This window comes from Homo sapiens, chromosome 12 (assembly GCF_000001405.40).
Source record: "Homo sapiens chromosome 12, GRCh38.p14 Primary Assembly".
In the NCBI taxonomy this organism is placed as follows: Eukaryota; Metazoa; Chordata; class Mammalia; order Primates; family Hominidae; genus Homo; species Homo sapiens.
This window is the reverse complement of record NC_000012.12, coordinates 53,250,039-53,733,052: the sequence shown is the minus strand read 5'-3', so window position 1 is coordinate 53,733,052 and position 483,014 is coordinate 53,250,039. Positions and strand designations below refer to the sequence as shown.

General features: G+C 46.9%; 17 protein-coding genes, 5 long non-coding RNA genes and 2 pseudogenes across 110 annotated transcripts, besides 71 other annotated features; 10 read left to right on the top strand and 14 right to left on the bottom strand.

Moving 5' to 3' along the window:
- Positions 1-1,825: 1,825 nt before the first annotated feature.
- Positions 1,826-6,474, bottom strand: LOC105369774 (uncharacterized). Of its 7 annotated transcripts, none has more exons than XR_944968.3 (4): positions 5,303-5,386; positions 4,111-4,143; positions 2,971-3,117; positions 1,826-2,012 (listed from the first exon to the last, which is right to left on the bottom strand). It is a non-coding gene; the product is annotated as an uncharacterized LOC105369774 (long non-coding RNA). The 7 variants fall into 7 exon arrangements; XR_944971.3 differs by having other exon boundaries at positions 5,241-5,311; XR_944970.3 differs by lacking the exon at positions 5,303-5,386 and adding an exon at positions 5,000-5,289.
- Positions 5,449-5,508: an enhancer, noted in NCBI's record as "active region_6428". NCBI's record gives its function as "activates an Ori minimal core promoter by ATAC-STARR-seq in GM12878 lymphoblastoid cells {active_cell/tissue: GM12878}" and the evidence as "EXISTENCE:reporter gene assay evidence [ECO:0000049][PMID:35858748]".
- On the top strand, positions 5,601-24,536 carry CALCOCO1 (calcium binding and coiled-coil domain 1). Of its 7 annotated transcripts, none has more exons than XM_011538602.2 (17): positions 5,601-5,649; positions 7,294-7,363; positions 7,787-7,966; positions 8,306-8,408; positions 9,270-9,460; positions 10,870-11,028; positions 11,438-11,586; positions 13,224-13,314; positions 16,638-16,793; positions 17,006-17,260; positions 17,728-17,853; positions 18,360-18,455; positions 18,812-18,920; positions 19,153-19,352; positions 19,847-19,953; positions 20,207-20,278; positions 20,932-24,536. In XM_011538602.2, the coding sequence occupies exons 3-17, from the start codon at positions 7,811-7,813 to the stop codon at positions 21,107-21,109; spliced, it is 2,148 nt and encodes a 715-aa protein (XP_011536904.1). In that variant the 5' UTR covers positions 5,601-5,649; positions 7,294-7,363; positions 7,787-7,810; the 3' UTR covers positions 21,110-24,536. The 7 variants fall into 7 exon arrangements, 6 of the variants coding, with proteins under 6 accessions (XP_011536904.1, XP_011536906.1, XP_011536905.1 ...); XM_011538604.3 differs by having other exon boundaries at positions 5,601-6,809; XM_011538603.3 differs by having other exon boundaries at positions 5,601-6,853.
- Positions 6,826-8,025: an enhancer, noted in NCBI's record as "CDK7 strongly-dependent group 2 enhancer chr12:54118812-54120011 (GRCh37/hg19 assembly coordinates)". NCBI's record gives its function as "activates an origin of replication core promoter dependent on BRD2, BRD4, P300/CBP, MED14 and CDK7 cofactors, with strong dependence on CDK7, by STARR-seq in HCT116 cells {active_cell/tissue: HCT116}" and the evidence as "EXISTENCE:reporter gene assay evidence [ECO:0000049][PMID:35650434]".
- Positions 30,974-31,268: an enhancer, noted in NCBI's record as "tiled region #7415; K562 Activating DNase unmatched - State 12:CtcfO". NCBI's record gives its function as "activates a minimal TATA promoter and a strong SV40 promoter by Sharpr-MPRA in K562 cells {active_cell/tissue: K562}" and the evidence as "EXISTENCE:reporter gene assay evidence [ECO:0000049][PMID:27701403]".
- ATP5MC2 (ATP synthase membrane subunit c locus 2) lies at positions 51,630-67,883 on the top strand. Of its 13 annotated transcripts, none has more exons than NM_001369754.1 (6): positions 56,723-56,877; positions 59,241-59,357; positions 60,408-60,477; positions 63,105-63,182; positions 63,712-63,905; positions 67,625-67,883. In NM_001369754.1, exons 3-6 carry the CDS (start codon positions 60,439-60,441, stop codon positions 67,737-67,739), a joined length of 426 nt encoding a protein of 141 aa, NP_001356683.1. In that variant the 5' UTR covers positions 56,723-56,877; positions 59,241-59,357; positions 60,408-60,438; the 3' UTR covers positions 67,740-67,883. The 13 variants fall into 13 exon arrangements, 10 of the variants coding, with proteins under 10 accessions (XP_047284945.1, NP_001356683.1, NP_001356684.1 ...); NM_001369757.1 differs by lacking the exons at positions 56,723-56,877; positions 59,241-59,357 and adding exons at positions 56,970-57,000; positions 66,301-66,418; NM_001369753.1 differs by lacking the exon at positions 56,723-56,877 and adding an exon at positions 56,970-57,000 and having other exon boundaries at positions 59,260-59,357.
- Positions 56,479-56,708: an enhancer, noted in NCBI's record as "active region_6427". NCBI's record gives its function as "activates an Ori minimal core promoter by ATAC-STARR-seq in GM12878 lymphoblastoid cells {active_cell/tissue: GM12878}" and the evidence as "EXISTENCE:reporter gene assay evidence [ECO:0000049][PMID:35858748]".
- Positions 56,819-57,268: an enhancer, noted in NCBI's record as "active region_6426". NCBI's record gives its function as "activates an Ori minimal core promoter by ATAC-STARR-seq in GM12878 lymphoblastoid cells {active_cell/tissue: GM12878}" and the evidence as "EXISTENCE:reporter gene assay evidence [ECO:0000049][PMID:35858748]".
- Positions 83,714-84,008: a silencer, noted in NCBI's record as "tiled region #2395; K562 Repressive non-DNase unmatched - State 23:Low". NCBI's record gives its function as "represses a minimal TATA promoter and a strong SV40 promoter by Sharpr-MPRA in K562 cells {active_cell/tissue: K562}" and the evidence as "EXISTENCE:reporter gene assay evidence [ECO:0000049][PMID:27701403]".
- Positions 88,594-88,888: an enhancer, noted in NCBI's record as "tiled region #12722; K562 Activating DNase matched - State 7:EnhWF". NCBI's record gives its function as "activates a minimal TATA promoter and a strong SV40 promoter by Sharpr-MPRA in K562 cells {active_cell/tissue: K562}" and the evidence as "EXISTENCE:reporter gene assay evidence [ECO:0000049][PMID:27701403]".
- LOC124902938 (uncharacterized) lies at positions 90,115-91,498 on the top strand. The gene is made up of 2 exons (XR_007063318.1): positions 90,115-90,300; positions 91,349-91,498. It is a non-coding gene; the product is annotated as an uncharacterized LOC124902938 (long non-coding RNA).
- RPL31P51 (ribosomal protein L31 pseudogene 51) lies at positions 99,875-100,240 on the top strand (annotated as a pseudogene).
- On the top strand, positions 106,671-225,197 carry ATF7 (activating transcription factor 7). Of its 11 annotated transcripts, NR_073163.2 has the most exons (13): positions 106,671-106,774; positions 132,032-132,100; positions 180,416-180,512; positions 189,605-189,756; positions 195,501-195,638; positions 198,394-198,551; positions 199,794-199,893; positions 200,430-200,543; positions 201,157-201,309; positions 208,292-208,489; positions 209,669-209,777; positions 215,699-216,038; positions 225,026-225,197. NR_073163.2 is itself a non-coding variant. In NM_001130060.2 (12 exons), exons 2-12 carry the CDS (start codon positions 132,053-132,055, stop codon positions 215,914-215,916), a joined length of 1,389 nt encoding a protein of 462 aa, NP_001123532.1. In that variant the 5' UTR covers positions 106,671-106,774; positions 132,032-132,052; the 3' UTR covers positions 215,917-220,999. The 11 variants fall into 11 exon arrangements, 10 of the variants coding, with proteins under 10 accessions (NP_001123532.1, NP_006847.1, NP_001353484.1 ...); NM_001130060.2 differs by lacking the exon at positions 225,026-225,197 and having other exon boundaries at positions 189,605-189,723; positions 195,501-195,575; positions 215,699-220,999; NM_006856.3 differs by lacking the exon at positions 225,026-225,197 and having other exon boundaries at positions 189,605-189,723; positions 215,699-220,999.
- ATF7-NPFF (ATF7-NPFF readthrough) lies at positions 106,671-226,365 on the top strand. 3 transcript variants are annotated; one of them, NR_159377.1, is made up of 15 exons: positions 106,671-106,774; positions 132,032-132,100; positions 180,416-180,512; positions 189,605-189,723; positions 195,501-195,638; positions 198,394-198,551; positions 199,794-199,893; positions 200,430-200,543; positions 201,157-201,309; positions 208,292-208,489; positions 209,669-209,777; positions 215,699-216,038; positions 225,026-225,219; positions 225,911-226,032; positions 226,160-226,365. NR_159377.1 is itself a non-coding variant. In NM_001366560.1 (13 exons), the coding sequence occupies exons 2-13, from the start codon at positions 132,053-132,055 to the stop codon at positions 226,193-226,195; spliced, it is 1,383 nt and encodes a 460-aa protein (NP_001353489.1). In that variant the 5' UTR covers positions 106,671-106,774; positions 132,032-132,052; the 3' UTR covers positions 226,196-226,365. The 3 variants fall into 3 exon arrangements, 2 of the variants coding, with proteins under 2 accessions (NP_001353489.1, NP_001353488.1); NM_001366560.1 differs by lacking the exons at positions 215,699-216,038; positions 225,026-225,219 and having other exon boundaries at positions 226,169-226,365; NM_001366559.1 differs by lacking the exons at positions 215,699-216,038; positions 225,026-225,219.
- Positions 106,745-106,814: an enhancer, noted in NCBI's record as "active region_6425". NCBI's record gives its function as "activates an Ori minimal core promoter by ATAC-STARR-seq in GM12878 lymphoblastoid cells {active_cell/tissue: GM12878}" and the evidence as "EXISTENCE:reporter gene assay evidence [ECO:0000049][PMID:35858748]".
- Positions 128,961-129,161: a silencer, noted in NCBI's record as "peak1736 fragment used in MPRA reporter construct". NCBI's record gives its function as "represses an SCP1 promoter by STARR-seq MPRAs in K562 erythroleukemia cells {active_cell/tissue: K562}" and the evidence as "EXISTENCE:reporter gene assay evidence [ECO:0000049][PMID:32103011]".
- On the bottom strand, positions 146,976-197,687 carry LOC124902937 (uncharacterized). 2 transcript variants are annotated; one of them, XR_007063316.1, is made up of 3 exons: positions 197,461-197,687; positions 194,713-194,847; positions 146,976-147,294 (listed from the first exon to the last, which is right to left on the bottom strand). It is a non-coding gene; the product is annotated as an uncharacterized LOC124902937 (long non-coding RNA). The 2 variants fall into 2 exon arrangements; XR_007063317.1 differs by lacking the exon at positions 146,976-147,294 and adding an exon at positions 187,805-187,839.
- Positions 154,730-154,919: an enhancer, noted in NCBI's record as "active region_6424". NCBI's record gives its function as "activates an Ori minimal core promoter by ATAC-STARR-seq in GM12878 lymphoblastoid cells {active_cell/tissue: GM12878}" and the evidence as "EXISTENCE:reporter gene assay evidence [ECO:0000049][PMID:35858748]".
- Positions 155,420-155,499: a silencer, noted in NCBI's record as "silent region_4516". NCBI's record gives its function as "represses an Ori minimal core promoter by ATAC-STARR-seq in GM12878 lymphoblastoid cells {active_cell/tissue: GM12878}" and the evidence as "EXISTENCE:reporter gene assay evidence [ECO:0000049][PMID:35858748]".
- LOC100419830 (zinc finger protein 337 pseudogene) lies at positions 156,947-158,467 on the bottom strand (annotated as a pseudogene).
- Positions 163,428-163,997: an enhancer, noted in NCBI's record as "OCT4-NANOG hESC enhancer chr12:53962840-53963409 (GRCh37/hg19 assembly coordinates)". NCBI's record gives its function as "activates a minimal SCP1, AML or CMV promoter by ChIP-STARR-seq in naive H9 embryonic stem cells {active_cell/tissue: H9 hESC(naive)}" and the evidence as "EXISTENCE:reporter gene assay evidence [ECO:0000049][PMID:30033119]".
- Positions 215,445-219,069, bottom strand: ATF7-AS1 (ATF7 antisense RNA 1). The gene is made up of 3 exons (NR_046221.1): positions 219,002-219,069; positions 218,572-218,700; positions 215,445-217,544 (listed from the first exon to the last, which is right to left on the bottom strand). It is a non-coding gene; the product is annotated as an ATF7 antisense RNA 1 (long non-coding RNA).
- Positions 215,465-215,964: an enhancer, noted in NCBI's record as "H3K27ac hESC enhancer chr12:53910873-53911372 (GRCh37/hg19 assembly coordinates)". NCBI's record gives its function as "activates a minimal SCP1, AML or CMV promoter by ChIP-STARR-seq in primed H9 embryonic stem cells {active_cell/tissue: H9 hESC(primed)}" and the evidence as "EXISTENCE:reporter gene assay evidence [ECO:0000049][PMID:30033119]".
- Positions 216,931-217,172: a silencer, noted in NCBI's record as "fragment chr12:53909665-53909906 (GRCh37/hg19 assembly coordinates)". NCBI's record gives its function as "represses an EF-1alpha promoter that drives an FKBP-Casp9 reporter gene in an ReSE screen in K562 erythroleukemia cells {active_cell/tissue: K562}" and the evidence as "EXISTENCE:reporter gene assay evidence [ECO:0000049][PMID:32094911]".
- Positions 223,784-224,016: a silencer, noted in NCBI's record as "fragment chr12:53902821-53903053 (GRCh37/hg19 assembly coordinates)". NCBI's record gives its function as "represses an EF-1alpha promoter that drives an FKBP-Casp9 reporter gene in an ReSE screen in HepG2 liver carcinoma cells {active_cell/tissue: HepG2}" and the evidence as "EXISTENCE:reporter gene assay evidence [ECO:0000049][PMID:32094911]".
- Positions 224,154-224,448: an enhancer, noted in NCBI's record as "tiled region #3466; HepG2 Activating DNase matched - State 12:CtcfO, and K562 Activating DNase unmatched - State 8:EnhW". NCBI's record gives its function as "activates a minimal TATA promoter and a strong SV40 promoter by Sharpr-MPRA in HepG2 and K562 cells {active_cell/tissue: HepG2 | K562}" and the evidence as "EXISTENCE:reporter gene assay evidence [ECO:0000049][PMID:27701403]".
- NPFF (neuropeptide FF-amide peptide precursor) lies at positions 225,569-226,365 on the top strand. 2 transcript variants are annotated; one of them, NM_003717.4, is made up of 3 exons: positions 225,569-225,680; positions 225,911-226,032; positions 226,160-226,365. In NM_003717.4, the coding sequence occupies exons 1-3, from the start codon at positions 225,579-225,581 to the stop codon at positions 226,275-226,277; spliced, it is 342 nt and encodes a 113-aa protein (NP_003708.1). In that variant the 5' UTR covers positions 225,569-225,578; the 3' UTR covers positions 226,278-226,365. The 2 variants fall into 2 exon arrangements, with proteins under 2 accessions (NP_003708.1, NP_001307225.1); NM_001320296.2 differs by having other exon boundaries at positions 225,569-226,032.
- Positions 226,366-226,621: 256 nt separating this feature from the next.
- TARBP2 (TARBP2 subunit of RISC loading complex) lies at positions 226,622-232,130 on the bottom strand. Of its 7 annotated transcripts, none has more exons than NM_004178.5 (9): positions 232,052-232,130; positions 230,869-231,033; positions 229,924-230,026; positions 229,245-229,340; positions 228,584-228,656; positions 228,238-228,355; positions 227,791-227,918; positions 227,203-227,404; positions 226,622-227,062 (listed from the first exon to the last, which is right to left on the bottom strand). In NM_004178.5, exons 2-9 carry the CDS (start codon positions 231,026-231,028, stop codon positions 226,905-226,907), a joined length of 1,038 nt encoding a protein of 345 aa, NP_004169.3. In that variant the 5' UTR covers positions 231,029-231,033; positions 232,052-232,130; the 3' UTR covers positions 226,622-226,904. The 7 variants fall into 7 exon arrangements, with proteins under 7 accessions (NP_004169.3, NP_599150.1, NP_599151.2 ...); NM_134323.2 differs by lacking the exon at positions 232,052-232,130 and adding an exon at positions 231,592-231,770 and having other exon boundaries at positions 230,869-231,038; NM_134324.3 differs by lacking the exon at positions 232,052-232,130 and adding an exon at positions 231,345-231,467 and having other exon boundaries at positions 230,869-231,038.
- MAP3K12 (mitogen-activated protein kinase kinase kinase 12) lies at positions 231,514-253,384 on the top strand. 9 transcript variants are annotated; one of them, NM_006301.4, is made up of 15 exons: positions 233,595-233,626; positions 245,625-245,798; positions 245,898-246,106; positions 246,431-246,614; positions 246,806-246,997; positions 247,578-247,736; positions 247,839-247,997; positions 248,688-248,796; positions 249,033-249,142; positions 249,330-249,446; positions 249,567-249,704; positions 249,864-250,488; positions 250,684-250,754; positions 250,842-251,112; positions 251,773-253,384. In NM_006301.4, the coding sequence occupies exons 2-15, from the start codon at positions 245,662-245,664 to the stop codon at positions 251,869-251,871; spliced, it is 2,580 nt and encodes an 859-aa protein (NP_006292.3). In that variant the 5' UTR covers positions 233,595-233,626; positions 245,625-245,661; the 3' UTR covers positions 251,872-253,384. The 9 variants fall into 9 exon arrangements, with proteins under 9 accessions (XP_011537027.1, NP_006292.3, NP_001180440.1 ...); XM_017019956.3 differs by lacking the exon at positions 233,595-233,626 and adding an exon at positions 238,117-239,354; XM_011538725.4 differs by lacking the exon at positions 233,595-233,626 and adding an exon at positions 231,514-233,025 and having other exon boundaries at positions 245,625-246,106.
- Positions 231,836-232,135: an enhancer, noted in NCBI's record as "active region_6423". NCBI's record gives its function as "activates an Ori minimal core promoter by ATAC-STARR-seq in GM12878 lymphoblastoid cells {active_cell/tissue: GM12878}" and the evidence as "EXISTENCE:reporter gene assay evidence [ECO:0000049][PMID:35858748]".
- Positions 233,229-233,478: a silencer, noted in NCBI's record as "silent region_4515". NCBI's record gives its function as "represses an Ori minimal core promoter by ATAC-STARR-seq in GM12878 lymphoblastoid cells {active_cell/tissue: GM12878}" and the evidence as "EXISTENCE:reporter gene assay evidence [ECO:0000049][PMID:35858748]".
- Positions 236,454-236,748: a silencer, noted in NCBI's record as "tiled region #1043; K562 Repressive DNase unmatched - State 8:EnhW". NCBI's record gives its function as "represses a minimal TATA promoter and a strong SV40 promoter by Sharpr-MPRA in K562 cells {active_cell/tissue: K562}" and the evidence as "EXISTENCE:reporter gene assay evidence [ECO:0000049][PMID:27701403]".
- Positions 239,926-240,175: a silencer, noted in NCBI's record as "silent region_4514". NCBI's record gives its function as "represses an Ori minimal core promoter by ATAC-STARR-seq in GM12878 lymphoblastoid cells {active_cell/tissue: GM12878}" and the evidence as "EXISTENCE:reporter gene assay evidence [ECO:0000049][PMID:35858748]".
- Positions 250,185-250,698: an enhancer, noted in NCBI's record as "H3K27ac-H3K4me1 hESC enhancer chr12:53876139-53876652 (GRCh37/hg19 assembly coordinates)". NCBI's record gives its function as "activates a minimal SCP1, AML or CMV promoter by ChIP-STARR-seq in naive H9 embryonic stem cells {active_cell/tissue: H9 hESC(naive)}" and the evidence as "EXISTENCE:reporter gene assay evidence [ECO:0000049][PMID:30033119]".
- On the bottom strand, positions 251,891-280,951 carry PCBP2 (poly(rC) binding protein 2). Of its 7 annotated transcripts, none has more exons than NM_005016.6 (15): positions 280,677-280,951; positions 278,184-278,327; positions 277,683-277,706; positions 277,560-277,592; positions 277,052-277,168; positions 273,650-273,781; positions 271,910-272,038; positions 270,486-270,572; positions 268,201-268,293; positions 267,080-267,121; positions 265,760-265,832; positions 265,210-265,248; positions 264,221-264,276; positions 261,246-261,415; positions 251,891-253,647 (listed from the first exon to the last, which is right to left on the bottom strand). In NM_005016.6, the coding sequence occupies exons 2-15, from the start codon at positions 278,250-278,252 to the stop codon at positions 253,611-253,613; spliced, it is 1,101 nt and encodes a 366-aa protein (NP_005007.2). In that variant the 5' UTR covers positions 278,253-278,327; positions 280,677-280,951; the 3' UTR covers positions 251,891-253,610. The 7 variants fall into 7 exon arrangements, with proteins under 7 accessions (NP_005007.2, NP_001122383.1, NP_114366.1 ...); NM_001128911.2 differs by having other exon boundaries at positions 264,221-264,273; NM_031989.5 differs by having other exon boundaries at positions 270,486-270,560.
- On the bottom strand, positions 267,996-268,585 carry PCBP2-OT1 (PCBP2 overlapping transcript 1). Its single transcript, NR_109828.1, has one exon. It is a non-coding gene; the product is annotated as a PCBP2 overlapping transcript 1 (long non-coding RNA).
- Positions 280,220-280,469: a silencer, noted in NCBI's record as "silent region_4513". NCBI's record gives its function as "represses an Ori minimal core promoter by ATAC-STARR-seq in GM12878 lymphoblastoid cells {active_cell/tissue: GM12878}" and the evidence as "EXISTENCE:reporter gene assay evidence [ECO:0000049][PMID:35858748]".
- Positions 280,490-280,619: a silencer, noted in NCBI's record as "silent region_4512". NCBI's record gives its function as "represses an Ori minimal core promoter by ATAC-STARR-seq in GM12878 lymphoblastoid cells {active_cell/tissue: GM12878}" and the evidence as "EXISTENCE:reporter gene assay evidence [ECO:0000049][PMID:35858748]".
- Positions 280,840-280,939: a silencer, noted in NCBI's record as "silent region_4511". NCBI's record gives its function as "represses an Ori minimal core promoter by ATAC-STARR-seq in GM12878 lymphoblastoid cells {active_cell/tissue: GM12878}" and the evidence as "EXISTENCE:reporter gene assay evidence [ECO:0000049][PMID:35858748]".
- Positions 281,120-281,219: an enhancer, noted in NCBI's record as "active region_6422". NCBI's record gives its function as "activates an Ori minimal core promoter by ATAC-STARR-seq in GM12878 lymphoblastoid cells {active_cell/tissue: GM12878}" and the evidence as "EXISTENCE:reporter gene assay evidence [ECO:0000049][PMID:35858748]".
- On the bottom strand, positions 286,415-291,319 carry PRR13 (proline rich 13). 2 transcript variants are annotated; one of them, NM_018457.4, is made up of 4 exons: positions 291,261-291,319; positions 290,320-290,358; positions 289,280-289,662; positions 286,415-287,038 (listed from the first exon to the last, which is right to left on the bottom strand). In NM_018457.4, the coding sequence occupies exons 2-4, from the start codon at positions 290,336-290,338 to the stop codon at positions 286,994-286,996; spliced, it is 447 nt and encodes a 148-aa protein (NP_060927.1). In that variant the 5' UTR covers positions 290,339-290,358; positions 291,261-291,319; the 3' UTR covers positions 286,415-286,993. The 2 variants fall into 2 exon arrangements, with proteins under 2 accessions (NP_060927.1, NP_001005354.1); NM_001005354.3 differs by having other exon boundaries at positions 289,280-289,512.
- Positions 291,322-291,471: a silencer, noted in NCBI's record as "silent region_4510". NCBI's record gives its function as "represses an Ori minimal core promoter by ATAC-STARR-seq in GM12878 lymphoblastoid cells {active_cell/tissue: GM12878}" and the evidence as "EXISTENCE:reporter gene assay evidence [ECO:0000049][PMID:35858748]".
- Positions 291,582-292,347: an enhancer, noted in NCBI's record as "H3K27ac-H3K4me1 hESC enhancer chr12:53834490-53835255 (GRCh37/hg19 assembly coordinates)". NCBI's record gives its function as "activates a minimal SCP1, AML or CMV promoter by ChIP-STARR-seq in naive H9 embryonic stem cells {active_cell/tissue: H9 hESC(naive)}" and the evidence as "EXISTENCE:reporter gene assay evidence [ECO:0000049][PMID:30033119]".
- Positions 291,762-291,851: an enhancer, noted in NCBI's record as "active region_6421". NCBI's record gives its function as "activates an Ori minimal core promoter by ATAC-STARR-seq in GM12878 lymphoblastoid cells {active_cell/tissue: GM12878}" and the evidence as "EXISTENCE:reporter gene assay evidence [ECO:0000049][PMID:35858748]".
- On the bottom strand, positions 301,381-309,198 carry AMHR2 (anti-Mullerian hormone receptor type 2). 17 transcript variants are annotated; one of them, XM_011538173.2, is made up of 12 exons: positions 309,070-309,198; positions 308,583-308,765; positions 308,153-308,344; positions 307,811-307,888; positions 307,480-307,598; positions 307,134-307,367; positions 305,120-305,176; positions 304,043-304,157; positions 303,428-303,600; positions 303,075-303,222; positions 302,771-302,907; positions 301,381-301,876 (listed from the first exon to the last, which is right to left on the bottom strand). In XM_011538173.2, the coding sequence occupies exons 1-12, from the start codon at positions 309,116-309,118 to the stop codon at positions 301,580-301,582; spliced, it is 1,782 nt and encodes a 593-aa protein (XP_011536475.1). In that variant the 5' UTR covers positions 309,119-309,198; the 3' UTR covers positions 301,381-301,579. The 17 variants fall into 17 exon arrangements, with proteins under 17 accessions (XP_011536475.1, XP_011536476.1, XP_011536480.1 ...); XM_011538174.2 differs by having other exon boundaries at positions 307,134-307,364; XM_011538178.2 differs by having other exon boundaries at positions 307,134-307,234; positions 307,566-307,598.
- Positions 311,111-311,629: a transcriptional cis regulatory region, noted in NCBI's record as "candidate enhancer chr12.1897 targeted for multiplex CRISPR interference". NCBI's record gives its function as "positively regulates AMHR2 gene expression in K562 cells {active_cell/tissue: K562}" and the evidence as "EXISTENCE:mutant phenotype evidence [ECO:0000015][PMID:30612741]".
- Positions 311,111-311,880: a biological region, named in NCBI's record as "CRISPRi-validated cis-regulatory element chr12.1897". NCBI's record gives its function as "regulatory_interactions: AMHR2".
- Positions 311,314-311,880: an enhancer, noted in NCBI's record as "H3K27ac-H3K4me1 hESC enhancer chr12:53814957-53815523 (GRCh37/hg19 assembly coordinates)". NCBI's record gives its function as "activates a minimal SCP1, AML or CMV promoter by ChIP-STARR-seq in primed H9 embryonic stem cells {active_cell/tissue: H9 hESC(primed)}" and the evidence as "EXISTENCE:reporter gene assay evidence [ECO:0000049][PMID:30033119]".
- On the bottom strand, positions 316,607-352,877 carry SP1 (Sp1 transcription factor). 3 transcript variants are annotated; one of them, NM_138473.3, is made up of 6 exons: positions 352,755-352,877; positions 351,240-351,394; positions 349,431-350,943; positions 326,300-326,468; positions 323,492-323,691; positions 316,607-322,126 (listed from the first exon to the last, which is right to left on the bottom strand). In NM_138473.3, the coding sequence occupies exons 1-6, from the start codon at positions 352,759-352,761 to the stop codon at positions 321,813-321,815; spliced, it is 2,358 nt and encodes a 785-aa protein (NP_612482.2). In that variant the 5' UTR covers positions 352,762-352,877; the 3' UTR covers positions 316,607-321,812. The 3 variants fall into 3 exon arrangements, with proteins under 3 accessions (NP_612482.2, NP_001238754.1, NP_003100.1); NM_001251825.2 differs by having other exon boundaries at positions 349,431-350,799; NM_003109.1 differs by lacking the exon at positions 352,755-352,877 and adding an exon at positions 352,369-352,409.
- Positions 350,683-350,932: an enhancer, noted in NCBI's record as "active region_6420". NCBI's record gives its function as "activates an Ori minimal core promoter by ATAC-STARR-seq in GM12878 lymphoblastoid cells {active_cell/tissue: GM12878}" and the evidence as "EXISTENCE:reporter gene assay evidence [ECO:0000049][PMID:35858748]".
- Positions 351,345-352,103: an enhancer, noted in NCBI's record as "H3K27ac hESC enhancer chr12:53774734-53775492 (GRCh37/hg19 assembly coordinates)". NCBI's record gives its function as "activates a minimal SCP1, AML or CMV promoter by ChIP-STARR-seq in primed H9 embryonic stem cells {active_cell/tissue: H9 hESC(primed)}" and the evidence as "EXISTENCE:reporter gene assay evidence [ECO:0000049][PMID:30033119]".
- Positions 352,211-352,840: a silencer, noted in NCBI's record as "silent region_4509". NCBI's record gives its function as "represses an Ori minimal core promoter by ATAC-STARR-seq in GM12878 lymphoblastoid cells {active_cell/tissue: GM12878}" and the evidence as "EXISTENCE:reporter gene assay evidence [ECO:0000049][PMID:35858748]".
- Positions 352,954-353,248: an enhancer, noted in NCBI's record as "tiled region #10893; HepG2 Activating DNase matched - State 8:EnhW, and K562 Activating DNase unmatched - State 1:Tss". NCBI's record gives its function as "activates a minimal TATA promoter and a strong SV40 promoter by Sharpr-MPRA in HepG2 and K562 cells {active_cell/tissue: HepG2 | K562}" and the evidence as "EXISTENCE:reporter gene assay evidence [ECO:0000049][PMID:27701403]".
- Positions 352,954-353,784: a biological region, named in NCBI's record as "Sharpr-MPRA regulatory region 10893".
- Positions 353,081-353,380: an enhancer, noted in NCBI's record as "active region_6419". NCBI's record gives its function as "activates an Ori minimal core promoter by ATAC-STARR-seq in GM12878 lymphoblastoid cells {active_cell/tissue: GM12878}" and the evidence as "EXISTENCE:reporter gene assay evidence [ECO:0000049][PMID:35858748]".
- Positions 353,284-353,784: an enhancer, noted in NCBI's record as "H3K27ac hESC enhancer chr12:53773053-53773553 (GRCh37/hg19 assembly coordinates)". NCBI's record gives its function as "activates a minimal SCP1, AML or CMV promoter by ChIP-STARR-seq in naive H9 embryonic stem cells {active_cell/tissue: H9 hESC(naive)}" and the evidence as "EXISTENCE:reporter gene assay evidence [ECO:0000049][PMID:30033119]".
- Positions 361,433-361,782: a silencer, noted in NCBI's record as "silent region_4508". NCBI's record gives its function as "represses an Ori minimal core promoter by ATAC-STARR-seq in GM12878 lymphoblastoid cells {active_cell/tissue: GM12878}" and the evidence as "EXISTENCE:reporter gene assay evidence [ECO:0000049][PMID:35858748]".
- Positions 361,863-362,132: an enhancer, noted in NCBI's record as "active region_6418". NCBI's record gives its function as "activates an Ori minimal core promoter by ATAC-STARR-seq in GM12878 lymphoblastoid cells {active_cell/tissue: GM12878}" and the evidence as "EXISTENCE:reporter gene assay evidence [ECO:0000049][PMID:35858748]".
- Positions 362,253-362,302: an enhancer, noted in NCBI's record as "active region_6417". NCBI's record gives its function as "activates an Ori minimal core promoter by ATAC-STARR-seq in GM12878 lymphoblastoid cells {active_cell/tissue: GM12878}" and the evidence as "EXISTENCE:reporter gene assay evidence [ECO:0000049][PMID:35858748]".
- Positions 380,237-380,296: a silencer, noted in NCBI's record as "silent region_4507". NCBI's record gives its function as "represses an Ori minimal core promoter by ATAC-STARR-seq in GM12878 lymphoblastoid cells {active_cell/tissue: GM12878}" and the evidence as "EXISTENCE:reporter gene assay evidence [ECO:0000049][PMID:35858748]".
- Positions 387,572-387,631: a silencer, noted in NCBI's record as "silent region_4506". NCBI's record gives its function as "represses an Ori minimal core promoter by ATAC-STARR-seq in GM12878 lymphoblastoid cells {active_cell/tissue: GM12878}" and the evidence as "EXISTENCE:reporter gene assay evidence [ECO:0000049][PMID:35858748]".
- Positions 388,022-388,191: a silencer, noted in NCBI's record as "silent region_4505". NCBI's record gives its function as "represses an Ori minimal core promoter by ATAC-STARR-seq in GM12878 lymphoblastoid cells {active_cell/tissue: GM12878}" and the evidence as "EXISTENCE:reporter gene assay evidence [ECO:0000049][PMID:35858748]".
- Positions 388,260-406,478, top strand: SP7 (Sp7 transcription factor). 3 transcript variants are annotated; one of them, NM_001300837.2, is made up of 3 exons: positions 388,260-388,365; positions 396,670-396,907; positions 403,633-406,478. In NM_001300837.2, the coding sequence occupies exon 3, from the start codon at positions 403,666-403,668 to the stop codon at positions 404,905-404,907; it is 1,242 nt and encodes a 413-aa protein (NP_001287766.1). In that variant the 5' UTR covers positions 388,260-388,365; positions 396,670-396,907; positions 403,633-403,665; the 3' UTR covers positions 404,908-406,478. The 3 variants fall into 3 exon arrangements, with proteins under 3 accessions (NP_001287766.1, NP_001166938.1, NP_690599.1); NM_001173467.3 differs by lacking the exon at positions 388,260-388,365 and adding an exon at positions 397,360-397,427 and having other exon boundaries at positions 396,699-396,907; NM_152860.2 differs by lacking the exons at positions 388,260-388,365; positions 396,670-396,907 and adding an exon at positions 397,277-397,427.
- Positions 403,822-404,543: an enhancer, noted in NCBI's record as "H3K4me1 hESC enhancer chr12:53722294-53723015 (GRCh37/hg19 assembly coordinates)". NCBI's record gives its function as "activates a minimal SCP1, AML or CMV promoter by ChIP-STARR-seq in naive H9 embryonic stem cells {active_cell/tissue: H9 hESC(naive)}" and the evidence as "EXISTENCE:reporter gene assay evidence [ECO:0000049][PMID:30033119]".
- Positions 404,544-405,266: an enhancer, noted in NCBI's record as "H3K4me1 hESC enhancer chr12:53721571-53722293 (GRCh37/hg19 assembly coordinates)". NCBI's record gives its function as "activates a minimal SCP1, AML or CMV promoter by ChIP-STARR-seq in naive H9 embryonic stem cells {active_cell/tissue: H9 hESC(naive)}" and the evidence as "EXISTENCE:reporter gene assay evidence [ECO:0000049][PMID:30033119]".
- Positions 407,718-408,217: a silencer, noted in NCBI's record as "silent region_4504". NCBI's record gives its function as "represses an Ori minimal core promoter by ATAC-STARR-seq in GM12878 lymphoblastoid cells {active_cell/tissue: GM12878}" and the evidence as "EXISTENCE:reporter gene assay evidence [ECO:0000049][PMID:35858748]".
- Positions 408,531-409,264: an enhancer, noted in NCBI's record as "H3K4me1 hESC enhancer chr12:53717573-53718306 (GRCh37/hg19 assembly coordinates)". NCBI's record gives its function as "activates a minimal SCP1, AML or CMV promoter by ChIP-STARR-seq in naive H9 embryonic stem cells {active_cell/tissue: H9 hESC(naive)}" and the evidence as "EXISTENCE:reporter gene assay evidence [ECO:0000049][PMID:30033119]".
- Positions 411,277-411,326: an enhancer, noted in NCBI's record as "active region_6416". NCBI's record gives its function as "activates an Ori minimal core promoter by ATAC-STARR-seq in GM12878 lymphoblastoid cells {active_cell/tissue: GM12878}" and the evidence as "EXISTENCE:reporter gene assay evidence [ECO:0000049][PMID:35858748]".
- Positions 411,407-411,596: an enhancer, noted in NCBI's record as "active region_6415". NCBI's record gives its function as "activates an Ori minimal core promoter by ATAC-STARR-seq in GM12878 lymphoblastoid cells {active_cell/tissue: GM12878}" and the evidence as "EXISTENCE:reporter gene assay evidence [ECO:0000049][PMID:35858748]".
- Positions 411,443-425,593, top strand: AAAS (aladin WD repeat nucleoporin). 2 transcript variants are annotated; one of them, NM_015665.6, is made up of 16 exons: positions 411,443-411,710; positions 412,361-412,488; positions 417,271-417,326; positions 417,627-417,718; positions 417,913-417,959; positions 418,204-418,302; positions 418,612-418,755; positions 423,332-423,452; positions 423,772-423,896; positions 424,033-424,093; positions 424,238-424,328; positions 424,525-424,618; positions 424,704-424,771; positions 424,920-425,001; positions 425,124-425,208; positions 425,340-425,593. In NM_015665.6, the coding sequence occupies exons 1-16, from the start codon at positions 411,588-411,590 to the stop codon at positions 425,562-425,564; spliced, it is 1,641 nt and encodes a 546-aa protein (NP_056480.1). In that variant the 5' UTR covers positions 411,443-411,587; the 3' UTR covers positions 425,565-425,593. The 2 variants fall into 2 exon arrangements, with proteins under 2 accessions (NP_056480.1, NP_001166937.1); NM_001173466.2 differs by lacking the exon at positions 418,204-418,302.
- Positions 412,815-412,904: an enhancer, noted in NCBI's record as "active region_6414". NCBI's record gives its function as "activates an Ori minimal core promoter by ATAC-STARR-seq in GM12878 lymphoblastoid cells {active_cell/tissue: GM12878}" and the evidence as "EXISTENCE:reporter gene assay evidence [ECO:0000049][PMID:35858748]".
- On the bottom strand, positions 425,876-433,358 carry MYG1 (MYG1 exonuclease). Its single transcript, NM_021640.4, has 7 exons — positions 433,100-433,358; positions 432,791-432,903; positions 429,860-430,019; positions 426,993-427,145; positions 426,733-426,855; positions 426,192-426,373; positions 425,876-426,087 (listed from the first exon to the last, which is right to left on the bottom strand). The coding sequence occupies exons 1-7, from the start codon at positions 433,313-433,315 to the stop codon at positions 425,904-425,906; spliced, it is 1,131 nt and encodes a 376-aa protein (NP_067653.4). The 5' UTR covers positions 433,316-433,358; the 3' UTR covers positions 425,876-425,903.
- Positions 433,134-433,313: an enhancer, noted in NCBI's record as "active region_6413". NCBI's record gives its function as "activates an Ori minimal core promoter by ATAC-STARR-seq in GM12878 lymphoblastoid cells {active_cell/tissue: GM12878}" and the evidence as "EXISTENCE:reporter gene assay evidence [ECO:0000049][PMID:35858748]".
- Positions 433,134-434,386: a biological region, named in NCBI's record as "P300/CBP strongly-dependent group 1 enhancer GRCh37_chr12:53692451-53693650".
- Positions 433,187-434,386: an enhancer, noted in NCBI's record as "P300/CBP strongly-dependent group 1 enhancer chr12:53692451-53693650 (GRCh37/hg19 assembly coordinates)". NCBI's record gives its function as "activates an origin of replication core promoter dependent on BRD2, BRD4, P300/CBP, MED14 and CDK7 cofactors, with strong dependence on P300/CBP, by STARR-seq in HCT116 cells {active_cell/tissue: HCT116}" and the evidence as "EXISTENCE:reporter gene assay evidence [ECO:0000049][PMID:35650434]".
- Positions 433,254-433,548: an enhancer, noted in NCBI's record as "tiled region #12; HepG2 Activating DNase unmatched - State 1:Tss, and K562 Activating non-DNase unmatched - State 14:Gen5'". NCBI's record gives its function as "activates a minimal TATA promoter and a strong SV40 promoter by Sharpr-MPRA in HepG2 and K562 cells {active_cell/tissue: HepG2 | K562}" and the evidence as "EXISTENCE:reporter gene assay evidence [ECO:0000049][PMID:27701403]".
- Positions 433,384-433,443: an enhancer, noted in NCBI's record as "active region_6412". NCBI's record gives its function as "activates an Ori minimal core promoter by ATAC-STARR-seq in GM12878 lymphoblastoid cells {active_cell/tissue: GM12878}" and the evidence as "EXISTENCE:reporter gene assay evidence [ECO:0000049][PMID:35858748]".
- Positions 433,454-433,553: an enhancer, noted in NCBI's record as "active region_6411". NCBI's record gives its function as "activates an Ori minimal core promoter by ATAC-STARR-seq in GM12878 lymphoblastoid cells {active_cell/tissue: GM12878}" and the evidence as "EXISTENCE:reporter gene assay evidence [ECO:0000049][PMID:35858748]".
- Positions 433,594-433,683: an enhancer, noted in NCBI's record as "active region_6410". NCBI's record gives its function as "activates an Ori minimal core promoter by ATAC-STARR-seq in GM12878 lymphoblastoid cells {active_cell/tissue: GM12878}" and the evidence as "EXISTENCE:reporter gene assay evidence [ECO:0000049][PMID:35858748]".
- On the bottom strand, positions 433,603-437,511 carry PFDN5 (prefoldin subunit 5). Of its 2 annotated transcripts, NM_002624.4 has the most exons (6): positions 437,414-437,511; positions 437,112-437,214; positions 436,778-436,809; positions 435,129-435,203; positions 434,903-435,008; positions 433,603-433,784 (listed from the first exon to the last, which is right to left on the bottom strand). In NM_002624.4, the coding sequence occupies exons 1-6, from the start codon at positions 437,483-437,485 to the stop codon at positions 433,708-433,710; spliced, it is 465 nt and encodes a 154-aa protein (NP_002615.2). In that variant the 5' UTR covers positions 437,486-437,511; the 3' UTR covers positions 433,603-433,707. The 2 variants fall into 2 exon arrangements, with proteins under 2 accessions (NP_002615.2, NP_665904.1); NM_145897.3 differs by lacking the exons at positions 436,778-436,809; positions 437,112-437,214.
- Positions 436,604-437,803: an enhancer, noted in NCBI's record as "MED14-independent group 3 enhancer chr12:53689034-53690233 (GRCh37/hg19 assembly coordinates)". NCBI's record gives its function as "activates an origin of replication core promoter dependent on BRD2, BRD4, P300/CBP and CDK7 cofactors, and independent of MED14, by STARR-seq in HCT116 cells {active_cell/tissue: HCT116}" and the evidence as "EXISTENCE:reporter gene assay evidence [ECO:0000049][PMID:35650434]".
- Positions 436,604-437,828: a biological region, named in NCBI's record as "MED14-independent group 3 enhancer GRCh37_chr12:53689034-53690233".
- Positions 437,289-437,828: an enhancer, noted in NCBI's record as "active region_6409". NCBI's record gives its function as "activates an Ori minimal core promoter by ATAC-STARR-seq in GM12878 lymphoblastoid cells {active_cell/tissue: GM12878}" and the evidence as "EXISTENCE:reporter gene assay evidence [ECO:0000049][PMID:35858748]".
- Positions 439,415-464,754, bottom strand: ESPL1 (extra spindle pole bodies like 1, separase). 5 transcript variants are annotated; one of them, XM_006719705.4, is made up of 31 exons: positions 464,647-464,754; positions 464,206-464,298; positions 462,968-464,029; positions 462,571-462,675; positions 462,255-462,375; positions 460,196-460,332; positions 458,043-458,236; positions 456,194-456,433; positions 455,826-455,970; positions 455,445-455,583; positions 455,093-455,232; positions 453,187-453,321; positions 451,427-451,546; positions 450,618-450,789; positions 449,796-449,924; positions 449,515-449,671; positions 448,886-448,995; positions 446,141-447,129; positions 444,712-445,081; positions 444,354-444,515; positions 443,750-443,963; positions 443,459-443,649; positions 442,841-442,968; positions 442,584-442,706; positions 442,057-442,212; positions 441,193-441,363; positions 440,965-441,069; positions 440,660-440,775; positions 440,396-440,479; positions 440,083-440,247; positions 439,415-439,780 (listed from the first exon to the last, which is right to left on the bottom strand). In XM_006719705.4, exons 2-31 carry the CDS (start codon positions 464,284-464,286, stop codon positions 439,579-439,581), a joined length of 6,363 nt encoding a protein of 2,120 aa, XP_006719768.1. In that variant the 5' UTR covers positions 464,287-464,298; positions 464,647-464,754; the 3' UTR covers positions 439,415-439,578. The 5 variants fall into 5 exon arrangements, with proteins under 5 accessions (XP_006719768.1, NP_036423.4, XP_011537326.1 ...); NM_012291.5 differs by having other exon boundaries at positions 464,676-464,754; XM_011539024.3 differs by having other exon boundaries at positions 464,424-464,648.
- Positions 442,089-442,590: an enhancer, noted in NCBI's record as "H3K4me1 hESC enhancer chr12:53684247-53684748 (GRCh37/hg19 assembly coordinates)". NCBI's record gives its function as "activates a minimal SCP1, AML or CMV promoter by ChIP-STARR-seq in naive H9 embryonic stem cells {active_cell/tissue: H9 hESC(naive)}" and the evidence as "EXISTENCE:reporter gene assay evidence [ECO:0000049][PMID:30033119]".
- Positions 455,808-456,308: an enhancer, noted in NCBI's record as "H3K4me1 hESC enhancer chr12:53670529-53671029 (GRCh37/hg19 assembly coordinates)". NCBI's record gives its function as "activates a minimal SCP1, AML or CMV promoter by ChIP-STARR-seq in primed H9 embryonic stem cells {active_cell/tissue: H9 hESC(primed)}" and the evidence as "EXISTENCE:reporter gene assay evidence [ECO:0000049][PMID:30033119]".
- Positions 456,309-456,809: an enhancer, noted in NCBI's record as "H3K4me1 hESC enhancer chr12:53670028-53670528 (GRCh37/hg19 assembly coordinates)". NCBI's record gives its function as "activates a minimal SCP1, AML or CMV promoter by ChIP-STARR-seq in naive H9 embryonic stem cells {active_cell/tissue: H9 hESC(naive)}" and the evidence as "EXISTENCE:reporter gene assay evidence [ECO:0000049][PMID:30033119]".
- Positions 464,308-464,387: an enhancer, noted in NCBI's record as "active region_6408". NCBI's record gives its function as "activates an Ori minimal core promoter by ATAC-STARR-seq in GM12878 lymphoblastoid cells {active_cell/tissue: GM12878}" and the evidence as "EXISTENCE:reporter gene assay evidence [ECO:0000049][PMID:35858748]".
- Positions 464,448-464,817: an enhancer, noted in NCBI's record as "active region_6407". NCBI's record gives its function as "activates an Ori minimal core promoter by ATAC-STARR-seq in GM12878 lymphoblastoid cells {active_cell/tissue: GM12878}" and the evidence as "EXISTENCE:reporter gene assay evidence [ECO:0000049][PMID:35858748]".
- Positions 476,608-476,807: an enhancer, noted in NCBI's record as "active region_6406". NCBI's record gives its function as "activates an Ori minimal core promoter by ATAC-STARR-seq in GM12878 lymphoblastoid cells {active_cell/tissue: GM12878}" and the evidence as "EXISTENCE:reporter gene assay evidence [ECO:0000049][PMID:35858748]".
- SLC61A1 (solute carrier family 61 member 1) lies at positions 478,647-481,856 on the bottom strand. 4 transcript variants are annotated; one of them, XM_005269197.2, is made up of 3 exons: positions 481,429-481,856; positions 481,018-481,348; positions 478,647-480,235 (listed from the first exon to the last, which is right to left on the bottom strand). In XM_005269197.2, exons 2-3 carry the CDS (start codon positions 481,318-481,320, stop codon positions 478,865-478,867), a joined length of 1,674 nt encoding a protein of 557 aa, XP_005269254.1. In that variant the 5' UTR covers positions 481,321-481,348; positions 481,429-481,856; the 3' UTR covers positions 478,647-478,864. The 4 variants fall into 4 exon arrangements, with proteins under 4 accessions (XP_005269254.1, NP_001164261.1, NP_116278.3 ...); NM_001170790.2 differs by having other exon boundaries at positions 481,018-481,467; NM_032889.5 differs by lacking the exons at positions 481,018-481,348; positions 481,429-481,856 and adding an exon at positions 480,785-480,958.
- Positions 480,441-481,112: an enhancer, noted in NCBI's record as "H3K27ac-H3K4me1 hESC enhancer chr12:53645725-53646396 (GRCh37/hg19 assembly coordinates)". NCBI's record gives its function as "activates a minimal SCP1, AML or CMV promoter by ChIP-STARR-seq in naive H9 embryonic stem cells {active_cell/tissue: H9 hESC(naive)}" and the evidence as "EXISTENCE:reporter gene assay evidence [ECO:0000049][PMID:30033119]".
- Positions 480,636-480,685: a silencer, noted in NCBI's record as "silent region_4503". NCBI's record gives its function as "represses an Ori minimal core promoter by ATAC-STARR-seq in GM12878 lymphoblastoid cells {active_cell/tissue: GM12878}" and the evidence as "EXISTENCE:reporter gene assay evidence [ECO:0000049][PMID:35858748]".
- Positions 480,696-480,975: a silencer, noted in NCBI's record as "silent region_4502". NCBI's record gives its function as "represses an Ori minimal core promoter by ATAC-STARR-seq in GM12878 lymphoblastoid cells {active_cell/tissue: GM12878}" and the evidence as "EXISTENCE:reporter gene assay evidence [ECO:0000049][PMID:35858748]".
- Positions 481,246-481,295: an enhancer, noted in NCBI's record as "active region_6405". NCBI's record gives its function as "activates an Ori minimal core promoter by ATAC-STARR-seq in GM12878 lymphoblastoid cells {active_cell/tissue: GM12878}" and the evidence as "EXISTENCE:reporter gene assay evidence [ECO:0000049][PMID:35858748]".
- Positions 481,857-483,014: the final 1,158 nt, after the last annotated feature.

Here is a 483,014-nt window from a genome sequence, read left to right as displayed (position 1 = left end):
GCTGTTATATCTATTCTAATACACGAATCAAGGTAATGAGGCCAAAATGGCAAAAAAACAGACTTGTAACACTGTCGAATTTGGACTGGCAGAGGGCATAGGAGAGCACTCTCGAGTCAGGAATTCTTGATTTAAATCTCATACTAGGGGCTGGGTACAGTGGTTCATGCCTGTAATCCCAGCTTTTTGGGAGGCCAAGGCGGGCGGATCACTTGAGATCAGGAGTTCGAGACCAGCCTGGCCAACACAGTGAAACCCCGTCTCTACTAAAAATACAAAAGTTAGCCAGGCATAGTGGCAGGCACATGTAATCCCAGCTACTCGGGAGGCTGAGGCAGGAGAATTGCTTGAACCCTGGAGGCAGAGTTTGCAGTGAGCTGAAATCATGCCACTGCACTCCAGCCTGGGTGACAGAGTAAGACTCTCTCTCAAAAATAAATAAATAAACCTCATACTAGCTATGTGGCTTTGCTCAAGTTATTTAATCTTTCTGAACTTTGGTTTTTTTCATTGATAAAAATTATATAATAATAATATGATCTGAACACTTTGATAGTAGAGTGGGTTGACGGGTCTGCGGAGTGAAGGAGCTGCAGACCTGAGTATAGTTGAGAACTCTAAACCATTCTTCCACCCAGCCCTAGGTCAACCAAGGAACTAAGAGGACAAAAGAAAATGGGCCGGAGACCTTAAAGAAAAGCCCCAAGGATATCAAACTTTGCGCTAAAATTACATCAATGTTTTTCCTACTTCCCACAGAGTCCACAGTTTGGAAACATTCAGAACAGCCTACAATATCTGATAGAGCTGCTTCTGAGTGTTTGTAAAGCACCCAGCAGAGTGCCTGATACATGGCAGACACTCAGTACTATTAATAACACTGGCCATCATTATTTTCTCAGAAAGCATCTTGTTATATTGGGAAAGGTATAGGTTTCAGAATAAGATTGTTCTTAGAGGCTTTTTTTTTTTTAGACCGGTCACATTCTCGTCGCCCAGGCTGGAGTACAGTTGGTGCATTCATGGCTCACTGCAGCTTTGATTTCCCAGGCTCAGGTGATTCTCCCACCACAGCCTCCCGAGTAGCTGGGGCTACAGGTGTGCACCACCACACCTGGTTAATTTTTGTATTTTTAGTAGAAACAGGTTTTGCCATGTTGCCCAGGCTGGTCTCTAATTCCTGTGCTCAAGCAATCTGCCGGCGTTGGCCTCCCAAAATGCTGAGATTATAGACATGAGCCACCGCGCCCAGCCAGTAAGTTACTCTTAAAGTCTCAGTCTCTTCATCTGTAAAATCTGGATAGCACCTTGCACAGTTATTGTGATGATTCAATGGGTGAAAGAGCACCTCTCACATAGTAGGCACTCAACTAGTGGTAGCTCCTCAAAGCATTCCCAGAGTCCAGGGCCAGCTTCCATTAAACATTTATTATGTGGTGGGCACCGAACTACATGAGGCAATACCAGAATTAGGACTTTTGCAAAAGAGAAAAGAGACAACATTTCAGGGAAATGGATTCACTTTTCAGCAGCTCCTTCCCAAGTTCTACGGAGCCCTTCGACAATCATGGCAGTCATCTCCCTTCCCCAGACGAGTTAAACTATATTCTTAAAAAAAAAACAACAGTCCCCAAATCTCCCACTCTCACTCAGAAATATTCTTTGATCCCAATAACTGTAACTTCCACCTGTCTTCACAGTATTATTCCCCTTTTTCAAAAAATCTTCAGTGACTAACTTCCCATTCCTGATGGGAGTGAAGTCCAAACCTTTGTACATGATGTATTGATGAGGAAAACAGTAGCTACTATAAAAAATAAACCCATTTTAGCAGTGTAACAAAATTGAAATTGATTTATTGGTCAAGTGAAATCTGAAACACATGATCCTGATTAGTGGTCCGCTCTCTGCCACGTGATGATTCAGGGAACCAGCTTCCTTCCATCCTGTGGCTCCACTGTCTTTAACATGTGGCCTTCAGGGTCACTGTGCCTAAGGTCATCTTCATCAAGCTAGACAGGAAAAAAAATAGGAAGGAACTTTTTTGGAGGGTTTTATGGGCCAGACTTGAAAATGGAACACATTAATTAAAGGAGAAGCTTAAAAATGTGGTATAGCTAGGCCGGGCGCGGTGACTCTTGCCTGTAATCCCAGCACTTTGGGAGGCCGAAGCGGGCGGATCACGAGGTCAGGAGATCGAGACCATCCTGGCTAACACGGTGAAACCCCGTCTCTACCAAAAATACAAAAAAATTAGCCAGGTGTGGTGACGGGCACCTGTAGTCTCAGCTACTTGGGAGGCTGAGGCAGGAGAACGGCATGAACCTGGGAGGCGGAGCTTGCAGTGAGCTGAGATGGCGCCACTGCACTCCAGCCTGGGCGACAGAGCAAGACTCCGTCTCAAAAAAATAAAAAAATAAAAAATAAAAATAAAAAAATAAAAAAATGTGGTACAGCTGTGTGTCCAAGAAAAAGAAAGAAACAGGTTCTGATAAACACATAGGCTCTGGCTCACTTGACATTCAAAACTCTCTATACTCTGGCTTAAGTCTGTCTTTCCAATTTTATCTTCCATTATCCAATTATCCAACTGTAGCTTCTTTTTGTTGTTGTTGTTGTTGTTGTTGTTGTTTGTTTTGTTTTTTGAGACAGAGTGTCACTCTGTTGCCCAGGCTGGAGAACAGTGGTACCATTCTGGCTCACTGCAACCTCTGCCTCCTGGGTTCAAGCGATTCTCCTGCCTCAGCCTCCCAAGTAGCCGGGATTACAGGCACGCGCCACCATACCTGGCTAATTTTTGTATTTTTGGTAGAGATGGGGTTTCACCAGTTGGCCAGGCTGGTCTTGAACTCCTGACCTCAAGTGATCCGCCCACCTTGGCCTCCCAAAGTGCTGGGATTACAGGAGCAAGCTACCACGCCTGGCCTCCAACTGTAGCTTTTATTCAGCTTTGCTGCAATCACAACCTACCCCAAAATCTAAGCGACTCACAACAACCAGTGCTGGCTTCTGATTTATGTATATGCAGGTTGTGGGTAAGCAGTAGCTCAGCTCCACAGGTCTTCTCATTCCCAGGCCCAGGCAGAAGGAGCAACTCTCATGTGGATTATTCCCATTCTAGTGGCAGAGAAGAACAAGAAAGTGGAAACTCATGTGTTCAAACATGGCATGAGTCACATCTGTTCACATCCCATCAGCCAAATTATGAAACATGACAAAGCCCAAAGTCAATGACATGAGACATCTATTCCTTCTACAGGAGATACTGCAAGTCACATGGCAGTGGGCAGGAATGAGAGAGGAAATAATTTCAAACAATTAGTCCATCCACTACAACTGCCATTTTCCATCTGGAGTACATGGCAGACATTACTACCCAGCACTCTTTCCTCAGAATCCTCAACACAACATTTCAGGCAGACATTACCAATAATCTGAGTTTGCCTAAATACATAAATAAAGGTTGAAATTGATGTGCTATTATGTGACTCTAGGCTCATTATCCATTCCCACCTCCAAATCTTTGCTTTGGCCTAGAAGAAGCTTACCCTCCCCAGTCCCCATCTTGCCAAACTATCCAAATTTAATCTATCCTTCAAATACTTGAATATTTGAAAGTAATGACTATAATTAAAATAATGAATTACATTTATTATTTTAAAATAATGAATTACATATATTATTTTAAAATAATGAATATTTACTATTCATTCTTTCAATAAAAGTAACTGAATACCTAGCATAGTACCTGCCACATATTTGTTGAATGAATCTGTTTCACATTACTTTGTGCCTTGCACTGAGCACATAAATGCTCAGTGAACATTTGTCTCCTGTTAATGAACCAGCACTGTTCCTTAGAACAATGGGAGTTAGTATCACATGCCAGAGTTTCTGGACTGGGAGTATGGTGACTGCTTGTGCTTAAATCTTGATTCTGCCACTCACTAGCTGGATGACTCCAGGCAAGTCATTAATTGTGCCTCAATCTCATCATGTGTAAAATGGGGATAATAACAAGGCGTATTACATAAGCCTGTTGTATTAAATGGGAAAATTCTTAGCATAGTTTGAACAGATCATAAGCACCCAAGAAATGGAAGTTGTTACCATTTTTAGCTCCGAGACTGTTTTCTCGTAGACCTTTATTTTGGGCGGAAGACAAGAGCCAAGAACTCTTGAGACTTGGGTCCTTGAACAGACCTCACTCTTAACCCACTCCAGACCTTGAGCTACCTCCTCATCCAGAAACTGGTTCCCTAACTCATAAATCCTGACTAATGACACAGACACATCACCTTAATGTTTGTGCAGCCCAGTAACTAATTTTTAAGTGCCTGGAGATCTTCAGATGAAAGACACTGAGGGCAGACACCGCATTCAGTCATAAAAGCAAAACACTACCAAAAAACTTGGAAAAGGCAGAAGCTCCATAACTTAGTGCAGTAGAGAATTAAAGCAGGCACCTAGGAAGAGGAAATCAATCCTTAAGACTGTAATCCTTTAATGCAGAGCCAGAGAAAGAGGTAATTCTGAATGCCTCCGACTACAGGGATGGAGAATAGCGAGAGGGGGGACAGGATGCCCAAGTCTATAACGTGACTTGGGGTGTGGGAGACGTGTCAATCTTTCACCTCTCCTAAATAAAAACCGGAACGTCAACATGTATTGTTATCCTAATTAATTTAAGCCACTTAAAAGGCTTGGGCAAACAGGCCCCATAAGTGGCTTGTTTGTGAATTGTGACAGGTCCTGAATTATGCCAAGCTCCCTTTTCAATTTCATTCTTCTCATTCCACCGCTCCTACCACCACCTCAGTCAATTGTATCCTCTTCCTAGACCCAGAAGCCACTCTGGGGGAGCCCAGTCCAGATGTGGATATGGTCAGGCCCCTTAGCACTGAAATCCTCAAGTTGGAAAAAAATGGTCAGCTGTGCAGAAGACATCATTCTTACAAGGTCTGTCCCTGAGATTGAAGTAAAGAAGAAACTGCTATACCCCAGCTATCAGTTTCCCATCCCCAAAATGGTGGGTAGCTGTGGTGTAGTGGCAAGAATATATGACGTGGAATTAGCCAAGGCTAATGCAGTTCTACATTTCATAGCTTTGACACTTCACACCGCCTCCTTAACCGTACTTCACTTTCTACATCTATAAAGCGTGCATAACGCTTAACGCCTATCTCACAGGTGGGTGCGAAAAGTACAGGACGGGACGCAACAGAAACCGCTCTGCCCACCGTTAAAGCGTTATATGGAAGGCTTTAGAGCCGTAAATCCTCCCCAGCCCCCAACAACGCACGTTACAAACCAGCAGCCACCCCTAATGCAGCCGGCCCCCTCCTAAGGGATCATGGGCCTTGAAGTCCTTTGCTGGCCACACCCTCGTTTTCTGTCATAGGAGTGAGAACTACGCCTCCCAGGATGCCGCGGTGAGGCCGCCGTCACGGACGCCCTCTTCCCCGCCCTCCTTGCGCGCAGCCTTCTGGGATGTATAGTCCTAGATCCGAGCACGCAGCGGCAAAAGGGCGCAGAAGAACCACAAACCCCAGAAGCCCTCGCGCCCACTCTTCTCCCTCCCCTCCAGAAGTCGGAGTGCTGTTTTTGTTGTTGGTGAAAGGTGAGGGGAACAGCTGATCCGTCTGTTGGGTAAGAAACTTGGCCTAATTGGGGGCGATCTTATGGGAGGGGAGGGTCACCCCACTTTCCAGTTTGGGGAAGGATAACGTAAGGGAACTGTCGAAGGGGAATACAGGAGCGTTTGGGTTGTAACCCTTTCCGTACTGGAGAAGCCACCCCCGCTGTTTGGGGAGTTCTTGGTTTCAAGGGGACTCTGATTGGGGGTGGGGGGCGCCCCCTCGTCGTCCTCTCCTTCTTCTCAATGCGTCTCTATAAAGCTGATCCCTTCAAGGGAGCTGAAATCTGCTTATTCGCTCCCAGGCAAGACGTGTCCCCTACACGTCTTCCCTCTCTCCCCTACGCAAATCCAAAGGCCTTTACGACGCTGAATCCCTGGGGAGGAAGGGGGACCTTCCAAGGTGTAGAATGTCAAGGAACTCTAGAGCCCTACAGAGTAGGGGATGGGACACCCGCTCTCCGCCCCATCATGTGAACATCTGAATCAGGCTACACACCTACATCTTAGGTGCCCAAAACTTTCTTTCGGACATGAAGAACGTTTACAGCTGTTACGGATTTTCTTTGTGGGGTGTATTTTAGGGTTCTCCAGGTATATCTTTGGGGACAATTTACCCCCACCCTTAGAAAGCTGGAAGAATTGCATTTGGAGAAAACATGGATTAGTTTCAACCAGGAATTTTTCAGGGAGATGAACATTAAAAAAAACTTTTTGTTCTACCTATTTGGGGGACAGAAGTTGCTCCTTTTTGTGTTGCTGGCTCACCTTTATCCACTGAGTTTCTGTTTTCTTTTAAAGTTCCTGTCCCCTGGACTTCAGCCTGGTGTGGGTTTGTGATGTTTGGGGGCGTGCATATGACTAGTGACAATGGCTGGTTGGACATGTCAGCTGTGAGTGACACAGGAAATAGATTAGTGGGCTGGAAAGGAGTGATGAATAAGAGGGCCATCTCACAGCCCTGGACTGAGGAGTTCTTTTGATCGTTATTATTGTTATCTGTCCTCACCCCACCCTCATATTTTCCAATTAACTCTCCCCAGCTAACTTGGAACACCCCTTCCTCTCAACCCCATCCTGTAGTGTGTCTCCAGCTACCAATACAAACAGATGGAAGGATGGAGGCTGAGGGGAGCAGAGAGAAAATGAGGAGAGAAATACTAAAGTGAAACCAGTAGGTTTCTAGTCCTGCTGCAGGCACAGTCTGGAGAGAAGAATGTTAGGTTCTTTTTGAACTATCTCCCCTTTCCTCAACGTTAAATATACATTTCCACTTCTTGGGGCCCCTTACTTCCCACTTTCTAGTCTGTTCCCTGCCCTGGGGTGGGGCTTTCCTGGCTCCAGGCCCCCACATTCCATCTCCCCACCCCCACCACGTTCCTGCTAAGCGCCTCACTCCACCCTTGAAGTTGCCGCCTCCAGAATTCTTGACTTCCTGGAATAATAAGTCAAGGGACAGAACCTGTCTTTCCTTATATCCTCCCCTTCCCTTTGTCTCTTGGATGCCAGCAGAAGCTTTCTGCTTCCCTAGAATTCATGGGGGTAGGCAGCTCAGAGAGATGAAAAGAGCTGAGAGCTCAGGAGCCTAAGGATTTGGGCTCAGTTCCCCTCGACCCCCAGCCATATTCTAGCTCTGAAAACTCAACCATTCCTTTCAGAGATTAGTTGCTGCTTTCTGATGTCATAACTCATTCCTGGATACAGCTGGGTCAACAAGCTTAGGAGTAGGTAAGGACACCTCTCTCAATGAGAGGGCCCCACACCTCAGTTGGATTTTGTATTCAAGAGCCAGGATGTGTGGGAGATGGGATGGAGAAATGGAGGCTGTCGACCAAGTCGCAGTATCCCAGGCTCTGTCCCCGTCAGTGTCCTTTTGGGAGCAAAATTAGAGAAGTCTGAACCCTCAGAAGGGTCTATGAGCCAGAGCGGGTACAGTGTGAGACAGGATGGGGACGGACTTGGAAGGCCAGACCTACGTCCTAGAGACTAAGAGTGATACCTCAAAAATGTCCCGTAACCCTCAGGGACTAGAAACCAGGTATGCCTTATCTCCAGGTGTAGTGGCAGGGGCTGTGAGTGTGTGGTGCTGGAGCTGTGGGGGGAAGGAGGTGGACTGGAAAGACTTTAGGCTATCAACCCTTTCTTTCATAGGAGGACAGATATCTCAAGGCCAGGATGGAAGAATCACCACTAAGCCGGGCACCATCCCGTGGTGGAGTCAACTTTCTCAATGTAGCCCGGACCTACATCCCCAACACCAAGGTGGAATGTCACTACACCCTTCCCCCAGGCACCATGCCCAGTGCCAGTGACTGGATTGGCATCTTCAAGGTATCTCTGGAACCCCTTTTGGCTTAGGTTTATGGGCTGTGAGTTGGTTGGAATAAGGGGAATGATTGGGCTCTTGGATTCTCAACCTCAGGTTGATAGAGAAGAAGAGAGAAAGATGTCACAGATGACAGAGGCCGCCTGTATAACCAAAGCACATATTTTCTCCATCTTAGCCTTGTTCTTTACTGACACATTAGTGTCCCTCCACTTTCCCTTTCTCTTGTCATTGTTGCCACTGTAGCTCCATCCTGCCCCCCTTATTCAACCCCTCAGCCCTTTCTTCCATCCATAGAAGGTAGTTCCATGACCATACCTTTCTCCAACCTTGGGCTTTCACAGGTGGAGGCTGCCTGTGTTCGGGATTACCACACATTTGTGTGGTCTTCCGTGCCTGAAAGTACAACTGATGGTTCCCCCATTCACACCAGTGTCCAGTTCCAAGGTACAAGGGAAGATGGAAAATTGGGAGAGAGGAGCCAAGGGAGTGGAGGTTTGAAAGAAGGTAGTGGGCTCAGAAACATTAAAAGTTAGGCACAAAGGACAAGGAAAAATAAACGAAAATAAATATAATGAGAATATATCCAACAGCGCTCAGCGGATAGAGAATCACGGGATTATCGCAGAATCAGGGACATAGAAACAGAAGGAACTTCAGAGGGCATCTAGTCCCCTGTCCTACCCAAAGAAGGAAAAATGGGGGAGTAAGGAAGAGGGAAAGGTAGAATTATGTGGTGAGAAGAGGGAAAGACCTGGGTTCAAATCTCACCTCTAACACTTACAAGCTGTTTGGCCTTGGGCAAATTACATAACCTCCCTGTGTCGGTTATCTTAACAGTAAAAGGGGATGCCTGGCTTATAGGGACATTACGAGGATTTAAAATGAAAGCTGCAGGCCAGGCGTGGTGGTGCATGCCTGTAGTCCCAGCTACTCACAAGGCTGAGGCAGGAGAATCTCTTGAACCCGGGAGGCAGAGGTTGCAACAAGCCAAGATCGCGCCACTGCACTCCAGCCTGGGCGATGGAGCAAGACTCTGTCTCAAGATAAAATAAAATAAAAAGTGTTACCACAGTGTCTGGTACATGGTACGCACTCACTACATGGTAACTAGCATTATTATGATTATGATAGAGGGGCAGTGGGTTTGGGAAAGAAAGGAAGGAGAGGGACAGGCAGAAAGGAGGGAGAAGAGTATGGCCTGTGGGAGGTGGAGAAGAGAAGAAACAGTATATGGAACACCGAGCAAGGGGCTGGGGCCAAGGACAGTGGATTATTGGGGTCCTGGGTCCATTCTTCTTCCCACAGCCAGCTACCTGCCCAAACCAGGAGCTCAGCTCTACCAGTTCCGATATGTGAACCGCCAGGGCCAGGTGTGTGGGCAGAGCCCCCCTTTCCAGTTCCGAGAGCCAAGGCCCATGGATGAACTGGTGACCCTGGAGGAGGCTGATGGGGGCTCTGACATCCTGCTGGTTGTCCCCAAGGCAACTGTGTTACAGGTGAGAAAAGAGCAACAGAGTTATTCCCAGACAAGGGAGTGGGAGACAGCATTGCAAGAGGACCCTTCCCACCTTACCCTCCCCTCATCTGTGGCGCCAACTAAAGACCTCGTTGAAAGTTAGACAAAGTCCTGCCTCCAGGAGAGTCTCAGTCTAACATAGACATACACGAACATGTAAGGCAGGAAAGGAGACCACCCACAGGCCAGTGTAACTCAGGATTTCATAAGAACTTTTGCAGCCTTCCTTCTCCATGCACTGCATCCTGCCCTATGCCCTAGAGGAAGATCAAAGGGTGGAGAGAGGCTACTCCAGGGAACATTCAGAGAAAGGGGAGCACAGGACCTGCTTCTAGGACGAGTGGGGAGTGAGAGCAGATAGGCAAGGCCCCAGACCTGTACTGTCCAATACCAAAGGCTCTTAACTATATATGGCTCTTGAGCACTTCAAATGCAATTAATCCAAACTGAGATGTACTATAAGGGTAAAATATACTCCAGATTTTGAAGACTTAGTATTTTTTAAAGAGAATGTAAAAGACTTCAATAATTTTTATTTTGACTACATGTTGAAATGATACTGTTTGGGGTTTTTTTGTTTGTTTTTTGGGTTTTTCTTTTCTTTTCTTTTCTTTTTTTTTTTTTTTTTTGAGACAGCCTTGCTCTGTCACCCAGGAAGATGTTTATATCTCACGTAAGTGAAAGATGTGTGAGCTCCTACTCTCTGTTGCGGTTTCACAATCGTGATTCTCATTTGAGCCTTACAACAATTCAGACTAAGGGATCATGTTACAGATGAGGACACAGAGACTTAGAGAAGTTAAGAAGCTTGTTCAAAATCACATAGCTAGCTGGGTGTAGTGGCATGCATCTGTAGTCCCAGCTACTGGGGGAGACACTGAGGTGGAAGGATGGCTTGAGGCCAGGAGTTTGAGGTATGGTATGCTATGGTTGCACCTATGGCTAGCCACTGCACTCCAGCCTGGGCAACACAGTGAGACCCTATCTTTAAAAAAAATCACATAGCTAGTAAAAATTGCACTGAAGATTTGAACCCAAGTCTGTCCAACTCCAGAGCAGATAGGGTAAAATTAGGGGACCCATCCCTTGTGTCTGTGTTCATTGACTTGTGCCACATGAGGGATTCCTGCAATTGCTGGATGAGGAAAGGGCCAGGCCTAGAGTGGGGAGGGGTAAGAGAGATGGGCAATTCAGAGTGCCATGAGCTGGTGCATCTGACTGGGTGGTGGACGGGATTCGGTAGCACACTGAGCATCCCCTTCCTCACCTCTTTATAACCCAAAGCTATGTAACTTCCCAAACCCAAAATGCACCTGGAGAGTGGTGAGGATGGGACCTTAGAAGGGGTACTCCACCAGCACACTCCCCTTCTCCTTCTGCTGCCTGTAGAACCAGCTCGATGAGAGCCAGCAAGAACGGAATGACCTGATGCAGCTGAAGCTACAGCTGGAGGGACAGGTGACAGAGCTGAGGAGCCGAGTGCAGGAGCTCGAGAGGGCTCTGGCAACTGCCAGGCAGGAGCACACGGAGCTGATGGAACAGTACAAGGTGGGAGCTGGGCCAGGTAGGGGACAGGGCCTGGCTGCTCACCCAGCATCCAAAATCTGAACCCAGTGAAGAGGGTGAAGGAGAGATGTTAGTGGGCTTTTACAATGGTTCTGGCATCAAGGAAATAGGTTTAAGGGGTAGTGGCTGGGATTAAACTTGATGTGACAAGAGACATGTTCCAAACGTGTAATGAGACTCAGTTCTTTGAACATAGGAATGCTGGGGTAAGGTGGAGGTGGCCACGTTGATAGGTAAGGGAATGTTCCCTTACAGTTTCTTTTTCAAGGAAGGCAATGTGATAGCCAGGTGGAAGCAGTCAGACCCTGGTGTGCTCTTCCTAAGCCTTTGTTCCACCACTTGAGAGATGAGTCCCAACCTCCCTTTTCTTCTGGGGGAAACTTAATTTCAGGGGATTTCCCGGTCCCATGGGGAGATCACAGAAGAGAGGGACATCCTGAGCCGGCAACAGGGAGACCATGTGGCACGCATCCTGGAGCTAGAGGATGACATCCAGACCATCAGTGAGAAAGTGCTGACGAAGGAAGTGGAGCTGGACAGGTGAGGGGAGTCCACTGACCCCGTCACTTCCTCTCCCTTCCATGACCCCCGCACTCCAGCCCCCTCTCTCAGGCAAGCAGACCTGCTGTCTGCCTCACACGCTTTCTCTTTCCCTCTCACCCTCACTCAAGCTAGTTACTGGGGATACCCTTTTCTGCCGAGCTCTCTACCATCTTTCCAAATGCTATTCTGTATTCCTCCACTTCAGAAATAATCATAGTTACCACTTATTGTACAGCAAAAGCTGAGCAAGAGCTAGGAGTGGAGGATTTGGAAGAAGAGAATGGATGGAAGTCAGTGCAAGATAAGAGAGGATGGATTTCAGATGTGGCCACAGGAAAGATAAGATTAGACTGTGTTCTTACTATTAAGAAACATTATAACTGGTGATCCAGGAATGTTATGGAATCTCTGCCCTGGAAAAAAAAGATGCAAATCATAAACTCTTAGCACTGGGATTGTAAGATATGTATGAGGGTATGTAAGAGGTCACCCTCAGGAGGCAGCCTCTTTAACATTTGACAGCTGTCATTTTTGTATCTCTTGTATTGAGCCAAACTCTCCTCTCCTATAACTTACCAGGGGGTCCTGAGACCTCTGGAGCCACACAGAATAAATTTCTTTCTTCTTCCAGAAAATTGTTTTCTCTACCAAGTAGCATAAATATTAACCACCACCTCCCATGTCCATCCTTCAAATTTTCACCAGTTTAAACACTCTAGTTCCTTATTTCATTAAATGACAAAATTATGTTTCATTTACTACTGGTAGGTGTGATATTTTAAAAAACTGTTTAAAAGAAAGAGGCATTCTATCCAAGGCCCAAAGTAATAAGTGAGTTCGTCTGAGAGGCTTCTTCAGGATATGTTAGTCTCACCCTAGGGAGATATTAGATGTCTACATTCTAAGTCATAGGTTAGAAAAGCAGTGGTCAGATTGAGCATCTGGAAAAGATTAGGGGCTATCTAGACCAGAGGTCAACAACTATGGCCCACAAGCCAAATCTAGCCTGCCACCTGTTGTATATCCCACAGGTAAGAATAGTTTTTACATCTTTTAATGGTTAAGAACAAATTAAAAGAAGAATATTTTGTGACATGTGAAAGTTGTATGAACTTCAAATCTGTGTTCAAGTTTTATTGAAACATCATGCTCATTCGTTTACATACTGTCAATGGATGGTCCTGCACTACAATGGCAGAGTTGAGTAGTTGCCACAGAGACCACATGGACTGCAAAGCATAAAATCTTTACTATCAGGCCCTTTACAGAAAGAGTCTGCCAACTTCTGGTCTAGATCAAAAGTTTATAATCAATAATGACTGCCCTTGTCTCAAAAAGACTAGATTCTAGTCTCTTGATTGAGTGAAAACAATGGGAGCCATCAGCAAAACATTCCTTAAAATATTACACAAAAAGATAAGAAAAACTATTTCTGTCTAAATTGTTCTCTAGAACCTGGAATCTTGGTTTCCTGGGGCTTAGAACTGGATCAGCTGGCTTGGGGATTTATGCATCCCAGAGTGAAATGGAGCTCTGGGCCTAGAGCAGCAGCAGCAGAGCACAAGACAGAGGCCTGAGTCCATTCCTTCTCTGGGTGGAGCAGATTGTCTGACATGTCATCCCACCAATCACAGGCTTAGAGACACAGTGAAGGCCCTGACTCGGGAACAAGAGAAGCTCCTTGGGCAACTGAAAGAAGTACAAGCAGACAAGGAGCAAAGTGAGGTAAGGGGCTCAGAGTTGATTTGCTTTCTCCATTGTCCAGCCAGTGTTTGATTCCCTCTCGAGAGCCAGACACCAAAGGGAATAAAAATGTAAAGAAGACATTGTGTGCACTCTACTAGGGAACATAAGACATATACCTAAATCAGGATTAGTCAGAGTGGAAAAGTGGAATATAAGAGTGTCACAAGAGAAATTTTTTTTGTTTGTTTTTTGGAGACAGAGTCTTACTTTGTCTCCTGTGCTGAAGTGCAGTGGTACGATCTTAGCTCAGTGCAACCTCTGCCTCCTGGGTTCAAGCAACTCTCACGTCTCAGTTACCTGAGCAGCGGGGATTACAGCCATGTGCCACCATGCCCAGCTAACTTTTGTATTTTTAGTAGAGACAGGGTTTCACCATGTTGGGCAGGCTGGTCTCGAACTCTTGACCTCAAGTGATCCACCCACCTCAGCTTCCCAAATTGCTGGGATTACAGGTGTGAGCCACTGCGCCTGGCCTCAAGAGAAATCTAATAAAGTATTGTGGAGCTCCAGGGAGGTGTATGAGTACACATCTTGTTAGAGACATTAGAAAAGTCTTTTTAAAATGGGTGTGGAGGCCAGGCACAGTGGCTCATGCCTGTAATCCCAGCACTTTGGGAGGCAGAGGCAGGCGGATCCCCTGAGGTCAGTTCAAGACCAGCCTGGCCAACATGGTGAAACCCCATCTCTACTAAAAATACAAAAATTAGCCAGGTGTGGTGTCAGGTGCCTGTAATCCCAGCTACTCAGGAGGCTGAGGCAGGAGAATCACTTGAACCCGGGAGGCAGAAATTGCAGTGAGCCTAGATCACACTACGGCTCTCCAGCCTGGGCAACAGAGTGAGACTCTGTGCCAAAAAAAAAAAAAAAAAAAAAAAAAGGGAGGGCCATGGCTGGGCGTGGTAGCTCACACCTGTGATCATAACACTTTGGGAGGCCAAGGCGAGAGGATTGTTCAAGCCCAGGGGTTCAAAACCAGCCTGGGCAACGTAGTGAGACCCCATCTCTACAAAAAATTTTAAAAATTAGCCAGGCATGGTGGCATGCACCTGTAGTCCCAGCTACTCAGGAAGCTGAGGTGGAAGGATTGCTTGAGCCCAGGAGGTCAAGGCTGCAGTGTGCTGTGATCGCACCCCTGAACTTCAGCCTGGGTGACAGAGCAAGATTCTGTCTCAGAAAAAAAAGGGGTGGGGTGTGGGGCCTAGTACTTTCAAACCTTTTTAGCAGAACCCTTTCCTCTCCTCCCACCAATAAAGTTTTTAATCTTGTGTGGAATCTCACTGAATAAACAAAAACAATGTTTTATTACTATAAATTTATTTTTATAAATTTGAATGTATAACCTTTACTTAAAAGGTAATGAAAGCACTTAGGTAATTTTGAGGCATACCAAACTTTGAAATGAGAGGCTATCGAAGACTGTTCTGCCAGCCTCAGCAACTAATGTATTTCCGTATTTTATTTTGGTTGTACAATATCAAGAACACCTTGAGTCACACACAAGTAGGTGCAAATAACAATTTTTAAACTGTCCACCTTGCAACTCAGTTTACTCTTCAATTCAATAGAAAATACAGTAGAAACTATTCTGAGCTTTGCAAAAAAATGAATTAACCTGGAAACATATGTCAATTGGTGATCTCCAGTGTGTTAACTTGTGATTTTATGGGTTTTATTTGTTTTGTTTGTTTGTTTTGAGACGGAGTTTCATCTTGTTGCCCAGGCTGGAGTGCAGTGGCGCGATCTCGGCTCACTGCAACTTCTGCCTTCCGGGTTCAAGAGATTCTTCTGTCTCAGCCTCCTGAGTAGCTGGGATTACAGGCACCCGCCACCACGCCCAGCTAATTTTTTGTATTTTTAGTAGAGATGGGGTTTCACCATGTTGGCCAGGCTGGTCTGGAACTTCTGACCTCAGGTGATCCGCCCACCTCGGCCTCCCAAATCATGCCGAGATTGCAGGCATGAGCCACTGCACCTGGCCTTGTGTTGTTTTTCTTTTTTTAACATAATTGTTAATAATTTAGAAGACATTCAAATCAAGTATCTGCAGAACTCCTAAATCCCTTCTTCAGTACCCTGGGTTTATGTGGAAGATTGTTAAAAAACCCTTTGCTCAGCAGTGAGAATAGGTAGAATATGAGTAGACAGAGATGAGTGTGAGGCTATTCTAGGAACAGAGAAAGACGTGAGCAAAGGCTTAAAGGCCAGAACACTCAGGGCAGTTGAATGTGCGGGTGAAGTGTTTGAGATAAGGCCTAGGTTAGACTGTGGTGGATCTTGAGCTTCATTTTTATTCCACAAGCGTGAAAGGCTTTGATGATTTTTCAAGCAGGGGTGACGTGTACTGTACTTATGGCCAGGTGTAGTGGCCCACGCCTGTAATCCCAACATTTTGGGAGGTGAAGGCAGGAGGATCCCTCGAGCTCAGGAGTTCAAGACAAGCCTGGGCAACATAGTGAGACCCTGTCTCATCTCTACAAAAAAATACAAAAATTAGGCAGGCGTGGTGGCACACACCTATAATCCCAGCTACTGGGGAGGCTGAGTTGAGACAATTGCTTAAGCCCAGGAGTTGGAGGCTGCAGTGAGCTGTGACCATGCTACTTCACTCCAGTCTTGGCGACAGAGCCAGACCCTATCTCTAAAAAAGAAAATAACTGTATTTAAAGAATCAGAACTGTACCTAAAGAAGAATAATCTGATTCCCTTGTGGAGAATGAACTATTTATGAAGTTATTCAGTAGTCCAAGCAAGAAATGACCAGAGTCTGAGATAACGTGGTTGTGGTGGTAATAGAGAAGGGAAAATGGCTGTGACCAGGATGGAGAAGCAATAGGTTTTTCTGTGGGCCGCTAGGGAGAGGACAGAGCCAAGCATGGCACCAAGGGCACCAGGTTACTCCATCCTGAGTAACGTGGGAGCTAGTTGGTACCCTGGACGGAAATAAGAGTAGGAAAGACTGGGATGGGGTGAGAGGTAGACTGTTGAGTTTAAGGGGCCTGTAGGGCATGAAGACTGAGTTTTGATTTAAGAGAAAGAATAGAGTAGCAGAAATGGTACATGGAATGCCTACACAGAAGACCCAAGGCTGCGATGCTGGATACCTCAATTTGGGAGCTGGAGACTGGATATGCAGGATTGAGTTATTTGAGCTGAGAACCCAAGAAGGGCTGGCAATAGCTGAAGGCTTGAGTGTGTGTTAAATCTGAGAAGTGGAACCTTGACCTCTCTCATCACAATGGTTCACCTCCCGAGCCACCCCAACACACATACCCCTTTCCTTACCTGCTTTCCACTTCCCTCAGGCTGAGCTCCAAGTGGCACAACAGGAGAACCATCACTTAAATTTGGACCTGAAGGAGGCGAAGAGCTGGCAAGAGGAGCAGAGTGCTCAGGCTCAGCGACTGAAAGACAAGGTGGCCCAGATGAAGGACACCCTAGGCCAGGCCCAGCAGCGGGTGGTGAGTGAGGCCCCTTGGCAACAGGAAACGGGAAATTCCAAGGGCAAGTTGTAGAGAAGCCTGCGTGTCTAAAGAGAAGGGGAGAGACATGGCTAAAGACTAAACAACACAACCCCGAGTCCTAATGCAGTGGAGTGGAGGGAGCGTTTACCTCCCTGGCTGATGAATGATTCACTAGGAACTCTGATCTCCATCTCCTCCTTTCTCCTGAGGCCGAGCTGGAGCCCTTGAAGGAGCAGCTTCGAGGGGCCCAGGAGCTTGCAGCCTCAAGCCAGCAGAAAGCCACCCTTCTTGGGGAGGAGTTGGCCAGTGCAGCAGCAGCCAGGGACCGCACCATAGCCGAACTACACCGCAGCCGCCTGGAAGTGGCTGAAGTTAACGGCAGGCTGGCTGAGCTCGGTTTGCACTTGAAGGAAGAAAAATGCCAATGGAGCAAGGAGCGGGCAGGGCTGCTGCAGAGTGTGGAGGTAGAGGGATGGGGGGTACCTGGCAATCTGATGGCCACTGCCCCCACCTCTGTGGGGACTCCTACATGTGGTCAGACCCTCTGGGAGGAGAGAAGAGGGGTTGAGAACCTTAGAGGACTTGGGTGGAGAGGGGCTTTGAGGGAGGTACACTTTACTTTCTAGGCATGACCCATCCCTAACCGGGGTATCCCAATCCTGATCACCAGAGTACCTTCCTTGGAACAGAAACATTTTCTGTCCTAGACCCCAGGCCCTGCCATAATGCCCATTCCTGATCAAGCAGCACCTGCCGTCATGTCCTGTCCTTCATTCAGAGGGTATAGGAAATGAAGGCAAAAAGGGGAAAGTGCTCTAAAAATGATGCTTTAAATAAAGGAAAGGACACAGTAAGGGATGGTGCTGTTGACAGTGGCGTTCCTTTTTCTTCCCCCTCCACCCTCCCATTTTCCTTCTTGGCTATCTCTCAGGCAGAGAAGGACAAGATCCTGAAGCTGAGTGCAGAGATACTTCGATTGGAGAAGGCAGTTCAGGAGGAGAGGACCCAAAACCAAGTGTTCAAGACTGAGCTGGCCCGGGAGAAGGATTCTAGCCTGGTGAGGCATCCAGCCACCAAGGGTCCTGTCCTATGGCCTCCTGAGGCATCCATACCCCTTCTCTCTGTCTTGGGTATGGGCTCAGAAGTGCTAGGTGTCCACTACCATGTTGGGTGGCATTTCACTTGCACACGCAAGCCCTCATTGGTTTGAAATGTGCATTTTTTTCTGCTCTCAGGGCACACATCTGGGCCCAGTAGAGGTGACTTAGGAGAATTATAGAGTGGCCCCTTGGTATGACCAAGGCCTCTGCACCCCAGCCTAGAGGAAGTCATGCAGGTCCCCACTCGAGAGGCAGAGACTAAGACTTAGAAAACTGAGTATCTGTGGCCCAAGACAAAGTACTCATGGAGGAAGTGTTGGGAATTCCTGTGTGTGTGTGTCAGAGCAGGGAAGAAGCAGAGGCATGGGGAGACCTGGTTCTAGATTGTTGGTCCTGGTCCCAGAGTCCAGGTTCTTGGAGGTACATTCTAGGCTCCAGATTCCATTGGGCCCTCTTCCCTCAGGTACAGTTGTCAGAAAGTAAGCGGGAGCTGACAGAGCTGCGGTCAGCCCTGCGTGTGCTCCAGAAGGAAAAGGAGCAGTTACAGGAGGAGAAACAGGTGAGCACCCATAACCCAGGCCCCGTGGATGCCACAGGTGAGGACTTGAGGGCTAGAAACTTTGTAAATTCCTGTCATCTCTTGGCTTAGAAACTGTTCTCTCCAAGAGGGCCCGTACCCTGGCTTCTCTTATTAGCTGATTTGGCAGGACAGCGGATGATCTCTGGGAGAAGGGAGGGATGTAAGTGGTGAAGCAGGGGTGCTGGGGGGAGTGTCTGCCTGAAGTTGCCCCAATCTTTGCTGAAGGCATCTAATGCTGAGGAGCTAAGAGTTCTTCTTGGGTGCAGCTTCTGCAGGCTAGCAAGGTTGGCACCTTCCCATTCTCTAGCACCTGCCTTTTTCCTTCCCAATTCCAGGAATTGCTAGAGTACATGAGAAAGCTAGAGGCCCGCCTGGAGAAGGTGGCAGATGAGAAGTGGAATGAGGATGCCACCACAGAGGATGAGGAGGCCGCTGTGGGGCTGAGTCCGTGTAGCCCCAATCTTGTAACACCTCTTCCCCACTCTACCTCCCGCTGTTGAGGAAGGCTCCATGTAACCTTGCTGGGAGCTGCCTTTGCCTTCTATGTGTTTTGCCTTTTCTTTCCCAGACCCTGGCCCCTGTTTAGTCTAATGATACCCCTCATCCAGAGGAGACAGCTGGTCCAACTCCTCACAACACATCCTTTTTTCTTCTCTGCCTGCTTCATCTCCTACAGGCTGCCCGGCAGCTCTGACAGACTCAGAGGACGAGTCCCCAGAAGACATGAGGCTCCCACCCTATGGCCTTTGTGAGCGTGGAGACCCAGGCTCCTCTCCTGCTGGGCCTCGAGAGGCTTCTCCCCTTGTTGTCATCAGCCAGCCGGCTCCCATTTCTCCTCACCTCTCTGGGCCAGCTGAGGACAGTAGCTCTGACTCGGTGAGCAGTGGAGGAGCCTGTGCAGAAGCAGTAAGGAGGGGCAGGGCCAAACCCAAGTGTCCCAGCCTGGAGTGCAGCACGATCTTGGCTCACTGCAGCCTCTGCCTCCTGGGCTGAAGCGATCCTCCCACCTCAGTCTCCCAAGAGTAGCTGGGACCACAGGCAGGCACCCCCGGCTAATTAGAGAAGGAATCTTAGCTATCCAGGGCTCTCTTTTTCCCAGGGGAGAGGAGGCAGGCCCAGCCTCTCTTCAGTGCCACACCAGTAGATATCATCCCAAAACCCAGACCAGCCCAATAGCCTCACTGCTTCTCCCCCACAGTCATTCTCTTATTATTCACCAGCCCCTCAAAACGCCTCTCCTGCCTCACTCTTCCTAAGCCCCTCAGGTCACTGTCCTAGCCTTGGCTGCTCTTCCCATACCTGTCCCAATGTGCTGCTCCCCCATCTTGGGACACCACCCCAAAGCCCAACCCTGTCTCTTTGGCATCCAGGAGGCTGAAGATGAGAAGTCAGTCCTGATGGCAGCTGTGCAGAGTGGGGGTGAGGAGGCCAACTTACTGCTTCCTGAACTGGGCAGTGCCTTCTATGACATGGCCAGGTGAGTTCAACCAGCAAGGCCAGGAGGGAGGTGGGAGGAGGTCAGAGGGAAAGGGCATCTGTGTGGACAGTCACCAGGCCCTGCTCCCAACCCCTGCCCTTCTTGGCCTCAGCCAAGAAAAGGAGATACAGGTATGGTTAACAAGGAAAATGACTCACTGCTCCAAATCCCAGATGCCTTCAGGTAATCCCTACCCCTATCTTATCAATGCACTCAGAGGTCCTGCCTTTAACTGGCTTCTATGTTGTTCTAGCACCATCTTCTGCAGAGCCCAAATTGCCCTGCTTCCCCTCTCTCCTGCCTCTACCCCTTCCCCAACCACCAGGTAGGTACCTAGGGTCCTCCGGGGAGGAAGGGAGGTGACCATGGCCCCCAGGGATAGGAGCAGAGAGAAGACTGGGATCCAGCATCCATCTGGCTACAACTGAAATGCTTTCCCTCTTCCCTGACTTCCCTGGGTAACCCTTAGGGAAGGGAACCTATAGAGGTGGGGGTTTCAGGTATCAGATTGTCCCCTTCTGCCTTCCCTTTTATTCCCAGGTTCAAGGGGGCAGGCACAGGGAAGAGAGATTTGATCATCTAGTCCCGGTTTTGCCTGGATGTGAGATGGGCTCAGGGCAGGGAGGGGGTGATGCTGTCATCCTTCTCGGCTGGAGCAGGAAGATGAAGGACGATGTCAGACTCATTTTCAGCCTCATTAGGCAGCAGACGGAGATGGAGGGAGGAGAGCAGGAGGCTGGGGGATGGGCTCTGCACTGCAGAGACCAGCAGGGACTAAAGAAGAGAGGACATGGGGAACTGGAAAAATAAGCCTTCCAGGATTGTGGGGAGAAAGACGCTGTGGGAGAGGCCAGGATGCTGCATTAGGCACAGGATAACCTGGGAACCCAGGCACATGGGTCCTGCTCTCCGAAGTCTGCAAGTCAAGAAGGGAACAGAGCACGCCGACCCTCTCCCTTTCCCCTCTGTCTCTCTTAGTGGCTTTACAGTGGGTACCCTGTCAGAAACCAGCACTGGGGGCCCTGCCACCCCCACATGGAAGGAGTGTCCTATCTGTAAGGAGCGCTTTCCTGCTGAGAGTGACAAGGATGCCCTGGAGGACCACATGGATGGACACTTCTTTTTCAGCACCCAGGACCCCTTCACCTTTGAGTGATCTTACTCCCTCGTACATGCACAAATACACACTCATGCACACACACACTCACACACATGCATACACTTAGGTTTCATGCCCATTTTCTATCACACTGGGCTCCATGATATTCTGTTCCCTAAGAACTGCTTCTGTGTGCCCTGTTTTCATCCCAAGATTTCTCACTTCATCCTCTCCTACCTGGCTCTTTTGTCCCAGGGAGGGGTCCTGTTCGGAAGCAGTGGCTGAATTTATCCCCTGAAAGTGGTTTTGGAGGAACCGGGATGGAGGAGGCCTTCCCCTGTGGGAATAGAATCGTCCACTCCTAGCCCTGGTTGCTTCTGATACACAGCCACTGCACACACACACTCACACTCACACTCCCTTGTCTGATGCCCCAAAGCCAATTCCTGGGGCACCCTACCCTCTCTTATTTGGAGTTTCCGTTGGTTTACCTGAGTTTTCTCTGGGGTCTGCACAGAGGCAGCAGCATGGACATCATGGCCTCTCAGGTCCCTTTTGGTTCTCAGTTTCATTGGTTCCTCTTTCTGTTCCCCCATTGACTTCTGTGCCCCACCCTAGCCTTTTCCATAACCTTAGGTATTCAGTTTGGAGGGGTTTTTTGTATTTTTGAGGATTCCTGTATTCTGTATCCTCTCCTCGCATCTCCTCACATGGAAAGAAATAATGTATTTGTGCCTTCTGTGAGGAATGGGGGGAACAAGTGGTCCCAGGTATCCCCATTTCCAAGGCCCCCCTCCCTCTCCAGGTCCCCCCACAGCAATAAAAGCTTCCCCCTGATATCCATCCCTTTGTAGTTTGAACAAATATATTTATATGATATGTATGACTGTTGTCACAAAATGTGTTCTTATCATGAGGTGTGACTGGAACACAGGGCCCAGACCTCCAGCTCTTAGACCCTGGTGGAGGGAGGAGGGAAAGAGGGGACGCATCCCTGCCTCATGGCAGGGGATGCTGGGCAGTTACTGTCCTGTCGTGCCTCCTGGTGTGCTGGCCATGAGTGGGTTGTCTCAAGTGGGAGTCTGGCTTGGATAATGCGGCAGTTGGGGAGGGAGCAAACTCATGGGTCCCTGTCACTTCTGCTCAGGGTTTAGTCCCAGGGTGGGTGCATGCCATGGAAAAGTGGGACAAGTTTCCCACTGCCGAGAACTTCACCCTTCATAGCAGCCATCACTGTACCTTATGCCAAAGGACAGGCTTTATTCCTGTCAAGAGCGTACACCTTTGAGTATCTACTTAGTAAAAAATGCCCTAAGCCTCATACCTCTAAAGGCGATTTTATATTCCTCCTGTTTCTGTTTCTGTTTCTTTCTCTGTTGCCATCCCCTCATACCTGTATGCACACTCTGCCTCAACAGTCACAAAAACACATTCATCCACTCTAACCAGCTTCACAGGCTAGACAGACACATACACAGCATCGTAAAGCATTTGTTAAGGACCTGCACGCTCACCAAGGCTCTCAGCAATGGCCTGCACAAGCACATGCCTACAACCCCCTCGTCCTCCAACCCAATAGCTCCCTTCTCAGCTGCCCTCCTCTCCCTTCAGGGCCCCTGTGTGGACCACCCCCACCATTCCCTTTCTCCATTCACCTGAAATGCTCCTGTCCACCCCCTTTCCAGCCCCACCTGGATGACTTCTTACATCGTTCCTTCTTCCCTCACGTCTCCGTCTCCTAGCAACCCCATCCCGTTCCCTGAATCCCTTCCAAGGAAATTAGAGATAATGGATCTCTCCTCTCTCCATCCCAACCCCTCTTTATTGATCCTCCTTTAATGAAAGTTAATTATAACAATGATTTAATTAATAGAATCCCTCTCTTCCTTTATTGCTTCCCGTATTAAGACTATTAATAAATACGAGCTGGGCTGACAGAGGCATCCATCACCCGCCTGGGATTCCCCCCATCCCTCCTTTTACCTTCCCCCCTCTCCCTCTCCCTCTCTTGGCCTATAAACTTGCCGGGGTAGTGGGGGTTAATCAGAGAGGAATTATGAGCCAACATCCCCAGCAGGAGGTGCATTTAATGAAATCATGTGTGATTTATTTTCTGGGGGAGGTTGGGGCGAGAAGAATCTGGGACCCACACCTCCTGGCTTCCAGTGAGTGGCTGCCTTGTGCAAAAAAGGAGAATAGTAGACAAACAGGAACCCAGGCCCCTGCTCCCATGCCACAGCCCCTGCCAAGCCGCACATACACCCACAGGAGCCACATGGCTAGCTGCACAAGGCCACTGATACAGACACTGTCAGACTAAAAGCACTTAAGAGGACTGCGGTATAGGTTTTGTTCTTTCCAACCTCGAAAACTTCACATGGGTCCTTCTCACCTCCTTCCTTTCTCTCCAGCCCTGTTCTGCTTCACTGTCCCGAATCTGCTTCATACTCCCCTCCTCCATGAAGCCCCCCAACCCCCCACCAGGCTCCTCAACATGGATATCTAGAGTTTCTAGCTGCTCCTTTCTCTGCCCTTTGTGTGTCTTTCTGGCATGCAATTTGCAGTTTCAGACTGGGGGTGCCACAAAATGTGGGGCCATTTCTCTTCCTTACTCATGGTTTGCCTATCCCAGTATCCAAAGCATGGTCCCCGACACAGAGGGGGCTCAAGGAAGGGTAATTGACGGCATGGGCTGGGGGAAACCCAGGGGCAGCCAGCTTCCAATTCTAGTTCTCTTTCCTACTCACTGAGGGGTATTTGGCAACTCAGCCTTTCTACTTATTTCTCTTCTATAATGGATCATCCCTTTCCTCCCTGCTCCCCAGCATCCATGCAAAAGCCGATAGATCTGAATGGGCTTGAGACTCTAATGTGAAAGGAGATGTCAGCCAAGTAGCAGCAAATAGGAACTCGCGTCAGTATTTGGTGGTGAAAGAACGAATCCAAACACACCACTCCCCCACTTATCGAACCTCAATGGCCACCTGTTACCTACAGGAATGAGAAATGTAGATTGCTTAGTGTGCCAGTCAGGGTCTTCACCATCTGTCCCAACTTGCCCTTCCATTTCCCATCTACCCTAAGGAACCCTGTACTCCAGTATAACAGAACCATTCCACAAAAACATACACTACTTTCCTCCTAGCTCAAAGGATACCACCTACATGGAGCCTTACTTGACTGCCCTCAGTTATCCTTTGACATACCACGTAGAGCACTTTATAAAAAGATGCTACATGTGTTTACAACTTTTTATTCTCCCTAAACTGTAAGCAACTTGAAGGCAGATTCTATGCTTATACATCACTGTGTTCCTAAAATCTAGTATAGAGACTGGAACATAGGACCAGTCCTCCAGAAATAATCTTTAAGTTATTTTAATGAAATGTTTTATACATACAAAATAATATATGTAATGAATAATAAAGTGAACATCATTGAGCTCACCAACTAGCTTCAAATAAATATTACCAATACCATTAAATGAAGTGCCATGTGTTGCTTCAAAGAACAAAATATGATGTCATTTGGGATAGAGGTGTTTCTTTTCTTTTTTTTTTTTTTTTTTTGAAACAGTCTCGCTCTGTCGCCCAGCCTGGAGTGCAATGGTGCGATCTCAGCTCACTGCAACCTCCGCCTCCCAGGTTCGAGCGATTCTCCTGCCTCAGCCTCCTGAGTAGCTGGGATTACAGGCACACGCCACCATCCCTGGCTAATTTTTGTATTTTTAGTAGAGACAAGGTTTCACCATATTGGTCAGGCTGGGGGATAGAGATGTTTCTATTAAATCAGGATACTTGTAGAGTGCTCTGTATGGGTCAGGTGCCGGGGAATGGAGATAGAATAGTGAAAAACCCCACCCTCAAAGAGCTCTTAGTTGACATAAATCACCAGATACAAGGAAACAAGATAAATGCTACTTTAGAGGTATGCACAGCATGCTATGGGACCACAGAGAGGCAGATACTTAACGAAGACTGGGGAAGGCAGAGCTTCCCACAGGTGATAATGTGGGGTAGACGTGAGCCAAGCATGTGCAGGCAGAAAGAACAAAATATGCGAAGACAACTTACTCAGAAGTCTATACACTCAGGTAGGGCTGCCAAGTGAGGATCTTAACCCAGTGTGGGAAGTGAGGCTGGAAAGGTGAACTGCTGACATTTATTCATACATTCACTCAACAAGTATTAATTGAGTGTCCACTATGTGTCAGGTGCTGTTCTAGATATTGGAGAAGCTGCATGAACAAAATAGGAATTGGCTAGGTACAGTGGCTCACACCTGTAATCCCAGCAACTTGGGGGGCCAAGGCAGGAGGGTTGTTTGAGCCCACGAGTTCAAGACCAGTCCGGGCAACATAGCAAGATCCCTTCTCTAAACAAAAATTTTTTTTTTTTTTGAGATGGAGTCTCACTCTGTCGCCCAGGCTGGAGCTCAGTGGTGCAGTCTCAGCTTACTGCAACCTCCGTCTCCGGGTTCAAGCGATTCTCCTGCCTCAGCCTCCTTGAGTAGCTGGGATTACAGGCGCGAGCCACCATGCCCGGCTAATTTTTGTATTTTTAGTACAGACGGGGTTTCACCACGTTGGTCAGGCTGTGCTTGAACTCCTGACCTCATGATCCACCCGCCTCACCCTCACAAAGTGCTGGACTTTACAGGCGTGAGCCACTGTGCCCGGCCAAAAAAAATTTTTTTAAGTAAACCTGGCATGGTGACACACGTACCTGTAGTCCCAGCTACTCAGGAGGCTGAGGTGGGAGAATGGCTTGAGCCCAGGAGGTCAAGGGTGCAATGAGCTATGATAGCACCCTACAGCTTTGGGTGACAGAGAAAGACCCTGTCCCTAAAAAACCAAAAGCAAAACAGGAATTTCTGCCCTCATGGAGATTATACACTATTGCCGGATCATGAAAGTCCAGATAAACCAGTTAGGAATCTTGTAATAATCCAGGTAAAAATGGTGAGCATCAAACTTAGTGTCAAAGGGAAAAGAAGCAGAATTATTTAGGAGGCCGAATTAATGAAACTTGGTGAAAACTAGGTATGGGAAGTGAGCAGGAGTCAAGTTTATCCCAAGTTTCTGGTTTCAATGACCAGATAACTGATGATGCCATTCACTAAATAAATACAATTGGTCCTCTGTATCTGTGGGTTCTGCATCTGCAGATTCAACCAACCATGGATCAAAAATATCTGGGGAAAAAAAAAACACACAAAATAACAGTACAACAACTGGCCGAGCACAGTGGCTCACGCCTGTAATCCCAACATTTTGCAAGGCCAAGGCGGGCAGATCACCTGAGGTCAGGAATTCGAGACCAGTCTAGCCAACATGATGAAACCCCGTCTCTATTAAAAATGCAAAAATTAGTTGGGTATGGTGGTGCATGCCTGTAATCCCAGCTACTCGGGAGGCTGAGGCAGGAGAATCGCTTGAACCCGGGAGGCAGAGGTTGCAGTGAACCGAGATCGAGCCACTGCACTCCAGCCTGGCAACAGATCGAGACTCTGTCTAAAAAAAAGGAAAAAAAAAAAGAAAGGTCTCCCTGCATGTATAGAGAGAAGGTAAGAGGACCAAGGGCAGAACTCAGGAGAACAGCATGGAAGGGAGGTATGGAGAATGCAGAATTATGGAGAAGACAGAGGGATCAGTCAGAGAGGTAGGAAGAAACTCAGGAGAAATGAATCAAGGAGAGAAGCCAGTAGTGGCAGGTGCAGCAGGGAGGCCCGGGAAATAATTCCTGGAAAGCACTGGATTAGCAGCCATTGGTGGCTCAGCAAGAGGAGCTGGAGGAAAATGTTGGAGGTGGAAGTTACTGCACAGCTGGACTTCACAGAACCTGCAATAGAGACACAGTTCTTCTGATCTGTGGGAATTAGGAGTTTGTCTTCAGACTGACATAAAAATGAGGGCTTCAGGCTGGTGCATTGCCTCATGCTTGTAATCCCAGCACTTTGGGAGGCCGAGGTGGGAGGATCACTTGAGCCCAGGAGTTTGAGACCAACCTGGGCAACCAAGTGAGACATCATCTCTATTTTTAAAAACAAGGCCAGGTGCAGTGGCTCACACCTATAATCCTAGCACTTTGGGAGGCCGAGGCGGGCAGATCACTTGAGGTCAGGAGTTTGAGACCAGCCTGGCCAACATGGTGAAACCACATCTTTACTAAAAATACAACAATTAGCCGGGTGTGGTGGTGGGCGCCTGTAATCCCAATACTTGGGAGGCTGAGGCAGGAGAATCACTTGAACCTGGGAGGCAGAGGTTGCTGTGAGCCGAGATCATGCCATTGCACTCCAGCCTGGGCAACAGAGTGAGACTATGCCAAAAAAAAAAAAGAGAGAGAAAAAAGCCACAAGGGCTTCTGAACCAAAGTATAAGAAAAATGAAGGGTAGGAACCGAGATGTCTGGGACTGCCCCATCAAAGATTTTGCTGCCTCTGGCTAGCCAGATGTGAGGCACACTCGAAGAAATGTAAAGCTGAACCCTGTGCTGTCCACTAGGGCAGCTGCCAGCTGCACCAGCCACCCTTGAAATGTGGCTAGTCCAAATTGAGATTATATAAATGTAAATTATGTAACAGATATCAAGGAATTAGTATCAACAAAACCTAAAATAGCTCAGTAAGTGTATATTGATTGCAGATTGAAATAATAACATTTTGGATATACGGCTTAAATAAATGTTAGCATTTAATTTCTTTTTTCTGAGACAGAGTCTCGCTCTGTCGCCCAGGCTGGAGTGCAGTGGTGTGATTTCGGCTCACTGCAACCTCCGCCTCCTGGGTTCAAGCAATTCTCCTGCCTCAGCCTCCCGAATAGCTGGAATGATTACAGGGGCCCGCCACCACACCTGGCTGATTTTTTTGTATTTTTAGTAGAGACGGGGTTTCACCATCTTGGCCAGGCTGGTCTCAAACTCCTGACCTCGTGATGCACCCACCTTGGCCTCCCAAAGTGCTGGGATTACAGGCGTGAGCCACCGCGCCCAACCTCACCTGGATCTTTTTACCTTTTTTTTTAATGTGGCTACTAGAAAATTTAAAATTATGTGTTTGATTCATATTACATTTCTACTGCACAGCACTGGTCTAAGCCCTGCCACAGAATAGGACCTCCACAGCCTGGACATGCCCAGACTCCCAAATGTTCTTTAATCACCTCAGACTCACAATATCCTTCCTAGCTGGAAAACAAATGCCTGAAATCTCCAAGACTGCATTTTTGTTGCACCTCTGTGCCCCATACTGCCAGTCCCATAACCCAGGGCCAAAGATTTCAGTCCTCAAGGCCAGCCACAGTGGCTCACACCAGTAATCCCAACACTTTGGGAGTCTGAAGCAGGAGGATCGCTTGAAGCCAGAAGTTTGAGACCAGGCTGGACAACATAGTGAGACCCCCATCCCTATTTATTTTTTAAAAACTGGAATTTTAAAAAAAGATTTCAGTCCTCAATACCCCATCTTCAGGATTCCCCTGTCGTGGTCCTTCGCGCTTTTTCTTTCCCCAAGTCTGTTGATACTCGCATGACAGCAGAGATGTCCTATTCTAACTTACAAAAGTAGATTTTTTTTTTCCTGGCTTGGAGTCCAGAATCTCTCTCCCAACCCTGAATTTAGAAGCCATGTCTTCTCCCTGTTTCTTTCATTTCTCAACTCCCTCTTTGCCTTTCCTCCTTTCTAAAACTATGTAAATCTTTCGAATTATAAGAAACATGGTATTATGGAAATCACCCAGGCTTTATGTCCCTATATAAACTTCATCTATCTTAAGCCCTCTTTGCAAACTGTGGCTAACACCTGCCTGTTATTGAGAAGATTGAATGAGATCAGATGTGTAAAATGCCTTGTACAAAGCCTGGCACATGGTAGGTACTTGGTAATCTTGAGTTTCCCACTTTTCCTCTTACCTCTGCATATTTGGAGAAGTAGGGAAAGAACCAGGAAAGCCCGGTTCATATGTATGGGCTCACAGAACCTCAAAACCAAAAATGCTCTTAGAGATATATTTCCAGTTACTCATTCAGTAAAGAAATTCCCTGGACCACATCTCTCGTTGGTAGTCATCCAACCTCTGCTTAAACATCTCCAGGGGCCATTCATTGGTTCACTTAATAAGAACAAGGCACTGTGGGAGCCACAAAGAAGGGCTGACACAGATCTTGCTGTTAAGGAGCTTATATATTAGCAAAAAGACAATACAGAGAAATAACCGTAATATAAGGTAAAAGCGATATGTGTCAAATGAGATGCCATGACAGAGAACTAACAACCTTGCAAGTTATTTCATGCTCAAAAAAGGGTAGCTCTAATATTAAAATTCCTCCCAAATCTCAGACCTCAGTTTTCCCTTGCATTTCATGGAACATGGAACAAGATCCTTCCATACTAGGTCATGGGTCATCCTTAAGGAGGACCTGCAATAGCCTTAAAACTCCAGGAGGGAGGCAGGGCGCAATGGCTTACACCTGTAATCCCAGCACTTTGGGAGGCCAAGGCAGGTGGGTCACTTGAGGTCAGGAGTTCGAGACCAGCCTAGGCAACATGGTGAAACCCCATCTCTACCACAGATATAAAAATTAGCCAGGCATGGTGGTGCATGTCTGTAGTCCCAGCTACTTAGGAGGCTTGAGGCAGGAGGATCACTTAAAACCTGGAAGGTCGAGGCTGCAGTGAGCCCTGATCATGCCACTGCACTCTAGCCTGAAAGAGACTCTGTCTTAAAACAAACAAAAACAACTCCAGGAGGAGGGTGTGGAAATGGACATGGAACAGGTGTGGAGAGAACTGGGACTGGCTGCAAGATCCTCCAGCCTCTTCTGTACCACCAAATGATTTCTGGGAGTCCCTAAATGACAGCCTCAGCCTCTACCTACTACCAGCAACTCCTGTCCCCCTAGAAAGCCATGCACATCCCTACTCCCAGGATTTATCCTAATGGTTTTGTCTGTGCTTTTCTCTCCCTCTTCTCCCCATCCCTATCACCTTTTCATCATCTTTTATCAGTATCTCTACAATTTTCTTTGTATCTGTCTCCGCTTCAGTCTGTGCCTCTCATCATTTTGATTTTTTGTTTCTATTATTCTTGGAGTCTTTCTGCTTCTATCTCTGACTCTCTTTCTCTTACTCTCACCATCCTTGATTTCTTGATAGGTTTCCATTTTTCTGTCTCTGGCCTCGTTTTCTCCCCAGCTGCCGCAAAGCCATAAACCTAGCTGGCCCTGCAGCAGGCAGCCGCCAATCAGTGGGCTCCAGGAGTTGAGGGGAGGGGGTCAACAGAGAGATGGGGGGATGGAAAAGCTGAGGCACTGTTGCTATAGCAGGGGAGAGACGAGGTGCAGAAAAGAGATGTCCCTCCCAAAAGGCAGACACAGCTACCTCCACAGACAGTGTCTGGACTCCTTTCCTACAGATAGCAAATGACTGGCCCCCACTTACTGTTGTGAGGCAGGGTACCTGGATCCCTCCCCTGTATTACCCAAACCATGATTTCTCCTCTGAAACCCCTGGCCACAGATCACTAGAGATTTGCCTCCTCCTGCATTCTTAGGCCCTCCCAAGATGAGGGAGCTACAGGGCCTTGAGGGTCCGAAGATCCTGAGACAGATGCTTACATGGACGTTGAGACAGGAAAGAATGGTCAAGACAGGTACAGTGGCAGATGCTGAGATGAGTTGGAGGAAGCACTGAGAGGAGGGAGAGTCCTCCCCAGCCAAGGCTGATCCAGAAGCTTGGGTGTTCCAGGCTTCTTAGCTCCCTGGCCATTCCTGAAGCAGAACTGGCTGCCAGAATCCCTGATCTCTGGTCTAGGTTGGGGTTCAGCAGCTTAGGGTGTTACTTACTGGGCTACTACTACCCAGCTTGTCGTAAGAAACCTACTGGCTCTGTGGGGATAGGAGGAGATAGGAGGGAAAGGCGGGGAAGGCAAGGGATTAATGTAAGATTTTAGAAGAACACAGGAAGAGGAACATTTCCATCCTGTTGGGCCAGGAGACAAACCCAGAAAGTGGTAATTCCTGGTGTGCCGGCGACCCCTGCTGGCTGCACACACCACCGCCTGGGAGATGGGAAGGTGTAGCCAGCCTGTGTGAGTCCAAATGCGTGTTGGATGTGACACTGCACACAACAATGACGGTGCCCATGATTACGTGTGGGCACTCCTGGGTGAAGGCAGTAATGTGACTGAACACAGAAGCCCCAAAGGTCAGGTTCAGAACTTCTGGCTCCCCTCTGGGACTCTGGGTGTCTAGGAAGGATCATTGAGCCCAGCATGTCTCCTGACCAGTGTCACATCAGTAGCAGCATAGATCCACTCAGTGAGGCACTGCTGAGGTCAAAGTAAATGTAACCAGTCCAGGTGTAGGGGAAAGAGTGCAGACTTTGGAATTACACTTACCTGGGTTGAAATCTTGATCCTGTGATTACTAACTGTATGACCTAGAGCAAGTTCCTGAACTTCTTTGAGCCCAATTTCCTCATCTGTAAGAGCATAATAATACCTATCTTAGAGGGTTATTGTGAGTGTTTAGCACAGTGCCTAGCAATAATAAGCATTTAATAGATGCTAATTTTCTGCCTCCCTCTTCCTTTATCAACCTCCCACCCTCAAGGTCAGGCAGGGATTTCAAAAGGCAAATAAACTGGGGATAATGTTGACAATGATGATGGTGGTGGTTTATATTTACACCACTCATGCAAATCATTTTAAACATATTTTTAACACACGGCTTTTTTCCTTTTTATTAGCCAAGCACATCATGATCATGTTTTATTGGGATGGAAATATCCTGATGTTATGGCAGGTATCTAGAAAGATGGCCTTATGAAGTGATAACAAGGCATGACAAATCTTTCTTTCTTGTGATACATTTTCATTACTCAGGTTAATCAGGAATTACCCATTAGAACAAGGGTTTAAGATAAGTACATGACAGTCATCTGTGGAGATCAAAATCTCCTGATTTTCCCAATGGGTATCTAATTGTTATTGCTAATGTAGAGGGACAATTAATGCTTAGATTGAACTGGTATTCAAACATTAGAATAACTCAAGGAGATATGACAGGTAGTTAGAAATAGTATATTCTGAAATTTAAAAGAAAACAGATTTCAATTGCACCAAAGAATATTTTAATCCCTGCAGCTGTCCATCGATAGGGGCAGACTGCTTATTAAGAGCTCCATTTTAGCAGGAGTACTGAAGCTGAAGCTGGCTGGCTCCCCAGCAGGCTGACTGTGAAAGAGATTCAGGCTGCAGAGGGAGATTGGATAAGAGGCCTTCTGAGCTTCCTCCACAAACACACTCAAGTGCATGATGAATACTTAGCTCGGTAGAAGTGTCGCTCCAAACGGCATTACTGCCATACCCATAGTAACTGTTTGTCACCATGAGTCGGGGTAAGGGCGTAGTAATAATAACAATGGTGTTCTTTTCCTCTCTGAGATTTTGTTCTCCCAAAAGAGAGGAAAGAGTCCAGAATCATTCCCCCACTAACCATCCCCACGTTTTTCTTGATTTTGTCTGATTCATCTTTGTCTTGGCTTCATAGTATCCATCTTCAAGTATTTTAAAGAAAACCTTACTTAAGGAAAGAGCTTTTTTTATCCTTTAGTTTCCTGCCTATAGGAGGTGGGCAGGCAATGAGGATGGGAAGAGGGAACAAACATTTGCTGAGTTCCTATTAAGTGTAGACTTTGTAATTTTTGCATTTGATTAAGAGAGGTGTGTATGTGCTTTCATGCAAGTAAGTGTATGTATGTATATGTATTCCTGCAAGTGTATGTATATATTGTTTTGTATCTGTGGATGTAAATGTGGATGAATCTGAAGGAATTCTCTGCTGTTCAAGCCTCTCTGAACAAGGGTCTGGGGTCTTGGTGTCTAGCTTAGTACAGGGAAATCTGTATGCAGCTCCTCTGAGGATTTCAATATCTTCTGTGTGTACAGACTACCCGGGAGTTAGTTCTTCTGGCTCCAGGATCTTTGTGCAGGATCCCAGGTTTGTCTGTCCCCATCCTGCACACAAGTGTGTTGACATATCAAGACTCCTCCACCTCCTTGCTTTCCTGTGTGCATCACAGTGTGTGCAGATCCATTTGTCCAACCAGCCCCACGTGAAGCCATGTGTGTCCAGCAGTCCCTCCTCCCAAGGAGGACTCTGTGAAGAGTCCTTGGCACCCTCCCCTCCTGGCCACCCCCACTCCCCACTTTCCATGCCAGGAGAGATCTAATTACACAGAAATTAGTACAGAAAAGGATCGTTTCCTTTTATTGCATCAGTACCGGGGCAGCTATAAATCTGGAGCCACCGCTGCAGCCGCCTCTGGGCACTGTGCAGGCTATGGGGGGCTCTCACCTCCACACCTTCCTTTTCTCCTGGGCCTCTACCCCTGCCCAGGACCTGAGAACTCTATTAGGTACCCATCTCAGTAGGGGAAGTGGAGAAAGGGGAGGGTGGGGTCAATCAAAAGAAGACACATAGTAGATGCTTAATAAATGTTCACTAAATGATTAGGGAGAGGTAGATCCCAGCAATGATAGTAACTACCCGACTACCTAGACCCAATCACCACGAGATAAATATTTCTAGTAAAATTTCTCTCAAAATTCTTAAGCTCTTACCAGACAGACTTCCTCACTTTCTTATGAACCCAGATGAATTATATGGAGCTATTAGTCATCCTGGCTTCTACTTTAGAGACCCTGAACTCCTTCTCAGGCAGCTTCAGGTGATGAAGACAGTCCAGGTTCAGATCTTGATTCTTCTGTTTACCACCTAATTGTCCTTGGGTATCTCCCAACCTGAGCTTTGGTTTCTTCTTCTGTGAAATGGAGGACATGAAACCTACCTCTCAGGTTGTTGTGAGGCATCAATGGGAAAGCACAATTAGTCGGGTGTGGTGGCATGCACCTGTGGATGCAGCTGCTCCAGGGACTGAGGCAGGAGGATTGCTTAAGCCCAGGAGGTCAAGGCTGCAGTGAGCCCTGATCCAGCCTGGGCAACAGAGTGAGACTCTATCTCAAATAAAATAAAATAAAATAAAATAAAATAAAATAAAATAAAATAAAATAAAATAAAATAAAATAAAATAAAATGGGAAAGCAGTAGACCAACAGGAAGGGGGTCCACTAATTTTTATTATCACTCTTAATGTCTTCCTAGCTACCACTTCCACTTCACCACCTTTACTTCTGCCTCCTCTTCCCCATCACCCTTTAACCTAGCCTATATGCCAACCAACCCCCACTCAAATAGGGGGCAATAAGATATGCAGGCAGGCTGTGCCCAACCTGGAATGAATGTTTCTATATGTTAGTGTCTTATCAGAAGACAGAGATGAGGCCAGGTGCGGTGGCTCATGCCTGTAATCCCAGCACTGTGGGAGGTCAAGGTGGGTGGATCACTTGAGGTCGGGAGTTCCAGACCAGCCTGGTCAACATGGTGAAACTCCGTCTCTACTAAAAATACACACATGGTGAAACCCCATCTCTACTAAAAATACACACACACACACACACACACACACACACACACACACATTAGTCGGGCATGGCGGCATGCATCTGTAATCCCAGCTACTCCAGGGGCTGAGGCAGGAGAATCGCTTGAACCTGGGAGACGGAGGTTGCAGTGAGCCGAGATTGCGCCACTGCACTCCAGACTGGGCGACAGAGCGAGACTCCATCTCAAAAAAAAAGAAGGAGGAGGAGGAGAAGAGGAAGAAGAAGAAGGAGAAGAAGAAGAAGATGAGGAGGAGGAGGAGGAAGAAGAAGAAGGAGAAGAAGAAGAAGAAGAAGAAGAAGAAGAAGAAGAAGAAGAAGAAGAAGAAGAAGAAGAAGAAGAAGAAGGAAGAAGAACAAGAACAAGAACAAGAACAAGAAGAACAAGAAGAACAAGAAGAAGAACAAGAAGAAGACAACAGAGATGAGGACAGGGGACTCCAACCATCCTCGGGCATCTGGAGGCAGTGTTTTACACATAGCCAACTGTCTCTAAGCTCATTCCTTGGCAGTAACTATTTTGATCTCCATTATTTGCATGGAGGGTGTAAATTAGCTCCTTGGAGTACTGGAGGGTCTGGTTGTAAATGACTGTGTAGAAAGAGTCCAGGATTTAGGGAATTAGGAGGGAGCAGGAGCTGGGGAATCAGGGTGGAGACTGGAGGCTTGAACTTATCCCGGAGCAAGGTCAAAGGGCCCTTTAGGGGATCGCAGAGACAGAAACCAAATGTCCGGGCTCCCAACTTCCTGCCAACCCAGTTTTCCAAACCCAAGGATTTGGGGTCTCCTCCCTCTTGCCCTCTCCTACACTGATGTCTCCAGCCCAAGGCACTCAGCCAGGAATTCTTGAATTTACTCCTATGTGGATAACCCTGAAGAGCTCTCAGTGTAGGTCAGCAAGTGAAGAGCCAGAGAAAGGAAGGGGTGTAACCCCCCACCACCCCACTGTGCTCAGATCTCCAAGCACCATTTGGGCAGGACCCCCTGCTCCCACACTTCAAGGGCAGGAGGAGCCGCAGAAGGAAGCTGAGGCCCTACGTCTGTTTCCAGCCTCTCACCCCCGATCTGCGTCTCAGGGAGGGTGAGGATTTGGCGTGAAGGGCACAGCGGCGTGGGGGGCGCGGATCTCTGGCCCCCATCTCCCCCCATCCCCAGCCCCGACTCAGGCTGCAGTCTCTCCTCGTTGTAGCAGCGCGAGAGCAAAGGGACGGGCAGTAAAGATGAGTGATGGCGCGGAGACAAGCAGAAATACACCATCATGAAAATGCTAATGACTCCTTGCTCTCTTTCTTTATGGTTGGAGTAATACAGACTTCAATCATAAAAACAATCTCCCAACATTTTAATGGGCTCCATCATGCCCGCACTTGTCGGTATATTTGAAGAATAAATCACCCTCCCCGCTCGGAATGAATTCGCTGTCAAACTCGGCTCCCTCGGAGAAAATGGATGGGGAGAGAGGATGGAGGGTTTTTTTGGGGGGGGGGTCCTCTCCCCCTCTAACTCCCTCCTAAACTGGATTGTTTTGCGAGATGCCTGGATCTTGAAATGGAGGAGGGTCGGTAGGGAATTGAGGAAGCTGAGCCAGAAGGGAGGGTTTTGGCAAACCCGGGGCGGGACGGAGGAACTTCACACGGAGAGAAGCTGCCCCTTAGGTGGACGTGGAAGAAAGGGGCTAGAACACTGGCGGCATTGGAGGGAAGGGGCAAAATCTTGACCTTGAACCTAGAGAATGCAAAGAAGATACAGAAAGCATGCAAATCCGCATTATTTCAGGTTATTTGGTCGGACTTCTTTCAGACTAGGCCTTAGGCAGGGCGCAGAGGGAAAAGGCAATATTCAAGAGATCTCCTTTGAGGAAGAGAAGGCAGGACAACAAGCAAGCCCAGGAGTTTCGGCTCCGACCTTGCAGGTTTCAGCGCACTAAGCCACAGGTCGGTACGGCTGAGAAGGGCCTGAGAGTCCCGGGTAATTCTTATTTCCATACAGGTGGCCGTCAGCCAATGAAAACTTGGGATAAGCATACTGCGAGTAGCCAATCCCAGTTAAGGATGAGCCGAACTGACAGGTTTAATTGCATCTTGATTGGTTGTGATGTTGCTAGGCAGAAATCGGGTCCTGGAGATTGATGCGGACAAGAGGGAAGAGACAGATGAATAGAAAAATATCTGGAAACCTAGAGTCCTGGATTGACATGTTTCTTCCTGAGCTCCTTCATTCTCAAAGGATTGATGGGGTCAGAGGAATGACTCTCCCTTTTCTCCTTCTCTTGAGTGGGACAGAGCCCAATAGTTATATGTGTTCCCCCAAAAGCCTTCCAAGAAGTCTGGCTATTTCGAGGGACTTCTAGTCCGAAAGCCCCCCGGGGGCGGGGAGGGTGGGTATTTCAACCTCACCCCAGGTCTTCCAGAAGACTATCTTCAAGCCTTCTGGCTGTAGTTTAAGACCAATTTTCTCTAACATGCTCAGGAAATAGAGAAATCTTGCTCCACACCCGTCCTTCATTCATATCGCATGACTCAAGGAGCAAGAGATTTCCCTACCTCCTGGCCTCTCCACCCAAGGGTGCCCTCCAGATCCAGCGAGGGGTCAAAATCCCAGACCCAAAGGTCTGTGTAGTGGCGTTCCCAAACTCGCTCATTCTGAGCCTTCGTTTGCACCTAATTTGCAGAGAGCATGTCCTCCCCTCCTAACCCCCAACCCCGACCAAACCCACCTGTCTCCCTGCAGCCCCAGCCCCTCTCCCGCCACCCGGCATCTGCGGTTCCTCTTCCTCTGCCCAACTCGCCCCACATCCGACCCCTCTGTGCAGCCCGCCCGCCCCCGCCCCAGCGCGCCCTCGCCTGCAGCCCCCTGCTGGAGACAGGGCCCGGAGCCTCCCGCGACTCCTGAGTCGGAGCCTCCCGCGACTCCTGAGTCACAGCCTCCCGGGAGGCCGCAGGGGCCGGTGTGGGCAGAGGCGGGGCCCGCCGCGGGAGCTGCGAGCTCGCGGTTCTGAGCTAGACCGTCCGCGAACAATATGCCACCATTTAAATCTGAACACGCGCCAGCCGCCGATGTGATGTTAATTCGGAGATGATTTAGGGGGGTGGTACGAAGTGGGGGGCTGGCCGCCTCTCTGTCAAAGTGCTGTCCGGGACCTTAATATTTGTAATTGAAGCTGATGAGGACTCCGTCTCTGTTTCCGCTGATAAAAAAAAAAAAAAAGGCAGGGAGGGAAAAAGAGCAACTAAATTATGGGGTAGGCAGAAAAACATGATTAATCAAAGGTTTGAACTGTCGCCGTGTTCGAGGCCCAGTAAATCTCGTCCGGCCGGGCCCTGCGGAGGCCGAAGGATAAATCTGAGCCGCCCAGTGTTTGCCGCCCCTTTCTGTTTGCCTCTGGGTTCGTACGTCAATTAATTCAATAATTGGATTTGAAGAGATGTCAGGAGATTATAGAAGGAGAGCCGGGAGGAGTGAGTGTGGAGGAAGGGGTCTGCGAGAGCCAGCGGGGTCAGGTGATGGAGGGACACGGAGAGCCGGGCCTGCCCAGGGAGCGCTTCATCCAGCTTGCCTTGGCTTGGGGTTTGCGAGGAGGAGATGCTGGGAAAGGTGGCTGACCTGTGCCTTATTCTCAGCGACGGTTCCCAACCCACCTCTCCAGGCACCGCTCTCATGGAGAAGCTTTCCCAAATTCTCCTCTCTCAATTCTGCCGACTCCTTTCCCAGTTCCGCTCTCCTTTTGAAGCTGATGAATGTCTCTGCGTGATTTCATTCGCAAGTGTTTATATGTTGGTTTGTGAAGAAGTGCATTGTTCCCTCTGGTTCACCCCATCTGACCTGGAGTTTTCCCCACATAGACTGAGGGTTCCCAGAAAGGCAAGGACCAAGACTTCTCTTGGAATCCCCATCCGCAAAGGTCAGAACAGGACTTTTTTTCCTCACCCCCCAACTTCCCCTCCCACTCACACTTAGAATTCTAACCTACAGTCAAAGCTACCTTCTGCTTAAGGAAAATACCTTTACAAAAACATGACATACACACACACACTGACCCCAAACATTTGGTCCCCTCAGCTGCAGCCTGACATAGAAGTAGATGCTTCAGAATTTCGGCCCTTCAGCAACCTCGGGTGAATCCACCAAAAGGATGGACCCATCTCCTAAAAGGGAAGTGATCTTGATTTGCTATTTGGGAGCATGGCAAGGTTAGGGGAGAGATGAAGTCTGCCTGCCACTGTGTGTGTGTGTGTGACAGACAGAAAGGGGTTAGTGGGGAGAGAGAGAGAGATGGTGGGTTTCCCTCCCTGGTCTCTATAGAATTTTATGCAGGAATGGAGAAAGTTAAAAAAAAAAAAAAAAAGCCTACAGGAGAACCATGTAAATGATTCTGAAAAATGACAAGATGAAATTGGAAGCCAGGGAAGGTGATGAGGGCAGAGAAAAAAATGACGTCCTGCCAGGCTGCCTGGTGGTAAAGAAGCCCTACAGAAGGACACCAGCAGGCACCTCAGTGGAGGCTGCAGCCAGTCTGCCCTAGGCGGAAATTCTGAAGCATCTACTTCTATGTCAGGCTGCAGCTGAGGGCCTGGGGACCAGCGGTTTGGGATCAGTGTGCATGTGTATGTAATATATTTGTATTTTCCTTATATATATGGTGAGAACAAAATACACAGCTACCCTAGACACACAGGCAAGGGAAACTAAAGAGGGAGAGCTGAGTCAAATAACAACATGAGGAGTATAGCAAACCAATTTTTATTTAAGCACAACAATTTTATTTTTAAATTTCATTTTTTTGAAATGGAGTCTCGCTCTGTCACCCAGGCTGGAGTGCAGTCCCGCAGTCCTGCAATCTCGGCTCACTGCAATCTCCACCTCCCGAGTTCAAGTGATTCTCCTGCTTCCACCTCCCGAGTAGCTGGGATTACAGGCGCCTGCCGCCACACCTGGCTAATTTTTGTATTTTTAGTAGAGACGGGGTTTCGCCATTTTGGCCAGGCTTGTCTCGAACTCCTGACTTCAAGTGATCCACCTGTCTCGGCCTCCCCAAGTGCTGGGACTACAGGCATGAGCCACCATGCCTGGCCTAAGCACAAGTTTAAAACACTGACTGAAGCCAGCCAGACATGCTCACTTGTTCAGATAATTATCATTCTGGCCAGGCATGGTGGCTCACACCTATAATCCCAGCACTTTGGGAGACCGAGACAGGCAGATCAAAAGGTCAGGAGGCCGAGACCAGCCTGGCCAACATGGTGAAACCCTGTCCCTACTAAAAATACAAAAATTAGCTGGGCGTGGTGGCACGCACCTGTAGTCCCAGCTACTTGGGAGACTAAGGCAGGAGAATCGCTTGAACCCAGGAGGCAGAGGTTGCAGTGAGCTGAGATTGTGCCTTTGCACTCCAGCCTGGGTGACAGGGCGAGACTCCGTCTAAAAAATAAATAAATAAAATTATCATCCTTTGTCTCCATATGCGGGAGGCAAAATTCCATCTATGAAAGGACAAAGTGGAAGATTTAAGCAGCTTTGGTTTCTATGTGGAGGCTCCTCAAAGAAGTCAGCCTTTGCCTGCTCTTTCTTGTTACTTGGTCTCAGTCTGTTAATGGTATTGATCCAACTATCCAGTCAAAAACGAATTGGGGACTGGGCACAGTGGCTCACAGCTGTAATCCCAGTACTTTGGGAAGACAAGGCAGGAGGATCACTTGAGGCCAGGTGTTCAAGACCAGCCTGGACAACATAGCAAAATCCTGTCACTATAAAACAAAATAATTAGCTGGGCATGATGGCACACAACTTTAGTTCCAGCTGCTTGGAAGGCTAAGGTGGAAGGATCACTTGAGCCCAGTAGGTCAAGGCTATAATGAGTCATGATCGTGCCACTGTACTCCAGCCTAGGCAACAGAAAGAGACCTATAGAGGAGATGATACAGGGAGAGCTGGGAACAGTGCCTGTGGAGGAAGGGGTCTGTGGATAGCAGACACCTCAAAATAAAAATAATTAAAAAAATAAAGGCCAGGCACAGTGGCTCACATTTATAATCCCAGCACTTTGGGAGGCCAAATCCAGAGGATGGCTTGAAGCCATGAGTTTGAGACCAGCCTGGACAACACAGTGAGACCCCCATCTCTAGTAGTTCTAGCTACTAGAGGGCTGACGCAGAAGGATCACTTGAGCCTAGGAATTCAAGGTTGCGGTGATCTATGATTGTGCCACTACACTCCAGCCTGGGCAACAGAGTGAGACCATGTCTCTGAAAAAAACAAAATGGACCCACCCCCTTCCTTTTAGTCATAGCCTGGTTTTGGTTATATGCTCTGTGAATGAACTCTTGATAGCAAGCATTCTGTATACTGGGAAATGTTCTCATTTAAACCTAGAAATTGTGCCGATATACCTTTACAACCATGAAAGTATATATATAAACCTAGAAATGGTTTCTATTTCTATTACAGTGGCTCCTGCCTATAATTCCAGCACTTTTGGAAGCTAAGGCAGGAGGATCACTTAAGCCTAGGAGTTCGAGACAAGCCTGGACAATATAACAAGACCCTGTCTCTACTAAAATAAAAAATTAGCCATGCATGGTTGTTGTATTAGTCCATTTTCACACTGCTGTAAAGAAGTACTTGAGACTGGGTAATTTATAAACAGAAGAGGTTTATTTGACTCACAGTTCTGCACAGCTGGGGAGGCCTCAGGAAACTTACAATCATGGTGGAAGGTGAAGAGGAAGCAAGGCATGTCTTACAGGGCAGCAGGAGATAGAGAGAGTGAAGAAAGCCACACACTTTTTTTTTTTTTTGAGACAGAGTCTTGCTCTGTCGCCTAGGCTGGAGTGCAGTGGCGTGATCTCAGCTCACTGCAAGCTCTGCCTCCCAGGTTCACGCCATTCTCCTGCCTCAGCCTCCTGAGTAGCTGGGACTACAGGTGCCAGCCACCAAGCCCGGCTAATTTTTTGTATTTTTTAGTAGAGACTGGGTTTCACCATGTTAGCCAGGATGGTCTCGATCTCCTGACCTTGTGATCCACCCACCTCGGCCTCCCAAAGTGCTAGGATTACAGGCGTGAGCCACCATGCCCGGCCAGAAAGCCACACACTTTTAAACCACCAGATCTTTTGAGAACTCATTATCACAAGAACAGCATGGGAGAAACTGCCCCCATAATCCAATCAACTCCCACCAGGTCCCTCCATGGGGATTACAATTCGAGATGAAATTTGGGTGGGGGCACAGAGCCAAACCATATCAGTGGTGCATGCCTGTATTCCTAGCTATTTGGGAAGATGAGGTGGGAGGATGGCTTGAGCTCAGGAGGTGGAGGCTGCAGTGAGTTATGATGGCACCACTGCACTCCAGCCTAGGCAACAGAGCGAGATCCTGTCTCTATAATAATAATAATAATAATTAATAAACCTAGGAATTGAGGAACGGTGTCACAGGAAGAAATTAGCATCAGGGGTCCTTCTTCCGCAGCTCTCTCTACACTCCCCCATCAGCCAAGCCTTTCGTGAAGCCATCAAAGTCTTCACACTTAATCTCTCAAAAAAGGACATCTGGCCAGGCACAGTGGCTCATGCCTGTAATCCCAATACTTTGGGAGGCCGAAGTGGGCAGATCACTTGAGGTCAGAAGTTCAAGACCAGCCTGGCCAACATGGTGAAACCCCTTCTCCACTAAATATATAAAAATTAGCCAGGCATGGTGGTATATGCCTGTAGTCCCAGCTACTCAGCAGGCTGAGGCAGAAGAATCACTTGAACCTGGGAGGTGAAGGTTGCAGTGAGCCGAGATCGCACCAGTGCACTCCAGGCTGGGCGACAGAGCAAGACTCCATCTCAAAGAAAAAGGACACCCATCTTGTAAATGGTAATACTACAGGCTGCCCCTGATACCACAGGGAGATGAAAGATGAGATTCTTCTGCAGTATAATTGTTCATGTAAAAAAAAAAAAAAAAAGAAAGAAAGAAAAAAGTAAAAGAAAAGAGAAAAGAAAGACGAGATTTAAAGGATCATCACCACCAGATTTAGGCAGCTGAGGCTGGTGGAAAGAGCACTGGCCTTGAATTCAGAATAATTAACCTTAGGTCTGGGGCTGTCCCTGTGTGATCAGAAGGGGCTGAAGACTTGAGAGCTGAAATGACTTCTGCGGCTCACTCAGTGAGTGAATGGCAGGGCCACCTCAAAAACTCAATTCTCCACTCTCCCAGTTTCTTTTATAGACAGCACAGTATGGAATCAGACTTCCTGGGTTCAAATATAGCTTCTCCTACTTACTAGCTGTGACTTAGTTCCCTCTTCTGTAAAGTAGGGATGATAATAGTTTCCACTTCACGGAGTTGGGATTTAGATAGTTAATGTAAAGAAATCAGGCCGGGCTCAGTGGCTCACGCCTGTAATCCCAGCACTTTGGGAGGCCAAGGCAGGCAGATCACCTGAGGTCAGGAGTTTGAGACCAGCCTGGCCAACGTGGTGAAACCCCGTCTCTACTAAAAATACAAAAATTAGCCAGGCGTGGTAGTGCGCACCTGTAATCCCAGCTCCTCAGGAGGCTGAGGCAGGAGAATCACTTGAACCCGGGAGGCAGAGGTTGCAGTGAGCTGAGATGGCACCACTGCACTCTAGCCTGGGCAACAGAGTGAGACTCCATCAGAAAGGAAGGAAGGAAGGAAGGAAGGAAGGAAGGAAGGAAGGAAGGAAGGAAGGAAGGAAGGAATCAGCACAATGTCTAACACACAATAAGTGTTCAATTATAGCTGTTTTTATTATGATGATGAACATAGTTCTCATAATCGACCAACCTGAATGACACAATTGGCAAAAGGTATTCATCACACCTGTAAAATCCCTAAGGAAAGGAGTTAGCACTGCCTTGAAAAGACAGTAGACTCTGCTTTGGTGACTCTAAAGAACACTTCTCCTCTCAAATCATTCTTACACCATTAAGACAGCTAGATCTAGGTTCTTACAGGAGAGGTACACCTGGAACAGCCGTATCAGTAGCTTGTTATTCAGTTGTCTCATTAATTAATTTCCATTCATTGAATGCCTATTGGAAAAGCAGCATGATTTGTCAATCCATCAAACCTGTAGTGAAGTACCATTATGTGCTCAATACTTTTATAGGCAGTTATCAAACCATGAGTCCATTACATTATTAGCTACTCCAGGGATATATATAGAATTTTTTAAACTTTTAATTTAAATTATTTTTAAAATAGAGACAGGGTTTTACTATGTTGTCCAGGTTGGTCTCAAACTCCTGGGCTCAAGTGATCTTCCCACCTTGGCCTCCCAAAGTGCTAGGATTACAGGTATGAGGCACCATGCCCTGCCTCATTAAAACCTGTTCAGGCACAGTTCAGGCACATAATTTTTTTTTAATATAATAGAGACAGGATCCTGCTACGTTGTGCACGCTGGTCTCAAACTCCTGGCCTCAAGTGATCCTCTTGCCTCAGCCTCCCAAAGTGCTAGGATTACAGGCATGAGCCGCCACGCCTGGCTGCACATGAGAACTTAATACATGTATGTTGAATGAATACACAGAAACCATGGGAAATTTTAGAGAATAAGAATTACAGTTCCTGCCCTTGATAAGCTAAAATTCTAGTTGGGGAGGCAAGACTTGCACACATGTAAGAGAAACAGAACAAGACAAGACAATGAACATACTAAGACATAAGTAAGTTCTAGATGACATAGACTGTGAAGAGCTCAAGGTAAGGGTGGAGGGCAGCAGGCAAGAATGCTAACATGGAAGAAGTGGGCCTAAAATAAAGAGTAGAATTTGGGGTTGGGTGGCCAGGCATGGTGACTCACACCTGTAATCCCAGCACTTTGGGAGGCCGAGGCTGGTGGATCATCTGAGGTCAGGAGTTCGAGACCAGCTTGGCCAATATGGCGAAACCCCATCTCTACTAAAAATACAAAAATTAGCCGGACGTTGTGGTATGCGCCTGTAATCCCAGCTACTAGGGAGGCTGAGGCAGGAAAATTGCTTGAACCCAGAGGTGGAGGTTGCAGTGAGCAAAGATGGTACCACTGCACTCCAGCCTGGGCAACAGAGCAAGACTTCGTCTCAAAACAACAACAACAACAACAACAACAACAAGAATAGAATATGGAATGACTGAGGAGGGAGAAGACATCCAGCTGCAAGCTGGACAAGAGTGACAGCATGTGGTAAGAATCTATACATGTTCAGGGACAGTGACTAAACCAACTTAATGAGAGTTTCAGTGTCTGTGTTTAAAAGACAGAATACAGGCTGGACACAGTGGCTCATTCCTGTAATCCCAACACTTTGGGAGGCCACGGCAGGCTGATCGTTTGAGCCCAGGAGTTCAAAACCAGCCTGGGCAACACGGGGAAACCTTGTCTCTATAAAAAAATTTAAAAATTAGCCAGGCATGATGGTGCAGCTATTTGGGAGGCTGAGGTGGGAGGATCACTTGAGCCCAGGTGGCAAAGGTTGCAGTGAGCTGAGATCGTGTCACTACACTCCAGCCAGCATGACAGAGTGAGACCCTGTCTTAACATAAATAAATAAGGGCCGGGCACAGTGGCTCACACCTGTAATTCCAGCACTTTGGGAGGCCGAGGCAGGTGGATCACCTGAGATCAGGAGTTCAAGACGAGCCTAACCAATATGGTGAAACCCCATGTCTACTAAAAATACAAACATTAGCCAGGCATGGTGGCGTGCATCTGTACTCCCAGCTACTTGGGAGACTAAGACAGGAGAATTGCTTGAACCCGGGAGACAGAGATTGCAGTGAGCCAAGATCGCGCCACTGCACTTCAGCCTGGGTAACAGAGCGAGACTCCAACTCAAAAATAAATAAATGAATAAATTAATTAATTTAATTAAATTAAAGGCAGAATACATATGTGTTTGCAACCATGTGTTTCTCTGATTGTGTTTCTAGTCACAAGGAATGGTGTTTGGATTTTCTTTTATTTTGGATTATTCACACCTTTTCTCCCTCTGTCTTAACATGAAAATCAAGAATCAAAACAGTAACCACCTGCTACCCTCAGCAAAACAAACAGATTGTAAAAGCAATTACACCATTACCACTTCTCATTTATCTGCATACAAAATAACTTCCTCTCCCTCTTTCTCCCACGTGGTTCCAGGCTGAGCTGGGATTATTACTGCCTAGATTATTACTGTCTTCTTTATAAATTCCTTTTTCTTAGACTCACTTCTGCCAGATAGCCTTACCAAAAAAAAATCATATTTTTTTCCCCCAGCCTGCATGGTTACTTTAAGGGAAGCATGGTAGTGAGTGGGAAGAAAAACAATGTGAACTAAGTAGCGATTATTAAATACCAGGTGCTTTGCACACATTTGCTTAATTCTCACAATAACGCTGTAAGGTAGTTATTATTATCCCCATTTTACAAGTAAGAAAATGGAGACTCAAAGAGCCTGCTCAGGTTCAAAGAAGAATAAAGAAATATTACAATAGGGATTTGAACTAGCTCTATATCATTTTGGAGTCCATGCCTTTAGACTTGGCCAGAGGGATTTTATCTTTGGTGCTTGTTTTTTTAAAGACGGCCTCATCCTCCTCCAGAAGGAGGATAACTTAAGGCCAAGTGGATATGTCTACCCAGAGCTCATTTCTCCCCACTCCTAGACATGCTCCAGTTACCAGAATCCCCTGTTGAGCAGCCCCTTCCAAGGCCACAGCCCACAGCCTCTTCCTGGGGGCTGATCTCTTGAGAGCACAGACTGAGCTACTGGGGGCACATTCCTAGTCCTGTTGGCCTGTAGTGCAGATGGAGTTTAGATGTATGGCCTTACTGAGCGCACACTTTTGTGTGAGGCCCCTTCGGCAGTGGGACAGAGCCATGAATGGAAAGAGAACATGAGGCAAACAGGGACTTGAAGGAATTCCAGAATTCTAAATATAAACCTTCCAGTTGATATTGATATATTTGTCAAGATAAGAGGGTAGGACATGTTTACTTAATGGTTTATTAGCTTTGATTTATAACTTTTACATATTTAGATATTTGGTATCGGGGCCTAAATTTTTCTCTTGCTGTGAGCCCCACAAATATTAGAGGTGGGCTCACTCATCTCACTACAGCACTCTGATTCTTCTTTCTGCCCTTCCCATTCTGTTCTTCATGGCTAGAAAGCCTCCAGACTTGCCCACCAGCAATTCCCCCTCTTCATTCTCACAGCTTGCCAAATTCACCTTTTCATCAGAAACTTTTCAGCTTATTACAAAAGGGGCTGCTGATTTCTCACCCTTGCCCTTCCATGGTTGCCGTGACTTCTGCTATTCTCCACCTAAAGAGGATGTAACTAACTTACATTGCATACTTGTAGTCATTTTTTTTTTCTTTTTGAGACAAGGTCTCACTCTGTCACCCAGGCTGGAGTGCAATGGCGCAATCTTGGCTCACTGCAACCTCCGCCTCCCGGGTTCAAGAGATTCTCCTGCCTCAGCCTCCTAAGTAGCTGGGATTACAGGCATGAGCCACCACTCCCAGCTCATTTTTGTACTTTTAGTAGAGACAGGATTTCATCATGTTGGCCAGGCTGGTCTCGAACTCCTGTCCTCAAGTGATCCACCCACCTCGGCCTTCCAAAGTGCTGGGATTACAGGCGTGAGCCACCGCACCCGGCCACCTGTAGTCATTTTACTGTCTGTCCTGCCACTCTTCTGTCCTGTATGTCTAGGAGTCTTCAGGCTGCTTATAGTACCCAACAGTGGCTCCCTTGAGCTACAACCCTGTTTTAGCCTCTATGGAGAGAGATTGTGGAAGATTCTTGCTCTCTGATGAGCTTTAATCAAATACACAAGGGCCTAGTGAGTCAGGTAAGTTTGGCAAAATAAGAACAGAACCAGGGGTATCTAGAGAGAAGTTTCCATTTCATTTAGTGGGAAGAAAGTAGAGGGAATAGAACCCAAAGAAAAGGTTAAACCAATGCTGGGTAATTGGGTACAGGACCAAGTTTAGAGGAAGGTTAGCCTTAGGGGTAGGCTCCTAGGTTGTAAAGCCTGGCGGGGGTGGTTCCTAGAATGTGGAGATGGATTAGGCTTGGGAGAGAGTCACAGAATGGCACCACTCGGTAACCCAGGCCAGAAAACTGAGCGCCATCTTCACCTCTCCCTTCTCCTTTATCTCATACACCAGTCAATCACTGAGGCCTGTAAGGTCTTCCTTCGAAAGCTCTCTGAGCTCCTCCTACTCCTCACCATCCCCACTATCACCCCCAAGCTCAAGGCACCCTGTTCTCCCACCTGGATTTCGACAACAGCCTCCTTTTTGCTCTCTGTGCTGCCAGGCCTGCCCTTTCTCATCAGTCCTCCACACTAGAGCTAGAATGATCTTTTTTAAATGCACACTTGAGCCTCTCACTCTCTTGCTTAAATGACTCCTTGTTGCTTTCTGGATGAAATCCAAATGCCTTAGCTCGATGTTCAAGATCCTTCAGGATCTAGCCACCACCAACTAGTCTCATCTCTCTGTATCCTGCCACACCACAACTGTTCATTCTGGCCACATTGAATTACTTGCCCTCTGTTGAAAAGATCACTTAATCCCTCACTTCCAAGCCTTTGTACATATTGCCCCTACTCCGTGGAACATCCTTTCAGTCCCTCCCTATACAGTTTTTTTAGGCATCTCAGAAATGTCACCCCCTTCTGGAGGCCTTCCTTGACTACCCCTTCTCAGCACTGTGATGCATGTCCGTCCTATGTATTTCCATAGCACCCACTGCTTACCCTTTTTATAATACTATTGTTCTGTGTTGAAATTATTTGCCTTTTATTTAATAATCCTGTGTATCCCCTGTTAGACTATAAAGTTGTTAAGGGCAAGGACTCTATCTTATGCACTGTTTAATCATTCACAAAATTTCTGTTGAGAGCCTAGTATGTGCCAGGTACTGTTCTAAATGCTGGGGATACAGTGATGAACAACGTCCCTGCCTTAGGGAAGCTTATCTTCTAATGGGGTAAAAGCGATAAAAAATAAAAATAGTTCAGTGGGGTGGCTTAAGCCTGTAATCCCAGCACTTTGGGAGGCCGAGGTGGGCAAATCATCTGAGGTCAGGAGTTCGAGACCATCCTGGCTAACGTGGTGAAACCCCATCCCTACTAAAAATACAAAATTAGCCGGGCATGGTGGTGCATGCTGTAATCCCAGCTTCTCAGCTGAGGCTCGAGAATCACTTGACCCCAGGAGGCGGAGGTTGCAGTGAGTTGAGATCGTGCCGTTACACTCCAGCCTGGGCAACGAGAGCAAAACTCCATCTCAAAAATAAATAAATAAATAAATAAATAAATAAATAAATAAAATTTAAAAAAATACATAAGTGCTAAAAAGAAAAATAAGGAAATATAAAGGGATAAAGAAGAGAGGGTGATGGCTATTTAGAGAGAGTGGTCAGGAAAGGCGTCTCTGAGGAGACGATATCAGAGACGAGGCCTAAATGAAATGAGAGAGCCAGCCAAGGCATAATCTGGGGGAAGAAGGTTCCAGGAAGAGGGAATAGCAAGGGTCCTGAGTGAGAAAATCTTTGCTGTATCTGAAGTTCAGTAAGAGCCTATTATAGCTGGACCCTTGAATTTTGTCTACAAGTACTATAAAACTATTAGAAGGTTTTAAGTAGCAAGATCCAATCTATATTTTCCTTTTTTTTTCTTTATTTTTTATTTTTTAGAGGCAGAGTCTTGCTTTGTTACCCAGGCTGGAGTGCAGTAATGCAATCATAGCTCACCACAGCCTCAAACTCATGGGCTCGAGCTGATCTACATTTTAAAAGACCAGTTTAGCTACTCACTGTGTGGAGTGTAGACTGTGGCCAGGCCAAACCGGAATCAAGGAGATCAGCTAGGAAGTATTGTAGTGAACCAGCAAGAGATGTCAGTGGCTTGGACCAAGTTAGATTTTGGAAGTGGTAAGGAATAGGCAAATGTGGGAGATATTTGTATTCTCAATGTTTAGCATGATGTCTGCCTAGGCATTCAATAAATAATTGATGAATTAATTAAGAATTAATTAATCCAACTCAATAAAGACTGAGCTAGAACTGAAATCATCCATCCTTAGATCTTCTACTAAAATCCCAACCCCTCCACAAACTGCCATTAACAAGGATCAGTACTAGGACATATATTTGTTAATTCCTAAAAATCAATAGGAAGATAACAAATAACCCAATAGGAAAATGGGCAAAAGACATACATGACTAGGCATTTCACAGAAGACAGAACATGAATGGCCAATAAATATATGAAAAGATACTCAACCACTCAACCTCATCAACAATAGGGGAAATATAAATTCAAACCACCATGAAATTCCTTTTTTTTTTCTTTTTTGATATGGATCTCGATCTGTCACCAGGCTGGAGTGCAGTGGCACGTTCTTACAGGTGTGTGCCACCACACCCAGCTAATTTGTGTATTTTTAGTAGAGACGGGGTTTCACCATATTGGCCAGGATGGTCTTGATCTCCTGACCTCCTGTAATCCCAGCACTTTGGGAGGCCGAGGTGGGAGGATCACGAGGTCAGGAGATCAAGACCATCCTGGCTAATACGGTGAAACCCCGCCTCTACTGAAAATACAAAAAAAAAAAAAAAAAATTAGCCAGGCATGGTGGCAGGCACCTGTAGTTCCAGCTACTCGGGAGGCTAAGGCAGGAGAATGGCATGAACCCAGGAGGCAGAGATTGCAGTGAGCCGAGATTGCACCACTGCACTCTAGCCTGGGTGACAGAGCGAGACTCCAGCTCAAAAAAAAAAAAAAGAGGCCGGGCGCGGTGGCTCACGCCTGTAATCCCAGCACTTTGGGAGGCTGAGGCGGGTGGATCATGAGGTCAGGAGATCGAGACCATCCTGGCTAACAAGGTGAAACCCCGTCTCTACTAAAAATACAAAAAATTAGCCGGGCGCGGTGGCGGGCGCCTGTAGTCCCAGCTACTCGGGAGGCTGAGGCAGGAGAATGGCGTGAACCCGGGAAGCGGAGCTTGCAGTGAGCCGAGATTGCGCCACTGCAGTCCGCAGTCCGGCCTGGGCGACAGAGCGAGACTCCGTCTCAAAAAAAAAAAAAAAAAAAAAAAAAAAAAAAGAAAAGAAAACAAATTGAGATTTTCTAGAAAAGTTGAAGATATTCATATCTTACAACCCAGAAATTTCCTTTTTTAAATTTTTCTTTTTTTATTTCCTGTCTTACCTGAAACAATTCCCTTTTATACATATACCCTGAAGAAATTCTTCCCCATGTATACAGAGACGTGTTCATAAATGTTCAAAGCAGCATTGTCTGTAATAGCAAAAGGATGAAAACAAGTCCAAATGTTCATTAACAGGAGAATTAGTCAATAAATTGGTGGGTTAGTATACATCAATGAAAATGAATAAAGTACAACTACATACATCAACATAGATGAAACATAATGTTGAATAATGTTGAGCGAAACATAATGTTGAATGAAAAGGGCAAGTCAAAGATATCTACAAACAGTATTATATCACTTTTTTTTTTTTTTTTTTTTTTCCGAGACAGAGTCTCACTCTGTTGCCAGGCTGGAGTGCAGTGGCACAATCTTGGCTCACTGCAACCTCCTCCTCCCAGGTTAAAGCGATTCTCCTGCCTCAGCCTCCTGAGTAGCTGGGATTACAGGCACACACTGCCACACCCAGCTAATTTTTGTATTTTTAGTAGAGACGGGGTTTCACCATGTTGGCCAGGATGGTCTCCATCTTCTGACCTCGTGATCCCCCCACCTCGGCCTCCCAAAGTGCTGGGATTACAGACGTGAGCCATCGCACCCGGCCTATATCACCCTTAGAATGGTTTTTTAAAAAGGAGGAGGGACATAATAAATAATATATGTTAAAAAAAGAAAAACTAGGAAATGGTAAATATAAGATTCAGGGATTAGCACAGAAGAGAAGCACATGGGGCCCTTCAGTAGTATTGGTAATTTTTTTTTCTTTTTTTGAGATGGAGTCTCACTCTGTCACCCAGGCTGGAGTATAATGGCGCAGTCTGTGCTCACTGCAACCTCTGCTTCCCAGGCTCAAACAATTCTCCTGCCTCAGCCTCCTGAGTAGCTGGGATTACAGGTGCCCACCACCATGCCCAGCTAATTTTTGTATTTTTAGTAGAGATGGGGTTTCACCACGTTGGCCAGGCTGGTTTTGAACTCCTGACCTCAAATGATCCTCCTGCCTTGGCCTCCCAAAGTGCTGGGATTACAGACATGAGCCACCATGCCTGGCCTTGTTTTTTTCTTTTTCTTTTCTTAAATTAGGGCGTGCTGTTGCATACAGTGGCTCATGCCTGTAATCCCAGCACTTTGGAAGGCCAAGGCTGGTGGATCACCTAAGGTCAGGAGTTTGAGACCAGCCTGACCAACATGGTGAAACTCCGTATCTACTAAAAATACGAAATTAGCCAGGTGTGGTGGTGCACACCTGTAGTCCCAGCTACTTGGGAGGCTGAGGCAGGAGAATTGCTTGAACCCAGGAGGCGGAGGTTGCAGTGAGCCAAGATCATGCCACTGCACTCCAGCATGGGCGACAAGAGCAAAACTCCACCTCCCCCACAAAAATAATTAGGGCGTGGTTTAATGGGTGTCCATTTTATTACTATGCTTCATAGTTTATATAAAATGTCAGTTCTGGAAAAGTTGTTTTGCTTTGTTCACGCCTGTGTCCTCAACACCAAGAACAGTGCCTAGCACATAGGAGATGCTCAAAATATATGTGTTGAATAAATGGATATACATTACTTGTATTATTTTATATGAATCAAATATTTCATAATTTTTTTTTCAAACATTTTGTTTTTATTTTTTGTAGCAATGGGGTCTCGCTATGTTGCCCAAGCTGGTCTCAAACTCCTGGGCTCATGCAATCTCCCTGCCTCAGCTTCCCAAAGTGCTGGGATTGCAGGCATGAGCCACCATGCCTAGCTAATTTTCTTAAAAGGAAAAAGCCTACTTTAATTATGTTGCCCCCTTGACTATTCTAGCTTGAAGTCATACTGCTTCCACAACTCCTATTACTCATATAGCCTATTAAATCCTGCTGCATATTATAGTTATATGTGTACACGTCTTTCTTACTGATTTTAAATTTATGAAGACAATGGAGTATGCTTTCTCATTTTTTATACCCATTCACAATATGTAGCACAATACTTTGCACATAGCAGATGCTCAATAAATATTGGTTGTGGCTGGGCATGGTGGCTCACACCTGTAATCCCAACACTTTGGGAGGCTGAGGTAGGCAGATCGCTTGAGCTCAGGAGTTCAAGGCCAGCCTGGGCAACATAGTGAAACCCTATCCTTACAGGAAATACAAAAATTAGCCGGGCATGGTGGCGCATGCCTGTAGTTCCAGCTACTTGTGAGGCTGAGGCAGGTGGATCAATTGAACCCAGGAGGTCGAGGCTGCAGTGAGCCATGATCGTGTCACCGCACCCCAGCCTGGGTAACAGAACAAGACCCTGTCTCCAAAAAATAAAATAAATTAAAAAATAAACAAATTCAAAGGAAGGTGAAGTTCTTCCCCAGCAAAAATGTTTTTGGTCATCCCTCTGCCACCATCTCTCCTACTGATTCCTCCCTCAGAAGCCTGGATACCAGTGATCCTTTCCCTTCCTTCATCTACTGTTTTCTTTCTTTAGAAGTAGGGAGGTTTACCGATGTCTCACAGTCCTGATGTCTTAGGGAATTGATTTAGCAAGGAAAAGTAGAAAATATATCAGTCAGTTCCCACCAGCCCATCACAGCCCAGGAGCTTGAAATTAACAATCACTAATAAATAGAGAAGCTCAATATGTATAAAGTATTGGCAGTGCAAAGTTTCCACTTTAACTTGCAGAAAAGTGCCTGTTTAGCAGAAAGAAAGAAAATCCTGGAAAGTTAACACTGGATGAAATCTTAGAGATCACCTACTTCTCTCCCTGATTTTTCCAAATGAGGAAACTAAAGCTTCGAGAGATGAAGTAACTAGCATAGTTATTCAACTATTTAGTAGCAGGGCTAGGACTAGACTCCAGTCTCCTGCCTCGAAGACAGCTGTTCTATCCATGCCACTTGCTGGCAACATGTGCATCTAGCAAAACACATCATAAAGTATCCTCATCTTAAGCCATCAGGAATGGAAATCAAACCATTTAAACCCTTCCTCTTCTCTCTAGCAATATTTTTTCTTCGCATTTCTCTGTGCCCTGGTCTCTCTCTCTCTCTCTCTCTCTCTCTCTCTCTCTCTCTCTCGTTTTTAAAATCACTCCTGTTTCTTTCGTGGCTCTTTCTCATTGTGGCATGCCTGCATGAGTATCTTGATTTTTCTGCTCTAAGCTATGGTTTCTTGTCCAAAGAAACATATATAAACAAATCAAAACCCTTCCTTGGTGACCTTTGTAGAAAAGGACACTTGGAATTTCTATATGAGAGAAGCTGAACCTCTCTCTTAGCCTATCCAGTCAATTAAAATGAGTCTGTGGCCCCCCTGAGGGTTGTTAACCAATCCTAAGAAAGGAAAGATCAATCTCATTTCTTCGTCACCACTGGGCAGGGAGGCTGCCAACCAGTCAGAATCTGCCACTCACAGTCATTAAAAAAACTGGCCAATCAGTCCAACCTTGTTATATGGTCTGGTAGGAAAAGAAAGGGACTGATTGGAAAGGATAGTTCTGTCTCCACACCCTTTCCTTCCTGGACCCCGGTTTTCCCTTTGTGAAGTGAAAGAAGGACCCTTCCCCAAGCCTATAGTTAAGAAGATCCTCCGACCCTCAGCTAAGCTTCTCTTGGATCTTTTGCTGTCTTCAAATTCACCCCTCCCCTTACAAACCTCCTTTTTGGAGCCTCACTGCTCCCTTGCGGATTTGATTTCTTGCTTCAAGCCTCGTAGTAATAGTCCCAGGATTCTCAGCCTCCCCTCAGATCTCCACTCACCAGCAAGTAAAATAACTTGTTTTGTATGACTTATGCAGGTGAAAACGTTTTTAAAGTGTAGTTGAGTCTCTTTCAGGAGATACTATCTCAAGGACCTTGCAATAAACAGTCCATATAGGTAGCAGTGCAGAATTGAGTTGCAATGCCCTTAACTATAGAAGCAGTGATGATGATGGTGATGATGGTGGTGATGGTGGTGGTGGTGGTGGTGGTGGTGACGATGATGATTTTAATGCTAGCAATTACTGAACTCTTACTGGGTACCAAGTACCTTGCTAAAAGCTTCATATGTATTATCCCAATATTGGCTGTGTGATAAGTACTATTATTCTTCTCAATTTACATAGGAGGAAATAGATTTAGAGGGGGTTAAACAGCTAGCTCAAGATCACACAGCAATTTGGGAACCCAGATTTGTCTGAACGCAGAACCCATTATTCTATGAGGGCAAGGGAGTGTTAAACATCGCAGGCTGTAACAACTTTTGGAAAGAGCCAGCTTTAGCTTCCTCCCAGGCCCCTTCTCTGATCCTCCTCTGGGATTGTTAGCCATATCTGAGTGTCTAAATTGTCGCAACAGCTGCAACAGCCGTTTGGGGGTGGTGGCTCCTAAGAACTGTGGACTTTCTCTGCCACTGAGGATGTGAAGCTGACAGCTTAAAAGAATTCCGTTTTGGTGGGAATGGAGATGTCTGGAGACCTCAGGGGATAAACTTGTGTCTTTGCTAGCCTGTCTTTCTCCTAACAGCATCTCCACAGTGCCTGGCACCACTTGGTACTTGATAAATACCTGTTGATTGATTCCCAAAGATCCCAGTTCCATTTCCCACGTACCTGCCCGCTCGGGGCGCAATCAACAACTAAAACTGGAGATTTGGGGATTTCAGAGGAACCTGTGAGAATCCTGATGGAGCTGGAAATGCGAATTTAGGAAAGACAGGCAGTCTACCACCCTCCTCTTCTCGCCCGCTTCTCCTATTTCTCCCCACTCCTTCCCCTCCCTTTCAGGAGCTCAGGGCCATAAAAATGCAGATGGAGGATCGGTGTGAAATAACGGGCCCATATAAATCCCTCTGCCGCCCGCCTGCAAGATGGATTGGCCGCATTGAAATTCCTCCGCGAGGATAATTAAACTCGGGGCCTCATCCGGGCAAAATTACATTCCTGTAATGGCGTCGCTCGGGGTCCCGGGAAATTGCTCCGTGGGCTTTCAGCGGCGGTTTTTATCGCCGGCCGGGGTGTGCCTGTCTGCGGCTCGCCTCTCCTCCGGGACCGTAAAGCTGCTGCCGTGATTTATCCTCCCCTTCTCCCAAATCCGATTAAATGGAGGAGCTCGGGGCCGGGGCGCCGCGGGGCCCGGGAGCCGGGAGGGGGCGGCGGGAAGGACGGGGCCAAGGAGGGGAGGACAAACGGCCCCTCAGAGAGTGGCGGATTTGCCTTTATTTACAGCCGCGGCTTTCTTTTTATTTTTTATTTTTTATGGGGTTTGGTGAGCTTTTCCCGTCTTTCTCGTGCTGCGTTCAAGCACGATGCAGGGACGGCAGGGGTTTGGAACTGGATAGGCCTTGTCGCCCTGTTCCAAAGGGCAGGGCAGGTCCTGTCTGGGAGACAAGGAGGCCTAGGAAAGATGAGGGCCAGGAAGCCTCCCCCACCTCCTTCCATCAGGGGAAGGGCGAGCGAAAGGGGAGAGAAAACCCACGTTCAGGAGAGCATGGGGGCGGGAGGGGAGGGCGCTGCTTATCCCAACTCGCGTAGTTGAAACCTGAGCAGAGGCTCGGGCAAGCCTGGAGTGACCTCGCAACCTTACAGCGGGTCGCAGGTGCCCGTTATTCCTAGACTGTCCCAGGAGCCAGGAAAGAGGGATTCGGATCATATTTAACCCTATCTTCTGGCTCGCTGATGCTGCTTCTCTCATGGTTTATCACCGGAATGGAAAGGAGGAAACGGGGAGTGGGGGAAAGGGCGAAGCCACCAGAAGCAGCTGCGGCATTTTGCTGACTATTCGCCCATGGAGCCGGTTTGCCATCCAGTGATGCCAGAGTCCCGGCGCGACAGAAAGCAGGACTCCCAAGATCTTCCTCCTGCTGCATTTTAGGCACTGAACCCCAATCCCGACCGTATGTTAACACTGAATTCTGAGTAGGAGTTTTGTTTTGGCAGTGTGACGACTGCGCATGCTCGGAAAGGGGACGCAAGTCCGAGATCCCAAACGCGGTACAGACCAAACCGCAGTCCACGTTACGGATCGGCTTACTCCGCGGAGTTGGCCTCATTTCTGCAGTCGGCGCTCCCTGTAGTTTCTCCTCTCGAACGCCAGGTGGAGCAACCGGCCGGATACCGCCACAGCCCTGGCAGGCGGCGCTGTGATGCCTGAGCTGATCCTGTATGTTGCAATCACTCTATCCGTGGCTGAGCGACTCGTTGGCCCGGGTCACGCATGCGCTGAGCCTTCCTTTCGCTCTTCCCGCTGCTCCGCCCCTCTCTGTCTTCTCTGCAGTGGGAGCAGGTAAGGCCTTGGGACCTAGAGCCCTCTGTGCGCTGCGCACGCGCGCGGGACACCTCACCTTGCGCGGATGCTTTGAGGCGCTTACCTTGCGTGCTCCCACCCTGGTCCTCTCGCCCTTTCTTGCTTCCGCTATCCCTTAGCCTTAGAGTTGGCTCTTCCGCGTGCCGGTGACCTCCAACCGCGCGGGCCTGGCGCCATCTTGGATGTCTCGCAGGGGGAGGATACCTTGGAGCTGGCCAAAGTTAGATCCTGGAGTGCTGCTTTTCACCTGTTCCACCCAGTCCCTGCAAACACTCTTTTCTCGCCCTCTGGCCCTTTCAGATTGTGACAACCCCCAGGCTCTCCCCTCCTATCTCTGCTTTCTCTTCTCATCCTGACTTGTGCCTTCTTTATTCTGAAATCTCCAGACTTTAGGCCCCAGAACCTCAGGTGCTCCGAGCAATGGAGATAGTGGATCGTCTAAAGTCACCAATCCCTCTAGTCAGCACCCCTCAATTTAAAAAGTAAACCTTGAACATGGTAGAAGTGGGAAAAAAAGCCAAAACATCGCCTCCCGTTAGGTTGTGGCTTGGGATAGCTAAGGCAGAAGAGAGAGGCTGGTTGCTTTGGAATCACTAGTTATTTACCAGTACCTTTCTCGCATCCCGGCACGCTGGTGAAGTTGTAAAAGTCACAAATGGTGGGCTAGAGATGAGGGTTTCTGTTGAGGCAGCAGGCCCAGAAAGGTGGGGTAAGGCCAAGCTAGTGGGGCCAGCATGAGACCCTGCCTGCCAGCTTTCCTGTGAAGGATTAATTAACCTCCCCAGATTCTGCTGTTACAAGGAAAAGAAGGTTTAAGGAAAGGAATAGTTAAGTTACTACCCCTGTGACTCATCTACACTGAGGAAAAAGCCCGTGATGATTTTGGAGTCCTGATTCTGGATAGTGCCTTTGCCCAAGTTGTAGGCTAACAATTGCAGAGTTGCCATGGTTAGATAGCCAATGGTGGGATCACTTAATTGCCACCCCTTGTTGTGGGTTTATTATATGCCAGCACCACATTAAACTCTTTATGTATGTTAATTTGTAAATGAACATACTTAATCCCCCTAAGAGCTGCATTTTACAAAGAAGATAATAAGGTATAATTCCCTTAGAAAAGAACCACCCCTTCTTTTTCTAAAAGCCTTAAAGAACTATTGGATTTTGACCCAAGAAAACCTGAATAGTACGGCAGCAAAATTGGGTTAGAGTTACATATAGGCAAAAATCAGAGTTCTAGATAGGACAAGAGTTGAAGACATCCATTAACTTAAAAGTAATTAAGGCTGGGTGTGGTGGCTCACACCTGTAATCCCAACACTGGGAGGCCAAGGTGGGAAGATCTTTTGATGCCAGGAGTTCCACAATAGCCTGGGCAAAAAATAAATTAAGAGCAATTAAGATGTTGGATTCAGAAGTGTTTTAACCTGGGACAATCTGAGTTCAGTTCATTTAATGAAGTGGTATTTAATAGCCCTAAGCATTCACTGAGTATTTCAGCCTGTGACATATTAGAAAGCATGTAACTTAAAAGATCCAAGTTCAAGTCTATCCTCTACCACTACCACAGTTTCAAGACTGGGTTTAGGGTCACGCTCTTGCGTTAAGTATACCTAATAATCATCTGGGAAACTTGTTTGAAATACAGGGCACTTGAGCCTTATTCCCAGAGATCTTTTTTGTTTGTTTATAGACAGGGTTTCACGTTGTTGCCCATACTGGACAACTGGCGTGATCATAGCTCACTGAAGCCTCCAGCTCCTGGGTTCAAGCAGTCCTCCTGCCTCAGCTTCTGGAGTAGCTGGGACTACAGGTGCACTTCCACCTCACCTGGCTAATTTTATGTTTTGTAGAGATGAGGTCTTGATGTTTGCCCAGGCTGGTCTCAAACTCCTGGCTTCAAGTTATCTTTCCGCCCCAGCTTCTCAGTGTTGGGATTACAGGAATGAGCCACTGAACCTAGCTCCCCCAGAGATCTTGACCAGGAAGGTCCAAGTTGCGCCCAAGAATATGCATTTTTTAATACGTACACCACCCAGATAATTCTAGTTCAGATGGGCTTCTCACTTCACTTGGAGAAACCCTGCCTTTAGGTTTTTAACTCACCTTCTGTTTGAGGTAAGTTCACTTCTACCAACTTAGATACCTATAGGGTGTCAGATCTTCTTTAGATCTTGGGGAGACACAATTTAATACTTTTTTTTTTTTTTTTGAGACAGTTTCCCTCTTGTTGCCCAGGCTGGAGTACAATGGCGCAATCTTGGCTCACCGTAGCCTCTGCCTCCTGGATTCAAGCAATTCTCCTGCCTCAGCCTCCTGAGTAGCTGGGATTACAGGCATGCACCACCATGCCCGACTAATTTTGTATTTTCAGTAGAGACGGGGTTTCTCCATGTTGGTCAGCCTGGTCTCGAACTCCTGACCTCGTGATCTACCCGCCTCAGCCTCCTAAAGTGCTAGGATTACAGGCGTGAGCCACTGCGCCCAGCCACTAATACCTTTTGGATAGACTAATAACAGAGTTCCTCCTTGATCTTCCTCATCTTATTAATACAGGAAATTGAAGTATTTTCAGGAATCAGATACTTCCAGGGATCAGCAAAGAGATTGTTGGAGACCTTCCAGTGTCTTGGCCTTCAACAAATATCTCCCAAAACTACAAAGACTCTAAAGGGCAACTTTTTGTTTGTTTGTTTGTTTGTTTGTTTGTTTTGAGATGGGGTCTCGCTCTGTCACCCAGGCTGGAGTGCAGTGGCGTGGTCTCGTCTCACTGCAACCTCCGCCTCCTGGGTTCAAGCAATTCTCCTGCCTCAGCCTCCTGAGTAGCTGGGATTACAGGCGCGTGCTACCACACCTGGCTAATTTTTGTATTTTTAGTAGAGGTGGGGTTTCACCATGTTGGTCAGGCTGGTCTCGAACTCCTGACCTCGTGATCCGCCCGCCTCGGCCTCCCAAAGTGCTGGGATTACAGGTGTGAACCACGTGCCCAGCCTAAACGGCAACTTTTAAAGGTCCAGATGATGAAGTCTTGAGAAGCGTTCCTTTTGAATAAAAACTAAGGAAAACTTAGGCAAAAGACACTCTGGGAAAATTCCTGTGGCAACTGCAAATCATGAGGCTATGGAAATGGGTAACAGGTCTTACCTGAACCCAAGTGTTCACTTGTTCAGACCAGGGGAAGTCACTTCATTATAAGGAAATCTTGGGAGCTGTGTGGGGTTTCTGGAAGAAGTCATGACTTCAGGGTTTTAATTCTATTTCTGCCAATGACTTAAGGTCAGTCACTGTTTTCTGGGCCAGTTAAGCTTTCTAGGGCCCCTTTTCTGCTAATAAGGATATAGTTTAGTGAATAAGGAGCGTTTACAATACTGCTTCTGTAATTCCAGCTCTCCTGCCACAGCTCCTCACCCCCTGAAAATGTTCGCCTGCTCCAAGTTTGTCTCCACTCCCTCCTTGGTGAGTACCTGCTTTTCTGGGAGAGTTTTAAAGGAGAGACATCTTGTCTCTCTCTTTCCATCAGACCTTGTTCTTCACAGCAAGGCTGGGGGAGAGGAGGTCCAGGCGGGCAGATCACTTGAGGCCAGGAGTTCAAAACCAGCCTGGCCAACATGGCGAAACCCCATCTCTACTAAAAAAACGAAAACCAGTTGGGCATGGTGGCGGGCGCCTGTAATCCCAGCTACTCAGGAGGCTGAGGCAACAGAATAGCTTGAACCCAGGAGGTAGAGGTTGCAGTGAGCCAAGATCGCACCACTGCACTCCAGCCTGGGCGTCAGAGCAAGACTCTGTCTCAAAAAATAAATAAATAAGTAAATAAGTAAGAAAGATTCTTGGGGAGGGAAGGCCCTCTGCTATGATTGCGTAACAGGATAGAGTGAATGCTTGCTAGATACTCTCCTGCCCCATATCCCTTGGCGGCCAGTTAATTTTTTTTTTTTTTTTTTTTTTGAGACAGAGTTTCGCTCTTGTTGCCCAGGCTGCAATGGCGCGATCCACCACAACCTCCGCCTCCCGGGTTCAAGCAGTTCACCTGCCTCAGACTCCCAAGTAGCTGGGGTTACAGGCACCTGCCACCATACCCAGCTAATTTTTGTATTTTTAGTAGAGATGGGGTTACACCATGTTGGCCGGGCTGGTCTCAAACTCCTGACCTCGTGATCCGAGTAGAGACAGGGTTTCTCCATGTTGGTCAGGCTGGTCTTGAACTCCTGACCTCAGGTGATCCGCCGTCCTCGGCCTCCTAAATTGCTGATATTATAGGCATGAGCCACCGTGCCTGGCTGTGCCCAGTTAATTCTTACCCAGCCATCTTAGGAGAAGAATAGAGATGAGAATCTAGACCAAGATCAAGTTATTCCTACTCCTGAAACTATATGTCGTGTAAGCTGGCCATCCAGAGTGGTAAATATAAGTAGATTACATAACTTGGACTGAGTATGCACTGTGTGTAGGATCTTGTCCTGAGTTAGCCATAGCTAAGGAGTTCATTCTGGGACTTAAATTTGGATAGGAAGCTAAAATTTACATAAATACACATTGGAAAAGTATTTGACTCAGAAACAACAGTATGGAAGAAATTTTTGAAATAGTAGCTAGAGGAGGCGGTTGGTTCATTCACAAATAAAAAGGAGTACCATTTATTGAGCATTTACCATGTGCCTTAGCACTCACTGAGTTTACTAATTGGTATACATAATCTCATTTACTCTTCAAATCAACCCCAAGAGATGATATTTTGATTTCATAAATGAGAATACAGGCTTAGAAAGGTTTAAGTGACTTATCCTGAGAATACACTGCTGATAATAGAATTAAGATTTGAATCTCACTTTATCTGATGCCTAAAGCCCTGGCTATGAATCACCATGTGTCTGTTTTGGTGTCACTGGCTTGGGGTTAGTCAGAAAAGGCTACCAGAAGGAGGTGAGTTTTGAGCATGAATCTTTGTTCCTATTTTCCAAAAGGATGTGTTCAGGGAAAGTTACTGGCTTCTTTCTTGTGGGCTGACCATTACCCATACAGAAGGCCCCCAACTTTAGATTAAGATTTTTTTTTTTTAACTTTATGATGATGCAAAAATGATATGCATTCATTAGAAACCATACTTCGGGCTGGGCGTGGTGGCTCATGCCTGTAATCCCAGCACCTTGGGAAGCCGAGGTGGGTGGATCACCTGAGGTCAGGAATTCAAAACCAGCCTGGCCAATATGGTGAAAACCTGTCTCTACTAAAAATACAAAAATTAGCTGGGCGTGGTTGCCGGCGCCTGTAGTCCCAGCTACTTGGGAGGCTGAGGCAGGAGAATTGCTTGAACCTGGGAGGTGGAGGTTGTAGTGAGCCGAGCCGAGATCACGACACTGCATTCCAGCCTGGCGATACAGCAAGACTCCGTCTCAAAAAAAAAAAAGAAAGAAAGAAAGAAACCATACTTCGAATTAGGAATCTTTATCTTTTCCCAAGCTAGCAATGTGTGGTACAATACTCTGTTGCAATACTCAGCAGGAACCCACAGCTCCCAGTCACCTGCCCAATCACAGGGGTAAACAACCAGTACTCTACGGTGTACTGTGTTGCTAGGTGATTTCACCTAACTGTAAGCTAATGTAAGCTAGTGTAAGCTTTTTGAGCACATTGAAGGCCAGACTATGGTGTTTGGTAGGTTAGCAGTATTAAATGGTTTTTCAAAGTATGATGGATTTATTGGCACATAACCCTATGGTAAGTTGAGGAGCATCTGTATATATTTCCCTTGTTGAGTGAGGCAAATGCTTCTGAGGCTTAGATTTCTTCTTGTTCTCAAGAGCTATAAAAGGATATAGCAAGGTTGGATGCTCCCTTATGGCCCAAAGGAAGTAGACTTTCTTTCCTTAAAGCAAAGTCTGAGAAGCAAGAGAAATGGTGTGGTTCTTTAATTTAGACTTTGCTAAAAGGAAGAATGATCCAAAACTCTAACGTACATGTGAAGATGGAAAGGCCATGAGAGGAAAGAAAATCTTGTCTGATGATGTAACAACGTGGCATAGTTCTGAAACTCCTCTCCAGTCTTCCTTGACCTTCCTGCCCCTGTATGTCATTCCTGCTAGGTCAAGAGCACCTCACAGCTGCTGAGCCGTCCGCTATCTGCAGTGGTGCTGAAACGACCGGAGATACTGACAGATGAGGTACCTTACAGTGGAGTTGGGACTGTGGTTTTGGGGGTGATGGGTGGGGAGGGTTACCTGCCAGAACCAGGAGGTAGAATGCTGAGGACAGTCATCACAGGCTAAAATTCATGAATGGCCAAGGCCATGGGCTTTAGGTGGAGATGGAGGACACTTAATACACTGTATGCTATAGTGCTCCAGCTTTTGCCACTGGCAGCACATGCCCCTGTGCACTGCTGCTAACTGGTATTACTTGGCCTAGTCTACTGACTTCAGTTGGAAGCATTTAGTCCTAGGAAGATGATCTCCTTGGGGCAGCAAGAATAGACTAGGGCCTCAGTCTTACACTTCTTGACCACACCTGAATCTTAAAGGCATTTGAAGTCTACATCCTACGTTAAAAGGTTCTACTTGCCAGCATTTTAGGGCGTTAAACAATTTTCTGTTTGGGGGAGAAACAATGGGATTTGGCAGCTTAAAGGGTTTTAAATGGTACAAAAGTTACCAAAGCAAAAAACTTTACCTTCTACCTGCCTCTTTTTCACAGAGCCTCAGCAGCTTGGCAGTCTCATGTCCCCTTACCTCACTTGTCTCTAGCCGCAGCTTCCAAACCAGCGCCATTTCAAGGGACATCGACACAGCAGCCAAGTTCATTGGAGCTGGGGCTGCCACAGTTGGGGTGGCTGGTTCTGGGGCTGGGATTGGAACTGTGTTTGGGAGCCTCATCATTGGTTATGCCAGGTAAGATAAGTTGGACCCTCCACTGGTTATCTGATATGCTTTCCAAAGGTCAGAAAATATTTGGGGGTCTAGAACTATACTATCCCACACTGTAGCCACTAGCTACATGTTGTTTGTTTGTTTGTTTGTTTTGAGACAGTAACGCTCTGTTTCCCAGGCTGGAGTGCAGTGGCGCAATCTCAGCTCACTGTCACCTCTACCTCTGGGTTCAAGCGATTCTTGTGCCTCAGCCTCCCAAGTAGCTGGGATTACAGGCACACACAATGACGCCCACCTAATTTTTGTGGTTTTAGTAGAGATGGGGTTTCGCCATGTTGGCCAGGCTGGTCTCAAACTCCTGACCTCAAGTGATCCACCTGCCTCGGCCTCCCTAACTGCCAGGATTACAGGCATGAGCCCCCGCGCTTGACCTGAATTTTAGTTTTAATTAATTAAAAATACATAGTTTCAGTTTTCAGTTCTTCAGTCACGCTAACCATATTTCGAGTGCTCAGTAGCCAGATGTGGCTAGAGGCTACCATATTCAACAATGCAAATATAGAATGTTTGGCTGGGCACAGTGGCTCACTAATCCCAGCACTTTGGGAGGCCAGGGCAGGTGAATCGCTTGAGGTCAGGAGTTCGAGACCAGCCTGGCCAACATGGCGAAACCCCATCTCTACTAAAAATACAAAAATTACCTGGGTAAGGGGGGCGTGCACCTATAATCCCAGCTATTCAGGAGGCTGAGGCAGAAGAATCGCTTGAACCCGGGAGGTGGAGGTTGCAGTGAGCTGTGAGCCGAGATCATGCCACTGTACTCCAGCCTAGGTGACAGAGTGAGACTTTGGGGAAAAAAAAAAAAGAAAAAAACAAATATAGGCTGGGCGAGGTGGTTCATGCCTGTAATCCTGCACTTTGGGAGGTCAAGGCGAGTGGATCACCTGACGTCAGGAGTTTGAGACCAGCCTGGTCAATATGGTGAAACCCTGTCTCTGCTAAAAATACAAAAATTAGCCAGGCGTTGTGGTGGGCGCCTGTAGTCCCAGCTACTCGGGAGGATGAGACAGGAGAATTGCTTGAACCCGGGAGACAGAGGTTACAGTGAGCCAAGATGGTGCCACTGCATTCCAGTCTGGGCAACAGAGTGAGACCATCAAAAAAAAAAAAATTTATATATATATATATATATATATATATATATATATATATGTGTGTGTATGTATGTATGTATTAGAATGTTTATATCATTGTGTCATTGAAGAAAGTTTCATGAACAGCTTTGGTCTAGAGCATGTGTTGGCAAACTAAGGCCTAAGGGCCAAATCTGGGCCATAGCCAGGTTTTGTATGATTGAGCTAAAAATAATTTTATGGCCGGGTGTGGTGCCTTACGCCTATAATCCCAGCACTTTGGGAGGCCGAGGCGGGCGGATCACGAGGTCAGGAGTTCGAGACTAGCCTGGCCAACATGGTGAAACCCCTTCTCTACTAAAAATACAGAAATTAGCCAGGCATGGTGGCAGATGCCTGTAATCCCAGCTACTCAGGAGGCTGAGGCAGGAAAATCACTTGAACCCTGAAGGCGGAGGTTGCAGTGAGTAGAGATCACGCCACTGCACTCCAGCCTGGGCAAAAGAGTGAAACTCCATCTCAAAAAAAAAAATAGTTTCGCATTTTTAAAAGGCTTCATTTTTGTTTTAAAGCAAAAGAGACTATATGCGGCCCACAAAACCTAAAATTATTTACAATGTGGCCCTTTACAGAAAAAGTTTACCTTCCCTGTTCTAGAGACTCAGTGAACATAGTGGCTTTACTGCTATTTTTTCCCATCTCTGGGAATTTCCCTCTGTCACTCCTGGGAAAACTGGCACTGCAGCCAGCCCCTGGTTTCTGACACCTGGGACTGTTTAGTACTCCCAGCTCTGGATAACTCAGTTAAAACCAAATTAATCCTCTAGAGACCAGGAAGTTCTCTTAATGTCTTTTGAGAAATAGAGTTCTTTTTAAGAATTTGTATTAAACAAGAAGTCTGACTGCTGCTTTATTCACTATTCTGTTAAATGTTGGTGTCGATTTACCTTACCCATCAAGACTTCTGGAGGTATCAGAGTAAGGGAAATACAGATTATATATGGGCCTTCAACACTGGGAGTCCTTTATCCATACTACTTCAACTCATAAACCCCATAGACCATTTGTAACTTCTTTTTTTTTTTTTTTTTTGAGACTGAGTCTCGCTGTCTCCCAGACTGAAGTGCAGTGGCACAATCTCAGCCCACTGCAATCTCTGCCTCCCGGGTTCAAATGATTCTCCTGCCTCAGCCTCCCAAGTAGCTGGGATTACAGGTGCCCACCACCACGCCCGGCTAATTTTTTATTTTTTTATTTTATTTTATTTTATTTTTTTGAGACAGAGTCTGACTCTGTCACCCAGGCTGGAGTGCAACTGTGTAATCTCAGCTCACTGCAACCTCTGCCTCTCGGGTTCAAGCAATTCTCTTGCCTCAGCCTCCCAAGTAGCTGGGATTACAGGTACGCACCGCTACCCCCAGCTAATTTTTGTATTTTTTTTCTTTCTTTTTTTTTTTTGAGACAGAGTCTTGCTCTGTCGCCCAGGCTGGAGTACAGTGGCTGCGGTCTTGGATCACTGCATCCTCTGCCTCCCGGGTTCACGCCGTTCTCCTGCCTCAGCCTCCTGAGTAGCTGGGACTACAAGCGCCTGCCAACACGCCTGGCTAATTTTTTGTATTTTTAGTAGAGACAGGGTGTCACCGTATTAGCTAGGATGGTCTCGATTTCCTGACCTCGTGATCTGCCCACTTCGGCCTCCCAAAGTGCTGGGATTACAGACATGAGCCACTGCGCCCAGCAATTTTTGTATTTTTGGTAGAGACAGGGTTTCACCAGGTTGGCCAGGCTGGTCTCGAACTCCTGACCTCAAGCAATCTACTCATCTCGGCCTCCCAAAGTGCTGGGATTACAGGCGTGAGCCACCGCGCCTGGCCTAATTTTTGTATTTTTAGTAGAGACGGGGTTTCACCATGTTGGCCAGGCTGGTCTCCAACTTCTGGCTTCAAGTGATCCGCCTGCTTTGGCCTCCCAAAGTGCTGGGATTACAGGTGTGAGCCACCGCACCCAGCCCATTTGTAGTTTCTTAAAGCCCCAGATCTTCTGACTATTTGAAATGAGAGAACATAATCTGTCCCTCTTACTCTTGTCTTCTAGAAGAGCGGTGTTCCATAAATCCTTAGGATTCTGAGGTTATGCCCCAGAGACTGTCTTAGAGAATAAAGGGGAGACCAAGCCGTTAAAATTTCCCCACTACTTTTGTACCATTGCAGTTTGGCTTTTAGATGTTTACTATATTGGAGTTCTGCTTAAAGTTTGAAAACACTGCTCTAGATAGACCCTTCCATCCTATTTGGGCCCTGGATATTAAGTGTCTGGGCCAAGAGGTCTTAATTTGTGGTAATGAGATGGGTGAACCATTAGTGAAGGTCATGATTATACCTGGGCCATGTTACAGGATTTTAGATTGCCTGCTCCCCCTTCATTCAGTTCCTGTAGAGCCTTTGGGGAATCAGGGCAAGAATTTGGGCATGATGGTGTTACCCTAAAAGCTTCTTTATTATGTGAGATAATCTTGAAGAGGGGGATTCTCCCTGAGCCCATCTTAGATATTTATCCTTTTCTTTGTGTGAACTAGAAATTCAGTCTTTTCTCTTCTCCTTCTACCAGGAACCCTTCTCTGAAGCAACAGCTCTTCTCCTACGCCATTCTGGGCTTTGCCCTCTCGGAGGCCATGGGGCTCTTTTGTCTGATGGTAGCCTTTCTCATCCTCTTTGCCATGTGAAGGAGCCGTCTCCACCTCCCATAGTTCTCCCGCGTCTGGTTGGCCCCGTGTGTTCCTTTTCCTATACCTCCCCAGGCAGCCTGGGGAACGTGGTTGGCTCAGGGTTTGACAGAGAAAAGACAAATAAATACTGTATTAATAAGATGTTTCTTGAGTCTCCTGTGTATATTTCTTTTCCACAGTTGGCTGAGTGCCTTCGTGAGAGTACAAGGCCCGAAGGGTAGTGATGGTGCTAAACTCAACATGGATTTGGCTGAGCTCACTTTTTCTTAATTCTGTTTCAGGAAAGCTTTATTTGAAATAGCATAACATTTTAAATTATTTTCACCTGGCATGGCCTGCTACTTGCCTGGGAAGATTGGGGTCAGTAGCAACTTCAAGTTCTGGCTTAAAATGTTGGCTAATAGGCTTTCTGTTTCCACTGTCACTCTCCTGGCTCAGGCCCTTATTGTCATCCACCTCGTCTATTGCAAGAACCTCTTAACTGGCCTTCTGCCTCCAGTCTCTTCCCTCCAGCATTTACTTCTCCTTACCACTGCCAGGTGAATCCTCCTTAAGCATAAGACTGGTTTTATCAGTTAATGGTTCAAAAAGTCACCTCAACTTTCTCTGCTTTATCTGTTTAGTCCTATACACTACATAAAGTGACTGTCATTTTTCAGATGTTTTCCTGTCTTTACCATATCTTCCTGCCTTTTCCTTTCTCTGCTCATTTCTGCTTTCTTTCCCTGCATCTTTGCTCACTTTCCTCTTTTTCGAACTCTGTTATCCCTGAAGACTTAAATTTAACCTCCATGAAGCTATTTTCTGGTTCCCATCCACCCTCAGCCAAAAGAGCATTAAAGAGCCAAAAGAGATCGCACCACTGCACTCCAGCCTGGGCAACAGAGCAAGACTGTCTCAAAAATTTTTTTCCAAATCCTTCATTGGATTATTTATTTATTTATTTATTTATTTATTTATTTATTTTTGAGATAGGCTCACTCTGCTGTGGTGCAATCTCAGATCACCGCAACCTCTGCCTCCCAGGTTCAAGCGATTCTCCTGCTGTAGCCTCCTAAGTAGCTGGGATTACAGGCGAGCACCACCATGCCCAGCTAGTTACTTTTTGTATTTTTAGTAAAGACGAGGTTTTGCCATGTTGGCCAGGCCGGTCTCGAACCCAGCCTCAAGTGATGCACCCGCCTCAGCCTCCCAAAGTGCTGGGATTGCAGGCGTGAGCTACCATGCCTGGCCTGGAATCAAAATTTTTAAAAGTCTGGGCCAGGGGCGGTGACTCAACCTGTAATCCCAGCATTTTGGGAGCCTGAGGCAGGCAGATCACCTGAGGTCGGGGGTTCGAGACCAGCCTGACCAACATGGAGAAACCCCATCTCTGCTAAAAATACAAAAGTAGCCAGGTGTGGTGGCACGTGCCTGTAATCCCAGCTACTTGGGAGGCTGAAGCAGGAGAATTGCTTGAACCCGGGAGGTGGAGGTTGTGGTGAGCTGAGATTGTGCCACTGGACTCCAGCCTGGGCAACAAGAGAGAAACTCCATCTCAAAAAAAAAGTGGCCAGAAGGCATCTAGAGAGAAAACCCAAGGATGCTGAAGGCAGCAAGACCTGCTTCCCTCTTCTCAGTTTCTTACAAGAGTCAGTTGTGTTTCTTCAGCACCACAGGAGGAGCGTCAGTAGGTTTGTGCCATCCTAAAATTAGAAGCAAATGGTGCCCTTTGAAAATCACCTCAATGCTGAACAACGGTAATGAGGAACCATGCTCCAGCCTCCCTTTCAAGATGGATTTAATAGTTTGAGGCCTTCCAAGGGCATCAGGATGAGAAAGCTGACCAGGAACAATGGTAATTTGGCTTGAGTTGGTGTCCAGGAACCTGGGGCAGCTCTGTGTCTCCACACAGATGAGATGAAGGAATATTCATGTATAATTCAGGAATAGAAAAAAAAAGGGTAGTAGTATCGCAGTAGTGAGTAGAGAATGCTGTCCTGGTCCCTCAAGTTCTAAGCAGTGAAACTTTGTCTTTTTTTGTTGTTTTTGTTGTTTTGAGACAGAGTTACATTCTGTTACCCAGGCTGGAGTGGAGTGGCACAATCTTGGCTCACTGCAACCTGCACCTCCTGGGTTGAAGTGATCCTCCTGCCTCAGCCTCCCGAGTAGCTGGGATTACAGGCACGTGCCACCACGCTCAGCTAATTTTTTGTATGTTTAGAGAGAGGGTTTCACCATGTTGGCCTGGCTAGTCTTGAACTCCTGGCCTCAGGTGATCTGCCCGCCTCAGCCTCCCAAGGTGCTGGGATTACAGGCGTGAGCCACTGTGCCCAGCCAAAACTTTGTCTTTATTGGGCCGTATCTCAAAATAGCATGCATTTTCCAACATGTATTCTTAGGAGACATTCCTGGATATCGTGGCGTTCTCACCATTTGATGAGGAAAAAGTAAAACACAGGAAGATCTTTTTGTCCCCAGGCATCCTTAAAATTTATTTTTGGCTGGACGTGGTGGCTCATGCCTGTAATCTCAGCACTTTGGGAGGCTGAGGCGGGCGGATCATGAGGTCAGGAGATGGAGACATCCTGGCCAACATGGTGAAACCCCATCTCTACTGAAAATGCAAAAATTAACCAGGCATGGTGGCGCACGCCTGTAGTCCCAGCTACTCGGGAGGCTGAGGCAGGACAATCATTTGAACCCCAGAGGCAGAGGTTGCAGTGGGCCGAGATCGCACCACTGCACTCCATCCTGGGCAACAGAGCAAGACTCTGTCTCAAAAAATATATATTTTTAAGCATTTATCTCAAGGCACTGTGAATATTAGCATATTGTAATCAAAGTAGCCACTTTAGAAATGGCAGAAGACAGGGATAGAATACCAGGCATGAGGTTAGTCCTCTTCATCCCAAGTGCTTGGCTTCTCTTATTAGTGTAAATGGTTAGTTAGAGATAATTTATTCCTGCTGCTTCCCCCAACCACCAAAGAGAAATTTTCTCTCATCTTTTGAAGTGCTAAGGTGGGCAGAATTTTTTAAGTGACCCCTTAAGAATGTCCTACCCTGGCCGGACGCAGTGGGTCACGCCTGTAATCCTAGCACTTTGGGAGGCCAAGTTGGGCGGATCACTTGACATCAAGAGTTTGAGAGCAGCCTGGCTAACATGGCAAAACCCTGTCTCTACTAAAAGTACAAAAATGAGCTTGGTGTGGCGGTATGCACCTGTAATCCCAGCTACTTAGGAGGCTGAGGTGGGAGAATCGCTTGAACCCAGGAGGCAGAGGTTGCAGTGAGCCAAGACCATGCCACTGCACTCCAGCCTGGGCGACAGAGCAAAACTCTGTCTCAAAAAAAAAAAAACTTTTTTTTTTAAACGTATGCCATACTCTTAGTATATCTGTTTTGTTTATGTGAAATAGGTGTGTGGTTTTTTGGTTTTTGGTGTTTTGTTTTGTTGGTGTTTTAACAGATGAGAAAACTAAGACTCAGATTCAAGAATCATGATTTGGACCTGACAGGGTGACACATACCTATAATCTCAGCTACTTGGGAGGCTGAGGCGGAAGGTTCTCTCGAGCACAAGATTTCAAGACCAGCCTGGGCAACATCACAAGACCTTGTCTGTTTTTAAAAAAAAAATGAATGAGGCCGGGCGTGGTAGCTCATACCTGTAATCCCAGCACTTTGGGAGGCCAAGGCAGGTGGATCACGAGGTCAGGAGTTCAAGAGCAGCCTGACCAACATGGTGAAACCCCGTCTCTACTAAAAATACAAAAATTAGCTGGGCATGGTGACGCACACCTGTAATCCCAGCTACTCAGGAGGCTGAGGCAGGAGAATCACTTGAACCCAGGAGGCAGAGGTTGCAGTGAGCCAAGATTGCACCACTGCACCCCAGCCTGGGCAACAGAGCAAGACTCTGCTCAGAAAAAAATAAAAGAATGAAAGAAGGCTGGGCGCGGTGTCTCGCGCCTGTAATCCCACCACTTCACGAGGCCGAGTCAGGTGGATCACCTGAGGTCAGGAGTTCAAGACCAGTCTGGCCAACACAGTGACACCCCATCTCTACTAAAAATACAAAAATTAGCTGGGTATAGTGGCATGCACCTGTAATCCCAGCTACTCAGGAGGCTGAGACAGGAGAATCGCTTGAACCTGGGAGGCAGAGGTTGCAGTGAGCCAAGATTGTGCCACTGCACTTCATGCTGGGTAACAGAGTGGGACTCCATCTCAGAAAAAAAAAAAGAATGAAAGAGAAAAGAATCATGACTTAGTTTTCTAGGTTATCTAGGTAGGAAGTGACAGAACAGAATAAGAACCCTTGTCCAAAGCTCCTTCCATTATACTATACTGCTTCCTGGGGTCAGGATACCATTGGAGGAGAGGGAAAGACAAAATCTGGACAATTTCTGAAGTTTCTCAGTGAAGGTGATTGATCTGGTTTTTGTTTTTTGGGGTTTTTGTTGTTGTTGTTGATTTTGAGATGGAGTCTCATTCTGTTACCCAGGCTAGAGTGCAGTGGCGCAAACTCGGCTCACTGCAACCTCCGCCTGCTGGGTTCAAGCGATTCTCCTGTCTCAGCCTCCTGAGTACCTGGGATTATAGACACACGCCACCATGCCCAGCTAATTTTTGTATTTTTAGTAGAGACAGGGTTTCACCATATTGGTCAGGCTGGTCTCGAACTCCTGACCTCAGATGATCCACCTGCCTCGGCCTCCCAAAGAGGTGGGATTACAGGTGTGAGCCACCGCGCCCAGCCTTAATCTGTGTTTCTTATTATTACTATCCCTGCTCTTATCTTACAGATAGGTAGCATTTTGCCTACCACTGGGTTCATTCTACCCCACTGCTTATTTTCTGAGTTTATGGGTAGGCTGTTTGGTTGGCTCGGCTCTGTCCCCAAGATAGATATTTTTAACCATAGTGGATTACAGCCTTCCAGGAACTGTGTGGCTGCTTTTACAGAAATGAACTCTGCATATCTTGCTGGGGGGTGGTTGGGGTGAGCCTGTATGTGTGTGTGTGTGCACGCGCGTGTGTGTCAGGATGGTATCTGAGCCTAAACAGACTTGTAACCCCTCTGTATCCCCATGGCTTTTCCACTCCCATCTCCCAACATCTGGAGTAGGGACTTCAAGTTTCCAAAACATAGCTGCAAAGGGTAACAAACAGCTAGCCCATAGCTCGCTTAGCAACAGGAGAATAGTCAGTAGGGATTTAAGATAGGGAGAAAATGTAGCTCAGGGAAAATGTGTGCAGTACAAAAGACCCATAAATTTTTCAGAAAGCAGCTTGGCCCTGTGAAGTTGACCAGATTGAAAGTCCCAGAATCCTGGGTTCCAGTCACTCATGAATGGCTTTTGGTTAATTCTTCCTGTGCTTCAATTCCTTCTCTTGTGTGAAATGGGTAACACCTTATCTGCCTCCCTGAGATGTCATGGAAATAAGCAAAATTAGGTCTTAAAACTACTTGGAAACCTAAATTGTGAAAATTATCTTTATCTCTGTTGTTTCTTAGTTACCAGTTTACCAGAAGTAACTTAACACTAGGATTCTCTGCCAGTACTAAAATTAGACTCTACCACTCTGGGCTTTCCTTTTCTCCCTCTTGCTTTTGTTTTCGGGGCGTGGAGGAGACATCTGTGCTGCTGGAGTTAATAATAAACTAAAGACTAAAGAATAACTTCTCCCACTAGAAAATACTATTTTCATCCTACCCACCTGATCAGGCTTTAAAAGAAGGAGCCCAAATCTGCCATGGATTTTGATTATTTGATTCACTTTTGGAAATGTGCCTGAGAAAGCCTAGGGAATGAGAGAGTGGAATAAATGGAATTGGAATGTAGAGAAACCAAGCTCCTGATGTTTCCAGCCTCCCTTTCCTGGCCAGATAGGCTTTCTGCCACTAAAATCAAGGTTCTCTGTCACATCACAAAAGGGCCTGAAGTTACTGTTAAGTATGCCCACATCTCTGGAGGTGGGAGGTTTGGGTATTGGACACTTTTCCTGCCCAGGGACATGGGAAAAACGAATAGGCAAGGAGAGAATCAATCTTTTCCAGCTGCAACCTAGAGAGAAAAGGAACAAATTCTTCACCAGGGAAGATTGTGTAAACAGTGCCTTTGGCTGGAGCCATAGGGTTGGGGAAGCAAAGAAAGGGATCTTTGTTCTCTCCTACCCCAGCCAGAGCACAATCGTAGAGCTGGGATTGTTTGCTTTGGCAAAAGACTCCCTGCCTGAAAGAGCTAGGCGTTCCAGAGACTGGTGAGGCCTCTGTTGGTTTTCCCTTACAGAGCTGAAGAGAGGACAACTCTCAGCCTAAATCTTTTACCTAAGGAAGTGAGCTGGGGACTCAGGAGGCCTGAGGCATCTGGGTTATACTTCTCGACCCTCTTTTGCCTCCTTCTCTTCCTACATCCACCTCATTACAGTTGTTAGTTTAATTGGCCTCAGTCCTCCTGCCTTTAAGGGTGCTTTTGGTTCTTGTACCAGTTTTCTATCAAAAAAAAAAAAAAACCATTTTCACAGACAGCAAGACAATGCCAGAGCTCCTGTCTAAGGAACCCAACAGGAAAAGGGGATTCTGAGATCATCTTATCCAGCCTGTGACTTTAGGTGGTATTGCACACGACCCTGACAATTGCAGTCAATCTTTTCAAAAATCTCCAGAGATGTATTTCTTTTCTTGGATAACATTAGTGTCTCACAAATGCAAGATAATATTTATGTAGTGCCGCTTATGCCAGGTGCTTTACAAATGCCATTTTATTTAATCCTCAAAGCCACCCTATGAGGTAGATATAATGACCCCTGCTTTACAGATTAGGACACTAGGGATTAGCAAGATGAAATAATTTGGCCAAGGTCACATAGATGATATACTAGTTTGCAAGGACTGCTATAACAAAATACCACAAACGGAGTGCCTTTGACAATAGAAAGTTGCCAGGCGCAGTTGGTCACCCCTGTAATCCCAGCACTTTGGGTGGCCGAGACAGGCAGATCACCTGAGGTCAGGAGTTTGAGACCAGCCTGACCAACATGGTGAAATCTCGTCTCTACTAAAAATACAAAATTAGTCGGGTGTGGTGGCACATGCCTGTAATCCCAGCTGCTCAGGAGGCTGAAGCAGGAGAATTGCTTGAACCCGGGGGATGGAGGTTGCAGTGAGCCAAGATCGTGCCATTGCACTCCATCCTGGACAAGAAAAGCGAAACTCCGTCTCAAAAAAAAATTTAAAAAAAAATAGAAAGTTACTAAAAGTAGCTGGTATGCTTGTGTGCACCTGTAATCCCAGCTACTCGAGAGACTGAGACAGAAAGATCTCCTGAGCCCAGTAGTTTTATGCTGCAGTAAGCGATGACTGTACCACTATACCCCAGCCTGGGTAGCAGAGTCAGATCTTGCCTCTGTAACTAACTAACTAACTAAATAAATAAATAAAACAATAGAAAGTTACTATCTCACAGTTCTGGAGGCTAGAAGTTCAAGATAAAGGTGTTGGTGGGGTTGGTTTCTTCTGAGGGCTGTGAGGAAAAATATGTTCCACGTTTCTCCCATAGCTTTCTAGTGGTTTGCTAGCAATCTTTAGCATTTTTTGGCTTGTAAGTCTATGCTTTCATCTTCACATGGTATTGTCCCTGTGTGTGTATCTGTGTCCAAGTTTCCACTTTTTTTTTTTTTTTTTTTGAGACAGAGTTTTGCTCTGTCGCCTAGGCTGGAGTGCAGTGGCGTGATCTCGGCTCACTGCAACTTCTGCCTCCTAGGTTCAAGCAATTCTCATGCCTCAGCCTCCCGAGTAGCTGGGACTACAAGCACGCACCACCACCACGCCAAGCTAATTTTTGTAATTTTTAGTAGAGATGAGGTTTCACCATGTTGGCTAGGCTGGTCTCAAACACCTGACCTCAAGTGATCCGCCCCCCTCGGCCTCCCAAAGTGCTAGGATTACAGGCATGAGCCACCGCGCCAGACCTCCATTTTTTTTTTTCTTTCAAACCTCTGCTTTTTATAAAGACACCAGTCATATTGAATTAGGGGCCACCCCTACTGAGTATGACCTCATCTTAACTAATGACATCTGTAATGATCCTATTTCCAAATAAGGTCACATTCCAAAGTACAAGAGGTTAGGACTTCAACATATGTACTTGAGGGGGACACAATTCAACCCCTAACAGGTGGTTGAATCCATCTTGGATCCATCTGACTCCAAAGCCAAAGCCATTTAATGCTCTTTCCACTGCACTGTGCTGCCTCCTAAAAATCAGGAAGTTATTCAAAATGTCTTCTGGTTTCCAATATCTTCCTTCTTCAATCCAAACTCTATATTGCTGCTAGAGTTATCTAACATGTGAGTTTCATCAATCACCCTCCTTAATATCTTTTAGTGACTTCCAGCGGCTAAACAGACTTTGAATAAAATCCAGACATCTTGTGGTGGTAAACAAAGCCTTTCTTTTTTTCTTTTTTTTTTTTTTTGAGACGGAGTCTCTCTCTGTCACCCAGGCTGGAGCACAATGGCACTATCTCAGCTCACCACACCCTCCACCTCCCAGGTTCAAGCAATTTTCCTGCCTCAGCCTCCTGAGTAGCTGGGATTACAGGCATGCACCACCATGCCCAGCTAAATTTTTTTGTATTTTCAGTAGAGACAGGGTTTCACCATGTCAGCCAGGCTGGTCTTGAACTTCTGACCTCGAATGATCCACCTGCCTCAACCTCCCAAAGTGCTGGGATTACAGGCATGAGCCACCACATCCGGCCCGGGCATGGCTTTCTATAAGTACCTAGAGCATATTATCTAGCTAGAGGTATGTACTTCTTCAGAGGTTAGTCAAAAATGAAATAATACTTGGTCTTTGGTTGCTCTTGTAGACACAGCTATTCTGTTGTCTCCTAAATGTGTATAGCTAATAACCTCAAATATGGTTCCTTTTGGTGTAACTATGTAAGCTATTAGAAATACTATCATGGACGTAGATTAGCCACACCTGGTCTAATAATGAAACCTGATTTCCTTTCTGCCACAAGTAAAGGAATAGCCAGCAATATTCCTATGAATGACAATCAGCAGTCAAAATGATTGGAGACTTTTTTTCTTAATTAAAAAATAATTTTGAGGCCAAGCATGTTGGCTCACGCCTGTAATCCCACCACTTCGGGAGGCCAAGGCAGGCAAATCAGCTGAGGTCAGGAGTTCAAGACTGGCCTAGCCAACATGGTGAAAACCCATCTCTACTAAAAATACAAAAATTAGCCAGGCATGGTGGTGGGCGCCTGTAATCCCAGCTACTCGAGAGGCTGAGGCAGGAGAATCGCTTGAACCCAGGAGGCGGAGGTTGCAGTGAACCGAGATAACGTCACCAGACTCCAGCCTGGGCGACAGAATGAGACTCCGTCTCAAAATAAAAAATAAAAATAATAATTATGAGCCTGTCTGCCAGTCCTCCTCTGTTTCTTCCTTCCTTTCTCCCTGAGAAATTCAGTCTAAAAGTTATTAGGTGGGGAATACAGGAGTCCAATGAGATGAGGAGCAACAGTGGCCCATTTCAGGGTGTTAGAGCCTGAGGAGGATGAAGAAGGTTCTGATTCTATATGGGGACAGCTTCAGTGGGAGAGGCTCTGTGGGTAGAGCTCAAGTAGAGTAAGGAAAGGCATCCATGGCAGCGGGGAGGGGCAGGCATTTATAGCAATAGAGATTGTTTACATATTAGGGGGGATTGATTATGTCAATAAATATATTGAAGATAAAGGAACCCAGATTTCTTGCTGCCAGACAAGGGTCTCAACTGTAGAACAGGAAAAAATTAGAATTAACCCTGTAACATTAGGTTAGAATTGGAAATAACCAAAGTGAAATATATATGAATTATATATTATATACATTTATATATGAATTATATATTATTTACATTTATATATGAATTATATATTATATATATTTATATATGAATTATATATTATATATATTTATATATGAATTATATATTATATATATTTATATATGAATTATATATTTATATATGAATTATATATATATTTATATATGAATTATATATATATTTATATGTGAATTATATATTATATATATTTATATATAAATTATATATTACCCCCAGTTCTGTTCACTGAGAATCGTGACACCACAATAACATTGATTATATATATATATATATACACACATATACATTTCCACAAATTCTGTTCACTGAAGGAATCACAGTACACCAGTAGCATTGATCACACCTGGTATTGGTTTCCAAATACCATTCTCCTTTTAAAAGAACCATTGCTCCTTGGAGAAAGGACTGATTCTAGGGCTGGGGAGGGAAAGTACAAGATGAACCTGAAATATCTGGTTGTGCCAGAAGGTATGGAAGTGCTCAGAGAATGATGGAGACATATCAAAGGCTTTAGGAGCCAGCTTGAAGGGGCTCCCATTGGCCAAATCTGGAACAATTTGAACATCAAACTAAATCATGACAGTAAAATATTAAAATCCATTGAATAAAATAGTAATCCATGAGTCACTCCAAAAGAAATAAACAATAAATGAGAAGAAAAAACTTTTCTGTCTAAAATGACAGTAAATATAGAAGGAATGATGGAATTAGAATACCTGCATATTATTTAGTAACCATCATAGTAATAACTAACCCAGCTGGGCGTGGTGGCTCAGGCCTGTAATCCCAGCACTTTGGGAAGCCAAATCGGGCAGATCACCTGAGGTCGGGAGTTGGAGATCAGCCTGACCAACATGGGGAAACTCTGTCTCTACTAAAAATACAAAAAATTAGCTGGGCGGGGTGGCACATGCCTGTAATCCCAGCTACTTGGGAGGCTGAGGCAGGAGAATCGCTTGAACCTGGGAGGTGGAGGTTGCGGTGAGCCGAGATCGCGCCACTGCACTCCAGCCCGGGCAACAAGAGTGAAACTCTGTCTCAAAAATAAATAAATAAATTAGTAAATAAGCCACAAAACATCAACAAATCCTAAACCTAGTGGGTGATTTGATGAGGAATATGATATTTCCATAGCCTGAAGTACTTTCTCATAAAATACTCATTAATTACAAAGGGAAAAAGAATAATTTTATAGTGGAGGCATGGCAAGCATTGCCATAATCCAGAAATCAACGTCAACATTACCGGAAATGAGACAAATCAAAGTTATATGTAGCCTTAGAGTATGCAACTAGAACACCATTTTTGTTGTAATTCTTGATAAAAATGCATAACCTGAAACTAAACATGAAGAAATACTGGACACACCCAATTGTGGAACATTCTACAAACGAACTGGCCTGTAATCTTTAAAAGTGTCAAGGTCATAAAAGTCAAGGAAAGATCAAGGATCTTTCAATTCAACATGTGATTCTGGGCTGGGTCTTTTTGCTCTGAAGGATATTTTGGAGACAACTGGAAAAACTTAAATGAGGTCCAAGGATTATATGGTAGTAATGTATCAAATATTAATTTTCTGATTCTGGTGGCTGTATTGCGGCTTTCTAAGAGGATGACCTACTTGGTAAGAATCATGCATAAAAATAGAGATGACAAGGCATCATGTCATCACCTTACCAGCAAATGGTTCAGGGGAAAAGAGTTACTTGGTACTATCCTTGCATCTTTTCTTTAAGTTTGACATGAATTAAAAATAAAACAAAATATGAATGATTTGAAACACTTAAAAAGCACTGAAACTAACGTAATAGATACCTAGGCATCTGCCCCAAGATTAAAAGATATTAACGTTTTGGCCATATTTGCCTCAGATCAACTGCCTGTGCACATTTGCCCTCTCTTTCTGTTTGCTTCAAGAAATAAAATGCGGACCAGGCTCAGTGGCTCATGCCTGTAATCCCAGCAGTTTGGGAAGCCAAGGCGGGTGGATCATTTGAGCCCAAGAGTTCAAGACCAGCCTGGGCAACTTGGTGAAATGCCGTCTCTGCAAAAAACACAAAAATTAGCTGGGTGTGGTGGCATGAGCCTGTAGTCTCATCTACTCAGGAGGCTGAGGTGGAAGGATGGCTTGAGCCTCGGAGGCAGAGGTTGCAGTGAGTCAAGATAATGCCACTGTACTCTAGCCTGGACAATAGAGCAAGACTCTGTCTCAAATAAACAAATAAATAAAATGCTACAGAAATGTCTGCTCTTATCACTTATATTCAGCATTATACTTGAGATCAGTTGGTGCAATAAGGAAAGAAAATGAAATTAAAAGTACAAGGCCAGGCATGGTAGCTCATGCCTATAATCCCAACATTTTGGGAGGTTGAGGTGGGAGGATCACTTGAGCACAGGAGTTTGAGACCAGCCTACACACCACAGCAAGACCCAATCTCTACCAAAAAAAAAAAATTGTTTTAATTAGTCAGGTATGGTGGTGTGTGCCTGTAGTCCCAGCTACTTGGCAGCTGAGGTAGGAGGATTGCTTGAACCCAGGAGGTCAAGGCTGCACTAAGCTGTGATTATGCCACTGCACCCTAGCCTGGGTGACAGAATGAGACCCTGTCTCAAAAACAAACAAACGAAAAAACCCAGAAAAAGTATACATTTTAGGAAGAAATTAAAGTGTTTTTTCACAGATAACATGATCATTTATGTAGAAAATCCTATGGAGTCCACAAAAAAAAACCCACTAGAATTAATAAGTGAGTTTAGCAAGGTTGCAAGATACAAGATCAACATATAAAAATCAGTTATAAGCTAGGCATGGTGGTGCATACCTGTGGTCTCAGCTACCCAAGAGGCTGAGGCAGGAAGAGCCCAGGAGGTCCAGGCTATGATTGCACCACTGCACTCCAGCCTGCGTGGCAAAATGAGATCCTGTCTCCAAACACAACAACAAAATCAATTATATTTTTATATACTAGCAAAAACAATCAGAAATTGAAGTTTTATAAAACTATTTACAATAGCATGAAAAGTATGAAGTACATAGGGGTGAATTTGACAAGAGATATGCAAAACCTGTACACAGAAAACTAAAGAGAGAAATTAAAGGCCTTAAATACATGGAGAGACATACCACGTTAATGGTTCAGAAGACTCAATAATGTTAACAGTCGTGTCTCCCCAAATTGTTTTTGTTTTTTGTTTTGTTTTTCTTTTGAGACTCTGTTGCCCAGGCTGGAGCGCTGTGGCACAAACATGGCTTACTGCAGCCTTGACCTCCTAGGATCAAGCAATCCTCCCATCTCAATCCCCCCAAGTAGCTGGACCTACAGGCATGTGTCACCATGCCTGGCAATTTTTTCTATTTTTTTCTAGAGATGGGGTCTCACTACGTTGCCTAGAATGGATTTCTCCCCAAATTGGTGTGTAGATTTAACACAATCCCAGTCAATGAGTCAAAATCCAGACAGGCTATTTTCTTTTTTTAGAATATGACAAGGCTGAAAAAAAAAAGAAAAAGAATATGACAAGGCTGGGCACAGTGGCTCACACCTGTTATTCCAGCACTTTGGGAGGCTGAGGCTGAGGCAGGAGGATAGCTTAAGCCCTGGGGTTCAAGTCCAGCCTGGGCAACATAGCAAGACCTTATCTCTAAGAAAAAAAGAAAAGAAAAGTAAATGACAAGCTGATTATAAAATGTACATGGAAATGCAAAGAACCCAGGATAACCAGAACTTCAGCTTTGAAAAAGAACAAAATAGGCCGGGGGCAGTGGCTTATGCCTGTAATCCCAGCACTTTGGGAGGCCAAAGCGAGTGGATCACCTGAGGTCAGGAGTTCGAGACCAGCCTGGCCAATAGGGTGAAACCCCATCTCTACTAAAAATACAAAAATTAGCCAGGCATGGTGACAGGTGCCTGTAATCCCAGCTACTCAGGAGGCTGAGGCAGGAGAATCGCTTGAACCTGGGAGGCAATGGTTGCAGTGACCTGAGATTGTGCCACTGCACTCTAGCTTGGGCAACAAGAGTGAAACTCCATCTTGAAAAAAAGAAAAAAGAAAAAGAACAAAGTTGGAGGACTGACTACTCGATTTGAAGACATATAAAGTTACGTAAGTCGAGGCAGTGTGGTGTTGAAGTAAACATAGGTAAATAGACCAATGGAAAAAAGCGGAGCCAAAAAGAGATTTACATAAGGTATGGTGGCTCATGCTGATAATCCCAGCACTTTGGGAGGCTGAGACAGGAGGATTGCTTGAGGCCAGGAGTTTGAGACCAGCCTGGGCAACATAGTGAGAGCCCATTACTACAAAAATAATTTTTATTTTATTTATTTATTTATTTATTTTGAGACAGAGTTTTCACTCTGTCACTCAGGCTGGAGTGCAGTGGAGCCATCTCAGCTCACTGCAACCTCCGCCTCCCAGGTTCAAGTGATTCTCCTGCCTCAGCCTCCTGAGTATCTGGGATTACAGGGGCCTGCCACCACGCCCAGGTAATTGTTTTTATTTTTAGTACAGACAGGGTTTCTCCATGTTGGCCAGGCTGGTTTCAAACTCCTGATCTCAGGTGATCCACCTGCCTCAGCCTCTAAAAGTGCTGGATTTACAGGCATGAGCCACTGCACCCGGCCAGGAAAAATTTCTTTTTAAATAAGCTGGGTGTGGTGGTATGTACCTGTAGTCCCAGCTGTTCTGGAGGCTGAGGCAGGAGGATCATCTACTGGGGATGCTGAGGCAGGAGGATCATTAAGCCCAGAGTGCAAAGCTGCAATGAGCTATGGTGGTGCCACTACACTCCATCCTGGGTGACAGAATAAGTCTCTGCCTCAAAAAAAAAAAAACCTTACATATGTATGATCAATTGAATTTCAGCAAAGGTGCCACGGTAATTCAAATAGGGGAAAAGATAAACTTCAACAAATGGTTCTGGAGCAATATGCAAAATAAAGCCACCTTGCTGTTCATCTCTCAATATGTACAAAAATTGTCTCAAAACGTCAACATGAATTATACACATAAATGTAAGAGCTGTAAAACTGCTAGAAGAAACTATAGAAAATTTTAGTAACTTGGGTTTGGCAAAGATTTCTTAAATATTACCGAAAAAGCACAAATGCAATTTCTCTGTCTCTCTCTCTCTCTGTCTCTCTCTCTCTCTATATATATATATATTATATATTATATTATATATATTATATTATATATATAATATATATATTATAATTATATATTATATATTATATAATATATATTATAATTATATAATTATTATATATATTATATAATATATAATATATATAATTATATATTATATAATATATTATAAATATAATATATTATATATTATATAATATATTATAAATATAATATATTATATATATTATATAATATATTATATATAATATAATATATTATATAATATATATATTATATATATATATACTTCTTACCTCAAGCAATCCTCCCACCTTGGCCTCCAGAGTGCTGGGATTACAGGTGTGAGCCACCGTGTCTTATGTTACATAAGGGAATAAGAGGAAGACAAAGATATTTGCCTGATACATGTAATGGTTAATATTAGGTGTCAACTTGACTGGATTGAGGGATGTCTAGATGCCTGGTAAAGTATTGTTCCTGGATGTGTATGTGTTGGTGTTGTCAAAGGAGACTGACATTTGAGTCAGTGGACTGGGAGAGAAAGACCCACCCTCAGTATGGGTGGACACCATCCAACCAGCTGCCAGTGCAGCTAGAACAAAGCAGGCAGAAGAAGGGGGAATAAGGTTGCTTGCTGAGTCTTTTTTTTTTTTTTTTTTTTGAGAAAGAGTCTTGCCCTACTGCCCAGGCTGGAGTGCAGTGGTGCAGTCTCTGCTCACTGCAACCTCCGCCTCCTGGGTTCAACCGATTCTCCTGCCTCAGTCTCCGCAGTAGCTGAGACTACAGGTGCATGCCACCACACCCGGCTAATTTTTGTATGTTTTTAGTAGAGACAGGGTTTCACCATCTTGGCTAGGCTGGTCTCAGCCTCCTGACCTCAAATGATCCACCCACCTCAGCCTCCCAAAGTGCTGGGATTATAGGCATGAACCACCATGCCCAGCCTCTTGCTGAGTCTTCTGGCTGTCTCTCTCTTCCTATGTTGGACACTTGCTTCCTCTCCTCCTGCCCTTGGATGTCAGACTGCAGGTTATTTGGCCTTTGGACTCTGGGACTTGCACCAGCGGCCTCCCGGGGGCTCTCGGGCCTTTGGCCTCAGACTGAGGGCTGCACTGTTGGCTTCCCTAGTTTTGAGGCTTTCAGACTTGGACTGAGCCACACTACCGGCTTCTCTTTCCCCAGCTGGCAGATGGCCCATTGTGGGACTTTGCCTTGTGATCATGTGAGCCAATTCTCCCTAATAAACTTTTTTTTTGTTTTTTTTGTTTTTTTTTTGAGGCAGAGTCTAGCTCTGTTGCCCAGGCTGGAGTGCAGAGGCACGATCTCGGCTCACTGCAACCTCCACCTCCCAGATCTCAGCTCACTGCAACCTCCACCTCGCAGGTTCAAGCAACTCTCCTGCCTCAGCCTCCCAAGTAGCTGGGATTACAGGCGCCCGCCACCACGCCTGTCTACTTTTTTGTATTTTTAGTAGACACGGGGTTTCACCATGTTGTCCAGGCTGGTTTCAAACTCCTGATCTCAAGTGATCTGCCCGCTTTGGCCTCCCAAAGTGCTAGGATTACAGTTGTGAGCCACCGTGCCCAGCCAATAAACTTCTTTTATATATACATATGGCTTATTGGTTCTATCCCTCTGGAGAACCCTGACTAATATAATACATATACATATATAAAGAGAGAGAGGTGTGTGTGTGTGTGTGAGTGTGTGTATACATACACAAGCATATTTATAACAAAATAAAGAGGAATACACATAACATTATTACAGTCCTCATTTCTGTAACTGGTTACGTGGTTGTAGCTGTTATTGATAACTACCTTCTTCAAGTACCCATTCCTTTTGACTTCAGAAAGCACTTCAGCTGGTCATGTTTCTTTACCTGGTAGAGTGACCCAAACCTTCATACCTGAATGGTCTGAACCATTAGTAATCCTTCCTGGATTGGGTTGTTGTAGTTTGCCATTGACCTTAATTACAAGGCATGGTAATACTAAGAGACACTTTAAGAGATCTCCTGTATTCTAGATATACTATTCCTTAACTTCAATGTTCAGTAACAGTCCAATTTCGCCTTGGTAGTTGGGATCAATCACCCCAACCAGCACAGTGATTCCCTTCTTTGGCTGTTGATTCAGAGGCATGAGGAGTCCATGTGGCAGGTGTCCTGTGAACAGCTAGCAGTCTTAACTTCTATTTCAGTAGAATCATTGTTGTGTCTCCTAGCAAAAGCATTCTTTCCTTTGGAAGTAAGACCTCTAGGCCAGCAAACCATAAGGTTGCAGGAATTGGAAGCAAAATTTTCTAGGGTGGCCGGGTTTGGTGGCTTACGCCTATAATCCCAGCACTTTGAGAGGCTGAGATGGGTAGATCACCTGAGGTCAGGAGTTCAAGATTAGCCTGGCCAACATGGTGAAACCCCGTCTCTACTGAAAATACAAAAATTAGTCGGACATGGTGTTGTCCACCTGTAATCCCAGCTCCTCAGGAGACTGAGACGGGAGAATTACTTGAACCCAGGAGGCAGAGGTTTCAGTGAGCCGAGATCATGCCACTGCACTCCAGCCTGGGCGACAGAGCAAGACTCTGTCAAAAAAAAAAAAAATTTTTTTTTTTTGCCAGGGGGATACTAGGGGGTTACTAGGGGTAACAGTGAGTGGTGTCACTCCCATTTCTACCCCTTGACTCCTGGACCTGTGAATCTTGTCTATGGAGAAAATAACATCATATATTGGACACTGATTCAACTCATATCTCCTTCTGGAGAAACTTGCCCCAGCTCTTACTTATATATTACCACCTAGCTGGAGCTGTAACTGAGTTTCCAAAAGGTCATTCCACCATTCTATCAAACCAGCTATTGCAGGATGGTGGGGAATATGTTAAAACTAGTGAATTCCATGAGCACAGATTCATTGGTGTGCTTATTTTGCTGTGAGGTGAGTTCCTTGATCAAAAGCAATGCTGTGTGAAATACCAGGATGGTGGATAAGCCATTCTATAAGTCTACTGATGGTAGTTTTGGCAGAAGCATTGCATTCAGGGAAGGCAAATCTGTATCTATAGTGTCTGTTCCAGTAAAAACAAAAGCTACTCCTTCCATGATAGAAGCTGTCCAATGTAATCAATCTGCCTCCAGGGAGCTGGCTTATCACCCTAGGAAATTGGCCATAGTGGGGACTTAGTGTTGGTCTCTGCTGCTGGCAGATTGGGCACTCAGCAGCAGTGGTAGCCTGGTTGTCCCTGGTGAGTGGAAGTCTATGTTAAAGAGCCCATGCATAAGTTCCATTCCTGCCACCATGGCCATTTTGTTTATTAGCCCATTGGACAATGACAGGGGTGGCTGGGAAAGAGGGCTGACTGGCATCCATAAAATGGGTCACCATATCCACTTAATTTGTTTTTCTTTTTTTTTTATTATACTTTAAGTTCTAGGGTACATGTGCACAATGTGCATGTTTGATACATAGGTATACATGTGCCATGTTGGTTTGCTGCACCGATCAACTCGTCATTTACATTAGGTATTTCTCCTAATGCTATCCCTCCCCCAGCCCCCCACCCCCTGACAGGCCCCGGTGTGTGATGTTCCCCGCCCTGTGTCCAAGTGTTCTCATTGTTCAATTCCTACCTATGAGTGAGAGCATGCAGTGTTTGGTCCTCTGCCTTTGTGATAGCTTGCTGAGAATGATGGTTTCCAGCTTCATCCACGTCCCTGCAAAGGACATGAACTCATCCTTTTATATGGCTGCATAGTATTCCATGGTGTATATGTGTCACATTTCTTAATCCAGTCTATCATTGCCGGACATTTGGTTCCAAGTCCTTGCTACTGTGAATAGTGCTGCAACAAACATACATGTGCATGTGTCTTTATAGTAGCATGATTTATAATCCTCTGGGTATATACCCAGGAATGGGACTGCTGGGTCAAATGGTATTTCTAGTTCTAGATCCTTGAGGAATTGCCACGCTGTCTTCCACAATGGTTGAACTAGTTTACATTCCCACCAACAGTGTAAAAGCATTCCTGTTTCTCCACATCCTCTCCAGCATCTGTTGTTTCCTGACTTTTTAATGATCTCCATTCTAACTGGCGTGAGATGGTATCTCATTGTGGTTTCAATTTGCATTTCTCTGATGGCCAGTGATGATGAGCATTTTTTCATGTGTCTGTTGGCTGCATAAATGTCTTCTTTTGAGAAGTGTCTGTTCATATCCTTTGCCCACTTTTTGATGGGGTTGTTTGTTTTTTTCTTGTAAATTTGCTTGAGTTCTTTGTAGATTCTGGATATTAGCCCTTTGTCAGATAGGTAGATTGCAAAAATTTTCTCCCATTCTGTAGGTTGCCTGTACACTGTGATGGTAGTTTCCTTCGCCGTGCAGAAGCTCCTTAGTTTAATTAGATCCCATTTGTCTATTTTGGCTTTTGTTGCCATTGCTTTTGGTGTTTCAGTCATGAAGTCCTTGCCCATGTCTATGTACTGAATGGTATTGCCTAGGTTTTCTTCTAGGGTTTTTATGGTCTCAGGTCCAACATTCAAGTCTTCAATCCATCTTGAATCAATCCTTGTATAAGGTGTAAGGAAGCGATCCAGTTTCAGCTTTCTACATATGGCTAGCCAATCTTCCCAGCACCATTCATTAAATAGGGAATCCTTTCCCCATTTCTTGTTTTTGTCAGGTTTGTCAAAGATCAGATGATTGTAGATGTGTGGTGTTCTGAGGCCTCTGTTCTGCTCCACTGGTAGTTCTATTTTTAGTTCTTTGAGTAATCTCCATACTGTTTTCCATAAAGGTTGTACTGAAATTCCCACCAATAGTATGTAAGCATTCCCTTTTCCGCTGCATCTTTGCCAACATCTGTTGTTTTTAGACTTTTTTTTTTTTTTTTTTTTTTTTTTTTTTTAATGAGACAAGGTCTCTCTCAGGCTGGAGCGCAGTGGAGTGATCTCAGCTCCCTGCAACCTCCACCTCCCGGGTTCAAGCAATTCTTGTGCCTCAGCCACCTAATAGCTGAGATTACAGTGTTTTTAGACTTTGTAATAGCCATTCTGACTGGTGTGAGATGGTATCTCATTGTGGGTTTGATTTGCATTTCTCTGATGATTAGTGATGTTGAGCATTTTTTGTGTTTGTTGGCTGCTTGTATGACTTTTGGAAAATGTTTATTCCTTTGGTCACTTTTTAATGGGGTTTTTTTTTTCTTGTAGAGTTGTTTGAGTTCCTTGTAGATTCTGGATATTAGCCCTTTGTCAAATGCATAGTTTGCAAATATTTTTCCCATTCTATAGACTCTGTTTACTCTGTTGATTGTTCCACTTAACTCTTAAAATCCTCCTCTTCTGAGGTCATGCTTTGGTGACCATTCATATGGGACACAAATATCTTTTCATTTTTTTGCCCAAAGAAGTCTATGCATATACCTCTTTTTCGATTTCTTTGTCACCAATTTTCTAATAGTGTTCATTCCAAGTCCATGACTATCCAGCCAAACTATTGGCTACAGCCCATGAATCAATATATAATTGCATGTTTGACCATTTCTCCTTCCAAGCAAAGTGAACGACCTGGTGTAATGCTTGAAGTTCTGCCCCACTGGGAGGATTTCCCTTCACCACTGTCCTTTGGGGTGTCCCAGAAAGGGACTTTTGTGTGCAGCTGTCCACTTTTGGGTCGTGCCTGTGTAATGTACACAACCATCTGTAAATCTGGCCTGGGTCTTCTTTTCCTCTGTCAACTGATCATAGGCAACATTCCATGAGGCCATAGGTGCAGGCTGGGAGAGTGAAGGCAGAGTAACAGGAATGGGGGCTACAGGTATTTGGATCACTTCTTCATGTAACTTACCTGTGCCTTCAGGGACTATTCAAGCCCAATCATGTACACACCACTTCCATTTAATGATGCAATGCTGCTTTGCATGCCCAATGTTGTGACTTGGTGGGGCAGATAACACCGAGTTCATGATGAGCAGCTCAGGTTCCATGGTAACTAGGTGACCCAAGGTTAAGTACTGAGTCTCTATTAAGGCCCAGTAGCAGGCCAAGAGCTACTTCTCAAAAGGAGAGTACTTCTGGCTAGGTGCCAGGGCTCATGCCTATAATCCCAGCACTTTGGGAGGCCGAGGCGGGCAGGTCACCTGAGGTCAGGAGTTCAAGACCACCCTGGCCAACATGGCAAAACCATGTCTCTACTAAAAATACAAAAATTAGCCGGGTATGGTGGCAGGCGCCTGTAATCCCAGTTACTTGGGAGGCTGAGGCAGGGAGAATCGCTTGAACCCAGGAGGCGGAGGTTGCAGTGGGCCAAGATTGTGCCATTGCACTCCAACCTGGGCGATAAGAGCAAGGCTCTGTCTCAAAAAAAAAAAAAAAAAAAGTACTTCTTTGCAGAGGATTGAAGACCTTTGAGAGTGTCCATATCTGCCCCTGACACTTCAAGCACCGCTGGATCTGCTGGATCACATGGCTCAAGCAGCACAGCTGCTTGCACAGCACCCTGGACCTGTTACAGAGACTTCTGTTCTGGGCCCCACTCAAAACTGGAAACTTTTCAGGTCATTTGGTAAATGGGCTGGAGTAACATACCCAAATGGGGAATATATTGATCCTAGGAGTTCGAGTTTACAGTGAGCTATGATCACACCCCTGCACTCCAGCCTGGATAACAGAGTGAGATCCTGTCTCTAAAATAAGAAAATAATATCAATGTAATGGACCAGCATAATATCTCGTGGAAGAAAAAAGCAATCAAGATCCTTGTGAACTCTCCAGTGGACTGGAAAGTTGACATAGCTCTGAGATAGGACAGTCAAAGTGTATTGCTGGCCTTGCCAGCTAAAAGCAAACTGCTTCTGGTGGTCTTTATTAGATACCCCTGTGATTTCATCTCCAGCCAATCAATTGTTTCAGTTCCCCAGGCCTCTGACTGTCAAAGTACCCTTAAAAACCCTAGCCTCTGAATTCTTGGAGAGGTGAATTTGAGAAATTTCTTCCATCCATCCTCTTGGCTGGACCTGCAATAATTAAACTCTTTATTTGCTGCAGTTCTCAGTGCATTGGTATTTTTTGCTTGTTTTTGTTTTTGTTTTCTTTTTTTAGACAGGGTCTCACTCTGTTGCCCAGGCTGGTGTACAGTGGTGCGATCATGGCAAACTGCAGCCTAGACCTCCTGGGCTCAGGTGATCCTCCCACCTCGGCCTCCTGGGTAACTGGGACTACAGGTGAGTGCCACCATACCCAGCCAATTTTTTCTATTTTTTGTAGACATGAGGTTTTGCGATGTCGCCCAGGCTGGTCTCGAACTCCTGGGCTCAAGCGATCTACACACCTTGGCCTCTCAACTGCTAGGATTACAGGTGTCAGCCACCACACCCAGCCTAGTGCATTGGTTTTTTTCAGGGCAGTGGGCAAAACGAACCAGTCGGGCTATAACTTGACCTACAGAGGAGAGGGATCACAGAGCTCTTTGAGGATGCTGGGGCCCTCTCACAAATTTATTTCTCATAGAACGGTAAGTCGTCTGGACCCTCCCTGTGTAGGTAAGTAAGTCTTAAATGACAAATGCACTCTAACATTCCAATTCCCTAAGGCTTTGAATCCCTTCCTCTGCGTTAAACCAAGACAGGTCCAGCAATTTCAATTCATGCTAGTATGGGACATCTTTGGAATATGTTTTAGCCAACCACTCAAACTGTTAGAGCACTTTCTAACTCCTCAAGCTGCAACATTCAACGCAGTGAGCCCATATCAATAAACTGGGCCAGATCCAATTTTGTGTTGCTTACACTATTATCCCAACCCTTAGTATCTATTCCCATACATGTTCCCCAAATTTCAATTTGTATAAATTAGAAAACTCAAGTAGTCTTTTGGAGTGTAGCCCACCTCCTCCTGGGTCACACTTTATACCTCACCTTTAGACACCTGCTAGGATGCTTTTATTTATTTATTTTGAGGCAGAGTCTTACTCTGTTTCCCAGGCTGTAGTGCAGTGGCACCATCTCAGCTCACTGCAACCTCCACCTCCCAGGTTCAAGCAATTTTACTGCCTCAGCCTCCCAAGTAGCTGGGATTACAGGTGTGCACCCCCATGCCCAGCTAATTTTGGTATTTTTAGTAGAGATGGGGTTTCGCCATGTTGGCCAGGATGGTCTCCAACTCCTGGCCTCAAATAATCTACCCTCCTCGACCTCCTTAAGTGCTGGGATTACAGGTGTGAGCAATGACGCCCGGCCAATATATGATTTTAATTGTCCAGTTTTCAACAGAAAATTATGACACATGCAGAGAAAATCTGACACAGAAAAAAAGCAGTCAATAGCAATTGTCCCTGAGAAAACCCAGATGTTGCACATACTAGAGAAAGACTTTATTTTTATTTATTTATTTTTGAAACAGGGTCGTGCTCTGTTGCTCAGGCTGAAGTGTGGTGGCACAATCATAGCTCCCGGCAGCCTCAGCCTCCGGGGCCCCTGCAATCCTCCTACCTCAGCCTCCCAAGTAGACAGGACCACAGGTGTGCACTACCATGCCTGATAATTTTTTAAATTTTTTTGTAGAGCCAGCATCTCCCTATGTTGCCCAGGCTGGACTCGAACCTCTGAGCTGAAGTGATCCTCCCCACTCGGTCTCCCAAAGTGCTGGGATTACAGGCATGAGCACTGTGCCTGTTCAAACAACTAAATAAACCATGTCTAAAGAATGAAAAAGAAGTGTCTTTGTTTTCTGTTTCTTATAACGGAATACCTGAAACTGGGTTATTTATTTATTTATTTATTTTGGAGATGGAGTCTCACTCTGTTGCCCAGGCTGGAGTGCAGTGGCGTGACCTTGGCTCACTGCAACCTCCGCCTCCCAGGTTCCAGGGATTCTCCTGCCTCAGCCTCCCCAGTAGCTGGGATTACAGGCGCATGCCAACACGCTCGGCTAATTTTTTGTATTTTAGTAGAGACAGGGTTTCACCGTGTTGCCCAGGCTGGTCTCAAACTGCTGAGCTCAGGCAATCCGCCCACCTCGGCCTCCCAAAGTGCTGGGATTACAGGCGTGAGCCACTACGCCCGGCTGGTGATTTATTTTTAAAAAGAAATGTATTTCTTTTTATTCCTTTTTATTTAATTCAAACAGTCATTGAAGGAATTTGTTTCTTACAGTTACGGAGGCTGAAAAGTCCAAGGTCAGGGAGCTGCTTCTGGTGAGAGCCTTCTTGTTGGCAGGGACTACAGAATCCCGAGGTGATACAGCGCATCACATGGTGAGGGGGCTGAGCATGTTAACTCAGGTCTGTCTTCCTCTTGTTACACCATTTCCACTTCCATGATAACCTATTAATCCTTTAACCCATTTATCCATGAATGGATTAATCCATCCATGAGGTCAGAACTCTCATGACCCACTCACCTCTTTAAGGCCCCACCTCTCAATACTGCCACATTAAGGGTTAAATTTCTACATGAGGCCGGGTGCAGTGGCTCACGCCTCTAATCCTAGCATTTTGGGAGGCTAAGGCAGGTGGATCACTTGAGATCAGGAGTTCCAGACCAGCCTGGCCAACATTGTGAAATCCCACCTCTACTAAAATACAAAAATTAGCCAGGTGGGGTAGTGAATGCCTGTAATCCCAGCTACTCAGGAGGCTGAGGCAGGAGAATCCCTTGAACCCGGGAGGCGGAGGTTGCAGTGAGCAGAGTTCACACCACTGCATTTCAGCCTGGGTGACAGAGCAAGACTCCGTTTCCAAAAAAAAAATTTCCACATGAATTCTGAAGGGGATAAATATTCAAACCATAGCAGAAAGTATGAGAAATGTGTCACCAAATAGAGAATATCAATAAAGAGACAGAAATTATGGCTGCCTGTAGTGGCTCACATCTATAATCCCAACACTTTAGGAGGCCAAAGGGGGAGGATTGCTTGAGGCCAGGAATTTGAGACCAGCCTGGTCAACATACTGAGACCCCATCTCAATTAAAAGAAACAAAAAGAAAAAAGAAGAAAAGAAATTAGTTTAAAAGAACCAGGCCGGACGCGGTGGCTCACGCCTGTAATCCCAGCACTTTGGGAGGCCGAGGTGGGCGGATCACCTGAGATTAGGAGTTCGAGACCAGCCTGACCAACATGGAGAAACCCTGTCTCTACTGAAAATACAAAATTAGCTCTGCATGGTGGTGTATGCCTGTAATCCCAGCTAGTCGAGAGGCTGAGGCAGGAGAATTGCTTGAACCTGGGAGGTGGAGGTGGAGGTGGAGGTGAGCTGAGATGGCGACATTGCACTCCAGCCTGGGCAACAAGTGTGAAACTCCGTCTCAAAAAAAAAAAAAAGAACCAAATAGGCCGGGTGTGGTGGCTTATGCCTGTAATCCCAGCACTTTAGGAGGCCAAGGCAGGCAGATGGTTTGAGTCCAGGAGTTCAAGACTAGCCTGGGCAACATGGCGAAACCCTGTCTCTACGAAAAATACAAAAAATTAGCTGGGCGTGGTGGTGTGTGCCTGTAGTCCCAGCTACTTGGAGGGCTGAGGCAGGAGGATTGCATGAGCCCAGGAGGTCAGGGCTGCAGTGAGGCAAGATTGTGCCACTACACTATAGTTTGGGTAATACAGTGAGACCCTGTCTCAAAGGAAGGAAGGAAGGAAGGAAGGAAGGAAGGAAGGAAGGAAGGAAGGAAGGAGGGAGGGAGGGAGGGAGGGAGGGAGGGAGGGAGGGAGGGAGGGAGGGAAAGAAGAGGAAGGAAGGAAGGAGAGAAAGAGAGAGAGAAAGAAATATTGGTGTGGAAGAGTACAATAACAGATGAAAAATCCACTACAAGGTCTCAACAACAGATTTGAGCAGACATAATGAGAAAGAGTGAACTGGAGGCAGGTCAACTGAGACTATCCAATCTGAGAAAAAACAATCAAAAGGAATGACAAAAAATGAACAGAGCCTCCGAGACTTGTCATATGTCATCAAATAAACCAAGGTGAGGAGAGAAGAGAAAGGGACAGAAAGAATATTTGAAGAAATGGCTGAAAACTTCCCAATTTGATGAAAAGCATTAATTTACAAATCCAAGAAGTCCAACCACCTCCAAGTAGGAAAAATTCAAACAGATCCACAACTACACACATCATAACCACACCATCAAAAGACAAAGATTAAGAAAGAATGTTGAAAGTAGCAAGAGAAAAGTTACTCATGTGTACAAGGGATCCTCAATATGATTTATCAACAGAAACCTTGGAAGCCAGAGGCAGTGGAATGACATCAAAGAGCTAAAAGAAAAAGACTGTCAGTCAGGTGCTGTGGCTCACGCCTGAAATCCCAACACTTTGGGAGGCCGAGACAGGCAGATCACTTGAGGTCAGGAGTTCGAGACCAGCCTGGCCAACATGATGAAACCCTGTCTCTATTAAAAATACAAAAATTAGCCTGGTGTGGTGGTGCATCCCTGTAATCCCGGCTACTCAGGTGGCTGAGGCAGGAGAATGGCTTGAACCATGGAGGCGGAGGTTACAGTGAGGCAAGATTGTGCCACTGCACTCCAGCCTCGGTGACAGAGCAAGATTCCTTCTCAAAAATAAATAAATAAGAAAAAGAAAAAAACTGTCGACCAAGACGCTACATCCAGCAAAGGTATCCCTCAAAAACTAAGAAGGTGCAGTGGATCATGCCTGCAATCCCAACTAGTCAGGAGGCTGAGGCAGGACGATCGCTTGAGACCAGGAGTTTTGAGACCAGCTAGAACAACATAGCAAGACCCCATCTCTAAAACAAAAACGAAGAAGAAATTAAGAAATTAAGACATTCTCAGATGAACAAAAACTGAAAGAATTTGTCACTAACAAACCTGTCCTCTAAGAAATACTAAAGGGAGTCCTTCAGGCTTAAATGAAAGCATACTAGATAGTAACTCTAATCCATACGAGGAAATAAAGAGCTTTAGTAAAGATAACTATATAAGGTAAATATAAAGACAATACTGTCTTTATATTTATAATTTTATTTATATTTAAATATAATTTTATTTGTATTTAAATATAATTTATATTTAAATACAATTTTTGCTTGTAAATTTCCTTTTCTCTTGTCATATTTAAAATACAATTATATTTAAAAATTATAAATGTATATGGATGGGGCTGGGCATGGTGGCTCACACCTGTAATATCAGCCCTTTGGGAGGCAGAGGCGGGTGGATCAATTGAGGTCAGGAGTTCAAGACCAACCTGGCCAACATAGCGAAACCCTGTCTCTGCTAAAAATACAAAAATTACCCGGGTGTAGTGGCTCACACCTGTAATCTCAGCTACGCAGGAGGCTGAGGCACAAGAATCGTTTGAACCCCAGAAACAGAGGTTGTAGTGAGCCAAGATTGCCCCACTGCACTCCAGCCTGGGTGTCAGAGTGAGACTCTGTCTCAAAAAAAAAAAAAAAAAAAAAACTATGTTGATGGGCATACAAGGTAGAAACATGTAATTTGTATGACAATAACTGCATAAAGGAGGAAGGTGAAAATAACAGCTATACAGAAGCAAAGCTTTTATTTATTTATTTATTTATTTTGAGACGGAGTCTCGCTCTGTCGCCCAGGCTGGAGTGCAGTGGCGCGATCTCGGCTCACTGCAAGCTCCACCTCCTGGGTTCATGCCATTCTCCTGCCTCAGCCTCCCTAGTAGCTGAGACTACAGGCGCCCGCCACCACGCCCGGCTAATTTTTTTTTTGTATTTTTAGTAGAGACGGGGTTTCACCGTGTTAGCCAGGATGGTCTCGATCTCCTGACCTCGTGATCCCCCCGCCTCGGCCTCCCAAAGTGCTGGGATTACAGGTATGAGCCACCGCGCCCGGCCTGCAAAGCTTTTATTTACTGTTAAAATTAAGTTGATATTAATTCAGATTAGATTATTATAAATAAAGGTATTAATTTTAATCCCCAGGGCAACCATTAAGAAAATAACTCAAGACCGGGTGCTGTGGCTCACGCCTGTAATCCCAGCACTTTGGGAGGCCAAGGCGGGCGGATCATGAGGTCAGGGGTTCGAGACCAGCCTGACCAACATGGAGAAACTCTGTCTCTACTAAAAATACAAAATTAGCCGGGCATAGTGGTGCATGCCTGTAATCCCAGCTACTCGGGAGGCTGAGGCAGGAGAATTGCTTGAACCCAGGAGGAGGAGGTTGCGGTGAGCAGAGGTCACGCCGTTGCACTCCCGCCTGGGCAACAAGAGCGAAACTCCATCTCAAAAAAAAAAAAAAAAGAAAAGAACTCAAAAGATTATTAAAGGAAATGACAAAGGAATTAAAATAGAACACTATTTAATACAAAAGATAGTAGTAATGCTGGAATGGGAGGGGAAATACAAGACATATAGAAACAAATAGCAAAATGGCAGACATAAGTTCTATCTTATAGGAATTACATTAAATGTAAAAGGCAGAAATTTGCATAGTGAGCAAAAAAATATGATTCAACTATAAGCTATCTGCGAAAGACACATTATAGATTCAAGGACACTTATAGGCTGATACCTGATGTGGTCACTCATGCCTGAAATCCCAGCACTTTGGGAGGCTGAGGTAGGAGGATTGCTTGAGGCCAGAACGTTGAGATCAGCCTAGACAACATAGTAAGACCCTGCCTTGCTAATTAAATAATAACCTCACTTTTTTTAACAGCAAAAAAAAAAAAAAAAAAAAGGAAAAAAAAGACATTTATAGGCTGAAAGTAAAAGGAAGAAAAAAGATACATGATGCAAACAATAACCAAGTAATCTCAATTGGCTTGTGCTAATACAAGACAAAAAAGCACTGAAAGTCAAAAATTGTTACTAGAAACAAAGAAGGACATTTAAAAATTATTAAATGGTCTCTTCTTTTGTCTTTTCTTCTTCTTCTTTTTTTTTATACGGAATCTTGCTCTGTCCCCAGGCTGAAGTGCAGTGGCACAATCTCAGCTCACGGCAACCTCCACCTCCCGGGTTCAAGCTATTCCCCTGCCTCAGCCTCCCAAGTAGCTGGGACTACAGGCACGTGCCACCACGCCCAGCTAATTTTTTTGTATTTTAGTAGAGACAGGGTTTCACCATGTTGGCCAGGATGGTCTCAATCTCCTGACCTCGTGATCCACCTGCCTCAGCCTCCCAAAGTGCTGGGATTACAGGCGTGAGCCACCATGCCGGCTCTTTTTCTCTTTTTTTGAGACAGGGTCTCACTCTGTCACCCAGGCTGGAATGTAGTGATGTGATCATGGATCACTATAGCCTCAAACTCCTGGGCTCAAGCAATCCTCCCACCTCAGCCCCCAAAGTAGCTGGGACTATGGGCACACACTATCATGTCCAGCTAATTTTTAATTTTTTTTTGTCAAGATAGGGTCTCACTATGTTGTCCAGGCTGGTCTCAAACTCCTGGGCTCAAGTGATCCTCCCACCTTGGCCTGCCAAAGTCCTAGGATAACAAGTGTGAGCCACTGCACCCAGGCAAAAGGTCCATTTTATCAATCAAGAAGATGGAAAATAAAAGAGAAAAGAAAAGAAAAAGATGTAGCAATTATAAACATAAATGCATCTAACAATGAAGCTTCCCAAAACATGAAGCAATAATTGACAGACTTGAAAGAAGAAATAGGCAATTCAGGCTGGGTATGGTGGCTCATGCCTGTAATCCCAGCACTTTTGGGAGGCCAAAGTGGGTGGATCACTTGAGGTCAGGAGTTCGAGACCAGCCTGGCCAACATGGTGAAACCCCATCTCTACTAAAAATATAAAAATTAGCCAGGCGTGGTGGCGTGTGCCTGTAATCCCAGCTACTTGGGAGGTTAAGGCAGGAGAATTGCTTGAACCTGAGAGTCCTTGCTACTCCAGCCACTGCACTCCAGCCTGGGCAACAGAGTGAGACTCCACCTCAAAAAAAAAAAAAAAAAAAGGAATAAGCAATTCAATGATAATCACTGAGGACTTCAATACCTCCACTTTCAATAATGGATAGAACATCTAGACAAAAGATCAACAAGGAAAGGGAGGATTTGAACAATACTATTAACCAACTAGACTTAACAGATATCTATAAAACACTCCACCTAACAATAGCAGAATATATATCCTTCTAAAGTTCACATGAGGGCCAGGGGCAGTGGCTCACGCCTATAATCCCAGCACTTTGGGAAGCTGAGGTTGCTGGATCTTTTGAGGCCAGGAGTTCGAGACCAGCCTAGCCAACATGGCTAAGCCCCTTCTCTACTAAAACTATAAGAATTAGCCAGGTGTGGTGGCGCATGCCTGTAATCCCAGCTACTTGGGAGGTTAAGGCAAGAGAATTGCTTGAACCTGAGAGGCAGAGGTTGCAGTGAGCTGAGATTGTGCCACTGCACTCCAGCCTGGGCAACAGAGTGAGACTCCACCTCAGCGCCTGTAATCCCAGCTACTGGGGTGGCTGAGGCACGAGAATCACTTGAACCTGAGAGGCAGATGTTGCAGTGAGCTGAGATTGCACCACTGTACTCCAGCCTGAGCAACAGAGTGAGACTCCGTCTAAAAAAATAAATAAAAATAAAGTGTACATGAAAAAATTTTTCAGTATAAAATATATTTTAGGCCAAAAAATAACTCATAAATTTTAAAGTATTGTAATAATGCAAAGTATGTTTTGTAATCATAATGGAATAAAATTAGAAATTAATCACAGAAGAAAATGAGAAATTCACAAATATGTGGAAAATAAAAAACATATTCCTAAATAAACAATGAATCAAAGAAGAAATTACAGGGATGTTAGACAACACTTTGAAATAAATAAAAATAAAAACAAAACCTATTAAAATTTTATGCAATGCAGCTAAACCAGTGCTTAGAGGGAATTTTATAGCTGTAAATGAATAAATTTTAAAAAGAAAAAAGACCTCAAATCAATAGCCTAAACCAAAGAAAAAAAGCATCTAGGAGCTGTGGCTTATGTCTATTATCACAACATTTTGGGAGGCTAAGGCGGGAAGATCACTCGAGGCCAGGAATTTGAAACCCACCTGGTCAACATAGTAAGACCCATCTCTACAAAAAAAAAAAAAAAAAAAAAAAAAAATAGCCAGGCATGGTGACACTTGCCTGTAGTCCTAGCTACTTGGAAGGCTGAGATGGGAAGATCACTTGAGGCCAGGAATTTGAGGCCAACCTGGTCAACATAAGACCCATCTCTACCCAAAAAACAAACCAAAAAAAAAAAAAAATTAGCCAGGCATGGTGACAATTTCCTGTAGTCCCAGTTACTTAGAAGGCTGAGATGGGAGGATCACTTGAGCCCAGGAGCTTGAGGCTGCAGTGAGCTATGATCGGGGTACTGCACTCCAGCATGGGACTAGACTGGAAATAAATGAAATAAGGAATGAAAAAATAATAGATAAAATCAATGAAACCAAAAGTTGATTCTTTGAAAAGATGAACAAAATTGACAAAATTTTAGCTAGATGGACCAAGATAAAAAGAGAGAAGACTCAGCTGGGCCTGCTGGCTCATGCCTGTAATCCCAACAGTTTGGGAGGCTGAGGCAGGAGGATCATTTGAAGCCAGGACTTTTTGGGGGGATTTTTTGGCTTTTCTTTGAGACAGTGTCTCACTCTGTTGCCCAGGCTGGAGTGCAGTGACATGCCATTCACTGCAACCTCGAACTGCTGGGCTTAAGCGATCCTCCCAACTCAGCCTCCCTAGTAGCTGGGACTATAGGTGTGAACCACCACACCTGGCTAATTTTTGTATTTTTTGTAGACAGGGATTTCGCCCTGTTGCTCAGGCTGGTCTTGGACTCCTGGACTCAAGCAATCCACCTGCCTCAGCCTTCCAAAGTGCTAGGATTACAGGTGTGAGCTACCATTCCTGGTCAAAGCCAGAAGTTTGAGACCAGGCTGGGCAACAAAAGTGAGATGTGTCTACACAAAACAAAATTCAAAAAATTAGCTGAGCTGGCATGGTGGCATGTACCTGTAGTCCTAGTTACTCAGTAGGCTGAGGCAGAAGGATCGCTTGAGCCCAGGAGCTCAAGGCTGCAGTGAGCTATGCACATACTTCACTTCAGCCTGGGCAATAGAGCAAGACCCTGTCTCAAATAAATAAATAAATAAAGCTTTCCAACTTGGGCCCAGCAGAATGGCCCGCAAAGAAGGGTGGCGAGAAGAAAAAGGGCTGTTCTGTCATCAACAAGGTGGTGACCGAGAATACACCGTCAACCTTCACAGGTGCATCCACGGAGTGGGCTTCAAGAAGCGTTCCCCTTGGGCATGCAAAGAGATCTGGAAATTTGCCATGAAGGAGATGGGAACTCCAGATGTGCGCATTGATACTAGACTCAACAAAGCTGTCTGGGCCAAAGGAATAAGGAATGTCCAAGACCTTATCCGTATGCGGTTGTCCAGAAAACATAATGAGGATGAAGATTCACCAAATAAGCTCTATACTTTGGTTACCAATGTACCCGTTACCGCTTTCAAAAATCTACAGGCAATGTGGATGAGAACTAACTGCTGATAGTCAGATACATCAAATAAAGTTATAAAATTGCTTTCAAAAATAAAAATAAAATGAGAGAGAGAGAGAAGACTTAAATTGCTAAAATCAGGAATAAAACAAAGAATGTTATCATCAGGCTCACAGAAATAAAAATGATTATAAGGGAATATTATGAAAATTGCATGCCAATAATTAGATAATCTAGATGAAATATAAGAATTCCTAGAACGACACAAGCTACTGAAACTGACTCAAGAGGAAATTTTAAAAAATTAAATAAACCCATAACAAGAAAAGAGACTGAATTACTCATTAAAAATAAAAAAGTTCCACAAAGAAAATCCCAGGACCATGTTGTTTCACTGGTGAATTCAGTCAAATGTTTAAAGAACACTTAACACCCTTCCTTCCTTCCTTCCTTTCTTCCTTTCCCTCCCTCCCCGCTTCCCTTCCTCCCTTCCTCCCTCCCTCCCTCTCTCTCTCTTCCTTCCTTCCTTCTTTCTTTCTTTAGACAGGGTCTTGCCCTTCCTTCCTTCCTTCCTTCCTTCCTTCCTTCCTTCCTTCCTTCCTTCCTTCCCTCCCTCCCTCCCTCCCTCCCTCTCTCCCTCCCTCCCTCCCTCCCTCTCTCCCTCTCTCCCTCCCTCTCTCCCTCTCTCTCTCTTTCTCTCTTTCTTTCTTTCTACACGGTCTTGCTCTGTTGCCCAGACTGGAGTGCAGTAGCAAGATCATAGCTCACTGCAACTTCCAACTCTTGGGCTCAAGCAATCCTCCTGCCTCAGCCTTCTGAGGTAGCTAAGACTACAGGCATGTGCCACCATGATTCCTGGCACTACACACATAGTATTTTCTGTTGAGATAGGATCTCACTATGTTGTCCAGGTTGAACTCCTAACCTCAAGCAATTCTCCTACCTCAGCCTCTCAAAGTGCTGGGATTACAGACATGAGTCACTGCACCTGGCCATACCACCAATTCTTCACAAACTCTTCTAAAAAAATAGAAGAGGAGGTTGGGTGCAGTGGCTCATGCTTGTAATCCCAGCACTTTGGGAGGCTGAGGTGTGGGGATCACTTGAGCCCAGGAGTTAGAGACCAGCCTGGGCAACATGGCAAGACCATGTCTCTACTAAAAATACATAACATTAGCCCGGCATGTTGGCACGCACCTGTAGTCCCAGCTATTTGGGAGGCTGAGGTGGAAGAATCATCTGAGCCCAGGAAGTGAAGTCTGCTGCAGTAAGCTGAGATCGCACCACTGCACTCCAGCCTGAGTGATGGGAGTGAAACCCTATCTCCAAAAAAAAAAAAAAAAAAAAGAAGACAACATATCTCAATTCATTCTATGAGATCGGTATTACCCTGATTGGTAATCAAACCAGATAAAGACATCACAAGAAGAAAATTACAGACTAACATCTCTTATAAATATAGACACAAAAATCTTCAACAAAGTACTAGAAAACTTAAATCCAGCAACATGTAAAAAGATTATGCCCTATGACCAACTGAGATTTATCCCAGAAATGCAAGGTTGGTTTAACAAATGAAAATTAATCAATGTTATACACCATATTAACAGGAGACAAAAACCACATGATCATCTAAATAGACAAAACATTTGATAAAATCAAACACTCCTTCATGATAAAAACACTCAACAATCTAGGAATAGAAGGTAACTTCCTCACTTTGATTAAAGTACAGCTACCAAAAAAACAACAGCTAACAACACACTTAATAATGAAAGACTTGCCAGGTGTAATGGCTCATATGTGTAAACCCAGCACTTTGGGAGGCTGAGGTAGGAGGATCCCTTGAGGACAGGAGTTTCAGACCAGCCTGGTCAACATAGCAAGACCCCATCTCTAACTGAAAAAAGAAAGAGGCCAGGCATGGTGGCTTATATCTGTAATCCTAGCACCTTGAGAGGCCAAGGCAGGAGAGCAAAAAAAAAAAAAAAAAAATTAGCCAGGCATGGTGGCATGCACCTGTAGTCCTAGCTACTCAGGATGCTGAGGTGGGAGGATCATTTGAGCCCAGAAGTTGGAGGTTACAGTGAGCTATGATTGCACCACTCTAGCCTAAGTGACAAAGTGAGACCCGTCTCAAAAAAGAAAATAAAAAATATGAGTAAGTTTAACAAGAGAAACACAAGATTTGTACAATGAAAACCACAAAACACAGCTTGGCACAGTGGCTTATGCCTGTAACCCTATCACGTTGGGAGGCCAAGGTGGGAGAACTGCTTGAGACCAAGAGTTTGACACCAGCCTAGGCAACAAAGCGGGACCCTGTCTCTAACTTAAAAAACAAAATAAGTCCAGGTGAGGTGGCTCACACCTGTAATCCCAGCACTTTGGGAGGCCAAGGTGGGTGGATCTAACCCCATTAGAGATGGGGTTTCACCATGTTGCCCAGGAGTTTGAGACCAGCCTGGGCAACATGGTGAAATCCCGTCTCTAAAAAAATTTAAAAATCAAAAAAATACAAAATAAAAAACAAAGTAAACCTACAAAAAATACAGTTGAAAGACATTAAGAAGCTTTAAATAAATGTTAAGACATTCGATGTCCGTGGATTGGAATACGATATTGTTAAGATGGCAATACTCCTTGATCTACAGATTCAAGGGAATTCCTATTAAAATCCTAGATGGCTTTTTTGTGGAAATTGACAAGCTGACCCTAAAATTCATGTGGCAATGTAAGGGACCCAGTATATCCAAAGCAATCTCGAAAAAAGAGAACGAAATTGGAGGATTCATACTTCCTAATTTCAAAACTTACTACAAAGCTAAAATTATCAAGCCTTTTGATACTGGCATAAGGACAGACATATAGAAGAACGAAATAACATTGAAAGTCCAGAAGTAAACCAATATATTTAAGGTCCAATGAGTTTTGGCAAGGGTGCCAAGAGGATTGAATGAGGGAAATAATATCTTTTCCAACAAATGGTGCTGGGACAATTGTGCATGGAAAAGAACGAAATTGGACCTCTACCTCATACCATATACAAAATTATCTCATAATGAATCAAAGACCTAAATGTAGGAGCTAAAAACAACAAAATTCTTAGAAGAAAGCACACGTGTAAATCTTTATGATACTGTATTAGGCAATGGTTTATTAGATATAGATATGACACCAACAGCACAAACAAGATAAATTGGACTTTATCAAAATATAAAACTTTTGAGCTTCAGGCCGGGCGCGGTGGCTCATGCCTGTAATCCCAGCACTTTGGGAGGCCGTGGTGGGCGGATCATGAGGTCAGGAGATCGAGACCATCCTAGCTAACACGGTGAAACCCCGTCTCTACTAAAAATACAAAAAAATTAGCTGGGCGTGGTGGCGTGTGCCTGTAGTCCCAGCTACTCCGGAGGCTGAGGCAGGAGAATGGCATGAACCCGGAAGGTGGAGCTTGCAGTGAGCCGAGATTGCGTTACCGCACTCCAGCCTGGGCAACTCAAAAAAAAAAAAAAAACTTTTGAGCTTCAAAGGACACTATCAGAAAGTGAAAAGACAACTAACCTGCAGAATGAGATAAAATATCTGCAAATCATATATCTGATAAGCATCTAGTATCTAGAATATATAAAGAATTCTTATAACTCAACAATAAAGAGGCCGGGCCTCTTTACATGCCTGTAATCCCAACACTTTGAGGGGCCAAGGTGGGAGGATCACTGGAGTCCAGGAGTTTAAGACCAGCCTGACCTAGTGTCTACAGACATTTTTTTTTTTTTGAGTCACAGTCTCACTCTGTCACCCAGGCTGGAGTGCAATGGCATGATCTCAGCTCACTGCAACCTCCGCCTCCCGGGTTCAAGCAATTCTCCTGCCTCAGCCTCCCAAGTAGCTGGGATTACAGATGCCCACCACCATACCCAGCGAATTTTTGTATTTTTAGTAGAGACAGGATTGCCATGTTGGCCAAGCTGGTCTTGAACTCCTGACCTCGTGGTCCACCTGCCTCAGCCTCCCAAAGTGCTGGGATTACAGGTGTGAGCCACCGCACCCGGCCTGGAAAATTTTAAAAAATCATCTGGACATGGTAGCATGTACCTGTAGTCCTGGCTACTTGGGGTGCTGAGTTGGGAGGATTGCTTGAGTCTGGGAGGTCGAGGATGCAGTCAGCAGTGATCATGCCACTGCACTCCAACCTGGGCAACAAAGGGAGACCCTGCCAAAAAAAAAAAAAAAAAAAGGCCGGGCGCAGTGGCTCATGCCTGTAATCCCAGCTCTTTGGGAGGCCAAGCCGGGCAGATCACAAGGTCAAGAGATTGAGACCATCCTGGCCAACATGGTGAAACCCCGTCTCTACTAAAAATACAAAAATTTGCTGGGTGTGGTGGCGTGCGCCTGTAGTCCCAGCTACTCGGGAGGCTGAGGCAGGGGAATCGCTTGAACCCAGGAGGTGGAGGTTGCAGTGAGCTGAGATCGTGCCACTGCACTCCAGCCTGGTGACAGATCAAGACTCCGTCTCAAAAAACAAAAACAAACAAACAAACAAAAAACATCAATTTAGAATAGTACCTGGAACATAGTAAAATCTATAAATATTAGCTATTGCATGTATACAGCGATAGCCAATTGTTCCACCACGATTTGTAGAATCCTTTTCCCTCTGATTTTATTTTTATTTATTTATTTATTTATTTATTTATTTATTTATTTTGACACGGAGTTTCGCTGTTGTTGCCCAGGCTGGAGTGCAATGGCGGGATCTTGGCTCACTGCAACCTCCGCTTTCCAGGTTCAAGTGATTCTCTTGCCTCGGCCTCCTGAGTAGCTGGGATTTACAGGCGTGAGCCACTGCGCCCGGCCAACATACAAATTTTTCTTATATATTTAAGGTATGTTTCCATCACTGTATTCTTTTAAGTAGGAATTGTTTTAGGGGAGAATAGTTTGGAAGCCAAGACTCCTCTCAACTTTTCTCAATTCACTACATAAGAAAGAAAGATTTTACATCTGTTTCATTTTAGGTATCTAGGGAGAAATCACCCAGATTCTTCCTACCTCTCAGAGGGTGCTGTGAGGATAGATGAGATGCTAGACAGAAAGTTCAGAAAGCTGAGTAACATAAAGCTGCAAAAGGAGAGAACAGAGATTCCATAGATAATATTTTAAGTCAACTACAATTCGTTAAATTTTAAGAAAATTATTTATTTTATTTATTTATCGAGACAGGGTTTCACTCTGTTGTCCAGGCTGGAGTGCAGTGGCCTGATGTGGGCTCACTGCCACCTCAACCTCCTGGGCTCAAGCGATCTTCCCACTTAGCCCCCCGAATAGCTACTACAGGTGCAGGCCACCATGCCCGGCTAATTTTATATTTTTTCGTAGAGCTGAGTTTTCGCCATGTTGCCCAGGCTGGTCTCAAATTCCTGGGCTCAGGCGATCCTCTTGCCTCGGCCTAGCAGTGTTGGGATTACAGACGTGAGCCACTGCACCCAGCCTGTTTTTTGTTTTTCTTTTTTCTTTTCCTGGTTTGTCTTGAACAAGACATATAAATGTAAGACTATAGACTTTGCATTTGATATTTCCCCCGAAATCTTCCCAGGTCATAATTCAACTCCTGGTGTGTTACTTCCTCAAAGAGGTCTTCTCTCAAACACTAGGAGTAAAGCTTCTTCCCCACTCCTAGTCACCTTCTGTCTCACTATCCTGAAGCGCTTTTCACTATTTGAAATATTTGTGTTTATTGGCTTTTTAACTGTCTCCCCTTCCTCACTCAAATATAAATTCTACCTGGGTTGGTAACTCCTTAACCCCATGCTTAGAACAATGCTTTGCACGGGGGGTATAGCTCAGGGATAGAGCATTCGACTGCAGAACAATGCTTTGCATGTAGTATGCCCTACGTTTTGTGAAAATATTTGCTGAATAATATAGTGATTTTAAAAAATCCCCAAGCAGTTTCATGTATCTCATTTGATCATTACAACTATTTGAATAAAATGAGATTGTTAGTCCCATTGTACAGAGACTCAGAGAAGGTTTTCACCCAAGGCAATAGGGCTAGTAAAATGGTAGTGTTAGAATTGCTGTGCGGGTGGATTGCTTTGTCCGTACATGGACTTCATTTCTAGCGCTAAGGGTATTTTAAATTACTTTGCCGTTAAGGAAGCGATGACTCTGAAAGATAGTAGTAACCACCACTACAGGCACCTGTAAAGATCCTCTCTCCTTTTTCCTTTCTTTCTCCCGCTAGATTCTGCAGCCGAACACGTGTGACCTGTGTGGACAGTACTCGCTCAGTCTCCCTCCCCAGCCCTGCCCACAGTAAGCCCGGCCCCTTCTTTTCCCGGAGCCCCCGCCTCTCGGCCGCTTTCCAACTCAGCCCCCACGGATCTCGCCCTTCCCCCGCGGACCCATGACTTCTCGCGAGAGTTGAGCGCGCCTGGCCGGACGGGAGGAAAGTATCCGTTCCGCCAAGGGGGGAAAGGAGGAGCTGGAGACAGATTGTAGGACCGAGCGCGGGCAGGCGGGAGGCAACGGAGCTACCAGCCGGTAAGTCCTTTTAACATTAGCTAGTCCATGATCTGACGGGAGTCTCCCTTTCAACTCTGGCCAGTCCCAGCGTTCCAGGCTGGGGTCTCCCCTCCCAGTCTGTGTTGGACGGGGGCGCTGAGGCGGTGGCCGGGCCCTGTCTGAGGAAGAGGGTGGGGCATAGGCCAAAGCCGACCAATGGGAGAGAAGGAAGCCTCGATTGGCGGCGATGAGCGCTAATGGGAGATCGCTTTTACGTTGCCGAGCGCCGCCCTTCTCTCCCTACTCCCGCCTCCTTCCTTTGGGGGGAAGGCGGGGCCAGAGGCTTGAAGTGTGGGGAGAACTTGGTGTAAGTAGCCCCGGGGGGCACAGGGCGTGGCAAGGAGAGGGGAATTGAATCCTGAGGGAAGGGTAGTCTAGTGGAGCCTAATGGAAGGATCATGGGATGGGGTGGAATGGGAGAAAGAGGAGGGATACTAAACTAAGTTAGAAACCCAGGGCTTCCCAAAGAGTGGGATTAGGAGCTTGGAATTGGAAAAGGGTAATAGGAAGGAGGTAGGAATGAGTAGATGAGAACAAAGATCTTGATCTGGTGACACAACACCCCGTTGGGTTTGGCAGAAAAGATAGATGGGGTGGATTATTGGAAATGAGGGTCATGGCATTTTGATTGAATTAATTAAAAGAACATCAGGGACATGATATCAGAGAGAAAGTATGGATTTGGAGAAAATTAAGTGAATTAATTTAAGAGGACAGTATGGGTGAGCTGAGTCGCCATAAGGCATGGCTTCTGGAAGGATATGAGCCTTGAGAGCGATAAGAGGTGTTTGGGAAGGAGATGGCTGATATACACATGTCTTTAGCCTAGGTATCAGGTGGTTGGGATATTGATTTAGGGCTTCTGGTGGATATGGCACCCAGACTGGTGACCAGCCTCCAAGATGCTGGGATGGGGGTTGAGAAGGAGAAAAATAGAACGCTTTCATCGCTTCTCTGATTTTCCTTCTCCCTCTCTTCTATTACCCAAACTCTTCCCAGACACCAGGATGTGGTCTTGGGACTTAAGCAGTCCAAGTTGGAGCCCCATAGGGACTTAATATGTTGCTCTGAATTGCTTGTTATGTTCTCTGACTGGGGTGTTTACAACCCAGGGCACCTCCTACCCAGATTCCCGCGTTGCTACTTTCCTAACTTTAAAAGTTTGTTTTCTGCTTAACAGAGGGTGTTTTAGTATCTCTGAGGGTCATGTCATATTAAGTACAGGTGTGTAGGGGGTGTGCAGAGTTTTCTCAGCAAGCTCACATGAGTCCTGTGTTTAAAAATTTTGCAGTAGTGTAATTCTTGTAGCGATATCAGTCTTTATGGGCATTCTAAGCAGAAATATACTAAAATGAAGTTTGTTTTGTTAAATGTGGCTTCCCCAGTCATTCTCGAAGAGTTGTCGAATGGGTGGTTGCAGTTTGTTTTAGTTAACTTACATAATGTGTTTTTAAATAGTGTAAATAAAATAGACATGTTATTTCAGGAAAGTGAAAAATGTTCAGTTTTTTCCTTTGTGTCCAGACTCAGAAACTAAAGCTATGTCATAATATCTTAGGCCAAGGGCTGGGGAAATCAAACACAATTTGTACTTACACATGGAAGTTGTAAGGTAAGTGGAGGCTCTTGCGAAATGTAACATGTCTGTAAGAAAAGAAGCTAAAGAAAAGTTTGCAAGCTCTGCTAAGTAGTCTTACCAGTTCTTAATTCTGTACAGAAAAGGGACAGGGCTTTGCCCTTTGTTTGATAGTTGTGTATCATTTAATAACGAATTGGACTAATATAGCCAATTAATAACTTCTTTGCTCTTGCGTAGATTTTGCTTTTACATTCCTTCTCTTCTCCTTTTACTTTTGAGAAGGGAAATAATGTCTGAAATATCAGTAAAGCTATTACATGAAGAGAAACCAGAGTACGTAGTTGTATTAACCTTTGGTTTTCTGCAATCAGCTGAAGCCTTTCTCCCTGGCCAAGAAGTTGCCCCTATAGCACATTGAGACCAATTCATTGCTGACCCGTTAGCATTAACTACTGAGCTGGGTTCTAGTATTTCACAGTAAGTGCATTGCTATTGGACATTCAGAACATTTCCAGTTTGCCTGGCAGCAGTACAGAAAATTACCCAGTGAGAGAGCAGAGTCCCTTGTTTTGGTCTTCTGCCCTAGAATTGGTGATTGCTTTGACTAGGGCACTATTAAACCCAAGATTTTTTTTTTCTCACTAGTGCTACCATCTAGCAGAAAGCTAGAGTGATAACACTGCTCATCTTTCAACTTGTGGATCAAAGTTTACACCCTGTGGTAGTTTCAGTGTTGTAATTTTTAAACACGTTTGTTTACCACGGTTTTAAAATGTTAATAGCTCTACTTACTGTATCTTGTTCTCTTTCCTTTCCTCATTTCCAACCCAAAATGAAAATTGTTTTTTCAACCAACTCTTAAACTACTTCTTTGCCTGGAGTAAAGTCACTGGCTCTGTCTGAACACAGCTGCTCTGAAGTTCTCAGAAGTTATTGTTTTGTGCATGTCAAGACCGAGTTTTTCCTAGGCTACAGTGGGAGGGAGTTAGTGTTACAGCAGCCTCCTATCCACGTCTGATAAGGAGGAGCCTTCTCCTTGCAAGGAAGTTTTAGGTGGAACAGATAGAACTCCACGTAAATGTCTAATAAAGCTAGCTCTTTTCTTGAGACTAGTTAGCATACTGGTATATAATTGTCCCTTATCCCTTAATAAAAGTACTAAAGTTAAGGTACAGGTGTTTCTTTGAGAAAAACAAATGCAGCATTCATTTAAAAGGAAAAAGCATTCATTTCTTTTGTTGTTGGTTTCTCAGAAAATGGTCCTACGATTTTGGAGTTCATGAAAAAGTCTTCTGTCTCTTTAAAAATATGTCAAAGAAAATAATTTTTAAGCTTCTCTGACATTTACTCATTTTGACATGTTGCCTTCCCCTAAGGTTTTTTTAGGAGGGATCAAATAAATTTATGATATGTGAAAACACATCAGAGTTGGTATGATGTGTTAAAAGACGGTTGGTCTTTTGACTTTTGAATACTCTAAGGAGAAAGTCTCCACTTCACAGATACCCTGTTCCATTATTGGAGCTTTACTTTTAGAACATTTTTTACATTGTGCTGAAGCTCTTTAGCTCTGTTATCTGAAGCCACAATAAATAAATCTAGTTCCTTGTTAACATGGTAGTCTTCAAGTATTTCATGACACTTATCGCTTTCATTCTTTTAGAGACAGGGTCTCGCTATGTTGCCCAGGCTAGAGTGCAAGTGACGTGATCACAGATCATTGTAACCTCGAACTCCTAGGCTAAAGTTATCTTCTAGTCCTAGCTTCCTGAGTAACTAGGACTCTTGGCCTCAAGCAGTCCTCCCAGCCTCCAAGTAGCTGGGACCACAGGCGCATGCCAACATGCCTGGCTAATTTTTAAATTTTTTGTAGAGATTGGGTCTCCCTGCATTGCCCAGGCTCTTCTGGAATTCCTAGGCTCAAGCCATCTCCCCACCTTGGTCTCTCAAAGTGCTGGGATTACAGGAGGCATCTCTTCTGGGGTAAATACCCCAAGTTCTTTAAGCTATTTTTTTTTTTTTTTTTGAGACGCAATTTCGCACTTTTGCCCTGGCTGGAGTGCAGAGTCTCGCGCTTTTGCCCTGGCTGGAGTGCAGTGGCACAATCTCAGCTCACTGCAAGCCCCGCCTCCCAGGTTCACGCCATTCTCCTGCCTCAACCTCCCGAGTAGCTGGGACTAGCAGGCGCCCGCCACCATGCCTGACTAATTTTTTGTATTTTTAGTAGAGACGGAGTTTCACCGTGTTAGCCAGGATGGTCTCAATATCCTGACCACGTGATCTGCCCTCCTCGGCCTCTCAAAGTGCTGGGATTACAGGTGTGAGCCACCACGCCCGGCCAGCTATTTCTATTATTATTATTATTATTATTATTTTTGAGATGGAGTCTTGCTGTGTTTCCCAGACTGGAGTGCAGTGGTGCGATCTCAGCTCACTACAACCTCCAACTTCCGGTTTCAAGCGATTCTTGTCCCTTAGCCTCCTGAGTAGCTGGGAGTACAGGTGCCCGCCATCCATGCCTAGCTAATTTTTGTATTTTTAGTAGAGACGGGGTTTCACCATTTTGGCCAGGCTGGTCTTGAACTCTTGACCTCAAGTGATCCGCCTACCTCGGCCTCCCAAAGTGCTGGAATTACAGGCATGAGCCACTGAGCCCAGCCCGTACGATTTCTTAAGTGACATTTTAAATAAAAGATCAGGCTCTTCATCAAGTTAGTTACCTGAGTGGTTTATGGTTCCTCATCTAGGTCTGAACATCTCAGATATAATCTAATAAATACAAACTACGGGGGGAATCACAACTTCTATTTTATTGCACTCTATGCCTCTGTTTTTAAAGCCTAAGATCACATTAGTTTGTGTAGTTGATTTTTTTTTTTTTTTTTTTTTTGAGACAGAGTCTTGCTCTGTCACCCAGGCTGGAATACAGTGGCTCGATCTTGTTTCACTGCAACCTCCGCCTCCCGGGTTCAAGCGATTCTCCTGCCTCAGCCACCAGAGTAGTTGGGATTACAGGCCTGCACCACCACACCCAACTAATTTTTTTTTTTTGTATTTTTAGAAGAGACGGGGTTTCACCATGTTGGCTAGGCTGGTCCCGAACTCCTGACTTTAAGTGATCCACCCACCTTGAACTCCCAAAGTGCTAGGATTACAGGCGTGAGCCACCGCGCCGGCCATGTAGTTGATTTTTTGACAACTTTACATTTATCCCTGTAATTATCATTTTGTTAATTTGGTTTGTTGTTTTAGCTTGATAATGTCATTTCACCTCTTGACCATTTCTCATATGTTTGTATTATTGATAAATTTGATAAACATGATACCTGTGTTTTTGTTTTAGGTCACTGGTAAACATGTATAAGGGTAGAACAATGCTATACAACATGAGTAGACTATCATTATGTTAACATTAACCTGTTAGTCAACTTTTGGATAAAATTCAGTTGTGAATCCCACCTGCCATTTTATATAATCTAACCTTTATTTTCTATGAAATAGCAAGAGGTATCTTGTTGAAATCCAAATGCAGTATATTCTGCCTCTGACATCTCTGAACTCCTAGGCTAGTGACCCTGTCAAAAAAGAAAATGAAGTTGCATATTAGTTGCTGTTTGGGTATCTTATGCTACTGTTTATAGATCACTGCATAACTTGCCAGTGGTTCATAAGTGATCTGTTTAATAATTCATTTAGAATCTTTCTGAGAAATAATATTTCACTAGTCTACGATTTCTGTACTCGACCTCCCTTGCCCCACATTTTAAAAAATTATAATTTTCCCATTTCCAAGACTTCTAGTCCTGTTTTTTTTTCATTTTCAAATAATTATAGAAAATTAACCATATTTCTTCATAGTTGCAGGGATTTTTTGTTGTTATTTTGTTACTGTCTTTTGGTTGTGGTTTTTTTCTTTTTCTTTTTTTTTTTGAGACGAAGTCTCGCTGTGTTCCCCAGGCTAGAGTGCAGTGGCAGGCTTACTGCAACCTCTGCCGCCCAGGTTCAAGCAATTCTCAGGCCTTAGCTTCCCAAGTAGCTGGGATTACAGGCATGTGCCACCACACCTGGCTAATTTTTGTATTTTTTTTTTTTTTTTTTTTTTTGAGACGGAGTCTCGCTCTGTCGCCCAGGCTGGAGTGCAGTGGCGGGATCTCGGCTCACTGCAAGCTCCGCCTCCCGGGTTCACGCCATTCTCCTGCCTCAGCCTCCCAAGTAGCTGGGACTACAGGCGCCCGCCACTACGCCCGGCTAATTTTTTGTATTTTTAGTAGAGACGGGGTTTCACCGTTTTAGCCAGGATGGTCTCGATCTCCTGACCTCGTGATCCGCCCGCCTCGGCCTCCCAAAGTGCTGGGATTACAGGCGTGAGCCACCGCGCCCGGCCTAATTTTTGTATTTTTTTAGTAGATATGGGTTTTCATCATGTTGGCCAGGCTGGTCTTGAACTCCTGACCTCAAGTGATCCACCTACCTCGGCCTCCCAAAGTGCTAGGATTACAGGCGTGAGCCACCGTGCTCGGCCATGGTTTTTTTTTGAGACAGGGTCTTACTCTGTTGCCCAGACTGGAGTACAGTGGCACAATCATGGCTCATACTGCAGCTTCAGTCTCCCAGGCTCAAGCCATCCTCCTACCTCAGCCTCCTGAGTAGCTGAGACTAAAGGCTCATGCCACCATGCCTGGCTAATTTTGTTTATTTTTTGTAGAGGTCTCATCATGTTTCCCAGGCTGGTCTCGAACTGCTGGGCTCAAACAGTCCTCCTGCCTTAGCCTCCCAAAGTGCTGAGATTACACGCATGAGCTACTGTGCCTGGCCAGATTTTTTGACATTAGATGAAATTCTGTTTCGGAAACTTTTTTTTTTTTCTGAGGCAGGGTCTCCCTCTGTCTCCCAGGCTGGAGTGCAATGGCGCCATCTTGGCTCACTGCAGTCTCTGCCTCCTGGGCTCAAGTGATTATCCTGCCTCCGCCTCCTGAGTAGCTAGGACTACAGATGTGCGCCACCGTGCCCATCTAATTTTTGTATTTTTTGTAGAGACAGAGTTTCCCATGTTGCCTAGGCTGGTCTTGAATTCCTAAGTTCAGGTGATCTGCCTGCTTTGGCCTCCCAAAGTGCTGGAATTACAGGCTGGGCCCCCATGCCCAGCTTGTTTTGGAAACTCTTCTTTTTTTTTTCTTTTTTTTTTTTTTTTTGACACGGAGTCTCGCTCTGTCTCCCAGGATGCAGTGCAGTGGTGTAATCTCAGCTCACTGCAACTTCTGCCTCCTGGGTTCAAGGAGTTCTCCCCCTCAGCCTCCCAAGTAGCTGGGACTGCAGGCACATGCCACCACGCCTGGCTAATTTTTGTATTTTTAGTAGAGACGTGGTTTCACCATGTTGCAGGCTGGTCTCAAACTCCTGGCCTCAGTTGATGCGCCCACCTGGGCCTCCCAAAGTGCTGGGCTTACAGTGTGAGCCACCTGCCCTTGGAAACTCTTTTAGGAAAAAAACTTTATTCCCTGGACATTTCAACTTAGAAATGAAAGAATTAAACTACTCTCTGAAAACAATTTTATGTAGTTTCCCTGTAATGTTGACATCTCCAATTTAGACCTAACTTTTCATTTTCTTCTTTTTTTTTTTTTTTGGAGACAGAGTCTTGCTATGTCAGCCAGGCTGGAGTGCAGTGGTGCAGTCTTGGCTCACTGCAACCTCTGCCTCCCAGGTTCAAGCAATTCTCATGCCTCAGCCTCCCAAGTAGCTGGGACTACAGGTGCCCACCACTGCGCCCGGCTAACTTTTTGTGTTTTAGTAGAGATGGGGTTTCACCATGTTGCTCAGGGTGGTCTCGAACGCCTGAGCTCAGGCAATCCACCTACCTCAGCGTCCCAAAGTGCTGGGATTACAGGCAAGAACCATCGCGTCCGACCCTAACTTTTCATTTTCTGTTTGGAATAAAAACCTATACCAACTATAAACACACACACACACACACAATTGCCATTTATAATTGTAGTTTATTGGCAAGGATGGTCTAAGTTTGCCAGGTCTAAGTGTTGTAGGTGAAGGGTGCTACAAATGAGATACAACTTCAGAAGACATCTCTAGGGACTAAAGACTTTACATTGGCAGGCAGCAACTTTTCCTGCTTGTTAATTTTAGACCTGACAGTTGAATTTATGTTTGAGCAATTTTAGCTGATAAATGCATTTTTTAAGTACCTTCCTCTTTTGGCATTTTAATTTTTACTTTCGTTTTTAAAAAATTGCAAATCGTGAATGAATGTGCATATTAAATTAGCATGCTACTAGGCAGGGAAACAATGCATTTTCTTTTGATACCTTCTCATCCATCTGATAGCATTAGTTATGAATTCTCCTGGAAAGCAGAAGGATGGACTCGATAACCCCTCAAGGTTCTTTTCAGGCCAGAACTTTCATAAATAGAAGTTAAGATCAAGGAACTTACTCTTGAAGAATCAGGAAGAAAAATAGACTGTAAAGAAAATAAAATTGAAATGTTTCTGTCGACCCAGTGGGAATGGATAAACACAAGTAAGGAACATAAATGACGAGAAATAATAACTCCTTTGAGCTAAAAACAAAACAAAAATCAACAACAACAAATATTTTGCATTGGAGTCATTTTATATCTTAAAAATATTTTATCATGACATTTTCTCTTCGACATTTCCCTTGTGGACACTTTGTGTTGAAAGAATGTTGGGTTTTGTTCCTGTTAAATCATAGTATTTTGTTTCCTTCCTTTCTCTTGTTTGTCCTTTTGTTTAAAAACTTTTTTTTTTTTTTTGGTCTTCTGTATAATGGACTGACTGCCTGTTTACAATGAGGCAAGATTCAATTCAATTTTGAAAGTATTTGCTATATCACTTCCTCGGAAATGAAGGATGAGTGTTACAATTCAGGAAAGGTTGTATGAAAAGATAAACTTGTATAAAAAGATAAGCTTTTAAAATTTTGTAGGCAAACATTTAACGAAGGTTCCCAACCAAAGCAAAGGTGAGTTAGTATAGTAGTCTTTTTTTTATTATTATTTAAAAAAATTTTTTTTGAGACATAGTCTTGCTCTGTCACCCAGGCTGGAGTGCAGTGGCACAATCTTGGCTCACTGCAGCCTCCGGCTTCTGATTACAAGCAATTCTTCTGCCTCAGCCTCCCGAGTAGCTGGGATTACAGTTGCCTGCCACTATGCTTGGCTAATTTTTGTATTTTTAGTAGAGACGGGGTTTCAACCATGTTGGCCAGGCTGCTCTCGCACCCGTGACCTCAAATGATCCACCCACCTTGACCTCCCCAAGTGCTGGGATTACAGGTGTGAGCCACTGTGCCTGGCCTAGTATAGTAGTTTTAAGAAGGACATAATACATAAGCATTGGTTGGGCACAGTAGTTCACACCTATAATCCTAGCACTTTGGGAGGCTTGGGCCCAGGAGTTCGAGACCAGCCTGGGCAACATGACAAAACCCTGTCTCTATAAAAAATACAAAAATTAGCTGAGTGTGGTGACATGCGTTTGTAGCGCCAGCTACTTGGGAGGCTGAAGCGGGAGGATTGCTTCAGCTCAGGAAGCAGAGTTTGCAGCCAGCCCAGGTTGCAGCACTGCACTCCAGCCTGGGCAACAAAGTGATACCCTGTCTCAAAGAAAGAAATAATACATAAGTTTACAGTAAAACTCATTACAAACCCTTGACTTCAGGTTGTTAGCTTTTTCTCACCTTTTTTTTTTTTTTTTTGGAGACAGAGTCGTTCTCTGTTGCCTAGGCTGGAGTACAGTGGCATGGTCTCGGCTCACTGCAATCTCCGCCTCCCAGGTTCAAGCAGTTCTCCTGCCTCAGCCTCCTGAGTAGCTGGGATTACAGGCACACGCTGCTACACCTGGCTAATTTTTTAGGTATCTTAGTAGAGATGGGGTTTCACTGTGTTGCCCAGGCTGGTCTCGAACTCCTGAGCTCAGGCAATCCACCCGCCTCAGCCTTCCAAAGTGCTGGGATTACAGGAATGAGCCACCGCACCCGGCCACGCCTTTTCTCATCTTTTGGCAATTTTAATCCTCAGTGTTCCCATACATTTGAAACCAGAATGTGCATAAAGTTTCTTTTTTTCTTTTCAATATTGTATCTCTTCTTAATAAATATCATGAAAGTCTATGAAAGTGTAGGTTGGGTGAGTTGGCCCACACATGTAATCCCAACACTTTGGGAGGCTGAGGTGGGCAGATTGCTTGAGCTTGGAGTTCGAGACCAGCCTGAGCAACACAGGGAGACCCCATCTCTACAAAAAATTTTAAAATTAGCTGGGCTTGGTGGTGCACGCCTTTAGTCCTAGCTACTTGGGAGGCCAACGCGGGAGGATTACTTGAGCCTGGGAGGCGGGGGTTTCAGTGAGCTGACATCACGCCACTGCACTCTAGCCTGGGTAACAGAGTGAGACCCTGGCTCAAAAAAACCCAAAAGTAAACTAACGGGAGCCAAGATTTAGCTTAGAAAGTCATTTCATGAGCTTGTGGCATGGACATCTGTGGTCACATGTTTTGCCACAGCCCCACCTTCTCACAAAACCCAGCTTGCTTCCTTTGAGTGGAATTCCTTACTGTTTTCTCCTGATCTGATAGATTGCTTCTTTTTGCTGTAGTAGACGAGGAATGTTTGTGTGCTAAACCGGTCAATTTTTGGGGAGGGCTTAAAATTACCATGCAGTAAGAAAAAAACATTTTGTCAGATTGAAAAATAGGGCACAACCATTCTTTTTGAAATAGGAATATGCCTGACTCATTATTATTATCATTATTTTTAGAGATGGGTCTGGGTTTGTCACCCAGGCTGGAATGCAGTGGCGTGATCATAACTCACTGGCAGCCTTGAACTCCTGAGCTCAAGTGATCCTCCAGTCCTCCTGCCTCAGCCTCCCAAGTAGCTGGGACTACAGACGCACACCCCCTCACTTCCGATCCAGCCAATCTTTAATTATTTTGCAGAGAAAGGATTTTGCTCTCTTGCCCAGGGATCTAAAACTCCTGGGCTCAAGGGATCCTTCTGCCTCAGCTTCCCAAAATGTTGGGATTACTGGTGTGAGCCATCGCATCCAGCCCCTAACTATATTATAAAATCAGGATGATTTGTTGAATGTGACGTAATTACTGTAAATGAATCATGTTGGTACCAAGTTTCTTGCCAGTAATATTTAAGTTTTATCAAACTTGAATAACACCTTGTTGGTTTTATTTAACATCATATTTCTGGTACCAACATGACTCCTGTAGCAGCATTTTCTTTTTTATTTTTCTTTTCTTTTTTTTGAGACAGAGTCTCGCTCTGTCACCCAGGCTGGAGTGCAGTGGCACGAGCTCGGCTCACTGCAAGCTTCGCCTCCCGGGTTCATGCCATTCTTCTGCCTCAGCCTCCCGAGTAGCTGGGACTACAGGCGCCCGCCACCATGCCTGGCCAATTTTTTTGTATTTTTAGTAGAGACGGGGTTTCACCATATTAGCCAGGATGGTCTCAATCTCCTGACCTTGTGATCCGCCCGCCTCGGTCTTCCAAAGTGTTGAGATTACAGGCGTGAGCCACCGCACCCAGCTCTTTTTTTTTTTCTTTTCTTTTGAGATGGCGTCTTGCCGTGTTGCCCAGGCTAGAGTGCAGTGGCATGATTTCTGCTTACCACAACCTCTGCCTCCTGGGTTCAAGTGATTCTCCTGCCTCAGCTTCCTGAGTAGCTGAGATTATAGGCATCTGCCACCATGCCTGGCTAATTTTGTATTTTTAGTAGAGACAGGGTTTCACCATGCTGGCCAAGCTGGTCTTGAACTCCGGACCTCAGGCGATCCGCCTGCCTTGGCCTCCCAAAGTGCTGGGATTACAGGCATGAGCCACCACGCCCAGCCAACACCATTTTCTTTAACTTATTTTTTGAAGTTTTGGTCAATAGTAGTTTGGTAATACTTTACACTTACATGTTTAGGACTGGTGAGAGTGAATTGGCGAGCATTGGAATAACCCCAAATAGATCACTGTTGAAAATATGTGGACAGACTTAGGAAATAAATATTTTTTCCTGAGAACTTCTAAGTGTCTCAGTGATTGTCATTGTGGGATAGTGCAGCTATTTCCTATCCAGAACCAATCTTATACTTTAATATTAAAGCCTGTCAGGTTTTTTGTTCTTTGCAGCCTGTTTAAGATTTTAAATTGGTCCTTTAAATTAAAAGGTAATTTTAAAAGATCAGTGTTTTGGGGTTGATTACTTTTGGCTTATTGTTTTGAGGATCATACTTTATCTGAAAATGGCAGAACAAACTAAAATTTTTTGTTTAGTTTTTGTTCAGCATCCTATTGGTTTCCAGGAGTTTTTCAACTTCTAAAATGCACACTGAGGCCAAACATAGATAAATACAATGTTCTCCAGTTATTTCTAACTTTGCTTCCTGCTGTCACTTTAGCAAGTTGTTGCTTCTTTGTTTTTGCTTTATTAACCTTTCTGGGGATAGCTCAAAATAGTCCTGGAATCCTCTGAAAGCCTAGAAAGCCTTAAAAAAAAACTTCAAGTAGTTGCCTGTATGAAGCTGCTTCCAGGTAGGTTCCTAAGCTTTGGCTATGTGTTGCCTAACTTATGATTCAGCCTAATTCTCACTCTCATCTGTTTTCAGTCATTTGCTGCAAAACTATTTGGTCTATTTAAGCTGGCTCCTTTCTTTGAAGCCAGTTTCTGCATGTCTGAGCTTGAAATCCAGAAATTAATTTCAGCCTTCTGTTTGATCAATCTAGGGCCCTCTACTGCTTGTGTATTTCTTAAAGCAGTGGATCTCAAACTTTTTGGTCTCGGAATTCACCCCATAATACTTTTAAAAATTATTGAGGGCCAGGCCTAGTGGCTCACACCTGTAATTCCAGCACTTTGGGGGGTTGAGGTGGGGGTGGGGGGATTGCTTGAGTCCAGGAGTTTGAGACTAGCCTGGGTAATATAGTGAGACCTTGTCTTTACAAAAATTTTAAAAATTACCCGAGCTTGTTGGTGCACTCCTGTAGTCCCAGCTACTCAGGAGGCTTAGGTAGGAGGATCACTTGAGCCAGGGAGACAGAGGTTGCAATGAGCTGAGATTGTGCCACTGCACTCCAGCTTGGGCAACAGAGTAAGACCCTGTCTCAGAAAAAATAAAATAAAATAATAATTGAGGACTCCAAAGAGCATTTGTTTATCTGGGTTATATCTGTTGATATTTAGCATATTAGCAATTATGAGATAAGTTTTTAAAATATTTATTAATTTACTTTAAAATAACAAACCCATTACATGTTAACATAAATAACTATTTTGTTTAAAAAGAATTTGGGGGAAGAACTTCAGATCTCTTTAATGTCTGGCTAACCAGAAAAAAGCTGGATTCTCATATCTGCTTCTGCATTCAATCTGTTAAGATATGTCATTTTAAGTATTTGAAGAAAATGATGTAATGGGAAAAGAAAGGATTATTTTCAGGTAATTGTATATAGTCTTCTTTGATACTACAGCAAAATCTGAAAAGTGATAGTTTCATAAAGGTTAGCTGTGGTATAGAATTTGAAACCACATCTGTGAACTTTTTAGTACTGCTATGTTAAAATGCATTGGCTCAGGATAAATAGCTATCATTGGGAAATTTTTTAAAAATGCATTGGCCTCACTTGCCTTTTTTTTTTCTTGAGACAGAGTCTCGCTCTGTCGTCCAGGCTGGAGTGCAGTGCTGTGAGGTTGGCTCACTGCAACCTCTGCCTCCCAGGTTCAAGCGATTTTTGTGCCTCAGCCTCCCGAGTAGCAGGGACTACAGGTGCGCGCTACCATGCCCAACTAATTTTTGTATTTTTAGTAGAGACAGGGTTTCACAGTGATGGCCAAGCTGGTCTCGAACTCCTGGCTGCAGGTGATCTGCCCACCTCAGCCTCCCAAAGTGCTGGGATTACAGGCGAGAGCTACTGCGCCCAGCCAGCCACCTTGCCCAGCCTAACTTACTGTTTAAATAGATCTTTTACTCATGAATGATTTAACCTTCATGAACCCCCTGAAAGATCTGTAGGGATCCCTGGAGCCCACTTTGAGAACTGTAGTCTTAGAGCACCAACCTTGAAAAATGCAGCTGTTGGGCAAGGTGGCTCACTCCTGTAATCCCAGCACTTTGGGAGGCTGAAGCGGGTGGATCACGAGGTCAGGAGATTGAGACCATTCTGGCCAATGTGGTGAAACCCCATGTCTACTAAAAATACAAAAATTAGCCGGGCGTGATGGCACACGCCTGTAGTCCCAGCTACTCAGGAGAATCGCTTGAACCCGGGAGGTGGAAGTTGCAGTGAGACGAGATCGAGCCACTGCACTCCAGCCTGGGTGACAGAGAAAGACTCCATCTTAAAAAAGAAAAGAAAAAGAAAAATGCAGCTGCCAGGCACGGTGGCTCATGCCTGTAATTCCAGCACTTTAGGAGGTCAAGGCAGGAGGATCACTTGAGGTCAGGAGTTCGAGACCAGCCTAGCCACTATGGTGAAACCCCGTCTCTACTAAAAATACAAAAATTAGCTGTGTGTGGTGGTGCGAGCCCGTAGCCCCAGGTGCTCGGGAGGCTGAGGTGGGAGAATCGCTGGAACCCAGGAGGTGGAGGTGGCAATGAGCTGAGATGGTGCCACTGCACTCCAGCCTGGGTGACAGAGCGAGACTCCTTCTCAAAAAATAAGAACAAAAATGCAGCTGTTTTCCTATAATTTTCACATATCACAACATATTCTTTCCGATTTTTTTTCAACCGTTGAAAAAATGTAAAAACTGGCTGAAAGTGGTGGCTCATGTCTGTAATACCAGCAGTTTAGGAGGCTGAGGTGGGCAGATCACTTGAGGCCAGGAGTTTGAGACCAGCCTGGCCAACACAGTGAAAACCTGTCTCTACTAAAAATTGAAAAACAATTAGCTGGTCATGGTGGCACATGCCTGTAATCTCAGCTATTCAGGAGGCTGAGGAATGAGAATTGCTTGAACCCAGGAGGCAGAGGTTGCAGTGAGCCAAGATCCCGTTACTGCACTCTAACCTGGGCAACAGAGTGAGACTCTGTCTCAAAAAGAAAAGAAAAGAAAAATGTAAAAACTACTCTTAGCTTGTGGGCCATATAAAAATAGGTGATAGGCTGAATTTTGCCCATGAGTTGAAGTTTGCTAACTCATCATATATACTATTACTGGATTAAGAATTTTGTTTGTTTGTTTGTTTGTTTTGCGATAGAGTCTCGCTCTGTCACCAGGCTGGAGTGCAGTGGCGTGATCTCGGCCCACTGCAACCTCCAACTCCCTGGTTTGAGCGATTCTCCTGCCTCAGCCTCCGGAGCACGTGCCACCATGCCCAGCTAATTTTTGTATTTTTGGTAGAGACGGGGTTTCACCATTTTGGCCAGGAGTGTCTCGATCTCCTGACCTCGTAATCTGCCCACCTTGGCCTCCCAAAATGCCGGGATTACAGGTGTGAGCCACCACACCCAGCCTGGATAATGAATTTTAAAATAATTACAATAAAACATGCTTAATGTTAAAAATGTGAATATTAGCTGGGTACAATGGCTCACCCTTGTAATCCCAGAACTTTGGGAGGCCAAGGCAGGAGGATCGCTTGAGCCCAGGAATTTTGAGACCAGCCTGGGCTACATGGCAAGACCCCCTGTCTCTACAAAAAAAAAAAATGAGCTGGGCATGGTGGTGTGCACCTATAGTCCCAGCTACTCAAGAGGCCGAGACAGGAGGATCACTTGAACTAGGAGGTCGAGGCTGTAGTGAACTGTGATCATGCCACTGTACTCCAGCCTGGGTGACAGCGAGACCTTGTCTCAAACAAACAAGAAAACTCACCATAAAAAACAAACTATGAGCATCACTTAATTTTCCTAAATAAAATGATACCCCAGAACATGTAGCCCCTCAAATTCATGTTTCGGGACATTTATTTATATAATAAGCATATGTAACATGTTTATATATAATAAGCATATATAACAGTACCTGTTACGCTCTGAAGTGTTGGTAAAACATGATTCAGTTGTAAGTAGACAACTTTTTAGAGGTTGTAAATAGATGTGGTGTCCATTCTTGTACCTTTTTTTTTTTTTTTTTTTGAGACAGAGTCTCACTCTATTGCCCAGGCTGGAGTGCAGTGGTGTGATCTCAGCTCACTGCAACCTCCGCCTTCTGGGTTCAAGTGATTCTCCCACCTCACCCTCCCAAGTAGCTGGGATTACAGGTGCCTGCCATGACACCCGGCTAATTTTTGTATTTTTAGTAGAGATAGGGTTTCACCATGTTAGCCAGACTGGTCTTCAACGTCTGGCCTGAAGGGATCCACCTGCCTCGTCGTCCCAAAGTGCTGGGATTACAGGTGTGAGCCACTGCACCTGGCCCATTTTTGTATCTCGTTTGGAATGTATGAGAACAGGTAACTAGGATCAGACTGACCTTAACCCCTTGACCTTTTTTGTCTATATATATTTTGTAACTCTCTGCCTCAGTTTTCCAGTCTGTTAGCAAGTGCTTTACAAAACACTAATATAAAACAATAAGGCTAAAATCCGGGCACGGTGGCTCACGCCTGTAATCCCAGCACTTTGGGAGGCCGAGGCGGGCGGATCACTTGAGGTCAGGAGTTCGAAACCAGCCTGGCTAACATGGTGAAACCCCGTCTCTACTAAAAATACAAAAATTAGCCGGGCGTGGTGGTGCGTGCCTATAGTCCCAGCTACTCAAGAGGCTGAGGCATGAGAATCTGTTGAACCCAGGAGGCAAAGGTTGCAGTAAGCCAAGATCACACCACTGCACTCCAGCCTGGGCGACAGAGCAAGACCCTGTCTAAAAAAAAAAAAAAGCATAACATTTAAAACAATAAGGCTAATTAGTTTAAGATTATAGTGGTACATATATGCTTTCAGCATATCCTTTTGGGACATTTGATTTAGTATTGAGATAATATATGCTAAACTATTATTATGCTAAATAATTCAATGGAAAATTAATCCAGAATTTATGAACTTTTTTTTTTTTTTTTAAGAGTCCCAGTCTATCACCCAGGCTGGAGTGCCGTGGTGTGATCATAGCTCACTACCACCTTGAACTCTTGGGCTCAAGGGATCCTCTCATCTCGGTCTCCCGAGCTCCCGAGTAGCTGGAACTACAGGCACACACCACTGTGCATGGCTAATTTTTTTTTTTTTTTTTTAAGAAACAGGGTCTCGTGGCCAGGCGGAGTGGCTCATGCCTATAATCCCAGCACTTTGGGAGGCTGAGGCGGGCAGATCACCTGAGGTCGGGAGTTGGAGACCAGTCTGACCAACATGGAGAAACCCCGTCTCTACTAAAAATACAAAATTAGCTGCATGTGGTGGCGCATGCCTGTAATCCCAGCTACTTGGGAGGCTGAGGCAGGAGAATCGCTTGAACCTGGAAGGCAGAGGTTGTGGTGAGCTGAGAACACACCATTGGACTCCAGCCTGGGCAACAAGAGCAGAACCCTGTCTCAAAAAAAAAAAAAAGGAAAAAAGAGAAAGAAAAGAAACAGGCTCTTGCTTTGTTGGCTAGACTGGTCTTGAACTCCGGACCTCAAGCTGTCCTCTGACCTCAGCCTCCTAAAGTGTTGGGATTACAGGTGTGAGCCATGGCACCTGGCCTATGAAGAGAAATTTTAATACCTAAATAATCTACTGCCTAGTAAAACTTGAGTAGTCTACTTTGTTTTCTGGGGTTCCCATAACCTGCATTATAGTCTCACAGTTCATGTGTTAACTGGAATCTTAAGTCACTTTGCTAGATGTAATGGAAATCAGAGCAGCACTGAGTATCCTAGGGAGAATATAAAATGTTGAGACTGCTGTGGCGAAGATCTCGTATTTGTACTCTTTGCTTAATGGCAGCTAAATTATCTTAGAGTCTGAAACGTGGTAACTGAAGTTGTGTGTTTAAAAGAGAGCTGTTTGCATATAATTTTTTTATTATCATAAAGAAATAGAGCCCATAGAGCTCTGTTTGGGTACCTTTCTAAGTTTTTCAGCTAGTTTGTACTGAGCTGAAAGGTATTCGGTACCTGCTAAACTTGGTTTCAGCTCTATATTCCCTTTGTGATGCATGGTTGGGGCAATTTCTGATTGTCTGATATAAGCATAATTGTTGTTAGGAAGCATTCAAAATGGGTCCTGGAAGGTAACAAAAGGAGGAGCTATTTTGAATTGCCTGTTTTACCTTGTGTGTTTATAAACGAGTTTCCACCGTGTTTGTTTCTATATGAAACGGTTTATAACTTTAGAATTTTTTATGGTCCTTTTTGAACTTAATTTGTCACTTGGTTCTGTTTCTTTGTAGTTAGAAAATGAGTAGTTTTGTATAATTTTTAAATATACTGTTTAGTGCTTTAGAATAGGCAGATATGGACCTCTTTTTTTAAACTCAGACTTCTTTCTTTTTTTTTTTTTTTTTTTGAGACAGAGTCTTGTTCTATCACCAGGCTGGAGCGCAGTGGCACAATCTCAGCTCACTGCAACCTCTGCCTCCTGGGTTCAAGTGATTCTTCTGCCTCAGCCTCCTGGGTAGCTGGGACTACAGGCATGCACCACCACACCCAGCTAATTTTTTTGTATTTTTAGTAGAGATGGAGTTTCACCGTGTTGGCCAGGATGGTCTCGATCTCTTGACCTCGTGATCTGCCCGCCTCGGCCTCCCAGAGTGCTGGGATTACAGGAGTGAGCCACTGCGCCTGGCCAACTCAGACTTTTTTCAATCATGCATATCTGCATTCTTTTTTCTTATTAGATTACATTATAATTTTTTGATTTACTAAAAGCAATCTGTGATTATTGTAGAGACTTTGAAAAATACTAAAAGTACAAGGAAGAAAATAGAATCACCTAGGATGCCATTATCCAGAGATAACCATTATCAACATTTTGATGTTAATTCCCTTATCTTTTCTATGCTTATTATTTTGTTTGCTTTTCTGTAGATTTACAATTATGGTGCATGTACAATTTTATATTCTGTTTTTTTTTCCCATTTAACATACGGCATTTTCTCATATTTTTAGTTTTCAAAATGTTATTCTTTTATAACTTAAAGATAGTTTATTATAAGGCAGTACCTTAATTTATATTTATCCATTCTTGTTTAAATTCCTGTTCTTTTTTGGTCATAAAGATGACTGTGGTTAAACGCTCAATGCAAAAATGGTCCACATGTCTGGTTTTATCCTTAGAATAGAGAGACTGAAAGAAGAATGAAATGTTCAAAGGATATAAAACATTTTAAGACATTTAATATAAATATTGCCAAATTGACTTCCAGAAAGATCGTCTAAATATGTACTCCCAAAAGTACTATATAAAAGTGCCAGGCCATCAGAGAAATGCAAATCAAAACCACAATGAGGTACCATCTCACACCAGTTAGAATGGCAATCATTAAAAAGTTAGGAAACAACAGGTGCTGGAAAGGATGTGGAGAAATAGGAACACTTTTACACTGTTGGTGGGACTGTAAACTAGTTCAACCATTGTGGAAGTCAGTGTGGCCATTCCTCAGGGATCTAGAACTAGAAATACCATTTGACCCAGCCATCCCATTACTGGATATATACCCAAAGGATTATAAATCATGCTGCTATAAAGACACATGCACACGTATGTTTATAGCGGCACTATTCACAATAGCAAAGACTTGGAACCAACCTAAATGTCCATCAACGATAGACTGGATTAAGAAAATTTGGCACATATACACCATGGAATACTATGCAGCCATAAAAATGATGAGTTCATGTCCTTTGTAGGGACATGGATGAAACTGGAAACCATCATTCTCAGCAAACTATCGCAAAGACAAAAAACCAAACACCGCATGTTCTCACTTATAGGTGGGAATTGAACAATGAGAACACATGGACACAGGAAGGGGAACATCACACACTGGGGACTGTTGTGGGGTGGGGGGAGGGGGGAGGGATAGCATTAGGAGATATACCTAATGTAAATGACAAGTTAATGGGTGCAGCACACCAACATGGCACATGTATACATATGTAACAAACCTGCACGTTGTGCACATGTACCCTAAAACTTAAAGTATAATAATATTAAAATTTAAAAAAAAACGTGCCAGGCCAGGCACAGTGGCTCATGTCTGTAATCCCAGCACTTTGGGAGACCAAGGCGGGTGGATCACCTAAGGTCTGGAGTTGGAGACCAGCCTGACCAACATGGAGAAACCCCATCTCTACTAAAAATACAAAATTAGCCAGGCGTGGTGGCACATGCCTGTAATCTCAGCTACTTGGGAGGCTGAGGTAGGAGAATCGCTTGAATCCGGGAGGCAGAGGTTGTGGTGAGCCGAGATCATGCCATTGCACTCACTCTAACCTGGGCAACAAAAGCGAAACTCCGTCTCAAAAAAAAAAAGTGCCCTTTCTGCTGCATACTCTATTGGCATTCTCTTGTACTTGAATATATATATATATATCTTAATAGCTCAGGTGAGGTTTTGTTTTTAAGGTTTGATTAGGGGTTAACTTGACAAACTACTCCCTTCTTTCCATTTTTAGCAGTGTAACCAAAAACTACAGAGCTTCATGTTATTTGGGTGACAAAAGCATAGACTTGGTTGGCTGTGGTCATATAAAGTGCCTTAGGCATAACATAGTCATAAATATGGATTTAAAATATGTGTAGCCTTAAATACATAAATACCTGCATAGCAAATATTTTGTGGATCCAGCAGCTTTCTGCAGAAACCTGAAGTTAAGTGCAAACTTAATATAGACTTTAAATATTTATTAAATATTAAATCAGTGAATATTTATTGAATATCTACTGTGTTGTGAGAAGAAAGGCTTCCTGAAGTTTTAATCTAGATCTCTATATTCTACCCCATACCTCTTTTGATTACAGATAATGCAGCCATCCCCTTTCTAGTCAGAAAACTGAAATAACCCTCACCCAGTCACTAACACATCACAATTTCATTTTCCTTTAATAGCAGTTATCTGCTGTTAATCTAAAATTATTTAGCTTACTTGCTTATTACTTGTTTCTTCCTTTTAGAATGTAAATAAGCTCTATGAGGGCAGAAATCATATCTGTCTCATTTACTCTTGAATTACTTGGGCCTAGGGCATATGGCACTGTGCTTAGGCACTGAGTAAATTATTTGGTGAATTAATGAATTTTAAAACTCACTAAATGTGTATAATCCAAAAAGCAAATTACGGTTATTAATTTCAAACTTCTTCCTTCTTAAATCTTTTTTTTTTTTTTTTTTTTGAGACAGAATTTCACTCTTGTTGCCCAGGCTGGAGTGCAATGGCGCAATCTCAGCTCACTGCAAACTCTGCCTCCTGGGTTCAAGCAATTCTCCTGCCTCAGCCTCCCAAGTAGCTGGGATTACAGGCATGCGCCACCATGCCTGGCTAATGTTTGTATTTTTAGTAGAGACAGGGTTTCACCATGTTGGTCAGGCTGGTCTCAAACTCCTGACCTCGGGTGATCTGCCTGCCTCCGCCTCCCAAAGTGCTGGGATTACAGGCATGAACCACCGTGCCTGGCTCCTTATTAAATCTTTTACTAAGACTGTTAACTCCTCTTTTTTATAATCTGGAGTTGCTAGCAAAATAATTTGATAAATGACCATATACATAGCGTCTAAATGATATGTATACTGATCAACCTCTGACTAATTGAACTTGTAAATTAAGCCATCATTCTTAATGATGATGATTTCTTTCATGACAGATGAGTAAAATATTATTTTTGTGTAAAGGCCTATTGTCTTTTTGTTTTTATATCCACTTTGCCTAGCACTTGGTAGTTCCTTATTAGTGGTTTCTGAATGAATTAATGAATGAATGAATGATAGCTAATCTTAACATCTTCTAGATTTTTATGACTCTTTGATACTTACAGTGCATTATCCTTCTAATTTTTTTGTACCTAGCAGTATCTGCTTTTTGTCATTAGGAACCTGATAACAGGCCCCTGGATGTGTTTGTATGTGGCTTTTATTCCTTGCTTAGAGTTGGGCCATCTTATTAACATCAGTTGGTTACTAGAGAAAAGATCACATCACACCATATCTGCATTCTTTTTTCTTATTAAATTATATTGTAATGGTAATATCACACGAGGTTTAGAGAATTTACTTTGTAGTCCTCAGTGACAGACTCCATGCTTAGTCTATTAAAATATATAGATATAGACATATATCTAGATATACATAAATAATCTGTTTTCTTACACAGTGACCATTTTAGGATCTACCTCTGAGATTTTATGAAATTATCTCAGTTATTAAAAATCATTCTCTAAATCTTGGGTTTTCTTCAGTTCTCTCCCAGCATTTACGTAACTTTCTCTTTTGAGTAAGTATTAAGTTTTTTTAATCATTTAAAAAATTCTGGTGACTGAGTACCTGAGCCTTTTCTGCAGATGTTGGCCTCTAGGACAGCTTTTTTATGCATCTTTGTCTTCCCTGTTCTAAGATGTTTGCTGAAAGCATCCCACTTCTCCTTGTCAGTGCTTCTTAATGTGTGTATCCCTCTTCTGTCATTTATTGTTTAGTTCTATAAAATGCTTATGTTTCATCCTGAAGAATAGGTTGGGAAGGAGATGACACACTGAGTGCCATGCCCAGACACATGATCTGCTTGTCAAGCAGTATGGTTATAAATGAGCTGTGAGTTAAATTCTAGTGAGTGGCAGCATTGTTTTTCAAGATTTCCCTTTATGTCTCAGTCTGTTTACACTACAGAAATGTGTTGCTTTTTGTTTTTGAGATGGCATCAGTGAGACCTCACTGATAATTAAAGATTTGTTTTAAGTGTTAGATAGAAATCAGCAAAATGACATTCTTTATATGTAGCAATTGATGCAGCAGACCAGGAGTGAAGGAGAAATTTTTTTAAAAAAGGTGTTAGCTGTGTTTTTTTTTTTAATGGGGAGACAGATCATTCTTATTTTTGTTAAATACTTAAATTTTAAAAATCACTTTAGAGTGAAAAAAATTTTAAACAAGAATAATGGAAACGACAAGAGGCAAGAGATTGAGGGAAAGATTTAAGAATAATTGTGGGTGTTTAAGAAGAGAGGCTTCTTCCTCTCATTGTGATCTCCCTTTGGTGAAAATGGTAAAACAAAGGCCAGCAAATTTAGAAGGAAGCAGGAAATCCTAGTTAGTGGCTGTCAGTTGAATATTTAAGAGCAATGAAAATACTTACTTCTGTTAGATTTTAATGCTTTTTCCCCCCAAATTTTTTTGTTTTTGTTTTTTTTTCTTTCAGAAAGTCATGATTTTTCATCTCTATTTTCTAGTAAGTGTGCCACTAAATAAAATTTGGAAGCCATATAGTGTGATGTGATTGTGCAAAGGCAAGTTACATTTTGAATTTTGTGGTTTGAGGGAAGCCATTCCAGAATTTATTTCACCACTTCCTATGCCAATACTGTCCCACTTCTCAGCAAGAACTCTTTCCCTCCTCTAAATAGGTAGAAAAATGAGAAAATTTAGCATCAAATAACAGAATCAAGATAAAAGTAAGGAATCCTGCCTGATCCTTGTGTTGTGTCTACTCTAGCCCTTGTAGTTTACTTCCTGGTTGAAAATATATTAGAGGACCTCGTTGAAATAAAATTCTCATTTTGTGATTATATTAGGAAAGCAGATTCTGGGACATGTAGTGAAATTTTCTCTAGCACAGGAGTTAGGAATTTTTGCAGAGATGAATTGCTTTCCAGACATGCTCTAAGTTTTCAGCCTTAATGGTCCTGGTCATTGCATTTATTTACTTTTGTTTACTTGTATTTATTTTTTGTAGCATGTTGTAGTTCCCGAAAGTGCTAAAAAAATCATGTATTTAAAACAAACCAACCAACCAGAAAACCCCCCTCATCCTGGGGCTGTGTGAAGAAGAATGAAGCTCTCATTTCCCAGTACCCAATCATCAGCTTGAGCTGGCCTCTCCTAGGAACAGAATTTATTGAAGCAATTTATCCTGGCTAAATGTGATATAAATCCATGTACATGTATGTACGTATAGGCTCTGTTCCATTACAGTAGTGCTGTAGCATCATTTTCCTTCCTAGTTAGACCATGTTTCTATCACACTGAAAGATGACCAAGAAACCCCTTCTATTTTATGGGGCACCCCACAATTTTAAACACCGATTAGTTGTGGAATTACTGATTAGACAACGAGAAATACTGGTTTCTAACCCCACAGTGAGTCCTAAGAGAGTAGGAGAGATGTTACCTAGCTACCCTCTGAGTTTTAAGCATGGTTTTCCGATTACCAGATTCAGTCTAGCACGTTAACATTTTATTTCAACGCGAGCCTGACAGATTGTCCTGACATTTCAGTTTATTTCCAAGATAAAAATTTGAAATTTGGTTACAGTTCTGAAGTCACTTGCAGGCATATTCAAATTGTAGTTCCTCTCTCATCTTCCCTCGTTCGTATTCTTTTGTATACCTTTCTCTTTCATGGAAGGATGTTTGAAAATATCCTTTAGGAGTTTATAAGACTATTTTACCCCCCACTCCATTTTTCTCTTCCACCTTCCAAAATACAGTTTATCTTTTAGGAATTGTTTTTTACTATGATTTGCATTTCTAATCTTTATCCATCTCCACTTCTATTTTTATTCCTAGTTGGAATATGAGAAATTTCTCCCACACATTCAGATTGGAATTATTGTTCTTCAACAAAGAATTTCAATAAACACTTTGAGAGTTTAGCTTCAATAATTTATAAAACGGTATAAACCCTGTTAAAGTCTTCAGAGAAATAGAAGGGATAGATGGTGATGCCTTTTAGTGCCATTTCTTTCATCCCCTGCAGCAGCACACATCTGTTGGCTGCAACAGAGCAGCCCAAGAACACTGGCCGAAAGCAGCACAAACAGCCGGAACATGTTCACCCAGTAAACCCCCAAAGAGTCGACATTTGTTTTATTGCTGCTTTTAAAAACCTAGCCGTAAATAGAATCAGAAGGGGGAAGGGCATCGATACTTCTCCATTTGCCACAGACGATTGGTGGGGGGAGGAGGAGGCTCCCGGTTTTTATTTTTATTTTTTTATTAATGAAAGCCATTTCCCATGTAGCCCAATAGGATGGGTGCTTTGTTTTCTTTGGCAATAATATGGGATAAACAGCCCTTGCCAACAGTCTCGTAGTTTATACACCAGGGAGCCAGATTATGGCCCTGTAAAATGGAGCACCCCTCCTATAATCCCTTAATTAATTAAATGACAAATTTTGGTCTTCTCTCGTTCAGAAATATGGCTTCCGCATCGAGCGTTCAGTGAATTTATTGACATAAGGAACTGCACTAGTTGTAATTCAACAGACTGGAGAAGTGTGTTATATACTGTAGTAGAAAGAGGGAAAATCTAGCAAAGGTTTGAAATTCCTTGACTATTTAGATCTCATTCTTTCTAATTAAAAGTTTCAGTTGAGACACAGTAGATCATATGCCACCTGTCTAATGGGTCTCCCCAAAGTAGCCTGTGTTTACAACTTTGATAGATGGCATTCGTGGAACACCTGTTTCTAGGGTTGATATTTTTGAAGCACTTTTTTTTTTTTTTTGCTCCAGCATATTTAACATAACTTTTTCCCTCACCTCCCCCTCCTCAGCTCCTCTCTGCTATATGAAATATGGGAGACGACAGACCGTTTGTGTGCAATGCCCCGGGCTGTGGACAGGTACGTTTACAATATACTTTATTGTGAATGTCTCGTTGTGAATCAAAGTGGCTGTTTTATCACTAAGGCAAAGAGTTTAAAGCCAGTATTTTACGTGATCACTGGAGGTAATCAGATCAGAGGATTTGCAGTGTGTAAATCCAAGTTATGAGGAAGTGTAGGCACTCTACCGTAATGAAATCTGCCTTGCTGTCTTCCATATTGTTATTCTACTGGTGTTTGTTTCCCACCACACAGTATGGAAAAATACATGTTGCTGTCTCCTCCTTTCTAAAGCTGTCCATCTAAATACAAAGCAAGTTTAGAAATGTTTTCTCTTCATGCCGGGCGCGGTGGCTCACGCCTGTGATCCCAGCACTTTGGGAGGCCGAGATGGGCAGATCACCTGAGGTCAGGAGTTGGAGACCAGCCTGGCCAAAACCCCATCTCTACTAAAAATACAAAATTAGCTGGGTGTGGTGGCACATGCCTGTAATCCCAGCTACTCAGGAGGCTGAGGCAGGAGAATGGCTTGAGCCCAAGAGGTGGAGGTTCCAGTGAGCCGAAATTGTGCGACTGCACTCCAGCCTGGGTGACAAGAGCGAAACTCCGTCTCAAAAAAAAAAAAAGAAAGAAAGAAATGTTTTCTCTTCAACCTGCATGGATATAAAAGTCTGCTTAACATATTTGGAGAGGCAGCTGATAATGTACCCACTCATTGTGAACCTCAATTTGCCAGAATCTATTTGGATTTTTTAAATAAGGAAAAAAAAATTTCTTTTGACTGTTGATCCAGAAAATCATTGTTAGCAGCTACAGCAGATACCTATCTAGGAAAGACGAATCCAATAGAGAACTTGAGATCTCACAGCATTATATAAACATTTTCTCTGTCTAATGCCATAAATGCATTGTTCTGTATGTCAGCTGTCACGTAATTATATTCATATGTGTATATTGTATGTCATTTTTCATCATATGCTTTTTTAATAAAGTAATTTTGTTGAAATCGCCTTTTTTTTTCATTTTGCATCTTCTTAACTCTTCTTCCTAGACCTTCCTCTATTGCCATGTTCCACAAAGGATGAAGAAAGGAATACGAAGGAAGTTTTATTTGCCTTCATTAATTTGTTTTATAGAACTCAAAGGGTTGAGTTTCTGTTCACTTAGGAATATGTCATGTGACTGTCCACTGACACTTACTGGTGGTGTGTGAGATTACACACTAGTTATATTAAACATTGTAAATATCTGGACAAAAAGAAGAGTTAAATTTCAGAGATTCCTATGAATTTGAGAGGTAGATAAAATGGGGGTGGTGACAAGGAATGAACAGAAGGAAGATTCCAAATTCCAGTAAATGCTAAAATTTTGACAAAAGACCAAAAAAGGCATCATATTCTGCAGTATTTGCCATCCTAGGGTGTATTTCCTTTCATGTCAAAGTTTTCAACTTTATTATTTACTACATGTTTCCCCATGTGATTTCATATATATATATAGAATATATATATATCTCCATTTATATATGGATGTATATAAATATTTGCAGTAAAAGCCAGTTGGGAAAATAGAATACATTTGTTTCACTTTTCAGACAGCTTTATTGAAATACATTTCTAAAAATGATCTCTCCTAGCCTGGTATGGCTCATGCCTGTAATCCCAGCACTTTCAGAGTCCAAGGCAGGGTGATTGCTTGAGCTCAGGAGTTTGAGACCAGCCTGGACAATATAGTGAGACCCTGTCTTTACAAAAAAAAAAAATTTAAAAATTAGCCAGGCATGGTGGCACACGCCTGTAGTCCCAGCTACTTGGGAGGCTGATGCAGGAGGATCACTTGAGAGTCCAGGAGTTCAAGGCTACAGTGGGCCATGATCATGCCACTGCACTCTAGCCTGGGCAACAGAGCGAGACACTGTCTCAAAATAAATAAATTTAAAAATGATCTCTCCAAATTTTTACATGGAATTAGATAATACTATTTACTATGATGCTTATGACCGATACCTTGTACCTTTTTCACTTCTTGCTTTTAGTTGAAAAATAGGCATTTTTGGTGAAAAGATTTATTTTTCTAATACTTACCATTATTTTTCTTCACTTATTGTTTAAACTACTCCTGAACTCCTCATATATGTTATATGCTTAAAACAACCCAGACAAGGACTTTGCAAAGAAGTAAAAATAGAAGATAAAAATAAGGAATATATGAGAAAAGCATCTCTTAAGCTCTCTGAGGAAGAAAGATATAAATAACACCTTTTCAGGCTGTCTTATCAGAAAAGAGTAGTATCCACTGAAATTTGTGAAATGTCACAGATTTGTGAAATTTGTTTTTGTTTTGCTGTGTTTTGGACTGGAGGTAGGAAAATAGTAGGGACTTTGACTTTGGTTCCTTCTCGTAAGGTTGTGTTCCATTTACCATAAGCCATTTCCTTCCCCTACTTCTGTCTCCTGTTTCTGAATTATTTGTTGGTATTTTGGTTATTAGGATTCATTATAACCTCCGGCTTAGGTTCTAAAAGCTTTTTTCCCCTCAGTAGGAAGGTGAGTGTGGAACATTGCTACCTCTTTCTTTTGGATTCAAGATACTTATTTCATAGAAAAAGGATACAAAGGTACAACTTAAGGTTTTGAAGGTAGCATGATTCACCCATTTACCCCCTTTGCATGTCAAAACTTTATGGTCAGGTGAGATTATAGTTCTTTAGTTATATTTAGTCTCTTCCAAGTTTCTCCCACGATCTGGTAACAAATAACTCTAGATTGGGATCTCTACAAGATTTACTGTGATTGCTTTATGTGTATGAAATAGTGAAAATCTGGCAGATAAGATAAATTTGGTAAAGTGAACTACCCTTAGCCTGTCATCCAACTTCCTTAATATCCCTTGAGAATGGTTTCATTCTGGAGCCACCTTGAGCCTTTCAAACTATTTGTAATCCATTTGTCATTGATTCAAGTTCTTTCTTCCAGAAATGGTAGAATAATAAAAAGGCTATGTAAATCCCAGGATGGGTAATAAGGACCATGATAATTTTTGCAAGACGTGGTTTAGAACCTGCTACCATAGAAGTCTCAAAAAGCAGTGGCTTCTACTGGGTAGAGGAAGTAGGAATGAAAACAATTATAACTCAGGATACTATTTTTTTTTTTTTTTTTTGAGACAGAGTTCCACTCTGTCGCCCAAGCTGGAGTGCCGTGGCGCTATATCAGCTCACTGCAAGCTCCGCCTCCTGGGTTCACGCCATTCTCCTGTCTCAGCCTCCCGAGTAGCTGGGACTACAGGCACCCGCCACCACACCCAGCTAATTTTTTGTATTTTTAGTAGAGACAGGGTTTCACCGTGTTAGCCAGGATGGTCTCAGTCTCCTGACCTCGTGGTCCTCCCGTCTGAGCCTCCCAAAGTGCTGGGATTACAGGCGTGAGCCACCGTGCCTGGCTACTATTTCTTAAAAAACAAACAAAACTATAGGAACCTTGCATTATGTCAATATCTGCTCCTTGCCCAGACTTTACCCTATGCATTCCTAAACTCAGAAATTGTCCTGTGCCTTAATATTAAGGGAAGGTGAAAGGAAAATTCACCCAGAATAGACTAGTGGATTATGCTCTCCACTATATAATCAAAACCACTAGGCTTTCAATGGATACGTAAACATGTTTTGGTTGCTAGGTCTTTAATGGCTGTTATTTTTGGATTCTGTTCATGATCCACTTCCCACCAGTAAGTCTGATGTGACACAGCTGAGTTCTAAATATGCTGCATGTGCTTAAAAAAAAAACGCTGCTGAAGGTTGTGCTGTCTGCATTCTTAGCGGAAAAGACAGGTGATAGGGTTTTTTAGCCCTGTTATTCCTATTCTCCTGTTGAGATTTTTTTGTTTCTCTTGAGGCCTCATCAACCTCATGAAGAGGAACTCAGGGAAAGCAATATCCCTGCTAATACCTCTCTGTGGAATGTGGTAGCAGGAGCAGTTAATAGAGCTGCCTCCTGAGAATGGGGTTAGTGTTGTTAAGGCAACAGTGCCCCAGATACCCTCTTGGCAGAGGACTGGTTGAATTTGAGTTGTATGGGTTTTTGAAATGTTTATAAGATAGCATCTATTTAAAGACATTGTGACTATAAAACAGCTTTGTGTTGTTAAAATAATAGAAATATAGTTTGGTACTGAATCTATTAATAGGAAGTCTTATAAGTTTTTTATACTTTTGGAGGACGCTTTTACTTGAATATGGATTATAAAATTGTTCCATTGTATGTGGAAGCGGGAATAAATACTATGTCTCTGTCAGTAATCTTGAATTTTAGATGTTATTTCATATAAACGCAGTTAGATAACTTACCTTTTGGATGCTTTTTGCCCAGTTTTTTATTACTGGGATCAACAAATTCCATATTCCTATGCCTCCCTCTCAGGCACATGACACAGGTTTGCAGTATAAATTATGCAGATTTAAGTAGTCTTTCTGGTTACCATAATCAAGTGTTTGAACAGAAGCTGGTCATATCAGCTTATCAGAATGTCAATTTCCTTAAAAACAGGAACGCATTTCCTCTGAGGAGATACTACTCATGGAGAGTTAGTATCATCTTGTTCTTAGCCAGTGAGAAAGGTTTCTGTCATAACTATTTTGTATCACCTCCATCCTTTTTTTGTTTTGTTTTTGTGAGATGGAGTTTCGCTCTTATCGCCCAGGCTAGAGTGCAGTGGCGCGATCTCGGCTCACTGAAACCTCTACCTCCTGGGTTCAAGTGATTCTCCTGCCTCAGCCTCCCAAGTAGCTGGGATTACAGGCGCCCACTGCCACTCCCGGCTAATTTTTTTGTATTTTTAGTAGAGACAGGTTTCGCCATGTTGATCAGGCTGGTCTCGAACTCCTGACTGGAGGTGATCTGCCCCTCTTGGTCTTCCAAAGTGCTGGGATTTCAGGCATGAGCCACCACACCCAGCCCACCTCTGTCCTTTTAAGGAAAAAATCCTTCGATTATTTCTCTGTCCAGTGTGACCCTGAGGGGCTATTACTCTTTTTTTGCCTGGAGAGATCTACTGTCAGATCTTCTTCTCTTCTCCCAGAGGACATTTAGGTACAGGTTGAAATTCTCTTCATATCTTTCTAACTGAGATACGAAACATATAACTAACTCATAGACCTCTGGGGCCTGCTTTTCCTTTCTAAGGCCAAGAATAGTGATGGAGCCCTAGTTGTGATGGGATTGAGGGCAGCTTCTTGTACCTCCTTATCTTGTCATATAATAGGAATAATGTTTATGGTGTTGTAGTCCTGGCTTCACTTGGCATTTAACCAACCTCCAAAGCTGTTTATTGCTTCGTATCCTCTGCCTCCATGAACATTATCCCTTAAATCTCTATTGCTCTGTAATATATGAGGCAACAAATAGCTCCTATGATTGGTTAAATGCTGGCATGCTGCAAAGGTATATGTTTTATTGCCTATATAACACAAATCTATAGAGATTATTCCTGTTATCCCAGCCCTCCCATTAAATGGGCCATACTGGTACTGTGGGACTCTGGATCTTTAATTCTGTCCCTTTGGCAAGTTGCCCTATTATCTGGCATAAGCACAAAAGAAAAGCAGGAAAGAATGAGTTGGTGGTGATTACTAATTCTTTATGTTAGGGAAGCATCTTGAATTGGAGAATTACGAGGGGAAGCAATGGCTCTGGTAGGTAAATGCCATTTGTGGTAGTATATGCTATGTTTACATGTTTCGACAGGTGAAGGCAATTTCAGGCAAAAAAATAAGCCTTTTTTCCCCACCCTCTGCCAAGAGTTTTTTAAAATTCTAATTTTTATTAAATAATTCATATTTCATTCAATAATTCATCTAGTTCCCATCTGGTAAGAGTGCCTGCATGCTGTCAGGCAGCTGAAAATACACGGCATTATACACAAATTAGGCCAAATGCTAAACCTTATTTTTTGTATTATGTTGACTTTGCAGTAACTTTCAGTTCACTCTCTGGATGCTGCAGTAACCTGTGGTGGAAGTAGACCGCTCTTACGTATCATATAGACAAAACTGGGACTGGGATTTTTTTTTTTCTTTTTTTTTTTTTGAGATGGGGTCTCGCTCTGTCACCCAAGCTGGAGTGCAGTGGTGTGATCTCGGCTCACTGCAACCTCTACCTCCCAGGTTCAAGCGATTCTCCTGCCTCAGTCTCCCCAGTACTGGGACTATAAGCGCCCACCACCATACCTGGCTAATTTTTGTATTTTTTAGTAGAAATGGGGTGTCGCCATGTTGGCCAGGCTGGTCTTGAACTCCTGACCTCAGGTGATCCGCCTGCCTCAGCCTCCCAAAGTGCTGAGATTACAGGCGTAAGCCACCGCACTTGGCCTGGGACTGGAATTTTTAAAATGTAGACATGCTAAGAGCAGGAATTAAACTCAAGTTTCTTAATGTCAGATCTGATACTCTTGACACTTGCCCTTAGAAACATGTAGTTGATTATTTTTGTTTTTCATGTTATATTTAAACAAATATATGTATGTTACTAGAGCACAGTAGATTAAAAGCATCCTTGCTCCAGTCTGCCCTTCCCAAAAAAGGCTGTATGAATCTAATTGGTACTACACGCAGGAAATTAAGGTGACATTTTTCAGTTATTCCCTCTTGTTTTCCTTAGATATAACTTAATATTTGAAACGGGAGCCCAGAAACTGTTCTCAGAGCATTCCTGTTAGAAAAAAAATAAAATCCTTTCTTTGCATCTCAGCTCTTCCTAAGTTAAAAGGCCTCTTTCCTACTCCCTTCTTTTGCAAACTGCTGAGTTTACAAAGTGCCTTCTGAATCTTAGAGCCTGTCTTTCATTTATCCTTCCTTTGCCACTCTGGCAAAACTACATATAGCATATAGCTAGGTTGTTGACTTACAAGATATTGTCATTATATAGAATTCCTCATTCTTTTATCAAATAGTCTTCCAGCGAATGCAGCAGATTAAAAAGCAGCCAGCGTACTCCCTCTCTCTGGTTAGCGTATTTCTTTAATGCAGATTGACTTGCTCAGCAGTCGCATTCTGTCTGAAGCCCTTGTTAGGGCCTCTCTGTATGTGGATTCATAACACATCTGTGTGTACATCTACAGTGCTGTATAAATAATAATAAGTAATCAGCAGATGGCCTATAACTGCTCCTCTGGACCCGCTGGGTCTCTTGAAGCTGTTAGTAAAGTCTTCTGGCGTTTTACTGGGGAAAACTTGTCATAGATTTATTTCTAAAAAAATTCAAACTCACAACTGGATGTTTAGGACTAGATATTGCTGTCTGTGTTGTAAATATTTAACAGGCTTTGTACAATGACAAGTAAAAGCGCCATTACTAACCACATACAGTGGCTGTGGAGCTCTTCCCTCCTGGCCATTTAGAAAGGAAAAGAAATGCCAATAAATTGTACATTATGAATAAGGTACAAGAGATGCTCTCTGGAAGATTTTTCTGAAGAGAAAAATAATTTCAACATTCTGCTCAAAGAGTTGTGACTGGGCAAACTTAAGCTTTTTAACTATGTGCCAGTGACTTAAACACAATGCCACTTTTATTTTTTTTTTAGAGATAGGGTCTTGTTCTGTCACCCAGGCTGGAGTACAGTGGTGCAATCATAACTCACTGAAGCCTGCAACTCCTGGGCTCAGGCAGTCCTCCTGAATAGCTGGGACTACAGGTGCACACCACCATGCTTGGCTAATTTTATGTTTTTATTTTTAGAGACAGGGTCTTGCTGTGCTGCCCAGGCTGGTCTTGAACTCCTAGCCTAAAGCAGTCCTCTCACCCGAGGCTCCCAAGTACTTGGGATTACAGTCATTAGCAACTGCACCTGGCACAAAGTCTTTTAAAGTGGACTTTGTAATATTTTAAGAAAAGCCCCATGCTCTGGAGTTCAGTCATACTGAGATTTTAATCCTAATAGAGTCTTTATAACCAAATGATAAACCTTTCTGAAAGAATTACAGTGCTAGTCGACATTTGGTTAAATGTCAGGCCTTTGGTTATGTCTAAAAACTTAACACATAAAGTATAGTGTTTGCCAATATTATTTATAAAGCAAAATATCTTTATTTTTGTCCTCTTTCCATTAATTTTTGTGAAAAGGTTATGTATTTAGTTTGGGGGAAAATGTTATTCTGATTTTCTGCTTATAATTTTCTGTGCTGTTTTGCTATTACTAATCACTTTGCTTCAGTACCTATTGTACTAGTGTACTTAGTACAATAATACATGTTTTTTAAAATCACAATAGAACTCATCACCCCCAAATTTGAGGGTTTTTTTTCTTTGTTTGCTATCATAAGATAACAACACATGTTTTAAACAGAAATTGGGTATCTTAACTGTCAAGCCTAGTTTTCTTTTGTCTGTTGGGGGTTGAATCTATTTAACCACAGAGAGCTTGTCCTTTAAATCGTAGCATGTGGATGTTACTTTTGAGGTAGAATGTGTAGAATGGTTTTCTGTTTCAAAATCTCATCTTGAAGAATTGACATACAAATTGTGAAGAAGAAATAGTTTTAATAGTTTATTGTAGGGAGATGTTGCTTTTTAAAGTTTTGTCTCAAAATTATCATGTTAAGGATAGGATTTCAAGAAGGAAAGCATCATGGAGAAAAGATAGAAGCTTTGAGGTTTATCTCTTTGTAACAGTGCCTTTGTGTTTTTACTTCGAAATTTCTTTGTGCAGTGAAATATGCTACCTTTGTATTTGTGCTTTGGTAAGAATGTGGACTGTTTGCAATTGTCATGTGAAAGTACAAAGAGAATGAGAATGAATTTTGTGAAATTAGCTCATTCCCAGTCTGGCACACCATGTGCCCTGTGTGACTGCTGATTCTGCTGGCAGATTGAAGTGCCGAACCAACTTCTGCTCTAACTGCTAAAATTGCCAGCCATCATTCCAAGCTTTTAAATCTTGTTGTTCACATCAGCGATGTCAGATTTTGAGCAAACATAGCTCTGTCTTTAAATCCCAGTGGAATTTGCAATTCCCTGGATTGAAAGGAAAGAGTTGTTCCTTTTTGCCTTTGAAAAACTTGAGTGGCTGTGCGGGGAAAGTCAGCAGAATAAATCTGCAGCCTTGCTGTGTCCTTTGAGTCATTGTAGAAAGCTGAGTGCTCTGTTCGACATTCAGCAGATTGGCTGTCAGAGTTGCACCGCTGCTTATCAAAGACATGGTCTCTCAAAGAGCCATTTATGTTATTCCAGAGAGAATCATCCTGTGGCAAAAGGAACACCTCCTTTCTCCTCCCAAGGGTCAGATCTTCTTTTGATACTGGGCAATTATCCCTTGCTTTTCCTGAAAAATAGCTCAATCCACTATAAAGATTGGCACCAGCACAGGTTGCTGATTTGGTTACAATGACAAGCTCTGATTCCTTAGCCACAGGGAGAGGCATCAGGGTGATACTCGTAAGTATGCCAGAGGCTTAATGGTGGTGATTTTTCTGCTGAGAAACTCAGTGTCCCTTTTAAGTGTCTTGGCTTCTGTTCTCTTTCTGTGAGGGAAATAAATTTGTTTTAGTTGTTTGCACACTAGTCACTATAAAATGCCACTATGAGGTTGTCTTTCCTTCACTTCCTCAAGCTTCTTTCCTGTCTTTAGTTATTGTCCTTTAGTTACTGTTTGAGATCAAGCCCTACAGTCTAATTTTTTACATTTTTATGTCCTTTTTATACAGCTTATCTTGGCTCTTATTAGCCGTGGTACTGGTGGGGATTATTCGCCAGTGTTTCCTCTATTTAAAAAAATTAATAGACTTTATTTTTTAGAGCAGCAGTAAGCGTATAGAAAAATTGAGTGCAGAGTAGAGTTCCCGTATACCTCCTCACTCCACCCCTACTCACAATTTCCTTTATTGTTAACATCTTGCATCAGTGTGCTATATTTGTTACAATTGTTGAACCAAATATTAATACATTATTATTAACTAAAGGCCATAATTTTCATTAGTGTTCACTGCCTATACATTCTGTGGGGTTTCGCAAATGTATAATAATATGTATCTACTATAACAATACCATATGGAATAGTCTCACTGCCATAAAAATCTCCACCTATTCATCCCACCCTTCTGAACCCCCGGTAACCACTGATCTTTGTACTGTCTCTGTAGTTTCACTTTTTCTAGAATGTCATGTAGTAGGAATCATATAGCCCTCTGATTTTTTAAAGTTGTGAGTAGATAAGCATGTGATTGGAAATTGCTGGAAAAAAATGGGGAGAGGAAATTAGACGTGGGAGACTCCACAGCTCCAAGTTCTATCTAAAACTCCAAGCATTTATCCAGGGAGATTTAGGTGGCCCAGCCTTTCTTCTTCTCTGTTGGGAGTCTCTCTGATGTTATAGGAATTAGCTTGCCTAGTGACAGTTTTATTGGTTCTAGGTGTTAGGAGCAAGGACAAGATGAACACTGAATGGGCTGTATCTGGGGAATCAAGGTATTAGGGTTGAGCAAAAGCAAGAGGAAGTAGAGCATTTGATCTCTTTTCCTTTGATTAGGTTGAGGACAATAAAGTCTCATTCTCTCCCTTCTTCCCATGGGCAGCCTTATATATGATTGAAGAACATTAGTGCAAAGATTCCTCATCCAGAAATAAACTCTTGTACTTCTATACTAATTAAAGATTCATGTAAATTACTAAGTTCTTGGAAAACTATGGAGAACTCTGTGGGGGCTGTCATTCACACTTTAGTATGAATTGGTTTAATGACGACTGTGATATTGGCTACATAAAGAAATGGACGTTTTTATTTGGGGTTAGGGGATCACAGATGTGGACTGGCTTAGGTAGAATGGTCCCTGAGCAAAGGAGATATTGAAGTTTATGAGGATGTGCAAGATAAGCAGATTTACTTTTGCATTTTATTTTGGGCTATCTCAGCTTCTTTTACTAGAAGCTCATGCCTATAATCCCAGCACCTTGGGAGGCCAAGGCAGGAGGATTGCTTGAAGCCAGGGGTTCGAGATCAGCCTGGGCAACAAAGCGAGACCCTGACTCTACCAAAAAATAAAAATAAAAATAAAAAAAGAAACTACTTGAGAAGTGTAAGTGTTAAGAATAGCCCAGATAAACACTGGAACCAACTTAATTTAGAAAGAAAGAACCATTTCTTCCTTTCCCTACTCTGGAAAATTTAGATTGATAAAATATGGGGGAAGGAGAAATACTGATTTCTGTAGTTCTAGGACTCATGGTTCCTGTCTGCTTAGAATTCTAGCTCGTTGGTACGGAGTAGGATCTTCTTTCATAGAGATATTGTCTCTTTACCCTCTCGATTTGACTAAATATGAGAATCTCCCAGTCTTGGCTCAGTACTACTTTCCTAACTTGTCAGACTGAACTGACTCTGTGGTAAAGTGAACACTAGCCTAGGGAAAGTTCTTAGCATGGTGGTCAGGGTTAACATCAATTAGTGCATATTAACAGGTCATGTATGCATACATGTATATACAATTTAGAGGAAATGTGTTTATATAAGGTACAGGAAAATGATCTTTCCATCCAGAAAGCATACAGGGAAGGGAGAGAATAAAATACAATGAAAATTGTTTGATTTCATTGATAACACAGCAGCAACAGCAGCAATAATTATAGCTCACTGAGCTTTTATCATGTACTCTGCCAAAGTACTTTACAGGGATATTTTATTTAATCCTAGCAACCTCTGAGGGAGAATTACCAGTGAGAAAACTAAGGCTCAGAGAACTAACTTGTACAGGGTTACTCAGTATTTTGTGATGGAGTTGTAACATAAACCCAGATGGTTAGACTCCATACCAGCTCTCTTAACCACTCTGCTAAATTGCTTCCTTATTATTTTCCATACGCACATCAGTATCCACATCTAGCCTAGAAAAAAATGAGTAAGTAGTGTTTTTTTGGTAAATGGTCCAAATCAGTCAGCTAAGTCTTTTGTATAGTTTATTACTGATCTATATATCTAGCTGCCATACCAGAGAGAGCTAAATCTGTAGCTGAGCTCTGCCTGAGCAAAAAACAAAGCAAACAAAAAAAAAAGGTGTAAATTCTTATGAAAATGAAGAAATCTTTCTGCAACTGCCTCAGCCCTAGTCTACAATGTTTTTTATCTGCCTGGTAATGATGCTGAAATGTGTCTACTCTCTGAGGTAAACCACCATCATTTTGCAGCAAGGACATGATTCTAAAGAGGAAAGAAAATTAATTTTTGGCCAACCAGAAACGTAGACAGAACAAGAAACCTGGGACCTAAAATCAAGGCTTCAGCATCCTCTACTAATAGGCCCAGAGAAGCATTGTGGGTGTCATCTTTGTGCATTCTAGGCTAGGTTACTTCCTGATCCATATTTTCTTCTTTCTCGCCTTAGTTTTATGCCCATAAGCTCCCACATACAAAGGATGGGTATCTTGCTTTGACTAGTGCCATGTAGTAATTGGGGCTTTTGTTCTGGTGGCTGCCATACTTATTGGTAAGAGGAAATATGACTAAGGTGGAATTAGGGTATGATTAGAACAACACTATAATGAGATGTATAATCTGCTCAGTGATTGCTAACTTGCTTATTCTCTGACATTTTTGGCATATGGCTACATAGAGGATCTCGCCTGTTGAATAATACAATTCTCCACTCAGGTCTCACATCCTGTCCTTCTTTGACTTCATAGCACCTCTACACATCTGCTTTTTCCTTTTGTCTTAGAAACTGTGCTGTGTTAATGCAATGGAAATTTCATTTATCATCACAAGTGAAAATATATGGCTATGTAGATTCATGGAAATATTTACATGAAATAATTTAAGTGATAAAAATATGTAGAAGTGGCCGGGCGCAGTGGCTCATGCCTGAAATCCCAGCACATTGGGAGGCTGAGGCCAGCGAATCACCTGAGGTCAGGAGTTCGAGACCATCCTGGCCAACATGGTGAAACCCTGTCTCTACTAAAACTACAAAAATTAGCTGGGGGTGGTGGCAGGTGCCTATAATTCCAGCTACTAAGGAGGAGGCTTAGGCAGGAGAATTGCTTGAACCTGGGAGGCAGAGGTTGCAGTGAGCTTAGATCGTGCCATTGCACTCCAGCCTGGGTGACAGAGCAAGACTTCGTGTCAAAAAGAAAAAAAAAAAAAAATATATATATATATATATATATATGTAGAAGTATACATAGAGGATCAAAAGAGACCAGAGAATCTAATAGTTGATATTTACAGTAAAGGGATTCTTTGTATATGTTGTCTGAATGTCTTTAACTGGAAAGTTGCTTAAAACATACATTTTCCCATTTTCCTTTTTTTTTTTTTGATCGCTCTATCACTCAGGCTGGAGTGCACTGGAGTACAGTGGTGCGATCTCAGCTCACTCACTGCAACCTCTGCCTCCCACGTTCAGGCGATTGTCGTGCCTCAGCCTCCCAAACAGCTGAGACTACAGGTGTGAACCAGCTAGTTTTAGTATTTTTTTGGTAGAGATGGGGTTTCACCATATTGGCCAAGCTGGTCTTGAACACCTGACCTCAAGTGATCCAAGTGATCCGCCCATCTCAGCCTCTCAAAGTGCTGGGATTACAGGCGTGCGTCACGTTTTCCTTCTTTTTTTTTTTTTTTTTGATGCGGAATTTCGCTCTGTCACCCAGGCTGGACTATAGTGGCACAAACTCGGCTAACTGCAGCCTCCACTTCCCAGGTTCAAGTGATTCTCCTGCCTCAGCCTCCCAAGTAGCTGGGACTACAGATGTGCACCACCAAGCCCAGCTAATTTTTGTATTTTCAGTAGAGATGGGTTTTCACCATGTTGGCCAGGCTGGTCTCAAACTCTTGACTTCAAGTGATCCGCCCTCCTCAGCCTCCCAAAGTGTTGGGATTAGAGGCGTGAGCCACCGTGCCCAGCACATTTTCCTTCTTGATTCTGATGATTCATTGTATATCTGTGAACCATGTGAAATTAACTGTGCATTCAGCTGCAGGAAATACCTGACTAGAGTCTTGTCTTTTCCACCTCTTACCACGAAGTCAAGTTCTTGGCTTCAGAACTGAGACTGCCTCACTGGGTAAGGTTGTAACTGACCAAAATGATCACTCGTGATATCCAAAGATCTCATTTGTTTATTTTGCTGGGTGCCTCTGATAGACCAGTTAGTTGTGTGTGAGCGTGCACGTGTGTGCGTGTGTGTGTGTATTTGTGTGTGTGTGAGAGAGTGATGACAGGAGTTCCTATAAAAAAGTAAATGCAAAGAAAAAGTGGTTCAGGGCAGCAGCCTGTAGAACTGAGCTAAAAGCTTGGCTCCTGAGAAGTTATCAGAGAGACAGTGACAGTTTAATAGGATGGATGAAGACTACATTTTAATGCTAAGCTTTGATTACCTCCATTTTATGTCTCTGTTCTCAAGCTCACTGACAATAACAAATCTTACATTGGCATAGTTATTTGAATCAAGTGAAAAGAGGTGTTCAGATAGTTTTAAAGATCTCAGTTGTAGTACATACCTGGAGTTTGTATAATACTAGAATGGGTAAATAGTATTATAGACATCTGTCACTTCAGTGAACATCTTTTTTTTTTTTTACATGGTGGCAATCTATGCACATTAATTTTTTAAATTACATTATGTTCATAACTTCAGACATTTGTCATTTTACTTCAGTTTCAGGTATTTTTTAGGACTAACGGAGACTGTAGTCTCCTTAGGTTGTACGTATTGTGAGGGAACAATAAAAGTAGTCTAAAAATTTCAGGGGTCTAGATGTCTGTGTATGTTTTATAAAATATCATATTATATTCAACACTTTAACTTTCCCTCTTCAGTCTTTCCTGTTCTTTCCTTCTAGGCTTTACCTAGATAATTGCAATAGTGGATAGGGGAGACTTTATTTCAGCCTTCTTTCACTTTCTGTGCATTTGAAACTATAACTAGACAGGACCTTATGGAGGTTTGTACTTTCAGTTATGCATATTTGACTGCCCAGATGAGGAGATTGTATTCACATACATAGCTGCTCTTGGCAGAGTCATGGTTAAAGGTTTGAACATACTGTACCTTGTTGGCTATTCCCATAGTCCTAAGGGAGGCATTTTGCTTCTCCATAGACAGTAATCGGCTTGTCAGAGTGGAGTGGCTTTTTGTTTTTCCTTTATCTAGTAGAATGGAGTGGGCTAAGCCTTTCTGGGAAGCAATTTCTTCCTCCACCGCATGAACAGAAGGTCATGGATACTGTCTCTGAAACAAAGGGGAGGTAGTGATAGAAAAATCAGTGTCTGGGGCATAATTGGATTGAAGCTCTGTCAAGGAGACACCAGTTCCTGCTTGGAAGCTGGACTTTCTGCTATGCTTTGGTTTTCTGTCTTTTCTGAGCACTGTATGAGAATGAATATGCAAGAAGCTATTCACATTTACTTAGTGGTTTTCAGTCTTTTCTTTTTTCATTTATGCTCTTCCTTTGCTTTTTTTTAAATTAAGAAACTATTTTTTTTAGAGCAGTTTTAGATTCACAGCAAAATTGAGTGAAAAGTGCAGAGGATTCTCATATACCTCCTGTCCTCACACACACTAGCCTCCCCCACTGTCAACATACTGAACCACAATGCTAATTTGTTACATTCAATGAACCTGCATTGACATATTATCACCCAAGTCCATAGTTTATATTAGAATTCACTCTTGGTATTACAAATTCTGTAGGTTTTAACAAATATATAATGAGGCCGGGCACAGTGGTTCATGCCTGTAATCTCAACACTTTGGGAAGCCGAGGCAGGAGGATTGCTGGAGCCCAGGAGTTCAAGACCAGCCTAGGCAACATAGTGAGACCCCATCCTTACAAAAAAAAAATTAAAAATTAGCCAGGTGTGGTAATGTGCACCTGTAGTCCCAGCTATTCAGGAGGCTGAGGTGGGAGGACTGCTTGAGCCCGGGAGGTCAAGGCTGCAGTGAGCCATGATTGTGCCACTGCACACCAGCCTGGGCAACAGAGTGAACTCCTGTCAAATCAATATATAAAATGACACGTATCCACCATTGTAGTATCATACAGAATAGTTTCACTGTCCTAAATATCCTCTGTGCTCTGCCTGTTCATCCCTCACTTCCCACTGACCGCTGGCAAGCACTGATCTTGCCAAAACTACTGTCTCCGTAGTTTTGCCGTCTACAGAATGTTGTTTAGTTGGAATCATACAATATAAGGCCGTTTCATACTAGCTTCTTTCATTTAGTAATATGCATTTAAGTTTCTTCCTTATCTTTTCATGGCTTGATACCTTATTTCTTTTTAGTGCTGAGTAATATTCCATTGTCTGAATGTACCACAATTTATCCATTCACCTGCTGAAGGACATCTTCATTGCTTCCGAGATTTGGCAATTATGAGTAAAGAAAGCTGCTATATAAATATCCATGTGCAGGCTTTTGTGTGGACATAAGTTTTCTGTTCATTTGGGTAAATATCAATGAGTGTGATCACTGGATCATATGGTAATACTATGTTTATGGTAAGACTATGTTTAGTTTTGTAAGAAACTGTCAAACTGTCTTCCAAAGTGGCTATATTATTTAGCATTCCCACCAAAAATGAATGAGAGTTCTTGTTGCTCCACATCCTTATCAACATTTAATGTTGTCAGTGTTTTGGATTTTGGCCACTCTAATAGGTGTGTAATGGATTTTGTTGTTTTAATTTGCATTAAACAACAATTTAATGCCTGCCGGGTGGCTCACACCTGTAATCCCTGCATTTTGGAAGGCCAAGGCGGGTGGATCACCTGAGGTCAGGAGTTCGAGAAGAGCCTGGCCAATATGATGAAACCCCCGTCTCTCCTAAAAATACAAAAATTAGCTGGGCGTGGTGGCAAGTGCCTGTAGTCCCAGCTACTCAGGAGGCTGAAGCCAGGAGAATCGCTTGAACTTGGGAGGCGGAGGTTGCAGTGAGCCAAGATCACGCCACTGTACTCCAGCCTGGGTGACAGAGTGAGAGTCTGTCTCAAAAAATAATACTAATAACAATTATCTGTATTTGTATTTCCCTGATGGCATGATGTTGAGCATGCTTATTTGCCATCTGTATTTTTCTTTGGTGAAGTGTCTGACTAAAGTCCGTTGCCCATTTTTTAATCAGGTTGTTCATTTTCTTACTGTTCAGTTTTAAGAGTTCTTTGTGTATTTTGTATGACAGTCCTTTATCAGGTGTATCTTTTACATTCTCTCCCATTCTGTAGCTTGTCTTTACATTTTCTTGACATTGTCTTTCACAGAGCAGATATTTCTAATTTTAGCACAGTCCAGCTTATCAATTACTTAGTTCATGGATCATGACTTTGGTGTTGTATTTAAAAAGTCATCGCCATACAAAAGTCATCTAGGTCAGTGGTCCCCCACCTTTTTGACACCAGGGACTGGTTTCCTGGAAGAATTTTTTTCATGGACTGGGGGTGGGGGGGATTCAAGCAAATTACATTTATTGTGTACTTTATTTATAGTATTATTAAATTATAATATAATAGTGAAATAATTATACAACTCACCATAATGTAGAATCAGTGGGAGCCCTGAGCTTGTTTTCCTGCAACTAGATGGTCCCATCTGGGGGTGATGGGAGATAGTGACAGATCATCAGGCATTAGATTCTCATAAGGGGCATACAACCTAGATCCCTCACATACACAGTTCACAGTAGGGTTGGGACTCCTTTGAGAATCTAATGCTGCGACTGATCTGACAGAAGGCAGAGTTCTGGCTGTAATGCAAGTGATGGGGAGTGGCTGTAAATACAGATGAAGCTTCACTCACTTGCCTGCTGCTCACCCCCTGCTGTGTGGCCCCTGGTGTAGGTGTTCCCCTATATTATCTTCTAGAAATTTTATAGTTTTGTATTTTACATTTAGGTCTGTGATCCATTTTAAGTTTTGTGAAGGCTATAAAGCATGTGTCTAGATTCATTTTTTTGCATGTGGATGTCCAGTTGTTCCAGCACCATTTGTTGAAAAGATTATCTTTGCTTCATTGTATTGCCTTTGCTTCTTTGTCAAAGATCAGTGACTATATTTATGTGGGTCTATTTCTGGACCCTCTGTTTATTCACATAAATATAGTAATTGATGGCCAGGTGCGGTGGCTCACGCCTGTAATCCCAGCACTTTGGGAGGCCGAGGTGGGCGGATCACGAGGTCAGGAGATGAGACCATCCTGGCCAACATGGTGAAATCCCGTCTCTACTAATCCCGGCTAATACAAAAAATTAGCCGGGCGTGGTGGCGGGGACTTGTAGTCCCAGCTACTCCGGAGGCTGAGGCAGGAGAATGGCGTCAACCCAGGAGGCGGAGCTTGCAGTGAACCAAGGTCTCGCCACTGCACTCCAGCCTGGGCGACAGAACGAGACTCCGTCTCAAAATAAATAAATAAATAAAATATATATAGTAATTTATGTGTCTATTCTTTTTCTAGTACCACACTATGTTTGCTACTGTAGCTTTCTAGTAGGTTTTTTTTCTTTTTGGGGCGGGGGGTGTTGGTAGAAACAGGGTCACGTTATGTTCCCCAGGCTGGTCTCAAACTCCTAGTCTCAAGCAATCCTCCCACTTTGGCCTCCCATAGTGCTGGGATTACAGGCATGAGGCACTATGCCAGGCCTATAGTAGGTTTTTTTTTTTTTTTTTTAGACAGAGTCTTGCTATGTCGCCAGGCTGGAGTGTAGTGGCATGATCTCGGCTCACTGCAACCTACACCTCCCAGGTTCAAGAGATTCTCCTGCCTCAGCCTCCTGAGTAGCTGGGATTACAGGCGCGCGCCACCATGCTCAGCTAATTTTTTTATTTCTTTTTGTATTTAGTAGAGATGGGGTTTCACCATGTTGGCCACTCTTTTTTTGTTCATTCATTCATTTGACAGGGTGTCACTTTGTTGCCCAGGCTAGAGTGCAGTGATGTGATCTTAGCTCACTATAGCCTCCGACTCCTCAGTTCAAATGATTTTCCCGCCTCAGCCTCCTGAGCACCACCATACCCGGCTAATTTTTTTATTTTTTATAGAGACATGGTCTTGCAGTGTTGACCAGGCTGGTCTCAAACTCCTGGCTTCAAGCAATCCTCCTGCTTTAGCCTCCCAAAGTGCCGGGATTATAGGCATGGGGCACCACCCCTGACCTACACTAATTTTTATTATTTCTTTTCTTCTGCTTGCTTTGGATTTAATTTGCTCTTTTTCCCCCTAGTTTTCTAAGGTGGAAGCTTAGATTATTGATTTTAGATCTTTTTCTTTTCTAGTATGTTTATTCACTGCTATCAGTTTCCCACTAATCACTGTTTCTGCTGCATCCTACAAATTTTTATAAGTTGCATTTTCATGTAGTTCAAAATACTTTTTAATTTCTCTGGAGATTTCTTTTTTGCTTCATGTATTATTTAGAAGTATGTTATTTAATCTAAGTCCTTTCATATTTTCCAGCTATCTTTCTGTCACTGATTTCTACTTTAATTCCATTGCAGTTTGAGGGCAGACATTGTGTGATTTCTTTTAAACTTGTTAAGGTGTGTTATATGGCCCAGAATGTGGTCAGTCTTGGTAAATGTTCCATGTGAGCTAAGAAGAATGTATAATCTGTTGTTGGATGAATTAATCTATAGATGTTAATTATGTCCAGTTGATTGATGGTGCTGTTGAGTTCAACTGTGTCCTTACTGATTTTCTGCCTGCTGGATACGTCCATTTCTGATAGAGGGGTGTTAAAGTCTCCAACTGTTAATATAAGAGCAGGTTCATCTATCTGTCTCTTTGCAGTTCTGTCAGTTTTTCCTTCACATATTTTGATGCTCTGTTGTTAGCTACATACACATTAATTATTTTTATTTTTATTTTTTATTTATTTTTTTTTTTGAGATGGAATCTTGCTCTGTCGCCCAGGCTGGAGTGCAGTGGCACAATCTTGGCTCACTGCAAGCTCTACCTCCCAGGTTCAAATGGTTCTCCTGCCTCAGCCTCCTGAGTAGCTGGGATTACAGGTGCATGCTACCATGCCTGGCTAATTTTTGTATTTTTAGTAGAGACAGGGTTTCACCATGTTGACCAGGCTGGTCTCGAACTCCTGACCTCAAGTGATCCACCCACCTTGGCCTCCCAAAGTGCTGGGGTTACAGGTGTGAGCCACCATGCCTGGCCTGCATTAAGAATTTGTATGTCATCTTGGAGTATTGACCATTTTATCATTATGCAATGCTCGTCTTTATTCCTGATATCTTTCTTTCTAAAATTAATATAGCTATTCTCACCTTTTTTGGATTAGGGTATATCTTTATCTTTTTACTTTTTTTTTTTTTTTTTTTTTGAGATGGAGTCTCGCTCTGTCACCCAGGCTAGAGTTCAGTGGCGTGATCTCCGCTCACTGCAAGCTCCACCTCCCGGGTTCACACCATTCTCCTGCCTCAGCCTTCTGAGTAGCTGGGACTACAGGCACCCGCCACCACGCCCAGCTAATTTTTTGTATTTTTAGTAGAGATGGGGTTTCACTGTGTTAGCCAGGATGGTCTCGATCTCCTGACCTTGTGATCTACCCGCCTTGGCCTCCCAAAGTGCTGGGATTACAGGCGTGAGCCACCGCACCCGGCCTATCTTTTTACTTTTAATCTATATGTTTATTTGTATTAAAGGGGTTTTCTCATATACAACATACAGTTAGGTCTTGTTTTTTGATTGACTCTGACATTGTCTCTTTTTTTTTTTTGGCAGTAATTTTGTTTTATTAGATAAAAGGTTTGTGAGGCCGGGTGTGGTAGCTCACGCCTGTAATTCCAGCACTTTGGGAGGCCAAGGCAGGTGGATCACCTGAGGTCAGGAGTTTGAGACCAGCTTGGCCAACATGGTGAAACCTCGTCTCTACTAAAAATACAAAAATTAGCCAGGTGTGGCAGTGTGCGCTTGTAGTCTCAACTACTCAAGAGGCTGAGGCAGGAGGATCGCTTGAACCTAGGAGGTGGAGGTGGCAGTGAACTGAGATCGTGCCACTCCAGCCTGGCCGACAGAGTGAGACTCCGTCTCAAAAAAAAAGATAAAGGGTTTGTGAGAGTAGAAGGAAATATTTAAGGTTTCCTCCTACTGTCCAAGGCTAGTCAAGTGTAAACAGAAAAAACCCCGTTGGGCTGTGCTGAGGCATTGCGCACAATTTGTCATGTGCATCTCAGTGCTGACCAAAACATACATGCTGGCAGGCTTCACAAGCAAGAGAAGTGCCTCTGAGTGTTTCCTCAGGACAGGACCTTTCTATTGAAGATCCTGCAGAGGGAGAAAGTTCAGAGTTCATGCCAAACCTGCAGACTGCTTTGTCATAATTCCCCAGGATCCAGGCACAGATAGTTCCCTAAAGACACTACCATAGAGACAGTGACCATCTCTTCCTCAAACACAATTACGCACACTCCACGCTTTTTTTTTTTTTTTTTTGAGACGGAGTTTCGCACTGTCTCCCAGGGTGGAGTGCAGTGGCACGATCTCAGCTCACAGCAGCCTCTGCCTCCTGGGTTCAAGCAATTCTCCTGCTTCAGCCTCCTGAGTAGCTGGGATTACAGGTGTATACCACCATGCCCGGCTAATTTTTGTATTTTTAGTAGAGATGGCATTTCACTATTTTGATGGCATTTCACTATTTTGGCCAGGCTGGTCTTGAACTCCTGACCTTGTGAACTGCCCGCCTTGGCCTCCCAAAGTGCTGGGATTGCAGGCGTGAGCCACTGCACCCGGCCCTTTTTTTTAAGATGGAGTCTTGCTCTGTCTCCCAGGCTGGAGTGCAGCGGCACCATCTCAGCTCACTGTAACCTCTGCCTCCCAGGTTCAAGTGATTCTTGTGCCTCAGCCTCCCAAGTAGCAGGGACTACAGGTACCACCATGCCTGACTAATTTTTTTTGTATTTTTTTAGTAGAGACAGGGTTTCTCTCTGTTGGCCAGGCTGGTCTCGAATTCCTGACCTCAGGTGATCTGCCTGCCTCAGGCTCCCAAAGTGCTGTTGTGTGTGAGGCACCACATCTGGCATCCACACTGTTTTCCTACCTAGAAACCACCAGGTGCCTTCGTAAGCTCCCATGCTTGGTTGCAGATCTCAATACACAGCACGGGCAGAAGCCAACAGCAACCTCCAACGGCAAGGATCCCAGTGTGCTTGGAGCTGGAGAGGGCTGATTCGAATCCCAGATATTTTTTTTTTTTTTTTTTTTGAGACAGCATCTCACTGTGTCACGTAGGCTGGGGTGCAGTGGCAAGGTTGTAGCTCACTACAGCCTCAACATCCCTGGCTCCAGCAATCCTCCCATCTCAGCCACTGGAGTAGCTGGAACAGCAGATAAGCACCACCATGCCCAGCTAATTTATTTTTATTTTTGTTAGAAATAGGGTCTGCTGATATTGCCCAGGCTGATCTCAAACTCCCGGGCTAAAGCAGTCCTCCCGCCTCAGCCTCCCAGAGTGTTGGGATTACAGGCATGAGCCACCGTGCCTAGCTCATTTTCCTTCTCTCTAAAGAACTTCTTTTAAGATTTCTGGCAAGGCAAGTCTGTGGGCAACAATTTCTCCGTATTTTGGTTTGCTTGAGAAAGTCTTTATTTTTCCTTCACTTTTTTTTTTTTTTTTTTTTGAGAGAAGATCTCACTGTGTTGCCCAGGCTAGAGTGCAGTGGTGTGATCTCAGCTCACCTCAACCTCCTGGGCTTAAGCGATCCTCCCACCTCAGCCTCCCAAATAGCTAGGACTATAGGTACACGCCAGGACACTTGGCTAATTTTGTTTATTTTTCATTGAGATGAGATCTCACTGTGTTGCCCAGGCTAGTCTCAAACTCCTGGACACAAGCAATCCATCTGCCGTGCTGGGATTATAGACGTGAGCCACACCACATGTGGCCTTTCTTCTGAAGAATTGTGCAGGATACAGAATTCTAGGCTGATAGGGTTTTCTCTCTTTGACTGTACTCTCTGCTTGCATGGTTTCTGAGAGGTTAGATGTAATTCTTGTTTTTGCTCCTCTGTAGGTAAGGTGATTTTCCCTCTGCCTTCTTTCAAGATGTTTCTCTTTCTCTTTGATTTTCTGAAGTTTGGATATGATATATCTAGGTGTAGTTTTTTGTTTGTTTGTTTGTTTGTCATTTAGCCTGCTTATTGTTCTTATGGTGTGGTGTCTGACATTGATTTGGGGGGACATTTTTAGTTATCGCTTTAGTTATTGTTTAGCAATACCAAATATTGTGTGTGTTTCTTTCTTTCTTTCTTTCTTTCTTTTTTTTTTTTTTCAGAGACGGAGTCTCGCTCTTTCTCCCAGGCCGGACTGCAGTGGCGCTATCTCGGCTCACTGCAAGCTCCGCCTCCCGGGTTCACGCCATTCTTCTGCCTCAGCCTCCCGAGTAGCTGGGATTACAGGCGCCCGCCACTGCGCCCAGCTAATTTTTTCTATTTTTAGTAGAGACGGGGTTTCACTGTGTTAGCCAAGATGGTCTCGATCTCCTGACCTCGTGATCCACCCGCCTCGGCCTCCCAAAGTGCTGGGATTACAGGAATGAGCCACCGCGCCCGGCCGTGTGTGTTTCTTTCTTTCTCCTATTATGCACATATTATACCTTTTGTATTTGTCCCACAGTTCTTGGATATTTTGTTGTTGTTATTTTTTTTTTAGTTCTTCTTTTCTTAGCTTTCCAGTTTTGGAAGTTTCTATTGTCATATCCTCAAGTTCAGAGATTCTTTGTTTTTAGAGACAGTGTCTTACTATGTCACTATGTTGCCTAGGCTGGTCTCAAACTCGTGGGCTCAAGTCATCCTCCAATTTCAGCCTCCCAAGTAGCCGGAACTACAGACACATGCAACCATGCCCAGCTCAAGTTCAAAGATTCTTTGCTCAGCTATGTCCAGTCTACTACTGAGCCCATCATAGGCATTCTTCATTTCTTTTTTGTTTTTTGAGACAGATTCTCTCTTGGTCACCCAGGCTGGATTGCAGTGGCACGATCTCAGGTCCCTGCAACCTCCACCTCCTGGGTTTAAGCAATTCTCATGCCTCAGCCTCCTGAGTAGTTGGGACTACAGTCTTGCGCAACCATGCCCGACTAACTTTTGTATTTTTAGTAGAGACGGGGGTTTCACCATGTTGGCCAGGCTGGTCTTTAACTCCTGACCTCAAGTGATTCACCCACCTCAGCCTCCCAAAATGCCGGGGTTACAGTCATGAGCCACCGTGCCTGGTCGGGATTCTTCATTTCTGTTACAGTGTTTTTTATCTGTAGCGTTTCTTGTTTGTTTGTTTGTTTGTTTGTTTTATAAAGAACAGAAATTTATTTTCTCACAGTTGTGGAAGCTAGGAAGTTCAAGATCAAGGTGCCAGCAGATTTGGTTATCTCACAAGGGCTGCTCTCTGCTTCCAACATGGTATCTTGACATAGCATCCTCCAGAGGAGAGGAGCTCTGTGTCCTCACATGGCAGTTGGAGGACAGGGTAAAGTGATGCCAAATCTTTTGCCAAATCCTTTTATAAGGGTACCTAATGCCATTCATGAAGGCTCCATCCTCATGACTTAACCACATCCTAAACATTCTCTTAATAATGTTACATTGGTGATTAGGTTTCAACATGAATTTTGCAAGGGACAACATTGTTCAAACCATAGCACTAAGGAAGGTTGGGAGAGCTGCCAGAGGGAAGAACAGAGGGAGGGAAGGTTTGGTGGAGGGGTCCTAGACTGCTGTGCCGTCTAAGGAGGTTGGTGAGGCTCTCAGTGCCTCTTTTCTCAGAATCTCTGGGAATAACTTGGGCCAAGTTCAGGTTCTTTTAGCCCTCTGGATCCCTTCTGCCTTCGTGATATATCCATAAACAAGTTGCACAGTCTTGGCTACAGCTTTTTAAAGAAGCAGAGTTACTTCCCTGGGTGTGTCCTCTGGTGTCTGGTAAGAGATGTCTTCAAGCTGAAGTCTTGCCCATACTCCCTGCACAACAAAGCCTTCTCCCCTGAGTGTGCCTTCCAGTGTTTATCATAGGATGATTTATACCTAATCCTTTGTCCACAACTCCTGGCATCTATAAGGCTTCTCTGCCAAGTGTGTTCTCTCATGCACAGTTGACTTTTGGGTAAAGTCTTACCTACACTCCTTGCATACAAAAGACTTCTTCCCTGAGTGGGTTTTCTGATATGCAGTGAGAATTGCCTTCTATAAGAAGTCTTACCCACACTCCTTTCACAAGAAAGCCTTCTTCCCTGAGTGTGTCCTCTGGTATGTGAAGTGTGACTTATTTCTAAAGCCCCGCCCTCACTTATTGCACACATAGGACTTCCCTCCTGCATGTATATTCTGGTGCAAGAGTAATGCTGACTCATCACTCCCTGCATATGAAAAACTAATGCTTGGAGTGTGCTTTTTTGTGTATGAGTAGATTTTTTTTTTTTTTTTGGAGACTGCATCTCGCTGTTGCCCAGGCTGGAGTGCAGTGGTGCCATCTTGGCTCACTGCAACCTCCACCTCACAGGTTCAAGTGATTCTTCTGCCTTGGCCTCCTGAGTAGCTGGGATTACAGGCGTGTACCACCAAACCAGCTAATTTTTTTTTTTTTTTTTTTTAAGACAGAGTTTTGCTCTTGTTGCCCAGGCTGGAGTGCAATGGCACAATCTCGGCTCACCGCAGCCTCCGCCTCCTGGGTTCAAGCGATTCTCCTGCCTCAGCCTCCCCAGCAGCTGGGATTACAGGCGTGCACCACCACACCCTACTAATTTTGTATTTTTAGTAGAGACAGGGTTTCTCCATGTTGGTCAGGCTGGTCTCGAACTCTCAACCTCAGGTGATCCGCCTGCCTCGGCCTCCCAAAGTGCTGGGATTACAGGCATGAGCCACCACACCCAGCCTAGTTTTTGTATTTTTAGTAGAGATGGGGTTTCACCATGTTGGTCAGGCTGGTGTTGAACTCCTGACCTCAGGTTATCCACCCGCCTCGGCCTCCCAAAGTGCTGGGATTACAGGCATGAGCCACCACGCCCAGCCAAGTAGCTTTCTTTTCTTTAATTTTTTTTTTTTTTTGGCTTAAGCTCAATGGCAAGAAAGAGTAACTTTATTTTCTGACTAAAGTCTTGCTCACCCTCTGCACACTTGAATGCTCCCCATCTTGAATTTACTATTTCTTTTAATATATGTCTATTTCTTTAGGATTTCCCATTTGGGCCTGGCTAGGCTCTTTTTTCACCACTGAAGCTTACTGGTTATAAGCTTCCCCTTGAGCTTACTTATTGTCTTAGGAGACAACCCTTGAAGTCTGCCTGTCTCTTATAAACCAGGATTTAGTGCTTTTTTCTGTCTCTTGACCTTCTGCTGTATCACTCTGGCTGCTTTGATGAGAATATTGTTGCTACTGTGATCCTGGGCCACAGGGCCTTTTCTGCATATAAGCCAGGAGACCTCTGAGCAGCACGGCTATGTGGCATGTATTTGCTGAGGAAGTGTTGACTGGAAAAGACCAGTGGGCAGTAGGGACAGAGTTGGATTTCTGGCTTTGATCTTGCTCTCTCCTGGCTCTCTGGGGTCCTAGGACATTGTCCTGCTCACCATGGAGAAAGAAAGCCTGTGGAAAGCTGATGTTTACCAGTTTATTATAAAGGATATTATGAAGGATACGGATGAAAACCAGATAAGGAGATGCATTGGTGGGAAGGGGTGCAATGCTTCCATGCCCTTCCTGGGCCTGTCACACTCCTGCACCTCCATGTGTTCAGGAGCCTAAAAGTTTCTCTTTTTTATTCTTTCTTAGAATTTTCATCTCTCTTCTTATATTATCCATCTGTTCTTACATGTTGTTGTGTTAATCATAGTGTTTTGGAATTCCTGGACTGTTAATTCTGACAGTTCTGTCATATCTCACTGGTTCTGGTGCTTATTCAGTTTCTTCAGAGTGTATTTTTGCCTTTTAATATGACTTACAATTTTCTGTTGAAAGGTGGACATGATATACTGGGTAAAAGGAATTGGTAAATACGTCCCTAGTAAAGTTGTGATGAGGTATGACAGGGAGGGGAACTGGAAGTGTTCTACTGTCGTATGATTAGGTCTCAATATTTTGGTGAGCCTATGCCCTGGACTATAAACTTCACCAGTGCTTCTCAGTTTTGTTTTCTTTTCCCCACTTGGATGGGACAGGATGGCTAGACGGGGGTAGAATTGGGTATTACCCTTCTCCCAGGTTAGTTAGTCTATGATAAAACCGCAGCAGGTTAGGCTCTGGTAAAGTATTTTCTCCTGAGGGCAGGCCTTGTAAAGAAGAACAGAATGCTCTGGGGTATTTCAAAATGGTTCCAGTAGTCCCCCCTTATTCACAAGGATACATTCCAAGATTCCCAGTGGAGGCATGAAACCAGATAGTACCAAACCCTATATACAGTCAGCCCTCTGTATCCATGGGTTTCTCATCCATGGATTAAAACAATCATAGGTAAAAAATACTCAGAAAAAAAAAATTCCGCAGAATTCAAAAAGGCAAAACTTAAATTTGCTGCCTGCCAAGCACTACATTGAATCCACACGAATGAAGTGATATGTAGGCATTGTATTAGGTATTATAATAATCTAGAGATGATTTAAAGTATATAGGAGGATATGCACATTTTATATGCAAATACTACACCATTTTATATCAGGGACTTGAGTATCTGTGGATTTTGGTATCCTCATGGGTCTTGAAACCAGTCCCCCATGGATATGGAGGGATGACCATACTATGTTTCCCTATATGTACATACCTATGAAAAAGTTTAATTTATAAATTCAGCACAGTAAGAGATTAACAACTAATAATAAAATAGAACAGTTATAAAAATATACTGTAATAAAAGTTATATAAATGTGTTCTCTCTCTCAAAATATCTTATTGTACTGTACTCATCTTTTTTTTTTTTTTTTGGCCGGGTACAGTGGCTCACGCCTGTAATCTCAACACTTTGGGAGGCCGAGGCGGGCAGATCACTTGAGGCCAAGAGTTCGAGACCAGCCTGGCCAACATGGTGAAACCCCGTCTCTACTAAAAACACAAAATTAGCTGGGTGTGGTGGTGCACACCTTTAATCCCAGCTACTCAGGAGGCTGAGGCACAAGAATTGCTTGAACCCAGGAGGCGGAGGTTGCAGTGAGCTGAGATTGTGCCACTGCACTCCAGCCTGGGTGACAGAGTGAGATTCTCTCTCAAAAAAAAAAAAAAAATTAAATAGAGGCAGGGTCTCACTCTATCACCCAGGCTAGTCTCGAACTCCTGGGCTCAAGCGGTCCTCCCACGTCAGCCTCCCAAAATGCTGGAATTATAGGTGTGAGCCACCTTACTCGACCAGTACTCATCTATTTTTGAACTGCAGTTGACTATGGGTAACTGAAACCATGGAAAGTGAAACCACGGGTAAGGGGAGGCTACTGTACTTTTCCCTTTCCCCCCGCCAAAAGCACAAGAAATTTCCCCTGATATTCACCGTAAGAACCTAGTAGAGCTGGGAGAACCTGGAGGTAAATCTCACAACGGTGTGGGGGCTCCTCTGTGACTGGGTCTCCCTGGCATTTTTAACTCTCAGACTTGTCCACACTTGGCCTCTAGCTTCATCAATTATAGTTCAGGTTTTCCTCCCCTGGCACTTGATTGTCATGCAGGTTTCAGCTCATGGGTTTCTGCTCCTTTAGGTTGTGATTCTCTATATCTGCCAATTTGGGGAACAGCAGTTTGCCCTGTGAACTCACTTCTCTGATAGATCTATGAAGAGTTGTTAAGATTTTTCAGTTCAGCTTTTTATTTGTTGTTAGGATAGAGTGACAACTGTTATTCTAAGCTCTTTATATGCCAAGCCAAAAACCAGAAGTCTCAGTCCTTTTGGTTTATGAATCGAGTAAGAAATACATTTTACATTGCAACTTAAAACACTTTTTCTTTTTTTTTTTTGAGATGGAGTCTGGCTCTGTATCCCAGGCTGGAGTGCAGTGGCACTGTCTCGGCTCACTGCAACCTCCGTCTCTCAGGTTCAAGCGATTCTCCTGCCTCGGCCTGCCGAGTGTCTGTGATTACAGGTGTGCGCCACCACACCCAGCTAATTTTTGTATGTTTAGTAGAGACCGGGTTTCGCCATGTTGGCCAGGCTGGTTTTTAACTCCTGACTTCAGGTGATCTGGCTGCCTCAGCCTCCCAAAGTGCTGGGATTACAGGCGTGAGCCACCGTGCCCAACCAAAACACATTTTTTATATAATAGAAATTAGAGAGCCATGTAATAGTATTCACCCTTATCTAGTGTGATGTACTCTGTAGTTTCTTTTGTTGTGGTGGTGATATTTCAGTGCGGATTTGTCTCCCTGCTCCCTTTTTTTTTTTTTTTAAAGAGATGGAGTCTCACTGTGTTGCCCAGGCTGGACTCAAACTTGTGGGCTCAAATGATCCTCCCTTCTCAGTCTTCTGAGTAGCTGGGACTACAGGTGCACACCACTGTGCCTGGCTTTCCCTTTTAAAAAAATGCTGGTTACAGTGGTTTGTGGTTATGGGTATAATTGCTTGGAGTTTGTCACCTATTGTCTGTTATCTGCCTGCTCCTCTGCTGCTCTTAGAATGGAGATAATTATGTTTAAATTATGAAAAGATAATATGTATATTAGTTTCCTGTAGGCGTTATAACAAATTACCACAAACTAGGTGGCTTGAAAGAAAAGAAATTTATTATCTCACAGTTTGGGAGACCAAAAGCCCACCAAGATATTAAAGAGGACCGTATCCTCCTGAGAAGGCTCTCCAGGAGAATCCTTTCCTTGCCTCTTCCAGCTTCTAGTTGCTGCCGGCATTTCTTGGCTTGTGGTTACATCACTTCAATCTCTATGTCTTTCTTCACATTGCCCTCTCCTCTCTGTGTGTTTCTAATCTCCCTTTGCTGCTGTCTTAGAAGGACGCTTGTGATAGCATTGAGGGCCCATCTGGATAATCCCCTCATCTCAAAGCCCTTAATTTAATCACCATATAAGGTAACATTCACAGCTTCTAAGAATTAGAACATTGATATATCTTTGTGAGCTGTTATGGATTGAATTGAATTTTTATGGTGAAGTCTTAACCCCAGGTACCTTAAAATGTGACCTTATTTGGAAACAGGGTCATTGCAGATGGCATTAGTTAATATGAGGTCATACTGAAGTAAGGTGGGCCCCTACTCCAATATGACTGGTGTCCTATAAAAAGAGGAAATTGGACATACACACACACACACACACACACACACACACACACACACACGCACACAGGAGAACACTATGTGAAGGTTGGATTTATGCTGCCACAAGTCAAGGAATGCCAAAGACTGCCAGCAAGCCAGAAGCTAGGAGAGACATGAAACACATTCTTGCTGACATCCTTCAGAAGAAACCAACCCTGGTAACACCTCTGGCCTCCAGAACTGAGAGATAATAAAGTTCTGTTTAAGCCACCTGGTATGTTGTATTTTGGCAGGACAGGTCTATACTGGAGGCATTACCGGCCTACTATACTATGGTTGAAATCTGCATTTGCTATACTGTAGTGAGTTGTTACCTAGAGGTGAGGACTGGAAGTTCCAACCTCTTAGCCCCTGCCTGACACCCATCAGTATTTTTAATGGCCTTTGTATTTTCCTTTCTCTCCTCTCTTCCCCTAGGCTGTTGTAATGTGATATGAAGGTTAATAGGATCCCATTAGCACTTCCTGGTTTGTCTACATTATGATATAATGGAGTGGCAGGTTCTATATAATTGGAACAATTTGTTATCATTTTAGACCGTAATCAAAAATTGAACATGGGTTTTCCCAAATGTCTCTGGTGAGAGACTTAGTGCACACAAATCCTTTGTAAAAATAAGATCAAGGCATTTGATTTTATTCTTTATGTATCTGCCTGGTATCTCTAACCTTGAGGAAGCCTGAGGTCAGGTTTCCAGAAATCAGTCCATGAATAATTTTCTCAATTCAATCAGACCTTCATAAGCCTCTGTGGGTTCAGCTCAATAAAAAATATTTGAATGGCCAGGCGCGGTGGCTCACACCTGTAATCCCTGCACTTTGGGAGGCCAAGGCAGGCAGATCACAAGGTCAGGAGTTCCAGACCAGCCTGGCCAATATGGTGAAACCCCGTCTCTACCAAAAATACAAAAGTTAGCCGGGCATGGTGGCACATGCTTGTGGTCCTAGCTACTGAGGAGGCTGAGGCAGGAGAATCCTTTGAACGAGGGAGGCGGAGGTAGGTTGCAGTAAGCTGAGATTGCACCACTGCACTCCAGCCTGGGCGACAGAGCGAGACTCCATCTCAAAAAAAAAAATTAAAAAAAAATTTGAACATCTACAATGTGCCAAACACCATGCTAGGTACTAGTGACAGAGAGATGTATAAGACATGAAAGTATTCACTGCCTTATAGGGGAGTCAGACACATGAAAATGTAATTACATTCTAATATGATAAATATAATAATGTAAATATTTGCAAGTACTGAGAATTCTGGTAAACATCAGAGAAGGCTTCCTGGAGGAAATGATGCTTTAACAGGTTTTGAAAGGTAAATAGAAGTTTCCCAGAGAAAGTAGAGAAGAACATTCCACATATAAGAGAATAGCAGATGCAAGAGAATGAAACAGCATGATGTGTTTAGAAAAAATGCAAGTAGTTTAGTACTGTGATGGAGAGCAGCAGGAGATGAGACAGGAACAAGACAATTTCCCCAGCTGCTGCTGTTCTTCTGTGTTGGATCACTATGACTGTCTAGAAGTATGTGGATAAGTGTTACTGATAGGCAGTGTAGATTCCTTTTTTATTTTTTATTTTTTTTAAGAGACATGGAGCCCTCCTCTGTCGCCCAGGCCGGAGTGCAGTGGCACAATCATAGCTTACTGCAGCTTCAAACACCTGGGCTCAAGGGAACCTCCTTTCTCTCTCTCTCTTTCTCAGCCTCCCAAGTAGCTGGGACTACAGGCATGTGCCACCATGCCTGGCTACTCTTTAAATTTTTTAAGAGACAGGATTTCAATATATATTGCCCAGGCTTGTCTCAAATTCCTCAGGTGATCCTCCTGCCTCAGCCTCCCAAGTAGCTGGGATTACCAGCATGAGCCACAGTGCTTAGCTGCAATTTCATTCTTTGCCCCTACCTGCCTGCCTGCCTTCTTTGAGTGTAGACCTCTAGTCTGTGGCCAGCATTCTAAAAAATATCACTTATGGTTAGAAAGTAAACATCCAAAATTGAAGTTTTCCATTTGCCTGACTTTGTAAAACTAAAGATAGCTTATCAGAGCTTTCCTGGTTAGACACAAAGATAATCAGATGAATATGTCAACAAATTATGGTAAGAATTTTTTGCTGCATTAAATTAAGATAGCAGGGCAGAATTAGAGCACTTGACCAGTTTATGGTTTATATAGAAGACCTGCCAAACTATTTGAGCCTTTATCGTTGCCTATTTCTTTACCAGGCTGCAACCTCTTCTGTGGTTTCCGAGTCCCTGGGCCTGTAAGCTTTGATAGCTTGTTTAAAACAAAAGCTTAATACTGTATTTTGGTATTATTTTAAAGTGAGGGAAGGAGAGAGAGAGAAAGAGAGAGAGAGAGTGTGTGTGCGTAATCTCCTTGTAAACTTGAACCAAGTTTAGAGACGGTTTTAGAGACGAGTGCATGTGAGCACGCTCATTGGTTCTCTCCCCCTCCTCACCTTCCAGTTATATATTTTCTTTTGGCTTGACTGTTACAGTACTAAACTGCATAAGGCCTTAAAGATCAGGGCAGGGTTTTTGTTATTGTGGTCTCAGTACTGACTTGTATGTGCTCTACTCTGAATGCATTGTAAGCATTCAAAATTTTAAAACTCCTGTATTATCAGGAAGTATTTACAGTATAGTTTTTCCACAGTGAAATTTTCAGCAGCTCAAGCCAAACCACAATGTAGTAGGTTCATACTTTTCACTCTGTAACTTTGTCCTTCCCACCCATTTGTGAGATCCAGAAATTGTAACACTTAATGTGTAGCAAATTAGAAGATAAAAGTATTTGATACGTTTTTCAAGGATTTTGTACCTCATAACATCCTAATAAGAATTTGGGGAGAGAGATGAGATTGAAAAATAGAAATGTATAATGTCAACAAGAACTTAATAGGGCTGTGTGATAATTATTTTGATTTTAAAATAACCTTTTCTTGCTTTGTTAAGAACTACAGTTATCCCTTTGGGGACTTTAATGGTACCCCAGCTAAGTGGCTACATCTGGATAGGAGAATACTAAAAGGTCTACCATTAGGCAAGAGCTGTGGAGAAAGCAATTAGCCATGTAACTGACATAGGACCAGGCCTGGCTGAATTGCTGCTGGGATTTCTCTGCCTCCTAGGCACTGGTCCTTTAAAGTTTGTTGAGCATTTAACCCATCCAAGTAAGTAGCTGCCATCTAAGGAAAGATAATGGATCTATCCTTGTTAATTCTTAAGCGTAGTTCCCAAGAGTGCCCTGGAGTTTGATAAAAAGCCAAACACTGGGTATTGAGGAAGAGGGGCAGCGAGAAATAAGAAAACATGCTGCTCCAGTCTAAAACTCCATTCTTTAGTGAGGAGTGATCTTTAACTGCCCCAGTTTCCAAAGCAGCATTGTAAGGTGCCACTCTCTTACCATCTTGTTCTTCCTAAAAGCCCAGTGTATAGCCATTGTTTCTAAGGAAGCTTGAGGCAATAGGTGGTGATGAGATGGAATTTATTTGGTATATTATGTGAAAAAGAAAACAGAATTCAGCATTAGGATACAACTGATAAATATTCATGAAGATGTAGAATAAAATAATTTCTTGTATATTCCATTTCTAAGTTCCTTAGATAGAAAATGAAGTAGAATCTATACATATTGAAAATCGTATATTGGTTAGGAATGGTTTCAGATGCAAATACCTAACAGTAGCTTAAAACTGTGTGAACACAGGCTGGGCGCAATGGCTCACGCCTGTAATCCCAGCACTTAGGGAGGCAGAGGCGGGCGGATCACAAGGTCAGGAGTTCGAGACTAGCCTGACCAAGATGGTGAAACCCCATCTGTACTAAAAATACAAAAATTAGCTGGGCATGGTGGCGTGTGTCTGTAATCCCAGCTACTCAGGAGGCTGAGGCAGGAGAATTGCTTGAACCCGGGAGGCAGAGGTTGCAGTGAGCCAAGATCATGCCATTGCACTGCAGCCTGGGCAAGAGAGCAAGACTGCATCTCAAAACAAAGCAAAAACAAAAACAAAAAAAAACTGTGTCAACATTTATAACACAAGGTGTCCAGAATTAGGACTGTTTCAGCAGCTAAGCAAGTTTATCAAGGACCTAGGTTCTTTCTCTCTGCTGTACCATTTTTAGCTTTTACCTTTTAATCCTCATTCCTGTTGCCTCACTATCAGAGGATGGGAAAGAAATAAGGGGCAGGTAGCATCAGGAACTCTCTTGTTCTGGCTTTCCCTTTTATAAGGAGACAAAAGCCTTACATCAGAAGTGCCATCCTCCACCCCCACCACGGTGGATTTCATTGTCTTATTGGCCTGAACTGTGTGACAGGTTTAATACCAGCTGCATAGGAAAAAGGAATATCTTGCTTTTCAGCCTTTATAGTGAGGCAAGCAAGAGAAAATGGTTGAAAAATGGGGGTTGGGTTAAGAAACCAATAATGTCTTCCTCAAACCTATTGCCCCTTCCCTTTCACTGCCTTACTCTCCCTTCTCCTGAGCAATCCAGTTATACAAGGCATTAATTGACAACAGTCTTCTCAGGACTGATAGTTTATAGTTTATAGCTGATATACTTTGGCTGTATCCTCTCCTAAATCTCACCTTGAATTGTAATAATCCCCATGTATTGTGGGAGGGACCTAATGGGAAGTAATTGAATCATGAGGGGCAGGTTTTTCCCATGCTGCTCTCATTGATAGTGAATAAATCTCACTAGATCTGATGGTTTTATAAAGGGGAGTTCCCCTGCACATGCTCTTCTTGCCTACTGCCATGTAAGATGTGACTCTGCTTCTCCTTTGCCTCCCGCCATGATTGTGAGACCTCCCCAGCCATGTGGAACTGTGAGTCCATAAAACCTCTTTCCTTTATAAATTACCCAGTCTTGGGTATGTCGTTATTAGCAGCGAGAGAACAGGCTGATACAATAGCCTTATTGAAAAAAGTCATAAGAGAGTACTATTAAAAAGAGAAGGGGGCCAGGCACAGGGGCTCACACCTGTAATCCCAGCACTTTGGGAAGCTGAGGCAGGTGGATCACTTGAGGTTAGGAGTTTGAGACCAGCCTGGCCAATATGGTGAAACCCCATCTCTACTAAAACTATAAAAATTATCCGGGTGTGGTAGCACACACCTGTAATCCCAGCTACTCAGGAGGCCGAAGTACGAGAATCACTTGAACCTGGGAGGCAGAGGTTGCAGTTAGCCAATATCATGCCACTATACTCCAGTCTGGGTGATGAAGTAAGACTCTGCCCCCTGCCCCCCTCCCCCCCGCCCCCGCCCAGAAAAAGAGAGTGTGAGAGAAGAAAGAGCAAAGAATTATACTTTCTGCTTGACTATGGTGTTTAGGAATCACATAGCAGAAACTGAGATGACCAGGACTTTGGCTAAGTATATCTATACCTATGATGAGGTTGTATTTCTCAATCCCATCAAATAATAAGTAACATTTGAAAAAAAAAAACTAATCTTTTTTAACCCAAACTGGTAAGAAATTATATTTACCACCCTCTTTCCTACATTGCCCAATCCCTGATGGAGTTGGCCTAAATGACCTTTGGAGCTCAGTTTCCTTTTTGCTGTGATTTATTGGGCACCTGCAACTTACTTGGCAGAAGACTTGACCCATGGGGCTCATGAATTTTCACATTTGTCAGGAGGAAGGAACAAGGAACCAAAATAGAAGCAAGTATTGCAGTATGGCTGAGGGCTTAAAACTTAGGTACTTAGAGGAATAGTTATACCATTGGTCTGTATAATGTAAAACAGAGGTGTACAATCTTTTGGCTTCCCTGGGCCACATTGGAAGAAGAATTGTCTTGGGCCACACATAAAAATATACTAACGCCAACAATAGCTGATGAACTAAACAAAAAAAAAATCGCCAAAAAATCTGATAATGTTTTAAGAAAGCTTACGAATTTATGTTGGGCCATGTTGAAAGCCATTCCGGGCTGCATGTGGTCTGCAGGCCAAAGGTTGGACAAGTTTGATGTAGAATAATAATGCATTGCTATTAAACCCAGATCATAACGATGAAGACCCAACAACTCAGTGTTGACTATGGGTTTAAAATTCTTTTTCTGTTCCCCTCTAACTAGCTTGTTGATTTAATTGTAACATACTTTTCCTTTTGTCAGATACTGGAGTGTACGATTTTTTAAAGGAGGAATCCAGTTCTTGACACTGTTTGACACCTATGAGATGCTCATATGCTCATATTCTGCCTGTAAAATTCAAATAATTGAGATCTTAAAAGAAAATGCTCAAAAGGATGTGGTTAAAATTACCACTAGTGGTTTGGGGATTGAAGAAGGAACTTAAAAGGGAATGGCTTGTAAATTCACATTTTTTTGCACAAGGTATTTTAGTTGAGTTTAGTTTATATTTTGAAACAGAGTCTTGCTCTGTCGCCCAGGCTGGAATGCAGTTGTGTGATCTCAGCTCACTGCACCCTCCACTTCCTGGGTTCAGGTGATTCTTGTGCCTCAGCCACCCAAGTAACTGGGATTATCAGGCATGCACCACCATGTCCAGCTAATTTTTATATTTTTAGTAGAGACAGGGTTTTGCCATGTTGGCCAGGCTGGTCTCAAACGCCTAGCCTCAAGTGATCTGCCCACCTCAGCCTCCCAAAGTGCTGGATTACAGGCATAAGCCACTGTATCTGGCCTCACAGGACATTTTAATTGGTAATAAAATTCAGTGCTGGAATCAGATACCCTAAGAAAGTGAATTGACCCACAAAGACCATGGCACCAGTGTCCTTTCATACAACAGCAGTATAACTCTAGCATACTGTAATTGTCTTAGGTGCCTTTCTGTAATAAAGGGAATCTGGTATCAAAAAAAGTAGGCAAGAGGATACACTAATTCTCACTGATTTGAACAGTGAAATTTACTTTGCAAATGGAGTTGGAAAGCCATCAGATCTTTCTGAAAGTGTGCCATGTTAAGGTCTGAGAATCCAAGAGTGATAAAGCTTTTCAACAGTTACTCTTATGTCACTATATAAAACTTTACCCAATCACTGAAGCAATAATTTATTGAGTGCCAAACTGGGCAAGCCCAGAGGTGGGGCAGGTGAAAAGGATAAAAAATAAGTGTGAGACATGTTTTTAACCCTCTAGTAGTTTACAGTCTACTTTGTTTGAGACATCCTTGTTCTGTTGCCCAGGCTGGAGTGCGATGGCACAATCTTGGCTCACTGCAACCTCTGCCTCCAGTTCAAGTGATCCCTCCCACCTCAGCCTTCCTAGTTGGGACTACAGGCACACACCACCACACCTGGCTAATTTTTTTTTTTTCTTTTCGGTAGAGGTGGGGTTTCACCTTGTTGCCCAGACTGGTCTCAAACTCTTGGGGTCAAGCAATTCTCCCGCCTCAGCCTCCCAGAGTGCTGGGATTACAGGTGTGAGCCACTGCGCCTGCCCATACAGTCTACTTTAAAAAGATAAAAATTGTGAGACCATATAGACTAAAATTCTATATGTATAATTATATAAATAAATTTCCATTTGAATACTATACAAGTTCAAGAAAGATAGATCACTGAAGATTGGAGTCATTAGAGAAGCTTTCAAAAAGCTATTGGATTTCAGCTGGGCCTAGAAAAATGGTAGTATTCCAGTAAACAATGGAGAGAGGAACACATTTCAAGGAATATGGGAATGTGTGTGGAGGCACAAAATTGAAAATAAATAGACTTCGCAGATCAGTAAGAGACTGACCTGGGTAGAAAGTGTTAGTAGAAGAATAGCAGAAAATAAAATCATAAACAAGGACAAGAGGACAGAAAGGTAATGTATTTTACATTCCTTTAAAATCTCCTTTGGGAATGATTTCAAACCCACCCCACCCCCAAGAGTCAAATCCTTCCTAATGATTTAAATCCCCATTGCTGCCATTTTGTCTTTTTCCTGTGGTTACAATTTTTGAAATTCTATTTGTTTCTTACTCTGATCTTCTTGCATCCTTGCATTAGGGTATTCTTGGTCCTGACTGGGCCCAGCCTCTGGTTCCGTAGGAAAAAGCTGGTGTTTAAGATAGATACCAACTCTCCTTTTGGATATGGATGATGAAAATTGTCCCACCATTGCACACATGGGCAAAAAAAAATTTTTTTTTTTTTGAGATGAAGTTTCGCTCTTGTCCCCCAGGCTGGAGTGCAGTGGCACAATCTCGGCTCACCGGCCTTCTGGGTTCAAGTGATTCTCCTGCCTCAGCCTCCCGAGTAGCTGGGATTACAGGTGCGTACCACCACACCCAGCTAATTTTTTGTATTTTTTAAGTAGAGACGGGGTTTCACCATGTTGGCCAGGCTGGTCTTGAATTCCTGACCTCAGGTGATCTGCCCGCCTCGGCCTCTCAAAGTGCTGGGATTACAGGCGTGAGCCACCGTGCCCGGCCTACATGGGCAAAAGTTTTGTAGGTTGGGGTTGCTTTGTAGCACTTTAGTGAGACGTGCTAGTTGGCATTTATTCAACAAATATTAAGCACCTACTGTGTACAGATACCGTTCTAGGTGCTTGGGATTTGTCCATGAACAAGCAAATGGAGAGATCCTTGTTCTTGAGGAGCTTACATTGTAGCAGCAGCATGGCAGCTAGACCAACTATCAAATAATATCTCTGCTTTCAAAATTCCTTTTCTTTATACAGTGGACTTATTTGTTAAGCTGCCAGAATCTTTAAGATATTCCAACAGCCTTCCCAAAACAGAAAATTCCTCAATCCATAGACAAATGAATTTACCTTAGGTACAGTTTGGTGGGTTGTCCCCGCTCCTCTGTTTAGTTTGTCCTCCTTCATTCCCCTGACAACATTTTATCTTTGAGTATTTTGGGGGAAAGTTTTCTGTTCTTGTTTTTCCTCTATAAATTATGTCGCTCACACATGCAGCATATGAGCTACTGTTGCTGTGGTTGTATTTTATTTGTTGAACAATCCTGTACTTTGAAATGATTCATTTAAGAGCCATGAAACATTCAAAGCAGGATGTGTGACTCACATAGCAAACAGTAGCATCTTTTTTTTCCTTTTATTTATTTATTTCCCATCATTGGCTAAACATCTTGAAGTAGAGAGCAGGAGCCTAGGATTGACCAAGGTAGAAATGAAAGTTATGTTTGGTTTGAAGTATGTGTGTATTTAATCCCTTCCTTCTTCTCCCTTTCCCTGCTTTCCCAAACTTAAATGATGTCTGACATTGGGAACAGAAGCACTGCAGTGAGGGCAAGAAGCCTTGTCAAGACTTTTACAGATCTTCCAGTTTCTTCTTTCAGAATATGTGATCACTTGAAGTGATTAATTAAATAGTGTTCAAAAAAAAGATCAGTTATTTCTTCCTTCACCTGCTCAGCACCAGCATCACTATTCTAGAACTTACTCCTCATAGTTTTTCTCAAGTTTTCTATGACTTTTTTTTTTTTTTTTTTTAAAGAGACAGTCTTACTCTGTTGACCAGGCTGGAGTGCAGTGGTGCTGTCTTCTGTGACTTTTTCATACTATTTCCTTTCATCAAAATACGCCCCCAAGTATATGGGTGCAGATAAACCCAGCTCTTTGGAAGGCTGAGGTGGGATGATCACTTGAGGCCAAGAGTTTGCAGTCAGCCTGGGCAACATAGCAACACCCCATCTCTAAAGTAAACAAAACAATAGCCCATGGTGGTGCGAACCTGTAGTCCCAGCTACTTGGTAGGCTGAGGTGGGAAGATTGCTTGAGTCTAAGAGTTTGAGGTTACAGTGATCTAAGATCACATCACTGCACTCCAGCCTGAGCTACAGAGTGAGACCCTGTGTAAAAAAAAAAAAAAAAGAAAGAAAAGAAAAAACCAAGCCCAAGTATAGATACTGAATTAAAAGAAAGCAATTCTGTCCATGAAGTACTGCCAAACCCAGAAACTTTGGAGAAAAGGGGTAGTTAGGTTTCAGCATAAATTACTTTTCAGACTATCACAAATGTAAACTCAGTTCCTTGTATTATTTCTTGATAGTTTACACACTCAGGGCTCATTTCCTAATAACTAAAGAGTTCTGATTGTCTTCTTACCCCAGTCTACTCTTCTAAAACAAGGAAAGGGACATGAATTCATCATAGGTCAGGATATTAAGAGCGTTTTTAAATGTGAGGCAAATCCTCATGAAAACGGGTGCTGTGGTGGCCAAAAGCAACATTTCAGGAATGTATCTGGCTAGGAGTTGAGTGCATATTGCAGAGAAATTTCATTGGTCACAATGCTTTACCAAGGAGTTAGCTTGAAACTGTTAGATTCCTAATCCCCGTATGCTTGTGCCTGGCTCAGAGTCAAAAGCCAAAAATTTAGTTTTAGTTTGGCCTTACGTCTCATTTGCTCTGAGCCTTCTTTTCGGGTCTGTTCAGTGCTGCTATTTCAAAATACGTCTAGAGAATAGGTTAAATGAGGTTAGGAAAAGAACTGCAGTATCTCTAGGCATTTACTTGTTTAGAATTATCCTGCAAAAAAAAAAAGTCACTTTTTTACTATAATACCTGTCTCTCTTGAAATTTAAAAAAGTAAAGAGGAGGCCGGGTGCGGTGGCTCATGCCTGTAATCCCAGCACTTTAGGAGGCCAAGGCGGGTGGATCATGAGGTCAGGAGTTCAAGACCAACCTGGCCAACATGGTGAAACCCTGTCTCTACTAAAAACACAAAAAATTAGCCGGGTGTGGTGGCAGGTGCCTGTAATTCCAGCTACTTGGGAGGCTGAGGCAGAAGAATCACTTGAACCCAGGAGGCGGAGGTTGCGGTGAGCCGAGATCACACCATTGCACTCCAGCCTGGGCAACAAGAGCGAAACTCCATCTCAATAAATAAATAAGTAAAATTTTAAAAAAGTAAAGAGGAGGGAACTAGTTGAATATGTGCTGTGTCCAAGGTACTGTACTGTTTTATATAATTATTTCACTTAAAAGCTTAAGAAAACAGGAATATATGGGAGGCTTCAGTGATGTCTGAAATGTTTCATGCCTTGAACTGGGTAGTGATTACACAGGTTTATGCAAATTTAAAAATTAAAAATTCATTGAGATGTACACTAAGGATTTTTGCTTTTTTTTTTTTTTTTTTGAGATGGAGTCTCACTCTGTCACCCAGGCTGGAGTGCAGTGGCATGATCTTGGCTCACTGCAACCTCTGCCTCCCAGGTTCAAGTGATTCTCGTGCCTCAGCCTCCCGAGTAGCTGGGACTACAGGCACGCGCCTCCACACGCAGCTGATTTTTGTATTTCTTGTAGAGACAGGGTTTCACCGTGTTGGCCAGGCTGGTCTCGATCTCCTGACCTCAAGTGATCTGCCCACCTCTGCCTCCCAAAGTGCTGGGATTAAGGATGTGAGCCACTGCACCCAGCCCATTTTCTGTATTTTATACCTCAGTCTTAAAGGGCCAGGCATGGTGGCTCATGCCTGTAATCCCAGCACTTTGGAAGGCTGAGGCAGGAGGACTGCTTTTGAGCCCACGAGTTTGAGACCAGCTGGGCAACGTAATGGGACCCCCATCTCTAAAAAAAAGAAAAAAGAAAAAGAAAAAAGTAAAAAAATCTTAAGACTTTATTCATTGAGATTTATTCCTTATTTACAGTTTCCACCATCTGTGTTCTTCAGGCCATTCCTTTTTTTTTTTTTTTAAATAGAGACAAGGTCTTAACGATGTTGCCCAGGCTGGTCTTGAACTCTTGGGCTCAAGCCATCCTCCAACCTCGGCCTCCCAGAGTGTTGGGGTTACAGGTGTGAGCCACTGCGCCCAGCCCATCCTAACTCTTTACTTAGCTCTGTTCATTTAGTAAGTTTGTGAGGAGGAGAGATTCTAGATTCTCCTATTACAGAAGGATAGGTGAGAGTAAAACTTACTAGAAATGGAAAGAGTTTTTACCAAAGATGTCTCATGGAAAGTTAATTGTTAATAGGAAATGTACTTTCCCTGTCCATTCTGGAGGTAGTATCAGTTTTCAGATTGACTTCCTCATAGTCCTGACATTCTATTTTATGCTTCTTAGTATTTCTTAAATGAAAAGAATCTTCTTTCTTGCTACTTTTTTTCTTCATAAGGGAGTAAAAATCAAAAGTAGCCAAAATTGTTTTGATTAGCTTCTTCTATATTATCTTTTTGTTACTAACAAGGCAGTGCATGAGAATTCCATTCAGTCTGTTCTCCCAAATACAGTGCCTTCTGTCTCCATCTTCCTAATTTTCCTATCCTAAGTATTTGCAGATCTGGAGTCCATCAGCCATTTTATAAAATGAGGCTGGAAGTTTTTTGCCTGTGCTTTTTTTCTTCCAAGTTTCAGGTCTAAAAACATGTGTTGGCAGTTTGGAAAAGGAAACTAAAAAGCAGCTTTTTTTCTTATTTCTTTTTCTCTTCCCCTGTTACTCTGTATCAGGGTTTCTCAACAAACACAACTGATATTTTGAGTTATGCAGTTCTTTGTTTTGGGAGGCTGTCCTGTGCACCATACAATATTTATCAGCATCTCAGGCCTCTACCTTCTAGAGGCCAGTAGCATCCTCCCAGTTGTGACAAACAAAAATGTCTCCAAACATTGTCAAATGTCCCATGGGGGACAGAGTTACCTCTGGTTGAGAACCACTGCCACATACTCTAAACTGCATTTAAAGAAAATGGATTTAGGGAGGAAGATTTAAGATTGGTACATGATTAAAATTCCCGTGGGATCTTGGAGCATATTATCTAGATTAGAGCTGTCCAAAAGAAATACAATGCAAACCACAAACGTGAGCCACATAGGTAAGTTTTGATTTTCTAGTAGTTACATTAAAAAGTGAAAGTAAACAAGTGGAACTAATTGTAATAATATATTTTATTTAACCTGGTATATCCAAAATAGTATCATTTTGACATGTAATCAACATAAAAATTATTAACAAGATATTTTACTAAGTCTTTGAAATCCAGTGTGTGTTTTGATTTTCAGTACATTTCAATTCAGACTAGCCACATTGCAAGTACTCAATAGCTATGTGTGGCTAGTCGCTACCATATCAGATAGTGCAGATCTAGATGATCTTAGTCTTCAGATGGGGGTGCAAATTAGTCTTGGCATAAAGGAGAGGAGAGAAACTGTCCTGATTTTGTATTAAGCCTTCTGCTGCCTTGGAGATGGTTATTATATTTACCCTACAGTGAGGGCAAGTGTGTTCCCTGAGTGAGTGGCTATTTGCCAAAACCTTAGACATAGGTAATGCCAAAGAACAAAGGAAGATCCTTTAAGGGTATTAACAAACGAGGGGCTGGGCAGGGTGGCTCACACCTGTAAATCTCCACACTTGGAAAAGCCAAGGCTGGCAGATCACTTGGGCTCAGGAGTTCAAGACCAGCCTGGGCAACATGGTGAAACCCTGTCTCTACAAAAAATACAAAAATTGCCTGAACATGGTGGTGCATGCCTGTAGTCCCAGCTACTCGGGAGGCTGGGGTGGGGGGATTGCGTAAGTCTGGAGGGCAGAGGTTGCAATGAGCCAAGATCGTGCCACTGCACTCCAGCCTGGGCAACAGAGCAAGACCCTGTCTCAAACAAACAAGAAAACAAACAAATAAGGGAACTAGATTTTTTAATGGGGAATAATTTAAAAAGGAAATATTTTGGGGAGTCCCTTCACCCATTTTAATTAAATAGAATATATTTTTACTTAGGTCACGATTTTTATCACTTAGTAACACTTTAGCTATTTTTAGCCAGGCACTATGGTGTGCACCTGTAGTTCCAGCTACTCAGGAAGCTGAGGCAGGAGACTCATTTGAGCCCAGGAGTTCAAGAACAGCCTGGGCAACATAATGAGATCCCATCTTATTAAAAAAATACTATGATAATAATTTTAGCTATTTTAATTGAGAAATTGCTTTCAGAGGGATGGTTTCCTATGAATGAAGTTTATGACTAATCTAGAGAATTTCTTTTTTTCTTATGGGGGTCCATCCCACCATTCCCTTGCCATGAGTAAGGGCGTACCAAGCACCCACAGCCCCCTGGCTTAGGCCCACTCACCCCAGCTGTGGCCAAGGATAGGACAACTGGGACTGAGTATCCTAGAGAATTTCTGAAGTGTTAACTCTTAATAAGTGAGAGAAAATATAAGGACTATGTAAAACATAGCCAGATTAGCAATCACTTTGGTTTTTTTCGTTGTTTTTTTGAGATGGAGTCTTGCTCTTGTTGCCCAGATTGGAGTGCAATGGCACGATCTTGGCTCACTGCAACCTCCACCTCCTGGGTTCAAGCCATTCTGCACCTGGCCTGGCGATCACTTTGACAGAAAGCTTCAGTAAACTTTTATTCTCCCCCTAGGCATATAAGATAAGAATTGTATTAAAAATAGGTTTTGCCATGTTGCCCTGGCTGGTCTCAAACTCCTGCGCTCAAGCGATCCACCTGCCTCGGCATCCCAATGTGCTAGGGTTACAGGTATGCGCCACCATGCCCAGCCTAGAGTAATATTTTTAAATTCATGAAATACATAGGATTACAAGAGAAATTAATGATATTATAATACGGTTTTCAAAAATATATGATAAAAAGGCCGGGCCACTGCACTGGCCAACATCGTAAGTACATTTTGAAAACTTACAGCCCTGCATAAGCTACTACTTGTCATATCTCCTTAAAATTATATTTTTTGGCTGGGTGCAGTGGCTCACACCTGTAATTCCAGCATTTTGGGAGGTCGAGGTGGGTGGATCACCTGAGGTCGGGAGTTCAAGACCAGCTTGGCCAACATGGTGAAATCCCATCTGTACTAAAAATACAAAAATTAGCCAAGTGTGGTAGCAGGCACCTGTAATCCCAGCTATGCAGGAGGCTGAGACAGGAGAATCGCTTGAACCCGGGAGGTGGAGGTTGCAGTGAGCCAAGATTGCGCCATTGGACTCCAGCCTGGGCAACAAGAGCAAAACTCTGTCTCAAAAACAAAACAAAACAAAAAAAGACGGGGCATGATGGCTCACACCTATAATTCTAGCACTTTGGGAGGTCAAGGCAGGCGGATCACCTGAGGTCGGGAATTCGAGACCAGCCTGACCAACATGTAGAAACCCCTTCTCTATCAAAAATACAAAATTAGCCGGGCGTGGTGACGCATGCCTGTAATCCCAGCTACTTGGGAGGCTAGGGCAGGAGAATCACTTGAACTCGGGAGATGGAGGTTGCAGTGAGCTGAGATCGTGCCATTGCACCACTGCACTCCAGCCTGGGCAACAGAGCGAGACTCCGTCTCACAAAAAAAAAAAAAAAAAAAAAAAAAAAATTATATTATTTTCTTCTTTATAAACTAGGTTCTGCTTATTTCCTCTTACCAAATACCTGGCAATCCCAGACCCTCTACAGTGACTTGTTTAACCTACAAATATCATACCCCTGGTTAATACACTATTCCCTCCTTCCCCCAAACCCTCACTCTTTTTTTTTTTTTGAGATGGAGTTTCACTGTTGTTGCCCAGGCTGGAGTGCAATGGCGCAATCTCGGCTCACTGCAACCTCCGTCTACCTGGTTCAAGCGATTCTCCTGCCTCAGCCCCAGCCCCCCGAGTAGCTAGGAGTATAGGCATGTGCCACCATGCCCGGCTAATTCTGTATTTTTAGTAGAGATGGGGTTTCATCATGTTGGCCAGTCTGGTCTCGAACTCCTGACCTCAGGTGATCCACCTGCCTCAGCCTCCCAGTGCTGGGATTACAAGCATGAGCCACCACTCCCGGCCACTTTTTTCTTACGGAAACATCTGTAACTGAAAAAGATGGTGCCTGGAGTTTACCAACAATAGAGAAAACTAAAGTTCTTGGTTAAATTTTTCCACATTTTATTCAGTTTTTGTCCTAGATCAATCAGAAACCACTGAGGCTGTCTTTTTTTTTTTTTTTTTTTTTTTTCTTTTTTTGAGACAAGGTCTTCCTCTGTCACCCAGGCTGGAGCTTAGTGGTGGGATCTCGGCTCACTGCAAACTCCACCTCCCGGGTTCAAGCAATTCTCGTGCCTCAGTCTCCCAAGTAGGTAGGATTACAAGCACCCGCCACCATGCCCAGCTAATTTTTGTGTTTTTTGTAGAGATGGGGTTTTGCCATGTTGGTCATGCTGGCCTCGAACTCCTTACCTTAAGTGATCCACCCACCTAGGCCTCCCAAAGTGCTGGGATTACAGGCATCAGCCACCGCACCTGGCCCTTTTTTGAGAAAGGGTCTCACTGGAGTACAGTGGTGTAATCATGGCTCACTACAGCCTCAACCTCCTGGGCTCCCCCCACCTCAGCCTCCTGAGTAGCTGGAACTACAGGTGAGCATCACCACACCCAGCTAATTTAAAAGTTTTCTGTTGCTGGGCATGGTGGCTCATGCCTGTAATACCAGCACTTTGGGAGGCCAAGGTGAGTGGATCACCTGAGGTCAGGAGTTCAAGACCACCCTGACCAATATGGTGAAACCCCATCTCTACTAAAAATACAAAAATTAGCCGGGCATGGTGGCATGCGCCTGTAGTCCCAGCTACTCAGGAGGCTGAGACAGGAGAATTGCTTGAACATGGGCAGCAGAGGTTGCAGTGAGCGGAGATTGCGCCACTGCACTCCAGCCTGGGCGACAGAGCAAGACTCCGTCTCAAAGATAAATAAATAAATAAAAATAAAACATTTTTGTATAGAAATGGGTTTTTGCCAGATTACCCAGTCTGGTCTTGAACTCCTGGCCTCAAGCAATCTGTCCACCTCAGCCTCCCAAAGTGCTGCAATTACAGGCATGAGCCATCGCGACCAGCCTGGGATTTTGGATCTTAAATTGGCTTTAGTTGTAAATTCAGGTAAAATAAAGTAGTAGAAACAGTTTGGTATTGCTTTCCTGACAGGTAGGAGCTGGATGGGGCCAACTCCCGTGTATTTTGTTTGCAGTCAAGAAGAGCTTTGGAAAAGAAGGCTAAACGTATAGTATTTGGTGAGAAGTATACACGTGATGAAGAAAGTAAAAAGAGACGACTAACCAATCACCATTTTTAGAAGCAAAAAGACAAACGGAACCATGTTTCAGAGCCTCAGTGTGAAGGAGCTGTGGAAAACTGCAGCATCCGGGCTGTTACTGTGTTGCAGTCATGTTTTAATGAAGGAATATGGCCAGGAGCCTCAAAGGGACTTTTGAGAATATTATTCTTTTGAATTACTGCTGTTCATCTGTTCCCTTCACTCTCCCCCTTTTAAGAAGGGGTAGGAGCATAAATTATTGTCCAGTAACCCTATTTTACTTAATCATAAACTGGATAGAGTTAGCCCACTTTTCTTCATTGTCCTTTCACCCAAATCCCAAAAAAATAAAATCTCTATACCATCTCCCTTTCTCTTCCCTCATCCTGCCTACAGGCTCCTCCCTACCCCTAAAAAAATATTTTTTCCTGGCATTTTTATTCTACCATTATATAGTCATCAGCATTGTACTGGCCTTTTTATGGCTGATGGAGCCCAGGCGGGCTGCCCGATGAGGGGAGACAGCATTTGGCCGATGGGGCTGGTATGTGCCATTATTGCTGGCCATTGCGCCTTGGTCCTCTACAGCTCCATCCTGGCTCATTAAAACTCTGAGCCAAATAGCCATGCAGGCGCCTGCTGCAGCACTGTAGGGGCCAAGAAGTTAAATGGTTCTCCTAATCCTGCATAATTTATCTCCCTGTTAGCGCCCTCATAAAAGAGTCCAATTCAGCCCTACCATGGAGGGCTTCATTCTCAATTTCCTATTTTTGTGATGGCCAACTAGTGCCCAGCCCTTCCCTTCTCTATTATTATTATTAAAAATTGCTTCCCCTTGTTCAATACGAGTTTGCCTTAATGTTTTTTTCATTTGGAGCCTCCTACTTGGACCCCACTTTACCAACAATCTGTCCACTTCTGTTGTTTGGACCTGATATTACAGAGCAGTTGGTGTTGTGGTCTTCCCCATCTCCTCTTCTCCCTGCGTTCTAGCACCCTTTTTTCTCCATCTCTTCTCCTCTTCCAGTTTTTTCTCCCTCTCCAGTTCTTCTTTCCAGGGACCAATCTCATTGCAAGATGTTTGGTAGGACATTTTAAAAGGGCACCGAATCGGGTTTTTGTTTTTGTTTTTTCATATCTCCATTTCTGTTTCGTTTCAGAGATTTACAAACGAGGACCACCTGGCAGTTCATAAACACAAGCATGAGATGACATTGAAATTTGGCCCAGCCCGAACTGACTCAGTCATCATTGCAGGTATTTGCTGCCCCAAAAGCCACGTGCCTTGATACCACCAGGCAGTTAAGATTAATACCAGAGACCAGATGTACTGGGAGCTGTACTCCCTTTCTCCCATTAAGAGCCCTTATGTGATCTGCATTTAATCAGGAAAAAGGAACACTAAAAGCTCCCAAGTTTCTCTTGTACCCTCCACTCTATTTTTAATAACAAGGTTGTGTTCTGTGGTTTTTGAAGGTAGGTGTGTTGAGGTTTCGTCTTAGTTTTTTTTCGGTCTATTACCGTCTTTCTTTCTATTTATTAAGACTTTGAAAGATTTACAGACAAAAGATCCCTTTGACATTTTTGCCTACCCACAGCAAAGGGGTGAACAAAAGAATGCAAAAAAAAGCCAATCTAGCCTGGTTGCTTCTCTTCCACTGGGTGTCAGCTTTCCTCCAGCAGGCAGATTGTCAGTTCATAAATTCAACTTCCCTTGTGAACCCAGACACCATTGAGGGCACATTTCCAAAGCTCAAACAAGACATTTAGTCAGTGGGACTTTTCTAAGCCAATTTGGGTGACCTGGAACCTCTCAGCAGTTGTTTTAGATACTGTCTTGCTTGTATATGCCATTCTCAAGGGAGCCCTCTTAGCAACTGCTCTCAAACCAGGCAGCAATTCTGCTGTACCATTTTCAGCTAGGCAGACATACAAACCAAAGTGAGCTTTTTCTTTTGATCCATGAGAGGTTCTGATTTACCTCAATCTAAGCAAGCTTAATTCAATATTTAATTCCTAGGGTGTTTAGTTGGTGGTTATTACATTAGTTAATAACTCATATAAGACACAGTTTCTCAAGTATTACTAGCCAAAATGCTACCATAGACATGGAGAAGGAGAGACAGAACTTCCTCATCATACTTCCATACATGATGAAAGGGACTTACCACTTGCCTTTACAGACCTCCTATTCCTCATTAATTCAGCAGATATTTATTTCATATCTACTGTATACACCAGGCACATTTGCTAGGAGCTTGTAGATTTGTAATCCTTAGGAACAAGACATAAATGGGAACATTGTCGTCAATGATCCCTAAGAAAACCTGGGGGAAGATCAGGTGTGGTGGCTCATGCCTGTAATCCCAATGCTTTGGGAGGCCAAGGCAGGAGGATTGCTTGAGGCTGGGAGTTCGAGACCAGCCTGAGCAGCATAGAGAGACCTTGTCTCTACAAAAAATGTTTAAAAATTAGCTAAATGTGATGATGCATGGCTATAGTCCTAGCTACTTGGGAGGCTGAGGTGGGAAGATAGCTTGAGCCCAGGAGTTTGAGGTTATAGTGTGCTATGACCGTGCTACTGCACTCTAGCCTAGACTACAAAGCAAGACCCTGTCTCTAAAAACAAAAGGAAAACCTGGGGGAGATCTTAGGGAATAGTGGATAGGGTATACATATAGGTCAGACATAATTAATTCAGGGCATATATTCATAAAAAAATTGTAGTATTTGCAGACAAGTATAAGTGAATACTACAAACTATGAATACTAAATGAGTTAATATTAAGTAGAATTAATCAGAGGAAGTTTATCTGAGAGGTAAATTTGGGGCAAGGTTATAAAGTTGGAGAGGTTATTCCAAATGGGTAGAAGGGTCTATACCAAGTCTCCAGGGGTGGTAAGAGAACTTGCTCCAGGATGGTCTCAAGGAGAAAACATGTTCTCCTATTACTATTTGCTTTCAGTTCTGGAATGCTCATCTTGTTGCACATGACTTCAGCTATCATATATCTACGCTGGTAATTCTCACATCTCCAGTTAAGACCTGGTGTGTCATATGTATCCCAACCCCTTATGTGAACACTTACTTGGCTGCCTTTCAAGTCTTTATGTCAATGACTGAACTTAACCTCCTTGTCTCCTAAACCAGCTCCTTCTCCTTTGTTATTCATTAATATCAGTATTCTCAAAATCTTGAGTTGTTTTATTCTTCAAATTCTTTCTATTCTATTCCTTCCTATTCTCCCTGCCATCACCTTCTTTATGCTTGGATTCCTCCAAAGTCTCCTAGCTGGCCTCCTTGATTAGTCTCTCATTCTAATCCATGTTGCATACATACTATTGAAAAGCCAGTCTTCCTTAAATTCTACTCTTCTAGTCAAAATCTATCATTATTTTCCTGTTTTCTCTTTATTTATTTATATTTATTATTTATTTATTTATTTATTTATTTATTTATTTATTTTTTTTTTTGAGACAGGGTCTCACTCTGTTGCCCAGACTGGAGTGCAGTGGCGTAATCTCGGCTCACCACAACCTCCCCCTCCCAGGCTCAAGCGATTCTCCTGCCTCAGTCTCCTGAGTAGCTGGGATTGTAGGCGCGCACCACTACCGATCGGCTAATTTTTGTATTTTTAGTAGAGACGGGATTTCACCATGTTGGCCAGGCTGGTCTTGAACTCCTGGCCTCGAATGATCCACCTGCCTCGGCCTTCCAAAGTGCTGGGATTACAGGCGTGAGCCGCCCCCCTGGGCCCTTTTCTCTTTAAAGCTATTTAAGGCTGGACGCGGTGGCTCACGCCTGTAATTTCAGCACTTTAGAAGGCTAAGGCAAATGGATCACCTGAGGTCAGGAGTTCGAGACCAGTCTCACTAACGAGGTGAAACCCCGTCTCTACTAAAAATACAAAATTAGCCGGGCATGTTGGCTCACGCCCATAATTCCAGCACTTTGGGAGGCTGAGGCAGGCATATCACAAGATCAGGAGTTCGAGACAAGCCTGGCCAACAGAGTGAAACCCCGTCTCTACTAAAAATACAAAAATTAGCCAGGCGTGGTGGCGAGCGCCTGTAGTCCCAGCTACTCGGCAGGCTGAGGCTGAGGCAGGAGAATCACTTGAACCTGGGAGGCAGAGGTTGCAGTAAGCTGAGATCACACCACTGCACTCCAACCTGGGTGACAGAGCAAGACTCCATCTCAAAAAAACAAACAAAAAAAATACAAAATTAGCCTGGCATGGTGGTGCATGCCTGTAATCCCAGATACTTGGGAGGCTGAAGCAGGAGAGTCGCTTGAACTCAGGAGGCGGAGGTTGTGGTGAGCCAAGATTGTGCCATTGCACTCCAGCCTGGGCAATAAGAGCAAAACTCTGTCTTGAAAAAAAAAAAGAAAGGGCTATTTATACCTGGATTTTCAGGCTCTTTATAACCTAGCACCATGGCATTCACCCAAGTTTGAATTTGTTTTTTTTTTGTTTTGGGGGGTATTTTTTTCTTTCTTTTTTTTTTTTGAGACGGAGTCTCGTTCTGTCGCCCAGGCTGGAGTGCAGTGGCGCGATCTCCGCTCATTGCAAGCTGCGCTTCCCGGGTTCATGCCATTCTCCTGCCTCAGCCTCCCGAGTAGCTGGGACTACAGGCGCCCGCCGCCACACCTGGCTAATTTTTTTGTATTTTTAGTAGAGACGGGGTTTCACCGCGTTAGCCAGGATGGTCTCGATCTCCTGACCTCGAGATCTGCCTGCCTTAGCCTCCCAAAGTGCTGGGATTACAGGCATAAGCCACTGTGCCCGGCCGTTTTGGGGGGTATTTTTTGGAGACAGAGACTTGCTCTGTTGCTCAGGCTGGAGTGCAGTGGCACAATCACAGCTCACTGCAGCCTCAAACTCTTGGACTCAAGCCATCCTCCCACCTCACCCTCCCCAGTAGCTGGGACTACAGATGTGCACCACCACACACCCAGCTAATTATTTTATTTTTTGTAAAGATGGGTTCTAGCTTTGTTCCCCAAGTTGGTCTTGAACTCCTTGCCTCAGGCAACCCTCTTGCCTCAGCCTTCCAAAGTGCTGGGAGGCGTGAGCCACCATGCCCAGCAAAGTACTTATTTTTGTACACTATGATGCTTTCTACATATATTAGTTTTATTTTCTCAACTAGAAAGCATTCTCAGCTGAGCACTCTGGCTGACACCTATAATCCCAGCACTTTGAGAGGCCGAGGTAGGAGGATCACTTGAGCCCAGGAGTTAGAGGCCAGCCTGGGCAACGTAGCAAGACCCCATCTCTACAAAAAAATTTTAAAATTAGCCAGGTGTGGTGGCGCATGCACGTAGTCCCAGCTACTTGGGAGTCTGAGGCAGGAGAATCACTTGAACCCAAGAGATTGAGGTTACAGTGAGCTATGATCATGCCACTGCATTCACTGGATGACAAATCGAGACCTTGTCTCTAAAAAAGAATAAAGAAAGAAGAAAAAAGAAAACGTTCTCTGGGGCCTAGCGACACAGTGGCTCACACCTGTAATCCCAGTGCTTTGGAAGGCACAGGTAGGAGGATTGCTTGAGGCCAGGAGTTCAAGGCCAGCCCTGGGCAACATGAGACCCATCTTAACAAAAAATTTTAAAAATTAGCCTCAGGCCGGGCACAGTGCCTCACGCCTACAATCCCAGCATTTGGGGAAGCAGAGGCAGAATGATTGCTTGAGGCCAGGAGTCCAAGACCAGCCTGGGCAACACAATGAAGGCCCCCTCTCTACCAAAAAAAATAGCTAGGCATGGTGGCACTCACCTGTACTCCCAGCTACTCAGGAGGCTGAGGTAGGAGATCACTTGCATTCAGGAGTTCGAGGCTGCAGTGAGCTGTGATTATGCCACTGCCTCCAGCCTGGGTGACGACAGAGTGAGACCCTGTATTTAAAAATACATACATACATACATAGCTATAATCACACCACTGCACTCCAGCCTGGATAACAGAGTGAGACCCTGTATCTAAAAATAAATACATCATACATACATACATACATACATACATACATACATACATACATACATAAAATTAGCCGAGCATGGTGGTGCACACCTGTAGTCCTAGCTACTTGGGAGGCTGAGACAGAAAGATTGCTTGAGCCCAGGAGTTCAAGGTTTCAGTGAACCATGATCATGCCATTGCACTCCAGCCTGGGTGACAGAGCAAGACTGTCTCTTAAAAGAAAATGACCAAGTGTGGTGGCTCACACCTACAATCCCAGCACTTTGGGAGGCTGAGGTGGGCAGATCACTTGAGGTCAGGAGTTCAAGACCAGCCTGGTCAACATGATGAATCCCTGTCTCTACTAAAAATACAAAAATTAACTGGGCATGGTGGTGCACACCTGAAATCCCAGCTACTTGGGAGGCTGAGGCAGGAGAATCACTTGAACCCGGGAGGCGGAGGTTGCAGTGAGCCAAAATTGTACCACTGCATCCAAACTAGGTAACAGAGTGAGACTCTGTCTCAAAAAAAAAAAAAAAAAAAAAGGCTGGGCACGGTGGCTCACACCTGTAATCCCAGCACTTTGGGACACTGAGGCGGGTGGATCACAAGGTCAGGAGATCGAGACCATCCTGGCTAACACAGTGAAACCCCATCTCTACTAAAAATACAAAAAATTAGCCAGGCATGGTGGCGGGCGCCTGTAGTCCCAGCTACTCGGGAGGCTGAGGCAGGAGAATGGCATGAACCCGGGAGGTGGAGCTTGCAGTGAGCCAAGATCATGCCACTGCACTCCAGCCTGGGCTACAGAGAGAGACTCTGTCTCAAGGAAAAAAAAAAAAAAAAAAAAAGAGCCAGCCTGGGCAGCATAAAGAAACCCCATCTCTACAAAAAAATACAAAAATTAGTTAGGCATGATGGCGCACACCTGTGGTCCCAGCTACTTGGGAGGCTGAGGTGGGAGGATCACTTGAGCCTAGGAGGCAGAGGCTGCAGTGAGCCGAGATCGTGTCACTGCTCTCCCGCCTGGGTGGCAAAGTGAGATCTTGTCTCAAAAAAAGAAAAAAAAAAGAAAAAGAGGCCAGGTGCGGTGGCTCATGCCTGTAATCCCAGCACTTTGGGAGGCTGAGGCAGGCAGATCACTTGAGGTCAGGAGTTTGAGACCAGCCTGGCCAACATTGTGAAACCCTGTCTCTACTAAAAATACAAAAAATTAGCCGGGCATGGTGGCATGCACCTGTAATCTCAGCTACTCGGGAGGCTGAGGCAGGAGAATCACGTGATCCTGGGAGGTGGAGGTTGCAGTGAGCCGAGATCACATTGCTGCACTCCAGCCTGGGTGACAAAGCAAGACTGTCTCAAAAAAAAAAAAGAAAGAAAGAAAAGAAAACATCATCTTAATTTTCAACAGCCAAAAGCCATATTTTCTTTTTTCTCCTGTTTTTTGTTTTTTTTGAGACAGGTTCTGGCTCTGTCACTAGGGTGAACTGCAGTGGCACAATCTTGGCTCACTGCAACCTCTGCCTCCCAGGCTTAACCCAATCTCTGAAAAAACTAGGATCACAGACATGTACCACCACACCGGTTAATTTTTGTTGGTTGTTTTTTGTTTGTTTGTTTGTTTGTTTGTTTTTTTGAGATGGAGTTTCATTCTTGTTGCCCAGGCTAGAGTGCAATGGTGCAATCTCAGCTCACTGCAACCTCTGCCTCCCAGGTTCAAGCAATTCGCCTGCCTCAGCCTCCCAAGTAGCTGAGATTACAGGCATGCGCCACCATGCCTGGCTAATTTTGTATTTTTAGTGGAGACAGGGTTTCTCCATGTTGGTCAGGCTGGTCTCAAACTCCCGACCTCAGGTGATCCACTTGCCTCGGCCTCCCATAGTGTTGGGATTACAGGCGTGAGCCACCGCACCCAGCCAATTTTTGTATTTTTTGAAGAGATGGAGTTTCACCATGTTGCCCAGGCTGGTCTTGAACTCCTGAGCTCAAGGGGGGATCCGCCTGCCTTGGCCTTCCAAAGTGCCAGGATTACAGGCCTTAGCCACTGCCCCAGCCTAAGAGCCATGTCTTAAATCTGGGCAGTACTCCTATATTCCTATCCCTCCCCTCCCCCAAACATATGCATGCTACAAGTGTATGCATGTAGCACCAAAACATATAGAAAGTATTCAGTAAAAACTTACTGATTTTTTTGGCTAGGCGCGGTGGCTCACGCCTATAATCCCAGCACTTTGGGAGGCCGAGGAGAGCAGATCACCTGAGGTTGGGAGTTCGAGACCAGCCTGACCAACATGGAGAAACCCCGTCTCTACTAAAAATACAAAATTAGCCAGGCATAGTGGCGCGCGCCTGCAATCCCAGCTACTTGGGAGGCTGAGGCAGGAGAATCCCTTGAACTTGGGAGGCAGAGATTACGGTGAGGCGGAGGTTGCAGTGAGCTGAGATTGCGCCATTGCACTCCAGCCTGAGCAACAAGAGGGAAACTCTGTATCAAAACAAAACAAAACAAACACTTACTGATTTTTTTAGGATTCATTAGAGCAGGTTCAGGGTTCTCTGATATATTTGCAGTCTGTTTGTTCACAAACCAGAGCCATTTGAAAGTTAGAGGCCACCTGCAAAGTGAGGAATTAGGTTTAACACAGGAGAGCCTTTAAAAAACCAGAAATGAGCCTGAACAGCAGGGTGCAGGAGAAGTTCGTTTGAACCTCATATCAAAGGTCTGAAAGTCCCTCCTCTGCCATAGCCATGCCCTTAGCTGCCCCCTCCTGTTCCACTTGAGTTATGATTTTGGGTATGCCCTTACTAAAGTACTCTCTAAGCATAAAGGATGATACTACTTCTACTCATCCAGGGATGGAGGGAAAGTGGCTTTATCGTTAGCCAACCAAAGCTGCCAGAGTACCTTTTAAAACTATTTTTGAGAAGTAGTGGTAACTTTTCCAAACACTCTGATTCAGAAGAGGTTTTGTTTAAATTTTTTTATAAAAATTGTGCTGTTTCCATGGAAAATCCCATTGGACTATTTTCAATTGATCAGGCTAGAAGGGGTGTTTTTGGGTTTTTTTGTTTGTTTTTTTGAGACAGAGTCTCACTCTGTCACCCAGGCTGGAGTGCAGTGGCAGTGATCTCGGCTTACTGCAACCTCCACCTCCTGGGTTCAAGAGATTCTCCTGCCTCAGCCTCCTGAGTAGCTGGGACTACAGGCACCTGCCACTATGCCCACCTAATTTTTGTATTTTTTTGTAGAGATGGAGTTTCACCATGTTGGCCAGGCTGGTCTCAAACTTCTGACCTCAAGTGATACACCCATCTCAGCCTCCCAACGTGCTGGGATTACAGGCATGAGCCACTGCGCCCAGCCAAGAAGGGGTGATCTTAACCCCAGGTCTCACTCCTTAAAATATCATTTAAACATTGTTCTGTATTTCTGTCATTCATTCTAGCGGTTTGGGGTATGAGATGAATCCCTGAAGTAGCATGCCAATGAAACCCATCGTAATAGAGTTAGGATCTGTGAACAAGATTCAGGTCTAAAAAAGCAGGATTGGGAGGGAGAATGTAAAATTCAAGTTGCTTAAAAAGTTCCCATGGGTTACCAAGAGCCTTTCTCTTCAGAAGGGCAGAGGCACTGTGTTGAGGAGAGACTCGTGCAGCCCCTGTGGGCATATTTTGGCTGGCAAATCTAAATCCGAATACCCTGGTTTCAGGAACTTGCTCTGGGCCTAGGTCTCTGTGAAATTAGGTCTATTGTTTACAGTTTCCTTTTCCAGCTCATGATCTTGCTGTCTTACTCCTCAGCCCCTAGATTTGCCTGGAATCCTTCAGAAGGTAACAGACCATTATTACCTCAGTGACCACTGAAAGACAAGGCACTATTTCTTACTCGGTAGCTTTAGTCAGCAAACTCAACCATCTGATCCTCAGTTTCTTCTCATCAGATTTTAACATCCATCTGCTTTTTCTGCTCACTTCAGACCTAGCAGGGAGTAAATTTACGAAAGAAAATATTGCTTAACTATACTTGGTTTTCAAATCTAGAGGTTTCACAAAACTGTGTCACCTGTGTGGGTGGTTTGGTTTGGTTGGAGGTAAACGAGGTAAAACTAGCACTGAGAGAAAAGTGGGTACGTGGATAGTCACACAACAAAATACTGTTCGGTCTTCCCCCTGCTGGCTTTGAGGCAACACAACACAGACACCCTCTGGTGGCCTACACCAGCCTTCGCCTACTAGAGCTCCATTAAAGCAAATTTGCCCTAACACAAAGACTCTCTCTCCAAATCAAAAAGTACAAATGCATTCTCTATATACTATTTAATATCAAGTTTTAATTTCAGATCAAAACTAAAACAGTTTCCTTTTCTTTCATGTCTACAGATCAAACGCCTACTCCAACTAGATTCCTGAAGAACTGTGAGGAGGTGGGACTCTTCAATGAACTAGCTAGCTCCTTTGAACATGAATTCAAGAAAGCTGCAGATGAGGATGAGAAAAAGGCAAGAAGCAGGACTGTTGCCAAAAAACTGGTGGTATTCAGACCTAGGCTATTTTTATTGTGCTTTGGGATAATTTTCTTAATTGGTTAAAACACAAAATCATGGGCTTAGTAGAGTAAAACCAGTAAAACCAGATAGTAGTCACTAATCCCAGTCAGCCATTCAGGTCTTTAGGAGTTCCAGATGATGGATCAGCACAAGTCTGTCGTCACCGAAAATTAGTCCTCTTGTTCTTCCAGGGGAGTATTAGTTTAATAATCGGTTTTTTAAAAAATATTTATATTATAAATATGTTGAAGATGTTAAAAGGTGATAAATTACTCAGATTTTGTTGGATAACATATTTGTTGCCAAATTCCACTCTTTTCTGAGCTGATCAGACTTCTCAGCTACACTGTTTTTTTGAATCAGCAAGTCAATAAACATTTATCAAATTTCCACTCTTCTTTGTTTCAATATATGTGGTTTTTGCCTTTAAGTAGCTTTCTACTATTATTCAAAGCATTAAAGATAAAGAAGGATGTTCCTACTGTCTTTCAAAGGAGATCAACCAGGACGGTGAAAGAACTATAAACTATGTCACTTCGGGAACTTTTAAAGAAATCAAGTGGCCAAGCACATTGGCTCATGCTTGTAATCCCAGCACTTTGGGAGGCCAAGGTGGGAGGATTACAGGAGTTCAAGACCAGCCTTGGCAATAGCAGGACCTCCATGTTTACAAAAACAGTTTTAAAGATTGATCAGGCATGGTGGTGCATGCCTGTAGTCCTAGCTACTCGGGAGGCTGAAGCAGGAAGATTGCTTGAACCCAGGAGTTCAAGGCTGCAGTGAGCTATGATTGCACCACTGTGCTCCAGCCTGGGTGACAGAGTGAGACCCTATCTCTCTCTTTTTTTTTTTTTGAGACAAGAGTCTTGCTCTGTTGCCCAGGCTGGAGTGCAGTGGCACGATCTCAGCTCACTGCAAGCTCCGCCTCCCAGGTTCACGCCATTTTCCTGCCTCAGCTTTCCGAGTAGCTGGAACTACAGGCGCCCACCACCACACCTGGCTAATTTTTTTTTTATGTTTAGTAGAGACGGGGTTTCACCGTGTTAGCCAGGATGGTCTCGATCTCCTGACCTCGTGATCTGCTCACCTCGGCCTCCCAAAGGGCTGGGATTACAGGCGTAAACCACCACGCCTGGCCCGGAGACCCTATCTCTTAAAAAAAAAAAAAAAAAAACAGGCCAGGCGCAGTGGCTCACACCCGTAATCCCAGCACTTTGGGAGGCCAAGGCAAGCAGATCACAAGACCAGCCTGACCAACATGGCGAAACCCCATCTCTACTAAAAATACAAAACTTAGCCAGGCGTGGCGGCGCACGCCTGTAATCCCAGCTACTCAGGAGGCTGAGACAGGAGAATCACTTGAACCCGGGAGGCAGAGGTTGCAGTGAGCTGAGATCATGCCACTGCATTCCAGCCTGGGCGACAGAGTGAGACTTTGTCTCAAAAACAAGAAAGAAATTGAGGAAATTTTGGTTGGAAAAGAGATCTAGTGTGAACAAATTGCGATCTTCAAGAGTATTCATTAAAAGAGGGATTACATTTATTCCATGTGGTCTAAAGGGAGAAGTAGGACCACTGGGTGGAAGCTGTCACAAAATATGTTCAATTATATGTAGACCACTTAGTAGAGATATTGTAGAGGGGATTAAAATGCTGGAATCCCTTCTAATCCTGAGGCGCTATGATTCTCTGATTTTAGCCTTTATATAGTTCAGATCCCTAGATAATCCCTTAGTTTGGAAGACGAGAGGAAATACTTGAAGAAGCAGAGTCAAAGGAAGATAGTTCCCATGGAATAAGGGGCTTGGGGGAAAAAGAAAAATGCAAAGATCAAATTTTACTTTAGAATTAGAATTCTAGGTTATTGGTCACTATTTTTAAAATCAAGTCTGTGTTCCTGATTTTCTGGAATCATAAAAGATTCCAACATCTGTATCCCAAAACATATATATAAACACATTAACCTCACAATTGCATGGTATAGTGAAGCATGGGATCCTATCAGAATATAGAATAGCTGGAACCGCTTCTATTTTTCCCTATATTTAAGAAAAAATTTCCATGGGAGCTCTTTCCTTCTAAGAGGGCATACATAGCAGGTAAATCAAGATAGTTATACATGACTTTTCCATCCAGTTTAAGTGGTAAGAAAGCAAGATAGTGTCTTTATCACTGGAGTTATTTCCAAGTTCCATAGATTTCTATGAGTTTCTTTTTATGCTATCTCCCTTAAACTAACAGAAAGAGGGCTGCGCGAGGCCTGGTGGTTCACACCTGTAATCCCAGTGCTTAGGGAGGCCACACAGGAGGATTGCTGGAACTCAGGAGCTCGAGACCAGCCTGAGCAGCATGGTGAGACCTATCTCTACAAAAAATTTAAAAATCAGCTGAGTGTGGTAGCACACGCCTATGATCCTGGCTACTTAGGAGGCTGAGCCTAGGAGGTCAAGGTTGCAGTTAGCCATGATTGAACCACTGCACTCCAGCCTGGGCAGTGGAACAACACCCTGTCTTTATTTATTTTATTTTATTATTATTTATTATTATTATTTTTTTGAGACAGAGTCTCCCTCTGTCACCCTGGCTGGAGTGCAGTAGCGCAATCTCGGCTTACTGCAACCTCCACCTCCCAGGTTCAAGCGATTCTCCTGCCTCAGCCTCCCGAGTACCTGGGATTACAGGTGCATGCCACGACGCCTGGCTAATTTTTTTGTATTTTTAGTAGAGATAGGGTTTTGCCATGTTGCCCAGGCTGGTCTCAAACTCCTGAGCTCAAGCAATCTGTCCACCTCAGCCTCCCAAAGTGCTGGGATTATAGGCGTGAGCCACCGCGCCTGGCCCAGACCCTGTCTTTAAATAAATTAATAAAGCAGGGAAACTCAGTAGCACATATTTGTAGTTCTACTTTTTTTTCTTTTTTTTTTTTTTTGAGACGGAGTCTCACTCTGTCATCCAGGTGGAGTGCAGTGGTGCGATCATGATGGCTCACTGCAACCTCCACCTCCTGAGTTCAAGTGATTATCCTGTCTCAGCCTCCCAAGTAGCTGGGACTACAGGTCCATGCCACCATGCCTGGCTAATTTTTGTATTTTTAGTAGAGACAGGGTTTCACCATGTTGGCCTGGCTGGTCTCGAACTCTTGACCTCATGATCCACCCACCTCAGCTTCCCAAAGTGCTGGGATTACAAGCATGAGCCACTGTGCCTGGCCTCGTATTTTTTTTGAGACAGAGCCTCACTCTGCTGCCCAGGCTAGAGTGCAATGGTGCTTGCAACCTCAAACTCCCAGGCTCAAGTGATCCTCCCGCCTCAGTCCCTGGAGTAACTAGGACTACAGGCACTCACCACCACACCCAGCTAATTTTTGCATTTATTTTTAGAGATGGGGTTTTGCCATGTTGCCCACACTGGTCTTGAACTCCAGGGCTCAAGAGATCCACTAGCCTCAGCTTCCCAAAGTGCTGAGATAACAAGCGTGAGCCACCACACCTGGTCTTGTAGTTCTGCTTTCAAATGGCAGAACTAGCCACAGTCTTTTTGTCATTTTTTTTCATTCATTCATTCATTCATTCATTCATTCATTCATTCATTCATTGACAGGATCTTGCTCTGTCTCCCAGGCTAGAGTGCATTGGTAGAATCTTGGCTCACTGCAGCCTCCACCTCCTGAGCTTAACCAGTTCTCCCACCTCAGCCTCCCAAGTAGCTGGGACTACAGGCGCGTACCACCATGCCTGACTAATTTATTTTCATAGAGACAGGGTCTCACTATGTTGCACAGGCTGGTCTCAAACTCCTGGGCTCAAGCAATCCTCCCACCTCGAATTCCCAAAGTGCTGAGATTACAGGCATGAGCCACCACACCTGTCCAAGAAAGGGTTTTGCTATTTGCACAGGCTGGTCTAGAATTTCGGGCCTCAGGTGATCCTCCCACCTTGGCCTCCCAAAGTGTTGAGATTACAGGCATGAGCCACCACACTTGGCCTATGAGGGATTTTATACCCAATTTATTATAGGCAAATTCAAGAAAATTAGCTTCCCATAAAAAGCTTCAAGTCTTTTTCATTGCCATTTTAGCTCAGTTGACACTTCTGGGAGACTAGTTTATAGTCAGCCCTTTCCTCACTGGGCATTCCTTGGTGTATCCTCCTGCCTGTACAGGAGTGGTCTTTACTTCCCCTTAATGAGAAGTACAGGCTCAGTGGAAGAGTCTCCAGAAGTGTTTAATGAGTGTGGAACTTTGCTGAACCGCAGCTTTGCTAGGAGATGCCCTAGAGGATTTCAAATCTATGGTTGTATTTACTTAGAGGCTTCTCCTTCCCACTAGTCTCTGACTTAAGAGATCTCAGAATTAGCTAAATTGGACCTGACATCTTAGCTATGTAGAAAAAATGAGGCAGAAATGAAGCTACTTTTGCTGTTGCTCACCCTCCTCAGATTGGGGAAAATGAACCACTACTACCTTCTCTAATGTAGTAGATATCACATTATCTTTAATTTACTCAGCTAGCTATCAAGAAGGTTTCTAAGGGTTAGGGTAGCAAGGGAAGATCTTGAAACAAGCAGTTGCTTCACCAAGAAGCCTGGGATACAGGATAGATAGAACAAAGGATCCACTTTGTTATGAAACTGAACTGCAATGCCAACCCTCCTATCCTGGTTCAGTGTCAAGGCCATTATCTCAGATGGTTTATTGTTCCCTGCAAGGCCGTTTACAGCTCCACAGTTCTGTGAGGTGATTGCATCACTGCCAGGAAAGTGCTCTCTTTCCTTTCTGGTTTTCTCCAGTCTTGCTCCTAAGACCAAGTTGTCATTTATTTCACCAATCAGATGATCAGCCTTTCTTTTCTGTTACCCCAAACCCCTTGTCTACCTGATACATCCAGCACCATATTTTGGGGTGAGATCACCATCAAGCATGGTGAGTTCCCCAGAAAATACCTTTCCTATCTGGTTTGCAGTACTTGAATAGCCAGTTTGTCTTTGTTTGCTTTTGGTAATTGGGTAATCCTTGTTGGCAGAGAAAGTGTTCACAGCTCTCCAGTGGCCAGCAGATTCAGGAATTATTTTGATTTCCTGAAAAATATTATCATAATATTTGCATGGATTTAAATGGCATCTTTTTTTTCAGGTCTTTATAAATATTTGTTTACCATTGGTGAAGCAGGTATTATCTTCATCTTATAGTTGGGGAAACAGAAGCCCTGAGAATTACCGACAAAATGATTTGGCCAGAATTGTACATAAAACATAAGGGGCCCATATTTCTTGGCCGGATGCAGTGGCTCATTCCTGTAATCCCAACACTTTGGGAGGCTGAGGCAGGTGAATCACCTGAGGTCGGGAGTTCGAGATCAGCCTGACCAACATGGAGAAACCCCATCTCTATTAAAAATAAAAAATTAGCTGGGCGTGGTGGCACATGCCTATAATCCCAGCTACTTGGGAGGCTGAGGCGGGAGAATCTCTTGAACTTGGGAGGTGGAAGTTGCAGTGAGACGAGATCACACCATTGCACTCTAGCCTGGGCAACAAGATTGAAACTACGCCTCAAAATACAAAACAAATCAAACATAAGGGGCCCACATTTATTTGACATGCAGTTCAGTGCATTGTATAAGAGCAGAACTTCTTAGAAGCATATTCCCTTATCTTGGAAATGGGAAAATATAGATTCAACCTGAAAGGAATCATAGGGTTAAACTCTGTTCATTTTTCTTTCACAACAGGCTGCTGCTGGGCCCCTTGACATGTCTCTGCCTTCCACACCAGACATCAAAATCAAAGAAGAAGAGCCAGTGGAGGTAGACTCATCCCCACCTGATAGCCCTGCCTCTAGTCCCTGTTCCCCACCACTGAAGGAGAAGGTAAATTCTCTACCAAGGATCATCTCAAATGTTAATTGATAAAGTTTTGATTCATTAATTATATAAATAGTATGTCCTAACTACTCAGGAGGCCAAGATGGGAGAATCACTTGAGCCCAGAAATTCAAGACCAGCCTGGGCAACATGGAGAAACCCCATCTCCACTTAAAATACAAAAATTACCTGGGCGTGGTGGAGCATGCCTGTAGTTCCAGCTACTTGAGAGTATGAGGTGGAGGATCACTTAAGCCCTAGAGGTCGAGGCTGCAGTGAGCTGTGATTGCTCCACTGCACCCCAGCCTGGGCAACAGAGTGAGACTGTCTCAAGAAAAAAAAAAGTATGTATTATAGGAGGACCGATTGTATTTAAAGGAATATTTAGAAGATTTATATAAATTATACCTATTCTCCTTCCCAGCAATTTCACTTATAAGTCTATATGGAAGAGAAATTAGTGCATATGTCTACCAAAAGAAGTATGTTAGAATGTTCATAGCAATTGTATTCTTTTGTTGTTGTTGTTGTTGTTGAGACAGTCTCACTCTGTCACCCAGGCTGGAGTGCAATGGCGTGATCTTGGCTCACTGCAACCTCTGCCTCCCAGGTTTGAGCGATTCTCCTGCCTCAGCCTCCCAAGTAGCTGGGACTACAGGTGCGTGCCACCACGCCCGGCTAATTTTTGTACTTTTAGTAGAGATGGGGTTTCACCACATTTGTCAGGCTGGTCTCGATCTCCTGACCTCAGGCGATCTGCCCGCCTCGGCCTCCCAAAGTGCTAGGGTTACAGGATTGAGCCACCGCGCCCGGCCAGCAATTGTATTCTTAATAGCCAAAAATCAGTCAGGCACGGTGGCTCATGCCTGTAATCCCAGCACTTTGGGAGGCCGAGGTGGTGGAATCACTTGAGGCCAGGAGTTCAAGACCAGCCTGGCCAACATAGTGAAACCCCATCTCTACCAAAAATACAAAAATTAGCTGGATGTGGTGGTGTGTGCCTATAATCCCAGCTACTCGGGAGGCTGAGATAGGAGAATTGCTTGAACCCAGGAGGCCAGGGTTTCAGTGAGCCAAGATTGCACCATTGCACTCCAGCCTGAGCGACAGAGCAAAACTCCGTCTCAAAAAAAAAAAAAAAGTGAACTAATAATTACACAGCAATGTGAGTGAATCCCACAAACATATCCAACAACAACAAAAAAGTCATACACAAAAGTACATACTTATAAAATTCAAGAAGAGGCAAAACTGTTTGACAATGATAGAACTCAGGATAGCATTTACCTCCTGTGAAGGAATGGTGTGGATTGGAAAGGGACATAGAACTTTCTGGGGTGCTGGAAATGGTCTGTATCCTGATTTTACATCTGTAACAAGTCATCTTTTTTTTTTTTTCTTTTGAGAGAAAGTCTTGCTCTGATGCCCAGGCTGGAGTGCAGTGGTGCAATCTCAGCTCACTGCAACGTCTGCCTCCCAGGCTCAAGCAATTCTCTTGCTTCAGCCTCCCAAAGTGCTGCGATTACAGACGTGAGCACCGCACCCAGCCTAAAAGTCATTTTGTTGTTATGACTTTAATGCACATCACTGTATGTTATACTTCAATTAATAAGTGAGAAAGAAAAATTCACATAATTCATAAATTGGACATCTAACAGTTTCGAAAAAATGTCATCCTAGAGAGAAGTGATTTAAAGGAAGTATCTACTAGAAGTCTGATGATTATTCTTTTTAAAGGAAGTACTTTCATGAAGTACTATTTTTAATACATTTATTGAAATATAGTACATGTACAGAAAAGTATATAAATTGTAATTATATCACTTACTGAATTTTCACGAAGTCAGTAGTCTGTATAACCAGCACCTAGATCAAAAACATTTTCTTAGAACCTCAGAAGCCCCCTCATGCTTCCTCCTTCTTTCAATCTACTGCTCTGCCAGTGGTTGTTAATTTTAACATCCACTATGGATAGAGCATCTATATCTCATGTTACTTCCCTCCAAATTTGACTTGATAACTTCTCAAATCTGTCTTCTCATAAACATTACAACCATCCCATCTCCTCCCTTTTCTTTTTTTTTTTTTTTTTGAGGCAGAGTCTCGCTCTGTCGCCAGGCTGGAGTGCAGTGGTGCGATCTCAGCTCACTGCAACCTCCTCCGCCTCTCTCCTCCCTTTTCATCAGCAACAAAGTCCTACAGACTGTCTGGGGATGCTGTCAAGGCCATTTGACCACTGGCAGTCTAAGATCTTAAGAAGTTAACAATGAGAGCAGTTTGTTTTATTACAGTATGATCATTATCCAAACTTCCATAGCCCTTTTTTAAGAGGTGTGTTGGAGATGTTGGGTTGCCTCATTACCATCATTACCAGTATACCTGCCTTTTCCCACTGAAGTTCAGAGGACACTTGGTATCAAGTTTAGAATGAGAGTATCTAGATTGTGAAAAATTATAACAGTCTCTAGAATTTATATGGTACTACAGTGCTGCTTCAGAGATTTCAAGTGATATTCCAACTGTCATCTTATTTATGTAGCCATTGTCTCTGAAAGGGGAGATGACCAAGAGATCTTAATACACCATTCCTCCTGAATGGATGAGTGAGTTATGGGTCCCTGATCCTGATGGAATCAGGTCATGATTTAATGAGTGGCTCTAATGCTCTTTCCAATAAATTTGTACTAGATTTTACCATCTATATATTTCCCTATAAGCACACCTTAAAACATTTTGTGATCTGTTGGTTTCTTTTCTCCAGGAGGTTACCCCAAAGCCTGTTCTGATCTCTACCCCCACACCCACCATTGTACGTCCTGGCTCCCTGCCTCTCCACTTGGGCTATGATCCACTTCATCCAACCCTTCCCTCCCCAACCTCTGTCATCACACAGGCTCCACCATCCAACAGGCAAATGGGGTAAGTACAGAGAGCAGGGAGAAGTAGTGAAGGCTGCATTTCTTTCCATTACATGAAACTATTTGATAAAACTGGGACTGTTTTCCAATACCCAAGGAAAATAAGTCACTGAGATTATCTCTCAAAATAAATTTTTCCCCCATAAACAGAATCTTCTTTACCTTTTTAATAGACAAGCAAATATTTATTTGGAGGTAATACTTTTTGTTTTTTTTGGGTTTTTTTGAGATAGAGGCTCGCTCTGTCGCCCAGGCTGGAGTGCAGTGGTGCAATCTCGGCTCACTGCAAGCTCCGTCTCCCGGGTTCAGGCCATTCTCCTGCCTCAGCCTCCCGAGTAGCTGGGAACACAGGCGCCTGCAACCACGCCCAGCTAATTTTTTGTATTTTTAGTAGAGACGGGGTTTCACCGTGTTAGCCAGGACGATCTCGATCTCCTGACCTCGTGATCCGCCTGCCTCTGCCTCCCAAAGTGCCGGGATTACAGGCGTGAGCCACCGTGCCCAGCCGGGGGTAATACTTTCTTAATTTAAGGGTTTAATACTTCTTTAATCTAAAAAGAGCTCTTAAAACATTAGAAGTTCATTACAGTGTGGAAACCACACCCTGTAGAAGTCTATTGGGGTACTACTGAATGAAACACTGAAACCCATTAAGTCTCCTCAGTCCCAGTTAGGGTTCTTGGTCTTTGCCACCTCTAATTTTATTTGTCTGTTTGTCTTCACTCCTGGCACGGTACCCATGGGTTAAGAGGCTGTTGTCAGGATTCAGATTCTTAGAGCTTATTGTTCTCTGGACCCACTAGGAAAAATAAAAAGGGACAACTTCTTTTTGAGGCAGGGTAGAGCAAGCCATGGAAAGAAACAAGAGAAACATTCAGATTTGGCCATCATGTGACCTAACTCAGCTTTGCAAAATGACGACTTTGATCCAACTTCCCCTTTCCCAAGGCAAGCCAGTGGTAGGAATGTTTAATTGTTCTAAACCCTTTAATAGGATTAGCTTCCTACTATTTGAGTTTGCTTAATTTGCAAAGTATAAAGATTTTGCCATTTTTCTCCATCTATAAGGTAAGTTGAATAGGATTCCCTGCCTTCTCACCTTCATGAGGGTGTCAAGATTTTTACCATGCTGCCCTATACCTTCCCTAACTAGAGAAGACTGGAAAATCTTCTGTAATTATAAGAGGAAGATCCATGGACAAAAGGTCTGTGTTATGAGCATTTCACTTCATGTCTCCTCTAGGTCTCCCACTGGCTCCCTCCCTCTTGTCATGCATCTTGCTAATGGACAGACCATGCCTGTGTTGCCAGGGCCTCCAGTACAGATGCCGTCTGTTATATCGGTGAGCTCTGTAGTTGGGGCAGCCAACCCTACCAACATGGTAATCCTTCCCTTCCACCTGAATGGTCATAAAATACACATGAGCCCCAGGGAAATGTGGGCTCTGATCTATATTAGCTGAGCATGGCAGCCTGCCTAAACTCTTCACTAACCTCTGCCAATCCAGCACTATGGAACACTAGATAAAGACTCATCTGGACAATTGGCTCCTGGTCTAGGAATTGATCTTGCCAGCCCACTGATTAGTTGCTTTCACTTGGCACGTAGCACCTCCCAAATTGCCCAACAATTTCCTCAAGATAACAGCCCCAACCCTTCCCACAGAAATTGCCCCAACACTGAAGGATTAAATTCCCTACTCTGGTGCTCCATGGAGAAAGGTATTTCCCAGGCTGTCCCTGCACGCCCTATGGGCACATTGCACACAACAGGCCCTGATGTGCCAATCTCAAAAGCGCTTCATTTTAGGGAAACTGTTGCCCCACCGATGGTATTATGTTCCCTTCTCTTTTTTTTTTTTTCCTTCTCTCGATCCAGCTGGCCAGACCTGTGTCCATGGTGCCCAACATTCCTGGTATCCCTGGCCCACCAGTTAACAGTAGTGGCTCCATTTCTCCCTCTGGCCACCCTATACCATCAGAAGCCAAGATGGTGAGTACATCCCAGTCTGGGGCAATGTTGGCCTTTCTGAAAGAAGTGGGTGATACCAGCCTAGGTCTTTCAAGTGAGCCAAGCAAAGGAACCTTCTGGGGCTTGCAAAGCTAAGGACTCCCTGCTGTGGGGTCTGGAAAAGAAAAGACTCCAATTCATAGCTCCCATCTCCTCTCCCCACCTTTAGAGCCTGGTACATAGACCATGGCAGTGAAAAGAGGCAGCACAGATTGTTTGGAATGGAACACTTGCCGTTTTAGGGTGACAGATGGAGGGTGGGCGAGTGGGCAGGGGAGCTGGCCAAGAGGTGAATAGCTGCGTAACCAGCATTTGGCCAGGCTCCAGGAGAGAGCTTTCATCTGGACACTATTGCTTTAACAACCCCCAGCCCCCAACTGTGCCCAGGATGATAGCCAGGGAACAGAGTAGGCATTTTAGGGATCCAGGTGCACATTTTCTCTGCCTGTCATTTTCTCTTAATTCCTCTGTTAAGGGAGAACTAGAGTGGAAATTTTAGCTATCTATAAGGTCAATAATAAAATCTAAGGCCACTCTTCTCATCCTTGATAGAATCTGATCCTTAACAAGCATTTTTTCTTATCTTTGCCCACAGAGACTGAAAGCCACCCTAACTCACCAAGTCTCCTCAATCAATGGTGGTTGTGGAATGGTGGTGGGTACTGCCAGCACCATGGTGACAGCCCGCCCAGAGCAGAGCCAGATTCTCATCCAGCACCCTGATGCCCCATCCCCTGCCCAGCCACAGGTCAGTGGCTCTTACTCTTTATGTCATATCTTTATGACGTATCTTTATGTCATATCTATTGTTCAAGGAGCAGAAAATTAGAGAAGAATGGACTTCAGCTTTCTGGGTTTCTTCCTGCTTACTTTGGTTCTTGATGGCAGTTTGACTATAGCAAAACGTACCATTCTTTTTATTATTTATTCATTTTTATTTTAGCTGAGACCATCATGTAATAACAAAAACACACCATTCTTTATTCACCCTTGTGTTAGACTTTCATGCAAACAGACTGAGTAATGCAGAACTGTTGCAGCAGCGGCCTCGCTTTTTTTTTTTTTTTTTGAGATGGAGTTTCGCTCTTGTTGCCTGGGCTGGAGTGCAGTGGTGCAGTCTCAGCTCACTGCAACCTCTGCCCCCCGGGTTCAAGCGATTCTTCTGCCTCAGCCTCCCGAGTAGCTGGGATTACAGGCACCCACCACCATGGCCAGCTAATTTTTTGTATTTTTAGTAGAGGCGGGGTCTCACCATGTTGGCCAGGCTGGTCTCCAACTCCTGACCTGAGGTGATCCACCCATCTCGGCCTCCCAGAATGCTGGGATTCCAGGCGTGAGCCACCATGCCCAGCCCCATTTTTTCCATATATGAGTCATGGCTTAGTGTATCTGTAGAATCCTCTAAAATATGACAGAGCCTTACTTCAAGCCACACAGTAAACAAAAGAGGCTCCCCTAGTCTCTTTCCTATCTATTAAGTCTTAAATAAAAGTAATAACTTACCTGATAAGATTTTACAACAAAAACCATAACAATATATTAATGAAATGTGATGTTACAGTGTTAAGATACCTCAAAAAATAGGCTGGGTGAGGTGGCTCACGCCTGTAATCCCAGCACTTTGGGAGGCCGAGGCAGGCGGATCTTCTGAGGTCAGGAGATCAAGACCAGCCTGGCCAACATGGCAAAACCCTGTCTCTACTAAAAATACAAAAAATTAGCGGGGCATGGTGATGTGCGCCTGTAATCCCAGCTACTCAGGAGGCTGAGGCAGGAGAATCGCTTGAACCTAGGAGGTGGAGGTTGCAGTGAGCTGAGATCACACCACTGCACTCCAGCCTGGGTGATAGAGTGAGACTTTGTCTCAAAAGAAACAAACTAACAACAACAACAAAAATAAATAAATAAATAAAAATAAAAAAATATAAAAAAATAAGACACCAAAAAACACCTCATTACCAATTAAATCCCTTTTTATCACAAAGAAACTAAAATCCTAAAAAAGGCAGAGGGGTCCCATTTAGTTACCCATTTCTCTTCTCAAGGAGATCTCAGTTTTAACAAGATTCTTTGGAAACTGTATAGTCCTCAGTTTTCATATCATCTGCACTGAACAGGTGACAGCACCTGAGATTAGTTTCTAGAATTATACCCTTTGCCTGGCCCCTCTTTTCCTGATGTCACCACCTGCTTCATCAGTTATTGCCACATGTCCAAACATTTCATGGCCATATGCTACGGTAAAGCTTGGCCAACAACAAAAGCTTTCATTTGAGTTTTCCTGTTGGAAGCTAAGGCTGCCTACCCTCCTGTAACCCCACTGAAGCCAGTCCTGAAGATGGCAAAGCAGTAGCCGCCTTGCCTGAGTTGTGCTGCCTTCTCTCTTGGGGAAATGACATAGCTTCCTTTTTAGTTTTATTTGTTTATTTTTAAAATTTGTATTATAAATAGGCCAGGTTCAGTGGCTCACACCTGTAATCCCAGCACTTTGGGAGGCCGAGGTGGGCGGATCACAAGGTCAGGAGTTCGAGACCAGACTGACCAACATGGTGAAACCCCATCTCTACTAAAAAAAATACAAAGATTAGCCAGGCGTGGTGGCGCACGCCTGTAATCCCAGCTATTCAAGAGGCCGAGGCAGAAGAATTGCTTGAGCCTGGGAGGTGGAGGCTGCAGTGAGCCGAGATCGTGCCACTGCACTCCAGCCTGGGCTACAGAGCGAGACTCCATCTCAAAAAAAAAAAAACATATATATATGTGTGTGTGTGTGTGTGTGTGTGTATGTGTATATATATATGTATTTATATATATGTGTGTATATATATATGTGTGTGTGTATATATATATATATTATAAATAATAGTAGAGGGCCGGGTGCGGTAGCTCACAGCTGTAGTCCCAGCACTTTGGGAGGCCAAGGCAGGTCAAGAGTTCGAGACCAGCCTGACCAATATGGTGAAACCCGTCTCTACTAAAAATACAAAAAAAATTAGCCAGGCGTGGTGGCTCACGCCTGTAATCCCAGCACTTTGGGAGGCCGAGGTGGGCGGATCACAAGGTCAGGAGTTCGAGACCAGACTGACCAACATGGTGAAACCCCATCTCTACTAAAAAAAATACAAAAATTAGCCAGGCGTGGTGGCGCACGCCTGTAATCCCAGCTACTCAGGAGGCCGAGGCATGAGAATCGCTTGAACCCGGGAGGCGGAGGTTGCGGTGAGCCGAGATCGCACCATTGCACTCCAGCCTGGGCAACAAGAGTGAAACTCCGTCTTAAATAAATAACTAAATAAATAATATTAGAGACAGGGTCTCACTATGTTGCCCAGGCTGGTCATGAGTTACTGTACCTGAAGCCAGTCCTGAACATGGTAAAGCATGTCCAGCTTCCTCTTTTTATATATATATAATTTTAAAAGAGATGGAGACTCGCCATGTTGCCCAGGCTAGTCTCATACTCCTGGACTCAAGCAGTCCTCCCGCCTCAGCCTCCCAAAGTGCTGCGATTATAGGCCCTAGCCACCATGCCCAGCCCCAGCTTCCTTTTTAATCAACACTGATTCCTTTCCTTGTCGTTCTTCCCGTTTCTCTTGGCCTAGTCTTTCACCTCCATTCCCTGCATGACTTACTGAAATGCCTATGACAGAATAGGAACCTTTCCTTTCCCCTATTCTCCTAAAGAACTAATTTTTTCTTTTCTTTTGTTTTCTTTTCTTTTCTTTTTTTTTTAAGATGGAGTCTCGCTCTGTCACCCAGGCTAGAGTGCAGTGGCACGATCTCGGCTCACTGCAACCTCCGCCTCCCTGGTTCAAGCGATTTTCCTGCCTCAGCCTCCTGAGTAGCTGGGATTACAGGCAACCACTATCATGCCCAGCTAATTTTTGTATTTTCAGTAGAGACGGGGTTTCACCATGTTGGCCAGGCTGGTCTCGAACTCCTGACCTCAGGTGATCCACTCGCCTCAGCCTCCCAAAGTGCTGGGATTACAGGCGTGAGCCACCACACCCAGCCAATTTTTTGTATTTTAGTAGAGACGGGGTTTCACCGTGTTGCCCAGGCTGGTCTCAAACTCCTGAGGTCCGGCAATCCACCCGCCTTGGCCTCCCAAAGTGCTGGGATTACAGGCATGAACTACTGCACCTGGCCATAAAGGACTAATCTTTACATGTGCTCCAGTCAGCTAAAGATAAAGAGGAAGCCGAAATTCTCAGGAGAATTACTGTAAATTTCTTATACAATGAGAAACAGTGAACCAAGGCCTCTAGTTCATTAAATTGAGTTGGAAATTTCTTCTCCATTTTTTTATTTTGGGAGAGATAATATTAGTCTGAATTTTAAAAAATTATTTCTTGGCCGGGCAGGGTGGCTCACATCTGTAATCCCAGCACTTTGGGAGGCTGAGGCGGGTGGATCCCAAGGTTAGGAGATCAAGACCATCCTGGCTAACACGGTGAAACCCTGTCTCTACTAAAAATATAAAAAATTAGCCAGGCATGGTGGCAGGCGCCTGTAGTCCCAGCTACTCAGGAGACTGAGGCAGGAGAATTGCTTGAACCTGGGAGGTGGAGGTTACAGTGAGCCAAGATTGCACCACTGCACTCCAGCCTGGGTGACACAGCAAGACTCCATCTCAAAAAAAAATCATTTCTTAATTATCTATATTAATGGAGAATATAATTCAGTAGGGCCTAGAGTAGAGTACAAGATTCTTTTTTTTTTGTCAGAGTCTCACTCTGTCACTCTGGCTGGAGTGCAGTGGTGTGATCTTGGCTCACTGCAACCTCCATCCTGGTCTAAGCCATGCCTCCACCTCCCAAGTAGCCAGGATTACAGGTGTGCACCACCACGCCCAGCTGATTTTTATATTTTTAGTAGAGGTGGGATTTCACCATGTTGGCCAGGCTAGTCTTGAACTCATGGCCTCAAGTGACCACCTGCCTCGGCCTCCCAAAGTGTTGGGATTACAGGCATGAACCACCATGCCCAGCATCTTTTTTTTATTTGTTTTTGAGTCAGGTTCTTGCTCTGTTGCCCAGGCTGGAGTGCAATGGGACAGTCATGGCTCACTTGCAGCCTCAACCTTCTGGGCTCAAATGATCCTCCCACTAGAGCCTCCTAAGAAGCTGGAATGACAGGAATGCATCACCATGCCCAGCTAATTTTATTTATTTGTAGAAACGGATCTCACTATGTTGCCCAGACTGGTCTCTAACTCCTGGGCTCCAGTGATCCTCCCAACCTCGGCCTCCCAAAGTGCTGGGATTACAGGCATAAGCCACTGCGCCTGGCCTCACATGTAACTTTTTAATTTTTTTATTTTATTTTATTTTTTTGAGACAGGGTCTCGCTCTGTTGCCCAGGCTGGAGTGCAGTGGCGCAATCTCGGCTCACTGCAACCTCCACCTCCCAGGTTCAACCGATTCTCCTGCCTCAGCCTCCCGAGTAGCTGGAATTACAGGCATGCGCCACCATGCCCAGCTAATTTTTGTATTTTTAGTAGAGACGGGGTTTCACCATGTTGGCCAGGCTGGTCTTGAACTTCTGACCTCAGGTGATCCACCCGCCTTGGCCTCCCAAAGTGCTGGGATTACAGGCGTGAGCCACGGCGCCCGGCCCAACTTTTTTATTTTTTACTTTTTTAGAGACCGAGTGTTGCTCTGTCGCCCAGGCTGGAGTAGAGTGGTGCAATCTCAGCTCACTGCAACCTCCCCCTGCCAGGTTCAAGCAATTCTTCTATCTCAGCCTCCCAAGTAGCTGGGATTACAGGCGCCTGCCACCACACCTGGCTAATTTTTGTATTTTTAGTAGAGACGGGGTTTTGCCATGTTGGCCAGGCTGGTCTCGAACTCCTGACCTCAGGTGATCCACCTGCCTCGGCCTCCCAAAGTATTGGGATTACCAGAAGCCATCCTAATATTACCAGAAGCCATCCCAAAGTATTAGGATGACCAGAAGCCATCCTAATAACATAGAGTTGTTTTAACACACATTTTGTATGTTATATGTATTATCTACTGTATTCCTACAATAAAGGATGCTAGAGAAAAGAAAATATTAAGAAAATCATAAGGAAGAGACAATATATTTACTATTCATTAAAATAGAAGTGGAGTATCATAAAAGTCTTCATCCTCCTCATCATCTTCGCATTGAGGAGGAGGAGGAGGAGGAGGAGGGCTTGGTCTTGCTGTCTCAGGGGTAGCAGAAGCAGAAGAGGTGGAGAAGTTGGAAGGGGGGCCGGAGAAGCAGGTACACTTGGTATAACTTTTTTTTTTTTTTTTTTGAGACCGAGTTTCACTCTTGTTATCCAGGCTGGAGTGCAGTGGCTCAATCTCAGCTCACTGCACCCTCTACCTCAGGTTCAAGCAATTCTCCTGCCTCAGCCTCCCAAGTAGCTGGGATTACAGGCATGCGCCACCATGCCTGGCTAACTTTATATTTTTAGTAGAGATGGGGTTTCTCCATGTTGGTCAGGCTGATATCAAACTCCCGATCTCAAGTGATCCGCCTGCCTCAGCCTCCCAAAGTGCTGGGATTACAGGCATGAGCCACCATGCCCAGCTGGTCGGTATAACTTATTTTTTTAAATCTGCATGTAAGTGGACCTTTGCAGCTCAAGCCTGTGTTCAAGGCTGAACTTTTTTCTACAGATGGTTGACCTTTCTACATTTTAAGAAATTTTTGGCTTCTATTATAAAATTGGTCTTTCTTCTCCAAGTGCATCCCAACTAACAGAAAGGGATGATCCAAAAATGCTTTAGTGACAAGGAACTTCAGCTTGAACTTTAAAAACAAGACAGTCCTATATCACCAATTTGTAAAGGGATTAAACATTTTTTGTTTATAAACAAAAGGGGGTTCTTCAGTATGATTAATAACTGATTATAAATAAAAATAATACACTTATCTATATCTCCCCATAATAACTCATATGTCACTGTCAGTGAAATGGATAAGAACATTTGTCTCCATTTCTGAAACCTGTAATAGTATGTAATTGTTTGTACATATCACTTGTCCAAATCAGTGATTCTCAAACTTTTTTATTTCACAGTCTCCCTAAAAGTTCCCCTAAAATCCTCCCCCAATTCTGATTTCCCTGCCTATAAGATTCCCTTTTTGTTTTGTTTTGTTTTGTGAGACGGAGTTTCGCTCTTGTTGCCCAGGCTGGAGTGCAATGGCATGATCTCAGCTCACTGCAACCTCCGCCTCCTGGACTCAAGCAATTCTCCTGCCTCAGCCTCCCAAGTAGCTGGGATTACAGGCATACGCCACCATACCCGGCTAATTTTGTATTTTTAGTAGAGATGAGGTTTCACCATGTTAGCCAGGCTGGTCTTGAATTCCTGACCTCAGGTGATCTGCCCGCCTCGGCCTCCCAAAGTGCTGGGATTACAGGCGCGAGCCACTGTGCCGGTCAAGATTCCGTATTGTTAAGAAACAAAAAGTAACCGTGGTTTCATTTGTCTGTCTGTCTTATAAATAATCAGAGTTTCCAAATGAACTGTAGTTTGTCTAAGTATGAGACTGAGAAGACTGGAAGGAAATAGGAGGCAAAATTGAGGACTCCTACAAAAGGGAAGCTTGGGGACATAGTAATGAGACTTGCTGTGGTTACCAGAGGCTGGTATATCCTTTTACCAGATCTTACTACTCTACCTAACATCAGGTGTGATTTGGAAAGGATTAATGTTCCCATCAAGTAACCTCTCTTCCTTCCTGGGCACCAGGTCTCACCAGCTCAGCCCACCCCTAGTACTGGGGGGCGACGGCGGCGCACAGTAGATGAAGATCCAGATGAGCGACGGCAGCGCTTTCTGGAGCGCAACCGGGCTGCAGCCTCCCGCTGCCGCCAAAAGCGAAAGCTGTGGGTGTCCTCCCTAGAGAAGAAGGCCGAAGAACTCACTTCTCAGAACATTCAGCTGAGTGTGAGTGGGTCCTGGATGCTTATTGGAATTGTTGAAAATCCAGAAAGTGGGATGGAATCAGAAAAAAGTGGTACAATTTGATAGAAGATGGTAATTCTCTAATTAGGACAGATCTAGTTGTCCCATGAAGAATCTCTTAACGGTCAGAGTTGAAATCTCTTTCATAGGTATTGGTGAAGACACTCACCATCTACCCCCAAATCTCCTATTAGAGTCATCCTTAAACGCATTTGGATGAAGGAATTAGATTAAGCACCCCAGGGTGCTCTTTTAAATCATCTGTAGAATCTGACTGGGGTCATGAAAACCAAAAGGGAAATGTGTTTGCCCTAGATAATGCAGCTTAATAAAAGAGAGAAAGAAAAAAGTGCTACAAGCACAAATAGAATAATTATAATCTATAATCCATACCTTCTCTTGAATGTTATTTTTCCTTCTGATTATTAAAATATTAAATTTAAAAAGCAATATATAAATACATTTCTATTATAAAATATACACACAAATGTACAGAATAGAAACAAAGTCCCTCTTTAATCTGCCTTTTCTAGTCCCGTTCTCTTTCCTGTAGATACATTCAGTATGTACCTTCCAGACAGATTCATATTCCTAAATATTTTTTATTTATAGTTCTTGTGTAGGGCTGGAGGGGTTGTGTGCTTGTTTTAACATAAGCAGGTTAACAGTGTTTCCTGGAGATCTAGCCATGGATATGGGAGATCTACCTCATTCTTTTTAATAGCTGTATAGTAGTATATTCTGTAGTGTAGTGATGTTATAAGGTATGGATATTGATACTGCTCTAATTTTTTGCTAGAACAATGTTGCAATGAACATTGCATGCACCTGAGTAAACAGTTCTGTTATGTAGATTCCTAGAAGTAGGCTTTCTTAGTCAAAGAGCATGTGTATTACTAATTTCAGTAGAATCATATTTATCTTAAACAGGAGTAATGTTTCTATTATAAATCCTGACTTTTCACTGTAAGCAACTCCTGTCATTGAATTCATGACTATACTGGCCCTGGGCTCTGTGAAGCCTTGCTGGATCAGGAGTCTTGTCCCAATTCAGGGGAGAAAATCGAGGCAATATTCTGTCCTTCCTTTGGGAACAGCCACTGAGGGTGCAAGAGTAGAGGATGAATTTTCTTGATACTCTTTTCTTCCCTCCCTCCTCAGAATGAAGTCACATTACTACGCAATGAGGTGGCCCAGTTGAAACAGCTACTGTTAGCTCATAAAGACTGCCCAGTCACTGCACTACAGAAAAAGACTCAAGGCTATTTAGGTGAGTGGCACACAACCTAAGCTAAGTCAGTCAGTCAGTAAACTGCATGTACTGAGTGTCTCAACTGCTTATAATTTTATAACTCCATTCTGAATGTTCTGGGGACCCCACGCTGATGAGTGAGTGGCCCTTGTGGAGCAACCAGACCTAGAAAAAAAATGTTTTTGTAGACGATATAGAGCTAATTATCTGTTATAGTTGGGGGTTGAAGGGTAGCAATATTTACCGGGTGCATATTTTGTGTTAGGCATGCTACAGTCTTCCCAAGTCTCTCATGAAATGGATATTATCTACATTTATATGTGAGAAAACTGCACTCTGCACTCAGATTAGGTCATTTAGCCAAAGTTACCAAGCTGGGAAAGTGGTGAAGCCAAGATTTACATCTATGTTTTGTTTTGTTTTGTTTGAGACGGAGTCTTGCTCTGTCGCCCAGGCTGGAGTGCAGTGGCACGATCTTGGCCCACTTCAAGCTCTGCCTCCCAGGTTCACGCCATTCTCCTGCCTCAGCCTCCCGAGTAGCTGGTACTACAGGCGCCCACCACCATGCCCAGCTAATGTTTTGTGTTTTCAGTAAAGACGGGGTTTCACCAAGTTAGCCAGGATGGTCTCAATCTCCTGACCTCGTGATCCACCCTCCTCAGCCTCCCAAAGTGCTGGGATTACAGGTGTGAGCCACCGCGCCCGGCACATCTATGTTGTTTTTTTTTTGTTTTTGAGACAGAGTCTTGCTGTGTCACCCAGACTGGAGTGCAATGGCACGATCTCGGCTTACTGCCACCTCTGCCTCCCAGGTTCAAACAATTCTCCTGTCTCAGCCTCCGGAGTAGCTGGGACTACAAGCACCAGCCACCATGCCTGGCTAATTTTTGTGTTTTTAGTGGAAACAGGGTTTCATCATATTGGTCAGGCTGGTCTCAAACTCTTGACCTCAGGTGATCCACCTGCCTCAGCCTCCCAAAGTGCTGGGATTACAGGCATGAGCTACCGCGCCCAGCACATCTAGGTATTTCTTATTCCAAAGATACTGTCTTGGCCTAGAAAACACATAAACCACAGATGATACATTGGGATATAGGGTACATTTTATCTAATGATAGGCTGACGTTGGTTTCAGTTTGTAATCTATGAGTGCACATAAAATACTGCTAGAAGGCAATGGCCACAGAGTTGTGCTCAGGACATGTGCAATTCTGAAGTTAAAATTACTGTGAATAATTTGCCTATGGTCAATAAAAGCTAATAAATGCTAGTTTTCTTTTTACAAATTAAATTCATAGAACTATTGCTCTCAAACTTTGATATATTGTATTATTTTTCCACTGTATTATTTCAGAGATGTGTTCCCATAGAAAAGGAGTAACTATATCACCAATTTTAAACATCTCTACTTAAATTTTAATTTTAATATGTACTTCAGGGTGCATTCATTCATTAAGCAGATATTGATGGAATGTCTATTCTGTGCCAGTCACTGTTTTTCATGCTGGGGATATAATAGGGAACCAAATAAATTAGATTAAATCCCTGCCCTTGAGGAGCTTATATTTTAGTGGGTGAGACAGACAATAAACAAGATAAATAGGTAAAATATATGACATGTTAGATAACAGTAAATGTTAGAAGAAAAATAAAACAGGGAAGGGTAATATGAAATGTTAGCAGCAGGATAGAAATTTTAGATTAGGTGGCTTTTGAATAAAGACCTGAAGGAAGTGAGGGAGCTATATGCATTTATATGGAAGAAAAGTACTATAGGGAGGAGGATCAGCAACTGCAAAGATGCAAAGTCGCAAGGTACCTGGTACATCTAGGAACATCAAGGAGGCTCAGCTGGAGTTGGGGGTGGAGAGTAGTTGGAGACAAGTAGGGGACGTAATAGCAGCATTTTATGTAGGGTCTCATCAGTCATGGTGAGGATCTCAGCTTTTACTCCACACTGGGGGCCATTAGAGGGTTTTCAGCAGAAAAGTGATATAATTGATCTGACTAGGCTGGGCGCATGCCTGTAATCCCAGCACTTTGGGAGGCCAAGGCAGGCGTATCACCTGAGGTCGAGAGTTCGAGACCAGCCTGGCTAACATGGTGAAACTGCTTCTACTAAAAATACAAAAAATTAGCTGGGCGTGGTGGCATGCGCCTGTAATCCCAGCTACTTGGGAGCCTGAGGCAGGAGAATCACTTGAACCTGGGAAGCGGAGGTTGCAGTGAGCTGAGATGGTGCCATTGCGCTCCAGCCTGGGCAACAAGAGGGAAATTCCGTCTCAAAAAAAAAAAAAAAATTGATCTGACTTACATTTGAACAGGACATCAGGGGTACAAGGGCAGAAGCAGGCAGTCCACTTAGGGGCTGTTACGGTAATACAAGCAAGGGATGACGGTAGTGAAAGTGACGAGAGCAGGCTGAATCCAGGATATGTTTTGAAGTTAAAGTGATGAGAGCAGATGGGATGGTATATATGAGAAAAAGAATAAAAAATTACACCAAAGTTTCTGGCTTAAGCAACCACAAGAATGAAGTTGTCATTAATTGAGATAGGGTAAAGTGTAGGGGAAATGGTTTGGGAGGTATATCAGGAACTCAGTTTTGGACAAACTGAGTTTAAGGAGCCTATTAGGCTTACAGGTGGAGATGTCAAGCAGTCAGTTGGTTATATGGATTTGTAATTCAGAGGAAAGGCTGAAGATAAAACTCTGGGAGTCGGCAGCATATAGCTAGTTTTGGTTTTGTTTGGTTTGGGATTTTTTGGAGGCAGGGTCCACCTCTGTCTCCCAGGCTCTCAAGTGATCCTCCCCACTCAGCCTGAGTAACTGGGACCACAGGCGTGCACCACCATGCCCAGCTAATTTTTTTTTGTTATTTTAGAGATGATGTTTTGCCATATTGGCCAGGCTGGTCTCAGACTCCAGGACTTAAGGGATCTGCCCGCCTTGGCCTCCCAAAGTGCTGGAATTACATGTGTGAGTCACCACACCTGGCCATAGTTAGTTTTTAAAGCATTGAAACCAGATGAAGTTCCCAAGGGAGACAGCAGAGCTAGAAAAAGAGAAGTCCCAGGAATGAACCATGGGGTACTCCAACATTTACAGTTCATAGAAATGAGAAAGAACCCACAAGAGACTGAGAAGAAACAACCAGGAAGTGAGGAGGAAAACCAGCTACAGAGCCAAATGTGGTATTCTGTAAATCAAAATAAAAAAGTGTTTCAAGAAGTTCAGTGATTTTAAATCCTGTTGCTCGGTGGCTCACGCCTGTAATCCCAGCACTTTGGGAGGCTGAGGCGGGCGGATCACGAGGTCAGGAGATCGAGACCATCCTGGCTAACACGGTGAAACCCCATCTCTACTAAAAATAAAAAAAATCAGCCAGGCATGGTGGCGTGCATCTGTAGTCCCACCTAGTTGGGAAGCTGAGGCAGGAGAATCGCTTGAACCCAGGAGGCAGAGATTGCAGTGAGCCAAAATAGTGCCACTGCACTCCAGCCTGGGTGATAGAGCAAGACTCTGTCTAAAAAAATACCAAAAAAACAAATCCTGTTGATGGGCTAAAGAGGATAAGGACTGTTTATCAGTATATAATCTATATACGGTCAGTTTTCCACTTAGTCCCTGCAAGAACTCTGATACATAGTTAATCCATTAAACTACTTATTCTTTTTTTTTCTCCTGCCTCAGCCTCCCGAGTAGCTGGGACTACAGGCGGGCACCACCACGCCCAGCTCATTTTTGTATTTTTAGTAGAGACGGGGTTTCACCATGTTCCCCAGGCTAGTCTCCAATTCTTGGCTTCATGTGATCTGCCCACCTCTGTCTCCCAAAGTGCTAGGATTACAGGTGTGAGCCACCGCACCCGGCCTTACATATTCATTATAGCAAAGATGTATTTAGTTCCTGCTGTGTGGTATAGATATTATGTAAGTACCTGACACATGATGAATAAGACACTGTCACTACCTCTGAGAGAATCATAGGGTCATATAAACCTGTGGATGAGGTAAGGATAGATATCCCAGTTAAAAAGCCCCTAAACTGGGAGCTTCCTAAGGATAGGGTTCCCGTTTTCTTCTCTGTGTACCCATGCCTGGTACATGGATGATGCTCAGTAAAATGTTTGATGAATATATGCTGTGAAAACACAAAGAATAAAACAGTTAATGTACTGAGGGTAACAAAGATGGCTTCACAGAGGACGCAATATTTGAATCTTTTTTTTTTTTTTTTTGAGACGGAGTCTCGCTCTGTTGCCCAGGCTGGAGTGCAGTGGCACAATCTCGGCTCACTGCAAGCTCTGCCTCCCGGGTTCACACCATTCTCCTGCCTCAGTCTCCCAAGTAGCTGGGACAACAGGCGCCCGCCACCATGCCCAGCTAATTTTTTGGTTTTTTTTTTTTTTGAGTAGAGACGGGGTTTCACCATGTTAGCCAGGGTAGTCTCGATCTCCTGACCTCCTGATCCGCCCAGCTTGGCCTCTGAAAGTGCTGGGATTACAGGCGTGAGCCACTGCGCCCGGCCATATTTGAATCTTAAAAGAAGACTCAGGCATTCATCAGGATGTCAGAAATACAACTGACTATGGAACGTTTGCCTTTTTTCCACATATTTCTGTTTAAGCAGCCATAGAGGCTATCCGATGTTTAATAAAACTCCTTGACTTGCTGAGTGTGATGACTCATACCTGTAATCCCGGCAATTTGGGAGTCTGAAGCAGGAGGATGGCTTGAGGCCAGCAGTTGAAGGCTGCTGTGAGCTGTGATTGTGCCATGGCACCTCCAGCCTGGGTGACAGAGTGAGACCCTCTAAAAAAATTTTAAAAACATTTGACTAATGAGCAACATGGAGTTACCATTGTATGTAGCTCAGGTAGTTGTGTTTAGTAGTAAAATGTTAGTGTCACTTTAGGTGGAGTGGCATAACTTATAATGTTTTATAATCATTAATGCCTAGCTAATTTTTAGTCAGGAGGGTCTTAAGATTTCTTTGTAGTTTTACATGTTAACTGAACCCGGGCCAGGGACTGGCCATTCATAATATCATTTAATTATAGCTTGATATCTATCAGACTTACCTGTGGTACAACTACATGGTAAAGGAACATTAAAAATAATGGAATAGGCCTGCCACAGTGGCTCACGCCTATAATCCCAGCACTTTGGGAGGCCAAGGCAGGCCAATCACTTGAGGTCAGGAGTTTGAGACCAGCCTAGCTAACGTGGCAAAACCCCATCTCTACTAAAAATTCAAAAATTAGCCAGGTGTGGCAGTGTGCACCTGTAGTCCCAGCTACTCGGAAGGCTGAGGCACGAGAATCACTTGAACCTGGATGGCAGAGGTTGCAATGAGCTGAGATTGCACCACTGCACTCCAGCCTGGGCAACAGAGCAAGACTCAGTCTTAGGAAAAAAAATAAATAAATAAAATAATGGAATAATTCAGTTCCTGTGAGAATTAATCAAAGAGGATGGCTAAAAAGAGATCTATTTTAAATCATCTTTAAAGAAATGAAGGCCAGGCGCAGTGGCTCATGCCTATAATCCCAGCACTTTGAGAGGCCAAGGCAGGAGGATCACTTGAGACCCTATCTCTTAAAAACAAGAAAGAATAGAAGTAATGAATAATAATAAGAGTTGGTAATGAACTATGCAAAGACCTAGAAACCAGACAGTGTAATTAACATGTTGGAGATTCATTTTATTGGAATAGATAGGTTAATTTTGGCCTAGTTCTTCCCTTCTTACAACTTCCCATTTCCTAGCCCATTTATGACTTAGAAGCCAGGATTCTGGGAAGTTTTCCCCAAAAAAAAGATGGGTTTCATTTCCCTTTTGGGCTCCTTTAGAATTATGGCAAAAGGTAGTCCTGCCTCTTTCCCCATTCTGTTTTCTAACCAATTGCTCTCTGCTCTTTGCCCTCCTTCCTGGCAGAAAGCCCCAAGGAAAGCTCAGAGCCAACGGGTTCTCCAGCCCCTGTGATTCAGCACAGCTCAGCAACAGCCCCTAGCAATGGCCTCAGTGTTCGCTCTGCAGCTGAAGCTGTGGCCACCTCGGTCCTCACTCAGATGGCCAGCCAAAGGACAGAACTGAGCATGCCGATACAATCGCATGTAATCATGACCCCACAGTCCCAGTCTGCGGGCAGATGATGCCTCCTCTGGTGGAGAGGTCCTCAGCCAGAGCTCGCCCGCCCAAGAGCCAAGAGAGATGTCATCTTATCCCCTCCCATCTGCCTTGGACATGGCAATATGGGTGGGGGGAATTGTGTGTTGTGAGTAATGGACAGATATGGGGCTTTTTAGCCATGTGGTCATGTACGTTTGACACCTGTGCTGGGGGCCTCCCAGCCCCGGAGCCTCATAGATCATCCCCCAGGGTGGGGTTTCTGATGCATCCACAGCCAAAGGCCTTTCCAGATGGTCCGAACAATCACCCCTGCCCCATGCACGTGTATCTGTCTCTTTTAACACTAACCCTTGGCACTTCTAGGTTTGGGGTTTCTCAGTTCCCTCTCTTCCCACTAAGCCGTGGCTGTTACCTTTTTGTTCCTTACCAGCATGCCACTTCCTGCCAGATAGAGGGAGGCTAGATTTGATGACATATTACCCGCTGACCCAGCCCCAGCCACCCCATGGACTCAGGACTCAGGTCTCCCATAGCTGCTTATTTACCCGTTTCCTTTTTCCTCTTCCTTAATTCTAGTTAAAACATTCACTTACGGAGAATGTAAGGTTACCTTTGATGTATGAAGTAGCAGTATTTTCCAGTTTTTCCATAAGCTTTATTCCTTCTCTCTACCTGCCACCAAAAAGAAAGAAACCCTCAAGAGTTCTAATTCTTTTTCATCTATTTGCAGAGCTATTTGGGTACCTCATTTTGTCCCTTGACTTTAGTGTAGTGGTGGGGTCTTTCCCACCACCCCACTAAGCCTTGGCAACCTCATTTTGTGGCCTTATTATTAAAGATTGCTTGGTAGTGAAAAGGGAAGGGCCCAGAATCTGACTGGCTGATTCTGTCTCCTCCCCTCCCTCCTTCTTTAGTTTAACCATCAGGGCAGACAGGAACAAAGTATTTCAAAGCTTGTTCCATCAAGTTAGGGATTAATCGATTCCTTTATGTTTTATAAGAGTTTACCGGCCAAAGCATATTGTCATCTTTGGTCATTTTTCTGCTCCTGCTTCTCTCTCTTCATTCCCCTATCAACATTACCGCCCCTGTCTCTCTTCTGTAACTACTTCAGACTCAGCCCTCCTGGAGGCTGTCATGTAGGGGACTCTCGAGTTCCTTTGTTCTACCCCATCTCTCCCCCTCACACATCTGTCTGCTTTTCTGAGCTAGAGTCTTCTGTTCACAAGTGCCCATCACCGTCTGGACTATCTTCTTTCTCTTTCACCAGGTTCCTAGCTTAGCCACTAGGTCTTCCAGGTCCTCCAGAGTTTCTTCAACCCATTTCTTCTCTCTTCTCTTTACATGCAGTGCTCCAGGATCTTGAAGCGTCATAGCCAAGATGCTGAGTGGGTTTACTTGAGTATAAGATTGAAAGGAGGGAGGAAGAGGAGAGGGAAAGTGCAGAACTGGTCCCAGCAAAGGACCCCAGGTTCTGGCCTGGGAAATTGGTGACTATTGCTCTCAACCATTCTTACTTTGAAGAGTTGGGTTGCAGAGGGAGCAATTCATCTCTCTTGTCCCTCTTCCACGTTAAGGCTTCTCATCTCCCCTTGGCTCTGAACTATGCAGTTTCTACCAGGACCATAGGAAGCAATTCAGAGCCAGAGGCCTGTGGATAGATAGGTCAGCTTTAATTGCCTTTCCGTATGAAACCCTTCCAGTTGTCCCAGAGCCACTTTCTGCCATCTGTGCAAGCCAAGAATGTCCTTCTCTCCATCTTTCCTACCTCCATCTTAAACATACATACAAAATAACTGCCAGCTTCCTTTCTTATTTTGTCTCCAAAATTGACTGTCACAGGGGAATGAGAAAATGTTCTAAGCTACAAGATTCCCGTTTCCTTAAAGTGATATCCTGTCCTAGTGAACCAGTCAGGTAACAGGTTCTGCTGCATTTGTTTTAAATTTCCCCTCCTGCTTTTCAGAGCTGGTGCTGAACAGGCCACACCCCTAAAGACAAAGGAGAGAAAACACGGTTTTCTCATCCTCTACCATCAGGTACCCAACAGGAATAGGCCCTGAAGTGATTCAGACTAGCAAATGTTATGGCAGATGGTCAGGACGCAGGTTACCACATCCAGGGACTTCACTTTTGCCTTTAAAAATTCACAGCCGTAACTTGTGCTCAGGACTTCCCCTTTAGCTGGCTGCTCCCTGGGATTTTCTCCTGCTTTAGAGTTTTGTTTCATTTTTTTATTGTCTTGATTTCCCAGTAGCAGCCTTGCCCTAAAGCTTGACTGAGTTTATGGCTCCTAAGGAGCTTTCCTAAGACTCTTGACTATTTTTCTTCCCCCTTCAGTCAAGTGTTTTTACAGTTAAGAATTAATTTGTAACTGCATACATGCCCTGCCAGTCTGTCCCTGTGTTGGGTGGCTAATTTATGTAGCGGGTCTTTTTTATTTCTTAGCCCCCATGACTAATTATCTAGTCCTAACTTCATTTTTATCAGTGGGAAGATGTGTACGGGACCTCAGTGAGGAGCACTGCCAGAACCACAGTAACAAAATGGCACTGAAATAAGGAAGCAGCAGGTCAGAACCCCCTAGATAGTTCTTGAGTTGGTTCTCAGTCTCACTAAGGAGGCAGAATAATTGCTGCCCTGAAACTTCTCTGATAGTCAAAGGTAACTTCACTTACCTTGTTATTGCTACCAGCCATGTGGTCACTCTCCCCAAATCTTTGTCTTCCAGATCCATCTGGACCAGAACCAAACATCATGGAAGGTGTCACTTGGCCCTTCCTAAAGTCCATGGCGTTTCTAGAGGCCTAAGGGAGGACACTTTCAGAAAGGAGCTGAGTGTATGGTGGGTGTCCTGAATTCGTTCATGTGAATACAGGACTCAGGCTTCCCACCCCACTCCAATGTGAGTGCTCGATACACAAGCACTCTAGCTAGCTGCCACGTACCCAAGGCCACAGAGGGAGGGGACAGAACCAGGTCTTCTGGTCTGCTCACTTTCTGCCCCATTCCCCTAACAGAAAGTTTGCTTAGAGTTGAAAAGTCTAAGAAAGCCTCCCACAATACTAGAGAGGCCAACAAAAAAAAAGTCATGCCCCCTTTACTTACTCTTTTGCTGCTGGTTATGCATCTCAAATCTGACTTCCTTAGCCTTCACCTCCCTCCTTGGCCCTAAGCATTAGACCATGTACTCTAAGTAGTGGTTAAAGAGGGACTGAGCAAACTGAACCTCCTCTCGCTCACTTCTCTATCCCTGTTCTGTTGGTTTTGGCTCCTTTCTTGATTCACTGCCCTCTAGCACCACCCATCCTGGTAGATGGAGTGCTTAACCCCAACCGTGCCCTATGTACAGCCTGAACCACCAAACAGACACCAAAAAAATTCTTCCTGTGGTTTCTGGGGCTCCCCTGCTCCACACTGAGAGGCTCCTTAAAGGTGCTAGCCCCTGATACAGCTATCCCCGCCAGTTTTCTCCTTTTTTCATAACTTCCTTCCCATCCCCAAATCATTAATTTTTCATTAATATTGTACATTATATACACAGGAAGGAAATACATTATTTTTTTTAAATTTCATAACCAGCCTGTTTAGATTCCAGTCTTCCTAGCTATATCACATATGCCTTGTTGATATGCTCTTTCTGCTTTCTTTAGACTTAATGTTTGACGGGGGTGGGGGTGTCTGGAAGAACAGGAAAGGTGGGGATCCTAAGGCAGATTAAAGGACTCCCTCCACCCCACTACAGCCTCCCATAACTCTAGTCATCCCTCTCATAGTACAGGACTGATTTCTCTGTGTCTGTTTGTACACACAAATGTGCATACAGACATAAATTCCCCCACCCCATACCAAGGTGGTTACCTAGCAGGAATGAGCGTAGGTGGCTGCTGGCCACCATTACCACCGTCTGCATCAGCTGTGTTGTCTCTCTTTGGGGTAAAGTCCTACCCCAGAATGAGAAAAGGCTGGGGAGAGTAGGGCAGGTTAAAGGAGCTTATGTCCTCTGTAGATGTAGGTTTGTATCATAGCTACTAGGGTTTATTTTTTTAATGGGGGGCTAATAGCACAGAGTTATCTCACCAGCAGTAGCTACTGGTGAGTGATGTTTTAGCTGTAAGAAGTGGCTATGAGCAATAGTTTCACTGACTTTACCTTAGGGCAGTGCCACAGTAATCTGGGAACTTGTTAGAAATACACATTCTCAGGCCCCATCCCAGACTTATTGAATCACAGACTCTGGGGGCAGGGTTTAAAAGCACTCCAAGTGATTCTAATGCACACTAAAGGTTGAGAACCATTTCTTAGGGATAAGCTGGGAAATTTTTACAGGTGTGGAGGATATTTCAAATACATCTTTTGCCTTTGCACTAACATGCTTTCATTTCTTTCAGTCTCTTCCTCCATTCCCTTTAAAGTCTTCCCCATCATATCACTGATCTCAAAAGCTAGATTTGTCTTCATTTTAGTCGTATCCCTAAAACCATGCATTGGTCTGGACAGGAGTTGTCCCATATTCCCTTGCAGACTGGTCACTCCATGTTCTCTGTTACAGTAAGGACCAGCCAAGCTTCAGCTGTCCCATTCCTCCCCCTACAACACACACACCTTTCAGGCAGGGAGGAGATGAGCTTCCAGCCCCAAGAGTGGAGGCTGCCACATCCTAACATAGTATCTATTGAAAAGGAAGCAGTGTGTATCTATGATTATATCTCTGTTCATCTATATATTTTTGACATGTAGCAACACCTCTCCATCTTATCAAGGAACTCAACTCGGTCTGGGTCTCCCCAGTGCCCAGTGGTGGCCTTTGACAGGTAGGAGGATGCAGTGCTGCAGGCTATTTTGTTTTTTGTTACAAAACTGTCTTTTCCCTTTTCCCCTCCACCTGATTCAGCATGATCCCTGTGAGCTGGTTCTCACAATCTCCTGGGACTGGGCTGAGGCAGGGGCTTCGCTCTATTCTCCCTAACCATACTGTCTTCCTTTCCCCCTTGCCACTTAGCAGTTATCCCCCCAGCTATGCCTTCTCCCTCCCTCCCTTGCCCTGGCATATATTGTGCCTTATTTATGCTGCAAATATAACATTAAACTATCAAGTGAACCACTGTTATGTCTGATGCTTCACTCCTCTATCCACAGCCCCCATTGTCCCCTTTTCTGGGAGGTCACTGGCCTTTCATGTCTGTCATCTTCATCACTCCCCCATTTCTTAGGACAGAAGGAACAGGGATTTTTGTCTCTAGTTTTTATACATGGGAGATACAGCCTAGAGAAAGTGGATGATTTCTATAAATTACAAAGTATGACAGAAGGCCCAGGGCAGAGCTCCTGTGGACTGCCTTGGAGACAAGGGCCCTTGGCATCCTGGCAGCAAGTACTCACAGGAAACTTAGTATGTGCTTTATGTGGATGGCGGGTGGGAGAGTTGCTGATGGCAAATGGCCTTTTACTTTTCAGTGTTTTGTTGCCAACCCCCACCCAACCATTAAAAAGTGGCTGTTGTGACCAGGGAGCACACACACAGACAAAGACGGAAAGTATAGCTTTCTATGGTAAGGAGGAGGCTGGTCTGGAAATGAGGGGTAGAGTTTACTTAGAAGCAGGTAAGAAAACCGGGCATGGTGGCTCATGCCTGTAATCCCAGCACTTTGGGAGGCTGAGGCGGGTTGATCACCTGAGGTCAGGAGTTTGAGACCAGCCTGGCCAACATGGAGAAACCCCGTCTCTACTAAAAATACAAAAATTAGCCAGGTGTTGGTGGCGGGCGCCTGTAATCCCAGCTACTCAGGAGGCTGAGGCAGGAGAATCACTTGAACCTGGGAGGCAGAGGTTGCAGTAAGCTAAGATCGTGCCGTTGCACTCCAGCCTGGGCAACAAGAGTGAAACTCCATCTCAAAAAAAGCAGGTAAGAGTTCACAAGAAAAACAGGTAATGCTCAGAGACTGTGGGAATCAGGAAGAGGTGTAGGGAAATCACAGATAATTTATTGCATCTGTATATTCCTTTATAAATAACATCACAAATGAGAACAATGAGCCAGGCTGAAGAATTTGACAAAAGAGATAGCAGGTGTCTCTGGAGTTTCCCAGTAGGAGAGAAATGACTTAAGAAGCTATCTGTGGCTGGTGTTTGGTAGACACTTGACACAAATAGCCTGTGCCTCCTGAGGAGAGCAGGAAAGGCAGTGGTGGTCTTCACTGTGTTGTGGCCAGGAGCACATGGGTGTCCAGAGAAGGGTAAGAAAGGAAATTGCTGAAAGCCAAATACCAAAGCCCAGATTATGAGGTTTTGGAGGTTCCCACCACTGAAGCTGCACTCTGAAAACTGGGCAGTTTACAAAATTAGAGGAATCAACCCATTCCAACTTCAAAGGAGACCAGTTACCTCCATCCTGGACACAGGAAGCCAGCTAAACCAGCCTCTTTCTGAATGCAGCTCAGCCCAGAGCCACTTGTAATTGATGTTTAGAGAAATACTAGAAGCAGCAGGATGGTAAACATGGAATGGCTGCCCTATGCTACGTGGAATGGTAGATTGCTTTACTGTTCACCTAGTGATAACAGGAGTAGTCACTTCATTTTATTGATGATAAATTGAGGTTTAGCCAAGTCACACAGTGAAGTGCAAGAGCTAGGATTACAACTGAGTTCTGTCTGGCCCAGAACCAGCTCTGCAGTGTCCCATCCACCCTCACACCGCTGCTCCTCTGGACCTCTGTCACACAGGAGCAGACAAGGATCATTCTGGGATGCAGCAGCTACTGCCCACAGAAAAGCCATCTCCCCGTGGCCTTGATACTCCCTTTTAAGAAGTGGTAAACTGGCCGGGTGCAATGGCTCATGCCTGTAATCCCAAAACTTTGGGAGTCCCAGGCGGGCGGATCACCTGAGGTCGGGAGTTCAAGACCAGCCTGACCAACATGGAGAAACCCCATCTCTACTAAAAATACAAAACTAGCCAGGCGCGGTGGTGCATGCCTGTAATCCCAGCTACTCGGGAGGTTGAGGCAGGAGAATCACTTGAACCTGGGAGGCAGATGTTGTGGTGAGCCGAGATCAAGCCATTGCACTCCAGCCTGGGCAACAAGAGCAAAACTCCGTCTCAAAAAAAAAAAAAAGATAAAACTACAAGATACCATGATGATGAATGTCAGGTTTTGTGGTTGGGACCAACCATGAGACAAAGCTTACGAAAAGGTTTACCCTGGCTTAGTCCGCATTAACAGAAATATGGTATCTGGAGCATCCAGATCCAAACCTGCTCTAATCTACGTGTCTAAAGGATAAGTTGGTTCCTAGATGCCTTGCCTTAAAGAGTGGGGTGCTTCCCCTTGAGCAAAAAAGACTATGGAGTGGGCCAGGTGCGGTGGCTCACGCCTGTAATCCCAACACTTTGGGATGCCAAGGTGGGTGGATTGCTTGAGGTCAGGAGTTCAAGACCAGCCTGGCCAACATGGTGAAACCCCATCTCTACTAAAAATACAAAAATTAGCCGGGCATAGTGGTGTGTGCCTGTAATCCCAGCTACTTGGGAGGCTGAGGCAGGAGAATCGCCTGAACCCGGGAGGCAGAGGGGTTGCGGTGAGCCGAGATCGCACCACTGCACTCCAGCCTGGGTGACAGAGCCAGACTCCATCGTAAAAAAAAAAAAAAAAAAGCTGGAGTGTAAGAATGAACTCTCTCTTCAAAAATATGAAGAGCTTTTACACATGAAAGAGATGAGATGTTCTGTTGAGACTTAATGGAGCAAACTAAGACCCCGAGTAGAAGTCACAGGAAGCCCAAAGCCCCCTCGGCACAAGGATAAATATGTCCGAAGACTGTCTGAGGAGATGGTAAGTTCCCCGACTGGGGCACATGAGGCAATCACAGCTAACGTTTTGAGGATACCTGTTCTATGCAAGCTGTTTTATTGAATGGATTACAAAAAGTATGTTAAGTAATGCACACCCTAGGAAGGCGTTCCTTGTAAAATGGGCCCATGTTTCAGGTGAGGAAACTGAAGCTCAGAGCGGGAGACAGCTTGCTCAAGCAGAGGCCAAGGCCTTTACGTCATGGCTCTTCCTCAGCACAAGCTAGAGACCCACACTGGTGGGGATGCTCCAAAAGGGACTCGAGGATTAGAAGGAACCTGCACCATATGGCTTTGAAGGCCTCTCCCTGAGGATTAGTGATTCTGATTTTTCTTAAGACAGGATTCTAGGCTACTCTATATGAGAGCCAGGGCCAGGCAGAGGCTGTGGAGACCAGAGTCGGGGTCAGAATGATAGTCCAGCCCCACAGTAGCCTGCTCCTGTCCTTCTGGGACTCCCTGGAGACTGGACCCTAGCACCTCCACTCAGCCTCACCCTCCTCACTTCCTCTGCAGAGGTCTATTCTAGGAAAAGGAAATGGCCGGAGCTGGCAATGAGGAGCTGTGACCACAGGGTGGCAGCAGTGCTTCAGCTGTGGAGAGTGACTATAGGAAGGGCGATGAGGCAGGTCGGAAGCAGTGCTCTCTAGTGAGGATGGGGGTCTGTCTGCAAAGATTGGAAGCCACACTCATTCAGTGGGCTCCAAAATCCTGTAGCCTCCCTCTATATCTTAATAATTTTTTTTTTTTGAGACAGAGTTTCTCTTTTTGCCAAGGCTGGAGTGTAGTGGTGCCATCTCAGCTCACTGCAACCTCTGCCTCCCCGATTCAAGCGATTCTCCTGCCTCAGCCTCCTGAGTAGCTGGGATTACAGGTGCCTACCACCACGCCCAGCTAATTTTCGTATTTTTAGTAGACAGGGTTTCACCATGTTGGCCAGGCTGGTCTCGAACTCCTGCCCTCAGGTGATCCACCCGCCTTGGTCTCCCAAAGTGCTGGGGTTACAGGTGTGAGGCACTGCACCCGGCCAAAAAAAAAATGGTTTTTAATTAAAAAAAAAAAAGATACAGGCTGGGCATGGTGGTTGACGCCTGTAGTCCCAGCTACTTGGGAGGCTGAGGCAGGAGAATCACTTGAACCCAGGAGCCAGAGGTTGCAGTGAGCCGAGATCGCGCCACTGCACTCCAGCCTGGGCAAAAAGAGCGAAACTCCATCTCAAAAAGAAAAAAAGTTAAATTCTCTCCATCATCATGAAGTTGAATATATTTTTTCTATCCACAGGCAAATCTGAGTAGCCTCCAAGAGGCACACAAGCAGAGGATGGGCTGTGTTGCCCTGACTGCCAGCCCCAGGCACAGAGGACCAGGCCTGGTCATCCTCACAGACTCTGACCCTGGCTCTTCCCACTCCTCTTCCACTCCAGGACATCCTACTTAACCCCTCCTGACATGAGTTTCTTGTGCTTTAGTCTACAGGTTAGGAAAGAGGGGAAGTGATAAACAAGCTCTCCAACCTGTTGAGGGATTAGGGGTTCGTCTAAGGCTCCCCAGGGCCTGGCTCTGACAAAGCGTCTGCAACTAATGATGCTTCTTGAGCTCTGGAGACAGGATTTATGCATCTAATAAAGTCTGTAACTCCAGGCTTAGGGGCCGGGGGCAGGAGGCTGAGAGCATGAAGTCCTGGGGGCGCCATGGGAGGAGATCCCAGGTGGCTCCTAATGAGCCCTGCATTTCCATTTGCCTGCTCTAGATTCCCCTAAGGCTACTGTGAGGCTGGGGGTGGGGGAACAGCAGGTATAAGAGGTTGGGGTGGCTGTAGGAGGGTAGGTGGCAGCATGGATTCTAGGCAGGCTGCTGCACTGCTGGTGCTGCTGCTGTTAATAGACGGGGGCTGTGCTGAAGGGCCAGGAGGCCAGCAGGAAGACCAGCTCTCCGCGGTGAGTGTGTGTCCCATCCCCATATCACCATTGCCTCTACTTCGGTTGAGACTTGTGCTCTAGGTTCTGATACTTTCTCTGGCTGCCAAGGTTGTCATTAGGTCCTCACATCTGAGGAAATGGTTCCGCAGCCTCCTACCACTTGCCCCTGGAAGCCAGTCCCTTCCCCTTGTGACTTACGTGTCCAGGGTATTTGCCCATCTTCCTTCCCTGATACCCCCTTGGCACAGGAGGAAGACAGCGAACCCCTCCCACCACAGGATGCCCAGACCTCTGGGTCACTGTTGCACTACCTGCTCCAGGCAATGGAGAGACCTGGCCGGAGCCAAGCCTTCCTGTTTCAGCCCCAGAGGTGAGTCTGAAAGGGACACAAGCATGGCAGGGGCTGGGGGTGGAAAGGGCAGGAGGCAGAGGAAGAGGAGAAGGAAGGGGGCTAGAGAAGGGAGACTGCGGGGACCTGAGGACAAATCTTTCCTAAGGTTTGGCAGAAATACCCAGGGATCCTGGAGGAATGAATGGCTGAGTCCCCGGGCTGGAGAGGGGCTGAATTCCCAGTTCTGGAGCCTGGCTGCCCCTCAACGCTTTGGGAAGAAGTGACATGTCATCCCTTGATATGTCTGCATGCAAGGTCCACACCCAAAAGTGTCAATGTTTGCCCCCCAAATAAAATTGTCTGGCTTCTGAATCCATGTGTGTCTGTGTGAGACTTTACAGGGCTGGGTGGAAGCCCAAGGGCAAGAACCACTGCCCTTCCCCTCCACCAAACCCAGCCCTCCAGCAAGGCAGCCGACAACATTCCACGAGGCCACTGTGCCCAGCCTCCTCCCACCAGAAAGGAAAACAGGAGAATGGCTGGAACAGGAGCTCAGGGAAGGCACACAAAAGTAATGTGGTGACCTCCTCTGCTATCCACACTGCTCAAGGAAACAGAAGAGAAGGGCTTAAAAATCCACAAAGCAGCATATTTATTCCAGGCTCTAGTAGACAGCCCCCTGATTTCATTCCCATTCATCATCACCAATAAAATGAGGACGGATCCTGGGCTGGCTGAGGCTCTGTGGTCCTTGGCTCCTTGCCCTGTGCCTTCTCAGCTTCAAGGCAGGCAGTCTGTGTCAGAGGTAGAGATGGCACCCACAGAGGGTACCAGAGCTGCGCAGATACATGAGCCCAGAGGCAGAAAGAGCAGGGAGCAAAGGGTGCACATCCATGAGTCCAGCTGGGGCTTCACTTGCTGCCTGCCATGATCTTGAGGTACTGCAGGGCACGGCGGGCAGCCTCACCACGGGCTGCCTCCCTGGTGGTTGCAGAGCCATGACACACAGTGGCCGGCTGGGTGGACAGTTCCACCAGGCACTGGCAGAGTCCACTCAGGCTCAGCTCCTCTGGAGAGCAAGAGAGAGGAGGGAGGCAATGTTGGGGGAGGTAGCCCTGGGGAGGGGTGCGTTCACGTTATCATCACCCCCTTCTACTTGCTCCGGTCCAGCCCCCACCATCCCCTGGCTCGCTCCCCAGCTAGCCATACCAATATCCAGGTAGCTGACGTGAAAGGCCTGCTCCTCAGAGAGCTCACTGAGGACACGGCAGCAGGCAGGGCCCAGGGCACCCAGGGAGCCCAGGGAGCAACTGCGGAGGGACAGGATCTTCTCTCCTACTGAATTTCGTAGAGAATCCCAGGTGCAACCTGGGCCCCGGTTTCGAAGACCATCCAGGCGGGAGCCCACACCCTGTCAAGATGGGAACAGTGAGAAAGATGAAGCGAGAGACTGTGGGACCCAGGCATTGAGACATTCAACGTCAAAGGAGAACAAAGCACAAAGAATGCTTCCTCCAGCTTGCCTCCCCCCAGTCAATCCCTGGGTGGCCCCTTCTAACTACCAGGCCCTGGGCCAGATGGCCAGGGATCCCTCCTCACCCCAGTAACAGAGCTACAGAGCGGGCCTACAGTCAAGGCTGAGTCGGCCCCAGGAACCCTGGGTCTGGTAGGAAAACTGTGGCAGAAGCAGACCTAGGGCCCAGAGAGGCTCACTGCTGAGTCACAGACCCAAGTCCCTGGAGCCCTGCCCTGGCATGGAGGATGGGCCACGGTGCCCGGCCCACATGAGCCACTCACAATGGAGAAGTGGTCATCATCAGGCTCCACCTCATTGCCATCCCGGGCATCCAGAGGCACCGTGTGCACTCGAAGCAGCATTTTGGCCGCCGCATTCCGCTTTGCCAATTTTTTGGAAGTGCCACTCCCTGCATGTGGAGAGAGGGCTGCTGGGTTATGATTCCCCACAGACCCAGTGCTTCCACCCAGGTCATACTTGGATTGAGGGTCCCCCCAGAATGTCAACTGGAAAGGGGAACTCAAGACCTGCCCATGCACGTGAGAACCTGGTCAGCCAGAGAGAAGGGGACAAATAGGGTGCCAAGAAGCTAAAAGGAAGGGGCTGAGCTAGGGACTGTGAAGCTAAGAGAGCAGGGGGTGTAGCAGAGTGAGGCCAGGAGCTGCTTTGTGGCTGGGGCCAGAGTGCTGCGGGAGAGGAGTTGTGAGAACCCCTTCTTGCCCAGTTACCAATCTCAATGAAACGCTCCACTCGACAGGTCATGGTGAATTCTTTGCGGTGGGCTGGCCCAGACTCCTGGGTCACTGTGTACTCCGGCAACCGCCAGCCTTTCTGCACCACCAGCTCCTTGGAAGGGAGACACAGGGTGCATGAGGCTGAGTGAAAAAAGGCTTCTCACACCCACGCTGGTCCCCACGCAGGAGCCTCAGACTCTAGGTGAGAGGAAGGAGAGAGGGGGGTGGAAAGGGCCTCAGTACAAGGAACCGCCCCCACCCCCAAACACACATAGCCTTCCCTCATGGCCCCTGGCTCAAGGGAAGACAGGCATGCATGGGAAATGAGGATGGGACACACCTGCAGAGCACCAACGGGGTTGCACTCAGACTGCTGAGGGGAGACAGGGGGCTGCAGTTCCATGGGGGGGCTCCTGAAGGAAAAGGCACAGGGCCAAAGTTGAGGTGAAGGGTTCCATCTGAGCCTGCCCATGAGCTCCAAACCTAACCACTACTTTAGATTCCTGACTACCATCTCCCGATTCCACCGGGTGGGGAGCTGTCTGTCCACACATCTAGCCTGCTCCTCCTGCTCTAGCCGGCTTCCTTCCCCCTCCCACTCAAGGGAGGCCTTCTCCAGGCCCCAGCCCATTTCCATTCTGGAACACTTGGGTATCATCTAAGCCAGGACAGTGGGAGAAGAGCTGTATTTCCAGTCCCAGAAGTGCCTGATGGGCCTCAAACACAGAACTGACATGTGGTCAACCCAGAAGAAAATGGGGCCTGCAAGACCCTTAAACATGGTCGGACATCATTCATAAGGCTGTCTGAAAATCACAAATGACCTCTTGTCCCAAGAGCTTACCAGCTGCTGTGATTTCTTCAAGTTCTGGTTCCCAACTATTCCATTCTGTTTATTCTCAGACTTCCTCATGCCTGACCAGCTTGGGTCCAAGGACTGAGGGACCAAAAACCAGAACCCCTTCCTCCACCCACCTCAGGCAGTCAGGGGACACAGATACCTGGTTAGGACTACAGATGGAACTGGGGTAGCAGCTGCTGCAGCAGTAAAAACCGGAATGTCCTCAGGCAGTGAAGAGTCTAGGGGAGAAAAAGAACTTCCCGAGGGGAAGGGGGCCTTTGATTCACACCCATGTATAGGGGGAAGAGAGGGGTGGGGGACCCACGTCCTCCTGACCTCCCAATCCCCTAAGAGAACTTCCAAATTGAGCCAAAGAATCAGGGAGGCTCAACCAACAGCTTCCTCCTCGGATCCTTTGCTGCCAAACACCGGCGAAAAGACTGAGAAAAGAGAGTCTCAGAGAAGAGGGTATCTTTGTACCCAAGAACCAGAGGAGCAACAAACTCCAACCTGCGCGTGAAGGAAGGACATCTTGCTAGAACAAGGAGGTATGTTGGGGAGTAACTCCCTTTAGCCTCAAGCCTCTACCCCTCTCCCTCCCTAACCCAGGCCCCAACCTACTGCCACAACCCCTCTATGGGGCTAACCAACCCCTCCACCCCAAGAATTCTTCATAGCAGCAGAAGCCCTGGAAAACCCTGTTCAGGTCCAGAGGGACTCTCAGGAAGAGGCCAGGTCAGGGTGGCTAAGTGTCACCTGGCCAGGCCTCGGGGCAGAGTGGGTGGTGCAGGGCCTGGGTTCCTTGAAGGGCTTCTGGGATGCCTCGGTTCCTCCCTCACCTGCTGTCCTCCAGGGCCGGCTCCAGCATGCTCCCCCCTTTGAGGTGTTTGAGGGCCACCTCAGCTGCCTTGTGCTTGGCTGCCTTCTTGCTGGGGCCCTGACCTGAGAGAGGGGGCATGGGCAATACTGGAGGTCACTGAAAGGACGGGAAAGAAACCAGCATCCCACAGCCTCTCTCCTCGTAGCCAGAGGGAATCAATCAAGCCCCTTCTGACCAACCTCCCCCTGCTGAAGACTGGAAGTGTTTCACTAATTGCTGGAAGGAAGAGCCCTTATCTTTCCGTTAGCTTCCAGAATTAAGCCATGCCAAGCAGGACTTCTGAGCTCAAACGCCTTGGGTGGACTTCTGAGCGCAAATGCTTTAATTTCCTTTGCAAAGCACTTTCTTTTCCCTCAATAAATACAGAGAGCTGGAATAAGAGAGGGTAGGCTCTGGAGTAAAAGCCCCACTCTGCCACATACTAGGCATGTGACCATGCACCAGCCATTTACTATCTCAAACACTCAGTTTCCTCATATTCAACATGGGCGGGCGGGGGGAGGAGTCGGGGGGGCGGATACTACCACCTACAATCATTGGTTAGACTGAGGTTTAAAATTAAACGGGAATTTGGTTAAGCACCGGGAACAGAGCCCAGCACGCCAGGCACTCACTCCCCCAAATACTCCACTGGGATTTCAGTTATCTTCTCTTACTTTTCCTCTAGGGTGATGGGGATCTGCCAGATCACTGTGGGAGTCCTGCTCGCTCCTCTAACTCTCCCACGTCCTACCCACCTTCTTACAGCCCTGTTCTCCCAATCCAGTCAGTAGCTTTTCCCCTGAAATCTCTCCTTCCCTCACTGGCCTTGGAGAAAAGGACTGTGAAGAGAGAGACTCCAAGAAACAAAGCCATGGGGACCTGCAAATGCACACCCCAGCCAGGCTGCCCAAGCCTTCCTCACCAGTGCAGCTGGTGTCGCCAACGGTGACCCGGAAGGTGAAATTAGGCTGGTGGGCTTGGCCCTCGGCTTTGAGAAGGTCGTACACAGGCGTCTTCCCTATTCTGGTCCCATACTCCTGCAGAAGGCTGATCGGGGTCTTGCCTGGGTTGGCGGCCAGCATTTGCTCTATACTGGGGGAAGGGGCACAGACCCACATCACACCTCCCCTCTCTGCACCCACCTAGCCAAGCACTTCCATACCAGACCTAGGCACATTATGGGGGACATAGGGTCCAAGGAACCCCAGACAGTCTAGCATCCATTGGCTGGGTTCCAAGTGGAGGTGCAGGCTGGAAAAGTAGGGCCCACTACCCCAAAGCAAGGGGGGAAGAATGCATTGCTCCTGCCTCAGTTAAGGTGGGCACGATCCTGTGCCCCAATGCAGGTTGAAAGTGCATACCCCCTGACACAGTGCAAGCCAGGAACCCAGTACCCACCAAATGCACTGAATGTGGGGGCATAAAGCCCAGTGTTCCAGTGCAGTCTGGGAACCGGGCCAACCCCAAACTATTTAGAGCTGGAGGCAGCAGCCACTGCCCCGGTGCACGCCGGGAACCACTGCCCACTGCCCCAGTGCTTGCCGGGAACAACCCTCAGGCCAGGTGCATGCTGGGGCCGCGCCGCTACTCCCTCCGCACGGCCCCACGCTTTTCGCCCTGAAGGAATCGGTACGAGACGGCTCACCTAGGCAGCCCGCAGCCCGTGGTAGTGCCGGAGCCTTGCTCCTCTTCACTCATTCCCTCCTCCGTCCCCGCGGGCGCCACCGTGACTGCAGCCTCCACGCGCCCCAATACACAGCCGACGAGCTAGGGCCGGGGCCAAGCCCGGAGTCGCGGCCGGTAGGGCCCGCCGCGGGGCACGCTGGGATATGGAGTCCCCCGCCCACCCTACTTCGTGAGCCTCCATCTGGAGGGGAGCTATCCGCCCCACAACCCTCTGCGTGCGTGGCTCGCCCGGGCAGGCTGCACCGCCTTCTGGGAGGAGCGGGCCCTCCGCCGTCGCTTCTCGAGAAGGCCGTATTTTTTTGTTTGTAATACCGTCCCGCCTCCTTCCTTCCGCGCCCCCTCTCTCCCGGTCCGTGAAGCTGTGGACATGCGTACTAGCGGAGGGGAAGCCGCTGGGTAGGGAGGCGGTAAGGACTCACTTGGGCACGGAGCCTTTTGGATCGCGAGAAAACTACAGAACCCAAGAGCCCGCGCGCCATCTGTGTCGCAGCTGGAGAGGCAGGGTCAAGCACGCACGAGAAGCTTCATGGCGTCATTGGTTACTCCCATTGCGATTACTTCCCCTAGGTGCACTGAGATTGGTTACTTCGACTAAAGGGGCGGAGACAAGGAAAAGTCAGCCCCCCCCGACCCCGCCTCCTTGATGAAGGAAGGTTGTGATTGGTCCGGAGAGGCTGCCGTCGGATCCTGGCTCTTTGCGGTCTGGGAGGGTGGGCCTTACCTAGACGCCGGAGGGGACCGATCTCTGTTTCCGCAGGGCTCTGGAGCTGGTGCAGGTTTAAGTCCGTCTCAGACAGTCCCCTCAACCCACAGCCTAAGCCCCTTGCCCTTGGGCCTCCGTGACACAGAACTTGCTTCCTTTTCCTAGGTCGTCCTTCACCTCCCTTCAGGTGTTGCTTCTTTTGTGAAACCTTTTTAGAACCGCTCTAGTGAACCTCTCTTTAACTGGCGAGGAAACCTCTGGGGCCTGATAATCAGGCTGTAATGTGGGACGACAGGATTAGAAGGACTAGGCACCTTGGTGGTCTTGTTCCCTCTTCCATGAGTCTTGGGTCTCTCAGCTGAAGAGAGCAAAAGTGAATTTTGGCCGCCTAAGATTAATCAACTGATCTGGGTGTTGAGCAGACGCGCATTGTTTAGTCCTAGAGCCCCATTGCCTCCTCCCCCAAAGTTGCACAACCACTGGGCTGAGGGAAATCTTGTGACCTTGGAGAGAGAAAGGGAGAGACCACATTAAAAAAAAAAAAGGTTCTAATGAGTGTTCTGAGAAGGGGTCAAGAAAGATGTCTTACTCTGAGCCGGGGTTGGAGGTCCAGAGGAATCTTGAAATGATAATGAGGGGTCATCCAGGAACACTGGAGGAGGATGGGGCCTAGAGCCGAGTGAATTCCAAGTGGGTGAAATTGGAGTGAGTGGTGACAATCAAGGGAAGGAGAGCTGGCAAGATCGGTATGATAGGGGGAGCAATGCCAGAGCGCTAGGGATCCCAACTGAGGGGCTGCTCTCTCCGATGTAGAAAGGAGTCTATAAGACGGGTCATAGGGGGTTCCTGTGGAATCAGCCTGAGGCCTGAGGTGGGACCTCCATAGGACACCGCCAGCAGGGAGGCGCGGGGCCCAGGCGGGCCAGGTACGAGCCTGGAGCGCGCCGGATGGCAGCAGCGGGCTCCTTTAAGAGGCCGGCGGCTCCATCGCAGCATCCCCCGCTCAGGGCGTGTCCGTCCCGGGGGGCCAGGGGCGGGGGCCCTGGAAGGAGCGGGAGTTCAAGCCGAGCAGGGACGGGGCTAGGGGTCGGGGGGTGGGGGCAGAAAGCTGAAGCTGACACCCGTGCATCCGGACACCGCACGAGCATCGCCTGTGACAGCGCCCCGGGTCCGGTGGAGGGCAGCGGGGGGAGGAGGGAAGGAGGAGGAGAAGGAGGAGGAGGCGGGAGCAGCATCCGGAGCGGAGCTGCAGCAGCGCCGCCTTTTGTGCTGCGGCCGCGGAGCCCCCGAGGTGAGAGCCTGGCCGAGTTGTGGGGGGGTGGGGGGCAGGGATGGGTCTGGGTCCTGGGATCCGGGCGTGGAGGGAGGGTCGGGATGCAGATGTGGCCTGGTGCGGGGTGATGGCGTGGGGATGCTGAGGCTGTGGGGATGGAGGAACTGGGGACCTGGACCCGACGCCTGTGGGGCTGGGAAGGAAGGGAATGGAGCGGAGGGATGCCGCGGCCCAGCTTGGAGACGAAGGGCCTCCAGAGCTGGAAAGGACCGTATTGGGGTGGGGTGGAGGATGATTGGGGGACAGACTTAAAGGACAGAGGGCAAGAGAACATCTCCTCCCACTCATCCTCAGGAAGAGAGAGAGGGAAGGAGGAGGGAGAGTTTTGGCCCCCTCTAGGGAAGGAAAGGAAGGGCAAGGACTGATATACCCACCATCTCCACACACACACACACACACACACACACACACACACACACACACACACACACACACACACACACACACACACACACACACACACACACACACACACAGCAGGCTGGACCTGAAGATTAGTCAGAGAGCACCTGTTCCTGCATGCCCAGGCGTTGGTCCCCCTCCCCTTCAAGCTGTGATCCTCCTAATCCCCTCCAGCTGTGGCATTCACCTCCAGCTGTGGCATTCACCTCCATCCAGCTGTTGCATCCTCCCCTCCCCCATTCACGTGTGGGTTTCTCCCTCCTCTTTCTCTCCATCTCCTCTGGCTCCCCTAACCCATCTCCCCCAGTCAGGCCCTCCAAAAACCTCCTCCCTTTCCCACAAACACTCCTCAAACTCATTGGCTTAAAAATAAACAAGAGTTGAGACTTGCTGGTAACCAAGGCCTTGACTGAGAGGAGGGAAGAGTCAAGGCTCTGTAGACAGTGGGAGGAAACAGTGAGGTGTCCCTTAGAATTAAGGGAGGAGTCCTACCTTGTAGATGCTCATCTGCTGCCTTTTTCAGAGGAGCGTAGGTGAGTGGCCTCCAATCAGAAGGGAGTGCACATGAGGTCTCCTCACCCCACCCAGAGTCGTCTCAAGCCACAGTCAGTGCATCCCTCTAAACACATTTCCCTTGCAGTTCTCAAGGTGGACTCCATTGCTCTAGGAGCTCTGAGTTTCAGCCAGAGGGTCCTACCAAGCTAAGGCTAACAGAAAGGATTTAGGAAGGATAGGACTCAAGTGCCCCCTGAGCCTTCCTGTCCAGACACTGAAGTTTCTCTGAGCTTTAGGGCCCCACTCCCTCCTATCTCACACTTACAGGTGAAAAAAAGTGTGTCCCCTCAAGCGTATCATTCATCCACTCACTCCCATTGTCAACTGGGGTAATGTTAGGAAAACCCCAGCTCTCAACATGGAGACACCAGCTAAATATCCATCCCAGTTATGGACAGAGGAGGCAAGAAGTTAGACATGGCTCAGGATTTCCTAGGCTTCCTTATAGCTGAAGAGGGCAGAACCCTTCTAAAAACCAATTGCTTTTCCCCTCGTGGTGACACTGTGGTAGGATCAGGCTTTTCTAGGAAGAGGACTCTTGGTTCTACCACTCACAGCCCGGACTCTCGTAATGCACAGTCCTCCCTCTCCCCTGCCTGGATCTGGAGAGAAAGAAGGAATCAACCCTGTAAGAAGTCCTTGCTAGGGTGGACTGGAGATCACCCCTACATTCAGGTCCTCAGCCCTACACCAGTCAAGCCCTGGGACCCCCAGCTGCCATGCTTCTTCCAGTGAGGTGGAAATGTCTGCCCCTCACGCCAGCCACTCATGCATTCACTCACACTGTTGACTGAGGTGATGCTGGGAAGAAGGAGGATACTGTTGAGATGATGCCAGCAGGGGACATAGGGGCTTCATGAGGGCCTGGCCACAGAGACTGGTCTGTCTGGTTCATTGGCTCCCAGAAGGACTGGGGTCATATGTGTGCGTGGAGAAGGTGAGGAGACTGTGACAGTGACCAGATTCCAGAGGAGGCTAAAGATCATTCAGGATAGAGCCCTTGCCCTTTGGTTTCTTCATTCTTTGGTCTTTTTTTTCCCTCTTGTTTCTCCACCTCCCTTTCCACCCATACCCTCCCTACTGGCACTTGCTTTGAGAGAGAGAACAAGGGAAAGAAGGGAAGGGAATCACATTCATAAAAAACTTACAAGTGTGTGTTAGGCACTTTCCATATGGCTAATGCTTATAGAGAGCTTCCTGTGTGCCAGGTCCTGGGCCAAGAACTTTATTTTGATTTTCTTAATCATGCCCGTAACAAGACCAAGTGAGATAGTGTTATCATCATCTCTGATGGAGGAGAAAACTGAAACTTAAGTAATTTGTTTAAAGTAAAAAAGTTAGTATGTGGCAAGAGGTAGGATTTGAACCCAGGTCTGTGTAACCCAGAACCTGTGTTCTTACCCACCACATTATGTACTGCATTGCCACTGTGGGACATAGGTACCACTGTCCCCGTTTAGCAATGAAGAAACTGAGGTTTGTTGAAAAGTCTCAGGCCAGGTCACCCAACTGGCCAGGAGCAGAGACAAGACCTCAGGAAGCCACTCTGATTTTGAGGCCTGTGTTCTCTCCTCTACCACCTACCCTCTCCCTATTGCACAACTGTCCTAATAAGCTAAGTGAAGGAATGCATGAGCAGTCCATCAATCTTATTTTCTCTTTTACAATTTAAATTTTATGTCTTACTTTAAAAGCAATTCAAAGTTGTTACTGAAATACTAGGAATATACGTAAACCCAAAGGAGAAAATTAAAACACTCACAATTCCACCTACCTAGAAACTGTTGTTATACTTTGGTATTTATTCTTCCAGATTTTTAAAAATGCCCATCCCGTTGAGGAACTATATTTGTTAACATCCGCTGAACTTCTTCCTGGTCTATCTGAGGTCCTAGGTAGGAGGGACTCCTGAGGCCCATCCTACCCTGCTCTTGCCCTCCCCTTCCCCGAGGCCTCCATGGGTAAGGCTGAGGGGTGATCCAGGGCCACGTGATCAAAGGGAGGATCTTAGCAGTACAGCTGCTTAAGAGAGCAGATTCCAGAGACAACTGGCCAGGGAGTGAGGATGGGGTGCAGAAAATCAGGCCATCCCCCTTAGTCCAGAGGAGACAGAATGGCAGGATTTACAGAGGAGGGACTGGTGATCTGGTAGAGGAATGACTGGGGACTCCAGCACAATCACTAGCACTGTGACCTGGTTCTACTGGAACCTGAAATCACAGTTTATCCTGGGAAAGCAGAAGGTCAGAGACCAAGTCTTCAGCCTCTCCAGGATCCACAAAGACCTGGTGTCCAGCCAACCAGGAAGACAAAGCAAGGAGGAAACATGCTGCTCCCTGCACCCCCTCTATCACCCTACTTAACCTTCACTACCCCCAGCAGGGTGGGTTGGGCACCACAGAGAGATTACATTCCTTAAACTAAGTGGTGGCAAAACTGGGATTCTAGCTCTGATCTCTCCAAATCTGAAGCTGATTCTTTTTTCCTAAATAGTACTGTCCCTCCCTTCCCTGAACCCCTTCACTGCCCACCCCACTGGAAGTGTGGCAGCTAGGGGTCTCAGGGCTTGATTTACCAATCAAAGACCCGAATTTAGGGGTGATCTCCAGTTTTCCCCCAAGTTCTCAGGGGAACTCATTTCTCCCTCATGAGGGCACTAAGAAAAGCAATAGTTCTTTTCCTCTTGGGATCCTGGGGCCAGGACTGCGGATCCTGAAAAATGGAAAATAAAAACAAGCTGCAGGGCACAGTGGTTCACACCTGTAATGCCAGCATTTTGGGAGACCTAGACTGGTGGATCATTTGAGCCCAGGAGTTTGGAACCAGCCTGGGCAACAGAATGAGACATGGTCTCTACAATTTTTTTTTTTTTTTTTTTTTTTTTTTGAGATGGAGTCTCGCTCTGTTGCCCAGGCTAGAGTGCAGTGGCGGCGGACTACAGGTGCGCCCACCACTACGCCTGGCAAATTTTTTGTATTTTTGGTAGAAACGGGGTTTCACCATGTTAGCCAGGATGGTCTCCATTGCTGGGATTACAGGCGTGAGCAACTGCGCCTGGCCTTTTTTTTTTTTTTTTTTTTTTTTTTTTGGAGACAGAGTATTGCTCTGTCGCCTAGGCTGGAGTGCAGTGGCTCCATCTCGGCTCACTGCAGGCTCCGCCCCCTGGGTTCACGCCATTCTCCTGCCTCAGCCTCCCGAGTAGCTGGGACTACAGGCGTCCGCCACCACGCCCAGCTAATTTTTTGTATTTTTAGTAGAGACGGGGTTTCCCCATGGTAGCCAGGATGGTCTCCATCTCCTGACCTCATGATCCGCCCGCCTGGGCCTCCCAAAGTGCTGGGACTACAGACGTGAGCCACTGTGCTCGGCCTTTTTTTAATTTAGTCTGGTGTGGTGGTGAGTGCCTGTAGTCCCAGCTACTCAGGAGGCTGAAGGGGGAGGATCACTTGAGCCCAGGAGGTTGAGGCTGCAGGCAGTGAGCCGTGATCATCCCACTGCACTCCAGCCTGGGCAACAAAGCGAGACCCTGTTTCAAAAACAATACGAGCTGCAGCCAAGGGGACAGGAGGCATGGCCACGATTGATCAGAGACCTTTATCCTCTCAGGGTTTCAAAGCTTGCAGAGGTGGAATTAGGACTCCAAAGTCTTGGGTCTCCTTTCCCTTTGAAGACTCCCCTTCCTACCCCCACTCACGAGAGAAAGGGAATCATTCTCCTTTTCCTGAGTAAAAAAATGAGGTCTCAGACAGTGGAGAGCACTCAGTGTGAGAGCCCAAGATTTAGGCAGATGACCTGGCCTCTGAACTGAGCCCCTAAGACCACCAAACAGCTTAGCATTGACATTCTGCTGTTATACAAGAAGGAGCTAGAGAGAATTCAGAGAGTTTACCTGCCACAGGCTTCCAAAATCTCAGGCCAGAGAACCTAGAAGGTGGGATAGATGGGGGGTGACTTCCTACCCCACTCTACCCTGTAGCCTCCTTATGGAGTCACTTTGGGGCCACCAGCAAAGCACTGAATTAGGGCCTGTTGGGTGTCCAAAGAGCCTCCTCCCCTGGCACATGTATGGCTTAGAGATCATTCTGTCCCCTCACCCAATGTGAGGCAGAAGCACCATCAACACTTGGTAGATATGGTTGACAGTGAGTGACAGAGAGACCCACCCTCCTGTCACATTGCTGCCCTTCCCCCATGCTCTGCATAATTGATAACGGAGAGACAGCTACCCTCCCCCAGGGTGACTGAACGTCTGGGCCAGGGGCTCCTAGCCATCCTAGACGCCCCTCCAAAGCTCTGGCGCCAAGGCCCAGCCAGGGGGCAGTGGGACACAGCTGGCAGGTCAGAAATAAAGGAAACAAAAAGGGGTATGTGTGTGTGTGTTGGGAGAGAGGAATCTCCACTTTACTATAGCTCCCAGGGGCAGCAGCTTTCCCTCACTCCAGGTCAATGTGGAAGAGCCGTCAACTAGCCTGAGATCTTTCCCTTGGTCCCATCTCCTACTTCTTCAGCTATCCCCACTACCGTAAAAGACAAACAGGTGAAATGGCTTCTCTCCTTCTCTCCCCAGCTGCTGGCCCTGGATACCAGAAGGGCCTCTGGGGAAGCCTGGTGAACTGGAGGGAGGCTCGGCTGGCTGCAAGTGTCTCTGAGCATGTCACCCTTTCTATGCCTAAACCACCTAGTCGTCAAACAACCAGATGACGGCTGAAAAATTCCTTTAAAAAGCCAGGTGCTGTGCCTACTCAAAGCTCGGCTTCTAGACAGAAAAGGAGATGGGTGTTCTCCGTGTTTCTCACTCCCCTTTCATCTCCATTTTCTCAGGGTCCTCTGCTTTTCCAAACAGCTTTTCAAGCCATCCTTCTCGGGGTTGACTCCGCTTGACGCTGCTCCGGTGTCTGTATATGTCTCAGCTCCTTCCTCCTTCCTAGCTGTACCTTTCGCCTTTTCTGTGCCCTGTCTCCCTTTCTCTCATTTCCTGCTTTCCTTCCCTGTGGTACTGCACCCCCAATGCCAACCCCACAAGTCCCCTCCTGCCAACACCAGACGCCTCAGCCGAAGATCTCTCTGCATGCGGGGGCAGGGGAAGGAAGGGAACACAGATGGGGCAGACCGCTGGGTGGGGGTCCGCACCTAAGATCCTCGCAGCCATCCCGGCAACCAGCCACCTGGGCCGGCCCAGGTCAGGGGCGGGGCCCAGGCACAGCCCCGCCCCCACGTCGCGCTCACGTGATCCGGGGCTAATCTTGTCCTGGTGACTTCACGCGCCGCCTCAGGCCCAGTCGTCATGGTTACGCCGCAGCGCCCAGCGCTTCCCCCAGCCGGCCGTGTCCCTTCCCTTTCCCCACCCGGACCACCCCCTTCCGCCGCCGCGGCCCCCGCCCCAGCCACGCGCCACGTGACGGCCGGGAAGGAGGTCGGGAAGGGGGAGGGGGCGCTGTGGCCGTAACCCCTTCCTCCCCACTTTCAGCGGTCCTGACTTGGGCTTCGTCCTTCCATTGCTGGTGACCAAGCTGTCCAGGGCACGGCCCCGGCTCCTCCCCGAGGGCTCCAATCCCGCCATCCCTCCCTCCTGGCCTGCCAGGCGAGAGCGTCCCAGAGTCTTGGGCCTTGTTTCTGGGTGGTCCAGAAGCGAAGCCCGGGGTTGCGGCGGAGTGGGAGGTGGTGGGGGCGGGGAGGGAGGTTGGGGGGCAGGCAAAATCCCTTGGGTCCTCCAGACGAAATTCTCCCATATGTTGGCACTTTGCTTGGTCTGTGTTTGTCTGTAATTTGCATTGCAACCTACACCTTACCTCTTGAAGCCACAAATAACGCGTGGGATATGTTGGGGATTTGGAAGCTGAACTTTAGTGTGATTTGTGCTTTCTGGGCCTCAGTTCTCTCAAGAATATAATGGGACCAGTAGTACCTCCTTCACCTGGCTCTTCTGAGGATTCAGGGAGCTAGTTTTGTGTGTGTGTTTGCGCGCGCGCGCGCGCGCAGAGAGAGTGTGCGGGGCTTAAGGCGATCCTCCGGGGTGAGTAGAGCAGTGGTTCCACCTTACCGAGCACCTTCTGCGTGCCAGGTGCTGTTGCAAGCCATGGTTCCCTTGTGATGCGAAGTCATCTCTCTAAAGGCTGTCCAGGCTCTCAAAGGAGCCAGACGCCCGACTACATTGTCCGTCCAGTATAATGGGAACCATGATAGAGGACGCATAGTGGGGCTGTGTCAGCCCAGAAGGCGCATTAACCTAGAGCGGATCAGGAAAGAAGGACGTCCAGGATAAAGTGACACCTGGATAGAGATGAGAAGCGCCTTCCAGGCTGGGGGTGAAGCTTGAGCTTCTTTTTCTTCTTCTTCTTTTTTTTTTTTTTTTTGAAACAGAGTCTTGCTCTGTCACCCAGGCTAGAGTGCAGTGGCACAATCTCGGCTCACTGCAACCTCCACCTCCTGGGCTCAAGCGATTCTCCCACCTTAGCCTCTCAAGTAGCTGGGACCACAGGCATGCGCCACCACGCCCAGCTAATTTTTTGTATTTGTAGCAGAGACAGGCTCTCCCCATGTTCCCCAGGCTGGTCTCAAACTCCCGAGCTCAAGCGATCCGCCCACCTCGGCTTCCCAGAGTGCTGGGATTACAGGCGTGAGCCACTGCGCCCAGCAGAGCTTGAGCTTCTTAATAGCTATGGCCCTGTGGGCAGATTATTTAATACCTCTATGCCTGCCGGGCGCGGTGGCTCACGCCTGTAATCCCAGCACTTTGGGAGGCCGAGATGGGCGGATCATGAGGTCAGGAGATCGAGACTATCCTGGCTAACACGGTGAAACCCGGTCTCTACTAAACACAGAAAAAATTAGCCGGGCGTCGTGGCGGGCGCCTGTAGTCCCAGCTACTCGGGAGGCCGAGGCAGGAGAATGGTGTGAACCCGGAAGGCAGAGCTTGCAGTGAGCGGAGATCGTGCCACTGAGCTCCAGCCTGGGTGACAGTGCAAGACTCCATCTCAAAAAAAAAAAAAACCTCTATGCCTTAGTCTGTAAAACGGGGCTAATAATGCCCAGCTTACAGTTTTGAGGATTAAATATGCAAAGTGCTAATGCACCTTTACCAGAAGCTAACATACTTAGTAAGCCTGTTTTTCTTTTCTTTTCTTTTTTTTTTTTTTTTTTGAGACAGAGTCTCACTCTGTCGCCCAGGCTGGAGTGCAATGGCGTGATCTTGGCTCACTGCAACTTCCGCCTCCCGGGTTCAAGTGATTCTCCTGCTTCAGCCTCCCGAGTAGCTGGGACTACAGGCGACCGCCGCCCCACCTGGCTAATTTTTTGTATTTTAGTAGAGACGGGGTTGCACCGTGTTGCCCAGGCTGGTCTCGAACTCCTGAGCTCAAGCAATCCTCCTGTCTCAGCCTCCGAAAGTGCTAGATTACAGGCGTGAGCCACTACGCCCAGCCGTAAGCCTTCCTTAAGTTAGCCATTATCATTGGGTGTCCTGGTTCAAAAACCCGACGTGGCCAAGTTTGTTGGTGGGGGTGGTTGTTTTTTCTTTTGTGACAAGGTCTCGCTCTGTCGCTCAGGCTGCAGTTCAGTGGTGCAATCACTGCTCACTGCAGCTTCACCCTCCCAGGCTCAAGGTATCCTCCCACCTCAGACTCCTGAGTAGCTGGAACTAAAGGTGCACATCACCACACTCAGCTAATTTTTTTTTTTTTTTTGAGATGGAGTCTCACTCTGTTGCCCAGGCTGGAGTGCAGTGGTGCGATCTCGGCTCACTGCTCAACCTCCACCTCCCATGTTCATGCCATTCTTCTGCCTCAGCCTCCCGAGTAGCTGGGACTACAGGCGCCTGCCACCACACACGGCTAATTTTTTGTATTTTTTAGTAGACAGGGTTTCACCGTGTTAGCCAGCATGGTCTCGATCTCCTGACCTCGTGATCCGCCCGCCTCGGCCTCCCAGAGTGCTGGGATTACAGGCATGAGCCACTGTGCCTGGCCGGCTAATTTTTATATTTTTGTAGAGATGGCTTTTCACCATGTTGCCCAGACTGGTCTTGAACTTCCAGGCTTCAGTGATCCACCTGCCTTGGCCCCTCAAATTTCTGGGATTAAAGGTGTGAGCCACCATGCCTGGCCCAATCTGTTTTTTGTTGTTGTTGAGACACAGTCTTGTTCTGTCACCCAGGCTGGAGTACAGTGGCGTGATCTCGGCTCACTGCAACCTCCTCCTCCCAGATTCAAGCAATTCTCGTGCCTCAGCCTCCTGAGTAGCTGGGACTACAGGTGCCCACCACCACGGCCGGCTAATTTTGGAGATTTTTAGTAGAGACGGGGTTTCACCATGTTGGCCAGTCTGGTCTCAAACTCCTGACCTCAGGTGGTCCGCCTGCCTCAGCCTCCCAAAGTGTTGGTATTACAGGCATGAGCCACCACACCTGGCCCCCAATCTGTTTTAGAAAGATCCTTCTGAAGGAGCTGGGTGGAGAATTGGGGTTAGGGAGGGCACTTGGAGACCAGCTGTCCTGGGCCAGGTGAGGACAGCTAATGAGGGTTGAACTAAGGCAGTAACAGTGGGACTGGAAAATAGCATGCACTGGGTTAGAGCTTTACAAATCTAGGGTGCTTGTTAAATATGCTGATTCCAGGCCTACCACCCTCACCCCCCAGGAAAAAGTCTTCAAGGGAAAGGCCTGGTAATTATTACAAGAACTATCAGAGTTTCCCAAGCCTCCTTGTGTGCCTGTGTAATCATCTACTGAACCCTTCTAGATGTAGAGATTCCTGCCACTCCTCCCCCACTGCAATTCAGAATGTATGGCAATCATTTCCAGACTAACCCAGGGGCTCATGGAAGGACCCTGCTAGCTATGAGGAACAATTAGAGGGATGCTTGTTCTTGGGAATCTTCAAATCTCAGGATCTGGTAACTGACAAGTGTGGAGTGAGTTGGGAGACCAGCATGGCGCCTGGGGCCAAGTTCTGGACAAGTCTGGTGTAGGATTAAGGGTTTGCTGTGCCTTAGTGACAGCCAGTTTATTCCTTTGTATAGCTGAGGCTCAACTACAGCTCGCCTGAGGTCACATAGCCATTATGTGGCAGAAGCAAGTCAGGATTCAGGGTTTTTGTTTGTTTGTTTGTTTTTTGAGACGGGGTTTGGCTACTTCGCCCAGGCTGGGATTCAGTGGCTTACTGCAACCTCCGCCACCTGGGCTCAAGCAATCATCTCACCTCAGCCTCCAGAGGAGCTGGGACCACAGTCACAGGATCACCATGCCCAGCTTTGTTGTTTTTTGTTTGTTTGTTTGTTTCTATTTTTGGTAGAGACAGGGTTTTGCCATGTTGCCCAGGCTGGTCTCAAACTTTTTTTTTTTTTTTTTTTTTTGAGACAGAGTTTCACTCTGTCGCCCAAGGCTGGAGTGCAGTGGTGTGATCTTGGCTTACTGCAACCTCACCTCTGGGGTTCAAGTGATTCTCCTGCCTCAGCCTCCCGAGTAGCTGGGATTACAGGCATCCACCACCACGCCCAGCTAATTTTTTCTTTTTAAGTAGAGACAGGGTTTCGCCATGTTGGCCAGGCTGGTCTCAAACTCCTGACCTCAAGCGATCCACCCACCTCAGCCTCCCAAAGTGCTAGGATTACAGGCGTGAGCCACTGCGCCCAGCCAAGGTCTCAAACTCTTGAGCTCAAGTGATCCACCTGCCTCAGCCTCCCAAAGTGTTGAGATTACAGGCATGAGCCAACACACCGTGCCAGATTCAGGTTTTTTAATGGTTGCTTTTTATTTATTTATATATTTTTTTAGACAGAGTTTCGCTCTTGTTGCCCAGGCTGGAGTGCAGTGGCATGATCTTGGCTCACCAAAACCTCAGCCTCCCGGGTTTAAGCAATTCTTCTGCCTCAGCCTCCCAAGTAGCTGGGATTACAGGCATGTGCCACCACGCCTAGCTAATTTTGTATTTTTAGTAGAGACGGGGTTTCTCCATGTTGACCAGACTGGTCTCGAATTCCTGACCTCAGGTGATCCGCCCGCCTCGGCCTCTGAAAGTGCTGAGATTACAGGTGTGAGCCACTGCACCCGGCCTAATGGTTGCTTTTTAAATAGCACCCAGCTATGAACTGGGACACATCTCCATTGCCTGGAAAGTTTGGGGAGCAGAGGATGGGGCAATGGAGAAGAGGAAAGAGAAGACAAGACCTTGTTTGACCCCTGGGAGAGCCGCTGGACTGAAGGGAGGGCCAAGGGGGATGAAGCAGTGGCCTTCTGTGACAGTGTCTGCATCCCCATTGGCTGCTTCTGCCTTTTTCCCCACCTGTGCTGGGGGGACAGAACTCTGTGGTTACAACCTTCACTTACCTTGGAGAGGCCCAGGGGTGTGTTTTAGAATGAGGCTCTCACCTGAGTTGAGTGTTCCTGAGAGGGCCTCAGTAGTACCGTGTGTAAGTACCTGGGTGGGAGGCCCGGGTGCATCGCCTGTGTGTAGGCAGCTCAAGAATGCTGTCCAAGGGTGTCTGAAAGGTTTACCAGCATCCTGTGTGTGCTTCAATGTGAAGGAGGTCTAGGTGTTACTATTGTGTGCCTGAGGTTGACCCCGAGGTAAAGGTGTAAATGTGAGACCCTTCTGATACCTGTGTGTGCCTGTGAGTCTCGGGTGAAAAAAATGTGCTGCAGCAATGAATTAGTCATCTTACAGGGAGAAGGGAACTCATCTGTTACCATTACTCTTGAATTTGAGACATATTTTACCAGTGTGTACCCACGTGGGGCTGTTACCTGAGAATGATACTCAGGTACGATACCTGTCTACCTATTACTTGCCTTACTAACATGCCTGAGAGGAAGCCCAAGTGTATCAGATTTCCTAAGATGGCTCAAGGTGCAATTTGGAGGGCCATGGGAAACGGAGCCACAAGTGTTACCTCCAGCGGGGCTACTGTGAACCCAGCACCCCAGTCTGTGCCTCTGGGATAAGTGTCCTGAGCAGGCAGTCCTGGGGCTTTAACAGCCCAGCCCCTCCTTCCTTCATTCCCACAGGGCCCAGTGTTCACCATCATACCAGGGGCCAGAGGCGATGGCTTGCCTCCATGAGACCCGAACACCCTCTCCTTCCTTTGGGGGCTTTGTGTCTACCCTAAGTGAGGCATCCATGCGCAAGCTGGACCCAGACACTTCTGACTGCACTCCCGAGAAGGACCTGACGCCTACCCAGTGTGTACTTCGAGATGTGGTACCCCTTGGTGGGCAGGGTGGGGGAGGGCCCAGCCCCTCCCCAGGTGGAGAGCCGCCCCCTGAGCCTTTTGCCAACAGTGTCCTGCAGCTACATGAGCAGGATGCAGGGGGCCCAGGGGGAGCAGCTGGGTCACCTGAGAGTCGGGCATCCAGAGTTCGAGCTGACGAGGTGCGACTGCAGTGCCAGAGTGGCAGTGGCTTCCTTGAGGGCCTCTTTGGCTGCCTGCGCCCTGTCTGGACCATGATTGGCAAAGCCTACTCCACTGAGCACAAGCAGCAGCAGGAAGGTAGGCCACGTCCTTGTGGGAGCCTCCTCTCTGTTTCCCTGAGCCCGAGATCTGTTGGTCAGCTCCGCTAAAGTCACGCAATGGTCCCTTCCCTCCCCATGGCCCAGCCCTAGTCCCTTAGCCATCCATCAGCCTCTAACTTCCCAGCTTCTTTTAAGGCCACCCATTCATTCCTTCCCTGTCCCCTCGAACCTTCTTCTTGGCCTATTTTTGGCTTTCTGCCTCACCCTCCTTAAGTCAATTCAGCCAACCCAATGCTATCCTGTCCCTGGCCTTGAGTGTGGCTCTTTCTGAGGCTTGTGGCACTGTGCCTCCTGCCCACAGACCTTTGGGAGGTCCCCTTTGAGGAAATCCTGGACCTGCAGTGGGTGGGCTCAGGGGCCCAGGGTGCTGTCTTCCTGGGGCGCTTCCACGGGGAGGAGGTGGCTGTGAAGAAGGTGCGAGACCTCAAAGAAACCGACATCAAGCACTTGCGAAAGCTGAAGCACCCCAACATCATCACTTTCAAGTGAGGTCCAGGGCAGGGGCTGGGTGTTGGGGATACTATGCTAAGGCCTGGTACCCTCCTGGGCAGTGGGACCTACCCCATCCTTCCCCAGAGGAGATCCATAGGTGGAATGGGTGGGAATGGGGGTTCCAGGTATGAATCAGGTGAATGCTGAGCCAGCTGAGGCCTTCATACCATTGTTTGGCTCCCAGGGGTGTGTGCACCCAGGCTCCCTGCTACTGCATCCTCATGGAGTTCTGCGCCCAGGGCCAGCTGTATGAGGTACTGCGGGCTGGCCGCCCTGTCACCCCCTCCTTACTGGTTGACTGGTCCATGGGCATCGCTGGTGGCATGAACTACCTGCACCTGCACAAGATTATCCACAGGGATCTCAAGTCACCCAAGTGAGTAAGCAAGCAGGGAGCAACAGATGTGCATGCAGGTGACCCACTCAAGTCAGTGTGGCCTTCTCCCGGCTTCCAAACCATGCCCTAGGTCCATGTGGCCATCTCAGAAACCTCTTCCAAGTGACAGTCCCATCTCAGAAGGGCTGTAGTGAGCCCCTCACCTTTGAGTGTCCCAAATGATTTTAAACTGAAAGGCAGGCCGGATGCAGTGGCTCACGCCTGTAATCCCAACACTTTGGGAGGCCGAGGCGGGTGGATCACAAGGTCAAGAGATCGAGACCATCCTGGCCAACATGGTGAAACCTCGTCTCTAATAAAAATACAAAAAAATTAGTCAGGCGTGGTGGCGAGTGCCCGTAGTCTCAGCTACTCAGGAGGCTGAGGCAGGAGAATCACTTGAACCCAGGAGGTGGAGGTTGCAGTGAGCCGAGATTGAGCCACTGCACTCCAGCCTGAGTGACAGAGTGAGACTCCGTCTCAAACAAACAAACAAAAAAACCTGAAAGGCAGAGTTGCTGCAGAGTTAGATGAGGTGTGTGGAGGGGTGTGGACCCCAGCTGACTACACTCTTTACCAGCATGCTAATCACCTACGACGATGTGGTGAAGATCTCAGATTTTGGCACTTCCAAGGAGCTGAGTGACAAGAGCACCAAGATGTCCTTTGCAGGGACAGTAGCCTGGATGGCCCCTGAGGTGATCCGCAATGAACCTGTGTCTGAGAAGGTCGACATCTGGTGAGAACTAGGCTGAAAACTGAGAAGAGTGGGTGGCCAGCCCTGGGGGGATTGTGGGCAACTTCTAGGGCTTGAGCACAAGTGATGTCCCCTCATCCCTAGGTCCTTTGGCGTGGTGCTATGGGAACTGCTGACTGGTGAGATCCCCTACAAAGACGTAGATTCCTCAGCCATTATCTGGGGTGTGGGAAGCAACAGTCTCCATCTGCCCGTGCCCTCCAGTTGCCCAGATGGTTTCAAGATCCTGCTTCGCCAGTGCTGGTAAGGATGGTCTGGGCTGGGATACTGGGCCTGGAGAAGTTGAGAAGCACGGTAGTACTGGGCTGGACTGACCAATAAATGGCAGGGGTACATTTAATTCAAAGAGACTGACTTTCATCTGAATCAGGCTCATGCTACCTTCTGAGCTGAGTCACCAGGGGTAATTGGTATCTACTCTGAACCTGTTTCCTCATCTATAAAATACACTTAACGATATCTGCATTCCTGATTTGTCATGAAGTGCCAGTGAGTGCATACAAGTACAAGGAAGGAGCAGCATAACCACCAAGCATGGTTGGTTGAGCCTCAAGTAAACAACCTTAGAACACAGAAGGAAAGGACCCCAGACCCTCATTTGGAACCTAGACCCAGGGAAGTTTGACGATTGCTAATCTGTCACTGAGCATTTCCCAAAATGTGGTTCCTTCAATGAAGTTATTCAGAAAAGGCTTTTATTTTGGGAGACAAGTTGGAAAATATGGGGTTCAATAGGTTTCCTTACTGCAGGATTTTGACACACTAATGAATAGTGTGTAATATTCTCTAGAGACAGTTGACCATAAGTTCTTTTGTCACAGAGTACATTCTAGGATTGGATTCTCCAGGACACACTTTGGGAAAGGATGCTCCAGTTCCTATCTGATCCTCCCTCAAATTCTCCCCTCTCCTTCCTAACTCCATTCCTTTCAGGAATAGCAAACCACGAAATCGCCCATCATTCCGACAGATCCTGCTGCATCTGGACATTGCCTCAGCTGATGTACTCTCCACACCCCAGGAGACTTACTTTAAGTCCCAGGTGTGCTGTGGGTAGGAAAATAAATACCTAACTCCCCTTCTTTGCAGAGATGATGCTATTTGAGGGGGAGGCTGGGAAATGGGTTGAGTGGGACTGAAGAGATTGGCTCTTAGAGGGCTGAGTCAATCCACTCCTTTTTGCTCCAGCACACACATTGGCAGTGGTGTGGGCAACCTGCAGAGCCTTTCACTGGGTGAAGGGATGGCTCTCACTCTTCATCTGCTCTCAACCCATAGGCAGAGTGGCGGGAAGAAGTAAAACTGCACTTTGAAAAGATTAAGTCAGAAGGGACCTGTCTGCACCGCCTAGAAGAGGAACTGGTGATGAGGAGGAGGGAGGAGCTCAGGTGAGTTCCCGTGCTTGGGGAGGTGATTTTACTAACAGCAAGGACTATGCACCCAGTCAGCTCCTACCCAGCCCCAGGGCGGGTGGAAGGACTACGAAAGGACTGTGGACAGGAATTCTGAGACTGAGATCTGTTATGGCCCTAGGTGAACCCAGTTCACCTTGGGGAACCTTTCTGCCCGTTGCAGACACGCCCTGGACATCAGGGAGCACTATGAAAGGAAGCTGGAGAGAGCCAACAACCTGTATATGGAACTTAATGCCCTCATGTTGCAGCTGGAACTCAAGGAGAGGGAGCTGCTCAGGTAACCCTACCTGTCCTTATGCACCAAGCCCTGGAGCTGTGCCTGCCTTAGAGGTCCTACTGAGACTGGGGTGCCCCTTCCTGGTCATTTGCCCAGCTGAGAAGGTGCCTGGATCTTTAGGCGAGAGCAAGCTTTAGAGCGGAGGTGCCCAGGCCTGCTGAAGCCACACCCTTCCCGGGGCCTCCTGCATGGAAACACAATGGAGAAGCTTATCAAGAAGAGGAATGTGCCACAGAAGCTGTCACCCCATAGCAAAAGGTGGGACATGAGTACTGTGGTTCCAATATGGCAAGAGGGATACTGAAGTGGCAACAGGTATATTAGCAGGGAGATGTGTACTTTAGTGTCCAAGGTTAGGGAGTGCTTTGAGTACATAGATTTGGCAGTCTTAACCTTTTACTTTTCCTCTTCTTCCAGGCCAGATATCCTCAAGACGGAGTCTTTGCTCCCTAAACTAGATGCAGCCCTGAGTGGGGTGGGGCTTCCTGGGTGTCCTAAGGGCCCCCCCTCACCAGGACGGAGTCGCCGTGGCAAGACCCGTCACCGCAAGGCCAGCGCCAAGGGGAGCTGTGGGGACCTGCCTGGGCTTCGTACAGCTGTGCCACCCCATGAACCTGGAGGACCAGGAAGCCCAGGGGGCCTAGGAGGGGGACCCTCAGCCTGGGAGGCCTGCCCTCCCGCCCTCCGTGGGCTTCATCATGACCTCCTGCTCCGCAAAATGTCTTCATCGTCCCCAGACCTGCTGTCAGCAGCACTAGGGTCCCGGGGCCGGGGGGCCACAGGCGGAGCTGGGGATCCTGGCTCACCACCTCCGGCCCGGGGTGACACCCCACCAAGTGAGGGCTCAGCCCCTGGCTCCACCAGCCCAGATTCACCTGGGGGAGCCAAAGGGGAACCACCTCCTCCAGTAGGGCCTGGTGAAGGTGTGGGGCTTCTGGGAACTGGAAGGGAAGGGACCTCAGGCCGGGGAGGAAGCCGGGCTGGGTCCCAGCACTTGACCCCAGCTGCACTGCTGTACAGGGCTGCCGTCACCCGAAGTCAGGTAAAGTATGGGAAGGCTCCCAAGCTCTTTCCCTTTTTCCTTATCCTCCCTGGGGTCCAAGTCTAATCCCCCACATTATGCTCAATTTTAAGCCATTCCCTACTTCACCCTTCGTAACTATGTTCCCTTCTCCTGGATTCTTAGTGACCTCTTTCCACTTCTAATCAGACCCCCCCCACCCCATCTCTCCTGCAGAAACGTGGCATCTCATCGGAAGAGGAGGAAGGAGAGGTAGACAGTGAAGTAGAGCTGACATCAAGCCAGAGGTAAGTGATGGCATTACAAGAATTAATGGCATTCTTGTTTTCTGCTAGGGGCAGAACCAAGCTGTAATCCCCCTCTTCAACATGTAGGTGGCCTCAGAGCCTGAACATGCGCCAGTCACTATCTACCTTCAGCTCAGAGAATCCATCAGATGGGGAGGAAGGCACAGCTAGTGAACCTTCCCCCAGTGGCACACCTGAAGTTGGCAGCACCAACACTGATGAGCGGCCAGATGAGCGGTCTGATGACATGTGCTCCCAGGGCTCAGAAATCCCACTGGACCCACCTCCTTCAGAGGTCATCCCTGGCCCTGAACCCAGCTCCCTGCCCATTCCACACCAGGAACTTCTCAGAGAGCGGGTGAGTGGCACAACAGCAAAAAGCAGATATTGAACAGGGAGAGCTGTAAGCAGATGCCTTGTCTTTTAACAGCTTTTGGGGAGACAGCTGCACAGGCCAGAAAGTACCATAAAGAGCAAATATCCACGTGGTGGAATTTCAGAAGCCTCTTGCACAGAGCATCTATTACGATGCCTGACCAGTAGCTTGCATGTAGCTATAAATTGCAGCCAGGGAATGATTCTGAAAGGAGTCTGACACCTTGGAGAATGGCCTGAGCAACTGAAATCTGGAAGGAATAAAACCAGTAAGCTGGCTGGGCATGGTGACTCACGCCTGGAATCCCAGAACTTTGGGAGGCCGAGGCGGGTGGATCACAAGGTCAGGAGTTCAAGACCAGCCTGACCAATATGGTAAAACCCCATCTCTATTAAAAGTACAAAAATTAGCTGGGCGTGGTGGTGCATGCCTGTAGTCCCAGCTACTCAGAAGGCTGAGGCAGAAGAATTGCTTGAACCTGGGAGGCAGAGGTTGCAGTGAGCCGAGATTGTGCTACTGCACTCCAGCCTGGGCGAGAGTGAGACTCTGTCTTAAAAAACAAATCAGTAAGCCACTGGCTATTAAAATGACCCCAGCAAAGAACCCCAAGGAATCTCACTCCATTTCTACTCTTTCTCACAGGGCCCTCCCAATTCTGAGGACTCAGACTGTGACAGCACTGAATTGGACAACTCCAACAGCGTTGATGCCTTGCGGCCCCCAGCTTCCCTCCCTCCATGAAAGCCACTCGTATTCCTTGTACATAGAGAAATATTTATATAAATTATATATATATACATATATATATATATATGCGCCACATAATCAACAGAAAGATGGGGCTGTCCCAGCCGTAAGTCAGGCTCGAGGGAGACTGATCCCCTGACCAATTCACCTGATAAACTCTAGGGACACTGGCAGCTGTGGAAATGAATGAGGCACAGCCGTAGAGCTGTGGCTAAGGGCAAGCCCCTTCCTGCCCCACCCCATTCCTTATATTCAGCAAGCAACAAGGCAATAGAAAAGCCAGGGTTGTCTTTATATTCTTTATCCCCAAATAATAGGGGGTGGGGGGAGGGGCGGTGGGAGGGGCAGGAGAGAAAACCACTTAGACTGCACTTTTCTGTTCCGTTTACTCTGTTTACACATTTTGCACTTGGGAGGAGGGAGGCTAAGGCTGGGTCCTCCCCTCTGAGGTTTCTCAGGTGGCAATGTAACTCATTTTTTTGTCCCACCATTTATCTTCTCTGCCCAAGCCCTGTCTTAAGGCCCAGGGGGAGGTTAGGAGACTGATAGCATGTGATGGCTCAGGCTGAAGAACCGGGGTGCTGTTTAAGTCCCTGCTTTTATCCTGGTGCCTGATTGGGGTGGGGACTGTCCTACTGTAACCCCTGTGAAAAACCTTGAAATATAACACTCCATGCAGGCCCAGCTGTTGAGGGTTTTCTTGATGAATGAATGGGGTACCATACATGGTTAAGATAAAGCCTTGGGCTCCGGACTTTATCTGAGGTGTCTGGAGAAGTTCTCCTGCCCCTCCACTTTTTTGCATCTACTCTCACTAAATGAGTATAATGTCAAGCCCCAACTTTCTAAAATTATAGGAATAAATGGTAGCAGATACATCCTTCTAACTTGTTATGGAGGACTATAAATGAAGTTACTAAAAACAATAGACTGAAATTTTTAGTTTAAAATATGCAAGCCTGAACAAGGGGACCAACATTCCCAAGAAACTGGAACCCAGTCAGACATATGATCAACTGCTTAATGTGTATGCCATGTATGTCATGTGTCATTCCTTTCCCCCACCCCCTCCCTAGTGGAAGTGCTTGCCTACTCCCCTAGGACAGGTAAGTCCTCGGAAAGTCTAATCCTCAATCTTTTGGGCACAAGTTTTATAAGGGCCAACCAAGCATGGAGTCAGGGAAAAATAGGATCGAGGGCCACAAAAAAAGATGGAAGTGGTAAAATAGAAGAAAACATCTTAACCGGAATAAAGGCTTCCATTCAAAACCCAAGAAGGGTCCTTTGAGGGATAAAAGGTACAAAAATAACAGCAAGACAAGAGGAATAAAACCCACATGAATCACTGTGGCATCCAGTTTCTATTCACAAAGAAAAAGCTCCAGTCCATCTTTTAATTTTTTTGAAAAATTCCTGACATTACAGAACTAAACTGAAATGTATTAATATTCCACTCTTACATTTCCATGACAAACAGAAAAATTCATGAGCCAAAAAAAAAAAACCAGGGAGAAGCTTATAAAACTAAATATGGATCTCAGCATCAACAGCTGAACAGAGAAAGGAATTAAAACGCTTTAATTAAAAAATCACGAGTGGATGATAAAGTGTGTAGAAACTGAAAATTTACAAACTATTTAAAACCTGGAATCGCTGACTGTTCAGAAACTACACAGATGGATCATGGGTGGTGGTGAACAGCAGAAAGGGATTATGGATGAATCTGCATTGTTCTAGCTGCTCCCCATGCCACCCGTCTCCGAGGAAAGCCTGTAACACAGAAACAAGAACTCAGTTAGTTTCCCCAGTGCTCAGCTGCACCTCATCTCTACCTGGTTCATGAAATGTGAAGAGTAAATAACCAGTGCTGGAGTACCAAGGGAGACATTTTAAGGTTTCTTAAATTTACCAGTACCATGATCCTTTAATCCTTGCAATTCAAGCATGTGGAGGTCTATTACCTCAGAACCAAGGGAAACAGCCCTTGTTATCCAATGTCCCTCAAACTATGTTCTCTTTTAGTTCCACCTCCATGGTGGGCTAACCAAGGAGTGTACTTTCTGGAAACAGGCCCCTCTAAAGAGTGCTCACAATACACAGAAGCAATGTTTCTTTATTGCTGAGCTCACTTTGGCTCCTCCCAAACTGCTGACAGAATACCAGTTTAGGAAAGAAAGAGTCATCTGAGAGTAGTCTCAAGGGTTTAATGCTGAGACAACTCAAGGCCTTTACTTTAAAGCCCTGGAGTTCTATCAATGTGTAGGGTATTATGAGGTAATACCGTTTTAAAGGTAAAAAAAAAAATGTTAAAAAGAGATGTAAAAAGAGTAACTATGGGTCAAGAATTATACTCAGATTTACTTATTTATTGAGACAGAGTCTAGCTCTGTCACCCAGGCTAGAGTACAGTGATGTGATCTTGCCTCACTGCAACTTGTGCCTCCCTGGCTCAAGCAATTCTCTTGCCTCAGCCTCCACCTGATAGCTGGGATTACTGGCAGCCACCACCACTCCCAGCTACTTTTTCTATTATTAGTAGAGACGGGGCTTCAACAGGTTTCCCAGGCAGGTCTTAAACTCCTGACCTCAGGTGATCTGCCTGCCTCTGCCTCCCAATGTGCTGGGATTACAGGCATGAGCCACCGCGCCTGGCCTTATTTATTTATTTATTTTTTTGAGACTGAGTTTCACCCAGGCTGGAGTGCAATGGCGCAATCTCAACTCACTGCAACCCCTGCCTCCCGTGTTCTAGCGATTCTCCTGCCTCAGCCTCCTGAGTAGCTGCAATTCCAGGCAGCTGTCACCATGCCCAGCTAATTTTTGTATTTTCAGTAGAGACAGAGTTTCACCATGTTGGCCAGGCTGGTCTCAAACTTCTGACCTCAGGTGATCCACTTGTCTTGGCCTCCCAAAGTGCTAGGATTAGGCATGAGCCACCACACCCGGCCTTAAAAAGTTCTTTAAAAAGTTTTCAGGACTTAAAAGTAGCAGACAAAATAATTTGTTTCAACTCTGTAGCTCACTCTACAAGCTCCTAGATCTTGTCAAGCCATATCCTCCATCTAAACATACCTGGCTACAATGCCTTTCTGTTTCAAAGAGATAGTCATTTGAGGTCCTGGAATCCAATTTAGGGCTTTCAGGGAAAAGTATTTAAGTACTCAGTATGCTTCACTGGTAGGTAGGTAGGCAGCAAGACTTTGCCCTCATTTTGAATAGAACCAAATGTATAAGACTTCATTTCAGTTCATAAGATAAGTTATTTCATAAGATTTTAAACTGATTAGCATAAAATATTTGTGATATGTGGTCATGAAAACATGATTGGTAATTCACCATCTGTATCCCTTCCACAACAATGCAAAGCCAAAAGCTGGGTAGAAAAGCAAGGGCCAAAAAACTGCAAAGTCCTTCGACTACAAACTATTTACTTTTAGTCAGAAATGGTTTCTCCACCTCAGTATTAAGGGAATATTTAGGGTTTTTTTTTTTTTTTTTTTTTTTTTTTTTGAGACAGAGTCTTGCTTTGTCACCCAGGCTGGAGTACAGTGGCGCGGTCTCGGCTCACTGCAAGCTCCGCCTCCCAGGTTCACGCCATTCTCCTGCCTCAGCCTCCCGAGTTGCTGGGACTACAGGCGCCCACCACCATGCCCAGCTAATTTTTTTATGTTTTTAGTAGAGTCGGGGTTTCACTGTGTTAGCCAGGATGGTCTTGATCTCCTGACCTCGTGATCCACCCGCCTCGGCCTCCCAAAGTGCTGGGATTACAGGCGTGAGCCACCGTGCCCGGCAGGGGATATTTAGTTCTTAAAAGGGGGGTAGATTCGTGCCAATTTCAAAACACAATGATCTAAGGAAAGGTAAACAATAGCCCTGGATTAAAGGGTTCAGTAAGAACTGAAGGTCTAAGAAAGGAACTGCTAGATACCATTAGATCTAGGACCTGAAAATTTAAGTTCATAAAAATTGGTGGTAGCACTCTGGCCCCACCAGAGCTCTGAAAGAAATGTTCTGAATGTGTATCAAGCCCGAATGGGGATTTGCTGGGGTGGGGGAGGTGACGCAGGGAGAAGGGGATGCTATGAAATACTGAGTCAGGTACTCTAGGATAAAAGACCACATGGGGGAGCTCTAGGGTTTAAAAAAATTTAAAACTGAGGCCCTTTGGAGGTAGTGATGGTAGCTAGACCCTTAAACATGTGGAATCCTTCCTTGGGGAATAGCCATTAGGTTAAGAGGCCTTCCAATCAAGAACTAGATAAAACCACATCCCTGGGGGGAGATGGTATCAGCATGATTAAGTCCTAACTACAGGAGGAGCAAGCTTACCAAGGGAGAGAGCTGGACCACATGATAAAGGAGCAACTAAATAAAACTCCTTACTGGACAGGTTTGGCCATCTAATCCTTTATGCATACTTGAGACGTGTAACACTTCTTCACAGGCCCAATCTGGGATGGAGGGGCCAAAATAACATCAAAGAATGAGATAATATATTGGAATACTAACAGCTTTTTTTTTTTTGTCAGCCAATGGTGATGCTGGGAAAAGGTCATCAGGGAAACTATCTCTACACTGAGTTCTCTAATGCCCTGGGAAGAGCATTACACTTTCAGCACTGTGGCAACGTGTACTCTCGTTGAATGGAAGGCTATCAGAGGCCTTATACCACCATACTAAGAACATTTCTACTGTTTTATGAGAGGCCTGTGCCCATCTTAGTATAAGAAAATGAACAAGATTTCAGGGAGGTTAGTACGATTGAGTAAAAGTAAAGCTTAAGTTGTTAGTCCTGGCTAGTCACTCATAACCTATGAATTTAAATTATCTTAGGGCCTCTATTTTTTAATCTGTAAAATGAGGGGATCAATGTGTTACAGATTAGTTGATCCTTAAGGTTCCTTCCAAATCTAAGCATGTCACTTCCTACTCCTGATAGTGCTGGTGGGGAGCAGAAAGGATACGGCCAGGAATAGAAAAAAGGGTAAAGAAACTTGGTTGACAGAGTTGGTTTAGGACTAGTGGATGGCATCATGTCAAGTTGTGGATAATGTCACGGGTTGGCTGAGATATACCTAATGTCACAGAAAGAGGCATAATGCTAATTCAGAGGAATGCAGACAGAAGCTGCCTAATTTTATTAGACTTATCCCACTTTGCCCCTCCCCTTCATTCTGGGTAAAGAAGTATGTTCTTTGAATGTATGACTTGGAAGAGATCCTCATGGTAACCATTCACCAGAGGAATCCTGGGATGAACACCTTGTTAGCTGCTGCTGGCAAGGTAAGGCCATCTGAGAAGTCAGATAAACTTCCTCACTAGTGAAGCTTGTTGCCAATTACAGAGGACCTTCAGGATCTAAACTGCCACAGACTCGTTATCTCTTTGTGGAAATATTGACAAACGACTATAAAATTCACTTGGGATTCAAAAAGCCCATGTCAGTTATACAGGCTTCCTAGCTGAATAGCCACAAGTCACAAGCCCCCAACCCTTTACCCTTCACAGCACACAGTGTACTAAGGTTCTTACTGCGCCAACTTTATTACAGCTAGAAACACAAATATGGCCAAGAAGGCCTGCTGATAGCTTAACCATTAAATAATTCTTAAAAAAAAAAAAAAAAGTTAACGAAGCAGCTTTTATTCATTAACACAGAGCCTAACACATTGTTATATTGCAAGGCAGAATAAAGCTACAAAGAAAAGTAACAAACAAGAAAGAAGAGAAAACTGTGGCTCTAGATAAAGAATTCAAGTCAGACCCTGAAACAGGCACTCAGCTGAAATGGCCTAAACCTAAACAAGGGTTACCACTCCCCCACCCCCACCCAGTTATCCCCCAAAGTAGTAAAAAGGAAACGGTAACAAGCTCACAATAGTTTCATTCTCACCAATGTTAACAAAGGAAAACAAAATGAACAAAATAATACTGGAGGAGGTGCCTCAAGGTATGCAATCAGTAGGGAGAGAATCTCTGTTTCTCGCCTTTCAGTTTGTTAGTTACACATGGCACGGCAGAGGTGGTGGTGGTGGTAGCTGAAGCCCCGGTACCCTTAGCAGCAGACACAACATTTAGAGCCAGGAGAGGGATGGGTTTCATGCCAAGCAGACTGGAGACACAAGGGGCGGTCGGAAGAGGGTTGGGGAGGCTGGAGGGTGCGTCGGAGGTCCCCGCTGTGGCGAGCGAGGGGGTGGTGGTGGAGGAGGAAGAAGAAGAAGGGGTGGAGGGTTGAGAGAGGTTGATGCTGAGGTGATCAGGGATCGTGACGGAGGCTGCCTGGGAGGAGGGTTTAGCGTTTTCTAAACTGTAACAGAGGAAAAAAGGAACAAAAAAAAAGGGTGGGTGGAAGGGAAGACCACAAAAGGGAGTAAGTACAGGACAAAAACTGCTTCAGTTATATCAGTAAGTGCCTCTGGTTGACAATTAGGAAGACCTAGTGTCAACTTGTGACAAGCTTTCTTTTAGCCTATGTCCCACCCTCTAAATATGTATATTTCCATTCCACAGAGCTACTTAAAAACTGCTATGGTGAAGAAAAAGCTGACAGAGAAAAGAAATCATAGGGCACATACTTCATGTATCTGACACACTGACCCAACCCAGATGTTGAAGGAATGATTTCGGGTAGAAAAAGATACTCATCAATCACCCAACAAGGAAGAAATGTTTCCTCTAATCAAATGTCAATTTCCTATTCTAACAGAAAATCAATTATCCCACAATTACTTGTGAAGCTTTGAATATTTATAAAGCAGAATTTTTAAAAATCCTTCCAGCTATGTATTAAAGTCTGCTTACATCTCCACAGCAAACAAACCAGTATCAGGGTGGAAAGAGACAAGAGTCCAAAGTAGGTCACTGACTAATTTCAAATTTCAAAGAATGTAGCGTTTTCAAAGAAAAATGCTGAGAACAGAAGTGTAGATAAGAACTAGGGAAGCTTTTCTGGTGGGAGGTGGTATAAAAAGTTGTTTCTGACTGATCATACTTCTAATGTGGACCTTTCAGAAGTGGAAAAGAGAAACTCAAGTATCACCTAAAAATTCATACTTAAGCGAAAATGCTGCTGCTTCCACTCCCAAAATAAGCTCCACAGAACAGTAAGGGTACATGTCTCCCAAATGCCTGTATGTGTCTAAGCCAGAACTACATATATTTGGGAAGTGTGCCTGGACAATTGAGCCCACAACGCTAAGTCTTCAAGAGCAGAAAGGCTCCTCTTAAAACCTCATTTTATTTACCTATGTCCAAGGACAGCTGCAATCCATAAAGGAAAGGGATACAGAAGTCAACTAACTATATAAAAGGACAGACTGCCACCATGAAAAATCAAGAGACAGGAGAAAATGCTCAGAATCCAGTAAAATCCTTCTTGACTTAAAAAAAATGAGAAAGGAAAAAAAAAAAAACCCTTTGACTTCTGCATTTAAACTGCACCAAGTTGAGAAAGAATAAGCTTTGTGCATGCATAATCTTTGCTTTGGTGTTAGATGAAGCTTTGAAAAGTTTTGACCCTAATCCATGGCTAAGATACCGAATTGCTATTCAGTAACAATGATCCTGAAAAGAGCCACTCTACCAAGAGAATTCTGCTTCCTTACAATGTAGCCACTGACCTATTGCAGGAGCTAGGCAAGCAGGTCACATTTAAACAGTCACAATTTAAATTACATGAAGGGCAAGCCTATCGAAAGAACAAAACAAATTCCAGCTTTCAAAAACCTGATTCTTGCCACTGAAAACTGAAAACTTCTTGCCCTCCAAAATCCTAATTACAAATAAGAAAAACAAGCTGGGCATAGTGGCTCACGCCTGTAATCCCAGCACTTTGGGAGGCCGAGGCAGGTGGATGACAAGGTCAAAAGATCGAGGCCATCCTTGCCAACATGGTGAAACCCCGTCTATACTAAAAATACAAAAATTAGCTGGACGTGGTGGCACGTGCCTGTAAGTCCCAGCTACTTGGGAGGCTGAGGCAGGAGAATCACTTGAGCCCAGGAGGCAGAGGTTGCAGTGAGCCGAGATGGAGCCACTGCACTCCAGCCTGGTGACAGAGCAAGACTCCGTCTCAAAAAAAAAAAAAAGAAAGAAAAACAATTCTTGTAATCCCAGCACTTTGGGAGGCATATCACTTGAGGTCAGGAGTTGGAGACGAGCCTGACCAACATGAAACCCTATCTCTAAAAAAGAAAAAGACCTCTTTGCAAACAACCTTGGTGCAAAAGTTTACTACTACCATTTCATTCTCAACATTAAGGACCTAGTGTGCTTGGTGGGTGGACAAGAAAACAAATCTAGGAAAGGGAAAGCTTTTCTACACAAAGAGTAGTAGCACCTCAAGATATGAAGTCTTAAGGCAAAAGTCAGACTGCTACTGGGGAAATGGTATGTTCTTAGCTAGCACTAAATAACCATAGCATATATACATGGTCAGTACAAGCACAATACAGACCACATACTTAGGAATTCCTTTCCCCTGTACTAGATTCAGGAACTCATGTAAAACTTTTATGACAAAGAGATTAAACACTTATAAGAAAGGTAAATGATAACTAGACAACATTCCCTATTAAAAGAGACCTAAGGGCCTCAAGGCTAACAATGCTTTGAAATATTAGTAAGCAATTAAGGGTGTGACTTCAGCCCATGAGTTGAGAAAGCAAGTAATATAAATGACTGTAGGATCCCATTTGACTGTGAACAGTGTCCTAAAATTGAGAGTAGTAACACTACCTAGCTATGGATAAGGGAAATAAAACCCTCAGGAAGTCATTAAGGGATGAGATTGGGGGAGGAGTGAGATAGAAAACACACTTCACACTTCCGAAACATTCCAATACCTGTGCTTCCCACATTCCCACAAGCTCTGAATAAAACACACATGCAGTGTGAGAAAAATGGGTGTTTCCAGAATAAATGGTAATTGCTGCCTCCCAGAAACTGCCTTGCTGTCCTATTACTCCAATGTCCTTATTACAATTAAGGGTGCTTTGGACTCCAAATCAAATCAGTGAAAGAAATAGTAGTCTATATGCTATGTAGAACAAGAGAGACCCACATTTGATTTTGTGAGTGCTCTAGCCAGAGGACTCTTACTGAAGACAAGGACCACTCTTCCCTCTTACCAAACCATCAAGTTAAATGCGGGCAATCTGTGCTCCCCCCCCCACCAACCCCTTGAAAACTTACTGCAGTTTACTTTTTCTGCTACACTCTAAGAAAGTAGAGCTAGCAAAAAAAAAAAAAAACCTTTTGGCCATCTTTACCCATCGCCCATGTAATCCCATATTTAATACACTGCAGCTCTCCCCAACACACACATTACTGTGTTGGCATAAATAAGACAAAAGGTAGAGCAATCTTACCTGACATTGATTAGATATTGAGCCAGGCTAATGCTGGCAGCAGATCCAGTGATGGTAACCTGCCTATCAGTAGATCCTTCCACTGGGTTCGCAATTTTGATCTGCGCCCCAGACATCTGACGGATCTCATTGATTTTGGCGCCTTGACGCCCGATTATGCAGCCAATCAACTTAAGGGAGAAAGAAAAACAAGGCACACCGAATTAGAGTTGCATGGCTAGGTCTAAGAATCCCACCCCCCCACCCCAAATCCTACGACTGTGGCCAGGCTGGAGTGCAGTGGCCTGATCTTGGCTCACTGTGCAACCTCAGCCTCCTGGATTTGAGCAATTCACCTGCCTCAGCAGGACTACAGGCGCATGCCACCATGCCCAGCCAATTTTTGTATTTTTAGTAGAGACGGGGTTTCACCATGTTGGCCAGGATGGTCTCAATCTCTTGACCTTGTGATCCACCCACCTTGGCCTCCCAAAGTGCTGGGATTACAGGTATAAGCCACCGAACCTGGCCCTTTAAAAAAAAAAAAAAAAACCGAGGGTCTCGCTATGTTGCTCAGGCTAGTCTCAAACTCCTTGGTTTAAGCCATTTTCGAATCTCAGCCTCTGTATCTCTGTGCTCCCTGTAACCTGGGATTACAGGTGTATACCGCCATGCCCAATTTCATCCTACACCCTTTACTCATACACTTTTGATCAAAAAACTCAACTCTTGACCCATTTTTCAGTCTGACCACCCATGGTGAGTGACAGCCAGTTCTGAGCCAACTCAGAACTGTCTTTTAGGTCCAAGAGACATAATACTCTTAGGTCCAAGTATTAGCTCTTCATTATTTCTGTCCTCAGAATATTACTTCCAAAGACAAAGCAGAGCCAAAACAAAAATAAATTTAGACAGCTAGAAATAGATAAAGGTAGAAATACATTCTGTTTCTGGCAGCAAATATGCTTAAAGTCATCCTGCCATGATTACCACCCTCCTATACCGACAAGAATTCTGGCCAATTCCTAAGGTGTTTTTGCCTTGGGAAAAGGTGGAAAAAAAAAAAAAAAAACTGGTTAACATTTGCACTAATACTGTAAAAAATATGACCCTGGACAGCACAGATCTGATGTTCATGAACCACTACACTATGGTGGGGGACCGTGGCTCATGCCTGTAGGCTGAGGCAGGCCAATCACTTGCGTTCAGGAGTTTCATGGCGAAACTCTTGTCTTTACAAAAAAAATACAAAAAAAGTTAGCCAGGGATAGTGGCATGCACCTGTGGTCCCAGCTACTCAGGAGGCTGAGATGGGAGGATCTCTTAAGCCTGGAAGTTCAAGGCTGCAGTGAGCCACGATCATGCCTCTCTGCTCCAGCCTGGGCAACAGAGGGAGACCCTTTGTCAAAAAAAAAAGCCACTACACTTTTTTTTTTTTTTTTTTTTTTTTGAGAGACGGAGTCTTGGTCTGTTGCCCAGGCTGGAGTGCAGTGGCACGATCTTGGCTCACTGCAACCTCCGCCTCCCAGGTTCAGGGGATTCTCCTGCCTCAGCCTTCTGAGTAATGGGATTACAGGTGCGGGCCAGCACACCTGGCTAATTTTTGTATTTTTAGTAGAGACAGGGTTTCACCACTATGGTCAGGCTGGTCTCCTGACCTCGTGACCCACTTGCCTCAGCCTCCCACAAGTGCTGGGATTATATGCATGAGCCACTGCACCTGGCTGAAAACCACAACATCTTCTAAAGATAAGGCTTTAGCTTCTACAAAAAAACAAAAGCAGGCTGGACGCAGTGGCTCACACCTGTAATCCCAACGCTTTGGGAGGCTGAAGGGGGGGGATCACGTAAGGTCAGGAGTTCAAGACCAGCCTGACCAACATGGAGAAACCCCATCTCTAATTAAAAAAAATACAAAAATCAGCCGGACATGGTGGCACATGCCTGTAGTCCCATCTACTCGGGAGGCTGGGGCAGGAAAATTGCTTGAACCCAGGAGACGGAGGTCACAGTGAGCCAAGCCTGGGAAACAGAGCAAGATGCCGTCTCAAAAAAAAAAAAAAAAAAAGCAGCAAATGTACAGGAATTTCTTTCCTTTTTTGAAATGGAGTTTCGCTCTTGTTGCCCAGGCTGGAGTGCGATGGCGCGATCTCGGCTCACCACAACCTCCGCCTCCCGGGTTTCAAGCAATTCTCCTACCTTAGCCTCCCAAATAGCTGGGATTACAGAGATGCAACACCATGCCAGGCTTTTTGCTTTTTTTGTATTTTTAGTAGAGATGGGTTCCTCCATGGTAGTCAGGCTGGTCTCGAACTTCCAAGCTCAGGTGATCCACCCGCCTCGGCCTCCCAAAGTGCTGGGATTACAGGAGTGAGCCACCGTGCCCAGCCAGGAATTTCTATTTTCAGCAAAAAGTTACTGCTGTCTCGTCATACCTCACACAATAATAGTCTATTTTCTCTTATCATATTTGTCATCACAATTCTGTATATTATAATCAACTTATTTTTGTGTCTAAAAATTCCCATTTTCCATTCCTGGGGTATGAAAAACAAAAACAAAAATAAAGATAAAATAATAAAATTCCCAGTTTCTTTCCCTAGGGCTTAAAAGTAGCAGGACATGTAGGCCAAGTGCGGTGACTCAGACCTGTAATCCCAGCACTTTGGGAGGCCAAGGTGAGTGGATCACCTGAGCTCGGGAGTTTGAGACCAGCCTGACCAACATGGAGAAACTCCATCTCTACTAAAAATACAAAATTAGCCAGGCATGGTGGCACATGCCTGTAATCCCAGCTACTCAGGAGGTTGAGGCAGGAGAATTGGTTGAACCCGGGAGGCGGAGGCTGCGGTGAGCCAAGATCGCACCACTGCACTACAGCCTGGGCTGTTTAAAAAAAAAAAAAAAAAAAGGGTAGCAGGACACTGCTGAAACGACATCTATTTCTTTACAGTCTATTTTCTTATTTTCATCCCATGCAACCTAACTACACTTACATCGTTTGGAATGGTGAGTTCATGAGAAGTAGTCTGAGCAGATGCATCCAAACCTGCTAAAAGACAGAAGAGAGCAAGCAAATTCAATGCACAGCATTCAAAACCTCACTGACTTGCACATTAAACTAACAGAAGGAAATAAACTGGAAACCCAGCATCATTAGCTGTTGGGATTCATCACTAACTTGGAAGCCTCCAAAGAGGAAAGAGTGGGGGAGAAGGGTGTAGAAATAATGCTCGAAAGGTTCTTCTGTACACTCAGAAGAGCTGATTTCATGCCATTTCCTGCAAAGCCCAGCCTATTAGGGATGGGGGATGGAAGCAAGGGCAAGGGAGTGTGGTATCCTCAAAAAGGACCAATGTCTAAACAAGTCCTTCTGTACTTCTACCCCTTTCCTGTTGTGTTCCAAATTGTATCTCACCTGATGCTCACTAGCACCAGTGCCAATATTATGCCTGTTAATGGGTACCATGGACTTCTGGCACACATGCAGAGTTGCTTTAAATATACCTGTATCAGATTAATCCCCTCCACCCCCTATTCTCCTAACCTAGACTGGAAGGTCAGATAGAATGAAATGGCAGTCAGGTGAGGGGACTTCATTTCTCCAGATTTAGTCCCTGTCTTTTGTTCAATAATTTTGTTCTGGCTTTCATTTTGTTTTCCAAAGAAAAAGAAAGAAAAAAAAATCCCATCAGCAAATACCCGTACCCATCTTTAACAACACCTGGACTGAACCAGGCCAGCTGGCTAACACTCAAGCTTAGTCCTGATCTCAGCTATGGCTGCTGTCTCATCATTTTTAGAAGGGGGTTGGCCAGATCCATCAAGGGACCCTCGGGGGCTCCAGGCCCACCCCTTTGCTCTCTCAGCTCCTCTCTGCCATGTGCATGTTGCTGGTATGGTTCATGGGCAGTGAAACAAGACTCCCACCAGTTTATTAATATAACAGTAGAATACTACAGATTTTTTTTTTTTTAATCATTACCCCAATAGCCTTTCACCTCTGGAGAGCTGGATTCAATGCCTGTTAAGATACAAGTGAAAATGAGTTTGGTGGTCTCATCCTAACCCTATCGGACAAGTTATTCCTTATACAGAAAAGCCCCAAAAACGAAACAAAATAAAAACAAAAACAAAAACAAAAAAAACACTACACAATTTGGCACAAATGGATGGTCTCTACCCAAGCCTGTGAATTGCTGGTGGAGAGAAAGGGGGTGCTGATCAGATCAAGGGGGCAGCAGTCAGGATGGGCTCAAAGAAATATCAGCCTACCCTTTGCCTGACAAGCATCCCCAAACCTCACCCCCAAACCTTCCAGGGCTTTTTTTTTCTTTTAGAATAACTGACCCCAAATGAAAACCACGTTAACAAACACATTACCTCCTTGGGCTTAGCCATAGTAGACAGGCAAGTTTAAACCAGCAGGATGCTGGATAACGAAGTTTGTTTTAAACAGATGTCAAGCTGAGACCTTGGGACTGGCCTCTCTCTTGCACTACACCTTACAGAAATAAACACTGAGGTATCCATACCACTGAATCCGGTGTTGCCATGCGTCATGGGAAAATGAGACTGTTGCATTGCCAACTGGTGCAGCTTGGTCAACTGCAAGGAGGAAACAGGAGGTTGGCATTAGAAGATTTAACAGAGCCAGGGCTCAAGCACATTCGAATTTGAAAATGCAGGTCCTGATTCCCAAAATTGACTCTACTACTCAAACTACAACAGAGGGTAGGGATGGGGCTTGCATCACAATCCTGGGGATTGGCAGAATATGAAGGGTAAGGGTTAGAAATAGAATGGGTGCCTGGAAGAGAATGAATGCCTTTTGGGTGTGGGAATAGAAAAGCAACAGCACTTGCCCAACGACCATCCCCCTTGGAGGCTACTTAATGAAGGTAGTTTGCAGCCATTGCAACAGTTGCCGCAGGGACAAGCACAGACAGGCTAGGTAAACAAACTGTGCAGTGGTGCTAGGGAAAACACACCATGCAGGGTTTCATCAGTATTGGGGAGAGGGAAGGAGATGAGGGGGGCAGGGAGACTGCAAGGAGGAGAGAGGTGAAGAAACCATACTGGGTTTAGTCCCATCACCGCCACCACTGACTACTACAGCTATTTTTATTCATCTATATAAACTGTCCTGACTGTCATAAAATAATCCTTCTTCACGTCTACTTCCCTCTCTCCTGGGGCCTACCACTAACCAAGACCGAAACTCAACTTCCCAAGTCTAATAATGCTCAGCACCTGAAAAGGTTAGTAAGGATAAAAGAAAAGTGCAGAAAAAAATGCCCTTGAAGTCTAAATACCGGCACTTTTAAATAGGAGGTTTTAGCAGCAAGAAAGGTTTGAGTTGAATTCTGAAATGTTCAGGTTCCTATCCCTCTCTGTGTAACATAAGCCCCTTCCCCATCCCTCCAAATACTTTTCAAATTGTCATCTCAGATTGAGGAGTTCCCAAGGGCAAACCCAACCTCCCATTACCCTCATGGAAAAGAGAACTGCATGCAAGGAAGCACAGTCCCAATGTCAATTTAAACTATGCCCTGAGATAACAAATCACAGTATACCATGGAACATTTCCCTTTTAGAAACAGGGTAATCTGAAACACAGGGGGAAAGGAGAAGCTAATGTGCTGAATTAAATTTCAGGGGTTAAATGTTAAAAGGCAAACAAGGCATTACCCTGATTAAAGGGCTAAAATATGGGATTGACCTTGTGAAGAAAACAACTTAATACTGCAAATGCTGAAGACCCAACTCACTTCTGGCTACTTGGGAGAGAGGAGTGAGACAATTTTGGATGGGAGAGGGAGCTTTTCAAAACAAGAAGTGAAAACAAAACTTACATCTGGCTGTGGAATGGCATACTGTCCTTGAATGGTATAGGCCTACAAAAGGAGGAAAACAGTTCCTATTAAAAACCAATCACGGACAGCCACCCAGTGGGGGGAAAAAGACATTTCAACTAGCCAGGAAGCCAGAGTTGAACTAGAGAATGGGGGAGGCCAGAGATTGAGGCAGTAGATGGAATCTCACAAATATGGTCAGACCCAAATTGGCCTTCTTTGAACCCTAAATATGACTTTGTTCCGGGGAATCCTATAAAGGTAGCCAAGTTCCCTGCAATCAAAGGCAAAATATACATAACTGTTTCTTAATGAAAATGTGGGAAGTGAGATTAGCAATGCCTCGACTGACCAAGCCCCACTCTTCCTCCCTGTATACAAGATAGCCTAGGAGGAATAATGATCTCTTCCCTCACCACCCCAACCCTTCTACCAATTGTGGTGATGTGGAAGATCTCTAACTGCACAAACCTACATGGTATGTTTTAAAACACTTCCCTTTCTCCAACTTATTTCTCTATCTGCCTAAAGACCTTAAGAACACTGGATGCTAGCTGAGTCCCTAACAGTAGGGAGCTGATCACAGGTAAACAAAAACCACTGGGTTCTAATTCCTGTCTTCTCCCACCTCCCCTCCATAGGCATTTGCAGCTCCCACTATGCCCTCCTCCCCCCCACAACATAACCTCCCAAAAAGGGAGCTGGGTCTTCAGGGCAATGGGGTAGGGAAAAGGAGGAAAGGAAAAGGGAACAGGGAGGGAGGGGATGGAAGGAGTGGCTGGTTAACAGGATGTGAAGTTTCTCACATCACAGTGGCCAGTACCCCCAAAAGTACACCCAGGTGGGGGTGGAAGGAAGGTGAAAATGGGGTGGGAGGAGTGGGAGAGGGGAAGAGGGGTTGAACAAAAAAAAAATTAAAAAAAAAAAAAAAGTTGGTGTTACCATCTGGTGGGCTACGCGGCCTGGGTGAAATGAGGTTGGGGGGGTCAGTCCAGGTCCCCGTGGACAGGTGGTGTCCACAGCACCAAAAATCACCAGCGCCACTGGCCCCCCGTGTGTTGGCAGTCTCGGCTGAGGCGGAAGGATTGAGTGAGCCTTGGAGACTGAACATCCCCTCTCACCTCTAGAGGTGGTCCCTCCAGGTCAGGGTTGAGGCACATGGACGGGGTGGTGTGGGGAAAGCTCGCACTGTCGCTGCCTGTGCTGTACCTGTCCTGTGGATAAATAGAGGATTTCAGTCTCCAGGGCTGTCAATCCGGCACCTTGTCACCAGCATGAAATTCACACAAAAAAAGTTGTTTATTTTTTTCCTTTTTCCTTTAAAAAGGAGCTCAGACACAATTTGAAACGAGCTGTAATCAGTGAATTAAAAAAAAAAGTTACCTAGTGGCAGATTTCACACTGCACAATTGGGCTATTTTCAATAAGAATGAAGGGGTGGGGCAACAGAGCTGATGCCAGCTCCTGGTCAGTGTGGGATTAAGTTGAACCCCTACAGAGCCCACTTTGCCACAAAGGAACAAAAGACACAGGTCCATCTGTGGACATTGTATATTTAAAAAGGCCTGTGGGAACAATCCATGACAGGGCCACTCATAGAAGAAGCTGCAAATTTTTAGACGGTGGTCATCAACTAAATAAAGGGGAGGGAGGGAGGGAGGGTGGGTAGGGAAGCAAAGAGGTATGAAGGGGGAGGTGTGATGGGGAGTGGAAAAAAAAGGAAGTGAAGGAAGAATTTTAAGTACAGAGGATTGCTGCCACCCAGTATGGGACTCTATTCCAAAGGGGGAGTGGGAGAATCCAGAAGAGCAGGAACCTGGAGTTCCTGGGAAAGAAAAACTCCTAAGGCTAAATCCTTCTGGCGACACTGACTCTGGGCCTTTGCTTATCCTGCCCAACTCTGACTAACTAGACTGAGAGCCCTTTGAACAAACCAGTTTGTACTTTTCTAAAAGCAAGGTACTAAACTGACTCAAGGTTAACACTGTGACATAACCGACCTTCCTGTGAAACCTCTCATAACTACACGACAAACTAAACCTCTAAAAACTTGTTCATTTTTATGCCAATTCAACACAATGTGAAAGAGATGGACTCCCAAGTTTATGCTTGCCCTCTAAATGGCTCCCAGATCAAACGCAGGTAAGATGGAACTAGTTAACTAAATATGCTTGTAACAGACCAGCCCCAAGTGGGAAAAGGTGTTTTGAGCAACGCACTTGCTTAGGCAGCTACCAAAATCAGTCACTATTTCAACCTGAATCCCAATGCAGTTGTCCCTAGGTGTCCCTACGTTATTGGTGGGAGATTAGTCCTAGGATTCCCCCCATAGAAACAAATATCCATGGATATTCAAGTCTTTTACATAAAATGGTATAGTACTTGCATATAACCTAAGCATATCCTCCCACATATTTTAATCATCTCTAGGTTACTTATAATACCTAATACAATGTAAATACTATGTAAATACTTGTTATACTCTATTGTTTAATGACAAAACAAAGCCTGTACATGTTCAGTACAGATACAACCACCCATTTTTTTCCCTGAATACTTTTGATCTGAGGTAGGTTGAAGGTGGAACCCACAAAGGGCCAACTGTATTTTAAAACCTGATCTACCTACTCCTCAAATACAATCAGAGCATAGGACTACCATGGTCCTTCAATGCTTCTGTCATAATAATCTAACTTCAGAATAGTCCACGTGCCAAAGATCAAGAGTTTAGGTTGATGAGGAAGGAGCAGAGAGGCCACGGTGGTGCTTTGGTGTTCTTACTCTAACACCAAAGGTCACGGCACCACAGCCCAACATGCTCACCCCCCTTCTATTCTTGCACACTGAACTCTTACCCCAGCTGATTTCAGTTATGCCATGTGGGTTCAAACCAGTGTTTATGAGGTTAAGAGCCTAGGGGACAACACACTGGAGTTTGGGAGTGAAGGGGTAGGAGTAGGGGAGGTGAGGTGGAGGGAAGGGGAAGTTTGTAGGACACTCAAATTCAGGACCCCCAAATTTTGAGACCACCATCCAGAATCTCCTTCAGAGGTCCAACTCTTTGCTACCTTTTATTTAGACCTCTAAATATCACCCCACACACATAAAACATGGATGGGGTGGGGACAGGGAGAGAAGTAGAGACAGTAAGTCAATTCAACTCTTATATTCTAACCCAACCCACAAGTAAGTTACCTCTTCCGAGTGCCTACAAAACTTCCATTGCCTGCTAAAAATTAAGGCATTCAGCTTTCTCCAGTACAAAAATAAAACTAAAAGCCGGTCAAACTATGGCCAGAGTATAGGTTTCAGCAAGCATGCAGAGTGGCTTGGTGTGATGCTGGCAAAGTTGACATTTCAAATATAATCTCTGTTCATTCTAGCCCACAAATGAGAATTTTCTTACCTGACCACCTGCAAAGATGACCGGAGAGCTGGACGGCTTGGGCCGGTACGGGATGGTCACGCCCTTCGGGGGGGACTGGGAGAGAGTCAGAGGGGAAAAAAACAAAAAGAGATAAGGTTTCAAAGCTGCTTCAGCTGTGTGGCTTTAGCTCACACAGGTCAGTTAAATTAAAAACTATTTCCATCCCCTTACCTACCAAATTGTCTCTGGCTAGATCTAATCTCAATTTATCTACTGAAAGTTATTTGCCTTTAATGCAGTAAGTCCAAGGACTACACAATTCAAACTGATTCTCATCAAGGGAGATGTCCATGTAATAATCTTCGGCACTATTTCCAAAATTTTAGATAAATTTAATGGACATGAAAAACTGTTAAACGTATATTTTTGTTGATAATTTTTAGTATCTCACATTTTTTTGGCCTGAATAGGAAATAAGGTCAAAACTGCAAATAAAGTACTCAAGTGTTATGTCTAGAATAATACAGACACTATCTATAAATAGTTCAAAGGCTCAATCAAGGTTTTTCTAATCTCTACTTGAAAATTCCAGTTTCCAGGTTGGGTGCATCGGCTCATGCTGGTAATACCAGTACTTTGGAAGGCTGAGGCGGGTGGATGGCTTGAGCTCAGGAGTTCAAGACCAGCCTGGGCAACATGGCAAAATCCCGTCTCTACAAAAAATAAAAAAAATTAGCCAGGTGTGGTGGCGCATGCCTGTAGACCAAGCTACTGGGGAGACAGGTGAGAGGATCGCTTAAGCCTGATAGGCAGAGGTTGCAGTGAGCCGATACTGCACCACTGCACTCCAGTCTGGGTGACAAAGTGAACCCGTCACACACACACACACACGAAAAAATTCGTTTCATTTCTCACCAATGAAACCAACTCCATATCACAAATCTGAAAAGGCTTAATTTTCCTGAATTTTGCTATTCTTTTAATAGAATAATAGTGTATAATCAGGACCTTGTAAGTCATTCGGAAACATCATCATACATACATTTTTCTACTCTATGTAACACTTTGAATACCCTCCTACAAAGTGACAAGTTGTTAAAGAACATGTCAAATTTCCATGTAACCAAAATACAGTAATTCAAAAAGTAATTTAACTCAGCTACTCAGGAACTCAAATAAATCTCTGGCCTCCTTAGTCCATGCAGTGCATCTTCTCCCCGACTCTGCTACAACTGCTGTGAACCAAAAGATCACTGCTGCTTAGCAGTTTCTATTTTTGCTCACAGACCATAAGAAAAGTCAAAGCTAGGGGAAGGAAAATATGAACTCAGGGAACCTTTTAGCCCCACCCCCACTGGAAGCCTTAACAGCCTCACTTAATTCTAGTCTTACTAAATATAGATCAGTCCCTCTGTCCCCAGAATGGCCCTCCCCCCATTTTCAGCATGAGCCTGAGGGCTTACCTCCAACATGACCACGCAGATCTGTTTGACACACTCAATGATGGATTGTGGAATGCCAGCAATAGTGATGGCCCGCTCAGTTGAGTTGGGTAGCATATCCCCTGCCACCTGGACCTGAGCCCCTGTACTCTTTGGAGTAAAAAGAAATTCAAAATCAGAGAAAAACAGTTCATGCTCTTCCAATTCCTCCAGCAGCAATTTCAGAGCCTAAAACTCTAGTAGATATTTATCCATTTCCAATCTTCCCTTTTTGTTCTTTGTCCCACTCTTCCCTTATTCCAGATAGGACTGTTTAGTGAATTAGAGTTAAAAATAAATTAGCCACTGAAAGACAAGAATAAGCGTGAATAACAGCCTAAATTTAACCTACTCTCAAGCAAAAGGTCCTTCTAAATAGTTGCCTTTCAACTAATGATAGTTCTCTGGGCGAAGCAAAAGCCCCACAAGTATCACCCACCTTTCATTATGTTACTGAAAAAATATTTACATCAAGGCCATTCTATGTGCCAGGTACCATGAGAAGTGCTTCGAATATAGCAATTAACAAAATTAAGATCTCTGTCGTGCCATGTACGATACGCTCCCAAAAACTCAAGCAGCCATTCGAGTTTCATTCCAACACCAAATTCAGTAACATCTAGATACAATTAAAATCTTCCATAATTCAACGTAACTTCCATAGTTAAACAGGAAGTAGGGGCCAGGCACAGTGGCTCACATCTGTAATCCGAGCACTTTGGGAGACCAAGGCAGTCGAATCATCGGAAGCTCAGGAGTTGGAGACCAGCCTGAGCAAAACAGTGAGACTCGTCTCTACAACAACAGAAAGAAGAAAAATTAGCCGGGCATTGTGGAGCGCGCCTATGGTACCAGGTACTCAGGAGGCTTGAGGTAGGAGGGTTACATGAGCCCAGAAGTCGAGGTTGCAGTAAGCCATGATCACGATTATGCCCTGCACTTCAGCCTGAGTGAGACCCTGTCTCAAAAAAAAAAAAAAAGATGTAGAATTACATCTATTTCCCAATACATCTTCCTATTTTTCTCCTTGTTGTTTATAAGTCTGGTCAAGAAAAATGACGCTGCAGGCAAGCAAGTGTGCTGGCTCAAGCCTGTAGTAATAACACTGGGAGCCTGAGGTGGGTGGATTGCTTGAGCTCAGGAGTTCGAAACCAGCCTGGGCCACATGGCAAAACACCATTTTTACAAAAAAATACAAAAATTTGGGTGTGGTGGTGGGAGCCTGCAGTCCCGGCTCCTTGGGAGGCTGAGATGAGAGGATCGCCTGAGGCTGGGAAGGTCGATGTTTTGCTGCAGTGAGCCATGACTGCGCCACTGCACTCCAGCCTGGGGAGACAGAGTGAGACCGTGTCAAAAAAAAGAAAAAAAGTTAAAAATTAAAAAATAGAAAAACCGTTGCTACTATAGCAAACTCATCCCTTGAGACATGAAAAAGAACTATGTAGCCTCATGGAAAAGTTGCCAAAAAAAAATAGAAACTTGTCATATGTAATAGTTGAAAATTCTGATTAACATTCTCATGTTCTGATTTATTAAAATTTATGAATTATGCAAAATAATTCTATTGCATGAGTTTTATTTTCAGTACAATCACATTGTAATCCTCTAGAACTGTTACTTCAATAAAAATCTTCATCTCATTGCTAACTTTTCCTAGCCATACAAAGAGCCAATTTGGAACAAATAGTTAACATTTCTAAAAGGACGACAAAAGTCACTAACCTCTCGTATTTCCTTGATCTTGCATCCACCTTTTCCAATGAGAGAGCCACACTGACTAGCAGGGACCACCAGCCTCAGGGTGACCGGGGGTCTACTGGCAGCTGTGCTATTGGTCATAGAGCTGCTTATGTCCTACAGAAAGAAAGAACACCACAATAAGCAGATCCCTGGAAACTAGTAACTGCCATTAAAGAACCACTTACCCTTATTAGGGTAAGTGATCTTATTAGGACATGCGAGGTCATAATCCACCATAGACAAAAGGTTCAAATACCATGCCCCTCTCAAACTATTTTTGATGTAAAGATAAAAGCTCATGAAAAATTCCTCAAAATTAGCCATAAATATATTTTCCTTCACCCTGAAGGAATGTACTTGCTAAGGATAAAAGTAATAATCTGTTTTGCAGTTACACTTGGCCAGGCAATGGGGAAAAAAGATGATGTCAAAATTAAATCAAATACTGCCAGGCACGGTAGCTCAAGCTTGTAATCCCAGCACTTTGGGAAGCTGAAGCAGGTGAATCATTTCAGGTCAGGGAGTTCAAGACCAGCCTGGCCAACATAGTGAGACCCCGTCTCCACTAAAAATACAAAAATTAGCTAAGCATGGTGGCTGGCACCTGTAATCCCAGCTACTCAGGATGCTGATGCGGGAGAATCGCTTGAACCCAGGAGGCAAAGTTGCAGTGAGCCAAGATCGTGCCACTGCACTCCAGCCTAGGCAACAGAGTGAGACTATCTCAAAAAAAAAAAAAAAATTAAGTCAAATCGAATATTAAGAAAAAATATAAAACAGACCGGGCACGGCGGCTCATGCCTGTAATCCCAGTACTTTGGGAGGCCGAGGCAGGTGGATCACCTGAGGTCAGCAGTTCAAGACCAGCCTGGCCAACATGGTGAAACCCCATCTCTACAAAAACACAAAAACTAGCTGGGTGTGGTGGCATGCGCCTGTAGTCCAGGCTACTCTCGGGAGACTGAGGCAGGAGAATCGCTTGAATCCGGGAGGAAGAGGTTGCTGTGAGCTGAGATTGCACCACTGCACTCCAGCCTAGGGAACAGAATGAGACTCCATCTCAAAACAAAACAAAACAAAAACAAAAACAAAAACGAAAGATATAAAACAATGCAACCCTATTTACATCAATTCTACCCTGTTAGAAAACTAAAAACAGGCGGGGCACGGTGGCTCAGGCCTGTATTCCCAGCACTTTGGGAGGCCAAAGCAGGTGGATCACTGAGGTCAGGAGTCCGAGACCAGCCTGGCCAACATGGTGAAGCCCCGTCTCTACTAAAAATACAAAAATTAGCCAGGCATGGTGGTAGGCGCCTATAATCCCAGCTACTGGGGAGGCCGAGGCAGGAGAATCGCTTGAACCCGGGAGTCAGAGGTTACGGTGAGCCGGGAACCCACCACTGCACTCCAGCCTGGGCGACAAGGAGGAAACTCCGTCTCAAAACAAACAAAAAAAACAAACCTATAGATTTGACTGTATTGATTCAAAGCCTATAGTCTTTCCCATAAACACGTGCTGCATCCAAAATCATGGTTTTAATCTAGTTAAATTTAGCCTTCTGAAGATTAAGCGGTTTAAATATCACTTATTAGCCTAATCTCTAGGCTGATAACTAGAGACCTGGAAACTGCTTAAGCACTTAAGACCCCTAAAGACAAGGACATGTTTATTCCTTGGTTAAGGAATAAACAGTTTGTACTCTAGCTTTCTTTCAAAAAAATAAAATTTAATAAAATAAAGGCCACGCATGGTGGCTTCTGCCTGTAATCCCAGCACTTTGGGAGGCTGAGACAGGAGGATTGCTTGAGCCCAAGAGTTCAAGACGAGCCTAGGCAACACAGGAAGACTCAGTCTCTACAAAACCCATGAAAACTAGCCAGACATGGTGGTTCAAGCCTGTGGTCCCACCTACTGGGTAGGCTTAGGTGGGAAGATGAGGCTGCAGTGAGCCATGGTAACACAACTGTACTTCAGCCTCGGTAACAGAGCAAGACCCTGTCTCAAAAAATAAAAAAATAAAAAAATAAATTCCAGGCTGGGCATGGTGGCTCACGCCTGTAATCCCAACACTTTGGGAGGCGAAACAGGAGGACCACTTGAGGTCAGGAGTTTGAGACCAGCCTGGGAAACATAACAAGCTCCCATCTCTACAAGAAAACGTTTTTAAAAAATTATCCAGGCAGGGTGGCATGCACCTGTAGCCCCAGCTACTCAGGAAGCTAAGGCAGAAGGATCACTTGAGCCTGGGAGGATGCAGAGAGCTACAGGTATATCACTGCACTCTAGCCTGGGTGACAGAGCACAACCCTGCCTCAAAAGAAAAAAAAAAGTTAAATACTATGATGTATAAAAAAGAACTAGTTCAAGTTCATTCTAGTTAAAAGAATAAAACGTGTTTTCTAAGCCATGAGTTCTGGACTTCCAGAATCCCGGGGGTCAAAAGGTAACATTTCTAATCTTGGCAAAGATAAGATTTCATGCACCATTAAGTACCAACCACCAAGGAAGCAGCACTCCTCTGCCTGTGATATCAATTGCCCAACTGATGCATTAATGCAGAAGGGAGAGAGGGAGGGACTGAATACAAGACCCAGGACAACAGTTCAGCCTCTGAAGGTTGGTGGGGGAAAAACTTACTCTTGATAAAACCTCCGGTGTATTTTCCTTCTGATAACCTAGGTCTCTCCCCAACAAATGTAATTTTGACACAATGTTAGCAGATTGACTTTTTAACCTAAAATCATCAGGATTGGAAGATTATTTGTGTTTATAACGTCAGGTAAACCATATTAGTTTGGTATATACTCAAGCCTTTTACCAAAGCAATGGCATACTTTCAACAGATGCTTTTCACGCAAATTATTTATATTAAGTCCATGGCAAAACTCAAACTGTTTTGATGATTCAAGTGACTTTTTTTTTTTTTTGAGACAGAGTCTCACTCTGTTGCCCAGGCTGGAGTGCAGTGGTGTGATCTCGGCTCACCACAACCTCCGCCTCCCGGGTTCAAGCGTTTCTCCTATCTCAGCCTCCTGAGTAGCTGGGATTACAGGCGCACACCACCATGCCCAGCTAATTCTTGTATTTTTAGTAGAGACGAGGTTTCACTATGTTGGTCTCGAACTCCTGACCTCGTTTATCTGCCCGCCTCAGCCTCCCAAAAGTGCTGGGACTACAGCCATGAGCCACCACGCCCAGCCTCAAGTGACTCTTTTTTAAACTACAAATGCTCGAATTTTGTGGGAGGCTACAGGAAGCTAAGGACCCATTTACAGCGAGTCTCAAGGTCCAGTGTGTCCTTGAATTTAAAAAGCTCTTAGAAAATCAACAAGCTCTCTGGAAGCACTTAAAAATGAAGAATGAGGGAGTGGGAGACAACAAACCTCTTCCAGTTTGTCAATGATCATAGCAAAGGCTTTGAAGATGGCATTAGTGGGTCCAGCCAAAGTGATAATTCTCTCAGGACAATTCCCTTCTGAGATGTTGATACGTGCACCACTCTAGATAGGAAACAAGATCCAAAAGAAGTTAAAACAAAGAAGATCTGAGTATGTACAGGATCTACAGTCCCTTATAAGACTGCCAATGTACATGATCCTGATGCAAAGCAAAGTCAGCATCATTCCAAACACTACTGCTCCATGACTATCCTCAAAGATAGCCTACAGCAGCTGCCTTAAGTCTTGAAAGAATTCTGACTTGTCAAAACCACACTTCCCAAAAAGGGGAAAAAAAAAATACACTCCCCAGATTATCACTACAAATAACCAAGCCGAAAAAAAATACATATTTCCCTTATTGAGACCTTCCTAATTTCTGAAAAAGAATTTTCACTTGTTTTAAAGGTTTTTTACTTCCCAAAGTTAACAATCTCAGTCTTTCATAACTTACCTCCTCGCGCATCTTCTTAACTGATTCTCCTTTCTGTAAAGGAAAAGTCAAGCATGAGCTCCAACTGCTACTTCAATCCAGAATTACTAAATGGTAATTGAAGTTGAAGTGAAATTGTCTTACCTTTCCGATGATACTGCCAACTTCCTGCAATGGAGAAAACTAACGTCAGTAAGAGGAAACTCAGAAGTATTCCTTTTTAAAAATATATTTTATTTTTCCTTTTTCTACATGTTCTAATGAAGTATTCATTATGAAAAGGAATTTTAACTGTCTAGCCAACAGACTGCTATCTATGCTAATTATTACCCCAAAAGATTGGAAAGATTTGAAGATTTATTGGGGGGAGTGGACTTGCTATAAGCAATCACCATGAGAAAAACCTTACCATCCAGGTATGGAGAGTTTTTGGCTCCAGCCTCTAATTATGCCTTTCCTGCTCAGTGGAGCTTCCTAGTCAAGTCTGTCCATTTTCCCACTACACTCACTTCTACTCCATTAGGGAAATGTGCTAAAGCCAGATGCCCCACAGTGCTAATCTGATGAGCTCCAAGATGCATGTCTGCTCTTCCTGGCCCCTCCCCTAGCAGTTACTATGACCCCATTTCCCAAGCTAGAGCATACCTTTCCATGCATAAGTAGCCGGATGGTGAGAGTGACATTTAATCCACCTTCAATCACACCGGTGTCCATGTCGAGCAGTGTTCTGGGGAGCTGGACTTTGAGTGGTCAAGTCTTTGGTCACTGGTTGGGGGTGAAAGCCAAAAACTAAAATGCAAACATGACCAAAATCAGAGGAGGAAAACAACAAGGTTATTATTTCCCAAGTTATTTTCACCTTATCAATATTTTCTACTTTACACTTTTCCTTAAATGACAGTATGTCAGACTTATATACACACCAAGCACAACTGCATGACAAAATATACAGCTCAGGTTCTGTTACACAGTATAGAAGGCAACTTTCCAGTTCCTCTCATTAATGACAGGGTTTCCGCTGACTCTCAGGATGAACAAGGTTCTTTCAATTGGCAATGGTTCTAAGGAAACTGCTGAACGTGCACCACTTGTCCTTCAGCAGAAAAAGCTTCAAAGAATTCAGAAACACCTGGAAATCATGAGTGCAAATCTCCAACTACAGCGAGGGCAAATGACCTTTTGTTTCCCTGCTGGGGAGCAGTTTAAGTTGAAAACTAGAGAGAACACATGTAAATTTTCTTTGTAGTAGCAATTTGTAGATAAGGAAATTGAGATGTATCCCACATTACAAATTTCAACCGTTGATGGCTAACACCAAATGATTTCTAAAAGATTTAGATCAACACCCTCACTGAAAAGGCATTATCTGAGATGCCTTCCACGCAGGCTGGGGTTCCATATTCCCCTTTAGAAAATGACTCGATACATTAAGTACACTTGAGTCTTTTTCTCCTATTCCTCCTTCCAACCCAACTTGTTACTCAGATTTGAGATGTTTTCCTTGCTTTTGTGTTTACCATCCAGTTTTTATTTCAAGTCTATTAAATCTTAAATTTCCTTCCAAAGAAAACAATCAAAATAAAACTGGCATTGCTAAAATTTTTTGTTTTTAAGAACAGCAGCAAATGCACCTTTCCTATACAAGATGGCCCTTTTCCCACCTATGAAACAATTCCTAACATTGTTCCTAACATTTCTGCTTTAGAGTAACTAGTTATGTGTAGAAAGAAAATTTGTTTTTTTGGATATGCCTTTGCCTTCAATACCTCCTTTAGCACCTAATCGTAACAGCTTTAGAAAGGACCTCTCCCAAGTTGTAGAATGTCCCCAATGACATTTTAAGTATCCATCCTTTTAAAACTCAACATGTCATCTCTCTCCTCCCACAGCTAGATTTCCTCCTTCACAAAACCAGCCACTGTGTTAACTTTCCTCTAACACAAAGCCCATACCCTAAATATCTTAGGTGCTTAAGTGTCTGTCACACCATTCTGTATATGGCAAACTGTCCTCTGGCTACTCCAAGAATGTAAGTGATTATATAAGTGCATCCCCAAAGCACATCATTTCCCCATTTTCAGAATACAATTAATTGCTGGCAAAATCCCAGAATTCAACACTTTTCACTCATGGAAAAATAGTGCTTGGTGGGGGAAGAAGCGTTAGGTCTGTAAGAATGACTTTCTTTTTTTAATAAGATGTGGTAAAGACCTGGTAGTTTAATTCCTTACCCTCTTGCAGATGTAATAGGAAGCCCTTTACAAATATCACAATAACGCAACTTCGAAAAGGCAAAAAAAAAAAAAACAAAACAGGAAACCTATTTGAAGCCATTTCTTGAGGTAAAGTACAAAGATGCATTTCTAACTCCAAACCAAGTAATCCAAGAAATTTGTCGAATTTCCCTCCTGACTAGGTCAAGATAAAGGTACCCCATTCCAGCAATCCAGCTGCTAACACTGCTGTCCAATACCCCTTCCATAAATAGCTCGGTCTGGGATTACATCGGCAGGCATTTTGTAATTTAAAAATTCGTTACCCCGAGAAACGTCCTGATTAACTCGGCAACTGGGAGCCCGTCTACCCTTTCTTTAACTCCGCAGCCCCCTCTCCCCTCGGTTATCCAAGCATTTTCCACTTAAGAAAAAAAGCCCCCCCTTCCCTCGACTAGAAAGAGGGGGGAAAAAATAAACGGTTCGGTCGGGGGGGGGCGCTGCGATACAGGGGGAGGGGCCGGACTAATAGCGCCTCCCCGTGTGGCTGCGCCAGCGCCTGACCCCCGCGGGGAGCCGCGCTCACCCGCCCGGCCAGCAAGCCGGCCATCGCCTCCCCCAACCCCCCACAACCAACAAATCCACCGCCGCCCCCCCTACCGCGCGCGCGCCCTCCCTGACTCCTGCGCAGCCGCCACCGGGAAAAGGCGGGGGGAGGGGGGAATAGGCCTTGCGCGAGGCCTACTAGGCCGCGCCAGAGCCAGGGCCTCGCGTGAATGACCGGCCTGGCACAGTGAGGTGGTAGGCGCTCACGCGGGACTACGCGAGACCGCGGCTCGTGACTAGGACCCGAGCCGGCTAAGAAGAAGACAAAAGTGGAAATTGTAGCCATAGCCGGGGGCGCAAGGGAAATTTTTAGGCTTACCTGCAGGCGCGAGGCGACTGAGGGGAAAAGGGGAGCGGGCGGGAAGGGGAAGGGCGGGAGGCCGGGGGCGGAACAATAGGGGCGGGCGGGAAGGCGAGGGGGGCCCCGCGGGCGGGCGGAGGAGGAAGGGGGGGTGGAGGAGGAGGAGGAGGAAGGGGGAAAGAGACCCCGGGGCGGGTGGAGGGCGGCGGAGGGCGGGCGGGCGGGCGGAGGGCGGGCGGGCGGGAGAGGGCGCAGGCTGCGGCTGCTCCGGCTGCTGCCTCTGCTGGTCTGGGAGGGGGACGGGGCGGAGCGGCCTGCTTTCAACCCCGCGCACCCTTCGACCCCGGAAGCGCTAACCACCCCGGGGGCCGGCGAGGCGATTGCGTCGTCCAAGCCTTCCCCACGCAATGCAGACGGCCTCCCAAAAGCCTAGAGCGGCTCCTTTGACAGCGTAGGCACCAGCGAGACAACGGCTGCTAGCAAGCGACGAATTGCGATAGAGAGGGAGCGTGGGGGCAGAAAGGAAACCAGTGGCCCCTAGTGGACTGGCTGGAAAGTTCAGATGTTAGTGCGGAGAGGGAGCAGTCGCCATGCATCAAGAAGTGGAGAGGAGGAAAAAGGGATGGGTGGAAAGAGAAAGGATGAAGATAGTAATCTACAGGGATACTCAAAAAAGAAAAGGAAAAAAACTAACTTGCCACGTTAGAGGTGACCATTGTATAAACTCCTTACTCTTAAAAGGAAAGAATTAAGCATTTAACTTTCCTTTTAGGAAGAACTGTATATAGTTCATCTGTAATTGATAAGGGAAAGCTCTTTTTTAAAGAGTTCCATGTAATAAATCTAGAAGGAATGAAAGAAATAAAAGGAATGAGAGTTGAAAAGTCACCATTTTGCAACCCAGAATGAAATAATTGATTCAGGCAAGTGTATCAATCATTAAAATTTTGAGAAAGGTTGTTAGGGAACGGGATACTATCATGACACCAAATATCAAATATCACCACACAGATTTGCAAATATATATATATATATATATATATATATATATATATATATATATGTAATTTTTTTTTTAAGTAACTTCAAATGGGCCAGGGGTAGTGGCTCACGTCTATAATTCCAACACTTTGGGAGGCTGAGGCAGGCAGATCGCTTGAGCTCAGGAGTTTAAGATACCATCTCTACTAAAAATACAAATATTAGCTGGCGTGGTGGCACATGCCTGTGGTCCTAGCTATTTAGGAGGCTGAGGTGGATGGATCACTTAAGCCCTAGTGGTCCAGGCTACAGTGAGCCATGATGACGGCCACTGCACTGTAGCCTGTCTCAAAAATAACAAATTTTTTTTTGAGACGGAGTTTTGCTCTTGTTGCCCAGGCTGGAGTCCAATGGCATAATCTCGGCCCACCACAACCTCAGCCTCCTGGGTTCAAGCGATTCTCCTGCCTCAGCCTCCCGAGTAGCAAAAATAACAAATTTTTTAAAAGCAACTTCAAATGGAGAGATCTAGCAGTTACCACCTTACCCAAGTACATAAATGATCAAACTGCATCACTCATAGTAGGACAACTTTGCACCGTGTGGTCCTTGGAAAAATGCAACAAGTACACCACATCATCTATTAAATATTCTTGCCAAAAGTGCTTAATCTTAATCTAATCAAGTCATTAGATCTGATTTGCAATTTATAGGAAATTTAATACAACACAAGGAGATATTTTGCAAACCCACAACATTCCACAAGACAGCTAGCTGGTCTTGTCAAAAAAGCAATGGAAAAAAAAAAAAGAAAAAAATTGGCCAGGTGCAGTGGCTCACACCTGTAATCCCAGTAATTTGGGAGGCCGAGGCGGACGGATTACTTGAGGTCAGGAGCTCAAGACCAGCCTGACCAACATGGAGAAACCCCACCTCTACTAAAAATGCAAAATTAGCCAGGCGTGGTGGCGCATGCCTGTAATCCCAGCTACTCGGGAGGCTGAGGCAGAAAAATCACTTGAGCCCAGGAGGCGGAGTTTACGGTAAGCCAAGACTGCGCCACTGCACTCCAGCGTGGGCAACAAGAACAAAACACCGTCTCAAAAAAAAAAAAAAAAAATTAGTTGAACATGGTAGTATGCATCTGTAGTCCCAGCTACTCAAGAGGCTAAGGCGAGAGGATCACTTGAGCCGAGGAATTCAAGGCTGCAGTGAGTTATGATGGCACCACTGCACTCCAGCCTGGGTGACAGAGCAAGACCCATCTCTTAGTTAGTAAATAAAACAAAAGCAGGAATTTAAAAATGCTTAAGGCAATAACAACCAAATATAATGTGTGGCTTTTGCTTGGATCCTGGGTTTCTTTTTTTTTCTTTTTTTTTTGAGACGGAGTCTCACTCTGTTGCCTCGGCTGGAGTACAGTGGCGCAGTATCAGCTCACTGCTACCTCCGCCTCCCGAGTTCAAGTGATTCTCCTGCCTCAGCCTCCTGAGTAGCTGGGATTACAGTCACCTGCCACCACGCCCGGCTAATTTTTTGTATTTTTAGTAGAGACGGGGTTTCACCATGTTGGCCAGGCTGGTCTCAAATTCCTAACCTCGTGATCCGCCTGCCTCAGCCTCCCAAAGCGCTGGGATTACAGGCGTGAGCCACGGTGCCCGGCCTGGTTCCTAGTTTAAAAAAAAAAGTTGCTGCATAAGACATTTAAGGGACAAGTGAGAAAATTCAAACATTAGCTGGGCGCGGTGGCTCACGCCTATAATCCCAGCACTTTGGGAGGCCGAGGCACATGGATCACGAGGTCAGGAGATCGAGACCATCCTGGCCAACATCATGAAACCCCATCTCTACTAAAAATACAAAAATTAGCCAGGCATGGTGGTGCACGCCGGTAGTTCCAGCTACTCGGGAGGCTGAAGCGGGAGAATCGCTTGAACCTGGGAGGCGGAGGTTGCAGTGAGCCGAGATCACATCACTGCACTCCAGCCTGGTGACAGAGTAAGACTCCGTCTCAAAAAAAAAAAAAAAGAAAAGAAAAGAAAATTCAAACATTATCTGAATGATGATATTAGGAAGTATTTGTAATTTTCTTAAGTGTAATAATGGAACCATGCTTATGTAAAGAAATGGTTTTTAGGATGTACATGATGAAATATTTAAGTATGGCCAGGTGCGGTGGCTCTCCCCTGTAATCCCAGCACTTTGGAGGCCGAGGCAGGCGGATCACAAGGTCAAGATATTGAGATCATCCTGGCCAACATGGTGAAACCCAGTCTCTACTAAAAATATAAAACTTAGCTGGGTGTGGTGGTGTGTGCCTGTAGTCCCAGCTACTTGGGAGGCTGAGGCAGGAGAATTGCTTGAACCTGGGAGGCAGAGGTTGCAGTGAGCTGAGATCATGCCACTGCACTCCAGCCTGGCAACAGAGAGAGACCCCGTCTTAAAAAAAAAAAAAAATACAAAAGTTAGCCAGGTATGGTGGTGCACACCTGTTGTCTCAGCTACTAGGGATGCTAAGGTGGGGGGATCACTTGAACCTGAAAGGTCAAGGCTGCAGTGAGCTGTGAGTGTGCTACTACACTCCAGCCTGGGCAACAAAGCAAGACCTTGTCTCAAAGAAACAAACAATCAAAAATAAAAAAAACAGAGGGATGGCTAGGCATGGTGGTGCACGCCTGTAATCCCGCACTTTTGGAGGCAGAGCAAGGTAGGAGGATCACTTGAAACCAGGAGTTCGAGAGCAGCCTAGGGAACACAGTGAGACCCTGTCCCTACAAAAAATTAAAAATTAGCCATGTGTGGTGGTGCACACCTATAGTACTAACTACTTGGGAGGCTGAGGTGGGAGGAGCACTTGAACCAGGGAGATCAAGGCTGCAGTGAGCCTTGAACATGCCACTGCATGCTAACCCCTTGACTCTCAGTCACGTTTTATTGGGCAGCCCCAAATTGATGGAGTCATCTAAAGAGAGGTAGCTTCCTCAAGTGGAAAATTAGGCTTGAGGACAAAAATTCCTTTCCTCCCACCCCCCAAATTGTATTAGGAACAATGTGAAATAGAAAGAAAGAGCCAGGCACAGTGGTTCACTCCTGTAATCCCAACACTTTGGGAGACCGAGGCAGGCGGATTGAGGTCAGGAGTTCAAGACCAGCCTGGCCAACATGGCGAAACCCCATCTCTACTAAAAATACAAAAATTAGCTGGGTGTGGTGGCACGTGCCTGTAGTCCCAGCTACTCGGGAGGCTGAGGCAGAATCGCTTGAATCCAGGAGGTGGAGGTTGTGGTGAGCCGAGATCACGCCATTGCACTCCAGCCTGGACAACAAGAGCAAAACTCACCCACCTCGGCTTCCTAAAGTGCTGGGATTACAGGTGTGAGCCACTGCACCCGGCCATGGATTTTCTAATTAAATTAGAAGCTAGCTGTAAAATATAAAACCTCAGGCATTTATTTCATAGAACTCTTTCCAGGGAAAGCTATAGATGCAGTATAGCCAACTCAAAACACTCCTTCTTCCCTGTTCCTCCTCAAGCCTTACACTCAGTGCCCAAACCCATGGGTTCCACCTCAGAAACATCTCTTAAGTCCACTCCTTCCTCTAGCCCCATGTCCCCAACTGCAGCCTCATTTCCCGCTTTCAGGAACTCAGGTTCAGGAGCTCCTAACTTTCATCGTACACTTTTTACAACTTGGTGCCTTTGTAATACTGCTGCTTCTGCCTGGAAGCCACTGGGTTAAGAGCACAGACTCAGAAGCCGGACTGTCTGAGCTCCAATTCTGACTGAACGTCTGCCTCACAGATTGAGATGGAGTGTAATGGCGCAATCATAACCTCCACCCGCCAGGTTCAAGCCATTCTCCTGCCTCAGCCTCCTGAGTAGCTGGGATTACAGGCATGTGCCACCACGCCTGGCTCATTCTGTATTTTTAGTAGAGACGAGGTTTCTCCATGTTGGCCAGGCTGGTCTCCAACTCCTGGCCTCATGTGATCTGCCTGCCTTGGCCTCCCAAAGTGCTGGGATTACAGGCGTGAGCCACCATGCCTGGCCCACAGTTTCTTAAATATACTGATTTGTAGGGACACATCTAAAAAGTCTTAGCCGAGTGCGGTTGCTCACGCCTGTAATCCCAGCGCTTTGGGAGGCTGAGGCAGGTGGATCACCTGAGGTCAGGAGTTTGAGACCAGCCTGACTGACCAACATGGTGAAACCCTGTCTCTACTACAAATACAAAATTAGCCGGGCATGGTGGCAGGTGCCTGTAGTCCCAGCTACTTGAGAGGCTGACGCAGGAGAATCGCTTGAACCTGGTGGGTGGAGGTTATGATTGCGCCATTGCACTCCAACCTGGGCAATAAGAGCGAAACTCCATCTCAAAATAAGTAAATACATAAATAAAAATAAAAAGTTTTAGGAAAAAATTTAAAAAAAAATAAAAATAAGTATTATTCAGTAGATTTGGGGCAAAGCCCCAAATTACTCTCTCACAGCTGATGGGCAGCCAGGGTTAAGAATCTCTGTAGCAGATATGAAAACATATAAGCTAAAGGCCTATATCCATTCACCCAAGGGAAGACAATAAAGATTCATGCCACTCTGCCTGAGCCAATTTTGAAGAGTCCTCCCACTTAAAAAACATGGGAATCATACAGTGTCTTTCTCACTGATGCTCTGGTTCCCTTCTATGAAACTGATACACTTTAAAGGGTCTGTGGAAGGTTAGCAAAAGTAGTAGAATGTGCCATGCCCAGCCAAGGTGATAGCACAGGTGAGCTGAGACCAGGAGAAATAACTTTATTTGAATAGGACCCAAGACAGCATATTGGGCTAAGGAGGAGAGGTAAGGTTCCAAAACCGCAGTCAAAGCTCATCAACCAAATGGACTCTACTTCCCAGCAACCTTGCAGTTAGTGCAACCAACAAAAGGCCTGCTGGGGAATGTATTTGCCACTAAATTCCCCAAGTATGCCAACATTACAAAAAAGATAGGTTTTTCATCATAATTGAATTTCCACAAACCTCCCCAATCACAAGTATTATAAGTGGAAGTAAAAAATCACATTTTACAGATCTCAAACTTGTCTTCAACATTTAGTTCATCATCTTCAAAAAATAGCTCCCCTGCCTAATTCATTAGCTATATGATCTAACCAAGCAGCAACAAGATGGCCAGGCCATGGCAATCCTCTTCCCATTTCCCCTAGCCACTCAGGGCTCAACAGCAGGGTGAGGCTCAGGTGGAGGTAGGGGGTGGGGAGCACAAGGGCTACATTCCCCCAGTACAACATGGCATCTGAAGCTTGATGGGAGAGCAGAACTGGTGAGACTTGAGGGAAGGGTCCAGGGCCTGTATTCAGTCAGAATCACTGCTGGAAGAGGAGGAGGAAGAGGAGGAATGCTGCAAGGGGAAAGGGGAAAGGGGAAAGAAGATAGCATCAGATCCAAATGACCTTTCATCACTCCGTGGGCCATTCTTTGGTGCCCCACCCCTCCACCCAAGTATCCCTTGCTTCCCTAAGAAGGTCAGGAGTCTTGAACAGACTGTACCTAAACAAAAGCAAGGGTTTCCTTCAGCAGTGAGCATACAGGAATGGATTAAACCATCCTAAATTATCACACGGAATTTAAAAAATTTAACATATTGCCTTTGGAGCAAATTTCCAACTTTCTTTACCTGAATCGATGCCTAGGCAAGGAATAAATTACAGGCACAAGCATAGTATAGTGCTAGGAAACAGCTGTTACCTTTTCAATGCTTATTCATTAGCTGCGTGCAAAGTCCTATGATTTTAAGAAATTGGATTCTACAAATCTAAGAAAAGACAGTAGAAACAGCAGTTGTATGTGCATGTATCTCTACTTTTTCCCAAGCACAATGGGAAAAAGTGGGGAAGGTGTAAGAAAAGGCTGGGAGTTCTATTCAAGGTTCCTTAAGCATATACTCCCAGCAATGCTAGTTATTAAATAAAAACATTTTTCAGTCTCTCCAGGGTAATTTCTCCCGCTTTTCCCCACTAAATCTCAATTCTCTTCGGTTCTCTTCAGACCTTTTTTTTTTTTTTTTTTAGACGGAGTTTCACCCAGTTGCCCAGGCTGGAGTGCAATGGCATGATCTTAGCTCACTGCAACCTCCACTTCCTGGGTTTAAGAGATTCTCCTGCCTTAGCCTCCAGAGTAGCTGGGATTACAGACACGCACCACCATGCCCAGCTAATTTTTTGTATCTTTAGTAGACAGGTTTCACCATGTTGGCTAGGCTGGTCTTGAACTCCTGACCTCGTGATCCGCCCGCCCCGGAATCCCAAAGTGCTGGGATTACAGGTGTGGACCACGGCGCACAGCCTTCTCTTCAGATTTCTATCAAAGACCCAGAATCAGGAATTAGAATCCACAAGGCAAATAAATACTGGGCAGTTAAATGTAAATGGAGGCCTCATCAAGATGCAGATTGGTTTAATCCTTCCAGAGTTGTCCTCAGAGTTGCTTTTATCCTTGCTATTTTTTGTTTGTTTGTTTGAGATGGAGTCTTATCTGTCACCGAGGCTGGAGTGCAGTGGTGAGATCTGGGCTCACTGCCATCTCTGCCTCCCGGGTTCAAGCAATTCTCCTGCCTCAGCCTCCTGAGTAGCTGGGATTACAGGCATGCGCCACCACACCCAGCTAATAATTCCCAAGTGCTAGGATTACAGGCATGAGCCATGGCACCTGGCCACCCTTACCAATTTTTAACACTCCTCTAAAACAAAGATACTTAGCCTTGGAGCTGAGTATAAAACCTCCTTAGGGCTGGGTGCAGTGGCTCACGCCTGTAATCCCAGCACTTTGGGAGGCCAAGGCGGGCGGATCACAAGGTCAGGAGATCGAGACCATCTTGGCTAACACGGTGAAACCCCATCTCTACTAAAAATACAAAGAATTAGCCGGGCGCGGTGGCGGGCGCCTGTAGTCCCAGCTACTCGGGAGGCTGAGGCAGGAGAATGGCGTGAACCTGGGAGGCGGAGCTTGCAGTGAGCCGAGATTGTGCCACTGCAATCTGGCCTGGGCTAAAGAGCGGGACTCCGTCTCAAAAAAAAAAAAAAAAAACCTCCTTAGTCCTAGGCTTTGTTAGAAGCCTAGTCACTGACTGCTCTTGTCCTCACTTTTTCTGCTGGATGATAGGGCAAAGGACCCATGTAATTAACACAACGCCCTAAGAACACTGATGAAAGAGAGAAGGAACTTCTGGAACTAGGGACAGATTAATTCTGTTAATTATTATAAGACCTTGCTTTGTCAAAGGAATGACTTTGGTATTTTGACAATGTCAGTGGGCGTGTCCAACTTGCTAGAATATGCACCTGGCGGGAGGGGAGCAAAAGTTCTGGGAGAGTAGGGCAGAAAAGATTTGGCTTTTGATTCTAAAATCCATTCTAAGGCTCACCCTAACTCCCCCCAGATAGGAGAAGCCTGATGTTTATTTTCAAGATAATCAGATTCTTCCCAGTAGCAATCTTTTATAAAAAGGAAGAATCATCTACCAGAGCGACACAATTGTCATCCCTCACGTCCACAGAATGTGAATCCCCCTCACCCAACCCCTGCCTACCTAGTCCCTCTGAGGGGGGACTCCTTCCCTAGCCAGTCTCCAGAGGGTACTGACCTTGCCATGCTTGTGGTACTTGTGGTGCTTTTGGTGCTTGTGCATCTTTTTATGAGCTTTCTTCATTTTCTTCTGCATCTTCTTGTCTACTATCACTGCTGGTCCAACCATGCCAGGAGCCAAGGGATTCACAGGAGGGATTCCAGGGGCAGGCGGTGGGTATGGAGGAGGGTAGGGACCCAACGGTTGGCATCCTGGATACCCTGGCTGTGGCACAGGATGAGGGGGCCCACCTGGGGGGAAAGCTGGATTGCCATGGGGAGCTCCTGGGGGAGGAGGACAGGGGCCTGGGGGAAAGGGTGGATTAATAGGTGGTGGGTGGGCAGGATTGGAACCTCCAGGGCACCCAATATTGGGGGGATATGGATTTGGCCCTGGCTGCCCTGGTGGAAGAAGCAGAGAATAAACATTAGAATTCCCCAGAGTCTCCAACAACAAACAACAAAAAGAAAGAGATTCTTTCTCACTCAATACTTAAAGGGAAACGGAAAGATGACAAAGAAGAATGGAGGGTAGGGGAGACAAACTTGAGTTGGGGAGAAAAGGGGGAATGTCCCTGGAAGGGCTAGGGAGAGGAGGGAGACAGTGAACTCTGAGGAAGACAAAAGCACTGGTCAGTCCAGGCGCGGTGGCTCACGCCTGTAATCCCAGCACTTTGGGAGGCCGAGGTGGACAGATCTCATGAGGCCATGAGTTTGAGACCAGCCTGGCCAAATTGTGAAACCCCCATCTCTACTAAAAATACAAAAAGTAGCCGGGCGTGATAGCATGCGTCTGTAATCTCAGCTACTCCAGAGGCTGAAACAGGAGAATCGCTTGAACCCAGGAGGCGGAGGTTGCAGTGAGCCTGGGCAACAGAGACTCCATCTCAAAAAATAAATAAATTAAATTAAATTAAAAAGCACTGGTCAGCTCTAGACTAAGGACTTTGCTTTTGCGGGTACAGCAGGTCGGGGGTAGGGGAGCTGATACAGAAACTTCCTGTTATAGAGCCCATCAGAAAAAGGGTTAGGGGTGGAACAGAACCCCCAAACACCTACCGGCATTGGGATTCCACATGTTTAGGTGTGTCCTCCAGCCTGAGGAGAAAGAAATGAGGCAAAAAAGATGACGGTCTAGAGGTAGGAAGTGGACTTAGCACCGGAGCCCAGCCCTAACGTCTTCCACCCCACAGTAGGCTCTCCTACCTGGAGAACTACCACAACTTCCACATAAGAAATGTCTCTTTTCTGGCTGGGCGCGGTGGCTCACGCCTGTAATCCCAGCACTTTGGGAGGCCGAGGCGGGTGGATCACGAGGTCAAGAGTTCGAGACCAGCCTGGCCAACATCGTGAAACCCCGTCTCTACTAAAAATCTAAAAATTAGCCGGGCGCGGTGGCGGGCACCTGTAATCCCAGTTATTCGGGAGGCTGAGTCAGGAAAATTGCTTGAACCCGGGAGGCAGAGGTTGCAGTGAGCCGAGACCGCGCCACTGCACTCTAGCCTGGGCGACGGAGCAAGACACCGTCTCAAAAAGAAAAGAAAAGAAAAGAAATGTCTCTTTCCACTTGTTTCTTCGCCCTCAATACCTACTTGGTTCCTAACACAGGAATCTAGTTCCCAGGGCCCCTCCACCCAGGTGGAAGCGTCTAACTCTTCGGAAGTAGGCAGTACCCGCGAGTCTCGGCCCCACCATCACTCATCTCCCTTTCCCTGGAACTGAGTACGGAGGCCTTTAACCACGCACAGAGTAAGAAAGGATCTCAAACAACTTTCTCTCTCCCTGGGGAGGACCCCACCTCAGGCTAAAAAAAGGATACGCCTCGAGGCGAAGTAAGAAGGAAGTTGCCCAAGAACCTCAAATACTTAAATATGTGGACACAGCCCCCTTCCTCCAAAAAAGAAAAAAGGCAAATGAAGATCCTAGCCCCAAGCTGCGAAGAGACTCTTGACCTAGCAAGGGGAAAAGGAAAAACCTATGGAATCCAGATACCCCATCACCTTTCCACCGCCGCCTGGGCTTGCTGCGTTCTCCTTCGCAGTCTCGGCTCTTCCTAGTCACCCAGACCCCGTGCTTCGGCACCCGCCTCTGCTACTGCCTAATTGGTAATTATGTGGCCGCTCGACTGATGATTAGACAACAAACTAATCAATCACTCTGGTCCGACTGAGGAGGAAACGGTTGCTCTAGGGGCGGAGCGGAGCCCTTTACGGCTAGGCCAGTACCGAGAAGCCGGAAATCTCCTGGGGGCGGGGCTAGGCGGAGAGCGCTGGAGGGGGCGGGGCCAGCTGCTGGGCAAAGTCCTAGAGACACCGAGAAGAAACTCTTCCCTTGCTCTCTTACCTCATGGTTCACTGGGTGCAATACCTTGTAAAATGAATACACTATGGTAAGTGTTGTAATACAGATATAGACAGAGTTCTCGGCAAGGGCAGAAGAGCTGCTGAGTCCCAGCCCCAAGCCTCAATGTTCCCGGCTCCGTCTTACACTCGCAAGGGAAGCAAACAAACATTCTTGCGGAAGATACAGAGATTTCATAATCTCTCCCAGGATTCCCTCTCTCAATTGCATAGCTCCGCCATCTGTCAAGTAGCCTAAACCAGAAACCAAGGAGGGCGTCCGTGATCCCTCTGCCTCCTTCACCTCCCTTACCCCAAATTATCAGTTTTGTCTCTCAAATATATCTGGAATCTCTCCACTTCTCTCTGTCTTCCCTGCTCCAAACCTCCCATCATCTGTCGCCTGGATTCATCTCTCCCCTGAATTGCTACAATGGCCTCCCTACAATGGCCTCCCTTTTTTTTTTTTTTTTTTTTTTTGAGACGGAGTCTCGCTCTGTCACGAGGCTGGAGTGCAGTGGTGCGACCTCGGCTCACTGCAACCTCCGCTTCCCGGGTTCAAGCGATAATCCTGCCTCAGCCTCCGAAGTAGCTGGGACTACAGACGCGGCTAATTTTTCTATTTTTTAGTAGAGATGGGATTTCACCATGTTGGCCAGGATGGTCTCGCTCTCTTGACTTCGTGATCTGCCCGCCTCGGCCTCCCAAAGTGCTGGGATTATAGGCGTGAGCCACCGTACCCAGCCTTTAAAAAAAAAAAAAAAATACAAGTGGCCGGGCGCAGTGGCTCACGCCTGTAATCCCAGCACTTTGGGAGGCCGAGGCAGGCGGATCACAAGGTCAGGAGTTCGAGACCAGCCTGGCCAATATGGTAAAACCCCGTTTCTACTAAAAATACAAAAATTAGCCGGGCGTGGTGACATGTGCCTGTAATCCCAGCCACTTGAGAGGCTGAGGCAGGAGAATCGCTTGAACCCGGGAGGTTGCAGTGAACCGAGATCACGCCATAGCACTCCAGCCTGGGCAACAGAGCGAGACTCCATCTCAAAAAAAAAAAGAAAGAAAGAAAGAAAGAAAGTGAGCTAGGCATGGTGGCACATACCTGTAATCCCAGCTAGTGGGAAGGCTGAGGCATGAGAATCGCTTGAACCTGGGAGGGAGAGGGTGCAGTGAGCCAAGATCATGCCACTGCACTCCAGACTAAGCAACAGAGCAGGACTCTGTTTCAAAAAAAAAAAAAAAAAAAAGTGGGATACAAAAAAATTTAAGACAATAAATTTTATGCCAAATATGTCATATTAAACTAAAGCATTTGAAATATTTTAAACTTTTTTTCTTTTAATTTTTATTTTTAGTGCTGGGGTACATGTGCATGATGTGCAGGTTTGTTACATAGTTAAATGTGTGCCATGCTGGTTTGCTGCACAAATTTTGCTGCACCAATAAACCCATCAGCTAGGTATTAAGCCCAGCATGCATTAGCTATTTTTCCTAATATTCTCACTCCCCTGACCCTACCCCCCAACAGGCCCCAGTGTGTGTTGTTCCCCTCCTTGTGTCCATGTGTTCTTACTGTGTAGCTCCCACTTGAGTGAGAACATGTTCCTGCATGAGTTTGCTGAGGTTAATGGCTTCCAGCTTCATCCATGTCCCTATAAAGGACATGATCTCATTCCTTTTTATGGCTACATAGTATTCCATGGTATATATGTACCACAGTTTTTCAGTCTATTGTTGATGGGCATTTGGATTAATTCCATGTCTTTGCTATTGTGAATAGTGCTACAGTGAACATACACATGCATGTATGTTTGTAATAGAATGATTTATATTCCTTTGGGTATACACCCAGTAATGAGATTGCTGGGTCAAATGGTATTTCTGGTTCTAGATCTTTGAGGAATCGCCACATCGTCTTCCACAATGGTTGAACTAATTTACACTCCCACCAACAGTGTAAAAATGTTCCTATTTCTCCACAACCTTGCCAGCATCTGGATTTTGGTTTTGGGTTTTTTTTTTTTTTTGAGACTGAGTCTTGCTCTGTCGCCCAGGCTGAAGTGCAGTGGCAGGATCTCAGCTCACTGCAACCTCTGCCTCCCGGGTTCAAGCGATTCTCCTGCCTCAGCCTCCCGAGTAGCTAGAATTACAGGTGCCTGCCGCCACACCTGCCATATATATATACATATATATATTTGTATTTTTAGTAGAAACAGGGTTTCACCATGCTGGCCAGGGTGGTTTCAAACTCCTGACCTCAAGTGATTCACTCACCCTTGGCCTCCCAAAGTGCTAGGGTTACAGGCATGAGCCACCAGGCCTGGCCTGTTATTTCTTGACTTTTTAATAATCACCATTCTGACTGGCATGAGATAGTATCTCATTATGGTTTTGATTTACATTTCTCTAATGTTCAGTGATGTTGAGCTTTTTTTCATGTTTGTTGGCTGCATATCTTCTTTTTTTTTTTTTTTTTTTTTTTTTTTGAGACGGAGTCTCTCTCTGTCGCCCGGGCTGGAGTGCAGTGGCGGGATCTCGGCTCACTGCAAGCTCCGCCTCCCGGGTTCACGCCATTCTCCTGCCTCAGCCTCCCAAGTAGCTGGGACTACAGGCGCCCGCCACTACGCCCGGCTAATTTTTTGTATTTTTTAGTAGAGACGGGGTTTCACCGTTTTAGCCGGGATGGTCTCGATCTCCTGACCTCGTGATCCGCCCGCCTCGGCCTCCCAAAGTGCTGGGATTACAGGCGTGAGCCACCGCGCCCGGCCGGCTGCATATCTTCTTTTGAGAAATGTCTGTTAATGTCCTTTGCCCCCCCCTTTTTTTTTTGAGACGGAGTCTCGCCCTGGCCCCGTTGTCCAGGCTGGAGTGCAGTGGCACGATCTTGGCTCACTGCAAGCTCCGCCTCCCAGGTTCGCACCATTCTCCTGCCTCAGCCTCCCGAGTAGCTGGGACTACAGGCACCCGCCACCGTGCCTGGCTAATTTTTTATATTTTTAGTAGAGACGGGGTTTCACCCTCTTAGCCAGGATGATCTTGATCTCCTGACCTCGTGATCCGCCCGCCTCGGCCCCCCAAAGTGCTGGGATTATAGGCGTGAGCCACCGCACCTGGCCTTTTGCCCACTTTTTTTTTTTTTTTCCTATCTCTTTTTTTTTTTTTTTTTTAATTGATCATTCTTGGGTGTTTCTCGCAGAGGGGGATTTGGCAGGGTCATAGGACAATAGTGGAGGGAAGGTCAGCAGATAAACAAGTGAACAAAGGTCTCTGGTTTTCCTAGGCAGAGGACCCTGCGGCCTTCCCCAGTGTTTGTGTCCCTGGGTACTTGAGATTAGGGAGTGGTGATGACTCTTAACGAGCATGCTGCCTTCAAGCATCTGTTTAACAAAACACATCTTGCACCGCCCTTAATCCATTTAACCCTGAGTGGACACAGCACATGATTCAGAGAGCACCGGGTTGGGGGTAAGGTCATAGATCAACAGCATCCCAAGGCAGAAGAATTTTTCTTAGTACAGAACAAAATGGAGTCTCCTATGTCTACTTCTTTCTACACAGACACAGCAACAATCTGATTTCTGTATCTTTTCCCCACATTTCCCCCTTTTCTATTCGACAAAACCGCCATCGTCATCATGGCCCGTTCTCAATCAGCTGTTGGGTACACCTCCCGGACGGGGTGGCGGCAGGGCAGAGGGGCTCCTCACTTCCCAGAAGGGGCGGCCGGGCAGAGGCACCCCCCACCTCCCGGACGGGGCGGCTGGCCGGGCGGGGGCCGCCCCCCACCTCCCTCCCGGACGGGGAGGCTGGCCGTTGCCCACTTTTTAATGGGGTTGTTTTTTTCTCGTAAATTTGTTTGAGTTTCTTCTAGATTCTGGATATTAGACACTTTGGCAGATCACAAAAATTTTCTCCCATTCTGTAGGTTGCCTGTTTGTTCTGATGATAGTTTCTTTTGCTGTGCAGAAGCTCTTTAGTTTAATTAGATCACATTTGTCAATTTTTGCTTTTATTGCGATTGCTTTTGGTGATCCCATCATGAAATCTTTGCCCATGCCTATGTCCTGAGTGGTATTGCCTAGACAGTGTTCTTTTATTCTGAAATAATTTTAGACTCACAAGAAGTTGTAAAATTTACCCAGCTTCCCCCAGTGATAGTATCTTACATAACAAGACTATCTTTTGACTGAGTGGGGTGGCTCATGCCTGTAATCCCAGCACTTTGGGAGGCTGAGACTGGTGGATTCCCTTGAGCTCAGGAGTTCGAGACCATCCTGGCCAACATGGTGAAATCTTGTCTCTACAAAAAATAGAAAAATTAGCTGGGCATGGTTGTGTGCGCCCATAATCCCAGCTACTTACGAGGCTGGGGTGGTAGGATCACTGGAGCCTGGGAGACAGAAGTTACAGTGAGTCAAGATCATGCCACTGAACTCCAGTCTCACTCACAGAATGAGACCCTGTCTCAAAACAAACAGGCTGGGCACGGTGGCTCACGCCTGTAATCCCAGCACTTTGGGAGGCCGAGGCGGGCAGATCACGAGGTCAGGAGATCGAGACCATCCTGGCTAACAGGGTGAAACTCTGTCTCTACTAAAAATACAAAAAATTAGAGGGGCGTGGTGGCTGATGCCTGTAGTCCTAGCTACTCAGGAGGCTGAGGCAGGAGAATGGCATGAACTTGGGAGGCGGAGCTTGTAGTGAGCCAAGATCATGCCACTGCACTCCAGCCGGGGTGACAGAGGGACACTCCATCTCAAAAAAACAAAACAAAAACAAACAAATACTACATTTTGATATATTTTTATATTAGGTTTGTGCAAAATACTTGAAATAATTTGGAAGGTTTTCTAAACTCTAGGAAACTTAGATATACACATTGTTTCTTTCTTGGAAGATTATCAAGTTTCAAAAAAGTATTGGCCGGGTGCGGTGGCTCACACCTGTAATCCCAGGACTTTGGGAGGTCACCAGGCGGGTGGATCACGAGGTTGGGATTTTGAGACTATCCCAACCAATGTGGTGAAACTCCATCTGTACTAACAATACAAAAATTAGCCGGGCATGGTGGCATGCGCTGTAATCCCAGCTACTTGGGAGACTGAGACAGGAGACTCCCTTGAACTAGGGAGGCAGAGGTTGTAGTGAGCCGAGATCGCACAACTGCACTCCAGTTTGGGGGCAACAGAACAAGACTCTGTCTCAAAAAAAAAAAAAAAAAAAAAGTTTGCCTACTCCAGACATTTCTTTTTCTTTTCTTTTCTTTTCTTTTTTTTTTTTTTTTTTTTGAGATGGAGTTTCGCTCTTGTTGCCCAGGCTGGAATGCAATGGCGTGATCTCGGCTCACCACAACCCCAGTCTCCCAGGTTCAAGCGATTCTCCTGTCTCAGCCTCCCAAGTAGCTAGGATTACAGACATGTGCCACCACGCCTGGCTAATTTTGTATTTTTAGTGGATACGGGGTTTCTCCATGTTAGTCAGGCTGGTCTCAAACTCCCGACTTCAGGTGATCTGCCTGCCTCCGCCTCCCAAAGTAATGGGATTACAGGCGTGAGCCACTGCACCGGGCCCAGTTTCTAAAAAGTGTATTTACATGCCTAATACTTCTCCACAAGCATGCAATCACTACTCATGGGAATATCACATTAGGCAAACACTGGATTTGGTAAACTCATCTTCACAATTGGGACTTTCATATTTTATCATTTTATCACAGAATCATGGAACTATAGGGTTGGAAATGACTTAGAGAAACATTCATTCAATTTCCTGAGAAAAATAAACTTTTCTAAGAGTTCACAGTTAGGAGAGACAAGATTATAACCTATATTTTTTGGCTTTAAGCAATCTCCTTTTTTTTTTTTTTTTTTTTTGAGACAGTCTCGCTCTGTCGCCCAGGCTGTGGCGCAATCTCGGGTCACTGCAAGCTCCGCTTCCCGGGTTCATGCATTCTCCTGCCTCAGCCTCCCAAGCAGCTGGGACTACAGGTGCCGGCCACCACAGCCAGCTAATTTTTTGTATTTTTAGTAGAGATGGGGTTTCACCATGTTAGCCAGGATGGTTTCGATCTCCTGATCTCGTGATCAGCCCACCTCAGCCTCCCAAAGTGCTGGGATTACATGGGTGAGCCACCGTGCCCAGCCTAATTTTTGTATTTTTAATAGAGACGGGGTTTCACCATGTTGGCCAGGCTGGTCGCAAACTCCTGACCTCAGGTGATCCACCTGCCTCGGCCTCCCAAAATGCTGGGATTACAGGTGTGAGCCACCACGCCCAGCCCATAGATTTACTTTTGATTGAACATAGCCTTATGCTCATCAGCATGTTTGTACACTCTTTTCTTTTTTTCTTTCTTTCTTTCTTTTTTTTTTTTTTTTTGAGACAGTCTGGCTCCGTTGCCCAGGCTGGAGTGCAGTGGTGCCATCTCAGCTCACTGCATCCTCCACCTCCCGGGTTTAAGCAATTCTGCCTCAGTCTCCTGAGTAGCTGGGATTACAGGTGCGCACCACCACGCCCAGCTGACTTTTGTATTTTTAATAGAGACAGGGTTTCACCATGTTGGTCAGGCTGGTCTCGAACTCTTGACCCGCCCCCTTCGGCCTCCCAAAGTGCTGGGATTACAGGCGCGTGCCACTGGGCTCAGGTTTTTTTTGTTTTGTTTTGTTTTTTGAGACGGAGTCCAGGCTAGAGTGCAGTGGTGCGATCTCGGCTCCCTACAACCTCCACCTCCCAGGTTCGAGCCATTCTCCTGCCTCAGCCTCCTGAGTAGCTGGGACTACAGGCACGTGCCACCACACTTGGCAAATTTTTGTATTTTTAGTAGACATGGGGTTTCACCATGTTGGCCAGGCTGGTCTAGAACTCCTGACCTCAGGTGATCCGCACTCCTCAGCCTCCCAAAGTGTTGGGATTACAGGCGTGAGCCATCGTGCCCAGCCAAACATTTTTAAGGGCTGAAAGTCTTTGCTTTGTTATTTAAAAGCTGTGTGACCTTAGATGTGTTTCTAAATTTCTCTGAGCCCTCTTCCTCTGTAAATGGTACTCACAGGATTGTCATGAAAAACCCAAGAACACTGTTGAGCAGAGGCAAGACATAATGAAAGTTAGGAGATTATCCAGGCCGGGTGCAATGGCTCACACCTGTAATCCCAGCACGTTGGGAGGCCAGAGTGGATGGATCACCTGAGGTCAGGAGTTTGAGACCAGCCTAGCCCACATGGTGAAACCTGTCTCTATGAAAAATACAAAAATTAGCCGGGCATGGTGGCACATGCCTGTAGTCCCAGCTACTTGGGAGGCTGAGGCAGGAGAATCGCTTGAATCTGGGAGATGGAGGCTGCAGTGAGCCAAGATCGGACCACTGCACTCCAGCCTGGGCAATACTCCATCTGAAAAAAAATTTCTTTTAAAAATAAAGAATATCCAAAGAGTACTGTTTAGCCTAGATCAGGGGAAACATAACCTACCAAGGGGTAACTGTAGTAGTTGGGCCCTGCCAGGCCTAGGAAGAAGGAAAGAGGGATGGTGCCCAGAAGCAGGCCCTGCCCATCAAAGTATGATGTAGGTTGATTAAGAAAGAAAAAGAGCCGGGCACGGTGGCTCATGCCTGTAATCCCAGCACTTTGGGAGGCCGAGGAGGGTGGATCACCTGAGGTCAGGAGTTCGAGACCATCCTGGCTAATATGGTGAAACCCCGTCTCTACTAAAAATACAAAAAATTAGCTGGGCGTGGTGGTGGGCGCCTGTAATCCCAGCTACTCCAGAGGCTGAGGCAGGAGAATGGCATGAACCCGGGAGGCAGAGTTTGCAGTGAGCCAAGATTGCGCCACTGCACTCCAGCCTGAGCAACAGAGTGAGACTCCGTCTCAAAAAAAAAAAAAAAAGAAAGAAAAGAAGGCCAGGTGCAGAGGCTTATGCCTGTAATCCCAGCACTTTGGGAGGCCAAGACGGGTGGATCTCGAGGTCAGGAGTTTGAGACCAGTCTGGCCAACATAGTGAAACCCCGTCTCTACTACAAAATACAAAAAACTAGCTGGGCGTGGTGGCGGGCGCCTGTAGTCCCAGCTACTTGGGAGGCTGAGGCAGGAGAATCAGTTGAACCCGGGAGGCAGAGGTTGCAGTGAGCTGAGATCCCGCCATTGTACTCCAGCGTGAGCAACAGAGCGAGACTCCGTCTCAAAAAAATAAAAGAAAAGAAAAAGGAGAAGTAGCCCCTGCCTAGGCTGCCTCAGTGGGACTTGAGAACTGACTGGATGTGGATGAGAGCTGGGTCACAGAAAGGGACAAGAACATGCTCCTGGGAAACTCCTCTCAGTTAAGACACAGCTCAAGCATCCTGTGCTCTGTGAAGCATTCCTGCTCAAGTCTCTCCTGTTACCCCCAGGACAGCGTACAGGAACCCAACAATGTGGTGTGCAGGTCTTTAAGCACTGTTAGGGCAGTGATTTTGTTGTCTTTACCCTTCTTTCCCCAGTGCCCACCATGAGATCCCACCTTTAAAAATAAATGTTGAGGCTGGGTGTGGTGTCTCATACTTGTAATCCCAGCACTTTGGGAGTCCTAGGCAGGTGGATCGCTTGAGCCCAGGAGTTCAAGACCAGCCTGGGCAACATGGAAAAACCTTGTCTCTATGAAAAAATACAAAAATTAGCCAGGTGTGGTGGCACACATCTGTAGTCCCAGCTACTTGGGAGGCTGAGCTGGGAGGATCGCTTGAGCCCAGGAGGTCAAGGATGCTGTGAGCTATGATCACAGCCTGAGTAACAGAACAAGAGCTTATCTCAAAAATAAAAATAAAAATAATCAACAATTTACTTTGGGAGGCTGAAGCGGACAGATCACAAGGTCAGGAGATCAAGACCATCCTGGCTAACATGGTGAAACCCCATCTCTACTAAAAATACAAAAAAATTAGCTGGGCGTGGTGGCGGGCGCCTGTAGTCCCAGCTACTTAGGAGGCTGAGGCAGGAGAATGGCATGAACCTAGGAGGCGGAGCTTGCAGTGAGCCAAGATCGTGCCACTGCACTCTAGCCTGGGCGACAGAGCAAGACCCCCGTCTCTAAATAAATAAATAAATAAAATTTAAAAAATAATAAACAATTTAAAATGCTGGGTGCAGTGGTTCATGCCTGTAATCCCAGAACTTTGGGACACTGAGGAAGGAGGACTGCTTGAGCTCAGGAGTTTGAGACCAGCCTGGGCAACATACCAAGACTTCACCTGTACAAAAAATAAAAAATCAGGTGGGGCGCGGTGGCTCATGCCTGTAATCCCAGCACTTTGGGAGGCCGAGGTGGGCAGATCACAAGGTCAGGAGATGGAGACCATCCTGGCTAACAGGGTGAAACCCCGTCTCTACTAAAAATAAAAAAAATTAGCCGGGTGTGGTGGTGGGCGCCTGTAGTCCCAGCTGCTCGGGAGGCTGAGGCAGGAGAATGGCGTGAACCCGGGAGGCGGAGCTTGCACCGAGCCGAGACTGTGCCACTGCACTCCAGCCTGGGTGACAGAGTGAGACTCTGTCTCAAAAAAAAAAAAAATAGCTGGGTATCGTGGTCCATGCCTGTGGTCCCTCCTACTCAGGAGGCTGAGGCAGGAGGATCACAAGAGCCCAGGGAGGACAAGGCTGCAGTGAGCCGTGATCGTGTCATTGCACTCCAGACTGGACAGAGACTCTGTCTCCAAAAAAAGAAACCAGATAAATAAATAAAAATAAATGTTAGTGGAAAAGAAGAGAGACAAGAGGGTCCCTGGATTACAGGAATAGAGGAAGGACCAAGGATATGCATCAGGAAAGCTGACTTTATTCTCTTTCCTGTGCACACCTACCCCAAGTCACTGGTCAGAACTGATGTGGACTGGATGCCCGCAGAAGAATCCAAGGATTCGGCAGGTGGGAAATGCAGTGATGAGGCAGACAAGACAGCTATACAATCGCCATATTTATGTTGGCATGTACATTGATGACACATAAACTGCATATTTACACAGGAGAAAGGGTACAGGCAGGCTGAGGATTCCTGGAACAAGGGCCTTGCTGAACGCTGAAGTGGCAGGCACTCCGCTGAGGCCTACAGGGGAGGATGGTAGGGGCAGGAATTGAAGTACAGTCTTCTGGGCAGAGAGGTGGGCAGCCACGTGGACAGCTCTCTGGAAAGGGGTGGCTCTCTTGAGGATGGGCCAAGGCAGCCAGGCGCTGCTGTACACACTCAGCTGTCAGCCGTGCTTCTGGGTCTGCATCCCAACAGTCTTCTAGGAGCTCCCTCAGCCCATCAGGGTCCTGGGGGGAATGACAGGGAGGAAGGGTTGACCCTAGGATCTTGAGTGGGCCCCAGGGTTAAAAGCCATCTTCAGTGTCCATCACTCTCCTGCTTTCAACATCCACTTCTGATCTTTCCTGGAGCCTCCCTCCTCTCCCTCTTGCTGAATTCCAGCCCTCTGAGTCTTGCTCCCTATGAAACAGGCTCTCTGGGGGCCTTCTGTATAGCCCACTGTTTCCTCTGAGGAGCTAATGTAGGTTGACAGCTTAATATGCTAATGGGAAATTACTCTCTTTCCTCTCAGAGAGCCAGAGTCTTCTGCAAGTAATGCCCAGTTTCTGTCAGCCAACCTAAGACTTGTGCCGTGGAAATTTCAGATCAGGTACAGAAGGGACATTTTGTTAAAAAAGTATTTGTGCAAAGCCCTGAACTTTCACTGTGACGCCACTGCTTTCACCTTTTATACCTAGAACTGCCTTTTATTGGGTCACAGCAGAAACATCATCAATGTATGACAGAATGGGGACTTATTGAATTGATTTTTGGGCTTTACTGTATTAGGAGAGCAGATGGGGCAGAGCTCAGGGCAAGAGCAAAGCCAAGGAGGGCTTCCTGGAGAAGGGGACTGAGGAACAGGGCTAACTGATGGCAGAGAGGAGAGACAGGCTGGGCAAGGTTGAGCAGGAGGAAGGTGTGTGTCTCAGGTAGATGGAATCGACTGTGTGAGACTTAGGGTGGAAGAGGATGAACTGACGGGGAGAGGAGGCTTGCCCAGTTCCAGCTGAGCATGAACCAAGGAGTGATGGGAGATAAGTGGAGATAGGAGTAGACAGACACTCTGGCAGAGACGTCCTTGAAGCCCATGCCCAGCCCCCACTCTCCAGGTTCCCAGACCAACAGCCTAGGCCTCTTACTGTGGCAAAGCAGCGCCAGGTGGATGGGATGTAGGGACGCCTCCTCTCCTGCACTGCCAAGGCCCATAGCTCATCAGAGGTAGGGGTATTGCCCAGTTCTGCCTCATAGGCCAGTTGGAAGGGTGGTGGACTGCTGTCTGGAGGAAGGTAGAGGGGCTGGGTATCAGTTAGTCCTAGGGGTGCCTACCATGTAGAAAGGGCAAGACAGGGAAGAGCAGAGCTTTCTCAGGCCAGGTCAGGTTGGGGTGAACCTAGAATGGGCGGGGGGGAGCCCAGGAGAGGGGACTGTACCACCCATCCTTACCAGGCCTCAAATCTGGGCAGCGGCTCAGTATCTCCCACAGGAGCAGAGCCAAAGAGTAAATATCAGCTCGTCGGAGGGCCATGCCCCAATCCTGTAGGTCCAGAGTCTTGTCCAAGAGCTCTGGTGCCATGTACCTCTGGGTGCCAGCCTGGAGAGCAAGGCACGAAGGGCCAAGAATCATCTCTGTGGCAATCCTCATTGCAGCAATGGTCCATGCAATATCCCCCCAACTACAGACTCAGCAATGTCCCAAATGCTATAGGTATTGCTACAACTGTTGACACACAATGGCTGCATTGCCATCAGCAGCACCAACATCATCCTGGGCCTCACCAGTTATCCAGAGAACTCACTTCCATGATGGCAGCTGGGCCTTGTGGTTGAGTAGGGGTCCAGGCAGGGGGCTGAGTGAGGCCAGGGAGCACCAAGGCAAGGCCCAGGTCTCCAATGGCACACGATCCATCTTCCCGAATGAGCACATTCTGGCTGCTCAGATCTCGGTGGGCAATACCTGGTTTATATTGGCCTGTGGGGGAATCCAAGGTTGAAGGAACATGGATTTTCTTCCTCCCTCTTTTTTTTTTTTTGAGTCGGCGTCTCGCTCTGTCGCCCAGGCTGGAGTGCAGTGTCGCGATCTCGGCTCACTGCAACCTCCGCCTCCCGGGTTCAAGTGATTCTCCTGCCTCAGCCTCCCGAGTAGCTGGGACTACAGGCACATGCCACCACGCCCGGCTAATATTTTGTATTTTTAATAGAGACAGGGTTTCACCATGTTAGCCAGGATGGCCTCGATCTCCTGACCTTGTGATCCGCCCACCTCGGCCTCCCAAAGTGCTGGGATTATAGGCGTGAGCCACCGTGCCCGGCTCTTCCTCCCTCTTTTGACCCAATCTTTCCCCTCCAAACTAAGGCAGAATCACAAACATAGCACTGTGGCTCCCTTGACTTCCTATGCCCAGCTCACCCACCATTCTGCCAGCGCTCCTCATGGAGAAATGCCAGGCCCTGGGCCAGGGACAGTGCCATCCGCAGGGAACTTCCCCAGTCACTGGTGTACTGGGTCAAGTAGTGGCACAGGGAGCCCTGGGGAAACGCAGAGAGAAAAGGATGGTACACAAAGCTGGAGACGGCTGATCCATCCCAGGGAGCAGAGATCAATTGACAGTCTTCTCCCTGCATCTCCCCAGCAGACAGACACACTGATGGATGCTGGCCAAGACAATAGGTAGAGGAGTAAGACTGTGCATCAATTGACATGAAAAATAGTAACTCTAGATCAAGGGTACTGGGCACTTACTGTGGTCCAGACCCAGTGGATGTGGCCTCCTGTAATCCTTGTGAAAACCCTAGAAGGTAGGTGCTCCTGTCACACCCCCATTTAACAGATGAAGAGCTTTTCCTTACAGAACTAAGGAAACTCTCTTGAAGTCAGTCGGTGAGGCAGGAGTGGAGCTTGAATCCAAGCAGTCTGACTCAGGATCACTTACTAATAACCACCACCTTATACTGACTCAGAAGACATGCGGCAAAGACAGTAACAGAGGAGGCAGGGCAAGCTAGTCAGGGGCATCCTTCATGAGTCACCTTGTCTGAGGTGTCAGGCATGTGTACACATAGACGGGCAGAGCCAGTAGATAACAGAGTAGCAGGTGGAGGGCAAGTGGGAATTGGAGGGAAGGGAGCAATAGAACCCCTCATTCAACAAGTGTCATCGAGCACCTTCGGTGGCCACGAACTGTGTTCAGGCACCAAGATGGCTCAGGGAAGGTAAGAGATAAAGAATGCAGTAAACCCCAAGATAGGAAAATTAACCGAGTGCCAAGGGGCATAAAGCAAGAATGACTAACCCTGCCTGGAGAAGTCAGAGAAATTAAACAAACAAAAAAACAGTGATTTTTGAGCTGGGCCAGGAGGTATATGGTCAAAGAAGGGACTTTCCATCATTCAAGATTTCAGAAGTACAGAAGCTGTAGGTGCTGAAAAAGTTCAGGGAAGAGCCACTGCATTTGGGCTCTGAAACAGGTGGTGGAGGTTGAACTACTTACAATAGGGCAAAGTGAGTTGTGGGGAGCTCTTCCACGTGGACAGAGACACACACAGTCCTGATGGAGGGGTAAACAGGAGGCAATAGACACGATGATGAGGAGCCAGCTCTAGAGTCACATAGATTCTGGGCAAATGACTTTCCTTTTCTGAGCCCCATGTGGATAATCATTCCTATCTCATAATGTGTTTGTGAAGGGTAAGTTTGGAAATGTGTTTAAAGCGTGTAGCATGGCCGGGCGGGGTGGCTCACGCCTGTAATTCCAGCACTTTGGGAGGCCGAGGCAGGCAGATCACTTGAGGTCAGGAATTTGAGACCAGCCTGGCCAACAGGGTGAAATCCCGTCTCTACTAAAAATACAAAAATTAGCCAGGAGTAGTGGCGGCACGCCTTAATCCCAGCTACTCAGGTGGCTGAGGCAGAATTGCTTGAAACCAGGAGGTAGAGGCTGCAGTGAGCCAAGATTGTGCCACTGCACTCTAGCCTAGTCAACAGAATGAGACTCTGTCTAAAAAATAAAATAAAATAAAATAAAATAAAAAGCGGGTAGCGTAATGCCTAGCAGGAAGCAGATGGGAAATGGTATGAAAACTTAAAAAGCCCCAAATATTTAACAGGCCCACAGGGCCTGGTGTGGCTGGCCTCTGCCTACCTTTTCCTCTTCTTGTTGCTCATTGCTCTCCCCTTCAAGTCACATCTTATTATTCTTATAGTTCATTGGCCCTCTCTCCTAGCACTTAGCACACTTGACATTTGACACTCGTGTTTACTTGATCCATTTCTGTCTCCCCTGCTAGTCTATAAAATCTGTAAAAGAGGGACTGTGTGTTTTTTGTGGCCTCTAGCATAGTGCCTGACATATAGTTCATACTTATTTGTTGAATGAATACGAATGAGTTTGGAGGGCTGTGCCTGAAGATATTTCTTTAACAATTTTTTTTTTTTTTTTTTTGGCTGGGCACGGTGTCTCACACCTGTAATCCCAGCACTTTGGGGGGCTAAGATGGGTGGATCACTTGAGGTCAGGATTTTGAAACCAGCCTGGCCAACATGGTGAAACCCCGTCTCTACTAAAAATGCAAAAATTAGCCAGGCGTGGTGGCAAGCGCCTGTAATCCCAGCTACTGGGGAGGCTGAGGGAGGAGAATCGCTTGAACCTGGGATGCTGAGGTTGCAGTGAGCCAAGCTTGTGCCACTGCACTCCAGCCTGGGCAACAGAGCAAGACTCCGTCCTCCCACCAAAATAAAATAAAAATATATAAACATGTATTGTTTATGTAATAAAAAAGATAAATAAAAATTATTATTTTGAGACAGGGTCTTACTCTGTCACCTAGGCTGGAGTGCAGTGGCACAATCTTGGCTCACTGCCAGCCTTGACCTCCCCAGGCTCAGGTGCTCCTTCCACTTCAGCCTCCCAAGTAGCTGGGACCACAGGCATGTGCCATCACACCCAGCCAATTTTTTGTTTTTTGTAGAGGTGGGGTTTCACGGTGTTGCCCAGGCTGTTCTTGAATTCCTGGGTTCAAGTGATCCTCACACCTTGGCCTCCCAAAGTGCTGGGATTACAGGCGTCTGCCACCGTGCCCAGCCTGTTACTATTTTTTCACATGGTCTCGCTCTGTCTCCCAGGCTGGAGTGCAGTGGGATGCTCACGGCTCACTGCAGCCTCAACCTCCTAAGCTCAAGCGATCTTTCCACCTCAGCCTCCTGAGTAGCTGGGACTACAGGTGTGCACTGCCATGCTGAGCTAATTTTTGTAATTTTGCAGTGATGGGGTTTCCTCATATTGCCTAGGCTGGTCTTGAGCTCCTGGGCTTAAGCGATCCACCCACCTTGGCCTCCCAAAGTCCTGGGATTACAGGTGTGGGCCACCTCGCCTGGCCATTTTTAATGTTTTAGAAAAGAGAAAATCGAAAGCAGAAGCAATCAACAGGGCCCAGCTGCCATGTAGCCCCCACCTCTATACATACACACAGGCACACACACACACATATACACTCCTTGGTGCTCACCTTGGGATGCAGTTCCAGTACCAGCAGGGGCCCAGAGAGCAGGCGGCCAGGACCCCCCCGGCTGGCAGTGATAAATCGGACAATGTGGTCGTGCTGTAGGCCTGGAAGTTCGTACAATGCTCTCTCAGCTTGGAACTGAGCCACAGACCTCGGTGGGAAGGCCTTGATGGCAACCAGTTTTCCTTGCAGCTGCCCGGCCCAAACCACTGCATGACCTCCTTCCCGGATTACCTGCTGGGGACACTGTGCTGAGTGTGGGCCTCTGAGCTATAACAGGGCCAGGATTCCTCCCCAGCACAACCTCCAGGAGTGCCCAGAGGAGCCCTTCTCTCCCTCCCTGGGGCACCTGGGAGAAACACAGCTCAGGCAGCTCCTGCAGCTCCACACTCCAGTCCCTGCCTGAGTCTGGCCTTGGCTCTGGCACTGGCTCACCTCGCACTCTGTAGTTCTTTCGCTGTAGCAGGGCTGGAACAGACAAGAGCCTTAGGGTCAGGGTGCAAATGCATAGGGACAGGAAAAGGGACTTCGTGGAAAGGGAGCTTTGTGAGAGGTCATGGGAGTCCGGGAATCAGGCTATAGAGATCCCAAGACCATGGGGTCAGGGGTGCCTGGAGAGGGGTCAGAGCTTTTGGGGCAATGTCTTGGGGTCACAAGGGAGGGATGGGGTGGATTAGTACCCAAGATGATGCTGCCCAGCAGCAGCAGGAGGAGGAGGAACAGCCCCAGCAGCACCAGTGCCATCCAGATGGACTCACCTGGACATCAAGGCAAGAATGCAGGCTGGAGAGCACTGACCCAAACCTGCTCTCTGCTCTTCCCCTCCTGAGAGCTTGCGTCTCAACCCACCCCCACCCTGGTCACAAGACCCCTTATCTCCCAGTCACCAGGGCAACCAACTTCCCAAGGCCAGGAGGAGGAAAGCGTGGGGCGGGAGTAGGGTGAGAACTGGCCCTGGTTCCACCTCTCATCCTAACCTGGGCCCCAGCCCCCATCAGGCTTCAGTACCCTTGGGTGGCTACCTGGGGCAGCCTGGGGACCCTGGGAGCCAGGAGTCCCAGGGCTCCCTGGAGGAGGCAGATGGCTGTAATTGGCATTGCAGAAGTCAGTGCCACAGGAGCAGGTGAAGAGAGTGGAGCCAGGGCTGGGGTGGGCTCGGGGACTTGGGTCACAGTGGAGGGACTCACAGCCTGGCTCATCACTGTCTCGGCATCCTGATGGGATGGGATTAGGGGAAGAGGAGAGAAAGGGGGGGCAAGGAAGAAAGCACAATGGGGTGTGGAAACAGAGGGTAAATCCCTTCTCTATCAGAGGCGTCCCTTCCAGCTCTCATGGGCTTTTCTTTCCCACCAGATGTTCTATTTCTCCCCTTCCCCCTTGGTTGCCACCCACACCCCAGGATGTGTCTGTCTCCCACCCTAGCCATCACCTGCCATATACTTTGCCATTCACCTTGCATTTCCACCTGTGCCCGGTCTTGGGTCAGGTTCCAGATCCCAAAGCAGCAGCGGCTGTAGAGGCAGCGGATAGCTCTGGGGAGCTCTGTGCCTGTATCTAGCAGCTCTCCCAGTGTCTTTGTGCTTCCCCGCACTCCAGGGGCCTCAAAGAACACACAGGTTCGCCTGTTTGGGGGTGCTGAGGCCCAGGGTGGGGAAAGGAAAAGATTCAAGGTGGGAGTGAATGCAGAGGCAAAAAACTGGCCAAAAGAATAGACAAAACATGTTCCACATCCCAGCGTCAGTATGGTAAAGCCACAGGAGGAAGCAGGGTCAGCAGAGGCCTGGAACCTGAGCCCTGCCATGGGGACACATGGCTCTATCCTTCACCCTTACTCACCCAGCCCACTCACCACTCTTCCAAAGGGGTGGCTCTTGCTTCAAGCGCCCCTTTCCCTTGCTGGATGGATGGAGAGACCCTTCCCCTCCCTGTAGACACTTACCTTCCACAGCTGTGGGAAGTAATGCCCAAAGCCCCAAAGACCCTAGCATCTTGCTGGAGGATGGCAGCAGCAGAAGGAGAAGAGCATAAGCCAGCACAGCTGCCCCTGGCCAAATCTTTCTTCAGATACAGGGCATCCTGGGGCTTCTGATCCCTCAGTCCCCAACTCCGCCCCCCTCATCCTATCCCAGCCTCTGTGGGGGAGAAGGCTGCTGTGGGGGAGAGGGTGGGTGTGGGGAAAGCAGGGAAAGAAAGGGAGGAGCAGAGAACCAATCTCATATCCTCTTCTCTTCTGCAACCTCCTCTTTGCTCTGCATAGTGAGAGGAGGGGAACTTGGAGGCCCAGCTGAGAACCCAGTGATGCCTAATTTCAAATCTTTGCCCTTCCCTGACCTTGGAAGAAGATGCTGGACTCTGTTGACTCTTCTCAGGAGGAAACCAATGTGAGGTCAAATGCTTAGAGCCATTCAGCTCTGCCCAAGATCCTTTCTAGCCTAAGATCTCTTTATATTCAGGGTTCATATCTGCAACTGCTTGGGCAGAGGAAGGCCTCACAGCCCATATTAGAGGTTACCTTGTTTTCCAACTTAAGAATCAGAAAGTATACAAAACTTACCTGAATTTTTAAAAAACACATTGAAAACAGTAACAATGGTAAATTTTGCTATGTGGATTTTTTTTTTTTTTTTTTTGAGACGGAGTCTCGCTCTTCTCCCCCAGGCTGGAGTGCAGTGGCACGATCGCAGCTCACTGCAACCTCCGCCTCCTGGGTTCAAGCTATTCTCCTGCCTCAGCCTCCTGAGTAGCTGGGATTACAGGCGCCTGCCACCACACCTGGCTAATTTTTGTATTTTTAGTAGAGACGGGGTTTCACCATGTCAGCCAGGCTAGTCTCGAACTCCTTACCTCAGGTGATTTGCCCGCCTCGGCCTCCCAAAGTGCTGGGATTATAGGCGTGAGCCACCATGCCTAGCCGTGGATTTTACTTAAAAAAAAAAAACACATTGGTTCACAGGCTGAACAAATACCCATTATTAAGGAGGTAACAAATTTCTTATCAAGCACCTACTATGTGCTGGGGCACAGCTAGGGCTATGCATTTTACAATCATCTCATCTAATTCTCCCCTGAAATATTTATTATTATTATTTTATTTATTTATTTTTTGAGACCGAGTGTCGCTCTGTCACCAGGCTAGAGTGCAGTGGTGCCATCTTGGCTCACTGCAACCTCTGACTCCCTGGTTCAAGCGATTCTCCTGCCTCAGCCTCCCGAGTAGCTGGGATTACAGGCACGCACCACCATGTCCAGCTAATTTTTGTATTTTTAGTAGAGACAGGGTTTCACCATGTTGGCCAGGATAGTCTCGATCTCGTGACCTCGTGATCTGCCCGCCTTGGCCTCCCAAAGTGCTGGGATTACAAGTGTGAGCCACTGTGCCTGGCCTATTATTTTTATTATTTCCATTTTATAGGTAAGAAAACTGAACTTACGTAAGTCGCCCAAAGTCATTCAGCTAGGAAATAGCAGAGCTGGAATTTGAACTTAGGCAGGTCTGACTCCAAAGTCCAGGTTCTAGTCTTATTTTTATTATTATTTTTGTACTTTTAGTAGAGACGGAGTTTCACCATGTTGGCCAGGATGGGGTCGATCTTTTTTTTTTTTTTTTTTTTTTTGAGATGGAGTCTTGCTCTGTCGCCCAGGCTGGAGTGCAGTAGCGCGATCTCGGCTCACTGCAAGCTCTGCCTCCCGGGTTAACGCCATTCTCCTGCCTCAGCCTCCCGAGCAGCTGGGACTACAGGCGGCCGCCACCACGCCCGGCTAATTTTTTGTATTTTTAGTAGAGACGGGTTTTCACCGTGTTAGCCAGGATGGTCTTGATCTCCTGACCTCGTGATCCGCCCGCCTCGGCCTCTCAAAGTGCTGAGATTACAGGCGTGAGCCACTGCGCCCGGCCGAAGGGGTCGATCTCTTAACCTCGTGATCCCTCCGCCTCGGCCGCCCAAAGTGCTGGGATTGCAGGCGTGAGCCACCGCACCCGGCCGGCTCTATTCTTTGTATTACACTATACTGCCTGAAAGACGTACAAAATTCAACAATGAAAAAAAATTACCACTTAATACTATACTTGGACATTTGAATTTAAATTGTTGAGAAAATATGCATCATTACCTGCCAACAGGCCACTAACTAAAAAGGGAGGGTACAGTTCAAACTATCACCACCAGAGGTCAGCAGAGGAGAAATTCCCTGCTGCGGTGAGAGGGCAGAAAGTACCTCCTCTGATGACTAATACATATAGTATACCTCCTACATTTACTAAGCTTCAGGGACTATAAAATGTGAAGGGCGGGCACAGGATGTGGAGAGTTTCAGCATGGAGTTGGGAGGAGAGGGCTATGGCTTGTTCTGCAGTAGAGACAGAGGAGTCCAACTCCACCAGACTCTTTCCCAGAGTAAGAAACAACAGAAATAGGTAATCACTTCCACACCTGTGAGCCACTGGCTCCTTGAGAATTAAGAGTCAGAGGGGACTTGTTCTCTGTTTCCCTAGCTTTCTGTCCCCCTAGTGGCTTCCTGGAAACCCTTTCTTGGAATGATCTGGCTTAGACCAGGGAGGACAGTCTGAGTACCGACATTTTTTTTTTTTTTTTTTTTTGAGACGGAGTCTCGCTCTGTCACCCAGGCTGGAGTGCAGTGGTGCGATCTCGGCTCACTGCAACCTCTGCCTACCGGGTTCAAGCGATTCTCCGGCCTCAGCTTCCTGAGTAGCTGGGACTACAGGCGCATACCACCACGCCCGGCTAATTTTTGTATTTTTAGTAGAGACGGGGTTTCGCCATGTTGGCCAGGCTGGTCTCAAACTCCTGACCTCAGGTAATCCGCCCCCCTCGGCCTCCCAAAGTGCCGGGATTGCAGACGGGAGCCACTGCGCCCAGCTTGAGTACTGACTTTTTGATTCTGGGGTCTTTCTTCTGGGAAACCTGCATGAAAGGAAGAGATAGTAAAAGTTCCAGTAGTTGTGAAACAGCAGCGGGAGGAATGACCAGGGCTCGAGATAGCCGCCCATCCTTCTTTGGACCCTTCCAGGAGTCTGCAGGGCCTTGCCAGTGAGATGGAATGTTGTGCTTCCAGCTACTTTCCTTCACTAGCCCCAGATCAGATAAGTCTGGGGTGGTGTGTGTGGTGGGGTGTGAGGGGAGATTTGAAGGTGAAATAGCTTCTTTTGTCTGGAATGTCTCAGGAGACTATCTCCTCCAGAGTGGGAGCAGCGTAAGGATCAGGCAGAAAGGCAGTCTCCTCACCCAAAGCTTCGGATAACTAATTCTTTCCAAGATAGAAACATTCCAGTCAGGTTTATGGGAACTATACCTGCTCTGGGCTGTTAGGTTTTAGAGTTAAGATGGTGATAGAGGCTGGGCGCTGTGGTTCATGTCTGTAATCCCAGTACTTTGGGAGGCCAGGAGTCCCCCTGGGTAACATAGCGAGACCCCCACCTATATTATTTTTAAAAAAAAATTTCCTTTTTTTTTGAGACGGAGTCTCACTCTGTCATTCAGGCTGGAGTAAAGTGGTGCAATCTCCGCTCACTGCAACCTCCGCCTCCTGGGTTCAAGCAATTCTCCTGCCTCGGCCTCCCAAGTAGCTAGGATTACAGATGCCTGTCACCATGCCTGGCTAATTTTTTGTATTTTTAGTAGAGATGGGGTTTCACTATGTTGGCCAGGCTGGTTTCAAACTCCTGATCTCAGGTGATCCACCGCCTAGGCCTTCCAAAGTGCTGGGATTACAGGCGTGAGCCACTGCGCGGGGCCAAAAAAAATGTATTTCATTAGGTGCTGGGCCTACAAAGATAGAGGTGTGATTACTGCCCTCTGGGAACTCATAGTGTAGAAATGCAGGTGGATATTGACAAGCAACCGGAAAACTGTGTTTCCTACTAGGGGCATGAGGAAGGAGCTATACAAATAGATCAAGTAAGCTAATTCTGCCTAGGGCATAGAAGAAAGGTGCCCAGAGAGTTTCACAGAGAAGGGGATATTTAAATAGTCCCAAAGGTAAACACAATGGTAAGAGGAGAACAGTCCTTCTAAGCAAAGGGAATGGCAAGAGTAAAGGCATGGAGATATAAACACAAAGGCTTGTGTGTTAAAGGTGGAAGGAGTGAGGAGGAAGCAGTATGAGATATGAGACAGAAAATCACCTTAGAGAGAGACGGACCAGATTGGACAGGTTTTCAATTCTGTATCAAGGAGCTTAGGCTTTCCCTAAAAGCAAAGAATTTTAGGCAGGGGCCTGGTGGCAATTGGAAGATGGATGACTACTGGGGTTTGGAGAGATCAGTTGCAAGACCTAAGCAGTAAACAAAGTGAGTACTGAGACAGTGGAAATGAAAATAAAAGAGGAGGCCGGGCGTGGTGGCTCACGCCTGTAATCCCAGCACTTTGGGAGGCCGAGGCGGGCAGATCACGAGGTCAAGAGATGGAGACCACCCTGGCCAACATGGTGAAAACCCGTCTCTACTAAAAATACAAAAATTAACTGGGCGTGGTGGCGCGCGCCTGTAATCCCAGCCACTCAGGAGGCTGACGCAGGAGAATTGCTTGAACCTGGGAGGCGGAGGTTGCAGTGAGCCGAGATCACGCCACTGCACTCCAGCCTGGCGACAGAGCGAGACTCCATCTCAAAAAAAAAAAAGAGGAAAAATTTGATATATATTGTATAGGTAATGTTGACAGGATTGGCAATCAAATTAGTGTTAGTAGGTGAAAGGGAGAACTAAAAGATGATTCTGAGGTTTCAAGTATGAGTGATCAAGGAGCAGTGGGTGATATTATTAAGGGAGATGTGAAACACAAAGAATTATTTCTCCTTCTACTGTGTTGAATTTATCTGGAGGACATCCAGATGAAAATGTCTAGCAAGCAGACTTCCAGGTCAAGAGACAAGTTAGGGCTCAAGATTTGGGAGTCATCAACATGGACACAGTCTTATGTTAGAGTCTTATGTTAGAGTTTAAGAGGGAAAAGGGTAGGGAAAGGAAAGGACACGAGACAGGAACACAAATACTAAAGGGACACAGGAAGAAGTGGCTATGAAGGAGACTAAAAAATATAGAAATGTGCCACACACGGTGGCTCACGCCTGTGATCCCAGCACTTTGAGAGAGGCCGAGGCAGGCAGATCACCTGAGGTCAGGAGTTGAAGACCAGCCTGGCCAACATGGTGAAACCCTGTCTCTACTAAAAATACAAAAATTAGCTGGGCGTGGCAGCCGGTGCCTGTAATTCCAGCTACTTAGGAGGCTGAGGCAGGAAAATTGCTTGAACCCGGCAGACAGAGGTTGCAGTGAGCCGAGATCACACCACTGCACTCCAGCCTGGGTGACAGAACAAGACTCCAGCTCAAAAAAAAAAAAAAAAAAAAAGAAAAGAAATTTGAAGGAGAACCAAGAGTGTATCAGTGTCACATTCTATGGGAAGAAAGCTCTAAGATACAGTAGTCAAAAGCAGCACATTGAAGCAGTGAGGTCTAAGAGGTTAATAATTGAAAGATCACCAGAGCTGGCAACCAGATGGCTGATGCTAACAGGAAAATTTCTGGTAAATGATGGATGCTGAACAAAGTAGCCTGGGCTAGGCGCAGTGGCTCATGCCTTTAATCCTAGCGCTTTGGGAGGCTGAGGCAGGTGAATTGTTTGAGCTCACAAGTTCCAGACCAGCCTGGGCAACATGGCGAAACCCTGTCTCTACAAAAAATACAGAAATTAGCCGGGTGTGATGGCGCGTGCCTGTAGTCCCAACTACTTGGGAGGCTGAGGTGGGAGGACAGCTTGAGCTTAGGGGATGGAGGTTGCAGTGCGGCAAGATGAGAGTGATGCCACTGCACTCCAGCTTGAGTGATAGAGCCAGACCTTGTCTCAAAACAAACAAACAAACAAACAAAAAAAACCAGTCCTGGCACGGTGGCTAACGCCTGTAATCCCTGCACTTTGGGAGGCCGAGGCGGGTGGATCAGCTGAGGTCAGTTCAAGATCAGCCTGGCCAACATCGTGAAACCCCGTCTCTATTAAAAATACAAAAATTAGCCGGGCATGGTGGCGCGTGCCTGTAATTCCAGCTACTTGGGAGGCGGAAACAAGAGAATTGCTTGAACCCAGGAGGTGGAGGTTGCAGTGAGCTGAGATCGTGCCACTGCACTCCAGCCTGAGTGACAGAGCAAGACTCCATCCCAAAAAACAAAAACAAAAAAAACAAACAAAAGCAAACCCACAAAGTAGCCTGAGGATTCAATAAAGGAAGAGAAAAATGAGTGTAAACTACTTTCACTAACTTTGGAAATGGAAAAAACTAATCAGTAGCTTGAAGAGGAAGCTGAGGTTTTTTAAAATGGGGGAAGGGGGAATACTTGAACATGTTTTTTTTTTTTTTGAGAGTCTCGCTTCGTTGCCCAGGCAATGTGTAATGGCGTGATCTTGGCTCACTGCAACCTCCGCCTCCCGGTTCAAGCAGTTCTCTTCCCTCAGCCTCCCAAGTAGCTGGGATTACAGGTACCTGCCCCCACGCCCGGCTACGTTTTTGTATTTTTAGTAGAGACAGTGTTTCACCATGTTGGCCAGCCTGGTCTCAAACTCCTGACCTCAAGTGATCCACCCAGCTAAGCCTCCCAAAGTGCTGGGATTACAGGGGTGAGACACCGCGCCCAGCCAGAACATGCTTATAGGCTGACAAAAGATAACAATGACTGTAGCTGGGAAAATCTGAGCAACAAAATAGTAATGGATTATAATCCATGTATAAAATAAATACACATTAATACATACTAATATAAATTGACTAAACAAATGAGGGAGAAGAGACAAACCTTTTTTTTTTTTGAGACGGAGTCTTGCTCTGTCGCCCAGGCTAGAGTGCAGTGGTGAAATCTCGGCTTACTGCAAGCTCCGCCTCCCGGGTTCACGCCATTCTCCAGCCTCAGCTCCCAAGTAGCTGGGACTACAGATGCCCGCCACCACGCCCATCTAATTTTTTGTATTTTTAGTAGACAGTTTCACCGTGTTAGCCAGGATGGTCTCGATCTCCTGACCTCGTGATCCACCCACCTCAGCCTCCCAAAGTGCTGGGATTACAAGCGTGAGCCACCACACCTGGCCACGATGTCAGTTTCTTAATTTTGACAATGTACCATGGTAATATGTTAACAATGAGGGAAACGGGTAAGGATTATATGGAAACTCTGTTCTAGCTTTACAACTTTTCTGTAAATCTAAAATTATTCCAAAATAAAAAAGCATATGAGAAAAAAAATAAAGTTAGTGTTGCCTGTTTGTCTTGGTCCTCCACATTTCCGTGTAGTTGTGGCACATTGATCTGGTCATGAAACCATTTACCCGGGAGTTAAATATAGGGCAATTGCACTAATTAACATGTATGGAGCACAACACAGTGTAGCTGGAAACCTTTGTTAGGTTCAGAGTATGAAGTTACAAACGTACACTCTCACCATTCCCAACCCTCTTCAATACACCAGAGACATGGTTTTTTATTAAAAAACTTTTTAATTGGTTTACAAAGGAGGCTACAGACTACATTGAAACTAATCTTTGTACAAAAGGCCAAAAAAAAAAAAAAAAAAGTCCCAAAACACCAAGAGACAAAAGGTAGGAGGAAAGACAAGAAAGGAAGATACAAAAGGAGCAGGAAGAAACTTACTTAGGGACAAGATTAGCATCATACATACCTAAGAGTGGGGGGTGAGGGGGAAGAACAAGATGAGAGAGCATTTAAAAGCATTTACCCACACAGCCCTGGTGATAATTGGATTGGAATCAAAACAAACACAGCATGAGATTATTAAGAGGTTTTAAAAGGCAACAGTGGTGTGGACTGGTTATTGCCAGTGTTAAGAGAGAAATAAACTTGGGTTTTTAGGCACCAGAGATTGGAGCACCACCCATCCCTTCCAGAGGATGACAGACTTAGGAAGGGGAAGCAGGCCCTGGGGCAGCTGCCACTGGTGTGTGTAGATGTCTCCTCAGGTCAATCTCAGTGTATCTTCCCCGAAGTCTTTGTGCCCTAGACTCTAGGTAAGGGCTATGGGATTTCACTGGGAGAAAGGGATGATCAAAAATATGAAGACCTGCCCTTGTCCACAATGTTCAAGAGCAGTTACCGGGAAACTGGAGCACTGGGTAGACAGAGCCCATATCCCTGGGGAAAAGGCACAGTGTAATTCCTGAAGGCAAGATATGGGAAAGCACACATCCCAGCAGAGGTATCAACAAAATCCTCACTACTTGCAGCCCTAGTCTAATCCCATTTGTTAGGCTTTTTTTTTTTTTTTTTCCCCTGATACTTAGCTAGGACTTAGGGCAGTTGAGAGGCAGATCATCATGCCTCTACTTTCTTAGCAGAGACAAGGAAGACTGGGGCTGTTTGATAATGAGGAAGGGGAAAATGGGACAAAATACTCCTCTTTCAAATGAACACTGTGGAGAAAATCTTTCTGGGTTTGGGGAAGTCAGAGTAAAGACTTAGGGGAGTAATAAAGCCAGAGACCCCCCTTCTTTTCCTTTCCCTGCCTTGGATCTAAGGCAAGTGAGCCAAATTTGGAAGAGGGAGTAGGAATTTAAGCTTAAGGCTGCTTAATGTCTTCCTGGGGGCTGGTGTTTTGGGAAGGCAGACAAAGAGAAACAGGTCAACCTCAAAGCTGGTCTGCTCATCCTCTTAGAAGAGGTCTGGTATCTGTGGAGTAGAGCCAAGAGAGGCACCACAGAGAGCACAGTCTCCCAAACAGAAGTAATAACCGGCTCATATTTTATCAGCAGTTTTCAAAAGCAATGTTTTCCGGGGTTGGAGAAGTGCCATATCTTCCTCCCTTTCCCCAAAGCTACTGCTGCGACCTTTCTTTCATCCTTGTACATAAGTTACTGGCTCTCTTCTAAGGGAGATAAATTCTGAGATTTCACATTTTCCCTCTCAACCCCAATAGGCTACCCAGCTTCAGTGAGGGGGAAGGAGAGCTATGCAAAGGGCCCCTCACTTGAGGCAGCTAGACTGTCCTTATTTCCTTGGTACCTGATCTCCAAAACTCTTGATCTGATCCCAAGGTCCAAAAGGCATCAGGGTACTTACACTGAAAACTTCAAGCAAGTAGCACCAGGGCTCCCCCTAAGCATAACAGGGGCCTGATTAGCACCCCAGAAGAACCCCTCAAAAAGTATATAAATTTATTGCGTCCTAGCAAAGATCTGCAGCTTCCAGTATTCACACAATGTGAAGATATTAACAATACAAAATATATTTTGAAAGTCAAACACCTGTAGTTCATAGTGCTTTTTTAGATTTGTTAAAAAAAATACAATGCTTAGTTTCCTATATAGGATATACAAAAGCAAAAAATATATATGTATATAGTAGAAATAAATCAGCCATAGTAATTTACAGCTTTTGTCTCCAACCCTCCCCTAATCATAATCTTTATCCCACACTTCAGTATATACTTTCTGGGATCAAAGGATCAATTTATTCTGAACCAGGCTGAGAAATATCCATTAAATTGCATTCTGTGTAGCACCCACAGAGTGCCAGTTGGAAATCCCTGAAGGAAGACGGTGTGGGTTGTTACTGTTCTGGGTAAAAAGTGAGACAGTCAAATGACATGTAAATGAATATAAATGGGCAACCTGAAAACCTGAAAGGATGAGGGAATAAGTGTTTTACTATCTCACCACTCTTCTGGGCATCCCCTGCCCTGCAAGTTTTGGTCATCTAAAAAATTTAAAAAACTCATTCAAAAAAATGAAAAAAACTTAGGAAAAAAATTTCAGAATCAATATGCATGTCAGTTAAATTAATTTCTGTTAGCCAAAAGTTCAGGGAAACGGGGTTTTTCTGTAATAAGCTCCTGACTCAAGGAATGTAGGCTCCAAACTTCCTGTGGAAGAGACTGAGTGGCTCACTACTGCTGGGAGACAAAAGAAGCTGCTTCTGTTTTGAGGCCAAACAAGATACTGGATCTGGAGCTTCCTTGGTGTGAAGAGAACAGGGCAAGTGGAAATAATTAGATATAAATTCACTCATGGTAATGCTAATGAATAGGGTTGAGGGTAAACCAGCAGCTTTTCATTCGAGAAAGAAATACCATCAAATTACCTTCTAAAAGCTTATATCCTCAGCATCATTACATTATTTTATATCTGGTAATTTCATACTGGAGAAGATTCCATTCCTTGAAATGCACTAGCAAAATACTGTACATTCCAGTGAGTTATCCTGCCCCTTTCCTCCAAAAGATGCCAAAGTACATGATTACAGACATAAAATAACAGGTTCTGAGTTCTGCCTTTCAGTGAGAATAAAGGGTATGATAGTGGCTGTGCATGGATGACTTGTATCTCAGCGTTAATAGAATTTGATCTGGGGAAAGTTCCTTGCCATAGTTCCTGAGTTGAAAACATAATTACATCTGTGGAGAAAGGACCAAATGGAGTGAACTATTGTTTAGAGTATTAAGTTACTATAGTTCAGATTAAACAACACACTTACCCAAAACTTAATTTGGATGGATTTTATATAAAATATATAATAGAATCATACCATCATCTATTTGTAGCCAAAGTAAAAAGATTTATGAGAAGAATAAGGACTCTGCTATAGATCTGGATGTTGGTTTCACTTTCAAACACAAAAATAGTTTCTTTTTAAAAAAGTACAGTAGAATATCCTCCATTCATAATTGTAATTAATTTAGCATAAGCAAAGAAATGACCTTAGGAACATACCCAGGTTTTAAGATAGATTTCTAGGTAATGGGCCTGAAAGGCATTTTGATCTGAATTTATTTTCCAACGATTTCAAATATAATTTGTCATCTGTGTGTAGACATATACGGGCATGAACACACATTCACCCACACATACAAAAACACTTGCTTTCTATCAGATCAGGGTAATTTTTTTATTGCAGGTCTCTTTTAATATTGGCTAGCAGAAAACCTATCCCCAACCTAACAGATTACACACACACACACACACACACACACACACACACACAGAGCTATTTTTCCACACTTCCTCACAGTGAAAAGCTCTCTAACAAGATACCAGAAGGTCGAGAGAGACAATGCTTTTATGGCTGGGCCTTGAGGACAATTCTGGTTGCATTTAAATCTCAGTGCCAAATGCACTAGGTTCCCTGCCGTTATAATTTTTGGATCAGTCTCTTCTGAAATCAGGTCACAGAGAAAACAGGATGATTTCTCCCAATCTCTCCTATAAAACACTGTGGTAAGACAAGATTTCTTTTTGTTCTGGGCTATCATTCCCATGATCATGTGCTTCCCTTTCCCTTAGGAACCACCCAAGAACATACAAGGAAAAGTTAAGGGAAAACATCATAAGAACCACTGTCTTGCCACTAGCACATGCTTTGGAGGAGTTCTGCAGAATGGAAACCTGAAACAGATTCACTGGCTGATGCTCCTTATTGACAATGGAAAAGAACCTAGTGGGGATGTTCAAAAGAAGTGTATTTCCTTTCAGAATATAAACTCAGAAGCCCACACATCAAAACTTAGAGCTACCTTGGAAGACAGCAGTACCAAAGTCCAAATACTCCACTAACTCCTGAACCTGACTACGAGTCATTTCCTCTTCTGAGCACATGATTTTCCTAGTGAAAGCCCCCTACCTATTATTTGAAAATTTGACAGTTTATACAAACTGAGCCAAGATTATTATCTTCAAAGGGACTCTTGTACAATTCCACTGAAAGACTTCTAATTCTTGATGCTCAGAGCAGCTAATGAAGGGAGATGCCTTTGACTCTCCAGCGCCAAGAAGGTGCCTGCGTCAGTAGTATTTTGAACACTCCCTCCACAGTTACTTCAAGCATCAGCCTGGGCTTCAAGGATTTTTCCATTCTGCTGCTGGAACTAAGGTCCTGAAAAAATTGACAGAAGTGCCTCATCCAGGCAGTAACAAAAACAAAACATGAAGTGATCAGATGAGAGAAGATGAGACGGCAACAGTTGAGTTAGGGAAGGAGTGCAAGAAGCTGATCCCAAACAAAAAGACAAAATTAAGAAAGGAAAAACATTATGTATGTATATATGAACTAAAAGCAGAGCATATGAACGCTTAAGCTGGTGGGAAGCCAAGACAACATCTACAGAAAAGCTTGATGTGTCACAACAAGGCTCAGCCATAGGGAAATAAGGCAATATAAAAAAAATGACCAAGGTATTTTGGTCACAGAATGGTCTTCCTCCTCCCAGCCAACCCCTGTGAATGCATCTCTATATATCTTTATATATATATATATATATATAATAATATAGAATCTGTTTTTTGTTAAAAAGTATTTCAATGATCATATATATTTATCAAGGCATGATGGCTTTAGGAAAGGGGGGGGAATCCATCATGGAAGAGCTGAGAAGAGAAATGCAGGAAGGGTAGGCTGGGGTAAGAAGTGTAAGAAGAAACTGGGGTCAAACAAATGCTCATCAAAGCGTGGCACCAACAGAATTTTCACTAATGTTTCCCACCTTCAAAGAGGCACTGATGATACAGATGGGTGCCGGGACCCCATCTCCTCTCTTGTATCCCTCTCCTGATTCTTCTCAACACCATGCATTTTAATGCTTCATGGCTCTCTCTTCCATGTCTCTTGGACCCATGCTACCTTGCATCCCGGGGTTAAGGGGTATGGCCCATATGTCTCTGGCCCCGGGTGCCTGATCTCAGAAGCCATTGCCACTGATATTAATGGACTGCAGATCTGCCACCTGCATGACGTTGATGCCACTGTTGGCAAGACGGGCAATGCCCTCTGGACAGATGGCCTCCATGGCTACCATATTGGTGGTAATAAGGGCTGAAGGAGTGGCAGTGCCACTGCCTTCTGAACCTGCCCCACTGTCCAGGGGCAAAGTGCCCACACTCAGAGCTACACCTGGGCCTCCCTTCTTATTCTGGTGGGTCTTGATATGTTTTGACAGGTGGTCACTCCTCATGAAGCGCTTAGGACACTCAGGGCAGGCAAATTTCTTCTCACCTAGGTAAAGGAAGAAAAGATAAGAAGCTGACATGTTAGGAAGTGAGGTTACCTTACCCAATTCAGTGCTTACTCTACTAAGCTGAGTAAGGCCAGTATGAGAAGGTGATCAAAAACAAGAAAAATCTTCAAGTGGCTGGGCGTGGTGGCTCACGCTTGTAATCCCAGCACTTTGGGAGGCCAAGGCGGGCAGATCACGAGGTCAGGAGATCAAGACCACGGTGAAACCCTGTCTCTACTAAAAATACAAAAAATTAGCCGGGCGTGGTGGCGGGCGCCTGTAGTCCCAGCTACTCGGAGAGGCTGAGGCAGGAGAATGGCGTGGACCCGGGAGGCGGAGCTTGCAGTGAGCCGAGATCGCGCCACTGCACTCCAGCCTGGGCGACAGAGACTCTGTCTCAAAAAAAAAACAAAAAACAAAAAACTTCAAGTATATTTTCCTTTTGGCGGGGGCGTGAGGAAGAAAACTAGATAAAGGTTGGGGAGTACTCGGTAAGGAAGGTAGAACTTAGCAGTTTTAAAAGTAAGGCAGGGCAGAGACTAAGAGTAATGGTTTCAATGCTTCACCTTCAAAAATCCCACTCAAAATCTAGCTCCTTATTTTATTTTATTTTATTTTTTTGAGACAGAGTCTTGCTCTGTCGCCTAGGCTGGAGTGCAGTGGCACAATCTCAGCTCACTGTAACCTCCGCCTCCAAGGTTCAAGCAATTCTCCTGCCTCAGCCTCCTGAGTAGCTGGGATTACAGGTGTGCACCAGCACGCTTGACTATTTTGTAATTTTAGTAGAGACAGGGTTTCCCCATGTTGGCCAGGCTGGTCTTGAACTCCTGACCTCAAGAAATCCACCCACCTCGGCCTCCCAAAGGGCTGGGATTACAGGCATGAGCCACGACACCTGGCTCCTTCCTTTTTTTTTGAGACAGTGTCTCGCTCTGTCGCCCAGGCTGGAGTGCAGTGGCACGATCTTGGCTCATTGCAAGCTCCGCCTCCCAGGTTCATGCCACTCTCCTGCCTCCACCTCCTGAGTAGCTGCAACTACAGGCGCCTGCCACCATGCCCGGCTAATTTTTTTGTATATTTAGTAGAGACGGGGTTTCACCATGTTAGCCAGAATGGTCTCGATCTCCTGACCTCGTGATCTGCCCGCCTCGGCCTCCAAAAGTGCTGGGATTACAGGCGTGAGCCACTGCACCCAGCCCCTCCTTCCTTCTTAAAAATTTTCCAGATTAACTCCAATTCCATTTGTGACCCATATATTCAGTTTCAAATTAAGTTGCTCAGAAATTTTAGTTATTTTGTAGGTATATTTTGTGTTTTTCATTCTAGTCTATTACTATTTTTCTCTCCCATAGGCTCTTGCTCACCTGTGTGTGTACGTTTGTGCCTCTGTAGCTCATCCGAACGTGTGAAGCGTTTCCCACAGTATGACCAGGTACACATAAATGGCCTCTCGCCTGTATGCCAGCGCAAGTGTGCCCGCAGGTGAGAGGTCTTGCCATACACTTTCCCACAGCCTTGGATGTGGCAAATATGCTGTTTCTTTTTGCCAGGATCCCCCGAGCCCCTGAAAGTGAGGACACAACTGTTAATCATTCATTCTAGAGAAAACTAAAGAACCACAAAGTATCAACAGCAATCACCCAATCGACACCAAACTAACCCAAACTTTTATTTTTTGAAAAAGTCTTCTTTTTTGTTTTTTTGAGAGAGTCTCACTCTGTCGTCCAGGCTGGAGTACAGTAGCATGATCACGGCTCACTGCAACCTCCGCCTCCTAGGTTCAAGCGATTCTCCTGCCTCAGCCTCCCGAGTAGCTGGGATTACAGGTGCACACCACCATGCCCAGCTAATTTTTATATTTTTAGTGCAGATGAGGTTTCGCAATGTTGGCGAGGCTGGTCTCGAACCCCTGAGCTCAGGTGATGGATCTGCCCACCTCCGCCTCCCAAAGTACTGGGATTACAGGCGTGAGCCACTGCACTGGACCAAGGCTTCTTTTTTTTGTTCGTTTGTTTGTTTTGAGACGGAGTCTCGCTCTGTCGCCCAGGCTGGAGTGTAATAGCGCAATCTTGGCTCACTGCAACCTCCACCTCCCGGGTTCACGCCATTCTCCTGCCTCAGCCTCCCGAGTAGCTGGGACTATGGGTGCCCGCCACCACACCCGGCTAATTTTTTGTATTTTTAGTAGAGACGGGGTTTCACCATGTTAGCCAGGATGGTCTCGATCTCCTGACCTTGTGATCCACCCACCTCGGCCTCCCAAAGTGCTGGGATTACAGGCGTGAGCCACCGCACCCGGCCAAGCCTTCTTTTTTAAAAAGGTTTCTAGGGGCTGGGAGTGATGGCTCACGCCTGTAATCCCAACACTTTTGGAGGCCGAGGCAGGTGGATTGATCACCTGAGGTCAGGGATCCGAGACCAGCCTGGCCAACATGGCGAAACCTCATCTGTACTAAAAAATACAAAAATTGTTCAAGACCAGTCTTATCAACATGGTCCCCATCTCTACTAAAAATACAAAATTAGCCAGGCGTGGTGGCACATGCCTGTAATCCCAGCTACTTGGGAGGCTGAAGCAGAGGAATTGCTTGAACCTGGGAGGTGGAGGTTGCAGTGAGCCGAGATCGTGCCGTTGCACTCCAGCCTGGGCAACAAGAGCGAAGCTCTTTTTTTTTTTTTTGAGACAGAGTCTCACTCTGTCGCCCAGGCTAGAGTGTAACGGCACGATCTCGGTTCACTGCAACCTCCACCTCCCAAGTTCGAGCAATTCTCCTACCTCAACCTCCCAAGTAGCTGGGATTACAGGCACCTGACACCACGCCGGTTAATTTTTGTACTTTTAGTAGAGATGGGGTTTCACCATGTTGGCCAGGCTGGTCTTGTACTCCTGACCTCAGGTGATCCGCCCGCCTTGGCCTCCCAAAGTGCTGGGATTACAGGCGTGAGCCACCGTACCCGGATGAAGATCTGTCTTAAAAAAAAAAAAAGGCCGGGCGCCCCCATGGCTCATGCCTGTAATCCCAGCACTTTGGGAGGCCAAGGCAGGCGGATCACAAGGTCAGGAGATCGAGACCACCCTGGCTAACACGGTGAAACCCCGTCTCTACTAAAAATACAAAAAATTAGCTGGGCGAGGTGGCGGGCACCTGTAGTCCCAGCTACTAGGGAGGCTGAGGCAGGAGAATGGCGTGAACCCAGGGGGCGGAGCCTGCAGTGAGCCAAGATTGTGCCACTGCACTCCAGCCTGGGCAACAGAGCAAGACTCCATCTCAAAACAAAAAAATAAATAAATAAATTTTTTTGGCCAGGTGCAGTGGCTCACGTCTGTAATCCCAGCACTTTGGGAGGCCGAGGTGGGCAGATCACACAGTCAGGAGATGAAGACCATCCTGGCTAACAAGGTGAAACCCTGTCTCTATTAAAAATAGAAAAACTTAGCCGGGCGTGGTGGCACACGCCTGTAGTCCCAGCTACTCGGGAGACTGAGGCAGAATTGCTTGAACCCAGGAGGTGGAGGTTGCAGTGAGCCAAGAATGTGCCACTGCACTCCAGCCTGGGAAACACAGACTGACTTTGTCTCAGAAAAAAAAAAAATTTTTTTTTTTTTCATTTTCTCTTTTTATGGCCAGTAAAATATTCCCACATAATTTTTAAATTTTTGTAGAGATCGGCTCTCGCTTTCTTGCTGAGGCTGGTCTCAAACTCCTGGGCTGAAGTGATCCTCCTATCTTGGCCTCCCAAAGTGCTGGGATTATATGCATCCAGCTCTGAGTCTTAAATCCTAAAAAAAAAAATTAACCTTTGCCGGGCATGGTGGCTCACGCTGGTAATCCCAGCACTTTAGGAGGCCGAGGCGGGCAGATCACGAGGTCAGGAGATCGAGACCATCCTGGGTAACACAGTGAAACCCTGTCTCTACTAAAAATAAAAAAAGATAGCTGGGTGTGGTGACAGGTGCCTGTAGTCCCAGCTACTCGGGAGGCTGAGGCAGGAGAATGGCGTGAACCCAGGAGGTGGAGTTTGCAGTGAGCCAAGATTGCGCCACTGCACTCCAGCCTGGGCAACAGAGTCAGACTCGGTCTCAAAAAAAAAAAAAATTAATCTTCTTCCTCTTATCTCCAAATCTATTAATTTTTCTTTATATTTGTAAGAAACTGGCTGGGTCAACTCACCTTCCTTCACTGTCTTTACAGTAGGGGCAGGTGCATGCTTCCCGCCGGGTCCTCCGACCGGCTTGGGGTTGGGCATCTGGGCTGTTTTCTCCTTCCTCTCCACCTGCTGTGTCATCATGTATTCCATCACCACCAGCCCCATGGAGACCAAGCTGAGCTCCATGATCACCTGAAATTAAGAGAGAAAAGGGTCAACATGTGACATGGGCAGGTTATCACTGGCATCTCAGTGATACCCTACAGTCACAACATCATTTCTTTTGAACTGACATCCTACATTCACAGTATCACAAGTTTTGAAGCCTTTTTATGTTTAGCCATTCCATTCACTGACACCTGAAGACTCACTGAAATCTCAAGAATCATCATTGAAAATACCAAGAGTGGCTGGGCGCAGTGGTTCACGCCTGTAATTCCATCACTTTGGGAGGCCGAGGTGGGCGGATCACCTGAGGTCAGGAGTTCAAGACCAGTCTGACCAATACGGAGAAATCCCGTCTCTACTAAAAATACAAAATTAGCTGGGAATGGTACGCATGCCTGTAATCCCAGCTCCTTGGAAGGCTGAGCCAGGAGAATTGCTTGAACCCGGGAGGCGGAGGTTGCAGTTAGCGAGACTGCACCATTGTACTCCAGCCTGGGTGACAGAGCAAGACTCTGTCTCAAAAAAAAAAAAAAAAAAAAAAAAGAAAGAAAATACCAAGAGCCAATAAATACGTAAAAATCTGATCAAATCTCATAGTTGTTTTTTTTTATTATTATACTTTAAGTTTTACGGTACATGTGCACAACGTGTAGGTTACATATGTATACATGTGCCATACTGATGTGCTGCACCCATTAACTCGTCATTTAGCATTAGGTATATCTCCTAATGCTATCCCTCCCCCGATCATAGTTTTTAAAATGCAACTCCACTTATAACGCATTTGTAATTTTTCACCTATCAGATTACCAAAAGTTGAAACCCTAATAACATACGGCATTGGTAAGGGTACAGGAAAACAGACCCTCCCTCTCTCTCTTCCTTCCCTCCCTCCCTCCTTCCCTCCTTCCTTCTCTCTCTCTCTCTTTTCTTTCCTTTCTTTTTTTGAGACAGAGTCTCGCTGGCTCTGGAGTACAGTGGCATTATCTGGGCTCACTGCAACCTCCATCTCCTGGGTTCAAGTGATTCTCCTGCCTTAGCCTCCCAAGTAGCTGCAACTACAGGTATATGCCACCATGACTGGCTAACTTTTTTGTATTTTTAGGAGAGATGGGGTTTCACCATGTTGGTCAGGCTGTCTCGAACTCCTGACCTTAGGTGATCCACCCGCCTCGGCCTTCGAAAGTGCTGGGATTACGGGTGGGCATGAGCCACCATGTCCAGCCGGAAAGAGACATTTTCATACACAAATAGTGATAAATTAATACAACTTTTTGAAGGCCAGTTTGAAAATATTTAAATGTACATCTAATTTGAACCAGCAATGCCCATATATTTACATGTGGTTCTGCCTGTAACCTCAGCACTTTGGAAGGCTGAGGCAGGAGAACTGCTTGAGATTAGGAGTTCAAGACCAGCCTGGGCAACATAGGGACACTCTGTCTATAAAATAAATAATAGGCTGGGCATGGTAGCTCACGCCTGTAATCCCAGCACTTTGGGAGGCCGAGGTGGTTGGATCACTTGAGGTCAGGAGTTCAATACCAGCCTGGCCAACATGGTAAAACCCCCATCTCTACTAAAAATACAAAAACAAAACAAAAAAAATCAGCTGGGTATGGTGGAGTACGCTTGTAATCCTAGCTATTCGGGAGGCTGAGACAGGAATTGCTTGAACCCAGGAGGCAGAGGTTGCAGTGAGCCGAGACTGTGCCACTGCACTCCAGCCTGGCCGACAGAGCGAGACTTCGTCGCCAAATAATAATAATAATTAGCTGGGCATGGTGGCATGCGCCTATGGTCCCAGCTACTCAGGAGGCTAAGGTGGGAGGAAGATTGCTTGAGCCAAGGTGTTTAAGGCTACAGTGAGCTATGATCACATCACTGCACACCAGCCTGGCCAACAGAACAAGATTCCAACTCAAAAAAATATATATAAATAAACAGTGTATGCTAAAATGCTTTAGACTCTCATCATGACTCAGTTGGTCACATTTGACATTTTCAAACACAGCTCTAGGCCACTGGTAAAAAGTGACAGATAATATTCTTTTTTTTTTTTTTTTGAGACTGAGTTACACTCTTGTTGCCCAGGCTGGAGTGCAATGGCACAATCTTGACTCATTGCAACCTCCGCCTCCTGGGTTCAAGCGATTTTCCTGCCTCAGCCTCCTGAGTAGCTGGGATTACAGGCACCCACCACCACCCCTGGCTACTTTTTGTATTTTGTTGTATTTTTTTAGTAGAGATGGGGTTTCACCATCTTCGACAGGCTGGTCTCGAACTCCTGACCTTGTGATCCGCCCGCCTTGGCCTCCCAAAGTGCTGATTACAGGCGTGAGTCACCGCACCCGGCTGATAATATTCTTCGCAAAAGTAATATCTTATAAAGTGGCAGATAATATTCTTCTCAAGACTTCTTTCCTTTTTTTTTTTTTGAGACGGAGTCTCGCTCTGTCGCCCAGGCTGAAGTGCAGTAGCGCGATCTCGGCTCACTGCAAGCTCCGCCTCCCAGGTTCACGCCATTCTCCTGCCTCAGCCTCCCTAGTAGGTGGGACTACAGGCGCCCGTCACCACGCCCGGCTAACTTTTTGTATTTTTAGTAGAGACGGGGTTTCACTGTGTTAGCCAGGATGGTCTTGGTCTCCTGACCTCATGATCCGCCCGCCTCGGCCTCCCAAAGTGCTGGGATTACAGGCGTGAGCCACCGTGCCCGGCCTTTCCTTTTTTTAAGGAGACCGGGTCTCACCATGTTGTCCAGGCTGATCTCGAGCTCCTGGGCTCAAGTGATCCTCCCGCCTCAGCCCCCCAAAATGTTCTGTTGTGATTATAGACATTAGCTACTGCTGCCTAGCCTTTCTCAAATTTTCAAAGCATTTACTATAAATAAGTATTAGTCTATCACAGCATCTTGTAAACAAGTTAGCAACTCTATCCATATATTTAATATGTCTGGGAAGGCACGGTGGCTCATGCCTATAATCCCAGCACCTTGGGAGGCCAAGGCAGGAGGATTCTTTGAGCCCAGGAGTTTGAGATCGGTCTGGGCAACACAGTTAAGACCTCATCTCTACAAAAAAAAAAAAAAATTAGCTGGGCATGGTGGCGTGTGCCTGGAGTCCCAACTACCTGGGAGGATGAAGCAGGGTAATCACTTGAGCCTGGGAGATGGAGGCAGCAGTGAGTCCTGATTGTACAACTGCATTCCAGCCTGGGTGACAGAGCCCATCTCAAAAAAACAAAAAACCAAAAAAGATTTCTATAATGCAAGGTGTTAACTTGGACTGCTTTGTTTTATCTATTTTAAAAGGAAAGAAAGTAACTAAACGAGGTAGGACAGACTTAACATCTAGAAATCCAGGTTCTTGATTTTACTTCTGTACCTAATCTCTATCCTTTTCAGCTCTTCCACATAATTTTGAGTTACTATGCCTAATAAAACTCTCCTTGTGCTTTCCTTCCAATTCTTTTTTTTTCTTTCTTGAGACGGAGTGGGAGTGCAGTAGAATCTTGGTCCACTGCCACCTCCGCCTCCCTGGTTCAAGCAGTTCTTCTACCTCAGCCTCCCGAGTAGCTGTGATTGCAGGTAGAGGCTCCCGCCACCGTGCCTGGCTAATTTCTGCATTTTTTTTTTTTTTCTGAGATGGAATCTCTGTCGCCCAGGCTGGAGTGCAGTGGCACGACCTTGACTCACTGCAACCTCTGCCTCCCAGGTTCCAGTGATTCTCCTGCCTCAGCCTTCTAAGTAACTGGGACTACAGGCTACAGGCATGCACCACCACGCTCGGTTAATTTTTTACTTTTTTAGTAGAGACGGGGTTTCACCATATTGGCCAGGCTGGTCTCCAACTCCTGACCTCATGATCCGCCCGCCTCGACCTCCCAAAGTGATGGGATTACAGGTGTGAGCCACTGCACCCGGCTGCATTTTTAGTAGAGACAGGGTTTCACCAGTTTGGCCAGGCTGGTCTCAAACTCCTGACCTTAGGTGATCCGCCCCCCTTGGTCTCCCAAAGTGCTGGCATTACCAGCCTGAGCCACCTTGCCCGGCCTCCTTCTCATTCAGTCACTTTTACGGAGCAGTCCAGGCCGGGCGCAACGGCTCACGCCTGTAATCCCAGTACTTTGGGAGGCCGAGGCGGGTGGATCATGAGGTCAGGAGTTCGAGACCAGCCTGGCCAAGATGGTGAAACCCCTTCTCTACTAAAAATACAAAAATTAGCCGGGCATGGTGGCGCATGCCTGTAGTCCCAGCTACTTGGGAGGCTGAGGCAGGACAATCGCTTGAACTTGGGAGGCGGAGGTTGCAGTGAGCCAAGATCCTGCCATTGCACTCCAGCCTGGGCGACAAGAGCAAAACTCCGTCTTAAAAAAAAAAAAAAAAAAAAGGTGCAGCCTATGGCACTAAAATAAATTTAATCAGAACGTCTGAGATTTTCATGATATTGGTAGAGCTGAAACTAGGAAAATGTACTGGAGTACAGGGTTAAGAACAGGTTTTGGAGTAGGAGAAACTTAGATATGAGTCCTTTCACAACCATTTGATTAAGTTTCTGATAATGAGCAAAAACTTTTCTGGTCGTCAGCTTCTCCATCAGTAAAACTGCGACCAATTATCAACTTCATAAAATTACTGTGAAAAACAAATGAAGAGGCTCACACCTATAATCCCAACACTTTACAAGGCCGAGCTGGACAGATCGCTTGAGGCCAGGAGTTCCAGGCCAGCCTGGCCAACATGATGAAACTCCTTCTTTACTAAAAATACAAATATTAGCTGGGTGTGGTGGTGGGCGCCTGTAATCCTAGCTACTTGGAAGGCTGAGGCAGGAGAATTGCTTGAACCTGGGAGATGGAGGTTGCAGGGAGCCAAGATCACACATTGTAGCTAACAGTATTAGGAAAATATCTTAAGGAGTGGCAAAACCATAGTAAGTAATCATGAAATAAGATATACACCAATATTTTCTTTAATCAACACTAAGCATGGCCCCAAATCATATTTTCTTAAAATAAGTAATGATTATGATGAACATATCAAAATTTTCTTGACTCTGCAGTTTACATCTCAATATGTCTTGCCAGTATCATTGCTCGTTGTGTGCATGAAATAGATAAGAGCATTCAAAGCTTTTTTTTTTTTTTTTTTTTCCCAGATAGATGGAGTCTTGCTCTTGTCGCCCAGGCTGGAGTGCAATGGCGCGATCTTGGCTCAATGCAACCTCCACCTCCTGGGTTCAAGTGATTCTCCTGCCTCAGCCTCCTGAATACCTGGGATTACAGGCGCCCACCACCATGCCCGGCTAATTTTTGTACTTTTAGTAGAGACAGGGTTTCACCATGTTGGTCAGGCTGGTCTCGAACTCCCGACCTCAGGTGATCCACCCGCCTTGGCCTGCCAAGGTGCTGGGATTACGGCACGTGCCACCGTGCCAGGCCAGAAAAACTTAATATTTCTAGGAATTAAGTAAAACAGTAAGACTGCCAAGGATAGTAATAAAATGGGGCAACCAATATGTTTAAGATCAAGATATAGACTCACCCAGATGAGGTGGCTCATGCCTGCAATCCCAGCACTTTGGTCTTTAGGAGCCTGAGACAGGTGGATCACCTGAGGTCAGGAGTTCGAGACCAGCCTGGCCAACATGGTGAAACCTTGTCTCTACTAAAAATACAAAAATTAGCCAGGCATGGTGGTGGGCACCTGTAGTACCAGCTACTCAGGAGGCTGAGGCAGGAGAATGGCGTGAACCTGGGAGGCGGAGCTTGCAGTGAGCTGAGATTGTGCCACTTCACTGCAGCCTGGGCGACAGAACGAGACTCTGTCTCAAAAAAAAAAAAAAAAAAAAAAAATTAGCCCAGTGTGGTGGTACACACCTGTAATCCCAGCTACTCCGGAGGCTGAGACAGGAGAATCGCTTGAACCCGGGAGGTGGAGGTTGCAGTGAGCCTAGAGCGTACCACTCCAGCCTGGGCGACGGAGCAAGGCTCTGTCTCAAAACAACCCAAAAAACAAAACAAAACAAAGATACAGACTCGAACTCATCACAACTGAATCTAACCCAGTAACTCCACTCCTATGTATATAACCAAGAGAAATTAAAACATACGTTCACACAAAAACGTATAAACAAATATTCATAGCAGCATTATGCATGATAGCTAAAACACAGAAACAACCCAAATGTCCATCAACTGGTGAATGAATAAACAAAATGTGGTATATATACACAATGAAATATTATTTGGCAATAAAAAAAAGAGTACTAACACATGCTACAACATGGATGAACCTTGGAAATATTATGCTAATTGAAAGAAGCCAGTCATTAAAGACCACATACTGTAAGATTCTATTTATGTGAAATATCTAGAATAGTCAATTCTACAGAGGTGAAAAGTACATACATTGCTTGGGGCTGAGAGTGAACGTGAGAATGGGGCATGGCTGCCAATGGGCAAGAGGTGTTTCTTTGTTGGATGATCAAAATGTTCTTGGGTTGTAGTGATGGTTGCACAATCCTGTGAATATACTAAAAATGATTAAGCCGGGACCGGTGGCTCACACTGGTAATCCAAGCACTTTGGGAGGCCCAGGAGGTGGATCACTAGGTCAGGAGATTGAGACCATCCTGGCCAACATGATGAAATTCCCGTCTCTACTAAAAATACAAAAATTGCCAGGCGCGGTGGCTCACGCCTGTAATCCCAGCACTTTGGGAGGCCGAGGCGGGCGGATGACCTGAGGTTGAGAGTTCAAGACCACCCTGACCAACACGGAAAAACCCCGTCTCTACTAAAAATACAAAATTAGCCGGGTGTGGTGGCCTGTAATCCCAGCTGCTTGGGAGGCTGAGGCAGGAGAATCGCTTGAACCCAGGAGGCGGAGGTTGCGGTGAGCCGGAGATCGTGCCACTGCACTCCAGCCTGGGCAACAAGAGTGAAACTCCATCTCAAAAAAAAAAATAAAACAAATAAGGCAGGGCGCGGTGGCTCACGCCTGTAATCCCAGCACTTTGGGAGGCCGAGGCGGGCGGATCACAAGGTCAGGAGATCGAGACCATTCTGGCTAACATGGGGAAACCCGGTCTCTACTAAAAATACAAAAAATTAGCCAGATGTGGTGGCGGGCGCCTGTAGCCCCAGCTACTCTCAAGGCTGACAGAAGAATGGCGTGAACTCGCGAGGCGGAGCTTGCAGTGAGCTGAGATCGCGCCACTGCACTCCAGCCTGGGCGACAGAGCGAGATTCCGTCTCAAAAAAAAACAAAAACAAAAAACAAAAAAACAAAAATTAGCTGGGCATGGTGGAGCACACCTGTAGTCCCAGCTACTCGGGAGGCTAAGGCTCAAAAAAACAAAAAACAAAAAAGTTTAATCAAATATTTGATAAGGATGTTCATCACAGTATTGCTTATAACAGTGAAATTTTGGAAACAAATGTACATCAATAAGGTTAAGTTAATTCTAGTAATTCTAATACAAATACCCTATGGAATTACCATAAAATCATTTTAAATGATGCAGACTTACATTTACTTACACAGAAAAGATGTTCATGACACAGTGGTCAGTGAAAATGGTTACGAAGCACTGTGGATAGTATGATCATACTTAAGAGCATATTGACAAAACTATATATAGATTTCTTTATAAATTGTACAGAAATGTACAAAAAGATGGCTGGAAGGATGTTCACCAAATTGTCAACAGTGAATCCATTTGGACAAATTTCAGTAAATTTTACTTTCTCTATTAATTTTGCATTGTTTGACTGTTTTTAATCGATATTATTTATAGATAATTGTTACTTATTTTTCCCATCCTCAAAAGAAGTTTGCAAATTTAAGTTCTACAGATCTTTATCAAGTAAATGCTTTTAATTTTCTCATTACCCACACTGAAACTGTAATTTGCATCAGCAGTCCTTTGTGCACAACCACAGTTCTCCTTCACATCGTATTTATTCTGTACCCAAATGTTTATGGTAGCAAGAACATTTTATATTATTAAAACATAAAAATAAAAAGACTGGGTTTGGTGGCTCATGTCTAATCCCAGCACTTTGGGAGGCCAAGGAGGGTGAATCACTTGAGGTCACAAGTTTGAGACAAGCCTGGCCAACATGGTGAAACCCTGTCTCTACTAAAAATACAAAAATTAGCTAGGCGTGGTGGTGCATGCCTGTAATCCCAGCTACCTGGGAGGCTGAGGCAGGAGAATTGCTTGAACCCGGGAGGCAGAGGTTGCAGTGAACCAAGATCATGGCACTGCACTCCAGCCTGGGAGACAGAGCGAGACTCTGTCTCAAAACAAAAAACAAAAACAAAAAAAGAGGTGGTTCCTGCCCTATAGGCAGTTAAGATCTAAAACACTGACAAATCTAAAGTGGTTAAAGTGGTACAAAGAATAGCTAATACTTAGATATTTGTTCATATGTATTTGTATATCTATAAATCTACATCACAAGAAATTAAGTAGTTATAATCATCCTACTTCTATAAGCAGAAGTCAAGAAATTCCACTAAATTAACAGTCAGTTCAGACCAAAATAGTTTAATTTTCTACTGTCATTTTGCACTAGAAGATTAAAGTAAGGAAGTTCATCTACACACACAACCATATCATTGTCTGATAAGACCAAAGGTTCAGTAGCAATGTTAAAAAGTGTTAACAAAGGGGGCTTTTATGGGCTTTACTAGTATTTGTAATGCATTGTGTTTCATGAACTAGGATACAAGTAAAAGATTATCTACGGTCGGGCGCAGTGGCTCACGCCTGTAATCCCAGCACTTTGGGAGGCCAAGGCGGGAGGATCATCTGAGGTCAGGGGTTCAAGACCAGCCAGGCCAACATGGTGAAACCCTATCTCTACTAAAAATACAAAAATTATCTGGGCACGGTGGCAGGCGCCTGTAATCCCAGCTACTCAGGAGGCACAGGTTGCAGTGAGCCGAGATCATGCCACTGCACTCCAGCCTGGGCGAAGAGCAGGACTCCATCTCAAAAAAAAAAAAAAAGAAAAAAAAAGGAAAAAGAGTCGCTTGAACCCAGGAGGCAGAGGTTGCAGTGAGCCAAGATTGCACCACTGCATTCCAGTCTGGGTGAGAGAGAGAGACTCCATCTCAAAAAAAAAAAAAAAAAATTACTATATTATCCTATATAGTGTTTAGATGTCTTAAATTACCTCATAAACATTTTTGAAGTGTTGGGGTTTTTGAGCGGAGGATGAGATGGGTGACAGGAATTAGCTGAGAGTAAGAAAAGTAAAACAGTACTTTAGTGAAACCAGGGTCTAAGGCCAGGCGCAGTGGCTCATATTTGTAATCTCAGCATTTTGGGAGGCTGAGGCAAGCGGATCATTTGAGGTCAGGAGTTTGAGATCTGCCTGGCCAAAAAGCTGAAGTCTCCTCTCTACTAAAATACAAAAATTAGCCAGGCGTGGTGGCAGGCGCCTGTAGTCCCAGTTACTTGGGAAGCTGAGGCAGAACTGCTTGAACTCAGGAGGTGGAGGTTGCAGTGAGCCAAGATTGCACCACTGCACTCTAGCTTGGGCAACAGAGCAAAACTCCCGCTCAAAACAAAAAACAAAACAGGGTCTAGAAAGGTAAATGAAAAAGGAAAAAAAATGATTTTTTTTTAATTTACAGAAAACAGAACAACTCTCAAGAAAACAGGAGAGGCCGGGTGTGGTGGCTCACACCTGTAATCCCAGCACTCTGGGAGACAAAGGTTGGAGGATCACTTGAGCCCGAGTTTGAGGCTGCAGTTAGCCATGTTCACACTCTAAAAAAAAAATTGTATTTTAATAAATAATCTAATAACATCTAACACAGTACCCAGAAGACTATAACATAAATCAAAACATTTATGGCCCTATTATTTCATACATTTGTCTGCAACTTTCAGAAACAGGTGAGTGAAAACTGGTCTCCTCTCAAGTACACTAAGTAAAGCTATAGCATAAAAGCAACCGGAGCACAGAAGCACACTATGAAGGCAGCAACCTTATCTGTTTTTTGTTTTGTTTTGTTTTGTTTTTGAGATGGAGTCTCGCTCTGTCGCCCAGGCTGGAGTGCAGTGGCATGATCTCGGCTAACCGCCAGCTCCGCCTCCCGGGTTCAAGCGATTCTCTTGCCTCAGCCTCCTGAGTAGCTGAGATTACAGGCGCACATCACCATGCCCGGGTAATTTTTGTATTTTTAGTAGAGACGGGGTTTTACCACGTTGGCCAGGATGCTCTCCATCTCTTGACCTGATGATCCACCCGTCTCGGCCTCCCAAAGTGCTGGGATTACAGACGTGAGCCACCGCCCCTGGCTTTTTTTTTTTTTTGAGACGGAGTCTGTCACCCAGGCTGGAGTGCAGTGGCGCGATGTTAGCTCACTGTAAGCTCTGCCTCCCGGGTTCACGCCATTCTCCTGCCTCAGCGTCCTGAGTAGCTGGGACTACAGGTGCCTGCCACCACACCCGGCTAATTTTTTTTTTTGAGACAAGAGTCTCACTCTGTCGCCCAGGCTGGAGTGCAATGGCGTGATCTCGGCTCACTGCAACCTCCACTTTCCAGGTTCAGGTGATTCTCCCGCCTCAGCCTCTGGAGTAGCTGGGACTACAGGCGTGCGCCAGCACACCCAGCTAATTTTTGTATTTTTAGTAGAGATGGAGTTTCACTATGTTGGCCAGGCTGGTCTCAAACTCCTGACCTTGTGATCCACTCGCTTCAGCCTCCCAAAGTGCTGTGATTACAGGCGTGAGCCACCATGCCCAGCTACGCCCAGTTAATTTTTTTTTTTTTTTTGTATTTTTGGTAGTGACAGGGTTTCACCATGTTAGCCAGGATGGTCTCGATCTCCTGACCTCCTGATCTGCCCGCCTTAGCCTCCCAAAGTGCTGGGATTACAGGCATGAGCCACTGTGCCCGGCCTAGCAGCAACCTTATCTGTTTCAAGGACTCCAAGAAGCTAGGGCATTGGCACATAATAAATGTTCAATAAATTTTGCTAAATCTGTCTATGAAGGAAGTACCAAAAACTGGAACTCATTTTTACTTTTATACTTTTCTCATTCTTGAGCCTGCTAGTAATTTATTACTAAGTATACTGGTGTTCAGCAAATGCCTATGTAAGTTAACTAAATCATAAGTATAACTGAATTTCTTAAACAGCACTTAAGAAAGGTAAATAAGAAGCCTTAAAATGTGATAACACCAGACACTCTTTTTTGTTTTTTAATGTGACAAGACAGAAGATACAAATATTCTTTTGTTTTTTGAGACGGAGTTTCACTCTGTCGCCCAGGCTGGAGTACAGTGGTGCTGTCTCAACTCACTGCAAATTCCACCTCGCAGATTCAAGCGATTCTCCTGTCTCAGCCTTGGGAGTAGCTGGGATTAAAGGCGCGCACCACCAAGTCCAGCTACTTTTGTATTTTCAGTTGAGACGAGGTTTCACCATGTTAGCCAGGCTGGTCTTGAACTCCTGGTCTCAAGTGATCCGCCCACCTTAGCCTCCCAAAGTGCTGGGATTACAGACATGAGCCACTGCACTTGGCCAGAAGATACAGATATTCTTTCAAAGGGACACCAAACCAAAGAAACTTGTGCCCATAATCCCAGCTACTGGGGAGGCTGAGTCGGAGGATTGCTTGAACCCAGGAGTTCAAGACTACCCTAGGCAACATAGAAAGACCTTATCTCCAGCCTGGCGCGGTGGCTCACATCTGTAATCCTGGCACTTTGGGAGGCCGAGGCGGGTGGATCACGAGGTCAGGAGATTGAGATCATCCTGGCTAACACGGTGAAAACCCATCTCCACTAAAAATACAAAAAATTAGCTGGGCATGGTGGCAGGCGCCTGTAGTCCCAGCTACTCGGGAGGCTGAGGCAGGAGAATGGCATGAACCCGGGAAGTGGAGCTTGCAGTGAGCCAAGATCGTGCCACTGCACTCCAGCCTGGACAACAGAGCGAGACTGCGTCTCAAAAAAAAAAAAAAAAAAAAAAAAAGACCTTATCTCCAAAAAAAAAAAAGAAGAAAAGAAAAGACCACGCAGCACAGTGGCCGATATCCGTAAACCCAACATTTGGGAGGCTGAAGCAGACCCACTTGATCCCAGGAGGTCAAGGGCTGCAGTAGGCCCTGATTGTGCCACAGCACTCTGGGCACCAGAGCAATACCCTCACAAAAAAAAAAAAAAAAAAAAAGATACTTTTAAAAATAACACAAAAAGAGGAGAGAGAGAAAGAAACTTGATTTTTTGGAAAATTTCCAAACAGGTTTCACAGTTAAGGGCTTTTTATCTTCTTTAAGGCAAATGATCTACACAAAATTTATTTTTTTCATGAGTGCAAGAAACCAGTCAAAGAATTCTAAGCAGAGTACGTTCTTTTTTTTTCTCGAGACGGAGTTTCGGTCTTGTTGCCCAGGCTGGAGTGCAATGGTTCAATCTTGGCTCACTGCAACCTCCACCTCCCGGGTTCAAATGATTCTCCTGCCTCAGCCTCCTGAGTAGCTGAGATTACAGGCATGCATCACCACGCCGGGCTAATTTTGTATTTTTAGTACAGACGGGGGTTTCTCCATGTTGGTCAGGCTGGTCTTGAACTCCCGATCTCAGGTGATCCACCCACCTCGGCCTCCCAAAGTGCTTGGGTTACAGGCGTGAGGCACCACACCTGGCCCACCTTCTGGTTTTCAAAGGCTAATTAAAGGCTGGGCACAGTGGCTCACACCTGCAAGTGTAATCCCAGCACTTTGGGAGACCAAGGTGGGTGGATCACCTGAGGTCAGGAGTTCAAGACTAGCCTGGCCAACATGATGAAACCCCGTCTCTACTAAAAATACAAAAATTAGCTGGGCATGGTGGCCCACACCTGCAATCCCAGCTACTCGGGAGGCTGAGGCAAGAGAATTGCTTGAACCCAGGAGGCGGATGTTGCAGTGAGCCAAGATCGCACCATTGCACTCCAGCCTGGGCAACAAGAGGAGAATTCCGTCTCAAAATTGAAAAAAAAAAAAAAAGGAAAATGCAGTCCAGATGCGGTGGCTCACACCTGTAATCCCAACACTTTGGGAGGCTGAGGTGAGCAGATCACCTGAGGTCAGGAGTTCGACACCAGCCTGAAAAACATGGAGAAACTCCATCTCTACTAAAAATACAAAATTAGCTGGCATGGTGGTGCTTGCCTGTAATCCCAGCTACTCAGGAGGCTGAGGCAGGAGAATCGGTTGAACCCGGGAAGCAGAGGTTGCGGTGAGCAGAGATCGCGCCTGGGCAACAAGAGCAAGACTCCGTCTCAAAAAAAAGAAAAAAAAGAAAGAAAGAAAAAAGAGATGGGGGTTTCACTATGTTGCCCAGGTTGGTTTCGAACTTCTGGGCTAAACCAGTCCTCTCGCCTCGACCTCCGAAAGTGCTGGGATTACAGACTTGAGCCACTACCTGCCTAAGTCTTTGTCTTGATCTAGGTATTTTATATTTTAAAACTCCTTCTAGGCCAGGCGTGGTGGCTCATGCCTGTAATCCCAGCACTTGGGAGGTTGAGGCAGGCAGATCACGAGGTCAGGAGTTCAAGACCTGGTGACCAACATGGTGAAACCCCATCTGTACTAAAAATACAAAAATTAGCCGGGCATGGTGGCGGGCCACCTGTAATCCCGGTTACTCAGGAGGCTGAGGCAGGAGAATCGCTTGAACCCGAGAGGTGGAGGTTGCAGTGAGCTGAGATACTGCCACTGCACTCCAGCCTGGGCGACAGAGAGAGACCTTATCTCAAAAAAACAGCAACAACAACAAAAAACAAAAAACAAAACCTCCTTCTAGGCCAGGCATGGTGGCTCACGCCTGTAATCCCAGCACTTTGGGAGGCTGAGGTGGGTGGATCACCTGAGGTCAGGAGTTCGAGACCAGCCTGGCCAGCGTGGTGAAACCCCATCTCTACTAAATATACAAAAAAATTAGGCCGGGCGCGGTGGCTCACGCCTGTAATCCCAGCACTTTGGGAGGCCGAGGCGGGCGGATCACGAGGTCAGGAGATCGAGACCATCCCGGCTAAAACGGTGAAACCCCGTCTCTACTAAAAATACAAAAAAATTAGCCGGGCGTAGTGGCGGGCGCCTGTAGTCCCAGCTACTTGGGAGGCTGAGGCAGGAGAATGGCGTGAACCCGGGAGGCGGAGCTTGCAGTGAGCCGAGATCCCGCCACTGCACTCCAGCCTGGGCGACAGAGCGAGACTCCGTCTCAAAAAAAAAAAAAAAAAAAAAAAAAAATTAGCCAGGTGTGGCTGTGGGCTCCTGTAATCCCAGCTACTTAGGAGGCTGAGGCAGGAGAATCACTTGAACTTGGGAGGCAGAGGTTGCAGTGAGCCGAGATCACGCCACTGCACTCCAGCCTCTGTCACAAGAGCGTGACTCCGTCTCAAAAAAACAAAAAACTCCTTCTTCTAAGTGGTTAAATTATTTATTTTGTATATAGGTGAGAAGGAGGATTCATAATAAATTAGATATGCACATCCAAAGTTGTCAAACAAGTCATATTGCCCAATTTCCACAAGCCATTCAGAGTCCAAAAAACACTGGAACAAAAGGACAAATCCAAATTACAGCACAGATTTGCAACCAACTCAAAGATACACTTAGAAACTTTCTACAGAAACGTTTTTCAGGATAGCCATAAAAAAGAATGAAATCATATCTTTTGCATCCATGTCTGGATGCAGCTGGAAGCCATTATCGTAAGTGAATAAACGCTGGAACAGAAAACAAAATACTGCATGTTCTCACTTGTAAGTGGGAGCTAAACATTGAGTATTCATGGACATACAGATGGCAACAATAGACACCGGGGACTACTAGATAGGGGAGGGTCGGGGGTAATGTTGGAAAAACTGTTGGGTTGCTATGCTCATGACCGGACCCGGGTAACAAGATCATTTGTATCCCAAATCTCAAGATCATATAACAAACAAAATAAAAGTTGAAATTACTTAAAAAAAGGCTGGGCGCAGTGGCTCACACCTGTAATCCCAGCACTTTGGGAGGCCGAGGCGGGTGGAAACCAAGGTCAAGAGATGGATACCATCCTTGCCAACATGGGGAAACCCCGTCTCTACTAAAAATACAAAAATTAGCTAGGCCTGGTGGCACACGCCTGTAGTCCCAGCTACTCGGGAGGCTGAAGGAGGAGAATCGCTTGAACCCAGGAGGTGGAGACTGCACTCCAGCCTGGCAACAGAGCGAGACTCCGTCTCAAAAAAAAAAAAAAAAAAAAAGACATTACTTAAAAAAAAAAAGTTCTCAGTCTTCTAAGGGAAATAATTCTTAAAGTCTAACACAGTATTAACAATATAGTCATATCACAGTGTGGGCAAATATATTTTAAAGTAATCCTTTAGCATACCAGGCCCTGCATACTGCTAAATGTTAAAGAAAAGGATAATAATACTATTGTAACACTTTCTGTAAGAAATATGAAAAATAATGTGCTTGCTTTTCTATTAAATAGTAAAATGAAAAAACTCAACTAATTATTATCTACTAAAGTTGACAGACACCCAAAAAGTAACTTAAAAAGCATGATATAATAACTTTCCTACAGATGTTCATCTTACATTTTAAAACATTTTCAAAGAGGGTAAAAAAAAGCAAGTCATGAGCAGAATTATTAGTTGCACGTTTACATGCTACTTTACAAAATGAAACAAAGGGAAAGGGAGATAGAACAGATACTAAACGTTTCTGAAACAGAAGGCACTCTTGTTATTTAATTAAGAACTAAAATGGCCCCATTACACAAGGCAACGTGATTTAACAATGACGTCATTTATAAAGAGAAAGCCACTGGAATGAATAAATAGGAGCAATGGAAAAGGTCTGAAGACTGTCTTCTCATATCCCACTGATTTTCAAATCAAAGCACTTAGATTTTTTTTTTTTGAGACGGAATCTAGCTCTGTTGCCCAGGCTGGAGTGCAGTGGTGCGATCCCGGCTCACTGCAACCTCTGCCTCCAGGGTTCAAGCAATTCTCCTGCCTCATCCTCCTGACTAGCTGGGACTACAGGTGCGCGCCGCCATGCCCGGCTGATTTTTTGTATTTTAGTAGAGACGGGGTTTCACCATGTTGTCCAGGCTGGTCACGAACTCCTGAGCTCAGGCAGTCCACCCGCCTTGGCCTCCCAAAGTGCTGGGATTACAGGCATGAGCCACTGCACCCAGCCCCCTCAAAGCACTTAGATTTTAAATGAGATCTTTCCTACTTAAACTGAAATAACCATTTAAAAAGCACCAAACACCCTAAGAAACAAGTATATCTTTCTGTGCTGATATCTCTAGAAAATAAATTTTTTAAATTAAAAAGAGAAACAAGTATAATACTAGGGAAAGACAAAAGACGCAGAAACATTCAACATTATATTTGATAAAATATAATCTTAAAATAGAAAATTCTTTCATATGACCTTTTGCACAAAAATGATAACTGGTAAGACATTTAAATCATCTAAACCTACTTTTCATTAATGTCCAAATGTACTGCTCTAAAACACAACTTTTTAACAAATTAGCTCTCAGCAATCTGACTCCAAGTTTAGTGACACCCTTGGCAAACCAACCCTGGTATCACATTCAACTTAACTTCTAAGAGAAGACATTTTCCTGACCCCAATAAAACCCAGCAGATGTGAAATTGTTATTTTTAGTACCTGAAATTTGGTTTGTGAATGAATTATACCCATCAAGGAAATATGTTCTATTCTCCTGCCAAAGCCCAGCCCTGCACTCTTTATTAGACAGAACTCACAAGAAGTCATCCAAACTTAAATCTTTAAAAGCCAACTCCCCGTCAACCTGCGGCAAGAGTTTCAGGATTCAGCAGCGGCTAAGAAAAACATCTGAGGCTTTAAATGAAAAGTAAAATAAAATAAAATAAAGATCTGGGAAAATATGACTACAAAATGAAAGGAAAAGCTGTTGATAAAAGAGGGAGGGGTGTCAATTTAAAAAAAAAGAAACATCACGCCTGTAATCCCAGCATTTTGGGAGGCCAGGAGATCGAGACCATCCTGGCCAACATGGTGAAACCCAGTCTCTACTAAAAATGCAAAAATTAGCGGCTGGGCACAGTGGCTCATGCCTATAATCCCAGCACTTTGGGAGGCCGAGGCAGGCAGATCACCTGAGGTCAGGAGTTCAAGACCAGCCTGGCCAACATGGTGAAACTCAATCTCGATTAAAAATACAAAAATTAGCCAGGCGTGGTGGTGGGCATTACTCGGGAGGCTGAGGCAGGAGAATTGCTTGAACCCAGGAGGCAAAGGTTGCAGTGAGCCGAGACCACACCATTGGACTCCACCCTGGGCAACAAGAATGAAACTCCGTCTCCCAAAAAAAAAAAAAAAAAAAAGATCATTTTAAAAAATAATGAATGTAAACAGACTAAGTGAACACCATGGAAGCTGCAATCTTCCACAATCATGTAATATATCTCATTTTGTACAGTGATATATACATGTATCATACAACATTTCACATCCAATGTTCTTTCTACATCGTACCAAGAAGTTGAACATACTGCAAAAAGGTTAAATTTTACAGTAAAATAACTATCAGAGAAGGGGGTAAAATTAGATACTTTTTTTTTTTGACAGGGACTCACCCTACTGCCCAGGCTGGAGTGCTGTGGCGTGATCATGGCTCACTGCGTCCTCAACCTCCCGGGCTCAGGCAATCCTCCCACCTCAGCCTCCCAAGTAGCTGGGACTATAGGCGTGTGCTACCATGCTCAGGTAATTTTCATATTTTTTGTAGAGATGGGGGATCCCTATGTTGCCCAGGCTGGTCTTGAACTCCTGAGCTCAAGAGATCTGCCTGCCTTGGCCTCCCAAAGTGCTGGGATTACAGGCATGAGCCACTACGCCTGGCCAAAACAAGATACTTTTGCCAGCAGGAAGGCAAAAGCTGAAAAAGGAGTAAGCCTCTAGGAAGTGATTTTATTATCTTTCTTTAAGGATGAAGTCATATCAATTAAAGGGGAAATACTACACAATTATTACTAGCCAGAAAGGAGAAAACTTGGATCTTCAAAAACCCCTATTAATGAAGCAAACAATCTCAACTCTTACAAAACAGCCTGTCAATGCCTCATTATCTCCTTAGTGAATGTCAAGCTCCTCTTACCTTACAGAAACACACACGCATTTTCTTCAGCTCAAACACCATCAGTAACAACTAGGTAGCCCTAGTCTATGACATATTAAATGGCAGACTTCCCCAGAGCATGATTTAGCAATGAGAATGCCTCATAACTGTTCTCTAAACCCTAAGTTATAAGCCTTTTAGAAATTGCAAGGATCCAAATTATTAACAGGAATAATCCCACAGTTTGCTCTGAAGAAGAGCAAAACCGGGCACTTCAATCTAAGAGCAAATAGAAAATAAACATGATGGTGTAGGTTGCCCAGAAGTGTCTAATTTTCTACGTTGTAGAGGTCAGTTTTTATAAAACTTTTCCCATTTCTATTCCCATAAATGTTTAGTTTATAAAACATTTTTATAAATGTTTTATAAACATCTGTCAGTTTTAGAGCATTAAATCTTAAATCAAAAACACCTTTTCGAATACATTTTTTTTTTTTGAGACGGAGTCTCGCTCTGTCACCCAGGCTGGAGTGCAGTGGCACAATCTCAGCTCACTGCACGCTCTGCCTCCCAGGTTCACATCATTCTCCTGCCTCAGCCTCCCTAGTAGCTGAGATTACAGGCACCCACCACCACGCCCAGCTAATTTTTTTGTATTTTTAGTAGAGATGCGGTTTCACCATGTTAGCCAGGATGGTCTTGATCTCCTGACCTCATGATCCGCCTGTCTCAGTCTCCCAAAGTGCTGGGATTACAGGCGTGAGCCACCAGGCTGGCTCGAATACATTTTTAACAATCTAAAGAATTGTTCAAGTCCCTAGTTAAAACAGGTTGCACCCTAGACTAGTAAAACTAGCCTCAGCTCTGGCTGTTGTCTCATTAAGTGATTCTCTGTACCTCAATTTCCTCATCTAGAAAATAAGGCAGTTGTACTAAATAACTTCAGTCCCTTCCAGCTCTAACTTTCAATTCTAAGATTTCAATTAACTAAGAAAATTACTGTCTTGTTAAAGCTCAACATGTAGTATTTCTAAACACACCACAGGAATGTAAGAAATCAGGGAACTTAAGCAGACTTTCCCCCTAGATTTACCAAAACTGCAGGAGGCAGGAAATATGGTTGCCTATTTGCTACCCTCACTTATGTAAGAATCAGTTAAATGGAATGAGAACTTGGTAACAAAAGTAAACAATTTATAAACCCACATATATATGCCAAAAGAACTAGAAGTGGCCAGGCGCAGTGGCTCACGCCTGTAATCCCAGCACTTTGGGAGGCCAAGGCGGGCGGATCACGAGGTCAGGAGTTCGAGACCAGCCTGACCAGCACAGTGAAATCCAATCGCTACTAAAAAAATACAAAAAATTAATGGGCATGGTGGGACGTGCCTGTAATCCCAGCTACTCGGGAGGCTGAGGCAGAAGAATTGCTTGAACCCGGAAGGCAGAGGTTGCAGTGAGCCAAGATCGCACCACTGCACTCCAGCCTGGGAGACAAGCTAGAGTCAGTCCCAAAAAAGAAAACGAAAAAAAAAAAAAAAACAAACCTAGAAGTTGGGTGATATTATTTGGTGATATTAAACTATTTTCCGTATTTGTATAATTGTGCCAGCATATAAAGATGTATGTGTATCCTTTTATTGTGCTTTATTAAAGATTAGCTCCATACAATGGAATTTAAAATGATAAAGTCAGGCCGGGCATAGTGGCTCACACCTGTAATCCCAGCAGTTTGGGAGGCCAAGGCAGGCAGATCACTTGAGGTCAGGAGTTCGAGACCAGCCTGGTCAACACAGTGAAACCCCGTCTCCATTAAACAAACAATTAGGCGGGCATGGTGGCACACGCCTGTAATCCCAGCTACCTGGGAGGCTGAGGCAGGAGAATCACTGGAACTCAGGAAGGGGAGGTTGCAGTGAGCGGAGATTGCACCACTCCACTCACTACAGCCTGGGCAACAGAGCAAGACTCAGTCTCAAAAATGAAAAAAAAAAAAAAAAAAAGATACAGTCTACATAGACTTACATCTGTTTACTGTTTTAAATTTCAAATTAATAGTGAAACATTTAGTTCAAAATGAAAGACCCTGAACATTATGGTCAACAGATTCAATATTCTTCCCAGACTGTTTTTCCCTTCAATGCTCTCCTCATTCCTAACTCTTCTCAATCCTACATCCCCCACTCCATTCCAGACCCCAACTTACCCCACTCCCTTTCCTTCTCCCTTCCTAACCACACACAGTACTTTCAAAGCAGTCTAGGAAGTTAGACTGCTACCTAGAAGTATCAGAATCACCTAGGATGCTCATATGTTAGTGTGAAGGGAAGCTATGGGATTTTGTTTTTCAGATAACTAGGAGTTAAAAAAAAATTCAATCCTGATTAACCAGCACACTCAGAGTGTGGGATATTCTGGTTAATACTAACCAGGGAACTTACTTCGTTGAAAAGCAACCCGTTAGATCATTTTCCCTTCAATTAGGAGTTACAGTTCACAAGAAATATCTGATGATTTAATCTGTGTTCTACAAACAGGTAAAATTCATAATCAATTTTTTTTTTTTTTTTGAGACGGAGTCTCACTCTGTCACCCAGGCTGGAGTGCAGTGGCACGATCTTGGCTCGCTCCAAGCTCTGCCTCCCAGGTTCAAGCGATTCTCCTGCCTCAGCCTCCCAAGTAGCTGGGACTACAGGCTTGTACCACCACGCCCGGCTAATTTTTGTATTTTTAGTAGAGACGGGGTTTCACCATATTGGTCAGGCTGGTCTTGAACTCCTGACCTCATGATCTGTTCACCTCGGCCTCCCAAAGTGCTGGGATTATAGGCGTGAGCCACCGCGCCCAGCCCATAATCAAATTTATTTTTATTTATTTTTTTTTTTTTTGAGACGGAGTCTCGCTCTGTCACCCAGGCTGGAGTGCAGTGGCGCGATCTCGGCTCATTGCAACCTCCGCCTCCCTGGTTCAAGTGATTCTCCTGCCTCAGGCTCCTGAGTCGCTGGGACTACAGGTGCGCGCCACCATGCCCAGCTAATTTTTTGTATTTTTAGTAGAGACAGGGTTTCACAGTGTTAGCCAGGATGGTCTCGATCTCTTGACCTTGTGATCCACCCGCCTCGGCCTCCCAAAGTGCTGGAATTACAGGCGTGAGCCACCGCGCCCGGCCGCCTTTTATTTTTATTTTTTGAGACAGGGTCTTGCTCTGTCAACCAGGCTGGAGTGCAGTGATGTGATCTCGGCTCACTGCAGCCTCTGCCTCCCAGGTTCAAGCAATTCTTGGCCTCAGCCTCCTGAGTAGCTGGGACTACAGGCGCGCATCACCATGCCTGGCTAATTTTTTTATTTTTAGTAGAGAAGGGGTTTCGCCATGCTGGCCACGCTGGTCTTGAACTCCTGACCTCAGGTGACCCACCCACCTCAGCCTCCCAAAGTGCTGGGATTACAGGCGTGAGCCACCGTGCCCAGCCACCCGACTAATTTTTGTATTTTTTTTTTTTTTCAGAGTCTCACTCTGTTGCCCAGGCTGGAGTGCAGTGGTGCAATCTTGGCTCACTGCAACCTCTGCCTCCCAGATTCAAGCAATTCTCATGCCTTAGCCTCCCGAGTAGCTGGGCCCATAGGCATGTACCACCACACCCGGCCAATTTTTGTATTTTTGTCGAAGACAGGGTTTCGCCATGTTGCCCCAGCCGGTCTTGAACTCCTGAACTCAACCCATCCACCTGCCTCGTCTTCTCAGTGCCTGCATTACAGGCGTGAGCCACCACACCCGGCCCATAATCAATTTTTATCCTATGGAGGAGTTGGCCTACAGGCCAAAGAAGGCCTTAGAGCTAAGAATGGTTTTACATTTTTAAAGGGGTGTGGAAAAAAAACATACAAAACAGAAAATGTGGCTGGGTGCAGTGGCTCACACCTATAATCCCAGCACTTTGGGAGGCCGAGGCAGGTGGATTCACATGAGGTCAGGAGTTCGAGACCAGCCTGGCCAACATAGCAAAACCTTGTCTCTACTAAAAATACAAAGATTAGCTGGGCGTGGTGGTGCTCGCCTGCAATCCCAGCTACTCAAGAAGCCCAGGCAAGAGAATCGCTTGAACCCGGGAGGCAGAGGTTGCAGTGAGCCGAGATCACGCCACTGCACTCCAGCCTGGGTAACAGAGTAAGACTCCATCTCAAAAAAAAAAGAAAAAAGAAAAAAAAGAAAAGAAAGCCGGGCGCGGTGGCTCACGCCTGTAATCCCAGCACTTTGGGAGGCCGAGGCGGGCGGATCACGAGGTCAGGAGATCGAGACCATCCTAGCTCACATGGTGAAACCCCGTCTCTACTAAAAATACAAAAAATTACCCGGGCGTGGTGGCAGGCACCTGTAGTCCCAGCCACTCGGGAGGCTGAGGCAGGAGAATGGCGTGAACCTGGGAGGCGGAGCTTGCAGTGAGCCGAGATCGCGCCACTGCACTCCAGCCTGGATGACAGAGCAAGACTCTGTCTCAAAAAAAAAAAAAAGAAAAGAAAATGTGACCACATGAGGCCCACAATGTCTAAAATATTTACGTTACTATCTGGCCCTTTACAGAAAGCTTGTCAACCATTATTCTGCAGCACCAAAAACACTGAGTATTACAGACTCCAGAATATTGCCCAGAAGTGCTCCTTCCTCAAACTAACTGGAGAAGTTTCCTTTACTTCAGTTCCAAATTACTTAAACAGAATCTCTATTTCTCAAATTTATTTGCCTAAATGACTAACCCTCAAGAAAGTGTTATCTCAAAAGGCTCTATTCCTTTCTTTAGACTCAAGTTTCAGCTACGATGCTAGAGTTGGTTCCCAATAAATGCACAAGATTGGAAATCTTACCTGGGGCATTTGCTATAGCCAACGGCAGGCCTTGAATTGGGTGCACCTGGATTCCTGAAGTACCCAATGCACTGAGGTTAATGGTCTGGAGGCCTGGCATGGAGGAGAGTTGAGCAGCATTCACAGTGACTGTGCCAGCAGGAATGGAAGCAGCTGAGGCAATGGGTGTGAGAGTGGTGTTGCTGCTGCTGGTCTGCCCCAAGGAAACACCCTGCATTGGGGCTAAGGTGATTGTTTGGGCTTGTGGGTTCTGAACTTGGAGGTTCTGCAGCTGTAGAGTCTGCCAACTGACCTGTCCATTGGGCCCCACTGTTGGTGTCCGGATGATGATGGGACCAGAGTTTGGAACAGCCTGAAGCTGGAGGTTCTGGAGGGTTTCCTGGGAGATGGCTTGAGTTGTAAAGGTCTGCCCTGACAATGGTGCTGCTTGGAGGGCCTGGAGGGCCTGTCCCCCTTGAACTAGCTGAGGCTGGATAAGAATTTGTTGCTGCTGTGTCTGCTGGTTTTGCTCTCCTTCTTTTTGCTGGCCTGCTTGCAATGAGCCTCCAGATGTCTGGTTTTGCTGGATGTTCAGAGCATCAGACCCCTGTAGCCCACTGACCCTCTGGGGTGTCTGGCCTTGAGAGTTGGTCCCTGATGATCCACTGGTAGTAAAGTTCATAATTCCCATGTTGCTGGTGGTAGTAGTAGTTGAGTAGCTATTGGCATTGGTGAAAAAGGAGCTGGAACTGGCTTGTGATGATACCAAGCTGGCAGAACTGATGGTAGTCCCTGAGGTGACAGGCTGTGAGCCACTCTCCTGGGACCCAGAGCTGCTGATCGTGACTGCCTGAGAGCTGGGAGTCAAGGTAGCTGCAGAAACGCTGTTGACAGGTAGCAAGGTGATGTTCCCATTCAGGGCCACTGGTACATTGGTCACATACTGAGTCTGTCCTGAGAGTACATTATTAGCCAGGCCTTGGAGGGGGACAGCCTGCTGGAGTAGGTTTGGCATAGCAGCAATGATGTTGCCTCCACTTCCTCGATTTGTGATAATCTGTTGGTTTGCACCTGGTATGATCTGTATTTGACCAGAACCATCCTGCTGCACTTGGGCCCCAGTGGCAGCAAACTGCAGCTGTTGCCCATCAACGGTCTGGAACTGTGGGATTACTTGATACTGAATATTAGGCATCACTCCAGGTAGTCCTGTCAGAACTTGCTGGTTCTGTAAGTTGGGAGCGGCAGCCACAACATACTGCCCACCAGAGACTGTGCGATTCTTGGAAGACTCACTGCCATTGCTGCCATTGGTACTGCTGCCACTCTGTTCCTTTGAGGTAGGGGTAGCCCCAGAGGAGGAAGAGATGATCTGCCAGCCATTGGCACCCTGTGAAAGTTGTGTGGCTGTGAGGTCAAGCTCACCTGTTCCCCCTGACTGACTCGGGCCCTGGGAGTTGTTGCTGTTCTCATTGGGTGACTCAATTCTGCTGCAAGTTGCTGCCAGCAGAGCCAAAGGGGATGGCTGGGACTCCTGGCCGAAAATAAGGGAGAGGAAAGGAGTTAGTGACACCCAGCTGCCAGCCTAGGGGGCAGTATACAACAAATAAACAGCAACGTAGTGCAGACAAGGAGCAAAAAACAGAAACAAAAAGCTGACCTATCTGTATTGCTGAAACTCCTTTGTCTTTGGGGATCTCCATTCTCTTACTTCCTTATCTATAAAATGGTTTAGTCTCTCCCTAAAACGCTTTCTGTGAAGAGTAAGGCAATTATCTAAGAATATTTACATCTTCTCAACACCTTCCCCACTCTATGATTATCACTTACCTGCCCTCCTCCTCCAGTGCTGCTGCTACTGCCTGTGCTGCTACTTCGAGCCTGTGAAAAGGCACCACCACCATTACCATTGCCCCCATTATTGCCACCAACTCCTTTTTCAATTTTCACCACAGCTGTCATTTCATCCATGGAGTGATCTTGGTCTAAAATAATTAAAAAACAAACAACGTAAACTTGAGGGAAGAAAAGAAATGAAGTAGGAAGGATAAAAGGAGGCTATGATGAAATAGCAATGACTAACAGGAAGGCGAAAGCCACCAGTATAAAGAAAATGGATTGGAGGGCAGAGGGGAGCTGCAGGGCATGCAGGACATGAACTAGGTTCAATGTGCCAAAAGTGGGCCTTAATTCTCCCTTGTACAAAATTAAACTAAGAAAACATTCAAAAAGTGCTTTGGGGATAGGAAATGTGAAGGACGGTAGGCATGGTGAGAGTTTCTAAATAAGAAAAAGTATCCTAAGGGAAAAAAAGGAAAAGGACAGGTAAGGCATAAAACAACATGTGGGTGCATGGAAAGCTTGCTAAAATTAAGTTTAAAAGAGATGGAGAGGCCAGGCGCGGTGGTCACGCCTGTAATCCCATTACTTTGGGAGGCGGAGGCAGGCAGATCACCTGGGGTCGGGAGTTTTGAGACCAGCCTGACCAACATGGAGAAACCCTGTCTCTACTAAAAATACAAAATTAGCCGGGTGTGGTGGCGCATGCCTGTAATTCCAGCTACTCCCGGAGGCTGAGGCAGGAGAATCGCCTGAATCCGGGAGGCAGAGGTTGCAGTGAGCCGAGATCGCACCATTGCATTCCAGTCTGGGTAACAAGAGCGAAAACTCCGTCTCAAAAAAAAAAAAAAAAAAAAAGACAAACAAAAATCCAAGTGTGAAAAGTAACGAGAGGGGAAAAAGAAGTAAAAAGTGTGAGTAGAAAAACATTTGTGAATACTGCTAAGGAACTAAAGGGATCTACAGGTTAGTAGTCAGAAGGTTTCGGGGCGGAGGGCGGGCCCTGAGGGAAAGGGCGGTTTCGGGGTGAGGGGCGTGGAAAGGGCGGGACGGTGGGGGGCGGGGGGGAAGGGAAATCTACGGAAAGTGGGGGGAGGAGGGCCTTGGAGCAGGCGGCGACCAGAGGGCGGACCAGGCAGGCGGTTGGCCCGGGCGGGGCCTTCGCTGCTCGGGCCGCCCCCGCGGCTCCAGCCCCCGGCGGGAGGAGCCTCAGGCGGGCGGCCGAGTAGTGGGGGGTAAGGCCCGTCCCCCGTGGCCGGGGCGGGCAGGGGGCGGGCGAGGCCACGCTGCCCCCTCCCCCGGGGCGGGCGGCCCATCCCCCTCCTCCTCGGAGGCCCCGCCACTGCCCCGTCTCCCTCCCTTCCCTCCGCCCCGGGCGGGACCTAGGCCGCCGCCGCCGCCGCCTCCCGCCCGCCCCCGCTTCACGGCGGGGATCGCCCGGTCGGCCCTCGCGCGCGCCCCCTCACTCGCCTCCCACCCCTAAGCTTGGAGTGGACTCATCCTTACCGCTCATGGTGGCAGCTGAGGGACAAGCTCAAGGGGGTCCTGTCCGGGGGGGTTGGGGGGGGCCGGGAAAAACGCGGACGCTGACGAGGCAAGCGAACCCGGACCGGACAGGGAGGGGGGGGTAAGGAGGAGGGAGCAGCGCGCCACAAGCCCAACCTAGGCCCCGCCCCTTCTCTGCTGCCCCGCCCAATGAGGGAGGGGGAAAGGAGGGACTTGCAGAAGAAAGACGGTGGAATTATCCAATGGCAAGACTCGCTTGCTCTCCAAGGCGTGTGAGACTAAGTTGCGTGCCTGGTGTCCGCCTAAAAAGACCGCCCTCTCAGTGTTAAAAGCCAATGAAGGATGCAGGAAGTGAAGATGGGCGGGAGCTGGAGATGATTGGCTTGGAAGGAAACCAGTCAACCGGCAGGCGGGCTCCCTGAGACGTAGGGATAGGCAAAGCTTTGATAGGAATGACAGAACAACGGCCAACCAGAATCCGGGATATGCTTGGGCAAAATCCTAGTGGGCGGAGAGGTAAGAAGTAGGCAGGAATAGGAGAGGATGAAGCTGATTAAAACCAATCAGAAATCAGGCGGGCAGCCAGGAACGTTATGATTGGAGTTAGACTGAAAAGAGACAGGAAAGGACGCATATTGACGTGAACTAAAAGCCAATTAAACGCCGAATTAACTGAGGGCGGAAACTTGGAGTGGCAGAGGAGAATTGGCGGCTCCCTCAGTTATTCAATCCAATGAGGGGACGAAGTAGGCCTGGCACCGCCTCCTAGTTAGCCAATGGGCGTTACTGGAGCTGCCCATCATGAGGGAGGGAAGAGGGCTATGCCAAGAGGAGACCGTCGCCATATTGGCCCTCCTCAGGGGACGTTGTTACAGTCATTAGGTGGGACGCTTTAGCGGAGTCCTGCAGCTCAACAGGTGTCAGAGCCAAGGCATTCGGCGCGCAGTTCCGCATCAACACTAGGACTTGTTTGCGTCTTCATTTAACTGCCCCTATAAAGTACCTCTCAAATCTTACCCCCCTCCCGGGTGGTCGGACAGGCGGGCAGATGCCTCAATGTCGCTGCAAGCCCTGGGAATGCAGGCGGGACGAGATCTGGTGACAGCACTCACCGAATAAGTTAATACTGAGCTGACCAATATGCAGAGTCTCCGTGAGACTCCAGAAAACGCGATTTTATTAAGTTCCCCCAGACAAAGGCGCTAACCACTTAAACGACTGGTTAACTTTTCAAGCCTTGAGGCTAAAGTGCGGATAAGTCACTTCCATTTTTTCCCCCTTAATAGTAAATACCGCCTATGCATAAAGCAAGATAGCTGAGCTCCAGCTTTTTGCAATCACGAAGGTTAAGAAACTTTACTGCAGGCACCTGGATTTCTGGCCTCCTCTTTATCCGTGTTTTGGTGGAGCCGGCCTTAATAGCTTGTCAATGACACGATGAGGTCATGTCCTTCAGTATTTGTATCTTATATGTTGTCACCTGCTTATATGTTCTTATGTTTTAAAATGTGAATTCTCCTAAACTATTTTAAGCCCTTTGAAGGTAAGAACTGAGGCCTCTGCTGCTTTAAACAGGTAAAAAGGTGAAGTGATTGCTGACTGCCTACCGTGTTAGGTGCCTAAGTCAGGGAGGCAGTTAGTATTCCATGTCATCCTTAAAAGGAAGATTTTATTAAGTATCAGCTATATTATGTATTTTATAAGTGAAGACATTTAGGCTGAGAAGTGACTTACCCAAGGTCACAAAGCAAATGAGTTGTAGTGTTAGATTCCAACCCAGAATAGTTCCACCAAAAGTTTTCTATAAATTCTTGAGGGAATTAAACTGCCGCCGGGCGCAATGGCTCAGACCTGTAATCCCAGCACTATGGGAGGCCGAGGCGGGCGGATCGCTTGAGCCCAGGAGTTAAAGACCAGCCTGGGCAACATGGTGAAACCCCGTCTCCACAAAAAATAACAAAAATTAGCCAGACGTGGTGATGTGCGCCAGTAGTCCCAGCTACTCGGGAGGCTGGGGTGGAAGAATCGCTTGAACCCAGGAGGTTGAGGCTGCAGTGAGCTCAAATCCTGCCACTGCACTCCAGCCAGGACAACAAAGCAAGACCTTGCTCCAAAATAAGTAAATATATAGACTGGGCGCGGTGGCTCATGCCTGTAATCCCAGCATTTTGGGAGGCCGAGGCAGGCGGATCACCTGAGGTCAGGAGTTCAAGACCAGCTTGACCAACATGGAGAAACCCCGTCTCTACTAAAAATATAAAACTAGCCAGGCATGGTGGGACATGTCTGTAATCCCAGCCACTTGGGAGGCTGAGGCAGGAGAATCGCTTGAATCCAGGAGGCAGAAGTTGTAGTGAGCCAAGATCGTGCCATTGCACTCGGGCCTGGGCAACGACAGTGAAACTCCATCTCAAAGAAAAAAAAAAAAGTAAATATATAGATGCTTTTTAATTTTTACTGTCTAGCTCCTGAAAAAAAAAAAAAAAAGCCTACTCCCAGGACGGATCAAATGGCATCATCCTCTTAGATACCTTTATTATAAAATTTATCAGAATACATGACAATTAATTTCATCTCTCACTGTATCAAGGTTTCTCAAAATGAAATGTCACACACTCTCAGAATCCTCTGGGTTCTTTTTTCAAAAAAGGCAGATTCCTAGATTTCCACCCTAAACCTATTTTTAAGTAGCTCTTTCAAGTGATTAGGCCCTAAACCTAGTTTAAAACACACCAAGAAGGCTGGGCGCAGTGGCTCATGCCTGTAATCCCAGCATTTTGGCAGGCAGAGGCGGGCAGATCACTGGAGGTCAGGAGTTCGAGACCAGCCTGACCAACATGGTGAAACCCCATCTCTACTAAAAATACAAAAATTAGTCGGGCGTGGTGGTGCATGCCTATAGTCCCAGCTACTCGGAAGGCTGAAGCAGGAAAATCGCTTGAACCTAGAGGCGGAGGTTGCAGTGACCGGGGATCATGCCACTGCACTCCAGCCTGGGCGACAGAGCAAGATTTGGTCTCAAAGAAAAGAAAAGAAAACAAAACAAAACAAAAACACCAAGAGAAGAAACTGGGGAAAAGAAACTTCCAGAAAGGGAGAAATTTCCTGGAAGGAAGAAACTGCATTACTCATCTTTGTAAACCAAGCTCTGAAGATTCTAATAGCTGTTTAGTCCATTCAGCAACTGTCCATACCTAAACTTGCTTAGGGGTGGAGGTAGGGAGAGGAAACTTAACACCGTGGAGGAGTATTCTAAACATTTCACATATTTATCTAATTTAATTATTCCTACCAATTTAAGAGATAGTTGTCCCCTTTTACAGATGAGAAAACTGAGGCTCAGATATTTTAGTTAAATTATGACTGTTCTGTTTAGTTCCAAAGCCTGTGTTTTTTCCATAGTCCTAGACTACACCCGAATTGGGAATTAGGATAAAATTAAACTGACAAAAAGACCTAAATTCAGAAATTCAATAGCCATCATCCTTTTTACAATCCTTTCCCCTTTGCTCCTCCAGAAGAAGACAATTCAGCATGAGGCCAGTGAGGAATGCCCTAGACGTATACTAGTTTATTGATAGTCCCTGAGAGCAAATGAATGACATGATCCATCTTGTCCAATTGCTCTGTAAAAACCTGAAAAAGTGTTCTTTAGACTGAAAAAAAAAAACAAAAACAAAAAAACCAACTTATATCAAGGCTATTCAGATCCCTTACATGCACACACGCAGTGTCTATCTTTTCTTTTTTTTTTTTGAGAGTCTCACTCTGTCTCCAAGCCTGGAGTGCAGTGGTGCGATCTCAGCTCACTGCAACCTCTGCCGCCCAGGTTCAAGTGATTCTCCTGCCTCAGCCTCCCAAGTAGCTAGGATTACAGGTGCACGCCACTATGCCTGGCTAATTTTTGTATCTTAGTAGAGATGAGATTTCATCATGTTGGCCAGGCTGATCTCAAACTCCTGACCTCAGGTGATCCTCTGCCCACCTCGGCCTCCCAAAGTGCTGGGATTACAGGTGTGAGCCACTGCGCCCGGCAATTTTTTTTTTTCCTGAGACGGAGTCTTGCCCTGTTTCCCAGGCTGGAGTGCAGTGGCGCGACTTTGGCTCACTGCAACCTCTGCCTTTCAGATTGAAGCAATTCTTTCTGCCTCAGCGTCCCTTGTAGCTGGGACTACAGACATGTGCCACCATGCCTGGCTAATTTTTGTATTTTTAGTAGAGACAGGGTTTCACCATGTTAGCCAGGCTGATCTTGAACTCCTGACCTGAGTTGATCTGCCCGCCTCAGCCTCCCAAAGTGCTGCGATTACAGGTGTGAGGCACTGCACCTGGCTACCTGGTTAACTTTTTGATGTTTTGTTGAGATCTCATTATGTGGCCCAGTTGGTGTTGAACTCCTGAGCTCAATCCCAAAGTGCTGGGATTACAAGCACGAGCCACCATGCCCTGCTTAAAATTCGTATCTTTTTTTTTTCTATACAGAGTCTCGCTCTATGGCCCACACTGGAGTGCAGTGGCGCGATCTCGGCTCACTGCAAGCTCTGCCTCCCGGGTTCACGCTATTCTCCTGCTTCAGCCTACTGAGTAGCTGGGACTACAGGCACCCATCACCACGCCTGGCTAATTTTTTGTATTTTTAGTAGAGACGGGGTTTCACCATGTTAGCCAGGATGGTCTCGATTTCTTGACCTCGTGATCCGCCCACCTCGGCCTCCCAAAGTGCTGGGATTACAGGCATGAGCCACCGGGCCCAACCATTTTTTTTTGTTGGGGGTACAGGGTCTCGCTCTGTTGCCAGGCTGGAGTGCAGTGGCGTGATCTTGGCTCACTGCAACCTCCGCCTCCTGGGCTCAAGCGATTCTCCTGCCTCAGCCTCCCAAGTAGCTGGGACTACAGGCGCACGCCACCACACCCAGCTAATTTTGGTATTTTTAGTAGAGACAGGTTTTCACCATGTTGGCCAGGATGGTCTTGATCTCTTGACCTTGTGATCCACCTGCCTTGGCCTCCCAAAGTGCTGGGATTACAGGCGTGAGCCACTGCACCCGGCCAAATTCATATCTTTTATAAGAATGACTTCTATGAAGCCTTTCCTACCCCCCTCAGTTATTGAATACACTGGCCACTGTGCTCCTTTTATTTGCCACCATTAGAGGTATCTAAGTATCCTGTCTCCCCAACTACATTAAGCGATTTGAGGGCAGGGATGATGCCTTTTCACTTTGGATTCTCAGGGCCTGGAATATAGTTGAGTCCCAGTAAACATTTTTGTTAAATGGGAGGGGAAGCCTAATCCTGACCATCCTGAATAGTCTCCAGATATAATACTAAGATTGATTCTCAGCTTTCATTTGGGTGCCTTATAAAAGTTAAATCATTCTTCCTAATTTTTGTTTGTTTGTTTGTTTTATTTTGAGATGGAGTCTCCCTCTGTCGCCCAGGGTAGAGTGCAGTGGCAGGATATGGGCTCACTGCAACCTCCGTCTCCCAGGTTCAAGTAATTCTCCCACTTCAGCCTCCGAGGTAGCTGGAACTACAGGCACATGCCACCACCCCTGGCTAATTTTGTTATTTTTAGTAGAGATGGGGGTTTCACCATGTTGGCCAGGCTGGTCTCAAACTCCTGACCTCAAGTGATCCGCCCGTCTCAGCCTCCCACAGTGTTGGAATTACAGGCATGAGCCACCGGGCCTCTTCCTGATTTTGAACCCAATCCTCAGCTTTTTTCAGTCTCCCATTTAGGAATCTGATAATTAAGAACATTTTACAGGCCGGGCGCGGTGGCTTACCCCTGTAATCCCAACACTTTGGGAGGCTGAGGCAGGCGGGTTACCTGAGGTTGGCAGTTCGAGACCAGCCTGACCAACATGGAGAAACCCCATCTCTACTAAAAATACAAAATTACCCAGGCGTGGTGGCGCATGCCTGTAATCCCAGCTACAAAGGAGGCTGAGGCAGGAGAGTCGCTTGCACCCCGGAGGTGGAGGTTGCAGTGAGCCAACGTTGCGCCATTGCACTCTAGCCTGGGCAACAAGAATGAAACTCCATCAAACTCTCAACTACAGCTGAGTACAAAGTGGACTAACTGAAATTTCTTTTACCTGTCCTGCCTACTCTAGATTAAAGGAGGCTAGAAAAGAAGAGAGTCTTTTGACAAAACAGTAAAGTCTTGCAGTCTTCTAAACCCTTACTTTCCACCTCTCTGAACAAGAAAACAAGCCTAGACTTTTCACATCAGAAGCTTGTGATAAGCAGGCTAGGATCATTCAGTGCAATTAGGACTATAGAAGCTGGATGGAACATCACATACATCCCCGGAAGTCTTTTAAGAGCCCTGGAAAAGCAAGAAACTGATCCAAAAAGAAACTGAAACAAGACAGGCTTCTTTCTGGTTGGCAAGCCCAGAACTTGTGAGAAATTCAGTACTGGCTGCTGTTAACTGGTTGCTGATAATCTTTTTTGTGTTTGTTTCTTTGTTTGTTTTTATGAGACAGAGTTTTGCTCTTGTTGCCCAGGCTGAAGTGCAATGGCGCAATCTCAGTTCACTGCAACCTCCACCTCCCGGGTTCAAGTGATTCTCCTGCCTCAGCCTCCTGAGTAGCTGGGATTACAGGCATGCACCACCATGCCCGGCTAATTTTGTATTTTTTTAGTAGAGATGGGGTTTCTCCATGTTGGTCAGGCTGGTCTCCAATTCCTGACCTCAGATGATCCACCCGCCTCGGCCTCCCAAAGTCCTGGGATTACAGCTATGAGCCACCGCGCCCGGCCAATATTCTTTTTTTTTTGTTTTTTTAGAGACAGTCTCGCTCTTTCGCCCAGGCCGGACTGCAGTGGCACTATCTCGGCTCACTGCAAGCTCCGCCTCCCAGGTTCATGCCATTCTCCTGCCTCAGCCTCCCGAGTAGCTGGGATTACAGGCGCCCGCCACCTCGCCCGGCTAATTTTTTGTATTTTTAGTAGAGACGGGGTTTCACCGTGTTAGCCAAGATGGTCTCGATCTCCTGACCTCGTGATCCGCCCGCCTCGGCCTCCCAAAGTGCTGGGATTACAGGCATGAGCCACCGCGCTAGGCCTTTTCTTTATTATTATTAACATTATTTAAAGTGACTCATTCTGTTGTAAGCTGGGCGCGGTGGCTCACGCCTGTAATCCCAGCGCTTTGGGAGGCCGAGGCGGGCGGATCACAAGGTCAGGAGATCGAGACCATCTTGGCTAATGTGGTGAAACCCCGTCTCTACTAAAAATACAAAAAAAAATTAGCCGGACATGGTGGCAGGCACCTGTAGTCCCAACTGCTGGGGAGGCTGAGGCAGGAGAATGGCGTGAACCCGGGAGGCAGAGCTTGCAGTGAGCCGAGATGGCGCCACTGCACTCCAGCCTGGGCGACAGAGCGAGACTCTATCTCATAAATAAATAAATAAATAAAATAAAATGACTCATTCTGTACCTTTGCTGTGTCTTTCTTTCCTTATCTGAGAAGCATTGTGATTCATCCCTGCCTAGGCTGCACCTAGTAATACTAGGAAGGCATTCATTCGACTCTGCAGTCTGTGGCTCTGGTGGTCTTGAAGGCCCTGAAGGAGAAAGGCTGGTTGTAAAATGAGAATTTTTGTTTGAGGGTTGGGAGGCATGGTCAGGAACACAATTTAGTTATTGTTGGAGCTGAACTCTGGCTCAACCTTTTTTAATATTCCCTGACCGTAAGCCCAGCTGATGGTCTCTGGAGCTGGAAGATCCTTTACCAAACAAAACCAACAGCAGTTGGAGGCATGGTGAGGAAGAGGAAGAGAGATTGCTGAGAGACTGGAAGTTTCACAATCCATCTACTTTCTTGAGAACTGGAGAAGGGAGGCTCAGGGAACTGAGGAGGGTCAGAGACTGGCTTATACCCCAAATAGATCAAACATAGAGCTTTCCTGAACATTTAAATCTGACCCCTAGGGATTCCAGTTTGGAACAAACACATAATTAAAACATTTCCCTTCCCTTCCCCAAATACCCAAACCCCTAAGGCTTCTCAGGGAGCCTAGGCTTGCCACACCCCTGAGGAAGGTGTGCTTAATGTCAACTAACCCCTGTGGTACCCACACAAACCCAGACCCCTGCACCCCAAGTGGGATGAAGTCCTGCCTGGCAGCTAAGCATTTAGTTTTGTTTTTTTTTTGAGATGGAGTCTCAATCTGTTGCACAGGCTGGACTACAGTGGCACGATCTCCATTTACTGCAACCTCTGCCTCCAGGGTTCAAGCGATTCTCCTGCCTCAGACTCCCCAGTAGCTGGGATTACAGGTGTGTGCCACCACGTCCCGCTGATGTTTGTGTTTTTAGTAGAGACAGGGTTTCAACATGTTGGCCAGGCTGGTCTCGAACTCCTGACCTCAAGTGGTCCGCGCGCCTTGGCCTCTCAAAGTGCTGGGATTACAGGCGTGGACCACCACGCCCGGCCCGGCCCGGCCCAGCTCAGCATTTAAAAAAAAAAAAAGTTCCTCTTTTAACCAGAAGTGAAGCAGTTTCCTTTTCTCCTTCGTCTCCTGAGACAAGTAGCCCTGAGTCCGCTCCAGAGTCCAGAGTTGAGGAGAAAGGGACACCACCCCATTCCCAGAAAAGGAGCATGGCCCAGACAGGTGTGGGAAAAGGACCTGCCCTCCGTGGGCATTCTAGGAAGAGGCTGGAGGAAGGAAGGGAAGGGGAGGCGAGAGGAGGGCAGCGGACCAGGGGCTGGCTCTGTTTCCCCCTCTCACGGAACTGGGGCCACCCTGGGGGCGGGCGGAGGGCCGGGCTGGAGGAGGAGGGAGCCGGATTCGTAAACAAACCTGCCCGGGCCACGAGGTGCCCAGAGGAATGGGGTGGGGCTTGCCGGCCTCAGGCCCAGCCCGGAGCTGGAAGACTGGCGTGAGCTGGCCTGGGGCCTCTCCACCCCCAGTTTCCGGGTAGGGGTGGGCCCTCTGGCTCTCCCCAGCCGCAAACCCCTCCTTCCGGCTTTGCGCGCCCTCCCTCCCTCGAGCCCAAGAAGCTAGCTGAAGTTCGTGGAGGCCTGACACCTGACTTCTCAGCGCTTCTTCCGGAAGCCTTCACTGCCCCCAGGGAGAAAAACTGGGCGAGTGGGTGGCTCCTGTAGGGGAAAGGCCCTGGAACACCATGTTAGTTCCTTCTTGGTATGACCAGGAAAATAGTGGAGAGAAGGAGGGAGAGGACAGGAGCGCCACAGACTTCTGTCTCCAAGAGGGGTTTTCCGCACCACTGCCTGCGACCCAGATGCCCTGCTTAGAAGCACTAAACTTCACCGCCTCCTGCCAGCGCTCTGCGCTCCCCTCCCCCGCCGCTGTAGGCGATCAGAGGTGCCTGGGCAAAGGTCCCTGGGAGTGTCCCAGGAAGAATTTCTCCAGTCACTCACAAACTCATAACTAACATCTGTAGATATATTATCCCTTTCCAAAGGTAGGAAATAAACAGAGCTTGAGAAGTGTGCCCGATCAAGGTCTCAAGGCAGGTGAGGCAGGACTCCCTGACTACAATTCTACTTCTTTAGCATTTCCCTAAGTGTGCAGTGACCACTGGTGGAATTTATTTACTTATTTATTTATTTTGAGACAGAGTCTTGCTCTGTTGACCAGGCTGGAGTGCAGTGACACGATCTTGGCTCCTTGCTACCTCTGCCTCCCGGGCTCAAGCAATTCTCCTGTCTCAGCCTCTGGAGTAGCTGGGATTACAGGCGTGAGGCACCATGCCCTGCTAATTGTTGTATCTTTAATAGAGATAGGGTTTCACCAAGTTGGCCAGGCTAGTCTTGAACTCCTGAGCTCAAGTGATCCGCCCACCTTGGGCTCCCAAAGTGCTGAGATTACAGGAGTGAGCCACCACGCTTGACAGGACAAAACCCCCTCTCTACTAAAATAAATTAGCCGGGTGAGGTGGCACGTGCCTGTAGACCCAGCTACTCTGGAGACTCTGAGGCAGGAGAATCGCTTGAGTCCAGAAGGCGGAGTTTGCGGTAAGCCGAGATCTCGCCATTGCACTCCAGCCTGGGCAACAAGAGTGAAACTCCGTCTCAAAATAATAATAATAATAATAATAATAATAATAATAATAATAATAATTGCTAAGTTCAGATGATGGGTGTTCTAGGTTCATTTTCTTCTCTTCTGATTTAAATGATTATTATTATTATTTTATTTATTTATTTTTTTGAGATGGAGTCTGGCTCTGTCGCCCAGGCTGGAGTCCAGTGGCGCGATCTCGGCTCACTGCAAGCTCCGCCTCCCGGATTCACGCCATTCTCCTGCCTCAGCCTCCCAGTAGCTGGGACTACAGGCGCCTGCCACCAGGCGCGGCTAATTTTTTTGTATTTTTAGTAGAGACGGGGTTTCACCATGTTAGCCAGGATGGTCTTGATCTCCTGACCTCGTGATCCGCCTGCCTCGGGCTCCCAAAGTGCTGGGATTACAGGCGTGAGCCACTGTGCCCGGCCTAAATGATTATTATTATAATTTTTTTTTGAGACGGAGTCTCCCTCTGTTGCCATGCTAGAGACGGTGTTTCACCATGTTGGCCAGGATGGTCTCCATCTCTTGACCTCATGATCTGCCCGCCTCAGCCTCCCAAAGTGCTGGGATTACAGGCGTGGGCCACCGCGCCCGGCCTTAAATGATTTATTTATTTTTTTTTTAGACGGAGTTTCCCCGTCTCTACTAAAAACACGAAACATTAGCCGGGTGTGGTGGTGCACACCTGTAGTCCCAGCTATTCAGGAGGCTGAGGCAGGGGAATCTCTTGAACCCAGGAGGTGTAGGCTGCATGAGCTGAGATCACGCCACTGAACTCAAGCCTGGCGACAGAGTGAAACTCCGTCTTAAAAAAAAAAAAAGCCAAGTGTCTTCCTCTGTGACATTGCACTAATACACACACAGTTGTGGTCTTCTAGAATGCCCTTCTGCCACAGGTCAAGAACTCACCGGCCGGGTGCGGTGGCTCACACTTGTAATCCCAGCACTTTGGGAGGCCAAGGCGGGCAGATCACGAGGTCAGGAGATCAAGACCATCCTGGCTAACACGGTGAAACCCCATCTCTACTAAAAATACAAAAAAAAATTAGCCGGGCGTGGTCCCAGCTACTTGGCAGGCTGAGGCAGGATAATGGCCTGAACCCGGGAGGCGGAGCTTGCAATGAGCCGAGATCGCGCCACTGCACTCCAGTCTGGGCGACAGAGCCAGACTCTGTCTCAAAAACAAACAAACAAACAAACAAACAAAAAACGAAGCAAAACAAAACCAAAAAAACTCACCTTTTTTTTTTTTTGAGATGGAGTTTCACTCTTGTTGCCCAGGCTGGAGTGCAATGGCGCAACCTTGGGTTAACTGCATCCTCTGCTTCCCGGGTTCAAGTGATTCTTCTGCCTCAGCCTCCCGAGTAGCTGGGATTACAGGCATGTGCCACCACACCTGACTAATTTTGTATTTTTAGTAGAGACGGGTTTCTTCATGTTGGTCAGGCTGGTCTCACACTCCTGACCTCGAGATCCACCCGCCTCGGCCTCCCAAAGTGCTGGGATTACAAGCGTGAGCCACTGCGCCCAGCCAGCCCTAAATGATTTTTTAACAGTACAAATGGTTAAATTTTTCAATTTTTTTTTTTTCTGAGACAGGATCTCACTTTGTCACTCAGGCTGGAGTGCAGTTGCATGATCATAGCTCACTGCAGCCTCCAACTTCTGGGCTCAAGTGATCCTCACACCTCAGTCTCCTAACTAGCTGAGACTACAGGCACTCGCCCCTGCACTCAGCTAATTTTTCTTTTTCTTTTTTTGAGATGGAGTCTCACTCTGTCACCCAGGCTGGAGTGGGGTGGCGTGATCTCAGCTCACTGCAAGCTCCACCTCCCGGGTTCACGCCATTCTCCTGCCTCAGCCTCCTGAGCAGCTGGGACCACAGGCACCCACCACCATGCCCGGCTAATTTTTTGTATTTTTAATAGAGGTGGGGTTTCACTGTGTTAGCCAGGATGGTCTTGATCTCCTGACTTCGTGATCTGCCCACCTCGGCCTCCCAAAGTGCTGGGATTCCAGGCTTGAGCCGCTGCGCCCGGCTGCACTCGGCTAATTTTTCTAAGTTTTGTAGAGATGAGGTCTGACTCTGTTGCCCTGCGGCTGGTCTTCAACTCCTGGCCTCGATATCCTCCTGCCTTGGCCTCCCAAAGTACTAAAGTTAGAGGCGTGAACTGCCATGCCTGGCCCCAACTGTATTAGTTTTATTTAACTTCAATTTTTTTTTTTTTTGAGACGGAGTCTCGCTCTGTCACCCAGGCTGGAGTGCAGTGGCACATTCTTGGCTCACTGCCACCTCCCCCTCCTGGGTTCAAGCAATTCTCTGTCTCATCCTCCCTAGTAGCTGGGATTACAGGCACCCACCACCACACCTGGCTAATTTTTGTATTTTTAGTAGAAATGGGGTTTCACCATCTTGGCCAGGCTGGGCTTGAACTCCTGACCTCGTGATCCACCTGCCTCAGCCTCCCAAAGTGCTGGGATTACAGGCGTGAGCCACTGCGCCTGGCCCCTAGTTTTATTTTTTATTATTTATTTATTATTTACTTTTTAAATTTTTTATTTTATTTTATTTATTTTTTTTTTTTTGAGACAGAGTTTCGTTCTTGTTGCCCAGGCTGGAGTGCAATGACGCGATCTCGGCTCACCGCAACCTCGGCCTCCCAGGTTCAAGCAATTCTCCTGCCTCAGCCTCCCGAGTAGCTGGGATTACAGGCATGCACCACCACGCCCGGCTAATTTTGTATTTTTACTAGAGATGGGGGTTTCTCCATGTTGAGGCTGGTCTCGAACTCCTGACCTCAGGTGATCCGCCCACCTCAGCCTCCCAAAGTGCTGGGATTACAGGCGTGAGCCACTGCGCCTGGCCTTAATTTTTATTTTTTGAGGCAGAGTTTCACTCTGTCACCCAGGCTGGAGTGCAGTGGCACCATCTCGGTTCACTGCAACCTCTACCTCACAGGTTCAAGGCATTCTCCTACCTCAGCTTCCTGAGTAGCTGGAACTACAGGTGCGTACCACCATGCTGGGTGAATTTTTGTATTTTTTTGTAGAGATAGGGTTTCACCATGTTGACCAGGCTTGTCTCAAACTCCTGACCTCAGGTAATCCGCCCACCTCAGCCTCCCAAAGTACTGGGATTACAGGTATGAGCTATTGCACCCAGCCATTTTCAATTTTTTTTTTCTTTTTTTGGAGATGAGTCTTGCTCTGTCGCCCAGGCTGGAGTGCAGTGGCACGATCTCAGCTCACTGCAACCTCCATCTCCTGGGTTCAAGCAATTCTCGTGCCTCAGCCTCCCTAGTAGCTGGGACTACATGTGCATGCCACCACGCCCGGCTAATTTTTTGTATTTTAGTAGAGATAGGGTTTCACTGTGTTGCCCAGGCTGGTTTTGAACTCCTGAGCGCAGGCAATCTGCCAGCCTCGGCCTCCCAGAGTGCTAGGATTACAGGCGTCGGCTACCGCGCCCAACCCATTTAAAAAAATTTTTAAGACAGTCTCGTTCTGTCACCCAGGCCAGAGTGCAGTGTCATGATCATAGCTCACTACAGCCATGCACTCCTGGGCTCAAGCCATCTTTCTGCCTCAGCCTCCCAAAGTGCTGGGATTACAGGTCTGAGCCACCACGCCTAGCCAAATTTTTTTTTTTTTTTGAGACGGAATCTCTCTCTTTAGCCCAGGCTGGAGTGCAGTGGCGTGATCTCGGCTCACTGCAAGCTCCGCCTCCCGGGTTCACGCCATTCTCCTGCCTCAGCCTCCGGAGTAGCTGGGACTACAGGCGCCCGCCGTCGCGCCCGGCTAATTTTTTGTATTTTTTGTAGAGACCGGGTTTCAACGTGTTAGCCAGGATGGTCTGGATCTCCTGACCTCGTGATCCACCTGCTTCGGCCTCCCAAAGTGCTGGGATTACAAGCGTGAGCCACCGTGCCCGGCCCAGAATTTTTAAATTAAATAATAATAATCGTAACAGTACAAATCCCCACTGGCTCCTTTCTCCTTTCACATCACAAGCCTCAGGCCCATGGCCTCCTTTCCTTTTTGCTGGAGTTCAGCACTTTCTCAGCTGCTTTTTTCTCTTTTCCCCTTGCCAAATGAGCCTGTGGCACAGGGCCAAGGACATGTCACCTTTTGCCATATATCTCAAGGCTTAGTGGTTTAGAGAAGGGAAGTAGAAGTCCGAGCTTCTCCCACACAGTGCCTTTTTAGAATCAGTTTCTGGCCTGGGCGCGGTGGCTCACGCCTGTAATCCCAGCACTTTGGGAGGCCAAGGCAGGTGAATCATCTGAGGTCAGGAGTTTGAAACCAGCCTGACCAACATGGTGACACCCCGCCTCTACTAAAAACACAAAAAGTTAGCTGGGCATGGTGTCAGGCACCTGTAATCCCAGCTACACAGGAGGCTGAGGCAGGAGAATCACTTGAACCCGGGAGGCAGAGGTTGCGGTGAGCCGAGATTGTGCCATTGCACTCCAGCCTGGGCAACAATGGTGAAACTACATCTCAAAAAAAAAAAAAAAAAAAAAAAATAGGATGGTTTCTGGGCAGTAGTAGTAGAATTTGGGTGAGACCTTCTCCCTCATACTGAAGACATCCATGTCCCAGCTAATCAGCATCTATCACACTGTGTGGCTAGTCCAGAGAAGGAAAGGACTCAGAGAAAATTGAGCAATCCTCCATGGGTCAGACTTTTGACTAAGGCTGAGGAGGGAGGGAGTAGCCTGGAGAACTTCCTATCTTCCAACTCGTGTGATTATTTACACCCCCACCATTCTCTGCTCTTCTTACTCCCACCCCAGACTAAGGCCACTCTTTACTGATGTTCTTTCATCAGTGTTGAACATGCTGTGTGCAAGACAGTGTGCTAGACACTGGGAAAGATGAGGGGGATGAGATATGGCCCTGACTCATGGCCTGCTAGAGGAAGCAGATGCATACACAGGTTATTATAATATACTGTCCTACTTGCAATGAAGGACATACATACACAAGTTATCCCTTTTTCAGGGAACTTCTGTCTAGTTTACTCCCCAACAAACTTCTACTCTCTCCCTCTCAAACTTTCATCATCCCCTGTCACAGGGGATATGGAATGAGATTTGATATGTAATTAGTCATCAAATCTCATCAATTTAAAATAAAACAAAATAATAAAATAAAAGAAGGCTGGGCGTGGTGGCTCATGCCTGTAATTCCAGCACTTTGAGAGGCCAAGGCAGGCAGATCACTTGAGCCAAGGGGTTAGAGACTAGCCTGGGCAACATGGTGAAACCTTGTCCATAATAAAAATACAAAAATTAGCAAGGCGTGGTGGCATGTGCCCGTAGTTCCAGCTACTCAGGAGGCTGAGGCAGGAGAATCGCTGAACGGGGAGGTGGAGGTTGCAGTGAGCTGAGATGGCGCCCCTGCACTCCAGCCTGGGCAACAGTGAGTGAGACTTTGTCTAAAAAAGAAAAAGGAGGCCAGGCGCAGTGGCTCATGCCTGTAATCCCAGCACTTTGGGAGGCCGAGGCAGGCGGATCACAAGGTCAGATCGAGACCATCCTGGCTAATGCAGTGAAACCCTGTCTCTACTAAAAATACAAAAAATTTAGCCGGCGGCCGGGCGCGGTGGCTCACGCCTGTAATCCCAGCAATTTGGGAGGCCGAGGCGGGTGGATCATGAGGTCAGGAGTTCAAGACTAGCCTGACCAATATGGTAAAACCCCATCTCTACTAAAAATACAAAAATGAGCCGGATGCAGTGGCAGTTGCCCGTAATCTCAGCTACTCAGGAGACTGAGGCAGGAGAATTGCTTGAACCTGGGCAGCAGAGGTTGCAGTCAGCTGAGATCACGCCACTGCACTCAAGCCTGGGTGACAGACTGAGACTCTGTCTTAAAAAAAAAAAAAAAAATTAGCTGGGTGTGGTGGCAGGCACCTGTAGTCCCAGCTATTCGGGAGGCTGAGGCAGGAGAATGGCAGGAACCCGGGAGGCAGAGCTTGCAGTGAGCCAAGATCGTGCCACTGCACTCCAGCCTGGGTGACAGAGTGAGACTCCGTCTCAAAAAAAAAAAAAAGAGAAAAGAAAAAAAAGTTCCATCCATTTTATTCCACGAATATCTTTCAGACCCAACTCTTCCACTCTCTCCGTACCTCTAGTCACTGCTTTAGTTATCCACAAGCCCCAACCCCCTCATTGCTTACTTGCATTGCTACTATACATGCATTTAACAGATTCCTTGTCTCCCGGTTGATCTTCATCAAAATAGGCACCATATTGTGGCCTCAGGGACTCTTACTGAACACCTGAACATAGACTTCATCATATGGTATACATGAAATCAAGATCGGGTGCAGTGGCTGACACCTGTAATCCCAACACTTTGTGAGACCAGGGCGGGCAGATCACTTGAGGTCAGGAGTTCGAGACCAGCCCAGTCAACATGGTGAAACCCTGTCTCTGCTAAAAATACAAAAATTAGCCGGGCGTGGTGGCGGGTGCCTGTAATCCCAGCTACTGGGGAGGCTGAGGCAGGAGAATCCCTTGAACCCAGGGGGCGGTGGTTGCAGTGAGGTGAGATTGTGCCACTGCACTCCACCCTGGGGGATAGAGCTAGACTCTGTCTTCAAAACAAAACAAACAAACAAACAAACAAATAAAATCTTTTGGCTGGGTGCCGTGGCTCACGCCTGTAATCCCAGCACTTTGGGAGGCTGAGGCAGGCAGATCACAAGGTCAAGAGTTTGAGACCAGCCTAGCCAATATGGTGAAACCCCGTCTCTACTAAAAATACAAAAATTAGCCAGGCGTGGTGGCAGGAACCTGTAGTCCCAGCTACTCAGGAGGCCGAGGCAGGAGAATTGCTTGAACCTGGGAGGCGGAGGTTGCAGTGAGCTGAGATTGCACCACTGCGCTCCAGCCTGGGCAACAGAGCAAGACTCTGGTCTCAAAAATAAATAAATAAAAATAAAAGTCTTTCCAGGCCCTACCTGTCACCTAGAGGTGTGAGAAGAATTCTTAGTCATGCCCACTCAACTACTTATCAGTCACAAAATAGGCCAAGTGCCAGCCGGGTGCGGTGGCTCACGCCTGTAATCCTAGCACTTTGAGAGGCCAAGGCGGGTGGATCATGAAGTCAGGAGGTCGAGACCATCCTGGCCAACATGGTGAAACCCTGTCTCTACTAAATATACAAAAAATTAGCCGGGCATGGTGGTACACACCTGTAGTCCCAGCTACTCGGGAGGCTGAGGCAGGGGAATTGCTTGAACCCGAAAGGCAGAGGTTGCAGTGAGCTGAGATAGCACCACTGCACTCGAGCCTGGCAACAGAGTGAGACTCCATCTCTTAAAAAAAAAAAAAAAAGACCAAGTACCTTCCTCTGTGACATTGCACTGATACACACACAGGTTGCCCTTCTGGAGTGCCCTTCTCCTGTAGGTCAAGAACTCACCTTTTTTTTTTCTTTTTTTTTTTTTCTTTGAGGTGGAGTTTCGCTCTGTAGCCCAGGCTGGAGTGCAGTGGCGCGATCTCAGCTCACTGCAAGCTCCACCTCCTGGGTTCGTGCCATTCTCCTGCCTCAGCCTCCCGAGTAGCTGGGACTACAGGCACCTGCCACCATACCCGGCTAATTTTTTTGTATTTTTAGTAGAGACGGGGTTTCATCGGTTAGCCAGGATATTCTCGATCTTCTGACCTCGTGATCCACCCACCTCAGCCTCCCAAAGTGCTGGGATTACAGGCGTAAGCCACTGCACCCGGCTGATAAATTTTGTATTTTTAGTAGAGACGGGGTTTCTCCATGTTGGTCAGGCTAGTCTCGAACTCCCGACCTCAGGTGATCTGCCCACCTCAGCCTCCCAAAGTGCTGGGAAGAACTCACCTTTCAAGTCTTAGATTAAGCTTCAGCTCTGGAGTCCTTTCCAAAAACATCCCTTTTCTTTTTGAATTGGCCACACTACTCCAGGAGCCCCCATTGCAACCTCTACTGTCTTTAAGCATGCAGCTGTTAACACTTTGTTGCACTTACTAGTCTGTACCTTTATACACACAGTGGAGGCTTGACAAGGTGGCTTATGCCTGTAATCCCAGCACTTTGAGAGGCCGAGGTGGGTGGATCACCTGAGGTCAGGAGTTCGAGACCAGCCTGGCCAACATAGCGAAACCCCATCTCCATTAAAAATACAAAAATTAGCTGGGAGTGGTGGTGGGTACCTGTAATCCCAGCTACTTGGGAGGCTGAGGCAAGAGAATCGATTGAACATGGGAGGTGGAGGTTTCAGTGAGCTGAGATCGTGCCACTGCACTCCAACCTGGCGACAGAGTGAGACTCCGTCTCAAAAAAATAAAAAAATAAAAAACACACAGTGGAGTGAAGTGAATCTGGGTGGTGGAGCCACAGGTCAAGGTTCACATCCAAGCTTATTTATTTATTTATTTATTTATTTATTTATTTATTTATTTTGAGATGGAGTCTCGCTCTGTCGCCAGGCTGGAGTGCAGTGATGTGATCTCGGCTCACTGCAATCTCCGCCTCCTGGGTTCAAGTGATTCTCCTGCTTCAACCTCCTGAGTAGCTGGGACTATAGGCGTGTGCCACCATGCCCAGCTAATTTTTGTGTTTTTAGTAGAGACGGGGTTTCACCACATTGGCCAGGATGGTCTCAATCTCTTGACCTTGTGATCCGCCCGCCTTGGCCTCCCAAAGTGCTGGGATTACAGGCATGAGCCACCACACCCAGCCTATTTATTTATTTTTTTAAGACAATGTCTAGCTCTGTTGCCCAGGCTGGAGTGCAGTGGCATGATCTCGCCTCACTGCAACCTCCCCGTCCCGGGTTCAAGTGATTCTTCTGCCTCAGACTCCCGAGTAGCTGGGACTACAGGCGCTCACCACCACACCTGGCTAATTTTTGTATTTTTAGTAGAGACGGGGTTTTACCATATTGGCCAGGCTGGTCTCAAACTCCTGACCTTGTGATCTGCCTGGACGGCCTCCCAAAGTGCTGGGATTATAGGCATGAGCCCCCGTGCCCAACAAATTCTTTTCTTTTTTTTTTTCTTTTTGAAACAGAGTCTTGCTCTGTCACCAGGTTGGAATGTAGTGGCATGATCTTGGCTCACTGCAATCTCCACCTCCCGGGTTCAAGCAATTCTCCTGCCTCAGCCTCCCAAGTAGCTGGGATTACAGGCGTGCACCACCATGCCCAGCTAATTTTTGTATTTTTAGGAGAGACGGGGTTTCACCATGTTGGCCAGGATGATCTTGATCTCTTGACCTCATGATCCGCCCGCCTCGACCTCCCAAAGTGCTGGGATTACAGGCGTGAATTTCAGTTATTTCTGTGACAGGGTCTCACTCTGTCGCCCAGGCTGGAGTGCAGTGGCTCAATCATCGGTATTTTTTGTAGAGAAGAGGTTTTGCCATGTTACCAGGCTGGTCTTGAACTCCTGGGCTCAATCATTCCACCTGCCTTGGCCTTCCAAAGTGCTATGCTTACAAACATGAGCCACTGAGCCCGGCCATATTTTTATTTTTATTAAAAAGAAATTTTTTTTTTTAACTGGGCATGGTGCTGCACACCTGAAGTCCCAAGCCACTCCAGAGGCTGATGTGGGAGGGTCGCTTGAATTTGGGAGACAGAGGTTGCAGTGAGCCCAGATTGTACCACTGTACTTTAGCATGGGCGACAGGGCTTTTGTCTTAAAACAGAAACAAAACAAAAAATAAATAAAAACAAAAACAAACAAAAATAAATAATTTGTTTGTTTTTGTTTTTGAGATACGGTCTCACTGTCACCCAGCCTGGAGTGCAGTCACGGGATCTCAGCTCATTGCAGCCTCCACCTCCTGGGCTCAAGCAATCCTCTTGCCTCAGCCTCCCAAGTAGCTGGGACCATGGGTGCCTGTCACCATACCAGGCTAATTTTTTTTTTTTTGTAGAGAAAAGGTCCCACTATGTTTTCCAGGCTGGTTTTGAACTCCTGGGCTGAAGGGATCCTCCTGCCTTGGCCTCCCAACGTGCTGGGATTATAGGCATAAGCCACCTTGCCCAACCTTAAAATAAATTTTTGAGACAGGGTCTTAGGTGTCATCCAGGCTGGAATGCAGTGGTACAGTCATGGTTCACTGCAGCCTCCACCTCCTGGGCTCAAGTGATCTTTCTCTCTCAACTTCCTAAGTAGCTGGGACTACAGGCGCAGACTACCACACCCAGCTAATTTTTAAAATTTTTTCTAGAGATGGAGTCCCAATACGTTGCCCAAGCTGGACTCAAACTCCTGGACTCATGATATTTCTGCCTTGGCCTCCCAAAGTGCTGAGATTACAGACATGAGCCACTGCGAGTGCCCAGCCAACTGTTTTTATTTTTTGTAGAGACAGGGTCTGTGCTCAGCCTACATTTTTTTTTTTGAGATGGAGTTTCACTCTTGTTGCCCAGGCTGGAGTGCAATGGTGCAATCTCGGCTCAGCAACCTCTGCCTCACAGGTTCAAGTGATTCTCCTGCCTCAGCCTCCCGAGCATCTGGGATTAGAGGCATGTGCCACCATGCCCGTCTAATTTTATATTTTTTAGTAGAGACAGGGTTTCTCCATGTTGGTCAGGCTGGTCTTGAACTACCAACCTCAAGTGATCAACCGACCTCGGCCTCCCAAAATGCTGGAATTACAGGCGTGAGCCACCGCGCCTGGCTCAGGCTATATTTTTGTATTGCATTGTTTGACTTAAAGAAGCTTGTTATGTGTATTAGATATTAATTATTTGTTTAAAATATGACAAATATTTTCTCCCTATGGATTGTCTTTTTTTAAATTCTACACACGCTGCAGGTGTTGTTGTTGTTTTGTTTTGTTTTTTGACAGGAGTTTTGTTCTTGTTGCCTGCCACCACGCTCAGCTAATTTTTTTTTTTTTTTAATTGAGATGGAGTCCAGGATGGTCTCAATCTCTTTACATCATGATCCACCCGCCTCGGCCTACCAAAGTGCTGGGATTATAGGCATGAGCCACTGTGCCTGGCCCCTAGATTTATTTTTTTCTAGAGTTTTACAGAATGGAGGCTGAAGCAACTCCATCTTGGATGTTAATCTGCTATGTTGACTTCTGAATAACCCCAGCTCCAGGAATGCCTCTAAAATTTTTATTTTATCTACTGATCTTTGGGTAAGAGCATATACTTATCATAAATCCTGCCCTTAGGTCAAGACCACCTTGACCATGAATCTTGCCCTTAGGCAGATTCACAGAACATTCTTGCCTTTCCCATAGAGGTCGACTTCAATTGTCCTACACATTCCTTCCCTATGGTATATAAATTCTGGATCTGGAGATTAATGGCACAGGGATACACTGTCTTGTCTCACCACTGCCAGAGATACAAACAGGGCTTCTGTTTGTAAGTCCCTGTTAAATGTTTCTTTCTTTTTTTGAGACGGTCTTGCTCTGTCGCCCAGGCTGGAGTGCAGTGGTGCAATCATGATTCACTGCAGCCTCAACCTCCCAGACTCAAGTGATCTTCCTGCCTCAGCCTCCCCAGTAGCTGGGACCATAGGCAGGTGACACCACACACAGCTAATTTTTTTTTTTTTTTGACGGAGTTTCGCTCTTGTTGCCCAGGCTGGAGTGCAGTGGCATGATCTTGGCTCACCGCAACCTCCGCCTCCCGGGTTCAAGCGATTCTCCTGCCTCAAGCGGCCGAGTAGCTGGGATTACAGGCATGTACCACCTCACGTGGCTAATTTTATATTTTTAGTAGAGACAGGGTTTCTCCATGTTGGTCAGGCTAGTCTTGAACTCCCGACCTCAGGTAATTCACCCACCTCGGCCTCCCAAAGTGCTGGGATTAAACAGGCGTGAACCACCACGCCCTGCCTTTTTCTGTTTTTTGAGACAGAGTCTCACTTTGTCACTCAGGCTAGAGTACAATGGCTTGATCTCGGCTCGAGGCAGCCTCTGTCTCCCGGGTTCACGTGATTCTCCTGCCTCAGCCACCCATGTAGCTGGGATTACAGGCACCTGCCATCATGCCTGGCTAATTTTTGTATTTTTGTAGAGAATGGGGTCACCATGTTGGCCAGGCTGGTCTTGAACTCCTGACCTCAGGTGATCTGCCTGCCTCAGCCTCCCAAAGTGATGGGATTATAGGCGTGAGCCACTGTGCCTGGCCTACACAACCTCCGTCTCCCAGGTTCCAGCAATTCTCCTGCCTCAACCTGCCGAGTAGCTGAGATTACAGGCATGTGCCACCTCACCCGGCTAATTTTATATTTTTAGTAGAGACAGGGTTTCTCCATCTTGGTCAGGCTGGTCTCCAACTCCTGACCTCAGGTGATCCACCCGCCTCGGCCTCCCAAAGTGCTGGGATTACGTGCGTGAACCACTGTGCCTGGCCAAGATCTCTGTTTTAATGCTGGTCATTAGAGGGGCGAGGTGGCTGATGCCTGTAGTCCCAGCTACTTGGGAGGCTGAGGCAGGAGAATGGCGTGAACCCGGGAGGCGGAGCTTGCAGTGAGCTGAGATTGGGCCACCGTATTCCAGCCTGGGTGACAGAGTGAGACTCCGTCTCAAAAAAATAAAAATAAAGGCCAGGCGCAGTGGCTTACCCTTGTAATCCCAGCACTTTGGGAGGCTGAGGCGGGCGGATCACGAGGTCAGGAGATCGAGACCATGGTGAAACCCCTTCTCTACTAAAAATACAAAAATAAAAATTAAATTAAATTAAAAATAAAATAAAGTGTTTCAGTTGGTTGTTGGGGCTCATGCCTGTAATCCCAGCACTTTGGGAGGCTGAGGGGGGCCGATCATGAGGTCAAGAGATTGAGACCATCCTGGCTAACATGGTGAAACCTTGTCTCTACTAAAAATACAAAAATCAGCTGGGCGTGGTGGCACATGCTGCCTATAGTCCCAGCTACTCGAGAGGCTGAGGTAGGAGAATAACTTGAACCCGGGAGGTGGAGGTTGCAGTGAGCTGAGATCGCGCCACTGCACTCCAGCCTTGTGACAGAGCAAGACTTGACTCCGTCTCAAAAAAAAAAGTTTCATCCAGCAAAAAAAAGATTTATACATGTTTCTACAGGTATATCTAGTTTATCACTTCATTTATTTTATTTGTTTGTTTGTTTTTGTTTTTGTTTTTTGTTTTTTGTTTTTTTGAGACGGCATCTTGCTCTTCTCGCCCAGGCTGGAGTGTAATGGCACGATCTCGGCTCATTGCAACCTCCACCTCCCAGGTTCAAGCGATTCTCCTGTCTCAGCCTCCCAAGTAGCTGGGATTACAGGCACCCATCACCACACCCGGCTGATTTTTGTATTTTTAGTAGAGATGGGGTTTCGCCATGTTGGCCAGGCTGGTCTCAAACTCCTGACCTCAGGTGATCTGCCTCCCTCAGCCTCCCAAAGTGCTGGGATTACAGTCATGAGCCACTGCGCCCGGCCCATTTATTTTATTTTTTATCGTAGAGATGGGGTCCTGCTATGTTGAGCAGGCTGGTCTCTAACTACTGGCTTCAAGCAATCCTCCTGCCTCAGCCTCCCAAAGTGCTGGAATGCTAGAATTGCAGGTGTGAGCCACTGCACATGGCCTAGTTTATCACTTCTAACTTATGCATAGTATTCCCTGCAAGATGGAGAACTAGCTTCTTTTTAACTTTTTTATTATTATTATTACTTTTTGAGACATAGTCTTACTCTGTTGCCCAGGCTGGAGTTCAGTGGCACCGTGTTGGCTCACTGCAACCTCCATCTCCTGGGTTCAAGCAGTTCTCCTGCCTCAGCTTCCCAAGTAGCTGGGATTACAGGCACCCACCACCAAGCCCGGCTAGTTTTTATATTTTTAGTAGAGATGGTGTTTCACCATGTTGGCCAGGCTGGTCTCAAACTCCTGTCCTCAGGTGATCCACCCACCTCAGCCTCCGAAAGTGCTGAGATTACTGGTGTGAAGCCACCACGCCTGGCCAAGAACTAGCTTCTTGAACCAGAAAGCTGTCATGAATATTCTCAAACATGTTACCTTATAGTTCTGTGTAATACTTTCTCATGGTGAAGATTCTAATATAAAAGCCTGGTCATTTCACCTCCTTACTCCACATCTTTCAATAACTCTTCATTTCTTTTTCTTCTTTTAAGTTTCTGTGGGCTTTCTGAGAACAAAGATTAGACCTTGAGTGCAGTGGTAGGACGGCAGCTCACTGCAAACTGTCTCCCCAAGCTCAGGTGACTCTCCCACCTCAAGCTTCCCAAGTAGCTGGGACTACAGGTGGATGCCATCACGCCTGGCTAATTTTGTGTGTCTGTGTGTATTTTTACCTGAGGTGTGGTTTCACAAAGCCTTCCAGAGGCCAAGGCTGGTCTGGAACTCCTGGACTCAAGCAATCCACCCGCCTCAGCCTCCCAAAGTGCTGGGATTACAGGCATGAGTCACTGTGCCCAGCCTCTTTTTTTCTTCTTTCTTTTTTCTTAAGACAGGGTCTCATTGGGCGCAGTGATTCACGCCTGTAATCCCAGCACTTTGGGCGGCTGAGGTGGGTGGACCACCTGGGTTTAGGAGTTTAAGACTAGCCTGGGCAACATGGCGAAACCCAGTCTCTACCAAAAATACAAAAAAATTAGCCGGGTGTTGTGGTGCTCGCCTGTGATCTCAGCTACTCAGGAGGCTGAGGTAGGAGGACTGTTTGAGCCTGGGAGGCAGAGGTTGCAGTGAGTCAAGATTACGCCATTGTACTCCACCCTCAGTGACAGAATGAGACCCCATCTCAAAAAAAAAAAAAAAAAAAAGGTCTCATCATGTAGCTGATCTGGAACTGGGCTCAAACTGGACTCCAGCGACCCTCCTGTGGGACTATAGGCATGTGCCAGTACATCCAGCCCTTCTTTTCTTTTGTTTCTTCTTTTGTTTTTTCTTTTCTTTTATTTTCCTTCCTTTCTCCCTCCCTCCCCACTGCCTTCCTTCCTGCCTTCCTCCCTCCCTCGCTTCCTTCCATCCATCTTGCTCTGTCACCCAGGCTGGAGTGCAATGACATTATCATAGATCACTGCATGTTTGAACTCCTGGGCCCAAGGTCTCCCCCTGCCTCTGCCTCCAGAGTAGCTGGGACTATAGGTGTGCACCACTGTGCTTAGCTCCCGGCTCTTTATTTATCTTCATTAACTCTTTTTTTTTCTTTTTGAGACGGAGTTTTTGCTCTTGTTGCCCAGGCTGGAGTGCAGTGCCGCGATCTCGGCTCACTGCAACCTCCGCCTCCTGGGTTCAAGCGATTCTCCTGCCTCAGCCTCCCGAGTAGCTGGGATTACAGGCACGTGCCACCATGCCCAGCTAATTTTTTCTATGTTTTTAGTAGAAACGGGGGTTTCATCTTGTTGGCCAGGCTGGTCTTAAACTCCTGACCTCAGGTGATCCACCTACCTCGGCCTCCCAAAGCAGAGGCATTATAGGCATGAGCCACTGCGCCCAGCCTTATCTTCATTAACTCTTATAACTTTTTTTTTTTTTTTTTTTTTTTCTGAGACAGAGTTTTGGTCTTGTTGCCCAGGCTGGAGAGCAATGGTGCAATCTCGGCTCACTGCAACCTCTGCACCCCGGGTTCAAGTGATCCTCCTGCCTCAGCCTCCCGAGTAGCTGGGATTACAGTCGTGTGCCATCATACCTAGCTAATTTTGTATTTTTAGTAGAGATGGGGTTTTACCATGTTGGTCAGGCTGGTCTCGAACTCCTGACCTCAGGTAATCTGCCCCCTCAGCCTCCCAAAAATGCTGGGATTACAAGCATGAGCCATTGTGCCCGGCCAACTCTTATAACTCTTGAAAGAAGTTCCTGACAGGTATTCACCAAATGCATGTTGATTTGAGGAGAGAATCCAGACCATGCTAGCCTCCACTGTGGGAAGCTGGGCCTGTCCTGTCCCTGTGCTGGTGAAGCAGGGCGTGTACATTCATGTTCTCCAGAGATTGTCTGTCTTACTCCTCCTGGCCCACTTTCCCCTACTGCCACCTTTTCCCCACCGTACTGTATGCATCTGCCATTCATCCTTCACAGTTCTTTTTTTTTGAGATGGAGTTTCGCTCTTGTTACCCAGGCTGGAGTGCAATGGCACAATCGCAGCTCACCGCACCCTCCGCCTCCCTGGTTCCAGAGATTCTCCTGCCTCAGTCTCCCAAGTAGGTGCAATTACAGGCATGCACCACCACGCCCAGCTAATTTTGTATTTCTTCTTATTTTTTTTTTGGAGACAGAGTCTTGCTCTGTTGCCCAGGCTGGAGTGCAGTGGCGCGATCTCGGCTCACTGCATCCTCTGCCTCCCTGGTTCAAGAGATTCTCCTGCCTCAGCCTCCCGAGTAGCTGGGACTACCGGTGCGCGCCACCACACCCAGCTAATTTTTGTATTTTTAGTAGAGAAGGGGTTTTATCATGTTGGCCAGGATGGTCTCGATTTCTTGACCTCGTGATCCACCCCGCCTCGGCCTCCCAAAGTGCCGGGATTACAGGCGTGAGGCACCACATCCGGCCAATTTTTGTATTTTTAGTAGAGACGGGGTTTTACCATGTTAGCCAGGATGGTCTCGAACTCCTGACCTCAGGCAATCCACCCACCTCAGCCTCCCAACGTGCTGGGATTACAGGCATGAGCCACCATGCCTAGCCTAATTTTGTGGTTTTAGCAGAGATGGGGTTTCTCCATGTTGATCAGGCTGGTCTCAAACTCCAGACCTCAAACAATCCGCCCACCTTGGCCTCTAAAAGTGTTGGGATTACAGGTGTGAGCCACCACGCCCGGACTCATCCTTCACAGTTCTACACTGTGGTTCCCTTCTCTGGGAAGTCTCCTCAAGACTGAGCTGGGGACTGCTACCTCAGCATTGGCCTTTGTAATAACTGCCATGTGGCAGGCAATGACCTTTATGTATTTCTCCTTACGCAGTGAATTTTTATATATCATCTTAGTCTACTATGAAGGTCTTCTACCCCCATTTTATACACAAGGAGACTGAGGCTCAGATAGATAGCGCAACTAGCAAGCGTTGGCACTTTAATTCACACCCTACTCTGACTTCCAAGGGAGTGTACTTAAGCACTACTCAAACTGCCTCTCAGTATCATACAAGTGTAGTGTTTACCAAGCTCTCTTCCACTAGGTTGCACACTTCTTGTTAAATGTTATATTGTACACTTCTAGCACATACCTGGCACACAGTAAATGCTTAGGAAATGTCTGTGAAAAGCAATCAGGTAGGCTAGTGGGGCAAGAAATAGACCAGCACTTGCTGAACTCTAACTAGGAGTCAGGATACCTTGTGTTTGCCCTCTCTGTACCAAGACTGTAGGGAACGATAGAATAAGTACCATAACTCTGAGACTTTTTCCCACCTCAGCCCTTGCCTCAAGCGCTGACAACTCTGCCACTGTCCCCTGCAAAAAAGGTACCAAAACTCTGTCTCCAGCCATGAGCCCCAAGCAGTCCGTGATAGGTGTTGTTGAGCGGCTCACTTCTGCCACCTGGTGGTAGTAACAAGCCTTTCTTATTCTCCAGGGCAGTGGACCCAAGGGAAGGTCTTGTCTAGAAAAGAGTAGAAGAAGCTCTTTGCACACTGCCCTTTCCCCTGAGGGTTTTCTTTTTGTGGAATCCTTTCTCATTTGCAGCACGCCTTGACATTCCTGTTTTCCAATATGCTGAATTGGATAGAGTTAAGACCCTTAAAGATCCTAAGCTCGGAAAAGATTGTGGTGCGCACCTCTACCATGAGGGCTTCAAGACAGAAACAATACAAAAAGCTGTCCCGGCGCGGTGGCTCACGATTGTAATCCCAGCACTTTGGGAGCCCGAGGCGGGCGGATCATCTGAGGCCAAGAGTTCGAGACCAACATGGCGAAACCCACGTCTCTACTAAAAATACGGAAAAAAATTAGCTGGGCATGGTGGCGCGCGCCTGTCATCTCAGCTATTCAGGAGGCTGAGGCAGGAGAATAGCTTGAACCCGGGAGGTGGAGGTTGCAGTGAGCTGAGATGGTGCTACTGCATTCCAGCCTGGGCAACGAGAGCAAAACTCCCTCTCAAAGAAAAACAAAACAAAACAAAAAAGGGCCGGGCGCGATGGCTCATGCCTGTAATCTCAGCATTTTGGGAGGCCGAGGCGGGCGTATCACGAGGTCAAGAAATCGAGACCATCCTGGCCAACATGGTGAAACCTCATCTCTACTAAAAAAAATACAAAAATTAGCTGGGCGTGGTGGCGCACCGCTGTAGTCCCAGCTACTCGGGAGGCTGAGGCAGGAGAATTGCTTGAACCCGGGAGGCGGAATTTGCAGTTGGCAGAGATTCCGCCACTGCACTCCAGCCTGGGCGACAGAGAGAGACTCCGTCTCAAAAAAAAAAAAAAAAAAAAAGAATCAGGCCCCCACCCACTGCAAGCTCCGCCTCCTGGGTTCACGCCATTCTCCTGCCTCAGCCTCCCGGGTCGCTGGGACTACAGGCGCCCGCCACCACACCCGGCTAATTTTTTTGTACTTTTAGTAGAGACGGGGTTTCTCCGTGTTAGCCAGGATGGTCTCGATCTCCTGACCTCGTGATCCGCCCGCCTCGGCCTCCCAAACTGCTGGGATTACAGGCGTGAACCACCGCGCCCGGCCTCCCTGCCCACCTTCTTATCCCTCGCTCCCACCAACTCTAAGAAAACACATTTCAGGCTGGGCGACGTGGCTCACGCCTGTAATCCCAACGCTTTGGGAGGCCGAGGCGGGTGAATCACCTGAGGTCGGGAGTTTGAGTCCAGCCTGACCTACATGGAGAAACCCCATCTCTACTAAAAATACAAAATTAGCCAGGCGTGGTGGCACATGCCTGTAATCCCAGCTACTCAGGAGGCTGAGGCAGAAGAATCGCTTGAACCCAGGAGGTGGAGGTTGTGGTGAGCCGAGATCACGCCATTGCACTCCAGCCTGGGCAAAAAGAGTGAAACTCCGTCTCAAAAAAAAAAGAAAATAAAATAAAACATATTTCACCTTCAAAGAAGGATCCTAAAATGGTAATCTCTCTCATTTGTTGAATACTGTTTTTTTAAATGAGTTTCATTAAGAATAGCCATCTTGACTTTTGTCAAATGTCTTCTTAGCATCCATTGAATTGATGATATGATTTTTCTTTTCTTTTATTTATTTATTTTTTTTGGAGATGGAGTCTCGCTCTATCCCCCAGGCTGGAGTGCAGTGGTGTGATCTCAGCTCACTGCAACCTCTGCCTCCCAGGTTCAAGCGATTCTCCTTGAGAAGATTAGCTGGGATTACAGGTGCCTGCCACCATGCCCAGCTAATTTTTGTGTTTTTAGTAGAGATGGGGTTTTGCAATGTTGGCCGGGCTGGTCTCGAACTCCTGACCTCAGGTGATCCACCTGCCTCAGCCTCCTGAAGTGCTGGGATTACAGGCATGAGCCATCACGCCTGATTGATTTTTCTTGTTTAACATATTAATGTGTTCTTTTTATTTAATTTATTTATTTATGTATTTATTTTGAGATGGAGTATCACTCTTGTCACCCAGGCTGGAGTGCAGTGGTGCGATCTGGGCTCACTGCAATCTTCACCTCCTGGGTTCAAACAATTCTCCTGCCTCAGCCTCCTGAGTAGCTGGGATTACAGGTGCTCACCACCAAGCCTGGCTAATTTTTGTACTTTTGGTAGAGATGGGGTTTCACCATGTTGGCCAGGCTGGTCTCGAACTCCTGACCTCAAGTGATCCGCTCGCCTGGGCCTCCCAAAGTGCTGGGATCATAGGCCTGAGCCACCGTGCCTGGCCTATTTTTATTTTTATTTATTTATTTATTTTGAAACGGAGTCTCGCTCTGTTGCCCAGACTGGGAGTGCAGTGGCGCAATCTCGGCTCACTGCAAGCCCCGCCTCCCGGGTTCACGCCATTCTCCTGCCTCAGCCTCCCGAGTAGCTGGGACTACAGGCGCCCACTGCCATGCCTGGCTAATTTTTTTGTATTTTTAGTACAGACAGGGCTTCACTGTGTTAGCCAGGATGGTCTCGATCTCCTGACCTCATGATCCGCCCGTCTCGGCCTCCTAAAGTGCTGGGATTACAGGCATGAGCCACCGCGCCCAGCCCTATTTTTATTTTTTAAGACAGAGTCTTACTGTGTCACCCAGGCTGGAGTGCAGCGGTGCAATCTTGGCTCACTGCACCCTTCGCCTCCTGGGTTCGAGCGATTCTCCTGCCTCAGCCTCTTTTTTTTTTTGAGACGGAGGCTTGCTCTGTCTCCCAGGCTGGAGTGCAGTGGAGCCATCTCCGCTCACTGCAAGCTCTGCCTCCTGGGTTCACGCCATTCTCCTGCCTCAGCCTCCCTAGTAGCTGGGACTACAGGTGCCCATCACCACGCCCGGCTAATTTTTTTTATTTTTTTTAGTAGAGACAGTATTTCACCATGTTAGCCAGGATGGTCTCGATCTCCTGACCTCGTGATCCGCCCGTCTTGGCCTCCCAAAGCGCTGGGATTAAAGGCATGAGCCACCGCACCCGGCCTACCTCAGCCTCTTGAGTAGCTGGGACTACAGGTGTGTGCTAACATGCCTGAATAATTTTTGTATTTTTATTAGAGACAGGGTTTCACTATGTTGGCCAGGCTGGTCTCGAACTTCTGACCTCAGGTGATCCACCCACCTCGGCCTCCTAAAGTGCTGGGATTACAGCCGTGAGCCACCACACCTGGCCTAATGTGTTCTTTTTTTTTTTTTTTTTTTTTTTTTTTTTTTTTTTGAGATGGAGTTTCGCTCTTGTTGCCCAGGCTGGAGTGCAATGGCAGGATCTCGGCTCACCACAACCTCCACCTCCCAGGTTCAAGCAATTCTCCTGCCTCAGCCTCCCGAGTAGCTGGGATTACAGGCATGCACCACCATGCCCGGCTAATTTTGTATTTTTAGTAGAGACGGGGTTTCTCCATGTTGAGGCTGTTCTCGAACTCCTGACCTCAGGTCATCTGCCCGCCTCGGCCTCCCAAAGTGCTGGGATTACAGGCGTCAGCCACCGTGCCCGGCCGAGGTGTTCTTTATTAACTAATTCCATTCATTCCTGCGGTAAATCAGAAAGGGACCTTAGAGATCATGGAGACTAGTGGTTCTCAATTAGACATAGCCAAATTACTATTTCTTTTTTTTTTTTTTAAGAGATGGCCTTCTCAGAGATTGCAGTAAGCTAAGATTGCGCCACTGCACCCCAGCCTGGGTGATCTGTCTCAAAAAAAAAAAAAATGTCATGTTGTACAGGCTGGTCTAGAACTCCTGGCCTCAAGCCATCCTCGTAACTCAACCTCCTGAGTAGCTGGGATTACACGTACATGCCACCATGCCCGGCAAATTCCTTCATTTTTGAATGAGGAAATAGAGGCATTGAGAAGTAAAGTGAGTCATCTATGCCTTCAAATATGGTCCCTAGTTTTTTCTTTTTTCTTTTCTTTCTTTCTTTTTGTGTGTGTGTGTGTGTGTGTGTGTGTGTGTGTGTGTGTGTGTGTTTGAGACGGAGTCTTTCTCTTGTCATCCAGGCTGGAGGCTGGAGTGCAATGGCGTGATCTTGGCTCACTTCAACCTCTGCTTCCTGAGTTCAAGCAAGTGTCCTGCCTCAGGCTCCTGAGTAGCTGGGATTACAGGCACTCACCACCAAGCCTGGCTAATTATTTTGTGTTTTTAGTAGAGATGGGGTTTCACCATGTTGGCCAGGCTGGTCTCAAACTCCTGACCTCAGGTAATCTGCCCAACTTGGCTTTCCAAAGTGCTGGGATTACAGGCGGGAGCCATTGTGCCTGGCCCCTAGTTTTCTCCTGTATCTCTTTTCCCTAACCACACTACTAAATTCCTAAAGAGCAAGGACTGAGGGTTGTATACAGCATTTTCTCTACAGTGTTTCACCCAAGAGGCCACTCAATAAATGCCATTGACTACCAAATTGACGAATTAGTCTTTTGTATTGGAGCTAGAGCAAAAAGTTACAAGCTAAAAGGAAGATAGACGATGATGGTTATACCACATAAAGGACTTCTGGGCAAGGCATGGTGGGTTATGCTTGTAATCCCAGCACTTTGGGAGGCCGAGGTGGGAGGATGGCTTGAGCCCAGGAGTTCAAGACCAGCTGGAGAACATAGGGAGACCCTGTCTCTATAAAAATATAAATAAATAAATAAATAAATAAATAACTTCTGGATAGTTGGAGGCAAACCATTAAATATGTGAGTAAAGATGGCTTGACGTGTTGCCACCCCAGGTGAGCTTGGGAAAGGAAGATATACCTTCTAACTGGGCCACAAAACTGAAGAAAGAACACAAGGACTTTTGGCCATCCTGATTAGCTTTGGTTCTTATGATTATATAGTCAGTCCCTCATCCGTTTGTGGTAACCATGCATCCCAGATTTTCTGGAACTTTCCAATTTCAAATATTTCCCTAAACCAGTAATATGTTCCAGGAAAGAGAAGACTATGTATCTCCATCCTCAGCTTTTCCATAGTTCTGTCCCATAGTGTATCCATGCACAAATCTGTGCCCTTTCTAGCAAAAGACAAATGAGGGATGTAAAAATTAGGGTCTTCAGGCCGGTCGTGGTGGCTCAGACCTGTAATCCCAGCACTTGGGAGGCCCAGGCGGGCAGATCACAAGGTCAGGAGATGGAGACCATCCTGGTTAACATGGTGAAACCCCGTCTCTGGTAAAAATACAAAAAAAAAAATTAGCCAGGAGTGGTGGTGGGCGCCTGTAGTCCCAGCTACTCGGGAGGCTGAGGCAGGAGAATGGCATGAACCTGGGAGGTGGAGCTTGCAGTGAGCCGAGATCGTGCCACTGCACTCCAGCCTGGGTGACAGAGCGAGACTCCGTCTCAAAAAATAAATAAATAATAAAAATAATAATACAAATACAAAAAATTAGCCGGGCCTGCTGGCGGGCGCCTGTAGTCCCAGCTACTCGGGAGGCTGAGGCAGGAGAATGGTGTGAACCCGGGAGGCGGATCTTGCAGTGAGCCAAGATCGTGCCACTGCACTCCAGCCTGGGCGACAGAGCGAGACTCCGTCTAAAAAAAAAAAAAATTAGGGTCTTCAGGGCCAGGCGTGGTGGCTCACACCTGTAATCCCAGCACTTTGGGAGGCCAAGGTGGGTGGATAACCTGAGGTCAGGAGTTCGACACCAGCCTGGCCAACATAGTGAAACCCCATCTCTACTAAAAATACAAAAATTAGCCAGGAGTGGTGGCGCACGCCTGTAGTCCCACCTACTCGGGAGGCTGAGGTAGGAGGATCGCTTGAACCCAGGAGGCAGAGGTTGCAGTGAGCTGAGATCATGCCACTGCACTCCAGCCTGGGTGACAGAGCAAGACTCCGTCTAAAAAAAAAAAAAAGTAGGGTGTTGTACTGGAAATGTGATGGGCAGAAGATAATATGGTTGAAGAATGGGCTAAGCTGGGGGCATAATCCCTACCCTCTTCTTCTCAATCACCAAGACTGAGATAGAAGAGATCAGGAGGAGCAGTGCTGGGGCAGTATGTCACCAGTAAGGCCACAAAATCCCCAGGGTTACTCTCTGTCTCCAGGAGTTACTCTGGTGTTCTCCTTCCTCCTCTAGGCTCCCAGAGCTCCCTGCAGCTGCACACATTCTTCCCCTTTCTTTGTCCCTTGGCTGCCATGAGCGAGCCCACTAGACATCATATGCATCTTCTCCAAGAATCTGGAAGCAACTAGAAAGTGCTCTGAAGGTAGCACTTGAGAAGAAGCTCCCACAGCCTTCCTCTACCCCAGTTCCCAGGATCCTGGAGAGATGATGGGTTAGGCAGGCCTGAGTGCCATCTAGAATTGGAATGGGATGGTTGGTGGGTGTTGTCTGGCAGGGCACATTAGATGTCTCTGTCTGTCTCCTCTGTTAATTGAGGTCCTTCTGCTATCCTGTGCCAATGTTCTTGGATTCCTAAGGTCTCCTTATCTGGCAAGAAAGGCCTTAGGGTCCTTTAGAGGGCCAGGTAGAGAGAGAGGGTGATCATCTACGGGTGTGTTAACTTCTTCTAAGACCTGGCCTCTGTGGTTCATGTGTCCCCATGAATGCCCATGGTGTGACTATGACATGTGGTGTGTGCCTGTGTCAGCCTCTGTGTGTCAGGGCAGGGGCTCCTGTGGTGTGCCTATGTGTTGGGAGGGGGTGATGGTGAGAGCCTGGCTCCCTCTCCTCCTCCCCCATCCCTTCTCCCATCTGGCCTTGATCAGCCGGTCCCTAGGGAGGGAGCCGCGGTTTCGGATACAGGAAAATGTTCCAGGAAGCGGCCACTGTGCTGGGCCCTGCTCTGGCTCCCCCAGCGGAAATTGTTCCAGGAGGGAGGGAGGAAGGGAGTGTTGAGATAGGATTAAGGGAGGAGTGGGTTGGTTCTTGGCTCCCCTTTCCACAGGATAAAGCTGGATAAGTTGATGGGAAGCTCAGGTCAGCCAGGAACCTGGATGCTGCCACTGAAATCACTGAATGCAGGAAAATGGGCCAGCAAAAGAGGGTCCCCTTGCCTATCTGCTTCTCTTTTTAATGAAGTTTCAGTATTGGGACGAGGGTGGCCCCTGAGGGTCCCTCTTCTGGCCCTGCTATCATGTACACAAGCTGGAGACCAGAGCACCTGGGTCTTGTCTGAAAGTGGTGTGGCTTGGTGGGGAGGTAGGGGGCATACGATTCAGCTCCCTTTTCTCCCAACTGAGGGGGCTTTGAAGCTTGGATCCAGGACTGGGAGGGCTGCCTAATTGGGATAATGGAGGTTAATGGGGCGCCTGGAGGGGGTTGCCACGCTCCTAGATCAAAGGGGCCAGCTCTTCCCAGCCACCACAGCTGGAGGTCACAGCTGGAGGGGGAGGGGGAGGGGCTTCGGGCCAGCCAGCAGGGGGTGCTCCGGCCCTGGAAAGCCCGTCCTCTGAGTCTCTGATTCTCTTCTTCGCTTGGAACGGCTTTTGCTTAGAGAGTGCATTGGGGAGCGGAGGATAAGAGAATGGGGGAGCTCTGAGATCCCTACTCCTCTCTGTGTGGGGTGATGGGGAAGAGAAAGGGCATGAGAGACTGGCAGGCTGGGGGCCAACGGGATGTTGGCACCGTCGGGACCTCGGGCACTGCAAGATCCGGAGGAAGAAGCTTGGATGCAGCCTCGAGAAAGCTACGGCGGAAGAGGCAGGACTCCGGTCCTGGGTTCGGGCGGCTGAGAAAGGACTGGGCCGGGCAGCGGGGGGCGCTGGCTGGGCGGAGGCGAAGGGGCATCCGGAGTTCCCCCGCCGCCGCCCCCTCCCCCGGGCTGGCGCTCCCTCTCGGGCTCTAATCGGCGCGGCGGCCGCAGCGGGCAGAGTCAGCGCCGCCAGTCTCCGGGACGCGACTCCCAGCAATTGTGGTCGGGACCGCAGATATGCAGCTGCCTCCTGCCCGGGCGCCTGGCCCGGCCGGCCCCGCCCGCGCCCCGCCCCCTGCCGCCCGCCCCTCGGCCGCGCCGGGACACTGAGGCACGGGATGGAGGCGAGATCCCCGGCGGCCCTGAGCCTGGCCTAGGCCGCAAGAGACCTCCCAGCAGCCCCGGAGCTCACGACCTGTCCTGTCCTTCTGAGGGTGCCTATCTCCCCCACAGCTGTGGCTGGGGGCTAAGACCCCCCAAATCCTGCCTCAGCTTCAACCGTCCTTCTTGCCTCACACGTCCACGCGAGGTGGGGGTGGATGGGGGCATTGAACAGCGCTTTGAAATCCAGAGGGGGGCGTCCCATTGAGGCTATGTGGGGAGGAGGTGTTAATGTTGGTAGCTGAGTCCCAAGGACCTTCATTAACTGAGGCGGTGGAAAGTGGGCCTAGGTAGGCTTATAACTTACAGCGGGTTCCTATGTAGGGGAGGTGATGGAAGGTGGGGAGAGGGAGAAATGGGTGAAAAGGGGGAAAGGAAATAGTTCAGGAGGGATTGGGGCAGAGGGCAGAGGCGGGGGTTCTTCTGGGAGACTGAGGGCCAGGTCCTCAGATACTGCCCTGGCCCTTCACTGTTGGCCGGATCCAGCAACTGTCAAGAGCCATTCTCAGAACTGAATAGATACCTCTAAAATGCCTGCATATCCTGTGTGCAAGTGCACACATCAACACACAGATCAAGGGAAGTCATGTGTGACTACTCACCCCTCACATCTGATTGGACACCAAATCCTCTCCACCTCACATCCTCAATATCACCCCTTCATTGACTTATTTTTTTATTTTTTTTTTTCTTGAGACAGAGTCTGGCTCTGTCGCCCAGGCTGCAGAGCAGTGGCACAATCTCAGCTCACTGCAACCTCCGCCTCCCAGGCTCAAGAGATTCTCATGTCTCAGCCTCCCAAGTAGCTGGGATTACAGGCATGTGCCAAAAATTGGCACAGCCAATTTTTGTATTTTTAGTAGAGAAGGGGTTTCACCATGTTGGCCAGGCTGGTCTCAAACTCCTGGGCTCAAGTGATCTGCCCGCCTTGGCCTTTCAAAGTGCTGGTATGTGCCACCGTGCTGGCCCCCTCCACTGACTTCTGCTCATCCTCTCTGCTACTGCAGGCCACACCTTCCCACATCTTGCTTGGACTGCTGCAACAGATTGTTTCCTTGCCTCCGATTTTGCCCTTCTCCCAACTGTGACAATACTGCTAGGCACCATTTATGGAGCAACTACTAAGTGCCAGACACTGTGCTAAGAACTCAACACTTTTTATTGCTAATCCTTGTAACAACCCTGGGAGGTTACCATATTAAGTTGCCCCTTTCAACAGGAGAGGAATCTTAGGCCTCAAAGGTTAAATAGCTCACCCAAGCTTGCACCATTGTAAATGCCTGATTTACCCAGAACCGCCTGGCTCTAAGCCCTTATTTCATTCTCCTCTCTGAAGTCAGTCATTTCTCTAATATACGAGTATTCTCATATATTGCCTTTGGATCAAGTCTAGGCCCCTTGCATAGCTGATTAGAACTTCTCCATCAGCCTCCACTCTGTGTTGCACTCACACTCAATTTTCAGCATCTCAAAAGTTGTTAATCCCTCATACCTCTGAGCCTTTGCATATACTCTTCCCCCTTCCTACAACACTCTTCCTTTTTTTTTTCTTTTAGACAAGGTCTCATTCTGTCACCCAGACTATGTTTTTTTTTTTTTGTATTTTTTGTAGAGATGGGGTTTCGTCATGTTGCCCAGGCTGGTCTCAAACTCCTAGACTCAAGTGATCCACCCACCTCAGCCTCCCAAAGTGCTGGGATTACAGGCATGAGCCACTGCACTGGCACCACTCTTCCTTTTTTTACTTGATAACTCTTATTTGTCCTTCAGTTTCTTTACTTAGTCATGCTGTCTTCCAGGAAGCCTTCCTTAATTCCCCCCCAACACTGGCTTAGATTTACTCTTTTGTCTCCTATAACATCCAGTACTTATTTTTTATTTTATTTTATTTTTATTATTTATTATTTATTTATTTATTTATTTTTTGAGACGGAGTCTCTCTGTGTCACCTAGGCTGGGATGCAGTGGCACAATCTTGGCTCACTGCAACCCCCGCCTCCCAGGTTCAAGCAATTCTCTGCCTCAGCCTCCCAAGTAGCTGGGATTACAGGCATCTGCCACCACATCTGGCTAATTTTTTTGTATTTTTAGTAGAGATGGGGTTTCACCATCTTGGCCAGGCTAGTCTCGAACTCCTGACCTTATGATCTACCCACCTTGGCCTCCTACAGTGTTGGAATTACAGGCGTGAGCCACCACGCCTGGCCCTCCAGTACTTATTCTATCGAGATACTTCCTACTCTTTTGTATTAGTTGCTGGTTAGTTTGTGAGGTGAAGGGATGAGTCTGTCTTGCTTGTTATTGCATGCCTAAGTCTAGCCCAGTGTGCTTAGCACAAAGTAGGTGCTTTCTGAACATTTGTTGAATGAAAGAATGTTCTTTAAGTTCATTCCACATTTCAAAAATCTGGGCTCCGAGGAAGAATGCAGCAGGCCAGAGAAAGCGGGGAGACGTGTGTATTTAGGAATTTTTTTTTTTTTAAATGGAGTCTCGCTTGTCTTCCAGGCTGGAGTGCAGTGGCACAATCTCGGCTCACTGCAATCTCTGCCTTCTGGGTTCAAGTGATTCTCCTACCTCAGCCTCCAGAGTAGCTGGGATTACAGGCACGCGCCACCACACCCAGCTAATTTTTGTATTTTTAGTAGAGACAGGGTTTGTTTGTTTGTTTTTTGTTTTTTTTTTTGAGACGGAGTCTCGCTCTGTCGCCCAGGCTGGGGTGCAGTGGCGCGATCTCGGCTCACTGCAAGCTCCACCTCCCGGTCACGCCATTCTTCTGCCTCAGCCTACCAAGTAGCTGGGACTACAGGCGCCCGCCACCACGCCCGGCTAATTTTTTGTATTTTTAGTAGAGACAGGGTTTCACCATGTTAGCCAGGATGGTCTCGATCTCCTGACCTCGTGATCCGCCCTCCTCAGCCTCTCAAAGTGCTGGGATTACAGGCATGAGCCACCTCGGCCAGCCTGAGACAGGGTTTTGCCATGTTGGCCACGCTAGTCTCAAACTTCTGACCTCAGGTGATCCACCCACCTCGGCCTCCCAAAGTGCTGGGATTACAGGTGTGAGCCACCTCACCAGGCCTGTATTTAGGATTTTGAAGGACCATTCCCTTGAGTTGCTCAGCCTCACTCCTAGGGATGATGTGATCAGAACTCCATCACCCCAACTTCTTCTTATGAAAGACACTAGTATATTTCATGGATCAGATTCTAGGGTATCGTTTTTACAAAGGGTCATTTTCTAGAGATGACCAGGTTCTTACTTAATTCAATGTTGTCCCATTTTAGACACGGGCATCCAGGACAGGTCCCCTTGTTTCAGAATCAGACCCCAGTCTTCCTCTTCCTTTCATTTTTCACTTTGTCCCCTGCCATCCAGATTCCTTCCTGCTCCTTCCATGGCACTTCTGTTTCTGATTCTGATCTGCCTCTCCTAAAGCTGCTGAATTATATCAGGGCTCAATGTCAATGAAGGAACCCAAGGCTCAGGGAAGAGGGGAGCCAGAGTCAGTCCCAGAGGTCCTGCCTTGCAGCCCTGGTGCTGGAAGAGGGGATGGGGAGACCTAGCAGAGAGGGAGGGAAGTTGTAGTCTGTCTGTACCTGTAAATTTGTGTACATATTTGTTGGGGTGAGGAACTCCTTTTCCAAGCTGTCCTATACAAAGGTTGCCAGCCTCTTAAAAGCTTCCTTTCTACCCTGTGTCCTCAGCTTTGCCTCCTAAAATTGGATCCTCTTCCCCAAGTACCCTGAGCCTAGTGTCAGAAATGCTGGGTCAAGGCACTCGGCAGTCTCTAAATCCTGAGGCCATGAATGGATGTTCCTTCAACCCAAGGAGCAAGCTTTCCTGGTCATCAGCCCCATTGCTCTTAGAGGACCCAACAGACTAGTAGCTGATCCTCAGGGTCTCTCATCTGTATGCCCACCATTTGTTGTTTCCTCTTTGTCTCTCCTGTGTCTTTCTGTTTCCCTGTCTCTGCGTGCCTTCTTCTTTCCTGTCCCCTCTATGTTCTCTGTCGCTGGAGTATCCACTGGAGACAAGGGCTGGGCTGGGTGCATGGGCGGGTAGTGGCCAGACCAGGGGCCCGGGACATGAGCGCAACTTTCCAAGCTTCTCTTCCAGGCCCCTGTGGTTGGGGAGCTCCACAGAGGGAGAGATGAGTCAGCGGGGCCGCAGAGCAGCGGGGGCCTGGGTGGGGGTAGGGATGCTGGGGTTCCCCAGGACCAGGGAGTTCGCTGGGGCCATCTGGGTCTCTGAACTCTGGTGTGTGTGTGGAGTATTGGATCAAAAGTACCTAAAGGTACACTGGAACTTCTTATACTAGTAGGAGTTGGAGGCAGCAATTTGCAGGACTGGCAGTGGCCTCCATATCACCCTTATCTCCAGATCCTTATAGGGAGAGGGGTTCCCAAATGCCCTTTAGGAGACCACAGAGATCTCCAGGGCTGTAAAGTTGTAATGGTAGCCCTGGGTATATGTATGTGACATTTGCCACATGTGTAGATACGTGTGTTGATGGGAGTCTGTGAGTCCATGTGGGGAGTATTCTAGGTGGCTGTGAGTCTGTATGCATGTATATATATACTGGTGTGTGCATTTTTATGATTGGGGGTTAGGGTGTCTTGGGGTAAGCATTATCTGTATATGTATATATCAGTGTGTGTCAATATGGATGCCTGCATAGTACAAATGTGTATGAATTATGTGTCACCTTGTGTGTGTGCAAGTATGCAGATCTGAATGTGTCTGTCATCAGGTATGTATTAGGGCATGTGTCAGTCTCTATTTCAGGGGCTCTGCTCACTATTCTCTGGTGATTCTCCCTAGGGTAGTCAAACCTTCTATAACAGCAACAATGAAGAGTTGGGAGTCCCTTTGGATGAGGCTCTTAGAGACAGCCCAGCCTAGAAAGGTGGTAGAGGGTGATGGTGTGGACGATGGAAGTAGCATCCCTTGGGAATAGGGGGTACAGGTCTCCCACTCTCCCCAGTTTTTTTTTTCTTTCTTTTTTTTTTTTTTTGAGATGGAGTTTTGTTCTTGTTGCCCAGGCTGGAGTGCAATGGCATGATCTCAGCTCACTGCAATCTCCACCTCCTGGGTTCAAGTGATTCTACTGCCTCAGCCTCCCAAGTAGCTGGGATTACAGGCACCCGTCACCACGCTCAGCTGATTTTTGTATTTTTAGTAGAGACGGGGTTTCACCATGTTGGCCAGGCTGTCTCAAACTCCTGACCTCAGGTGATCCACCCACCTTGGCCTCCCAAAGCGCTGGGATTACCGGCGTGAGCCACTGCACCCGGCCCCACTCTCCCCAGTTTTCATTCTGTTTTCACCCCACTGATCTTTCCAAAAAGATCCAAAATCATTTGGAGAACTGAGGCAGGTGCCAGATTCAACCCCCTCTAACCTACAAAGCCCACCCTGATTCTCCTAGGGGAGGGTGGGAAGGGAATGGTTCCTGTGGTTCAGCCCAGTCCTGGCATTGGGATATCAGAAAGGCATCATCCCACCCCTTCCGTCTGGGGCATCCATCCCTTGGAGCTCAGCGTCTGGGTGGCCATGGGCGGAGGCTGAGGGGCCCCCAGGGTGGTGGGGGGTGGTGGATAGAAACCAGATGCCTAGGGGGTTTATACTGGAAGGACCAGAGCCGCAGCCTCTACCCGCCCCTGCCACATGGCGCCTCTCCCTGGTCTGCCCCACCCCCTGGGAGGCTGGGCTGAGGGAGGCCTGAGAGGGTGGAGGTAGGTCCTTGGTTAGGGCTTCCAATTGCTGCCCCCAGCCCCTCAGGGCACTGGGAAGGAGACTGGGGAGCTGGACCCAGGAACACCAGAGCCTCAGCTGGGCTGCAGGACTATTTTTAAAAAGGACATGGAGAAGTCAGAACCCAGGGGTTCCTGAGGGCAGCAGCTGGGGGATTCAGGCAGCCCCTCTGCCTATCTTTGGCGCTGATCTCTGGTGGGGAAGAGGCTCTGTGTCCAGAGGGTGTCCTATGTTGACACATCGGGGCACTGGCTCACATCTTCCTGGGACTCTGCTCCTCCTTTTTATTTCTCCGAGAATAGTAGGGTTCGAATAGAGAATAGTAGGGTTTGAATACGTCTGCCCCTTCCCGGGTAGGGTTAGGGATTAAAGCCCACACGGGGAGTGAGAAGGTGACCCTTCCTTCCAACTCCTCTCCCCAGCCCTGTCTGTCCATTTATCTTTCCATCCTTCCTCCTTTTCCCCTTCAGTTTCTTCCTTTCTTCTCTCATCTAATCTGAGTCCCAACCCCCTCCTCACCTGCTATCTCTTCTTTAGAATCTAGACTTTCTCCTCCTCTGCCTCAGTTTCCTGCCTGATCTAACTGGGTCGGGCTTTTCTGCTGGTGATACAGGAATTTCTCTAAAGCTTCTCTTTCTCAACTTCTGAGTTCGGGGCCCCGGAAAGCCATCTGGCACCTCAGTCTCAGACTCCCCCCCAACAAGGGGGAGACCGCGAGGTCACAGGGACACCCCACCACGGGCACTTCCTCTCAGGCAGACGGGTGGGGTGGCCCGTGTAATCAGCGGACACAATTATGTGCTATTTATACTCCTTCCCCGCCCCCCCACCTGCCTGGCAACACAACCCTCCTCCTCCTCCTCCTCCTCCTCCTCCTCCGGACCTGGCTATGCCTCAGGCTATTTTCTCTGTCCTTCCCAAGCCATTGTCTCCCCATCTTTGTTCCTCTGGGCCTGTTTCTTTATCTTTTTAGTTTCTTTCCTGCTCTGTTTTTTGTTGTTGTTGTTGTTGTTGTTTAAAGCCACACATCTGGTCTTCTGTTTTCCTGTTTCCTCTCTCTTATACCTGGTGATATCTCTTCTGATTGTCTTGGACTCTTTCATTTGCTCTGTTTCTTCTTTTGCTGCTTTCTCTTTGTCTATCAGCCACCTGGTTCCCAAACCCTTCCCCTAAACCTTGGGTTCCCAGAGTTCCTTGAGGTAAATCAAATCATGGGGCTAGAATCCAGAACTCCTGGGCCCTACCCTGAAATTGGTGCCTACCTGCTGGCGAAACTGCTGTGCAACCCTCCGTGGACCTCCATCTGCTCCTGCCACCTCCCAGCTTTTTCTTTGGAGATCTGGGAGAGCAAAAGGAGCAAGGAATTGGGCACTCCGAGAAAGTGAGGGGATGGTGTTGCAGAGTGAGGAGAGTGGAAAGGATGGGGCTTTATTCCCCTGACAGGGAGAGCTGGGAGGGGGAGAAGTGTGTGTTAAGGAATAACCTGTAAAACAACCCCAGCGGGCTAAGCCCCCCTGTGGGAGAGCTGCCGGTGTCACCACTTAGCTGCCCAGTCCTCTCTCCCATAAATACCTCAGGGCCCATGGCCCAGGTTTCAGGTAATAGACTTTTTGGGTTTCCCTCCTAACCTGGCTGCCCTTCCTTCTCTTACTTCCTATTTTGTTGGGAAGTCCTTATTAAGTTCTAACTTCAGTTCTTTCTGTGGAAGAGGGAATTGATGCATGGCAATGAGAAAGGGAACCAGGAGTTCCCAGGAAAGTCAGATCACTCTGGAGAACTGTCCACCAAAGGATGGAGATTAAACCCATGGTCTCTAAGAGATGGTAACTTGGTTACCCAGGGATGGTAACTGACAAGGAATATGGAGGTTAGGGCATTTCTTTTTGGGGGAAATAATCCAAAGAGGTTAGGTGTCGGCATGAATGAGTTGACCCAATGACCTTCTACCGCCACCCTCACTCCTGCTTGTCTTAAATTTTCTCTTCATCAGAAGATCCAGGTTCTGCCCCACAAAGTGAGGTAGGCCTAGGTATCACCTCCAAACAGTGAAACTGAGGCACTGGGAGGAAGACTGAGGGACCCCCAAGCCAATACCAAGCCTTCCCCAACTCTTCAACCCTTCCTCCAGGCCTTGCTCTGGAACCAACCTCAGTGACACTAAAAGTTTAGGCAGCAGAAACCTCCACCTCAGAACCTTCCATGCCTCTTCCCACAACATACACACACACACACACACACGGGCACGTACACACACACAGGGGCACATACACACTGCTCTCCTGATCTAGAGGCAGGTGGGTGACTGGGGAAGCAAGCCTCTCCATGGTCAGCTGGGGCGGGTGTGGTGCGTGTGCCTCCAGTGCGTCACTGTGTGCATTTGTGTGTGTCCGTCTGTGTTCATTCATGATAGTGGCTGTACCCATGTGAGTGGTACTGTGTGTACGTGTGCATGCATCACCCCTGTGTTTGGCCATGAGTGTGTATGTCAGTGCGTTCCAGTCTCTCTGTGTGAGTGTCGTCCCCAACCCCCCATCCCCCCCCTGGATCTCTAATTAGTGGTTTGGGGTTTGTTCCTTTTCCCTCCTGTTCCTTCCCTCAGCAGCGGCGGGCGGCAGCAGCCTAGGCAGCAGCAGTAGCAGAAGCAGCAGCCGCCGAGCAGCAGCAAGGACTCTGGAGTCAGAGTAGGACTGTAGGACCGGAGCCTGAGTGGAACAGGAGTGGAGCTGGCCTGGGAGAGAGCGGATCCCTCCCAGCACCCTCAGGCCACCCGTTGCCTGCACTCTCCCTGCCAGACCTCCAGAGAGGAGAGACTCGGGACAGCCAGCCCCAGGTTCCCCCAGGTACATGACACTGGGGAGCTCTGGGAGGGGTGCCCACAGATGCCTATGGGACTGCTGCCGCGTGTAGGACACCGGGGTCCACCATCCCTTTAACCTCTCCCCTCAGCAGCCCCCCGAGGAAGCCCTGACAACTTGCCCATGCTGCTCTCCCCTCTTCCTGCTTCCCACCCCTTCCATGGGCGCCCCTTTTTCTCCTCTCCCTCCCTGATCCCTTCTTTGGGGAGCTCAGCAAATGGAGCAGGAAATTTGGACCCTCTGCCTCCCTCTCTCGCCCTCCTCATTGGATCTGGAGCCTTCTCCGCTGGGAAAGCTGTAATTAGAGGGTGGATCCCTACAGACAGAGAGCAGCCCCCCACCCCGGTCCCTTCTAACTTTAGATCTCTTCTCTCCCATTCTCCCATTCTCCCTCCCTCTCCCTTTTCTCTCTCTACCCCCCCCACCCCCCGGCTCAGCTCTCTCCATCTGCCTGGCTCCTTGGGACCCGTTCCCCAGCCTCAGGATGGCGTCCTCCCTGCTTGAGGTAACTGTCCCCTCTTCCCCCCAGGAAACCAGCCACAACCTTAATGGTCCTAGTCCTTGCCCACCCACCTCCTCCAACTCACATAGATAGTAGCTGTGGTGCTTGTCAATTCCAGGGGTCCTTCTGATGAGGAGAGAGGAGTGGGGTCCAAGAAAGGGGAAGCAGAGGGCAGGAGAAAAGGGAGGGAAGAATAGGGCCAGGGGTCAGAGGGCAGTGGAAAGAGGGTGAGAGGGGATTAGGTCAGAAGAAGGCATGGACCCCTACCTAAGGTCAGCTAAGCACACTGACTGTGAGGAGTGGAAAAGCGATGGAGAAAGGAGGGGGAGGGGGGCGAGGGGGAGTGAGGAGAGAGGGGTGGGAAATACATAAGCTGGCAGAAGAGATAGAAGGCAGAGAGGACTGGCTGAGTGGGCACAGAGCAGCAACTGGGTATAGCTCTTTAGGGGTCCCGTCTCCTGGGACTCGTAGCCCAGACAGGATCTTGCCTGGTTTTGTGGGGAGGGGGCTGGGCCCGTGAGCTGGTGTGTGGAGGAGAGGAGGTAGGCTATGAGAGAAAGGAGGAGGCCAGCCTGTGCCTGTGGGGGAGCTGACCAGGGGAACTGAGCCCAGGCCTGTGAGGGAACCAAGGAGGAGGGACGGGGTCTGAGGCCGCTTGCCCGGCTTACAAATATTTAGCTTTCAGCCAAAGACAAACTCAGCTCTATTTTGGGAGTGGGAGGCTCCAGGGCGGACTGGGCCACTTCCCCTCCGGGCTGGGACCCCAGCATCCCTTGCCTCTGGTGCTGGGGACAAAGGGAATTGGGGTACCACTGGGGTCAGGGTTTGGGGTCTTGAGAAATTTCTGACTCTACTCTGGCTTCTGGGGGACCCAAGGCACAGAGTTGGGAAGGCAGGGCTCACAGCCACTCAGGGCCAGATTCCTCCCTGCTTCTGGGTCTCTGACACTGTTCCTCTGTCACCATCTCTGTCCTGCTTTCTGGGTCTCTCTGCAGGAATTTAGGGCCAGAGGGCCCTCCCTGAAAGTCAGTCCCCTTCAGTAGCCTTGACTCTTCCCTATTCTTGGGTCCCACATCTCTCTTCCCAGTGCCCTAGCTCAGGCCCAGGGGTGCTGGGCCAAACAGGAAGCCAACTCACTCAACCTGTGGGAGAGGTGTGTGTTTGTGAGATGGGGCAGGAGTCTTTTAACACCTGTGTTCATTGGCCTGAGTGTAATCGTTAGGGTGCAGTCGAGGGTGCCACAGGCCCTGAGAGTGTGTGTGTGTGTGTGTGTGTGTGTGTGTGTGTGTGTGTGTGTAAGTTGGGCCATCTGAGTGCTGTGAGTCCAAGTGATAAATGGTGTGTGCACAAGGCTGTGAGATAGTGAATTTGTGGCTGAGTTTGGGGGAATAGCATGCAAGCCAACCAGATGGACACCACGTCCCTTGTCACACTCTGTATCCAGCCAGGGGTCTACCCGTAGCTGCAATGGGAGCAGACTGTCATCCTGCCACCTCCCCAACAGACTCTATTTTGAGCCATCATTGAAACACTGTGGTCTTGAGGAATAAGATGCATGGAAATCCTGGGTCCACCCAGGGCAGGGACAGTGTCAGTGGGCGTGGGCATCATGCCAGTGTTGCCAACGTGGCGCTGGTGGCTTGGGAGGGACTGGCCCAGAGGCCTGCTGGAAAGACATGGGATTGGGATAGTGCATGGCGAAAGGAGAGTGTTGTGGAAGCTAGACTTTCATGTCCCCTCACTCCTGTGAGCTGGAGATGCCTGCAACACGAAGGCACACCAGTCCCTCCTGTCCCTCGACCACTTGCACCTAGTTTTTGAGTACCTGGGCCCTCAACTTCCTCCCCACCTCCCCAGGAAGCCCTCCACCTTGTATGGGTGGGCTCTCTGGCAGTGGGAAGCAGCTGCTGCTTGATGGGGGGCTCACCTCGGCCAAGTGAGATTCAGGGGAACAGGGAAGGGGAAGAAATTGTTGGGGGCCTAGGTGGGAAAGGAGAATTGGGAAGCTGGGAAAACGAAGAAACTTGGGAGAAGGCTGAGAAAGTTGAGAACTGGAAAATGGGACCTTGACTGCTCCAAACCTAAGGCCAGTCAGCCCTGAGATGTCTAGTGAGCACTTCCGCTGGGAGGCCAGGCTGGGCACTGCACCATGAGCTCCCTGGGAGGAGGGGATCCCCCTCCCCTGCTCCACATCTGGGTGGGAGAGTTGGGACAGCTCCTATCTTGTTCTTTTTCCAAACACTCCCACTTCAATACTTTAATTCTGTTTGTCTTGTTTTGTTTTGTTTTAAGGGTGGTGGGGTGGAGGTCGGGAGGGAACAACTCGAAGGTGGGACTGCTGGGCCCTGGAAAGGGAACACATTTGATCAGGTATGGGGACACATGTTTAGAACTCTTAACCAGTGCTCTTTCCCCAAGTTCTCAGGAGAGAACAATCAGCAAGAGAAGGAAACTGAGGCTGTGGTGAAACTTAGCCACGTGCTCAGCCTGTAGCCCCCAGAGCATTCTGAGTGGGTCTGGTTCCTCGCTCCCCATTCCCTGCCCTCGAGGGCCCTCTGGGCCTCCACTCCCCAGGGCTGGGGTCTCCTGTTGGCCTGGGGCTGGCTGCCTTCTTTCACCCCTCCTTCCCTCCCCACAGCTGGGTGGGGTCCCTGGGCTTGGCTGAGGCCCCTGTGGCCGCAGTGTGAGGGCCGGGCGGGGGACGGCGTCGGCGTTTTTAAAAATAAACCGACCGCAGGGAAACCATCGGAGCCGGGCTGGGCAGAGGGAGAGGGGGCGGTCAGGGGGGAGAAGAAGGGAGGAGTGGCCTGGTCTGGGGGTTTTCTGGGGCCCAGCACCATGGTGGTTTTCTCTTAGGTAGGAAGGCCGCCTTCTTCCTCCTCCTCCCCCTTTTCTTTTTTCCACTCCTTTCTTTTCTTCTCTGCTTTCCTTTGCTTTTCTAGCCCAGTCTCTTTTCCATCATCTCTCCTTCTTAGTTTGTGTCTTTTTACCTTTCTGGTCTTTTAGGTCCCTGCCTATTTCTGCTTCTTTTTTGTTGTTGCTGTTGTTTTTGAGACAGGGTCTTGCTGTGTTGCCCAGGCTGCAGTGCAGTGGCACAATCATAGCTCACTGCAGCCTCTAACTACTTAGCTCAAGTGAGCTTCCCATCTCAGCCTCCTGAGGAGCTAGGACTACAGGCATGCACCACCAAGCCCAGCTAATTTTAAAATCTGTTATAGAAATGGGGTTTCACTATGTTGCCCAGGCTGGTCTCAAACTGCTGGCCTCAAGCAACCCTCCCCCACTTGGCCTCCCAAAGTGCTGGAATTATAGCTATTTCTGCTATTCAATGCCAATTTTTCCTCTCAGGTCCTCCTTCCCCCATTGCTATGGGTCTTTTTTGTCAATCCCTTACCCTATGCAGGTCCTTTGTGCCCCATATCTCTGGGTATCTGCCTCTCTGCTTTGAACTCCATGTTTCTACCTCTTCTTTCTGCTAGGATTTGACTCCTCCCCATCAGCTACCCTGCCATAGCTCACCCGCTGCTTGGAAGATCAGGGGTTCCCGGGAAACCCTGACTGGGGGAACCGTGAGTGTTCACTGTGGTTAGACTGGAGAAAACTTTTGGTGGCTCAGTTTGGGAGTCAACGGGACCTTAGAGAGAGGCAACTGTGCAGGAAGAGCAGCAGGTTTGCACTTGGGGTGTAGCGCAGAAGTGGGGACTGCACACATGCCTCATGGCAACCCCAGGGCCCCAGGCCCACCTCTCGGATTGGCATCGTACACATACTACATGCTAAGAGCTACCAGACAGGTGTGAGAACTCTGGATTCTTGAGTTCTTTTCTCAGCCTTACTGGGAAAGGATCAGGCCCATATGAGTTTATGAAGAACCCAATCCTCAAAACTGTTCTTCTAGCCCTTTCATACCCATATAACTGTATAGGGGTAGATTTTGAGGGCATCTTTTTTGGTGGGATTCCCAGCAATGAATGACCGTCTATGCCAGCCAGGGATGCTATAGGGCATTTCCTCCTTGGATGCCTCACCCAGGGAGAGGCACCATCAGGAACCATGAGTTCCTGAGAGGTAAAGATCTTGAGAGTGGTTTGGCCTGGTAGCAGCAGCATGGTGGGCATTAAGAAGATACCTTTGCCTTTCTTTTTTTTTTTTTTTTTTGAGATGGAGTCTTGCTCTGTAGCCTAGGCTGGAGTGCAGTGGCACCTTCTTGGCTCACTGCAACCTCCACCTCCCAGGTTCAAGCAATTCTCTGCCTCAGCCTCCCGAATAGCTGGGATTACAGGCGCCTGCCACCACACCCAGATAATTTTTTTATATTTTTAGTAGAGATGGGGTTTCACCATCTTGGCCAGGCTGGTTTTGAACTCCTGATCTAGTGATCCACCCACCTTAGCTTCCCAAAGTGCTGGGATTACAGGCGTGAGCCACCGCGCCTGGCTAGAAGATACCCTTGCATTTCTAAAAGACTCCCATATACTACATCCATGTCTTCCTTCATTCACAGTGCTAGAAGGACTACATGTTAGGGGACACTGAGGCATGAAGCAGTGTGGCTGTGGGCCAGTATCTTAGTTACCCCATTCCTTGCCTTGGAAGGGCATGACGACTTTGGGCTCTTACAGCCCTCTCAAAGGGGTACCAGCTGGCACCACAAAGCAGGAGGTGCTCACTGCCTGCTTGAAAGGCATTCTTGTCTCAGCCACAGTTTGGGCTTGGCGGCAGCCCTGTTCCCTCTCAATGTCCCAGTGTCTCCACCATCACTTCCTCTTGCTCTCCAGCCGGAGTCTCTGCCAAGAGATTCCTTAGCAGGGACATGAGGATTGGACCTCAGGGAGACAAGACCACTGCCTTAGTCAGGAGCTGAAGCAGCGACAGGAAATGGAATATCGGGTATGGGATGAAGCTGGGAAAATCTGTCATGGGAGCAAATATAGTCCCCTAATACTTTGACCTTCTCCCTACACTGCACTTTGAGCCTCATCTTTCCTCTCCAAGGCCCTGCCCATGGCCTCGATCTGCTCCAAACCTACTTCCAAGGGTCAGGATCCCCAATTCTCACTTCACCTAGCTGCTGTCTCTATCCCCAGTTCTTCTCACAGCCATTTAAAAAGAGCCCCTGGTGTGTGCCTGTAGTCCTAACTACTCTGGAGGCTGAGGGTGGAGGATCGCTTGGAGCCCAGAAAGAAGTTTGAGGCTACAGTGAGCTGTGATGGTGCTACTGCACTCCATCCAGCTTGGGAGACAGAGTGAGACCCTGTCTCTAAAAATATTTTTTTGGCTGGGTGCGGTGGCTCACACCTGTAATCTCAACACTTTGGGAGGTTGAGGTCAGGAGTTTTGGGTCACTTGAGGTCATCAGTTCAAGACCAGCCTGGCCAACATGGTGAAACTGCGTCTGTACTAAAAATACAAAATAGCTCAATGTGGTGGCGTGCGGCTGTAATCCCAGCTATGTGGGAGGCTGAGGCAGGAGAATTGCTTGAACCTGGGAGGCAAAGTTTGCAGTGAGCCGAGATTGGGCCACTGCATTCCAGCCTGGGTGACAGAACAAGACTTTGTCTCAAAAAATAATTTTTTTTTTAAATAAAAAGAAAAGGCCGGGCGCAGTGGCTCATGCCTGTAATTCCAGCACTTTGGGAGGCCGAGGTGGGCGGATCACCTGAGGTCAGGAGTTTGAGACCAGTCTGGTCAACATGGCAAAACCCTGTTTCTACTAAAAATACAAAAAAATTAGCCAGGTGTGGTGGTGGGTGCCTGTAATCCCAACTCCTCCGGAGGCTGAGGCAGGGGAATCTCTTGAACCCGGGAGGCGGAGGTTGCAGTGAGCCGAGGTCACACCATTGCACTCCAACCTGGGCGACAACAGCGAGACTCCATCTCAAAAAAAAAGAAAAAGAACCTCCTGTTCCTTGGAGGCCCCTAGTACACCCCTAGCAACTCCAGAATGAGCTCTGCTTCCTGCCTTCTGGGTTGGGATACTGAGCTGCAGTCTTGGGCCTCTGTTCTTCTTCCCACGACTCCATGAGTCTGCCCTGAGGTCCAGCCCTCACTGGCTAACCTCTTTTACCTGTAATTCTCCACCCTCTTCAACTCTTCCCTGACCCCTCTGTTCTGTTGTGGATGTCTCTAGGTCTCAGTCCTAAAGTGTTGCCCTTCATTTTGTACCTCTCCTCCCCTCTCCCTAAGCAGTGCGTCCCTCTTTCCACAGGAGGAAGTTCACTATGGCTCCAGTCCCCTGGCCATGCTGACGGCAGCGTGCAGCAAATTTGGTGGCTCTAGCCCTCTGCGGGACTCAACAACTCTGGGCAAAGCAGGCACAAAGAAGCCGTACTCTGTGGGCAGTGACCTTTCAGCCTCCAAAACCATGGGGGATGCTTATCCAGCCCCCTTTACAAGCACTAATGGGCTCCTTTCACCTGCAGGCAGTCCTCCAGCACCCACCTCAGGCTATGCTAATGATTACCCTCCCTTTTCCCACTCATTCCCTGGGCCCACAGGCACCCAGGACCCTGGGCTACTAGTGCCCAAGGGGCACAGCTCTTCTGACTGTCTGCCCAGTGTCTACACCTCTCTGGACATGACACACCCCTATGGCTCCTGGTACAAGGCAGGCATCCATGCAGGCATTTCACCAGGCCCAGGCAACACTCCTACTCCATGGTGGGATATGCACCCTGGAGGCAACTGGCTAGGTGGTGGGCAGGGCCAGGGTGATGGGCTGCAAGGGACACTGCCCACAGGTCCAGCTCAGCCTCCACTGAACCCCCAGCTGCCCACCTACCCATCTGACTTTGCTCCCCTTAATCCAGCCCCCTACCCAGCTCCCCACCTCTTGCAACCAGGGCCCCAGCATGTCTTGCCCCAAGATGTCTATAAACCCAAGGCAGTGGGAAATAGTGGGCAGCTAGAAGGGAGTGGTGGAGCCAAACCCCCACGGGGTGCAAGCACTGGGGGTAGTGGTGGATATGGGGGCAGTGGGGCAGGGCGCTCCTCCTGCGACTGCCCTAATTGCCAGGAGCTAGAGCGGCTGGGAGCAGCAGCGGCTGGGCTGCGGAAGAAGCCCATCCACAGCTGCCACATCCCTGGCTGCGGCAAGGTGTATGGCAAGGCTTCGCACCTGAAGGCCCACTTGCGCTGGCACACAGGCGAGAGGCCCTTCGTCTGCAACTGGCTCTTCTGCGGCAAGAGGTTCACTCGTTCGGATGAGCTGGAGCGTCATGTGCGCACTCACACCCGGGAGAAGAAGTTCACCTGCCTGCTCTGCTCCAAGCGCTTTACCCGAAGCGACCACCTGAGCAAACACCAGCGCACCCATGGAGAACCAGGCCCGGGTCCCCCTCCCAGTGGCCCCAAGGAGCTGGGGGAGGGCCGCAGCACGGGGGAAGAGGAGGCCAGTCAGACGCCCCGACCTTCTGCCTCGCCAGCAACCCCAGAGAAAGCCCCTGGAGGCAGCCCTGAGCAGAGCAACTTGCTGGAGATCTGAGCCGGGTGGAAGGTCTCCCACCCCAGGGCTGCCCTGACAGTCTCTCTTGGCTCTCTAGACCACTGCTTGCCAATCACTCTCTTTACCCCATGCATGCCATCCTTCGGGGCTCTCTCCCTCTGTCTCCCTCCTGGCCATTCTGGGCTTGGGTATCTCCTTGCATGCCTCCTCAGCTCACCTTCTCTCTTCACCATGAGACTGGCTTTCCACAAACTCTCATCTCAGGCCCTCCCCTTGTGCCTGATACCTGCACTCCGGCTTCCTAGACTCTGGCCCTGCCACACCAACACACTTTCTATTTGGGCTCCCAACACTATTTCTCCATCTCACTCCTTGACATGTACCCCTTTCTGCTTCTCAAGCTTATTTCCTGCTGTCCCTCAGCCTCCAGGCTTCAGTCTTCCCAACTTCTTACACCATTGCTTTCCATTCTCCAGAACTCTTTTTTCCTTTTTACAAACACAATGATAATGATAATTTATTGCCCCCTGGTGGCCTCTTCATCAGGGGTATTGGGGTTAGTGACCTGGCCAGAGGGTGCCAAGAGGGGGGCAGACCAGTGGGGATCTGATCCCAAAGATGGGGTGACCCCAGGGTCAGGGAGGCTGCCCCCAGGCCTGTATATTTAACCCCTATGTACCAGGAGTAATGAATAGTAATAATTCTATTTATGTAAGTTATGATGACGGGTCAGGTAGAGTGAGCTGGGGAGGGAAGTGGATCCATTTCTGCTAAGGAAATTCTAGTCAAATGCATCTCTGTATAGACAAAATGTTAGTGGAGAAGATCTTGTTAATAGAATGTCTATCATCAGAATCTCAGTTGATAGGGTTTCTCTTGTAATGAAGTCTCTACAAATTGGGTTAGCTACATCTCTGCTAAACAGTTGATGGGGTATCTCTTGATTAGGGGGATCCCTAATATCCCCAGCCCCAGCCAGAAGCTGTGAAACCTCAAGTCCTATGGAGGGGAGAAGGACTGGAATGTACCCCATCTCCCTTGACTGCAGAGCAGGTTCCTCCACTGCCCCACCCCTTAGACACCATGACCCCATCAGGTTAATCCCCTGTTGCCATGGTTATGGAGAGCTTGCAGCTGCCATCTTAGATGTGCTCTTTGGGGAAGCCCATCTAACAGGAGGACATTGGTTTGGGGGTGCACCTCCTGAAGAATGGGTGGGGAAGGCTTTCTCTAGGATCAGATTCAAATAAGTATGTATTGAGTGCCTACTCTGTGCAAGGCACTATGCTAGATCTGGTGCCTAGAAGCCCTGAGAAAGAACTTAAAGAGCTAGGAGGACAGAGGCCCCCAAGCTGATCTGGTGGTGCATCCACGCACCCCCACCCTGGGACTTTGGATGCTCCCATCTCCACCTCCAGTGACTTTTAAAGCCGCTTCGTGCCTTTCCTGTAACGTTGGATCCTCCTTTTCTGTCCCCTGCTGTCTCAAGGCCCCAAGTTAAAGGGTTAAAGCCGCTGGAGCTTGGGGAGAGAACATTGTGGAATGGAAGGGATCATGCCCTTTGTGGAGTCTTTTTTTTTTAATTTAATAAATAAAAGTTGGATTTGAAATTTTGTCCTGGTGAGAAAAGGAGAAGAGGAAGGGTGAAGCGAGGGCCAATGGTTTTTTTTCCTTAGCAAATTGGGGACTACTCATGGGCGAATATTCTATTGTGCACGTTTGCTCACCTATGCTCGCGGTAAAATAGTTTATCGGCCGGGCGTGGTGGCTCACACATGTAATCCCAGCACTTCGGGAAGCCCAGAAGGGCGGATCACCTGAGGTCAGGAGTTCGAGACCATCCTCGCTAACATGATGAAACCCTGTCTGTACTAAAAAATACAAAAATCAGCCGGGCGTGATGGCAGGTGCCTGTAATCCCAGCTGCTTGGGAGGCTGAGGCAGAAGAATCGTGGAACCTGGGAGGTGGAGGTTGCAGTGAGCTGAGATCGCGCCACTGCACTCCAGCGTGGGCTGCAGAGCGAGACTCCGTCTCAAAACAAAACACAAAACAAAATTGTTTCTCGGTCAAATCCTCCAGCGGTGTTCAGTTTTTGGGCGTGCAGTGCTTTCTGCAGAGTTGGGAAGACTCACTGGTTTCTACCCTGGCCCTTTCTGGACTGCACCAACTGACCCTGGTCAGGGCAGTGACGCGACCCGAGCGCGGGCACCGCGGTTGCAGTGCGGACTCCTGCGCGGCCCCAGTCGGGCGGTGGTGCGGCTCCCGGCGGGCAGACTGGGCCTGGCACGTAACCCGCCCCCTGCCCTGGGTCTGCAATCAGTCGTGCCCGCCACGGAGTTAGCCGAAGAACAAAAACCACTCTGTGGCAGCATCCCCGAGCCACAATAGGGCTTTGTGCGGCCCCCGCCCCCCAAGGTTACCCCGCTGGGCTGAGGGGGCTCACAGGCCGCTCCCCCCGGCCTGGGCCCGACTCCCAGCTGCGCCCCGCGTCGGACTGTCCACCGCACGGGTCGCAAGAGGGGCTGCTACGGGTGGGAGGGGGCCGGCGATCCTGGGGGGGCTCGGGTTACGAGCCCCCTCCCCACCCTGACGCCACTCCCGCCCCCGCCCAGGTGCGAAATCTCCTGCCCTCCGGCTGGGCGCGCGACTTCAAAGGCGCTTTGAAGAAATCCGAGTTCCGAAGACTTCTTTAGTGGGCTGGGGGCTGTGACGGAAGAGACCCGGGAGAGGGGGCTGGGGCAGAGGAAAGGCGGGGGGCGCCTTGGAGCTGGTCTGAGCGAGGCGGCGGCCTGGAGTGGAACCCCGGGATCCCGCCTCAACCCCGCCGGGCGGGCTCCTCCGGACCCCCCAGAGTCTGGCCCTCTCGCCTCCCGGTCTCCGCCTGTCCGGTGCCAGCTCCCGCCCGCCGCAGCCTCGCGGTCCTCCCCTCCCCAACCCTTCGGCCCCTTTCATCTTCCCTAGACTCCGCTTGGGGTTTTGCTGGTTTCTGGGAGATAAAAACCGCTTCAAATAGCGGCGGCGCGCTGCCAGGACAAACAGGGCCGGGCGGGCCATGTGCGCCTGGTTACCGGCCCCGGGTCGGGACGCCGGGCTCCAGCGGGCCCGGGAAGGGGTAGCGGGCGGAGCTCCGGGCACCCAGGCTCCGGTGACGACTCCCAAAGTAGGGGGCCCCTTTTAGAAGCGGCCTGCGCGCTCTCTCGGTTCCCGCCCAGGTCGTAGGGAGGGGCCGGCGGAGACCGCCCGCTAAGCGCTCGGAGCCCATAGGGCGTGGGTCACGGTCGCTGCGTTGCCTGGCCAGCCGCGCCCCCTGGTGAAGTTACTGGGTGAGCGCGCCGGGCCTGGACTTGGGCCTTTCTAGAACCCGCAAATGGTGAAAAGCGTTCCACAAACGTTAAATAAGCAGTATGGAGGAGGGGACAGTACTTGTGCCAGGCCAGGGCGGGGGCAGCGGGCGGAACAGCACTGTTCCTTCTCTCCAGTTCACCTTACAGGGTAAGAAGCAGGCACCTAACCGATCATTATAACCTGATGGTGAAAATCGAGGTTTCATCGAAGGATGCAAGTTGCAGGCCGGAGTGATTTTTCCTAGGGGTATCTGGGTTTGGATGGTGTTACGACTAAGGTACAAACGGAAACTATCGTGGGTCCTCAGTGCTCTCCACTAATCTGTCAGTCACCGACTTCCTCTCCCTCAAACCTGCCCACTTCCCCTTCTCAGGGAGGCTTTCCCAGCCAGGTTCCCCAAACCATCCCCAGTGTATACCTTATGTTCTTCAAGCTTTCTGTGACTTCCCAGGTGACGGTGAACTCACATAGGAAATTAAATGGGGCTATGGGAAAAGGTTAGAGCAGGGGTCGCGCCACGGCCCGTCGTGTCGGTGGCCTGTAAAGGAACCGCACAGCCGGAGACGAGCTGAGCAAGCTGAGCTCCGCCTCCTGTCAGATCAGCGGCATTAGATTCTCATAGTAGCGCGAACTCTGTTGTGAACTGCGCACGTGAAGGACCTAGGTTGCCCGCTTTTTATGAGAATCCAACTAATGCCTGATGATCTCAGGTGTAACAGTTTCATCCCCAAACCATTCCCTCCCCCGCTCCCCCTGGAAAAACTGTCTTCCACTAAACCTGGTGCCAAAAAGTTGGGGACCGCTAGGTTAGAGCCTTGCTACTTAAAATGTGGTCTGTGCAGTATCAGCTGGGGATTCTTTGGAACTATAGCCTCTGAGCGCCACCTTAGGAGATGCTCAGGTGATTCCTATGTCCCTTAACAGTTGAGAAGTACTAGATTAGAGGAGATCCACTTGCCTTCTCAGGTGAAGTGCATTTTCAGGAGACTCTGGAGCCCTTTGTTTTCTGACCTGGTAATAACTCTCTTGGGGGGAATTTTTCAGGTGAAAAAGAAGGGCAGACACGGAATCCAGAATACTAGAACTAAATGCCCCCTAGATTATTCAATGAGACTGGTAGCTCTTGGGAGTGGGGACAGCCTTCTACATCTTCAAATCACTTAACATTTGTTAATGAACTCTGACCAAGGTCACCTAGTTGATGGCACAGTTATAGCTATTAACCTCTGACATTTGTTTAGCACTTTAAAATTTATTAAATAGCTTCATTTTATTATTTTGTATGGAAAACAACCATATGAAATAATTAGGACACTGCAAATGAGAAAAGTGAGACTCAAAGAATTCAATGTTTTTTCCAAAGTCTGTAAGAGGGGCCCCCATTCTCTTTCTTTCTTTCCTTTCTTTCTCCCTCTCCCTTCCCTCCCATTTTTTTTTGTTTTGTTTTGTTTTTTGTTTTTTTTTTTTTTTGAGACGGAGTTTCGCTCTTGTTGCCCAGGTTGGATGGAGTGCAGTGGCGCGATCTCTGCTCACTGCAACCTCCGCCTTCCAGGTTCAAGGGATTCTCCTGCCTCAGCCTCCCGAGTAGCTGGGATTACAGGCATGCACCACAATGCCTGGCTGGTTTTGTATTTTTTAGTAGAGATGGGGTTTCTCCATGTTGGTCAGGCTGGTCTCGAAATCCCGACCTCAGGGGATCAGCCCACCTCAGCTTCCCAAAGTGCTGGGATTACAGGCGTGAGCCACCGCGCCCGGCTCTTTCTCTCTGGCTTGCTTGACAGGGTCTCGCTCTTTGACCCAGGCTGGAGTGCAGTGGTGCTATCTTGGATCATTGTAGTCTGGATTCTCCTATCTCAGCCTTCTGAGTAGCTGGACTAAAGACGCTTGCCACCACCACGCTGGCTAACTTTTGAATTTTTTGTAGATACAGGGTCTTGCTATTTTGCCCAAGCTGGTCTTGAACTCCTGGGCTCAAGAGATCAGCCTCGGCCTCCCAAAGTGCTGGGATTACAGGTGTGAGCTACCACACCCAGCCTTACTTTTATTCTTAAGTGAGAATAACTGGTTTGGGTGTATCTAGGTCCAATCTCTCTGTGACTCACTTTCCTCATGGTGACAGAACAGCACCCACCTTATGGGGTTGTAAAGATTATAAAAGCACTTATCGTAACAAGTGCTCAGGAAATAGTTTTGCAGCCCGGCAAGGTGGCTCAGGCCTGTAATCCCAGCAATTTGGGAGGCCAAAGCAGGCAGATCACTTGAGGTCAGGAGTTTGAGACCAGCCTGGCCAACATGGTAAAACCTCGTCTCTACTAAAAATACAAACTTAGCTGGGCGTGGTGAAGCATGCCTGTAATCCCAGCTACTCCAGAGGTTGAGGCAGGATAATCGCTTGAACCGGGGAGGCAGAGGTTGCAGTGAGCTGAGATAGCACCACTGCCTTCATCCTGGGCAATAGAGCGAGACCCTGTCTCTCAAAAAAATAAAATAAAATAAAGTTTTCCTTTTTGAGACGAAGTTTCCCTCTTGTTACCCAGGCTGGAGTGCAATGGTGCGATCTTGGCTCACTGCAACCTCCCCCTCCGGAGTTCAAGAGATTCTCCTGCCTCAGCCTCCCGATTAGCTGGGATTACAGGTGCCCGCCACCACGCCCGACTAATTTTTGTATTTTTAGTATAGATGGGGTTTTCAGCATGTTGGCCAGGCTAGTCTGCGAACTCCTTTCAGATGATCCACCCACCTCGACCTCCCAAAGTGCTGGGATTACAGGCGTGAGCCACCGCGCCTGGCAGGAAATGTTAGTTTTCCAACCGTCCCCACCTCCCTTTCCAGGACGCCTAACCGTGTGGGTGCAGCACTGTTCCTCCTCTCTGAGGCTTTTCCCTCAGCTTTCCAGCCAGCTGCCTGTGACATAGCCTGTATTTTCCTCTGGGTGATCCACAGGCCTGGGAGGATTAATTTGGTACTTCCCTGAATGTGGCTTATTTCGGGCTTTCTAAGCGCTAAGATAGTGAGTGGGAGAAGGTGTTCGGGAATTCGGAGCTGGGAAAAACAGTAGTCTCATGGAAAACAACAGAAAAAAACCCCACTCCAGCCTGGTAACCAACGGTTGGCCGGGGGACGTGTCCGCGCTGCTCCCCCTCCGGCCGCCAGGGGGCGCAGGAAGAAGCTTTGGAGGTCTGTCCCGGGACCGCGTACTCGTCCTTCTTTCCCGTTAGTCTTTTCTTCACTTCCGTTGAGTTCCGCCTCGCCGTTTGTCCCTTGCGGTACCCGTCCGCATACGAATCTAGCCCGGGAACCGAGTTGCGGGAGTGCGGTCTGTGCCGTTCCGGCCAGGAGTTTGCCGACTGCAGACGTCCTGCGAACCGGCAAGATGTGCTCTCTGGGGTTGTTCCCTCCTCCACCGCCTCGGGGTCAAGTCACCCTATATGAGCACAATAACGAGCTGGTGACGGGCAGTAGCTATGAGAGCCCGCCCCCCGACTTCCGGGGCCAGGTGGCCAGGGCGAGGAGGGAGGGGACCTACAGGCATGGGGGCGGAGTCGGGGACTACTGGGGAAAGGAGGCAGTGTGACAGGGGCAGGGTCACAGAGTCTGGCGGAGTGGAAACAGCTTGGCCCCGGCAGGAGGCTAGAAGGGCTGGAATCTGTTTTAGGACTGGGATTGGAGTATAACGGGGGAACGGTTAAGGAGCTGTGGAGGAGGCCTAGAGGGAATGGAGAGAATGAGGGAGAATCTAGGGAGTGTGAGGATGCGGGAGAACTATCTAAAAGTTGGGGACAGTATCTGGGGAGGATCAGAAGGATACAACATGGAACTTTTTTCCATGGTGTTCCTGGGAAGGACAAGGAAGGGAAACTGACATTTATTGAGCGTTTGCTATGTAAGAAAGAGGCTGAGTCAGGTGTTTTCTAAAAATGTCATATGGTTTCATAATCACAGCAACCCTATGAAATATTATTCTAGTTGCACAGATACGGGAGCTAAGACTTGTTTCCCATTCTCACAAGTGTTAGCTTTGTGGAAATGGGAAACAGACCTCTGGAATCTCTTATACTTAGCCCAGCGGTGGGTTGGAGATGGCACGGAATTAAAGATTTGGGAAGAGACTGAATCACCGTCACACTCCTCACTTTTGTGCTATAGTGGATCAATCTTCCTGTCCTACAACTGACAAAGGATCCCCTAAAGACCCCTGGAAGGCTGGACCATGGCACAAGAACTGCCTTCATCCATCACCGGGAGCAAGTGTGGAAGAGATGCATCAACATTTGGTGAGGCATGGCAAAGGGTTTCCTGGGTCACAGTCTGCAGATCCTGGAAAATGAGTCAACACCCCTTTACCTTGGGGTGTTCTTCAAAAGACTTTTATTCAGGCTGTCTCCACGAGAGCTGTATATCCTAAATCATATGAAATTTTTAGTCCTTATTATAGAACTCAAATGCTCAATAAATGTCAGGTTCCCTTCCTTGCCCTTCCCAGGAACACTATGGAAAAAGTACTTCCATTTCATCTCTAGTAACTTGCCTTGCTTTCTGGCTTGATTAGGTGAACCTGCTCCCTGCCCCCACCTCATGGCATTACCACTTCTGAGCTTTTACCTGAAGCTCAGCAAGATCAGATATAAGGTTGCACTGAATAATCTCCTACATAGGTCATCCACTTTGCACTTGTAGGAGTGGAGCTACACTACCTGGTTTCATTTTCTTTTTTTTTTTTGAGATGGAGTTTCACTCTTGTTGCCCAGGCTGGAGTGCAGTGGCGTGCTCAGCTCACTGCAACTTCCACCTCCCAGGTTCAAGCGATTCTTCTGCCTCAGTCTCCCGAGTAGCTAGGATTACAGGCATGTGCCACCACGCCCAGCTAATTTTGTATTTTTAGTAGAGACAGGGTTTCTCCATGTTGGTCAGGCTGGTCTTGAACTTCCGACCTCAGATGATGTGCCCGCCTTGGCCTCCCAAAGTGCTGGGATTACAGGCGTGAGCCACCGCGCCCGGCTCATTTTCTTTTTCTTTTTTTTTTTTTTTTTTTTTTTGAGACGGAGTCTTGCTGTGTTGCCAGGCTGGAGTGCAGAGGTGCGATCTCGGCTCACTGCAGCCTCCGCCTCTCTGGTTCAAGCAGTTCCCCTGCCTCAGCCTCCCGAGTAGCTGGTACTATAGGCATGTGCCACCACGCCCAGCTAACTTTTTGTATTTTAGTAGAGATGAGATTTCACCATGTTGGCCAGGGTGGTCTGGCCTCCTGACCTCAGGCCTGCCTTGGCCTCCCAAAGTGCTGAGATTACAGCTACTGCACCTGGACCTATTAATGGCACATATTAATTCCTTTAAGGGTTATTTATGCCAGGCACAGTGACTCACGCCTATAATCCCAGCGCTTTGGTAGGCTGAGGCCAGCAGATTGCTTGAGCTTAGTAGTTTGAGACTAGCCTGGGGAACATGGCGAAACCATGTTCTTTTCTCTACAAGAAAAGTACAAAAATTAGCTGGGTATGGTGGCATGCACCTTTATTCCCAGCTACTTGGGAGGCTTATGTATAGGAGGATCACTTGAGCCTGGGAGGTGGAGGTTGTAGTGAGCCAAGATTGTGCCAGTGCAGTGGCACTGAGTGAGACCTTGTCTCAAAAAAAAAAAAAGGGTTACTTAATATTTTTATTAATACCATTACCATTTGTAGGATAAATTCCTAGAAATTAAGTTGCTGGCTCAGAGGGTATGTTCATCTGTAATTTTGTGAGCTGTTCCAAATAGCCCTCTGTCAAAATGGTACATGTATATGGTCCCACCAGCAGTGTATGGGAGTGCCTGTTTTCCAACACATGTGCTGTCAAGCTTTGATCTTTGGTACTTCAGTACAGTTTAATGGGCATGCCTGTGTGTGTGAAGTTGAATATCAGTTTGTTGAAAAGCCATTCATTCCCAGGCTCCTTGTCTCCTACTTCTGTGGCTGCTGCTTCTCAGGGTTTTTGGTGGCTCCTCTTCCTGATGTCCCTTAAATGTTGGTGTTCTTGGGGCTAGATTTCCAGTTGATGCATCAGACCTGGTGTTCACGTGTTTGCCAAATTATCCTGCTTGAATATTTCGCAGACTTCATATATTCAGCATGCTCAAATCCAGTCTCTTTATTTCTCTCTCCAAATCTGCTTCTCTGGATGGTTCACTTTAAGGAATGATCATATTACTCATTCAGGAAAAAGTGGTTTGAGTATAGGTTCTGGGGTAGATAGATGGTTGAATCCTGACTGCTACTTTCTACTTAGATTACCTTGTTCATATTAATTAGCCTCTTCACACCTTTGTTCTCTCATCTAAAAATGCAGTGATAGTCTGGGCGCGGAAGCTCATGCCTGTAATCCCAGCACTTTGGGAGGCCAAGGCGGGTGTATCACTTGAGGTCAGGAGTTCGAGACCAGCCTGGCCAATGTGGTGAAACTCCGTGTGTAATCCTAATTACTCAGGAGGCTGAGGTGCAAGAATTGCTTGCACCCAGGAGGTAGAGGTTGCAGTGAGCCGAGTTCACACCACTGCACTCCAGCCTGGGTGACAGAGTGAGACTCCGTCTTAACACACACACACACACACACACACACACGCACACACACACACACACACACTGAAACCCCATCTCTACAAAAAATTTAAAAATTAGCTGGGCATGATGGTGTGCACCCGTAGTCTCAGCTCCTCGGGAGGCCGAGGCAAGAATACCTGAGCTCAGGAGATTGAGGCTGCAGCGAGCCGTGATGGTGATATTGCACTCCAGCCTGGGTCACAGAGCAAGACCCTGTCTCAATAAAATAAAAATAAATGCAGTGATAACAATACCTATCTTGTAGGATTGTCATAATGGCTTGATTAGTTAATGTGAGGCACCTAGTCCAGAGCTGGCACATTGTAAGCATATTAGCTGATGTAATTATTACCTAGGTGTTTCTGTTGTATTGCTCTTTCCTTTACTAATGTCTGATTAGTCTTCACATCTTGTTTATGCTAATTCCTAAATCTCTCAAATCTGTCTCTTTTTCTTCATCCCCACCAGTTCAGGCCACTTTCACCTTTTTCCTAGGTTCCTGAAGTAGATTCTTTTTTTTTTTTTGAGACAGAGTCTCACTTTGTCACCCAGGCTGGAGTGCAGTGGCGTGATCTCAGCTCGCTGCAACCTCCGCCTCCTGGGTTCAAGCAATTCTTCTGCCTCAGCCTCTGAGTAGCTGGGACTACAGGTGCACACCACCACGCCTGGTTAATTTTTGTTTTGTTTTATTTTTTTGGTTTTTTTTTTTTGAGACGGAGTCTCGCTCTGTTGCCCAGGCTGGAGTGCAGTGGCACGATCTCGGCTCACTGCAAGCTTCGCCTCCCGAGTTCACTCCATTCTCGTGCCTCAGCCTCCCGAGTAGCTGGGACTACAGGCGCCCACCACCACACCTGGCTAATTTTTTGTATTTTTAGTAGAGATGGGGTTTCACCGTGTTAGCCAGGATGGTCTTGATCTCTTGACCTTGTGATCCGCCCGCCTCAGCCTCCCAAAGTGCTGGGATTACAGGTGTGAGCCACCGCACCTGGCCAATTTTTGTATTTTTAATAGAGATGAGGTTTCACCATCTTGACCAGGCTGGTCTCGAACTCCTGACCTCGTGATCCACCTGCCTTGGCCTCCCAGCGTGCTGGGATTACAGGTGTGAGCCACCGCACCCGGCCCTGAAGTAGATTCTTAACTGATTTATTTTTCTCTATTATTATTATTATTTTTTGAGACAGCATCTTGCTCTGTTGCCCAGTGTGGAGTGCAGTGGCGCAAACATGGAACACGGCTCACTGCATTGTCAGCCCCCAGGGCTCAAGTGATGCTCCTTCCTCAGCCTCCCAAGTAGCTGGGACTACAGGCATGTGCCACCACACCTGCCTAAGTTTTGTATTTTTTTTTGTAGAGACAGCATTTCCCTATGTTGCCTAGGCTGGTCTCAAGCTCTTGAGCTCAGGCGATCCACCTGCCTTGGCCTCCCAAAGTGCTAGGGTTGAGCCACTGCACCTGGACTTTTTCTATTTTTTCTCTTCTTTTTTTTTTTTTTTTTTTTTGTCTGAGATGGAGTCTTGCTCTGTTGCCCAGGCTGGAGTGTGGTGGCACGATGTTGGCTCACTGCAATCGCCACCTCCCGGGTTCAGGCGATTCTCCTGCCTCAGCCTATGGAGTAGCTGGGATTATAGGCATGGACCACCACACCTGGCTAATTTTCATATTTTTCAACATGTTTCACCATGTTGGCCAGGATGGTCTTGATCTCCTGACCTCGTGATCCGCCCACCTTGGCCTCCCAAAGTGCTGTGATTACAGGTGTGAGCCACCGCGCCTGGCCTTTTCTATTCTTTTTTTTTTTTCTTCTTTTTTGAGGCAGAGTCTCACTCTGTCGCCCAGGCTGGAGTGCAGTGGCACAATCTCGGCTTACTGCAGCCTCCGCTTCCTGGGTTCAAGTGATTCTCCTGCCCTGCCTCAGCCTCCTGAGTAGCTGGGACTACAGGTACGCACCACCACACCTGGCTAATTTCTGCATTTTTAGTAGAGACGGGGTTTTACCATGTTGGCCAGGATGGTCTCAGTTTCCTGACCTCGTGATCCACCCACCTCAGCCTCCCAAAGTGCTGGGATTATAGGCGTGAGCCACCACAGCCAGCCTGGCCTTTTCTATTCTTATCACTCTCTAATCTGCAGCCAGACTGCTCTTTCTAAAATGCTGCTGTGTGATCTGTTTATTCTTCTCCTTAGAACCCTTCCATGGCTTTCCATTCATTGTCTTAGAGCAAGTCCCAACTCCTTAACCTGCTCACAAAGCCCCAAAAGTCCTCTGAGCCTTGGTTGTCTCATCCGTAAATGGGTAGAATCTCGTTCAGATTTGTGAGATATGTAAATGAAAGGACAGCCCGTAGAGTGCCTGGTACATAGTTGGCACTCATTAAATGTGAGTGCCCATATTTTTAATACATGTATATTGAATGAATGAAACTGGTAGAGAGGGACAGAGGGGATCAGAGTAAGCTGACCCACATTTTCCTCCCTTATCAGGCGTGATGTGGGCCTTTTTGGGGTGCTAAATGAAATTGCAAACTCAGAAGAAGAGGGTAAGTATTTTTCCCTCCAGCCTTCCCTAGTTTTGTGGTTATCTCCTCTCCATATTCTTGAACTCACCCCCGACACCTGTTGGCTCAGCCTCTTTTAGCCCTATTTTTCCTGTCCTCTCCTCTACCTACCCAAATAACCCAGAGTGGGTGTCCAGAGTGGGTGTCCAGAGTGTGGTGTTGAGAGCACTTACTGGGCAGAAGGACCTGGGGAGTGCCTGTCCTTCCTTGTCTTTCACCTAGAAGGTACCTGGTAAGAGGCCTGTGAATGGTTTAATCAGAGCTGCTTCCTCAACCCTACAGTGTTTGAGTGGGTGAAGACGGCATCCGGCTGGGCCCTGGCACTCTGTCGATGGGCCTCTTCCCTCCATGGGTCCCTGTTCCCCCATCTGTCTGTAAGTTTGGCTTCCTCCCCAGCCCTCTGCATTTGCTGTGTCCCCATCCTACTCTGCCCTCATTCCTATCCTTGCAGGTCAGGGTTGGGTGTGATGACTTCAGAGGGTAGGAGTGGTCCAGCTCCCCTGTTGGAATATTGAGGAGATGGACTCCTTTTGCCCCAGTGTGTCCTGTGTCTATCTTGTTCTTACAGCTCAGGAGCGAAGATCTGATCGCTGAATTTGCCCAAGTCACAAATTGGTGAGTGCACAAGCCCTGGAGCTTTGTGGAAAGGAAGTCCTGAACCTCAAAACTCCCTTTGGGGAGAAGGCAAAGACTCCTACTCCTTTTCTGATTGCTCACCATATTCTCATTCCTCCTGTTCCCCCAAAAAAGAATACAAGAAAAAGTAGGAAAAAACCATGTCCTTACTGGAAATGAATGTGAGCTTCTGGGCTAGGGTAGGGATAGGTGCAGGAACTCTTCATGTTAACCCCTTCCTTAGGTCCAGCTGCTGCTTGCGTGTCTTTGCATGGCACCCCCACACCAACAAGTTTGCAGTGGCCCTGCTAGATGACTCAGTCCGTGTGTATAATGCCAGCAGGTGTGTGTGGGGACACCAGGTGGGCTCTGACTTGTCAATATCACCTTCCCTTGCCAGCCTTGGTTCCGGGGAGTCCTGTAGTTCTTGAACCTGATTCATGGGGCTCCTTCCAGAACTGGGGTCAGGGAAGCTCCATAACTGGATGCGTGCTTCTTCTAGACCTAACCTTTATCCCCTCCTGTCCTATGGTGCCCCTGGCCCCTGGATGGATCATCCTTCTTCTCTGTGGCTTTCCCTCCTTAACTGCACTCTGGTCCCTGGAGCCTTAGTGTTCCTGCCTTGACTCAGTTTCCTGCCCCTTCACCCTAGCACCATAGTCCCCTCCCTGAAGCACCGGCTGCAGCGAAATGTGGCGTCTCTGGCCTGGAAGCCCCTTAGTGCCTCTGTCTTGGCTGTGGCCTGCCAGAGCTGCATTCTTATCTGGACCCTGGACCCTACCTCCTTGTCTACCCGGTAAGTCCTAGTAGCCTGCCTTACCTTGGCCTGAGAGTTGTGCAATGCTAGGCATGGTGGGTGGTGAGGACGTCTGAAAGGAGAAGTTCTTTGTCCTCACAGCACTTCCCAGGGCTATGGGAAAAGCAGAAGTAAGATCAAGGTGGGTTGCTGAGAATACTCTAATCTGGAGAAAGAGAACTAGGGGCTTTTTGGATTGTGGGGACAATGTGTCTGTGGGTTACGGGGTGGAAAGACTCTTTCAGAGGACTATACACTTCCTTTACACTTAAAGGAAGTGTAAAGAAAATTAGTACTAATAAGATCAGAAACTAATAAAATTAGAAAAAGAATACCTGTGAAAACTAACTAAAAATAAAACCAGAAACTGGTTCTTTAAATTATGACTAAGCTGGGTGCGGTGGCTCATGCCTGTAATTCCAACACTTTGGGATGTGGAGGCGGTTGGATCACCTGAGGTCAGGAGTTCGAGACCAGCCTGGCCAACATAGCAAAACCTTGTCTCTACTAAAAATATGAAAATTAGCTGGGCATGGTGGTACACACCTGTAGTCCCAGCTACTCGGGAAGCTGAGGCAGGAGAATCGCTTGAATCTGGGAGGCGGAGGTTGCAGTGAGCCAAGATCATGCCACTGTACTCCAGCCTGGGCAACAGAGCGAGACTCTGTCTCAAAAAAAAAAAAAAATTATGAATAAAGGCTGGGAACAGTGGCTCACACCTGTAATCCCAGCATTTTGGGAGGCCAAGGCGTGAGGATCACCTGAGGTCAGGAGTTTGAGACCAGCCTGGCCAACATGGTAAAACCCGTCTCTGCTAAAAATACAAAAATTAGGCCAGGCGCAGTGGCTCATGCCTGTAATCTCAGCACTTTGGGAGACCAAGGTGGGTGGATTTCTTGAGGCCAGGAGTTCGAAACCAGCCTGGCCAACATGGCGAAACCCCATCTCTACTAAAAATACAAAAAAATTAGCTGGACGTGGTGGTGCGTGCCTGTGATCCCAGCTACTTGGGAGGCTGAGACACAAGAATCACTTGAACCCGGGAAGCGGAGGTTGCAGTGAGTTGACATCATGCCACTACAGCTGTACTCTGGTCTGGGCAACAGAGTGAGACCCTGTCTCAAAAAAAAAAAAAAAAAAAAGGCCAGGCGCGGTGGCTCACGCCTGTAATCCCAGCACTTTGGGAGGCTGAGGCGGGTGGATCATGAGGTCAGGAGATAGAGACCATCCTGGCTAACACGGTGAAACCCCATCTTTACTAAAAATACAAAAAATCAGCTGGGCGTGGTGGTGCTCGCCTGTAGTCTCAGCTACTTGGCAGGCTGAGGCAGGAGAGTCACTTGAACCTGGGAGGCGGAGGTTGCAGTGAACTGAGATCACGCCACTGTACTCCAGCCTGGGCAACAAAGCAAGACTCTGTCTCAAAAAAAAAAAATATATATATATATACACACACACACACATATATGTTTTATATATATACACATATATATACACGTATATATATATATACGTGTATGTATACGTGTATATACGTATATATATGAATAAAGAAGAAAACCTCTTGGTTAGCCTAATTAAGGAGAAAAAGAAAACCAAAGTATACTATTTTCAGAAGTGGAAAGATATAGATACGGGAGAAAATAGAAGAATTATAAAAGAATATTGTGGACTTGTTTAGGCCAACAGATTTGAAAATCTGAAGGAAATGTTTGATTTCTTTTTTTTTTTTGAGAAGGAGTTTCACTCCTGTTGCCCAGGCTGGAGTGCAGTGGCACGATCTCGACTCACTGCAACCTCAGCCTCCCGGGTTCAAGTGATTCTTCTGCCTCAGCCTCCCAAGTAGCTGGGACTACAGGCACGCACTAGCTAATTTTTGTATTTTTAGTAGAGATAGGGTTTCACCATATTGGCCAGGCTGGTCTTGAACTCCTGACCTTGTGATCCGCCCGCCTTGGCTTCCCAAAGTGCTGGGATTATAGAAGTGAGCCACCGTGCCCTGTGGAAATGTTTGATTTTCTAGCAAAATATAAGTTACCAAAGTGGATTGTAGAAGAAAATAATGAGATTTTTTTTTTTTGAGATGGAGTTCCACTTTTGTTGCCCAGGCTGGATGGAGTGCAGTGGTGCAATCTCGGCTCACTGCAACCTCTGCCTCCCGGGTTCAAGTGATTCTCCTCTTGACTTCGTGATCCGCCCGCCTCAGCATCCCAGAGTGCTGGGATTACAGGCGTGAGCCACCATGCCCGGCCTGTCCTCCCTTTTTTTTGTTGCAGGATCTTCCTGATTTATTTTTATAAAGCTAATGTAACCCTGATACCTAAACCTTGACAATAGGTACTATAAGAAAAAAACACGTGATCACAGATTTTTTTTGGGGGGGGATGGAATCTCACTCTGTCGCCCAGGCTGGAGTGCAGTGGCGCCATCTCAGCTCACTGCAACAACCTCTGCCTCCTGGGTTCAAGCGATTCTCCTGCCTCAGCCTCCCAAGTAGCTGGGACTACAGGTGCGTGCCACCACACCGGCTAATTTTTTATTTTTAGTAGAGACAGGGGTTTCACCATATTGGCCAGGCTGGTCTCAAACTCTTGACCTCAGGTGATCCGCCTGCCTCGGCCTCCCGAAGTGCTGAGATTACAGGCATGAGCCGCTGCAACTGGCCTGTTTTTTGGTTTTTTTAGAGATGGGGTTTCATTATGTTGCCCAGGCTGGAATACAGTGGCTATTCACAGACTCAATCATTGCACACTACAGCCTTGAACACCTGGGCTCAAGTGAGCCCCTTGCCAAGTAGCTGGGACTATAGGTGCGTACACCACGCCTGGAAGGTTGTTGGTTTTTTTTGTTTCTACTAAAAATACAAAAATTAGCTGGGTGTGGTGGCGTGCGCCTATAATCCCAGCTACTCAGGAGGCTGAGGCAGGAGAATTCACTTGAACCCAGGAGGTGGACGTTTCAGTGAGCTGAGATAATGCCATTGTACTCTAGCCTGGGTGACAAGAGCGGAACTCGATTTAAAAAAATTTTTTTAAATAAATGAACAAAAAACAAGGCCAGGCGTGATGGCTCATGCGTGTAATTCCAGCACTTTCGGAGGCTGAGGCAGATGGATCGCTTGAGCCTAGGAGTTTGAGACTAGCTTGGTCAACATAGATGCTGTCTATACAAAAAATAAAAATAAAAAAACTAGCTGGGCGTGGGGTGTACGCCTGTAGTCCTAGCTACTTTAGAGGCTGAGGCAGGAGCCTCAGGACTTTGAGGCTGCAGTGTGCTATGACTGTGTCACTGCACTCCATCCTGGAGTGTGAACCACCATGCCTGGCCCAGGAAATATTTTTTACAGCATTATGTATAATAAAAAATTACAAACAAGTCAAATGTCCATTTGTAGAGGCATGACTCAATAAATTATAGTTCATCTATTGAGTGGTATACAATGGAGCCACTGAAAAGAATGAGATGAATCTGAACCCACCTGCAAAGGCAGCTGTGATTTATCATAAAGTTCAAGAGAATTAAATTGTACATCCATGACTAAGACTTCACTGGAGCTGAAGGTGGTTATAGTTAGGTGGAAAGAGAGGTGGCATTAATTCAGGTAGTAGCCTTCGTCTGTCAGGCCAGGCACATGGCTCTGGAAATACACAGCTGCAGACACATGGCAGGTGCCCTCAGGTAGTTCCCTGCTGGTGATGGAGGCCGAGCCACATGCTGCATCTTTTTTTTTTTTTTTTTTGAGACGGAGTCTCGCTCTGTCGCCAGGCTGGAGTGCAGTGGTGCAATCTCGGCTCACTGCAACCTCCGCCTCCCGGGTTCAAGCAATTCTCCTGCCTCAGCCTCCCAAGTAGCTGGGACTACAGGCGAACACCACCACGCCCAGCTAATTTTTTTGTACTTTTAGTAGAGACGGGGTTTCACCATGTTGGCCAGAATGGTCTCGATCTCTTGACCTCGTGATCCGCCCACCTCGGCCTCCCAAAGTGCTGGGATTACAGGCGTGAGCCACTGCGCCCAGCCTGCAGCATCTTTATGATAAGGAGCAAACGCGGGAGCTGCAGAGTTGGGAGGTACTTTGATAAGGCAAGGCAGGAGGGCTGTTTGGGAGCACAGGATGTGTTCTGAGGAGTGTTAGATAACTGGAGAGAAAAGGTTGGAACCTTGAAGTAATGTCATAGATTATTAATCCTGGATAGATGGATGGCCAGGCTGGATGGCCTGTGGGCAGAGAGCTGTGTTCTGGGGTAGGGCCTGATATCGCCCCAGGGGCAGTACCTTCTAGGTTACTGGTTAGGTTTTGCCTCATGGCCTATCTCGTGAAAGCACTCTTTCACCCTGGCCTGAGACCTTGCAGATTACCTCTTCTCTGTTGACCTGCTCGTGGTGACTTGGTCGTTTTTCCCCTTCGCTGTTTTTTTCTTTTAACTTTCACAATCCTTATTCCTTTTTCACAACCTGGATTTGAGCCCAGAGTGGGCCATCAGGATAGGAGGTTTTAGCAGGAGGCAAAGAAATAGAATTTTGGGGATGGCTTCTTGTCATCTTCTGACTCCACATCCTCTGTGTTCCCCTCCAGACCCTCTTCTGGCTGTGCCCAAGTGCTGTCTCACCCTGGGCATACACCTGTTACCAGCTTGGCCTGGGCCCCCAGTGGGGGGCGGCTGCTCTCAGCTTCACCCGTGGATGCTGCTATCCGGGTGAGTGGGTCCCTGCCCCTCATGCACATTTCAGTCCTGGCAAAAGTGTTCCTCACTCGGTTGTGGAAACATCTTGGGGGAAGGAGGAGGGACCTTGGTCCATTCAGTCTTAAACTTACCCAGAGAGGAGCTTTGCCATCAGACTCGTGAGGTTTAAAATTCCGCTGTCTGTAATTGTCAGCATGAACCCGTGCCTCATGTTTCACAGTCCCTCTCCCGCTTCCTCTCGTTTCTGGCTCTTTGTACATTAGAGAGGCCAGCCCACTGTGAGATGATGGGGTGCTTGAGTTTTCCCTTATCTCCTGCCCCACTCTCCTAGGTATGGGATGTCTCAACAGAGACCTGTGTCCCCCTTCCCTGGTTCCGAGGAGGTGGGGTGACCAACCTGCTCTGGTCCCCAGACGGCAGCAAAATCCTGGCTACCACTCCTTCAGCTGTCTTTCGGTGAGTGGGACAAGGATGGAGGGAGGGCAAGGACCTAGAGAAAGGCACTTAGCTCCTGGAAGCTCTGTCAAGGGAGGTAGGTCCAACTTTTAGAACTTAGAGGTCCTGAGCTGTAATTTGCTTTTCTCTGGCTCAGAGTCTGGGAGGCCCAGATGTGGACTTGTGAGAGGTGGCCTACTCTATCAGGGCGCTGTCAGGTAAGAGGGGACTCTGATTCACAGACACTGGGGAGGAGATGATTCCAATGGGCCCCTGATGCTCCCAAACCTGGCCACCTCTACTTTCCCTCCTGCATTCTACTATAGACATACCTTCTCCTGCCTTTTGCTCCCTGACCCCAGACTGGCTGCTGGAGCCCAGATGGCAGCCGACTGCTGTTCACTGTATTGGGAGAGCCACTGATTTACTCCCTGTCTTTTCCAGAACGTTGTGGTGAGTTAGGGCAACACTTCAGTATTTGGGGTGGTCAGAGGGAGGCAGCAACCTTTGGTAAGATGCAGCTCTGAGGGATAAAGGGAAATATAGAAGCTTAGGAGATTTCGAGGTGTTGATGCCTTTGGTGAGCTGGCAGGGGACCAGTGAGAGGCCTGTTTCTTGCAAGAACCTCTCTGCTCTTATTTGTCCACAGGTGAGGGAAAGGGGTGCGTTGGAGGTGCAAAGTCAGCAACGATTGTGGCAGATCTGTCTGAGACAACAATACAGACACCAGATGGTGAGGAGAGGTGAGCTGAGTGGTTGAGGGAGTGGCAGTGAAAAGCAGGTGGGAGGGACCACACTGAAACTCTCCTAACCTGTCCTTACCCACAGGCTTGGGGGAGAGGCTCACTCCATGGTCTGGGACCCCAGTGGGGAACGTCTGGCTGTGCTTATGAAAGGTGAGAGGCAAGGATGAAGGGCTCAGCCCACAGCCATCTTCCCAGTTAATCTAATGAGGCCGTGCCCTGGCCTGGAGTTCTCCTCTGCCCATGTCCTGGGACTCTGCCTTCAGAGTTCCTCCCCTATCCCTGGATCCATTTCTTACAGGAAAGCCAAGGGTACAGGATGGTAAACCAGTCATCCTCCTTTTTCGCACTCGAAACAGCCCTGTGTTTGAGCTCCTTCCCTGGTAAGTGCCATGTGGGCCCTTAGGTCTGGACTTCTCACCAGCCTTCCTGCACAAACAAACCCACATCCCACTACATTCAGCTCCCTTCTTGCCTCCGGTTGCCTGCTCACCTTTTCTTCTAGTGGCATTATCCAGGGGGAGCCAGGAGCCCAGCCCCAGCTCATCACTTTCCATCCTTCCTTCAACAAAGGGGCCCTGCTCAGTGTGGTGAGTGCGCCAGGCTGCTGGGGCTTCCAGGAGTTGGATGGAGAAGCTGAGGGCCTTGGCTGCTGTATGGCTCTGCCAGGTGGCCCTTCTTTGGGCCCAGACTCTGATCCTTTTCTTTCCCTTCTCTGCAGGGCTGGTCCACAGGCCGAATTGCCCACATCCCGCTGTACTTTGTCAATGCCCAGTTTCCACGTTTTAGCCCAGTGCTTGGGCGGGCCCAGGAACCCCCTGCTGGGGGTGGAGGCTCTATTCATGACCTGCCCCTCTTTACTGAGACATCCCCAACCTCTGCCCCTTGGGACCCTCTCCCAGGGCCACCACCTGTTCTGCCCCACTCCCCACATTCCCACCTCTAAGAATAAATAAGTTTTCCTTTTGTTTTCCACTCAGTTACCAGTCTGTCTTTTCCAGGGAGTTGCAGTGGGGTACAGTAGGGGAAAAAAGCATGGACTTTGGGTTAAGGCCCTGTTCTGTCACTTTTTAGCCACTTGTGAATTTGGTCACGTTATTTAATCCTAGAAACTATGGTTTCAAATGATTTGGGAAGCAAGGCTGAGAAGTTACTGTGAAGAAAATATATCTAGCACAGGGTCTTACACATAAATAGTTGTTTCACTTTTCACAAGTTTCTGGAATGGTGTAGGGCAAGAATAAGTCAAGGACTGGGTCAGTATGAGATGGAAGGTTTTATTAGACTAGGAGATTTGTGGGAGGTATGAGCGCTGGGCCAAGGTGGCACGGGCCATGCTCAAGGCACCCTCTCGGGTGTGGTGACCGCCAGTGAAGCCGCTTGCATGGACGAAGATGCAGCCAGGGATCCCACTGACCTGGTCCAGGGCCTCGTCCCGAAGACCCCGCCATGGCTCTGGCAGGGGCAGCCTGGGCAGAAAGAGGGAGTACAGCAGGGGTCAGAGTTGGCAGCCTTCTCTTAACAAGGCTGAGACAAGCCTGAAGGTCTGCAGAGTGGTTCCCTAGGGCCTCACCGGCTTTGGAATGAGTGGGGCTCCTTGGGCACACACTGTATTCGCCACTGTCCAGCCTGGTCAGTGTAGATAACAAAGAAGATGGCCACTGGAGGGGACAGCCCAGATTCCAGGTGGTAGAGATGCTCCTTCCAGGGACATGCACCTTTCGCCAGTTCCACAATCTCTCCACTTGGGTCCACCTGAAAGAGGGAGAGCATAGCTAGAAGGTTTAAGGTAGGCTGGGCATGGTGATCATGTTTGTAGTCACAACATTTTGGGAGGCTGAGGTGGGAGGATCAGTTGAGCCCAGGAATTTGAGACTAGCCTAGGCAACAAAGTAAGACCCTGTCTCTACAAAAAATACAAAAATTAGCTGGGTGAGGTGGTGTGTGCCTGTAGTCCCAGCTACTCAGGAGGCTGAGGTGGGAGGACTGCTTGAGCCTAAGAGGTTGAGGTTGTCTGCCACTGCACTCCAGGGTTTAGGGTAGAAGAAGCAGGAGTTCCTGTTGATTGGCAGTCAGTAATCCTCAAGCCATAATGCCTCCTCCAAGGCCTATACCTGGAATCGCTGGGCAAGGGCCTCTTCCACCAAGGCCCGGGCTGGCAGCCAGCTGTGTTGGTAGAAATCTAATCTCTGCAGAAACTCCTCTTGAACCAGATCCATTGCACGCTTGAACCCTGCCTGGGAATGATGAGAATTAGAACCATGATGCTGGCCCAAACTTGGAATTTGCTAGGGCTTAGGAGGAGCAAATGCTCCCATTTTCCCCCCACCCAAGGTTCTTACAGGTCTCCGGGTCTCCTCCCAGGCCACCTTACCTCAGTGTCTTGGTCGGGGTGGTTCCAGGTAGGATTAAGTCGAGCAACTCGTGCACTCAGGGTAGTGGTCAGTGCATATCGAGGCTCCCCCTCTGCCCACTGGGAGATCCCATTGTCCACAGCATCCACCTCCTCCACAAAGTTCTCATACATCTAAGGCAGCAGCAGGGGAAACCTTCTTGAGGCTACCTGCTACTTATGTGAAATCTTACATGATTCAAAGTATGTTCATACACACTCTTTCAGCCCTGTGAGGATCTCTCAACATTAACTGGATGAGAAAAGGGAGAATTGGCAAGTTCAGCAGCTCGCTGAAGCTCAGACAGCTCGTTGTGCTGTGACTGGAATTCAGATCACCTGATTTCTAATCCATGCTCATTCTGCTGCACAAAGCCCAAACCAAAGCCAACACGTGTAGGGAGGGGACTGCTAACTTTTGAACAAGGAAGGTCTCTAGGTGCTAGAGGCTCTCTGTGGGAGTGGGTCCCTGTGGCTGAAGGCTGGTAAATCTCCAGGTGGGGTGAGTAGGTATTCAGTGACACGGTTAATGAGGTGCAGGAGCGGCTCTGGTTGAGAACACAAGTCAAGTGGGAGAAAATGAGTGTGAGACTAGACACCAAAAGCTGGTTGCTGGGTTAGGGTTCCAGGGAAGCCCATAATGTGCCTCATGACATCAGCAGTTGTCTCCTGGGTCTGAATAAATGGTAGGATAATGCCTCAAGAGTCTCGGGGCAGAAACTTTATGCAAAATTACCCTACAAAATAGGCCTCCATAACAGTACACCTGTGGTATGTAGAAAAGTGCTACTCTCAGAGCACTGAGAAAGTAACTCCTATGCCCAGCTCTTCTTGGTTTGGATCCCAACCTGATGCTCAGTTAAAACATGGGTTTAGGCCGGGCGCGGTGGCTCACGCCTGTAATCCCAGCACTTTGGGAGGCCGAGGCGGGCGGATCACGAGGTCAGGAGATCGAGACCATCCCGGCTAAAACGGTGAAACCCCGTCTCTACTAAAAATACAAAAAATTAGCCGGGCGTAGTGGCGGGCGCCTGTAGTCCCAGCTACTTGGGAGGCTGAGGCAGGACAATGGCGTGAACCTGGGAGGCGCAGCTTGCAGTGAGCCGAGATCCCGCCACTGCACTCCAGCCTGGGCGACAGAGCGAGACTCCGTCTCAAAAAAAAAAAAAAAAAAAAAAAAACATGGGTTTAGGCTGAGGTGGGAGGATCACTTGAGCCCAGGAGTTTTTGAGTCCAGCCTGGGCAGCATAGCAAGACCCTCTCTACAAAAAAATTAAGATATATAATTAGCCAGGCATGGTGGCATGCACCTGTAGTCTCAGCTACTTGGGGGGCTGAGGTGGGAAGACTGCTTGAGCCCAGGAGTTCAAAGCAGCAGCAAGCCATGATGGCACCACTGGACTCCAACCTGGGCAACAGTCTCTCAAAAAAAAATACGGGTTAAATTTAGTCAATTGTTGCTGGGATTAGTGGCTCACGCCTGTAATCCCAGCACTTTGGGAGGCCAAGGTGGGTGCGTTACTTGAGGTCAGGAGTTTGAGACCAGCCTGGCTAACACGGTGAAACCCCGTTTCTACTAAAAATAAAAAATTAGCCAGGCGTGGTGGCAGGCGCCTGTAATCTCACCTACTTGGGAGGCTGAGGCAGGAGAATCGCTTGAACCCAGGAGGCGGAGGTAGCAGTGAGCTGAGATTGTGCCACTGCACTCCAGCCTGGATGACAGAGCAAGACCCCGTCTCAAAAAAACAAAAAAAAACAACAACAAAAATTTAGTCAGTTGTTTAGAAACCCTTCAGCAGTGGAAGGGAAAACTGACCCAGGCAGTCTAAAATCTTGATATTCCAAAAACTCTATAGTTACAGAGGGCAGAAAATGGGCAAGCTAAAACTGAGAACTGATGGGCCGGGTGCAGTGGCTCAGACCTGTAATCCCAGCACTTTGGGAGGCTGAGGTGGGCAGATCACGAGGTCAGGAGATCAAGACCATCCTGGCTAACACGGTGAAACCCCACCTCTACTAAAAATACAAAAAATTAGCCGGGCATGGTGATGGGCGCCTGTAGTCCCAGCTACTCGGGAGGCTGAGGCAGGAGAATGGCGTGAACCCGGGAGGCGGAGCTTGCAGTGAGCCAAGATTGCGCCACTGCACTCCAGCCTGGGCGACAGAGCAAGACTCCATCTCAAAACAAAAAACAACAAAAAAACTGAGAACTGAATTCAACAGCCTACCTGCAAGAAATACAGCTGACTGAACCTGGGCTTTGACTTGTAAACAAGTAAGTGTCCTCAGTACTGTGCGACCTGACTTGCATGCCAGGGCCACTAGCCATATTCTTTCCCTAAGAGCAGGAAGCTGCTTGCAGGGGACACTGGTGGAATCCAAAGACAGTTTCATAATAAAACTCTTCTCAGCTGAGCTTCCCAATTTATGTGCCACTAGTGAACTACAGTGGTGCCTAACATACACTCCCCTCAACCTTCAGGGCAGCCAGAACCTCTGAGCCATCTGCTTCCACACATAAGCAGCCTCCCCTCTGTTTACCCAAAGGTGCTGAGCAATTGCTGTTTGTGTGTGTCAATAAAAAGACGGGGCCATGCTGCTTTATGGTTTTCAAAGCCCTTCCCCATATATTACAGCATCCACTTCTCACAACCACCCCAGGATGTAGACAGGGGAGGTATCACCATTCCCTTGTGAGATGAGCCTGACTGAGGGAGAGGATGAGTGTTGGGCCTGCTATAGGCCAGGAACCCTGACCCGAGGCCCAGTGCTGAGTGCTGTGTGAGCACTGCTCCCAGGCGGCCTGCTGGAAATGCATGTGGGGGGCATCTCTGTCCTCAGGTCCCCACCTTGTCATAGAGGGTGCCCACCATGCTGTCCTCTTCACTAGTGCCCAGCAACTGGGCCAGCAGCTTGTGCCCGAAGTGCAGATAGATGAGTCCCGCACTGCTCAGCTTGGTCTGCCACGGCTTCCCAGGGGACAGGGAGCTCATGGTCTCTGTGAAAGACCTGAGGAGCATAGGGAGGTGGGGCTGAGGTGAGGGACCTTGGCTAGAGTCTCCATGCATTCATTCAATGGTTAACTCAATGCTTCCTATCTGCCACATTTTATGTTTTATTAGACATTAAGGATAAAAAACCAAGACACTGTCCTTGCTTTCAGATTCATCTGCCGGAGGCCGACAAACACAACCCCCTGAGTACTCTCACTAGACGAGACAAGGGAAAGGAAGGAAGGGATGAGGAAAGGGTTCAGAGGAGAGCCTTCAGGTCAGTTCTGAAAGATGAATTAGTGGGTGTCCACCAGATAGACAAGGGGTGAAAGAGAAAAAGCATTCCAAGCAGAGAGAACAACATGAATGATGGCTGAGAGACAAGTGTCTTGATGGAACTTCAGCAAAGGCAGCTCAGGTGTGAGAAGTGAATGGCAAAAGAAAAAGCTGGAAGGGCAGGCAGGGCCAGACCATCGGACTTTATCTGTGGGTAATCGAAGTCATTGGGGGATTTTAAGCAGGCAGGTGCATGTTACAGCATTGCACCAGCCAGCATGGAGAACAGATGCAAGGAGATTACCTGCAATGGTTCAGGTGAATAAAGAAGGCAAGAATTTGAACAGCAGTGGGGCAGAAAATAGAGAAAAGATATAACAGATGTTAGGGAAGCAGAAACTACAGCCATGATTTCTAAATACCAGTCCATCTCAGAATTACCTAGGGAGCTCCATTTGTTAACTGACTTTTATTATTAAATATTGAGTAAATACAGGCTGGGCTCAGTGGCTCACACCTCTAATCCCAACACTTTGGGAGGCCAAGGCGTGATCACTTGAGGTCAGTAGTTTGAGACCAGCCTGGCCAACATGCTGAAACTCTGTTTCTACTAAGAATGGAAAAATTAGCCGGACATGGTGGCACACGCCTGTAGTCCCAGCTTCTTGGGAAGCTGAGGCAGGAGAATTACTTGAATCTGGGAGGTGGAGGTTGAAGTGAGCTGAGTGCCACTGCACTCCAGCCTGGGCAACAATAGCGAAACTCCATCTCAAAAAAAGTAAAAATAAAAAAAATGAGGCTGGGCATGGTGGCTCACACCTGCAATCCTAGCACTTTGGGAGACTGAGGCGGGTGGATCACCTGAGGTTAGGAGTTCAAGACCAGACTGGCCAACATAGTGAAACACTGTCTCTCCTAAAAATACAAAAATTAGCTGGGCGCCTGTAGTCTCAGCTACTTGGGAGGCTGAGGCAGGAGAATCACTTGAACCCAGCAGACGGAGGTTGCAGTGAGTCGAGATCACATCACTGCACTCCAGCCTGGGTGACAGACGAGACTCCATCTTAAAAACAATTTGATAAAAGGAAGTGGTCAATAATGCCAAGTGCTAAAGAGATCAGTTGAGACCCTTTACCAGCTCCCTGGTTTGGTGCTGAGGTAACTGGTGCCCTTCTGCCGAGCAGTTCCAGAGAAGACACTGGGAGAGTGGGCTTGAGGGGAATGAACTGGAAAGGAACAGGTGAAGCCACGGTCAGCTGTTTTTTGAAGGGTGGCTGAGAAGCAAGGGTGAGAGCTTAGGCTGTAAATATTGGGAGGGTTTCTTCCTGACATCATTTATAATATGTATGCTAAAAAAAGAAAAAAGGAGAGAGACTTAAAACATCATAATCCCTCTCTCCAAGATAATTACTTCTCGTGGTGTGGTATAATTGAGGGAGGGTTTTGTTTTTACACCTGTGTTTCTTTTCAAGATGGAAGATACTTGAGAAGGGTTTTAGGCTGTAGGGAAGGAGAGGCAGAGACACTAGTGGAACTGTGACATGAAATCCCAGAGGATAGGCCAACAGTGGCTCACACCTGTAATCCCAGCACTTTGGGAGGCCAAGGCGGGGCAGATCACAAGGCCAGGAGTTCGAGACCACTCTGGCCAATATGGTGAAACCCGTCTCTACTAAAAATACAAAAATTAGCCGGGTGTGGTGGTGGGTGCCTGTAGTCCCAGCTACTCGGGAGGCTGAGACAGGAGAATCGCTTGAACCTGGGAGACAGAGGTTGCAGTGAGCCGAGATCGTGCCACTACACTCCAGCTTGGGCGACAGTGGGAGACTCCGTCTCAAAAAAAAAAAAAAAGAAAAGAAAAAAGAATCCCAGAGAAGAAAGTAATAGACTGGAAACAGGACAGAGGATTAACCTCCAATAGAAGGGAAGAAATTTCCCTTAGTTGGTAGGAGGGAGCTGAGGATGTTTGAGGTGGGAGACTGAGGAAATGCTCAACTTCTTTTGAAAAGAGGCAGGGACACTCAGTTTGATGCGGTAGAGGCTTGAGGGAGAAGAAAAGGATTGGAATGGGCTACCCTTGAGCAAGAAGGATTTCCCTTTGGAAGGGTGTAAATGAAGTAGAAAACTTCACACATCTGAACTGTCACCAACTGCCACAATCATGTGGGCCCAGCAGTTAGGTGCAGCAGCAAGGGCACCAGAATGGATTAATCACAGATGGGTTTATTTAGTTGGGGTGATGAAGTTGCTGATGGAAAAAAAGCCTTGGCTAAGGAAGGAGATGAGATAAGGGGCCTGAGGGACTCCCTGGGAACCAAAGGAGGTCCCAGGCCAGGGAGATGGGTGAAGAACAGGCAGGGCCGGAAGGATGATGTAGTCCTAGTGGGAGTTTGATTTCAGTGATGAAGCAGTTCTTTTCGCTGACGCGGACTACGGCAGTGGATGGCTGAATTGGAGCACAGAGGAAAGCTGAGGTCAAGGAAGTTAAATAAATGGTATCTGAGAACCTACCTCTGGTGATGGTCATATCGGTGTCTCCGAGGGTCGTACTCGCCCCCCACGTCCACCACGATGTCACAGGAAGCGAGTTTTTCGGGATCCCGGGTCCGCACAATCTCTGCATCCTGCGAGGTACACAGGGGTGAAGGGGCTGCCGGGTGTCGCCGGGTAGGGGATTAATGCTGGACTTCAGGGAGGCAGGAAGGGTAGGAAGGGTGCTTGGGCTGCCGGGCGCTATCGGAGTGACCCTGTTGGCGGAATGCCATCCACCCCGGAGGCATGCATGCACGCAGTCCCAGGGTCACTTTTCGCGGACCGTACCCGGTACTCCGGCAGGAGGCGAAGCAGTGCGCATGCCAGTGCCTCGTCGCAGTGGAAGGTGCCATTGTGCGTCCCGATTCGGGGCGGTGCCATGAGTTTGCTGCGGGATCGTTTTGGGGGCGGGACGGACTCTGGACCGAGCATGCGGTGCCGGGTATACAGGGGTGGCGGCGGCAGCAGCAGCGTTAAGAGGCCGCGCAGGAATTGGTGTCCCATAAGCAGCTCCCTGCAGGGAGGCAGGAGCGCCGACCCGGAAGAGGAAGCGCCAGCGCAGCCCCACTTCCGCTTGCCAACCGTTCCCTTGGCAACCAGCTCTGCAGAGTGAGCAGCAGCAGACTCCCAGCCTAGGATTTCTTCCAGCTGGTCAAAGGGCCCTGCGATGGAGCCTCCAAGAGGCGCATCGCATCACCCCTGCGCATCAGGCTCTGAGACGGGGCCCACACTCTCGACCACACCCCCCATCTCATCACCAGTCCCTTGCTTAATCCAAGAAAAGACCAACATTCTGCCCAGCTGGCACATTTATTGGCATTAAAACACAAGACCCTTCCCATCACCAGGAAGCCACGCCCAAAGGGTGTCCCTCTGCCCCATTTCTGCAAAAACTCTCAGGCCTTAGCAGTAGCCTGAGCTGCCCCCAGGGCTGTGAGCTGCTGAATCTTCTGACTCATCATTTCCATGACGGCTGTGGAAAAAAATAAGAGTCAAAGGTTAGAAGCAAAAAGGAGAACCTAGAGTTAAGGAGAAGTGACAGGCAAGTTTAAGGACAGGCGACCGACTAACTACAGTTTGTTAATAACCTTTTTTTTTTTTTTTTGAGACAGAATCCTGCTCTTGTCACCGAGGCTGGAGTGCAGTGGCACGATCTTGGCTCACAGCAACCTCCGTCTCCCGGGTTCAAGCGATTCTCCTGCCTCATCCTCCCGAACAGCTGGGATTACAGGCATGCACCACCATGCCCGGGCTAACTTTGTATTTTTAGTAGAGATGGGGTTTCACCATGGTGGCCAGGCTGGTCTTGAACTCCTAACCTCAGGTGATCCACCTGCCTTGGCCTCCCAAAGTGCTGGGATTACAGGCGTCAGCCACTGCGCCTGGCATTGTTAATAAAACTTTAACTCAGTGATCCACTGTGGGGTCACTAACACAAATTTAGGGTCTACAATGCATCGGTCAATATGCTAACACAGCTGGGTGTGGTGAGAATGAGACTCTTCTCGGAAAAAAAAAAAACCTGCTAACCAAAGATATAAAAACGAACACAATATGGTATTAAATGAGTCTGACATAATCAGAAAACTATGATGGGGAAAGATTTTTACCTTTGGAACACTGGTTCTGAATCCTGATTATAACAGAGGGGAGCTTTTTTAAAAAAAAACAGACCTTGGTACAACTTCCCCTCCTTTGACTTCCAAGTTGATTTAGTCAATCTGGAATGGGCCCAAGCTTTCTTTTTAAACTTCCTGAGTGATTCTCATGTGCAGTCGGGGTTATAATTGCTGGTATTTAGTTCGTTTGGATCATGATTCCTTCCTGTGTGTTCATCTCATTCCCCCATTCCATCGTCATTAAATAGGAGCTCCACCAAAGCACAAACATGATTTCCTTCCTCTAAATTTCTCAAACGCTCAACCCAGGAATCTACAGATAGTGATTATGCAATACACAGATTCTAAAGATGCCAAAGAGAAACTAAGACATAGTTTTACTCCAGCAAAGGGGACACCCCCGTGGTTCACACTGCAATCCATGTTCCTTATTATGGAGATAGGGTCAAGAGGTGCCCCAGGAAAAACTTACCCTGTTTCATGGCGTGCTTCTCCTGAAGAGCTGGTTGGATTTTCTCCATCTGCTTGGTTAGAAAATCTATCTTCCTCTTGAAGAAGTCCTTGGCATCCTCAGCTGTCTACAAGATCAGAGGTGAATAAGGGGCTAAAAGGAGACTCCCTCTGGCCATGCTGCGCTCTAGAGCTTCCCCTGAATTTCCCTTCCCTGTTTAGAGGGGCATCCACATGCTCTCACTCACCTTCTCTACATAGTACCCAGTTCCCACATCGATGAGCACGTGTTCCACATCATGCAGCTTCCCAGGGACATACATCTGAGAAGCAAGAATTAAGGGAAAAACTAGCCAGCCCAGCATGAGCCATGATTCCGCCAGCCAGCCTGCTTGGCCTCCAAAGACCCTCTTTTTCCAAAAAGCTACAAGGCATAAGGACTGAATAATCTGGAGGCCTTAGAACAATACCTATAACTCCAAATGGAAAGAAGACAGAGAAGTTGGTTCTTTAAGGAGAAAATGATGTATGCTGGAACACCCTCTTGTCCTGCCTCATCCCATCTCTCACTCTCTAAGCAGTTCTTGCAATTCTTCCCATTAGCCCCTCCAGAAAGACTAGACATGTTTTCCTACTGTTGTAGAGTACTACAAGTAAAAAGCCAGCCTCATTTCCCTTAATGCCCTCAATCATGAAGTAGCTAATTCCTGACAAAGTCAATGTTTTGTTTGTTTTTTGCTTTCTGAGACAGAGTCTCGCTCTATCGCCCAGGTTGGAGTGCAATTGCCCGCTATCGGCTCACTGCAACCTCTGCCTCTCGGGTTAAAGCAATTCTCCTGTCTCAGTCGCCGGAGTAGCTGGGATTACAAGCATGTGCCACCACGCCTGGCTAATTTTTGTATATTTAGTAAAGACAGGGTTTCACCATGTTGGCCAGACCGATCTCTAACTCCTGACCTCAGGTGATCTGCCAGCCTTGGCCTCCCAAAGTGCTGGGATTACAGGCGTGAACCACTGTGCCTGGCTAATTTTTTTTTTTAAACCATTCCCTACTACACACTACTATTCCTGTGTTCCTTTTAGCCTGTCAGTTCTGAGACTACAGATTAAAGATGCCCTACTGCCATAACTTGCTCATTCAAATAAAACACTGAACAAGTGAACACAATCCAGGTTTCTTAGTGACAGTTTAGAAATGAGCCACAATTAAGCTGAAGTTGAAGATTAACAGAGCCAAGCTCCCTGTTTCTATATCCTCCTATTTTTGTCTATTGCCTGTATCTTCTAAGATATTAGCAAAGTGTAAACCACCAGCTTTATCTCCATATTAATGTTCTCAAACAGCAAAGGGAAATATTACATCTCAACTATACATACTCCTTGGTGTTCACAAGACATTAGCTGGATGTTGGTGTGAAGTCAGATAAAAGAGCTACAAAGTGTGTAATAAGAGTATTCTTGGCCGGGGGCAGTGGCTCACGCCTGTAATGTAATCCTAGCACTTTGGGAGGCCGAGGCAGGCGGATCACGAGGTCAGGAGTTCGAGACTAGCCTGGCCAATATGGTGAAACCCCCAACTCTACTATTAATACAAAAATTAGCCGGTCGTGGTGGCGCGTACCTAAAGTCCCAGCTACTCGGGAGACTGAGGCAGAAGAATCTCTTGAACTCGGGAGGCGGAGGTTGCAGTAAGCCAAGATCTCACCATTGCGCTCCAGCCTGGGCGACAGAGCGAAATTCCGTCTCAAAAAAGAAAGAAAAAAAAAAAGGGTATCCTCAAAATCATTGTGAGGAGAGGGTAATCTGAAGTAATCAAAACAATCCCCCTCCCCGCTTTTTGGGGGAGTGAAGGAGAAAGGGAGAAGGCAGCAGGTAGCCGTTCCTGTGGAAAGGATACAGAACTCGTCAGTGGGACGAGTAATTCTTTCCCTGTGAAAGCAATGAAGACAAACACCTGGGGAAGGTTAGCGGCTCCAACGTAAGACGTTAAAGAGAGTTCCAACAGGGCACAGCACCCACAGACAGTGTGAAAAGAACGGAAACAGGGGCAATAGGAGCAGAGGAATGTCCTGTACTTTTCAATTCTAGGCAGGCAACATGCAAAGGGTTCATGAAGCGGTATACGATATGTAATGGATTTTCTCGTTTCAGGTAAGAAAAACTGGGTTAGGAGGTGGGACGAGAGAAGCAGGTTCGCCACTTTAGGTTACCCTCACCCGCCTACCCCATACCCTCGTTGCTCTTGTTCAGCACGTTCAGACAGTCCTTGGCTTCCACATACTTGGTCTGTACCACTTTGAGCTGAGCAATGGACGTGGACAAGAACTCCACTTCCTACAGAGGACCGGGATAGCGGGTCAATGAGAGGACTAAGGGGAGAAAGGAGCGCGGCCGGGGAGGGGGCAGGTCCTGGGATCGGATAGAGGTTTCGCCTGGGAAAGGTAGGCTGCCAACTTGGAACCGGGCGCGAGAAGTACGCGTGGGCAAGGGGGATGTAGAGCAGGAAAGAGGTGCCTCTGGGGCCCGTCCCCACCTGGTCCAGCTGGTTCTTGAGCATTTCTAGCTGCGGCAGATTCAGCTCCGTGATGTTAATAGACTGCGCCATGTTGGGAAGGCCGACTTAACGAAGAGGAAGTCTCTCGGCGAGCAACGCTCTAGCCGTCCTCTGCGCGTCTCGGTGGCGCCGGGAGGCCTCGCTGCGCCAGACAGCTCTATGATCCTCCGTCCCGGAAGGGAAGGAGGGGCTTGAGCCTCTCAGAGACTGTTGTGTGAGTTCATTTCATAAAATGTCTTAAGCCTAGTATTGTAAAGTAGCAGCAAACAGGACTCCTGCCTACAAGGAACTGCAAAATCTTAAAGTTCTCACGACACAACCACGATATTACAAAGTAGTGTATGCTACTCCACGTGGGTGGTATAAGCTACTGGAAAGCAGGCTGGATTGCCATGGCGACGGCTCGGGGGCCTGGCCCTGCTCCTCTCCACCCCGCTTGCTATTGCTGCCTGCTGGTACCCCGCCAGGCCCGATTTCAAATGTTCCTCCCAGCACGGCATGGAAATGGCAGGGAAATTCTAAACTCTTTTTCCCAGATGGCCTCTGAGGCCGAAAGGCAGGAAAAAAAAAAAAATCCCTTGTCAGACCGTTCTGAATTGTCCTTGGAAAAAAACAGGCATTAGATTGAAAGCTTGTCGAAGGCAGGAACCAACCATGTTCTCATCACTGAACCAATTCTTCCCCTCTCGCTATAACCATCTTCCCCCAGCCGGAAGTAGGCTGACACGTAGTAGGATCTGAAAAAGGGTTTATCACCCGTTGCCAGTGAGGTGGTGGGAGAACAGCAAGGAAGCGCCATTGTCAACCAAGTACAGCACAAATTAATCAATAAAATATTTTGGCCGGGCATGGTGGCTCACGCCTGCAATCCCAGCACTTTGGGAGGCCGAGAAGGACAGATTGCTTGAGCCCAGGAGTTTGAGACCAGCTTGGGCAACACGGCGACACCCCGTCTCCACAAAAAATACAAAAATTAGCCGGGCTGGTGGCACACGCCTGTAGTCCCAGCTACATGGGAGGCTGAGGTGGGAGGATCGCTTGAGCTGGAGAGTTGAGGCTGCAGTAGGCTGTGATTGTGCACACTAGCAACAGAGCTAGACTCTGTCTCAAAAAAAAAAAGGTTTTACCATGTGCTGTATGTGAGGGATACGTGAGAGTGTAAGATACTTGCTTCCCTTGAGCTTAACAATTGGAGAGAAAAACCACACTAGAACTCCACAGATCCACAGACTCTACTGCTAAAGTTACACATTGGTAAGTGTAACAGGTGTACATGGGCAGACAGCAGTAGCCTTTAACATCTACTTAGGAGGCAGGCAGGGCAACTGAGGCATTAAAACTAGTGCCATGGCTGGGCGCGGTGGCTCACGCCTGTAATCCCAGCACTTTGGGAGGCTGAGGAGGGTGGATCACAAGGTCAGGAGTTCGAGACCAGCCTGGCCAATATGGTGAAACCCTGTCTCTACTAAAAATGCAAAAATTAGTGGGACGTGGCGGCATGTGCCTGTAGTTCCAGCTACTCAGGAGGCTGAGGCAGGAGAATCGCTTGAACCCAGCAGGCAGAGGTTGCAGTGAGCCGAGATTGCGCCACTGCACTCCAGCATGGGCAACAGAGCAAGACTCTGTCTCAAAAAAAAACAAAAACAAAAAACAAAACACTAGTGCCACTCCAAAGATACCTGCGGCAGGAAGACAGGACGGACGGATGGTACCTGGCCAAAACACTCTCAAAGGGTCTATCACTACCCTTCCTTGGGCCTGTCTCTACTTAGCATTTTGATGCCCCTTTCTCCTCCAGATTTGTCTGCTGAGGCCCAGCCAGGCCCAGCAGGCTTTGTCCTGTGTCTTTGCCTTTCTTCCCCAAGCACTCAAACTTGATCTGCTGTAACCTGTTCCTGTCAGCTTACAGTACCACATAGTAGGAAGGGGGCAGTCATGCCGTGTCTTTAAATGTTCTCAGATAAACTACGCAAAACAGGGTTTAAATGATGTATCTTTATTATACTGAGGTTAAATCAAAAGGAAATGTTTCATATAAAACACTGGGGAAAATCACTTTAAAAGAGTTATCCTAAGGATTAAATCTAACCTTGGAGGTAGAACAGTTATGAGGCTTCTAGCATCAATAAGACAGCTCCATGGGGTTACCGCAGAGAGACAGGCAAGCCATAGGCTATAGGTGCAGCCCCAATAAGATACTTGAGTCGGGGAGCTTGGCGGGCCTGGTTTACATAGTAGAGAAGGGGGGCCCCTGGGCCTGCTCCAAGCCAGCCTTGCAGCAGAGCTTCCGTGTAGCGGTCAATGTCGCGGTCAGTCACATCCCAGAGATTACCCAGAAACAAGGGGCTGGGAAAAGAAAAGGAGGAAATACAAAGTAAGGGCTCTAAAACAGAATACATAGGAAAACACCATTGGTGGTGGGGGTGGGTGAGTGGAGAGGATTGAACCAATGAGAAACTCCTTTGGCCCTTGGTTACAAGAGAAGAACAGAAGGGAGCTAAGGGTTAATGGTCCAGGCATGCCAGGGAACTAACTAGGATAGGAGGAAAATGGGGCACAAGAGAGGCAAGATTCAGACCTGGGAAAGAACCTGGGGTGAGGGCAGGAGTCCTAATGCCCTAGGATGGGTCTTGCCCTTGGAGACTCACCAACCAGCCATGATGTACTTGAGCACGATGCCAGCCCCCTCCAGGTTTCCACGCACAGCCAGGGCCGCACTGCTACAGCCAAACAGCAGGGCCACTGCCCGACAGCTCAGCCGCAGGACAGCCTGCCCATCAAGGAAGCGGGCACCAGCCCCATGCCCTGCATAGCTAAGGCAGAAGGAGGTGAGATGAGTCTTGAGCTAGTAATACCTGGCCTCTGCCTGTGTCTTCAGAGGCTCTCAAGTCCCAAAGCAACCCATGGTGATACCATCCTCAGGACTGCCCCTCTCCCCACATCCCTGCCTTAAGCACTCACATATACAAATCATGCTTTGTCAGGGCTTCCTGCACCTGTTCAGGTCTTGGCACCTCCCCAACCACTCCTCTCCAGCCAGCTTCACTGCAGGGAAAAGGCAGGTGTGAGAATAGGGAAATGCATGGCAGGGGTCAGGTGGCAAAGACAGCAGAGGGATCATTAGATAGAAGGTGGGCTGCAACAGCTGTTTCTGGAGAAAAGGCTTGTTGCCCCTGTATGTTGTCTACCCTTCCCCACACGTCTTCTTGTCTTCGCGCCCCTGACCTGCTGAAATTGGCTCGAAATTGCTCCTCTGTGCTTGACAGGTTATTGTGAGGGTTCAGGACATAGAAGGTACTTCGTGGATCCACCCCTTGACTCAGCACTGGCGAGGCCCCATACTGAGGAGGAGACACTGGCGATTAGGATGCTTGTCTCACCAAGAGGCCCAAGCTCTAACAATCTCAGCCCCTTTCCATGTCTGAGCCATTCCTAGGACCCTCTCCTATCTTCTCAGGTTTCTCTGCCCTTCTTTGTTGACGTCTTCCCCAGTCGCCAGTCATCCCCAGACACTACGCCCTGAACCCCACCTCTTTGATGATGGAGTAGCTGAGTAGGAAGCGGAAGGAGGGCAGCCGGGTGACAGGCAGTGCTTGGAGGCTGGGCATGCTTTCCCACGGCAGCTTCTGCAAGTCCTGGGCAAAAAGCACTAAGAGGTTACTGTCCCCAGCCAGGTATATGCAGAAGTCAGAAGGGGCATGGGGATGAGTTGGTATTCACTCCCCACTAGACACTGCCCCTCTGCCCCAGCTCCTTACCTTGTCTAGGACCAAGACAAGGTGGCTATTGCTTGGTACTGTCAGGCCCTGTAGACGTCCTACTGCCTCATTCAGGAGCTCCTGGGCTCGCTCTGGCTGGGTTGGGCACAGCCCGTAGGCCAGGGCCTGAATGTCCTGAGGGGTGAGGGCACCGGCACCACTGAGCATGATCTGCAGGGAAACAGTGGTGGTGAGCACCATCTTCATTCATGATAGCTGCTGGGAAAGGATTAAGTCCAGTTTCTTCCCTTTCCCTGTTTTCTTTTTTTTTTGACAGAGTCTTGCTCTGTCGCCCAGGCTGGAGTGCAGTGGCGCAATCTCAGCTCACTGCAACCTCCACCTCCCAGGTTCAAGCGATTCTCCTGCCTCAGCCTCCTGAGTAGCTCGGACTACAGGCATGTGCCACCAAGCCCAGCTAATTTTTGTATTTTTAGTAGAGATGGGGTTTCACCCTGTTGGCCAGGATGGTCTTCACCTCTTGACCTTGTGACCCACCTGCCTCGGCCTCCCAAAGTGCTGGGATTATAGGCGTAAGCCAAGGGGCCTATCCTTTTTTTTTTTTTTGAGATGGAGTCTCACTCTGTCACCCAGGCTGGAGTGCGGCGATCTCAGCTCACTGCAACCTCCGCCTCCCAGGTTCAAGCAATTCTCCTGCTACAGCCTCCCGAGAAGCTGGAATTACAGGTGCCTGCCACCATGCCCAGCTAATTTTTGTATTTTCGTAGAGACAGGGTTTCACCATGTTGGCCAGGCTGGTCTCGAGCTCCTGAGCTCAAGCAATCCATCTGCCTTGGCCTCCCAAAGTGCTGGGATTACAGGTGCAAGCCACTGGGCCTGGCCCCCTTCCCTGCTTTCCTCACTCACTTTCAGCAGAGTGCGGTCAGGATATTTCCAGCCACAGTCCTGTAGCAGCTCCTGTAGGCGGGAGGCCTCCTGGGCAGGGCCGGGCTCCTCACTGGACGGCAGCAGCAGCCCCTTCCAGCAGCCCAGCACAGACTTCTCTAGGGAAGCGATGAGAACCTGAATGCAGAGGGCAGACCCTTCAGTCAGAGAGGAAACCAAGCTTCTTTCTCACAGGCACTGACATTTTGGAGATGAGAAAATGCGTTTTCCAATGTGCATGTCTGTCTTACGTATCTTTCTGCTGGGAAGCTGATAGTTGGGTTTAAGTCGTTTTTTTTCTGCGTATCTTTAAATATCCATTCCCATATATTCTTCAAGTTCTGGGCTCTGAAGTTCTCCCCAGGTGACATATTTTTAAATTTAGGTCTACACTTCCAGAAGGGATTTGAAGTGGCTTTAGCACTGACCCAGGCCGTCTGGTAGAGAAGTCACTGGGACCCCCCGGGTCATTCCTAGAGCAGGCCTGACCCCACCCCAGAAGCACACACCTCCATCCTGTGGTCCAGTGCCAGCCGCCCTGTCCACCATTCTCGCTTGTCAGTACAGCTGCTGTTCTCTTTCTGTGCCTTCTGGATGGCATCAAACTCATTCAGGACTGAACGCAGATGAAGCTTTGGGAGATGGGGCTGTGAGAGCTCTGCTTGTCCACGTGATCACCATCTCTCCCTCCCTCAACACAGAATGTGAGCAGCTTGACCCGAAGCCCAATCCAGCCCAACTTTGCTCCATGGCCCAGGAATCCTACCTTGTTCTGGCCAGTGGGAATCTGCACACTGACTGGGGGACTGTCCTTTTCCAGCCGGGTCAGCAGGAGGGTGTTGCCCACGGTTCCGGGCTGGAGGGTGGCCAGGGCCAACACACACACAGTCACCCCTGACACACAGGATACAGCCAGACTCATTCAGCTGTTAAAGGAATTCCCTTCCCTGTCTTGGGCACTCAATTCCTATCCATCACTCAAGCCAGCATCAAGAAGCCTTCCCTGGTCACTAGAGGTCAAGGTGCTCTCCCTTGCTCTAATAGCTCCCTGTGCACAGAGACCATGACTTGTACTTTGTGTCCCTCACAGCAACTAACAAAGTGAGGCACTCAAATCATGTGAATATGTTTCATGTTAGCACAGAAGACCCCAGTCATCTGAACTCACCTCTGAGGAAAGACACTGAATTTGCTGGTAATTCAAAGTTGAGGTTTAAAAAAAACAACAAACCTTCCTGATGTAAGATGCTAACAGGTGAAAAGGTATGACATAAGGGTCATAAATCTATGTAAACTAACCAATGCCTAAAACTCCTTCACCCAGCTCCCAAGTAAGAAGATGCAGAAGAGGACAGAGGAGCCGGCCAGAAGGCTGCCCGCATACCACTGGGGATCAGAGCCAGGCGCTCCTGGAAACTCTCCTTTTCAGGCTGGGGGAAGTGGCCAGATTCCAAAGCCCTGAAGGAAAAGAGGCGCTGGATGCGGGCCAGGGGGACATCTCCAGGCATCTCCTGAAGGCTCAGCCCCTGCAGCTGGTCTGCTATTTCAAGTGATCCTCGGTGCTTCTGGGCCTTGCTGCAAGCAACACGGGGAGGGGTGAGGTCCCATTCCTTCAAAGTCTGGACCTTCTCTCTAGTCTGCCCCAGCAGGAGTCTTGGGGATGGTCAGCACCCACCTGAGCTGTCTGTGGAGGTGGGTGAGCAGCTGGTGGCGACAGGTGATGGAGACAGACTCGGTGACAAGGAAAGCAGTGGCATAAGGATCCCGGTGGCCCAGGCACAAGGCCAGGAAGCGGCAGAGGTGGGCATAGAGCCCACTAGGAGGACAGTGACTAATGCCCCGGAAAGCAACACTCAGGGAGTCACAGATGGAGTCCAGGGTAGAAAGACCTAGAAGAACGTCAGGACACTTGGTACAGCTGAATTCCTTATTTCATAGTTGATAGGAACTTTCCAAGAAGGAACAGTCCCTATCTCATCTCCCACATGGCAAACAGCAACTACCATTTATGAAGGGCAATGTGCCAAGTGGGGTGCCATGCAACTAACAGGCATCAACTTATTCCACCATGCTCCCTAAACCCCATTTTTACAGAAGGAATAGAAGCTTGGAGAGGTTAAGTGACCTGCACACAGCTCATAGACAGAGTGCTGGGGTTCAAACACAGGTTCAGAGGCTACTGGATCCAGATCCGAACCCAGCCTGGAAAGACAGAGGGGTCAAAAGCCCTAGAGGCTCAGCCCTCTCCAAGTGACCAACATCAGGGGTCGCATATTCACCAGTGGCTACGGGGGCTGAGGGGAGCCGGAGCCGAGGACCAAGGTCCTTGTCACTCTCCTTGTCTGGGCATGGGCTGGGCAGCTTCTTCTTGCTGGAATCCAGCCTCAGCAGCTCCCATTCTCCAGAAGCTGCCTCAGGGCCCGGAGCTGGAGTCTTCCCACCTGGGGAGAGAGCAGGCCTTTTTCACAGTGCTCCCTCCCCCTGCCATTCTCTTTGTTCTTCCTTCTGTAATCCACTCCCTTAGAGTCAGCAAAAGAACATTCTTCCTGTACTTCCTTGGCAGCACTTACTGCTTGTGCTTTGCCCCAGAACAAACCCCCAAAACATGCACCTTCCACCTCACCCTTGCTGTCCTACCTGAGGCTGAGTCTTCCCCGTCAGAGCCCCTGAGGATCTCAAAGCTCATTTTTCTCCAGTTGTCAGTCAGTTCTTCCTCAGGGATGGTCCTCATGATCTCAGGGCCAGGCCTGGCCTGGTCACTGGCCCTCTGGGGACGCCGCTCCTCACAATGTCTTGATGCCACCTTCTTGGCCCTCCGGCTCCTGCCATTCAGGCCAGGGTTCCCAGGGGCACTACCTGGGGCAACCACGGCATCCGTCTTTAGGCTCAGGCCCTTCCTTGCTCGCCCCCGGCCCCGGGAAGCAGTGCCCCGTCTCTTAGGCTCCTCTGCCAGCCAGGCCTCAGCTGAGACAGGGTCTTCCAAGTCACTGTCATCACTGAAGTTCACCTGAGATCAGAGTGAAAGGGTGAAGGGCTAAGAGGTCTTCAGTGACAAGACACCTTGTGACAGCAGGTGGCGTAGTGGAGGCACCATCAGGCACCATCACACAGGACCCTGGAAGATTTCAGAACTAACTTCTCACATGACAGCCAACACTCTAGATCAGGGGCAGCGACTCTTGGGTGTGGAAGGAGGGAGAAAATGAGGGAACAGAAGGTGGGATGAAAAGGTAAAAGAAACATTAGAGTTAAGGAAAATGTCTCTGTCTGAAACAAAGGGAGACTTGGAAATAGGTCTTGCTGTGAAAGATGTTGGCCTGGCACAGTGGCTCACGTCTGTAATCCCAGCACTTTGGGAGGCTGAGGCAGGCGGATCACCTGAGGTCAGGAGTTTGAGACCAGCCTGGCCATCATGGTAAAACCCCGTCTTTACTAAAAATACATAAATAAGCTGGGTGTGGTGGCACCCGCCTGTAATCCCAGCTACTCGGGAGGCTGAGGCAAAATTGCTTGAACCCGGGAGGTGGAGGTTGCAGTAAGCCGAGATCGCACCATTGTACTCCAGCCTGGGCGACAGAGTGAGAGTCCGTCTCAAAAAAAAAAAGAGGCTGAGCATGGTGGCTCACGCCGGTAATCCCCAGCACTTTGGGAGGCCGAGGCGGGTGGATCACGAAGTCAGGAGATCAAGACCATCCTGGTTAACACAGTGAAACCCCGTCTCTACTGAAAATACAAAAAATTAGCTGGGCATGGTGGCAGGCGCTTGTAGTCCCAGCTACTCGGGAAGCTGAGGCAGGAGAATGGCGTGAACCCAAGAGGCGGAGCTTGCAGTGAGCTGAGATTGCGCCACTGCACTCCAGCCTGGGCGACAGAGCGAGACTCCTTCTCAAAAAAACAACAAAAAACAAAAAAGCAAGATATTGGGGTACTGCAGATAGCAGGAGATTAAAGTTCCACTAGGCCCTGGGGAGCTATTCCACAGGGACACCTGCTCTATAAAACACTCTCCTCCAGGACTAACCCCATCCAACACCATCACCACCACCTAGCAACAGTCCCACCTCACCTTGAGGCGCGTCTGGACTCTCTGTTGTACCCTGGGGGCCTGGGGTACTTCAGGCTTGCTCTCTGTAGGGCAGACTTCCTCAAACACCGTGAAGGGGACATGAGGGCCAGCTTGCCTGATCCGGTCTGGGGGTTTAGGTGTGCAGGGCAGTCCTCTACCTTCCAGACCTTTCTGAGAGGTATTATTGAGGCGCAGGGGAGCAGAGGCTAACTTTTGGCGCCCTCGTCCAGAACGTTTTTGGCCCTGAGTCTTAGAGGGCTCTGAGCCAGGGACACTTTTTATTAATGGTGGCTGCCAGCCCCAGGAGCTTGCAAAAAGTTGGGTAGTACAGCAGCTGAGGCCACCTAGTTTTGTGAGGGCCCAAATCAAGAGCAGGCTGGCTCGCCAGGGCTCTAGGTGGGGTATCCGTGCTGCTACAAACTTCAGCCCTGACTGTAGAACCTTCTGCAGGCTCTCGTTTGATGGCTGGTTCAGGCCCTCCAGTGCCAACAGTGTGTATGCTTGAGCCAAGATCTCATCCAAGAGGCTTGGAACCAAGGAGGGGGGTGTTTTATGATTCAGGGAAGCTTGGAGAGCTTGGGTGAGGCGCTCAGCGGCTTCAGGACAGCCCTTCAGCACGACCTGCAGCAGATCCAGACCCTGGGCTTGGTGGCCCATGGCCAGCCTCACCCCTGCCGTGACCAATACCCAGCGCAGACAGACTGCTGTGAGGACAGGGCTGGCGCAGAGCGAGCAGTCACAGGTGGGTGAATGGGACAGGAAGTTGGGTATGGGCTGGGGCTTGGTTTTCAAGACTGGGGAGGAGTTTGTAGAAGGTGCTATGGGGCCAGGCTCCTTGGCCACAGTGGCCACCAGCTCTAGAGCAGGGCCTCTTAGGAAGAGCTCCTCCTCTGGGAGCTGTGGAGGACAGGGGACCTGGGCCTGCTGCTTCCCCTTCTGCAGGTGGACCTTCTTCACAGAGTCCAGGTGCTGAGTCACCCCACCAAACTCTGGGGAGAAGGCAGAACAAGAATTACAAAACGGGGAGAAATGGCATCAAGCACTTCCTGAGCGACCTTGGGGCCCAATTCTCTAATATATGTGTTTTATATACGTACGTGTATATATATGTGTGTATATATATGTATTACTGTATAACATATCAAATATTAGTATGGCTTATTATTTTTTAGGTAAAATCTTTTTCTTTTTTTCTTTTTTTTTTGAGATGGAGTCTCTCTCTGTCGCCCAGGCTGGAGTGCAGTGGCACAATCTCAGCTCACTGCAAGCTCCGCCTCCCGGGTTCATGCCATTCTCCTGCCTCAGCCTCCCGAGTAGCTGGGACTACAGGCGCCCACCACCACGCCCGGCTAATTTTTTGTATTTTTTAGTGGAGACGGGGTTTCACCGTGTTAGCCAGAATGGTCTCGATCTCCTGACCTTGTGATCCGCCCGCCTTGGAGGTAAAATTTTTGTTTTCTTTCCAACCAACAATGGATCAAATGCAGGCCACAAAGCCCCCACACCTGCAGCTCAGGGGCCACATGGCTGAGAAAAGCAGGCTGGCCCCAGCAGGCCCACACCTGAATCCTGCCTCCTACCCTGTGATGCTGGCCCCAAACATAGACTTCTCAACTTTCTCATTTAACAAATGAAAATAATCTATGCTCCCACTCAGCTTTATGAGGTCTAGTGTGGGGCAAATGAAGTACTAGAAGTATATGTGATTGGGGAGACAAAATGTGCCATCAATGCAATGTTTTATTATTAGCTTCAGCCCTCCTGAGGATATGTTTGTGCTACTCAATACGGTAGCCACTAGCCATGTGGCTATTGAGCACATGAAGTGTGGCTAGTGTGACTGAGGACTGAATTCTAAATATTATCTTTCTTTCTTTCTTTCTTCTTTTTTTTTTTTTTTTTGAGTCAGAGTCTCGCACTGTCACCCGGGCTGGAGTGCAATGGTGCAATCTTCCTCACTGCAACCTCCGCCTCCCAGGTTCAAGCTATTCTCCTGCCTCAGCCTTCTGAGTAGCTGGGATTACAGGTGCCCGCCACCATGCCTGGCTAATTTTTGTATTATTAGTAGAGATGGGGTTTCACTTTGTTGGCCAGGCTGGTCTTGAACTCCTGACCCCATGATCCGCCTGCCTCAGCCTCCCAAAGTGCTAGGATTACAGGCATGAGCCACCGAGCCCGGCCCTAAATATTATCTAAATCAAATTTAAATAGCCAAAATGTATTAGGAAGCACTGAAAACTAGAACTAGGGTAAGTCTGGGACAGGCTCTCTGAAAGAGGGAGACCAATGGTTGGACTAAAGTCAAGGGAATGTTGCCCTGGGACCAGAAGTCAGTATCTGATTAAAAAGGGAACAAAGGCCGGGAGCGGTGGCTCATGCCTGTAATCCCAGCACTTTAGGAGGCCGAGGCGGGTGGATCACCTGAGGTCAGGAGTTCGAGACCAGCCTGGCCAACATAGTGAAACCTCATCTCTACTACAAATAAAAAAAATTATCCGGGTGTGGTGGCGCATGCCTGTAGTCCCAGCTACTTGGGAGGCTGAAGCAGGAGAATCACCTGAACCTAGGAGGCAGGAGGCAGGGGTTGCAGTGAGCCAAGATCACGCCACTGCACTCCAGCCTGGGTAATAAAGTGAGACTCTGTCTCAAAAATAAAAAAAGGCAACGAAACCTTTACATAGAAAGATGTGCTGTAGTGTGTGTCATTTCAGCACCGCCTATGGTCATGGGGACATGGCTGCTCACCTGTGCAAGACTCAAGCAAGAACAGAACCTGCTGCAGGTCCGACTGACAGAGATCAATGTCATTGCGGGCCAGCTCCAGCTCGCCCTTCAGCACCAGGAACAGGGCACACCTTGTTGAGAGAGGAGAGGAGAACCAATCAGAGGAATCCTTTGTTTTCCTGGAGAGTCTTTCTCTTTGCCTCTTTCCCAGGCCAAGCTACCTGAGTCCTTCCCTGCCTCCAAAAGGCATTCACTCCCTTAAGCTGACTTAAAGGCTCCCTGGGGAAAACCCTCTACACTTCTCTCTAATCCCAACTCTCCTTGTGCCTTGGGACAGGATTTCCCAAACTGCATTCCTCAATAAAAGAATCCTGTGGGAAAACATTCTTAGGGAAACACTGTACACTAGATCTCCCTTTTGGAGATTTGCAAGGCACATCCGCATACTGAAGGACACGAGAGTCCTACAGGAAATAAAAACATCTAACCTTGATTAACTCAGCATTTCCCACTTATTTAGCTGTGGAATGCCTTTTTCCACGAATGTATCTAAACATAGCATGTAATCTGTGGAACAGTTTGGAATCCATGTTCAAGGGTGCATGGCACTTTGGTGCCATCATTGCCATATCCTCTGGCCCTGTACTTACTGGCGTGGTATCTGCAGCTTTGTTGTAAGTTTTAGGGCCTCCAAGCAAAAGGCCTTGGCTTCACTCACACTACCCAGGCGGCCCAGGTGGCAGACCAGCTTCTCTGAGCAGCTCAGCACCTCTGAAAGAACCTGCCATTTTTGTACCAGATTTTCACCTGTAGCAAAAGAGACAAGACCACCATCACTCAGCCACAGTGTGGATCCTCTGGAGAAAAAACCGCAGCCCTCTCACATAGCCTGTCCATTCCAAGAGGGCCCTGCTGTCCTCCCCAGACTCACCATAGTCCAAAAACGATGTCTCCACAGCTGCTTTCTGAGTTGAGAGAATGTCACTGCCCATCAGCAGGAGGATGATGCTTCGGAGGAGCTTATGGGAGTCTATGAGAGCTATCTCAGGTGTCTGCCAGCCTGTGGTGGGTGGGGTGAAAAAGGGAGAAGATGCAGCCAGAACTTCACCACTTTTAGCTACTAAGGCAGCAAAGCCTGCTTCCCATGCTTCCTTCTGCATTAAGGCAGGCAGAGCTAATCAATCTCATAACTCCTTCCCTCTGAGATCCCCTGGGGTCTCAGAATCCTTTCAGCTGGCTGGGCGCAGTGGCCCAAGCCTGTAATCCCAGCATTTTGGGAGGCTGAGGCAGACGGATCACCCGAGGTCAGGAGTTTGAGACCAGCCTGGCCAACATGGTGAAACCCCACCTCTACTAATAATACAAAAATTAGTCGGGCGTAGTGGCGCATGCCAGTAATCCCAGCTACTCAGGAGGTTGAGGCAGGAGAATCGTTTGAACCCAGGAGGCAGAGGTTGCAGTGAGCTGAGATTGCACCATTGCACTCCAGCCTGGGTGACAACAGCGAAACTCCGTCTTAGAAAAAAAAGAAAAGAAAAAAAAATCCTTTCAGCCTAGTATTCCAGGCAGTCACCAATTGTTTAGAGTCAGCAGGCAAACTGAAACCCATCTGCTATCCCAGGCCTACTCTGTGCAGGTTCTAGGTAGGCTGGGCCACATAGTTAGCCAGCAGAGGGGATGAGGTTTGAGAAGAGCTGACAGCAGACAGACCATACATGTCATCCAAGGGGGGCCATCCACCCTATTCTTTCACCTTGGGCACAGAGCTGCTCCCACAGGGAGTGTGAGAGGTTGTTTGACGGGAGGCTAAGGTAAGCTGCCACCAGCTGCAGGACCTGGACACGCAGCAAGTACCAAGCCTTGGAGGACTTCTGGAGGGCAGGATCCCGAAGCACAGACAGCAGCAGAGAGACACCCTTGGTCACCTGAAGGAGAGAAGGAGCCAGAGGAGGCAGTAAGGCAGTCAGGCACTCCAGAGCTTGAGAGGCCCTGGAGATTACGTGGCCCCATCCCTGAAGGCCCTGGGTATTAGAAAGATTTTAGAATTTTCTGAATATTTGCCTGGCTTTCGAGATCTCCCTGGACCTAGGCAGAATGTTCCTGACCCTGAGAAGCAGTAACAGTTCCTAGCTTTGCCCTCACCAGTGACTTGTCCGCCAATTTAGGAATGATAAAAACGTAGAGAAGAAACTAGAGCATGAGAAGGTAGAAGACGTGCCCAAGTCACACAACTAGTTTGGGAGAAAACTCAAGTCTTTGCCATCCCCTGGATTTCTAGTCCAGAGCTCCCATGCCTTCCCAGGATCACCATTGTCCCAGCTTTTCGTCACAGGACAGACTTTCCCCCTTGCCCCTGAAGAAGGAAAAGGACTGTATCTCTACCAGAGGAGGACTGGTGAGCAAATCGCTGGCGAGGGCAAGGCTAGGAAATATGCCTGCCTCTCAGGGTCAGGAACATACTGCCTAGCTCCAGGGAAATCTCAAAAGCCAGGCAAATATCAAGAAAATCCTAAATTCTTTCTAATACCCAGGGCCTTCGGAGTTTAAGAAAGTGAGAAATACCTTCTGGTGAGTCCAGTAGAGTTGACTTCGAAGCAGATCACAGGTCAGGGAAAGGAGCAGGTATGTGTCAGTAGTCTGATCGAGATGCTTCAGGCTCGATGCTGCCTCTTCCAGGTGTAACTAAGGAAGCAATCAGAGGGCACATGAGGAAAGGCAGCCAGGCTCTTCAAACAAAACTGGAGTAAATAAGGGTGGCCATGTGGCTCACACCTGTAATCCCAGCACTTTGGGAGGCCAAGGTGGGCGGATCACCTGAGGTCAGGAGTTCAAGACCAGCCTGGCCAACATGGTGACACCCCCATCTCTACTAAAAATACAAAAATTAGCCAGGTGTGGTGGCACGCGCCTGTAATCCCAGCTACTCGGGAGGCTGAGGCATGAGAATCACTTGAACCCGAGAGGCAGAGGTTGCAGTGAATGGAGATCGCGCCACTGCACTCCAGCCTGGGCAACAGAGTGAGACTCCGTCTCAAAAAAAAAAAAAAAAAAAAAGTGGAGTAAAGTATTTACAAGCAAAATGTTCAACATGTCCAATAAATATTACATTATTTCAGATATTATAATCTGCATAGGAGTTATTGATTCACTCTCTAAAATGTCCATTTAACACTTGGTTAACCACTTTTTTTTTTTTAGGACGGAGTTTCGCTCTTGTTGCCCAGGCTGGAGTGCAATGGTGTGATCTCAGCTCACCGCAACCTCCGCCTCCCGGGATCAAGTGCTCTCCTGTCTCAGCCTCCCAGGTAGCTGGGATTACGGGCATGCGCCACCATACCTGGCTAATTTTGTATTTTTAGTAGAGACGGGGTTTCTCCATGTTGGTCAGGCTGGTCTCCAACTCCTGACCTCAGGTGATCTGCCCACCTCAGCCTCCCAAAATGCTGGGATTACACGTGTGAGCCACTGCGCTCAGCCTGGTTAACCACTTTTAGATTAAAGCTATATACAGAGTAAGCAGTAGCTGGGCACGGTGGCTCATGCCTGTATTATCAGTACTTTGGGAGGCTGAGGTGGGAGATCACTTGAGCCCAGGAGTTCAAGACCAGCCTGGGCAACATAGTGAGACTCTGTCTCTACAAAACATTTAAAAATTAGCCAGGTGTGGTGGCATGTACCTGTAGTCCCAGTTACTCGGGAGGGTGACGTGGAAGTGGAAATGGAAATGGAAATGGAAATGACACCACTAAAAACAGAATGCTATAAACAGAATGATGTCTTCTGTTTCCAAAGTCAATATACTAGAGTGATGCAAAAATAGTAAGAGTGAGATATTTTGTGGCAAAGTTATCCAGGGGTAAACACTGCAGCCGTAAGCGCTGGCAAGTATTATTGGGGCAAAAGGGAACAGGGTTAAGCAGGAAAGAGATTACATCACACCTGTGCCTACCAGTGGTCGTTAAGAAGACGAAGTAGAAAAGGGAGAAACTGGAGGCAAGGAGACCAACCAGGAGACACTGTGATAGCTTTACATGAGCAATGAAGCATCAACTAGGGCAACAGAACCAGTTAGGAAATACAAGACTGGCGGTAGGTTCCTGCAGCAGTCTGTAAACTTAATGAACAACTGGTTTTGCAGGAAGGACAAAGATGACTCCCCTTCTTACAGCTGCCTCCAACTGCTCCACACTCCACAATTCTCCAGCCAGTTGTGGTGGTAAAAGGCCGAGAAGCTGCCCCTTTGATATCCTGTCTTCTCAGAGGTGGGCCTCTAAAGCTACGGGCCCCCTGCAGTCCCCAGACTAGGCTGGTTGGGCACTCACCTGGGCATAGCTGGGACAGCCGAGGGTCAGGAGGAGCTGGGTGATGTGGCAGGAGGAGCCAGCTGCCTTCGAGTGGTCCTTCAGTCTCTCAGAGACAATCCGTAGCAGCAGGAGGACCTCCAGAGCCTGCATGGGCTGGTCAGCAGAAGCAGCCAAGTTTACTCCACCCCTGCTCAAGCCTCTATTTCTACCCTCTGCTCCCCAGCCCTTTGGGACCTTGGACTGTAGTTTGACCTCAGGGCCTGGGTGGAATGTAGTTACCCAGATGAAGCAATCATCACCCCACCCCTACTGTTTTAAAGCCTAGATGCCATTCATCATCAATAGCCAGGATTTTCTGAGTTCTTACTATGTGCCAGGCACTGTGCCCAGGCTTACATGCATCAGTGCATTTAACCTTCATAACAAGTCTAATCCCAATTTTACAGTACAGGAAGCTAAGACTCACATGGGTTAAGTTGCTTGTCTAAGTTCATATAACAGGTATGTGGCAGAACCAAGTCTCAAATCTAGGGCTGAGGTAGCTTCCCCTGCTAGAAATATGGTTTAATAGCTCATAGTTAACAGCATGTATAAAGGCTTTTTGTTTGTTTGTTTGTTTCCTAATGTGGAGTCTAGGGTAGAGCTTCAGGAATTTTGTGAAACTCCCTGAAATAAGAATGTACATGGCCTTATAGGCCAGGCACAGTGGCTCATGCCTGTAACCCCAGCACTTTGAAAGGCTGAGGCAGACGGGTCACCTGAGATCAGGAGTTCGAGATCAGCCTGGCCAACATAGTGAAACCCCATCTCTACCAATAATACAAAATTAGCAGGGTGTGGTGGTATGCGCCTGTAGTCCCAGCTACTCAGGAGGCTGAGTGAGCCAGGAGAATCGCTTGAACCCAGGAGGTGGAGGTTGCAGTGAGCTGAGATCACGCCACTGCACTCCAGCCTGGGTAACAGAGCAAGACTCTATCTCGGCGGGGGGGCGGGGCGGAAAGCTGGGTGCGGTGGCTCACGCCTGTAATCCCAGCACTTTGGGAGGCTGAGGCGGGTGGATCACCTGAGGAGATCGAGACCGGCCTGGCCAATATGGTGAAACCCTGTCTATACTAAAAATACAAAAAAGTAGCCAGGCGTGGTTGCGTGCCTGTAGTCCCAGCTACTCAGGAGGCTGAGGCAGGAGAATCACTTGAACCCAGATGGCGGAAGTTGCAGTGAGCCCAGATTGCGCCACTGCACTCCAGCCTGGGCGACAGAGTGAGACTCCATCTTGAAAAAAAAAAAGAAGGCACACATAAGAATGTAAGAATGTAAAATTGTGTCTAAAGGCATCTATGTATTTTTCTGATAGGTAACAAATCATCTAATAATTAAAGCTAACTTTTTTTTTTTTAATGAAATAGCGTGAAACAGCATCTTGCTCTGTCCCCCAGGATGGAGTGCAGTGGCGCGATCTTGGCTCACTGCAACCTCTACCTCCTGGCTCAAGGGATTCTCCTGCCTCAGCCACCTGAGTAGCTGGGATTACAGGCACATGCCACCGCACCGGGCTATATTTTTTTTATTTCTTGTAGAGACGGGGTTTCGCCGTGTTGCCCAGACTAAAGCTAACATTTGAGCATACCATTTACACAATACCTCTTCCATGCACTGCTGCACTGAATAATAACGCCACGAGGCAGTAGCATGGCCCCTATTTTAGAGATAAGGAAACTTGGGCTTAGGTTAAGCAACTTGCCCAAGGCCATACACTAATGAATGAGGGAGCTTGGATTTAAAATAAGACTGGTGATACAGCCCTGCGCTTCCATCACTGGCTTTCATGGCTTCTCAGGAGGATCACAGGCCAAAGAAGGCGAGGGAGCTGTTTCTGGTCTAGTCCTTGTTTATATGGGTCCCCCTCAATGCCCCACCCCATTACCTTTGCCACCAGCTGGTAGAGGGCTGCTAGGATCTGCAGTGAGGCTGCTGTCTGCTGGAGACACCGTACAGCTGGGGCCTGCCCCTTTGTAAGCAGCTCCTTCCACAGGGCCAGGGCTTGGTCCAGGCATTTGGACTGAGCTGTTAAGCCAGAAGAAAATGACTGCTGTCTCAGCATGGGCCATCTGGAGAGAACTTCCCTTCCTCCATAACATCCTCTGCCCTTTACGCCAACCTCCCACTGCTTCCACAACCTCCTACCCTACAAGGTCAGGGTTTCCCTCACCAGGGGTCCCTGTTCCACTCTTAGGAAGCCATGGAGATGCCCATGCCACACTCCATTTACCCCTCACCAGCATCTGCAGCCAGGTTGAAGGCAATGTTACTGTATAGGAAACGATCTTCCTGGAGTTTATCTTCATAGTTCAGGTCATTGACTTCAAATTCCTCCAAGTTACCAGGGGCCTGGGCTCTCCGATCCCGCTCGATACCCTGGATGGGAAGATCGGGGTATAAAACAGGGCACAGTGGTGTGGGCCTATCGTCCTGGCTACTCGGCAGGCTGAGGTGGGAGGATTGTTGGAGCCCAGGAGTTCAAGACCAGCCTGGGCAACAGAGAGACCCCATCTCTAAAAATAACGAACAAAAAAAAGGGCTGATACCAACTTGTTGGGGGCCCAGGGACAGTAATTCCTACACCCAGTTCTGGTGAGCCCCACAGCAGCCACACTCACTTCCTGCATTTTGGCTTCCAGAGTACAGATGTAAAGCCACAGCAAGGCCTGTGCTTTATCGTCCAGAAGCTGATCTCTGGCCTGGGCCTCAGGCCTCACAGAGTCCAGAAGCTGCAGGGCTTCCCGGATAGCATCCAGAGCAGAGCTGCAGGGAGAAGATGTGCTTAAGCTGGGCCTACTATGAGTATCTGCCATAGCGCCCTGGGAAGGGCTAGCTGCAGAACAGCTGGCCTCGCCCTTTGCATGTGCTCCCATGGCCACAAGATGAAGGGAGAGCTCAGGGCTGTGGAGAGGGAAACTGGTTCTCAAGAGGGTGAGAGGACCTAGGGCAAGGAGCAAGAGTGGCCTCTGCAGCTACTACTCCTTACCAGTTGGTCTGCTGCGTAAAGTCGTGGTAGCAGAGCACCTGAGCCAGTTCTACCAGGTGGGTGGCTCGTGCCCAGGCCCCGGCTGGTGTCTCCTCGGGGCTCAGCTCCAGGAGGTCACAGATGATGTTGAAGCGTTCCTGTCCAGTGTCGGCCCGCACCGCCTTGTAGGCCTGCAGCTCCTCCCTCAGCAGGAGGGCCAGGGTCTCCGGGTCCCAGCCACTGAGGCTGTCTCGCAGAGTCCTGAGAGAGGGCATGCTCAGCACCAGGGTGGAACCCAGGAGGCATAAAGCCTCTGCTACCTGCTCCCATGCTGAGGAGCCCCAGCCTTGGCTTGCTCAGTAGGTTTCCAGTCATGGCTTTAAAAATTTAAATCAGATTGCATTGCTCCTCTGTTTAACAAACGGCAGTGGGCTCCCACTAGGAATCATTTCCAAAGCCCTGACCATGGCCTATAAGGCCCTGTGTGATCTGGCCGCTTCCCACTTTGACCACCTTCATTCCATATGGTTCCCCATCCTATACCGCTATTCTACTACCCCCAGCATGCCGGCTTTCTCAAGCATGGTCCCAAGTTTGTTCCCACTTTGCAACCTTTGTATTTACTACTCTCTCTGCAAGGAATTCTCTTCCCTGAGTTTTTTGTTTGTTTTTTTTTAGACAGTCTCACTCTGTTGCCCAGGCTGGAGTGCAATAGCGTGATCACGGTTCACTACAGCCTTGATCTTCCAGGCTCATGTGATCCTCCCACTTCAGCCTCCTAACCAAGTGTAAATAGACTATAGGTTCATGCCACCACATTCGGCTAATATTTTTTAAGTAGAGTCAAGGTCTCGCTTTGTTGCCCAGGCTCCCTGAGATCTTTACAAAGTAGATTCCTTCACATCCTCAGGTCTCATCTATCACTTCTTCAAAAAGGGTTTTCCTAAATAACCCACCTCAAGTTGCTCCCTCTTTTAGCAAATCAGTTTAATTGTCTTCATAGAGCATACGTGAAGGCTGGGCGCACTGGCTCATGCCTGTAATCCTAGCACTTTGGGAGGCCAAGGTGGAAGGATCACTTGAGCTCAGGAGTTCAAGACCAGCCTAGGCAACATAGTGAGACCTTGTCTCTATTAAAAAAAAAAAAAAAAAAAGGAACAGACACAAAATGCAAAATGTACTTTTTAAAAATATCTCCCCAAGTAGAATATAAGCTCCATGAAAGCAAGACCACTGTCACCACTATACCCCCCAAGTAGCACAGTGGCTAGCATACAGTGGGCACTCAATGAATAACTAATGAATGAAGGAATTAGTATTTTTCAGACATAAAGATGAAAGGACATGACCATGAGTACCAAAAGCCACCCTATCCATGGGAGAAACATGGTTGACCCCCTCCCCAACTCACTTTTTTTTTGAGATGGAGTCTCCCTCTGTCACCCAGGCTGGAGTGCAGTGGCACGATCTCGGCTCACTGCAACCTCCGCCTCCCGGGTTCACGCCATTCTCCTGCCTCAGCCTCCCGAGTAGCTGGGACTACAGGCACCCGCCACCACGCCCAGCTAATTTTTGTATTTTTAGTAGAGATGGGGTTTCACCGTATTAGCCAGGATGGTCTCGATCTCCTGACCTCATGATCTGCCCGCCTCGGCCTCCCAAAGTGCTGGGATTACATGTGTGCTGGGATTACATGTGTGAGCCACTGTGCACGGCCAATGCCCAGCTAATTTTTGTATTTGTAGTAGAGACGGGGTTTCACCATGTTGGCCATGGTCTCAAACTCCTGACCTCAAGTGATCCACCCGCCTCGGCTTCCCAAAGTGCTGGGATTACAAGCATGAGCCACTGCGTCTGGCCCTCAACTCACTTTAGCTGTAGCTCCTTGTCTCCAGCCCTGGCCGCATCCATCTTGACCCGAACCCAGAAAGTGACTGGCTCAGCCATGTGTTCAGGGCTACAGGGTTGCAGGGCTGCCAGCCACAAAATCACCATCTTGCAGCCCTGGGCCTGTTTACCCAGTTTCTTCAAACTCTCTACTTGTAGCCGGAAGCACCTGTGCAACTGACCAGAGAAAGGGAACAGACCAAACTGGAGAGGAACCAGTGAGTGTGTATGGTGGAAGGGGATATGCATGCAATAGGTACATACACCACATGAGGGGGCGGGGTTGGCAGGTGGGCCTCCTGAGCCACACCCACCCAAGGCAGGAGACACCTAAGAATGAAATACTCTGAGTGCCTTCAACTCAGAGGCTGCAATCCACTCCACCCCTATGTTCATCATCCACACCCTTGAAAACCTGCTTCTCCTGTAATCCTTCTCAGCAAATGGCACTGCCTTCTCCTGAGTAAGAAATGTGGGGCCATCTCTGATGTTCCCTTCTCTCGCTCTCCCTCCCGCCAGTCACCTACCAGGTTAATCCTTGGCTTCTCGCACCGATCCACTGCATTCCATCCCTCGTGCAGCTGCTTCAGTTCAGCCCACCCTTCCCTGCCTAGAATACTATAGCAGCCTGATTACCCGGTCTTTTCTCCTGCACTCCATTCATCACAGCGAAGTCAGGGAAATCCAAAATGCCTGTCTGCTGTCATGCCTCCACTTAAATCCTTTAGAGGCTTATCATCTCAGTTAAGATGAAACCCAAGCCCCTCTATGACTCATCTTGCTTGCCAATCCCGCCAATGCATCAGTTCACAGGTATTCTTGCTTAAGAACACTGGTTCTTGCCCAGCGCGGTGGCTTGCGCCGGTAATCCCAGCACTTTGGGAGGCCGAGGCGGGTGGATCATGAGGTCAGGAGTTCAAGACCAGCCCGGCCAAGATGATGAAACCCCCGTCTCTACTAAAAATACAAAAATTAGCCAGGCATGGTGGCGCATGCCTATAATCCCAGCTACTCAGGAGGCTGAGGCAGAGAATTGCTTGAACCCAGGAGGTGGAGGTTGCAGTGAGCCGAGATCGTGCCACTGCACTCCAGCCTGGGTGACAAAGCAAGAGCAAGACTCAGTCTCCAAAAAAAAAAAAAAAAAAAAAAAAAAAAAACCAAAAAACCAAGAACCCAGGTTCTCACTCTCCTTGCTCAAAGGACCACCTGGGGGATCTTTGAAAATATTCAGATGTGAGATGGAGTCTTGCTCTGTAGCCCAGGCTGGAGTACAGTAGCACAATCTCGGCTCACTGCAAACTCCACCTCCTGGGTTCAGGCAATTCTCCTGCCTCAGCCTCCAAAGTAGCTGGGATTACAGGCACATGCCACCACGCCTGGCTAATGTTTGTATTTTCAGTAGAGACGGGGTTTCACCATGTTGGACAGGCTGGTCTCAAACTCCAGACCTCAGGTGATCCACCTGCCTCAGCCTCCCAAAGTGCTGGAATTATAGGCGTGAGCCATCACGCCCGGCAAACACTAGAGATTCTGATGCAATTAACTCGGGGCAGACATTAGAATTTTCTTAAAGGTCACTCAGGTGATTCTAATGTGCAGCTTGGCTGGAAACCAGTAGCTTAGGACCAGGCTAAATATAAAAAGTGAGTCAGGCCGGCTGCGGTGGCTCACACCTGTAATCCCAGCACTTTGGGAGGCTGAGGCAGGCGGATCACCTGAGGTCTGGAGTTTGAGACCAGCCTGGCCAACCAAAATGGTGAAACCCCGTCTCTACAAAAAATACAAAAATTAGCTGGGCGTGGTGGTGGGCACCTGTAATCCCAGCTACTTGGGAGGCTGAGGCAGGAGAATTGCTTGAACCTTTGCTGAGGCAAAGGTTGCAGTGAGCCAAGATTGTGCCACTGCACTCCAGCCTGGGCGACAGAGCGAGACTCGTCTCAAAAAAAAAAAAAAAAAAAAATGAGTCAACAGTAAGTAACAGTACAGTGAGGTTTGGGAAACACTGCTCCAGATACTGGTGTCAACATGCTGCTATTAACCTCCCACTCCAAGGCAGGGTGCTGGTGAGGCCCTTCCCCGCTCCCCCCGCTCCCCAACCACATAAGCTCCTTTCCTGCATCTCTCATTCCCTTGTACCTTCTCAGGAGGCACCTCGGGATAAGTGCCTGGCTTCACCAAACCCAGGTGCTGACAGAGCGGCTCAGAGATGGCACAGGCCTCGGCATAGAGCTTGTGACTATAGAAGCTGTAGGCCAAATTACTGGTGTAAGAAGCTGCAGGGGAGAAAAGGCACAATTGACCATAGGAAAGGCTCCCACCACCCTCTCCTCCTGGAGAGGCAGCAGAGATCAGCTGGATCTGTGGTCAGTTCAGCAGCTTCCAGATCAGACAGGAACCCCTACTGCTAGGAATGGGGAAGGGGCGGCTCTCCCCTTCCTGCCCCAAATAGGCCCATGCCCTTCACACCACTCAGCCCATCTGCACTCATTTTACAAACGAGACCCCCTCCTGCCTCAGCACTGGCTGTTTCTTCTGCCAGGGATGTTCTTTTCCAGGAACCCACATGGCTGACTCCCTCACATCCTCCAAGCCTTTGCTCATGTCACCCTCTCAATGAGGTCTACCCTGACCACCTGATTTAAGGTGGTAACTTGCCCCCCGTCATGCACCTTAGACTCCCAATTCCCTTTCTTATCCTGCTCTACTTTTCCTTTCCCCCACATTTCTTATCACGTTCTAATATGTTGATAATTCACTTATTTACTGAATCTGTTTATCTTTTCCCCCCAAACTAGAACGTGGCTCCATGAGGGAAGGAAACTTTGTTTTGCTTACCGACACATCCAAGTACTCCAAATAGTGCGTTGCACACAGTGAGTACTCAACAAATTTTTTTTTTTTTTTTTTGAGACAGAGTCTTGCTCTGTCGCTCAGACTGGAGAGCAGTGGCACGATCTTGGCTCACTGCAAGCTCCACCTCCCGGGTTCACACCATTCTCCTGCCTCAGCCTCCTGAGTAGCTGGGAGTACAGGCGCCTGCCACCACGCCCGGCTAATTTTTTGTATTTTTAGTAGAGACGGGGTTTCACTGTTAGCCAGGATGGTCTCGATCTCCTGACCTCGTTATCCGCCCGCCTCGGCCTCCCAAAGTGCTGGGATTACAGGCGTGAGCCACTGCGCCCGGCAACAAATATTTGCTGAATAAATGATAATAACTTATTTATGCAGCTTCTTGGCCATCAACATAGATGACTGGGAGAAAATAAAGTCAGTCTTCAGTACTCTGTGGGAAGAATTCTCCTTTTTTTTTGAGATGGAGTTTCGCTCTTGTTGCCCAGGCTGGAGTGCCCTCTTGCCCAGGCTGGAGTGCAGTGGTGCAATCTTGGCTCACTGCAACCTCCACCTTGCAGGTTCAAGCGACTCTCCTGCCTCAGCCTACCAAGTAGCTGGGATTACAGGCATGCACCACCTTGCCTGGCTAGTTTTCTATTTTTAGTAGAGACAGGGTTTCAGGGAAGCCAAGGTGGGCAGATCACTCGAGTCCAGGAGTTCAAGACCAGCCTGGACAATATGGCCAGACATCATCTCTACAAAAAATACAAAAATTAGCCAGGCATAGTGGTGCGCGCCTGCAGTCCCAGCTACTTGGGAGGCTGAGGCAGGAGAGTCGCTTGAACCTGCAAGGTGAGCTCGTTGCGGGGCTGAGGTGGGAGGATCGCTTGAGCCTGGGAGGTTGAGACTGTGTTGAGCCGTGATTGTGCCAGTGCACTCCAGCCTAGGTGACAGAGCAAGACCTTGTCTCAAAAAAAAAAAAAAAAAAACACTTAAATATACAGAAAGGTCATTTGTAATGATTTCTGGATTCTGATAAGTGAAGAAAAGGAAAAAAAAACATTAAAAAATATAGAAATAAAAAAATATGTTGAAAGGTCATAAGGTTGCATATTAGGTGCAACTGTTAATGCCAAGTTAGATTCCAGTCGAGGAAATAGTGTCTGCTGTTGTAAGTTAGCTTCATCACTTCTCTACTGGTGTTAAACACAGAGTAGCTGGTACTTATAAACATTTCTCTCACTGCCTCCTTGAACCATAAGGAACCCTCACAGTGGTCAGAACCACGCAGCAAGTACTATTCACCTGCCTAATGGGTGATGACCCTCCCACAAACTCTGTGCCTGGGACCCAGGGCACTAACCGGTCATCCCCATGTGGTCCGTCAGCTCTTGGCCCGACAGGCCCTCTAAGGCCTCCAGCATCCAGACAACGGTAGATTTACAACTGTCCACTAGTTGGGTCAGGTCAGCCAAATCAACTATCTGAAGGGACAAGAAGGGTTTGAGAGTGAGGAGTCATGCTGGGTCCAAGATGACCTCCACCGCACTCCACACCCAAAGCCAAGCAACCCCAAAGCTGTTTGAGGGCAGTGGAGCAACCCCAAAGCTGTTTGAGGGCAGTGGAGCAACCCCAAACCCTATGAGCCTAGTCCAGGTACCTTGATTCCCAGACAGTACCTGACAGCCTTGGGCAAAGTCATAAACCACCACAGTGTAGAGGTGAAGTCCCTGAAAGTACATCTGAAGAAAAGACTGCTGTTGCTTGGAGGAGCCCCCATACACCTGAGGAAGGAAGCGGAAGGTTGGTATGAGGAGTAGAGATAAAGAGGGCTCCAAGCTGAAGACTGACCCGGAGTCCTGGAGAGCTGACAGAGCCCAGGGAGCACGAGGAAGGACATCCAGAAGGGCCACTGCCCTCTCAGGATAGACTAGGCTGTTTGCTGGCTCGCTAGGCACTGTCCAGAGAGCAGCTTAACAAGGAGGGAGCCAGGACCTCCAGATCTTGCCAAATACCCTAGGCTGGTAGTGAGTCCACAGACCACGTCCCCACCCTACCTCCAGGTCCTTAACTCACACCATCATCCCGCAGCTGCTGCAGAAGAGAGCAGTACCCTCCAAGAAAAGCAAAGAGGCTCAGAATGGCATCAAGTCTATAGCGCCTCTTGGTGCCTCGTTCCAGGCCTGAAAGGAAGAACTGGCAGCTCTCATACAATGCCCGAAGTGGGGGTGATGGTGCCTCCATACTCTTGCTCAGGACAGCTGATGCCTTGATCAGAAGCTTGGCCACTGCCTGAGGTCCTTCCTCCCCAACCTGCAGCAGCTTAACCCCCAGCTGACATAGCTGAAGGCTAGGGGCTAGATTGGTGTTCCTTAGGTAACTGTGAGCCTTCTCCACTGCGCTGATGGCTTTGTCATGGTGGCGGCTCCAGCAAAAGCGACGGCAGTGTTCCAAGGTGAGCTCCAAGAGGCAGAGGGCCCTCTGGGGAGAAAGAAGCCCAGAAGAGCTCCCTCTCTCACCCACCAAGGCTCTGATCACGTGCCTGGAGAGCAGGTCATCTAGGAAATCAGCATCTGCTTCATTTAGACCATGGCCACTGGCATCAAATAGCTGATGGGCAGCTACCGCTCGACAGGCTGTTGGAGAAGCAAAGTGAGGAACCTCACAAGGGGTACTTTCATCCTCCAAGAGTACTAGGAAGCTCAAGGCCTTCAGCCGAGCTGCAAATGCAGCTCGCCGTTCCAACAGGGCTTCTGCCCCCTTCCAAAGCAGAGAAAAGCTGCCCCGAGCCACGGCCTCATAGTCCTGGGGAGCAGCCTCGCGAGAGCACTGCACCAAGCAGGCATGGAGGGGCTGAGCAAGGCGGAGTGTGGCCTCTGGGCTTCCTTGTGCAGCAGCATTCCGCAGTAAGACAAAGAGAATTCGTTCCAGGTAGAGGGGAGGACGCTGTGGGGTAGACACTAAGTAGCCATCACAGGCCAGCTCTGCCAGCTCCAGCAGGCTCCCCAGATGCCTAGGGCAAGCTAGCTTAGCAGTCAGCTGCTGGTTGCAAGCCCTCAGGATGGCATCACAAGCTTGTCTCCTCTCAGCATCAGATCGGCTGCTGGGAAAACCAGCTGGAGGGTTGGACAGGAACTCCTAGGAGTAGAGAAAGATATGAATGGGGCTAGCAAAGGCAGGAAAGAGGTAGAGAAAGTAACTAGAAATAGGGTTACTCAGAGAGGGTCGCCTACTTATCCATCTCTTCAAAAGGCAAACACAAAACAGCTCAGTTTGGAAAGCCAGGTGTATCCCGAGCCAGGCAGCACCCCCACCTTCAAGGCGGGCAGCAACTCTTCAGCCTCCTTCTGGCTGCTTAGCAGAGTCCCAAAGTTGACTCTTTTGAAGCTCCTCATGACACCGGAGAGCTAGGGAAAAGGAGACCAATTAGAGAAGATTGTTAATGAAGCTAACTGGAGGAAGGGAAGAGGGCTGAAGGTCGTGGAAGGAGGCAAAGAATCACATCAGAAATTTCATCGGGGAGAAAACCCACGCCAGGACGCCGTGCTCCCGTTATAAAAGGACGATTCCGCTCTTCCTTCCTCCGGGCAGATCCCCGACCGCACTACCACACCACTCGCCGCGCTACCCCAGAGGCCTCGGCCCAGCCCTTCAGCGGCCCGGGGCAGTCCCAAGGCCTCCCGACACTCCCTCCAGGAGCCACCCACGCCTCTCCTCGCGTCAGCGCTGGGGATCCCCTTCACTTCAGCACGTACCCACGCTCACGAGTCCCTTCCGGCCTTACCGCCCCAGAGCTCGCCCTCTTTCCTAGGTACAGGACTTAACCGCCTGACCAGTACTCCGCGAGGATCCAAAATGTAACCTTCGTTTTCCGCGCCAGACCCTCCTTTCAAATATCCGCGGCTGCCAATCAGCGGGCGCGGCGCAACGCCGGGCGCGCGGCACGCTGGGAGTTGTAGTTTACCCGCCGCGCTGCGCGCTCCCGCGGCGCCCCGGAGGGTCTTGCTGCTCTGCGCGTTAGGGCCTCTTGGGGGTGCGGGTTTCCCCCTTTTTTCCAGTCAGAGCTCAGTTTCTCAGCTACCTGTCGCTTAGTCGCTATCGGTAATGCCACCCCTTTTCCTCCTTTATCTTCAGAGCTCAGGCAAGAGTTTAAGTTTCAAGAGAAGAGAAATAACAAAAAGAACTTAGGAACTCACGCGGTTTGGGTTACTAGAAAAAAAGGGCTTAGACTTCTACGAATTTTTTTTTTGATAGGGTCTTGCTCTGACACACAGGCTGGAGTGCAGTGGCGTGATCACAGCTCACTGCAGCTTCAAACTCCCGGGCTTAAGTGATCCTCCCACCTCAGCCTCCCAAAGTGCTGACTACGGGCGTGCACCGCCACGCCCAACTTCCTACGAAATTATTTTAAAGATGGTTTTCTAGGGGAACTACAATGAGTACCCGTAGCGACCTCCAGCTCTCTCTCTGCCTTCCAGCCTTACTCCTTCTATTGGTTGTATGAGAAAGACAAGATCTGGTGCTCTTCGATGGGGGAGAGAGGGTAGTGGGGTGGGGTGGGAGTTGTGAGTAGCAGGAAGAACTATGGAAATTCATTCCCTGGGATATTTCACAGTCTTTAATGGCTTATGTTTTTAAGTACTAACCACTTCCCCAAACACAGATTCAGCTGTCTCTTTCCTTCCTCCACCAAAGAATTCAGCTCAAAAGTGGTTATCAGCTTGTCGCTGATGAACTCTACTGGATAACTCATCCTTCTCCATCATCATAGAGCTCTTTTATGAGTTGAGAATCTAGCAGGGAAGATTATTTTTGTAAAAAGAAAGAAAAGAAGGCCGGGCGCGGTGGCTCACGCCTATAATCCCAGCACTTTAGGAGGCCGAGGTGGGTGGATCACTTGAGAACCAGCCTGACCAACATGGTGAAACCCCATCTCTACTAAAAATACAAAAATTAGCTGCTGTGGCATCGGGGGCCTGTAGTCCCAGCTACTTGGGAGGATCGCTTGAACCCGGGAAGCGGAGGTTGCAGTGAGCTGAGATCCCGCCACTGTACTGCAGTCTGGGTGACAGAGCAAGACTCTGTCTCAAAAAAGAAAACCAAAAAAAAGGCCGGGCGCGGTGGCTCACGCCTGTAATCCCAGCACTTTGAGAGACCGAGGCGGGCGGATCACGAGGTCAGGAGATCGAGACAATCCTGGCCAACATGGTGAAACCCCGTCTCTACTAAAAATACAAAAAATTAGCCGGGCGTGGTTGCAGGCTCCTGTAGTCCCAGCTACTCGGGAGGCTGCGCTAGGAGAACGGCGTGAACCCGGGAAGCGGAGCTTGCAGTGAGCCAAGATCGCGCCACTGCACTCCAGCCTGGGCTACAGAGCGAGACGACTCTGTCTCAAAAAAAAAAAAACCAAAAAACAAACAAACAAACAAAAAAAACCCAAAAGAAAATTATTCATCACAGTACTCAATTCCTCTTGCTTACACCTTAGCTATCAGTGTTCATTTACCTATTGTTTAGCAAGCATTCTAGGACTTTTTCCCAACGTATTTTATTATACCTACTTTTTTCTTCTTTTTTTAAGATAGAAACGAGGTCTCACTATGATGCCCAGGTTGGTCTTGAACTCCTGAGCTCAAGTGATCCTCCGGCCTTAGCCTCTCAATGTGCTACAATTACAGGCGTGAGCCACTATGCCCAGCCTTTTTTTTTTTTTTTTTTTGAGACGGAGTTTCGCTCTTGTCACCCAGGCTAGAGTGCAATGGCGTGATCTCAGCTCACTGCAACCTCTGCCTCCGGGTTCAAGTGATTCTCCTGCCTCAGCCTCCCAAGTAGCTGGGATTACAGGCACCCATCACCATGCCCAGCTAATGTTTTGTATTTTTAGTAGGGACGGAGTTTCACCATGTTGGCCAGGCTGGTCTCAAACTCCTGACCTCAAGTGATCCACCTGCCTCAGCCTCCCAAAATGCCGGGATTACAAGCATGAGCCACCGTGCCTGGCCATGCCCAGCCTATCATACCTACTTAATTCTAAACTCCTCAAGGGCAGAGAGCTTATTATTTTTTATTTCTTGTTTGTTTGTTTTTTGTTTTGCTTTTGTTTTCTTTTTTCTTTTTTATTTTCTACTTCTTACAAGAAGTACTTTAAGTATCAACAGATCAATAAATGCTGACTAATACGAACTTGAGTCACATTATTTCCTCATGTGAATCACAAACTTATAGAGGCAGCACAGGATGATGGAAAGAGCTTTGAAAATGAGACAGGACAGAGGAGCCAGGTTCTAGTGCCAGTTCTAATTTGTTCCTTCTCAGTGAAATGGGGACAGTAACATCAAGCCTCACTACCTCCAGGAGTTCTTTTAGCCTCAAATAGAAGAAGGCCTCAGATAGCCTTGAAGACCCTAACGATGATGGCAGTCATTAAAAAACGTGTGGCGCGGTGACTCAGGTCTGTAATCCCAGCACTTTGGGAGACTGAGGCGGGTGGATCACGAGGTCAGAAGATTGAGACCATCCTGGCTAACACAGTGAAACCCCGTCTCTACTAAAAATACAAAAAAATTAGCCGGGCGCAGTGGTGGGCGCCTGTAGTCCCAGCTACTCGGGAGGCTGAGGCAGGAGAATGGCGTGAACCTGGGAGGCAGAGTTTGCAGTGAACTGAGATCGCGCCACTGCACTCCAGCCTGGGCGATAGAGCGACACTCTGTCTTAAAAAAAAAAAAACAAAAAAAAAACATGTTTTGGCCAGGAATAGTGGCTTACACCTATAATCCCAACGCTTTGGGAGGCCGAGGTGAGAGGATCCCTTGAGCCCAGGAGTTTGAGACCAGCCTGGGCAACATAGTGGGACCCTGTCTCTACCAAAAATAAATAAATAAATAAATAATAGCTGGATGTGATGGTGCATGCCTAACATCCCAGCTACTCAGGAGGCTGAGGCTGGGAGGAGGCTGAGGCAGGAGGATTGCTTGAGCCCAGGACTTCAAGGATGTAGTGAGCTATGATTTCACTTGAGAATAGCCACTGCACTCCAGGCTGGCCAACATAGCAGGAACCCAGCTCAAAAAAAATAAAGCATGAGGCCAAGCGCGGTGGCTCACGCCTGTAATCCCAGCACTTTGGGAGGCCGAGGCGGGCGGATCACCTGAGGTCAGGAGTTCGAGACCTGCCTGACTAACATGGTGAAACCCCATCTCTAATAAAAATACAAAAAAATTAGCCGGGTATAGTGGTGGGCACCTATAATCCCAGCTACTTCGGAGGCTGAGGCAGGAGAATCGCTTGAACCCGGGAGGCAGAGGTTGCAGTGAGCCGAGATCATGCCATTGTACTCCAGCCTGGAGTGAGACCCTGTCTCAAAAAAAAAAAAATTAGCCAGGCATGGTGGTGGGCACCTGTAATCCCAGCTACTTGGGAGGTTGAGGCAGGAGAATCGCTTGAACCCAGAGGTGGAGGTTGCAGTGAGTTGCGATTGTGCCATTGCACTCTAGCCTGTGTGACAAGAGCGAGACTCCATCTCAAAAAAAAAAAAAAAATTGGCCAGGCGCGGTGGCTCACGCCTGTAATCCCAGCACTTTGGGAGGCCAAGGTGGGTGGATCACGAGGTCAGGAGATTGAGACCATCTAGGCTAACACGGTGAAATCCCATCTCTACTAAAAATACAAAAAATTAGCCGGGCGTGGTGGCGGGCGCCTGTGGTCCCAGCTACTTGGGAGGCTGAGGCAGGAGAATGGCGTGAACCTGGGAGGCGGAGCTTGCAGTGAGCCAAGGGCCATCGTGCCACTGCACTCCAGCCTGGGCGACAGAGCGAGACTCCATCTCAAAAATAAATGAATAAGTAAATAAATAAATAAATAATAGCAAATATACACCATGGACTACTATGCAGCCATACGAAACGATGAGTTCACGTCCTTTGCAGGGACATGGATGAAGCTGGAAACGATCATTCTTAGTAAACTAACACAAGAACAGAAAACCAAACACCGCATGTTCTCACTCATAGTGGGAGTTGAACAATGAACACATGGACACAGGGAGAAGAGCATCACACACGGGGTCCTGTTGAGGGATGGGTGGCTAGGGGAGGGATAGCATTAGGAGAAATACTTAATGTAAATGACGGGTTGATGGGTGCAGCAAACCACCATGTTACGTGTATACCTATGTAACAAACCTGCACGTTCTGCACGTGTATCCCAGAACTTAAAGTATAATAAAATAACAATAAAATAAAAAAGCATGTCCTATATCAAGCATATCATCATATAAAGATGTCAGAGATGCATGAATGACTGTTACAGTCTTCCTGTGGACTTTTAAGGAAAGAAAAATAAGATATATAAAAAACAAGTTGCAGAAAAATATGAACGGTATGATCCAATTTTTGTTAAAAAAAAAGAAAAAAGAAAAAAGACTGGCCAGGTGTAGTGGCTCGCACCTGTAATCTCAGGACTTTGGGAGGCTAAGGCAGGCGGATCACTGGAAGCCAGGAGTTCAAGACCAGCCTGGCCATCATGGCAAAACCCTATCTCTACTAAAAATACAAAAATGAACTGGGTGTAGTAGCTTATGCCTGTAATCCCAGCTACTTGGGAGGCCGAGGCACAAGAATTTCTTCATCCCGGGAGGCAGAGGTTGCAGTGAGCCGAGAATACACCACTGCACTCCGCCTGAGTGACAGAGTGAGTAGAGTGAGATTCTGTCTAAAAAAAAAAAGCTTTGATATTAAATCTGCTGCTGGTCTAGACCCAAAACATTTAATAGTAGTAATCTCTGATGAGCAGGATTAAGGGAGCCTGTCATTTTTTACGTTTTATATTTCTACATGCATATATGTATATTTAAAGTACAGTTGACTCTTGAACAATATGGGCTTGAACTGCACAGGTGAACTTACGTGAGGATTTTCTTCCACTTCTGCCACTGCTGCGATAATAAGACCAACCCTTCCTCTTCCTCCTCCTCATTCTACTCAATGTGAAGACAACGAAGATGATGATCTGCTTCCACTTAATGAGTAGTAAACATATTTTCCTTATGATAAGAGTCCTTATGATTTTCTTTTTTCTTTTTTGAGACAGAGTCTCACTCTTTTTTCTAGGCTCGAGGGCAGTGGCACACACAATCTCTGCACACTGTAACCTCTGCCTCCTGGGCTCAAGCAATTCAGCTGCCTCAGCCTCCCAAGTAGTTGGGATTACAGGCATCAGCCACCATGCCCAGCTAATTTTTTTGGTATTTTTTGTAGAGATGGAGTTTTGTCATGTTGGCCAGTCTCGAACTCCTGCCCTTGAGTCATCCGCTCACCTTGGCCTCCCAAAGAGCTGGGATTACAGGCATGAGCCACCTTGCCTGGCATATGATTTTCTTAATAACATGTTCTTGGCCAGGTGCAGTGGCTCACGCCTGTAATCCCAGCACGCTGGGTGGCTGAGGTGGATGGATCACGAGGTCAGGAGTGCAAGACCAGCCTGGCCAACATGGTGAAACCTGTCTCTACTAAAAATACAAAAATTAGCCGGGCTTGGTGGTGGGCACCTGTAATCCCAGCTACTCGGCAGGCTGAGGCAGGAGAATTGCTTGAACCTGGGAGGCGGAGGTTGCAGTGAGCCGAGATCACACCACTGCCCTCCAGCCTGGGTGACAGCAAGACTCCGTCTCGAAAATATATATATAAGGCTGGGCGCGGTGGCTCATGCCTGTAATCCCAGCACTTTGGGAGGCCGAGGCAGGTGGATCACGAGGTCAGGAGATCGAGACCATCCTGGCTAACACGGTGAAACCCCATCTCTACTAAAAAATACAAAAAAAATAGCCGGGCGTGGTGGCGGGGGCCTGTAGTCCCAGCTACTCGGGAGGCTGAGGCAGGAGAATGGCATGAACCCGGGAGGCGGAGCTTGCAGAGAGCCGAGATTGCGCCACTGCACTCCAGCCTGGGCGACAGAGCGAGACTCCGTCTCAAAAAAAGAAAAAAATATATATTGTAAGGATATAGAATATCATACATATTACGGAATATGTATTAATTGGCTGTTTATACGATTTATTGGTAAGGCTTCAGGTCAACAGTAGGCTATTAGTAGCTAGGTTTTTAGGAAGTCAAAAGTTATACGTGGTCAGGCTCATGGTGGCTCACGCCTGTAATCCCAGTACTTTGGGAGGCCGAGGTGGGCAGATCACCTGAGGTCAGGGGTTCGTGACTAGCCTGGCCAACATGCTGAAACCCCATCTCTACTAAAAATACAAAAATAGCCAGGTGTGGTGGTGCATGCCTGTAATCTCAGCTACTCGGGAGGCTGAGGCAGGAGAATCGCTTGAACCCAGGAGGCGGAGGTTGCAGTGAGCCAAGATTGTGCCACTGCACTCCAGCCTGGACGACAGAGTGAAACTCCCTCTCAAAAAAAAAAAAAAAAAAAAAGGCCAGGCACGGTGGCTCACGCCTGTAAGCCCAGCTCTTTGGAGACTGAGGCAGGTGGATCACTTGGCCAACTTGCCAAAACCCCGTCTCTACTAAAAATACAAAAATTAGCCGGGCGTGGTGGCACACACCTGTAATCCCAGCTACTCGGGAGGCTGAGGCAGAAGAATCGCTTGAAGCTGGGAGGTGGAGGTTGCAGAGTCAGGATCACACCGTTGCACTCCAGCTGGGCAACAGAGAGAGAGTCTGTCTTAGAAAAAAAAAAGTTATACACAATCACTGGGCATGGTGGCTTGCATCTATAATCCCAGCTACTTGGGAGGCAGAGGCAGGAGGATCACTTGAGGCCAGAAGTTTGAGACCTAAGCAACATAGCAAGACTCCATCTCTATAAAAAATTTAAAACTTAGCTAGGCATGGTTGCTCCAATGCCTGTAGTCATAGCTACTCAGGAGGCTGAGGTGGGAGGATTGCTTGAGCCCAGGAGTTTAAGACTCCCATGAGCTATGACCTTGCCACTGCACTCCAGTCTGGGCAACAGAATGAGACTCCATCTCTAAAAAAACTAAAGTGGCTGAGCGCGGTGGCTCGCACCTGTAATCCCAGCACTTTGGGAGGCTGAGGCAGGTAGATCACCTGAGGTCAGGAGTTCGAGACCAGCCTGACCAACAAGGTGAAACCCCATCTCTACTAAAAATACAAAAATTTTGCTGGACGTGGTGGCGTGCACCTGTAGTCCCAGCTACTTGGTAGGATGAGACAGAAGAATTGCTTGAACACAGGAGGCGAAGGTTGCAGTGAGCTGAGATCATGCCATTGCACTCCAGCCTGGGTGACAGGGTGAGACTGTCTCAAAAAAATAAATAAATAAAAATTTTTTTAAAATGTAAAAATTAGCCTGTAATCCCAGCACTTTGGGAGGCCGAGGCGGGTGAGTCATGAGGTCAGGAGATCGAGACCATCCTGGCTAATACGGTGAAACCCCATTTCTACTAAAAATATAAAAAATTAGCTGGGCATGGTGGCGGGAGCCTTTAGTCCCAGCTACTTGGGAGGCTGAGGCAGGAGAATGGTGTGAACCCAGGAGGCGGAGCTTGCAGTGAGCCAAGGTCGGGCCACTGTACTCCAGCCTGGGCGACAGAGCAAGACTCCATCTCAAAAAAAAAAAAAAAGTGAAAAATTAAAGTAAGTTTAAAGAATTATCTTCAGGCCAGGCACAGTGGCTCACACCTGTAATTCCAACATTTTGGGAGGCTGAGGTGGGAGGACTGCTTGAGCTCAAGGGTTCGAGACTAGCCTGGGTCACATAGTGAGACCATCTTCTCTACAAAAAAAAAAAAAAAAAAAAATTAGCTAGGTGTGGTGGTGTGCACCTGTAGTCCCAACTACTCAGAGGTGGGAGGACTGCTTGAGCCCAGGAGGTCGAGGCTGCAGTGAACTGTTATCGTGCCACTGCACTCTAGCCTGGGTGACATAAGACCTTGTCTTAAAACGAAAAAGAAAAAAAATGAATTATTTTCAGAGGCAGCAACAGAAGGCAAAAAAAAAAAAAAAATGCCAAGCACGGTGGTGTTTGAGTAGTCCCAGCCAGTCTGGAGGCTGAGGTGGAGGTGGGAGGATCACTTGAGCTCAGCAGTTGGAGGCCAGCCTGGGTGACATAGCAAGATTCAGTCTCAAGAAAAAGCCGGGCATGGTGGCTCACTCCCGTAACCCCAGCACTTTGGGAGGCCAAGGTGGGCGGCTCACTTGAGATCAGGAGTTTGAGACCAGCCTGGCCAACATGGTGAAACCCCATCTCTACTAAAAATGCAAAAATTAGTCAGGCATGATGGCGCACACCTTGTAGTCCCAGTTACTGGGGAGGCAGAGGTAGGAGAATTGCTTGAATCCAGGAGGCTGAGGCTGCAGTGAGCCAAAATTGTGCCACTGCCCTCCAGCCTGGGTGAAAGAGGGAGGCCCTGTCCCCCCCAAAAAAAAAAAGAAAAAGCCATACTCAGATTTTGAACTGCGCCATGGGTCAGTGGCTTGCTGTTGTTCAAGCGTCAACTATATATTTATATAGCAATACAAATATATGTATTTTAATATACTACTATAACGTAATTAGCACATACTGATATTCACATATGTATATAAAATATGCATTTCTGTATTTGCATTTGACCATTTTACAATGAGACCATATAACTTTATGAAAAAAACAGTTAAAGTAAATGTGAGGTATTTTTATAACATCAGATCTGATCTCAAGCATGACATTTGTTTGTGTTACATTTCCAATCTGTGGTTCTATGGGGAGGTAGTGGCAGCAAATAATAAAAAGGGCAGGAAAACCACAGGATTGGGGTTAGGGGAAGAGCGATAAGGAGAGGACCTAGACTCAGCTGACCATTAGCCGGGAACAGCCCCCTCCCCTCCCAGGGCAGGGACTGAATTTCCAGGAAGAGGTCATCCTCCAGGCCTCAGAACCCTGTACTGTCTTCCTGCCCCAGTCCTCCTGCCTCCTCGTTCATTGGCTCCTGGGTCCCCAGGATGTTTCTCTTTTCTCCTCAGGATCGCTTAAAAGCTCCAGATCAAATAATCATGTTTCCAGCTGGATGGAAATTCAGAAAATCAGGAGCCTCTTAGTGAAAGATGGTGGTTGTATCCAGTCTAACCCCAAGCTGACTTTCCCACTAGAGGAAGAGGAAATGAGTTCAAGTGGAACACATTGACACCCAGCTCAGATGCTCACATATCCCAGAGTAGAAGCCTTCTCAAATAGCTCGATAATTCCATCTGGGCCAGTACTGAGGATAAACGCTGCTGGGAATCCCCCAATCACTAAGATGCATTGGGAAGTTCTACACCCCATTACAGTCCTGTCCACTCATTCCCACACTCAAATCTAGATAGGCTCAGCTGGATTGGAGAAGTTAAAAAATAAAATATAAAAGCAAACACTTATGTAGTGCTTATACTGTGGGCCAAATACTGTTCTAAGCACTTAAGTACAATGACGCATTTAATCCTCACAAGAACCCTTAGGGGTTGAAACTATACTATCCTCCCCATTTCACAGATGAGGAAACTGAGGCACAGAGTTGTGGAGCCAGATTCAAACCAGGCAGTTGGGCTTTTTTTTTTTTTTTTTTTGAGATGGAGTTTCACTCTTGTTGCCCAGGCTGGAGTGCAATGAATGGCATGATGGCATGATCTCGGCTCACTGCAACCTCCGCCTCCAGGGTTCAAGCGATTCTCCTGCTTCAGCCTCCCGAGTAGCTGGGATTACAGGCGCCCACCACCATGCCTGGCTAATTTTTGTATTATCATAGAGACGGGTTTCACCATGTTGGCCAGGCTGGTCTCGACTCCTGACCTCTGGTGATCCACCTGCCTTGGCCTCCCAGAGTGCTGGGATTACAGGAGTGAGCCACTGTGCCCGGCCAGATCCACATTTTTTTTTTCCAGGTGGAGTCTCCCTCTGTCGCCCAGGCTGGAGTGCAGTGGTGCGACCTTGGCTCACTGCAAGCTCCACCTCCCGGGTTCATGCCATTCTTCTCCCTCAGCCTCCCAAGTAGCTGGGACTACAGGCGCCCACCACCACAACTGGCTAATTTTTTGTATTTTTAGTAAAGACAGGGTTTCACCGTGTTAGCCAGGATAGTCTTGATCTCCTGACCTCATGATCCGCCCGCCTTGGCCTCCCAAAGTGCTGGGATTACAGGTGTGAGCCACCGCACCCGGCCCTCAGATCCACATTTTTAATCACTTCCCTATGGGGCCTCTTGGTGGAGCATCATGAGCAGCATTTCGCAGGGAGTATGCACCTGGTGAACCAGTCCCTCATTTGAATAATCTGGATAGATACCCCTAAGTGGATCAGACAGCCAAATACTCCTACTCTCTTGCTGTTCTCCAGGGACAGAGCTTTGGGTGGGGAAGCAGGGCTGGAGGCTAAAAAAACAGGTAAGTGAAGTCCCATGGGACAGAGGCAGCATGTGTCATAGAGGGGGCACTGGGTTGGCAAAAAGAGGCAAGGTTTAGTCTTAGTTTTATCACTCACTTGCTACATGCCCTTAGGCAAGTTATTTGCTTTCTTTAAGTGGATTTTCCTCTTGGGTAAAATAAATAAATAAATAAATAAATAAATAAATAAGGCCAGGTGTGGTGGCTCACGCCTGTAATCCCAGCACTTTGGGAGCCTGAGGCGGGTGGATCACGAGGTCAAGAAATCAAGACCATTCTGGCCAACATGGTGAAATCTCGTCTCTACTAAAAATTAACTGGGTGCGGTGGGGTGTGTCTGTAGTCCCAGCTACGCGGGAGGCTGAGGCAGGAGAATCACTTGAACCTCGGAGCCGAGATGGTGCCACTGCACTCCAGCCTGGCAATACAGCGAGACTCCATCTCAAAAAAATAAATAAATAGGCCGGGCACGGTTGCTCATGCCTGTAATCCCAGCACTTTGGGAGGCCAAGGCGGGTGGATCATGAGGTCAGGAGTTTGAGACCAGCATGGCCAAGATGGTGAAACCCTGTCTCTACTAAAAATACAAAAATTAGCTAGGCGTGGTGGTGCACGCCTGTAGTCCCAGCTACTTGGGAGGCTGAGGCAGAATTGCTTGAACCTGGGAGGTAGAGGTTGTGGTGAGCCGAGATTGTGCCACTGCACTCCAGCCTGGGTGACAAGAGCGAAACTCCATCTTAAAAAATAAAATAAAATAAAATAATAAATAAAAATATCACCAGTACCTAGCGGTAAAACACACGGCATAGCAGGTGCTCAATAAAAAATGTTTAAGGCCAAATGGATAATCTCTAAGATGCCTTCCAGCTCTTAACACGCTGTGAGTCTGACAGGAAAGAACACTCTCCACTCTATTTGCCACCAGCCCCTTTGAAGCAAGCTCATCAGGGACAAAGCTAAAGGAATCTCATTAGTCTCCCCTACCCCTCTATTTCCATATCACTTAGGAATGTGAGGGCCACTAATAATTACTGTCAGGCCAGGTGTGGTGGCTCACACCTGTAATCCCAGCACTTTGGGAGGCTGAGAAGGGAGGATGGCTTGAACCCAGGAGTTTCAGATGAGCCTGGGCAACATAGACCCTTGTCTCTACAAAAATTTTTAAAAAATTAGCTGGGTATGGTGGTGCTGCCTGTAGTCCCTACTACTTGGGAGGCTAAGGTGGGAGGATCGCTTGAGCCCAGGAGGTCGAGGCTGCAGTGAGCCATGATCCTGCCACTACACTCTGGCCTAGGCGACAGAGCGAGACCCTATCTCAAAAACAAAATAAAACAAAAACCGATAATAATGATATTGTCATCCAAAACAACAAATCACCAAGTGTCTCCTGAAAAGCCAGGTGTGAGCTAGCCTGTCTCCTCTCCAGATATGTACTGAGCACAGCCATGGGGAAAGCATCCAATTGTGTGTATATATGCAGGAGATAAAGGTGAGTAAGACTGTTTCCTCTTCCCCTCAAGATCATAGCATGATCTTGAGACGGAACATCTACAAATAACTATAAAGTATATCTAGGTCTAGCCCAACAGGGCAGAAAGAGGAAGTGGAGTTATTGCAAGACTGTCTTTAGTCTTGAGATGATGGGTGGCAGGAGTAGGGGGGTAGTAGAAAAGATGCCTTTTCTTTTTTTTTGTTTTTTGAGACAGTCTCATTCTGTTGCCCAGGCTGGAGTGCAGTGGCGTGTCTCAATTATCACTCACTGCAGCCTCGATCTCCCAGGCTCAATTGATCCTCCCACCTCAGCCTCCCAAGTAACTCAGACCATGGGCACATGCCACTACGCACAGCTAATTTTTGTATTTTTTGTAGAGACGGGGTTTCGCCGTGTTGCCCAGGCTGGTCTCAAACTCCTGGGCCTCCCAAAGTGCTGGGATTACAGGTGTAAGTCACCACACCTGGCTGATATGTGTTTTTCTTACTTAACCTCAACCTCTATTCCCTGAAGCCTGGGTGGGGGAACATGTTTTTTCCTAGTCTGAGTAGGGACCTGAGACCACCACCCATTCCTCCCCTTGGCCTCACCCTGCAGAAGCCCTTCCACCCTGCATTCCACCAGCACCTGCTGATGCTATCTCTCCACACAGGTTGGGACCTGCAGGTCTTGGAACATCCTGCATCTTTCTGAGTAGTCTGGGACCCAAGGAAAGGTCATTAACCCCTTTCCAGAAAGGGTATGTGTCCCCCATGCCCATCTCAAGCACATTCCAGGACACATCCTTGAGCCTACCCTCCTTCCCTCCCCACCCTTCTTAAAGCTGGCTGTGCTTCCCCTGAGAAGCCCAGGTTTTGGTGGGAGGAGGAAAGGCAGATACAATCAGAGGTGAGGCAGGGAGGCACCCACAGAACTGGCTCACTAGTACTGTTTCCTGCCCTGATGGCTCCCTCACCCTCATTCAGGCTGGGTTGGGGACAGTCAGGTACAGATAAGACATCCTAGTCCCTCAGCCATGCACCACTCTGTCCCCTTGGCAGCCTTTCACTTCGGTTTCACACAGGGATACAGGATCTGGTAGACCCAGATGATGTTGGACAAATGGTGCATTCATAGCCACAGAGGCAAAAGGGAGGCAGCAGGCCTGTGCTGAGCTGCAAGCTTACTTTGGTAGGAAGGGCCCTGGCTTTGCCCAAGGAGTGGTCACAGCAGCAGCCCAAGCCCCTGGAATCTTTGCTCAGTGGCCTGGCATATGGGGCATCTACTCCATGTGCTCTGGAGATCATCTTACCCTGGATGTAAGCAAGGGTTCTGCTTGACAACTGGGGGGAGTGCCTGTCCCACAACAGAGGAATGTGGAGGACCTAGAAGCCTCAGGCCCTTCCCACACAGCTCTGCTGAGAGCAATTCCATAGTTCTCAGTTTGAACTGGAGACAGCCTTGGAGAAGTTAGAAACAGAAAACTTTTGCTGATAATCCCACCTCAAAACCTCTAGCTGGGCTGGGCGTGGTGGCTCATGCCTGTAATCCCAACACTTTGGGAGGCCGAGGTGGGTGGATCACCTGAAGTGAGGAGTTCGAGACCAGCCTGGTCAACATGAAACCCCATCTCTATTAAAAATACAAAAATTAGCTGGGCATGGTAGCAGGCACATGTAATCCCAGCTACTTGGGAGGCTGAAGCAGGAGAATTGCTTGAATCCGGGAGGCGGAGGTTGCAGTGAGCCAAGATCGCGCCATTGCACTCCAGCCTGGGCGACAGAGCAAGACTCCGTCTCAAAACAAAAACAAACAAAACAAAACAAAAAAAAACTAAAAAAAAAACCTCTAGCTGCCCACTCACCAGAAACTACTGATAAGGCTACAGGTAAGGATGAGTAAATCAAATCAATGATCATTTAAAAGTGTTTATTTTCTAAATGGGAGTAACACAGAGGGAACTTTTGGCACCTTCTTTCCAGTCCATCACCCCCATCATGTCCTCCCAAACACAAAGCAATGGCAGGAGAAACCACAGGACAGTCACAAAGTCAGTCACAGAGAGATCTGTACAATCCCGGATAGCTGGAATTCAAGAGTCTGTCCCAGCTATCTTGTCCTGGAGTGGGGTTACAGCTCAGGGGCATAGGGCTCCTCAGTAGGTGAAGGTACCCGCAGCTCAGCATCATGCCTTACCACGGTGAAGAGTCCCACCACTGCCAGCAGAGCCATCACCATGACAGCAGAGCAAATGCTGAACATATTCCGAGTGCCTGTTTTTCGATCACTGTCATGGAGGACAAGGAGCCCTAGGCAAGCCAGTGAGTGCAGAGGTACCCGGAACCAGTTGAGTACACCAGCCTGCTCTGTCTCAGGGATCACCTTTCTCCGTAGGAAGCTCATGCTGGGAAAGTATAATCCACAAGCCAACTCAATAAGTAGAAAGGCTATGAAGGACTCCACCGGACTCTCCTGGCCTGGGCTGGTAGAGAAAGTCAACATGAAGAGAGAGAAGACGACGATGAGCACAGCAAGGGACAGCAGGTGCATGGGCTGAAGGTGGTACCTCTTGGAGGTGGCGATACGGTACAGGGAAGAGCCAAGCAGGCTGGCTGCCATGAAGCTGGAGAAGATAATGCCCAGAGGGGCCCCGTGTGGGTCCAGCACAGGTGTCCAGAGGAAGACAAAGATGAAGATGACACTCTCAAATAGAGCTTGTATGGTGCCCAACAGCAGCACGCGGCGGTCCGACAGGAGGCAGCGCAGGCCTCCAGCACAGGTCCTTGAGAAGGCACGCTGCCGGTCATAGTTCTCCCCCCAGTTTCGAAGGGCCAAGGCCCCTGCCAGAGCCAGGAGAGGGATGGCAGCCACAAAGGGCGCTACAGGCCCCAGCCCTATCCAGCTGGCTACAGCCTCAGCTGCCACACCTGCCACTACAGCCAGCACATGGTTCCAGAAGGCAGCTCGAGCAAAGGTAGCTGGGATCCACTCAGCAGGGAAGTCATGCCGTTCCACGTGCTCATGGATATACCAGGCCTCGAAGGCTGAGAAGAGCAGGGCTGTGGACAGCCCACCAAGTGCTCGCCCCACTAGCAGCACAAAGTAGTCTTGAGAGAGTTTGGTTAAGCAGCATAGTGAGTAAGTCAGGGAGAAGAGGACACAAGAATTCTTGCGACCCAGCCAATCCACAAGGGAGGAGGCCACTAGGCCAAAGAGGACTGTAGAGGCAAGGCCACAGACATAGAGGATGGCAATTTGACCTTCCAGGAAGTAGTAATGCTGGTAGAGTTTATAGAGGTAGGGGGCCTGAAGCCAATCAGCTGCCAGGGCCAGGAAGTAGACCTGATAGAAGTCCAGTTGAAACCGAAGGAAGGAGGGATTGCTGCAGGCCCTTCCAGGGGGTTTAGCCCGGCATCTTGACAGTTCCAGCCCCAGGCAGGAGGCCAGGAGGCCTACAAAAGCAAGGTAGGCAGTCACCAGCATGGTGGGCCCCCGGACGACCTGGGAAGAGAGGTGGGAGTCAGAGCCATATCCATCCTTCGGGCAGCACGGTCAAGGGGCTGTCTTAAGCAGATGGCAGCTCCACCCAACCCCGCTGCCAACTCCACTCCCCAAGATCTCAGACCGGAGGGACCAGTTGGGTGGGTGGGAGGAGTGGCCACGCCAAAGCTGTCTCCTAGGACACTGTGGGGCAGGGAGGGGTAAGAAGACAGGGGAGAGGACTGGGCACTCAACCCATCCTTGCCTGTGAAGAGGGAGTCCCTTTCAATAATCCCGCTCCCGCAAATTCTACTGCCCTTTCCCACAGCAGCTCCCGTACACTTCCTTCTATTACCTCCCGTCCTCGCTGCGGAGCCTCTTTTTGCCCTCAGTGTCTCATCCTCTGTCCCGGGCATCCCTCCCACCCGCGCAGGCCTCTCGAGTTGCTTCAGGGTCATGCGTGTGCATCTCAGAGGCCCACTCCTCCAGGTCACTGGCACCCCACTGCGCCCCCTAGCCCCTGCCCAGCCCTGCCACATCCACTTGCACCTCGCCCAGACTCCGCCTCACCTGCTGCCCCGGTCTGCGGGGACGCCCCGGACACGTCCGGCTCCAGGCCGCCAGGCCACCCTCCCCGCTGTGGCTCCGGCTCCGGCTCGGGTTCCAGCAGCGCTCCCGCCCCTCACAGCCTGCTTCCGGGAGCCGGGCAGGCCTCTGGCCGCCGCCATGATGGCTTCATCACGTGACGGGGGCGCGGCGCCAAAACCCCGCCCCGCCCCGCCCGCCCGCCCTCCTTCCCTTACCCGGGCGCGGAACTCCTGACGCCTGGGGTGGGTCGGGAAGGGGCGACCATAGGAGGCTGCGGTTGCTTCTCCTGGCCTGGCCTCGCTCGCTGCCATCCCGTGACACCTGCTCCTCTGGCTCTTGGATGCCTGAGGGGCCACCCTGAAATAAGTGCCAATTTTCTTTTCTTCCGTGCAGTGCTCGGGAAAGATGCCCGCAGTCCGGTAGAGCCAAGGGTTGGAGCTTCCTAAGGAACAGCACCGCTGCCCGAAGCCGAGAAGGTCTCCTTGGTTTGCCTCCTCTCCCACTGCAGTGACCTCCATGCAAGAGAAGCCAGTATGGTCCAGACACCTGAGGGAGGCGGTGTGGTGTAAAGAACTTGGAGTCGGGCTGCAGACAGACTAAGGCGCAGTCCTGCCCCTGTCACTTACCAGCTGTGTGGCCTTGGGCAAGCCGCATAACTTCCCAGTGTCCCAGTTTCTTTGAAGTCACAGGATAGCAATGCCCAAATAAAGAAGGCTAAAGTTCAGTGGCAGCATGGGGTTAAGAACTTCAGCCTTGGAGCTTAATTCCCTACCTTCTGCCACTTACAAGCTGTTTTACCTTGGAAAAACTATTTAACCTCTCTACAGCTTCCGTATCATCTCCTCAAGAGCCTCCAATGACTTCCCATCTCACTAAGGGTAAAAGCCGAAGTATTTATAATGGCCTACAAGACCCTCTGTCCTCTGACCCTCTGCCACTCCTCTGACTTCATCCCCTGCTCCTCTCCCTCCCATCTATGTTGGCTACCACCAGGGCTTTTGCACACTGTTCCCTGTACAGTTCTTCTCCAAGATATCCACGTGGTTCCCCCCCCCACCTCCTCCAGTTCTCTGTTCAAATGTCACCTGATCTTGGCTGGGCCTGGTGGCTCATTCCTGTAATCCCAGCAGTTTAGGAGGCTGAGGCAGGCCGATCAGTTGAGGTCAGGAGTTCAAGATCAGCCTGGCCAACATGGTGAAACCCCGTCGCTAGTAAAAAAATATAAAAATTAGCCAGGCATGGTGGTGGGCACCTGTAATCCCACCTACTCGGGAGGCTGAGGCAGGAGAATCGCTTGAACCAGGGAGGCAGAGGTTGCAGTGAGCCAAGATCACGCCACTGCACTCCAGTCTGGGTGACAGAGCGAGACTCTGTCTCACAAAAAAATAAAAAATAAAATAAAATTTTAAAAAATGTCACCTGATCAGAGGGGCCTTCCATGGCCCTCCTGTTTAAAATAGCAACACCACCACCTCCAGCACAGTAATCTACCTACTTTCCTTCCAATTTTCTATTCTCTCTGCTGCTTTTACTCTGCAGTACACTATGTATTTTCCTTGTTTATTTATTTACTATCTTGGCCAGGTGTGGTGGCTCACACCTGTAATCTCAACACTTTGAGAGGCCAAGGTGGGTGAATCACTTGAGGCCAGGAATTTAAGACCAGTCTGGCCAACATGTCGAAACCCCATGCCTACTAATAATACAAAAAATTGCTGGGCGCGGTGGCTCACACCTGTAATCCCAGCACTTTGGGAGGCCGAGGCGGGCGTATCATGAGGTCAGGAGTTCAAGACTAGCCTGGCCAATATGGCGAAACCCCGTCTCTACTAAAATTACAAAAAAATTTGCTGGGCATGGTGGTGTGCACCTGTAATCCCAGCTACTTTGGAGGCTGAGGCAGGAGAATTGCTTCAACCTGGGAGGCAGAGGTTGCGGTAAGCCGAGATTGCACCACTGCACTCCAGCCTGGGCAACAGAGCAAGACTCCGTCTCAAAACAAATAAACAAAAAAATTAGCTGGGCCTGGTGGTGCGCGCTTGTAATCCCACCTACTCAGGAGGCTGAGGTACGAGAATTGCTTGAACCTGGGAAGCGGAGGCTGCAGTGAGCCAAGATTACACCACTGCACTCCAGCCTAGGGGACAGAGCAAGACTTCGTCTCTAAGTAAATAAGTAAATATTTACTATCTCTTTCCCTACAGATTTTTAT

What these genes read in the sequence shown, in the direction of transcription:
- SP1 (NM_138473.3), bottom strand. An exon ending in GGCTATAGCAAATGCCCCAG is followed by an intron (nt 326,469 to 349,430) that starts GTAAGATTTCCA and finishes TCTTAATTTCAG; the next exon opens with GTGATCATGGAGCTCAGCTT. An exon ending in GCACAAACGTACACACACAG is followed by an intron (nt 322,127 to 323,491) that starts GTGAGCAAGAGC and finishes TCCTTTACCTAG; the next exon opens with GTGAGAAGAAATTTGCCTGC.
- PRR13 (NM_018457.4), bottom strand. An exon ending in AGTACCACAAGCATGGCAAG is followed by an intron (nt 287,039 to 289,279) that starts GTCAGTACCCTC and finishes TTCCCCTTGCAG; the next exon opens with CATTCCTCCTCTTCCTCCTC.
- PFDN5 (NM_002624.4), bottom strand. Translation starts at nt 437,485, where the DNA reads ATGGCGCAGTCTATTAACATCACGGAGCTGAATCTGCCGCAGCTAGAA. An exon ending in TCAAGAACCAGCTGGACCAG is followed by an intron (nt 437,215 to 437,413) that starts GTGGGGACGGGC and finishes GGTCCTCTGTAG; the next exon opens with GAAGTGGAGTTCTTGTCCAC. An exon ending in GAAGCACGCCATGAAACAGG is followed by an intron (nt 433,785 to 434,902) that starts GTAAGTTTTTCC and finishes TTTTTTCCACAG; the next exon opens with CCGTCATGGAAATGATGAGT.
- NPFF (NM_001320296.2), top strand. Translation starts at nt 225,800, where the DNA reads ATGGTTCCGCAGCCTCCTACCACTTGCCCCTGGAAGCCAGTCCCTTCC. An exon ending in TTCCTGTTTCAGCCCCAGAG is followed by an intron (nt 226,033 to 226,159) that starts GTGAGTCTGAAA and finishes ATCTTTCCTAAG; the next exon opens with GTTTGGCAGAAATACCCAGG.
- SP7 (NM_001173467.3), top strand. Translation starts at nt 397,407, where the DNA reads ATGGCGTCCTCCCTGCTTGAG. An exon ending in TGGCGTCCTCCCTGCTTGAG is followed by an intron (nt 397,428 to 403,632) that starts GTAACTGTCCCC and finishes CTCTTTCCACAG; the next exon opens with GAGGAAGTTCACTATGGCTC.
- AMHR2 (XM_011538173.2), bottom strand. Translation starts at nt 309,118, where the DNA reads ATGCTAGGGTCTTTGGGGCTTTGGGCATTACTTCCCACAGCTGTGGAA. An exon ending in GGGTCCCCAGGCTGCCCCAG is followed by an intron (nt 307,889 to 308,152) that starts GTAGCCACCCAA and finishes CTTGATGTCCAG; the next exon opens with GTGAGTCCATCTGGATGGCA. An exon ending in CTGCCCAGATTTGAGGCCTG is followed by an intron (nt 302,908 to 303,074) that starts GTAAGGATGGGT and finishes ACCTTCCTCCAG; the next exon opens with ACAGCAGTCCACCACCCTTC.
- TARBP2 (NM_134323.2), bottom strand. Translation starts at nt 231,644, where the DNA reads ATGAGTGAAGAGGAGCAAGGCTCCGGCACTACCACGGGCTGCGGGCTG. An exon ending in GGAGCGTTTCATTGAGATTG is followed by an intron (nt 227,919 to 228,237) that starts GTAACTGGGCAA and finishes CTCCACATGCAG; the next exon opens with GGAGTGGCACTTCCAAAAAA. An exon ending in ATGATGACCACTTCTCCATT is followed by an intron (nt 227,405 to 227,790) that starts GTGAGTGGCTCA and finishes CCATCTTGACAG; the next exon opens with GGTGTGGGCTCCCGCCTGGA.
- MYG1 (NM_021640.4), bottom strand. Translation starts at nt 433,315, where the DNA reads ATGGGACACCAATTCCTGCGCGGCCTCTTAACGCTGCTGCTGCCGCCG. An exon ending in CGATATGACCATCACCAGAG is followed by an intron (nt 430,020 to 432,790) that starts GTAGGTTCTCAG and finishes TATGCTCCTCAG; the next exon opens with GTCTTTCACAGAGACCATGA. An exon ending in TGGGCACCCTCTATGACAAG is followed by an intron (nt 427,146 to 429,859) that starts GTGGGGACCTGA and finishes CTGCTGCCTTAG; the next exon opens with ATGTATGAGAACTTTGTGGA.
- ATF7 (NM_001366555.2), top strand. Translation starts at nt 132,053, where the DNA reads ATGGGAGACGACAGACCGTTTGTGTGCAATGCCCCGGGCTGTGGACAG. An exon ending in ATGCCCCGGGCTGTGGACAG is followed by an intron (nt 132,101 to 180,415) that starts GTACGTTTACAA and finishes GTTTCGTTTCAG; the next exon opens with AGATTTACAAACGAGGACCA. An exon ending in AAAGACTCAAGGCTATTTAG is followed by an intron (nt 209,778 to 215,698) that starts GTGAGTGGCACA and finishes CCTTCCTGGCAG; the next exon opens with AAAGCCCCAAGGAAAGCTCA.
- PCBP2 (NM_005016.6), bottom strand. Translation starts at nt 278,252, where the DNA reads ATGGACACCGGTGTGATTGAAGGTGGATTAAATGTCACTCTCACCATC. An exon ending in GGCTACTTATGCATGGAAAG is followed by an intron (nt 277,707 to 278,183) that starts GTATGCTCTAGC and finishes TCTCCATTGCAG; the next exon opens with GAAGTTGGCAGTATCATCGG. An exon ending in TTAAGAAGATGCGCGAGGAG is followed by an intron (nt 277,169 to 277,559) that starts GTAAGTTATGAA and finishes TTTCCTATCTAG; the next exon opens with AGTGGTGCACGTATCAACAT.
- ESPL1 (XM_006719705.4), bottom strand. Translation starts at nt 464,286, where the DNA reads ATGAGGAGCTTCAAAAGAGTCAACTTTGGGACTCTGCTAAGCAGCCAG. An exon ending in GGACCACATGGGGATGACCG is followed by an intron (nt 460,333 to 462,254) that starts GTTAGTGCCCTG and finishes TCTCCCCTGCAG; the next exon opens with CTTCTTACACCAGTAATTTG. An exon ending in CAACCTGGCTGCAGATGCTG is followed by an intron (nt 455,233 to 455,444) that starts GTGAGGGGTAAA and finishes CTGGCTTAACAG; the next exon opens with CTCAGTCCAAATGCCTGGAC.
- SLC61A1 (XM_005269197.2), bottom strand. Translation starts at nt 481,320, where the DNA reads ATGGAGGTCACTGCAGTGGGAGAGGAGGCAAACCAAGGAGACCTTCTC. An exon ending in GTCAGGAGTTCCGCGCCCGG is followed by an intron (nt 480,236 to 481,017) that starts GTAAGGGAAGGA and finishes CTCTCTTCCCAG; the next exon opens with GTCGTCCGGGGGCCCACCAT.
- CALCOCO1 (XM_011538601.2), top strand. Translation starts at nt 7,811, where the DNA reads ATGGAAGAATCACCACTAAGCCGGGCACCATCCCGTGGTGGAGTCAAC. An exon ending in ACTGGATTGGCATCTTCAAG is followed by an intron (nt 7,967 to 8,305) that starts GTATCTCTGGAA and finishes GGGCTTTCACAG; the next exon opens with GTGGAGGCTGCCTGTGTTCG. An exon ending in GGGAGAAGGATTCTAGCCTG is followed by an intron (nt 17,854 to 18,359) that starts GTGAGGCATCCA and finishes CTCTTCCCTCAG; the next exon opens with GTACAGTTGTCAGAAAGTAA.
- MAP3K12 (XM_011538725.4), top strand. Translation starts at nt 245,662, where the DNA reads ATGGCTTGCCTCCATGAGACCCGAACACCCTCTCCTTCCTTTGGGGGC. An exon ending in AGGGATCTCAAGTCACCCAA is followed by an intron (nt 246,998 to 247,577) that starts GTGAGTAAGCAA and finishes ACTCTTTACCAG; the next exon opens with CATGCTAATCACCTACGACG. An exon ending in AGGAACTTCTCAGAGAGCGG is followed by an intron (nt 251,113 to 251,772) that starts GTGAGTGGCACA and finishes TCTTTCTCACAG; the next exon opens with GGCCCTCCCAATTCTGAGGA.
- ATF7-NPFF (NM_001366559.1), top strand. Translation starts at nt 132,053, where the DNA reads ATGGGAGACGACAGACCGTTTGTGTGCAATGCCCCGGGCTGTGGACAG. An exon ending in CAGATGAGGATGAGAAAAAG is followed by an intron (nt 189,724 to 195,500) that starts GCAAGAAGCAGG and finishes CTTTCACAACAG; the next exon opens with GCTGCTGCTGGGCCCCTTGA. An exon ending in CCATCCAACAGGCAAATGGG is followed by an intron (nt 198,552 to 199,793) that starts GTAAGTACAGAG and finishes TGTCTCCTCTAG; the next exon opens with GTCTCCCACTGGCTCCCTCC.
- ATP5MC2 (NM_001002031.4), top strand. An exon ending in CGGAGATACTGACAGATGAG is followed by an intron (nt 63,183 to 63,711) that starts GTACCTTACAGT and finishes TCTTTTTCACAG; the next exon opens with AGCCTCAGCAGCTTGGCAGT. An exon ending in CTCATCATTGGTTATGCCAG is followed by an intron (nt 63,906 to 67,624) that starts GTAAGATAAGTT and finishes TCCTTCTACCAG; the next exon opens with GAACCCTTCTCTGAAGCAAC.
- AAAS (NM_015665.6), top strand. Translation starts at nt 411,588, where the DNA reads ATGTGCTCTCTGGGGTTGTTCCCTCCTCCACCGCCTCGGGGTCAAGTC. An exon ending in CGTGTGTATAATGCCAGCAG is followed by an intron (nt 418,303 to 418,611) that starts GTGTGTGTGGGG and finishes CCTTCACCCTAG; the next exon opens with CACCATAGTCCCCTCCCTGA. An exon ending in ACACCAGATGGTGAGGAGAG is followed by an intron (nt 424,619 to 424,703) that starts GTGAGCTGAGTG and finishes CCTTACCCACAG; the next exon opens with GCTTGGGGGAGAGGCTCACT.